Source organism: Mastigoproctus giganteus, chromosome 7, assembly GCF_048544385.1.
Source record: "Mastigoproctus giganteus isolate SK-2022 chromosome 7, ASM4854438v1, whole genome shotgun sequence".
Classification (NCBI taxonomy): domain Eukaryota; kingdom Metazoa; phylum Arthropoda; class Arachnida; order Uropygi; family Thelyphonidae; genus Mastigoproctus; species Mastigoproctus giganteus.
The window spans coordinates 61908364-62485079 of record NC_143581.1 but is presented as its reverse complement, the minus strand read 5'-3'; the positions used below and the strand labels follow the sequence as shown (position 1 = coordinate 62485079).

Genomic DNA, 576716 nt, shown 5'->3' with positions numbered 1-576716 from the left:
CCCCCACCCTACATCTCTCCCCATTTCTACAGTTTGTATTCCCCCAATTCCGCAGTCTAAGAAACAGATCACCGTACCAAACTCCATTTCAGATCGAAGTTAGTTGACAAGTCCATGATATATCGGTGTGCATTACAGAGCAAAAAAAAAAAAAAAAAAAAAAACCAAGGGACAAGTTTCATGTCGGATCCAAAGAACATTCATTATGCTTGGTGGGTGACTAAAACAAATTAGATATGAGGATTCTCAAAGAGAATGTCGTTATCTCCATTCAAGTGTTACTGCGAACCCTTATCTCTCTCTACCATCGCGAATGAACATGGAAATGAACCGCAGAGATCTCTCGAGGGAGTGCAGTACACAGTCAAAACGTGTTATCAGTTCCTGCACGTTGTGCATTCTCTCAACTGATTGATTTTCTTCCTATATTAGGATGTCAGCCAATAATTCAGCTATACAGAGCAGGGTGGTCGGAAAAAAATCGACATAACGTTCGCTTGTGAAGATTTTTCGTACGAGCTCCTACCACTCTATCACACGCGTTTTTCTACACTTCTTATTCTTCCGTCTTTCAAATTATTTCACAAATCTAGTTATCGATTATCGAATAAGATAATAAATACAATAATAAATCAAAATCAAAGTAGTAATTCAAATGGGCGAATAGAGAATTAATTGATATTTCCAAAACGAAACCGCAGGAGGAAATGTGATGCAAAACACGGAAAAGTCTAATCATGTATGTAATCTGATCATGTCTAATCATTTCCATATACAGTCTGTGCCAAAATATAGTTTTCATGTTTGTGTTAAAATTCATTTGCAGCTGTCATCAAGAACTGTTAAAATATTTGCATTCTTTATACCTTTACAACGACACGATTAACTCACTTTTTCTGTTTTCTTCCCTGAAAATAGCTAAGTGAATATTTTACTAAGCAGTTTATCCTCTCTCATATCTAGCACACAACATTCCATCTTCTTCCCCTTTATTCCTGGCCTCATCACAACCTATTTTCTTGAGAAATTACTTAAACAAAAAAAAAAAAAAAAAAATCTGCATCTCATATTTTGCAATATAATTTTGAAAAAAATAAAAATAAAATAATAATAAATAAATAAATAAGGTACAGTCCTACCTGGCCTTCCCTCGTATCAAGTGTTTTTCTAGAGATGCTCATTTGCATGACAAAAGCAGGCGTCTATATCCGAAGTGTGCATAGGAAAGTGAACACCAACTTTTTGCTCATCCATTTTTAATGGTAGCATCATATTAAACATTAAATATTCACCGGTGAATTCCCAAACATGTTTACCATAACTAGTATAGTCATACTTCAATTTCACAAGAGTTTCTTCTTACTTGGCCAACAGAGGGCAGCACTATATTTGCTCACTTTCCATTAACAATTCAGCATTTTACAGTGGTTTCTCTATATTTTAATATTAGAATGTGATAGATATCGTTGTAAATGACTCTGAATTGACTGTGACAGATGACTTGAAACCTCTTTTTTAGTTGTAGTGAATGAAATTTGACAGTTTTATATATAAGGCGAACATATCATTTATGCAGAAAACCGGGTATAACTTGTGTATTTTTTCAAAAATAGGCACTTTATTGGCGAGAAGAGAATTTAATTATGATCTCCGAAAGTGCTGTTTTTTTTTTAAATTTCATTCTTCTTATTACAGTGACAGACTCTGCTTGACATATCACTGTAATATGATAATTATACAGTAAATCATCTGATCGTAGCGTAACCAAGCTGGAGTATGGAGTTCAGCCCCTCGTCCTCCAAATGTGCACTTTTTCAAATATGTTAGCAAGCTACAGTAAAAAATCTTTACGTAATTAATTTGATTTTTGAAAATATAAATTTGATAAGCTGGCATAAAATTGATTTTTAGTGACGGGCCAAATACGGTCCTGAAAATATATTTAGAATAAGAAAGGGGGACGCAATGATACTTCCCCCGTCAGCATAACCTAAGGACTACTCCCTCCCTTCCTTTATTTACTTCATGTCCTACTTCCTTCCTCCCTTTCTTCCTTCCTTACTTACTTGCTTGCTTCATGGTGTACTTTATATTCTTCTCTTGTCACGGACTTTAACTTTTCGTTCGCTTGAAAAGCCAAGTGAACGAAAAGTCAGGAATGACTCTTCCCAAAGAAATAATAAATGAACACTGTAATTATAATAAATAAAATAAAAAAAGTTTGAATTTCTCTGTTTAAGGTGCATTTCGATGTTTGCGTTACAATATTTTAAAATTATTACAGTTATTATTAAAATATGATTATTAAAGCCTGAATAACGTATTTGATGTGTAAAATATTTACATTCAAAGAACGCCGATATTAATTTAACGCCAATATTTATCAGTGGTGTCATTAAAGTTATATATTTAGTAGAGCATGTTGCCATTGTGATGAAAACATATACGTTGTATGACAAGTACAACGGAAGCGAAGAAAATTATTATTATTTTTTTTTTCTCTATCAAACTGTTGCGTGGTGCATTTTTATTATTATTATTCTTATATTATTTCTCCCTGATTGGGAGATTCCACTCAGTGACAGGTACTGCTACCAATTACACAGGGTGGTTGTAATGTCTGGTGTTAACTGTTGGTCGAGGAAATCTCTGACTAACTGTCCTACGGGTGTTCAGGATTGCAACTTTCTGGAGTTCCTTGTAGGTGTTCTCTGGGAGACCTATTGCTGATAGGCTGCTATGTAGAGTCTTTGGTACCATACCGGTGGTTGAAACGATGATGGGGATGGTTGATACTTCTTGCATATGCCACATCTCCTTGATTTCGTGTCTCAAGTTCGTGTACTTCCTTTTCCATCTTGTCTACAAAGGTTATGTCCGGTCTGTTGTGCGGGATAGTCTTATCCGTTATTATGGCGCGGTCCCAGTACAGCTTGTGGGTTCGGGTCTCTAGTACTTGTAGTATGGTTCGTACTTGTAGTATGGTACACTTTCTTTCGTCAACTGGTATTTCTGCACTAGCTTCTGATGTATTATCCTGGCTACCTGGCCGTGTCTATGAGTGTACTCAGTCTGGGTGATCACCTTGCACCCCGCGGTGATGTGTTGGATCGTTTCTGAGGCCAGGTGGCATCGTCGGCATGTGTCATCTGACATTCCGGGCTCCTTTGCGATGTATTTTCTATAGTTTCTGGTGTTGATTACCTGGTCTTGGATGGGCATGAATCCTTCAGTCTCGAGGAAGAGCGTCCCGCTTGTGAGCCATGCATTGGAAGCAATGTTATCCATGTAATCTTGATGGAGGTCATTGTAGTGTCTGCCGTGGAGTGTCTTCTTTGCCCATCTTTCTAACTTCGTTTCTTGTATCGTCTGGGCAGGAGGAGGTTCCTCGCTTAGGTTGAGTGGGGTATACCACTTATCTATCTTCCTTATGGCCTGGTAGAGTGGTGCTGTGTTCTCGAAGTAATCCTTCAGGTTAACTATCGCTGTTTTCTGTTGCCCTATCAGGTCTATCAGGCCCCTTCCTTCCTCTTTCCGAGGTATTGTTAGTCTCTCCACTGCTGACTTCGGATGGTGTTGGCGACTCTTGGTCATCATTGTCTTTGTCTTTCGCATGATATTTTCTAGCTCGGTGTTAGCCCAATCTGTGACCCCGAATGTGTATGTTAGTACTGGAGCTGCATAGGTGTTTATGGCTTTAACTATGTTCCCTCCCTTCAGTTTTGATTTCAGCAGGTTTCTGAGTCTCTGATGATATTTTTCGGTCAGGCACTTCTTGATTTCCTTGTGTTCTAACTGCTGAGCCTGCATCATCCCTAGGTATTTGTAGGTCTCTCCTTCTGTCATAGCTTCGATCTCTTTACTAGTCAGCAGCTGGTAGTTTCGGCCAACTAATTTTCCCTGGTGCAGTGTGTGGGTCTTGCATTTGTCTAGACCCAATTCTATCCTGATATCCTCCCTGAATTCTTCGGTGAACCGGAGTAGTTGCTGGAGTTGTTTCTCGCTGGCCACGTAGAGCTTGATGTCATCCATGTACATCAGGTGGGTGAGGGTGTACAGGTTCTTCCTTCTTTGAGGTTTTATCCATACTTGCTGCCGTTGAGCATGGTGGATAGCGGGTTGAGTGCTAAACAGAACCAGTGGGCTCAGAGCATCTCCCTGAAAGATTCCTCTTCTAATGGGGATTGGCGTGGTTGTGATGTTCTCGACCTTAATGGTGGTACTCCATTTCGCCATTGTTGCTCCTAGGAAGTTTGTCACTATCGGATTGACCTTGTAGATCTTCAGGGTCTCTATTAGCCAGCTATGAGGTACGGAGTCGAAGGCCTTGCAGTAATCGATGTAGGCCGTGTATAGGTTGCGGTGCTTCTTGAAGGCTTGCTCCATAACTGCGGCGTCTATGGTTAATTGCTCATTGCATCCTTTCTGCTCTTCAGCCATTATGTTCTGACTCCCTAAGTGGTCTGATATCTTCTTGGTTATGCAGCTGGTCAGGACCTTATACATCGTTGGGAGGCAGGTGATTAGTCTGTATTTCGCCGGGTTTCTTGTATCTTCATCTTTAGGCTTCAGATATGTAACTCCTTCAGTGAGAAACTTCGGGATTGTCTCCGGGTGCCGTATCATTCGAGTGAACTGCTCTGCTAGGTGCTTGTGTGTGTGCAGGTACCAGTTCTTGTACCAGTAGTTGTGGATGTTATCAGTTCCGGGGTTCGCCAGTTGTGGGTGTTCCTGATCGACTGTTTTACTTTTTCTTCTCGAATCTCCCACTCTCTCATCTCTTGTATGTCCTTCGTTTTCTTCCATTCTATTTCTATCCAGGGTGCTCTGTTCTTATGTCTTACTTCACTGCTCCAGATATTTCCCCAGAACACTTTGAACGTCTTCTTCTCAGGTGGTCCGTTTCCTGCTTTCTCATCTTCACCCAGTTTCCTGTAGAAGGCTCTTTGGTCCTCATCGAAGATTCGGTTGTTTATTTTCCTCTTGGAGCTCTCTTTGTATCCGTGTATTCTCTTGCTGAGTGCAAGGTGGTTCTGCTTCAGTGTGTCCAAGTATTCTCCTATTCTCTGATTTCTGGTCTCATGTTTGCTGTGGACGCTGTCTCTCCTGAGGATGCTACTCACCTTTCCAATCAATTTCTTACTTCTATTACCCTGTTGGTACTGGGTCAACTGACCTATCTTGACTCTTTAATTCTTCTCTCTTCTGCCGAAGTCTTCTTTCCCAAGCTGGCGGTTCCTTCTGTTTTCGGTTCTTCTACTGCTGCTCTCGCGTTTCTTTTCCATTAATCCTAGTGGCTGCTATGGCAGCGCAGTATACAGCTGTGTGGATAGCCTCCAACGTTGCACCATTATTGTCAAGGTAACGTGGCATTATTTGCCGATTGAGGTGGTCTGTTACTCTCTACAGGATTCTATTTGGCCTCTGCTTAGGTATCACGTGGGTTCTTGTCGGGTCCATTCCTTCGAATTCTGTTAGGGCCTTCTTCCACTCGTCTTTTATTCTGGATAGCATGGCTTCATCTCTTTCCACTTCAGCTACTCTGGGTTGTATTTCTTCTTGCTGTTCCTCCTCTGGTTCCATATTGACCATATTCTTTGTAGTTGATCGCTGACATCCTGCTTGATTTTTTCCAAGATGGCAGGAGCTATTAGGTTCTTCGTGACGATGGTCCTTCTTTGGTCTGCTAATCGCTGTTCGGTGACCTGAATATCCAGGTATCGTTCCAACCACTTGGTATGTAGTCGCAATCTGTACATTGTCATATCGGTCTCTAGCCTCGTTATTTCATAGTATGCTCGCGTGATGTACGTATTCATTTCAATGCTCCACTTCATGCGTTGGTGTTTTCTCCCTTCCTGGGTGGTCACTAGCGCATTTGCGCAGGAAACACTTCCAGTTGGTGGGGGTGGATGGTCTTGCCCTTCTCTTGTGGTAGCCTTACGAGGGACAGCGCCACTTGCTCCACTGTCTTGCTCGGGAGACTTGTCTCCAAAATTTTCGAACCGACCCCTCTGCCTAAGGCCTGAACGCGAGTGACTTCATCCTGCGACATCATCCATCGATGGAGGTGGACTTGTTTTAGCTTCGGCTTATGTCCACTGGTTTATTTTATTAATTTTTTTTTTATTTAGTTCTCGCGGGTGGCACCTGATGGCACCACTATCTGCCCCAGCCGTCACTCCTACCTTGGGGAAGGTATGTCCGAAGGAGTGACTTTCGTGATGTTTTTTTTTTTTATCATCATTTTAATATTATTATTATATCGGTCTCCCAGCGTAATAGAGCCGCGTTCGCTTCCACCAAGGCGGTGGAAGCGAACGCGGCTCCATCAACCCGTGTCCATCAGGCTGGTAGTCCAGTGTCTTAACCACTGAGCCATGTAGGTGGTAGATGACTTTCATCAACCGGTGAAATACCACCACTTTGCTTATTGGAGGCTTGAAGTGGTGAAACCCATGTTTAGTCTCTAGAGCAAAGTTTCGGGCACCCCCTCCCCCCATACTTCTCCTTCAACCCATGCACGGTACTAAGTACTATAGGTTTTGATACTTTTCGTGTTGGGGGTTTTCATAAAAAAAAAAAAAAAAAAAAAATCGCGCCCTTTGTTTATTATTATTAATAATAATAAAAAGGGCGCGATGGATTTACTATTTTGATTGTTAATATGGCCAGTAATAATGTAATAATGGTTTTAGTATATCCATTTTGACTTCTAAAAGTGGCACTGCATTAAAAAACTGTTTATACTCTTATTTATATGTACAATTAATTATAATGATTTGCTGGCTTATATTATTTGATTCACATCATTAAGATTTATTTAAAACATTATGTCACTGACACATCAGTCAACACCCTGTTATTTACTTCTTAAACATTGTTACGACATATTTCTTTTTTCTTTTTGACTTTTTTACTGGCGTTATTCCAAAAATTTTGTAACGAAAAACCGTCCTGCGAAAAGCGTTACGGAAGTGACGTCATCTTAAGCTTCCAGAAGCGAATTATTGTAACTTGTATTGTTGCAATCATACTTGTATGATGGCAACAATATTTGATCAAAGAAATTTTCTCACGTAATAAACAGGATAATGCGGACGTCCAGCATATCGTTGGAAAGCTAAGGAATTTAGAAACAGGAATGTTAAGGTTTTAAAATACAAAAAAACTTTCGGAAACTTGGAAATGTGTTAATTCGAAAATGCATCTGATTTCAAGTCACCTGGTGAATTAAAACGTTTTTAACGCTTGCCGATGACTCTCAAATGTAAAACACGTTAAATATGCTAGCGGCAGGACACATTATGTACCTGGTACAGAATTTTTTCTTTTTCTTTTGTTTAGCTGCATTAAAACATTGCTTTAATGCAGTGTCACTTCTAGAAAGAAAATATGGATGATATCTTTACTTGTCATACAACATATGACATATGTTGCCATTTTATGATACTGATAAATATTGGTGTTAAATTAATATTGCTCTTTTTGGACGCAACTATTTCACATATTAAATACGTTTGTGCATAATTTTATAACCTCTTCAGACTTTAATAACTGTACAAGACAAAAGTGTAAAATATGTAATGCAAAAATTGAAAAGTGCCATGAACATAGAAATTCAAAACTTTTTTTATTTTTACAATTAAAATTTTCATTTATTATTTATTCAGGAAAAGTAATTAACCTGATATCCTGAGTGTTTTTGTTTTCTGTGGAGTATATTTTCTAATACATAGCTACTTCATGATCTTAGTTTACCTTAACGCAAAACCAAACAGCCAACTAATGGCATATACACTGAGATCTTACTTATTGTAAATTGGCACTCCTCCAGCCTTCTTTTAGAGACAGCTATTTTGGATAGAAATAACAAATAACTTTGTTTGTTCGTTTTCGGGGGAAAAAATTCTAAAAGAAAAGATCCAGATTCGGTAAGCTTCGGACATAAATGAAACCTTGACCCAACGAGAGGCATGATCCATCACGGTAGCGTTAATATGCATGCTTGGAAACGACCCCAACCGGGTACCAGCCCTCTTAAGCGGCAACATCGGGATCGCTTCGTGTTGACGGAGGAGCGGAATTTTATTGTTAGTATCCAAGCGTCGCTTAAAACTCTTGACACGGCTTTCATCACTGCACTACGGGAACTTTGTTTGGGAACTTTTGGCGCATTGACTACTGTTAGTCATAGTGCCCCACTTGGGCGAGAAAATAGCGTCTAATTTTTAAGTAAACATTAATACATAACACGTATGCAATTGGTCTTAAGTGTGTCTTTGTGAGAAAGGCCTCTTTTTTAGTCGGACGTGACAAGTTGTCTTTTCTTTAAGGGAAAAATAACGAAATAAAATTTTCATTTCGTCAGAAATTCTATGCTCCGAGTCTTTTCACCTCATGCAGTCAGGGGTTGTGCAAATGACAGCCAGTGAATGAATGACTGAAGCATAGAGAGGACAGCAGTATAATCCCCGACTGCTGCCCGTTCCTTAAAAATTTAAGACTTGGATCAAATCCATGAAATAATATGCTTTATCACGAGAAGCAAAAGGGACCTGTTCTAAATAGTTTGTGTAAAACAACGAAGAACAGAAAAGAAAAAAGAGAGGGAGCACCACCAAAAAAATTGCTCCAAGAGAAAGTTATTGGCAGCAAAGATCTCCCAGACGTGCTACATTGCTCCGTTGAATAACTCCTGCGTAATTTGTTCTCATTACTGTAGCCATAACAATGCATCTTAATGGAACGGGAAACATGACATATCCATGGTTTTCAGTTCCTATGCACGCCCAAGATTTACCTGCTAACGCCAGAGAAGCCGACGGACAGAGCTCCCTAGGGTAGAATATTGCACGTGCTGTTTCGAGAGCGCCAAATGTTCCATGCTGTTTGGCTAACTTTCCAGTGTGGCAGACACGAAACAAGGATTTGTTTCCAAGTCAGCATCTTTCTGGTGCGCTTGTTGTGCAAGCAGTTTGTCGTAAAGAGAACAAAGGTGGGGAGGGATGGAGCTGAGTTACTGCTACCATTCATAAAGGAATTTCACGATACGGTTCCGGGATTACGTTGCACTGCATTTCAATAAAGAAAGGTCATAAAAAATTCGAAGAGAACTTCATTAATTCGGTCTGGCTTCTTAAATACTGCCTTAGTGCTGTATTTAAGAGACCATTGTTCTGTCATTACAGTCTTTAAAATTCATTATTTCAAAATTTTGTTTCAATTATTCGTTATTCAGCAGTGATGCCAAACAGTGCCTATTAGAATTGTTTAAGCCTAAAATGTAGGCTGAAGCAATTCTAATTATATGAAGTAAAAAAAAAAGCAATCGGCGTACAGGAAATTAATATCTGATGAATTCGATACCCAGTTTATAATAAAAAATTCGTGTGCACTGCTTCTACAGTATCCTTAATTCACACGAAATACTTGTATATTAGAAAATCGCGCCTTTTGCTTATTAGAAAAAATAAAAATTCTTGAAACAGTTCCTTTAGTTTCAAAAAACTTACAAGAAAGAAGACTATAGGCACACGATGCCTTTTGGAAAACATATACAGTAATTAACTAATGTAGCCTCTGTGTACTGCAAACCAGCAATTTGTACCAATCGAAGGGTTACACGGTGGTTATAATCACTTTTTTTCACAACGATGTGAAAAAAAGTAAGAGAGTTAGTTGATCTCCGGCAGGAGTTGGATGCATATTTTTTCCGGAAGTCGCACTGTAAAGCAAATCACAACGAGTTGTCTTAGTCTTACACGGCCTGTGTAAAACTGGGAAAAGACTAACACTAAGACTTTTGTGCTACACGTACGTTAGTATTATATATATCTCCTGTAGACCAAAACTTATTAGTGCAAATTATTCGGACCTTATAATAGGCGCCTTTGATAAAAGAATTCAGAATTGCTCATATATATATATATTTTTTTTTTTTCATCTTTTTTTTCTCTGCTTATCAGCGTTTTCTATTCAGAGGTTTGCTATGCTAACTTTATTATTCGCCATGTTAATAGTACAATTCTTTCCAAATCTTAACCAACACATACTTTGTAACATACTCGCAATAACAGACATATCAGGCGCCTCCGTAGCCAGGTGGGAAGGAGCTTCTTGATTAGACCGGGGTTCGAGCCCGTCACCACCAAATACAGAGAATGCGGAAAGGTCAGGGAATAACCACCGCATATCCCGGAGCAATATGGCCTTAGTTGCTAATGCTCCTAAAAACCAAATAACAAACAAACAAACAGACATATCAAAACAATCAAAATGGGCCTCTTCATGATATATGACCTTTCAAAGAGAACAATCATCGGATGCCATTATCAGCAATTTGGCATTCCTGCCTCGAAAGTCAACTGTAGCTGAAGAGATGGAAGCATGAGGGCGATCTAGGTGTGCACATCGAGGCAGGTAAAAATAAATAAAACTGACAAATAGGTATTATTAATCCCAGAAGAAAGTGGTGAAGGCAAACCGAGTAACGTCCTTTTAAAGCGCTGCGTTGGAAATCCGTATGTCCACAGGAATTTCTGTAAGTGGGTCTACGGTCCATAGGGAGTTGCTGGGTTTTCATAGCTGAGCTGCTGCTCACAAGCTCCACACCATAACAACTACCAGACGTCGTTAACAATGGAATTTAGGGAAAAGCTATCTGTTGCAGTCATCTACAGTAGGCACCGAGTTATGTTTTCTCTGATTTAGAAATATTGTACAGATGTACAGAATCGTGGAAAAAGAATACACTTTCATATTAATGAAAAATAGATTTTTGTATCTCCTAAAGCTGACGACTTTTCAACAGAATCAATTGAACATTTTTGAGATGTTTGGAAAAAAATTGAGAGGCAAAACAAGGAGTCTTAATAAGCAGCCATATGAAAAACACTGTGCAAGGTCCAGAAACTTGTTGAAAGTGTATTGCAGATAGATTCGGTATTTAATTTTCAAGGTTTTTTTTACGTGCTTAGAAATTCAGTATGAAATCGATTAATGAAATTCAAAGTTAAATTCCTTTCGTTTCTTTTATATTTAATAAACGGCAGCACCCAACTTTAGGCATCCTCAGTATCCATACTGCAGAAAGCGAAATTCTTGATCCCAGTGCCTTCCTTACCCGTATTTAAAGCTAGTTTGGGGGGGGGGGGGGAAGTCTCACCAACTTAAACCTTTTCAAACGAATGTTAAGTAACTAAGCTACTAAACTATCACGAAAGTTATTTTTTTATAAATAAAAAGTATTATTTACAAAACTGAAAAACGCTTCGTGAAATGAAAAACTCTTTACACCATCTTTGTGAAAAAAGGCAACATTCAGCTGTTTAAATTAGTTAGTTCTTAAATTAGTTAGCGGAGTATGTGAGGGGGGGGGGAGATCGATTCGCGGTAATGGCCTGATGATAGTTTTCAAAAATAGAATCTGAAACGTCGCTTAAAAGTTAAAAAGTTAAATGAAAGTTAAAAGTAAAATGTGCATAAAATTTTAAATGTTGGCTTTTAAATTTAATTTTAAATTTTCCAGCAGAAATGTTCAAATAAATTAGTTAATTTTTTATCGCAAGCATGATGTCAAATGCTTTTCATTTCAAAAAATTATTATTATTGTTATTAGTTAATCTAAACGTGATTTTTCCCCTTATTTTTATTTCATTTAACACTTGTAGGAAATCTTCATTGATGAAATAGGTTTGTAAAATTTAGATTATGCTTGATTATACAAAACATTTGCTCATGAAGCATTCAAACACTTACGCTATGTTGTGCCTTATAATTTCTAATGAGAGCACAAAAGAAGAAGAAAAAGAAGAAGGGGAAAAAAAAAAAAAAACCCTGGAAAGTCAGAAGTTACTCGGTTTTCGTATAATTTTTCATTGCGCGTTATAATTTTCCACCTGACAGCCTGAATTCATAACTTAGTTGAAACAGCACTCAGAAAGGAAAAGGTCTGTGGTGTTGACGACACCTCATCCGTAGGGTTGTATCTGCTTGAGATAATCACATCTGGCTGCCCTCTCCGTACGCATCAATCTATTTCTGGTTAAGAAACGTGACATTTTCGCCTCCTGCTTCTGTATCTCGCTCCTTAACTACGCACCCCGTTCTCATTACCCACGCTTGTGAGCTCTCGAAAACACTCGGTCAACCATGGTTATGTCTTCTGTGACAAACCAGACAGAAACATATTTCTGACACGAGAAGTTCCACCGCGCTGATGACATTGGCCGATGCACACATTGCAGCGACAGAGCGTAGCGAACTGTCGTTGGGAGGTAATCTTTCAAGCTATATGAGAGAAAGTCATCAGCTTCCTCACTAAATTCGTCACCGGCGCTGTTGAGGCGAACAGAGGACGATAAGCATACGTTATCAAAGGTTACGATTGCCAGAATAGGTTAGGAATTGTCCGAAGGTCATTAGGGGGCGTGAATAATTAGCATTATAGGATTAATTGGAGAATACCGCAGAAACTGTTTCGGCTAAGAGAATCAGAACTGAGCATTGGAGAGTCATATTTAGAGGAAATCAGTACGTTAGTGAAATGAAACTTTAGTCCTTTAGAATAAATATTTTGTGTGATAAAAAAATGACAAACAACCAGAAATAAAGTAATTAAATTATAGAACATGCAATTTTATGCACATTAAAAAAATAATACAATTTGCAGTAAGGGCGCAATAAAAATAAAGCAAATCTTATTTGGCTAAACGCCTGTTTATTTCGAAGAACTTGTCATTTATGAAAACTAATAATAAATAAATATACTTCGCCACGTTGAAACTAAACAATAAAATCCAATTTAAATTGGCAAATATTAAAAGTAATAAATTCGACATGTTTTAATACAAGAACAGCTTAATAGACACAGCAATTAAAAAGTCAAAGAAAACAATATCATTATACTGTTAGAAACATATTATAACCTACAGCACACCGATAACTGCCTTCTAATCTCTCTCTCAAGCAGATCATCAATATTGCTTCCTCTGCATCTAAAAAGCACAGGTAAATAATTACATAGCTCATTTCCTTATTAGATATCGATCAGTGCGTTTAGACAGGTGTCTTTTACGTAGAAAAGATTTGGCTTACTCCGTCATACTTCTACATTTTACGTTGAAAAGGCGCGCGGGGGTTGGCGAAGCCCCCTAGTAATTATTAATAATCTCTTTTAAACTCTTTTAAATGATTATTAACATTTCTAGGTAAAATTAAAAAATCCTAAATAAAAATAGAAATTTTTTTGAACATATATGAAAAGAAAAACAAATGCAGTTGTAATCATAATCAATGTTAAAATGATATAATATTAAAAATTGTATGTGCTTAATAGTAATGATAATCGTTTACTTAATACAGGTTTCCAATAAATGTGCTAAGGTTGTTCAAGAGAGATATGTAACATATTACAGTTGGCTTGTATCAAATTTCCAGCTTCATTTTATGTCTCCCCTAAGCTCGAAATAATTGTAAAACAATTATTAGCCAATCCTAACTCGATTTTTAAACAGGCCATGAGTAGAAAAATTGCTCCTTGACCACCTGTTAGTCGACCGCTTTCTGGTCTCTTGCCGAAGCTATTCGCCGGCACTTCTGTCTATCGATACTCTCACCTCTATTACAACTTGATAGCCCTATTGGATCCACAGCTAAAGATAAAGCTGATGATTTATTAGAATCCTACTTTTCTTCTAGCTCCTGTATTGACGATCTTCGCAAATCGCTTCCTGTCATACGAAGCACATCCCACTCAGTGCCTACTTTGTTCTTTGTTGATAGCTTAAATAAATTCAAAGAACTGGACAAACGTTTGGAGCGAATTTATGGGTGAAATGGAAAACTTTTTTTTATTTATTTTTTTTAATTTATTATTATTATTATTATTTTTTTTTTTTTGGCTGATGTTGTATAAGCTTGCTTTGCATTTTATGCCACTACTAATGCTAACGTTAATTCGTTGTAGGACAGTTCGGTGCACGACAATTCGATGCATGTCAGCTCGGAGTACAAGACAGTTTGATGAGTGACATTTCTCTGTATCTAACAGTTTGGTGTATAACAATTTGAATTGCCTTTCGCTGTATCAAAAAATTGGTAAAAAAACAGTTGGTTGTAATTGTCATATAACAAATTGACGTGATCTCCTTCCAGTTCTGGATAATGACTCAGTCGGCTGAAACAAACATAGAAAGGTGCACTTAAGCAAATTGGAAACTGTCTAGCGATATCTGATTCCAGGAATCCTCGTTACTACTGTAATGCCGTTATGAATCTATATGTGGTACAATAAACCCTCTACCTGACATCAATTTTCTATCAGAAATCCTCTGTGAAACCATGACTTTCCAGAACTATAAAATATGTACTAGAGTTTCCATGTTCTGCGGAGTGGCTATACTTGAACAACTTAAATGGTAGTCTGTGCACAGATCTACGAAAGATATAATTCAGCGACAATGAAGACTATATTTTTCACCTTTTTAATATATGCGGAACATTAAATCCGGTTACTTTTATAAAATAATAGGGAGTCTAAGTTAATTATAGAACTAATTGTATTTAATAACCATTAAAATTGAGAAATTAAACTTACTAATACTGTGTGTGTGTGCAGCGCAGTAAATTGTTCCTTTCGCTGTGTGATGAGCTGTAAACCTGCACGTACCGTTCCTAATTTATTTTATTATTTTTTTTTTTATTCCAAAGAAAATTTTGTATTCTGTGACCTTTCGCGAACAAAAAAAAAATAAAATAACACAAATAAAGCTTCGTATCGATAATAAATGCATACAACTGCATCAAGTATTTACAAAAGACAGCTGTGGCTGAGTGGTCAGGAAAGTAGAGAAATAGACACGTTTTGAGTGACTGTCCTTCAAATACGGTAATGGTCTTATATCTCTCTGTCTTGTAGAAGTAGTAGTAGTGGCATGTGATGCAAGAAAGCAAGTGTATGAGCTTATGCAGCATCATAAAAAAAATTCACCGAAAAAAAAAAAAATAACAAAACAATCCCCTCTAAATGTTTGTCCAGTTCGTCCTTAAATTTATTTAACATATCAACTTCCACAACGACAGATGGAAGTTTGTTCCAGCAATTAACCACCCACTGGCTAAAGGCAAATTTCCGCACATCTATTCTACATCTGTCCTTCCTCAATTTGAATTTATGCCCCCTTAGGTTCGTAATACGAACAAGTTGAAGAATCCCATCAGAATTCAGCGTGCTCAACCCATTCAAGGCCTTATACACCTCAATCAGATCACCTCGCATGTGCCTAGTCTCCAGCTGCTGCAATTTGCAGAACTTAAGCCTCTCCTGGTAAGAGGATTCCTTCATTCCCCTCACCAATCTTGTTGCCCTTCTCTGTACACGCTCAAGCAAATCTAGGTCCTTCATAAAATGAAGCCTCCGGACCTGCACGTAGTACTCAAGGCGTGGCCTGGCCATTCCCTTATACAGAGGGACAATCACCTCCTTTTCCCTGCTAGCAAAATTCCTGTATATCATTGACAACACCCCATGACCTGCCCTGGCAGCCTGTCTGCATTGCTTAGAAAACTTCATATCTGACTTCACAACTACTCCCAGGTCTTTTTCATTTTCTACCACCTTAAGTGTAGTACCACACAGTTGGTACATTTCTCTGGGGTTACTTCTACCCATATGCAATATTTTGAATTTTTCAATGTTAAACTTCAGTTGCTACTTCTCAGCCCATCTGCCCAAATTTTCCAGATCCTGTTGCAGTAACACTGTCATTATTGTCATTAACAACCCTGCCAACCTTTGTATAATCTGCAAACTTCGATACTAAACCTGATATACCTTCATCAATATCATTGATAATACAGAACAACAGTGGGCCCAACGCCGAACCCTGTGGGACTCCACTAATAACATTAGCCCACGAAGAGCAGCACCCATTGATTACCACCCTCTGTTTTCTCCCACTCAACCATCCTTTTATCCATTGTAGCAACTTACCCTTAATACCGTTTTGGTCCAGTTTGTACAGTAGTCTTCCATGCGCAACAGTGTCGAAAGCTTTCCTGAAATCCAAGTATATGATATCAAAATTATTTTTTACATCCAGTTCCTTTGTAACTACATCATAATAACCAATCAAATTTGTCAGACAAGACTTTCCCTTAACAAGCCCATGCTGTGTCTGAATTATTGCTGCAGTCTTGTCTAGATGATCCTGCAATGCATCTTTAACCAGTGACTCCATTATTTTACCCGGAACAGAAGTTAAACTAACTGGTCTGTAATTACTCGTGTCACCCTTCGATCCCCCTTTGTGAGTTGGGGATAAATTTTCACATCTCCAGTCCGTGGGAACCTCCCCTGAGTCCAAGGATGCTCTCATAATTATGGCTAAGGGTTTGCTTAATTCCTTTGCCGCCTCCTTTAATATAACTGGATAGATCCCTTCCACCCCAGGTGCCTTTCTTAAGTTTAACTTTAACTAACAATTTCTCCTCCACTTTTTTCTCAGTTATTACAAAATCATTAAGCACTCTGTTACAATTTGATAACCTTGTGGAATTTTCAAACCTTAATAACTCCTCATTTGTGAATGTAGATGCATAATACTCATTCAGTTTGTTTGCTATCTGAGCACGGTCATCAACAGTCGAACTATCGATATCAAGTGGACCAATCAGATTCATCCCCTTCCTTTTAGAGTTTATATAAGTAAAGAAATACTTGCTGTTTTTCTTAGCATCCTTTGCCAAAGATTTCTCGTAATCTGCCTTCGCCTGCCTAATCTCCTTTGTGACTTGATTACAGACTAGCTTATATATATCATAGGCTTCTGTGTCGCCTGATAATTTATATGCATTTTTCTTCTCTGCCACAGAGATCTGATTTTATGTGGGCCTCCAAATATGAACGCAAAATGTTTATATTTATAACTGCGTTTATTAAATTTATACGGACCATTTGTCTTTCGGAAACACACTTCTGATGTCTAAGTTCTAGTACTGTTCCTGCTCTCTGATAAAGCTTAACAAAAGTTGAATTATGCATTAGTTTGCTGTTGAAAGACTTTTAGGACCCATATACCAAAGCTCGTAAATTATCTGTTACTCCAGATAATTTCCGCATCACAAAAATTATATCATGAGCATACTTATTATCAATTCACTAGCCATCTGTAATATGCCTTTGCTTACATTAATTATTAACAAACAACGACAGAATGTCTGAAAAATGTCCGCCTCTTGTATTTAAAAGTTCCTACCTCTTCACATCCTACACAGACACACCAGATTCATTTCGATTGAAGTGACATGTTCTCTTAATCTATTTGTCTTAAACAGTTAATTGACAAGACTCCAGAAAAATAATCAACGTGTAAATTAGTTTACTAGTTTCCCAATACGAAGAGTTGACAAACCAAACATTAAGGAGATAACTAAAAAAAAATCTAAATTTAGAAAACGAGGAAATAATTCCGCCTTAAACTTACTTGAGATTTGACAGCTTCTGTAATTATTAATTACTGCATTTTGAGATTAAGCCCCAACGTCCCATTAGAGCGAAATCAAGGCGAACACGACGTTGATAAGCTGTTTTTCGTTTACGTTCAGTTTGTGATTCAAATACATGGATTTCAACTGAAAAAGTAGCTTAAAAAGTGCGAGCAAGCAACGGATTAAAACAATTTTTTTTATTTCTTTTAATTGGCAGATTCTCATTAAGAAATGCTATTGCTTTTTGTTGTAGTATAAGATATGGACATAACATTTATGGACTGTAAAACGTCAGTTTTCGTTCTGCTTTCCTCTCCAACACGGGATGTATCTCAGTAATACCAATGTAAGTACATGTACAGTAGTGGATATTTTATTGTCAAAGGACAATGCTTGCAGCTGGCACAATGGTTTCGATCCCCTTCCATCACACCGTGCAAAAGGTTCAATTAAAGTACCTCTTAGACGAGAGGAAGATTTATGGAATTTTTCATAATTTTCTCGTTCACAAACCGTCATCATGAACGAGGGCTACGTGGTTTTTTATCCTGAAAAATTCGGATTTTTAAATCAGCATAGCAATCAATCCAATAGGCGCAGTTTATAGATAGAAAACACTACCACTTCATCGGCTTAGTTTCTTTAGCACAGAATCATAGATAGCTAACCAAAGTATAATATCTGATAAAAGAAAAACTACGTGAATTGAAATACAGTTACTTTCTTGATGTTTACATAATTAGGGTGTTAAATATTGCTTTGACCATTCCATTAATCTATATTGTACTTTGAACATATTGAAATGAGAATTACAAGTTGACTATACAAGAGGTTTCTTACACGTTGTTCGCAGTCATCTTAAGCAATGGCTGGAAGTGTTAAAAGTTTCCTAGAGGTATTAAATTTCTTCTGAACGAAAAAGAAATCAAGCTATAGCTTTCAGTAGAAAACAGCTCTGATTCAAATTAATGAAAGTTAAAAAATAACTCACTTGAAAGAAAAGAAAATATTCCCTTTTCAACTATTTGAAACCTAGTTTTCGCGTATTTCCTTTTAAAATAACTACCATTATTATCCTCAGGGAGCACTATAACACCCAATGAAAAAAAGTTCCAAATCCTTCATCTCACTTAAGGCCAAGGTCCACATGTGCGGGGGTTTTTGGATTCTGGTATTGTTCACAAAGATCGTAATTTTGTTTTTCTTCTTTTTGTTGGTGAAGGTCATTTGGGCAGTTTTTTCTTCATTAAGTTTCAGGCCAATGTAGTACATATAGATATTCTTCTAGCTTCCTGATTGTCTTGTTTGCTTCCTCGGATAGATGAATTGCACTTTCTTGTGCTTTAGATTAACAAAAAATTTCAAATCGTCTGCATATGTAATGAATTGTTCACTGTTTTGAGCTATAAATGGTGCTAGTGCTATTGCGAAGAAGGTGGCTGATGATACGCCCCCTTGGGGTACTCCCCTGGAGATACAGTAAGTTGCCGTTTATTGCGATAATTTGTCTTTCTTGAAGGGTGTTGAGTAAGAACACTTAAAGTGCTTCCTGTAATGAGGAAATACTCATTGGGGATTACTGTCATAGCTGGGACAGAGACATTGTCGAAGGCTGCTGCTACATCCAGGAAAACGATGTCTAACTGTTGTTTATTATTTGATGCTCGCTGTATCCGTAGTAGAGACTCCATTAAATTTGTAATAGTCGACCTTCGAGGAAACACAGAATGCAAGTATTCTGGCCTGTCCCCAAAGCAGTGCTGAATGACGGTGTTTAGGATTGCTTTCTCAAATATTTTTTGCAGAGAGAATCCGATTGCGATGTGCCTGGAATCTTTACCAGTTTTAGGATTGTTTATTTTTGGAACTGGTTTTACATATCTCTTCCATACTTTCGGGATAACCCCCCTCACTTAGTATTCGTTGGAAGAGGTGGTGCAGCGGGTCGATTATGTAAGCACTCAGAGCCTTATTTTTACCATGAATAGAGGGAACTGGTCCTGCCCGATCGTTTCTTTACTGGGGAGCGAGTTAATAGCTTCCTTTAAGTTTTCCCTGGTGATATTAATTTCACCTAATATGTTTCTAGCTCTAGTTTAGTTAGTGTCAGTGGTATCCATCAGTTTTTTAATCATTTTCTGAATCTCGCGGATGTTTTCCTTACAATTTTTCTGCTTTTCATTCAGAGGCTTTCCAAGTGTGACTTCTGTCCACTCTCTAAAACGCTGGTTCGTCATTCCTTTTTTTGTTGTTTTTCTTGTTTACTATTCACTTTCCTTTTTTTAGTTTTTCCTTCATAACCTCAAAGTATGCTTGTCTTTTCAGTCGAATGAATTTTGCCCTTTCGCATTTGTACATAGTTCGATCAGTCGGGTGCCCAGTTCTTTTCCACTTTCGGTAGAAGTTTTTTTTTTTTTTTAAACATAAATTTAACTTGTGGAGTGAACCAAGAGTTCACTCTGTCGGAGATCTTTAATACTTTCGCTGCTCCTACACAGGCAATATGGAAGTGTAGCCGCGAAATCTAGTCTATGGCTTCAGTGGACATTTTATATAGGCTTTGAAAGTTATATTGCGCTAAGCATTGCAAGGTGACCTCGCATCTAATATATTTTGTGTAAAATATCAAATTCGATTCATTACCCTGATATGTGCCACAGTTCTGCTCAGTAGCCTGTCTTCGAAGAGCAACTTCCATTGAAAGCGCACAGTGGTCGGAGGAAAATTGAAGGGAATTGTCTATTAAGTTAATATCTTGTGCGTTATAATAAATTAAATCGAGGCATTGTAATCCTCTTGTCGCAGGTGTTGTTAATTGTTTCATTCCGAGTGCTTCTACTGTGGCGTCTAGTCCTGCTTTTGCATCTTTATTCCTCGGCAAAGGTATATTCAGATCTCCTAAGATGATTTTGTCGATATTTACGTCTAAATTTGAGACTAGCCAGGTAAAAATCTCATTTCTGGTCTCTCTCGTATGTTCCGGTGGCATGTAGATAAGACAAACCTGTATATTGCTGTTCTCACCAGAGAATGTGGCGATAACAGTTTCAAAGTTATCAGAATGAGAACTTTGTTTATTCACAATCTGGAAGTCGGTTTTATATAGCAGCATTACTCCTCCTGCTCTTTTGATCTCTCTCTCCCTCTTCCAATGCACTTATAGCCTAAACTGTCTACCAGAGCTTTCAGCTGCTTATTATTTTGGAGCCACGTCTTTGTCAGACAGAGAAATTAGTGTTCTGAATTTATTAGAAGGCTCTGCAAGGTGTGGAGTTTACTGGATATGCTGCGAACATTTTGTAAAAAAAGAAGCCTTTTGTATCTCCTTTCAAGACTGGCGAGGTCTTCGTTAATTGTTATTGCTTTGTTAGGGTGTTCACTGCACTAGTAGTGGGGATTGTCGATTGTTCTCTGAATCGTTTAACGAGGGTGCCACTGGGCCATATGTTTCTGTTCAGTAGTTGGGCTTCACAATTAATGGGGCAAGAGATAGTGAAGGAGGAGTAGGCAGGATGTCTAGTTCGTACTTGACGTACCTCAACATCGATACCAATTCCCTCAACACACATTTCTCTGATGACACCAAGAGTAATATTGGGGTTGATTCGCGACACAAATATTTTCCCTATCGTTTGAACTGAAGTGATGTTATACCTTTCGGCCAGACAAGGACGATATCCTGTGGGTAATCTCGGCGAGGGGACAGGAATTTGATGCGTAGGATCGCCATTTGGTCGTGTTGCATCATGTTGCTGATGGGTAGGTAGCGGATGGCTTTCTCTTTTCGTGGAATTTTGGTAAGCCGATTTTGACGGGAGAGTAACCATCTGTGCGTAGGTAGGTTGCTCGGTGCATATGGCTCTAAGTTGGGGCAGTGATTCATATCTATACAGGGTTGGCTTGTGGGTAACGCAGTACTAGCGACAGTTGTCTCTGCTCTGTTTTCTATTCTTCAGTTTGGATTTCTTCTATTCGGGAAGCCGTTTTTAGTACTTTCCACTATTTCAGGGCTTAACTGTTCTCTGCAGGGATCAGCTTCGTGAATACTGTTTTTATTGAGAAGGCCGCCGTAGCCTAGTGGTCAGGCGCGCGGATGCATAAGTACACGTGCCTTGACCCCTTGAGTGACCGGAGTTCAAGCCCGCGACTGCTGAATACGGTGCTGTTTCTTGTATTCTGTCTATGTTGTGAACTCCTCTGACCATTTGGTCGTCCCGGAGTATAAACAGAAAATGTATTTATTATTTATTTTATTTCGCCCGGGAGGGTAATTCTGAGACGAGTGTCATGCTCTTTCTTTGCTTCTTTAGGATAGGTAGCAGGGCCAGCTCGTAAGTGTTCAACTGTCTGGTTATCTCGTCTGTTAATATCTTGTAGCTGTGCTAGGACGGTGTCTAGTTTTTTATCCATTACTTTCTGACTGGCAATTAGTTTCATGTTTTGTTCTCTTAGTTCGTGATTTTCCTTTTGGGTGTCCTGGAAAGTTTTGAAAAATAGGGAGGAGTTCTAGTGAGTCTTCCTGCTTCCGTATGTCATGGGCTAATTGGTTGTGATTCGCTTCGTTTTTACCTTCTCTCTGAAAGTCATTACAGCTCGCTTCTGTAGTGTGGTCTAAAATGTTACTAAATCCTGGGGGTTGTCACTTGTTTTCTTATGTTCACATTCTTCCGGGCATGTGTCACAGCCTAAAATTTGAGCTAAGGAGTAATTTAGTTTGCCGTTCTGTTCCGTTACCGTGTGGTTGCTAGCGGGCTGTGGGAGGGGTTCTTCATTTTCTGGATCACTAGTGTCTGTGATACATGTTGGCGCTTCAGTTGTTTTATTCAGTTGTTCTGTTCTGTAATTTATGTTTGTGGACCTACAACTCGTGCAAAAAAACTTCTTGCGTCGTTTCTGATTTCAACGCACTATATCCACTTGAGAACAGCAGTTTCCAATTATGATGCTGCACCGTGAACACTTTATGGATTTATTTGCGGTCTTACAAACGCTGCACGTCTGTTCCATTGAATCCGATGGTTGTTTTTCATGCTAAAGGGTAAATTGTATGAGACTATAATAGCCAACTGGATTCTTTAATCCTCCAGGGAAGGGTTGGCTGTTGAAGGAGAGCTACTTTCTGACTTTAGCTCTAGGCTGTAGTGTTTAATTCTTTAGCGCAGCAGGGTGCGCGACCTTCAAGGATACTTGCAGGGGAACGAGAATGAAATAGCAAGTCATATGCATGCAGAAAATCATTAATAAAACTTTACCTAAGCATTATTTTCTTCTTCTGTTGGTATATTCAGATGGAGGGAGTCAGACGCTTTCTATCAGTATTAATGATATCTAGTAAATGACTAATATGTAAGTGAAAATAGACAAAAAGACGGAGCACAAATCATATACTGCTGTCATCTCCCCACCTCGATTTACGTCTTGTTGAAAGAGTCCAGCGCTACCTGGTTACACGATCACCATGTAGTGCAAAACTTGATCCGAAACAGTGCCGAGGTAGGATCTGGCTGTGAGGGTGTATTCAATGGGGATAAGGGAGATCCAGTAATGTCTATGAAAACATCCCCTAAACTATGATACAATCGCTGCCAGCCTGTTTTTGTCCAACCGTGCAGTCTGGTGCAGCTGTTTACATGCTCGCCGTCGAATACGCACCTTATTTCATCAGACCAGGAGACTTAGTTAACGGCAGACTATTGTAATATTGTCCGTCTGTTGTCCCGGACAGCACTTACCAACCGTTGTTCACCCGGACTGTCAACCAGTGTTTATCCTGTCACAGCACGTTGAGTGATTGTATGTTCTCCTTCGGACCATTCCCACTACACCTTCACAACGGCAGCCCTCGAACAGCTGACATTACCTGAGTTTGCTGTGATTCTGGCCTCTGCCTTCTTAGCGCCACAAATCATTACCCGTTCAAACTCAGTCAGGTCCTTCCCTTTCCCCATTGCACGGGCTTCCAACTGATAGGAACTACGCGTGCCGTCACTTTATATGCCGTGCCAGTCGGTTACGTCAGTCCTACGTGCTGTATGACGCGTCTACTCGTGGAGGTTACCGTGGTCATAATATTTTGGCACCTGAGTGTATACACAGAGCCGGCGCTAGGACAGTCAATTTTTGATTTGGTACAGTACACATATGAGTAAATATGCAATTAGGGTATAATGAAATACATAAAATCGCCACATTTCACTTAAGTTTTCATTTAATTTTGATGTATGTGTTATCGTTAATTTATTGCATGTGTATGACTAGTAATGAATAGTACTGTATTCACAAAATGATGCCAGGAAGCAAGCTTGTACAGCATCAACAACAAACAAAAAAAAAAAAAAAAACCCTATTTCATTTGTACTATGAACTGTATGACACCTCAATCTAAACTACGGGGAGATGGGGGAAACCCCTGGTGCCGTTTGACACTAAACACACTTTACACTTGACACTAACGGTTAGGTGCGGGTAGGAAAGTGATGAGGGCAGGAATGTGAGTCCTGAGTAGAAGATTATTCCTAGATATTTCAAAAACTAGAACAGTGTATTGTGTCCGAGCAACTTGCAACAGTGTATTGTGTTGCGTGAAGCTTGCTAGCTCGATTGCTATTGTTTTCTTGTGTTGTAACATTAATTCTTGATAGATTTATTTATTGAAGTAGTAGTTTTTGGCGTAGTTAACTAATCTTCAGTTAATAATATTATTGCTTTGAACCGACTATTATAGTTAATGGAAGGCAGAATTCATAGTAAGAAGCTTGGTAAAGAAGGCCGCCGTAGCCTAGTGGTCAGGCGCGCGGGTGCATAAGCACACGTGGCTTGAGTGACCGGGATTCAAACCCGTGGTTGCTGAATACGGTGCTGGTTCTTGTATCTGTCTATCTTGTGAACTCCTCTGACTGTTTGGTCGTCCTGGAGTATAAACAGAAAATTTATTTATTTTTTTTTTAAAGGAGGGGGAAGGAAGAGAAGATTGGAGCTTTCCCCTACTTCTGTCCAGAGTTCCCACGTTGTACAATACTGATTCTGTAAAGAAGGCTTCTGAGAAATCGTCTAAAGTTAAAAATATTAAAGCAAGTAGTGTTTTAAATAAATAAATTTTCTGCTTATACTCCGGGACGACCAAACGGTCAGAGGAGTTCACAAGATAGATAGAATACAAGAAACAGCACCGTATTCACGGGCTTGAACCCCGGCCACTCAAGGCACGAGGGAGCCGTAGCCTAGTGGTGAGGCGCGCGGGTGCATAAGTACACGTGCCTTGAGTGACCGGGATTCAAGCCCGTGACTGCTGAATACGGTGCTGTTTCTTGTATTCTGTCTATCTTGTGAACTCCTCTGACCGTTTGGTCGTCCCGGAGTATAAACAGATAATTTATTTATTTTTACTTATGCACCCGCGCGCCTGACCACTAGGCTACGGCGGCTGTAAGTAGTGGAGGTAGTGGTGCAATGAGTAAAATAAAAAATAAATAAAATATTTATTTATTTTTTATTTTAAATTTTCTGTTTTATACACCGGGACAACCAAACAGTCAGAGGAGTTAACAAGATAGACAGAATACAAGAAACAGCACCGTATTCAGCAGTCACGGGCTTGAACCCCGGTCACTCAAGGCACGTGTACTTATGCATCCGCGCGCCTGACCACTAGGCTACGGCGGCCTACTGTTAGTGTGAATACTAAACCTGGGACGTCTGGCAATGCTGATTCTCATATTCAGGTAGGTGGTGTGTCAAACGTAGTTAAAGTTGGCTGCATGGTTGAACAGGGGGTGCAGTTAGAAGAAGATGACGTCGTAAAACAGATTTGTCAAATGTTAAGATAACTGATTTTCCGGATATTCAGCCTGATAATATGGTTTCTGATGTAGATAGTTTTTATTCGGAATCGGGGAGAAGAAGTACATGCACAAATGTGTGTGAGAGTGCAATAATTGTTGCTAACATACAGGACCAAAGTCAGAGGTACCCTAACGCGTCTACTATTTTTGAGTTTGTAACAAAGTTGAAGAAAAAAGTCATTGACTACATGACTAGTGAAAATAATAAAGTGACTAAAGCTGCAACTAATTTCTTACTTGACGTATGGATTGACATGGAGACTATATCAACAGCATTAGTCATTGACAATGAACGTCTTAAAACAAGGGTAGAGGAGATGGAGGTGCGTGCCAGTTTATTAGATGACATTGTAAGAAGGCAGCCTTTTCTATCTAATGTTGCAGAACAAAGGGGACTTATGCGGACAAGGTTAGGGCTGGATTCAGCTAGCCTCAGTTAGGTGAACTGGTAATATTAAATATCAGTATGGTGGATAATAACAGGAAGCTGAGCGAAGTGGCAAGATTAAATAATAAGGTTATTTTCAGGGCTGAGGAGTCCACAGAACAGTATAAGTCAAGCCAGGAAGTTAAAGGGGTTATTGTTAACACATTCAAGGAAAAGTTTTAAGAAATAAAAATTAGAAATCTAAGAGCTATACGAAATAAAGGAATCTTAGTTGAGGCAGATACTGATAAAGATTTGGATAACTCAGTAAGGCAGAGGTATTTTTTCAAAAGGGTATTAATCTGGATAAAGTAAGGTTACAGAACCCTACCATCTTAGTGTATAATGTACCTAAGGAATTAACTCAGGAAGATATTATTAGGGATTTCTATAGGAAAAATCTTCAAGATTATGGATATGAGGAGCAAGAGGTCAGAGAGGGCATTGTTTTTATATTTAGTAACAGTTCCAAGGCAAGGTTTAATAATTGGGTGATTGGGGTAGTTCCTCACATGTTGGAAAATTTGATGTGTAAGGTGTAAGGCATATTGTTGTCATGCGGCACCAGGGATTCCCCGATCTCCGCATTGCTTTCTTTGTGGGTGTACCAGTTTCCTGTGAATGCCAGAGGTTTAAAAGTGTGTGGGTATTGTACCTGTGTAATGTCGTGTACCGTTGTTCATCTGGTCATTTAGCCGCTGTACCCCTGCTGGAGCCCAGCGTTGCCCCACCTTCGTCCCGTGGACGCAGACCAGGAAGCACCGGTAGACTAAGATTTACTCTGGCAGGTCCTGCCGCTTAATTTCCTGAGATTTCGGCGGCTAAGACCTAAAAAAAAAAACTTATGTACACATACACATATAAGAACATACACATACTTGTATATGCACATATACACAACAGTGATACATAATATATACACATCCATGCAATCGTAATTACCTTGGATGTTTGCATACAGCACATGTGCATGCATTCATATGGCAGGAGTAGGGCAGTGCGTAGGATAATTAGACCGAGACCGGGCGAAGATTATTTTTGGGCTAGATTAAATTTAGTGTGTATGGCGCTCGCGTCGTGTATAGATAGAGTGGTGGAGGGGAGGAAGAAGGTTGTGGGGAAAAGGCAGAAGTATGGGGGACACAGAAGAGAATCCCCCAGGTGGTCAGTGAGGCATGCCCATGCCTCACCAGAAGGAAAGGTGGAGTAGCAGGGGGGGCGAGGCGACTGGTCGTCTCGTCCTCCTGCCAGGAAGGGGTATTAAAGGAGAGCCAGGCTAGTGCTTAGCTCAGGCCGCCAGAACAGCTGCTATTCCTCCTTCATTCAGATTTTTTGTCTATCTTCATGGTTGCTTAGAGGTCATCTTTGGTGTTATGCACATTTTGGCTTCTAGCCATTATGTCGCTAGTGTGCATTCAAGTCCCATCTTCTTCTGTACACGGCTTCAGCAAACTTTGAGAAGGCAATATATTCCTGCCTCCCGTCCAGGAGGTGTTGTTCTCTATCTCTGGGCAAAAAGGTGATCGGGTGATGAGCTGGCAGCGGAGGTCATCATAAAGCTGGCATTCATGCATGAGGTGGTGCCAGCTCTCCACAGCAGCAAGTAGGGTCATCTGTAATGCCCAGGGCTGTAAGTTTAGCCTTAAAGGCACCATGTCCTGTTAGCAGGAAGGTCGCGTGGAGTCCCGGCGTGAACCATGCTGGAGCCATTGGATAGAATTTTCCAACGTTGGGGAAGAATCGTTTGGTGACTTCTCCCTTTGGGGAATTCTCCCATCTGGTTTGCCCGGTTTGCATGAGATGATTTGTAAGTCTCATTTTCTCAGTCAAACGGTTTGTGGTAGGATCTGCGTCGAAGCCGGCGAAGGTGCAGGTTCTTCCCATGGAGAGTTCATATAATACTCCACAATTAGCTACTTCGAGGTCTAAAGGTAGGGTTCCCGCCAGCACCTGCAGCGCGTGGGTGTTAACTGTGGTGCAGGCCCGGGTTATACCGAGCAGCATGGCTCTATGGATAGAGTCGAGGATTCTGTGATTTACAGCCATGGTGACTTTGGGATACCATGCTCCGGAAGCATATGTAGCTATCGGCAGGAAGGCGGCTTTGTAAAACAGCTTGAGGGTCTTCTTTTTCAATCCCCAGTCCCTTTTTGCTACTCTGGTAACAAGGGCTGTATAGCCCCGTATCTTCTTACGGATGTATTTCATGTGTGCCTGGAAGGAGAGAGTGGGGTCCAGTATTACTCCCAGGTATCCAAGTTCCTTGGACAGTCGTAGTATGATACCATCAATCTTAATATGTGGGGGTCTCCTGTAATCTAGGGCACCCTTGAGGAGAATGGAGTCCGTTTTGGTTGCAGAGATCCTAAGGAAGTGGATATTGGTCCATTCTTGTAGGATTTTAAGGGCATGATTTGCCTTTCTTTCCAGCTGGATTCTGCTGTTTGCCTCTATCATCAGGATGAGGTCGTCTGCAAAGGCTTGTGAAGACGCCTCTCCAATATCGGTATTTAGGAATTCATCCAAGACGATGTTCCATAACTTAGGTCCTAAAACGGAGCCTTGTGAACAGCCTCTGTTGATTTTTCTGGTGACTATTTTATATGGAGCATTCACAATGATGAGTCTACTGGAGAGGTAGCTTTGGATTACTCGATAGAGGTTGCCTGGCATCCCACTCCCCCGGAGCCGGGCCAGGACGCTCGGCCACCAAAGGGTGTCGAACGCCCAGCAAAGTCGATAGAGATAGCCAGTAAGTATTTGTTTTCTGTGGCAGCTGCATGTGCAAGGACGTTCTTCAGGGCATCTAGTCGACGTTCCCGGTCTAAAGCCGTACTGGTTTGGAGATATTCGGTTTGCCTGTAGGTAGTGAGCCTGTATTCTGGTTAACAGGAGTCGTTCCAAGAGTTTACTGCAGACTGTTAGTAGGGCTATTGGTCTGTAGGAAGTCGGTTGGTCTGGTGGTTTTGTTGGATTTTTAATTATGAGTTTAATATTTGCTTTTTTCCAGTCCTTCGGATAGGTCCCAGTTTGGAGACAGATTGAAGAGGTTCAGTAGCATATCCGGGGCTATCTCCACCACGTTCCTGATGATTTCCAGCTCCAAAGGGTCGGACCCGGACATTTCTTACTTTTAATAAGGTGCGCAGCCACTTCTAATTCCTCTATTTTGAAATCCGGTTCCCTGTCTTCTGTTCGGTAGTCGTCATTCTCTGTGCACGTCTTGATTTGTTGGTGTGTCTGTGAGTCTACATGAGGGTGGAAGGTTGCGTCCAAAATATTGTTAACAGATGCCTCCCAAGAATTGGTAGCATCTCCCTGTGGTGGTTGAAATTACCTCTCCCATGGGGAGTTTATTAGTGGTTACTTTGTAGACCACCCCCCAGGGGTCAGTGTTGCCAGTGGTTGCGACCAGATGTTCCCACGAGAGTTGTTTTCTTCTGCATATGAGCGAGGTGTACTGGTTTCTGGCCTCCTTGTAGATTTCCTGTAGTGCATCCACTTCAGGGGCAGGCCAGGAGCGTCTGGCTCTCTGGAATGCTTTTCGTTTGTCCTGGACTTCTCCTCGGAACCTCTGGAGCTCTGGACTCCACCATGGTACAGCGCCTGAGGCAGGTTTTCTTCGTTTTATGGCAGCATTCGCTGCTTTAGTAATAATCGCTGTGACTGTTTTTTGGAGTTGGTCAGGGTCTTGGTTTGTTTGAATTGCAGCTTGCTGTGTATCTTTTTCTGCGATTAGGGTATCTCTGAATTGGTTCCAGTTTGCAGTGTTCAATGCATATCTCTGCAGCATTTTTCTCTCAGGATATTGTCTCTGATGGTCTCTGTTGAGTTGGAAGGTCAGGACCCTGTGGTCGGACGTTGTCCAGGCATCCTGAACCGTCCAGTCTGTTATATTGCCAGCAATATTCCTAGTGGCTAGGGAGACATCGATGGTTGATTCCCATCGTAGGTTGCAGTAAGTCGGTAGTTGATTAGGTTGGTTTAGCACTGTTATGTGGTTGCGACCAGATTTTCCCACGAGAGTTGTTTTCTTCTGCATATGAGCGAGGTGTACTGGTTTCTGGCCTCCTTGTAGATTTCCTGTAGTGCATCCACTTCAGGGGCAGGCCAGGAGCGTCTGGCTCTCTGGAATGCTTTTCGTTTGTCCTGGACTTCTCCTCGGAACCTCTGGAGCTCTGGACTCCACCATGGTACAGCGCCTGAGGCAGGTTTTCTTCGTTTTATGGCAGCATTCGCTGCTTTAGTAATAATCGCTGTGACTGTTTTTTGGAGTTGGTCAGGGTCTTGGTTTGTTTGAATTGCAGCTTGCTGTGTATCTTTTTCTGCGATTAGGGTATCTCTGAATTGGTTCCAGTTTGCAGTGTTCAATGCATATCTCTGCAGCATTTTTCTCTCAGGATATTGTCTCTGATGGTCTCTGTTGAGTTGGAAGGTCAGGACCCTGTGGTCGGACGTTGTCCAGGCATCCTGAACCGTCCAGTCTGTTATATTGCCAGCAATATTCCTAGTGGCTAGGGAGACATCGATGGTTGATTCCCATCGTAGGTTGCAGTAAGTCGGTAGTTGATTAGGTTGGTTTAGCACTGTTATTGTTGATGTTGCTAGGAATTCCTCCAGGCGCTGCCCATTCCTTGTCCCCTGCCTGTCCGGAGTATGGCTGTACCAAGCTGGTGACCTGCAGTTCACGTCCGCTCCTATTATTAGTTTCTGGTCAGGGAGGATATTTGTTACATGTTCTAGGTACCTTGTAGCCATCGTTATGTCCTCTCCAGGGTGGCAATAAAGGGCTACGATAGAAGGCTCCCAGTGCTGAGATAAGATGTGCACAGACTGCCCAGGCCGTGCAGAGGTGAGTGATCCTGGTAACTGTTATATCTGGGTTTCTGACCACAATAGCGGCCCAGGGGATTTCATTTTCAGGCTGTATGATCTTGTATTGTAGGGGGTATCCCCTTACTTGATTGGCGGCTGCGTATGGTTCTTGGAGTATGATGATATCTATATTTTCGTCGTCGGCTTTCATCCTGACCTGGTCGGCCACTGCCCTGGTTCTATGAGCGTTTAGCTGGAAGAATTTGATTACTTTAGTGTTGAATTGTTTATGGTGTGGTGCCATAATCTGTTCTGGATTGGGTCAAGCTCTTGTATTTTTGGTATATGGGACACATGCTGTCTCTGAGGGAATGGGAGGCATCCATTTTCTGACTTTTGCAGTTAGCACAAACGGCGTCTGTGCTCTTATTTGGGCAGTCGGTGACGTTGTGGCCCTTGCCAGCGCAGTGGCCGCAGGTTCGCACAGCCTGGGAGCATGTGTGCGATGTGTGTCCGAACTTGCAGCAGTTGTAGCATTTTATGATAGCCACATGTTCGCGGAATCGGTGGCCACCCCAATATATATAAACTCTAGTCTGATTTATAAGTATTTGCCAAGCTACCGGGCTCAGTTCTACAGACCAGTTGACTGTGCTTGAGGACTTAGTCTTGATGGTGTGCTTGGGTATCACATGGTCATTTAGATTTTGATCTGGCAAATGTTTGGACAGATTTCTATAAAACAATTCTCTTGCGATCTCATCCGGTTTGATATCCTTATCAAGGTCGTATATAAGGATGGATGGCCCCTTCCTTCTTGGGGGTTCAGTTCTGAGCCCCAGGGTTGCGATCTTGGGGTTGGGTATTATTTCATTTATTTCCTCTGTGGTCTCTGTTTCGATGACCACGCCTGGATTCCTTGTCTTTCGTACCGATTTTATTTTCGTGGTCCTTAGGTCATCGGAGAGTTTATCAATTATTGCCTGCTTAATGCCTTCACTAGAATGTTTGTCCACTTTATTTAGGGGTCTCAACACTACAATGTTAGGTCACCGAGTGGTGGATTTCTCCTTGGCTTGTATTGGATGTGTTGTTGTGTGGTCACACTGAGCCGGTGTCCTCAGCGCATCTGCATAGGAGGGAGTGCGCTGTGGCATATTTTTTGCTCCTCCTTCCTTATAAGCCTGCAGTTTAGCTGTGGCTATTTCAGATTCTAAGTATGTTTGGAATAAAACGGACTCCATTTTATTCCATAAAGTAGCAATTTGGCCTCTGAGACCTGCTGAGATTCTGTTGCTCTGGTCCCTAAATAGCTCTTCTAGGGCTGTCTGGAGAGTGCGTGCTTGATCCAAGGGGGGATCCCTCTGGGAGTGCAGGGTCCAGGGGGGAAATCCTTCGGCTTGGTTTCAACTTGTTTTCCTGGTTGTAGTGAGCCAGGATCATCATGAGCGTCCTTTGGTTGACTCTGGCTTCTAGTTGCTCTGTCCGAATTAGAGACTATTTGATTTTTATTTTTTCTTTTAGCCAAAGGTGTCGGTTTAACTTCTTCAGTATGGAATTGGTGTTCAGGGTTAACTTGTTCACAGTCAGAGTCACAATCTTTTTCGTGTGGTTCTCCCACCATGTTTGTATCTATTTCGGATTTTCGAAGTTATCTGGATTAGTGGGGTCTAGACGCGTTATTTTGTTTGAGGGCTCAGAGCTGTTGGAGGATATAAACCACTAGGCCGTGGGTATATTTGTTGCCGTGTGATCTGCAGGCGAAGATTTGGGCTCTCTCCCACTGGGAATATTGGGGGGGGGGGGGGAAACAGCCTGGTATATAAGTGGCCCTAGGAAAACGGGGTTAATTTCTCTGGGGGTTTTTCTTGGCGCCGATAACATTGGTGACATCAGTTTTTACACTACATGTATATTTGCTAAGATCCATTCTGTTCGCGGTATGTCTATTGCAGAGGGGGGGAGACACAAAATACATGTTTCACTAGCACAGTAACGGTAATTCAGCACAGATGATGGAACGCTCTTGCAACTCGGGTTTGGCACAAGTTGGGGCACCTCCCCAGTCAAATGCAGGGTGTTTACGTGGCCGCCGCTTTATATTGGCGCTGTAAGACACAAAGTCTTACAAATTAAATTAAATGTCTATATAATTTATGATAGAATGCTAGATAGAGTGATATGGTAAAACCTTACAAGAAAACACTTAAAGTCACAAATATTGTTTAAGATAGTGGGTCTCGCGCTAATGGAATTAATTTAAGAGGAGGTTAAATTTAATGTACAAGCAAATATACCGTGAAGATAAACATTAGAAACAGATATACGATCAGCGCCCACTACCTGAAGCAGCAAGTGAAGATAACGAGACGGAACAGTGGGGGGTTAATTTATGGCATGGCAAAAGGGACGGAGTGCTCCAGAGATTACAATAGGGGTAATAGGTGTAAGCGTTTTTGTTTACTGCAAACAGAGCAGGTGTGGTCATTTTATAATAATGCGAGACGAATCAAGTAAATGGACGCAGATGTTTTCCGGATGGGTTCCGAGCTCCAGAAATTTCTGGTCATTTCTAGAAGGATCGAGAATTCCCTAGAAACGGAAGTTCTTTCTACACCGGAAGGAACTCGGCCTTCCTGTCATGTGTCATAGGCAAATGAGAATGGAGACGATGATTGTCAGATAGAAATGATTGGTCGAGGAAAGGAGGGGCGTTACAAAATTTTGGGAAATAAAAGGCAAGAGCGCGCGAGTTAGGAGGGATGTTTTAGAAATGTGATAAAGTTTTTTCGGAGATGATAAAGTTTTTCGAGATGTGATAAAGTTTTTTTGGAGGTGATGAAGTTTTTTTGGAGGTGATGAAGTTTTTTCAGAAGGCAATAAAGTTTTTTCCGGAGAGTGATGAAGTTTTTTTGGAGTGGTATATTTTAGAAGGAGTGATGAAGTTTCTTTGGAGGGCGAAAAGGGTGTTTTTGGAAAGATAGGCCCAGGAAACAGTCCCCGGAAGCGATCCACCAGTAGAACCAGTTATGGTGAGTTCACTAAATTCTGATAGTTTTAATAAAGTGTAGATGAGTTACAGAAAGGGGAACTTTCTCGAGATGAAACATAGAAGTCCGAAAGCGTTCTCTTTGTCTGCGGTCTCGCAAACAAAGGATATAGATGAAAATGCAAATAGCCTGCTAAATTCCCAGTTGAAGTTTAAAAATTTCTTACCATGAGAGTCCACTAGTTGACTTCTTTAGGTGAGAACACTTTTTATGGCAATAACTATAATTAAAACGCATATTTAAGCACATTTTTCATTAGCGTTGATTAGCACGTCCGACTAGTAAGGCAGCCCTCTGGCGGATCTACATTGGCCTAAAGATCTCTGGCGGCCACCTCTCTGCATGGGTGGTCAGGGAACGCTGGACCACGTCGGACCATAGGGTCATAACTTTCGAACTCTGCCGTACTATAGCCAGACAAAAACTTGTTCGACAAACCCAACACAGATATGCCATATAGAAAGCGGACTGGCCATTATTCCAGACGATGCTAAGCGAAACAGCCCAAACTCTTCAAACGGAGGAACTAAACCCTGACCAACATCAAGCGGCTGTAGTGAGCCTGATCACCACGGCTGCAAACCGCTGCATTAAAAGGAAAAATCCTACTCCCGGGGCTGTCCCCTGGTGGTGCGCGCATCTACAGCTGCTTAGACATGAAGCTAATAGAAGGAGAAAGCTATTCCAGCCAGCACGACGTTCCTGGCCTGCAGCAAAAGTAGACCAGCTCCGAGAGCAATATCGCAAAGCAAGAAACCAGTACACTGCCCTGATCCGTCGGCGGAAGCATCGCTCTTGGGAGCAACTATTCTCCACAATGGGTAACGACAACCCCTGCGGGAGGTCGTTTACAAAGTTACCAAAAATAAACTCCTGAGGAGAGAAGTTATTCCCGGAATCAGGAAGCCACAAGGGACTTACACCAATACGTGGCAGGAGACCATAAACAATATTTTGGACAGCATGTTCCGAGGACACCTCACCCCCATCTACTCCGGAACAAATATCATTATGCCAGGATAATGACACCTATTCTACCACTAACATGGAAGAGCCACTCACCAAAACTGAACTTGATATCGCCGCTAGGAAGCTACGAAACAAGAAATCACCGGGTGCCGACCACTTGGAGCCCGAGATTGTTAAGAAGGCTGTCGAAACCATTCTCGAGATGAACCGATTATCATCAGTTCGGTTGTCATCTATAATAGTTCGGTTGTCAGCATTAGTCACCCACTTTCTTAGTTTTGCGGATATGGTTTCGATAAAAAAAGTGTACAAATAATGCAATACTAAAAAGATGCTTGCCGGTATTAAGCTCCAAAGCAACTAATGCTAGGAAGAATTAGTATATCTCCATTCACAAAGGGGTTCAAAGGGTGACACAAATAATTATAGACTTGTTAGTACTATACCGTAATGTAATTTACTCCACACCATCAGGCATCTCTCATATTGTGGATTTATACTTCGCAACTGGGTTGTCATCTTTCCAACACCAGGGTACCTGCCCACCCACTGATGAAGAGCGAATAAGTTCTAAAACCGTCCCGTATGGGTGATGGTATCTGCTGAGAATAAGTAACAATAGTCTTCTCCTGTGGTGAAGCGTTACTTATTCGAGGTAGTACAATATCATGGCAACTCGTTATGAAGGTATTCACAATATGAGATATACTTAATGATGCCAATTTATGACCAGTTATGTAGTCCGCTACGTACAGAAATGATGCGAATGCACTAACTTGTACATTAGACCTGTTAGTTTACCTTCTGTTCTGGGGAAACTAATGGAGTCGCTGGTTAAAGTGGTAGCACAGTGGTATCGTCACCGTCCTCCCCACGCTGGGTGGAAAAGGCCCAGGTTCGAATCCCGTCGTTGACGCGAGGAACTTTAATGGGCTTTTTTCACTCCGTGGCTGAGTTAGTCCGTCTCAGACGTAGATAACTAGGTTTCTTCCCAGAAAACTGGGTTTTTTCGTTCAGAAGACAGACAAATCGTCCATACAACACACCCAATTAACAGACATAAGACACAGCACGGCAGGAGCATTATAGCATAGTAACTTATGCGCCATTAAACTCCCATAACAACAACAACAACGACAACAACAACACAGCACGGCAGATGAATTTAATTATTCGGGTGACCTAAATATAATAATAGTTTGGTTAAAGAGGTGATACAGGATCACCTAGATAAGACAGCAATAATAGCTCAGACTCAGCATGGGTTTGTTAAGGGGAAGTCTTGTCTGACTAATATGATCGGATACTACGATGTGGTCACAAAGGAACTGGATGAAAAAATATTTTTGATATCGTACACTTGGATTTCAGGAAAGCTTTTGAAACTATTGCACATGGAAGACTGCTGTGCAAATTAGGGTGGTATTGCATTAAGGGCACGTTACTGCAATGGATAAAAGGATGGTTGAGTGGGAGACGGCAGAGAGTGGTTATAAAGGCCACTGCTCTATGTGGACTAATGTTATTAGCGGAGTCCCCCAGGGTTCGGTGCTGTGCCCATTGTTGTTTTGTGTATTTATCAATGATATTGATGAAGGTAATGTATTGATTATGAAGGTAATGTAATGTATTGAAGGCTTAATGTACAGGTTTGCAGATGACACAAAGGTTGGCAGGATTGTTAATGACAGTATGCTATTGCAACAGGATCTAGAAAAGTTAGGCAGATGGGCTGAGAAGTGGCAACTGAAGTTTAACATTCACAAATACAAAATACTCCATATGGGTTGCAGTAATCCAAAAGAAACGTACCAACTGTGTGGTAATACACTCAGGGAGGTGGAGAATGAAAAAGACCTGAGGGTAATTGTGCAGTCAGATAGAAAGTGCTCTGAGCAGTGCAGATGGGCTGCCAGAGCAGGTAAATGGAGTTTTGTCAATAATAAATAGGAATTTTGCTAGCTGAGACAAGGCGGTGATTATCCCTTTGTATAAGGCAGTGGTCAGGCCACACTTTGAATACTGTATACAGGTCTGGAGGCCTCATTTTAGGAAGGATGTCGAGTTGCTAGAACGAGTACAGAGAAAGGCAACAAGATTGGTGAGAGGAACAAAAGGTTGTGCTTAAAAAGAAAGGCTTAAGTTCTGGAAGCTGCAGCATCTGGACACTAGGCACCTGCGAGTTGATCTGATCGATCGAGGTGTATAAGACCTTGAATGGTTTGAGCAGGCTCAATGCTGACAGGATACTCCGGCGTGCTTAGATTAAGAACCTGAGTGGGCATAGATTCAAATTGAGGAAAGACAGTTGTAGAATAGATGTGCGGAAGTTTGCCTTTAGCTAGTGGGTAGTTGATTGCTGAAATAGACTTCCATATGTTGTTGTGAAAGGTTAAATAAATTTAACGCTGAACTCAACAAACATTTGGAGTGACCGGATGGGTGAAATGAGAAGGGTTTTTGTTGTTTTTTTCTGTGATGCTGTATAAGCTTGTTTTCTTGCATCATATGCTTCATCTAATTCTAACGCTAATATTGTCAGAAATAGCTTGTATTCGTCGATCTGTTTGCTGGATGAAAAATCTGACCTTCTAGGAACTAAGACTGACTAACCTGGCAACGTGAAAAAGAGCTGATTAGTGTTTCTGCTATCGAAACAAAGTTTAAACAGAGTCCTTGTTAATACTCAGAAGATTGAATATCTGTGGTCCTCGTTCTGAGGACGAGTGTTGCCGGTGTGGACGTGCCTTTTTGGCGCTCTTGGAACAGAGAAGTTTTTTCTAATTTATTTTCTGCTTTATTAGTTTAAATTGACATATTAACTTATTTTCTAGAGTAGCTTTATATTCCTATTTACGGTACTTAAGTTTAAAGTAACTTAGATACAGATTTTGTAGGTATTACTTAGTATCGGAAAGGGTATCAAATCCACGTGTTTACCGTTCGTAATAGCCGCCATTGTTACGGGAAAATTAATCAGTAAAATCTATTAATCTTGTCGAACTTTCATTGGCAATTAAATTGTACTTTTAACTATACATATAACCACTTAGGTTACGTAACATAAATAATTAGTAAAAATAAATAATTAATACATAACTTGATAGGGAAGTTATATAAAGGGTTTCGTAGATAACACTCGTTACTGAAACATAACTATTTCGTAGATAACACTCGTAGATAACACTCGTAGATTTCGTAGATAACACTCGTAGATTTCGTAGATAACACTCGTTACTGAAACATAAATATTTCGTAGATAACACTCGTTACTGAAACATAAATATTTCGTAGATAACACTCGTTACTGAAACATAAATATAGCGTTATAACTGTGTTGGGATACAAGTTTAGGATTTAATTTTGTACTGAAATTGAAATTTTATTGAAAGTAAATCGAAATCATGACTCAAACCAGAGCAGCAAAGCAAAAGGTTCAAGCTAATGGGAATGCTGTGGCTCAGAGGAGAACTGAGGGGGGGCAGTTGCCCTCTGAATCACAGCCTTTTAAGATGCACTATTTGCTTGATGTTTGTGGAGCAGTCAGGTATGGGACATGATACTGCCATGGGGGATGTCTTTGTATGTGCGCGATGCAAGGAGTGTAAGGAAATCAGGCGACAATTCAGCATTGTTATGGGCCTATATGAGAGCTTGAAGGACAGGGTGGTTGCCCTCGAAGGACTACAAGTGAGGGGCCCATCAAGCTCTCAGCTGCCCACACCAATGCCAAAGCTTGCACTTGGTCATCGCGCAACACAGCGGCAACCCCCAAGGCAGAAGGCGCTGGTCCCAAAGGAACTAGTAGTTGTTGGTGACTCTATTGTCAGGAAAACGGGAAATATGCTTTGTAAAAAGGATAGGTGGAACAGGACCAGGGTATGTCTGCCAGGGGCAAAGGTTGATGACGTTGTAGAGCGGATATCATCTTTTAAGGGAAAAAAAGGTGATATAGTTGTACACGTTGGCACTAATGATATTAAGAGTAGGAGACCGGCGGAATTACTTAACAAGTACAGGTCACTGATGAAAAAAAAGCCGTGAATTAGGGTTGAATTTGAAAGGGTCTGCAATTCTGCCCAGACACGATAGGAGGGAGTATATGATGAGAGCCCTGTCGATCAATTCAGCCCTGGAAAGATTGTGCAGGGCTGAAGGGGTAGAATTTTTTTCAGCCTGGTCTGTACTCGTTAACAGGAGAGACTGCTTCTACAGGGATGGGATACACTTAAATAGAAAGGGTGCAAGAATGTTTGCTGATGCTATCGAGGCAGTGTTAGGTGGGTCGGAAAACTGCTAGATTGGGGGGATTCAAGGAATAATAGATTAACAGTAGCCACTGGCAGAGGAGAAAGTGATTCTTGCACTGCTTCTATTGGAATGAGCAGCAGCCTGGAAAATAAGATGCAGGATATTTCAGAGACTGCTGGGAATCATGGGGGTACAAGTAAACACATGGGTTGTGTTAGGGTGGCTAAGAGGAAGAGCAGGTGCATGTATACTTGCGTGTACACCAATGCTAGGAGTTCAGTAAATAAATTTGATGAATTTGAGGTATTGCTCAAAACATCAAAGGCAGATATTGTTGCGAAATCAGAGACGTGGTGTCACACAGATATAAAGGATGCAGAACTGCAATTTGGGGAGTACAACGTCTACAGAAAGGATAGACAGGATAGGAAGTGGGGAGGGGTTATGCTATTAGTTAAGAAACACATAAAAACCAAGGAAGTGAAGCCGTCGACATCGCTGGACAGTGCAGTGTTGAGTCAGTTTGGTGTGACATAAGCATTGGGAGATCAAAATTGAGAGTAGGAGTGTGCTATAGGCCTAATGACTCTGATGAGTGTAATAAGAAACTGTACAGGGAAATAGAGTGGGCCAGTAAATCAGAGAGTCTTATAATCGGGGATTTTAATTTCCCAGATATTGACTGGAATTTGTGGGTTGGTCACTCACACACTAGCAAGGCTTTTGTGGATTTATTGGATGATTGTTTTCTATATCAGCATGTTCGGGAGGCAACTAGAGGGAGTAATACTCTTGATTTGATTATCAGCAGTGATTCTTCATGCATTAAGAATCTGCAGATAAATGAACCACTAGGTGGCAGTGATCACAGTGTGCTGAAGTGGTATTTACTCAAAGAGGTAACTACCATTAGGGGTAAAGGGAAGGGTTATTGCTTCCGTAAAGGTGACTACGATGGACTGAGACAGTATTTAAATTCTATACAGTGGGACCAACTGATGATGTTACCAACAATAAATTCAAAATGGGAATCATTCAAAGAACTTATCTTGGAAGCTATTAGGCTTTACATACCAACTAAGAAATATTGTTCAAGGTTTAGCCCAAAATGGATGTCAGATGAACTAATGAGGCATATGGCAGGGAGGAAAAATGCATGGGATCCTTACAAATTAACACATGACACAGAAGCCTATGATAGATACAAGTTGATATGCAACCAAGTTACAAAGGAGGTTAGGCAGGCGAAGGCAGATTACGAGAAATCCTTGGCAAGGGATGCAAAGAAAAACAGCAAAGGGTTCTTTACTTATGTAAACTCTAGAAGGAAATGGATGAATCAGATTGGTCCACTTGATATTGATGGGTCAACTGTTGATGATCCTGCTCAGGTAGCTAACAAACTAAATGAATATTTTGCATCGACATTCACACATGAGGAGTTATTCAGCGAGGGGAATTCCAGAGGTGTATTCAACTCTAGCAGTAAGCTACAGAATCTTGAAATAAATGGGAGTAAAGTGGAGGAGAAACTGTTGAAGATAAACACAAGAAAGGCACCCGGGGTGGATGGGATCTATCCAGTTATATTAAAGGAGGCAGCAAAGGAAGTAAGCAAACCCTTAGCCATAATTATCAGAGCTTCCTTGGACTCAGGGGAGCTACACATAGACTGGAAATGTGCAAATGTGACCCCAATTCACAAAGGAGGATCAAAGGCTGACACAAGTAATTATAGACCTGTGAGCTTAACTTCTGTTCCAGGAAAATTAATGGAGGCACTGGTTAAAGAAGCACTGCAGGATCATCTAGACAAGACTTCAGTTATAGCTCGGACACAGCATGGTTTTGTTAAGGGGAAGTCTTGCCTGACCAATTTGATTGGATACTATGATGTAGTCACAAAAGAACTGGATGCAAGGAATAATTTGATATTATATACTTGGATCTTAGAAATTCTTTTGATACTGTTGCACATGGAAGACTGCTGCACAAATTGGAGCAGTGTGGCATTGGAGGCAAATTGCTGCTATGGATAAAGGGGTGGTTGAGGGGGAGAAGACAGAGAGTGGTTATCAATGGACACTGCTCATCGTGGACTAATGTTATTAGTGGAGTCCCTCAGGGTTCAGTATTGGGTCCTTTATTGTTTTCTGTATTTATAAATGATATTGATGATGGTATATCAAGCTTAATGTCCAAGTTTGCAGACGATACGAAGGTTGGCAGGGTTGTCAAGGACACTACTGACACTATGCTGCTGAAACAGGATCTGGAAAGGTTGAGCAGATGGGCTGAGAGGTGGCAAATGTAGTTTAACATTGACAAATGTAAAGTACTGCAAATGGGAAACAGCAACCCCAGAGCAACGTATCAAATCTGTGATACTACACTGACAGTGGTAGAGAATGAAAGGGACCTGGGGGCGGTTGTGCAGGCAGATATGAAGTTCTCTGAGCAGTGCAGACGGGCTGCAAGAGTAGCTCATGGTGTATTGTCAATGGTATATAGGAATTTTTCTAGCAGGGATAAGGAGGTGATCATTCCCTTGTATAAGGCAATGGTCAGGCCACACCTAGAGTACTGTATACAGGCCTGCAGGCCTCATTTCAAGAAGGATGTAGAGCTGCTGGAACGAGTACAGAGAAGGGCAACAAGATTAGTGAATGGAACAAAGGGGTGCTCTTACGAAGAAAGGCTTAAGTTTTGCGAATTACAGTGTCTGGAGACTAGGCACCAGCGAGGTGATCCGATAGAGGTGTACAAAGCCTTGAATGGTTTGAGCATGCTCAATGCTGATGGGATTCTTCCTCTTGCTCAGAATAATCACCTGAGAGGGCATAAATTCAAATTGAGGAAAGACAGATGTAGGATAGATATGCGGAAATTTGCCTTTAGCCAGCGGGTGGTTGGTTGGTGGAACAGACTTCCATCCCTTGTCGTGGAAGTTGATAGCCTAAATAAGTTTAAGGCTCAGCTGGACAGGTATTTCGAACGAACAGAGGGGTGAAGTGGAAGTGGTTATTTTTTATTTATTTATTTTACTTTATTTTATTTATTTATTTATTTTTTTTTTTTTTGGCTGATGCTGCATAAGCTTGCTTTCTTGCATCAAATGCCTCTACTAATGCTAATGCTAATATCTTTTTCCTCACAATGACTTAAATAGCGTGCCGATTTGGAAATATTTTCTTCGAACATACGCAGGTCGAATAGGACACTGAAGAAATTCTGCCAGCAAGTAGCAACTGATTATAAATTGTCCGGTTTATAATTTTTGATTTCATTATAAAACACAAAGTCTAAACAAAATTGTAGCTAGTGAAGGACATGAAGAATACTGTTCCTATAATTAGTGGTTTCTTATATAAAACATGATAATTGTATCTGAATTAGGATTTTTGTTTTATTATTAAATAAATAATCATTTTACCTTAACCAAAAATGATATACAGATTTTTTGCCCACTGTTTAATGAATAATATTCGCGTTACTATAGAGAGCACTTATAAAGCCAGGGCAGAAAAAATTCATCTTTCCAACTTTTATAGATGTTCTGAAAAAGTCCGGATTTTTCTTCTTCACAGTCTGTTTTTTTTTTCCCGATGATTTTGATCTGACTTTGATTTTCATCCCTTAAAAATCCGGTCATCCTAGTAAAACCATATAGTACCAGCTATTATCTTCTACCCTCTTCCTCAGTGCCTGTAGGATATGGTAGTTTCTCCACTGGTGTTTGACAACCATTTTTAGTATCACATTGTTATCATGAAAACTGTGTTCGAATATCTGTGTTTCTCAATTGTGTAATGGATAGCTTCGTGCTTTAATTCTAGGTGGCAGTTTTGTTCTGAAACTGTCATGGATCCATTCTTTGGTAAAAACGTGTTCCAAATTTATGCTCTTCATTGTCTTAATGAATGACATTTTAATGCTGTGGAACAATATTTACATGTAAAATAGAAACCGAGTTATTTTTAAGTTAGTTTACCTTGGAAGTGGTAAGTGGTCTAAGATAAATATTTACAAAGCCTGTTCATTTCTCAGCTCTGCGAAATGTAATTAGTCTGGTTTGTGTGTATTACCGAAATTTATCCTAACTATGAAATTAATTGATTTTTATTAAATAAAACCTTGTTTTATTGTGGCTTTCAGCAGTTTCTTTTGGCAGTTCAATTTTTTATAACGTGCAGTAGAATAATTAAAGCAAACCTGTTCTCAAAGATCGACAATTTAAAAGACAGTGAAATAAAATTATTGCAGTATACATACAACCATTGGCAATGGTTTTCATACGGGTAATTATTTAGGGATTCAACTGTAAAAACATCTGAGAATCAAAACACCAGCTTTCCGCTGTTGTAAAGGCGTAATGCAACAAACTGAGCATCCGGTCAAATTAGTGGAAAAGTTTATCATGGATACAATTCCACTCACATATCCATCCAGTGTCATAAAAAAGAAGAGGTGGGTCAGTGAACTGTTTTGCCTATTGATCGAAGTACACACACATATATATAAAGGCAATTTGTGTGTAAAACTAACACCTCATGTGAACATACATACTCCCAAGGACATCATACATATTACATTATTAGATATTCCAGTGTGTATTGCAGGTTGCCTGCCCCAAGCTGTTTTATACAGTCAAGAGTGAAGGGGTTTAATCAGCACTGTTTCACTGGGCAGCCTGAATGCTCATTGTCAACCAGTTTTGATGTGTCACCTTTACACCCATTTATACAACATTTTACAGTGAATCTTTTAGTATTAGCCAATAGTGCAAGGAAACCACAGGCTTTTGCTACACTGACCAAAAAAAAAAAAATAGATAAAAAAAATTATACACTTCCCTCCTCGTGTTATTATTATCATTAGTCATATGGTTCAAGGAAGCCTGAGGCTTTTGCTGCACCAGCCAAAAGAAAATTTCTCAGTTACCCTGAGAGAGAGAGAGAGAGAGAGTCAGAACAAGAGTCAGTAGAAGGGAATCACCAAGAAAAAGAAGAATGATATATCCAGCTCAAGACCCTGGGTGTGCCAAGCCCATACTCACCAGATGTGAACCTGGGGTTATGTACTATTCAGTTGACCTTTGAATTCCCTCACACTGACAGTCTGAACTACCTGTGAAGGCATCTTTTTCCAGTAATCAAAACTCGCTGACTAAAATAAAACTTCCTACAATCTAGTCTGAAGCTCCTCCCTTGTAACTTGAATATATGGCCCCTAGTTCTGGAGTTCTTCATAACACTGAAAATTTTATCTTCATTCATTTTACTAGCTGTGTAGTCTTTTTCTCATATGGTGACCCTTTTGCCAATCTCAACTTGTGAGTTCTCTGTCTTTGGACTCTTTCAAGAAACTCAATGCCTTTTTTCAGATGAGGTATCCATAATTGGTCACAGTATTCCAAATGCAGTCTTCTAATTGCCCTTATACAGTGGGATTATGACCACCGTATCTCTACAGGATATTGTTCAATAAATCATGGATGAGACACAATGGGCTTTCCTGGATGCCTGTTTACACTGCTCAGAAAAATTCATATTTCCCAGTATCATAACTCCCATATGCCTTTCTTCCTCTACACTTTTAATTCAACTGTATAAGTTATTTTTGGGTTGCTGTTCCACAAAATAACTTATTCTCAAGTGTAAGTCAATGTATTTTGTTGCACAGAAACATAGTTGCCACTTTTCTGACCATTCTCGAAGCCGGTTCTAAATATCCTGAAGGAATGCTGCTTGGCACTGATCATTAAAGACTCTCTCAACCTTGACGTCATCAAATTATAGCATAATGCCCTTTATCTTTTCATTGATGTCATTTATGAAAATCAGAAACAACAGTGGGCCAAGAAGTGATCCTTAGGGGACCCCACTTCTTATGTCACACCAATCTGAAGTGTATCCATTAATCACAACCGTCTGCCTTCTGCCGTGTAGCCACCTTGCAGTCCATCTTAGAATTTTTCCAGTAATCTCATCATGTTCAGCTTGTACAGTAATGTGTCATGAGGGACCGAGTCAAATGTTTTGCTGAAATCCAAATAAACTATGTTGAATTTGTTACTTACATCTAGCTCACGAGTAACTGTGTCAAAATATTTACCAGGTTAGTTAAACATGACTTTAACAAAATTATGATGCGTCCTTCAGAATGCCATTTCTGTTGAAATGTTCTTGGATTACACTCTTCATCATTGCCGCTGAGATTTTCACTCTTAGAACTGCCTTTATATTGGTGATGTATTGGCACTTCTGCAATCCAAAGGAATCTCTCTCTCTCTCTCTCTCTCTCTCTCTCTCTCTCTCTCTCTCTCTCTCTCTCTCTCTCTCTCTCTCTCTCTCTCTCTCTCTCTCTCTCTCTCTCTTGGCGCCTCCGTAGCCAGGTGGGAAGGAGCAGCAGTGCGTAGCACACGCTTCTTGATTAGACCGGGGTTTGAGCCTGTCACCACCAAATATGGAGGATGCAGAAAGGTCAGCGAATGACCACCGCATATCCCAGAACAATATGGCCTTAGTTGCTAATGCTCCTAAAAACCAAATAACAACAACATCTCTCTCTCTCTCTCTCTCTCCCCCCTCAAAACTACAGGGTATATGCCATCAACTCCAGGAGACTTACTTGTCTTTAAGGTCAAAGGTTTTTCTAATAAACAGTCATCAATAAATTCAAAATCACTAATTTCATATGGCTCAGCTTCATTTGCACAACCTCTCCTCAGCATAATGGGTCTTTCCTCATTAAAAACCGATACAAGGTACCTATTCAATTCACCACCAACATCAGCTAGGTTATCTAAGACATCTGTAAATTCATTAGAATTAGTAGAAGCATATGATGCAAGAAAGCAAGCTTATGCAGCATCAGCCAAAAAAAAAAAAAAAAAAAACCACTCCCATTTCACCCCTCTGTTCATTCGAAATACCTGTCCAGCTGAGCCTTAAATTTATTTAGGCTATCCACTTCCACAACAAGGGATGGAAGTCTGTTCCACCAATCAACTACCCGCTGGCTAAAGGCAAATTTCCGCACATCTATCTTACATCTGTCTTTCCTCAATTTGAATTTATGCCCTCTCAGGTGATTATTCTGAGCAAGAGGAAGAATCCCATCAGCATTGAGCATGCTCAAACCATTCAAGGCTTTATACACCTTTATCAGATCACCTTGCCAGTGCCTAGTCTCTAGACAGTGTAATTTGCAAAACTTAAGCCTTTCTTCGTAAGAACAACCCTTTGTTCCATTCACTAATCTTGTTGCCCTTCTCTGTACTCGTTCCAGCAGCTCTACATCCTTCTTGAAATGAGGCCTCTAGACCTGTATACAATACTCAAGGTGTGGCCTGACCATTGCCTTATATAAGGGAATAATCACCTCCTTATCCCTGCTAGAAAAATTCCTGTATGTCATTGACAAGACACCATAAGCTACTCTTGCAGCCCATCTGCACTGCTCAGAGAACCTCATATCTGCCTCCAGAATTACCCCCAGGTCCTTTTCATTCTCTACCACTGTCAGTGTAGTACCACAGAGTTCATACATTGCTCTGGGGTTACTGTTTCCCATATGTACTACTTTACATTTGTCAATGTTAAACTTCATTTGCCACTTCTCAGCCCATCTGCTCAACCTTTCCAGATCCTGTTGCAGCAGCATAGCATCAGTAGTGTCCTTAACAACCCTGCCAACCTTTGTATCATCTGGAAACTTGGACATTAAGCTTGATATACCATCATCAATATCATTTATATTGATGTAAAACAATAATAGAACCAACACTGTACCTCGAGGGACTCCACTAATAACATTAGTCCACGATGAGCTGTCTCCATTGATTACCACTCTCCCTCAACCATCTCTTCAGTCTTCTCTCCCTGAACCATCCCTCTATCCATAGCAGCAATTTGCCTCCAATGCCACACTGCTCCAATTTGTGCAGCAGTCTTCCATGTGCAACTGTATCAAAAGCCTTTCTAAGATCCAAATATATAATATCAAAGTTATTCCCTGCATACAGTTATTTTGTGACTGTATCATAGTATCCAATCAAATTGGTCAGGCAAGACTTTCCCTTAACAAAACCATGCTGTGTCCGAGCTATAACTGAAGGTTTGTCTAGATGATCCTGTAGTGCTTCTTTAACCAGTGCCTAAATTAATTTTCCTGGAGCAGAAGTTAAACTCACAGGTCTATAATTACTTTTGTCAGCCTTTGATCCTCCTTTGTGAATTGGGGTCACATTTGCACATCTCCAGTCTATGGGAGCTCTCCTGAGTCCAAGGATGCTCTCATAATTATGGCTAAGGGTTTGCTTACTTCCTTTGCTGCCTCCTTTAATATAACTGGATAGATCCCATCCACCCCGGGTGCCTTTTTTATGTTTATCCTCAACGATTTCTCCTCCACTTTCCTCTCAGTTATTCCAAAATCATCTACCTCACTGCCAGAGTGTACTTCACCTCTGGCATTCCCCTCCCTGAATAACTCCTCGTGTGAATGTAGATGCAAAATACTCGTTTAGTTTGTTAGCCACCTGAGCAGGATCCTCACCTGTTGAATCATCAATATCCAGTTGACCAATCTGATTCTCCCTTTCCTTCTAGAATTTACATAGATAAAGAACTCTTTTCTGTTTTTCTTTGCATCCTTTGCCAAGGATTTCTCATAATCTACCTTTGCCTGCCTAATCTCCTTTGTGACATTACAGACCAGCTTATATCTATCATAGGCTTCCATGTCATCCATTAATTTATATGTATCCCATGCATTTTTCTTCTCTGCCATATGTCTCATTAGTTCATCTGACATCCATTTAGGCCTAAACCTTGAACAATATGTCTTAGTTGGTATGTTAAGCCTAGTAGCTTCCAAGATAAGTTCTTTGAATGCTTCCCATTTTGAATTTGCTGTTGGTAACATCATCAGTTGGTCCCACTGTATAGAATTTAAATACTGTCTCAGACCATCGTAGTCGCCTTTACAAAAGCAAAAACCCTTCCCTTTACCCCTGATGGTAGTTACCTCTTTGAGTAAATCCCACTTCAGCACACTGTGATCACTGCCACCTAGTGGTTCCTTTATCTGCAGATTCTTAATGCATGAAGAGTCACTACTGATAATCAGATCAAGAGTATTACTCCTTCTAGTTGCCTCCCAAACATGCTGATGTAGAAAACAATCATCCAATAAATCCACAAAAGCTTTGCTAGTGTGTGAGTGACCAACCCACAAATTCCAGTCAATGTCTGGAAAATTAAAATCCCCCATTATAAGACTCTCTGATTTACTGGCCCACTATTTCCCTGTATAGTTTCTTATTATACTCATCAGAGTCATTAGGCCTATAGCACACTCCTACTCGCACACTAATATTACTCCCAATGTTTATGTCACACCAAACTGACTCGACACTGGACTGTCCAGTGATGTCGACTGGCTTCACTTCCTTGGATTTTGTGTTTCTTAACTAATACCATAACCCCTCCTCCCTTCCTATCCTGTCTATCCTTTCTGTACACATTGTACTCCCCAAATTCCAGTTCTGCATTCCTTATATCTGTGTGACACCATGTCTCTGATATCCTAACAGTATCTGCCTTTGATGTTTTGAGCAATACCTCAAATTCATCGAATTTATTTACCAAACTCCTAGCATTGGTGTACACGCAAGTATACATGCACCTGTTCCTATTCTTAGGTACCCTAACACAACCCATGTGTTTACTTGTACTGCAATGACTCCTAGCAGTCTCTGAAATATCCTGCATTTTGTTTTCCAGGCTGCTGCTCATTCCAGTAGAAGCAGTGCAAGGATCACTTTCACCTCTGTCAATGGGTACTGTTAATCTATTAGTTCTTGTATCTCCCCAAGCTTCCAGTTTTCCGACCCACCTAACATTGCCTCAATAGCATCAGCAAATATTCTTGCACCCTTTCTATTTAAGTGTATTCCATCCCTTTAGAAGCAGTCTCTCCTGTTAACAAGTACAGACCAGGCTGAAAAAAATTCTATCCCTTGAGCCTTGCACAATCTTTCCAGGGCCGAATTGATCGACAAGGCTCTCATCATATACTGCCTCCTATCTTGTCTGGGCAGAATTGTAGACACTTTCAAATTCAACCCTAATTCACGGCTTTTTTTCAACAGTGACCTGTACTTTCCTACATCCAGTGCACAAGGATCCAATCTGATTTGATTTGTTTTCTTTTTTTTGTATTCACATACATGAAAATCTCCTTGTCCCCATTCTTTGCTCTCTTAGCCATTGCTGTGGTTCTATTAAAGATCAACTTGTAGCTGTTGTCATCTTCAGTACTTTCATCATGCTGTAAATTTCCCATGCCACTTTTTCTGCTCTGTTAGATTGTCCAGCTCTGTTTTTATCTATCCCATTTCCATCTTGTGCTATATTTTCTTAATATAGCACAAGTGTGAACTAACACACTTATCAACCTTGTGCTATATTTTCTTAATGCTTTCGTGTCTTCCGTAGTTATCGCTTTGAGGGTGTTACAATAATTCAAATGTATTGCCCTCTCTCTGCAATCTGCACCATTAATAGATGCCATGTAGTGCCTTAACTGTCATAGTCCCTTTTATGAAATTAAAACCCATGCCTTTACCATCAACTGCTACATCTTTCTTCAACTTTCAACTGCATGAACACTACCTGCCAGTGGTTCCTGTACTTTAAGCCATCCGATTTGTGAGTAATGATGAGGTCAAGAATATTCTTATCTCTAGTATTTTCTCTAACATGCTGATACAAATAATAATCATCTAGTGTATTTAAAAATTTTGTTCCCCATGGTGAGTTTCCCTCCAACTTATTCTAATCAGTTAGGGACAGAGTGAAGTCACCCATAATAAGACATTGATATTTCCTGCTCATTTCATCTATGGTTAGAGACTTCTGTATTACTCTTCCCAATCTTCTTCTCTGTTGATTACTCCCACACTCATTATATGGGAGGGCTTTAGCCTTTCTGACCACAAAAATCTGATCACAGCATGTTTGTTCACTAATAGTGTAATAAGAAAGTGGAAGCAACATGATTTTCTAACAATACAATAGGTATAATGACTTTGGGGGTGCCTCCGTAGCCAGGTGGGCAGGAGCGGCAGTGTGTAGCACACTCTTCTTGATTAGACCAGGGTTCGAGCCTGTGACCACCAAATACAGAGGATGCGGAAAGGTCAGGGAATGACCACTGCCTATCCCCGGAGCAGTATGGCCTTAGTTGCTAATGCTCCTAAAAACCAAATAATAACAACATAACAATGACTTTGGGAAAGTGCTTTGATATGGGGTGTTAGTTCCACACACAATTTGCTTTTACTTTTTAATTTACTGTTGCTTGATGAAAATAGAAATTAAGTTTATGTGAAAATAAAATACTTTTTAATTTCAGTGTTTACTGAATTAAGCTATATTTGATTTGAAATAAGTTCCTATTGCAAGCATGAATTTAATTAGCAGTAATGATTAATTTTTGGTTCAAAAATCTAGGGGGAAAAAACCGGGTGCATTTTGTTTTATTTTTAGTAAAAATATGTTTTCCTTGGTTTCCTTTCTGTTATAATGTGAAATCTGCCAGTGTGCAGATAGCACTTCTGTAGGAATTTCACTCAGTATGATGCAGCACCAGATAAAAAAAAACATTTGGTATTAAACATTTTATTTTATTAGGCAGAAGAAATATATAAATAAGTAAATATAAATGGTAAATATGTCAGTACCAGCACTCTTTTTGTACACTGTTATGGGATGTCTATGAAATACAAAGCAGTAGGAAGTCAGTGCAGTACACAGATATTGTACTGAGATTGCTGGGAGATTAACAGTCAACCTTGGATTACTTTAAATGTGGGAAGTATGTGAGCATTCTAAGAGGAATGTTTTTGGAGACAGAGAAGAATACAAAGGTTGAATGTTAATCTGTCAGTTTGAAGGAATGAACATTTCAAAGCAAAAACATTCAATCTACAGTATGCATGCCGTTTTTTAAGTAACGAAAATGGTGGTCATGCTGATATAAAAGCTTGCTTAAAATAAAGAAAATATGCAAAATTGCAGAGACAAAATTACAAATTCTGTTTCTCCCCCACTAAAGGCTATATGAATGGACCCTCCCTATGTTCCTTAACATGGGAACATAGAGCAGGTAAAAAATCAAAAAATTCAGAGGATCCAAGAGCTGGATCCCCTGAATTTTTTGATACCTCTGTGGTTGCAGAACTACTAGTGTTGTAGTTTTATCACGGCATCATAGTCAGTTGTTGAATATGTATCTTCAGTGTTGGTCCACTGTAGTAAAAGAGAATTTCCCTAAGCAGGTCAAGATCATTTATTAACTATTCTACAACACATTTGTGCTACAATTGCAGCTCACCACTATTGCAGCTCACCACTTCTCATCAGCAAATTGTTGGTCTAAGAAACACACTGTTTATATAAGCAGTCAGTACCACAAATTATATGCATGAAAGATGTATGGAATAAGAGAGAGTGGGGAATGACTTGTCCTTGTCTATAGAATTCTCTTTGTTACACAGACATCTTGACTTATGTTAGTGGACAAATATATAAAATGTTGACTTAAAGGGTTGTTTAGTTTTCTTCCTTTAAATGAATAATAGAATGGTGAAGAGGCAAAGACGTCAAATATCTCACAGTCCTTACATATCAGACTGTGAATGTATTTTAATATTGAAATGAAGATTGTAAATAAGAAATATTACTTTTCGTATTTTTAATCCTACTTTTCTTAATTTAAATCTTACTTTTTTTCTAGCTCTGGTGTAGATGAACTTGGTAAATCTCCTCTTATACCATATATAACCACTCGGTGTTGCCTTTGTTTTTCTGACAAAAAGGGATTTGAAGAGTCCTGAAAATCTCCCATTCTCTTGATGTAATTTCTCTACTTATTTTAAAACTTGTGTTCCAGTTTAAGTTAGCTCTTATTTTGTACTGCCTCTCTCATATTCTACTAATGTTTTTCCTACGTGGAAATTTGCTGGTATTCAGCCAGTTCATAAAAAGGGTGAAAAATCATTGGCCTCCAGTTATCCTATTGTGTTTACATTAACCCTTTCCATAAGTAATGGACTAGTCTCTTTCAGTGGAAAAGCCCATGAAGAATTTCATCTGATTAACGATCATCATTTTGAATTCTGTCAGTGCTGATTCATTAGTAATATCAACTTATGTTACTGATCTTTTTTGTTTTTCATTTCCGTCAAAAACAGCTATTGCCTTACATATGGGGGGGGGGGATGTGTGTGTGTGCGTGCGTGCGTGCATGCAGTTAACCCTTGAACAATGCGGGGGTTAGGGGTACCGACCCCTGGCGCAGTTGAAAATCTGTGTATAACTTTTGACTCTCCAAAAACTTAACTACTAACCTAATGTTGACCGGAAGCCTTACCGATAACATAAACAGTTGATTAACACATATTTTGTATGTTATATGTATTATATACTGTATTCTTGCAATAAAATAAGCTAGAGAACAGAAAATGTTACTAAGAAAATCATAAGGAAGAGAAAATACATTTACAGTACTGTACTGTATTTATCGATACCGTAAGTTTACGTTGTCTGTTTACAAGATGAATCGTCTGTCTGTCAGTATCTACATCAATATTGTCTTATATGATACAAAACACGGTAGATTATAGGTATTACTAACACTAGACATCAAAAATGAAAAGTTAATGTGAAAAATAAATTCAATTTATTTACAGGTATAACGATCCATGCATTGATAACGAAGAAGCAGCAATATGATTGCTTTATGGTAGCCTAGCTATGACACAAAAATGTCTCATACATTCTTGCCGTACAGTTATTAGATTTTCACACAAAGACACTCACACACATACACAACAGATTGCCGTACAGTTTATTAACTGTACGGCATGATAATTATTTACTATTCATTAAGTGGATCATCATAAAAGTCTTCATCCTCATCGTCTTCACATTGAGGAGGAGGAAGGGGGGGGGTTGGTCTTGCTATCTCAGGAGTGGTAGAAGCGGAAGAGGTGGAAGGAGAGGCAGACACACTCGGTGTAACTTCACGGAAATACATCATAATTTCTGACCTTTTTGCTTTTTCATTTCTCTAAAAATGTTTCTATCCGGTACCAATCCTTCTTCCACCATTTGCTTTAGTTTCACTGCCTGTATCATAGAAGGGGTCCATGTTGTAAAAGAAGTCAAAAGCAGTCTTGAATAATCGGAATCCTTCTGCCATTGTCTAATGTAAATTTGTTTTCTGGCACTGCTTCTTCCTCATCATCTGGCATTGGTTTGGAAGCACTCATCTCCATTAAGTTGTCTTCTGTTAATTCCTCTGGTGTGGTGTCTATTAGCTCTTGAATTTCTCCAAGATCCATATCTTGAAACCCTTCACCCCCCCCACCTTATTTGCCATATCCACAATCTCTTTCATGATTTCCTTGATTGGCTCTGTCATAAATCCTGTGAAATCATACACAACATCTGGACACAGTTCTCTCCAGCAGGAATTTGTTTCGGGCTTGGTGACTTTCACGACTTTTTCTATAGCAACGATGGTATCTTCAATGGTGTAATCCTTCCAGACTTTCATGGTGTTCTCTCTATCAGGGTTTTCTTCCATAGCGTTGACAATTCTTTCCAGGGAGTACCATGTGTAATGAGCCTTAAGTCCTTATAACCCCCTGATCTAGAGGCTGAATTGGAGATGTTGTGTTTGGGGGCAAGTAGACCACTTCGACGCCTTCGGTGTTGAACTCATGGGATTCTGGGTGGCCAGGGGGATTGTCCAATATCAGAAGAACTTTAAAAGGCAGTCCCTTACTGGCAAGGTACTTCCTGACTTCTGGGACAAAGCATCAATGGAACCAATCCAAGAAGATTGAGGGTTCTCATTGTCCAGGCCTTCTTATTGTTCAACCAAAAGACTGCCAGCTGGTGTTTATCTTTACCCTTCAAGGCTCCGGGATTAGCAGCTTTATAGATAAGGGCGGTCTTGATCATAAACCTGACTGCATTTGCACAAAACAGTACAGCTAGCCTCAGTGGTGAGCTGTGAATATTTTAACAATGGGCTTGCAGTTTTGCCAACTTCTTGATGTGAAACGTTCTTGGGGGTTCCTGCCGCAGATGACGTCACAGAAGTGACTTCATCTGCTGTAGGTTTCCACCAGAGGTGCTTCCGGTGTTCACACTACTAGTCTGCGCAGAGCACTCACTAGTAGTGTGATTAGAGTGCGTGGTGCATTTTCCGTGACCAGTATGATATCTCAAGTCAGCCTGGTCATCATGCCCCTTTACGATAATACCTGGATACGATAGTCTCTCGAGTTATAGGTTTTTAGAATTTTTAAATAATATTACGTCACAATTATACTTCCTGAAGTAAGTATGATTGCAACAATACAAGTATTTGTCACATGACTGCAACAATACAAATATTTGTCAACAGTTTTTTTCATCTCGCATTTTCATAACATTCCATTGTTAGGTACCCTGAACAGCTGCGTATGTCATTTCAACTACAAGATCAGTATTTCAGTCGACGCTGTTTTCTAGACATTTAGATACATTGCAATCGCAAGTATACATTTCTTACTTTAGTTATCATAAATCTTGCCTTCCAGAAATTATGAAAATTTGCAAATGATCAATAAAATATTTACAATACAAAAGCTCTTTTATTTTGTAATCAAAATACCTAAAAGAAATGCGAAGGATTCACATAAAACCATCTACCACTTTTTTATTCATCTCCCTCTTTTTTTTTAACAACTAGGGGGAAATATAATGGATACATTTTTTTCATGATAAAATTTTAATATTGCAAATAAAAAATAACACGAAATATTTCCCATATCACAAATAACTAAAACAAAACATTCTACAATATAAAAACAAATATTACATAAAAAAACAAACTCTTCTAGAAAAGGTACACAAAAATCACAGATTACATGAAAAAAATTATTATACAAATATTCAAGAAAAATTTATTCTGAAAATTGCCATATGCAATTATCTCTAAAATCAAATTTTTATATCATGTTTTATCAGAAAACTTAAATTTCTTATTCAGTTTTCACCGTTTTGCCACGGAGACGAAAGTTCTTTCATATTTCATGATTCCAGATAGTATATGTTTAAAATTTCTTTCAATTCCTCATCATCAATAGTATCATTATTTTCCTTGTTTAATTTTGCTCTCAATTTTAGCTTCATAATTTCCTTCAGAATTTTTCAAATTAGCGATAGCATTGATAGTTAGAATAATTAATTTTCTGAATGGTAAGAGAGCTCCTGCAGGATGTCGATCATTAGTGCTAAATTGTTAAGAAATTCCAGATTGAAGAGTCGGTTTAATAATCCAGAATATTTAACTTTCTGATTCAAAATGTTTGCACAAAGCAGGATAATCCCTCCAATCCTCAATTGCCATCCGCAAGCTACAAGCTGCCCATCGTGGTCCAAACAAATCCCGGTAAAAATGTTCCATTTTCTTGTTATTATTATTATAAGATTAACTAGGTAAAACTCCAGATCAGTGATTGACAGGCGCCATTTCTGGTTGACTGGATAAATTTAAAGAGCACCATGGCTTACAAAATTATTTCTGATGAAAGTGGAGTTGCAATCAAAGAAGACTTAACTATTGGAAAGAAACAGTTTTGAAAAAAAATTATGGAGGACTACGAGCCCAAAGACATTCAATGTTTTTTATTATTATTATTAGCCACGTGGTACAAGGAAGCTTGAGACTTATGCTTCACCAGACAAAAAAAAAAAAAGAATTCTGAATCAGCCTGAGAAAGAGAGTGAGTGAGTGAGTGAGTGTCAGAAGTAGAGAGGAATCACCAAGAAAGAGAAGAATGATGATATCCAGCTCAGGACCCTGGGTATGCCATGAAACGTCTATTTTTTAAATGTTTAGGTGGTAAAAATAGTAAAGAGAGTATTTACTCTAATAGTAAGGAGAGAATTTCATAACCAGCCATATTGGTGCAAATATGGCTGGTAATGAAAAACTGAAGCTTTTAGTAATAGGCAAAAGTAAACAACCCCGATGTTTAAAAGGAGTAAAGTTATTGGAGCCAGACTACAACAAAAAATCTTGGATGACAAGTGAAATTTTTGAGCAGTGAATTTTAAATTTTGATAGAAAGGTGATGAAAGAAAACAGAAAGATCGTGTTGATTGTCGACAACTGCTACGCCCATGTTCACTCGGAAATTTTGAAACTTACAAGAGTGAAGCTTGTTTTCTTCCCTCCGAATACCCGGTCTAAACTGCAGCCAGTGGGCCAAGGGTTTGAAAATGCACTACCGAAGGCACATAGTGAAAAAAATTATACTGAGAATAGAAACCAACCAATCTATAGATTCTGTTATAGATTTGTGGATGTGCACATAAAGTGTGCAGTCAAGACGTGATGGAAACAACAATTAAGAATTGTTTCGCAAAATAGGTTTTGCTAAAACTCTTAATTAACAGCGATGAGAGGAATGAACTACTACAAGACATTGAACGATCTTGGGAAGATTTCCAAGCGAGGTGTGATCAGTGGAGAAATTGTTCTAGATGAATTTTTAGGAGTTGATAATGATGTCATAGTACCTGAATATCCGAGTGACTCCAACAGTTTGGAGAGTATTAAGAACTAGTGACAATATCGACAATGAGTTGGATGAAAATTAGGGCAATATTAAACCTGCCAAGTAATGTTGGCAGCATTTGAAACTTTGTGTAGAGGATTTATTCATTCTCACTTATTTCTGATTTATTTCCTACCTTTTACTATATTTCTGAATGTTGAATTACAGTATTTTTCATTGTTGAAGACGTAATATTTCTTTATAGCAAAGTGGGAAGAAAATGTAACAGAAAATATATTGGAGTGTTTAAAGAGGTGTGAACATTTTTATGAACGGTGTACAGTAGAATCCAGTGTATAACAAAAAATAACCAAATATTTTATGACATAATCCTTAAAAGTGTACTAATACATTGTGTGCATCATGTAAGTAGTCATTTCCTAATATGTATGTATTAATAAATTAATTGTTTCAAAATGTTAGAAAATTTATTCATTTCCACTTATTTCTGATTTCCCACCTTTTACACTATTTCTGAATGTTCAATTACAGTATTTTTCATTGTTGAAGACATCATATTTCTTTATAACTAAATTTCTGTTTAACAAATTTTTTCAAGGGAACAGTTGATTTCGTTGTATAGAGGTCCAACTGTGTATATATATATTCATCACCTGTCTTGTTGCTCATAAAAAACGCGCTGTATTTTCAACTTCACTATATAAGGCCTTGAATGGGTCGAGCAAGCTGAATGCTGATAGGATTCTTCCTATGATCTGCAGATTTACTCAACAAGTACAGGTCAATGTTGAAAAAAAGTCATGGGTTAGGGTTGAATGTGAAAGTGTCTGCAATTCTGCCCAGACACGATAGGAGGGAGTATATGATGAGAGATTTGTCGATCAATTTGGCCCTGGAGAGATTGTGCAAGGCTCAAGGGATAGAATTTTTTTCAGCTTAGTCTGTTCTTGTTGACAGGAGAGACTGCTTCTACAGGGATGGGGTACACTTAAATAGAAAGGGTGCAAGAATATTTGCTGATGCTATCGGGGCAATGTTAGGTGGGTCGGAAAACTGCTAGCTTGGAGGGGATACACAGACTAAAAGGTTAATAATGGCTGCAGACAGAGGTAAAAGCAATTCTTGCACTGCTTCTATTAGAACGAACAGCAGCCTGGAAAGCAAGGTAATGGCGATTTCCAGGACTGCTGGGAGTCATAGTGGAACAAGTAAATACATTGGCTGGGTTAGGGTAACTAAAAGTAGGAACAAGTGCATGTATACTTGCATATACACCAATGCTAGGAGTATAGTTAATAAATTTGATGAGCTTGAAGATATTGTTGGGATATCAGGTGTCACACAGATATAAGCAGAGCAGAATTGGAATTTGGGGAGTATAATGTATACAAGAAGGATAGATAGGATAGAAAGGGAGGAGGGGTTATGCTGTTAGTTAAGAAACACACAAAATCTAAGGAAGTTCATCCAATTGATGTTGGTGGACAATGCAGTGTTGAGTCTGTTTGGTGTGAAATAAGCACTGGGAAAGGAAAAATGAGAGTGGGTGTGTGTTATGTGCCTAATGAATCTGATCAGTATAATGAGCAGTTGTGCAGAGAAATAGTGAGCCAGTAAATCAGAATGCCTTATAATGGAGGATTTTAACTTTCCAGATATTGATTGGAAGTTGTGGGTTGGTCACTCGCACACTATCAAGAATTTTGTGGATTTATTGGATGGCTGTTTTCTACAGCAACATGTTTGAGAGGCAACCAGATGGAGTAATACTCTTGATCTGATTATCAGTAGTGATTATTCATGCATTAAGAATCTGCAGATAAAGGAACCACTGGTGATCACAATATACTGATGTGGGAATTACTTAAAGATGTAACTACCATCAAGGCTAAAGGGAAGGGCTTTTCATTTTGTAAAGGTGACTACAGTGGTCTCAGACAGTTTTTAAATTCTGTACAGTGGAATCAACTGATGATGTTACCAATGTTGAATTCTAAATGGGAAGCATTCAAAGAATTTATCTTGGAAGCTACTAGGCTCTACATACCAACTATGAAATACTGTTCAAGGTTTAGGCCTAAATGGATGTCAGATGAATTAATGAAGCTTGTGACAGAGAAGAAGAAGAATGTATGGGATGCATATAAAGTATCAGGTAACAGAAGCCTATGGCGGATATAAACTAGTCTGTAATCAAGTCACAAAGGAGGTTAGGCAGGCGAAGGCAGATTACGAGAAATCTTTGGAAAAGGATGCAAAGAAAAACAGCAAAGAGTTCTTTACTTATGTAAACTCTAGAAGGAAAGGAATGAATCAGATTGGACCACTTAACATAGATGGGTTGACTCTTGATGATCATGCTCAGGTAGCTGATAAAGTGAATGATCATGCTCAGGTAGCTGATAAAGTGAATGATCATGCTCGGGTAGCTGATAAGGTGAATGAGTATTTTGCATCTACATTCACACGAGGAGTCATTCAATGAGGGGTGTGCCAGAAGTTTATCAAACACTAACAGGACGCTACGTGATTTTGTAATAACTGAGAGCAAAGTGGAGGGAAAATTGTTTAAGTTAAACATAAGGAAGGTACCTCTGGTGGACGGGATCTATCCAGTTTTATAAAGGAGGCAGCAAAGGAAGTAAGCAAACCCTTAGCCATACTTATGAGAGCTTCCTTTGGTCCAGAGGAGGTCCCCATGGACTGGAGGTGTGCAAATGTATCACCAATTCACAAAGGGGGTTCAAAAGGTGACACAAGTAACTACAGCCCTGTTAGTTTAACTTGTGTTCCAGGGAAAATAATGGAATCACTGGTTAAAGAAGCATTGCAGGATCATCTAGACAAGACTGCAGTAATAGTTAAGACACAGCATGGGTTTGTTAAAGGGAGGTCTTTTCTGACCAATTTGTTTGGATACTACAATGTGGTCACAAAGGAACTGAATGCCAAAAATAATTTTGATATTATATACTTGGATTTCAGGAAAGCTTTTCATACTGTTGCATATGGAAGACTGCTGTACAAATTGGAGAGGTATGGCATTAAGGGTAAGCTGCTACAATGGATAAAGGGATAGTTGAGTGGGAGACGACAGAGAGTCGTAATTAATGAATACTGCTCTTCATGGACAAATGTTAGTGGAGTTCCCCAGGGTTCGGTGTTGGGGCCATTGTTGTTTTGTGTATTTATCAATGATATTGATGAAGGTATATCAGGTTTAATGTTCAAGTTTGCAGATGATACAAAGGTTGGCAGGGTTGTTAATGACAATAAAGACAGTATGCTACTCCAACTGGATCTAGATAAGTTGGGAAAATGGGCTGAGAAGTGGCAACTGAAGTTTAACGTTGACAAATGCAAAGTACTGCATATGGGTAGCGCTAACCGAAGAGAAACGTACCAACCCTGTGTTACTACACTCAGGGAAGTAGAAAGTAAAAAAGGCCCTGGGTGTAATTGTGCAGTCAAATATGAAGTTTGCTGAGTAGTGCAGACGGGCTGCCAGGGCAGGTCATGGAGTCTTGTGAATGATATATAGGAATTTTGCTAGCAGGGACAGGGAGGTGATTATTCCATTATACAAGGCAATGGTCAGGCCACACCTAGAGTACTGTGTACAGGTCTGGAAGCCTTATTTTAGGAAGGATTTGGAGTTGCTAGAATGAGTACAAAGAAGGGCAACAAGATTAGTAAGGGGAACAAAAGGGTGCTTTTACCAAGAAAGGCTTAAGTTCTGCAAATTGCAGCACCTGGAGAGTAGGCACCTGTGAGGTGATCTAATTGAGCTGTATAAGACCTTGAATGGGTTGAGCAAGCTGAATGCTGAGGCGGCACAGTTTCAAATTGAGGAAAGATAGTTGTAGAATAGATGTGCAGAAATTTGCCTTTAGCCAGTAGTTGATTGGTGGAACAGGCTTCCATCTTTTGTTGTGGAAGCTAATAGCCTAAATAAATTTAAGGCTGAGCTGGACAGGCATTTGGAACGAATGGAGGGGTGAAATGGGAGCGTTTTTTTTTTTTTTTTTTTTTTTTGTGCTGATGCAGTATAACCTTGCTTTTTTGCATCATTGCCTCTACTAATGCTAATAAATCTGCCTCAAAGTTGATTTGGTGATGGAGGAAGGAGTTTACATACAAGACACAGTAATAGTATTCACCATATGGTGCAAGGATGCCACAGGCTTTTGCTGCACTGGCAAAGAAAAAAAAACAAAAAAAAAAAATCAAGTAAATATAGAAAATACAAATTATATGCTTCCCTCCTCTCATAGTTAACTATCCAGTTGATCTTTGAATTTATTCAAACTGTCAGCCTCAACTAACTGTGAGGTCAACTTATTCCAACAATATAATCTAAATCTCAATCCCTATAATTTTGAGTTTATGGCCCCTAGTTCTGGAATTCTTTATAACAGTGAAAATTTCACCCTTATTCATTTTACTCATCCCTCTCAGAGGCTTATAAACCTCAATCAGGTCACCTCTGAGGTGCATGCTTGCTAAGCTCTGTTAGCCCACATAACCAGTCTTTCCTTGTATGGTTGTCCTTTTGCTGAACTCATCATTCGTGGTGCTTGTCTTTGGATCCTTTCAAGAAGCTCATTGTCTTTTTTCAGATGATGACACCATAGGCTTTCCTAGCTGCCTGTTTACACTGTTCAGAAACCATATCTGCCTGTATTGTAACTTCCAGATCCCTTTCCCCCTCTGCTGTTTTTATTTCAACCCCACTAAGTGTAATTTATCTGGGGGTTGGTATTCTCCAAGTGTAAGACTTTGCATTTAGCAGCATCAAAACAAAGCTGCCACTTCTATGACCATCTTTGAAGTCTGTTCAAGACATCCTGAAGGAACATTGCTTGGCACTTATCATTAATGACCCTACCAATCTTTACGTCATCTGCAAATTTTGACATCATGCCTTCTATCCCTTCGTCAATATCATTTATGAAAATGAGAAACAACAGTGGTCCAAGAACTGATCCTCGAGGGACTGTACTCCTGATGTTACACCAATCTGAAGAATATATATGAATCACAACCTTCTGCCCTGCAGCCACCCAGCAATCCATCTTAAAAAATTTCCAGTAATCCCAACCTGTTCTGGGAGATGATTCTAATAAAAAAGAACTATTTACTTTTCTAAATCGTATAGGAATATATCATAAAATTATTACGATAAAGCTAATATTTCATATTCACCATTAGAAATCACACCATATGGCCCTAGCAGCCTATGTGTCGTTAAACACAACAACAACCCAACCTGTTCACGCTTGTACAGTAACCTCTCTTGGGAGACTGAGTCAAATGCTTTGCTAAAATCTAAATAAGCTAAGTCGAAATGGTTGAATTGGCTTTCTGTTTTTGTCACATATTTAAATGAGGGGTCATTCCAGAAAGGATCAAAATTCAAGTTTAGACAAGACGAGGTTATCTTTATGTCATCTTTTGTGACAAAAGATGACATAAAGGTCATCTTCTGTGACAAAAGATGACATCGAAATCTTTCTGTGACCTAACTTTGCAGTAATGTTGATGATCGACATTGCTTTTTCATTGAAAGAGTATTCTATCCAAACTGCACTGCCTCCACGACTTGGAGTGATATTATTTGTAAAAGATGGCAAGGATAAAATAATCAGATTGGAAATCCCTGTGATCGGCTGAATTTTTCTCGTTTCGGTTCCCGCACATTTTCTTTGTTTCAGTTTTTCATAGGTGTATATAGTTTTATTATTTTTGTCCTTTGAAGGGCATACATCAAGGTAACCTGGAAACAGATCATTCCACCACAAACTACATACAGTACAGAGACATATATGATAAAAAGGTTATAAAATGTAATGTTTATAGGCTGCAACCAAGTCATTGTCTTGTTTGCAGTTTACAAACGAATTAGCCACAAGTACTCTTGCTGTGAAAAAAAAAAAAAATAAAGGGAACCCGAAAACCATAAAGTGAAACTTCCAACGATTGAAATAGTGGCTGCAGTAGACTCCTCTCTCTGCCCAGATATTTTAGCCCTTCCCCTGAACCCCTTGACGTGGGCACCTGTACATGGTGAGGGGACCTCACAGTGACGCTGCTGGACTTCCAGACTAGCATCACTGGGATCCAACGCCCCACAGCCCAGGTTCCAGGCTTACATCAATGGAATCCGGCGTGTTTGCCGTGCGCTGACCCGTGGAAATTCGGAAAGGTGGATCCTGGTGGTTGAGGGGCCCAGCTTCAATACACCACTTTGGCCCCTGCTTCGACAAGACGGGTGGTCCTGGAAGGCCTGGCTAGGATCAATCGGCTAGTAGGCTCGCCTGCGAGGGTCAACCGTGTCAATGCCACGCCCCTACCCTCATGGTCCGAGGGACAGGATTCAGGCTGGCGGCGGTGTGGGTATAGTGTCTGGGTAGCCCTGGGGTTCCACTCCCGAGCGCATTTATTGCATGCCAGGTAGTGGGCATCCCTTTGGGCTCTGTGGTGGGTGGGGAGCCCCGGCACTGAACAATTTAAAAACTATATGAATCCTGATAACCTTACTTCTTCAGGGGCCCCAACCCGGTCCCTATCTGAAAATTTAGACAGAGAAACAGATAGCATTATTGCTAAAAAGAGGCGGCGAACCGAATTACCATCAGGGCCTGTCCCAAGGTTCTTAATCATGCATTCTACCAATGAAACACCAATTGGTAAAATGTCGCCCTTTTTTATTCAAAAAGGGTTAGATGGGTTAGCAGATTCACCCAAATCAGTTAAGAGGGTTCGTTCTGGGGATCTCTTGATTGAATCTAAAAATGACAGGCAATCAGAACATCTCCTCCGAGTAACATCAATCGGAGGAATACCTATAACAGTGACACAACACAGAACACTCAATTCATCGCGAGGTGTCATTTCGGAGTGGGATCTTCTCGACATAACCGAGGAGGAAATCTGCTCCGAATTAAAACCACAGGGAGTTATTGCCGTCAAGAGAATTACTGCGCGAAGGAATGGAAAAATTGTTAAAACCAGGAGCGTTATCCTGAGTTTTAACTCTCCTAAACCTCCTGACGAGATTAAAGCAGGCTACATCAACTGTCCAGTACGTCCATACGTTCCGAACCCTTTACGGTGTTTTATATGCCAGAAGTATGGACATTCTCAAATGGCCTGCCGTGGAGTCCTTGCATGCGCTCGATGCGGTGCAAAGGACCACGAAACAACAGCATGTTCAGCCGCAAAACCCACCTGTATTAACTGTGAAGGCAAACACCCGGCCTACTCACGAGCATGCCAGAGGTGGAAAGAAGAAAAAGAAATTCAACGGCTGAAGGCAGAGCTAAACATATCATACCAGGAGGCAAGGAAATCGGTGAAACCTCCGAATATCAACAGACCTACCTACGCCCAGAAGGTAGCAGGGAGAGATGTTCCGTCGGAACTCAGACGGACATGACCATTCCTCCAAAGGAGTCTTTCACTCCCATCACGCGTTATCTCTTAAGTTCTCAAAAACCTGCACAGAAGGACCAATCAGCTGCCACTCCTATATTGGTACCTCCTAATGCTCCACAAGTAACAAAGGTAATTATGAAAGAAAAGAATAAGAAAGGGGAAGTCTCCCCTACTGCCCAAGTAAACATGGATGTCGAGCAGAAGGAGGTACCCGAAGATTCAGTCTTGGAACTCTTTGCGGAGGAAGAAATGGACACGGGACAGCGTCCATTCTTCCCCAAAAAAGATAAACCCAAGACTGATAAAAGTAAGCCCTCAGCACCTCGGAAGCTGCCTGATGGACCCACCAAGCCAAAATAATGGCTAAATTCCTACAGTGGAATTGTCGTGGATTCCGGCGAAATACTGATGACATCAAGGCCCTCCTGCAAAAGCACGAGCCAGTTTGCTTTTGCTTGCAGGAGACTTACCTAAAGGCAAATGATGATCCCACAATGCATAACACCACAATTTTTCCTAAGGATAGAATTGCGGATGGTCCTGCTCATGGAGGAGTGGCTATCCTTGTGGGAAACCAGACCCCAGTTCAGCCCTTGCTAATTACAACTAGCATAGAAGCTGTTGCAATTTGCCTTGCAGTGGGATTTTTATTAACGGTCTGCTCTATTTATTTGCCACCTGGGACTGACATCTCCCAGGAAGACCTTGATGATCTTGTAACGCAGTTGCTTCCCCCTTTCTTACTTTTTGGGGATTTTAATGGACATAACACCCTGTGGGGTAGTGCTAACATCAACGGAAGGGGACGAGTCATAGAGCGTATGCTCAATGGCAATGACCTTTCCCTTCTAAATACTGGAACAAACACCTTCCACATGCCTACCCGTACTTTTTCTGCCATTGATCTCTCTATCTGCTCCCCTTCACTCACTTGGGAAGTGGAGGAGAATCCATACGGAAGTGATCACTTCCCTGTGATAACCTTGTTGCACAGTGGGAGCCCATGTCTTCCTTTTAGGTTACCACGGTGGAAGATTGATCAGGCTGACTGGACTGCCTTCCAACATCAGGCAAATTTTGATCTTAGTACAGTCAGTCAAGAGACTATCAATGATGCAGTTAAGTACATCACAGAAAATATTGTCCAAGCAGCTGCGAATGCTGTTCCAAAAACATCTGCCCGGTTTCCACCATTTCCCAAACCTTGGTGGAATTCACAATGCACAGCAGCAAAAAAAGCTCAAAACAAAGCGTGGGGGGATATTCCACCGATATCCTACCATGACCAACCTTATAGCCTTTAAACGTGCACGAGCCAAAGCACGATATATCCGCCGTCAGAGTCAAAAGGAATCGTGGATCCGTTTTACATCATCTATTAACCAGTCTACCAACTCTAAGGTAGTCTGGGATAAAATCCAGAAAATGAAGGGAAAATATACATCCTACCCTTCTTCAATCCTAGATTATAATGGATGCGCTATTGCAGATCCAACTGCAATAGCCAATTCTCTTGGGGAAACATTCTCTAACATCTCTGCAACATCTTCGTATTCCCCAGAGTTCCTGGTCCTCAAATATAAAATCGAAAAACAGACACTTAACTGTAAATCTAAGAGCATTTATCCCTACAACGGGGATTTCACTATTCAGGAACTGAAAAGAGCCCTCGCTCTTTCCAAAGCAAGTGCCGTTGGACCAGATGGCATCCATTATGAAATGATTAAACATCTTTCACCAAAATCTATGGATTGTCTGCTCCTTCTGTATAACAGAATCTTTACTGAAGGGCAGTTTCCGGACTCCTGGCGAAAGGCAATCGTTCTTGCCTTTCCTAAGCCAGGAAAGGATCCAAAAGTCACCCCCAATTATCGTCCTATTGCTCTGACCAGCTGTCTGTGCAAAATCCTGGAGAGAATGGTTAATTCTCATTTAATATGGTATCTCGAATCAAATGACCTTCTCTCCAACATCCAGTGCGGCTTCCAAAGGAACCGGTCCACTTTGGACCATCTTATTAGATTGGAAGCATCCATCCGGGATGCTTTCCTAAAACGCGAACATTTGGTGTCGGTGTTCTTTGACATGGAAAAAGCGTATGACACAACTTGGAGATTTGGCATTTTAAAAGATTTACATAGCCTAGGCCTTAAGAGGGCATCTCCCCTTTTTTATTCAAAACTTTTTAGCCAATAGATCGTTCCAAGTTCGTGTGGGATCCTCACTCTCTCGCTCCTTTAGCCAAGAGGAGGGAGTACCACAAGGATCAGTATATTAATATACCAAGTATATTAAGTGTCACGCTTTTTGCCATCAAAATAAATTCTATCACAGAACAACTTCCTCCAACTGTAAACAGTGCCCTCTATGTTGATGACTTTAGCATTTTTTGTCAGTCGTGCAACATGAGGGTTATTGAAAGACAACTGCAGAAAGCCATTGATAGTCTGAATTCCTGGGCACTTGCTAATGGCTTCAGGTTCTCGCCGGAGAAGACCGTTTGCGTACACTTTTGTCGCAAGTGTAATCTTCATCCTGAACCTGAATTAAGGCTCAGACAAAATGCTATTCCAGTAGCAGCGAACACTAAATTCTTGGGACTCATATTCATCAACTCCGCACAAAGTGCACAAGAGGCCTTAACATGCTCTGTTCGCTTTCCTCTTTATCTTGGGGTGCAGACCGATGCACCCTTCTACGGCTTTACCTTCTACTTGTGCGATCCAAATTAGATTATGGGTCCCAAGTATATTCTTCAGCCAGAGACAGTGCCCTTCAATGGCTGGACCCTGTCCATCATCAGGCTCTACGTATCGCTACTGGAGCATTTCGAACATCTCCTGTCCAGAGTTTATACGTCGAAGCAAATGAACCACCGTTATCGCTTCGACGTAAGCAGTTGTCTTTAAAGTACGCTTTAAAACTGAAATCCCTGCCAGACCATCCAACATGGCCATTCGTTTTTGAGCCACGATGGGAAAACTTGTACAATACCCGTAAGACTGCCAATCGTCCTTTTGGTATTCGTCTCCAAGAGCTACTCAATGAACTTAATATCAAGGTAGACAAGGTTGCCCAAACACCAAAGCAACCCTTTCCATCCCGGCATGCTCATCTCCCGGCATGTGACTTATCCCTTAGAAATTGGGCAAAGTCGGACACTCCATCATCAGTCTACCTGCAGCTTTATTCAGCACACTGAGCTGAACATTCTGACTTCGAGCCAGTTTACACAGACGGTTCGAAGTCGGAGTCATATGTGGGATCTGCTGCTGTCTTTACAGACAGCACTACATCGGAGCAGATTCCCTCTGAATGCAGCATATTTACTGCAGAGCTGCATGCTATTGAGTTAGCTTTGGATCACATCAGTAAATGCCAATACCAGTGGTTCATTTTATATTCTGACTCTCTCAGCATGTTACAGGCTTTAATAACTGTAAGATATAATTCTCATCCAGTTCTGTCTAGCATTCAGCAGAAGATTCACTTTCTCCATGAACGTGAATATGATATCCTCTTCTGCTGGATTCCCAGCCACATTGGGATTATGGGAAACGATTTGGCTGACACTGCAGCCAAATCAGCAATTCTCAATAATAATCGCTGCCTGTCAGTCCCCTATACAGACTACAGGCAAATAATACACGAGAAAATACATTCCCAATGGCAGGATTCGTGGAATAGACAGACTGCGAATAAATTATATCAAATAAAGCCTGTAATTGAACCGTGGCAGTCTAGTCTGCGCAGGAATCGTAAGGAGGAAGTTGTTCTTGCCCGGACCCGCATAGGACATAGTCATTTGACACATTCTTTTTTGCTGAGGGCTGATGACCCTCCTATGTGTGAGTCTTGTGGCACAATTTTATCAATTAGACACATTTTAATTGACTGTCCAGATTTTAGCAATATCTGTTTTACCGCTTTTAACCATCTGACTGAGCCTTATACACTCAGTCAGATTTTATCTTACAATGACAATGTGTCTGCTGTTTTTAGCTATTTTAAATCAATAAAGGTTTTTTCTTGTATTTAAAATTTATTTGTTGGTGTAATTTCTTTATTGATTTATCATTTTTACATTTTATACCTTGACTTGGTGACCTTAATAATTAGGTCAGTAAAATTTAAAATTTTAAATATCATCTAGTTTTGGCGCATTATAGCCTTAGTTGCTAATGCGCCAATAAAAACCTAACAAACAAACAAACAAACCTTCCCCTGAAAGCCATGGGACACACTCTAATTACAAGTAGCATCCATCACTGAGGAACCAATTCAGGCAAACCTATTCATGGCCTACGATTCAGTCGTCTTGTTTGCAGTATACAAACAAAGAATTAGCCGCAAGTAGACCGCTTGTGTGAAACACTATCAAGAGATGGTTTGTGTGAAAATAAAGGGAATCTGAAAACCATAAAACAAAAAATGCCGGCACTTGAAATAGTGGCTTTTAGTTACAAATTGTGCAGCTAGAAATATTGCCTATTTAATTATTTTGAAAATTTCATTTTCTCCAGCTCTGGGGGAGGGATTTTATTCCACCTGGGGTGAAACACCCTCTGTTCCCCCCCCTGGATTCAACACTGTTTTTAATGGTATGTATGTGTTCATGGCATCTGTCATTTTTGCTTTAAACGTATTCCATTATTCAAATGTATTTGCCGTCCCTGTAATCTGCCCAATTCATAGCGAGTGGCATTAGTTGTCCTAACCAGGAGTTCAAATTCAGCCATTTTATTGACAACATGCCTGACATTACTATAGATACCATTAAGAATAAGCAATCTTCTATAGTTACTACCCTAACACACCCCTTGAAATTATTTAGGTTTGTATCTCAAGCTTTTACCCCCCCCCCCCATTTGAAATGTTGCTACCCTCAGAACATCTTATCAGCATCGGCTGTTGTGACAGCAAACAAGAATTCTTGAGGTGAATGCAAGCAATACTTTGACTCATATCATCAAATAAATGCAGATCTAAATTACCTCTCCTTCCAGCTAGCACCTCCACTGAACCCTTAGGGCAGTGGTTTTCAACCTTTTTTTTAATAACGGCACCCCTAAGTAATTTATTTTATTTTGCGGCACCCCTACTCAATATATATATATAATATTAAAAATATAAATGTTAAATGATATTTATTACAATAATATAATTATAAAAATTACATTTCGTAATACAAATTATATATATACAGTACAGCAGGCCCCCGTTATAACGCGGTTCGCTTTACGCTGATTCGCTATAACGCTGTTCTTATATTATAACCCGTATCTGACTATAACGCTGTCACAGATCACTATAACGCTCTTTTACAGATTACATTTTTGACATATTTAACGAAATCGTTTCATTTGATGGAGTCGATAGCTTGAAAATGAATAGCAAAACAGCATTAAAACGTTTCCCACGCCGACTTGAGCAATTTTCCCACGCTCAGTGAAATTTTCTCGCACGCTAATTTAAGTTACGTAGTTCCGAGATCAACATTTTAAAAAATGATCAAATATATTGCTTGTAATATTTGCGTTATATGCATTTATCCGAAGTCTAGTTAGTCATCACTCAGTACAGTATTAGACATCGTGCGTAACGGACAGTTTACTTGAACATTGTATCATAATTAATTCAACCAACGCAGTTATATTTTCGAAGAGCTAATAATGACCGACAGGAATGAAAATGCAACAACGTCTGGGCGCAGTACGAAGACTATAAATGTAAGAAAAAGACTGAATTTGAAAATTAAATTAGACGTTTTGAAGCGAATCGATTCCGGTCAACGACAAGCGGATGTGTGCCATAATTTAGGACTCCCAAATTTAACTGTAAGAACAATTATGAAAAAAAAAAAAGAATTAATTTTAGCAGCGGGAAAGATAGCTGTTCCACTGCAAGCAACTAGGACTAGACCGACTATTAGGATTGAAATGGAAAGACTAATTTTTTTGAAGGTAATATTCCAATGCAGAATTCAGTTAAGTTAAATATTAAAAAGAGAGAGAGAGAGAGATTAGCCAATACGATGATCTGAAGAAAACTCGCCTAAAAAAAAATGTGGAACCATTTAAAACTGGTAGAATAGATTTAAAATCCCGGGAGAAGCCGCTAGTGCAGATTAAGGAGCCGAAACTTTCAAAAAAGAACTTGTTAAAATTATTGAAGAGGGTATTATGTGTTATACATCTCAACAAGTTTTTAACATAGATGAAGCAGGACTTTTGTGGAAACGAATGCCTAAAAGAAGTTTCATATTGAAAGAACAAAAAACATGCCAAGTTTCAAAGCGGCGAAGGATCAGTTGACTTTATTGTTGGGTGGTAACGCTGCGGGCCATTTAAAATTAATACCCCTTTTAGTTTATTTGGAAGAGGGCCAAAGTTCAACTCAAAATCCACACATTTTTCATGATTAAATTCATCCATTAAATTAAATCAATTAAATTCATTATTTTAATTGGAATTCTGTTTACTTTTGAGACGCAAGTAGTTACCACATAATTATAGGTATGTAATGCAGAATATTTTATATGTGCAAATATTTGAATATTAAATATTTTGACCGACATTTGTGCATCTTTTCATTACCGTTTATTATTGATTAGGAAATATCCTATGGCACCGACCGCAGCTCACAAATACATATGTTACCTTATGGGAAAGCGGCGCTCGCTTAGCGCGGATTCACTTAGCGCTCTGTTTTTCCGGAACAAATGATCAGCGTTAAGCGGGGGTCACCTGTATATAATTTTATTCTTTATATAGAGGTACTAAGTAAACATCAATTATAGATGACCACAAAATCAAAAAGCTACTGTACACCTTTTTATAATGAAATAAACATATAAATTAAAAAAATAATAAGTTTAAGTAACTTAAACCGAAATTACGTGGCAACCCTGGAGTGTTGTTTCTGCGCCCTAAGGTGCCGCGGAACCTCGGTTGAAAACTACTGCCTTAGGGTATCTTCAAATGATACTGGCAAAAAAATCCTTGCAGTACAAGGATTTTTGTCAGTATCATTGAGAATATGCTAAATCCTTGCACCTTGTAGAGATGGTATTCATTTGAATACCATTTCTACAAAATATATTCCTCCTACAAATGTGGGCCATGCTAATAAAAATTTCTGCCCTGGAGCCTTGCAGATTCCCTCGTCTTGAGTAATCTGCAAGTCTTTCAGCATATAATCCCTCCTATCATGTCTAGGCAGGGTTTGCTTTCATAAAGGTGACTACAGTAGTCTCAGTCAGTTTTTAAATTCTATACAGTGGGATCTCACTCACTAAATTTTTAATATCATTAAATGTACACGTACCTGAAAATCTGACAATCTGTTGGTAACAATCTTTATTACAAAAAATGTTACCTGTTTCCCTGACAATAGAGTCTCCCAATAAACTAGATCACCTCCGACCAGAGTAGTCTGCACTTGGCTACCCTTTTTCTGGAACCCGAATCTGGGGGGGGGGAGGTTGCATTACTTGGCAGGTCACGAGATACTTGAGTTCCTGACAAGCTCCCAGTTACATTTGTTTTTAGGGCAAGCACTTATTTCTTCAGTGACTCAAATTCTTCTCATAATGCTCCAAGTTCTAATCTGAGATCGGTACACTCCTTACATTGGTTGCAAAGAAAAGAATCATCAGTTCAGCTAGGTCTGTCTATTCTATGTGGTATATATTCCAAGGCCAGCCTTAGAATACATGCCACAGGCTTTTTTAGATTACTTTGTAACTTAAAATTAATTTGTTAGTTTGCTATTTATTAGGTAAAAATTACTACAATCACTTCTTTTGTTTTAACCAACTACTTGCATAGCTTCTTAATTTCAGTTTAGGACTTTATCAGAGCCAAATTTTAAAACATTGTGGTACACAATAGGAGTAATAGTTTGGCAAAGTTATAATAATATATGGTGGGGCTTGGGTATTTCGAAATTGCTTAATTTAAATTATTGATTATTTAGAATTATTTTCTACACATTTTCTATAAATTCTATATATTCTATTTTCTGTATATTCTATAAAAAAAATGTATTTAATTTAAAATAATTTGTGCCCCCTCAGCGTTGAATTATCCAAGCTGTACTGTATGATGATATCATATTCACCCAAAAATAGGATGCAAATTTTATTTTCTTTACCATTCTATGACCTTCAGAAATTACATCACAACTTGGAACTTAAATGCAAAGATACCAAATCAAGCCCAGAGCAGTGGAGGCTGTTTCAACAACACCCCGATTTCTAGACAAAAATACACATCATTAGAGAGCATATTCCTGACCTTCTGACATCTCTTGGCATAAGCATATCGTACATATTGCTTCCTCTTCATTAAGATAACTAATCTTTCTCTTTCATTTTTGGCATTACTTTTCTTCTTAATAGCTGGTAACTCTGCACAAGTATTACACGTTACTGGAACATGTTCCCACATCTGAGGTTATGTTCTAGAATCTGTCTTAAATCACTTAATTAACCAAAAGAAAACACTCAGGTTATGATTCCTCTCTTTAAAACTCATGTCACACACAATTTCATTTCTGTAGCATACCTTTTCTAGAGATATTTCTGTGGGCACTGTTCTTCTAAACTAGCATTTGTAATTCTACCTATTTCTTCCAAACAAGTCTGAGCACATTTAACCAGTTAGTCAATATCCTCACTATGCTAACTATTCTGATTCTCCTTTATTTATCCATTTTACTTCTGTTCTAGAAACAATCATCCTTCATGTGTATTACATGAAAATTTCAATTTGCAGAAATTCAATCCTGTTGTTCAGCATCAAGTGGTATGTTCTGGTTTATAAACCTAAAGATGATACTATTGTACTGTTGGTTTTTGTTTGGGGTTACCTTTAAATGAAGCTTTAAATATGCCTCATACCCACTGTTGTACTGCTACAGTTTTGGGCACTGGGGTTCTATCAGGCTGAAACCAAAGATTTAGGCCTAAATGGATGTCAGATGAACTAGAAGAAAAATGCATGGGATACATATAAATTAACATGTGACACAGAAGCCTATGATAGATATAAGCTGGTCTATAACCAAGTTACAAAGGAGGTTAGGCAGCGATGGCAGATTAGGAGAAATCTTTGGCAAAGGATGTAAAGAAAAACAGCAAAGAGTTCTTTACTTATGTAAACTCTAGAAGGAAGGGGATGAATCAGATTGGTCCACTTAGTATCGATGGTTCAACTGTTGATGATCCTGCTCAGGTAGCTAACAAACTAAATGAATATTTTGCATCGACATTCACACGTGAGAAGTTATTCAGGGAGCGGAATGCCAGAGGTGTATTCAACTCTGGCAGTAAGCTAGATAATCTTGTAATAACTGAGAGTAAAGTGGAGGAGAAATTGTTGAAGATAAACACAAGAAAGGCACCTGGGATGGATCGAATCTTTCCAGTTATATTAAAGGAGGCGGCAAAGGAAGTAAGCAAACCCTTAGCCATAATTATGAGAGCTTCCATGGACTGGAGATGTGCAAATGTGACCCCAATCCACAAAGGAGGATCAAAGGGAGACACAGGAAATTACAGACCTGAAGTTCCCTGCGAAATTAATGGAGACACTGGTTAAAGAAGCATTGCAGGATCATCTAGACAAGACTTCAGTTATAGCTCGGACACAGCATGGGTTTGTTAAGGGGAAGTCTTGTCTGACTGATTTGATTGGATACTGTGATGTGGTCACAAAGGAACTGGATGCAAAGAATAACTTTGATATGATATATTTGGATCTTAGAAAAACTGTTGCACATGGAAGACTGCTACACAAATTGGAGCAGTGTGGCATTGGAGGCAAATTGCTGCTATGAATAAAGGGATGGTTGAGTGAGAGAAGACAGAGAGTGGTAATCAATGGACACTGCTCTTTGTGGACTAATGTTATTAGTGGAGTCCCTCAGGGTTCATTGTTGTTTTCTGTATTTATAAATAATATTGATGATGGTATATCAGGCTTAATGTCCAATTTTGCAGACGATACGAAGGTTGGCAGGGTTGTTAATGACACTAATGCTGCAGCAGGATCTAGAAAAGTTGAGCAGATGGGCTGAGAGGTGGCAAATGAAGTTTAACATTGTTGTTGTTATTTGATTTTTAGGAACATTAGCAACTAAGGGCATATTGCTCCAGGGATATGCGGTAGTCATTCCCTGACCTCTCCGCGTCCTCCGTATTTGGTGGTCACGGGCTCAAACCCCGGTCTAATCAAGAAGCGTGTGCTACGCACTGCTGCTCCTGGCTACGGAGGCGCCGTTTAACATTGACAAATGTAAAGTACTACATATGGGAAGCAGTAATCCCAGAGTAATGTATCAACTCTGTTGTACCACACTGACAGTGTGGTACAACAGAGTGGTAGAGACAGTGGTAGAGAATGAAAAGGGCCTTGGGGTAATTGTGCAAGCAGATATAAAGTTTTCTGAGCAGTGCATACAGTCTGCAAGAGAAGCTCATGGTGTCTTGTCAATGATATATAGGAATTTTTCTAGCAGAGATAAGGTGATTATCCCCTTGTATAAGGCAATGGTCAGGCTACACCTTGAGTACTGTATACAGGTCTGGAGCCCTCATTTTAAGAAAGATGTAGAGCTGTTGGAATGAGTACAGAGAAGGGCAACGAGATTAGTGAATGGAACAAAGGGTTGCTCTTACGAAGAAAGGCTTAAGTTTTGCAAATTACAGGGTCTGGAGACTAGGCACCTGCGAGGTGATCTGATTGAGGTGTATAAAGCCTTGAATGGTTTAAGCATGCTCAGTGTGGATGGGATTCTTCCTCTTGCTCAGAATAACCACCTGAGAGGGCATAAATTCAAATTGAGGAAAGACAGTTGTAGGATAGATATGCAGAAGTTTGCCTTTAGCCAGCGGGTGGTTGATTGGTGGAACAAACTTCCATCTGTCGTAGAAGTTGATAGCTTAAATAGATTCAAGGCAGAACTTGACAAACATTTGGAGCGAGTGGATGAGTGAAATAAGGATTTTTTTTTTTGGATAATGCTATATAAGCTTGCTTTCTTGTATCATGTGCCTTTGCTAATGGTAATGTTGTCAGACTTCAATGCTTATGGAACTTTTTAAGCAGTCACATATGTTAATGCAAAGTAATTTGTAATATTTCACTCTAGTCAGCATGCCGTAAAGAAAAACTCAGTTGACAACTTCATCACCCCCATATGCCACACCACACCTGATGGCTAGTATTTCTGTGTTAATATGGGTTTTGAAAAATATGAGACCAGTCAGGAATGTAGTGAAGGTGGCCTTGTCATTCCACAGAAAATTGCTAAACTCAAAGCATTATTATGATGCTTTCCATGGAGATGATGATTATGTATCATCACCTCCGTGCAAACTTTATTATAAAAATAAGATAGAGATGTAGTTTGTTCTTTTGTTTTTTTGAGAGCGATCATCCAAATTTGCATTTGGTTGATCCCACATGTGGAAGAATCTTCCCAGACACTGCTAGTTGGATGTAATAAGAAGAATGTAACATCATCTTTGGGAACACGTTCAAAATTCTTTATACATTTGTCACACATTTTAGGCATCACAATTCCAATTATCAAAATATGATTCACAATACCCATAATTGTGTTATGTAATATTTGCAGCCTCTGAGGATGTTTCCCTGAAAATAACGTTGCTGATTCTCCATATCATAATACCATCTCTCATAAATTTCTTTTGGAAAATGCCCTTTAACACTATTATACTAATGTGCATGCAAATAAACACCAAGAAGTTACTTGTAATGAATTTCACTGCACTCTTTTCATTCAGTTTGTGTGCACCAGACATGCTCGTGCTCATTTGGGATTTTGCTGTGTCAATTGAATGGTCAGTTCATGACCTTATTTGCATAACATTCTGTACTGCAAGGTATTTATTCCCATTGAATTATTAAGAATGTGGCAGTTCATGGGACATTCAAACCAACAACCCCCACATTTAAATCAAACATTGGATCTTTATTTTGTACTGTGGTTTACACTTGCTTTTAAAGGTATACTGCCTGTATCATTTGAATTATAACTTGGTGTGTATCTGCTGTTGTTATTAGTTTCATTATCTTTTATTCATGGAAATGGTGGTAGCAGCCATGCAATCTTGTTGAACATTATTGATAACTGATCTTTGATAACAAACTGCCAAAATTTCAAAGTTAAGCACTGAAATTCCATTCCTGTTTCATTTATCCTTTTTTTTTTTATTATTTCCTGATAACAAATTTATTATTTTGCTTCTTCCCCCCCCCCCATGAAATTTCTATTTCATGAAATTGCTGCTGCTTACCACCACAGTTATATATATATATATATATATATATATATAGTGGATATGACAAATAGTTAACAGTTATATATATATATATATAACCATATATATATATATATATATATGGTGTCTCAAAAATATTGGTACAAACGTTTAGGGGCGGTAGGTAACATCTAAAGGAATGTGAATCGCATAGGAACCCATAACCGGAAACGTCATGAGAAAGTAGTAGCAGAGGCACAAGAAGCAGAAATGACACAAGACAGTAATTAGTGGCAGACATTTATTTGACATAATATTAACAATGGAATATGAGATGGATGCTTTCATGATGTTACAACAGATGCTCGAAGGTTCCGCCATGAGACGCGATGCATGCATGACACAGAAGAGCACAAGAAGCAGAAATGACACAAGACAGTAATTAGTGGCAGACATTTATTTGACATAATATTAACAATGGAATATGAGATGGATGCTTTCATGATGTTACAACAGATGCTCGAAGGTTCCGCCATGAGACGCGATGCATGCATGACACTGACGCAGCATGGATTGGCGGACACAGTCGAACACACCTGGAGTTTCTTTGACAGTAGCAGCAGCGCAGACGAGTCTTGCCACAAGATCCATTTCTGTTTCTGCAGGCGATTCATACACTATAGATTTGAGGGGCCCCCCACAGAAAGAAATCAAGGCTCGATAAATCAGGTGAGCGTGGGGACCAGGAAATGGGTCCCCACCACGGCCAATTCATCGACGCCCAAAACACCTGTTCAAATGGTCACGAACACACCTTCCATAATGGGCAGGCACCCTGTCATGTTGAAACCAAATGTTGCATCTCACATTTGCTGGAACATCGTCAAGTAGCCATGGTAGAACTTGTTCAAGAAAGATCCGATATTTAGTGGAGTTCTTGCATGATGGTAACAGGTATGGGCCGACTAAGCAGTCACCGACCATACCTGCCCACACATTTATTGCGAAGCAGTGTTGTCCCAAATGGGGGCGCACACCGTGTGGGTTGTCGTGAGTCCACACATGAGCATTGTGCTGATTGAATAAGCCTTCCCAAGTGAAATAAGCCTCATCCGTGAACAAAACATAGGCTGGAAAATTCAAGTCTTGAACACTTTCTTGGAGAAACCACTGTGCAAAAGCCACACATGCAGGATGATCTTGGAGGAGCAGTAACTGAACCCTTTGGAGATGAAAGGGGTGTAAGGAATTGTCGTGCCAGACACGTTGTACACTGCAACGAGACACTCCTAAGGCAGTGGCAACGGCACGTGTGCTGGTAGTAGGATGATTCTGGATGACATTCAACACACTTTCTTGCATGGCAGGAGTTCGCGTCGAAAGTGGTCTGCCTGCACTACTCCTGTTACCTCTAAATGATCCATAATCATACAAATTTTTGATGCACAGGTGCAAACAAACGGTGGTCTGGTACATGTCTGTCTGGGAAGCGTTCTCCATAAATTTGTTGAGCAGCTCATCCATTGCCCTCTGCTAATCCATACACTAGGTGCATATCTGCCAGCTCACAGTTCGTATATCGATGCATGCTCTTCGTGCGGCAACTACTACTTGAATGAGTAAACCAGAAATTTTCCCTCTCATGAACTGATGAACAGTGCCGTGTACCGACTTACGGTGACGTTTCCGGTTATGGGTTCCTGTGCGATTCACATTCCTTTAGATATTACCTACCTCCCCTAAACATTTGTACCAATATTTTTGAGACACCCTGTATATATATATATTATTTCTCTGAATGTTTTTGTCATTCTTTGCAAGAGGAGATCTGATACATGATCTGCCCTTGTACAGTAGCTAGCTGTTACACACAGCTAAACATGTCTATTGAAAAGCAATCATCACATACAACCATCGTGTTTTTTTTTTTTTTTTTTGTTCAAATAAAAGTGTGTTCATTTCAGAAATACTGTTTTTAGACTAAACTGAGAATGGAAATAATTTTCTCACTGAAGAAAAAACATTGATTAGGCAAAATTACTAAATTTTATATCTTCAATGCCCACTGCTGCTCCTGCCCACCGTAGCCAGGTGGGCAGGAGCAGCAGCAGTGCATAGCACACTCTTCTTGATTAGACCGGGGTTCAAGCCCATGACCATCAAATACGGAGGATGCGGAAAGGTCAGGGAATGACCACCGCATATCCCCCGGAGCAAAATATGGCCTTAGTTGCTAATGCTCCTAAAAAAAACCAAATAATAACATAATAACAACATAGGCAAAATTAGAAATTGTAAAATCTAAATAGTAATACTTAGTCCTATTTTAACATCAAATTCAAAAATTTCAGCCAAATATGACAAAAGAAGTCTAGACAACAAATACCCTAAAACCAAAAATAAGTAAAACAAACTGTGGTGCATTTTAATTGTATACCACAGAAATGAACAGCTTCCAGATGGCTTCCAGCAAAGCACTTGATGCCTTTCTGATCATTGCCAGATTGGCCAAATTATAAGAAGTGAATGAAAATGACCTCACATGTTTTATGAATATACAGAATCTTGCAGCAGAAAACTAGCAATTATTTTGAAGCTGTATAAGCACGTGCAGTACATTATGTGTAAATCATATATTGTAATTTTCAAATTACTATAATTTTACCCGATCTTTTTCTGCTTACCTTTTGTACTGTGGATATAGATTGTATTTAAATTAAATTATCCAAAAAACATTCTCTCCAGCATGGTGTCAGTTGTTTTGGATTCAACTGATACAGTTGAATCCTAATGCTAGGATTCAACTGTATCAGTTCTTGTGGCTTTCCTGGACTCCTGCCTGACAGTATTCAGTGAGGATTGATGTTCACTACATAATACAGTTGATTCCGGTTATTTGGGACACATCGGGACTAGTGCATTTTGGCCCGATTAAGCGGCTGCCCCAATTATCCGAAGTTTCGCATAAATAAAATACAATGTCCCCCCTCCCCCTTTACAATTGGTTCACTGTACAATCAAATCATGTTACGATGGAGTCACCATTGTAAAGTACCGTTCACTATGCGATGTGTAATAAACGTTGGTCATTGTGATCACGTTTGTGAATTGAATTTGAATTCAATTAAAAAGCGATTCTAATTAGCAAAAATAGGAGGAATATTATCCACAGGCTATAAAAGTAAAGATATATTAAGTGCAAATTTACCCTTTATTACCTTACCAATTAAAAAATTAAATGATACGTGAAATTCGGAAGAATATACGTGATAATCGGAAGAATTAATACGTACTGTAATATGTACATACTAACTAAACTAGTTGACATTTCCGTTCACTGTCATTTGTGGGTGGGCATTAAAATTTAAAACAGTAAAAAGATAAGCAATCAATAACAAAGAACACGGCACACACAAATTGCAAGTAACACGATATGAGAACGGAGTAACAAATTACGAAGCTTTAAAAATAGGAATGAAGAGAAGATTATGAAAATTATTTTTTTTATATGATTGGAGATTCCATAGAAGTGTAAACACATTTTACCAAAATAACCCACAGAATTCCAGCTTTCGGTATTATCGCAAATTCAATAAGATCGAGTTTACTATCAGTTTATGACAGATTTCACTGAACACAAAAGAACGGAGTAACAAATTACGAAGCTTTAAAAATAGGAATGAAGAGAAGATTATGAAAATTATTTTTTTTATATGATTGGAGATTCCATAGAAGTGTAAACACATTTTACCAAAATAACCCACAGAATTCCAGCTTTCGGTATTATCGCAAATTCAATAAGATCGAGTTTACTATCAGTTTATGACAGATTTCACTGAACACAAAAGCCCAATAAACAGGTGACTGCTTGTTTTTATTGTTTTATGGTTGTGACCTCCAGAAATCCGACCGAACTACGTGGTATGGTCGGAGACAATCGTAGGGTAATCTTCAGTGCTGCAGTCTCCTGCCCCGATTAAACGGCATTTTGTCCCAATTAAGCGAAGTAAACCTTGGCTATTTTCTCGATTGGGTCTGTTTTTTAAGATTTTACCCAAATTAACAGCTGCCCCGATTAACCGGTGGCCCAAATAACCGGAATGCACTGTACCACCATCTTGAGCACCCTCCAGTCTCTTTCCATCAATTCTGGCTGTAGCACTACCATGACATTTCCATTTCCAACATCAGCCACCAGTGATCTACAGAATTGCAGTTTTGCTGCAGTGGAATGAACAGATTGATTGCTAATTGGAATTCCAGTGATAACTTCTGGTATGAATAAAATTGCATTTATACCTATTCCTGACTTGGTTATAGCAGGTAGAGTTCTTTTTCCGAAATCCAAAAAGTGGTTTCCAGATACTTTTGCCACTAAATTTGTATATGTGTATCTGCAATGGCTTCCAGCAATATAATCCCTCTGAATGGATGTATTATATGCTGGAAGCCATGCATATTAATTCAAATGAGTGGTTCTGCAAGTCTGGGGGGGGAGAGTTTTATCAGTATGACCCTAGTAGGTATCAGTCTATTTTGGGTACATGAAATGCATTTGAACAAGAGTGGGTTTTCCCCAGTGTGATTGAGGTGACCTTAATAGTTCAGGGAAACTGCTGTGTAGGAGGTTATTGTAATACATATCCATTTTTTTTATGTGGATCAAAGTTAACTTTCACACATTTCAAGAGTTCTTATGTGAGAATACAAAAGCCAGAGAGTCTTCTGACATTGGAAAGGTGTGTCCGAGGCCAGCAGTATTTAAAATGAACTGGAAGCTAATGCTAGGATAACAAGCTTAAGTAACTTCAACCCTATAGTGGTGTTGCCTGGTCTGACTGATCTCCTCAGAAAGATATGTATTATGCTTTAATCACCAGTTAGTGTGTCTACCTTCCTAGTTATACATACACACAGACTTGAGTAGTGTTGGTATTGGTACATTACTGTTTACTTGGAATTACGGGTTAAGGGGCTTGACAGACTTTATGCCTTCATTAGGCTGCAAGAATGTCATCAAGCTCCATTATTATTATTAGGGCCGCCGTAGCCTAGTGGTCGCTACAGCGTGCGGGTGCATAAGTACACGTGCCTTGAGTGACCGGGGTTCAAGCCCGTGACTGCTGAATACGGTGCTGTTTCTTGTATTCTGTCTATCTTATGAACTCCTCTGACCGTTTGGTTGTCCCGGAGTATAAACAGAAAATTTATTTATTTTATTATTGTTTTTCAGCTTTGTCTAAACAAGTACAGTTGCCATCAGGCATTGAAAACTTTTGCTACACTAAGTTTGATAATGTTCACTTTGTTTGAATTATTATATTAAATGGTTTCTTGTTTATTATTATTTATTTACAGTGGTGCCTCAATTTACAAGGTTTCAGACTAATGAGATTGGTTCCAATTAATTTTCTGAAATCCTCTGCCTCAGATTTACAAGATTTGTAATGAGGCTACCAACTGACAAAGTTTGAACAGATTATTGTGCCAGTGCCAAAGCACTTCAGTTCAATTTGTCCATAATGTGGTGTGTTGTTCTTTTGCAGATTCTCTTTATTTTTTAATAGTTTCACTAGATTTATACTATTTTTTTTTTTTTAAATCTTATAAATATGGGGCGTGTGAAGAAAAGTGATCAGTACAGTGATAAAAGAAAGTTAAAGAGGGGCTCACATCTGGTGAGTATGGGCTTGGCACACCCAGAATTTTTTTTTTTTTTTTTGGCTGGTGCAGCATAAGTCTCAGGCTTCCTTGCACCATATGGCTAATAATAATAATATCCAAAAAAGTATTAAATTTAAAAAGTAAATTAAAAATTATTCAAAGCATTGAATGGTGCACTTACAGCTGATATCACTAATTGTTTAGGTGTAGTGTAGACTGCAGTTCATACTATGTTATTAAATAGAGAAAAAACAAAATTGGCCTCAGTTCTGGAGAGACCAAAATAATTCATAAACATGGTTATATTGTAAATAAAATGGGGTCAGCATTATCTTCATGGATTTGAAGAAAGCAGCATGAGAGAGACTACTTAAGTAAAGAGTTAATTAGTGAGAAAGCCAGAGCCATTTACTCTGGACTTAAAAAGCAGCAACCAGTGATTAATGTGGAGTTTAATGCCAGCAGAGGTTGGTTTCTCGATATAAAAGTAGGACAAGTGTTAAACTGCAGATATGTAACGGTGAATCCTTTTCATCTGATAAACAAAAAAGCTGATGAGTTTGTGGCAGGTTTTAGTGATTTCGTGGAGGAAAACATGGACTCATCTCACCAGGTATTTAACTTTGATGAAACTGGATTGTTTTGGGGGAGAAAAATGAACATACATTGTGAAATGAACATAAAAGAACCTACATTATCTAAGATGAAAAAAAGAGATATGAATCCTCAAAAGACAGATTTACTTTGATGCTTGGTTAAAATGCTTCTGGGGATTTAAAAATGAAACCACTTTTAGTTTATCATTCTGAAAACCCCAGAGCATTAAAGAACTTCAGTAAGGCTCGTCTCCCTGTAATTTTTAAGATCAGTCAAAATGTATGGTTCACCAGTTATAATTTTGATGACCGGTTTAAAAATTATTTTACACCAGCTGTGGAAAGATATCTTAAGAGCAAAAGCTTAGCACAAAAAGCTATTCTGGACCTGCTCCTGCTCAATATCTCACTCTGCCTGGTTTTATCAAAATTAAGTTCCTTCCGGCAAATAATACCGTTCCAATCCAGCCCATGGATCAAAATGCCTGTGCCAACTTCAAACAAAAATACCACAAGCTAACTTTTAAGTAGTGCTTTCTGTTACTGATGGTGTTAACAAATCCACCCTCAAAGAATTCTGGAAATCTTATATGACATCAAAAATACCATAAATAACATTGCAAAAGCTTGGGAGAGATATGAGCACTAAATGTCTGGCATCAGGATGGAAAAATTTGTGGCCTGCGATTTCTGCAAATTTTGAGGGATTTTAGCCACAGGAAGAGAAGAGACAGGAACAAGAAATTCTGCATGAAAATCTTGGTCTGCGGGTAACAACTAAAGATGTGGATGAGCTGGTATGCTCTGTCTTCCGACCTGTCTGAGGAAGAAATAGAAACCATTGATGAAGTTGTGTGTCTGAATCAGAGAAGTCCCTCAGTCTGAGTCAAAACTAACTTTATTAGAAAGGTCATTACAGTAGCAGAGCAGTTAAAGACAATTCTTGGAGAAATAGATTTACTGTAGGACAGAGTTTTCAAGACAACCAATTTTGTAGATGCTGCAGTGGAACCTTACGGAGTTATTTTGCATATGGGGGCTAATGTAGCATTAAGAAAAGATCATTGAAGATGTACATAGTTTACCCAGATAGCACTCTGCTTTATGAAACAATGGCAACTTGTAGTCATTTGCGAGTAGTGAAGTACATAATCAACAAGTTGGATTCCTATTTCAAGAAGACTACTGCTTTAGTCATAGAGAAGAAACAGCCTCAGTCTTCAACATCAAAATGATGTGATTTATTTTGTTTTTTATTTATTATTTATTTTTTTGTGTTAGTAATGGCCACATGGTGCAAGGAAGCCTATGGCTTATGCTGCACCAGCCAAAAAAATAAAATAAAGTAAATAATAAAATAAAATAATAAGAATAAGAATAAAAACAAATTAATAATAAAAAGAAAATTTAAAAAAAAATAAGAAAATGTTAAAAAAATAATAATTAATAAGAGAAAAGGAAATGGACAGCCTATGCATTTCCCAGCTGACCTTTGAATTTCCCCAAACTGCCAGCCTCTACCACCCATGTATGTGGTAGAGGCTGACAGTTTGGGGAACCCAAGTTACCACCCATGTAGGTAACTTATTCCGGTAATTTATAACTCACTGGCTAAAATAAAATTTCCTGCAATCCAGTCTAAACAACTGTACCCGTAACTTGAAATTATGGCCCCTTGTTCTAGAATCATTTATAACGATGAAAATTTCATCTTTATTAATTTTTCTTATGCCTCTAAGGTGCTTAGTTTCCAAGCCCTGCAATCCACATATTCAAAGTCTTCCTCATGTGGATGCCCTTATGCCGATCTCACCAGATGAATTACCCGTCTTTGAACCCTTTCAAGAAGAACAATGTCTTTCTTTAGATGCGATCTCATACTTGAACACAGTATTCCAAGTGTGGTCTGTCTAACAATAGCCTTATATAATGGGATTATGATGTCCTTATCTCTACTTGCGATTGTTTGATAAATCATCGATAGGACACTATGGGCCCCTCCTTGCAACCAGTCTACAATGCTCAGAGAACTTCATGTCTGACTGTATCGTAACACCCAAGTTCCTTTCCTCCACTACTAGCTTTAGCTCAACTCAACCAAGTGTATAAGTTATTTTGGGGTTACTGTTCCCCAGGTGCAGTACCTTACACTTTGCTGGATTAAAGCATAGCTGCTATTTTTCTGACCATCCCTGAAGTCTATCATTCTGAAGAAGTTCTGCTTCGTGGTTTTAGCCAAATCATTAACTCCTCCTCTACCAATCTTTACATCATCTGCAAATTTAGACGTCACGCCCTCTATCCCTTCATCAATGTCATTTATGAAAATCAAAAACAACAGTAGTCCTAATATTAATCCTTGGGGAACCCTACTTCTTACATCAACCCAATCTGAGGAATAACCATTTATCACAACCCTCTGCCTCCTACCCTGAAGCCATCCAGCTATCCATCTAAGGATTTTCCCTGTGATTCCAACCTGTTCCAGCTTATAAAGTAACCACTCATGTGGGACTGAGTCAAATGCTTTGCTGAAATCCAAATAAACAACACTGAAATTATTCCCTAAGTCCAGCTCTAGAGTGACCCTGTCAAAACAGCTAACCAGATTAGTTAAACATGATATTTTCCCTTTACAAAACCATGCTGAGTACCTTCAGAATTCCATTTCTACCTAAGTGATCCTGAATTCCACCCTTGATCATAGTCTCTATGATTTTCCCTGCTACTGAAGTTAGACTAACCGGCCTGTAATTTCCCACTTCACTCTTAGAACCGCCCTAATGTATTGGAGATACATTGGCACTTTTCCAATCCAACGAAATCACTCCCGAGTCCAGTGATGCTCTCATAATTATCCTCAGTGGTTCAATACACTCACTTGCTGCCTCCCTTAAGATTATAGGGTATATGCCGTCAACCCCAGGAGCCTTACTGGCCTGTAGGCTTGAAAGTTTTTTCATTAAATAAATATGTGAAATTTCAAGATCATTAATGACAAATATTATTTTAAACAGAAATAAATTTCATTTCTTTTCACTGCAAAACCACACTTTTTTGAATTTCTGAGTTTCCATGACCCTCAGCGGATACTAAGGATTCACATTTAACTAAACTTAAGAGTTTCGAGATAAGAAGTATTACTGTAAGATAAGAGGTATTATTTATAAAAAACATAAATGACCTATAATCACAGTGCATGAATACATATTGGAGAAAAGTGAGTAGTAGTAAAGTAAATGTGGTAATACAGGAAGAAAGATATAAAATAAATGTAAGAATATACCTATTTTTAAAAAATAAAAAAATGTGACATGAGGCTTCATAGAAAAGAACTAGGGAACAATAATTATGGGGAAAGAAATTTAGACCAGATAATAAGGGATTTTATTTTTTTATCCAGAAACTTGTTAATTATGGGAGTAAGTTGAGGGTGATGGAGGTGGGAAAATTCGTAGGTCAGCTGGATGGGGTAAGGAGGAAAACACATAAGTAGTTTTTCTTGATTTATTTATTTAATTTTTTTTATTCTAGAATACAAAAAATAAAAACCACTAGAGAATCAAAATTTTATTGTAATATAAAATATAGTTACATAAATTGCTATTATTATTATTAGTAGTAGTAGTAGTAGTATATGATACAAGAAAGCAAGCTTATAAAACATCAGCTAACAAAAACACTCATCACCTGTCCAATCCCCTCCAATAATTTATCTAGTTCTTCCTTGAATTTATTCAAGCTACCCATTTCCACAACAACGGGTGGAAGTTTGCTCCAACAATCAACCATCTACTGGCTAAAGGCAAACTTCTGAACATCTATCATGCAGTCATCCTTCCTTAACTTGAATTTATGTGCCCTCATGTGTGTAGTCTGAGCAAGAGGAAGAATCCCATCGACATTGAGCTTGCTCAGATTACACACACTTCAGTCTTCAGACACTGCAATTTGCAGAACTGAAGCCTGCCTTGATAAGACCACCTTTTCGTTCCTTTCATAAATCTTGTTGCTGGTCTCTGCATCCATTCCAGAAGATCTACATCCTTCTTAAAATGGGGCCTCCAGACCTGTATACGGTACTCAAGATGGGGCCTAATCATTGCCTTATACAATGGAATAATCACCTCCTTATTCTCGCTAGCAAAGTTATATATCATTGACAAAATCCCATGAGCAGTCCTGTCATCCTGTCTGTGTTCAGAGACAGATCTTTTACATTTTTCAGTACCCTGGGTACAGTATCACACAGTTGGTACATTGATTTGGAGTTAGTGTGACTCATATGCAGTACCTTGCATTTGGGTAGCTGTATTCCCAAATTTACATACTGCCATTTCTCAGCCCATCTGCATAATTTTGTTAGATCTTGTTGCAGTAGAATACCCTGATTACTGTCAATAAAATGACCACCCTGCATATCATCTGAAAACTTAGACATTCAGCCTTGTATATACGTTTATCAATATCATTAATAAATATAGAAAATAACAATGGGCCCAGCTGAATCATGGTGGAGTCTATTAATAACAACTCTGTCTTCTCTCACTGAACCATCCCTTTACCAAAGCAGTAACTTAATTGCTACAATGCTCCAATTTGTACAGCAGTCTTTTATATGCAGTAGTAACAAAAGTTTTCCTGAAATCCAAGTATATGATATCAAAATTATTTTTTGCATTCAATTCCTTTGTTATTAGTAGTAATGGCAAATGATGCAAGAAAGCAAGCTTATATACCATCAGTCCTAAAAAAAAAACAAACCATAGACTTCATCAATCCAAACTTCATCAAACCCTCCAAGAATTTGTATAGTTCTTCCTTGAATTTATTGAAACTATCCACTTCTATAACAACAAGAGATTGGAAGTCATTCCAGTGATCAACCATCCTCTGGCTGAAAGCAAACCCCTGCATATCTATCCTGTAATCATCCTTCCTCAATTGAATGTCGTCTCAGTGAGAGGAATCATGCCATTAACATATGGCTTACTCAATCCATTCAGGGCTTTAAACACCTCAATCAGATCATCCTGCAAGTGCCTAGTATCAAGATGCTGCAGTTTTCAGAACTGAAGCCTTTCTAGATAAGAGCACCCTTTTATTGCCTTTACCAGCCTGGTTGCCCTTCTCTGCACCTGTCCCAGCAGATCTACATTCTTCCTAAAGTTTGGCCTTCAGACCTGTATACAGTACTAAAGATGTGGCCTAACCAATGCCTTATACAATGAGATAATCACCTCTTTATACCTCTTGGTAAAATTCCTGAATATCATTGACAAAACCCCATGAGCTGTCCTGGCACATGTCTGCACTGCTGAGAGAATTTCATATTTGACTCCAGGTCTTTTTCATTTTCCACTACACTGAGTATAGTACCACAGTTGATAAGTTACTCTGGGATTGCTACTACCCATATCCAGTACTTTGCATTTGTCAATGTTAAATTTCAGCTGCCATTTCTCAGTCATTGATCTAATTTTTCTAGATCCTGTTGGCACTTCCGTAGCCAGGTGGGCAGGAGCAGCAGTGCGTAGCACACACGTCTTGATTAGACCGGGGTTCGAGCCCGTGACCACCAAATACAGAGGATGCGGAGAAGTCAAGGAATGACCACCGCATATCCCCACAGTAATATGGCCTTAGTTGCCTAAAAACCAAATAACACACACTCTAGATCCTGTTGCAGAAGCATACCATCATTATTGTCATTAACTACTCTAATCATCTGAAAAATTAGTCATTAAGCTTGATATATCTTCACCAATATTGTTAATAAATATTGAAAACAACAGTTGGCCCAGCACTGAACCCTGGGGCATTCCACTAATAGCATTAGTCCATGAAGAGCAGTGTCCATTGATAGACCCCGTGCTTAACCATCCCTTTGTCCATGACAGTAACTTGCCCTAAATGCCACATTGCTCCAGTTTATACAGCAGTCTTTTATGGGCAACAGTATCAAAAGCCTTTCTGAAATCTAAGTATATGATATCAAAATTGTATTTTTGCATCCAGTTCACTGGTCACTGCATCATAGTAACCTATCAGATTGGTTAGACAGCACTGCCCTTAATAAGTCTCTGCTGTGACTGCAATATAATTGATTCCTGTCCAGACAGTCTTGCATTACTTTTTTTTTTTTTAACCAGTGACTCCATTATTTTCCCTGGAACAGACATTAAGCTAACAGGTCTGTAATTACTGATGTCACCTTTGGATCCCCCTTTATGAATTGGAAATACATGATACATTGTCATATATCCAGTCCTTGGGACTGGAAATTGTTTGGCACATTTCCAGGCCATTGAATCTAAGGATGCTCTCATATTTATGGCTAAGGATTTACTTACCTTCTTTGCTGTCTCCCTTATTATAATTGGATAGATCCCATCCATTCCGGATGCCTTTTTTATGTAAGTGTTGACAACTTATATTCTACTTTCCTCTGTTTTTGGCTCCCCATTAGAGTGCCGCCTCCGTAGCCAGGTGGGCAGGAGCAGCAATGCATAGCACACGCTTCTTGATTATACCGGAGTTTGAGCCCGTGACTACCAAATACGGAGGATGCGAAAAGGTCAGGGAATGACCACCGCATATCCCTGGAGCAATATGACCTTAGTTGCTAATGCTCCTAAAAACCAAATAACAAAACAACAACAAATCCCATTAGAGTTTTAAAGTTCTGACATCCACTTCCCTAAAGAATTCCTTGTGTGAATGTTGATGCATAATATCTATTCAGCTTGTCAGCAACCCAAGCAGGATCATCAAGAGTTGAAGAATCGATATCAAGTGGGCAATGTGATTCATCACTTTCCTTCTTCTTCTGTTAATATAAGTAAAGAAAGCTTTGCTGCTTTTCTTGGAATATTTGCTAGAGACTTCTCATATTTTGCCTTAGCTTTCCTAACCTCCTTTGTGACTTGATTACAGACTATTTTTGCTCTATCTACCAGAGGCTTCTGTATTACCTGATAATTTTGACTTCCAAAGTCAAAGCAGCGTTCAAGTTACTATTCCTAACTTTTCTAAATGTGTTGTTGCTCAGAATTCATAATGCAAGGAACAAATAATAAATCCTGGGTTAAAATTTATCTATTGTTAGCATAAAAAAAAAGAGAGATTTATAGCCATTAGTGAACGACTGAAAGAAGTTAGTAAAGACATGTACAATTCCTTGCGCAATATTATCAAATTTCCTTAATCCTGTCTTTAAAAGAGATGTTTCCTTTGTGGATTATTTCCATTAAAAATTGATTTCGATTACACGAGTGCTCCTCAATAATTAATCACATGATTAATTAACTATACAGCACACTTTATACTGCTTTTTGTAGGACTGCAAAATGAAGATATCTTCACTTTTTCCTATACATATTCTTTAAAAATGCCTGCTAGGAAAATATTAGTATTTAAGTTATAAATTGAAGTGATTTTCTCTCTGAACATTACTGTTGATTGCAAAATTGCATGAATTGAATAATCAACATTATTCTTTTTAGGTTGGCTGGTCATACAGAAAACACTATGGGAAGTGAGTCACTTACCCCTTCAAAAATATCTCACCTTCTTGAAGATGGTAAATTTAAAGAAGCAAGTGAATATGTCACTAGTGATGAGAATATAGAAGCTATTAGAGCATATGCTTGGGATCTTTTGCCCATTATATGTGCTAGTCTTACAGATAAAAATGTTATTAAAAATTCAGACAGTATATGGTTTTGTGAAAATATGTTGGAAAAATTAGCTTCTACAGCCTACCCTAAAGAACTTTTAGTGAGATTCTTAGAGCAGGCAGATCACTTTAAAGATGACATTTGTTTTAAAGCACTTTTAAAACCAATTCAAATTGTTTTACAAAGACTTCCTGGAAAAAGAAGTGAATCTTTAAAATGGACACTTAATACCCTTCACTGTCATATTGCGTTCCTCCCATTACCACAAGCACAAAATTTTGAAGGAATGGAAAGATTGTTGCTTGACTTAGATCCTAATATTCAGAGAATTGCATTTGTTCTTGAAGCATATATTCCATTCTTTGAGCCTTTTGTTGAGGAAGTTTCAATCCAGGTTATAAACAAAAAACAAGCTGTTTTTGTGAACAGAACTATGGACCAGGAGGTTATAGCTGTTAGTTGTCCTCCCTATATGGACAGGATTTTACATCAAAGAAAAGTGCTCTCTAAGTTTCTCCTAAAATTGCTCCTTCATCCTTTTCTGTATCTTGACCTTAGTCATGAAGAAGGAAGAGCTAAAAGTACATCCCATGTCCTTAGCGAGAAAATATTACAGCTCCTTTGTCAGTTAACAGGTAACTGTCTTTCATACTATGATAGAAAGCTCAAATCATTGCAAAATAAAGTTGTGTATGAGATGTTGCAAACAGACATAGATGATAATATCCAACTGGCTAGTGATACATCCGCTAATAAAAAAGGTGGGTTATGTGCCGAAAATGGAGTTTCTGAATTATCGGTGGCTAATCTGTCATATCTTGTATTTGGAGAAGGTCTGGTTTCCGATTCATTACCATTTGTGTACAGTCATAAGTATTTATTTTGGAGGAACTTGAATTTCATAATATCACTTTTAACAAGAAATGAAAATCTTGTTATTTATAAAGGATTAAAGCTTTGTAATAGTCTTCTTAATAAATTACAGGAGTTGGAGCTAGGGGCGGAATATTTAGATTGCAGTGAATTCATAACACTTGCAAGGTGTTTATCAAAAATAATGATACACTGTCAAATTAAAGAACATCGGCACTGTGCACTGACAGTATTGTTGGCATATATAAATAAATTTGATTTTAAAGGACGTTATAATATGCTATATTCTCTGATCAATATTGAGAAGCATCCTGGATTTCAAGGACTATTAATTGGGTGGTATAAAAATAATCTTCATAAAACCCTTGATAATGACGATCTTAGAATCCATTATACAGGACTTAATTTGTGGAAATTTCTTAAGCTGGCCATAGTTTTGCCGTCTAAAGCTGAAACTGATCTTTTAGATTATAGTGACTATATATTTTCAACTGTAAATTTATTGCGCTATCTAGTCTTGAGAGACACTGAGAAAAATATTACTGGTATTTGGAACTATATAGATTTAATTAAAACAGAATTTTTGAGCCCACTGAGAACAGGCCTGAATCTCTCCAGGGCACATTATGGACTTGATTTGCAACAAGTTGAAGAAGAGAAAAGATTATCAAAAGAAGTTGATGTTCTTAATGCAACTGTTACTGTTAAAGGTCACACTTTGCCTAACCTTCCTCCAGAACATCACATAAAAGTTTTAAAGAGTGCTTTGCTAACATTTGACTTGATGGAAAGTGTTATTGCAAGATTAGAGGAGAGCATTGAAGATATAAAATTTAGTAATTTGTGAGAAATAAATATTCATGATATTGCTTTTACTAATAGTACCTGGTTTTAAATAAGTTTATATATTTAATTTGTACCTATATATTTATTCATTTAAATAAAGTACAATTGTTAGTTAACTGTTATGTGCATATAACCTTCGATTGTATGTTTTGTTAGAAGCCATTTTGACAATTTATAAAGTTTGTTTTTAAATATTTTTGTCATTATTATGCTAATAACTCTGAAAAGGAAAAAGTTTTTTTAATGTTGCTATGAATCATTTAAATGCATTTTTTTTTTTATTTCTTTTTTCTTTTAGTCAGTTTTTCATGCAGTGGGATATTAACTATCTAAATGTGGATCATTTGAAACATTGATTATCCAAACCATTCAACAAATTGGCAGATGGAACTACCAACATGCACTGCACCTTTGGTTTTATGTCAATTTAAAAAACTTTTAACAGCAAAGTAAATTTAACTTTTAGCTAATGAGAAGGCCAGACTTGCTTTCATTTATCAGTATCAATTTAAACTAGTGATGTAATTGTTTTTTGAAATATTTACGCAGTGACATGCAAAGGCCTTCAAGTGTCTAGTGCAAACAAGAAAATGCTGCCCCCTTCCTTCTCATGAAAGGTCCCAGTAATATTGTTTTCATTTTGTTGGCAACCAGAACCACTTCTAGGTTCCCATTTTAACCCATTAATGACCAAATTTTTTATTCAAAAATTTCTCAAAAAATATCTGATTTTCATTGTGTTATGAATATTGATGTTGAAATTTAGTGTTTTTAAACATTTTCTATCTACAATGTAGCATTAAATTTTGGGGTTTTTTTTAGGACCATGATATACAAAACTCAATAATCAATAATTTTCCTATTTTTTACCAGCAGTTTATCAGTCTTTGCCATAATTCTAAATATATTGGAAGGTTAATAAATTTTTTTTTTTTCCCCAAGTAAAATAATTTATTTTGATTATTAAATTCTCATTTTGAGTGCCACCTAGCATAGCAATCTCCAATATTCTGGCAAATGTCACATTTTTTGCACTGTTTGCTTACTTTCTTCTTACAAAATACACATTTCGGCTATCTTCACTTTCAGTTCATTCAAGAATGTGACCTATTGATGAAAATTTTACTTCAAAGACTACTTTCAAGGAATATATTTTAGGATAACCAGCATTTTTGGATCAGACTAGGACTTAAGCTTTAAATAATTTCGAGTGATAAAACATTTGAAATCTAGCAAAGACAAAGATCTTCTGCAGCATCATGACAGTAAACAATCAAAAGTACCATTTCTTAGATCTGATTTGAATTCAATATTTTTGATTGACCCAATCAAGATGTTGATTCCACCCCATAAATTTTTTTGTACTCTGCAATGAGCTGTGGCTTAGGTATGCTTATTTCTTTTTGATGGGAATTAGACCTTCTCTTAGTACTTCCAAAAGGGTTGATTGATTGGCAGTTTGTGCCTACTATACTGTTGTCATCCTATTTGACAAATAATACTACTTCTCTCTCATCAAACTTGTAGTCAGAGGCCCCCATGCTATTCTTTCATACATTTTTCATCTTTCAATGGACATCTCACAGTTATATTTATCCACATAGTCCCTGTGACTCTGATTCCTATGGATTTTATGTGAACTAACAATCTGTAACTTTTGAAAAAGTTATCAATATATAAATTTCATGATCCTGTGGCATTTGTAAATGTTGTGTCATAAACAAAACAACCTTTTAACCAAAGTTGCTACAGCTTTCGATATCAATTTCACTTTTCTTTGATACAAATCCATTTTTGATAGCATTCCTACTAGTGCCACAGCACATCAACTGCTGCTTGAAGCCAAACTGAATTGGCTTTCGTCTTTAGCAAATATTCAAACTGCTTGAAACTTTCATTTAGATTATCTATCAGTGATTTAATCTTGAAAGATCTGTTCTCCAAGTTTGGCACATCTTCATTATTCACAAAGTGGAAGTTTCTTTTGATGTTTATAAATCTGTTTCTAGGCATGACTTTTCTGATGATTGAAGTATCAAAAACTTCATATGATGTAGCCGAGTGGTCAGGAGCGAGAGTGCATATCACGTGTTCCTTGAGTACACCGGGGTTCAAGCCTGTTACTACTAAATACGATAAATGTTTGTATTGACAATTTATTGTAAACTCTACTGACTTGGTTGTCGTGCCGGAGTATAAACAGAAAATCTACATTCCATTGAAGTTTCTCACTTGTCAGTTTATGGTATTCTGAAAATAAAAGAATTTCAAAGGCAGTTTAGTGATTGAAAAAATCATGAATGTTTTTTTGTGATGCATAAAGTACAGTTTGATCACAAATTAGTGTAAGTACTCCTCAGAGAAAAAAAAATTCAAAAATTTCTACTGGGCCTTTTCCCTTCAAAGCATATTTCATGATTTATTTTCTTTCATTTGCTCCATCTGTAGAATGTGAAAGCTTAGAATGGGTAGGTTGTTTTTTTTTCCAAGTTACATCTTGTGTTTTACATTTTTTGCTACTGGATTGCACTTGGAGGTTATTTTCCTCATCTTCCTGATACTAGTAGAGTTCAACTTTGCTGAGAATGAGGGATCTTGATTTTCATCATCTAATATATCATCGCCAGAATCTTCATCTGTTGGTGCATCGGCTTCTTTAGGTGGTATTTCTACTGTATGTATACGAACTCCACCATTAGAGACTGCATTTTCTTCTGCATAGCTAATAGCATCTTGCAAAGAATCCCCAAGTGGTGATTCTTTACAATGACTTCACCAAGTGGTTAAAATCCATTTTCTGGAAGGAGAAAAAAAAAAAAAAAAAATATACACACACACACACACACACACACACACTGTTCTCCACAGAAAATTTTGACAGCTGTGTGGGGAAGTGTAATACTTCGCAATATTATAGGCCCCGATTGTGCCAAGTGATAGATTCTCAGTGATTTATAGAGTGCCTCTTACCAAAGAAAAACTTTTATTTGTTTTCTAGTCTTTTTCTTTTTTCTTTACTTCCAGTGGTTCTGTGCTTAAAGTATTAAGTAAGAACACAGAAAGGAAAACAGCCTTTCTTTATTTAGTATATATATTTTATTAATAACAAACAACTGCCTTCTACAACCACTTGGTCACTGGTGGCACTGCTCCTACCTCCATGTGGCGGGGCCGGTAACCTGGGAGAAGAAACTCACTCTCCTAGGGAAAAAAGGAGCTATGATGGATAGCAACAGAAGAAATAATTACAGATCTCTCAATCCAGCTTCATCGACTAGGGATGATATAACTACATCCAATGCAAAGAGGCAGAAAAAAGGAACTGAAAATCCTGCTTCTCTTTTTCTAATTCTGCACTCCTTAACAGACAACCCACTGAGTAAGCTTTCCCCATTTTTAATTCAGAAATGTATTGAAAATGTGGCTTGCCCTACAAAAATGGTCTGAGGACTCCAATCTGGAGACCTAGTTAAGATGAGTGAACATAAACACTCAAAGACTGCTTAGAATAAATTACATTTATTCCATTCTACCAACTTACATTTGGTGGAATTCCCACAAAGGTTACCCCACATGTCACCTTAAACACCTCTAAAGGGGTAATAGCAGAGTAGGATCTCCTTAACATTTCAGAGGAAGAGATCGTTCAAGAACTAAACGATCAAAATGTCATACATGCAAGAAGGATAGTCATCAAGAAAGGTGGAGTACTTACTCCTACTCAGACAGTGATTCTCACATTCAGTACACCAACTCTGCCATTAACCATAAAAGCAGAATATTTGAGATGTAAAATTAGACCATACATTCCTAACCCAGTCCACTGTTTTAAGTGCCAGAAGTTTGGACACTCCCAAGCAGCCTGCAGAGTTGTTACCACCTGTGGTTCAAAAGAGCACATACACACAGAGTGCACTACTGAAACGTAGTGCTGTGCAAATTGCCAAGGAAATCATTCGGCATACTCAAAGGAGTGCACTCAATGGCAGAGGGAAAAGAAAATCCAAAAATAGAGTTGAAAACAAAGTGCCATACCATGAGGCAAAGAAACAGTTTTTATTGTCCACTAAATTGTCCTATTATGCTTCAGTTGTGCAAAAGCCACAGCGCTCTATATCAATACAGACTGATTGCTCAGTTCCTTCCAAGCATGTCAATATCTGGCTGGGCAAGATCAGTTCTTTCCTCACTGAAAGAAAACTATGCAACAGCAAAAAAGTCTTTCAGTAAATACACCACTGACAATACCGCCAGATAAAACCTTTATACAGCACCCAATAAAGCACATGAGCTCTGAAGGAGAGAGTCAAAAATCTCTAACCAATACCATGGACATCGATACAAAATCACATGAAGATGATACACTTTTCAAAATACATGCAGAGGAAGACATGGATATCAGTAAACCAATGTTCCCAAAAAAAAAACAAGAATAGAAAAGTGTAAACAAACTGCATCCCATAAGCAAACAGATATACCTGATAATACTCAGTAATGCATAGAATCATACAGTGGAATTGTTGCGGACTCTGAGCCAACTTAAATGATGTTTATGATCTTATTACAGAATATAAGCCTGCTATTCTTTGCCTACAGGAAACAAATCTGACCCCCCAAATATCTATAAGCACAAAACATTATATAATGCTTAGAAAAGATAGGAACAACTAATATAGCTCATGGAGGAGTAGCATTGCTATCGCTGCCCGAGTCAGGGTCGGGATAACAATACCAGTTGTTTCCTTATATCTTTCGCCCAATCATTCCTATACTTTTGCTGATTTGGATGATTTAGTCACTCAGCTACCACCACCTTTTTGTATCTTGGGTGACTGGAATGGACACCACCCCTTATGGGGTTCTTTACATCTTGATAAGAGAGGTCATTTGAAAGGCACAACTTAACATTATTAAACAATGGCAGTCACGCATATATGCATTTCTCCTCCAGGTCAACTTCTGCAACTGACTTTCAATATGCTCGGCAAACTTGTTTCCATTTATTGACTGGACAGTTACAGACAACCTATGTAACAGTGACCACTTTCCAATATTATGCACATTTTCAGCTAACTCTCCACCGCAAAGTGAAATAAAAACAATCTGGAAGTTTGACAAAGCTAACTGGATGAAATATCAAAAATTGGCACATCTAGGTTTTCAAACCATTGAGACTCTCACCATCGATTCTGCAGTAACTTACATCACTCAGAAAATAATGGCAGCTGCAGAAACTGCCATATCCAAATCATCTATCAAAGCCCGCTCCCACCCAAAAATATGGTGGAATGAAGCCTATAGGGATGCTAAAAAAGAGAAGAATAAATACTGGAATTTATTTTGTAAAAACCCAACCACAACTAATCTGATAAAGTTTAAAAGAGCAAGAGCTAAAGCTTGTCATATACTTTATAAGCAAAAAAGAGACATGCCCAATATGCCTTCACCATAAACAGAACCACAGACATCGAAACAGTTTGGAATAAAGTGAGAAAAATTAATGGAAAATATCCCCCCCCCCATAACTACTCCGATTCTACTTTTAAAAGGGAAAGAAATCTGTAATCCTATCGAAATTGCTAATTCATAGGTAAAACGTTTGAAACACTTTCAGTTGTAACTGCATATGATCCAACCTTCCAGTCACAAAGCACAGGCAGAAAAATATAATCTAAATTTCAAAACTACACGCCAGCTTCTGTATACCATATAATGTACCCCTTACTATGACAGAGTTAAGCAGTGCACTTTTACGATCAAAAAACAGTGCCACTGGCCCTGATGGAATCTATTATGCAATGTTATGTCATTTGAATGATGAGTCCAAGTCTGTTCTTCTGAAACTATATAATAGAATCTTTCTTGAGGATTACTACCCTCTTAGCTGTGTCGTTCCATTGTACTAGCTTTCCCAAAACCAGGAAAGGACCATTCTGATCCAACAAATTACAGACCTATTGCTTTAACCAGCTGTTTAGTAAAGACGTTAGAGAAAATGATTAATGCCAGGTTGACATGGTTCCTAGAGACGGAAAATATCCTGTCGAAATCAATATGGCTTTCGAAAAAGAAGATCAACACTTGACCTTGTGGTGAAAGCTGAAGGAAACATTCGAAAATGCATTTCTCAGGAATGAACACTAGTGATGATATGTCTTGACATCGAAAAAGCTTTCGACACAATCTCGTGATATGGGATTCTTCACGATCTCTTTGAATCCGGTCTTCGAGGTCATATTCTAAAGTTTATCCAGAACTTTTTGAACAATAGGTCCTTTCAAGTACGTATTCATTCTGCTCTCTCGCAAACATTTGTGCAAGAAGAAGGAATCCCTCAAGGTTCTGTGCTTAGTGCCATGCTCTTCTCCATCAGGATTAATTCAATTACCACATGCATTCCTGACACAGTGGAAACATACCTGTATGCAAACGATCTGGTAATCTCATGTCACTCTCAAAATATGCGTGTAATTGAAAGACAGCTTCAAGGCACAATTAACAAACTTGTTCAGTGGGCAAAAAATAATGGTTATCGACTCTCAAAGCAAAAAACAACAGCAATACACTTTTGCCTTAAACGAAATTTACATCCCAATCCAGATTTACAACTCGATTCTTATCCAATTACTTATCAACAAAGTATTAGATTTCTTGGAATAATTTTGGATAAAAAATTAAGTTTTTTAGTGCACATTAAGCATATCCGTACAACCTGTCTAAGAAAGCTGAATCTACTTAGGGCAATTTCTGCTGTCATGGAGTGCTGATCGGTACATGCTGCTACACCTATACAGTTCATTAATTAGATTGAGACTAGACTATGAGACTTGCTGAGCCATATACTCCTGTATATGGCTCAGCAAGACAGAGTGTATTAAAATGGCTTGATCCTGTACATCACAATGCTCTCCGAATTGCCCTAGGAGCTTTTCATACATCACCAGTTCAGTGTCTATACAGAAGCACATGAACCACCCCTCTTCCTTCGTCTGTATGCTCTATTAAATTATGCAGCTAAGATTGGAAGTTTCCCACATCATCCTATATGGCAATATCTTTTCACACCAAAATGGGATAATTTATATAAAAATAAACCTTTGCAAAATAAACCATGCAGCATTAGACTACAGAATTTACACAAATCTTGGAGTCTAAATATGGATAACATAACTCAAAATGAGAGCATGGTTACACCGCCATGGCAAATATTGATAAACATTTCCAACAATGGGGAAAGCATACCCTTCAAAATTGCAATATTAAGCAGATTCATGCGGCCCACTCCTTTCATTTCTCTTTCATTTCCCACTCAAATTTACACAGATGGCTCCAAGACAGACACTAAAGTTGGTGCAGCTACAGTACTGCCAAATTTAACAATATTTCGTCAGCTTCATTTGGAGTGCAGTAGTTATACTGCAGAACTGTATGCTATCCTGATGGCATTAAAGAATGTAAAGCAGTCTTCATACCCTGAAACCATAATCTACACAGACTCCTTAAGCACTGTATCTGCTCTTCAGCGTAAAACTTCCTTCAAGTCACCCCTATTTACAACAAATTGAAATAAATTTAGTGTAGCTTCATACAAACAAGCAAAAAATAATCTTCTGTTGGATTCCTGGACATTCTGGAATCACGGGCAACAAAAAAGCAGATTTTTCCGCCAAGAATGCAAGTCTGAACATCAGACATCCAGATACTTCACACCGATTACAAACACATCATACGAAGTGCTAGAAGAAAAAAAATGGCTGTTCATTTGGCAGGAGAACAAAACCAATAAATTGTTCCAAATTAAAAATGATCACAAGCTGTGGCCATCAAGCGTCAGAGGGAATAGTAAGGAAGAAGTTGTACTTTCTAGATTGTGGATTGGGCATACCCACCTAACTCACAGTTACTTACACAGAACGATCCTCCACCATGCAGTAACTGCCAAACTCAACTCACAGTAAAATGTCTTATTCTTGTGATTGCCCATTATATTTAAGAGAACGACAAACAGCTTTCTCTTCACATCTATGTCCTCTAATCAACTTACTTTACAGAAAATTCTCGGAGACTGACCAGATATAAATAAATGATCTCTTTATCTTCCTGAGAAAAATAAATAAATTCCATCTAATCTAAATCCACCTGTTTATCAAGCCTGTACCAAATAATATTATAATAGGTGCATTATGGCCTTAGTAGCCCTTGCACCAATAAATCAAACCAACAACAGTAATATTTTAAAATTTCTTATTTATAAATGTGACTTAAGTGATCCAGAGCAAAAATTAATTGCATAATTTGACATATGCTCCTGTTGCATTGATCTCGATTGCATAGTATGTTCGAATTAACATTAATCGAAATCAGTGAGCAGTACCATGCGGTACCGCGAGAATCGCTTAAATTTTAGCCGGGCTGTGCGCTCATTTGATAGTTCCTGGGGAGAACACTGTATATAAATACATAATCAACTATTGGAAATAATTAGTTTCAATGTTGAAAAGTTGCCCATAAACTAAAAATTTTCTGTAATTTTTGTCCATCAAAGAAAATGGAGATTTTGTTGTACATATGACCATAGTCCTAAAATATGGACCAAGGTTATAGTAACTATAACTACTAAATAGAGAATATTTAAATATTATGGAGTGTAACATATTAAAATATAATGAATAAATATTTTTTGTAAATATGACATTATTTAATTGAAGAACATCTGTAAACAATTGTCAGTATAACTTGAAAGAAAACAAAATGCAACTTACGCCTGTGGTTTTCTTCTTTCTTTACTAAACTCGTAGGCACCTCCGTAGCCAGGTGGGAAGGAGCAGCAGTGCATAGCACACGCTTCTAGATTAGACCGGGGTTCAAGCCCGTCACTACCAAATACGGAGGATGCGGAAAGGTCAGGGAATGACCACCGCATATTCCCGGAGCAATATGGCCTTAGTTGCTAATGCTCTTAAAACCCAAATAACGAACTAACAAACAAACTAAACTCGTGGTTCAGAATTGCCAACTTTTCCAGAAATTGAGGCTAAACATTTTCATTATACTTTCCTTTAATAAAGTAATTTATAAAAACCTAGAAAAGACACACTATGAAAAATATAGCAAAAAATTTGAATAGTCCTTAAAAAGATCACAGTCATTAATGGGTTAAAATAGTCCTGATTGTACAGTAAGTTATGTGTGCAGTTTCTGCTGGTATACTGCAGTTTATTTAGTGGAGTGGGAAAGTGTTAATGTTGAGGATTCTGTTTGTAAGAAACTTATGAATACAGTGAAAAATTTTGTTCTTGTGGGAATTCAAAATTACAGCAAAACACTCGGTACTATGAAGAAAAATAGCCCAATTTTTATCCTTGTTTTTAAAATATAATTTTGACTAAGGGAAGGTTTGGCTGCTCTTTGTACTTATGACAGAAAGAGTATGTTGTCATTGTTACAAAGTTGCCTGTAACAAAATCTAGCAAACGAAAAAAAAAATTTGCAGAAAGGTGTTACTGGCCACCAATTTGGTAACCATAACTGAATGTGGAGAAGGAAATCAACTTTGAACATGAGGGGATAGTCAGTAGTAATGATCCAAACTAGTTAATCCTCAGCTAATTCAGATAATTTATTTCTCACTGTATGTGATATTTAAGATTTTATTGATTGCATTATATGGTAAGACATAATACACTCATTGATTAGTCAATATATATAAATTAAATATATTTATACCCTTGCCTACCTCACTTATTACTGTTCACATTCTGTAATTTACTGCTATTGCCTTTACAATTAATTTGCTTTCTACCATACAACTTTCTATCACATCTATCACAATCACAAAGGAACAGCTTATGCTTATTGCAGTGCCTGATTAAGGTACAGGCTAGAAGGGCCTTTCCCGGGGTGCCAAAATCAAGAATAATGAGGCAAAAAAAAAATGTATCGTTAGTAAAGGGTGCCGAAAAATCTTTCTGCCTGGGGCATAGAAATACCTTGGTCCCACTCTGGCTTATTGCAACTCTCAGATCCTTTCTCCAAGAATTTGTCAAGTTCTTCCTTGAATTTATTCAACCCATCCATTTCCACAACAACAGATGGAAGCCTGTTGTTGTTGTTTCCATCTGTTGGAAACTCCCCCCCCCCACCTCATCTATCCTGCAACCATCCTTCCTCAACTTGAATTTATGTCCCCTCGTGTGTAGTCTCAGCAAATGGAAGAATGCCATTAACATTCAGCTTACTCAATCTATTCAAGGCTTTAACAGTCAGATCTCCCTGCAAGTACCTAATCTCAAGATGCTGCAATTTGCAGAACTGAAGCTCTTTCTAGGTAAGAGCACCCTTTTGCTTCCTTCAACAGTCTTGTTGTCTTTCTCTGCACCTGTTTCAGCAATCTACATCCTTCCTAAAGTGAGGAACCCAGACCTGTATACAATACTAAAGATTGGGCCTAACCATGGTCCTTATACAAGGGATAATCACCTCCTTATCCCTGCTAAAGTTTCTGTATATCATTGACAAAACCCCATGAGCTGCCTGGCAGCATGTCCGCACTGCTCATAGAATTTCATATCTGACTGCACTATTACCCCCAAGTCTTTCATTTTCGACTACCCTGAGTGTAATACCACACAGTTGATAAGTTAATCTAGGCTTACTGCTACCCATATGCAGGACCTTGCATCTGTCAATGTTAAACTTCAACTGTCATTTCTCAGGCCATCAACCAATTTTTCCTAGAGCAATAGCTCACCCTGATGACTGTTGTTAACCACTCTGCCAACCTTTGTATTATCTGTAAACTTAGACATTGAGAGTTTATTGTGATGCCGTCATAATTAATACTAATGGCTGAATGCACTTTCAGCTTCCCTCAAAATTAGAAATAGAGAAATAGAGTGGGCCAGTAAATCAGAATGTCTTATAATGGGGGATTTTAACTTTCCAGACGTTGACTGGAATTTGTGGGTTGAGCATTCACAGTAGCAAAGCTTTTATGGATTTACTGGATAACTGTTTTCTACAGCAGCATGTTAGAGAGGCAACAAGAGGAAGAGGTACTCTTGATCAAGTTATCAGCAGTAATTCTTCATGCATTAAGAATCTGCAGGTAAAAGACCTGCTGGATGACAGTGAACATGGTGTACTGATGTGAAATTTATTTAAATACATAAGTACTGTCAATGGTTAAGGGAAAGGTTTTTGCTTTTGTAAGGGTGACTACAGCAATCTCAGACAGAAATTCTAAAAGGGGAAAAATTCAGAGAAGTAATTGTAAAAGCTACTACAATTCATTTCATACAATTGAGGCTTTTCATACCAACTAAGAAATGCTATTCGAGGATAGGGCCTAAATGGAATTCAAATAAACTAGTGAGATTTGTGGCAGAAAAATGCATGGGACACATAAATTATCAGATGATATGGAAGCTTATGATCGAATAAACTACTCTGAAATGAAGTTACAAAGGTAGTTAGGCAGATTACGAGACTTCCCTGGTAAAGAATGCAAAAAAAAAAAAAGAAAAACAGCAGGAAAAATTTCTATGCCTATTAACAGTAGAACTAAGAGTTGAATCACATTAGGCCACTTAGCGTGAATAGTTTGACTGTTGATGTCCATGCTCAGATTGTTAACAAATTGAATAGGTATTTTGCATCTGCATTAACACATGAGGAATTATTTCACGAAGGGGGTACCAGAAGTTTTTTAAATTCTAATGCCAAGCTAAATGATTTTCTGATAACTGAAAGGAAAGTGGAAGAGAAATTGTTGAAACTACTATAAATAAGGCACTTGGGGGAGGGGGGAAATCTAGTCCAGTTATATTAAGGGAGGCAACAAAGGAGGTAAGTAAACCCTTAGCCATAAGGTTTGCTACCTCCTATTATTATGAGAGTACCCATAGATTCAGTGGGGAGCCTCCGTAGCCAGGTGGGCAGGAGCAGTGTGTAGCACACGCTTCTTGATTAGACCGGGGTTCGAGCCCGTCACCACCAAATACGGAGGATGTGGAAAGGTCAGGGAATGACCACTGCATATCCCCTGAGCAATATAGTCTTAGTTGCCAATGCTCCTAAAAACCAAATAACAACAACATAGATTAAGTGGAGGTCCCTATGGACCAGAGGTGGCGAATGGATCCCCAATTCGCAAAGAGGGAGGGAATCAAAAGGAGACATGAGTAATTCCAGAAATGTTAGCTTAGTGTCTGTTCCAGGGAAAATAATGAAGTCACTAGTTACAAAAGTAATGCAGGATTATCTACACACGAATGCAATTAGAGCATGGATTTGTTAGGGGGTGGGATCGGATACTATGACATAGTAACGAAGGAACTGAATGCAAAAAATAATTTTAATATCATATATTTGGATTTCAGGAAGGCTTTTGATACTACTGCAAAAATTGGAGCAATGTGGCATCAGGGGAAAGTTACTGTTATGGATAAAGGGATGGTTGAGTGGGAGAAGACAGAGTGATTATCAATGGGTAATGTTCTTCATGGACTAACATTATTAGTAGTTCCCCAGGTTTCAAGGCTGGGCTCATTGTTGTGTTCAGTATTTATTAATTATAGTGATGAAAATATATCAGACTTAGGCAAAGTTTGTATATAATACAAAGATTGGCAGGGTGGTTAATGACAGTAATCAAGGCAAGCTGAGTAATAGCAGTTGAAGTTTAACATTGACAAGTGCAAAGTACTGCATATGGGTAGCAAGAATCCCAAATTAACATACCAACTGTGTGCTACTCATGGTAGGGGAAAATGAAAAATACCTGGGGGTAATTGTGCAGTCAGATATGAAGTTCTCTGAACAGTGCGTACAGGCTGCCAGGACAGTTCATGGTATTGTCAGTGATATGCAGGAGCTTTGCTAGCGGGGATAAGGCTGTGATTATCCCTTTGTACAAGGCCATGGTTAGGCTGTATCTTGAATACTGTATACAGGTCTGGAGACCTTATTTTAGGAAGGGTGTAGATATGCCTGAACACATGCAGAGAAGGGCAACGAGGTTGGTGAAAGGAAGTAAAGGGTTCTCTACTAGAAAGCTTTGATTCTGCAAATTGCAGCGTCTGGATTGAGGTACCCGTGACAAAATCTAATTGAGGTGTTTAAGCCTTGAATGGACTGAGTGAGTTCAATGTTGATGGCATTTTTCCTCTTGCTGAGACTACACAAAAAGGGGGGTTGCGTAAATTCAAACTGAGGAAGAGGGTTGATTGCAGGATAGATGTGTGGAAGTTTGCCTTCTGTCAGTGGGTGTTTGGTTGTTGACACAAAGTTCCATTTATTGTTGTGGTAGTGCGTAGTTTAAATAAATTCAAGGAAGAACTAGACAAATTCTTGGAGTAATGAGGTGGTTAGTTTTTTTTTTTTTTTTTATTTTTTAGTTTTTTTTTTGCTGATGCTTTATAGTCTTGCTTTCTTGCACCTTTTGCCACTACTAATTACCTCTCATTAATCTCAAAAGTAAACAACCTTCTGTAAATTTAATATCACTACTTACATACTGCTTGGCTTCGTTCTCCAGTATGTCCTCTCTGCAAAGAGTCTTTCATCTGTAAAGACATATAAAATACCTGTTCAATTCATCAGATAAGTTAACTGTGCTTTACAAATTCCGTTCCATAACTATGATCTTTTTTTCTTTGTATTCATTTCATATTCATGAAAACTTTCTTGTCTTCATTCTTTACTCTCTTAGCCATAACCAGCCTAAACCTTTTTGTGGTTGATTGTGATCAACTCAAGCTGCTGTGAGCTTTGATAATTTTTATTGCCATGTAACTCTGATATGCCATCTTTTCTGCTCTGTTAAACTACCTAGCTCATTATTCATTCATCTTAGAATCCGTCATGTTATATTTTCTTAAAATTACAGATCTATTTGGAGTTTCCATTACCAATTCTTTAAGAGTATTTCATGATTTCCATGTATTCATCTCCCTGCACCATCTGCCCAATTAATAGAGATCAAGTCTTCTAAATTGTCATATTCCCCTTTCATGAAATTAAAACCTATGTCTTTAAATTTGAAAGTGTCTGCAATTCTGCCCAGACACGATAGGAGGGAGTATATGATGAGAGGCTGGTCAATCAATTTGGCTGTGGAGAGAATGTGCAAGGTTCATGGGGTAGAATTTTTTTTTCAGCGTGGTCTGTGCTTGTTAACAGGAGAGATTGCTTCTACAGGGATGGGGATACACTTAAATAGAAAAGGTGCAAGAATATTTGCTGATGCTATCGAGGCAATGTTAGGTGGGTCAGAAAACTGCTAGCTTGGGAGTATTCACAGACTAAAAGATTAACAGTATTAGTATTAGTAATGGCCGCATGGTGCAAGAAAGCCTATGGCTTATGCTGCACCAGCCAAAAAAAGAATAAAACAATGATGAAAAAAAAAAAATAAAAAATAAAAATAAATAATAATAATTAATAAAAGAAAAGGAAATTAAACCTATCATCCTATGCACTTCCCTGACCCAAAGGTACTATCCAGATGACCTTTGAATTTCCCCAAACTGTCAGCCTCTACCACCCATGTAGGCAACTTATTCCAGTAATTTATAATTCGCTGGCTAAAATAAAACTTCCTGCAGTCCAATCTAAACATTTCCCCCCGTAACTTGACTTTTTGTCCCCTAGCTCTAGCATAATTTATAACCTTGAAAATTTCGTCCTCATTCATTTTACTGCCTCTCAGAGCCTTAAACACCTCAATCAAATCTCCTCTAAGGTGTCTAGTTTCCAAACTCTGCAACCCACATATTCGAAGTCTTTTTTCATAAGGACGCCCTTTTGCCGATCTCACCAGGAGAGTTACCTGTCTTTGCACCCTTTCAAGAAGCTCGATGTCTTTCTTTAGTTGCGGTCTCCACTTGAACACAGTATTCCAAGTGGTCTAACAAAAGCCTTATATAATGGGATTATCACGTCCCTATCTCTACTTGCAAAAGTTCGATAGATCATCGATAGGACACCATGGGCCTTCCTTGCAACCTGAGAATTTCTTGTCTGACTGTATCGTAACACCCAAGTCCCTTTCCTCCAGTACTGGGTTAAGTTGAACTCCACCAAGTGAATAAGTTATTTTGGGATTACTGTTTCCCAGGTGTAATACCTTACACTTGTTGGATTAAAGCATAGTAATATACCTTACATTTTGTTGGATTAAAGCATAGCTGCCATTTTTCTGACCATTCCTGAAGTCTATCTAGGTCTCTCTGAAGAAGCTCAGCTTGACAGTGATCATTAACTATTCTACCAATTTTAACATCATATACAAATTTAGACATCACGCCCTCTATCCCTTCATTGATGTCGTTTATGAAAATTGAAAACAACAGTGGTTCTAATACTGATCCTTGGGGAACCCCACTTCTTACATCAACCCAATCTGAGGAATAGCCATTTATCACAACCTTCTGCCTCCTGCTATCCATCTAAGGATTTTCCCAGTGATTCCAACCTGTTCCAGCTTATAAAAGCTTTGCTGAAATCTAAATAAACAATGTTAAAATTATTCCCTAAATCCAGCTCATGAGTGACCCTTTCAAAATAGCGAACCAGATTTGTTAAACATGATTTTCCCTTTACAAAACCATGCTGAGTATCCTTGAGAATTTCAGTTCGATCCAAATGAACCTGGGTTTAGTTGAACTCCACCAAGTGAATAAGTTATTTTGGGATTACTGTTTCCCAGGTGTAATACCTTACACTTTGTTGGATTAAAGCATAGCTGCCATTTTTCTGACCATTCCTGAAGTCTATCTAGGTCTCTCTGAAGAAGCTCCATGATTTTCCCTACCACTGAAGTCAGACTGACAGGTCGATAATTTCCCACTTCACTCTTAGAGCCACCCTTATGTATGGGAGATACATTGTCACTTTTCCAATCCAAGGGAATCTCCCCAGTGTCTAGTGATGCTCGCATAATTAGCCTCAATGGTTCAATGCACTCACCTGCCGCCTCCCTTAAGATTATAGGGTATATTCCATCAACTCCAGGAGCCTTACTGGCCTGTAGGCTCGAAAGTTTTTTCATTAAATAATCTTAGGAAATTTGAATATCATTAATTACATATTTTTCAACTTCACTCCCACAATTTCCCATTGCCACAAAAGGTTTTTCATTTGTAAATATCGATGCAAAATAACTGTTGAGTTCATCTGCAATGGCAGCTGATGTATTTAATACTCTCCCCTTTCCCTTACGTAAAGGTCTGCTTTGGTTTGTCCTGCTTTTCTTGGCATTTATATGTGAAGAATTCCTTATCCCCCGCCCCCCTCTTTGCTCTGTTTGCTAGTGATTTCTCATAAACTGCCTTTGCCTGTCGAACCTTCTCTGTGGCTCTATTACAGATCGTCATGTAGCTGTTATAGGCTTCAGTACTTTTTATTGCTCTGTAACCTTTCCATGCCACCTTTTTCTTCTCAAGTAATGTGGCAACTTCACTATTCATCCAACTTGGAACCCTCCTCGTGGAGTATTTTTTTAATGGTAAATACGCATTCAAGGCATCTGTGATTAATGTTTTAAAAGCATACCACAGTTCAAATGTATTCATTCTCTGTGCAATATCTACCCAGTTAATAGAGGCCATGTAGTACCTTAAGGCATTGTAATTTCCTTTTCTGAAATTTAAATCCATTCCTTTGACTTTTACTGCTGCTACCTCTCTCATCATCATCCACCGTAGAACTCCGTGATCACTTCCTGCTACTGGTTCCTCTACAGTCAGCCCTGCTATGTCATCTGATTCATGGGTGATGATGAGATCTAGGAATCCTAATCCTTTTTGTGGTAGATTGTGATGATCAACTCAAGCTGCTGTGAGCTTTGATAATTTTTATTGCCATGTAACTCTGCTATGCCATCTTTTCTGCTCTGTTAAACTAGCTAGCTCATTATTCATTCATCTTGGCATCCGCCATGTTATATTTTCTTAAAATTACAGATCTATTTGCAGTTTCCGTGACCAATTCTTTAAGAGTATTTCATGATTTTCATGTATTCATCTCCCTGCACCATCTGCCCAATTAATAGAGATCAAGTCTTCTAAATTGTCATATTCCCCTTTCGTGAAATTAAAACCTATGTCTTTAAATTTGAAAGTGTCTGCAATCCTGCCCAGACATGATAGGAGGGAGTATATGATGAGAGGCTTGTCATCATATACTCCCTCCTGTGGTGAGAATGTGCAAGGTTCATGAGGTAGATTTTTTTTTTCAGCATGGTCTGTGCTTGTTAACAGGAGAGATTGCTTCTACAGGGATGGGATACACTTAAATAGAAAGGGTGCAAGAATATTTGCTGATGCTATCGAGGCAATTTTAGATGGGTCAGAAAACTGCTAGCTTGGGAGTATTCACAGACTAATAGATTAACAGTAGCGGCAGGCAGAGGTGGAAATGATTCTTGCATGCTTCTATTGGAATGAGCAGCAAGCCGGAAAGCAAATTGCTGGGGATTTCAGGAACTGCTGGGAATCATGAAACAAGTAAATGCATGGGCTGTGTTAAGAGTAACTAAAAGTAAGAACAAGTGCATGTATACTTGCATGTACTCCATTGCTAGGAGCATGGTAAATAAATTTAATGAATTTGAAGTGCTGGTCAAGATATCAAATTGATGGGATATCAGAGTGCAGTCAGATATGAAGTTTCCTGGATAGTGCAGAGAGGCTGCCAGAGTAGATCATCAGGTCTTGTCAATGATATACAGGAATTTTGCGATCAGGGATAAGGTGATTATCCCCTTGTATAAGGCAATGGTCAGGTCACACCTTGAATACTGCGTACAGGTCTGGAAGCCTCATTTTAGGAAGGATGTAGAGTTGCTAGAACAAGTACAGAGAAGGGCAGCAAGACTGATGAGGGAAACAAAGGAGTGCTCTTACAAAGAAAGGCTTCTTAAGTTCTGCAAATTGCAGCATCTGGAGACTAGGCACCTGCAAGGCGATCTGATTGAGGTGTATACGGCCTTGAATGGATTGAGGAGGTTCAGTGCTGATGGGATTCTTACTCTTGCTCAGATTACAAACCTGAGGAGGCATAAACTAAAATTAAATTGAGGAAAGACATTTGTTGAATAGATGTGCTGAAATTTTCCTTTAGCCTGCAGGTAGTTGATTGCTGGAACAAACTTCCATCTGTCGTTGTAGAAGTTTATAGCTTAAATAAATTCAGGGCAGAACTAGACAAACATTTGGAACGTATGGATGGGTGAAAGGGGAAGGGTTTTTTTTTTTTTTTTGCTGACGCTGTACAAGACTGCTTTCTTGCATCATATGCCAATGCTATTTTCTTAATAATACGTATCCATTTGCAGTTTCCGTGACTAATTCTTTAAAGATATTTCTTGACTGCCATGTATTCATCTCCCTGTATCCTCTGCCCAATTAATAGAGATCAAGTCTTCTAAATTGTCATATTCCCCTTTCATGAAATTAAAACCCATGTGTTTACCCAGCATTGAACTGGAACCCCTAAGCAACCTTTTAGTGGATCCCCTTCCTCCATAATCTGCAATGGTATAGGGAAAACTGTAATATACTAGAAAACACTTTATCAGTGATAGAGAGAAAGATGCAAAATAAATTACAAATTTGCCTTCCAGACATGACCAGGTTTTGACGCATTATAGCCTTAGTTGCTAATGAACCAATAAAACCCAACCAGCCTTCCAGACTATTGAGGCTGCAAAATTTTGTATTGATAAACTAATCTGTGACTTTTATGAGTGACTTAAAAATTTTGTTCTCACGATAGGTTTCTATCCCATTTGCTCCAAGCAGTAAAGGGCAGATTGAAATCACCCACAAGAAGGCATTCACATTTGTTTGCCTATTCCCTCTGTATATAGAGGTGCTCTTGACAGCCATTGTGTCTGTAGGCAAGACACAATCTATGGGTCTTTTTGAGAGGGGGGTATCCTTAGGCTTGTCTAAGGATCCCACCCTAACACATCCTTTTAAATTAGGTAAGATTGTTGTCCTGGCATAGCTTTCTGTTCATTTAAAACAATGCTATCTTTTGTACAGCTTCTGAATATAGGAATGCTCTGGGTTTAGAAGCATCATACAAGAACTCTATGTTGTTGTATGAGGCCTGTTAAGTATTGAGATGTTCAAGCATTACTTTTGTCCATAATATCAGATAAATGTGTATGTGTATAACCCCTCCCAACTACCAGTTTTCGTGAGCCCTTAAGGTCTCCCCAATGATACTGGCAAAGAACCTTGTACCACCTTTGTTCAAATGTATTTTGTCTTTACAGAATAGTTCCTGTTACCTAAAAGTGCATGCCATGCTGATAAAAACTTTTTCCTCCAACAGTATTGCAGAGTTTAAGCCCTTGATTAATCCACAAAGTTTTTAGTGTATAGTCCCTCCTATCATGCCAGGACAGAATTACAAACATACATCCTATCCTAACTCAGCATTTTTCACCCTGGTCTTATATTCATGCAACAAATCATCAATTTATAGTTATCATTAGTATCCATATGAATAAAAATTATCTCTTTACCTCCTTTCTCCCTTAAAAACTGACAACCTGTTAGTAACATCAATTTTAGTTCCCAGCAGATGTAGCCCCCCTTCTAGTCCACCCATCTTATTTCAAAAAATGTTTCACAATTCCTTGACAATAGTCACCCAATAAAACTATACTTTTGAACCAGAGCAGTTTGTCTACCCTTGATCATTCCCTACTGAGACATAGAGTGATTTTGTCACTTCTTTGGAGAGGTTTGGGTCCAGCTACAGTTAAAGACTGGAAGAATTCTTAAAGGGCTCATCAGTCAAGACTGTAGTCAGCCTATTTGAAGTGAGGGAGCAGGGTATGAACAACATGCAAATCAGCCATGATTACACAAACTTGTACAGATATAATGCAATGGCATGGTATGACCTGTGATGCTGGTGCATTGTAAAACCACATAACATCCTATATATGCTGTAAATACACACATTTACAAGTATAATAGTGGGCAATGAATTAGCACACTGACACCAAAACAGAATGTGCAACTTGCCACATCAGAAAATAAAGAAATTAAATAGTAATAATAACCACCACCACCCATATGCATCTTGCACTTTGACAAGCTATTGCTTAGGATTGGAATATCCACATCTTATCAGCATTTTAATCTTCATTCATTCAAATGCTGTCTGCTTTAAAATGATTTTACTGTTGGTAAGTTGCATTCCATATGGTTCCTGGTGCAAGCCAAACTTGATCATAAATGCCATTTTTCCTCTGAGCACCTAACACTGGGTTAAAAAGGAAAATCCTATTATTAAATTGTGATGGCAATTAGTGGCTGTTATTTTTACCAGTAGAGAATGACATAAAAAATATTATTGCTTTTATCATCAGATCCTGGGATGAATAATGTTCAATAAAGATTATGGAAATTTAAAGTTCCTAATTTAGGAACAGTGAGTTTTCAGAAGACAAGTTTAGCAGCTTGCCTACTAACACTAATATATATTCATTTATATGATATGATGATAGATTTATGGCAGTAGGTGCAGTGGCCTCCCAAAAAAGCACATGAAAACTTAAGTATGAGCAGCTGGGAATATTTCTCTAGTAATTCAACACAGCATTAGGAAATCTCATTAATCAAGCCAAATATCCCTCTCCCTTTCTAAGTAAATTCTTCATGAAAATTGCTTACTACAATGAGAGGAGAGGGTATAGATTTGTGAGTTATATTTGAATATAACATCTTAAATGCTTCTGTGAACTAATGTGTCCACGGTTATTGCATATATTTTCCTTTAGTTGTGATTTCATTAGGTAAACTTTTTTTCCCTTGAATATCTCCAGTTCATGAAAATAGCCTGCCACTAAAATTGTTTTTTTAGATAAATTATTATTTATCTGACTGTGTGACACATCAAGCCATCTTGTTGAAACTGAAGATTTTCATTGGCTTATTGCTGTCATTCTTGTGGGTGAAAGGTATCACCCATGTCACATATGCTTCCATGACATCAGCAAAATCACAATACCTTTAACTGATAACAGTCATGCCATTATTGTCCCTAAAGAGAGAGAGAGTCCAATAATTTAATTTGTGATTATTCTATACAGCATTGTATTGCTAAGGGTGCAGTGTCCATTTATGAATTACTAGAACTTTTAGTACTGTGTGTGGGTTGAAGGTTGGGAAGACCGAAGATACTTGTTGACATGTTTCTGTTACCTAATTATCACTCATTTGGGTTTCAGTCTTCATAGCAGAGTGGTCAGGAGTGGGAGTGCAGTGGTACACACTCTTTGAGTAGACTGGGGTTCAAGCCCTTGACTGCTAAATACGGCCAATCTGCCAACCCGCAGTGGACTAGCATAGCAGATTATGGTCCATTTCCCTCAACATAAATTGTTGAGGAGGCTTCCATCCTGTAGTGGATTGATAATGGCTGCAATTTACTTTTTACCTTATCTTAGACCTGGGGGAATATCTAAAGGCCTCTTCTAATCATGAGTAAGTTAGAGTTAGCCTATCTCAGGTAAAGGAATTTAGATTTTATAAGGTATTTCAATCCACACAACCTTCATAACTCACGAACACACTTGAACAGATGTAATGTGCCTAAGTATGAACTGGAATTCCATAAGAACTAATGCACTATGATCTTGAGTAGTCTGTGCCAAGTTCTCAAAAACAGCTGCAAGCCAGATCATGGAGTTTGTTAGTGAGTTCTTATAAATGAAATTGAGCTGCTTTGTTAATCAAATTGTATGCTGGTTGATTTTCTTCCTCAATGAGGTCACAGTATCTGAAACTGGTTTTGTATTGTTGTCATGCATTGCTTTTATATATATATATATTTTTTTTTTTATTTCAGTATTTTCATTCATTCTTTTATAATTCATAACTATAAATTTCATTATATACCAACTCATGGCCAGGTTGCATATTGCACATTCACTGTCTTCCTGGAAGTAGGTGTTTCTTGTAATTCTATCTTATGAACTCATCCTTTTGGTATGGATGCATGAAGAATGGAGGTAGTCATGTTTCATTGTGTGATATAATGACATTTTTGGATATTTGAGAACAGATGCTTGAATATTTTGCATTTCCAGATGATGAACTTTCGATCGTTTGCTGCATTTGGCATCCAGTCTGAAATGCCTTCGTTTCCCAATGATGAAGATTCGATTTGGACAGTGCTGGCTTTGAAAATCTTTTTTTGAAATCTTCTTGCACCTGTTTTACTGTCTTGTTCATGCATGTCCTCTCATGGTACCACCAATGCTATTGGCCTTTCTTCTGCTTTCAATGGACTGATATCTGTCATATTACCTGAAACAAGCAAAAAGAAACACTACAAAAAGCAAGCAAACAAACAAACAAACAAGCAAAAAGAACTATATTATCATCAGATCTTGAATAGGTAGGAAAGTAAGTGTCCTGGGATTTAAGGAATGCTCTGTAGATATAAAGACTGATGGACAAATTGGGATATGTGAACAGAAAGTTTAAAAGTGGCATCCGTTCATTGATTTGTATGAAGTTAAAACACTTTTATTACATATCAGAAACATGGAGCTTTCAATACTATTAATCCCATTCTGTTGGAAACAAGGAAACATAGGTGTCGTAAATATTAAATCTAATCAAATATAGGGAACATAACTGGCAGTTATTTAGTAATTTCTTGGTAAATCCACCCAAGATGGGTGGATTTACCAAGTACTACTGTTCTTTCAGAGTACTGCTCTTTTATCTACTTGAGAGACAGTCACAACAAAATAGCATTATATTATCACTGTTAGTAGAGTAGATGATGGGGGAAGGCAAAAATGCTAATATAAATTTATAAAGGTAGATCTGAACCCTTTGTTGATTGCACAGAAGGTTGAAACCATACATAAGAAAAAGCATTTTATTTCATTGAATTTTTAACCTACTTTTTTTTCTTTTTTTTTTTTTTGTTATGATGCAACAGCACCACATGTGGGTGCTGTTGTATCATATTAAGGGTTAAAAGTTTATTCTGTTTTTTAAATAACTTCTAATTTTACAAAATATAAAAGATAAAATATACTACAAGTTTTTTGCATGTCACTATCAAAATCGGTTTATAAATAGCTTTATAATGTTGCAAAAAAAAAAAATTTAACTTGAGTTACCAATTGTTCTTACTAATAATAGTTGACAATTTTGTATCCATAGCGAAATTTGACTTAAATTTCCCTATGATATATTATAATTATTTTCGATGCAAGTGCGGCCACTTCAGAGTGGTAGAGAGGGACAAAAGTATTATATATGTGTTATGTGAAATTTCCTGCAAATTGGTGAACGGTACAATGGTCGTATATTCTTTTTTGAGTACCGTAAAATGAGTTTACAGTAGTTTTCAGTGTGGAGGGTAAAATTAAATTGATATGCGAAACTGCGAGCAACCAAATAAAATGGTTGCTGCCTGCCGAGAGTTTTTCGTTTAGTTTGGGAAAAAGAAACAAATGTAACCATGTTAGGAACAGGTTATATTCGTTGGTTGTAAATAACAGATCATCGATTCTTTACTAATAATAATCACTGAGAATTTTTTTCATTAAAAAATAAAAGCTAACTGATTTAATCGGAACTTCACATTTCGCACTAAATATATAATTCTGTGTTGATGGTAAAATAATGATAATTCTTTCATTATTGTTTGTCTGTTGATCATTCAGCTGTTTTATTTATATTTTGCCAGTATTCTTTATGGCAAATAAATTACAAAATAAACTGCAGTAAATTCATTCTTGAATCTTGATAATATGGTTTTACACTGTTTTCCTAACGGTACTGGTTATCTATAACTTACCGGAGGTTAAAGTTCAGTGACACTTTTATACTGTTTTTATTGATGCTGTTAACACAGTTTAAATGCGAGTATCCTTCCTGTTCGTTGGCACCCGCTATTTCAAGGTTGTACTATATTTAATGAGGACTGAATAATATGAAAATCGGAGGGATAAGCGCATACATACCTAGTAAAATATCTGTTTATGCTAGGTACATGCAGGGATGGACTAGTACAGGTCTGGACCAGTCCTAACAGCAAATTTCAATCATTGACTAATAGTCGCAGATGGGGACAAAAACGAGGCTGCCGTAGCCGAGTAGTGCTTTGCTTGACCGTCGTTCGAGCTCTTGTGATTACTAAATATCGTACTATTTCTTATAATTCTATCTTATGAACTCATCTGATCGTATATTCGTCCTGCAGTAAAGTGTGTTAGTTGTCAGACGGCACCAGGAGTTTCCGCCATCTCTGCATAGTATACATTGTCATGTGAAACAACACTGTTGGGGCCAGAGATTTAAGTGTGTAGATGTGTTGTGTATCGTTGTTCATCTGGCCATTTAGCCGCTGGATCCCTATTGGAACCCAACGTTGTCCATACTTGACTGGTGGAGGCAGACCAGGTACTCCATTATTTTTATTTTATTTCACTCTGGCAGGCCCCGTCACCGAGTTTCCTGAGATTTCAGTGGCTAGGGCCTAAAAAAAAAAAAAAAAAAGGCGGGGCAGGCGCTAGAATATAATTAGGCCGGAAAATGTCTATGTGCAGTCTAAATTTGGATATTTTGACTTTTACAATGTGTGGGGCATACAGTAGAGCAGTGGTTTTCAACCTTTTTATAATAACGGCACCCCTAAGTAATTTATTTTATATGTTATAATTATTACAATAATATAATTATAAAAATTACATTTCGTAATACAAATTATATATATATATACAGTATGTAATTTTATTCTTTATATAGAGGTACTAAGAAAACATCAATTATAATTACCAAAAAATTAAAAAATAATAATTTTAAGTAACTTAAATACAAATTACGTGGCACCCCTGTTGAAAACCACTGCAGCAAGGGTTCTGCAGTATATTCAAATTATTATATGAAGGTCACCCGTAATTTCTTACGTAAGCCTGCATTTGTGTGTAAATTGCATATGTTCTCTGGTCGATTTGCCTGTTTTGCTGGACGAAAAAACCCGAGTTTCTGGGGGAGGGGGGGAACCTTGATATCTACACCTAAGACCGACTAACTCAGCCACGGAGTGGAAAAAGCCCATTAAAGTTCCTGCAGTATAAACAGAAATAAATTATTATTAATAGACCGTCGTAGCCGAGTGGTCAGTGCCAAGTACACAAGTATAGTGCTTTGGTTGGCCGCAGTTCAAGCCTGCGTGATTAGTAGAATACGGTGCTGTTTCGTGTATTATCTAACTTGTGAACTCTTCTGATCGTCCAGGAGTATAAAATATCAGTCTGTCCCTCGGTAATGTTTCGCTATTCTTATTTTATTTTGTGTGTGCGTGCGCGCGTAAAATATGGAAAATTATATACTGTACATGTATTTAAAAAAAAAAAAAAAACATTAAGCTGTGCGCCGGAAGCCAAGAATGCCACTTGCAGATATTGCAGGTCAAGGAACAGTACGAGTGTCCCAGTTGTATAATCAAAGAGAAACCCCTAAAAAATAAGATTAATAAAAATTATTGCTAATTTATTAGTAAAAGTGAATAAATTTGAATATATATATTTTTTAATATATAGTTCTCAGGGTCGCCCGTGTTCAAAGGAAAAATATGTCGCCCCGGAACATTGTAATCCTCCCCCCCCCCCCCACCAAAAAAAATAATTTTTTGTAATAATATTTTATCTATATTAGAATTTATAAATAATATTTACATTTTTCTTTTTATTTCCTTATCGCGTATCATGCTCACATATTTGAACATGAAAAGGTAACATAAAATTAAGACAGCTTTGTGGAATAAATTTTATCGAAATTTGATATGTATGTTTTAAATACTATCACTTAGTTTTAAAAAAAAATCGTGAAAACAGATAATAATAATTGTTATAAAAATATATAATAATAACCTTTATTTATAACTAAACATAATTACATGTATAAAGTTTAATCCATGTGTTATTACATATTTAACTTATAAAATAAAATGACTAGATATTAAATAAATTGAACTTTTCGGGCTTTCAGCTCCGAAAATTTTTTTATCAGTCGTGCATATCTAAACTTTCAGCTAAATCGTGTTCTATCGAGACTGGTGCTAAATTATCCAATCTGTTTTGGGACATTGTACTACGAAGATAATTTTTAATTTGGAAAATGATCTTTCACCGGTATAAGTATTCTTAGAGCAACCACTACGTTTGTAAAAGTGGTGCATAAATTATTTTCAAAAATATACTCTAATACAGTAATACCCCGAAGTTACGTGATAGGTGGGTCCGACGAAAATCGCTTAAGTCGAATTCGCGTAAGTCGGGGTAAAACTTTGCATATAAATACATATAAATTTTGTTTAATTGGGACCAAGGACTAACAAAAACACTAGTTTAGAAGAAAAATATTTAATAAAATTGCAGTTATTTATACATATTAATACAAAATATGTATTAAAAAAGTTATTTCGATGTCGATGGCTTCATAAAATCTAACCAATTCGTCTGACGACACAGCGCCTTCTTTTTTTCACGCAGAATTTCTTCGTAGCAAGTTAATTTTTTTATTCCTTGCTTTGTAGCTATGACGCGTTCTTCGTTGGAGTCTGTGTTCTAAAATTTTTAAGCCCTTTTCAATTGAGCTGAGACCTTCTGCCAAACTTGCAATTGTCATGTACTTTTCTGGTGGAAAAACGTCACTGAGTATCCAGTGTCGGATACTCAGTGACGTTTTGCTCGCGCATCTCTATGAGCTCATTCATTGTCAGCTCCTGACAATGTGAATCCAACAGCTCGTTGACATCATCACCATTGACTTCCAAATCTAATTGCCTGGCAAGATTAACAACTTCTATCATATGAGTGACATGATCAGTTTCTGGCGTTGTTTTCGTCTCGTTTTTGAAAAAAAAAAAAAAGGGACAAGGTTTCTTCCAGACACCATTCAATTTCATCCCAAGATTCTTCAATGATTCTTACGGCATCTAAAACATTGAATTGTTTCCAAAAGTCTTTAACAGATATCTCACTATTTTGTCTCATAGCTTCATTCAGACGTGCAAACAAACGCCTCGTGTAGTAAGCCTTGAATGTTTTGATGACTCCCTGGTCCATCGGTTGAAGCAAGCTGGTTGTGTTTGGAGGCAAAAACACAACTTTCACACGTGGGTCGAAATTAATTAGGGTGGCAGGAGGGTGACCGGGTGCATTGTCAATAAGAAGCATCACTTTAAATGGAATCTGTTTAGACTTGCAATAACGTTCGACTTCGGGTATGAAGTGGTGACCAAACCAGTCCTCAAAAACGGAAGCTGTCACCCAAGCTTTATGATTTGACTTCCAAATCACTGGTAAGCTAATTTTAGATAAACACCAAACGAAAAAAAATCAAGAACCGAGTTCGCGTAAGTCAGTGTATTACTGTACTTCTGTTACTCTAAAATCTGGTTTTAAAATATTTTTAAGTACTTTTAATTCGTCGGTCATGTCAATGGCATCGATGTCCTTTTCGTTCTAGAATTTCTTTTTTCGGTTACATGCTTTAAATTATGTATATCATATAAAAAAATTGAAATGATCACTTTGTGTTCTTAATAAATCAAACCTGTCTTTAAGAGAATTTTTTGTTGTGTCTGGTATTAAAAAATAAAAATTTTAAAATTTAATTGTGCATCGTTTATGTCTTCATCTGGATTTTCATAATCAAATCCAAATTGAATTATCTTTTTACGTACAAGAAAGCCATCAGGAAATTTAGTTTCGGTTTCCTATATTTCGGCTAATTGTTTTGATTCATTTAAAAACTCTAAAATTCACAATCAGATCGTTTACTTTGTAAGTAATTAGATAAATTATTTAATTGATCAAGCCAAGAATTTATATTCAATTTTGGATTTTACATTGTTTTACTGACTGCATTCACATTATTTAATATTTCGTTCCAAATTACTATTGAACATATAAATTTAAATGATTTAATTTCGAGGCAAAAATTTTGACTGGTGTCGTGATTTAACAACTTTATTATCTTCCATTATTTCTAAAAGGGCATCATAAATTTCGCCAATTTCTTGTCTTAATGGCCTTATTTCATTTATACAACTTTCCCATCTTGCATCGCTTACTGGTTTTAAAAGTAATTTCGAAACATTTTTTTGAAAACGTCCCAACGTTGTGTGGACGAGAAAAAAAATATAAACAATTCTTGAACTGAGTTAATTTTTATTTATTTTTGGAGCATTAGCAAACTAAGGTTATACATATTGCTCGGGGATATGCGGTGGTCATTCTCTGACATTTCCGCATCCTCCGTATTTGGTGGTGACGGGTTCGAACCCCGGTTTAATCAAAACCCCAGGGACTCACATCTGGTGAGTATGGGCTTGGCACACCCAGGGTCCTGAGCTAGATATCATCATTCTTCTCTTCCTTGATGATTCCCTTCTACTTCTCTCTCTCTCTCTCTCTCTCTTAGGGTAACTTAGAATTTTTTTTTTTTTTTTGGCTGGTGCAGCAAAAGCCTCAGGCTTCCTTGCACCATATGTCTAATGATAATGATAAGAAAAAAGCGTGTGTTACGCACTGCTGCTGCTGCTCCTTCCCACCTGGCAACGGAGGCGCATTTGAAACTGAGTTTAAAAAATCTATTGTTTCAAAATAAATTTTGGCAGCATCATTAACCACCAAGTTGAGACTGTGTGCAGCGCAGGGTACAAAAAAAGCACGGGGGTTGATATTTAAAATTTTTCTTTGCAAACCTTTATTTGCCTCATGTTAGCTCCGTTGTCATAACCTTGCCCGCGCATATCATTAATATCAACGCCTAATTCATTAAACTTAATAAATGCACTTAACCCTTCTCCTGTCGAATTTGTTATAGGGGAAAAACCTAAAAAGTGTTCTCTTATATCCGCTTTTTTTTTCTTTTTTTTTTTTTTTTGTTGTTAACTTCATTAAAATTACAAATCTAATTATAATATACCTCTGTAAACCATACTCGCTATAACGTAACTGACAAAAGTTTTTAGTTGTTGGTGTGACGACTAGGTAAAAGAAGTAAAGTGCAGCCATTATCAACCCACTGCAGGATGGAAGCCTCGTCAATAATTCACGCTTAGGGAAATGGACCATAATCTGCCACGCTGGTCCAGTGCGGGTTGGCAGATCGACCGTATTCAGGGGCTTGAACCCCGGTCTACTCAAAGAGCGTGTGCTACTGCACTCCCGCTCCTGACCACTCGGCTACGAGGCGACTAGGTACGAACCAGTAATTCCCCTTAATTTGATCTCAGCAAACGCATCCCTATCGTTAAACGAGGTTATACTGATGATGACCAGTTTTACAGCTGAAAGCTTGAAGTACTGTTGATTATTTATTAAGATTCTTAGCAAAGCTTATTATCTTAGTACTCACCTCCCTAGAAAGTCCATTATGCAATACTGCATAATGGGCTCTCAACAACTACTAATATAAATAAAATACATTTTCTGTTTATACTCCGGGACGACCACACGGTCAGAGGAGTTTGATATATGAATGAAGAATCAAAAAAGTTACAGGTTCACTATCTAATCATTTTTAAAAAGTTTATTATGACAAGAATTTTTTTATTTGTATTTTCTTACTCAAATTATGCTTAGATTCTACATTATTTCGGCTACCCGTGTTCGTCAAACAACGGGTAGCCGAAAAAATAGGGTCGGCGCTGCCCCTGGTTCTCCTTATTTTCTTATATCACAGTTTGAACTAATGTTTAATCGGTCTGCTTTAGAGAACGTTATTTTACATTTACGGCGAATAGGGGAAACCCTGAAGCCCGCCAAAAAAATAATAAAATACTTTGACTTGACTTGTTTTTTTTTTTGTTTTTTGTTTTTTTTTTACCCACCCAGTGACGGCCTACGCAGAACCGCCGAAATAAGAAAAATTTGAAACTTTAAATTGCAATCAAATGTGATTGATGTTAGTGAATTTTAATGGTTCTTTTAGTATAGTTTACACTTTCCATCAACATCCCTGATTTTGTTGGAATTTGAGAAGTGCTGTATATCCATTAAAAAAAAAAAAAAAATCTTATAAGTCGTTCAGCGTACCTTTCTTGTATTTGTTGAGAAAGCTATGTGTTTGTAAATGGGTAATGAACATCTCGGGTTTGAAAAATTATTTTAGAGGGACATATTTTGGTTTTGATTTCATATTTTACGTCTTTGTTTTAGTTTAAACTGTGGTAGTTGGATTATAATTTGCTGATGGATAATGTAATTCGGATTACAAGTTTTTGGTAGATGTGTTATCGATTGTTGTTAGTGGACTTTACATTCTGCTCAGATGGTTGAGTAAGTGGAATTCTTTTTTTTTTTTTTTTTTTATATGTCTTCTTGCCATTTTTTTAAGCGTTATTAGCACTGCCTGATGCGCCAAGTACGGTATAGCAGTCGCTAATGGGCCGCTCATATGACACGAAGTTTCCGAACGCATCGGCACTTCAGTATCAATGCGGCCGTCGCTATTGTGCACAATTCCAAAAAAAAAAAAATAATAATAAATAAAATAAAGTGGATCAGCGTGCAATGTTATCGATTTCATATGCAGGTTTATTGTCGACTTATTTGCCATCTGATTCACGTACGTTATGGGCTTGATTACGAAAATTCAATCAATTGCGGGAAAGTGTTGAAATCAATTCTGGCCCCGAATTCCCTCATCTTAAAAAAAAAAAAAAAAAAAAAAAATACATTAACATTAATTTATAAAAAAATTAATTAATTAAATTAATATTTAAAAAAATTATATATATATTTTTTTATATCCCTATACTGTCAAGGTAATGAATTCATTAAGAAGTGCTCAGTTTTAAATTATTTGTTGCTTCTTTCTGAAACATTTCCATGGCATCATGCAGGACTCCCATCTCCACATGGTGACTTTTAGGCATATTATTATTATTAGCCATATAGTGCACGGAAGCCTGAGGCCTATGCTGCACCAGCCAAAAAAAAAAAAAAAAAACCATTTCTGAATTACCTTACCGAGAGAGAGAGAGAGAAGGGAATCACCAAGAAAAAGAAGAATGATGATATCCAGCTCAGGACCCTGGGTGTGCCAAGCCCATACTCACCAGATGTGAGCATAGAGGATTAATTATACTTGTAGGGGGGTCTACTAGGATTCTATGCATTTCATGATATTTATACTTACTCATTGATATTTTACAATACATAGTAGATTATATTCTACTATGTATTGTATTCCTTTGCCACATGCTGTCTCTTTTTAGGGTGCTTCTAGCTCTTTATGTGACAGCCTTTATTTAGTTATTGCTATTTTTAGGATTTTGCTTTGATTTATGCATGTTCTACGATTTTATATCATTGCGAGTATTTGCACAATGCAGAATAATAAAATACTCTGTAGGTCACATAGGCTAAACTGTATCACTGATTGTACTGAGGCACTGGTCTGACAAGTAATGCATAATATCAGTCTGCTTTTGATCATAGAAAGATTTGAACCACTGACGATTATGTCTATCCTAACTACACTGAAAAATTACTTTTAATTCATATTCCATCATATTATTTCCAACTTCATAAACTTAACTCTTTCTGAACTTAAAATTCAAATTTGTGGAAACCTGCTGTGTCTAAAATGTCATATTATGCACTCAGATCACTATATTGATAACAGAGCTGTACCAGTTTTTTGCTATTTTAGTGGCATTGTATATATATCTCATGACATAAGAGTTGTGAAATCAGATACGTCGGTCAGACTGGTAATGAATCCCACTACAAAATTAAAACGTAAACAGAAGAAGACTTTTGCAATAAAATAAATATAATGAAATATTTTGTACCTTACAAGTTATCCCCATCAAAATAATAATTGCCTTGGGCTTGCATACACTGTGCCATATGTTTATTCTAATCACAGAAACCTTTCTGGAAGTCATCTTCTGTAAGTGCTTTTAACACTTCACTTTTTTTTTTTTTTTTTTTTTTTTTATATAATGTCTTCAGTGGACTGGAAATGAGTTCCCTCAAGTACATTTTTCAGTTTAGGGAAGAGAAAAAAGTCACAAGGGGCTGGGTCTGGTGAGTAGGGTGCATGCGGATTTGTTTTTTGGCCAGAAACTGTTGAACAGAGCAAGTTGTGTTCTGGAGCATTGTCTTGGTGAAGCATCCAACCATTCTTTCCGAATTCAGGTCTCTTCGAATTTTTTTTCATGCAGCTTTATCAGAACTTCATTGTAGCATGTTTGATTGACATTTTGATTTGGTGGGACGTATTCAGCCATAATAATTCCTTTAACGTCAAAGAAAACAAGAAGCATGCTTTTTGATTTTGATATTCTGCCTTTTTTTTTTTTTTTTTTTTTTAGTCTGGGTGATTGTTTTGTCTTCCATTGCATTGACTCTTTTAGTTTCTGACTGTACTGGAATTGTCAACTTTAATTGCAAGTAATTATGGTACTGAGAAAGTCTAGGTATTCAATTTTTTTCAAAACATCTTCACAAACATGGAGTTTTCTCATTCTTTGCCCTTGATTCAGAATTTTTTTGGCGCACACTTTTCTCATGCCTAAATTTTCATTTAAAATTGTCTGTTTCTTTGTCCGTATTGAATTTTCATGCAACCATTCTAATGCTTAAACAACAATCACTTGTCATCAACATCCTTATCTGGTCCACATTTTCATCAGTTTTCACAGATACCAGATGGCCTGGTTGTTCATCGTCTTCCACATTCCTTTTCCTTCTAGTAATCTTTTATGCCATTGATAGAAAGCGACTGCAAGGCTGAACGTTACTGTCAGCCTTGCAGAATATCAGCCGTATTGTAGATAAGTACTATGAGCATATCATTACAGGTGACTTGGGTATTATTCAGTATGCTGTATTGCATACATTGCTATCATATGGACTTAAATTTATGCCCAGTACCAAAATTAACCTGAAACTGTTTAAGATGCAGACTTACTACAATTTTGCCAAAAAATGGCTTGTAAATGTAATACCCAACTTGAAGCCTTCAGTATATGGGTGGTTTTGGCTTATGATAATATTTAAAACATTTCTACTGATTAAATAAGATTCAACAACCGGCTAAGCGATTTAACATGATCTCCAAATTAGCAATAAGTAAGTGATTTAAAGACTAATTTATAATTACCACCACAAATATTGTCTCTAATAACATTAGCCAACAAAAAAAAAAAAAATCATACTTCTGCAATGAAAGTGTGTGCATTCAGGAGGGAAAAACATTGCTGATTCTGAAAGTCACCATAAAAAGTCTGTCATGTCTAAATCAAAAGATGTACTGTTTAATGTTAAAATAATGGAATATATAGATAATATAATTCAAGTTTCTAATATAACAAAATATACATTTTCTATAACTCATTTAACTTGGAAAAAAAAAAATCATAAATCATAGCAAAATAGTTATATTCCAATAATATATAATCAGCATGCCTATAATTGTCCTTAAAAATGTTTGTTACTAAGGGATTTTCTCTTGTATTCCTGCTTACTCTCCCTCACAAGGAACCAGAAATAATCCCACATCATTACAGGATCCCACTGACCTTGGTACCGCTTTTCCATTGTGGAAATCTTGGTGAGACTGCTCCCTTGTTCATCGCTTCCATCTCCCAGATTTTCAGGGGAAAATTCAATGCAAATGAAGAAAATTAATTTTCAACATATGACAGCCCGTGTTTTTGTAGCACTCAAGTAAATTAGACAACAACATTTCATAGTTTTATCTTTCCCATTAACAAAAAACCACATACTACTGCCTCAAATGATCGCCAAGCTGCCTTTAAGTGGGTTTCAAACACATCATCTTTCAGGAGTTTCCTAATTTGGGGTCCTATGAAAATTCCTTAAGTTTGGCATATGTTAAATTAGGAAACATTTCTGAAGTATGAAAATTTATTACCTTCTTTATCTAGTCCATTCACAGAATTTTTCATCAATCCAAGTTTGGTGTGCAGTGATGGAAGAGAACCTTGTTTGATTGCACTAAAAGAATAAATTTGACATTACATTGTCCTAGTATGGACTCTTCCCAATGTTGCCCAATGATAAGTTCTTCTGTCGTACGGCTGTTCCATAAACAAAAAAAAAAATCAAATCAATAAGCTTAAGATGTTCCAACCATAATCCTGGTATTTTATAGCATGTAGAACCATAGACGTGCTTTCATGACTCTCCCCGATTTATCTCTCCTCGTAAGATCATAAGGCACAATATTGTTAACTGCAGGTGCATCTGCTGCAATATGTTGATGTTCCTCAAGGCCACAGTGTATTTCCATGGTGAAATAGCAAGTGTGGTAATAGAGGACCAGTTTTGATATGTTAGAATTGCTCAAACAGCAATACAAACATATCGCCATCTAGTACCACATGAACATGCTTTTGGTATGTAGGAGGGGCAGATGACTGATGCAAAAGGATGATGGGATAAACCCATTAAGGTGTACTAGTAGCTTTGGTTTGTGATCTTTATTAAATTGTACAAGGCTCCAGTGTATAGTTTGAAAGATTAAGAGGATGCTAATTGCTATTAAATCAGTATACGTAAATAACTGATCACATATTTTATGTACATATAGTAAGAGTTGCAATGGGGATGGAAGGAGACAGTATTCTGGATAAGATACCAGGGCTATGTGATCTGCAAATCAAATGGATATCCATTTGATTTTCAGATCACATAGCCCTGGTATCTTATCCAGAAGAGTGGTTACAGATTTTGTTGGGAAGTTTTAAGGAAAGCTATGCAGAATATGGTATAAGAATAAATGTGACTAAAGTTATGAAGGCAAGTAGTAAAAAGAGAAGAATTATTAAAGATGCATGATAAGAGGATAGAGTTAGGGAATAAGTATTAACATTACAACCTGACATTGAAATTGCTGCACCCTGAAGAAACAGGAATGCAGAGAAGTAAAATCAAGTTGATAGTCAAGGAACACGTGGTTGCAGATGCAAATGTGTGTGAACACATTTATGACAAAATTATGATTACAATCAGCAAATTAGTATGATGTAAATCTATCGTGGTTGTGAATACATTGAGTTAAGGCGCCTCTATGGGCAGGGGCAGCAGTGCGTAGCACACGCTTCTTGATTAGACTGGGGTTTGAGCCCATGATCACCAAAAATACAGAGGATGCGGAAAGGTCAGGGAATGACCGCCGCATATCCCCGGAGCAATATGGCCTTAGTTGCTAATGCTCCTTAAAAAAAACCAAATAAACAATAAACATTGAGTTAAGTGCCCTGACATTGAGTCATACAGATGTTGATTAGCTTCCGGTAGTATTTTCCACCAAGCCTCTTGTACCTGATCCCACAGAGCATATGTTGTGTGTGCTGGGTCCCGATGGCTCTGTCAATTTAAACTGTCATCAATCATAGTACCAGAGATAAATATTTTTATCTCTCTTACTAAAGAGACAAAGATGCTCTTTATGTTCAGCTCAGGTGGTTTTGAGTTTATCTTTGAAAATCATAACCTTAGTTTTAGAGGGGAGAAATTTATAATTTGTTAGACTACCAAAGTTACAATATCAAAAATAAGTAAATTTGTCATCACCGTAGGCGAAAGCATAGCACAGTACAATAGTAGAGTATATACAGGGTACCCAGAAAAAATATATACAAACTTTGATTGTTAATAACTTCTGTTTATTTTCATAAATTCAATTTTATAACGAAGGAAAAAAATGCATTAACAGAAGTGTTCAAATTGTCTTCCATTCTAATGCAGGCATTGCTGACATCGTCGTGAAACAAGTCATACATCACCTAAGATAGCAATATCATCTCTTGATACTGCTGCACATTCTGCTTCAGTAGCTTTCCACAATTCAACGACTGTTGCTTTTTGTGGACAAACTTTATCTTTGAGATATCCCCATAAACAAAAATCTACTGGCGTTAGATCTGAAGAATGGGGAGGGAACTCAACATTGCCTCTTTATCCAATCCATCTGTTTATAAAATTTTCATCCAGATAGGTCTTCATTGCGATGAAAATGGTGAGGACCCCCATCTTGTTGAAAAAAGTCGTCATCCTCAAATAGCTCACGAATGTAACTTTTCCATTTTGCACACTTTAAAATGTTATGCAACTGGATTTGGAGACTGCCATTTCGCGAGCAGCTTGTCAGACAGATTTCCTTGGTGTTTATCGAAAAAGTTCCAACACCTCTTGTGGGGCTTCGTGGATGTGCGAGGCTTCCTGATCGTTGCCGTTGTACATTTTTCACAGTGCCATCCTCTTCAAGCCTATCATGAATATGCGAAATTATGAGACGCTTTGGTAGTTCCTTGTGGTATTGACTCTTAAACTGTCTGTGAACTTTGTTGATATTTTCCGACTTCCAATACCACTTCAACACAAATTTACACTGTTCAAATGTAAGTCTGGTCTTCTCCATTATTACCACCAACTTTCAACTGAAAAAGAAAAAAAGTTACTGAGTTATGGGCTGATAAAGTGTATACATTTTTCCTGGACATCCTGTATTATCAAAGTATAGTTTCTTTTCACCTTATAAGCCAATTATCCAATATATGATTGTGGATCAGGAACCCTAAGACCTTGGGGACACCAAGGTCTTAGGGTTCTTCTGATCTAGTAACTTCTGAGACTACTGTTGATGTTTGACCTGCACAGACCTTTTGTTAAAATAGCTGCGAACAATTTGGTACAGTTGTTCTCTGCAAAGCCGATCGATAGTGCTCTCCCACCAAAGAGATGAAAGCGCCGTTGAAGCCGACAAAGAATGCTAACTCATGTACTTAGCGGTTGAATATTCAATATGACTTATGAAATATAGCAAAGCATTCTTGTAGGCCCTTCCAATTTGAAGCCAAACTGCCTTGGAGAGGTTAAATTTTTTGTTTCAAGCAGTTCCACGATTGTAAAAGAAATAAGTTTTTGAAATTTTTCCTGGATTGCCTGAGAGAGAAATTGAGTGATTATATATTTTGGGTCAACAGCGAATTTTCATGGATTTTGTTTCTCCTGGAAACCGGAGAAAAACTATGCTACCGTAGCCTGAGATTGACTAACTCAGCCATATTGCGGAAAAAGTCCCATAAAAATTCCTCACGTCGTCGATGGGACTCGAATGCAGATCTTTTCCACCTGGTGTAGGGAGGACGAAGATTCTTCAAACTGTGCTACCTATGAAGACCAAAATTCAGGAAAAATTCTCTCCAAGAAACATTCGTTATAGAGTGCGAATAATAATACGTTTGGCCAAATCTCAAAAAAAATTTGGTTTATTTTTTTAATTAATACATGGAAGATCTCAATTGGTCAAACCCAAAGGTTCTGTATCTTCTTCAGAACCAAGACAAATTTTGATTTTGTAGAATATTATGTTCAGGCAGGTCTAGTGAAGGGACACCTTGGGGAAGAAGCCGACCAAGGACCAACTACAAAGTGGCAAGACTATGGAATCTTGCCACTCTATAGTTTCGGTACCGTTGATGAGAGTATTATATTTCTGATGAGCGCTTTTTTTTTTTTTTTTTTTTTTTTTCGACTTACTTTGTAAAGAGACCCCCATGGTCGGAATATCCAAAAATTGTGGCTAGGTTGGCCTAAAAAATCGATTTCCATTTGCACTCCCATAGCTCTATTTATCTGTTTATTGGAGGTAAAGACCAATTTTTCTTCTCTGTAATTATTTCAATTCTTGGTGAACTTGTTTCTGTAAACTGGATAGTTCATTGCTTCACTATGGTATTAAAGCTTATCTTTTCTTTGAGGAAAGAACAGAAGCTTTATAAAGAGCATTCTCAATGTGAATTACTATACTCACTGGCCAAACAATTTGAAACATTTTGCAATTGCGTCTACAGATAATTCAACGTATGGCGTGCAAATTTAATTCACATGATATGATCACCAATTCCTTGGTATTAGATAAATACTGTATGCTTTCCTGGGCCTTGATCCTGTTATAATTTTTTTACTAATGAAAGGTAGATTTACTAAAGAAACTGCTAATTTTTTTTATGAAAAACTTGGTGACTTCGAATTTATTCTTAACAGTCTATTTATAGATATTGAAAAACAAAGTTAGAAACAAGGAATTGCAAATAACCATTGACATTCTTTCGGCTTCACATAGCACATCCTATGCAAATGCCTTAACAATTCAAGGGACGGTGTGGTGCCGCCTGTATACAAGTACCAAACTGTCCAACCATCACAAACAAAAAATCTGAATATTGCTACTTTTACAGATTCCACTCAATCAAAACGTAAGCCTAAACCCAACATAATTTTATGCAAGGCTACAAATTCTATTACCTCTTCCTCGAGTAAAGGTGCTTTTGTTTAACGTGACTAATACCTTGCAACAGTCTCTAAAAAAAAAAAAAGGGTTAAAACAAAATCTATAAAAATGATAACAAAGTTGTTGTTGCTGTAGAGACAGCCACCTCAGAAGATATATGTAAGATAACCTTCACTGACTAATACAGGTTTTAAGATGAAACCCCCTAAAATTTTAAAACCAACCATTTTAATCTATAATGTAGACAGATCTTGAGGATCTTTTTAATAAAAACTTTAGCGAATAAGGTTTTTCTTTTGATAACTGCACCCAAGAAGATACCTTTCATTTTAGTACTTCCCCAAAATCCCGACACACCCTGACGTGGATCTAGGCTTTTCTCCAAGAATACATAAACTTGCTATCTCCTTAGAACGCTTATATATTACTTGGTCTTCTCAAAGAAGTAGGCCTTTCACAGTGGTTATCTGGTGTTTTTCTGATCTTGGTTACGGACACACTACTGCCTCCTGTTCTCAGGATGTTCCATCTTGTGGTCACCCTGCCCGTACTGGGCACGTCTTCGAGGACTGTCCCAATAAAGATCAGCCCCCTTGTTGCTGCAACTGTAAGCACAAAAGAAGGATCACAAACATTCAGTCCGAGATGTTACCTATAGTGAATACATACTAACTTTGGAAAATTATTATTATTATTAGCCATATGATGCAAGGAAGCCTGAGGCCTATGCTGCACCAGGCAAAAAAAAAAAAAAAAAAAAATTCCCTATTACCCTGAGAAGAGAGAGAGAGAGAGTAGAAAGGAATCACCAAGAAAGAGAAGAATGATGATATCCAGCTCAGGACCCTGGGTGTGCCAAGCCCATACTCACCAGATGTGAGCCCCTGGGGGTAATGTAAGGAATCGTACCAATATGAATAATACATCCGTAAATTAAAATCAAAGTTATAGTTCTAACACTTCTGTTAAAATTCTTCAACTTAATAGTCAAAAATCAAAAACTGTTGCAGATGAACTTCTGCAAATCTCTTTAGAGAAATCTATAAATATTTTGTTAATTCAGTAGCCCTATTATTTGTGATTATTGGTTTCCTACAACAAAAAGTCATATGCCCCACAACAACATCCTCGTTCCGCTTTTGAACGATGTTTTGGAGATTACTATGACTGGCTGTCTAAGTTCACAATTTGTAACTTGCACATAGAGCTCTGGTCCCTTCTGAAGTATCTATTTCTTTTCAGTTTATTGTTCTCCTCAAGAGGAATTTGATGTAATTCTTTCTTTTCTTGACCATGCTTTCAGAATCTTGTGCCCTGCAAATTTTATTGTAACTGGTTATTTTAATGCCAAATCCTTGACTTGGTTCTGTTCTTCTTCCAACACTCGTGGTCATCTTGAAGATTTTATCCTGCAACACCGCCTTAATATTCTAACAAACCTGATCTATCTTTTACTTTTTCTTTTGTTGGTCAGTCCAATATTAATTTAACGCTCTATTCTTCTTCTATTTTAAACAAACCCTGTTCTTGGAGAGTTTGTGTTGATTGCACTTTTTCATCTGATTGTTGGGCAATTTTCTTTCAGATTCAACCTCTTTCTTCCTGGTACACTCTACCTCCTCTCGTTTTTCCTTCTGGAATGCTGATTGGCAAAAATTCTCTATTTTGATTTCTGAATTTTGTTGTTTTTCTAAAAATATACCACCAGCTGACTGTGCTACTCTTGTTTGCAATATTCTCCTCAAAGCTGCTACTCACTCTACTAATCGGAAATCTAAAAATCATGTTACCACTCCTTGGCGGAACAGAGAATTGACAATCTTGCATCGTAAAGTTTTTCGTGGCCCAAAAAAAATCAATGGCATAAAGGGTCTTGGCATGATACGTAAACCAACTGCTTAATCTAGCTTAGGAAAAGAACATCAACGGGTCAAACTTATTGTTAAATCCAAATTTGGCACCTCGAAGAAATTAGTTCATGTGGGTAATCACTCTCCCTGGAACATTTTACAAAATTACTAGAAACAGGCTACATGCACCTGTTATCTATAACACTGTTATTAGTAATAACACTAAATCTCTTTCTTGGACAGATACTGTAAATTCAATTCTGGATACTCTCTTTTTACCTGATAATCGCCTTTTAGATTTGTCGTCATAAAGGTATTCAATCACTTAATCTTTATTACTTTACTTCCTTGGTTGCTATTCCTTTTACCCTTGTTGAGTTATCTTCTGCCATCGCCAGTATTAAATCTAATTGGTGTCCTGGCTAACAGTTAGACTTAATTGGCATTAAGTCTAATTGTTATCTTATCGAAAGGGAGTTCTTGATTACCTTTGACTCTCTTTGGTGGGAGAGTGCCCTCAAGCGCCTTAGAACTCTGAACTACCCTTCTAACCTGTCTGAGCGTGTAGCACAGTGGTATCGTCCTCCCCACAACATTGTCGCCACATCGAATCCCCTCGGGGACGCGAGGAACTCTAATGTGCTTTTTTTCACTCCATGGCTAAGTTAGTCGGTTTCAGGCGTAGACAGCAAGGTTTTTCCTCCGACAAAACAGGCAAATCGACTAGAGAACACATGCAACACAAAACACATGGGCAGATGTAATCAATTATGGGTAACCCTAATAAATAATTTTATTTTATTTCTTTTTTTTCCCCTCTGCTAACCTATACAATCTTATTAGCAAATATTTTTCAGGTAGATCTGTTAAGCTCACATCAAATTTTCACAGTTTCTTTGAAAGTCTTACGTGGAGCCGGTAAGGGTCTATCCTTGGACCCTTGTTCTCAACCAATGGTTGCTAAAGGTTTTCCAAATTATTCATCAGTTGTATACTCAGATGATTTAGTTCTTCTTTTTCATGGAAATTCTCGCAATTCGTTAGAAGAAAACGCGAATGATGTTCTTCAACAACTTTGTAATTGATGATAAATAAATAAGATCTTTATTGTACAGTTCACCGGTACACGCAGGTACCACGACCATACAATACCCTTCACGGCAAATCTCTCCCTTTGATGACTACCACAAAATTACTTTGATTACTGCTCGATAATCGCTTTACCTTTCTTCCTCATCTGTCTGACAAACTGAGAAAATTTGTCTTTCAAATTGTCGCACTTCCCGTCAGAACTGGGGTCTGTACCATAAGCTTTTGCTACACTATACAATGCTGTTGTTTTACCAATTATTCTGCTACAGCCTGTTTTAGACCAGCCAAATTGCTAACAGTTCAGTCCAAGCTTGGTTCGATCCAGCGCACTTCCCTCCTGGCACTAGTTAGGGTATGTAGAACTGTCTCTACCTCTTCCCTACAAATTTTATCTGGTTCACTACATTTAGACTTATATTTAATTTGCCGTGGACTGTTTACTTCATTTGTAAAGGCCTCTCAGTAGAATTCAATGGAATTCAAATTGATGTGTCCTCCAGTCCTAAACAACAAAACAACGAATTGTAAAAATTCTTCATGACCGTTGGCAACTTCGCTGGTGTGATTCCCAAAAAGGTGTAGTTACAAAATTATTTATTCCAGAAATTACATTTATTAATATAAACACTCATAAATTGTTTTCTCCCAGTATGTTCTCTAGCTTTATTTTAACAGAACATGGTTCCTTAAATTTTAAACTTACATATTTCCATCTTTTCAACTCCGAATTTTTTCTTAGCTATTCTGTCAAGGATGCTACTCACATTCTTTTCTTTTGCCCTATTCACAATGAATTTCGTTCACAGTTACTCCCTGTCACTGGTCCTGTTACTCCTGGTCAGGAATCTGTGTTCATTTTCTCTCCTACTTTCTTTCAATCCTTTCAGAATTTATCATGCTCTGTCTTTAATAAAAGACCGCACTTATTGTCTGAAGTATAAACCTATTTTTTTTATCGATAAATACCTACATTTAACTTCAATATCTGTACTAGCTTCTCCCTTAATTTGTTAAATTCTCAATTTCAAGAATTCCTAATTCCTACCTACAAGCATGGCCTCTACATCATAGCGAAACACGGCGCAGTTGAATGACGTTCCAGCTGCCCCATTCATCAGACACAAATACTATACTACTGATTCAGTCATGGGGGAACATAGGTGATCTTTCCTCTTTTCAGACAGGTTGGAGTAAGTTCAGCAGGAGCCACAATTGAGAAAACAAGGGATATGACGGGCATGTCAAAATAACCATCCCAAAAACATATAATCAGTGGAAGACAAAAGTAGAATGAAGCTGTAAAAGGAACAAATGCGGCAGAAAGTCGGTAATCCTAGGTTGGTTGTTGTATAGTTCCTTTTTAGGCGCATCACCAATTTTTTTTCTTTTTTTTTAAGAAAACCCCAAACGAGAGGTGTTAGAACCTATAGTACTGTGCATAGGTTGGAAGTCAATACGTATCAAGGAAGGTTGTTCCAGAAACCGAAATTTAAAGAATAAATGAGGAAGAAGAAGAAAAGCCTGACCTATCAAGGAAAGTTGTTACAGAAAACTTTTAATGAATAAATGAGGAAGAAGAAGAAGAAAAGCTGGTTCTGTGAATTTGAAGTTGGACAGTAAAAGGATTTTCAGGAAATACCTATCAAGGAAAGTTGTTACAGAAAACGTTTAATGAATAAACGAGGAAGAAGAAGAAAGGCTGGTTCTGTGAATTTGAAGTTGGACAGTAAAAGGATGTTGACTCGTTGCGGCGCATATTCGACTGCTTTGAAAGAGAGGGGAGGAATTATAGAAGTCGGTTCAGAAGAACAGTGCCTATGGAAGTATCTGCAGCTAAGGCATGCAGCAGAAAGAGAACTTCTATGAGAAAGAGAGCAAGCGACTCTGTTAGATATGAGTCATTAATTAACTTAGCTACCCTCTTTTGAATGGAATCTAGAATATTGTTGCCAGAATGTGGAACAATATTTCGTGGTAGGACGGATTTGCGATTTGTATAGAATGAACAGTTGGTTGGAAGAAAAGTAACACCTAGAACGAAAGAGAAACACCAGATTTTTATGCAGAGGAAGAAATATTTGTAATGTGCTTATGCAAAGAGAGATTAGAAATCAGGATAATCCTCAATAGAGATATATGATCTTGCCTAGAAATCGGAGTGTCATCGAAGATAAGCATAGGAGCAGAAAAATCCTGCTTGTGAGATATAAGACAGGACTGAGTTTTAGATGAATTGAAATCAACTAAGTTATTTTTGCCGCCACTGGAGAATTTCCTGGAGATCAGTATTTAGGGAATTGGTAGTGGATATTCAAGATGTTGAAAAACGCATAAACATTAAGAAACACAAAATATAAGGAAGTGCATCCAGTTGACATTGGTGGACACTGCAATGTTTAATCAGTTTGGTTTGACATAAGCAGTGGGAAAGAGAAAATGAGAGTAGGAGTGTGCTATAGGCCTAATGACTCTGATGAGTGCAACGAACAATTGTGCCGAGAAAGAGTGGGCCAGTAAATCAGAATGTCTTGAAGTGTGGGTTTTAACTTTTCAGATATTGACTGGAACTTGTTGGTTGGTCACTCGCACGTTAGTAAGACTTTTGTGTATTTATTGGAGAATTGTTTTCTACAGCAACATATTCAAGGGGCAACCAGAGGAAGTAATACTCTTCATCTGATTATCAGCAGCGATTATTCATGCATTAAGAATTTGCAGATAAAGGAACCACACGGTGACAGTGATAACAGTGTGCTAATGTGGGATTTACTTAAAGATGTAACTACGATCAAAGGTAAAGGGAACGGTTTTTGCTTTCATAAAGGTGACCACATTGGTCTTAGACATTTTTTAAATTTTATACAGTGGGATCAACTGATGATGTTAAGAGCAGCGAATTCTAATTGGAAAGCCTTCAAGGAATTGGTCTTGGAAGCTACTAGGTTTTCATACCAACTAAGAAATACTGTTCAAGATATAGACTTAAATGGATGCCAGATGAATTAATGAGGTCCATGGCAGAGAAAGAAATTGCATGGGATGCATATAAATTATTAGGCGACCCAGAAGCCTATGGTAGATATAAGCTAGTTTGTAATCAAGTCACAAAGAAGCTTAGGCAAATGAAGGCTGATTACGAGAAATCCTTTGCAAAGGATGCAAAGAAAAAACAACAAAGACTTCTTTACTTATGTAATCTCTAGAAGGAAGGAGATGAATCAGATTGGTCCACTTAACATAGATGGTTTGACTATTGGTCATGCTTAGGTAGCTGATAAAGTGAATGAGCATTTTGCATCTACATTCACATATGATGAGTTATTCACGGAGGCGAATGCCAGAAGTTTATTAAACTCTAACATGGAGCTACATGATTATCAAATTATTATTATCATTATTATTTATTTATTTTTAACAAGGGACTTACGCGAGTCCAGCTGAATGTCCACCTTCACGACACTCTTGAAAAAAGTCTATTCGCTTATCTTACTTTGGGTGATGGAAATATCTTGATTCTTCTCTGAATGGATGCACAGCTGATTGGTTAGTTTACTTTTTTGAATTATACTAAAGGTGTCCCCGTTAAATGTTCCTATGGACGTAGCCGAGTGGTCAGCAGCGGGAGTGCAGTAGCACGCTCTTTGAGTAGACCGCGGTTCAAGTCCCTGACGACTAAATACGGTCGAGCTTCCAGCCGGCACTGGACCAGCGTGGCAGATTATGGTTCATTTCTCTCAACATGAATCGTTGAGGAGGCTTCCATCCTGTAGTGAATTGATAATGGTTGCAGTTTTATGGATGTTATCGGTTATAAGTTTCATGGCGTCCAGAAGTCTAAAGCAACGAAAAAAACTTTGAATTTTTTATTTAAAAATATATGCTGAGCCTTATTTTTTGTTGTTAAATATTAAAAAACATAAATAAGTCAGTATTCATAATTAAATAAGCAAATACTGGTATTTACATACAGGATCATTATAAAGTCCTTGTGCAGTTTTAAATTTTCATTACTTCCGTTCTGTACATGATAAAATCAATTTGTAAAAAATGTTAAGTGAAAGAATTTATTACAGTTTTACATACTTGAGATTCCTGAGATTGTTAATACTCAACATTCCACCGTCATTACGCTTACAAACTGGGACACAATGCTGAAGTTCTATAAATATGTTTTGCAGTTAATTTTCAGTAATATAGGTTGAATCATGTTAGTTATCCTAATCCGATGATCGTCTAAAGAGCGAGGTTTTGTTAAATAAACAATAGTCTTAATATGTCCCCAAGAAAAAAAATCCAATGGGCTCAAATCTGTTGAGCGCGGTAGCCAAGAGATCGGTCCATCTCTACCAATTTATCTGTTAGGAAAATTTTCGTTCAGAAACTGCCTAACATTGAGAGCAAAGTGACAAGGTGACCTTGCTGAAACATTGTCACCTATAAGTCCTAAACGTGTTAGTTCAGGAATAAAGTAATTCTGCAGCATTTCCAAATAAGTTTCACTATTAACAACCCGTCCTTCAAAAAAGTATTAAAATCGCCTAATTATGCGGTCTTTTCCTAATGCCCACCAGACATTGACCTTCGGCGGAATCCCTTTCATGTTTCTCAGCTTCTTGTGGCTTTTCAATACCCCATATACGGTAGTTATATCTGTTGACCTTTCCATTAATGTGAAATGTTCTTCATCAGAAAACATTAAAAGGTCCATAAATGAAGCATTAGTCAAGTTTTTTTATTAAATTGGTGACAGACAATCAATCGTGTAGTAATCCTCTGACAGCAACATTTGGTGGATTTGAATTTTGTAAGGTTTCATATGAAGTTTCACTCTGAGAATTTTAGGCACTGTTGAGTCAGGAATACTCAACTTCAAAAATGCCCGTTTTCTTTATTTCCGTGGACTTGCATAAAGGATTGTTCTATAGATGCCACGCCTTACTCACTTACACTTGGCCTTCCAGATCGTGGTTTATCATTGGCGCAGAGCTGGCCCATCCATTAAGCCAACTTGGCGGTCGCCTAGGGCGCAAAAGCCCTAGGGGTTCATTCCAACAAAATGTTGTTTTTTTAGTGGTTAAAATTAATTATTTAAATTAAATAAGTAATAATTATTTCTAAATATATCATAATAATATACAGCAAGCAGATAAATACATAGATGAATGTGTGGGAATAAAAAAAAAATATGATATAAGGTTCCCCTGTAAATGATTACATCCATCCATTTTTTTTTTTTTTTCTGTAAATTGTGGGTGTTCTCTGTTCGATTTGCCTGTGTTCTGGACGATAAAACCCCAGTTTCTTGGGGGAAAAAACGTTACCTAAGCCTGACAACTCAGCCACTGAGTGAAAAAAAGCCCACTAAAGTTCCTCGCGTCGTCGACGGGATTCGAACCCGGGCCTTTTCCACCCGGTGTGGGGAGGACGGTGACGATATCACTGTGCTGCTCGCACACACTCACCATTGCAAACAAACTATTATATTTAGGCCACCCGAATAATTAAATGCATCTGCCGTGCTGTGTGTCTTATGTCTGTTAATTGCGTGTGTTCTGTAGTCCATTTTTCTGTTTTTGTGGACGAAAAATCCCAGTTTCTTGGGGGAAAACCCTTGTTATCTACGCCTGAGACCGACTGAGTGAAAAAAGCCCATTAAAGTTCCTCGCGAAGATTCGGGATTTTCGCAGAGAATGGGTGGGAATAGGTAAGCTTGTTGGTAGACAGGGTGATGGATGGATTGTATAGAATACAACGGGGGCGCGAATTTTAAGTCTCGCCTAAGGCGCATGAAACCCTTGCGCTGGCTCTGCATTGACCCAACCTGTTTGTTTAAACTTTTTCATCCAGTTATTTATGGAACTATTATGTGATGCATATTTGTTGTAATTGGTTCTAAATCCTTTTGTTCTGCGATTACTGACTTTAACTCGGCCAACCACAGCGAACAAATTACTTTATCTTCTATTTTAATTATTTGGTTAAGCCTAATTCTGCAAAAAAAAAATAATAGTAATAAAATAAAATAATAATAATTATAATAAAATTTTTGCTAAACTACAATAAAATAAATGAATCGCTCTTAGTACATACTAAACTTCCTTAAATTACATTTCTAACGTTTTTTTACAGATTGATTTTATCGTATATATAACGGAAGTTATAAAAATTTAAATCTGCATAAGGACTTTATTATGACCCTGTATATACAATAATAACAGAACTTAAGTTAAGTTTCTTTTGCGAAAATGAAAATTTAAATGCTTCCCTGTAATGCTCTGTCGAAACAGCGCACCTAGTAGTGAGTTGCCTGAGAAACGCTCTGATGGAAAGCTTACTCAACGTTTTTCTATGTTGACAGGTGCTCTCTTTAGCCGCCATTGTTAATCCTTTCCTTTTAAATGAGAAGGGAGTTTAGTTCAGGAATACTTGCGATTTTTTTTTTGGCTGATAGTTGAAATTTAATTTTCTGTACCCAATTTATCGTTGGTAAGTTTGTAACTATTTTGTAATATATATGGAATGAATTTCTATAAAAATCATTCCAAAATAATCCCACAATGTGAAATATAGTATTGCCAAATCTCTCTCTCTATCACTATCTTTTTGCTTCTGTGAACTGTTCATTTTCTGACCATTCTAAAAAAATAAAAAAAGTACAGTCAGTTTTTTTAAATCTAATTATTGTCCACGTGTAGTAGGACACGTTGCACGGTCCAATCCTTCACTGATATTTCATCTCACCGCGTAGTATTCACCATCAGTCAAAGCCATCTAATTCCTGAGCATAACGTTAGTTTGGGGAGGAAAGAGGGTGATACTCTCGCGCAGCTCTTTCCTTGAGAGGCTTCAGAAAGAGCTGAAACTATGTCATGGTGGAGTGAATTCACCAGAGCTTTCATCGTTTTGGCAAGTTGAATAGACCACTCACTTGTGCAACCTTCAGTTTTACATTGATCTTTTGATTAGTTATCCCGTGTAAACATTAAAAATTTTGTTCATGCTTAATGTAAATCTAGCGACATGGGAATTTTTTTTTAAGGGTGCCATGTTTCAGCAATTGCAGAGAATGAATAAAATCTATTTATTATTATTCTCGTTTTACAATTTACAGAAAGGTTATAACAACTACAAACATATATGATTTACACACACAGCAACTGAACTGGTTGACAGGTAGAGTAAATGCCAGAAACAGCATGACCAAATGTACAAGATGTCAGAACCACAAACTGCGATGACCAAAAGAAAGCCTCTTAAGTTATTACTTATGTAATAACTTAAGAGGCAAGAAGGACACATAATAACAATTAATTTATTAACCATCGTAACCATCCATCACTTGTGCTTCCAATTTAACAGGAATATCCATGTGGCATCTGTGAGACACTCCTTTTTGTTATAATTATAAAAACTTAAATTTTTACTCCTTTAACTGAATCGAAAATGATTTTCTGAAATAATGGAAATAAACAAGAGAAACCGATAATAGTAAATGTTTTCATTGCATTTCCAAAAATTTAAAGTTCATTTTTCCCTTGAACTGAAATGCAGGCACTCGCATATTGCCTGACAGATGCCATAACTGTTAGCACTTTGTTTCTCAAAAAAATGTGATGTCCGAAGAAATGAAAGGATCAGTTACGAGTAGCTATGGTGTACCAAAGCTGCTGTTGCTGCTTTAGTCTCTGAGACTAAAGTGTTTTTTTTTTTTTTTTTTACCCTTTCTTTTACTAATTTTTTACAAGAGTTACAAAATACAGAACAACAATAAATATATAATAACAAAAAGAATATTTGCCTTAGAATTTATTCAGTGTCATAATTATAGTAGTTATTACAAATAATAACTACTATATGTTCCAAACAAGTGAATTTGTTGCTAATTTCACACTTGCATCTTATTTTTTATTTCATTCAGATATGACTACTATATACAAATTCAGTTCTTCATTTGGCTGCTTCATTCAAATTCAGTTTGTTCATTCAGGTTCAGCTACGAGGAGCGTTCAATAAAATTAATCTACCTACCTATGAAGGAAATGAGACAGGCAAAAATCTGTCTTTATTTTTCAGTGTAACTTTCCTGAACTTAAGTACATTTGTTCCATTTTGTTGGCAATAAGGAAATGCCAGACAAATAATCCTGTTTATCAGAGAATGCAGAAACAATACACTTCAGTTCATTATCATCAGCAAAGCAACATCCAGGAATAGTCACTGGGGGAAATAGTCACTGGGGGCCAGATCCGAACTGTAAGGTGGATGGGCAAGTTCTGTAAAGTTAGTCTCTCAAAGCAGCAGCAGCAGCAACAGCATGTGATCTGTGCATTGTTATGAACAAGCAGCACACCTCTGGAAAGTTTTCCCTAGTGTTTTTCCTTTATGACATCCCTTAGGTTGTATGGTAGGGATGCATATGACTCACAAGTGAATGTACAAAATTCCCTCAGCATCCCAAAAAATGGTGGCCATAATCTTGCCAGTTGAAGGTTGTATCTGAAATATTTTGGGTGAGAGAGAGAGAACCCTTGTGCTTCCATTGCATTGATTCTTGCTTAGTCTCAGGATCCCACTAATGAACCCATGTTTCATTACCCGTAACAGTTCTTTAGATGAGAGTTTCAGGATCCCTTCCATAAAGCCCTAAATTCTCCTCACAACATCGTACTCTCAATTGCTTCTGCACAGAGGTCAGAAATCTGGGGACCTACCTTGCACTGACCTTACTCATTCCCAAATATACATGGAGGATGGTTATAACTGTTTCCTCAGATACATCACATTCCCTAGAGATTTGAGACACCTTTAAACACCTGTTATTCAGCACAAGAGGTTCCAAAAAAATTGGCACATTTCTGGAGTGGTCGCTGTCACAGGCCTTCCTGGACGTGGATCATCTTTTATGCACTCTACTCCACTTGAATTGTTTTGACCAGAATTTTATCTGGTACTCTGAAGGTGCACTGTTGTCATACACAGCCACCATTGTTTCATGAATTGCCTTGGCCCATTACCTTCTTTGGTGAGAAACTTGATCACTGAATGATGCTCCAATTTCAGCAAATCCATAATTTGAAACAGGTGTCTTCCTTCTTTCTGTTACAGCTGCACAACCAAAAAACGTAGTGGGATCGAATTTAGTATGATTCAAGTTAAGGTATGTAGGAACATGATGAATCATTGAAACAACAATGGGAAGTACCTTAGATAGATAATTTATTGAAAACTCATACTTTGGTCTACTACTACTGAAGTCTACATTACATGTTGTACCTAATTTATTCAGAATGTGCTGGGTTGCAAGACATTCTCCAAGAACACATTTCCCCAACAGTAAACACAATATGAGTGTAATTAACTTTATTGTTATGACATTTAAAAATAGTGGGCAGTTGGTGTATCTAGACATTGATAAGTTTTTGGGAAAGAAATAGTTCAAAATGGAACACTAAAATTTTTTCTTAATTCTGTTTGTTTGTTATAAAAAAATTTCTGATTACTGTGTATGGAAAAATCAAAACTGTCTAGACACCTAGCCTTTGCTAGTGCTTCACTAATGCTATGTGAGAAGTTGGCTACAAAATAGAGATGATATCACTAGCACACTAGTGAATTTGGCTTTCTTTCCAGATTTAGAAAAAAAAAAAGAGAAATTTAGAAATTAAATCTGCTGCTTCTAGTGTCAGAAATTCTGAGACTAGAAGCAGCAGATTAAAGAAATACTAAATCATAACTTTTATGACTTAGTTGTTCTAATGATATTATTATTAGTACTGGCATATGATGCAAGAAAGCAAGCTTATACAGCATGAGCCAAAAAAAAAAAAAAAAAAAAACCACTATCCATCCCATCTCATCTATTAATATGTTTAATTCTTCCCAAAATTTATTCAAACCACCCACTTCCACAACACTGGTTAGTAGTTTGTTCCAACAATCAACTACTCTGCTAAAAGCTTCTTCAATTCATTTAAAGCCTTAAACACTTCAATCAGGTCTCCTTGCAAGTACCTAGTTTCTAAGCACTGCAGTTTGCAGAAATGAAGTCATTTGTGGAAAGAGTACACAGTACTCTTTCCACAAATGACTTCATTGGCATTTTACCCCTTGGCATTGTTGATTAATCTGATTGCTTTTCTCTGCACCCATTCCAAGAGATTTATATCTTTATCTTAAAATGCAACTTCCAGACCTCAATGCAATATTCAAGATGTGGTCATTGCCTTATACAGGGTGTCTCAAAAGTACATGGCATAACTTCAGGAATGAGTTCCTCATATGTAGACAATAAAAATATTTGATATCAACATAGTTCCGGAAATGCTTGGTTCTTGAGTTATTAACCGGAATGTCTTATCTCACAATGCCGCTCCTGCAAATTTCAGCCACCAAGCCCGCAATTACCTGAATTTAAAGTTTCCCGGTTGGTGGATAGGTAGAAGTGGATCAACTTCCTGGCCTCCACGCTAATCTGATTTAAACCCACTAGATTTCTTCTTGTGGGGCCATTTAAAGTCATTGGTGTATTCGACTCCGGTAGCTGATGTGGAAACTCCCCGCAATCGAATTGTGGCAGGTTGTGAGACAGTACGAAACATGCCAGGAATTTGGCATTGTCTTCACGAGTCCATGAGACGTCGATGTGAGGCCTGTATTTGGGCAGAAGGTGGACATTTTGAACAATTACTATAAGGTGATGTGAACAGTTATGTGTCATAGACAGACCTTCAAAACTCGGAAACCAAGCATTTACGGAACTGTGTTGATATAAAATATTTTTATTGTCTACATATGAGGAACTCATTCCTGAACTTATGCTGTGTATTTTTGAGACACCCTGTATAATAGGATAATCACTTCTTTGTCCTTCCTGGCAGAGTTTTTGCATATTATTGAGAGAACCTCATTGTGCTTTTCTGTCTGCCTGTGTGCACTAACCAGATTTCATATTGGACTTTTCAGTTTCTCCTATGTTTCTTTTGTTCCCCACCACCTTAGTGTAGTACCACCTAACTTTATGTTAATCTGGGATTGCTGCTGCCCATATGCAATGCTTTGCATTTACCATTGTTAAACCTCAATTGCTGCTTCTCAGCTCATCTGCCAAATATATATAGGTCTTTCTGCAGCTTCCTCAACCCATTTAAAGCCTTAAACTGCCATGATTCCTGTCATTAGCTACGGTGCCAACTTTTGTGTCATCTGCAAATTAAAGCATTAGATCAGTGGTTTTCAACCAGGGTGCTACAACAACAACATTCCAGGGGGTGCCACGTAATTTGGGTTTAAGTTACTTAAACTTATTATTATTTTTTAATTTATGTCTTTATTTCATTATAAAAAGGTGTACAGTATCTTTTTAATTTTGTGGTGATCTATAATTGATGTTTACTTAGTGCCTCTATATAAAGAATAAAATTATATACTGTATATATATATAATTTGTATTATGAAATGTAATTTTTATAATTATATTATTGTAATACCTATCATATAGCATATATATTTTTTAATATTATATATATATATATACACAGATATATACAGAGAGAATCAGATCTAACAGGCAGAAAATTGAGTAGGGGTGCCGCAAAATAAAATAAATTGCTTTGGGGTGCCGTTATTAAAAAAAGGTTGAAAACCACTGCATTAGATGATAAGTTTGATATGCTTTCATCAGTATTGTTAATAAATACTGTAAATGCTAAGGGGCCCAGCGTTGAAACCTGAGGAACTCCCTAATAACATAAGTCAAAGAAGCGCAGTGTCCATTAAATACTGTCTTCTACCACTGAACCATCCCCTTATCTATAGCAGTGGTCTCCAAAGTGGGGTGTGCGAGATGATCCGCAATAAATCAGTATTTATTAATTATGAAAACTTTAGTTTTACAAAACATAATTGAAAATAAAAATTATAAATAAATGTTTTTTTTTAATACTGTACTTCAGTATGCGGCTTTGTTTGATCGCGTGGCTCTATTTGATCATGCCATCGATCATGCATATTCAAGTACCTGCATTTTGTACATGAACTTCAATTTAATTTTGTTTTGTATTTTTTTTATTTGCGATCTTTTAAAATGATATGTGATTTTAGATATAATGTCTTCCATGTAAATGATTTATAAATTTAAAAAAATATATTAAACTTATATATATTTAATTTTTTATTCTGGGGTGTGTGCTAGTCCTTTTAAGTAAAATAAGGGTGTGCAACCAAAAAGGTTTGGAGATCACTGATCTATAGCAGTAACTTTTCCCCAATGTCATATTACTCCAATTTTTATAGCAGCATTTTGTGTCGATGGAGTTAAACTAAATATATTATGTCAAAATTATTATTTGCATCCAGTTCCTTTGTTATTTCCCCATAGTAGTTTGTCAGTACTTTTATCAGGTTGGTCACCCAGGTTCTCACCCTCTCGACACAACTATCCTGTGCTCCTGCGGTACTTCTTTAACCACTGGCTCCATTGTTTTCCCTGGAATAGCAGTTAGGCTTACAGATCTGTAATTTCCCACATTATCCTTAACCCCTCCTTCCCCTCTGTGAATAGAAGACACATTTACATCCCTCCAAACTGTAGGAACCTCTCCTGATTCCAAGGATGCTCTCATAATTATGGACAGGAGTTTGCTTACCTCTTTTGCTGCATCTTTTAATATAACTGGGTGAATCCCATCAGCTCCAGGTGCCTTATTTACTTTTAACTTCAGCAATTTCTCATCCACTTTCTTCTCAGTTATAACAAAATCATTTACCTTCCACTTATCACTTGGTGTACTTCTGGTGTTCTTCATCCCCCCTCTCCAAAAAAAACTTTTTCACAGAAAATAAACTTCTGAACGTGAATGACATCACCATTAGTTATGACAATCATATCTAATATTCATCCCTTTTCTTGTATTGTTAACATAAACAAATACTTTGCTGCTTTTCTTTGTATTCTTAGCAAAGGAGTTCTCATAATCTGCCTTAGCTTTCCTTCCCCGTAGTGACCTCACCATGTGTGGGGGGGTAGACTTTTTTTCAGACTTATTTGTACTTGCTTTTCTATTCCATGTCCCCTATTAATTTGTAATCATCCCATGCATTTTTCCTCTCTGCCACTAACTAGTGGCAGTGCAGAAAAATTTGTAGAAAAGCTTTATATTTGAAGCTGATCTAATGGTTGAGATATGAACCTATTGAGATATTTATAATCACAATTATTATAATACAAAATTATTTAATTATTATGCAGATCAGCTCCACCAAATGCACTGGCATAATCATTTTGTATATGTGGTTTTATATATTTCCTGATGGGATACTTCCACTTGCTCAGATTAAGAACCTGAGGGGTTATAGATTCAAATTGAGGAAAGACAGTTGTAGAATAGATGTGTGGAAGTTTGCCTCTAGCCAGCGGGTGGTTGATTGCTGGAACAGACTTCCATCTGTTGTTATGGAAGTTTGATAGCTTAAATAAATTTAAGACTGAACTGGACAAACATTTGGAGTGATCGGATGGGTGAAATGGGAAGGGTTTTTTTTTTTTTTTTTGTCTGATGCTGTATAAGCTTGCTTTCTTGCATTATATACCTCAACTAATGCTAATGCTAATATTTGCACCAAAGCAACTAAGGCTATGAGCATCAATGTATTTTGTAAAAAAAAAAAGTGTCTTTTCTGGCCATGAGACACATACAGCTTGTCTCATTACTGTGTTATGTTAATTTGCAAAGAAAAACAATGTTAGATATTTAAACTCCTTATGCCATCTACTTGAAATGTCCATATAATAGATTGGCCAGCCAGAGCTATAAGCTCAAACCAATAAACAAGTGAAATGTTACAATGCCAAGTTATTATGAAACTATAAAGTATTAACATAGGGACAAAGCAGGGAACATACAAGGTCCTGTAAAAACCTTTTCAATGACATTGATTGGAGTATTTTTCAGTGTAAAAATTTGTACAGTCAGTTTTCAGTATTTAATTAGGAATATAAATATATTTATTAATTTTAAAATTTTCTGTATAAGTCCATGTTTTATCAGTTTGAAATATTATACGTTATTATATTTGCTTTTAAAACTGTCATTATAATTCTCCCTCTAGAATATAATAAAGGAAATATTAAAAGGGATTTTCAGTATAGCAGCCTAAATTATCTGTTAGATATATTCATATAACTGCAGGATAAAATCACATTTGGCTTCCCCAGACCTACTTGAAATGTTGTTAAAATGCACAGTGAGAAGTGACTGCTATCCCAGAGCATGGATTAATAAAGTGTGTGTGTCACATAACAATTGGGGCTTGAGGCCCATTAAACCAAAAGGCCAAGACATGAATGTCATATCTCACTGGTGAACATATTAAAAGAAGCAATCGCCCTTTGGCAAATGGGCTGGAACAGTGATGTATTGGGAAGCATGCACACATCCTAGCTATTGAGGTCTACGTAATTGGGATTGGAAAATGGAAGCTCATGGAAGGGTGTGAAAAATTTCAACCTCGATGGGCTAGATGGTTGGATATGCTATGGACATTGGACATGATATGCACAAGAATGAGGTGACAGTCTCAAAGTGCCAACAAATAAATGACATTGTGTTGGTTTGGGAAGGATTCTGCAGTAACATACAAACAAGTTTAGCAATTTATATTCACATGAATGAATGCAGCCGTTTATCAACAGCTTTTCAAATTAATTAGTCTCACACTTTTCAATGAAATACTGAGAAGTGATCTATTTAAACAAGACTGCTCCAATCCATATTACAGCTTTCGCTTGGGTATGATTACTAGATAATACTATTTCTGTGATGGACCTGATATATTTTTTTGAGTTAAACCTCATGTAGCATATGTGAAGAATATTTAGCAAGACAAGTTTACAGGGATGGTTAACGTTTCAGTAATTCAGAAACTGAAAAGAGCCATTTCTCATTCATTCAGTACAGTTAAAGAGAATGTCAGAGACTCATATTCATGACAAATGGGGTATTTGAAGTTATTGTGAAGCAGTGTATTTTATTGTATATTAATCAGTGTTATGTTAATTTATCTGGTTTGCTTATTTTGTTTTGTGGCTTTATCATATTGAGACAAATTCATGCATGTTAATTTTTTGTTCATCTTTGTAATATATATTTTTCATGGTAAACAGTATTTATCACAACAGTAATTTGTTCCTTTTAAATTACTGCATGTTGGTATACACTTCACTTTTGTTCTATCACTGTCATTTCAAGCCACATCTCAATTCTTGAGTGCTTGTAAACTTTTAATGTGATAAATCTACTTGAACTCACTTTCAGCATTTGAACCAAGCAAATGGGTCAGTCTCTCCTTACCTGATTTAAAACCAGATATTGATTTTACTTCCCGGCTGATGATTCTTGAAGGCATCTTCCTTCTCATTGATATTGAAAACTTGCCTGGAACAACAGCCATTCATCTTTAAATGGTTTCTGCCAGTTCCTTGGGAAAATCTTTAACTTACCTGGTCATTAGCACTGGCTTTGCCTAGCACTCTGTTGTTATGCTAGTCATACCTGACTTTGAAATGTATAAACCATCCTTACATTGAAACTTTTGTCCTTGAATCCTTCTCCATGCTGATATTTCACTGTCTTAAAAAAAAAAAAAGTCAGTCTTAGTCTCTGTGTTGGTAAGGTTTGAAGGTACATTGCATTTTTTTGGCGTTGAATCCCGAAAACAAGTCTTTCCATCTCAGACAGTCCTCATGTTTTCTTATAATTGTTGATTGCAGCGGGCTGCACTTTTAATTTTAGCACTTTCTGGTTTTTTTATTTTTTTTAAGAATTCTTTGCACAATTATGCAAGCAAGTTCTTTCCAGTCTTAAGCAATCCACTCACTAAGTGTGCAAAATTTCAACACATCCACTTTAATGTAATGACCTTCCTGTTACACTTCTTTACGACAGCATCACTGAGCATTGACTTTTTCTTTTCATTTTTAAGGATGAGATATTAAGGATCTGTTTGTTTAAAAAAAAAATAAATGGATTCAAAATGCTCATGGAAGGAAGTTAAGGCATCAAATGTGAATAGAAGTAGAAACTAGGACCTGATTGTATGCAAAAATAAGTTGGACTGGGAGAGTTGGCACATGATAAAGCAAGCAACATAGTGAAGACTGCAAAAAATAAACAGATAAAAGACTTGAATAATGCTGAGGAGGCTGATGTGGTTGATTATATAAACCTTTAGCACGGAAACTTGTCAAGGGCCAGACTGACTAAATAGTATACAGTACTATGTATAGATTTGATAATAGAGAGCTATTAAGTGCTCAATAATTCCTATATTCTATATATTATGAAACAGCAGGGATTGCCTTTATTTAACAAATAAAGGTAATCCCATATCCTTTATTTATATAAACAAAAATTATAAATATTCAACACAACTACCACAAACTACTTATTGCGGAAACATTAGAGATGAAACTTCAATCAACATCCGTAGACCATTCCTATTGTCCGACGATTGGTCACATATACGCATGTGTGAAGAACAAACACTACAACATAAGGCAAAAGTTTCGGATTAATTGTGAGTTTCTCTATTCCTGTGAACATGACGCTCTAAAAAGTTCTAGCCCGACTTAAGGAATGTAGAGAATAATCCCCCCCTCCCCCATATCCATTAAACTTTTTTAGACCCCTAAATTGAACTCTAATGTCAAGCTACTGGACCGAAGAAAATAATCAGTCCATATTTATTAAGCGGTTTAGACCTTCAAAATTTAATTTTATGTCAATCCACGTAATGGCATACCTTGCTTGCCAGAGGTATGGTGTTTGAAGACAGAAGTCTTGAGCGCTCAAGGTTGAGACTGAGGGGTCTGAACACTACAGTTCTGACAGTGGGGAAGATGTCCCACATGTTTTGTAAAATTGATATCGCCTTCCCAAAGAATTATTAATCGCGTTGGACCAGGAGAGTTGGTTGGAAAAGAAGCTTCCTATATCTAAAATAAAGGTAATCCCTGTTGTTTCATAGTACTGTGTATGTATCAGTGCATTATGCAAGTTAGGTTCCTATAGGCACAAATATCTTGTTTAATAATGATTCACTTAACTACATTTCATTCATTATAAGGGCACCTTAAATATAATTCCAGAAATATTAAAAAACACACCACCAAATAGTATTACTTTATACCAGTGGTTTTCAACCTTTTTTTTAATAACGGCACCCCTAAGTAATTTATTTTATTTTGCGGCACCCCTACTCAATTTTCTGCCTGTTAGATCCGATTTTATATATATATATATATATATATACAGTATATAATAATTTTATTCTTTATATAGAGGTACTAAGAAAACATCAATTATAGATCACCACAAAATTAAAAAGATACTGTACACCTTTTTATAATGAAATGAACATATAAATTTAAAAAATAATAAATAAGTTTAAGTAACTTAAACCCAAATTATGTGGCACCCCTGGAATGTTGTTGCAGCATTTTAAGGTGCTGCACCCCAGTTGAAAACCACTGCTTTATACTGAGTAAAAATAAATTGGTGCTACTATAGCGTGCAGTATATCACATGCTATACGTTCTACCAGATGCTATAGTGTGAGAATACACTACAGAATGCAGACTACCGACACTATAGGATGCTAAAAATCTTCTTCAATTTGAATTGGGGCTAAGCTCTGTGCCAACCATCTTACATTGTGTCTTGTGAGAACCAGTGACTCCACACACTTCTCTGCACATGTTATACCAGTCAGATTGTAAGACTTTCCTCTTAGAGTAACTGCTGTATCCATTGGTATTTCCAGTATGAAAAAGAACAAAAGTTCTAAAATTTTGCGCAAACCCAGACTGCAGTGTAATTTGTTGTTCATGTCCATATAGTGGAAGAATGCATTGCCTTTCTAGCCAGAACATGAAGTTATGGCACCCTTTACACAAACAACAAAGTATATGCCTATATTCTGCACTTCTGTCATGTTTTCTTTTTCCTTGCATGATGCTACCACATCAATGACAAGGCCGTACATCTTGGGGTACGTCCAGAAGATGGTGTTCATGTAGAAAAGGAACCACAATGTCTTCTGTCTCTAAGACACCTCTGTAGAAATCTTTCAACAGCATTGTTGAGGGTAAAATTTTTTAGACTACTCTTCTGGAACTTCAGGAGGATGATACTAATGCACGAGGTAAGATGGTTAGCACAGAGCTTAACACCATTCAAATTGGTGAAGCAAGATTTGCTGGTTGGGAGAATGTTAATGGCGACCAAACTCCTCTCTCCGAAGATAGTAATGCAGTTATAGAAAACAGGAACTATGGGCCAAGAATTGATGGGCCTTGGATTTTTGGTCTCAAGCAAGGCTCTGATTGTCGGTATTTTTATGTGCAAAGGCATAAAAGGGCCACCTTGATCCCCATCATTAAACGGGATTGTGAACTTGGTTCAGTAATTCATTTCGATGAATGGTCTGCATATAGCAGTCTAAATCCCATGGGCTACTGTCATTTTACTAAGAACCATTGATAAAATTATGTGGATCCAGTGACAGGAGCAAACATGCAAGCGATTGAATGAACAGTCGTGGCTGGATTCCAAAACACGTATTCTAAAGAAAAAGAGCCGTTAACAGTAAGCTTTTTCAATCTCATCTTGATCACTTTTGCTGGAAGGTGCCAAGAAAAGGTGCATATGATTTATTTTAGCATTTTTAAATGATATCTGAAGTGTATATTGTTAAAAAATATAAGAAGCATGTCATTAATTTAAATGACTGTTTAACCTGTTTGTGTATCATTCATAAAGGATATTTAATATTTAGTCTTTATTAAAAATCATTTTGCACATAATTTTGTGTTTTTATCATATTTATAGCATCCTATAGTGTCCGGCAGACTGCATGCTATAGTGGCAGTAGACCACACGCTATAGTAGCACCAATAAATCTTTGTTGCAACATTTATTTTATTATTAATAGTAGTGGCAAATGATGCAAGGAAGAAGCAAGCTTATACAGTATCAGCCACACACACACACACACACACACACACACACACACACACACACACACACACACACACACACACACACACCACCTCATTTGTCCATCCTCTCTATCTAATTTTTTAGTTTGAGGCTTTAGCCCTAAATGCTTTATAGTCTAAACACAGCATACACCATCATGCATCTCTCATATTGTGGAGTTATACTTCATAACTGTTTTGCTATCATTGCATCACTTGGGTAACTACCCTCCCACCGAAGAAGGGCCAGATAGCCCTGAAACTGTGCCATCTGGGTGGTGGTATCCATCTGAGAATAAGTAACATTAGTCTTCTCTGCAGGTGAAGCGTTACTTATTCGAAGTAGTGCAATATCATGGCAACTTGTTGTGAAGGTATTCACATAATGAGATATGACTTAAAATGATGCCGCCTTGCAAGTATTCTGTTAATTCAGATTTGGCTATGTATTAATGATTCTATCGCACTTAACTTATACATAGTCTAGACTTTTTTATAGATTGAGGCTTTAGCCCTAAACACTTTATAGTCTAAACACATCATATACCATCAGGCATCTCTCATATTATACTTCATAACTGTTTTGCTATCATTGCATCACTTGGATAACTACCCTCCCACCGAAGAAGGGCCAAATAGCCCTGAAACAGTGCTGTCTGGGTGGTGAGAATAAGTAACATTAGTCTTCTCCTCAGGTGAAGCGTTACTTATTCAAAGTAGTGCAATATCATGGCAACTTGTGAAGGTATTCACAATATGAGATATAACTTAAAACGATGCCGCCTTGCAAATATTCTGTTAATTCAGATTTGGCTATGTATTAATGATGCTATCGCACTTAACTTATACATAATCTAATTTTTCCTTAAATTTATTCAAACTACCAACTTCCACAACACCAAATTGTCAAATTGAAACCTCATTTATTAAGCAGATTATAATATATATACTGAATTTACTGTTTTATTTTCTTGATTCGTTATTGTCTTCGTTGTTTAAATTGGTTCCTGTTTTGAACCAATTTAAAAAATAAAATAAAATAAATAAATGGATCCAAAATGTTTGTGAAGAGAAGCAGCATGGATGAAAGAACATCAAATGTGAATAGAGGGTGGAGAAAAGTATGGCCTGATTGTATTCAAAATTACCTTAGAGTGGGAGAGCCAGCACTTGATGTACAAAGCAACATAGTAAAGCCTACAAGAAAAAGAAAAAAAAAAGAAACTGTCTTGGATAATGTTGAGGAGGCTGATGTGGTTGATTTACTTTAATCACATGGTAAAGATTTGATTACTGAAGGACTTGAACTTTAAGACCAAAGAGTGCATGGCAAACTTGAAGAAATTTTTAAATGGTTTTACCCATTTAGGAATTGCATTGGTGGCTGTCTGTGTGGGAAAGATGAAGGAATGCAAAGAAGTAAAATTAACAGGAATATAAACAACATTCAAATGTTACTGGCTTATTGTACAAAGAGAAAATCAGAGTACATAGTTGTCAATTGACACATTTTAAACAGCCTTATTCACTTGTGGCAGAAGTTTCATTGCCTATCGCCAACTAAGATTAAAAAAAAAAGGTTAATTTTTTTTATTCTACAATTTCCTTTTTTCTGTGGTTATAGGCCTAAATAGGGATGGTTCCCTGTTAAATAAACCACTGATGCACCAATATTCATTCAAAGTTCTTTTATTATGCTGTTATATATAGTTAAGCAGTCATTTATGCAAAATAAGCATCTGCTTCTTTCTCTTACTGTATTATACCCTGACAATTGTTTGTATTTAAAATTTACTATTTTTTCAAGGAGGACATCTATCATTTTAGTATGGGAAATTGCCATTCACTTAACAGCCCATTTTTGAGGTACCTGATCTTGTCATTAAGCAAAGTCTACCTATACAATAGAAACAAAAAAATTTGCTATATGGTTTTTCAAAAACAGCTAACATCACTTGCTTTTTTTTATTTTTTTTTATTTAAATGTCCCCATTTTACACCATTATTTCATTTTTAAACTTCTACAGTACATAGAAAAAAAAGAATAAAATTACATTTCATATTTGGAGTTTTTTAACCTAAACTTGCTCAGTGAAAACAAGTCAAACTTCTCAACCATTCAAAATATTACAGCTACTTTCAAGAAATCAAAAATAGTGCAAGCTCACAGTGTCATAAATGGGAGTTTAGACTGCTATAAGTGATAACATTGGTGATGGTTTGCTAGTGGCATAAATGCAGATTGACATAAGCCGAGATTGCCTGTACTTAAAGAATACTGATATTTACATTTTGTCATTTTGATAGATACAGTATTTTAATTTTAAATAATTTATCATTATTGTTATTTTTTTAATTGTCATTGATTATTTTGGTACAGTTTATATACCCACATGCCTGCTGCAGAGAATTATATGGTAAAGAAAATTTTATAAAAAGTTTGTATATTCTACTTTGCAGTGGTTTCACTCAGCTTCCTCTATGATTGCTTCATAGAATAAACAAACTTTTTTATAAACTTCTTATTCTTCTATGTGCTTATCTTTCAACTTATATGATGATTTCATTTTTGATGATGACTTTCAGAATGATCAGTAGAAGTTTAAATAATAGTTTGAGAATACTGATTTTGCTCAGTCAACATAACTTTGCACTATTGGTAGGGTGGACATGACCTTGGTTCTTTTCCCAATGATGTCCAAATTATTGTAGTACATGCACAAGATTTCAGGATCTGTGTTTGGTTAGAATTCATTCATGTACACAGCACTAGAACGGAATTGATGGTATATGACTATATCCCAACTTTGAATCTGTGATGTTGGATGGATGTCCCTCCTGGTCTCTTTTCCCACTCCTCTTTCTGGTAATTCATGAATTTCTGCAGTACACCCCCCCACTCACTCACTCACTCACTCGCTCACTCACTCACTCACACACACATTGCCCTTATGCAAGTGTTGCAGTTTATTGATGTATGGCATTGCTTCTGAATAGTGTATGGCATTGCATCTGAATAATGCAACAACATATTATATGCCAAAAGTGCCAGAGTCTGAATTGTTTTAAATTTTAAGATTTTATTTTTTAGCACTTTCAGATAGTGTATCTTAAATTATATTAATGTATGTTTTCAGTCAATGTTATTTAGATTTGTATTAATTAATTTATTTTTATTTTTGTACCTTTTTAATGATAAATATGTTTTGAAGTTTGAAGTAATCGAGAATTATATAGTGTGGAACAAGAAATATGGAACAGCAGAAGTTTTTTCTTTTTCATGGTTCACAGTGCACTTGTTTTTGGATAATATTAAATTTTTGAAAATACTTCGTGCAGTTTCTCCATTATCACTTTTACAAATTTCAAGAAATTAATAATATACATTTTATGTATCAAAAAAAAAAAAAAAAAGCACTTGGCAGAAATAATTATTAGCATTTATTAAACAAAACAGTTTTCATGCATCTGAACCATAACAAAATCCGAATCTGATTAGTCGTAGAGCTATTATTTATCAAGCATGATAGCTCCTTCAAGAAACAAGACTCATGCTGTAACAGAATGCTGCTTGATAGTTCAGTGTCTTTGATAAGAATACGCTGTGTTGCATCTTTGTCAAAAGCTATATAGATCCTTTACAAGAGACAGACCACCATGATTGTTAAACAGAGAATTTGGCTTTGCTGCTGTGTTTGAACTGTAATTTAATGTTATTATTATTATTATTAGCCGTATGGTACAAGGAAGCCTGAGGCTTATGCTGCACCAGCCAAAAAAAAAAAAAAAAAAATTCCGTAGTTACCCCCTGAGAAAGAAAGGAGAGAGAGAGCGAGAGGGAGAGAGAAGTACAAAGGAATCACCAAGAAAGAGAAGAATGATGATACCCAGCTCAGGACCCTGGGTTTGCCAAACCCATACTCACCAGATGTGAGCCCCCGGGGTTGAACATCAAAAATATTAGGCAGCATAGTGACTCAGAGTGTCCTGGGTTATAACAGAATATATACTTCCAAGATACCATTGCTAAGACTTGTAGGTTACCTCACAAGCTTTAAGGTTTGCAAATCTATTGCAGCCTTGGTGTAACACAGCCTGACACACGTTAGTTTTACATGTACTGCAGGTTGAATCATGTTACTCAGAAAAGTACTTTTCTGAGTGAAAGTACTGTACAGTACATTGTTTTAAAAATCTACTGTACAAATGCAGATAAATTTTGTTATAATGTTATCTTTTTTTAAGTTCTTTATTTTTGTTTTCCCAGGCTTTTTTTTTTTTTTTTTTTTTTGTAAACTCAGACTGCTCTCAATATAGTCATATAAATGTATTTAGTAATTTTATATTATATGAGGTCTTTATAAATTAATGTATCTCTATTCAGAGATACATTAATTTATAAAGTTGTCCTATCTAATGGTCAGATTAAGGTGTGGTGTAGTGTATCTATAGTCCACAACATAGAGAAGAAAATAGCAGAAAAAAATTACATATCTCCAACCAAAGGCAGAAACGATACTGTCTCTGTTTTGCACATTGCAGTTTGTGTAGATTAGTCTAAAGAACATAGAAGACAACACAAGTAGTAAGCAACGTGCTTATATCTTTATAAGTTTGACTGCTCCTAATAAAGTTGTTTAATTTAAATAGTAGCAGTTTAGCAATGGTGCTTTGGGAATGGATAATAAAAAGAAATTTTTGGAAATGGAGTTTTGGCATAGTACATGTGGGTGAGGGCAGAAAGCTGTTAATAAAGCTTGTGGAGTAAATCACGTCTGCCAAGGAAGGCTTAGTACAACATTGGTGCCAGTTCTATTGTATGGTAGTTGGGCATGTCTGCTTTCACAAAAGAATGTATTATGAAAGGTGCTTTGATATTATCCATAATGCATTCTTCTTAAAATGGGTGATGTAGAGCAGTGTTTCCCAACCTGTGGTCCATATGACTTATGAAAGTGGTTTTTGTGACTTTTCAGTGAAGCAGAGCTTTTTTGTTGTAGGTGATAGTGATGGATGATACAGGTATGCCTATAACAACCTAACACAGCCTGTGGGCAACATGCAGCCCACTCCATATTGTGCAGCCCATGGTTATGTCACCAGTTTAAGTATCACAACTCCTCTCTGAGTTTAAAACTAGCCTGTCACAAAATACAGTTACATTGACTTTTGAAAATATCCATTTTTAATAATATTCAGTTTTTTTGTATTGCTTTCTCATGTTTTATGTATTTTCTTCAGAAGTTACCAATGTTATTATAACCATATAATAGGAACAATATTAATATTGTATAATAATTGGTCGATTTTCATATTTAATTTTTAAATGTATAAAAAATGTAAATATGAATGTAGATAAAATTCTCTTATATTATGGTCTTGTAACCTGCTTACCTCACCCAACCCATGCAGACCACCTTCAGCATTTTATCTGTATGTTAGGCAAAAAAGATTGGATGCCCTTGACCCAACATATATTTTAATATGTACTCATATTTTAAATATGAGTACATATCATTATATTTAAAAAATTATATTTGCATGTATAGTTTAATATTTTTTTGTGGTCTGTGGCATCTGCCTTAAATATAAAAGTGGTCCATATCTGGAAAAAAAAAAAAAAAAAGGTTGGTAAACACTGACATAGATAACAGACATTCACCGTCCCATTCCTAGCATGCATTCAGGTGGACAACCAGTGACAGTGGAACACCCTTTTGGGGAAGACAAGGCCTGCTTCACTCTGAACTGTAGCATGAATACCCATAACTGCTGCATTTGGGCCTCAAAAAACATTTGTGTGGTACATGCAGTTCTACTACACTCCCCAGTCAAGTGTGTTATTGCACTTACTTTTTTCAGCCTAGAGTAGGGGTTGGCAACTTTTTTTGAGTGAAGAGCCATTTTTGATCTAATTTAAAAAAAAAAAAGAGAATCCGAAGAGCCACACCTTAGTTCAAGCTGGGGGAGGGGGAGTTTTTTAAGATGGAATAGAGTGGGAAGGTGTTTTATTAAATATATATATTTTTCGAAATATTTATTAATACTGAAAAAAACATAACAAACAATCCAATTAGGTACGAATTAATGTGATTTTTGCTGCTGATTTTCTTGACCGAGTATGCTGTAATTTTCATCTTTAAAGATGCTGAGAGGCTCGCATTTATCAGACGGTTTCTTGATTTATTTTTATACATAGTAGTCCACGTTCGAAAATATTTGCCTGTGGAAATACGCTGAACAAAAAACTGAGATAAGTCCAAGCTCAAATATTTTCCAATTTATATACTTGTCCGCTACTCCACGCATCGAACACAATTTGGTCTTGCTTTTTCAACTCATCTATCACTGTCCATTTGTGAAGTAATCAAGGGCAGCCTTTTGCGTTTCCAAATCCTCAATTTGAATTTTAAGGCATTTTAGTCTTGCAACTCCGCATGTCCTTGATTTTAAGTCGTCTAACTCCATTTCAAATTGTGCTTCATGTGAGCTAAAAGTTATAAAGATCTGCACTTACATGTTCAAAGAGCTGCATACAATTTGTGACCCACGGGTTGCAGACCCCTGGCCTAGAGGGTCTTGTCGCTTTTTGCAGTCAGTCTTCCCAGAACATATTGGAAACCTTCATTCCTGCATTCCAACAGTGGAGATGCATGGAATCCATGGTGTTTATTCAGGATGAAGTACCACTGCACATTGCTCAATTTGTGACAGACTTGTTCCTAAAGCACTTCACTGATCAATGATAAAATGATCAATCAGTCCAAACCAACATCATGGCCATGCTGTTCACCTAACCTTACCCCCCTGTGATTTTTGTTGTAGGAATACCTAAAGAGCATTGTGTAATGGTAGAAAGCAATGTTGGGAGTGATGGCATGCAGTGACAAGTGATGTTGCCCTTCAGATTCATATCATTCCACTAGCTGCCATCACTCCTGACATTACTGCTGCTGGCCATTGAAAGCACCGGTATTTGTGTGAAATACACCATGTTTACCAGTGGCATACATACACATTGAATATGTTTTGTATTGATAGTCCATCACTAACACCTTTTTTCCTTCCTCTCAAGAAAACTGTGCCATTTCTGTCCCAGTATAGAAATGGCATTGTTCTACTTCATACAATTCAGTAAGGATACTTTAATTATAAAAACAATGTAGTTTAGTAACTTGTTAATTTTTCATTGCATATCCACTATATGTTGTTGTTTTTTTTTCTGATGCTTATATTGAATAGCTTATGTGAAAATATACCACTTTAAATCTTTGTTCATCCCCCTGGTCTTTTGTGCCAACTACTATGGTTGTATGCAGGCCTTATGCTAGAGTTCAGGGCCATCCAGGTGCAGGAATTAAAGTTTGTGCTTTCCCTGCTGGGACTGAGGAGGGCATCTTTGTTAAACTTCGGGTTCTGTTTCAGCCATGGGCCCCCAGTATATTGTGCCTTCCTTGTTATTTGCTTTGCGTTTATATTCCTCTTATTGCAAGACTGTTTGTAATACATGTGGTCTTGCAATGATGGAGAACAACCTATGTTCTGTTTCATGTGTTTTTTTCTGGTTGTAGAATCTTTGTAATAATATTGGGCAGTAAACTGATTTTATCGCTTTTGTCTTGTTATTCACCTTAGTGTGGGACTTGGTCTAACCAAATCGAGACATGTTACTTCTGCATGTTTTTACACTGCTGCAGAATCCCCATGCTATTGTTTCGATGTGATTAGCCTTTATGAAGGAATTGGTTATGGTCACAATCCAGAAATCGATATCTTTTCATAGTCAGCTCGAGTAAAAGTTTAATAGTTGTGTTTGCATTGCAGCGAGAATATATGCCATAATGTGTACAAATATACACCATTCATACACATTTTTCCTGTGTATGAAATTTGAAGTGCGTTAGAGAAGATTGCAAGTAACCAGTATAAATGGGATATCTCTGGATGCTTCAAGGTTTTGTTCCTTCTGCGATATATATGTACGTTAGTTTCACTAAGTTCCCTTGCTTCCTATGCCTTTAGGATAGCAGTTCAATAGATCAGCACTACAGGAGAAGAGAATGGTCTGCCAGAATTGAGCTGCAGCCTGGTGTAAACAGTGTAGTAAATAGTCCTTTGGTTCCAAGTTGTTTTTCTATCATTCAGTATCAAACTGGGACTGGTCAAACAATTTCTTTAAAGCATTGGATCCTCAAAGTGACATCTTCAGCACATACAATATAGTTTTGCAAAATGTGTGATGAAAAAAGTGAAATGGGGTATGTTTATTGTTCTAAAAGCTAAGCAGATGTTGGCTTTACAAAAACTGGAAGACAAAATGACTGATACTGAATGCAATTACCAGCACTTTGAGTGAGCTGTTTTCTTGGGAACATTAAGAATGATAATTTCAAAGAATTAGGTGACAAGTTGATTGAAAATTACAGATAAATAGGATGCAAAATGTCTCAAGTTCCATTGCTTGCACTCTCAACTGAATTTTTTCAGACTAAATGTGAGCAATATTAGGAGCATAGGGAAAGATTCCACTATGACATTCAACCAATGGAAAAGAGGTACGAGGAATCTGGATGAAGCTCTGATGGCTAATTATATCTGGCAAAATTTGATCCTGAACCATAAAAAATGACAAGTCAGGCTTATATTTTTAAGGAAATTTTTTTATTAATCTGAGGAAGGTTTCTACTTTTTAATTTGTGATTTTGTTTTTTTAGCTTACTTGTTATTATAGCTTTGTTGTTACATACATTAGCGTATTTGTTGTTTACTTGTAGCAAAGATTAATACTTTGTTCTGTACTGATTGAACAATACAACATTGTTAAGAAATCTGATATAGTATTATTGAATATTTTATTGTTCTTTTATTTTTGGACAAGTCATTGATGCTATTGAAAATGAAGGTCGTAATCAGCTTACCCAAATTCATAAACACTAGAAAAGCATATAAACAGGAAAAAATTTTTGAAAATTTATGTAATGTTATTAATTGACTATTATTAAACAGTTCATTGATAATGCCTTATTTGTAAAAATGGAATTTTTGCCGTGTACAAAGTAATATTTATAATTATTAGATGAAATTTTATTTATCACTCATATTAGTGTCTTTTCCATTGGTATTCCATCTGCTAAGCAACACTATTCATAACATATTTAGCTAGGCTAGCTTATCAAAAAGTATTGCATAGGCTTTACCTCTGTAAATAAAAAGAACATTCCAAGCTTATGTTGCAAAAATTGATCAATCTATTCACATCCATTGTTCTGGGTTGGGAAAATCAGTTATCACAATACAACCTTAAAAGGTTCATCTTTAATTGAAAGAGGTGTAATGTAGTATGGCAAGTATTGATATATTGCTACTAAAATTTTGTAATAAATTAAATTGATTGGCAATGATAACAACAGTCCCTACTTTTGTGTTATTTTTAAGGAAATCATGGCAGATGATTTTGATGTGGAAGCATTATTAGAAGCTCCATTTAAGAAAGAAGTGAGTAAATTTATTTAAATGACAAAAAAACATTTAAATTTGTTTTTGGAAAGTTATTATAAAGCACTGATTGAAATCTGTCATTTATCCATTTCCTAAAATTTTATTCTTATTTAATTCTGCAGGTTAGACTTGGTGTATTGGCGATCATGAAGTTTAATAAAAATGGACTGGTGCAATTCATTTATTTCGTTTATTATTGTTATTATGTTTTTTTCCAGAGCATGAACATAGTCATCACTACAAACTAATTGTCTATTAGAAATCCAAATAACCTGATAGGTAAGAATTAATGTATCAGAGTGAGGAAACAGAAGTGCTGAATGCAAACAGTACATTCACACACAGACAAATTACATGTACTTGGGATGCATTGAAGTTGATAAATTTTTAAGCAGTTTATGTTAAATATGTATGTATATGGTGATTGATATACGTACAAATTACAGTTGTGTTTATTATATACTATACTGCATCAAATTAGAACTGTGTTGTTATTTTGTTTCAACAGTAATTCTTATTTTGGAGAATATATTTAGCAAATTTATTCAATCATTTGTCATATTATTTACTGGTGCTAATAGCTTTTGAGATTTGTGCTATTTTAAGATCATGCTTCCCTTTGCTATTGGAATAGAGTCATGGTTGTCTCTCTCTCTCTCTCTCTCTGGCCTTTTTTGAATGGTTTTGGTTCAAACTTTGGTTGGTGTAAGTGAATTTTTGAAACAGTTGTCTTACCAAGCAAATAGCAGATATTAGAGTGGGTTACTATACCCATAAGACAAGTAATATTTTGTTTGTACCAGCCAAACTACTTTATATAGCAGAAATTTTGCACATGGTTCACTCTTATAAGTGAAAAGTTCATGGTTACTTCGAGGCCCCTTTTAGTCCTTGGATTTATATAACCATGTGATGACTCACATAGATTGAGTGTGCTTGTATATAATGTGTCTAAAGCTAAGTAAAATCTCAGGCCACTCCTCTTCAATATGAGTGTGAAAGCAAACTAGGATAACAGAACCCTGATAAACATCTTATCAGCAGGAAATATTGAATGCTCAACATTGATTGTAGCATGTGTTCTACAAACATGCAACCATACATTAGAATTCAAAACATGAGTGAGCACATTTTGAGTTTCTTAGTTGTGGAAGATATCTTTCAAGCCCTCTCTTTTCAAAGAGGAAGTTTATTAGGATTTACATTTTATGATAATGCTAGTAGCTAGCAGTTTGTTTACATGTGGTTGGATGCACACAGAATTCAGTCAGGAACAAATAAGCCCAGACACATATGATACCATTATTAATTACTGCTACTTGATGGCTGTAGTGAAGTGCTATTGCTGGAGAAATAATTTACAACCATGCACTGAAGAAATGTTTTGTGCACGATGGCAAACACATTATGATACCTGCAATTACATCACTTGGATACCATTGAAATAACTAACTGAAGTTCTACAGGCTGTGTGTAGCATTCTCAAAAAAAAAAAAGAAAAAAAAAGCTGTTTCAAGGTTTTGAGTATTAATTTACCTAATTAACCCCATATCTAGTCCTTATTTACAAAATGTGAGAGAGAGAGAGAGAGAGAGAGAGAGAGAGAGAGAGAGAGAGAGAGAGAGAGAGAGTGCGCCTCATGTTTATTTAATAACACTGACCAAAAATGTTTTTTTAGAAGATTCTAAAGCAAATTGTGCTGATTCCATAAAAAAACCAAAATTATGTCTCTGTCTTGTGTCTGTTGAACGATGTATTATTGTATGATGCTTGAACCAATTTCAAGTAGCATGCAATAATACATATGCTATCTTAAAAAGGAATGAATGGATAAGGGTTTTTCTTATAAACCATTTTGCTTTCCCTCTTAAGAAACCAGCAGCAATTTCCTATCATAGCAGTTTCAGAGAGACTTTGGTATTCCCTTTCCATTTGTGCGTATGCTCTGATAAAAGTATTTTCCCTTGATTATCACTTACATCCCCAAAATTTTGAGCGGAGGAGGAAACAGGTGGGATGAAGAAAATGAATTTTTGAACACATTTGGCAGTCCATAACTTTGACATTGCAGTAACACTGACACAAATGATTCATAATTATTTTATTTATTTATTTTTTCCCTTTTGCTAAGAAATCTATGCTCAACTGCTTTAAATGACTGCCAAGCTACTATTTCACTATCCTGTAGCTTTGTTTTGAATATATCATCTTTGAAGAGTTTATTTGAAGCCCAGTTAAAATTCCTTCTTTCATTTTGCATCTGTCAAAGTTGGAAACACTTCTAGTAGCAGAATCCACTTCCTTCTTTATCCAGAGCCTTAACTGAATTCTTCATTAATTTAAGCTATATACGCAAAGGTGAAGAGCTTTTTTTCTTAAAATTCTTCCCTCTTTTCCTACTGCTGCCAAATATAATGTTTTTCTGTTGCACGACTATCCTACAAACACAGAAAACAACAATATTTTGCAAAAACTCCCTATAGACTAGTGAGTAATGCAGTTACCTTACGATTATCGCAGACAGTTCCAAGCAAAGTCATAGTACTTTATTGCATTTAGGATCTTGGACATAATTTCTTATGTTTCTTTCAAGTTAACGGCACATGAAGTAGAGGAACTGATGGGAAGGTGTTTCCATTGTGTAGCAAAACTGCTTTTAAACTTAACTGTGGAGCATCAATAAATATATGCCATTTATTAGGACTTTGTTCAATTCATTCAGAAGACTGCTAATATCTTTACAAAATGCATACCATTTTCCATTATGAAATATTGTGGAAATACTTTGTGATTTTTGACATACTGTAATTTTAGTTCTTGCTTCAAGTAACATCTGTTATAATCTAGATTAAAGGATTTTTGTTTGCTCTTTAGATAAGTTTAAATTGTCTAAGTCATTCAGCTCTCCTTGCTTAATTAAGTGTGGCATGTTATAATTTTCTGTTTCCAAACTGCTGCTGAAGTGGATGATTCAGCAAACTCTAAACAAGAATCCTCACTATATTCATCACTGCTTCCTTTATCCTGTGACTGTGGTGGATCTGGTATTGGCAAGTCTTTCTCCTGTGGAACATGGCCTTATTGCAGATGATATGTTATGATATTTGATGATGTGCTTATTTTTTCTGGAAAGCTCTTCTGATTTTTTTTGTCATGTAGAAATAACAATCAGCAATATAGTTACACAGTTCTTCTACTCCAGTGATTCACAAATTTACAATAATCATGTACCCCTTTTGAGAGTTTAGTCTTACTAGTGTACCCCTTGTTTGGTGAAGATGATTTGTGGCTAGTTTTAATGATACTGTTTTATCTAGACTAGATTAAATACAGTACAATGTATGGTATTAATTTATTAATATCTAATAAAAGTTATATATATAACTTGTTGTATTGACGGTTGTATTGTTTTGTTTTGATACCAATCAGTGCAGAGATTATTACTTTGCACAAATATGAAGTGGGGAAGGGCAGAAGATGTTAACAGCTTTGTCTAATAGAACTGGATATTCCAAACTAACACCAAAATGATGTTAGTTTATTTTGCTCAAATTTTGTTTTTAGAAAGCCATCTGAAGCCATGTGGAACAGGATTTTATGGAATATAATTAAAAAATAAAGTAATAATAAAAATCAAACATTCTGACAGGACAGGACAGCATAGATATGTATGGTGGATTTGTACCATTCTCAAATTAAAGTATACATGTTAACTTGTGAAGAAAGCATTTTTAATACTTACTATTTTGGTACAAAACAGTGTTTAATCTTCAGATGAAGGTGGAGTTCCACTTTAATAAGATGGTTGTATTGTTTTGTTTTGATGCCAATCAGTGCAGAGAATATTACTTTGCATAAATATGAAGTGGGGAAGGGCAGAAGATGTTAACAGCTTTGTCTGATAGAGCTGGATATTCCAAACTAACACCAAAATGATGTTAGTTTATTTTGCCCAAATTTTGTTTTTAGAAAGCCATCTGGAGCCAGCTTCAAAAGCTGTTCTTATTCTAAATCTGAGAGATTATTTGGCAGTGGCTGAACACTGATAGTGAAAAGGTTCCCTATCCATTCAAAGTTGCTGCCTGATTCAGGAAAATAGAAGGCTCTTTCTGCACACTTTCCAAATGTTGCTTCATAGTTGCAACATGTCACCATCAATTTCAGTTTAACCGAATTTATTATTAAGTCATGAAGATATGGAAGGGAATCTAATTCACGAAAACTAAGACAATTATGCCACAGTTGCTACTTTGTAAATTGTGGCGCTCACTTAGTCTTGAACATGGAATATAGATATGAGTTTCCCTTGCAAGGATAGATTAAGATTGTTTAAATGAGTGAAGATATCTGCAGTGTGTGCTAATTTACATAGCCATTTCCAGTCATATATACAGGTTAACGGTTTCATCAAAAAAATTTGAAGTTCTTCTTGCAGCTCAAACAGGCAATTCAGGACTTAATTTTGGAGCACACAAAAGCTATTGCATTTCAGTGTGAAATAGGAATTGTGCTTAGCCACTGGCCATCTCATCACAAAGCTGGAAAAAAACCAACCATTTAGAAAGAAGACTTTCACAAAATTAATAATTTTAACACCTTCATCAAGCACCTTTTTTTTTAGGTCTGCATACATGTTCTGGGTGGCAAGTGCTTCCTTGTGTATATAACAATGTGTTAATTTTGCATCTGGTGCAGCAGCTTGAATACATGGCAACAGCTCCTTTCTTAGAACTGATCATTGCTGTTGCACCATCTGTGCTTATTCCAATACAGCAACTCCAAAGTCATCAATAACATCAGCAGTGATTCTTCATGCATTAAGAATCTGCAGATAAAGGAATGACTAGGTGGCAGTGATCACAGTGTCCTGATCTGGGATTCACTAAAATATGTAACTACCATCAGGGGTAAAGGGATGAATTTTTGCTTTTGTAAAGGTGACTACAGAGGTCTGAGACAATTTTTAAATTCTATACAGTGAGACCAACTGATAACGTTTCCAACAGGAAATTCTAAATGGGAAGCAGTTAAAGAATTAATCTTGGAAGCTACTAGGCTTTTCATACCAACTAAGAATGCCACAAGTCCCATTAGTTCAGATGAACTAATGGGACTTGTGGCAGAGAAAACTGCATGGGATGCATATAAATTATCAGGTAACACAAAAGCCTATGGTAGATATAAGCTGGTCTGTAATCAAGTCACCAAGGAGGTTAGGCTGGCAAAAGCGGATTACGAGAAACCTTTGGCAAAGGATGCAAAGAAAAACAGCGAAGACTTCTTTACTTACATAAACTCTATAAGGAAGGGAATGAATCAGATTGATCCACTTGATATCAATGGTTCAACTGTTGATGATCCTGCTCAGGTAGCTGACAAACTGAATGAGTATTTTGCATCTACATTCACACATGAGTCATTCAGGTCATGGAATGTCAGAAGTTTATCAAAGTCTGACAGGAAGCTAAATGAGCTAAATGATTTTGTAATAACTGAGCTGAGAGCAAAGTGGAGGAGATATTAAACATAAGAAAGGTGCCTGGTGTGAATGGGATATTTCCAGTTATATTCAAGGAGGCAGCAAATGAAGTAAGCAAACCCTTAGCCATAATTTAAGAGAGCTTCCGTGGATTCAGGGGAGGTCCCCATGGACTGGAGATATGCAAATGTGTCCCCAATTCACAAGGGGGAATCAAAGGGTGGCATGAGTAGACCTATTAGTTTAATTTCTGTTCTGGGAAGAAGAATAATGGAGGCACTGGTTAAAGAAGCACTGCGGGATTATCTAGACCAAGGGTTCCCAACCTTTTTTTGCTTGTGGACCCCCTGAGTCCTAACATTACGTATGTGGACCCCCATATACGCATATGTAATATTCCTAAATGAAATATTTATTTGTAAGTTAGTAAAAGCTAATAATTAAACAATTCCAATATAATATAAAAAATGTAAATTACAAATTTTGAAAATTTTAATTTGATAAAACTGAAACTTTTTTTACTTGTAATAAGAGAATTATTAAAAAAAAAATTTAAAAAAAAATACTATTTCAAACAACATATAAATTTATTCCTAAGGCTATTAAATAGGATCCCATTAAATAGGCCCTACTAATGAGATCCTTGTGGCTGATGTTTTGATATTAGCATTTTAATATCTGGTTCCAATTTTGTGAGAGTCAGACGAAGATCACCTCTTTTTACTATATCAAGTCGATTACGATTTTTTGTTAACAACTGTGTTACACGACTAAAGCCAGATTCCACAAGATAAGATGATGAGAAAACAATGACATACATTTTAGCTTTCTCCCATAAAAGCGGATATTTACATGCAATGTCACTATTCTTCCATACATCATGCTTTCCTTTTTTGAATAGACTTCGGACTGTCTCATCAGACTGCAATTCAACAAGTTCCTCTTATAAATCAGTTTCAACATCAGCAACATTTACCTCAAATGGAATCGGCCCCCAATCTGGGATGTTCAGTTCTAGTAGGTCCTTGAACCGAACTTGCATGTCTTCATAATTTTTTTTTAAATGATCAACATACACAACACAATTAGCATCTTTTAAATCACTGCTAACTGAAGCAAGGTTTGGAAACTGGTCAAACGCACCGGGTGAGATATTAAGACTGTACAATTTGAGTTTTCCTAGGAATGCGTTAATGGCTTATTTGCTATATAATAAATCGCAATTATGTCCTTGCTGCAGATTATTAAGAGAATTCAGTTTTTCAAACACATCTGAGAGGTAAAATATGTCTGTTTTCATGGCAACCAACTGTTTTCCAATCTCCTTTTCGTTTGGAAATGATACAATACTGTCCCAAAGGACGACAAAGCGACAAAGACAGTTGCCTTTAGACAACCATTGCACCTCTGTATGCAGTACGAGACAGTCAAATCCTTCTTCATTTTCATCACAAAATTTGCGAAAGAGATGATCTTGAAGAGCATTAGCCTTAATGAGGTTGACAGCTTTTATTACAAGAGTTAAGGCTTCATGAGGACGTCCACTCAATCTCTTTACCACCAGATGTTGGCAATGAATCACGCAATGTATGCAAAATACTTTTGGCAATGCATTTTTTAAATTAGTGATAAACCCTCTGTACCTACCGACCATGGAAGGAGTGCCATCAGTAGCATAAGCCATTAAATTTGAGTGGAATATTTTTTTCTCTAAAATAAGACTGGACTTCCTTAAATATTGTTTCACCTTTAGTATCTGGTTTGAGGAATCTTGCAAAAAGCATTTCCTCTCTGAGTTGATTATCATCCATACATCTTACATATGTCAATAAAAGTGCTTCATTGCCCATCAAGGTTGATTCATCAAGTTGCATTGCGAACTGTTTCACTCGTAATTGAGCAATAAGTTGATTTTCTACATCTTCAGACATTTCATCAATGGGTCTGGATATTGTTAATGCTCAAAGGAAGGTTATCGATAATTTCACGTGCATTTTTGTTTAACATTGTTGAAATTACAACTGATATCGAAGGCAAGATGACAGTTTCACCAGTGCTATGTGGCTTTCCAGATTTTGCTATTATTTTGCTGATTTCATATGATGCTAATAAACCGCTATCTTTATTGCTTGTTTTTTTACTAAAAATCTGATCCAATTTGTTTCTTCCTTGAAAATTGTCTTGTAGTTTTCGGAAATACTGTACTGATTTATTTTTCTTTTCTCTGTGCCTTGTCTCAAAATGGTGACGAAGCTTACTTGGCTTCATGCTATCATTAGACAGCACAGTCATACTTGGTTTTGTGATATTCTCTGGTGATTCAATAAAACCATACGACAGATATTCAGTCAAATATTGTCTTGTTTTCTTCTTTGCATGAGCCATGGGTTATCTGAAAACAATAATAATATTATTAACTTCAGATATTTAATGTTGGAAATGCTTGTAGGTACTAATGGAAATATAGTTCACTAGAACAATAGCATTCAATAACACAAACAATAGATTTCACCACGACGATGCCGATTACTCACTATAGAATGAAATGACTGCCTCTGACTGACTGACTCTTTCTAGATTAGTCGGTGCTTAAATAATGTTTTCTTCTTCGAGAATTTTCTAGGGAAAGAAATTTTTTTTTTTGCGTCAACTAAAGAAGGTTCCAGAAAATACAAGTATCTTCTAACTGTGAATTTCTGGACTTTTCTATGACATTAGTTTATTTTATTATTATTTTTTTTATTTATTTTTATTTAACAAATTATTTTATTTATAATATTTTATCATGAACCCCTTAGCTCATATTATGGACCCCTGAAGTACAATTTTTTTCTTGTGGACCCCCTCAAAGCTTCTATGGACCCCTGGGGGGGTCCATGTGATCTAGACAATACTGCAGTTATAGTTCAAACACAGTGTGGATTTGATAATTTTGATATGATATACATGGATTTTGTGGAAGCTTTTGATACTGTTGCGCATGGAAGACTACGGTACAAATTTGAGCAGTATGGCATTAAGCAGTATGGAAAATTGCTGCTGTGGATAAAGGGATGGTTGAGTGAGAGAAGACAAGAGAGTGGTAATCAATGGACACTGCTCTTCATGGACTAATGTTATTAGTGGAATCCCCCAGGGTTTGGTTGTTGGGCCCATTGTTGTTTTCTGTATTTATTAATAATATTGATGAAGGTATATCAGGCTTAATGTCCATGTTTGCAGACGATGCAAAGGTTGGCAGGGTTGTTAATGACAGGTATGAAAGTACACTACTGGAACAGTATCTAGAAAAGCTGAGCAGATGGATTGAGAAGTGGAAACTGAAGTTTAACATTGACAAATGTAAATTACTGCATATGGATAGCAGTTACCCCAGAGTAATGTACTAACTGTGTTGTACTACACTTAGGGTACTGGAGAATGATAAAGACCTGGGAGTTATTGTGCAGTCAGATATGAAGTTTTCTGAACAGTGCAAACAGGTCTCATGGTGTCTTGTCAATTATATATAGAAATTTTTCTAGTAGGGATAAGGAAGTAATTATCCCCTTGTATAAGGCTGTGGTCAAGCTACACCTTGAGTACTGTATACAGGTCTGGAGGCTTCATTTTAAGAAGGATGTAGAGCTGCTGGAACACGTACAGAGAACGGCAATTAGATTGGTGAATGGATCAAAAGGTTGCTCTTATGAAGAAAAGTTAAAGTTCTGCAAATTGCAGTGTCTAGAGACTAGGCACCTGCTAGGTGATCTGATTGAGATGTATAAGATCTTGAATGGTTTGAGCAAGCTCAATGCTGATGGGATTGTTCCTCTTGCCCAGATTACTCACCTGATGGGACATAAATTCAAATTGAGAAAAGGCAGTTGTACAATAGATGTGTGGAAATTTGCCTTTAACCAGCGGGTGGTTGATTGATTGCTGGAACAAATTTCCATTTGTCATTGTGGAAGTTGACAGCTTAAATAAGTTCAAGGCAGAACTACGCAAACATTTGGAGTGAATGGATGGGTGTAATGGGAAGGTGTTTTTTTTTTTTTTTTGGCTAATGCTGTATACGCTTGCTTTCTTGCATCATATGCCTCTACTAATGCTAATAACTTTTAAAATAGCTTCCCCAGTTGTATGGGTTGGCAGAACAAAATATCATCGTGGACTCCACTATTTAGCTTGTATCTGACAAACTATAAAAGATTAGCAAAATTCACAATATCACAGGATTCATCAGCTTGGAGGAATGTGATCTATAGGTTTGCTTGCTTTGTCTCCAGTCATCACTTGAGCCATTACTTTGGCTGCAGGTTTTACTAATGTCTTGTAAATCACTTCAGCTCTGGATTCTGGAAAATATCTATTAAGTATGCCACATTATATGAAGCTTCAAAAGCTTTTATATGTTTTCACCGGTACATTATTCTCTGAGAGTTTTGGAGCTTTGCATCTATTGTTGAAGAATTCTATAGACTTTCCGTGGTATTCTTTGTTTTACATTGAAATGCCATTTGAGGTTAGATGGTTTCATACTTTCATTTGTGAGTGTCTCAATAAATTGCACACAGTGGAACAGGCTTTGCCTTATCACTAGTCCTCAAAAATCCCAGTTTAAGATAACCATCATCATATTTGCAGACTTTTTTTTTTCTTTTTTTTTCAACTGATGCTTTTAATAAACTTACAGACGGTTCACACTCTTCACTTGTTTTGTCATCACAGATCTGTGATGCAGGTATATATCACTGCAATTTTCCTTCTTCATTATCATTCAAACATTCTGCTTTTAGGTAGCAACCCACATTAAAGGGTTTAACAAAAATAAAATTTTTTTAATTAATACACTGCATTTAAAGATTCACTAGTTACTGTTGCTGTAATTGTTGTGTACATGCTATAAAGTCAAGTATATTGTCCATACTGTGGAAATGTGTCTGCATGTATCTTGTAAATTAGGCTTGCCTGCAATTCTGCAGGTCAAGTAGAAGAATGTCTGCATAGCAGCAGAGGTAACTTCTGCAGGCCTTCAAGATGGTAAATATGATGTGGGGCATTCAAAAAAGATTTGTAATCTCCCAGATGTAGTTGTTGATAGAAAGTTGAAACAAACACAATGTATTAACTTTTTTAACATAATCACTGGGCAAAATGATATTTTTATGTATCTCAATACTCTTCCGCAGGGTAGTTTTGTAAAAGTCCTCTGACTATCCTTCAAACCGCAACTCAGCAGCAGAAATAACCTCATCATCAGCAGGAGCAAAGTGTTTTCCATGAAGAAAGGCCTTGAGGGCAAGAAAGAGGAGAAAATGTGAGGGTTCAAGGTCATGGGTGGGATAAGCAGGATGTGGCAAAATTTCAAACCCACATTCTTGAACACTTCGCTGCAGCATGCGAGGAATGCCTAGAAGTATTACAGTGGAGGAGGGGCACACCTGGCAGTTTTCCCTGTCTTTTATGGCAACACGTAGCTTTATGAGAAGGTTGGAATAATAATTCACCATCACAGTAGGGCCCTTTTCTAGGTAATCCGTAATATTATCCCATTATGATTTGAAAAAAAGTGCACCACCTTGCCAGCACTTGGTTATACCTCTTAACTTTTTTGGTGGAGGGGGGGCTGATTCTGCATGCTACCATTGTTTTGACATTTGTTTTGTTTTGGGATCATACTGATGGATCCAAGTTTCATCCATGTTGACTAGCCGTGAAAAAACTCTTGCTTCTGGCAAACCCAACAACATTTCATGTGCACATTTTGCACTTTCCTTCTTCTAAGGGGTCAGAAGTCTGAGAACCGTTCTAGCAGACACTTTAGTCATATGCAACTGTTTGTGGATGAGTTCACTGATCCTGCACTAATTTGAATCTCTACGGATAGTTGTTTGATGCGAATATGGCTGTCTTCCAGGATTAATACCTCAATTTTTACAACACTTCTGTTACATCAGTTGCTGAGTCTCTTGGGATTTTGTTTTCATACACTGAGGTTCTTCCACATTTGAATTGTTTGTACCATTGTGGAACAACACCGTAACCTGGGCAGTCTTCTCCATAAACAGCAACCCCTTTCTTTGTGGATTGTTTTGGATGTTTTCCCTTCCAGAAAGAAGACCCGAATCGCTGATCTGTATTCCACTTCATCCATTGTGACACTTAGCATTAGCATTAGTAGAGGCATTTGATGCAAGAAAGCAAGCTTATGCAGCATCAGCCAAAAAAAAAAAAAACCCACTTCCACTTCACCCCTCTGTTCGTTCAAAATACCTGTCCAGCTGAGCCTTAAACTTATTTAGGCTATCAACCTCCACCACAAGGGATGGCAGTCTGTTCCACCAACCAACCACCCGCTGGCTAAAGGTAAATTTCCGCACGTCTATCCTACATCTGTCTTTCCTCAATTTGAATTTATGCCCTCTCAGGTGATTTTTCTGAGCTAGAGGAAGAATCCCATCAGCATTGAGCATGCTTAAACCATTCAAGGCTTTATACACCTCTATCAGATCACCTCGCTGGTGCCTAGTCTCCAGACACTGTAATTTGCAAAACCTAAGCCTTTCTTCATAAGAGCACCCCTTTGTTCCATTCACTAATCTTGTTGCCCTTCTCTGTACTCATTCCAGCAGCTCTACATCCTTCTTGAAATGAGGCCTCCAGACCTGTATACAGTACTCTAGGTGTGGCCTGACCATTGCCTTATACAATGGAATAATCACCTCCTTATCCCTGCTGGAAAAATTCCTGTATATCATTGACAATACCCCATGAGCTACTCTTGCAGCCCGTCTGCACTGCTCAGAGAACTTCATATCTGCCCGCACAATCACCCCCAAGTCCCTTTCATTCTCTACCACTGTCAGTGTAGTACCACAGAGTTGATACGTTGCTCTGGGGTTGCTGTTTCCCATGTGTAGTACTTTACATTTGTCAATGTTAAACTTCATTTGCCACCTCTCAGCCCATCTGCTCAACCTTTCCAGATCCTGTTGCAGCAGCATAGTGTCAGTAGTGTCCTTGACAACCCTGCCAACCTTTGTATCATCTGCAAACTTGGACATTAAACTTGATATACCATCATCAATATCATTTATAAATACAGAAAACAACAATGGACCCAACACTGAGCCCTGAGGGACTCCACTAATAACATCAGTCCACGATGAGCAGTGTCCATTGATTACCACTCTCTGTCTTCTCCCCCTCAGCCATCCCTTTATCCATTGCAGCAATTTGCCTCCAATGTCACACTGCTCCAATTTGTGTAGCAGTCTTCCATGTGCAACAGTATCAAAAGCCTTTCTAAGATCCAAGTATATAATATCAAAGTTATTCCCTGCATCCAGCTCTTTTGTGACTGCATCATAGTATCCAATCAAGTTGGTCAGGCAAGACTTCCCCTTAACAAAACCATGCTGTGTCTGAGCTATAACTGAAGTCTTGTCTAAATGATCCTGCAGTGCTTCTTTAACCAGTGCCTCCATTAATTTTCCTGGAACAGAAGTTAAGCTCACAGGTCTATAATTACTTGTTTCAGCCTTTGATCCTCCTTTGTGAATTGGGGTCACATTTGCACATTTCCAGTCCATGGGTACCTCCCCTGAGTCCAAGGAAGCTCTCATAACTATGGCTAAGGGTTTGCTTACTTCCTTTGCTGCCTCCTTTAATATAACTGGATAGATCCCATCCACCCCAGGTGCCTTTCTTGTGTTTATCTTCAACAGTTTCTCCTCCACTTTACTCCCAGTTATTTCAAGATTCTGTAGCTTACTGCTAGAGTTGAATACACCTCTGGCATTCCCCTTGCTGAATAACTCCTCATGTGTGAATGTCGATGCAAAATATTCATTTAGTTTGTTAGCTACCTGAGCAGGATCATCAACAGTTGACCCATCAATATCAAGTGGACCAATCTGATTCATCCCCTTCCTTCTAGAGTTTACATAAGTAAAGAACTCTTTGCTGTTTTTCTTTGCATCCCTTGCCAAGGATTTCTCGTAATCTGCCTTCGCCTGCCTAACCTCCTTTGTAACTTGGTTGCATATCAACTTGTATATATCATAGGCTTCTGTGTCATGTGTTAATTTGTAAGTATCCCATGCATTTTTCTTCTCTGCCATATGCCTCATTAGTTCATCTGACATCCATTTTGGCCTAAACCTTGAACAATATTTCTTAGTTGGTATGTAAAGCCTAGTAGCTTCCAAGATAAGTTCTTTGAATGCTTCCCATTTTGAATTTGCTGTTGGTAACATCATCAGTTGGTCCCACTGTATAGAATTTAAATACTGTCTCAGTCCATCGTAGTCGCCTTTACGGAAGCAATAACCCTTCCCTTTACCCCTAATGGTAGTTACCTCTTTGAGTAAATCCCACTTCAGCACACTGTGATCACTGCCACCTAGTGGTTCATTTATCTGCAGATTCTTAATGCATGAAGAATCACTGCTGATAATCAAATCAAGAGTATTACTCCCTCTAGTTGCCTCCCGAACATGCTGATGTAGAAAACAATCATCCAATAAATCCACAAAAGCCCTGCTAGTGTGTGAGTAACCAGCCCCCAAATTCCAGTCAATATCTGGGAAATTAAAATCTCCCATTATAAGACTCTCTGATTTACTGGCCCACTCTATTTCCCTGTACAGTTCCTTATTATACTCATCAGAGTCATTAGGCCTATAGCACACTCCTACTCTCAATTTTGATCTCCCAATGCTTATGTCACACCAAACTGACTCAACACTGCACTGTCCAGCGATGTCGACTGGCTTCACTTCCTTGGTTTTTATGTGTTTCTTAACTAATAGCATAACCCCTCCCCCCTTCCTATCCTGTCTATCCTTTCTGTAGACGTTGTACTCCCCAAATTGGAGTTCTGCATCCCTTATATCTGTGTGACACCACGTCTCTGATATCCCAACAATATCTGCCTTTGATGTTTTGAGCAATACCTCAAATTCATCAATTTTATTTACTAAACTCCTAGCATTGGTGTACACGCAAGTATACCTGCACCTGTTTCTATTCTTAGCTACCCTAACACAACCCATGTGTTTACTTGTACCGCAATGGCTCCCAGCAGTCTCTGAAATACCATGCATCTTGTTTTTCAGGCTTCTGCTCATTCTAATAGAAGCAGTGCAAGAATCTCTTTCACCTCTGCCAGTGGCTACTGTCAATCTATTGGTCTTTGTCTCCCCCCAAGCTAGCAGTTTTCCGACCCACCTAACACTGCCTCGATAGCATCAGCAAATATTCTTGCACCCTTTCTATTTAAGTGTATCCCATCCCTGTAGAAGCAATCTCTCCTGTTAACAAGTACAGTCCAGGCTGAAAAAAATTCTACCCCTTGAGCCTTGCACAATCTTTCCAGGGCCGAATTTTTGTTTAAAAATATTTTTTTTAAATAACACTTCACTTCAGAGTTGTAAGAAATAAATAATTAATTGCCAGATCGAAACTAAATTTGTGTGGTTGCTTTAGAGATTCCAAGGTATCAAACAAACAAACAAAAATTCATCTTTTTATCACAATCACTTTTGGATGAATACGAATATTTTATGAACCCACCTCATAGCACGGAATGTTGCAGGTTCATAAGGCTACATATACTGAAATTATAAATTTCAGTATATGTAGCCTTATGAAACTGCATACTTGCATGATATATAACAGGGGTGGCCAAAGAGTTGATCGCAGATTTAATTTCGGTCCATCACGACAAATTTTAAATATACAGTCATTCCTCGATTTGTGCACCTTGTGCAATGAAATTTTTGTGATGGTAGATTGCGGCACATTTTGAAGGAAAAAAGTAGATCGCATCACATTAAGTTGGCCACTCCTGATATATAATGTCTTTATTGCAATCAGCGAAAATAAGTAAATTTTACCTGGATGCCTGGTGCAATGCCCATAACAGCAAAAATGCTAGGGGTTTAACATATAAACGGACAAACTCTAAAAACAAAAAAATAAGTTGTAAACACGTGAAAACAGGTTTTTTTTTTTTTCACAATTTCAGCAAACCAATCAAGGAAAAACAGTGACAGGCACTCGGTTGAAGACTAGAGCTGCTCCCTGATGATACGTCTTCTGTAGGCTTTGTCCTCGATGAATTTCTTGGAGTCGGCATCCATATCTTGGACGTTTTGAGCATCTCCGTTGGCAGGAATCTGTCGCCCTTCCTGAGTCTCAACACCACGGACTGTAAAGAGGGGAGAGCCCTTAAGGGATTTGGGGGGATTCTCCAATTATAAATCTGTCAAAAACTTGCCATATTGATTTCACCCGCTAAAATTTTAATGGGGATGAGTAAGCAGAAGGTGAAGATCCATTCTGAGACTTTTCTGTAGTTTAGAAGTTTGGTCATTTCTGAAGTATGTGTGAGGGGTGGAGGCTTGTGTTTGAAGCGCACCTACTAAAGAAGCCAGTACTCATCAGATGAGATGGTTTTTGGTTTTTTGCATGGTTATATACTGATGAGCCAAAACATTATGACCACCTACGTAATATGATTTTGTTCCTCCACATGCAGCCAAAACAGCTCATACCGGGCGAGGCATGGATGCTACAAGATTTCTAAATGTGTCTTGTGGTATCTGGTACCAACCTGTAACCAGCAGATCCTTTAACTCCTGTAAGGTCCGCTGTTGAGATGCCGCAGATCGGAGTTGCTGTTCCAACCCAAACCACAGATGCCCAATGGGATTGATGTCTGGGGAATTTGGAGGCCAGGGTAATACAGTCCTCGTATAGCACAGCAGTTGTGTTCCTAGAAACCCTCGTGCAATGCAAAATCGTGCAATATAAACAACAGGCCCTATGGGAAAAATAGGGTTAGGTGCCGACCACCCAAGATTGAACACACATTTGTAACCAAAACATTACCAAACACAAATAAATAATCGTAAAAAAATATGTATTTTGTTACAACTACAGTCTGTCCTCGTATAGCACGATAGTTGCGTTCCTAGAAAACCTCATGCAATGCGAAATCATGCAATATAAACAACAGGCCCTATGGGAAAAGTAGGGTTAGGTGCCGACCACCCAAGATTGAACACACATTTGGAACCAAAACATTACCAAACAATAAATAATCGGTAATTTTAATCGTTATAAAACGTAAGTATTTTATAACGATTAAAATACATAATAAAAATATTATAATAAAGTATTTTTAGTATTTTTTAATACTAAAAAATTATTTTTTACGAATAAAATACGTATTTTATTCGTAAAAAAATTATTATATTAAATAAAATAGTCGTAATAAAATACTTACGTATTTTATAATACGTAAGTATAAATTATAATACGTAAGTCGTAATAAAATATTGCTAATGCTTTTGCTTCTATCGTAAGCAAACTTGTTTTTTATTTGATTTTCTATCCAAATAGATGACAGCCGTTCCATCTCTTCCAATTCTTGTGTCTTAATCTAATGGATTTTAATTACACTGAGTTGTTCCTGCTATGAAAGTTGTTTTTATTTTCTCTGCATTCTTTGTAATTCTCAGCGTTGCCTGATTTAGGTCTATAGCACGTGCAATATCACATGGCCTTTTATTTCGCTCAAAGCGTTTCACAATTTCATATTTTTTCTCTATCGACAGAGGCGGACTGGCCATAAGCCTTACCCGGGAAATCCCGGTGGGCTGGAGGCCGGTGTGATTTTGGCCATAAACCGTAGTATGAGGCCACTATAAATTTTCCCGGTTAAGAATTTTTGATCCAGTCCGCCTCTGTTTATCGATATTGCTTTTTTTTTTCCTCTGAATCTGCAGTATCTTAGCCAGAACGCTTCCTTTTCACACCTTTTAAGTATTTTACTCATTTTTAGGGAATGAAGCACAATTATAAAACGAGGAGGCACGCTTGATACACATAAACAAAGCTGCGCGCGTGTAGCAACTGAATAAACAACACTGTAAAGGCCGAGATACACTATTAACACCTCACATTTTACTAAAGCACATTTCTGGGGGTTACTACCATAAAACAATAAAAACAATTTCCAGTTGCGTTTCTGCTAATGGAATCTGTTATAAACTGGTAGTAAACTCCATCTAATTGCATTTGCGATTATATCGATAGCTGGAATTGTGTTGGTTTTTACGTTATTATGGTGAAATGTGTTTCACCTTCACTGATATAAAACACATAAATACATTTTCAGAATCTTCTTCATTCCTATCGTGTTGCGTTCGGTTGGGGTGATTCCGCGTTCGACTGCCATTTCTTGTAAACACAAAGGCGAATCGTGTATAAGCGAATTCGGTTCGTGTTATATAAGATAACGTTCCCCTATTTATAAATCGTGTATGATCGAATTCGTGTAATGTAAACACGTGTTATACGAGGACCGACTGTATTACATAATGAAATATTGCTAATGCTTTTGCTTCTATCGTAGGCGCCTCCGTAGCCAGGTGGGCAGGAGCAGCAGTGCATAGCACACGCTTCTTGATTAGACCGGGGTTTGAGCCCGTCACACCAAATACGGAGGATGCAGAAAGGTCAGGAAATGACCACCGCATATCCCCGGAGCAATATGGCCTTAGTTGCTAATGCTCCTAAAAACCAAATAACAACAACAGCTTCTATCGTAAGCAGACTTGTTCTTTATTTGATTTTCTATCCAAACAGATGACAACCGTTCCATCTCTTCCAATTCTTTGTGTCTTGATCTAATGGATTTTTAGCATTAGTAAAGGCACATGATGCAAGGTAGCAAGCTTATATAACATCAGCCAAAAAAAAAAAAAAACACACTTTGAGTTGTTCCTGCTATGAAAGTTGTTTTCATTTTCTCTGCATTATTTCTGTTTCTCGGCGATGCCTCATTTAGGCCTATAGCACGTGCAATATCACGTGTTCGTTCATTTTGCTCAAAGCGTTTCACAATTTCATATTTTTTTTCAATCGACAGAGGCCAACTAGCCATAAGCCTTACCGGAGAAACCACGGTGGGCCGGAGGCCAGAAGTCTATGGAGGCCGGTGTGATTTTGGCCATAAACGCTAGTATGAGGCTGCTACAAATTTTCCCGGGTAAGAATTCTTGACTCAGTCCGCCTCTGTCTATCGATATTGCTTTTCTTTTTCTCTCTGAATCTGTAGTGTCTTCACCAGGATGCTTCCTCTTCACATTTTTTAAGAATTTTACTCATTTTTAGGGAATAAAGCACAATTACAAAATGAGGAGGCACGCTTGATACACATAAACAAAGCTGCGCAATTGTAACAACTGAATAAACAGCATCGTAAAGGCAGAGACACACTATTGATACCTCACTAGCTCACATTTTACTAAAACACATTTCTGGGGGTTACTACCATGAAACGATTTCCAGTTGCATTTCTGCTAGTGGAATCTGTTATAAACGGGTAGTAAACTCTATCTAATTGCATTTGCAATAATACGATAGCTGGAATTGTGTGGGTTTTTACGTTCTTATGGTGAAATATGTTTCCCCTTCACTGATATAAAAAACAAATACATTTTCAAAATCTTCTCTTCATTCCTATCGTGCTGTGCTCACTTGGGGTGATTCCACGTTTGACTGCCATTTCTTGTAAACACAAAGACGAATCATGCATAAGCGAATTCGGTTCGTGTTATATACGATATTGTTTCCCTATTTATAAATCGTGTATGATCGAATTCGTGTAGTGTAAACACATGTTATACGAGGACCGACTGTACCCAGAAGTCTTCCTTATGTTCTGCAAACCAGTCTCAAACAATCTGGGCGGTGTTGTACCTGGTCAGCAATGATGTTTAGGTGGAAATGAGTATATGTAATGGGTGGCATCTAGAACGTCTGTTCAACTCTGCCTCATTTCTCTGTGAAGAACAGTATCTCTACAAATGGGTCAGATATGTGTGTGACGTAGGTTTGTGTGCATTGTGTTTGTTCTGTTGTTGTGTCTGGCCGCTTGGCTACCCAGAAGCATCAGTCACCTGGACAAATGATTCTGGGTACTTGTCTACACCCCGGGAAGGTGGGCCAGTCCCAGTAAAACATGTACTGTCTCAAAAGAGACGCTGATCGACCTAGTGTTGCCAGAAAGTGGGCCAGGATCCTCTGGGGGCTGCCCATTCCAGAGGGAGGAAAGGGAGAGAAAAAAAAGAAACCACTCATGGTGCAGGTTATGAAGAAAAAAATAATAATAAAAAAATAAAAATAAATAAAAAATAACAAGTAATAAAAAAATAAGAATAATAAATGAATAAAAGGAAAAACAAAAATAAAAGAAAGATGATAATACAATAGATAGATAAAAAAAAAAAAAAAAAAAAAAATTAATTAATCCGGTACAGCTGTGCTTTTTTTTTTTGTTTTTTTTTTTCAAATGCACTAAATAATTTTTTTTAAAATTTTTATTTTATTATTTATTTATTGTTATTATTTTTATTATTTTCTGCTTAATTTTCCATTTACAAGGGTTGTTCAATAAAGAATTGCCCTGACCCAACTGCAGAGGTGCTAGCCTGTGGATTCTTGTCACAGGTTTAATCCTTCTCTACATAGCCACCATGCAGATTTACACATTTTTCCAATCGATGGATGAGGCTACGGATACTGTTTTTGTAGAAGTGGCAAGTTTAGTCTTTGAACCATGACTCTATTGCAGAATTGAGTGTCTCGTCGTCAGGGAAGTGCCCCACCCAAAGAAATGATTTGAGGGAAGGAAACAAGAAGTCCGATGGCGCAAGATCGGGTGAGTAGGTTGGATGGGACAGTATTTCATATCCACAAGTGGCTGCTTGTGCTGTTGCAATTTCAGAAGTGTGAACTGGGGCATTGTCTTCAAGCATTCTCACACCTTAGGACAGCATGCCATGCCTACATGTTTTGATTTTCTCCTGTAATTTTGTAAGTTTGCATAATAGATACCTGCATTTGTTCTACCTTTTGGCAGGTGATCAGTCATTATTATGCCTTTCTCATCCCAAAACACTGTCAGCAAGACCTTTCCTGCTGATGCTTGGACCCTTGCCTTCTTATGGGGGTAGGGAACCATGATGCCACCATTCCATGGACTGCTTTTTACTTTCAGGGTCGAAATGGTGTATCCAGCTTTCACCCTGAGTGATTAGAAGAGAGAAAAAGCCTTCCTCATTTTTTTGGCACAGCACTAACAACTCTTGTGATTTTTGTTGTTGATCAGCCTTCTGGAAACCAGTCAATAATCGAGGAATCCAATTTCCGTAAATGGAGTTGGTCATGAAGGACTGTTTCAACAAAGCCCACACTAATCTTCACCTCCTGGGACAATTCATGCATATCCGGCGATCTTCCACGATTAACGACTCCACTTTTCTGGTCATGGTGTCATCAATGGCTGAATGGGGACGACCTGGAATGGGCTCAGATTCTACAGATGTCCGACCACACCTAAACGGTCTATGTCAGTGCTTCAGAATGCCATAGGCTGGGGCTTCATCCTTATATACAGCAGTCATCTCCTCGTGGATTTCTTTAGAAGATTTCCCCCTTCAAAAACAGATACCAGATTACAGCTCTGGCTTCAACTTTGTCCATGCTATTTCGTCACACATTCAGTTCTGTAAGAGAAAAACAAATTAAGACACAGGGCTGAAATTTTATACCTTTAGTACAGAGATATGTATGATGCTACACACAAAATATCATGACTCTGCGATATGCGAAAGTATGTGAGGGTGATTCTTTATTGAACCACCCTCGTAGTTATGCCCTAATTGAAATGATGTTTAGGTAGGTGGTAGATGCCGGAGTGCCTGGCATTTGGATGACTAGACCCAGGGTATCCCAGCAGAACATTGCCCAAAGAATGATGCTGCCACCACCAGCTTGTTTTTGTCCCACGGTGCATCCAGGCGCCTTTACTTCCCTAGGTAAATGACTCAATGTACCCGGTCATCCACATGGTGCAACAGGAAATGTGATTCATCGGACCGGACGACCTTCTTCCAATCACTCAAGGTCCAGTTTCAATGCTAACGTGCTCATTGTAGGCACTGTCGCTGGTGAACTGTTTAGCATGGGCACTCGGAGCGGCCTGCAGCTATGCAGCCCCATTTTCAGCAAGATTCGATGTACTGTGTGTTATGACACATTACTCCCATCACTAGCATTCCAATACCGGCTAGTTATGCCACAGTCTCCCTTCTCTTATGCCACGTATCATCCAGGAGAGCCTTCGCTCACCTCGAGCATCGATGAGCCATGGTTGTCCAGTACCTCGCCGGTGGTTCGTGGGTTTTCCCTCCTCAGCCCACTTTCGGTGGGTACTAACCACGGCTGACTGTGAACACCAGCCGTGCCGTTTCAGATATGTTCTGACCCAGTTGTCTGGCCATTACAATTCGGTCTTTGTCAAACTCACTTGAGTCCGCTGTCTTTCCCATCTGAAGAATAAGAGTAACACTGATTAACAGAGCTCAGTATCAGGTGTTTTTTATACCATGTCCCGACCTGCACACGTGCCGTAGTTCACCTGCAGTTGCTTCGATTTGCATAAAGATTCACTGGTCGTAAAGTTTTGGCTTCGGTGTATCTTGTACATAGTATGCAATATAGTCAAAATCGTTGAAGTTCCTAAAACCAAACAACATATGTAAAATTGTTATACAACATGTAATGTTGAAAAGGTAAAAACAAAACAAAAAAATAAATAACTAAGAAGCTATTTAAAGTTGAATGAATTATGTTTTCTTTGATAATAATGTAGTTCGTAGTATGCCCATTCATGGAAGCTTTTTTGCTGAGAACATGGCTGTGTCAATAATCCATCATATTTTCAGCCACAGTTAAATCCTTTCATTAGTTTGGTGGCAACATTTAAAACTTTTTTCATTTCAAAGTCTATATGTAAAATGTATAAATGTAAATTTATACATTTTATTTTATTTATATGTTTTAATTTTCAAATTTTTTTGAATAAATACATCTTTTGTTGATAACAAACATTTCATGACTTGGTGTAGAAGTAGGTGTGTGTGTGTGTGTGTTGTCCAACCATCCTATTTGTGTTTCTGAGTGTATATGGCTATGTTCAAATCAGATGATACCAGTGGGATGCTTGAATGTTTTGATGTTATGTGTACAAAATTCAGTTTATATTTTTCCACTGATATCACAAGAATGAACTTTACAATGTTTAGCAAAACAGACAGAAATGATAAGATGATTCTCAGCTACAGTAGATCATTCATGCCTTAGAAATGGTAAAATTTCAGCATGGGACTTTAACAGATAAGTTGGTCAAACATTACACACATATATATAGTAGATAGTATGAAAAGTTTCATCATGCATGATTCCACATGAGCCCAAACAGAATGATTGGAACATTAGTCATGACATGAGTTTAGTATGAGGGCTGTTCAATAAAGAATAATCATAATTTTTAATGAACAACCATACTTGTTGCTGCTTCTAGCTGAGCTGCAGAATTTAAGACCAAACCAAGTTGCATCACATAGCAATTGCACAGTTGACTCGTGTGCACAGTGTGACTTTGGTGGTCAGTCAAGTTTATTCCTGTTCAGTTTCACCTACGTAACACTGGACATGATGCAAAGAACACTATTCTGCTCTCTCAAATTTTGTCTCAAGAAAACATCAGTTGAAGCATATGAAATGCTAAAAGAGGCTTATGGTGAATCTGTGCTTCCATATAGTACAGCTTGCAGATGGCTTAGAATGTCTCAAGACGGCTGTGATTCAGTCAAAAATCGGCCGTCCTAGTGCTGCAACCACTGCTCTCACCACAAAAACCATAAACACTGCTTCTGTAATCGTGAGAAAAGATCATTGTATAACGGTAGACAAATAGCAGAGATGTTGAGAATATCAGTAGGAAGCACACAAATGGTCGTGGGTGGTCTCCATGACTATTTGCATATGTTGTGTTTATGCATGCTGTGTTCCAAGATTACTGACACCTGAGCAACAGCAAGTGAGGTTCTACACAAGGTAATAACAATAAATGATATATGGTTTCATCATTTCAACCCATTAAGTAAGCAAAAAAGCTCTGTTTGGAAGTCTGTTATCGTCAGCACAGAAAAAAGCAAAATATTGTGGCTTCTGCAGGAAAGGTTATGGTCATCTCTTTTGTAGACATTCAAGGAATGGTTTACCTGCATGTTGTGCTATGTCATAAGCCTGTCATGGGACCTTACTACAGAACTGTACTGCATACTTTGCAGTATCATACTCATTGCAAACAATCATAACTGCGTGCAGGTGGGTGGATACTGCATCATGACACTGCAAGACCTCATGTTGCGCAAACTGTCATCGAGTACTTAGCCAGTATTAATTTAAAATGTGTTCCTCATCCACCCTACAGCCCTGTCCTTGTACCCTGCAATTTTTTTATTTCCAAAATTTAAGTAGCTACGAGGAAAACTTTCTCAGAAGAAATTAGCGTTAGTAGAGGCATTTGATGCAAGAAAGCAAGCTTATACAGCATCAGCCAAAAAAAAAAAAAAAAAAACCCCTTCCCATTTCACTCATCCATTCACTCCAAAAGTGTGTTCAGTTCTTCCTTGAATTTATTTAAGCTATCAACTTCCACAAACGGCAGATGAAAGTTTGTTCCAGCAATCAACAACCTGCTGGCTAAAGGCAAATTTCTGCACATCTGTTCTGCAACTGTCTTTCCTCAATTCTGGCACATAATCTGAGTGAGAGAAAGAATCCCATTAGCATTGAGCTTGCTCATATTATTCAAGGCCTTGTATACCTCAATCCAATCAGGTCACCATGCAGGTGCCTAGTCTCAACGCTTCAATTTGCAGAAATTGTCTTTCTTCGTAAGAGCAACCCTTTGTTCCCCTCACCAGTCTCGTTCTCCTTCTCTGTACTCATTCCAGCAGCTCTATATCCTTCCTAAAATGAGGTCTCTAGACTTGTACTCAAAGTGTGTCGACCACTGCCTTATACAAAGGGATAATCACACCCTTATCCCTGCTAGCAAAATTCCTGTATATTCATGAGCTGCTCTCGCTGCCTGTCTGAATTGCTCAGAAAACTTCATATATGACTGCACAATTACCCCCAGGTCTCTTTCAATCTCCACTACCCTGAGTGCAGTACCACACAGCTGGTACGTTACTCTGGGGTTGCTGCTACCCATATGCAGTACTTTGCATTGTCGATGTTTAACTTCATTTGCCACCTCTCACCCATCTGTTCAATAATAATAATAATAATTATTATTATTATTAGCTATATGGTGCAAGGAAACCTGAGACTTATGCTGCACCAGCCAAAAAAAATTTCAGAATTATCCTGAGAGAGTGAGTGAGAAGGGAATCACCAAGAAAGAGAAGAATGATGATATCCAGCTAAGGACCCTGGGTGTGCCAAGCTGGAGTTAATTCACTGGATGTGAGCCCTTGGAGTTAATATTATCAATAAATAAAGAAAACAATAATGGGCCCAACACCCTGGGGTACTCAACTAATAACATTAGTCCACGAAGAGCAGTGTCCATTGATTACCTCTCTCTCTCTTTTCTCCCACTCAACCATCCATTTATTCATAGCAGTAACTTGCCCTTAAAGCCGTACTGTTCCAATTTGTACAGCAGTCTTCCATGTGCAACAATATCAAAAGCTTTTCTGAAATCCAAGTATATGATATCAAAATTATTTTTTACTTCCAGTTCCTTTGTGAACACATTGCAGTATCCAGTCAAGTTGGTCAAACGCATCCTCTGTCTGAACTGTAACTGCATTCTTCTCTAGATGATACTACAATGCTTCTTTAACCAATGACTATTATTTTGCCCGGAACAGAAATTAAACTACCAGATCTGTAATTACTCGTGTCACCCTTAGATTCTCCTTTGTTTGTTTTGTTTGTTATTTGGATTTTAGGAGCATTAACAACTAAGGCCATATTGCTCCAAGGATATGCGGTGGTCATTCCCTGACCTTTCCACATCCTCCATATTTGGTGGTCACGGGCTTGAACCCCGGTCTAATCAAGAAGCGTGTGCTACGTACTGCCGCTCCTGCCCACCTGGCTACGGAGGTGCCCCAGATCCTCCTTTGTGAATTGGGGATACATTTGCATATCTCCAGTCTGTGGGGACCTCCCACGAATCAAAGGATGCTCTCATAATTATGGCTAGGGGGTTTGCTTACTTTCTTGGCTGCCTCCTTTAATATAACTGGATAGTTCCCATTCACTCTAGGCGCCTTTTTTATGTTTAACTTCAACAATTTCTCCTACACTTTATTCTCATTTATTACAAAATCATTTAGCTCCCTGTTAGAATTTGATAAACTTCTGGCCTCCACTTCTCCGCCGAATTCCTCATGTGTGAATGTAGATGCATAATACTTATTCAGTTTGTCTGTTACCTGAGCAGGATTCATCCTCTTCCTTCTAGATTTTACATAAGTAAAGAAGTCTGCTGTTTTTCTTTGCATCCTTTGCCAAGGATTTCTTGTAATCTGTCTTTGCTTCCCTAACCTCCTTTGTGATTACTGACTTGTTTATATCTATCATAGGCTTCTGTTTGCCCGATTGTTTATATGCATCCTATGCATTTTTCTTCTGTGCCATGAGCGCTTAGTTCATCTGACATTCATTTAGGCCTAAACCTTGAACAGTATCTCTCTGAATTGGTATGAAAAGCCTAGTAGCTTCCAAATTAATTCCTTGAATGCTTCCCATTAAAATTTGCTGTTGGTAACATCATCAGTTGGTCCCACTATATAGAATTTATAAACTGTCCGAGACCATTGTAGTCACCTTTATGAAAACAAAAACCCTTACCTTTACCCCTGATGGTAGTTACATCTTTTAAGTAAATCTCACTTCAGTACACTGTGATCGCCGTCACCTAGTGGTTTCTTTATCTGCAGATTCTTAATGCATGAATGATCACTGCTAATAATCAGATCAAGAGTATTCCATCCCCCTGCTTGCCCCTCAACATGCCGATGTAGAAAACAGTTGTCTAATAAATCCACAAAAGTTGTACTAGTGTGCGAGTGGCCCACCCACAAGTTCCAGTCAATATCTGGGAAGTTAAAATCCCCCATTATAAGACATTATGATTTATTGGCTCCCTTTATTTCTCTATATAGTTGTTCATTGTCATCATCAGAGTAATTAGGCCTGTAACACACTCCTACCCTAATTTTTGCTTTCCCAGTGTTTATGTCACACCAAACTGACTCAGCCCTGCACTGGCCACCAATGTCAACTGGATGCACTTTCTTAGATTTTCTGTGTTTCTTAACTAATACCATAACCTCTTTCTATCCTTTCTGTGCACATTTTACTCCCCAGATTTCAATTTTTCATTCTTTATATCTGTGTGATACCACGTCTCTGATATCTCAATGGTATACACCTTTGACGTCTTGACCAGTACTTCCTGAAATTTATTTACTATACTCCTAGCATCGGTGTACATTCAAGTATACATGCACCTGTTCTTACTCTTAGTTACCCTAACACACCCATGTATTTACTTGTTCCATGATGACTGCCAGCAGTTCTTGAAATCCTCAGAAACTTGCTTTTCAAGCTGCAGCCCATTCCAATAGAAACAATGCAATAATCACTTCCATCTCTGCCTGCGGCTACTGTTAATATATTAATCTGTGAATCCCCCCCCCCCCCCCCAAGCTAGCAGTATTCTGACCCACCTGTCTCAGTAGCATCCGTAAATTTTCTTGCACTCTTTCTATTTAACGGTATCCCATTCCCATAGAAGTAGTCTATCTGTTAACAAGCACAGACCACACTGGGAAAAATTCTACCCCATGAGCCTTGCACAGTCTCTCTAGGGCCGAATTTATTGACAAGGCTCTCTCATCTTATACTCCCTATTGTGTCTGGGCAGAATTGCAGACACTTTCAATTTTAACCCTAACTTGCAACTTTTTTCTAACATCGATATTTATAATCCATTTGACATTTTTCTTATTTTAAAGAATGATTTGGCTGTACAGATTTCAAGCGAAAACGTCTTTGGAATTCCATTTGCAATATAATGGTATAAAGCAGTTAAGACCAAGTTTTATGATGCATACTATAAAGTTATTTGAAATAGATCAACTGTACAAATAGTGCAACTTCCCCTAAGTCTCAGTTCTTATATCAATATAACGACTTATGGTTTGTTATTGTTTATAAGACAGACGAGAATGAGTTTAGCTATTCAATACAAAGATTAAAAGATATAACATTCTTTTTTTTTTATTAAAAAGGGAAGAGCAATACGTACGCAGTGGACCGTATTAAGTTGTAAAGACATCGGAGCCTCGATTCTCAAATGCATGTCAAAAAATGGTTTCTGTCATGTTTATGAATAATGGCAGAAATGTTGGATTAAGTGCATTTCATCAAATGGGGACTACTTTAAAAAGGACCATCGAAATATGGATGATTAATAAGTCATCAATTAAAAATTATGAATTAAAAAATCATGGTCATTCTTTATTGAACAGCCCTACCTCATATTTGCAGCTAATTGCTGTTCCAAACATTCTGGTTAGACTTTTCCAAACTGAATATCCAGGTTGATATCTTCATTACAGATCTTTTTATTTTATTTACTTCTTATGCTCCCCCCCCCACCAACACACACAATCGTTCTGTTTGGGAGTTTTCATTCTAATTGACATTACAGTTAAGGGGGCCACTAGCCGAAAATATTTTGCAGTTAACTCTGAATACTTTCTTTTGTTTTTCAGTTAACTTGGTTAATATTTCACAAATGAGATTAGGGGAGTCAAAACTCCTCTAAACTGGCTTCAGTTGGGTTTCAGATGTAATCCTGCTTCATATAAATTTTTATTATTTTTTTCTGTTTTATTGGGTCTTATTTTACAGATTTCATGCTCACCAAAAGCACAAGATGCAGAGAAGACTTCATTGTTCTTTGCAAGCTTTATGCACTTTCATAAATGCTTTTTAACTTTTCCTTCTAATTTAATAAGGGTAGTATACGATTCATACAATTTTTAAGCAATATTTTCTGTATGCACTTTAAATGAAGTTGGAGTAATTATTAGGCCCATACAAAAGGACATAATAATAATTTGGAACAAAAGCAGCTAGAATTGCCAGGAAACATCATGGTTATTGAGTGTAGGCAACAGAAAGCTCAGGAGTTGTTCATCATTTGTGACGTGCTAGTGCAGTAAGATGTATTTAGGTCAATCCTGAAAACATCATGATAAAAAGACACCAGATTTGGGTATTATGAATGAAAAACAGGATTGCCCCCACTCCACCCCCCCATCCAAAAGAAGGAACATCAGCTGAAATGCTACTAGAATGACATTTGATCTTTGTGACCTAAGAAAGGGAAGACAGGTCTTATGTGAAGTTAGCCCACCAAAAAGGACATCCAATGTGAAGTTAGGTGTCTGAAAAGAGCATAGTTCAGCACAAGAAGACTGACAACTACTGAGAAGGACTTTAACACAACTTAGAAAAGAATAACTCAACTCTTATCCACTTTAGTCTTTGTTTTACCACAGTCTATGAATTGTGTGCAGTTATTCTTTATACCTTATATCAGCATTTCCCAAACATTTTTAGTCGTTGAACACTTTTCAAACCACTATATATTCACGGAACACAAGTTTAGCGGGAGCCAAAGAACTGTTTCTTAATATTTTATTACATATGATGCACCGTGCATCAGGAGCATCTTTATTTCCAACACATGTAAAGCCAAAATTCAAATAACTGTCATCATACTTTCGTTTTGATCTTTAATTAGTTGGTTCCTGTTCACTTCTGATTTTTGTGGAACAGAAAGCTGCGATTGTTCATCCTCACTTTGAAGTGTGACAATATTGTGTTTGTTTTCATCAACCACAGTTGCAATACTAGAAGTACTTGCTTATTGTTTTAAAGTTCCTTTTTCAACCACAAATCCATGGTCATTTATTTTAATAATAATATTTCGGAATACTGATAATTATCAAAAAAATATTTATACAAGGAAGTGAGTTTAGTTATACTTACCATTTTTCCACACTATTACAGAACTAATCTCGCAATTTCGAAGACAGTCAGCACTGTGTAAACATGCAAGAATGTGTCACCGAAGGCGATTGTTTCAGAGGCGCCTCCGTAGCCAGGTGGGAAGGAGCAGCAGTGCGTACCACACGCTTCTTGATTAGACCGGGGTTCGAGCCCGTCACCACCAAATACGGAGGATGTGGAAAGGTCAGGGAATGATCACCGCATATCCCGGAGCAATATGGCCTTAGTTGCTAATGCTCCTAAAAACCAAAACCAACAACAACAACAACAGCGATTGTTTCAACTACCTGAATGATGCATGATATCGATTCGCTTCCCCTCTCCCTCAACTTGTGTACTTCAGACTAAATTGCATACGAATGGCATATTAGATCACTATATTCCTACTTTTCCGTAGATATCATTACCTCCAAGCATACTTCTCTTTGCAAAGTCTGCCAAATTAGTGTTCAGCGGTCTGTTTGATTATTAGTCAGTGCCGACAGTATATTAATAACCAAAAAAAAAAAAACTTTAAAAATTAGAATGATACAAAAGTGGTGTAGGCTAAAAATATGCAAATTTTTTTATTTTATTTTTTTATTTTATTTTTTTATTATTAATTATGATTTTTCACCGAACACTTGTTTGCATCTCACAGAACACAGTTCGGGAAATGTTGCCTTATATTATAAGACATTAAACATTATTAATAGTATTTTGAAATGTAAATTGTTTTATTTTAAATCCACTGAGGAAGCACAAAAAAAAGGGTTAGGATGTGTGGTATATCTAAATTTAAATTAAAATTTTGAAATTTAAATGTTAAAACCGGTGCAGTAAAGTGTTTCCAGTTCAAGTTCAGCTGTTTTATTTGTCCTTAATGATGTGTTATCCATGGAGTATGACATGCTTACATTTACCATGTAGGAGATATTCACTTCATTATAAAGAACCTGTACCGAGAAGGGGAGAACAGTTTTAATTAGGGCAAGTAGGTTTTTTTTTTTTAAATGATAGAATCGTTTGCATTTAAATTATTGTGTGGGGTACATCTCTTTGGTACAGTATATGCTAGGATCACGAAGTTAGTCAAAAATACTTGTATATAAAAATGTAATTATATTTGTTCAGTTAGGAGAACTTTGGAAAAATATAAAATAATAAAATGAAGTGTGTGTGTGTGTGTGTGAGAGAGAGAGAGAGAGAGAGAGAGAGAGAAAATGCAAGGTGGCAATAATTTGTCTGTACAAGATTGAGTTTACCATTAATGCCTGCTTTTGCAAATACAGACATTCTTGGACCGGTAGATTCAAATGTGGTTTCTTAATCAGGGATCTCTATTGCCTTTGTTTTCTGGAAAGAATCTAGGTTAGTCAGTTACAGTGTTTCTGAAGGATGCTGAAACACTTCGAGGTACTGCAATCTGGCTTGAAAAACATTTCATGGCTATTATCTACTCATCAATTGCAGGGTTGATTTAGAAATTTTTTTAAGCATATCTTATCTGAAACAGGTAGACCTATATGCTGTGATGAAAGATGCATTATTAATTTCCTTTTGCAAGATTTTGAAGAAATATGATGAAATATCTAGTCAGTACTAGAGCAGTTTAAATGTTCTTGTGGAAGATCTCAATATTTTAGAGGCCAATAAAATTTTCTGAAAGCCTGGTTTTTTTCATGTTTTTATTAGGGTCTTCAGAACAAGCCGGAGAGGCAGAAATAATAACCACAGATTTAGCTCTGGCCAAGGCTAAAGAAATGGAAAGTTATAAATTAAAGAATAGATTATCGGAAAGAGTTAAGAAGACAAAACTAGAACATAATTATAGATATAATTCTGACAGTCAGCTTGCTGAAACTTGAAACAGTTGTAGATCAAATGTTGTAGATCAATTGCAGATTAGGAACAAAAACAGAGGAATGATAAAATTTCTTCTCAGATAGAGATTTAAATAGTTTATAGCTGGGCAACATCAGATGATGAGTAAAGTAATCACACTGTCATCAGTCATAACAAAATTAGCCACTGAATGGTCGGCGCCTCCGTAGCCAGGTGGACAGGAACAGCAGTGCGTAGCACGTGCTTCTTGATTAGACTGGGGTTCGAGCCCATGCCCATCAAATACAGAGGATGCAGAAAGGTCAGGTAATGACCACCACATATCCCCGGAGCAATATGGCCTTAGTTGCTAATGCTCCTAAAAACCACATAACAACAGCTGAATGGTCCAATTCATTTGGTACCTCTAAGGCAGATCAGAAACTGAAGTAATGGCACATAAGGGCAAATCTGCAAGTGATTTATAATAGCTGGTAACAGCCTCTAGGAATTGTCTGCTATATCATCCAGACAGTCTTATCCTGAGCAGTTTTTTTTACGTATCATGGGTTATTTATTTATTATATTTTTTTAAATGTATCTTTGGTTATGCTCAACAGATTTTCACTAAATTTCGTAACACATCTGTTTAGAATGCTCCATAAACAGCCCCTAGGAATTTGCCCACTATATCATCCAGTCTTATCCTGAACATTTTTTTACGTATTTTGGGTTATTTATTTATTTTTTTAAATGTATCTTTGGTTATGCTCAACAGATTTTCATTAAATTTCATAACAGATCTGTTTAGAATGCTACATAAAAATAATTAAATAACAGTAATTACAAAAATTTTTCAATTTAAGAAAGAAAAAAAAAAAAAAAAAATTTAACACCTCTGAAATGTAATGCAATGTGTATTACCCAACTTGTTATTTTTCCTCTTTCATTTTAAGGTATGATACTGGTCAGCTGTTGGCAGATGTGAATGTAGTGTTCTTAGAATGAGGCCGAAAAGTAATTGTGATGTTGCAGTGGTGAATTGTCAATAACTTAAGGAGCATTTCCTTATTTTATTAAATTGAGATAATGTAGTTCACTACGTGTAAAGATGTAGTGACAGTGGATGAAGAATATACTCTTTAAAAGTATTTGATTGCACTATGTATAATAATTTGTTACAACTGATCATAACTGTATATTAAAAAAGTTATTTAAAAAATGAGGGGTGTGTGATATTTGGAGATTATATATATATATAGTGGTTGTTCTTAATGTCCTACTGCAAGAGGACTTTAAAAATTGCCTTACAACAAGAAAACTGTTGTTAGGTGGATAATGTTTTACTGACAACAGCTTTCCCTGGGAAAATTCTACTGGTTTCAGCTAGTTATTTCATATTTGTGTGATTTATTTATCCTTATAATATATTATGATTATATCAATAAGTATTGTTTGAAATTTTCATTTATTGCTTAGTATGTACATTCAGTTATTAGGGGAAAAGTCTCTGGAGATAAGGAAAAGACTGTGTGAAACAGTACATATTCATAATGAGACCCAGATAAGTTTTAATAGGAATTTATATTTGGTTCTATTACATTAAACTTTTGTTTATCTGGCCCAACGTGAAATTCAGAATGTCTGGATGACATAACTGTTAAAGAAATCAATAATTGAAACCTAAAAATTCAGTATTTTAAAATCTGAGTGAAAAGTTATAAAAATACAGAATGTTACCTTTTCAATTAAAAGGCTCAGAAATCAGCACTTTTTTAATGTTTTTATCATAAACCACTCATTCAAAGCAGTAACCAAGTCTGTTAAACAAGCTTTAGCAGACTTGAACAACATTAAATGGTTAACAGTATCTATTATAGTGGTGTAAATGTAAGTATTCATCCAGTACAGTTCTGACCTTCAATCCACAGTATCATTTGAGTTAGAATTGAAAAAGCATACTTGTATGAAAATCAGATAACAACATACTTTAATTGTTTAATTTGATCCGTATTTAACATGGCTGGTCAAGCAAGTGTAAGTAAATCTACAGATAGAAAAAATATTGTAAACCACAACGTGTTGCCCATCCACTTGTATAAAATTTTCTGCTGCATTGCTTCAAAGGGTCTATCTTAAGCAGGTATACTGGCATAAAATTGTACTTTTATTTTTAAAAATATATTTACAGTTCTGTTTATATTTTAGCATGACCACTTAGATCATGTCAAAGTACACTAACTAAAAACTATACCAACACAGAACTTGTCTGACTGCAAAGTTTGCTAATGTCACAGAGCAATATCAGCATGTTATAAGAGAATTTTAAGGCACTGCCCAGACAAAGAATGCCTATATATATCACCATATAGGTTAAGGAGTTTATTAGTCATATGACAAATTTTATCACTATCCATATTCAGCACCTATACCCTGGCATTAATCGCTCTGTTATGTCAGGCCTGCTGTTTCCACTATAATTTGAAATAATCACATTACGAAGTGCACAATTTTAATTTTTTGCATATATTAGAAGACTTGAGCTCTTATCTTTTTAAAAATGTTGAATGGGAAAAAAATATGTGCCCTATGTGCTGTGCATTCAAAAATTTTTAACTTGTCTTCCAGTGAGTTTAACAAAGCCAGATTATTCAAATTATATTTGGTTTGAAGTAGGTGCCAATTATATGAAAAACTGAAATAATAAAATACCAGAACAAAAACTTTTCTGTACTGCTATCAGGTCTTGGGAACAAATCACAAATGATTTGTTCTTGTACCGTGATGGACAAAATATAGTGTAAAAACATTTCTGTGAAAAATCAAATCTACAACTGACAAACAGAAACCTTTGAGAACTTGGGTTAGCTAATTCCAAAGTTGATCGAGACTAACATATTTATTTATAAATGTAAATAAATAAATGTTAGTCTCGATCAACTTTGGAATTATATGCGCGCGCGCGCACACACACACACAGTCTATTAAGCCCAGCTAATGAAAATTGATAAATGCTGAGTTAATAACATATTTACTGTAACGTATAATTATTTACTTTATAATTAATTTTTTGGAGAGCATAATAAATTATCATGTGAACAATTGTTGAGGTTAAGTGGCTAATTCACATCCCCCTTTCCCTTTACAGATATTCACTGCTATTCTTTTTACATAAATTTTCACTTGAGTTCTGTTTTCCAAACCAATTTTATCTTGAGTACATAATTTGTGAAAAATAATTAAGAAGATTACCAGTCTAGAAATAAATGATGTTGAAAGCCCATTTTTATAGTCAGGAACATTTTCTCATTTCTTTTATTTGTTAAGATAATGCCTTTGGTTAATTGCTTATGTCACAAAGTTTTAGTACACTTTCTTTCTCCCATCCTCCAAGCCATGCTATACTTTTTTTTTTGTACTAGACATGTGATTCCAGTACTAGCTTCTGTTATTCATGATGCTGATCTCTGGTAAGTATTGGTTGTTGCCGCTTTTCAAGGTTTTGTTTTGTTTTGTTTTTTTCCTTTTATTCTATTAATTTTGCAATTGATTCTTCACGCACCAGTTTTTTTGGTTTTAGGGCTAAATTCATGGAATACCAATACAGCACTTAGTTCATTTCCCAACTAACCAGTGGTGTCACCAAGATTTTAGTTTGGGGAAATGTGGGAGAGGATTGACAAGGGCATAGAAGGAAATGCAGATGCATATTTGGCCATGCACCTAGATGCCAGTATATGTACCATTTTTATTGGTAGAATATTTCTGACAAATTGTTCAAAAACATATTTAGATCTTTGCTGTTACATATTTATTAAAAACATTTTTTTTTTTTTTTTTTTTTTTTGCTCCGTTATGTATAAATTGAAATAGACTATAAATCACAAATGTATTTTTCAAAACTAATTTTAGAAAGAACTAAATGCTTTGTTTTATATTTCTATAATTTTAATATTTATAAGAGTTTATGAAAAATGAAGATAATTTGCTTTCACATAGAGTATGCATTTACATTGTAGATTCAAATTTAAGTGACTATATAGAATATCACTATTCATAGAACATGTTGAAGTAGTTTAATGGTACTTTATGGTGAAATCTATCCTGCCATTCTATTTTAGAATAATCTTAGGGGTGGGATAATTACCTTTTATCCACCTTCCCTGCTTTGGATTCATGGCACATGAAGAAATTGATTTACTAATGTGATTCAGAAAGTAACAGTAGGTTTATTTATACAGGTGACCCCCTCTTAACGCTGATAATTCGTTCTGGAAAAACAGAGTGCTAAGTGAATCTGTGCTAAACGAGCGCCACATTCCCATAAGGTAACATATGTATTTGTGAGTTGCGGTCGGTGCCATAGCATATTTCCTAATCAATAATAAACGGTAGTGAAAAGATCCACAAATGTCGGTCAAAATATTTAATATTCAAATATTTGTACATATAGAATATTCTGCATTACATACATATATAATTATGTGGTAACTACTTACATATCAAAATTAAACTTAAAATTCAAATTAAAATCATGAATTTAATTGATCTAAATTGATTTAATTTAATTGATGAATTTAATCATGAAAAATTGTTGATTTTGAGTTGAACTTTGGCCCTCTTCCAAATAAACTAAAAGGGGTATTAATTTTAAATCCCCCGCAGCATTACCACCCAACAATAAAGTCAATCGATCCTTCGCCGCTTTGAAACCTGCCATGTTTTTTTTTTCTTCTTTCAATATGAAACTTCTTTTAGGCATTTGTTTCCACAAAAGTCCTGCTTCATCTATGTTATAAACTTGTTGAGAAGTATAACACATAATACCCCTCTTCAATAATTTTAACAAGTTCTTTTTTTTGAAAGTTTCGGCTGCTTGATCTGCACTTGCGGCTTCTCCCTGGATTTTAAATCTGTTCAACCAGCCCTTACTAGTTTTAAATTGTTCCACTTTTTTCCTTTTTTTTTTTTTTTTTTAGGTGAGTTTTCTTCAGATCATCATATTGGCTAATCTCTTTCTCTCTCTTTTTTTTTTTTTTTTTATAATAATATTTAACTTAACTGAATTCTGCATTGGATATTATCTTTTATAAAATTAGTTAGTCTTTCCATTTCAATTCTAATAGCCAGCCTAGCCCTAGTTGCTTGCAGTGGAACAGCTATCTTTCCCGCTGCTAAAATTAATTCTTTATTTTTTTATAATTGTTTTTACAGTTAAAGTTGCAAATCCTAAATTATGGCACACATCCGCTTGTCACAATCGATTCACTTCAAAACGTCTAATTTAATTTTCAAATTCAGTCTTTTTCTTACATTTATAGTCTTAATACTGCGTCCAGACATTGTTGCTTTTTCATTCTTATCAGCCATTATTAACTCTTCGCAAATGTAACTGTGTTGGTTGCATTAATTATGATACAATATTCGAGTAAACTGTCCGTTACGCACGATGTCTAATACTGTACTGAGTGATGATTAGTCTTTGAATAAATGCATATAACGCAAATATTACAAGCAATATACTTGGTCATTTTTTAAAATGTTGATCTCGGAACTAGGTAACAAGTCACTGTGCTGCCTTAAATTAGCGTGCGAGAAAATTTCACTGAGCGTGGGAAAATTTCTCAAGTTGGTGTGGGAAACATTTTAATGCTGTTTTACTATTTATTTTCAAGCTATCTACTCCGTCACATGAAACGATTTCGTTAAATATGCCAAAAATGCAATCTGTAAAAGAGCGTTATAGTGATCTGTGACAGCGTTATAGTCAGATACGGGTTACCGCGTTATAGAGAAATGGTATAAAGCGAACCGCGTTATAACTTGGGTCTGCTGTATTTAAAATTTATGGCCATTAAGAACATTTATTTCATTTCAGCAACTGAATATTTGTAACGGTGCTTTGTGATCAGTTTTAAAATTGTCCATACGTATAATTTTAGAATGGCAGAATAACTTCAAAAACGTTTGTTCTCACTGATTTCCATTTTTGATTAACCAACAGAAATGAACATTTTGGAATAATTTTAAACATCTTTCAAAACGTTTTCATGCAGACAGTGATAAATTTCTGTTGTTTCCATGGGGATGACAGCTGAACTCAGAAATAAAAAGTCACTCAATGAATTGAGCTATCACTGTGGTCCAAGAAAGTGTGAACTTAGCACTCCTCCCAAAACAGTCAGTATCATGGTAAAACTATAAGATTTCAAACCACCATGTGTGGCACAAATGTTCTGTATGACTGTGAATCTAGATGGATGTGGCATTTAACACGACATACTAAACTACTTAGGTATTTCTTTATTAATCTTAAAATGGATTTCAGAATACTTGTATTGCAACTCTGTCTAATTAAAATTGAAATCAGAATAAGGGATTAAAAGAGGAATTTAAAATTTATGGCCATTAAAAATTAGGTCCATTCAGTACTTAACAGCATTCGAAGTATTTTTTCCTCCACATAAAATTCAATGAACAAAAAGTATCCAAACAATTTTTTTTTTCCATATTACTATATGCCAGAACATAGCTTTGTTGAGCTCTTGAAATTTCTGACAGAGAAAATTGTGAAAATAGATACATCACTGTTTTGTTTAGTGTCCCCTGTAAGCAAAACTCATTTTCACTGTGCTAGCAGGGTATAAACTGTTGTGTTTATACATCACCCACAGAAAAGGAAACTTTGCCTTCGCAAAAAAAAAAAAGTCACCCTGTTATTGCACTAAACTTTGCCATTTATTTAATTTTAAACAAATGGCATCGATAAACGGTTAATCTGTCATTTAAAAGAGACTGACTGATTGACTGACTGATGAGGGACCAGCAAGTACTAAAACAGCTATCATGGTGTCTTGTATTTTAAATAAATGGCAGATTAGCCATTATGTGAAGGTGGTGCAATACAAGACAACTCAGTGTAAAGCTGCTGATGTTCTTTAGATGCATCAGCAATGTAAGCCGTATGCACTGTTGTCTGTAAAGTGTGTCTGTACTGTGACTGCACAACAATCTGCATGTTGTGCAGTCCGAAACACTTGAAACAACCCATGAGATAAAAGACACCACCTATGGCTGAAATTGGATAACCACAGTCAATTCAGATCCCTTCCAATTTATTGAAGTGGTGAAGCCACTCTGCTCTGCTTTATGGTTGTTGTGAAGGTAGAATTTTTTGATTCTCAACCATTTAATGTGTTCAAGGAGAGTCAATTTATGACAACATTGGTCCTAAAAAACAAATGTCTTGTTGCCCAAGTACTGATATTATTTGACTGTCCAGTTCAGTTCAGGATTATAAAACCATTTCATTAAATAATCATTTTAAATCCTAACAGCTCTAAAAATACATGAAAGGGGAAAACAGGCCTGAACTTCATGTAATTTCAGTAAGACTAAATGACATAGCTATTTATAATTTTGAAACTGACTTTGTATGGTTTATTTAAATAATAAAATCTCTCTACCTTACAGTTTTATGTATTTTTATTTTCTTGCATAAAAGAATATATAGATGAAATGCAAAATAAATAACATACAGAAACAACTTCCCAAAAATATTTGCTTATATAATAAATTTTTCACTATCAAACATCATAACTAGTTGATAAGCAACACAGTAGCACTCTACTTCAAAGTTGAGAAGCGTGAGCGGTCAGAGTGTCATCATGTGCAGTGTCGCACTGTGCCCACCAGTTTTCATGTTAAAACGAATGCTGTCCTCCATGAAAATTTGAAAACTTATTTAGACTGCTTCGTTGATATGCACTGGTTATACTCTATAGCATGTAAAATGCCTTATGTAACACGGGGTAATTTGAATGCTTGTGTAGTATCACCCCAAAACAGCATTTCTTATCCTTAGAGTCAGCAAATTCCAACTAACTTCACAAAGTATATCGGTGTGAAAAATTATTTTATTGAAAAAGTTAAAGCAACCTAAAACAAAACCTGTGCTGTCTGCTTTATGTACAAATAACTTACTAGCTGTCAAGTTGCTAACATATATGTGTCATTGTTACTAACATATATGTGTCACTGTTACTAACATTACAAGAATTTCTTTGAGATGCTGACAACTTCAACATTCTTACATTGCTATCCACAAGGTTCACTAAGTCTCAGGATTTGGTCTCTTATGTGGTTGGGTGTGATCATCAAGTCTGGGGACTGACTTTGTATCTTGAAATTGCAGCAGAGTAAGTAGCAAGTTGCAGCTTGTTAAAACATGTTCAGTGACTTCTCTGTATCTTAGTAACACATGAGTTGAATAGGAATTTTATGCATTTTATCACATTTGACTGAGTCACATTTTATTGAGCAGGAAATTTGCATCATATTTTGTTAAGCAGCTTCAGAGACGGTATTATGTGTTCGAAGATTTTTTTCTTGCTCATTGAAGATGAAGTTCATCTTCAATGAGCAAGCAGCTCATTGAAGATGAACTTCATTTTGGCATATAACTTCTGAAATCAATCATTTAGTCCCTTGTGTTCATGATCTGATCAGGTGTGATCAGCATTTGACTGTCTGTGATTTTGCTAGTGAAATTGGTATTTCTTATGGGACACATCACATTTCAGCCAAATTTGTGCCTTGCATCCTCACTGAGTATCAGAGAGAGGGGAGAATTCTTGCATGTCAATATCTTTGTAAAATGCTGCTGCTAGCCCACACCACATTACTGGTGATGAATAGTGGGTATATGGCTGTGACCTGGAAAAAAAGGTCCAGTCCTCTCGGTGGAAGGCACACATTTGGCTGAAATGTACTCTACTTCAAAGACACCACAAGCCCCAAAAACAGCAAGAAAATTTTGATCAGTTGTGAAGATAATGCTTATCATTTTGACTCATGAGGCATTGTTCATTACGAATCTGCCCATGTGACCAAACAGTGAATCAGGAATACTGCAAAACAGTTCTACAATGATTATGCGATACTGTTTGGACAAAACCGCTGGAAAAGTGGGCATTGGGGAATTAGCAATTGCATTATGACAATTCCCCTTCACACTTCGCACTTTCCATTCAAGAATTTCTTGAAAGTACTTTGTCATTGCGGTCTCCCATCTGCCATACTCAGTGGATTCAGTTCCCTGTAATTCCCTCTCCCCCAAAGCTGGAACTATTAGCAGGTCCAAAAGTAGCCTATCGGGAATGTTTCTAGAAGTTGCAGAAGTGTTGGAATCAGGTCTAAAGTATCAAGGAGACTACTTCAAAGGAGACCATCTAAGTTTCATCATTTCTCAAATATTAGTTCAGTCCCCATAACTTCAGGTTGACGATGAAAAATACATCCTTTTTGACTTGATGTAACCCCTTCTCTGCATCATCATGACATAGTAACAAAGTTTCTTGGTCTCATTGCAATAATGTAGTTTTTTCTCAGTCTAATTTTTTTTTTTTTTTTTGTGGAAAAAAAAAAATTACATTACATTCTGAATTTTTTGAAAAAAATAGTGAATTCTTATTTTTGTTAAGTAATATGCCTCTGATAAACACAAGAGAATAGCTTGCTATGATTATTCAGTTATCCATAAAAAAAATGTAAACTTTATTCCACTGGTTTTTCATTTTCAATGTAACCTAAATGATATGGCCCACGGACTGTGCCCTCCTCAATTTAGAAAGAAATAAAGATTAATAAAAGAAATGAATGTTTATTAAGAACAAATGTCATTAAAGTTTATTTTTAAAGAATATTAATATATGGTATGGCAAGTCCTTCAAACTCTTTTTGCCAATGCAGCTAGAAATGCGATTCAAAAGGCTGCCTTCCTTGACAATTATAATTATAAAAAACCAGTGATAGATGAGTACAGAGATAATGCATTATGAACTTTAAAACACATTGATAGATAATGAACTGATGAGTTCATTATCTATCAATGAATTGATAGATAATGAAAATGTTGGGGCATACTACTGATGAATAGTATGCCACAACATTTTCAACAAACTTTACTGTTTTATACATACAGTACAAAAGTGCTAATGCAGTTCTTCCAACATTGCAGTCAGGGTGACTTGTGTGATCATATGATCCATTGAAGTGTTACCACTTGAAATATTTAGTATGTACAGCAATGAATGTTAAAATATTTAATGCATTCATATGATTTCATGTCAAATGACTTCTGTTGTGAATGTCTAAGACCAAAGCATTCTTCCTTACAGCAGTCAAAAGCCTATTCTGTTTGGAGCCTGTTGTATCCAAATAGAATTCATTGATACCAAGTCGTGAACTGATTTTTCAGAAGTGATAAGATAAATATTATTTAATTTTAACTTAAATATAATCATATCTGGGGGAAACAGGTGACTCAGTGGTGCTATTCAAAAACAAAATTTTAAATTTTGAATAGTACTATCGGGTCAACTTTACAAAAGTGAAGCAATTTTGCAAAATAAAAAAAAAATGGTTTCCAGTACTGCTCAGTATTATTAAAGGTAAATAAATAGATATTTTTTGTGGTATCAGTTCTATTAGTTCTTTCATAAAAATAAAACAAGAAAAAAAATTAATGTACAGTTGTCCTTGTATTGAGAACTGATAAGGGCACAAAGAAACTTGAAATATAAATTATTCCAAGTCATGCTTGGAATTTTAACAATTTTTCATGGCAGTGTTGAGTGGGAGAGGATATTAGTATTAATAGTAGCAATTAATACAAGAAAGCGTATGAATCTTATGATCCACAGATCCACATCTTTCCGAAAACAAGGCCTCCAGACTAATGCAGTACTATATGGTATGCAGTACTATAAGCAATGGTCATGCCAAGAAATGGCATGACCATTGCTTGTATGAAACAGGGTAATCACATCCTTATCCCTGCAAATAAAGAGGTGATTATCCTTGATTATTCTCTGTCACTAATAAAACATCATGAGCTCTCCTGTCAGCAATGCACAGAGAACTTTGTATCTGACTGCACAATTACCCCGAGATCTTTTCATTTTCTACTTCCCTGAGTGTGATATCACAAGATACGTTAATCTGGGATTACTGCTCCCTATGTGATGAAGTACCTTCCGTTTGTCGATATTAAACTTTAATTGCCTTAGCCCATCTACCTAATTTGTGTAGATCTTGTTGCAACAAGATTACAAGATTACTGTAATAGATTACTGCAACAAGATTACTGTAATTAACCACCCTGCCAACCTTTATCATCTGTAAACTTAGACATTAAACCTGATATACTTTCATCAGTATCATTAATAAATAAAGAAAACAAAAATGGGTCCAGCACTGTACCCAGGAGGATGGACTCAGGTAATAACATTAGTCCAAGAAGAACACTGCACCCTGATAATGACTCTCTGGCCTCTAACACTTGACCTCCCCCTTTATCCATAACAGTACCTTGTCCTTAATGCCACACAGCTCCTTGGTGCCTCCGTAGCCAGGTGGGAGGGAGCAGCAGTGCGTAGCACACGCTTCTTGATTAGATCGGGGTTCGAGCCCGTCACCACCAAATACGGAGGATGCGGAAAGGTCAGGGAATGACCACCGCATATTCTCGGAGCAATATGGCCTTGGTTGCTAATGCTCCTAAACATCAAATAACAACAACCACACTGCTCCAATTTTTTTTACGTCTTTTATGCATTGGTATCAAAAGCTTTTCTGAAATCAAAGTATATGATATCAAAATAATTTTTTGCATCCAGTTCCTCTGTTACTTTGCCATAGTATCCAATCAGACTGGTCAGACAAGCTCGTTCCTTGACAAATCCATGTTCTAGCTGCTGTATAGTATAAATGCACTCCTTTTTGAATGGCCCTGCAATGGAAGTGATGCTAACAGGTCTGTAATTACTTGTAATTCATAAAGGGATCATGCTTTGATTCCCCTTTATGAGAATTGGGGATGCGCTCATACATCTTCAGTTCACGGTGACCTCTCCTGAATTAAAAGATGTACTTATCATGGCTAAAGGTTTTCTTACCTCTTTTACTGTTTCTCTTTATATAATTGTATAGATCTCATCCACCCCAGTTGCCTTTTTTTTTTTTTTTTCCTTTTTTTTTTCACATTTAGCTTCAACAATTTCCCTTCCACTTCCCTCTCAGTTATTATAAAATCATTCAACTCCCTGTTAGAATTTGACACACTTCCAGCATAACCATCCCTAAAAAATTCCTGATGTGTGAATTAAAAATACCTATTTAGGTTGTCATAAACCTGAGCAAGGTCATCAACAGTCAAACCATCAATATCAAGTGGACCAATGCAATTCATTCCCTTCCTTCTAGTGTTTACATAAGTTCAGAAGTCTTTGCTGCTTTTCTTTGTATTCTTTGCTGAGAATTCTTGTAATCTACCTTAGCTTGCCTAACCTCTTATGTGGCTTTATTGCAGACTAGTTTATTATATCTATTACTGTAGGCATCTGTATCACCTAGTAATTTATATGCATCCAATGCATTTTTATTCTCTGCTACAAGTCTCATCAGTTCATCTGACATCCATTTAGGTGCAAGCCTTTGAACAGTATCTCCTAGTCAGTATAAAAAACCTAGTAGCCTCTATGATTGCATCGCTGTGTTACCTCCCATTTAGAATTTGCAGTTGGTGACTTCATTAGGCAGCCCAACTCCATAGATTTAAAAAGTGTTTGAGACCATTGTAGCCATCTTTACAAAAGAAAAAGCCCTTCCCTTAACAGTAAAAAAAAAAAAAAAACACTTGTTTATAGTCTGGCATGACCACCAGGTCAGTGGAGTTTACAATAAATCATCAATACAAATGTTAATCATATTTAGCAGTCAATGGGTTTGAACCCCGGCCTACTCAAAGAACTCTTTTTACTGCACTCGCGCTTCTGACCTTTGGCTACGTCACACCAATTACTCTTTAAAGTAAATTGCACATCAATACACCGTGATCACAGCCACCTAGTGGATCTTTTATCTGCAGATTCTTAATGCAGGAAGGGTCACTGCTGATAATCTGATCAAATGTATTGCTTTCTCTTGTTGTCTCTCTAACATGCTCATGTAGGAAACAATCATCCAATAAATCCACAAAAGTCTTGCTACTCTGTTGTGAGTGACCAATCCACATGGTCCAGTCAGTATTTGGATAGGAAGTCCTCCATAAGACATTCTGATTTACTGGCCCACTCTATATGTCTGTACAGTTGATTATACCCATCACAGTCATTAGTTCTATAGCAATCTCCTATTCTCATTTGTTTTTCCAGTGCTTATGTCACACTAAACTGACCCAACATTGCATTGGCCACCCATGTCCACTTGATGCACTGTCTTTGATTTTATGTTCTTCTTAACTAAGAGCATAATACCACCCTCCCTCCTACCCTGTTTGCCCTTTCTGTGCACATTTTACTATACATCCCATATTGAAATTCATATTCGGCCAGGATGGGGAGGAACTGTTTTGATCTTCTCTTTCTAGTGAAGGTTTGGAAATGCCCTTGACATCCAATTTAAACAGCATTGTATTGTTTTAATATATTTTTTAAATTACTGTGTTTTATTTTATATTTTTACGTTTCGTCAGTAGTTATATGATTTGTTTAAGTAAGCTTTGCCATTGCTGTAACCAAAACTTTGACACAACGTTCCAGATGGCGAAGTCTGTAACATCTTGAGGCAATCATAATTGCTTGATATGTGATAGGAAATCCAAACAGAAACAGAAAAAAATCCTACACAAGCTAATGTTTGAATTCAGTATTCAATGCATTCATTTAATATAAAATGCACGTTATTAGTGAAGTTTAATAGTTTTACACAGAAATAAGTATGCATTTTTGGTATGGTCGAAGCAGAATTATATGAAGTTGCAATGTGCTTGGAAGAAAGTAATAAACCTCCTCAGTTGGGGGGAAATGCAAATGTTCTGTTGAGTATTTGTCACTGAGATTCATATGAGCATTCACGTATCATTGAGATACTAGAAACCATAATGTATTTACAATATGAATTTTTTCAAACGATTATTTATGCTAAAAGTATACACTTTGTTCTCTCTTTTTTGAAAACTTATACTGATAATAATGAATCTGATAAAATTGGAGACCACTCTTATAAACTAATCACTGAATCCTTTTTAATGATTTAACTCATAAAATTCATTACACTTCTTCTAAGTTTAAAAATGAAAAGTTGCTGGCCATGTTTTTATATCTGGTTAAAAAGAATTCAGTGATCTGTTTGTAAGCTATATGCACATTAGCTAACTCAAAAAAAATTTTTTTTTTTAACTCATATGCTTCTTTTTGGGCATTTAAACTCGGAAAGAATGAAGGATTATTGCCATTTTTTTGATAAGTTGTTGAATAGTATATATCCAGGTTAGCATTCTCCACCATTATTTACTCTGAGTCAAAAATTCTTTGTTGTGCATTAATCAGACATATGCCACCAGCTATACACACTGCCAAGTTTACAGAAAATTTCAGATTCAAGAAACAAGATGCCAGCATATCAGAATTGGGTACCACTGTAGTAGTCTGAGAAGTTGGACGTCAACTGTGCTGGCAGCTTGCAAGGAGTGTCCCCCCCCCCCCCCCCAATGTATTGTTTTTTTATCTATCCCAGCAAAGCACTTTGTAGCAGGTTTTATTTATTATTATTTATTTTTTGAAGAATGAGTAATAACATATTTGGTTTTAGAAATTCATTTTTGGGCTGCATACCTGTAAACAAGGATTTTTTTTTAAATCAGTCATTAAAAATTCAGATCTGGATATTTGATAACTGGCATACCATTTTTGTATCAGTTATCTGTTAAACTTGCTGAATGGAATTTTGTGGTGTGGTATATCACTTTCAAGTGGTCCTAACTTCTGCTGACTCTCATATTATACAGGGTAGTCACAATACTTTGTTGCTTATATTTTTTAGTAGTCAAGGAACCATGGATTGAAGATTGCCAACAACTGTAGATGGATATTTATAACATTCAATTACTACCTTATTTTAAAAGAATAATGACTATATTTAAAATATATGGAATGTATAAGTATTCCACACACTGACCAACAGCTAACTGAGAGGATATATCTGTGTATTTTTATAGATTGTGTGAATTGAATAACAGTGCTGACACTAATATTCAGTTTGCATTAAAATAGTTCTATTAAAATTAACACACCCCAAATTATTGTTCAATCTGTAAACTGAATTGTCTAGCTATCAAAATACTTTGCTCCCATAAACTAATGGCCATGCTGTGGCTTCTTGGAAAGATAGTATGTGCTATGGTCTGTGGCGTTTTTATTTTATATTTATTTTCCATTTTTATTTGTTTTCATTTTATTCTATTTTAATTTTTTTTTTTTAATGTTATTTTATTTTATTGTACTATTATTTTATTTCATATCGGTTAGCACAATCTATAAAAATATACATTAGACTCCTGATTATCCTGATTATTGAACAAATTATTGTTCAATCTGTAAACTGAATTGTCTAGCTATCAAAATACTTTGCTCCCATAAACTAATGGCCATGCTGTGGCTTCTTGGAAAGATAGTATGTGCTATGGTCTGTGGCGTTTTTATTTTATATTTATTTTCCATTTTTATTTGTTTTCATTTTATTCTATTTTAATTTTTTTTTTTTTAATGTTATTTTATTTTATTGTACTATTATTTTATTTCATATCGGTTAGCACAATCTATAAAAATATACATTAGACTCCTGATTATCCTGGGTTTTGGATTAACCAGGAATAAAAAAAAAACGAAAGATTTAAATGTCTTAAAAAATCAATTACAGTACCTTCTTACAATAATTTTTTTTAAAATTTAAATGTCAAAAAAATACCCTTTAGGTAAATACCCACAAACTCTTAATCCATCACTGAGAGTCTACTGGTATAATCCTGTTCCTTAAGGATTCCTTAGGTTTGAGCACATACAAAGTAGGTATGTATTCATTGTTCGTCAGTTTGTGGGTGTTAAGTGAGCGGGACACTTTGAGTTGTGGTTGTTCACTAAGTACATATGTATTTTTGTTTTGCATTTATTTCAACAGTTTTAAAGTTACCCATTATGTTAAAAAGAATTGTTCTTTCGATACAACATAAACTTGAACTCATCAATAAACATGAAAAAGTTGCTGGAGGTGTCAGCTTTAATGAAAGAGCACAATGATGGTGAACAAACTGTGAGATTTAATAAAGTTAAATTAATAAGATTTTCTGGATTTTCAGATAGTGCTGGCAGTATGTCAAAATGAAAATTGATGAAACTTCTACATACAGTGAACTGGACAAATCAGTGGTTATATGGTTTAATCAACAAAGACACGAGATTCTGGTTTCTGGGATAATTTGTGCCACTTTAGGCCAAGAATTTTTTTTGAAGATTTAAAATTACCAGGGCAACTTAATGCATCTTCTGACTGGTTGACAAGACTTAAACAGAGACACGAAATTGGACAGTTTACTATTCAAGGTGAAGAACTGAATTCTGATGAATCTGACGGACTTTAGCACTAATTTCAAAAATTCGTTGAAGGGAGGGTCTTGTACCAGAACAAATTTTAAAAGCTGATGAAACTAGTTCGTTTTGGAAGTGGTTACGAAACAAAATATTAGCCTGTGAAACTGAATGGAGTGCTTCTTGTTGCAAAGTTCTTAAACAAATCTTGACTATTTTATGTGCGAAAATCCTATGGAACTAATTTTTTTGAAACCATGTAATTGGAATTGCAAAAAACCTTGTGCATTTTCGTTGATGTTTCAAATTTATTTGTTCATTACTACAACAATAAATCAGCTTGGATGGACTGGGACATTTTTTCAGACTGTGGTTTACAAAGAAATTCATTCCAACAGTGCATCAGCATTCGAAATTGCTTAATCTACCAGAAAAGCAGTTTAACTTTTGGACAATGCTCCTAGTCACCCAAGTGCGGAAATTTTAAGTCAGATTATGGGAACATTTTTGCAAAATATTTGCTACCAAATGTGACAGCATTAATACGAAGGGATGATTCAAAATTTTAAAGAAATATATAAAAAACTTGTTACAAAAATGAATCAAAGAAGATAAATTTGTTGCCATTTGGAGAAAAATGACACTAATGGATGCAATTTATGAAATTTCAGTATCATGGACATCAATCAAAAACACAACTTTTCCCTTGGTTATTTTAATGTTCACAACTCCAGCTGGCTTCCATTTTCTAGTTACACCGACCCAGCTGCTTGAGATGCTGAGGCTTTTGCAGTTACTAACGACCTTGCACAGATTGTTCATTTACCTACAAGAATACTGGACAATCACCATGCAGCCAACATGCTTGATCTTTTTCTCACAAACAACCGTTCTAAATACACAGTCGAAGTGCATGGTCCTTTAGGCATCTCAGATCATAACTTGGTGATTGTCTCTTCTCCAATGGAGCCTTTATCTCATGGCTATTCCCAACCTTGTATTGTTTGGCATTACAAGAATGCAAAATGGGATAGCCTGCGAGATTTCTTTTCCTAGGTTGGATTACTGTTTCAAAACTTCTGATGTCAATGTTTGCTCAGATCATGTCAGTGAAATTATTCTTGTAGAAATGGAATCCTTTATTCCACACTCCACTTTAAAATCTCGTCCTTGATCTAAACCTTGGTTTTCCAATAAATGTGCTAAGGCTGTTCAAGAGAAAAACGTTGCATATCATAATTGGCTTGTTTCCAATTCTTCAGTTTCATTTTCTGCCTACACTAAAGCTCAACAATTTTAAAGCAGTTATTAATCAGTCCAAACTAGATTTTGAACAGGCTAAGAGTAGAAAACTTGCTTCTTGCCTTAATGGTAGTGAAGCATTCTGGTCTCTTGCCAAAGCTATAGGCCGCAACTTTTGCCCATCTCTGCTCCCACCTATGTCCAGATGGTTTTATTGTTATTTCAGCCAAGGATTAAAGCTGACGTGCTAGCATCCCATTTTTCTTCCAACTCATGTATTAATGATCTTAGTAAAACACCTTCACCATTCCCAACACGCTCCATTCAATGCCTCCTGTGGCCTTCCATCAAAAGGATGTCAGAAGGGTTTTGATGAATCTTGATGCTAAGAAAGCTCCAGGTCCTGATGGTATTTCTCTATTTGTTCTCAAAACCTGCACTCCTGAACTTACTCCTATTCTTTGTTGCCTTTTTTTCCACTTTCTTATTCCAAAGGTGTTTTTCCCTTCTGTTTGGAAATTTGCTCATATCCAGCCAGTTTCCAAAAAGGGTGACAAATCCCTCTCATCCAATTATCGACCCATTGCAATTACTTGTACTCTTTCTAAAGTAATGGAGAAATCAATTAATCGCCAACTCTTAAACTACCTATAAACCTTTCGTTTAATTGACGATCGCCAGTATGGATTTCGTCAGTGTCGACTCACTGGTGATATTCTGGCTTATGTTACCCATTTATGGACAAATTCAATGGAAAAGTTCAATGAAACACAAGCAGTTGCTCCTGGCATCTCAAAGGCTTTTGATCATGTTTGGCATAAAGGTCTTCTAAACAAGCTTCCATCTTATGGTTTGCCAACTGTTTTTTTGTAATTGGTTATCCAGTTTTCTCTCTGATCACTCACTGAGGGTGATGGTAGATGGCTCTCTGTCTTCAAACTTCTCCACTAATGCTGATGTCCCCCAAGGTTCAGTTCTTTCCCCCACTCTTTTCCTCTTGTATATTAATGACCTTTTTCCATTGACTGGAAATCCTATACATAGTTTTGCCGATGATAGCACATTGCATTCCACTTTCCATTTTGAGAAATCTTGCTGTGCTCAATCAGCTTTAACTTCTCGAATATCCACTACCAATTCCTTAAATACCGATCTCCAGCTAATTCTCCAGTGGGGCAAAGACAACTTAGTTGATTTCAATCCTTCTAAAACTCAGTCTTGTCTTATATCTTACAAAAAGGATTATTCTGCTCCTGTGCTTATCTTTGGTGAAACTCTGATTTCTAGGCAAAATGATATATCTCTTTTGGGAATTACCCTGACTTCTAATCTCTCTTGGCACAAGCACATTATTGCTTCCTCTGCATCTAAAAAACTTTGTTTTCTCTTTCGCTCTTGGCGTTACTTTTCTTTCAAACACTGTTCACTCTGTACAAATCGTAAATCCGCCCTACCATGGAATATTGTTCTCACAACTGGGGCGGTGCCCCCAAAACCTCTCTCAGGCGTCTAGATTCCATTCAGAAGAGGACAGTTCAATTAATTAATGACTCATCTTTAACAGAGTCTCTCCACTCGCTGTCTCATAGATGTACTGTTTCTGCTGCATGCCTTTTATACAGATATTTCTATGAGCACTGTTCTTCTGAAGTGGCTTCTATAATTCACGCTCTCTCTTTCAAAACTGTCTGAACACGTGCCACTACCAGCCAACATCCATTTACTGTCCAACTTCAAACTCACAGAACCAACTTTTTGTCTTCCTCGTTTATTCATTCAACTGCCGTGTTCTGGAACAATCTTCCTTCATACATGTTTCCTGAAAATTACAGTCTACAGAAGTTGAAGTGTAATGTCAACAAATATCTTCTTTTGTCTTCTCAACCTCCAACCCAAGCATGGTACTAAGTACTATATATTATAATACTTCTCGTGTTTGGGGTTTTCATAAAAAAAAAAAAAAAAGACACTAGAAAATATTTTCAGAAAATTACACATACCTGCAAAAGACAAAGAAGTTCTTAGTGACGAGACCAATAATGACGTATTATATGATTTAATAGGGCTAACAGTTCTGAAATTTTAGGTGAAGCAGTTGTCGAGTGGTTTAATTCAGATAAAAGTTTAATCTGCCATGAGCCATGTTATATGGTGATGAAATAGTATGTAGGGTTTATGAATGAAGAAGAGCCAAACAGACATGACTCGGAGGATGTGGAAAGGAAAATCTGTTGCCAACAAATAAAAGCTCGCAAAGAGAAAATATGCCCCTATCATTACTGTTTTGTCTCATACAATGGCTCTGCTTGACTATGCAGAGTGAGAAGAAGACATTGTTCTTGCTTAAAAGATGATGCATAATTTACGTTTTGATGTTTGTAGGAAGGTCAAAGAAACAATTGTCTTTACTTTCCTTTTTCAATAAATAATAGAACATATGAATATATATATATATATTTTTTATTTTTTTTATTAAATGCGTATTGTTCATAATCCCGATTTTTTGCTTATTTTGCAGATTATCCAGGGAAATTAATTTCCTAACCTCCCCGGATAATTGGGAATCTGCTGTATATATATATATATTTAGTTCCCAAATATGTACCGGAATATTCTTGCTTGGATGTGGCTCTAACTAGGGGAAAAGAAGAGCACTCTTAACTGCAAAGCATTTTCAGAACTAAACTCCCCATCCTTCTGCATCTCTTCTTTAGGGACTTTGTCTTTCCAACACATATTGAGCAAGAAAGAACATAATTTCTCAAAAGCTTGTGTATTTAGTTTCCCTATTATAATCTACATAAGCTCTCTGACTTTACAAGACTGGCTAACTAACTAGTTGATTTGATTAAAGGCAAATGTAATCTGTTCCATCATTTGCATCATGCTAGAAAGAGAAAATAAGCCCCTAACATTAAGTTAGTTTGGTTAACCCTTTTAAGGCTTTAAACACTCAGTCAGATGAGCATGCAGATTTCTAGTTTACAAATTTGTCTTATAGAACTAGTCTCTGGAAGAACATTTCTTTACATCCACAGCTTTCTACATTTCCACCAAGTTGATATCTTTTCTGAAATGAAGCCTCCAGAGATGTGTACAGAATTCAAAATGCTGTGTGACCATTGATTTATACAGTGAGATAATTATATCTTTATCTCTACTATAAAAATTCCTGTATATCATTTACCTCATGGACTGGCCTAGCAGCCTTAAAGTATTGCAAAGAGAACTTCATGTTAGACTATTACAATCCCTGAATTATTTTTATCTTCAAATGTGTTAATTTGATTACTGCAACACATTTTCAGTACCTTAAATTACTATTATTACTATCAGAACTTTATGTTACTATCTATGGTTCTTGTTAACAACTCAGCTAATGTAAGGAACCCCCCCCACTCATAACATTGGCCCATTTGGAGCATTTTATGTATTTTATTCTACCAGCCAGCCATTCTTTTATATGCTGTAGTAACCAATCTCTGAAACGCTTTTTCAACTTGTGCACAAAACATTCATCTGGGAACATGTTAAAAGCTTCTCTAAAATCAATATAAATTATATCTTGTACCCAGTTCTTTTGTGGACTACTTCATAATATGAGATGTGATCATGAACTTAGCAGACTGAATTACTATTTAAGAAATGAAGCTTCCCAACTGTTTGGAGTGGATCTCCTTTGATTGTTGTTGCTGTATGCACTGATACCAATGCTTCTGCAACTTTTGGACCCATTCCTGATGGCTTGTTTTAGAATTGCTAATAGTTCCAGGATTGCACCTGAATAATTTCCACAGTCATTGCAAATCTATGAGCTTTCAGGTGGCAGTCTAAACTTGAGAAACAAAAAAAAACAAACAAAAAAAAAAAAAAACATGGAGTTAAATCTGGTGAATATGGTGGATGAGAGACCACAGTGATGGAGTTCTTTGCAAGAAATCCATTCAATCCTTGCACACTCATTTGGAGTTTGTAGTAGGCATTGTTATGATGTTAGCACCACTTCCCTGGCCTGTCTTTCTAGCCATTTTATCCAAACAGCATCACACAGCCACCATAGAACTGTCTTGTAGTATTCTTTGTTCGCTGTTTGATCATATGGAACAGATTTATAATTAAAAGTATCCTGTGAGTCAAAAAATATATTAAGTAAGACCTGCATTTTGGGGTGTGGAGAAACAGCCTTCCACTGAGAGGGCGGGACCATTGTTTCCAGGTCATAACCATATATCCATGATTAGTTACCTGTATGATGGAAGGAACAAGGTGCGAGTCAGCAGCAGTTTGACAAAGATCATGACATTAGAGAATTTGCTGCACTTTGCAGTTGTTAATGATGCAAGGTACAAACGTGGCTAAAATGTGTTTCATTCCCAAATCTTGTATTAAAATTGATTGACATGTCCCACATAAGAAATACCATGCAATCATAGAAATATCCGCTCGCACCCTATTGATTTACTCAGTAGTTCCAAAGAACTGAAGTAAATGAAAAGAGTTTGAGTAAGCTATTGATTTCAAAAACAAAAATTACATTAACCAAAGCTCTGGGAAGCAACAGGCACTGTTCTGACATTTTTAGAACAAGAGGATGCTAATTACACTGACTTAAAAAAAAAAAAAAAAAAAACAATTTGAAGAAAAGGCAACATTTAATGAAAGGCTATTTTTCTGTACAATAAGAACTTTTTGTTTGCTTATGGCGCTAACAGCACAGGAACTTTGTAAATTTACTGCAGTATCTCTACATTAAATAGTAATATATAGTGTGTTTCCTTGTTTTTGAAATGTTTTAGATTTTAAGTCAATTTTTACGTTTTCTGAACTTGCTTTTAAAGTTAAAAATATATTAACTGTAAATAGTTCTAAATGTTTTGTACACTATCAGTATTGTAATTCAAATAAAATTAAATAATTATTGTAACCATGTTTTTTGATTATTGGTGTCGTCTTCCTGTTATTGACAACCAGTGAGAATGGCTTCCCACAAAAAAGCACCACCTTTCCACCCATTCCCAGTCCACCATTTTCTGTGTGCTGGGGACCATTTATACAATTTTATCAATTCTGCACAGTAGATCAAAAGTCAGGAAGCCCATTTATTTGTGTATTGCAAGGGAATAAAGTAAAAATAATTTACATAGAATATAAATCAAAATAAGTTAAAGAAGATTATAACTATCAACTTAAAAATAGGTATAGCTCATGTTAGTTGTGTATGTTCAAAATATCCTTAATTTTGGGCTTCACAGAATTGTAGTGTTTTCATAACATTTTGACAGATAGTCATACTGATAATGATTCGCATACTGTGACAGTTGAATGCTGAAGGTCTGCAATAGCCCTGTAATAGTAGACTATTATTAACACCATCAAATAGGTGTGTTGGTGTAATTTACCGACTGAAAAAAATTATATTCAAAGGCAGTCTGTCTCCTATGGAATGTTTCATTCAAAAAACAACATCAGCCTAATGTGAGGGGTTGGGAGAGAAGCCTCCTGCATGAAAAATGTATCTTTTAGATTAACTTTCAATGTGATAGTTGGGGCTACATTATTTTTTTAACTTGTTGAGGTATCTATAACCTGTATCGATGTCAGAAAAAAAAAAGAAATATAACAATGTACCTGATTCTGTCCTATACAATTTAAATTTTTAAGAAAAGTTTAACAATTCCAGTTGATACAGCTATTTTTGATGCATTTAATTCTTTTGATATTATATGTAGATTCTCTGATGTATAAAACACAGTTAGGTTTATTCACCTCATTTAATATGAATGTCGCCTCATCAAACCATAGAATTTGATCAATCTTTACAGGCCATTCTTTAGACTTTTCTTTGAATGTGTCTGCAAGATTCAGGCTGCTGCGTGGATCATCTTTGTTAAAGGATTATACTAATGTAGTATGATAAATTGTGCATTTTAAAAGTTTTATTATTCTCTTGAGACTAGCCTTGGAAATTGCTATCTCCAAAGAGCACCTTCTGTGACTCTGGGACTTTTCTCTGAGCTTTCCTCTTTTCTGTTATCAGTAGGTGTTCAATAGCTATGTAGTCTGCCCAACATTGGAAGATTGTGTAGACACTTCACATAGCATTAAAGTTGTTCACAATCGTGGGAACAGGCTTTCTTATGGATCCAATTTTCCCAGTACAGTCAGTTCTGCTATAACGTGCATTTTGGCAACACGACTGATATATTAGGGACCAATGCGGGTAAAATGCGATTTTTGTGTTGGCTCGTGCACTATTTTGTGTGCAAGTAACATCAGGTGAATGCAAAACCCGGCACCAAGCCGAACATAGTGACTTGCGCAGCAATATATACAAATTTACAAAGCTTAAAAAATGTCAAATGTGTGAGAGCTATATTTCCCATTTACTGTAGTTGTATTGGTCAGAGACACACTGTTGTCATTCGCTGTATTGTAGGCCAACTCGTTTTCAGGAACTCATATTTTTCAGTTCAAACAGAAATTTCATGAAGCGTGATAGCGTGAGCAGAGGATTACATTTCTGGAGGTCACTACCAAAAAACAATAAAAACAATTTCCAGTTCCCGGTTTATTGGGTTTTTCTGTTAGTGTAATCTAATTATATACGGGTAGTAAACTTGATCTTATTGCATATTGATAATATTGATAGCTGGAATTGTGTGTTTTTACGTTATTATGGTGAAATATGTTCCCCCTTCCATGAAATTTTCAATCATATAAAAAACAAATAAATTTTCAGAATCTTCTCTTCATTCCTATTTTTTAAGCTTCCTACTTTTAATGTGCAAAATTGTAATCTGCGTATCTCACTTGTGCAATTTGTGCATGCTGCATTCCTCGTTACTGCTTACTTATATTTTTTATTGTTTTAAATTTTACAATTAAAAAAATGTCAGTGAACAGAAATATTAATTAGTATGTATATATTACACTGCTATATTTACTGTAATATTTATTTATTTATTAGAAATTTAAGATGTTTAACTGTTTTTTGAGTGCTCTGCCCCTATCCCAATTTTTACCATAAGTCCTGTTGATTTTAATGCGTGAAATGCCATAACGCGGAGATTTTTAGAAACACATGTACAGCGTTATAGCAGAACTGGATGTAGTAAATAACGGAATGAGTGTTGGTATTATCTAGTACATCCACACTTATGTTAATGCTCTACTGCTAATATGCTGTCTAACAGACTCCACTTTTTTTTTTTTTTTTTTGGAAATAAAGTCAGATTCTCCTCTACCTTTCCCCAACAACATTTCAGTAAATGATTATCAGTATTTTCTATTTTAATTTATGAGAAATTAATTTTTTTGTCATTATAACAATAACATCTGTATTTTTTATAATCAAGTCTCACGTGAGGAAGTCTGCGAGACTACAGGGAGAGCTGGCTAATCTTTCTGTAGAGCTTTGGTTTCACCAGCTTTGCAGAAACTAAATGTGGACTGTTGGCAAAAATACAGATATTCACATTATATCTGCCAGATGCCACATAAGTTTTGTTTTGCAGTTTGTTGCGGGTAGGGTGACCTTAAATTCTAAAAAATGCAATAAAAACATTATTATTATTATTTTATTTAGTTTTGATTGACATTTTATAAATAAGTTTAGCAAATCATAATTAGGAAAATTGTTTCACTTCATATACGTGTTCTGAAATATTCTTTGAATATTTTAAGTTTTACAGTTTTTTACAACAAAAACTGTAAAATTTATTATATTTTCTTTCAATCTCCATCATTAATTAGTTTTTAATTGGAAAAGTTTAGTTGTTAAAAAAAAACAGCACCACATCAAAATGATTTCTATTTCCATCTTTTTTTCAGCCACTTGTGGCCCCGATTTTTGGCTGTACAGATTTTATTTATTTGTTATTATTTTTTACAACAAGATTGTTGTTTCTAATGATGCTTTTTGATTTATTTATATAATATAATGTAATTAAGAATAAATTTTTCATTTTAAGTTATTTCCCACCTTTCCTCCAAACCGTGAATTTGCTGTTGTTATTTGCTAAAAGGTTAAATTTCTTTACACATATAATATAAAACACAGTTGTTATTTAGAGAAGTGCATATATTTAAATTAAACTTTTCAAAGGAGCTTTAAAGTTTTATTCATCAAAGTTGGCAATAAATCAACTCTTGTTCTTTGAAAAATTTAATTGAAATATATGCACTGCTCTCAATAAATTTTGCTCCACAACAACCATTTTTTAGAAACATGACTATAAAATAAACCTTTCAGCCACAGGTATGCATGCAAGATTTCCCCAACCACTTCAGTGTTTGGGGAAGGGGCTTGCCATCTGGTGAATATGGGCTTGGCACACCCAGGGTCCTGAGCTGGATATCATCATTCTTCTTTTTTGGTGATTCTCTTCTACTTTTCTCTCTTTTTCTCTCAGGGTGGTTCAGAAATTTTTTTTGGCTGGTGCAGCATAAGCCTCAGGCTTTCTTGCACCATATGACTAATAATAATAATAAAAAATCTTGCATGCATACCAGAACATGCCTCATCGTACACTACATTGATGCTTTCAAAACCCTGTTGTGTTATTTACATTAACTGGTGACCTTGTTCTACACAATGTCATATAACTGATTCATTGATGTTGCCCACAGGTAATAATCAAGTGGATTTGGGTACAGGGTGTGAGCGGACTGTGTAACACAGGTTCCACAGCCTAACTTTATCAGGGAATTGCTAAACTGCTGAATTCATCTGGTAAATAGTGTCTGGCTCTTCAACTAAAATGATGTGGAGTGCTGTCTTACAATTTAACCACCTTGTCACATAGGATATTAGACTAAGAGGAACTTCATCTAGTAATTGCTTAAATCATTCCTTAAAGAATTGGAATAGGAGTCTCTGGTAAACCTTCCAGGCACTGGCAGTAATTTTTATTTATTCCATATATTAATACTAAATTGTTTTGGCACCTTGACTGGGTGATGGAATGCAGATTCCGTTTTGAATAGTTAGATGTTGTTAAAACTGATCACACTCTTGTAGAGATGGCCTCTTTGGAAAACAACATGGAGGGTATGAAAAAAAGAGAATTGCAAACACTGTTTTTATTATTATTAGCTATATGGGGTTGTTAAAACTGATCACACTCTTGTAGAGATGGCCTCTTTGGAAAACAACATGGAGGGTATGAAAAAAGAGAATTGCAAACACTGTTTTTATTATTATTATTATTATTAGCTATATGGGGCAAGGAAGTCTGAGGCTTATGCTGCACCAACCAAAAAAAAAAAAAAAAATTCCCAAGTTACCTTGAGAGAGAGAAAGAGAGAGAGAGAAAAAAGAAGGGAATCATCAAGAAAGAGGAGAATGATGATATCCAGCTCCAGGACCCTGGGTGTGGCAAGTCCATACTCACCAGATGTGAGCCCCCAGGGAACCAAATGGAAAAAGCTTCTTGTGGATGGAAACGGGTATTTTTTATCAGATAATTTCTGAAACACAAAGTAACTTAGAAGCAAAGTGATTTTGGACATGTGTTTATATAAACTTTTTTTTTTTTTTTTCATTATTTTCAAATCCTGAATGCACAGCCCACATCTTATGAAATATCCTGTATATATGTAAAAATGGTTGGTGGAGGACATGTTTATAAAGAAGTGGCTCTTTATAAGAAGGCTGAATAGAGAGGGGGAGAGCTTAGGACGCTCTCTCTATGTTGCAGCACAGTAATTGAAAGAGGTCTGTTAATCAGTATATAATTAACATGTAGAAATACTTTGCTTTGCATTGCATAAATTGGATAACTAATTTACACGAACGATTACTTGGAAGATGAAATTTGTCAAAATAAACAGAAAATTGTGACTTCTAATTTGGAAGAAATAATAAAATAAAATAAATTTTTGTTTATACTCTGCATGGCTGAGATCAGAAAGGTTTACAATTTTATTGTAATTTTTTTTTTTGCAGCCAGTTTATCAGTTAACAATATGCTGTCAACATTTTGGGGCAGCATATGGGCTAAATATCTCAATGTGTGAATTTACATCTGCATATATATTATCCCAGGACTACAGCTAGCCCTATAACTTAAAATTAACATTGTCTCAAATCTGAGACAATGTTATTTTTCCTAATTAGATTAGGAAGTTTTTTGCCTTAACCCCTAAACTGCAGACTGACATTCAAGAGAAAATTAGATTTTTTTTTTTTTTTTTTTTTTAGTGCAGGCAATACAATTTAAAAACAATTCTAAATAAAATTAGTTCAGTGTAACTGCTCTTCAGTGACCATAATTTTGTACATTGGACTGCTAGCCATAGTTTTCCATTTCTGTTAATTCCATGGAATTTGTGAAAAGGCACTAAATTAAATTAGGTGTATTAAGTTGGGAGCAAATAAGTAACTACCGAATTGGACCCTGAGGTTTGTTGCAGATATCTTTAGATATAACAGCTGAGGATCTAAAATGATGCTGGAACTGAGCTGATGTTCAGATTTCACTTTTGAGTCAGGTGGGCTGAACTTCAGCAAAGTTATTCTGTGATAACATATCCTCTGCACATTCTTGTGTAACCAGAATATGTTTGCCATGATGTTTATCATCTTCATGGTGGTGGGATTGATCCTGGGTATATCCTCGAATACAAGGTTAAAAATGCTGCACCTAGTATATTGGAGGTGACAATTCATGTGTGAATCAGCATAAGCAAGGGTTAAGGTGTGGCATCCACATCACATGGAAGAACAGCTGACCATCTGTGTCAGTAAGCAGTACTAGATGATAGATTACTCTTATCATTGAGTGCAATACTTCCATTTTGCTTATTAGAGACTTGAAATGGTGAAAATCATGTTTAATCTCCAAAGCAACGCTTTTTCATTCCTCTCATCTCCTCTGTCATGTAGTATGGGTCTCATCTTTTGAGGTTATGACAGGCATCATAGTGAGATCCAATATGCTTTTTGAGGGTGCAACTTTAGAATAGTTTTTGTGGGGCTTGGCCAGCCACTAGTTGAACCTCCAATCCGAACCTTAGTAACTCTAGGAGGTATCCAGATCAGTATGCAGAGGTGTCCAACCTCTGGTCTTCATGTGGCAATTTTTTTATACTGTTCATCCCACAGCACATTGGCAACTCTAAGTATTATTTATATTTATTAGTAGTAGTAGTGGTGTGATGCAAGAAAGCAAACTTATAAAGCATCAGCCAAAAATCTCCCATATCATTTGTCCCCCCCCCCCAGTAATTTGTCTAGTTCTTTGAATTTATTCAAACTACCCACTTCACAACAACAACAGATGGAAGTTTGCCTTCGCCCAGACCTCATTACATGAGGTCTGGGCGAAGGCAAACCGCATCACATCTGTCCTGCAACCATCCTTCCTCAGTTTGAATTTATGCCCCCTCATGTGTGTAGTCTGAGCAAATGGAAAAATGCCATCAGCATTGAGCTTGTTCAATCCATTCAAAGCCTTAATCACATTGAAAGTGTCTAGTCTTCAGATGCTGCAATTTGCAAAACTGAAGTTTTTCTTGCTAAGACCATCCTTTTGTTCCCTTCACCAATCTTGTTGCCCTTATCTGCACCCATTTCAGCAGATCTACGTCCTTCCTAAAATGAAGCCTGCAGACCTGTATCACTGTATTCAAGTCGCCTAACCATTGCCTTGTGCAGTGAGAGAATCACTTCTTTATCCCTGCCGGCAGAGTTCCTGTATATCATTGACAAAACTCCATGAGCTGTTCTGGTGGTGTGTCACAAATTATAGTTTCACATTGACTTTTGAATATATCTGGTTTTATTAATAAATGAATTTTTGGCATCGCTTTCTTATGTTTTACATATCTTTCTAAATATTTATGAAATATATAGAAAGATATGTAATAAAATAAATGGTATCAGTGTGTTAGAGACATAGTCTAGTGGTCAAAAGCAAGAGTGCAGTAGCAATTTCTCTTTGAGTGAACCGGGGTTCAAGCCCATGACTGCTAAATACAATTAATGTTTGGATTGATAATTTATTGTAAACTCCTCTGACCTGGTGGTCATGCGGGAGTATAAACAAAAACATTTAGTGTAGAATATCTGGTTTCCCCTTCTGCCAGCTTGTAACCGATACAAGAAACTGGATATATTCTTGTTGTTTATTGCATGCCATACCAAAAAATTTCCCTGATTCATTACCTTTGTGAAATGATCTAAATCTCCCAAAAACTTCCTAATTCATTTTGCAAATATACATGGTCTCAGTACAATCTGGCAACTGCCATTTACATTTTTGTAAGAACAGAATCTCAATTATTGGGTTCAGTTACTGGCCTTAATACCACTCATCTCAGTTGCTTGAATTATCCACTCTTTGATTCCTTTCTCCCAGTGATGGAACTTTACATGCCCACCCTGATATACCTCGTCTCTGACAAGGAATATCAGGGTGGGCATATAAAGTTCCACCTAATCTGGATTCACCTCTGGCCCAAAGTTCTTTATCCTTTCTGTCAAGTTGACCCCTCTTTCCTATTTCATTCACCTGACTAGAAATGCTCAGACTTCCTTTTTTTGAAACTCTGCTTCTTCTAGTCTTATTTTCCTAACAATGAACTAATTTTTCTTAGTGATTTTAATGTTCAATCCAACTAGCTTCAATTTTCTAGTTTGCAGAGACCCAATTAGTAGTGATGCCAGCTGATCTAATGACCTTATTCAACTTGTTTATTTATCTTCTACAGAACTAGACAATCCTAACCCCACACCCAACACTATTGTTCTTTTCCTCACCAACAACTCTTCAAGGTACAGTGTTAGTGGTCCTGTAGGTACTTCAGATATCACAATCTGCTGACAGTTTCTTCTCCAGTGGAGCTTCTTTTCCATGACAATCATCAACATTAGTGGTTTTTTTTTTTTTTTTTTTTGGCATTGCAAGGATACAAAATGGTATGATATACGAGATTTCCGTTCCTCTTTTCCAGGTCCCTCCGTAGCCAGGTGGGCAGGAGCAGCAGTGCATAGCACACACTTCTTGATTAGACCAGGGTTCGAGCCCGTGACCACCAAATACGGAGGATGCGGAAAGGTCAGGGAATGACCACCACATATCCCTGGAGCAATATGGCCTTAGTTGCTGCTCCTAAAAAAACAAATAACAACAACAACAACAACAATCCTCTTTTCCTTTGTTGACTTGCTATTTTATTCTGATTGTAATATTTGATCAGATTATGTCAGTGAATTTAATCTTTTAGGAATGAAATCAATTTTATTCATTCCACCCTAAACTTCTGTAATTTTATTTAAACTTTGATTTTCTAATGTCTTAAAGGTTCAAATAAGAAACATAGTACATCACAACTGACTTCTATTCATATCTCCAACTTTCTTCTCTACTTACACTAAAGCTCTTGAGCTGTAAAAAAAAAAAAAAAAAGCTATTAATCAATTTGAACTTCGTTTTGAACTAACTAAGAGTAGAAGCTTCCTTCTTGTCTTAAACGGTAGGCAAGCCTTTTAGTCTGACTGCAACTCTTGGCCATAACTTCTGTCCATCCATACTTCCACCTCTGTTATAATTTGATGGTTCTGTTGCACCCTTTGCTAAAAATAAAGCTGACATAATAGAATCCTATTTTCTTCTAACTCTTGCTCTGATAATCTTGATAAATTGCCTTCTTTCTTGTCACACATTTAACTTTGATGTCTTTTGTGAGTTTCTGATAGAAAAACCCTGAACAGTATCTGCCAAGAAGTCTTCAAGTCTGATGATATTTCTCTACTTGTTCTCAAAACTTGTGGTCCAGAGCTTGCAGCTGCTTTGCATTACCTTTTTTTACATTATCTTTTTCCACTGGTATTTTTTCTTCTGTATGATAATTTGCTCATATCCTATCAGTACCTCAAAAGGTGATAAAGCTCTAATATTCAGTTATTATCCCATTTACCTCTCATTATACTTAAATCTATTCCTTCCAAAGTAATAGAAAAATTCATCAACTGCCGATGCTGACATTGTCCTAGTAGCAGTTTTGCAGTGATGAAACTACGATACTACCAGGTCTGTGATCTGACAGTTGGTTCAGTATATTGGTTGAACAACATAGGCCAAACCCAATTTGAATATTTTACATGGGGTGTTTAAAAATTTGTGGTTTTGTCTGTGCAATTCGGTTTATTTTCTTTATTTTAAGTAAATGCAACTTTGCCAACAGGTGATTTTTTTTTTTTTTTTTTTTTTTTTTTGTTAAATATCCATTCCTTTGAATATTGTTCCATATAAATGCATTTAAACAAGCATTTTAGTGAATGGGGAGAAAATAAAATATAAATAATACTGGCACCATTTTATACCGTTTTCATAATCTTTATTTAAGATTTCGAAAACGGTATAACATGGTGTTGGTAAATAGTGCACAAGCAAGCAGACATTCAGTTCTGTATTGATGCTTTATTGCATTGTCCTTGCACTTCAACAATGTTAAATGTAAAATGAAGAGTTTATAATGCAAAAATCATTTATCAACTAATTGGCTAATGCTTTCAGCTAATATTTAGCATTATTATGATAATGCTGATTGCCATGCTAAATTAGCAAAATTACGCAGTATCAGTTTTAACATACTTTGTTTACTCCAGAAAAATAACAGGATAAATGTATGGAAATTTGCCTTCAGGAACAAACTTCCATCTGATGTTGTAGAGGTGGATAGGTTGAATAAATTCAAGGAACAATTACACAAACTATTAGAGAGGATGGACAGGTGTATAAGCTTGCTTTCTTGAATCATTTTCCACTACTAATACTAAATATGAGGGGAATTACCATCTAGATCACAGAAGTTCCAAATGAAATTAGAAAAATTTTGATAGTTAAGCAAAGAATTTTTATTTCTTGGGCTTTGTATTGACTGTGAGATATAATTTTTGCCCTGAGATGCTATAAATGCCTTTAATTTGGTCATTCATCTAATTTTTGTCAAGGTAGGCAGACATGGGCACTGTGTCAGCATAAGTCATATATGTAAAGAGTGTCCATACAAAAATAATCCTACAGTTTGTGTATATTGCCAGCTGAGGAAGAGACTGTCAGATCATTCTGTAAGAGATAGCAGGTATGAAGAATATATGAGAAATAATGAATATAAACATTTGTATAATACAAGTGAGCTTGAATTTGTGTGTCCCCTCATGTGTGTATTCTGAACAAGAGGAAGGCTGCATCAGCATTGGGCTTACCTACAACAACAACAACATTCTCCATTATATATTCTTTAGTATATCCTTTTTGTGGAGATACCATATCCAAAACTATTCTAAAAACAGATTTTTGTAAATCCTTTTCCTTATCATAATTAACAGATAAGTTTTTCTGGAATCTCAATTTTTATACCAATATCTTTTACTTTGTGACACACTTGAATATGATGTATCTCTTACTCATTTTCTATCTTGGTTAAACACCACAATTTCTAGTTTTTCTTACACTTTTCATTTTAATTTTCTGTAAATACAGGCTAAACTTGTGTCACTACTTCCTCCTTTGCCTGTTCACTTAGGGCATATTTTCGGTCTTGATGCCTTAAAATAATCACAGTATTCTTTGATTTTTCTTGTCCCCCCCCCCTTTATCTAAATAAGAAAACCTTTCTCTAGATTTTTCTCTTATACTGAGGAAAACTTTTTCCTTCTGCATAATTGGCAATCTTAAAGCCTTGCCTTAACGATCTTTAAGTAAGGAAACTATTTTGAATACCTGCTAATATAAATATAGATTATTTGAAAAATGTAATCTTTTTATTATTTTTTTTTTATTATTATTATTGTTTCAGAGCAATTTGAGCATAAGAATAGTACCATGAGCTTTACAGTGAAGGAAAGGATTGAAATTGTAAAGTAGTGTAAAAAATATGAAAATTCTGCAGAAGTTGCATGTCAGTTCAAGAAGTTTTTTTGATCATAAACCATCCACAATAAAGACCATAAAGGAAATTGTGAATTAGTTTGAAGTGGGGACAGTGTGCAATCTACTACAACCATGTAGACCTTGTATCTCAAAGACATCTGCCAATTTGGAATTTGTACGAGGATATCAGAAGTCTGAATCCTGCAACATCCAAATCCCTATTCTCATTTTAAATATCCTCGCCCTCAGCTACAAACTAACCTATGGTTAGCCCCAGGAAGCCTTAACTGTAGTTTTATTCGAAACATTCTTAGTTTGACAGTACAATGCAGAACATAAATATAATGAATTATAAACCACTGTCCAGGTAAGTGAGGCTGATGGTGTTATAAGGACAGGATTACAAGAGTTCACTGAAGAAGTACAGGAAGTTCCAGAAATATCTGAGAATAATCTGTAAATTCTTTAAGAAATTAAAGGCAGCTTACACTCCACACAGGTTTAAATGCTCATTATTTCACCAGTTTCTAAGTTTGGAAAAACTCGAATTGAAGTTTGAAACTTAAAATATCTGATAAAAGCTGAAACAGAATCATAAAGAATAGAAAATAGAACTTAAATACAAGTTTTATCACCCTGTATTACTACAAAGTTTAAATGAGAAATGACCAAGATAGAAGATTGGAATTTGCTGAGTGGTTTTTGGCACAAGACCCAGATATCATTGATAATGTTTTGTGGACTGATGAAGCTGCATTTAAACTAAATGGAACCGTTAATCACCATAACTTTTATTACTCTCCACACCACCCTTTTATTCTTCAACAAGGATTTAAATGCTTCTGGCTTGCCAGTCTGATTTAGACAGGTGGTGTCCTCAGACCTTTTTTCCTTTAAGGGAAACCATGACAGGAGAAAGCTACCTGAGACTGCCAAAAGACAAATCATTCCATTAATGTAGTTCAAGATCAGTTTTCAGCATTGGTTTTTTATGCAGGTTGGAGCACCAGCTCACTATACAAAACTTGTGTTAAGTGTCACTTCCATAAAATTTCCCCTATGTAGAGCACACTCAATTGTTCAGAACATCAGTGTAGGTTGCAGCATGCATGGTTCCATGCATCACAACCAGCAGACCTAGTCAACACCACAGGAAACAGTTTAGACCATGACACCTTTGTACTTGGGACCACTTACTCACATAATTTTTTACCAGGTACCTTTCATACCCAAAATACCTCCATTACACTGGATGGGCATGTCTTATGACCCATTACTCCATGGGATCAACTTTCTGTGGATTTTATCCATAATCTCAATTCAGTGTGCATTTGTTTTTATCAAATGCTTGTGTACTGCTACTTTTCCTTGAAAATTCATTATTTTCTTTCTTGGGGGTCCAGTTTACCTTTCTTCATATTGTCATTTCTTCATGTTGCCAGTTGTCACTTGAGAGTGTTTAATTCTTGGACACTTGCATGCACAAACTTTTCTTCACAGGATATTGAACTGTCATTCTCCTCTGAAATTCTGTTAATTCTTTCAGTGTGCCCATTTATCAGTATAAACTTTTGAAATGCATTCTGGCCTAACAGTGTATACCTGTATAGGTCAAAATTGTATGACACTATGAAATATTTACATATTTCATCGTCATACAATTTTTTGCAGCCAGAGAGATGTTTCATGACTTTTGGTACAGTTGTGTGCTGTGTATATTCCTGTCCTTACTACATGTGAGTAATTATTACTCGGTTGTTAATTTTTTAGGAAAGAAAGAGGCAGAATTTCAATTAAATTCCAATAAAAATGGAAACCTCAAATGCATAACAGATTCCACCTGTATTTGATTGAGGATAAAGGTGATGGACATATGGCATCTTACCAATTTTTAGGTATGTTTACAAATATGCATAAAATGCCTATTGTCTTAACTACATCCATCCATTCAGTGGACAGATTTTCATGAAATTTTATACTTGTCTTCTTTATGAAGATTTGTTGAACATTTCAAATTTAATTAAAATTGGACAGGTTGTAATCTGGCAATTATTTTATTTTTATTATTATTTTTTTTTCATACATATTAGGCTAGTAGAAGCATTGGATATTATTTTTGTTGCTATGTGCTGTTTGTAGGAATGATTAGGCAGTAGCCGACCGGGCTAGCCGGGTAGGTAAAGTGCCTGGCAACCCAAAGGTCGCAGGTTCGATTCCCGCCTCGGGCTGGATATCACGATGGTGCCGAACAAACCGGTTGGTTGGATATCCCGGCCACGAAGGAAGCAAGGAAAAAACTGGTTCCTTCGTGTATTGATCACATCATACGAAATAAAATTAGGCAGTATGTGGACATGCAGAAAAGAAACATTCTTGGGTATGGGAAAGAGCTAGTTTTTTTGTTATCAGTTTATTAAATATATAAATTTTGAATTATTATGTTTCTTGTCTTAGTTTAAGGTTAGGCTTCAGAATACCTATTCCTAGCACTCAAGATGAGATTGGTCTCTCCATCTTTTTCCTATAGGTTTGTAATCTAGAGCTTGTTGTGGAAATCTGTTTATATTCATTCTCCGCACATGGTTAAGCAAATTTTTTGATAATCTCTTTCATATATGTACTGGTTACATCTATTTCACACACACACACACACACACACACACACACACACACACACACACACACACACACACACACACACGTATTACTTATATATATATATGTATTGCTTATATATATTTTGTGGTTGGCCTCAGTAGCCAATTGGCCAGTAGTATCAATGCAATAATACAAGTTCTTTAAGTAGACTGGGGTTCAAGCCCGACTGCTAAATATGGTCAATCTGCCAATTCTCACTGTATCACCTTGACAGATTATGGTCCATTGCCTCAACATGACTTGTTGACGAGGCCTCCATCCTGCAGTGGATTGACAATGGCTGCAGATTATTTTTATTTATTTATTGCATGTGTTTAATATCATTAATCTTTCTATTTCATATATACTATATTGGTTACATTTAGTTGTTTTCTTATGTCTGCATTTTTCTTTTTATCTAGTCTTGCTATACACAGGAGGTTGTAAGAATTTCATCTGTGCTGCTTCCATTCTGTGTCTGTTATCTTTGCTTCAAAACCCAGTTTTCACTTTATTTAAGGTCTGTTTTTGATGTAGTCAGCTGAGTTTCTTTATTCTTTCTCTTCTTTTTTTTTTCCCTGAAGGGTTTTCTGATTATCCTGTTCATTCTATTGTAGGCTTGCATTTTGGGTTCTAAATCACTCTTATAGTATGTTATAACATTTCCAAGATATGTAAGTTTTGAAACTTTCTCTATTATTTTCCATCAAGTTCTATCTTTACTCTTTGAATATTATTTCAAATCCCTATCACTTTTGTATATGCCTCAGATATTTTCATTCTATATTTCTCAGCTATTTTGTTTAAGTAGTTTGCTTCAGTTTGAAGTTCATCTTCTGATGTAGCAATTAAAACTTGGTCATCTACAATAAGTGCAGTATTTAATTTTAAATCCTTTGTTAATTGGATTCCATTCTTTACAGCTGATGTCATTCTTTTAGGATTTTTTTTTTATATGTAAATGTTAAACAGCACAATAACATTATATCTTTGTTGTGATAGGCTCTGAAAAGTGAACTGATATGTGAGCTTGATTACTACTTTTGTATCTTTGTATAAGATTTTTATTGCTTTTATTAGTTGTGGTGATATATTATTTTCTAGTAGGATTTTTCAAAATATATTATGACAATATTATAATATGCTTTTTCATGGTCAATAAACAGAAGGAAAGTGGGCAGATTAATTTTTTCCCCCATAATTTGTTGAATTGTAAAAGTGGCAGCTGTGCTGCCTCTTCCTTTTCTGAATCCACACTGTTGTTCTTCAAGTTGATTTTCTGTGAATGTAGTTTAGTTATTCTTTAAAGTGTTTGCATATAATTTGGAAGCTGCTATGTTTTCTGTAGTTTCACATTTATTATTTTTTTTCCTATGGATGTTTTACCATTCCAGTTTCTCATTCCTAAAGGAATGGGAAACCAGTAAAATATCCATGGAATCTCAGCAAATCCAGATTTTAGGATCTGCTGAGATTTCAGAATATTATTAAATAAGAGTAATAGGTTTTTTTTAAAAAAAAACAAAAAACAATGACTGCCATATTTAAATAGTTCAACATGTATATTATCTATACCTGGGCCATTTCTGTTTCTCAATTTTTTTAAAAAACTTCTAGATCTTGTAAGATTATTTCTTCTGTATTTCCCAGACTATTATTAGTCTCATTTTCTCCACAGTTTTTTTGAGTGCTATAGGGAATGTAGTTCCTTATATTTTATATAATCATTCATGTTCTACCTGTTTGTTTTTTCTGTCAGTTAACAATTTCAGATTGTCCGTCTAGATTCTAAGCCAGTTTCTAGTTTTCCCATGATTGAAATTGCAAGCATTTTTTGGTTGCATTTAATGACTTCAGAATTATTACTACTTGCTTATGATTTCAGTCATAGCAGAATGAAAACAGAAAATACAGTATAATCAATCAGAAAATATTGGTGGGGAAATGACGATTTGATTTTATTTCTAAATAAAAAAAAAATTAAAAAGTGTTTGTTAAATGGCATATTAGCAGCAAGAAAGGCTAAAATGGTCATGTATAATCACATCCATTATAGTAAGATGTTATCATCAAAGTAACTGAGCATATGGGGAAATGCTGTTCCTATGTTCTTTCAATATATGGATTTTCCAATTCCAGTTATTCTAGTTAGGCAAGTTCATTGTAACATCAAAATTTTGTATTTAAACATTTATAATAATTATTTTATTTTTCACAGATAATTTTTCCTGAGAAGATACTTTGATTCCAAAATTTCTAATTGTTCTAATAGAAGTTTCATCAAGAGGGGTGTTGTCTGGGGGTAATTAATGGTTCATCTCAAAGCTTTCTTTTTGTTCTTTAGATCTTAGGTGTGTTAGCATATATACATAAAGCACCTGTTGTTAGCTTCATCTATTAGATTAGTGAATGGAACAAAGGGGTGCTCTTACGAAGAAAGGCTAAAGTTTTGCAAATTACAGTGTCTGGAGACTAGGCACCAGTGAGGTGATCTGATAGAGGTGTATAAAGCCTTGAATGGTTTGAGCATGCTCAATGCTGATGGGGTTCTCCCCCTTGCTCAGAATAATCACCTTAGAGGGCATAAATTCAAATTGAGGAAAGACAGATGTAGGATAGACGTGCGGAAATATGCCTTTAGCCAGCGGGTGGTTGGTTGGTGGAACAGACTTCCATCCCTTGTTGTGGAAGTTGATAGCCTAAATAAGTTTAAGGCTCAGCGGGACAGGTATTTCGAACGAACAGAGGGGTGAAGTGGAAGTGGTTATTTTTTATTTATTTATTTATTTATTTTATTTATTTTTTTTTTGGCTGATGCTGCATAAGCTTGCTTTCTTGTATCAAATGCCTCTACTAATGCTAATCTCTGCCTAGTGGATGGATTTTCATGAAATTTTATATTTAGCTCTTTTTGAAATATTTGCCAAGCCACTCCAAATTTCATTGAAATTGTACCAATAGAAATCCAGCATTATTATTTCTTTGTCTGTCCATCTGTTTGTAATAGCTCAACTCTCAACAAATAGATTTTCATAGAATTTTATATTTGGCTCCCTTAGAATGATATGTTGAGCATTCTCAAATTTCATTAAAATTGGACTAATAAAAAATGCCAATTATTATTTTTTTTTTCCTGTTTATATCATATAGGCTATCCATAACTTGCTAATGTGCCTGAAATGTAACACAGATGATATACTTTAGTTAATTATTTTTTCTTTTTTTTTAACCAAGACCTTATAGAAGAGATGATGTCCCAATAGACAGTCCTGCTTTATATAATTTTAGAGAATTTGTTTGGTTCATATTCAGTTTTATTATTAAGCTTTACATTTGTATTTAATCAAGGATTCATAAGATGACTAGCAATGAATACCTTGGCAAGTTGGTGGAATATTCTGTTGTTTGTTTTATTATCATTTATAAATTTTAGCAATTTTTGATTGTGCTATCTGGCAAAAACAGATTAGTCTCAAGCATGTGGCATCCTTTAATTGGTGCCTTCCAGAGTATTCTTTCAAATTTAATAATTGCACTTTAGTCTGAATAACATGTATTTATGTTTCCTGCATTTGTCACTCTTTGCCTCTGTATTTTATATGGTGAGACATTCAATGCATACTTTCTTCACTCATTACATGAGTGGAGATTCCTTTGGCGAGTTTCACCCAACAAGTATATAATTGTGGAAGTTAATGCACAGTAACAGTTGCTGTGGTGCTATACTTGTAGAAAATTGAGTTGGAAACATGTTTTGAACAGGCAAATCAGTACATGCTTCCCTTTGATGCCCAACTTGTGGTACTGAAGTAGCCCTCAGCATTCTTCCATCACAAATGTGTTGTGCCAACTGTGAAGTTCAGTGTTGGTGTGAGCTGTTTTGTAATATGATTTCAGAATGTAATAAAAGGAAATTATGAACGGACATTAGAATTGGAAATTACTTATACTTTGAACATGACTAAATATGGCTAAAACAACCAATCCCCACTTCCCATCATGTCTGTGACCTCTGGTCTGAAGTGGAATGTGCATTAATTGGCTTTGAAAGCAGTGCAGAACAAATGGACTGGCTCTTTCAAAATTGCAATGTGATAATCTGATATAGGGATGCATTCTCACTACTCCTCAGAGAGGAACAGGATATCTGTTAAGATTTATGTTAAATTTGACTGAAAATTTTAGCATAGGGTTTATGCTGTTTTGTACTAATGAGCACACCCACATTGTATTAAATACATGATAGAGCCTGTTTTATGTATTTTTGCATTGGAGATTTACTACTTTTGCTACAGTCATTATTGTTTTACAATGGAGATGTATAGTGCACCATTTGATAGCATAGTAATTATAAAAAAAAGGGGAAAAAAACACTTTTTGTTGATTCCTCTATTTTTTGTCCTCATTTTCAAAAGCCCAAACCGTTATTAAAATATTTTTAATAGAACTTTCAGAGGAAGTTTGTATGTTTTTGATAACTATAGTTTCTTCTCCCTATGACAGGTGACTGCACATTGGGTTTTTAAAATACAGTTACACCCTCTTTCTTAGCTTGGAATGCTTCAGACAGTACCACATAAAGGTAGGAATTTCTAATAAATAGGGTCATCAACTTTTTCACCAAATTTTTATTGTACTAAACAGTGTATAAAAATTGTATCACTGTGAAAAGATCGACTCCTTTTTCTTTCAGATAGGCTTGCCTCTTTTTCTTTCCATTATCTGCATATGCTTAGTGTTATGCAAGTATTATCATTAATAGAGTTCACAGATTTTTCAAATTCTAAGTTAAAATGAAAGTGCACACATAATATCAAATTAAAATTAATTTCATATTCAGGAGTAATGAAAATTACAGGGGAAAAATTATATGAGATTAATAGTATTTTAGTAGATACTTTTGTATGGGGTGTGGCAGCACAGTGTGTGTCTGTCTCTCTCCAGTTGTTGTTGGCTGTGGTTTGATTCTCATGATCATTTTTTATTATTTATTTTTTACAAAATAGAATTATAGTCATCTTAGAACTTCAAATTTTATCCATTCTTTCTATATATTTTTAAATTTTATATTGGAAACAGTTTCAATTTTTGTTAACAGCAAATTTTATGTACTGTATAAAAGAATAAAATTAATATTATAATTAAAGCATGATTTGTTATTTGTATCGACAAAAATGCCATGCTGTGAAAGAAATAATATAAATTGCAGACAAGTACTATATGAAGTGAAACAGCATTTTAGCACATTTGTGTGAGATGTGGGTAACCTAATGGAATATGTGCATTTTATCCCACGTGCTCAAAATAATATTTATTATACAAAAAAGACCTTGACTGTCAGGAATCATATTGCTATAATAAAATCTTGATAGAACTTGACTAAACTACAAAATTAATATACATATTGAATATATATAAAATTCTAAAAATTGGTGGATATGAATATTAAAACGGATTGATAAAGAAGTGTTTCAATATGTTTTAGTGATTTTATTTTGTTCTGCATTTTATTATTCATATCCACTTATCAGTAGCTTATACATACTTATTTTATTTGTAAATAAATTGGTCTTTTATTTTATTTGTAAATAAATTGGTCTTTTATTTGGGTTTTGCAGTATATTTGGCTACAGAGAAACGAAATGGCCACTTAGGAAAGCCGTATATTATCTGGGTCTTATAGAAACAAATAATTTACTGTAACCAGAGTACAGAAAAAAAAAAATAAATAAAATAATATATATATATATATTTTTTTATACCAATTCGATACTCAGACAGTAACAGTACAGCTTTGCTTTTAAAATATTTTTATTCGTGAATGCTGTTCTAATCAATCTGATGTCATTCCATTTAAAGTGATATCCTCCAACCATATGTCCTTATGTACATGATCATGAGCGTATGCTTACTTATAATAGATTTCCTTACCTGACTGACAAGCCATTAGATAATGTTTAATTCTAAAAAAGATTTAAATATGAGGAATAGTAATGTTAATTTTTTCTATATTTGTTAGCAAAGTAAAATTGCATTTGGTGACAAGCAATTGTATCCATTTTTCTTAATGCAAAGGTAAATGTATAGGTAAATATATAAATTTTGTAACATGGTTTAACTGCTATAATGTATTTACTCATTTTCTCTGTTTCTTCTCACTCTGTACCTTCTTCACTCCCTTCATGTTCATTCATGCGCATAATCATTGTAATATTTTTCAACTGCGGCAGGATGAAGATGGTAGAAATAAAGAGGGCTACTCAGACAAGGAGAATCAACGGTAAGTTTGCATTTAATATAATTTAATTTCGTAAATCTGTTGAATATATTCATACAGTGCTCAGTATTGAGGATTTGGCAGGCATCATAAGCTATTCAATTTTTTTTTTTGTTATTATTCCAAAAAAGTTTGTTCTTATTTATAGACATAACAAGGAAATACATGTGAATTCTCTTTGCATAAACAAACGTGTTTCAGAAGGCAATATTAAAGAATTACAGTAGAATCCGGATGTTTGTTGTTTGGTTTTTAGGAGCATTAGCAACTAAGGCCATATTGCTCCGGGATATGCGGTGGTCATTCCCTGACCTTTCCGCATCCTCCATATTTGGTGGTGACTGGCTCGAACCCCGGTCTAATCAAGAAGCGTGTGCTACGCACTGCTGCTCCTTCCCACCTGGCTACGGAGGCGCCAGAATCCGGATAAGAAATTCATGCATAAGAAGGTTTCCCCCTGTTTGATTTCTTAATTTGATTTCTTAATTGCCAGTTTCAACTCTGTATTGTATTGTATTATTTTCACGTGTAAGAAGTTTCCCGGGTAAAAAGTTTTTCTGCATAAAAAGTACGTGCTAAAGAATAATGCTGTATTATTATAATGACATTTTCCCACTTAATACATTTTTTAAATATAGAAATTCTTTATTTTTATATTAAAAAATATAAAACAATATAAACATTTTGGTAATTGAAAAAAATTAGTGTATAGAATTGTTTTTTACATCTCATATTGTGAATGCCTTCACAGCAAGTGCCCTGATATCGCACTACCTCCAATAAGCAAAGCTTCACCACTGGAGAAGAGTAATGTTACTTATTCTGGCGGATACCACCACCCAGGGGTGGTGGTATCCGCCAGAATAAGTAACAACTTCGCCAACACTTCACCAGTGGATTCTCGATGGATATCCACCACCCAGGGGTGGTGGTATCCATTGAGAATCCACTGGTGAAGTGTTGTCTATTTGAGAATCCACTGCCGAAGGTAGTTCAATATCAGGCAACTTATTGTGAAGGCATTCACAATATGAGATATAACAAAAATGATGCCATTTCACCACCAGCCGGGTGGGTAAAGTGCCTGCCTGGCAACCCAAAGGTCATGGGTTCAAATCCCGCCTCGGGCTTGGATCAGAGTACTACAAAAACCTTGGGAGGTGTATTATGGCCAGAGAAGCTGATGTGCAACAACTAACTAAAACAAACAAACAAGCCATTTCACCTACTTCAGTGATTTACTACGAACTGAAATGATACTACACACTAACTTGTTCAATTAGTGAATTTTCCATAGTCAGAGGCGTTCAATGCTTTTTAAAACCTTTTTAGTATAAACATTTTGATATAATGGAAGTGACACATTGCAGTTGTTTTCATCAGTATCCATAATTGGATACGTCAACCATGTTAAGCATTAAGTTCTGATGGTTGCGAACAGTTCGGAATTACTTAGTGGATTGTTGCTCTGTCTTATAATAATTGTGATATGTTAAAAGGTATGTTGAAACTCCAAAGGAGCTCATTCTTCCAACTTGGTGATGAGTTTAATGAACAGAATGTTGAGCAATTAGAAATCCTCAGTTTAAAAATGTTTCCCATAGGCAGAGTAAAATATTTATAAATTCTGAAACAGTACCTAAAAATGATCTTTAACTTATGTATGTGTATCTTTTCATTTTTATTTGTGTAGTTAATATTTCATATCCTTAAGGCCATTTTCCCTTCTAAGAAGTTTCCCTCTTGGTATTCCCAGGGTGTACCCAGCCTTCATTTTTTTTTTTTTTTTAAATAGTGAGTGCATAGTGACTAATTTGACATCTCTAAGTGGCATATTACAGCTTGGACCCTAGCGACTTGTTTCTGTATTGCTCCATAGTCTTCTTTTACTCCCACCCCCACCAAATACGGAGGATGCGGAAAGGTCAGTGAATGATCACCGCATATCACTGGAGCAATATGGCCTTAGTTGCTAATGCTCCTAAAAGAAACCAGATAATAATAATACTCCCCCCCCCCACACACACACAAGCTCAAGGCCCTAGAGCACCTGCATAAGATTATATGGCATTACTCCTTTCACCCACTGGTCAGCCTTTCCATATTTCATGTACTGGCTGCACATTATATTTTAGATTCAAATGAAAGAACTTGATCTCTTTGTCAGCCTATGACTTTGATTACACATTTATATTATTTTATTTTATTTTTTATTATTCACACAATATAGGAAATATCCCAGTGTTTTGTATGTTACTTCTTCATGCATTGTAATTAATGTATAAAGAAATAAAAAACAAAACATTGTACGATAATGCACATTAAATTATGAAGATATATAAAAATAGAATACATATAGATTTATTTTGAAGATACAGAGTAGAAGCAGTGACACGTGCACACACACACACACACAGCTGCACAAGTAACAGTGATGGAACAGGTTGGGTTGGATGGATGCTAAATACAGTACATTGAGAGACTAAAGAATGTAAACAAAAGGATTAAACATTTTATTTTTATACTGGAATTAAGAAACATGAATTTAAACACTGTTCCATTTGTCAGTCTGCTACATCTGTCCCCCTTTTGAGTAAATTCTCTCATCTTCAGATAGGCCTCTGGGGTTGGGAATATTCATGTTCACAATAACTGTACACCAACTGTTATTAAATAAATTAGAGTTGTGTTGTATTAAGATAATAATGATAAAAATGAAATAAACAGAATGAATAATATAATTACACTGGATAAAACCGATAAAATAAGATACCTGTCTGTACAATAAAATTTTACAATACAATAAAATAGAATAAAACAATGTAGATAAAACACTGAATAAAAGCAATAAAACAACGAATAAAAGCAATAAAACACCGAATCTTTCAAAGGCGTCCACCTCCTTTTTCAACAGTGAAGCTTATCGTACAGTACATCCTTAAATATCAGCAGGCTCATTGTTCACAATACATGTTTCTACAGGAGCATGAGCAGTATTCTCCCCATGTGCACTAGAACTGGAAATGGCTTGGGAGTGTGCCAGGCAGGAGTGAGCATTATCGCACTGATATGCTCCCCATGCGATCTGAAACTTTGTTTCACCAACATAACATATAAATACCATCAATTATAGGAGGTCTGCTGTGGCAGAACATTTTTGAGAGGAGCACCATCAAATTTCTCCTGATGAAGCTGTTATCGTTGACTGGGCACACAGATTTTGGGACAGAAAGTGGCTCCGAGAGCTTGTGGATTTGCTCTTCTGTGAGCAACACTATTAATAGAGATAGGAGAATCCGCATTCATTCCCCCCCCCCTTCGAAGCTGTGGTCCTTGGAAGGGATGAACGGTTCCACCTGGTACACTCCCGAGCCATTTCCGGTTCCAGTGCACGTGGGATGAATACTGCGCCTGCTGATATTTAAGGATGTACTGTACAATAAGCTTCACTGTTGAAAAAGGAGGCAGACACCTCTGAAAGGTTCAGTATTTTATCGCTTTTATCTGGTGTTTTATCTACATTATTTTATTTTATTGTATTTTAAAATTTTTATATTTTTATTGTACAGACAGGTATCTTATTTTGTCAGTTATATCTAGTGTAATTATATCATTCATTCTATTTATTTATGGCGCCTCCGTAGCCAGGTGGGCAGGAGCGGCAGTGCGTAGCACACGCTTCTTGATTAGACCAGGGTTTGAGCCAGTGACCACCAAATACGGAGGATGCGGAAAGGTCAGGGAATGACCACCGCATATCCACAGAGCAATATAGCCTTAGTTGCTAATGCTCGTAAAAAACCAAATAACAACAACATTCTATTTATTTCATTTTTATTGTTATTATCTTAATACAACACAACTCTAATTTATTTAATAACAGTTGGTGTAGGATTGTACAGTTATTGTGAACATAAATTCTCTCACTTGGAACTGAAGTTGCTATTATGTGAAATCTAATGTGGTTTAATTTGAAACGTCTTGGGATAATTTATTTTTTTATTTTCCACTAGTTTAGTGGATTTTTGTGGCTTGACAAAGAGGGCTAACTTAAATACAGTTCTACTTTGGTAGTGCTAGATGTGTTAGGATTCTATACTTGAACAAGATATGCCACAGCAGAATAAGAGTGAGTTGGATTTGTTTGTATATTTTGAAGCTTTTGGTTGCATTAATTGGATCATATTATTTTTTGTTGTAAGAGCACTACCTTATGTGCTGTCAATTTTTCTGAAAACACAGTTATGCAACTGTGGTTCTTGTTGATGACTCGAGCACACATTATTGATAATTTAGTTATCAATAATGTGTGCTAATATATATAAAAAATATATATATATACATAGGGTGTATCAAAAATATTGGTACAAACATTTAGGGGAAATAGATAACATCTAAAGGAATGTGAATCGCATAGGAACCCATAACCGGAAACATCACTGTAAGCTGGTACACGGTGCTGTTCATCGGTTCGCGAGAGGGAAAATTTCTGGTTTACTCATTCAAGCAGTAGTCACCGCACAAAGAGTATGCATTGATATACGAACTGTGAGCTGGCAGACATGCACCTATTGTATGGATTAGCAGAGGGCAGTGGACGAGCCACTCAACGAATTTATGGAGAACGCTTCCCAGACAGACGTACCAGATCACCGTTTGTTTGCGCGCGTGCATCAAAATTTGTGCGATTATGGGTCATTTAGAGGTAACAGGAATAGTGCGGGCAGACCACGTTCGACACGAACTCCTGCCATGGAACAAAAATGTGTTGAATGCTGTCCAGAATAATCCTACTGCCAGCACACGTGCCATTGCCTCTGCCTTAGGAGTGTCTCGTTGCAGTGTACAGCGTGTCTAACACGACAATTCCTTACACTCCTTTCATCTCCAAAGGGTTCAGTTACTGCTCCCCCAAGATCATCCTGCACGTGTGACTTTTGCACAGTGGTTTCTCCAAGAAATTGTCAAGAATTGAATTTTCCAGCCTATGTTTTGGTCACAGATGAGGCTTATTTCACTCGGGAAGGCTTATTCAATCAGCACAATGCTCATGTGTGGACTCACGACAACCCACATGGTGTGCGCCCCCATGCGGACAACATAGCTTCGCAATAAATGTATGGGCAGGTATGGTCGGTGACTGCTTAGTCGGCCCATACCTGTTACCAGCCCGCATGAACTCCGCTAAATATTGGATATTTCTTGAACAAGTTCTACCAGGGCTACTTGACGATGTTCCAGCAAATGTGAGACGTGACATTTGATTTCAACATGATGGGGCGCCTGCCCATTATGGAAGTATGTTTGTGACCATTTGAACAGGCGTTTTGGGCGTCGATAGATTGGCCGTGGTGAACCCGCTGCTTGGCCCCCACGCTCACCTGATTTATCGAGCCTTGATTTCTTTCTGTGGGGCTCTCAAATCTATCATGTACGAATCGCCTGTGGAGATGGAAATGGATCTCGTGACGAGACTCATCTGCGCTGCTGCTGCTACTGTCAAAGAAACTCCAGGTGTGTTCGACTGTGTCTGCCAATCCATGCTGCGTCAGTGTCACGCATGCATTGCGTCTCATGGTGGAACCTTCGAGCATCTATTGTAACATCATGAAATGCATCCATCTTGTACTCCATTGTTAATATTATGTCAAATAAATGTTTGCCACTAATTACTGCCTTGTGTCATTTCTGCTTCTTGTGCCTCTGCTACTACTTTCCCGTGACGTTTCCAGTTATGGGTTCCTATGTGATTCACATTTCTTTTCACATCCCCTAAACGTTTGTACCAATATTTCTGAGACACCCTGTGTGTATATATATATATATATATATATATATATATATATGATGTATAGATAAATAATAGCTGCGAGAAAAGAAAAAGGGAAAGAAAGGAAAGATGAGAGTAGGTAGTATAGCTACTAAAAAAGCAGGAAAAAAATTTTTTAAATTTTTAAAAATTTTTTTAAGCGCTATATAGAAATAAATAAATACTTAAATAAAATTATAATGTCACATTGCACAATACTGGAATCTCCTCAAGTGTCAACCACCAGAATTGCATGGCAAGATGCCGTGTCCTCTGTTTCTAACATAAAGTACATGCCATGGGAAAGTAAAATAAATAAATAGAATTAAGAGAAAGAGAGGAGGGAAAAAATTTTAGACATCCAAAGTAAAAATATATGTGACAAAAAAAGGGTATAAGGAAGGAATTATAGAAAGCTAGCATATAATCTATGGGTGACACGACAGAGGAACGCAACCAAAATACAGTAGGCTTGATTTAACAGACTCTGATTAAACAAACTTTGGATTTAACAGACAAAAAAATTTCTCTCCTAAAGGAAAAATTTAGAACTTTTTTTTTTTTTTTTTATTCATGAATAGCGTGGACCTAAAATTCCAGGGAAGTGATGGATGGCTGTCGCATTTTCGAAAGTGCCACGGCATTGTTAATAAAAGAACCTGTGGTGAATCTTTAGGTGCAGATGAAGAACAAGTTGAGGCTTTCGAAAAATATCTAAATAATCTCATTAAAAATGAGGGACTCATTTTATCACAGCATTTATAATGCTGACGAGACTGGGCTTTTTTATCGTGCTATTCCTAAGAATACCCAGGCTTACAAGCATGAAAGCACCCCTGGTCATAAGCTAAATAAGGAGTGAATTTCAGTTTTATTTTGTACAAGTCTATGGTAGTTGGTAAGGCAAAAAAAAAAACCTTGTCCTTTGAAGTATTTAATGAACAGTTGCTGGTGATATATTCCCACTCAAAAAATGCCTGGTTTACAATGGATATTTTCTGCGACTGGTTCTTTAACCATTTTATTCCTGATGTGCAACGTTATCAGACAGATGTGCTGAAAATTCCTTCTCACGAAATAAAGGCTGTTTTGCTGCTAGATAATGCACCTGCTCACCCTAATGCTGAAAGGTTAGTTAGCAGAGATGAGAGAATTAAATGTGTAACACTACTTCCTAACACTACTTCACTGATACAGCCGATGGATCAGGGTATAATCGTTGCATGTAAGAGGTTGTATAAATTAAGTTTTTGGAAGAGGTGATTTTTATTTTGGAAGAAACAGAAGATGCAGAAGAAGATACAAGAGGCACTAGAACACTACAAAGTTTACATGCATACAACATCAGATCTGCTATCTTCAACTTAGGAGCTGCATGGAAAGATATGAAGATTACTACCTTGGCCAATGCTTGGAAGAAGTTTTTGTATGACATAGAACCTGAAATGGATTTTGAGGGAGTTGAGTTGTCTAATTTTTTGATACTCTTCTGAGGGTCGGCAACAGAAATGCAACTGAGAATGATGTGGAACATTGGCTCAAAAATTATGAAGGTGATCTGGGCTATCAAATTTTTTTTGAGGTAAAGATTGCAAAAAATGTCCTTCATGGAAAACAAGAGGATGATGATTGATGACAAAGACGAAGAATCAGTTGCACCTCATCCTAAATTGTCTGTTATGACAAAACATATGAATGACACCATACATTATATTGAATCATCATCAGACCTTGATGTGCTTCCTTGTCATGAACATTTTAGAGAATTTTGATCTACAGTAATAAGAAAGCAGCACCAAGGTGTAAGACAACAGAAGCTTGATGATTTCTTCAAGACCACTTCATTAACTGGACCTGTTTCACCAGAACTCTCTACCAGCAAGGAATTAACACCTCTCCCTCCATATGACAAATTTCTGACTCTGAAAATTGTGATTCTTTCAATTATTAATATTGAATATTATGTATCTTTTTTAATGTTTTTTTTTTTTTTTTTTTTTTTGTTTTTTATTCAATGGAGTTTAAGAATATTAAAGTATTTTTTCCCTCTAAAATGGATTTAAATTTAAAAAAAAACTAATGTTCAAATTGAAAATAACTTTGTGAGCTTTAAGAAAAAAAAAATAGAAAAAAAAGTGGTGGAAACACTCCATTAGTTACATTGTATAGTTTTTGACTTGTTTAATTAAAATGAAGTTTGGTTCCTATTGTAAATTTATTTTTATATTTTTAACAGATGTTTTAGTGGCGTGTATAAATTACTTAATAGTATGAACCAGAGATATAATTGATCAATACGTTCTATGTTGATATCAATATTTGTAAAAGAATAAGAGAAGTTTACCTCAATATGATACGTAGAACACTTCCATATGATACTCTCCAGAAATTAAAACGAAAACAATTTTAAAAAAAATAGAAAATATTACATTACAGTAAGAAATAATTAACAACAATTAAAAATCAATTTTAACACAATTAAAAATTAAGTAAAAAATTAATTTAACAAAAAAAATAAGGAAAATCGTTTTGCATTTTTTCCATTAAATTAATTTTTTACTTAATTTTTAATTGTGTTAAAATTGATTTTTAATTATTGTTAATTATTTCTTGCTGTAATGTAAGATTTTTGGTTTTTTTTTTTTTTTTTAAATTGTTTTTGTTTTAATTTCTGGGGAGTATCATATGGAAGTGTTCTTTGTATCATATTGAGGTAAACTTCTCTTATTCTTTTATAAATAAAATACTTAATGTATATTATAATAATATTTTATTCATACTTATACATTATAATAACATTTTAATACATCCTGTACATTGTAAGTTCGTTATTAATGTTTTTAAAATACATTCGATTTAACTGACTTTCGGCAATAGCAGACACCCCTTCCCCCAATTAGTCCATTAAATCAAGGGCCTACTGTATATTTATTTATTTATTTCTTATTTATTTATTTCTATATAGTGTTTAAAATGTTTTTGTTTTGAATGTGTTTTTTTTTTTTTTTTTTTTTGTCTTTTTTTTTTTAGTAGCTATACTACCTACTCTCATCTTTCCTTTTTCTTTTCTCAGCGGCTGTTATTTATCAATACATCATACAATTATGGTTGTTGGGTATTTTCTATCAGTGGTCCTTGTCCGTAAAATGGTTTCACCTTTTTTCTACCTATAGCTTTTTTCCCATATACAGCTGAGAAACTAAATTAAAACAAAGAATTATAAATGTTGGCTAGAGCCCAGAGTAGCAAGCAGCCAGTGGTGGGAAAAGCAGTAAGAAGGACATAGAAGTAAAAATAGTAAGTATCATATGGCAGATAGGCGCATTATGGCCAAAGTAGCCTATGCGCCATCAAACCTCCATATCAACAACAACAACAACAATATGGCAGATGTTTTTTTTTTTTTAATGAAAACCCCAAACACGAAAGGTACCAAAACCTATAGTACTTAGTATCGTGCATGGGTTGAAGGAGAAGTATGGAGGGAGGAGGATGCCGGAAACTTTGCTCTAGAGACTAAACATGGGTTTCACCACTTCAAACCTCCAATAAGCAAAGTGGTGGTATTTCACCGGTTGATGAAAGTCATCTACCAATTAGTGAGACAAAAGCAAATGAAAAATAAAGAAAAATTATGTATAATGCAGTAAATAGAATGTGTAAATAAGACAGTGAAATGGATTATTAAAACTAAAGAAAATATCCTACATTTATAGTTTTTTGTTTAAATTTAATTTTTCAGCTATATATGTGTATATTTTGGTTTTGTTGTTCTGTTGTGTTGACTTTCTATATATCATCCCTTATACCCTTATTTTCACGTATATTTTTACTTTGGATGTCTCTAAAAAAATTCTCTCCTTTCTTTCCCTTAATTTTATTTATTAATTTTACTTTTCCATGGCACATACTTTATGTTAGAAACAGAGGATACTATATTGTCATGTAATTCTGAGGAGATGCTAGGATTGTGTGATATGCAACAATACAGGGTATGTCAAAATTATGTTAATGCTTATATGGAAAAAGGCATTGTCAAAATTATGTTAACACTTATATGGAACAAACATTCGAATTTTATTTTATTTATTTTTAATGTTGATTTCAGTTAATGTTGATAAATGTTGATTACAATAAATGTTTTTTCCATATAAGTGTTACCATAATTTTGGCATATCCTGTATCACTATACAGGGTATGTCAAAATTATGTTTTTACATATCACCTGAGTTTGGTGCATTATAGCCTTAGGTGCTAATGCGCCAATAAAAAACCAAAACCAAATCAAAATTATGTTAACACTTATATGGGAAAAACATTGTCAAAATGTTTTTTTCAAAATAACAAAAAACATTATATATAAGTATTTATTTATTTCCATATAGTGTTTAAAATGCATTATTTTTTCACCTTTTTTTTAGTAGCTATACTACCTACACTCATCTTTCCTTTTTTTTCTTTCCCTTTTTCTTTTTCTTTTCTCAGCAGCTATTATTTATCTATACATTATACAATTATTGTTGTTGGTTGCTTTCTGTCTGTCCAGTCACCCTTCTGCATAAAATTTTTTCCCACTCTTTCTTCCCTTTCCTTTTCATATTATTTTTATAGTGTATATATGAGTCTTATGGTTATCCCAATTGTCATGAATTTTTGTGAGTGATTTTTTTTTTTTTTTGAATCACACATATCATTATATCTGTGGGAAAACACAACCGATTTATGAACTCCTTTTCAGGAATGCATGGTATTTTTAAGTGAAGAAGTTGCTAGTAATGTATTTTCTTTTGCCAGTGTAGTAGTAATGCCTAAACTGCACTGTATTCCTAGCATTTATTCTTAACTCAGCTTTTAACAAGCTTCCATATTATACAACTTGAATTCATTAAATTAATATATAAAAAGTTCCAAAAATTCTGGGACTTGAAGGTGGTTCTAATCATATATTCAGATCTCTCTTCTTTGCTTGTCCACAAAATAGAGAGAGAGAGAGAGAGAGAGAGAGAGAGAGAGAGAGAGAGAGAGAGAGAGCGAGAGAGAGAGAGAGAGATAGCGTTCTGAGTAAAATGGCATAGTTTTTCTCAGTGCAGCCTTCCTTGTCTCACTTTTTTTTTAAGCATTAGGCCATATGACACAGCATTTGTGTCAAGTCCACTTTACTGTTTGAGTAACATTCTGTAATTCTGTAGTTTTTTCGAATTCTGTAATTCTAATGAACACCGTCTGTGATGTAAAGGTGTAAATCTTTAGCATAAAGTGAATTTTTTGGGTTGGGAGATCTAAATATGATTATTAATTTCATTGTTTTTTTGGGTTGGTCATGGCATATTTGTCATTGTATTGATCGTTGTATGAGGTATAATTATATTTACAAATATAAGGTATAAGGTATATTTACAAACTATTAAAATAGTAGTCCTATGAGTTTTTTTAATTAAAAATTATGTGGTTAATGTGTTAACTGTAGACACATACTGAAGTTACTGATTGAAAGAACTGTTGATGAATAAAAACTGTAATCAATCAAATTGCTGTTTTTGTGTAGTTTCAGGCACATCAGCAACTACAAAGGGTACTAGGAAAGTTTTGCAATACAGCTTTGTTTATTTAATTTTTTTCAAAGTAATTTCCTCTACATTCAATACACCTCTCCATCCTCCGAAACCAATCTTTAAACCAGTTCTGCCAAGTTTCACTAGGGAGTAAAGCACACTCGTTGTCCCAAGCCCGTAGAAGGTCCTCATCACTGGAAAACCTCCTCCCTTTTAGCTTCATTTTCACATGCGGGAACAGTGCAAAGTCGCAAGGAGCAAGGTCTGAACTGTAGGGAGGGTGCTCGAGAAGTTTCAGTCCTGTCGTGGTCAAATATTCGGTGCAGGCTTTGGCGCGGTGAGCTGGAGCATTTTCGTGATGGAGGTACCAGGTGTCCATTCTTGACTTTGGCCGCAGGTTCTTCATAGATCCAATGACTTTAGGCAGGCATTGTTCAGTATACCACTTAGCTGTGACTGTCTTCTGCGTGTCCAAAACGACACGTTCCACAATTCCACTCGATTTGAAAAATACAGCTATCATTTTCTTCTTTACAGATCGGGATTTTCTGACAATTACGGGTGTGTCGTCATCATCAAAGACCCAAACTTTGTTTTGAGCCTTGGTCGGCAGATCGTAATAGTACAGCCAAGTCTCGTCACCTGTCACGATGTTGTTCACATACCGAGATTGTCCCTTATCAAACTTTTTTAACATCTCCCGGCACCAAGTCACACGTCATGTCATCTGCTCTTCAGTCAGTTGATGCGGCACCCAGAGAGAACAAAGTTTCTTCACGTGCAAATGATCTTGCAGAATCGAACGAATTGCTGGTGCATTTAGGCCCAAAGTATCCTCTATCTGTTGGTAGGTCACTCGCCTGTTTTCGTCAAGCATTTTCCTCACAGCAGTAACGTTTTCATTCGTAACTGACGTTCGTGGCCTTCCCGGCCTCTCAGAATCTTCCAGAGTGAAATTTCCCCTTTGGAATTCTCTATACCACCTGAATATCGTTGTACGATATGGACAATCATCATCTAATGCAAGAGTCATTTCTTCTAAGCACTGGTCTATGGTTAAACCACGCAAGAAATTATACCGCAAAACTGTCCTTATCTCATTTCATGACCACGATGCCATCGCAAGCACTTTACACTCTCACTACTAATGAATAACTGAGCCCATCGACTTGGCGCGGCGGCTACTATGCACGTATGAACATGTCTCAACATGCAGCAACAAGCAGCTTCCTGTGATTCATTGTTGCGTCATATTGCAAAACTTTCCTAGTACCCTTTGTATATTGAGACCATATTGCACCAAGCCACATTTCCCACATCACCTATTCATCCCCTCTAATAGTTTGTCTAGCCCTTCCTTGAATTTATTTAAACTACCCACTTCCTGAACAGATGGAAGCTTGTTCCAATAATCAACTACCTACTGGCTGAAGGCGAACCTTTGCACATCTATCCTGACCATCCTTCCTCAGTCTGAATTTATGCCCCCTCGTGTGTGTGTAATGTGAGCAAGAAAAGGGATAACATCAGCATTGGGCTTACTCAATCCATTCAAAACCTTCAACACCTCATTCAGATCTCCTAGCAGGTGCCTAGTCTCCAGACTTCAGACACTGCAATTTGCTGAACTGAACCTTTTCTTTATAAGCACACCCCTCACTATTCCCCTCAATTTTGTTCACTATTCCCCTCAATTTTGTTCCCCTCACTATTGCATTGCTCTTCTCTGCACTAATTCCAACCGATCCACATCTTTCCTAAAATGAGGCTTCAGATCCTATGCAGTGCCCAAGGTGTGGCCAAACTATTGCTTTTTGCAATGGGATAATGTCCTTATCACTTTTGGCAAAATTCCTGTATATTATTGCTCTCCTAGCAGCTCGTCTGTAGTGCCCTGAGAACTTCGTGTCTGATTGTGCAATTACTGCCAGATCTTTTTCTTTCTGCACTATCGAGTGACAACTGAAGTTAAACATTTATCAGCATTAAACTTCATATGCGACTTTTTAGCCTGTCTGCCTGATTTTTCTAGATCTTTTTCAATAGCATATCCTGATTACTGTCATTAACCACCCTTCTAACCTTTGTATCATCTGACTTAGACATTAAGCCTGATAAACTTTCATCCATATCATTAATAAATATAGAAAACAGTGCTGGCCTGGGGAACTCCACTAATAACAGTAGTCTGAGGAGAGTAGTAGTGCCTGCTCCAATTTGTATAGCAGTCTTTTATGTAGAAAAAAGTATGTATCAAAGGTTTTTCTGAAATCTAAATATATGAGGTCAAAATTATTTTTTGTATCCAGTTGCTTTGTTACTACCTCACAGTATCGACCAGATTGGTCAGACAAGATTGTCCCTTAACAAATCCACGCTGTAACTGCATTATAACTGCATTCTATGTAGATGGTCCTGCATTAGTGGTTGAGTGGCAGAAGACAGAGAGTGGTAATCAATGGACACTGCTCAACGTGGACTAATGTTATTAGTGGAGTTCCTCAGGGTTCAGTGTTGGGTCCATTGTTGTTTTCGGTGTTTATGAATGATATTGATGATGGGATATCAAGTTTAATGTCCAAGTTTGCAGATGATACAAAGGATGGCAGGGTTGTTAAGGACACCACTGACGCTATGCTGCTGCTGCAACAGGATCTGGAAAGGTTGAACAGATGGGCTGAGAGGTGGCAAATGAAGTTTAACATTGACAAATGTAAAGTACTACATATGGGAAACAGTAACCCCAGAGCAACGTATCAACTCTGCGGTACTACACTGACAGTGGTGGAGAATGAAAAGGACCTGGGGGTAATTGTGCAGGCAGATATGAAGTTCCCTGAGCAGTGCAGACGAGCTGCAAGAGTAGCTCATGGTGTCTTGTCAATGATATACAGGAATTTTTCTAGCAGGGATAAGGAGGTGATTATTCCCTTGTATAAGGCAATGGTTAGGCCACATCTTGAGTACTGTATACAGGTCTGTAGGCCTCATTTCAAGAAGGATGTAGAGCTGCTGGAACGGGGGGGGGGGGGGGGGGGTTGGTTGGTGGAACCGACTTCCATCACTTGTTGTTGAAGTTGATAGCCTAAACAAATTTAAGGCTCAACTGGACAGGTATTTCGAGCGAACGGAGGGGTGAAATGAGAGTGGTGTGTTTTTTTTTTTTTTTTTTTTTTGGCTGATGCTGAATAAGCTTGCTTTCTTGCATCATATGCCTCTACTAATGCTAATGCTAATAATTACTTCTTTCATCAGTGACTCTATTATTTTCCCAGGAACAAGAGTTAAGCCAATCAAAGTACCTCTTCAATTATCTGAAGAGGTGCTCTGATTTCCTTATACAGCACACTTCACAAGTGATTTGTTAGTTTGTAACTGCTTTCATTGTGAATTTTTTGCAATATAAAATGTATATTATTTAATGAAATATTTAATTTATTATAATATCTATTAGTGATGTTAATGTGAATTTTAGTATTCCTTCAGTATACCTCTAGGTTTTGCATTTTATCTATATCATTCATTCTGTCAGAATTGGAGAAATATGGCCATTGAAAAATTAAATAAGAAGCTTGTACTAATTACCATTGTATTTTATATCAGGCACTCTCTCACTTAAAATTTTTGGATGCACCTACTTTGGGGGGGGGATTAAAGCCCACGTTAAAACAACGAATAACTTTACAAAGCAAAGGACTTCCTTTAATCTTGCCTTCCATCAGAAATATGGGGTATATTCAAAAAGAACGATCATAATGTTTTAAAATTACACCTAAACCTCTTTTTATGCAATAAGTACGTTCCTAAAAATTACGTGTAAAAAGAATTACTGACTCCATAGCAAAAGTGAAGATTGGTTCCAAACCTGAAATATAAGCAAAATAATGAAAAAAACAAACATTAAATTCGTTAGGATCATAAGATTTTTATTTACATTTCATGGAGAACACACATACATAGAATTAATTTTAATAACTTTAAAAAAAAACATATTCATTTCAGTTGTTTGCTAAGGATTCTATAAAAAAATTGTTATTTGCTATCAGTTTCTGACAGTAAGCGCGAAAGCTTTCGTTTTCGTGAGACTGTAATATCACTAGAACTACTAGATATGGTATTATTGTCATCGACTTCTGCCTCAACTTGTGGAATTCTTCTTGTCATGTCTTGAACAAAAGTACCACTGGTTGTTTCAATAGTTTTAGGCATGAACTCAGTTATTAATCGCTGTGTTGATGCTTTAGATAAGTCGCGATATAATTCTCTGTATGAAGATATTAACAACTTAAGCTCACGTGAAAACTTCCCAGCACGTTCTTCATTTGGCCAGTAATTTAGGCAAAATAATTGCCTAAATTACTGGCCAGTTTAAAACCTTCTTTAATTATATCAACATGAAAAAAACTAAGCTAAGCTATACATACGATCTAGTTATATCAACAGTAAAAGTAAGATTATCTTGATCATTATCATTAACTTCTTCGCTTTCAGGAGTCTCAGAAACAATCTCCACTATTTCGTCTTCGCTAAGAGGTTTATCAATTAACAATTGTTCGATATCTGCCGACGTAAGATCATCGAATCCTTCTCCGCCAATTTCACATGCCAAACCTGTTATGTTGGGGAATCCTGCAGTATGACTAAAGGAAACAGGAGCATTCTCTTTAACACATGCGGGCCAAATAGCATTCCAGCATGCATTCATAGTTTCTGGTCTCAGTTCAGATAACGAAAATCAAACCTGATCAATACAATCCACAATTGAAAATATTTTCCACACATCCATAACTGACAGCGTTTCATCATCATTTAGCTTGTTCAAAACGAACTGAAATGTTCTTCTGACTTAATATGTTTTAAAAGTCTCAATTATACCCTGATCTAGATGTAGCAATGGTGTGGTATTGGTCAGCAGAAAACAAAATTGCACATTTGGGTGTTCTATGGCAGGATGACCGGGTGCATTATCAAGAACCAAAAGCACTTTAAATTCAAGACACTTGTCATTCAAATAGCATCTAACTTCTGGCACAAAATGTTTGTGGAACCACTCAGTGAAAATATCAATGGTTACCCAAGCTTTTTTGTTGGCCATCCAATGAACTGGCAATTTTTGAAAATCTACGCCTTTCATTGGCCGTGGTCTTAATGATCGATTTATGAGCAGTGGTTTTAACATCCAATCTTCTAAAGCATTCAAACAAAATAGGAGTGTTATGCGATTCTTTGCTGCTTTGAACCCACCAACAGTTTTTTCCATTTTTGATATGTAAGTTCTGTTTGGCATTTTTTTTCCAGAATAGGCCAGTTTCATCCATATTCCAAACTTGTTCACAAGTGTAACCTCTATCTTCAATTATTTTAGCAAGTTTTTCTGGAAATGCTTTAGCAGCTGTTTCATCAGCAGAAACCGTTTCACCTTTAATTTTTATATTATGAAGAGCATGTCTTTTAATAAACTTAGCCAGCCAACCATTGCTTGCATGAAATTCATATTTTTTCCTTGATCGAGATGAAGTATCTGGCTGCAGTTTTTTAATCTGTTCATAAAATCTCAATGCTGATTGCTTGATGGAATTTCCGTCAACTGGCATTCTTTTTTATATATTATCTTCTATTCACATCACTAAAGTTTTTTTTCGGCCTTTTCTAGAACAACATCTCTTGTGTATGATGATAATTTTGCACTCGATTTTGTACTAGAACATTCCGCTTTTCTAATAGCCTCTTCATTTTTCTTTATAGATAGTTGATTCACGGAACTCCAAAATGCTTACCCACAGCCGTTGCACCTTCCCCAGTTTGAAGACGATCTAAAATTTGAATTTTTATATCCAAGGAAATGGCTTTCCATATTTTTTTGGTTATCGGCAACATCATGTGAGGGCTGGATTAAAATCTTCGGTTAATAAAATGAAAGTTTGAAAATTACATACAATGTAGCTTACCATTTATTATTTCTTGGCAAAATTATAATTTTATAACACGATTTTTATTTTGATTTCACTTAAAAAATGCAAATGCAAAAAATGCGGTAACTGTGTTGTCTACTCAAACACCAAATTCAAACTACTCAGAACTGCTTTTTTATGTGCAGTCAGTTATGTAATATGGGGAATTCCGAATAAATGAAATTCCTAAGAATTTTCTAAGTTGATACGAGAAACCAAATTCAAACTACAAACAACTGCTGGGTTTTTTTTTTTTTTTTTTGTTTATGTGCAGTCAGTTATGTAATTCGGGGAATTTAGAATTTAGAATTTTCTTAATTGAAATGAGAATGAAATTCTACAAAATTCTCAGAATTTTCTTGAATTACGGATTTTTTCCTAACTTAGACTTTAGGTTGGTCGCGTAAAAGTGAATAAAAATCGCGTAAAAAAATTATTTTTGATATCCCAATTCGCGTAACTCCGAATTTGTGTAAAAAAAATTTGCATAAAAAGAGGTTTAGGTGTATTGTGTAAATGTATAAACAAATTTCAATGGTCATTTTTAAAATAGTAACCATTGATGAAATGCACCTCTCCCAGTATTGTTACCATTCTCCACAAACTTGTTAAAATGTATTCTTTGACATTCTTCAAAATAAACTCAGCTATTTTGATGTTCTTCTGAAACACCACAGTTACATTAAAAAAGGCAACTGTAAATTATGTAGAGTATGGTGAGTTTGCTGAAGAATTGTGTTTCCTGATATTGGTTGAGCTGTCCAACACAGTTTGGATGGAACACTGTTTAGAATGGCAACTGAGAGATGTCATCAGAATTATTTATATATATATATATATATATATATATATATATATATAAATAATAGGAACAATATATGAAAATATTTTATAAAGTAATATAATATAATCCCGATCGGATTAAAGCCATCTGTATTAGATTGAACCTTACATCCGTGTAATATTTTATTATAGATTTAGTAAAATAGGTAACATGCTATTTAATCGGATTTTAAATTAGCTATGTTGGTAAAGGCCAAAAATATATTATTATAGATTTAGTAAAATAGATAGATGCTATTTAATCGTTTTTGAGTTAGATGTGTTGGTAAAGGCCGAAAATATAAAACCTAAACCATATAAATGTAGACCAAATTATACATGTAGATTAAATCAACCAAGTAACTCTAAAATAGCCGATACCGGCCTCCGTGGCCAAACCTAGTGAAGAATAATAATTAGCAATACATGTAATTATAATAATACAATACCAATTGTTAATTACAGGTGACCCCCGCTTAACACTGATAATTCGTTCCATAAAAACAGAGCGCTAAGTGAATCTGTGCTAAGTGAGTGCCGTATTCCCATAAGATAACATATGTATTTGTGAGTTGCAGTCGGTGCCATAGAATGTTTCCTGATCAATAATAAACGGTAGTGAAAAGATGCACAAATGTCGGCCAAAATATTTAATATTCAAATATTTGTACATATAAAATATTCTGCATTACATACGTATATAATTATGTGGTAACTACTTACGTATCAAAATTAAACTTAAAATTCAAATTAAAATCATGAATTTAATTGATCTAAATTGATTTAATTTAATTGATGATTAATCATGAAAAATGTGTCGATTTTGGGTTGAACTTGGGCCCTCTTCCAAATAAAATAAAAGGAGTATTAATTTTAAATCCCCCGCAGCATTACCACCCAACAATAAAGTCAACCGATCCTTCGCTGCTTTGAAACCTGGTATGTTTGTTTTTTTCTTCTTTCAATATGAAACTTCTTTTAGGCATTGTTTCCACAAAAGTCCTGCTTCATCTATGTTATAAACATGTTGAGAAGTATAACACATAATACCCCTCTTCAATAATTTTAACAAGTTCTTTTTTGAAAGTGTTGGTTCCTTGATCTGCACTTGCGGCTTCTCCCTGGATTTTAAATCTATTCAACCAGCCCTTACTAGTTTTAAATTGTTCCACTTTTTTTTTTTTTTTTTTAGGTGAGTTTTCTTCAGATCATCATATTGGCTAATCTCTTTCTCTCTCTTTTTTTTTATTATTTTTTATTTTTTTATAATATTTAACTTAATTGAATTCTGCATTGGATATTATCTTTTATAAAATTAGTTAGTCTTTCCATTTCAATCCTAATAGCCGGCCTAGCCCTAGTTGCTTGCAGTGGAACAGCTATCTTTCCCACTGCTAAAATTAATTCTTTATTATTTTTTATAATTGTTCTTACAGTTAAAGTTGCAAGTCCTAAATTATGGCACACATCCGCTTGTCTTTGACCGGAATTGATTCGCTTCAAAACATCTGATTTAATTTTCAAATTTAGTCTTTTTCTTACATTTACAGTCTTTGTACTGCACCCAGATGTTGTTGCTTTTTCATTCTTATCAGCCATTATTAACTCTTCGAAAATGTAACTGCATTGGTTGCATTAATTACGATACAATGTAAACTGTCTGTTTCGTATGATGTCTAATACTATACTGAGTGATGACTAGACTTCGGATAAATGCATGTAGCGCAAATATTACAAGCAATATACTTGGTCATTTTTTTTAAAATGTTGATCTCGGAACTACATAACAAGTCACTATACCGCAATTAAATTAGCGTGCGAGAAAATTTCACTGAGCGTGGAAAAATTTCTCAAGTCGGCGTGGGAAACGATTTAATGCTGTTTTGCTATTCATTTTCAAGCTATCGACTCCATCAAATGAAACAATTTCATTAAATATGCCAAAAATGCAATCTGTAAAAGAGCGTTATAGTGATCTGTGACAATGTTATAGTCAGATAGGGGTTATAATATAAGAACAGCATTATAGTGAATCAGCGTAAAGCAAACCACGTTATAACGGGGGCCTGCTGTATAGGCAATAGGATTGAGGTACTATTACTATACTTAAATCTTACTTCCGTTTGCCTTAATTTAGCTTTAGCTTCTTTTGTACCAATCTATTTGAAAATTATAGATGGAAATCGGTTCTCTCTTCCAATTTATTCTTAATAATTGCTTCTTCTAGTTTTCTATATATATGTGTTGTAGCTATCGGTCAGGCTAAATGTCATCCTGCCTGTTAACAGCTAAATTATTAACAGCTAAGTTACCATCTAACTACTTAACAACTTAACCACTAAACTTTTAATATTACATATTTGATCTTGTTATACAGGCAGATGACAACAGAAACAGATAGCTCTGTTAATTATGGGTGGGATATATTGAAAGGGTTAGCCCTTGATAAAGTCCCTTTCAATGTATCCTATCACCTATAATTAACAATTGGTATTGTATTATTATAATTACATGTTTTGCTAATTATTATTCTTCACTAGGTTTGGCCACGGAGGCCGGTATTGGCTATTTTAGAGTTACTTGGTTGAATTAATCTACATGTATAATTTAATCTACATTTATATGGTTTAGGTTTTATATTTTCAGCCTTTATCAACACAGCTAACTCAAAAACGATTAAATAGCATGTACCTATTTTACTAAATCTATAATAATATATTTTTGGCCTTTACCAACATAGCTAATTTAAAATTCGATTAAATAGCATGTTACCTATTTTACTAAATCTATAATAAAAAAAAAATATATATATGTATATTTTTTTTTTTTTATGAGAACCCCAAACACGAGAGGTATTATAACCTATAGTACTTAGTACCGTGCTTGGGTTGGAGGTTGAGAAGACGAGAGAAGATATTTGTTGATATTGGACTTGAACTTCTGTAGATTGTAATTTTCAGGAAATACGTATGAAGGAAGGTTGTTCCAGAAAATGGCAGTTGAATGAATAAATGAGGAAGATGAAAAGTTGGTTCTGTGGGTTTGAAGTTGGACAGTAAATGGATGTTGGCTGGTGGCAGCACGTGTTCGGACTGTTTTGAAAGAGAGAGCGGGAATTATAGAAGCCAATTCAGAAGAACAGTGCCCATGGAAGTGTCTGTAGAAGAGGCATGCAGCAGAAACAGTGCGTCTATGAGAAAGCGAGTGGAGAGACTCTGTTAGAGATGAATCATTAATTAACCTAACTGCCCTCTTCTGAATGGAATCAAGAAGCCTGAGAGAGGTTTTGGGGGCACCACCCCAGATGTGGGAACAATATTCCATGGCAGGGCGGATTTGCGATTTATACAGAGTGAGCAGCTGTTTGGGAGAAAAGTAACGCCGAGAGCGAAAGAGAAAACCAAGTTTTTTAGATGCAGAGGAAGCAATATTTGTAACGTGCTTGTGCCAAGAGAGATTAGAAGTCAGGGTAATCCCCAAAAGAGATATATCATTTTGCCTAGAAATCGGAGTGTCACTAAAGATAAGCATAGGAGCAGAAGAATCCTTTTTGCGAGATATAAGACAAGATTGAGTTTTAGAAGGGTTGAAATCAACTAAGTTGTCTTTGCCCCACTGGAGAAATACCTGAAGATCGGCATTTAAGGAATTGGCAGCAGATTTTCGAGAACTTGAAGCTGATTGAGCTGGACAAGGTTTCTCAAAATGGAAAGTTGAATGCAATGTGCTATCATCGGCAAAACTATGGATAGGATTTCCAGTCAATGGAAGAAGGTCATTGATATACAAGAGGAAAAGAGTGGGGGAAAGAACTGAACCTTGGGGGACACCGGCATTAGTGGAGAAGTTAGAAGACAGAGAGCCATCTACCATCACCCTCAGTGAGCGATCACAGAGAAAACTGGATAACCAATTACTAAAAACAGTTGGCAAACCATAAGATGGAAGCTTGTTTAGAAGACCTTTATGCCAAACACGATCAAAAGCCTTTGAGATGTCAAGAGCAACTACTTGTGTTTCACCGAACCTTTCCATTGAATTAGTCCATAAATGGGTAACATAAGCCAGAATATCACCAGTGGATCGACACTGACGGAATCCATACTGGCGATCGTTGATCAGACGGAAGGTTTCAAGGTAGTTTAAGAGTTGGCGGTTAATTGATTTCTCCATTACTTTAGAAAGAGTAGAAGTAATTGCAATGGGACGATAATTGGATGGGAGGGATTTGTCACCCTTTTTAGGAACTGGCCGAATATGAGCAAATTTCCAAGCAGAAGGAAAAACACCTTTGGAATAAGAAAGTGAAAAAAGGCGGCAAAGAATAGGAGTAAGTTCAGGAGCACAGGTTTTGAGAACAACTGGAGAAATACCATCGGGACCTGGAGCTTTCTTAGCATCAAGATTCATCAAAATCCTTCTGATATCCTTTTGACGGAAGACCACAGGAGGCATTGAATGGAGCGTGTTAGGAATGGTGGGAGGTGTTTTACCAAGATCATTAATACATGAGCTCGAAGAAAAATGGGATGCTAGCAGGTCAGCTTTATCCTTGGCTGAAGTGACAACAGAACCATCTGGTTTGGACAGAGGTGGGAGCAGAGATGGGCAAAAGTTGCGGCCAATAGCTTTGGCAAGAGACCAGAATGCTCGGCTACCATTAGGGCAAAAAGCAAGTTTTCTACTCTTAGCCTGTTCAAACTCTAGTTTGGACTGATTAATAACTGCTTTACAATTGTTGCGAGCTTTGGTGTAGACAGAAAATGAAACTGAAGAATTAGAAACAAGCCAATTACGATATGCAACGTTCTTCTCTTGGACAGCCTTAGCACATTTATTGGAAAACCAAGGTTTAGATAAAGGACGAGATTTTAAAGTGGAGTGTGGGATAAAGGATTCCATTCCTGCAAGAATAATTTCACTGACACGATCTGAGCAAACGTTGACATCAGAAGTTTTGAAATAGTAATCAGACCAAGGAAAAGAAGAAAAGAAGTCTCGCAGGTCATCCCATTTTGCATTCTTGTAATGCCAAACAATACGAGGTTGGGAATAGCCATGAGATAAAGGTTCCATTGGAGAAGAGACAATCACCAAGTTGTGATCTGAAGTGCCTAAAGGACCTCTCACTTCAACCTTGTACTTAGAAGGGTTGTTTGTGAGAAAAAGATCAAGTGTATTGGCTGTATGATTAGGATTGTCCGGTATTCTTGTAGGTAAATGAACAATCTGTGCCAGGTCATTAGTAATTGCAAAAGCCTCAGCATCTCGACCTGCTGGGTCGGTGTGACTAGAAAACGGAAGCCAGCTGGAGTTGTGAAATGAAAATCACCAAGGAAAATTACCTCACTGTTAGGAAAGTTGGACTGGAGAAAGTCAAGTTGCAAAGAGAGGAAGTCAAAGAGCTCCAAGTGATTAGTGGAGTTGGGAGAACGGTAGAGACAACAGATGAATTTAACACAATGAAGTAGAGAGATTTTAAGCCAGAGAAGATCAAAGAGAGGAGATTCCAAATTGCCAAGTCTCTGACAGGGAATATCAGAACGGACATATGCACAAGTACCACCTTTGAGGCGAAAGGAATCATACAGCAAATAATTTGGACATCTGAGATGAGCAGTAGTTGGATCAACTGATAACTGAGATTCAGTCAGAAAAAGTACATGGGGTTTGGAAGACTGCAAGTGGAAATGGACATCGTTAAGATTAGAATTGAGACCACGTATATTTGTGAAATGAATTAGGAAGTCCTTGGGAGGTTTAGATCTTTTCACAGATAAGCTTGCTCTATTATTTTGACAATTCATGGTGTATTCAATAGTAAGAAAAAGTGGGTGGGACATGATGTATGAAGTAATGAAATTTTTGGATATGGCATACATGTGGTAAGAATATACCCAGATCCTTGACATAACGTGGCCTCGACAATGCTCCCTGCATACACACTACTCGGACTCCCTCCAGTCCTCTGGCAGAGTAGAGGTAGCAAGATTATACACTAGCTGATCCGGAAGCTTCCTAGAGAGTTACGAATAGGTTCAGTCCGGTGTACTAACTAGCCACCGGCCTGCGAACACCGTTTTAGAGCTGTACCCTCGAAATGTAAGGAATATTGGATCTCGCCACGACATTCATCATAACCTCAAAAATCATCAATCATACTGCATGATGGAAGAGATAGGGAAGGGTTGGCCGGAACTTAGCTCTAGAGACTAAACATGGGTTCCACCACTTCAAGCCTCCAATAAGCAAAGTGGTGGTATTTCACCGGTTGATGAGAGTCATCTACCACCTAGTACTGCCTGGTAACATAGAGGGGCGGCGTTCCTCCATGTGGTGTGGGCGCCACACCTCGATCCCTGCTTACGTTGGTTCACACCTGGGTGGTCACCCACCATGTACTTGTGCATGAAGGTTATACCCAGGATTACTAACAGTCCCACCATCGTGAAGGTGCAAGCAGAGGATTTGGCTGTCATAGACCGTCGGGACTTCGCCGAAATTGGGTCCACTTTGACTTGAGTGTCACCCGAATATCAGTTCCATCAGCGTTTTAGACTCCCAGGTAGCAAGAACAGCTTGTCTGGCATATCTGAGAGAATGTCTGTGACAACCTCAAGGACCTAGTATATATATATATATATATATACACACACACACACACACAGTAAAATCTCATATATATATATATATATATTTATATACTATCATTAAATTATATTAAATAAAATTAAATTATAATGAAATAAGTAAATAAATAGTTAAGCATTCATTAGAGGCAGCGACATGCAATTCCTCCTTATAATGAAATAAGTAAATAAATAGTTAAGCATTCATTAGAGGCAGCGACATGCAATTCCTCCTTATAATGAAATAAGGAAATAAATAGTTAAGCATTCATTAGAGGCAGCGACATGCAATTCCTCCATATGAAGCTGAAATACATCCAATATGTTAATTAAATAAAATAAAATAAAACATAAGCCAGTAGTATGGCAAAAACTGTAGAGCGAAAATTAACATAAAAATAACCCAAATAAACAATCGAACGAAAAGAAAGAATAGATATAAATAGTAGCCTGTAAAGCCTTGTATAATTTCGATCTTTTAATCCAATTAAAACTATACAAAATTTAGACTAATACCAATTATTTATTAATTTAGCGGTACCCCCCCCCCCAGAGGTACCAGTTCCGAAAGACGTGAAATATCACCAAGAGAGGGTTAAAGGAACTACCAGACGATAACAAAATCAAAATAAATTAAAATAAAATAGACTGACCATCATGCCCCCATATCGGCAGAGGACCACGAGGCCAATAATGGTTATGGAATCGCTGCATTTCAATCGCTATACAAATCGTCGCCATGGTGAAAAGATCGAAGTACCAATTCACCCTCCCTCCTCCGATCGATCCACCAATGCAGAGAATTTGCACGGCGGTGGTCCTTATGCAGCGAGAAATAAAATATAGAACAGACAGCACTCTAGAGCAGAGCCACACCACTGACATACTGTAAGCTGAATCAGCTTATATAGAAGAAAAAAGGAAAATAGATGGCGGCACAGGCGTTGCTAAATTAGCATATCGACCCATTACTGTTGAATTATATTAAATGTTGACAAAAGTTAAATTATAATAAAATAAATAATTAAGCATTCATTAGAGGTAGCATCTTGCAATTCCTCCATATGAAGCCGAAATATATACTATCATTAAATTATATTAAATAAAATTAAATTATAATGAAATAAGTAAATAAATAGTTAAGCATTCATTAGAGGCAGCGACATGCAATTCCTCCTTATAATGAAATAAGTAAATAAATAGTTAACACCTCTTTTGGTGATATTTCACGTCTTTCGGAACTGGTACCTCTGGGGGGTACCGCTAAATTAATAAATAATTGGCATCAGTAAATTTTGTATAGTTTTAATTGGATTAAAAGATCAAAATTATATAAGGGTTTACGGGTTACTATTTATATCTATTCTTTCTTTTCGTTCGATTGTTTATTTGGGTTATTTTTATGTTAATTTTCGCTCTACAGTTTTTGCCATACTACTGGCTTATGTTTTATTTTATTTTATTTAATTTAACATATTGGATATATATTTATATATATATTTATATATTTTTTTTTTATGTGAACCCCAAACACGAGAGGTATAAGAACCTATATTACTTAGTACCGTGCCCGGGTTGGAGATTGAGAAGACGAAAGAAGATATTTGTTGACATTGGACTTGAACTTCTGTAGATTGTAATTTTCAGGAAATATGTATGAAGGAAGGTTGTTCCAGAAAACGGCAGTTGAATGAATGAATGAGGAAGATGAAAAGTTGGTTCTGTGGGTTTGAAGTTGGACAGTAAATGGATGTTGGCTGGTGGCGGCACGTGTTCGGACTGTTCTGAAAGAGAGAGCGGGAATTGTAGAAGCTAATTCAGAAGAACAGTGCCCATGGAAGTTTCTTTAGAAGAGGCATGCGGCAGAAAGAGTGCTGCATGCCTCTTCTACAGAAAAACCTCCAATCCATCATCCAAAAATCAGGCACTGATTTCTGGATGATGGATTGGAGGTTTTAGCCATATGTATTTACTGCTCATATATATATATATATATATATAGAAAATTATTTTAATGTTATGTGCAAATCTTTAATTTAACTTATGCTAATAATGAAAATACCGTGTACCCTGGGAGCGATGTATGTTGAATAAAGGGGGGGAAGAACGGAAAAGAGTAACGTTATAAACAAAGTGCGAATTTTGAAAAATGTAAAATTTGAAAAGAACGAAAATAGAAATAGCAGATTATTGAAAAGAACGACCAAAGTAGAAATAGCATTGCAGTATCTTTCATAATTTCTGTGTCATCTTCAGAGGTCATCCACCTAAATTATGAAAAAGAACAGCAATACTCTTACTTCTGTTTCTGACATGTTCTGTATGTCAAAAAAAAAAAAAAAAAACACGTGTACGCGGACACGTTGTAAAAAATAATTTAGAATATAAATTTTGAAAAAATAAAATACAAGTTAAGCAAAAATATTATTCCAAAGTATAACATACAGAACATGGATGACCTTACAGAAGTAAGTAACCCGCCAAAAAGAGAAGACAAAGGAAGCGAGTGTCCGATTGACAAGAATGACAAGAATGTCAATAACTTACCGCTACGTGACCGGTCGACCACCGATTGGTCTAACATAGTGTATTACCTTGTAATTATCTTGTAATTAATTTTGATTATATCTTGATTTATTTATCTATTTATTTGTTAATTGTAACTTATATATATCTTACACTTTAACACAACTGACTTAAGTACATGGTGCACCTACTCTCGGACAGTCGTTCAGGGTCCTAACTATAGGAACGGGTTTGCAACCCCGAACTACCCTAGCCCAACTTTATATCCCTAATTTCATCATCTTTTTGCTTTACTAAATTCTACATTTTATACTCTGTGAGCGATTAGTGTAACGAAAGCAATATCAGAGTACTATTTTTCTCACTATACCAAATCATAATTTTTCGCCTTAACAAAGTTTAGCTACTCTACTGCTACTTTGTAAGCAATTATATTTCTTTGCTATCCCGAAAGTTTGAGTATCATGTACTTAACTTGAACCTAGCGTAGCTCCACCGCTTACGTAAATTACAAAATATACATACACCAAAATTCGTCTAACGCTAGGTGCCGCTAGCGTTTCTTCACATATATACACTGTTTAGCCTCCGGCTCTTTCTTTTTTGTCGACCGGTCACGTAGCGGTAAGTTATTGACATTCTTGTCATTCTTGTCAATCGGACACTCGCTTCCTTTGTCTTCTCTTTTTGGCGGGTTACTTACTTCTGTAAGGTCATCCATGTTCTGTATGTTATACTTTGGAATAATATTTTTGCTTAACTTGTATTTTATTTTTTCAAAATTTATATTCTAAATTATTTTTTACAACGTGTCCGCGTACACGTGTTTTTTTTTTTTTTTTTTTTTTTTTTTGACATACAGAACATGTCAGAAACAGAAGTAAGAGTATTGCTGTTCTTTTTCATAATTTAGGTGGATGACCTCTGAAGATGACACAGAAATTATGAAAGATACTGCAATGCTATTTCTACTTTGGTCGTTCTTTTCAATAATCTGCTATTTCTATTTTCGTTCTTTTCAAATTTTACATTTTTCAAAATTCGCACTTTGTTTATAACGTTACTCTTTTCCGTTCTTCCCCCCTTTATTCAACATACATCGCTCCCAGGGTACACGGTATTTTCATTATTAGCATAAGTTAAATTAAAGATTTGCACATAACATTAAAATAATTTTCTATATATACATTATGGTTGTAGGGTACCTTTGCTCTTGCAGTGTCCCTGATCCATAATTCATATTATTGATATTCCATTTTATCTCTATTCAAATTCAAATCCATTTTCTTTCTTTACTTAATTTTAATTTTTATTCATAATTATATATATATATATATATATATTACTCATATTATATGAGTAATATGGAAAGAAAGTTAATAAATTGTATCAAGCTGTAACTAATACTTATGGGCCAATGCAGTTGCTAGAGCAATTATGCATTATGACCATAATGTGTATAAAATATTTTGTATAATATTGATGATAATAATATAGAAGTTAATACCAAGCTGGATTTAAAGAAATGCAAGGGATATAAATATATATATAAAAAAAATATATATACATATATACATAAAACTTATCGTTGTCTACCCACAATCTAGATGAGTTCAACTGGAGCCAACCACCCAGACTGAAGGCAAAAAATGAAAATGAATTCTCTGTTTCTGTAATGATCAATATCTGCTAAGATATATAAAAATTCCGAGATTAAGTAATTTGAATCTAAACCAATTAAAGGTAGTTAATTTTTTTTTAGAATCAAAAGAAAGATATTATAAATGCAAGCATATATTGAACATCGTTGACCCGACAAAGAACGTAATTTAATAATTAAAATAAAAATACATGCAAAGTATAAGGTATATACCGTATCCAGGACATAATGTAACAACTAGTCGTTATGAAATAATAGTCCCTCTAGTGAGTATATATGTGGTGACCCCTATGTGATGGATATGGTAAAAATAAATAAATAATTAATTAAAGTTAAGTTAACGCAAAGAGAAACATGCAAATAGTAAGAAGAATAAAAACTAATAGAGTAGGAATAATAGAACCTGACCTCCATAAAGGCGAAAATATAGTACTACAAATAAGAAATAGTTTCTCCTACATCCTCGAATTACCCTAATAATTTCGGAGAAATAAGAACAAAGGGTGTAGGACAGCTTAAAGACAATACAAGATGTAAGTTGTAGCTCTGGTATGCCAGGGATTATTTTCCCGGGCATACCCGAGAAAATAATTTAATTTTAAGAAAAATATTCTTATTTTAATTATTAAATTACATTCTCTGTCAGGTCAACGATATTCAACATATGTTAACATTTATAATATCTTTCTTTTGATTCTAAAAAAAATTAACTACCTTTAATTGGTTTAGATTCAAATTACTTAATCTTGGAATTTTTATATATCTTAGCAGATATTGATCATTACAGAAACAGAGAACTCCTTATCGTTTTTTGCCTTCAGTGTGGGTGGTTTGCCCCAGTTGAAGCCATCTAGATTGTGGGTAGACAACGATAAGTTTTGTGTGTGTGTGTGTGTGTGTGTATTTTTTTTTTTTTTTTATATATATATATATTTATATCCCTTGCATTTCTTTAAATCCAGCACTTGGTATTGTCTGCTTGAATTAACTTCTATATTATTATCTTCAATATTATACAAAATATTTTACACACACACACACACAGTTTTGCTTTACTATTCTGATGGAGCAGTAATGCAACATTGCAACTCATATTTTTCACTTCAAGAAACTTTCCTGAAATCACATTCAAAATAAAAATAACCATTGTTGTAATGACAGTTGTATCAGTACAGTTAATACGTTTGATTGTATTAATAATTTAATACATGTGTAAATATGACAATGATAAAGTCTCTCATAATTCAAGAAGCAGTTTGCTTCCTGGCAGCAGTGAAACTTGTGCTATGATGTGTCTGGATTGGTCACTGTTAATTAATGCCCCCCCCCCCCCATGTTAAAGTGAGCAGTTTATATATTTTTTTAAACTTAAGACTTAAAAAGTGATGTATAGGAAACTTTCCAGTGGCTGTTGCTTCAGCATCTACCAGTATGCCCAAAGAAAGCAATCCACTAAGTTATCCAGAGAAAAGAACAAAACAAAATTAATGATGCAATTTCCAGTGGCACAACAATACCTGTAAGTTGATATTAGGAGTAACTAATGAGAGACATACATATATAATTGAGTTTGATTTACATCAGAAAACATTGTAGCATAGTGAGTGAACAACATTCATGAGAAACTTGTAGTAATTTCTAAACGATGATGATTATTATTTTTTTAATTTTCAAAAAGTGCCTGATTTTTGGATGATGGATTGGAGGTTTTAGCCCTATGTATTTACTGCTCATATATATATATATATATATATATAAAAAAAATCTTCTATGCAGGATTTCTTGTTTATAGCCATAAAAGCCAATGAAACAAGCTTAAATAACATCAAGGAGTGCATGAGGGTAATAAACTACACTTAATGCTCAGTAAACATACATCCAGTGATACATACATTCTTCTAATCACTGCAGTTTTTCCAGAGTATAAACAAAAATTTATTTATGAGAATAAATGCTAATGTGCCTTATAAATCTGAAAATGAAACTGAAAGAATGGTTTCGGTTTCACTTTTGGTATTGTTTTCATAGTTTTAGTTTAACAGTAACCTGGAAGTGTTTTTGCCTTGTGGTAGAAATAAGTAAAAAGAGAAAACAAAGTGGGACTACCTCTGGAACTGGTGGTGTGAAAAAAGAAAAGATATGCCATTACTTTTGAAGAGAAAAGGAAAATACTAAGAAATGCTGAAAGTGGTGAAAAGGCATGGTATCTGTTGGCTATGAGTTAGAGTCAGCTTGTTAAGCAGTAAGTACAAAGGTGAAGAATAAGGTTCAGATTATGAAACGTAAAAATATGGGTTTGAGCAGTCAGCAAATTACTTCCACTTGTGTGTATAGTAACATAATGGAAGAAATGGAAAAAACTTTTGAAAATATGAATTGATGAAAAAATTTTTTACAAAAAATCAAATTATTCTCAAATCTTTGGAACATATCTTGGCAAGTTATGAGTTGATGTGGGAAATTAATGTTCACTTAGCATATGCATATCAGCACAGAACCTGTGTAGTGTTAAGCAGTTGTATGTAAAGGTAAAATGAGAGTGGGATAGGTTCCAGACTAGAAGATTGTGAAGAGTATAATGAAAACATCTACATGCAGATGCAATGGGTGAGCAAGTGTGGATTTCTTATTATGGGTGATTTCAATTTGCCTCATTGATTGGAGCCAGTGGGAGGGAAACTCACCATGGGGAACAAGATTTTTAAATAAGCTATATGATTATTATTGTATCAGCATGTTAAGAAAATACTGAGGATAAAAATATTTTAAGATTCGATCATTATCCACAAACCTTATGACATCGGAGGGCTCACAGCACAGTAACCATTAGGAGGAAATGATCACACAGTTCTTAGATGGAGATGAAGAAAGAAATCACAGTTGTCAAAGGTAAAAGCATAGGTTTTAATTTCAGAATCGAGGACTATGAGAGTTAAAGGTGTTAGAGGGCCTCTATTAACTAAGTAGAGAGAGAGAGAGGGTGACAACTTAAGAATTATGGAATCTTTAAAGCAATAGTCATAGAAGCCATGAATGTACATAGTAGTGAAAATGATGCAAGGAAGCAAGCTTATACAGCATCAGCCAAAAAAAAAAAAAAAACACCATTTATCTGACCATCCCCACTAATAATTTGTCTAATCTTTAAATTTGTTTAAACAATCAGTTACACTCTGGCTGAAAGAAAATTTTTGCACTTCTGTCCTGCAAGCATCCTTTTTCAGTTTAAATTTATATCCCATTATATGTGTTATCTGATCTACTTTAAACCTTAGGCGCCTCCATTGCCAGGTGGGAAGGAGCAGCAGTGCGTAGCACACGCTTCTTGATTAGACCGGGGTTCGAGCCTGTCACCACCAAATACGGAGGATGCGAAAAGGTCAGGGAATGACCACCGCATATCCCGGAGCAATATGGCCTTAGTTGCTAATGCTCCTAAAAACCAAATAACAACAACCTTTAAACCTTGAACTCTTCAATCATATTCTTTCCAGATACCTAATTTCTAGATACTGTGATCTGTGGGACTTATGGTATTTATGGAACTTGCCTTTCTTGGTGAGAGTACCCTTTTTATGCCTCTGTGGCTGATCTTGTAGTTCTTCTCTGCACCACTTCAAACAAATCTACATCCTTCCTTTAATGAGGCTATCAGACTTATATACAGCACTCAAGCAACAACTTATACAACAGTATAATCACCTCCTTGAAGTTCTTTGTGCAGTGCAGACAGGCTATTAAGCTTAAGGCAGCTCATGGAGTTTTGTCAATGATATGTGTAAATTATGCCAGAAGGGAAAAGATCCAGTTTTATAAGGCAATAGTAAGGCTGCTACATCTTGATTGTATGTACAGATTAAAAAGGATGTAGAACAACAAGGTTAATAAAATGCAAAAAAGGGTGCTCTTACCAGGAGATTTGAATTTGGTAAATTTCAGCTTTTGGAAACTAGATATCTGTGAGGCGACCATATTGATATGTTTGAAGCAATTGTGTCAAACTGGTGAGACAGATGTGGCTGTTTATTGTTTTTATGTGGCCTGTTGTTTAACTTTCACAAGTAAGCTGGTTAAATATAATAATAAATGTCAGTATTTGAAGAAGATACACTAACATAACATTTAAATAAATTTCATAACTTATACAAACCTTAGTAATTGTTCATGATTATGAGATTTTGTATTTTTATGCAAGGGGAAATACATTAAAATATTTAATATATTCCTCTCGGTGATGTGTGGTGTGCACACTAATATGACCTGTGAATCCCTCCTCTTCCCCCTCCAGAAATAAACAAACTCGACACCACTGGTTTAAAACTTTGAGTGGGTTGAGTAAATTAAATACTAATGCCATCCTTTTACTCCCTTGGATGATGACACACATGTGGGGAATGTATATTTAGTTTGGAAAAGGGTGGTTTCAGGTTAGATGTGGAGAAATTTGCTTTCAGTCAGAAAATATTTGAGTGTTGGAATAAACTTCTGCCTGTGTTGTGAAATGGGTATTTTGAATGAATATAAAGGAGGTTTGGATAAATTATTAGAAATGATTGGCAAATAAAGTAGGATTGCTTTTTAATGGCTAATGCTATATAAGCTTGTTCTCACATCATTTTACCACTAATAATATAGCTATCTCATGCCTTTTTCTTTTTCTCAGGGAAAGCTTTCTGCTCTGCCATTGGACAGTTTTTTCCAAGTTACCATTGTTTTTCGATCTATATGATGTGCAAATCAGCTTGTGAACATACATTGTACAGACATATTTTACTGACTGTTATATGAACAGCACACAATGAGTAGAATAGTTTTTGCATCATTCCTTTCATCAAAGAAATTCTTCTCATCTGCTTCTAATAAGTTGACTGAAGAGCATATCTTTTTGCCTCAGGTACAATCAGTTATAAAAAACATTATTCTTGTGGCTCTGCTCATAGTAGTGAAGTGCTAAGATCAGCCGTTGTAGAAAGGTTATATAAATCCATGTTGCCACTCCTGCAATTATAACATCTCTTTCACTTTCTGGTTATCACATTCTAAACCTTCAATTAAAAAAAAAAAGAAAAAACTGTTATGGTGGCAGTTGTATTAATGATAATTAACAGTTTGTCAATAATTTTACTCTATGACGTGTTTCTTGCTCCTAATCATGTCAGCAACTATTGTAATTCATATTGTACATTAAAACTTGTAATGTGAGTGAGGTGATTTTTTTTAAACTTTTTTTTTTTTTTAAATGTAAGTAGGGATCGAGATGTTCATACCACATGAATGCCGCTCCTCTGTGTCACCAAGTGATATTAGGTGGTAGACTCATCAACTGGTGCAATACTACCATGTTGCTTATTGGAGGCTTGAAGTTGTGTTTGTTATTTGTTTTTAGGAGCATTAGCAACTAAGGCCATATTGCTCCAGGGATATGTGACGGTCATTCTCTGACCTTTCCGCATCCTCCGTATTTGGTGGGTACGGGCTTGAACCCTGGTCTAATCAAGAAGTGTGTGCTATGCACTGCTGCTCCTGCCCACCTGGCTACGGAGGTGCCCTTTAAGTTGTGAAATCTATATTTAGTCTCAGAGTAAAGCTCCAGCAACCTCTCATCTCTTCCATCATGCAGTATGATTGATGTCTTTTGAGGTTATGATAGGCATCATGGCAAGTTGTAGTCTTTGTTACATTCTTGAGGGTACAGCTCTAAAATGATGTTTGCAGGCCGCAGATAGTCCACCAGACCGAACCTGTTAGTAACTGTAGGAGGTTTCCAGATCAAGACATCAGGTTTTGGGGAAGATACAATGTCAAGAACTCACAAAAGATTTTTAGAAGGAAGAGAGAGAATGTGGAAAATGATGAATGACTAGGTCATCCAGTATCCATGAAAACTGATGAAAATGTGGACCAGATATGGATATTGTTTAGAAGTGATTGTTGGTTAAACATTAGAATAATGGCATCAGAACTCGGTATGGACAAAGAAACAGTCAGACAATTTTTAATTGCCGCCTCCATAGCCAGGTGGGCAGAAGCAGCAGTGTGTAGCCCATGCTTCTTGATTAGACCGAGGTTTGAGCCCGTGGATAGGTCAAGGGATGACCACCGCATATCCCCGGAGCAGTATGGCCTTAGTTGCTAATGCTCCTAAAAACCAAATAACAAACAACAAACAAATTTTAACTGAAAATTTAGCATGAACATGGTTGGATGCTCCATCTCTGTTTGCCAGTTCCTGGCCGACAAACAAATCTCTGTGTGTGAACATGCATCCTACTCGCCAGACCTAACCCCCTTGTGATTTTTTCTCTTCCCTAAACTGAAAATTGTACTTAGAACCCATTTTCAGTCTATTGAAGATATTCCAAAAAAATTACCACAGTATTAAAAGGGCTTACAGAAGATGACTTCCAAAATATTTGTTTCTCTGCTTGGAAGAAACTGCTGTTCTAAGTACTGGAACAGAGTGTACAAGCTCAAAGGCAATTATTTTGAAAGGGATAACTTGTAAGGTATAAAATATTTCATTATATTTATTTATTGAAATGGTCTCATTATTTAATAGCCATATCTCATATATATATATATATATATATATATATAAATGAACTTCCAGAAACTAAAAACAATACAGGTGGTGCAAAATATGACTTTGAGAGGCACAGAATCCAGTCTTATTGTACACATGCCAGCCATATTTAGATCATTTAAGACCTTCTTTCGTGGAAGGTAACGACTCTGCTAAAATAATGGTCTGACAACCAACCCCTTTTCATATTTGGTATGAAAAGAGCACTGAACATTAGCTATACTTTGTTGTTATTTGCTAATACCTGGTGCAGTGTTCTGGATTTCATCAGTAGTTGCTTACTAAAGATGTAATACATGTAATAAAAATTAACAGAATTTTTCAAGTATCTCAAAAGGATCAACCTGTATACCCATTTTTAAGCCAGTTTTGTATCATTCCACAGTAACAGGTGCTTTTTGGCCATATTAGCCCTTGCACCTATAAACCTCCACTCCAACAACAACAGTAATATGATGATTTCCCTTGACTATGAAATGAAAATTTTTGGATATATATTTGAATGACCACTGTTCTTTACAGAAGCACTCTGTTTCCAAATATTGTTTAGTTATTATTCATTCAAAGCTTTCTTTGTGCTGTGTAGCTGATTTGTAAAAATGGAGCATACACATCCCTTCTCTCTGCTGGTCACTGTTTTCTTCCTTGGGTGATAGGAGAATCATGCATTTCAGTAGTAATGTATTACAAATTGCATATGCAAAAGGAGGGGGGGTTGCCCCATGTACCATGAATTTTTGAAGTTGTCTAAGTCATTATGAAATTTGAGAATTTTCATCAGAATTAAAAGACCTAGTTCAGATTCAAGTTGCTAGTAGGTATTAAAGCAGAATTATCAGAAACTAAACATGTTTTTCACCATAGTTCTCAAAATTCCGTACATTGGGTGGTACTTTTGCAGCTAAATATATCAGGACATGACTGTAATATTTATGTAAATTACATCATATGGAAATATATTCTTTAAAGGGGCAATTTTTATATATATATTTACATTTCAGGAGTATTGCTGGGTGTTCAGCCAGTAGCAAAAGGAAAAGAAGTCGAAGCAGGGACAGGAAAAGTCGCAGTTTGAGTAGAGATCGAAGTAGGAGCAGAGGAGAAAGAAGTCAAAGTCATAGCAGGGATCACAGAAGACATAGTCACAGTAGGGGAAGAGAAAAGAGGAGGAGTAGGTTTGTATAGTATAATAATTTATTTCAGATTACCCAGCTACTGCTATACATTATTGTTTCAAGTTTCAGCTTAATTTTATTGTTTGTTTGAATTTTAAGTTTTTTGTTTTTCCTTTCATGAATATATATATATATATATATATAATGCATTTTTGATGTATGTACGAAGTGCTACCTGAATGTGGTGCTAGGTAATGCTGCATGCATCCTTTGTGAATCAGTGTGCCACATGGCATCGGGCTGGATAGAGTCATCAAATATTTATGCGCAGTTCTTTGATGGTGTGTTTTGCGTAGTTTGCAATTGTTGCGATGGCTGATGTGTGAGAGAGCAACTTGCTTGTATCAAGTTTTGTTTCCTTCTTAATGATACAGCAGCAGAAACCCATAAGACGGTTAAACCCTACTGGTTTAACCGTTTTAAAAACTGTCAAATGTTGATTGACGATGCCGATGCTGAGTTGAGTATCCATCATCAAGCACCACCCCAGAAAATGTTGCAAAAGTTTGGGCTGCAATCCGTGAAGACTGCAGGTGGACTATCCACAACATTTGTAGCATTGTAGGACTATCATATGGCACGTCAGCAGATTGTCAGATGAGTTGAACATGAGAAGGATTGAGGCCAAGTCCTTGCCTCGGTTACTGAGTGAAGACCAAAAGCAGCATCACGTGGAAGTTAGCAGAGATCTTCAAGAACGGGTCAGGAGTGATCAGAACTTCCATTCTACAGTCGGTGATGGGTGTATGGGTATGTCCCAGAAACCAAGCAACAACCATCCCAGTGGAAGAGTCCATCTTCACCCTGACTGAAGAAAGCTCTACAAGTGAGGAGCAATGTGAAGTCTGTGCTGATCTGTTTTTTGGACATTGACGGGATTATCCATAGGGAATTCATCCCTCCTGGCCAGACCGTCAATGCAAAGTTCTACTGCAATGTCCTGAGGCAGTTAAGAGAAGCCATCAGGAGGAAACGTCCAGAGAAGTGGCTCACAAATAACGGGGTCCTCCATCATGACAACGTGCCAGCCAACACATCTCTCGCTGTGGCACAGTTTTTGGCATCCAGCAACATGACAATCATTGCCCACCCCCCCCTTATTAGCCAGACTTAACCCCCTGCAACTTCTTCCTCTTCCCAAGAATGAAAATCAAGGTTGAAGGTTTGACAATGTAGAAGATATCCAAACCGAATTGCAGGCATGCTGAACACTATGATGAAGAAGGACTTTCAGGAAGCATTCAAATCATGGGAGAAGCACTGGGATCAGTGTTTACGCTGTCAAGGGGACTATTTCGAATAAGACCCATGGTGAGTCTAATTTATTTTATAAATACATTTCAGGAACTTTTGGGTAGCACCTTGTATGTGCATTTTGGAGTACAGTTGTGTTTCAGTATCATTTCAGATAATGTGTCCATTTATGCACAGATTTTCTGAAAATTGTTAAATAGATATTGCTTTATCTTGTCTGTATAAGAAAATAGCTTTGAAAAGTGGAATAAAAACTTTTTCCTCTCAACATCAGTTGTCTGATTTGGGCATACAAAAGCCCTGAATAAATTCTCAGGAATTATGATCAATGAATAGGTGAAACTGCTCAAAATAGGAACATATTGATATTTAAAACAATTTTATGCATAAAGTATCTATTTTTATAGAATGTAAAAATTCCATAAAAAATCTTGCTCTACACAGCACATTGTGATAGAAAATCACAATAACCCACCTACATTCATAAAATTCACAGAAATGTGCCCACACATGTTACAAGAACACACTGCGCAAGCCCATATACATCCAGAAACTCACTCATGAAAGAGTTAGGCATCAAATGGAAAAAAATTAGAATTTTTGAAAATTCATTTTCTAGTTTTGTTTACTGTTTTTCAAGAATATCTGTGAGATTTTTTTCAATGTTAATGCACATATGCAAAAAAGGAAAGAGGGAAAGGAACAGGGTTGTCCCTGGGTGGGGATTAAATTTGATGACATTGTAAAGCAGCTGTCATCTTTTAAGAGTGCAGAAAGTTACTGTTGTAGACATTGATACTAATGATATTAAGAGTAGAAAATCTGAGGATTTAATTAACAAGTACAGAGCAATGTTTAGAAAGAATTATAAGTTAGGATTGGAGTTGACAGTGTCTGCAATCCTGCCCAGACATGATAGAAGGAAGTACGTGATGAATGTCAGACTGATTGATGAGAGCCTCATTAATCAGTTTGACACTAAAGACACTGTGCAAGGCTCATAGGATATACTTTTTCTCAGTGTACTCTGTGCTTGATAATAGGAAAGAATGTTTTTACAGAGATGGGATACACTTAGAGCAAGATTATTTGCTGGCACTATTGAGGCAGTGTTAGATAGGTCAGAAAACTACTAACTGGGGGTAAACTGACTAATAGATTAACATCAATTGCATGAAGAGGTGCAAGTGATTCTTGCACTGCTTGTATTGGAACATGTAGCAGCCTGGAAAACACTGTATCAGGGATATCAAGGCCTGCTTCATGGAACAGGCAAATACATATGGTCAATGTTAGGATTACTAAGAATGAAAACAGGTTCCTGTGTACTTGCATGTATGCTAGTGGCACAGTAAATAAATTTGATGAATTTGAAGTACTGGTCAAGTCATCAAATGCAGATATTGTGAGGTTATCAGAAATGTGTTACCCAGATATATAGGATGCAGAATTTGAATATGAAAAGTACATAGTGTATGATGTTTGAGATCAAGCGGCAGCAGGGGTCTTCTCCAACTCTAACTGAGAACAAAGTGGAGGAGAAATTGTTAAAGTTAAACATAAGAAAGACACCTTAGGTTGATGGGATCTATCCAGTTATATTAAAGGAGGCGGCAAAGGAAGTAAACAAACCCTTAGCCACAATTATGAGAGCATCCTTGGACTCAGGGGAGGTCCCCACGGACTGCAGATGTGCAAATATGTCCCCAATTCACAAAGGGGGATCGAAGGGTGATACGAGTAATTACAGACCAGTTAGTTTAGGGCCAGGCTGCCATGCACGGAAACTGAACTTGCCCTGTTATAACGTAAGATCACTCATCGGTGAAGACAGAGGCTTAGATACTCCACATATTATGATTTTGAAGAAAATATATGAGAGTGCCGCCTCCTTTATTAGACTAGACAAAGACAGTAGGAAATTTAAAATTGAGAAAGGGGTTCGACAAGGAGACACAATATCTCCGAAGCTGTTTACTGCTGCCCTTGAGGAAGCGTTCAGAAGATTAGACTGGTCGCAGAAAGGAGTCAATGTGAACGGAGAGTACCTAAACCATTTACGATTTGCAGATGACATTGTGGTCATTAGGCACCATCCCAACGAATTAGACGAAAATCTTAATCAGTTATGCACAGCTAGTAAGGATTTTGGACTAAAGATGAATATGGCTAAAACAAAAGTAATGATGAACAAGTATGCCACAGAAAGGGAAATAATGATTGAAGGAGCAGTAATTGAAAAGGTGGAGTCATATACTTATCTGGGACAAGTCATTAGCTGTAATAATGATAAATGGCTGGAAGTCAAGAGAAGAATAAATTTTGGATGGATAGCATTCAGGAAATATAGTCACATACTGAAAAGCAATATCCCAGTTTGTCTGAAACGTAAAATAATGAATCAATGTATACTCCCCACCATGACTTATGGAAGTGAAACTTGGGCATCACCAAAAGAATGGAAGAGAAGCTGAGAACTACACAGCGAAGAATGGAACGAATCATATTGGGAATCAGACTGTTAGATAAGAAGAGAAAGAGAAACACATGGATTAGGCAACAAACTCAATTAAAGGACATTCTTATCAAAACTAAAGAACTAAAATGGTCTTGGGCAGGACACATAGCTCGAAGACATGATGACAAATGGACTAAAAAAATAACAGAATGGTACCCAAGAGGAGCTAGAAGAAATCCTGGAAGACAAAGGCGGAGATGGATAGATGAAATTCATGAGTTTGTTGGTAGTAAATAGATGGCCAGTGCTCAAAACAGAAGGAACTGGAAAGTTGCTGGAGAGGCCTTCATCCTGCAGTGGATTGAAAATGGCTGATGATGATGATGATAGTTTAACTTCTTTTCCGGGTAAAATAATGAAGTCACTGGTTAAAGATGCATTGCATTATCATCTAGACAAGACTGCAGCAATAATTCAGACACAGCATGGGTTTGTTAAGGGAAAGTCTTGTCTGACAAATTTGATTGGTTATTATGATGTGGTTATAAAGGAACTGGATGCAAAAAATAATTTTGATATCATATACTTGGATTTCAGGAAAGCTTTTGACACTGTTGTGCATGGAAGACTACTGTACAAATTGGAGCAGAATGGTAATAAGGCTAAGTTGCTACAATGGATAAAAGGATGGTTGAGTGGGAGAAGACAGAGGGTGGTAATCAATGGGTGCTGCTCTTCGTGGACTAATGTTATTAGTAGAGTCCCACAGAGTTTGGTGTTGGGTCCACTGTTGTTTTTTATATTTATCAATGATGTTGATGAAGGTATATCAGGCTTAGTATTGAAGTTTGCAGATGATACAAAGGTTGGCAGGGTTGTTAATGACAGTAATGGCAGTGGCAACTGAAGTTTAACATTGAAAAATGCAAAATACTGCATATGGGTAGAAGTAACCCCCAAGAAACGTACCAACTGTGTGGTACTACACTTAAGGTGGTAGAAAATGAAAAAGACTTGGGAGTAATTGTGCAGTCAGATATGAAGTTTTCTGAGCAATGCAGACAGGCTGCCAGGGCAGGTCATGGGGTGTTGTCAATGATATACAGGAATTTTGCTAACAGGAAAAAGGAGGTGATTGTCCCTCTGTATAAGGCAATGGTCAGGCCACACCTTGAGTACTGCGCACAGGTCTGGAGGCCTCATTTTAGGAAGGATGTAGATTTGCTTGAGCATGTATAGAGAAGGGCAACAGGATTGGTGAGGGGGAATGAAGGGATACTCTTACCAGCTTAAGTTCTGCAAATTTCAGTGGCTGGAGACTAGGCACCTGTGAAGTGATCTGATTGAGGTGTATAAGGCCTTGAATAGGTTGAGCACTCTGAATTCTGATGGGATTCTTCCGCTTTCTCGGATTACGAACCTAAATGGGCATAAATTCAAATTGAGGAAAGACAGAAATAAATGTGCTGAAATTTGCCTTTAGCCAGCGGGTGGTTAATTACTGGAACTTCCATCTATTGTGGAAGTTGATAGCTTAAATAAATTCAAGGAGGAACTGGACAAACTTTTAGAGGGAGTGGTTGTGTGAATTTTTTTTTTTTTTTTTTGGCTGATGCTACATTCTCTCATACGCTTGCTTTCTTGCATCACATGCCTCTATTACCATTCCGAGTCAGTAGGAGAAGATCATTAATATACAAGAGGAAAATGAGTGGGAGAATGAAATGAAACTTGTGGCACACTAGCATTAGTGAAAAAGTGTCTTCCATCACTGGCAGTGAGCATTCAGAGAGAAAACTGGGTATCCATTTGCAAAAAAATAGTTAGCAGACTATAAGTAGGTAGCTTGTTTAGAAGATCTTTATGCCAGACACAATCCACAGAAAGAGCAGTCCTTAGAAGGATCATCTGCTCGAAAGGAGCAATGCATCAACATAGACAGAATCCATATTGACAATCATTGATCAAATGGAAGGTTTTGTGTGATAGCTTAAGATTTGGCAGTTGATTAATTTTGCCGTCATTTTGGAAAGAGTAGAGGTAAGTGCAGTGGGGCAATATTTGGAAGAGAGGAATTGCCCCACTGCACTTACCTCAACTCTTAATTTATCTCTCTATTTTTTTATAAATGATCTAAATTCCTGTTCCTTTTTAGGAACTGCAATTTAGGTCAATTTTAAAAAAAAAATAATAATAAAATAGATTTAAAAAAAAGCCATTTTGTAATCTATAAAAGCTTTGTTCTTTCAGGGCAGATGCTTATATAGAAGAACAGCCTTTGAAGTAAATAAAAATAATCAGGTGTAATTAAAATTCATTATTTCTATCAAATATTGTTGATATAAAAAGTGGAGGAGCATATTACTGCATTTCCTGATTATATTTGTACATCAGCGACAACTTATGTTAGTAAACAGAAAGGAAAAACACTATGAAGCAGTTAGCAATTCATGTGTTTTTTTTTTTTTTTTTTTCCAATTTTATTTAGTAAATCATACTCCCAGCTTAGAGAAAAGTTACAGGACAGAAATATTTTAAATTTTTGAAGGAAAATAAAAATTATTCAAAAATTACTAATTTTCAAAATGTATGCATTATTATGTGTGGGGGGAGGGGGATTGATTCTGATAATAACAGTGATTACCAAAATAAATGAAATTATTTGTCTTCATAAAATGTCCTTAAGGTTGTCACAGACATTCTCTCAGATTTGCCAGACAAGCTGCACTTGCTACCTTGGGAGTCTAAAATGCTGATGAAACTGATATTCGGGTGACACTCAAGTCAAGGGGACCCAATTTCGATGAAGTCCGGACGGTCTGTGACAGCCAAATCTTCTGCTTACACCCTCACGATGGTGGGACTGTTAGTAATCCTGTGTATAACCTCCATGCACAAGTACATGGTGGGTGATGACCCAGGTGTGAACCAACGTAAGCAGGGGTTGAGGTGTTGGTGCCCACGCCACATGGAGGAATGCCGCCCCTCTATGTTACCAGGCAGTACTAGGTGGTAGATGACTCAAATCAACTGGTGAAATACCACCACTTTGCTTATTGGAGGCTTGAAGTGGTGGAACCCATGTTTAGTCTCTAGAGCTAAGTTCCGGTCAACCCTTCCCTATCTCTTCCATCATGCAGTATAATTGATGATTTTTGAGGTTATGATGAACGTTGTGGCGAGATCCAATATTCCTTACATTTCGAGGGGACAGCTCTAAAACGGTGTTCGCAGGCCGGCCGCTAGTTAGTACACCGGACCGAACCTATAGGTAACTCTCTAGGAGGCTTCCAGATCAGCTAATGTATAATCTTGCTACCTCTACTCTGCCAGATAGTGACTGGAGGGAGTCCAAGTAGTGTGTATGTGGGGAGCATTATCGAGGCCACGTTATGTCAAGGATCTGGGTATGTTCTTACCCTATGTATGCCATATCCAAAAATTTCATTACTTCATACAGCATGTCCCACCCACTTTTTCTTACTATTGAATACACTATGAATTGTCAAACTAATAGAGAAAACTCTGTGAAAAGATTTAAACCTCCCAAGCACTTCCTAATTCATTTCACAAATATACGTGGTCTCAATTCTAATCTCAACAATGTCCATTTCCACTTGCAGTCTGCCAAACCCCACGTACTTTTTCTGACAGAATCTCAGTTATCAGTTGATTCAACTACTGCTCATCTCAGATGCCCAAATTATTCTCTGTATGATTCCTTTCGCCTCAAAGGTGGTACTTGTGCATATGTCCGTTCTGATATTCCCTGTCAGAGACTTGGCAATTTGGAATCTCCTCTCTTTGATCTTCTCTCTTTGATCCTTAAAATCTCTCTACCTCATTGTGTTAAATTTATCTGTTGTCTCTACCGTTCTCCCAATTCCACTAATCACTTGGAGCTCTTTGACTTCCTCTCTTTGCAACTTGACTTTCTCCAGTCCAACTTTCCTAACAGTGAGGTAATTTTCCTTGGTGATTTTAATATTCACAACTCCAGCTGGCTTCCGTTTTCTAGTCACACCGACCCATCTGTTCGAGATGCTCAGGCTTTTGCAATTACTAATGACCTTGCGCAGATTGTTCATTTACCTACAAGAATGCCGGATAATCCTAATCATACAGCCAATACGCTTTATCTTTTTCTCACAAACAACCATTCTAAGTACACGGTTGAAGTGAGAGGTCCTTTAGGCACTTCAGATCACAACTTGGTGATTGTCTCTTCTCCAATGGAACCTTTATCTCATGGCTATTCCCAACCTCGTGTTGTTTGGCATTACAAGAATGCAAAATGGGATGACCTGCAAGACTTCTTTTCTTCTTTTCCTTGGTCAGATTACTGTTTCAAAACTTCTGATGTCAACGTTTGCTCAGATCGTGTCAGTGAAATTATTCTTGCAGGAATGGAATCCTTTATCCCACACTCCCCTTTAAAATCTCGTCCTTTATCTAAACCTTGGTTTTCCAATAAATGTGCTAAGGCTGTTCAAGAGAAGAATGTTGCATATCGTAATTGGCTTGTTTCTAATTCTCCAGTTTCATTTTCTGCCTACACCAAAGCTCACAACAATTGTAAAGCAGTTATTAATCAGTCCAAACTAGAGTTTGAACAGGCTAAGAGTAGAAAACTTGCTTCTTGGCCTAATGGTAGCCGAGCATTCTGGTCCTTTGCCAAAGCTATTGGCCGCAACTCTTGCCCATCTCTGCTCCCACCTCTGTCCAAACCAGATGGTTCTGTTGTCACTTCAGCCAAGGATGAATCTGACCTGCTAGCACCCCATTTTTCTTCCAACTCATGTATTAATGATCTTGGTAAAACACCTCCCATCATTCCCAACACACTCCATTCAATGCCTCCTGTGGTCTTCGTCAAAAGGATGTCAGAAGGATTTTGATGAATCTTGATGCTAAGAAAGCTCCAGGTCTCGATGGTATTTCTCCACTTGTTCTCAAAACCTGTGCTTCTGAACTTACTCCTATTCTTTGCCGCCTTTTTTCACTTATTCCAAAGGTGTTTTTCCTTCTGCTTGGAAATATGTTCATATCCAGCCAGTTCCTAAAAAGGGTGACAAATCCCTCCCATCTAATTATCGTCCCATTGCAATTACTTCTACTCTTTCTAAAGTAATGGAGAAATCAATTAACTGCCAACTCTTAAACTACCTAGAAACCTTCCGTCTGATCAACGATCGCCAGTGTGGATTCCGCAGTGTCGATCCACTGGTGATATTCTGGCTTATGTTACCCATTTATGGACTAATTCAATGGAAAGGTTCGCTTGACATCTCAAAGGCTTTCGATCATGTTTGGCATAAACGTCTTCTAAACAAGCTTGCATCTTATGGTTTGCCAACTGTTTTTAGTAATTGGTTATCCAGTTTTCTCTGTGATCGCTCACTGAGGGTGATGGTAGATGGCTCTCTGTCTTCTAACTTCTCCACTAATGCCAGTGTCCCCTAAGGTTAAGTTCTTTCCCCCACTCTTTTCGTCTTGTATATTAATGACCTTCTTCCATTGACTGGAAATCCTGTCCATAGTTTTGCCAATGATAGCACATTGCATTCCACTTTCCATTTTGAGAAACCTTGTCCTGCTCAAACAGCTTTAATTTCTCGAAAATCTGCTACCAATTCCTTAAATGCCGATCTTCAGGTAATTCTCCAGTGGAGCAAAGACAACTTAGTTGATTTCGACCCTTCTAAAACTCAGTCTTGTCTTTTATCTCACAAAAAGGATTCTTCTGCTCCTATCCTTATCTTTAGTGACATTCTAATTTCTAGGAAAGATATATCTCTTTTGGGATTACCCTGACTTCTAATCTCTCTTGGCACAAGCACATTACAAATATTGCTTCCTCTGCATCTAAAAAACTTGGTTTTCTCTTTCACTCTTGGCGTTACTTTTCTTCCAAACAGCTGCTCACTCTGTATAAATCGCAAATCCGCCCTGCCATGGAATATTTTTCCCACATCTGGGGTGGTGCCCCCAAAACCTCTCTTTTCCATTCCATTCTTCTCGATTCCATTCAGAAGAGAGCAGTTAGGCTAATTAATGATTCATCTTTAACGAAGTCTCTCCACTCACTGTCTCATAGACGTACTGTTTCTGCTGCATGCTTCTTCTGCAGATACTTCCATGGGCACTGTTCTTCTGAATTGGCTTCTATGATTCCTGCTCTCTCTTTCAAAACAGTCCGAACACGTGCCACCACCAGCCAACATCCATTTACTATCCCACTTCAAACTCACAGAACCAACTTTTTATCTTCCTTGTTTATTCATTCAACTGCTGTTTTCTGGAACAACTTTCCTTCATACCTATTTCCTGAAAATTACAGTCTACAGAAGAAGAAGTCCAAGTCCAATGTCAACAAATATCTTCTTTCGTCTTCTCAACCTCCAACCCAAGCACGGTACTAAGTACTATAGGTTCTAATACCTCTCGTGTTTGGGGTTTACATAAAAAAAATAATAATAAAAAATAAAATGTGTTTATTTTCTCCTATGAACTGCTTTTTATAACATGAAAAGGAATAAAACAGGTTTTTATTCTTGATCAACATATATCTCTTCCTGACTATGAGATCAATTAAAAAAATATTAGAATAAGAATAAGTCAAGAATAAGTTAGGCTAGAAAAATCCAGGGGTGGAAACTTCAAACCTTTCTTAGCCTTTGCACAACATCCACAACTTGTGGAAACTCTCTTCCCCAAAACATATCACTAAGAACCTTTCTTGCCGCATTTAGTCTTGTCTATAGAGACTAAACTAAATTAAATTTTAGTATGGTTTGTAACTTAAAAAAAAAAAAAAAAAACTGCCCAACCTTATCCATACATAAAAAATAAAAGCCAAAAAAGCACTCAAGCAATTGTGAACTGTTGCCCTGAAAACAAACAGCTGTGAATCTATCATAAAATGCATATTTCATTTATATCAACAGCTGCATGTGAAAAGAAAAGGAACAGCACAACCTTTCAAATAGTTCTGAGCCTTACTAGTCTGTTATTCCACAGATCTGAAAAGTTCACAAGTGAAATCTCTCAGTGCGTGCACAAACTCTCATTCCTAAAACTGGCAACTCTGAAACATCCTAGCCTTGCACAGATTACCACATTTAATGTAATTTGAGTTATTCATTATGTGTGTGTGTGTGTGTGTGTGCGCGTACACATGCACTTTGTTTCTCAAGTGAACCCAGGAAAATGTCTCTTTAGCTTTTGGTAAATATAGTGCATTCTTCTGTAAGTGAAGTTTCATATGTCATCTTATATTGTTTATATTATTGAAAGTTATAACTCTGAAGGCTTTGAAAATCAAGCTTCCCTATTCTCATGATCACTTTGGTATTTTAATTTTTTTCCTTACACACATGCCATCTTCTGTTATGTTTGTTTCTTTCATCCTCAATTAATTTTACGCCTGGTTTTGGCAGTTTTAAATTTGACACACGCGACTGGGGTGCACAGGAGAATTAGTAATTTTTAATGTTTTCTAGTTTACTTAGCTTTCTTCTCTTTATTTTAAAATTTTCTGTGAAATTATGAAACTCAGATATTCAGATTTATAGAAGTTTCTGAACATATTTCTTATGTTGTTTGGCAATGGGGTCCTCCACATTTTACAGAAACTGTTTCCTGCCACTTAGTAAATCATGATTCATCCACTACATTGGTTTCTATGGTGGAACCTCCTCTCAAGAAAAAAAATAAAAATACCCTTTTCCATTGGATATGAAGAAACTCTTTGAAGAATTCAATAACCTGGAAGGCTTCCAATTTACACCTAATTTCTGAAAGTAGGTTGGTCAGTCTACATCTGAAGATGAAAACAAATACAAAACAGTGAAATTTGTGAGGAATGGGACAACAAAATTAAAACCTTCTCAGTGAAATGAAACAAGTAGTGTATCCCTTGAAACTGCAGAATTTGCTGGTGATGATGAACTGCTCCTACCAGTTGATTATTCATGATATCATAATACTAAGTTTTTTTATATTATTAAATGTAATTGATGTATGAGGTGCAGGAAACTATGTCAAACATGTTTATGTGAATTTTTAGAGTTTAAAGCATTTAGCTACCCACTGAAGATATACATGTCCTGCCACTTCTGGATGCATTGCTGTAAGTCTTTTATCTGTAAGCCAGTTGGGTTCTTCTGTTGGATGGCTGGAATGTCATTAAACCTTCTTCCTCTCAGCTTCATTTTGAGGTTGGTGAAGAGAAAAAAATCATGTGGGACAAGGTTCGGTGAATATAATTTTTTTTTTTGGGGGGTGGGGGACAGAAGAAATCAATGAATAGAGAATGTAGTGTGTGTTAAAGAGCATGTGGTGGAGAAAGTATCCACTACATTCAAACAGCTAGTGAAGTATTTTCTCTTGACTTTTTCTCTCACTTGAATTAGAACCTTTTTATAATAGACCCAGTTTTCTATCTGGCTATTTTGAACAAAAATTTAAAAAAAAAAAAAAAGTTTTTGGATTTGAACAAATCTGTAATGCTTTGCTTGAATGGAATGGGATGAGTGATGTTGAATTTTATTTTGGGTACATCTGTTTCATCTGCAATGAAAACAGTGCAGTTGCTAAAAGTTAAAAGTCCATTTTTAACATTTTCAGTTCGTCATACAATAAAAAAAAAATGGTGAACCTTTTTGGTCATTAGTCAACAGTCCTGAAATAAATTTTGCTTATATTCAACATGTACCATAGTTGTTTTCCAAAATTACCTAGCATGATCCAAAGGAAATTCCCAGTTCATCAGAAATTTCTCAGTTGGTTAATTATCAGAATGAATTTTTTCAAATTCACACTTTAGCAACCATTTTTCATCACTGCTTAAAGTTGTAGATTGACCTGAATTTTGGTCATCTTCAACAGATCTCAGCCACTTTGGAAATGTGTCATCCATTGAAAAATGACAGCCTATACTTAAGCAAGAATCACCAAATGCATTTTTAATATTTGGAGGATTTCCACACTATTCTTGCAACAAAATTTGATACACATATGTTTTATTGCTTCTGTATCTATTACAATTATGACCTTAGCTATCTGAATTTCACCATGCACTGCTCATTATTGGTGTGGTAAAGTAGGAAGGATTTGAATCTGTCACGTATTGACCCCTCCTCTAATTATATATTATCATGGTCCTCTACCACTACCACTTTTTTTTGTAATAAATAAAGTCTGAAGAAGTTTTGATCAGACCTTGTATGGAGAATTTATTTACTAATGTACTATTTTTAGCATACTGCCTATTTTATTTGTATTTATAACAAAGCCATTTAGTGTTATTGCATATTGTGGCTGAATGTTTTAGCAATCAACTGTATGATTAAATGACGAAACTGACAGTTTAAACAGGAGCAGCTCCTCCATAGGCACTGAAGCACCCCCAGCTATTTAAATCTAGCTATACAGTGAATGTAGTTATATGAAATTTTGTACAGAACAATACAACGCAATGAATATTTTTATTAAGGACCTGCATATGGTATGCACATCCTCTATTTCCAATAATCATTTCGATAATAAATGAATCAAAAAAAGAAATCATTTCCAACTTTGAAGTTTAATAACCGTAGGCCTCACTGTGCGCCAGGCAGTGACACATTTTTCATTCCAGTGAATATCTGATTGTTGGTTGCCATTGGCAACTTGCCAATATACATTTTTTATAGATGAAACAAATCAGTCACTGTAAAGCGCACGGTGCAGGTTTCATCATTGACCATGATGGGTGTGTAGCCACATGTCGGTGTTCTTTTGTTATTTGCCCGAATTCCCATTAAGTAACTAAATAATATCAGTGTTAAGTCAATATTCAACATTCAACAGTGTAATTATGTGATTACAGCTTAATTGCAAATTGAGCTTGAACTTGGTAAGTTGAAGTTATATTATGAGGTGATGCGTAAGTAAAACATTATTTCTACGTCACATGATTTTATGAAATTTGATTCGATCACGGCCTCCATGCTTCCCCATGAAGTAAATCATGACAGTAAATAAACTTCAGCAACTTAGTTTTTCACAATTATCTTCCCAAGAAAAAAATGCGATTGAAAAAGAAGGCTGGCCCACACCAAAGATTCAAATTTCTCAGCGGGAAATAAGTAATAATAAGAAATATATTCGCAGTTTTAAAACTGAATGGTACCAAAGGAAAGGTTGGTTTTGTGGTTGTGAAATTAAAAATGCATTGTTTTGTTTTCCGTGTTTACTGTTTGGAGGTGACTTAACGTGGACAAAAAGTGGCTTTACAAACATAAACAGAATGAAAGAAAAAACTCTAAAACATGAGAGTTCAAAGAAACACATTGATAATGTGATTTCACTATCACTTTTAGGAAGCATAAATATTAAAGAACAGCTTAGTTGAGGCCTACAGACTTCCGATCTGTAGAAAAGTTACCAAGAATTGTGTGGTATTTTTTGTGGACAGTTTGAAATTCCTTTACGTGGACTTGATGAAAAAGACGATTCTAAAAATCCAGAGGTATTCAGAGGATTAAATAAATTTCACCTGTACATTAGATTCCAATTTGAAGAACCATTTAGAAAGTAATGCAGCATTTAAAGGCATTTCAAAAACTATTCAGAATGATATTCTTGACTGTTTGCTGCAAATATGCTGGCATGAAATAAAAAGAGAAATTAAAGAAGCTTCATTCGTAGCTGTCATGGCTGATGACACAACAGATGTTTCAGAACATATACAAATGGGAATTGTTCCAAGATATGAACTGAATGGAGACATTTTTGAGCGTTTTTGGGGTTTTTTTCACTCCGGAAAACCAAACGGCAGAATATCAAAGTGCATTCTAGATCGGTTAGACATAATCCTTGAAGGAAATACTCAAAAAAACTGGTTGCTCAGACATTTGATGGTGCAAGTGTGATGAAAGGCAAGAAAGGGGAAGTTCAGACTAAAATAAAAGAAGTGTACAAAAATGCACATTCTATTCACTGCTATGCACACCAACTGAATCTGATGATGAGAAATGCAGCAAGTAGTACCCGAGGTTCAAGAATATTCTTTTTGAACCTCATGTCAATACCAGCATTTTTCTCGAGATCACCACAGCATCTCTCTGTTCTCAGAAAGCATATGGACAGCTGTGTTGCCTGACCTTCTCCTACAAAATGGAACTTCAATAAACACACCGTGAACAGCATTTATGAAAATTTTGAATCTTTAAAAAAGTGCATGGAGGATCTACAAGTGACAGCAAATGCAGATAAGACGATTTCAGAAGCAACTGGAATTTTGCGCATCTTGAGTAATGAAAAATTCGAGTTCTGTTTAGAACTTTTCCATCAGATAATGCCTCACGTAGAAGTTATTTATAATCAAATGCAATCTCGAGAAGTTGAGGCAGTTAAAATACTCTGGCGTGGGAAATTTAAGGACCTGTAGCTTCTCATAGGAGTGGCCTGGATATGGGGAAAAGCATACCAAAGGAACCTTGTGAGGTATAGAAATGATGAAGGAAACAACAACGGAAACAAAACGGTACAGAAGGACTTTATTCAAAAGTGGCAGCATAGCACTGGATGCCATGATACAGATGCATCACTGCCAAAGATGGAACAAAGGAAAGAGGTGGTCCTCAGTAGGAGATATGGCCACCCTTAATGTTGATGCAGGCTTTGCACCGCCTGTCGATACTTGGAACAATGTTGTTGATAAGTTCTTGCGGTAACATTGTGCATTCTTCTGTCAGCGGCATCTTCAGCAGGTGAGCATTTTCTGGTGGGTGTGGACGTGCCACTAGGTGTCTCCCTAGAGCATCCCATATGTGTTTGATGGGATTTAGATCGGAAGAATGGGCACGCCAATCCATACAAACAATGTCCTCACTTTCCAAAAGCATATCACATCTGCAATGTGATGAGGTTTGGCGATGTTATTCATATTTTTTTTTTTTTTTTTTTTGTTAGTTGTTGGCACATCAGCTTCTGTGGCCATAATGCACCTCACAAAGTTTTTGTATTTTACTGTGATCCAAGCCCGAGGCGGGATTCGAATCCGCGACCTTTGGGTTGCCAGGTAGGCACTTTACCCATCTGGCTAGCCCGGTCGGCGTTATTATCCATAAACACGAACTCGGGGCCAATAGCACCTCGGAACAAACGCACATGAGGAAGGATTACCTCAGTACAGTAGCATGTACCGGTTACAGTACCACCTTGCAGTATCTGGAGTTGTGCACGTCCATCCAAGATAACACCTTCCCAGATGAGAACACTTCGACTGCCATATTGATCCCTTTCAGTGATGTTTGTGGGGTGATATTGTGTGCCAACCTCTCGCCAGATTAGCTGACATCCAGAATTGCTGCTGAGAATCTACGCTCATCAGTAAAGACTACCTTAAGTAAAGATTTTGTAGTTGTAATCTTTAGAAATAGTGTTGGTCCTTGAGTTTTCACACCATACATGAATATATAGGAAACTTTAAGAATGCCATTCTAAAAATTAGTAATTCAACGCACTGTGAAAATCCTTCAAAAACATTCATGACTGAAGCGAAGGAAGTATGCAACTATATAAGTGTGGACATAGGTGAGAGATATTATTTTAGAAAGCAATTAATTGCTGCTAAATTATTTAACAAGAAGAACTTTGTTGTTTTTCATATGAAAATGCCCATGGAAGAGGTACAGGAGACCACTGAGGCATATCCCATGATTGAAAGAGAAAAACGTCTTACCAAATTACAAGTTTTCTATAGCAGACATGATATACACAATTATTGCAAATTAACTGACTTGTTGGAAATTTATTTCAGAAAATAATCTAGCTGAAGTTCTTGGTGAACTTACAAAACTCATAAAAGTTCTTTTGACCATTCCGATGACTGCTTCAGAGCCCGAACGCTGCCATTCGACATTAAAAAGAATAAAAACATTTTTAAGGAGCACTATGAATCAGGAAAGGCTAAATGCTCAAGCAGTGCTTTCAATAGAGAAAAGCTTGGTCAACAGTGCACCAAACTTGAATGAAAAAGTTATTAATCTATTTTTAACAAATAAAAACTGAAGAATGGATTTTGTTTTTAAATAAAAGTTCAAGTCTGTTAATAGTAAATGTCTAGTTAATGTTTTGTAGTAATTTTAACTTGCTTATTATTATTACATGTCTTATAACCAAGGAAATTTAATGTAACTTTAAGACGCAGCACTCCCAAACATCAATCTCAAGCCGCCACTGAGTTTAAATATGTATCCTTTTATACTCTTTTGCAAGGACTGTCTGGAGTATAAACAACTCAGACCTCTCCATAAGCTCATCCAGTGCAGTGATTGTGTCTGTTTGAAATGATCAAGAAGTATTTCATCCATCTATTATATGGTTTGCAGTGCTGTATTCTAGTTTTGACAAAAAAAAAAAAGTTTTATTCAACTACTTATGAAATGCTCGTCAGGTAACTTTAGTTTTCATGTTATCCATATGAAAGCTGGATATAATTGGTTGGGCTATTATTCTCTGTTACCTTCCTTCAACCAATATGATTTATTCCATAATGGGATGGTGTTGATAGTGTGGCATCCATGCTAAGGGTCTGCTGTATTGTATCTCTTTTGAAAGCTGTGTCACTCCTTGGAAAGGTACAGAAAACAAAGAACTCACAGTTTAGCCTCAGAGCCATTATGTGACTTTAAAAATACTAGTTATCACACCAGATTCTATAATCACCATGGCAAATGGATTTATAATACTCTTTGCAAACTTGACTTTTGAGGAAGAATGGCAAAAATTTAAAAGAACTTTAGTAGAAACTTCAAAAGAGATGAGGAGTAGAAGGTTTGTCAAAACAGGAAATTCAGAATATGGTGGACCCAGAAAACTATGAGCAGTATTTAGAGAAAAGAAAATATACAAAGTTTTTTGACAAATAAAACTAATAAATACTTATTGGAATATAAAGAAAAGTGTAAGAGGTTAAAATATGTATGAAAGTGGCTATTTTTCTTTAAAACAGCAATATGTTGAATACCAAATGGATATTATTTTACATTTTCATTCTTTATCTATTTATTATAAATTGATTACCTTTGAAACTGAGAATAATTTCCAATCTATTCAGAATCAGTCCAAATCTTTCAATCTGCCTCCATAATAGATTGTAAAAGATGTAATATGTACTGTCTGAGTTAGAGGTATCCTTAGCCTTGGAATTATTATTTTTTTTAAATAATTTTTTTTTGATAACTTAACATTTTGACTTGCAGAACAAAGCTCAAAATATTAGACTGATTACAGTTTGGACATTCTGAAGTGTTTCTGTAGACACGTGTATTCTAAAGATGTTCTGCTGCCAGTGATCGATGGGTTGTCTTGCTCTGTTTAGACAGTATTTCTTGTGTTATCCTGTAAGAGAAACAACTGCTCTCCATCAGTTTAGGTGCTTTTTTATTTATTTGTTAATAGCCTTACCCAAATGCACTTTCGTGTTAGCATAATGTGAATCATCCCCCCCTTCACCATTTAAAGTGCTGCGAGTTTTTTCTTAGATTGAACAATAAAGAATTATTTTTTTTTATAGCTTCAGAAGAGCCTTTATACTTCCAGATGCTGGATTGCTACTTAGTTTCTGGATTATAATGATGATATATCATTTATTTGCCATATGTGATGATTGAGGATTAAAAAAAATTCAGGTGTAGTTCCACCTATATCATATTACGAATTGTCAACAAATTTAAAGTCATGTTTGTTTTTGCTTGTCTGTAAGGTCTTGGAACTCATCTGACATAACATGGGACATGTTTAATGCAAAGAAAATAGTTAATTTTTGCCACTAATTCTTTCAGCAATAGTCATTTGCTTACTTTTACACTTATTCTGCTCTTACTGCATTTGCATATGTTGCAGCAGTGCTTAATCATCTTCTTCAGTTCTGGTCCTCTATAAATTTACTTTTAAAATGTTTCCACCACTTAAATATTTCTAATATTTGAAAGTATTAATTCCATAGGCTTCTTGAATCATTTTCTGAGTCTCCTGACAAGTTTTCTCAAGTTTAATACAAAACTATGCCAAAGTTATTTGTTGAATAACGGCAGAAGCTTCTGTCTTGGCCACAATAGCAATTAGTACTTCACAAAATAATTAATTGCTCAACAATGAAACAAGACATGGTGAAAATTATATGCATACCAACTAAAGAATGATTAATCTGTCATACTGAACCGTTGGCAAATCAATCATAACTATAGCAACAGAAATATTGTAGCAGCCCATGTATTTTTCAATCTATCCATGTTTATTATGTGCTGTATTAAATGCTGGGGCATTAAACAGGTAAATCTATTTTAAATTGATTAAAATCAATTACAGACAGTTATCTTGTACAATCACAAGAAAGAAAGGTCTGGATTCAAGCTCAGATGCTACCATAAAAATTTTATTATCCATTGTGCATTATGGTACCAGAAAAACTCTAGCTCTCTTTAATTCAATATGTATACAATCAGAATGACTATATATTAACTTTTCTTTTTCCCTGGGTGTATTAAAAATTAACTGAAATATATTGATTTATGAAGTAGGAAATGTATAATATCATTACTGCATTTTTTGATTGCATAATGCAAACAATTTCTTTTCAGGTCCAGAAGCCGGGATCGTAGACGATACAGTCGAGAAAGAAAACGATCACGGTCACCAAGGCGAGATAGATGGTATGTAATTTCATTTAAAACAAAGTTTGAGAATCTCTTTTTAAATTTAATCATATACACACACACACAGTGTATTCAATAACAGCAAGCATGTCTTATATTGAGTTAATGATAAATTTATAAAATCTTTAGAAAACAAAACAGCTATGCTAGTAATTTATCCTTTTTGAGTACCAAAATTGTATGGGAGTTAGCATGATGGTGAAAGATTGTAAAATCCCATTAAAATAGGTTTTTAATTAAAAAGTACTTTCTTATATGTAGTTTGTAAAGGTTTATTTCCATTCTAACTTCTTCCCCACCTCCCCCAGATGCTATAACTTTTTTTGCTTCTTCCCAGGATTTTCTGCTGGCATTATACCAAACAGAATTCTAAGCAGAAAAAAGCATGCAAGTGTAATTTTGGAATTTCATGCACTTAACAGTTTTGTGCATTGGAAAATGGAAGTGGCTTTTAGGTTCATGTTTATATTTTGATTGTGACTTTTTTTTTTTTTTTTTCCCAGCAAATTTAAAGTTTCTGCTTCCACACAATTTTAAATTTTGCACTCTTAATTTTCCACTGAAAAATTAAGTGACTATTAGCATCACATTTATATTTTATGATAGTTACTTTTTTTTTTTTTCAGCAGAATTAATAAAAGTTTCTGCAAATTTCTGCTTACATATGTAATATGTAAACCCCTTCCACATGTAAATTCCTGAGAATAGATGGTCTAATTGTTCAGTTAATCATAAAAAAAAAAAAAAAAAAAAAAAGAAGCAAACTTTCTTATGCAGATTTTCAAGTTTTCACTTCCAATGCAATGAAGATATCATTCCCGGGTTGTATGTTATTGCCCCATTGATGATATCTTCTCTCAATTTAGAAATCAAAGATTAATAAAATAATTTTAAAGTTTTTTAAAAACTAATATAATTGAAGATTTATTTTAATTGAAAAAAATTATTCATTTTCAATTTCTAACTCATTGCCAACATTCTAGAAATATTAGTTAGTAAAGGCCTCCTTCCATGTCAATCACAATTATAAGCACAATTAATGAGCCAAAAAAGATGGCATGAAAAAGTTACAGAGCAATAAAAAGTACTGAAGCCTATAACAGCTACAAATGGATCTGTACTAGTGCCACAGAAAAGGTTAGGCTGGCAAAAGGAAGTTATGAGAAATTGCTGGCAAAGAGAGTAAAGAGTGGGGATAAAGAATTCTTCACATATATCAGTGGTTTTCAACCAGTGTGCTGCAGCGCACTAGGGTGCCACAACAACATTTCAGGGGTGCCATGTAATTTGGGTTTAAGTTACTTAAACTTATATATATATATATTTTTTGAAAATTATATATTTATTTCAGTAAAATAATAAGAGGAGTTTACCTCAATATAGTATGTAGAACACTTCCGTATGATACTCTCCAGAAATTAAAACGGAAAAAACAAAAAAATCGACAACTTACTGGTACATTAAAGTAAAATATAAATAATTAAATAATCAAATTAATGCAATTAAAAATCAAATTAATGCAATTAAAAATCAAATTAACGCAATTAAAAGAATCTAACGAAAATATTCAAAACGATTTTCCTTCCTAGATTCTTTTAATTGCGTTAATTTGATTTTTAATTGTTTTAAATTGATTTTGAATTGTGTTAAATTGATTATTTAATTATTTATATTTTACTTTAATGTACCGGTAAGTTGTCGGTTTTTTCCATTTTAATTTCTGGAGGGCATCATACGGAAGTGTTCTACGTACTATATTAAGGTAAACTCCTCTTATTATTTTACTAATATTATTATCAACGTAGAACATATTGAGTATTACAGCTCTGATTCATACTATCTAATATTTATTTCATTATACAAAGGATATATATACTATAAAGCGTTTAGGGCTGAAGCCTCAAGCTATGAAAAAGTCTAGACTGTGTGTAAGTATAGTGCGAAAGCATCAATAATACACAGCCAAATCTGAATTAACAGAACGTTAGCAAAACGGCATCGTTTTAAGTTATATCTTATATTTGGCAAGGGATGCAAAGAAAAACAGCAAAGAGTTCTTTACTTATGTAAACTCTAGAAGGAAGGAGATGAATCAGATTGGTCCACTTGATATCGATGGTTTAAGTGTTCATAATCCCTCAGGTAGCTAACAAACTAAATCAATATTTTGCATCTACATTCACACGTGAGGAGTTATTCAGGAAGGGGAATGCCATAGATGAAGTAAACACTGGCAGTGAGCTAGATGATCTTGTAATAATTGAGAGTACAGTGGAGGAGAAATTGTTGAAGATAAATAGAAGAAAGGCACCTGGGGTGGATGGGATCTATCCAATTATATTAAAGGAGGCAGCAAAGAAAGTAAGCAATCCTTTAGCCATAATTATGAGAGCTTCCTTGGACTCAGGGGAGGTACCCACAGACTGGAGATGTGCAAATGTAACCCCAATTCACAAAGGAGGATCAAAGGCTGACACAAGTAATTATAGACTTGTGAGTTTAACTTCTGTTCCAGGAAAATTAATGGAAGCACTGGTTAAAGAAGCAATGCAGGATCATCTTGACAAGAATTCAGTTATAGCTCAGACACAGCATGGTTTTGTTAAGGGAAGGTCTTGCCTGACCAATTTGATTGGATACTATGATGTAGTCACAAAAGAATTGGATGCAGGGAATAACTTTGATATTATATATTTGGATCTTAGAAAGGCTTTTGATACTGTTGCACATGGAAGACTGCTGCATAAATTGGAGCAGTGTGGCATTGGTGGCAAATTGTTGCTAGGGATAAAGGGATGGTTGAGTGGCAGAAGACAGGGAGTGGTAATTAATGGACACTGCTCATCGTGGACTAATGTTATTAGTGGAGTCCCTCAGGGTTCAGTGTTGGGTCCATTGTTGTTTTCTGTATTTATAAATATTGATGATGGTATATCAAGCTTAATGTCCAAGTTTGCAGACGATACAAAGGTTGGCAGGGTTGTTAAGGATGCTACTGATGCTATGCTGCTGCTGCAACAGGATCTGGAAAGGTTGAGCAGATGGGCTGAGAGGTGGCAAATGAAGTTTAATATTGAGAAATGTAAAGTACTACATATGGGAAACAGCAACCCCAGAGCAACGTATCAACTCTGTGGTACTACACTGACAGTGGTAGAGAATGAAAAGGACCTGGGGGGTAATTGGGTAGGCAGATATGAAGTCCTCTGAGCAGTGCAGACGGGCTGCAAGAGTAGCTCATGGTGTCTTATCAATGATATACAGGAATTTTTCTAGCAGGGATAGGGAGGTGATTATTCCCTTGTATTAGGCAATAGTCAGGCCGCACCTTGAGTACTGTATACAGGTCTGGAGGCCTCATTTCAAGAAGGATGTAGAGCTGCTGGTACGAGTACAGAGAAGGGCAACAAGGTTAGTGAATGGAACGAAGGGTTGCTCTTACAAAGAAAGGCTTAAGTTTTGCAAATTACAGTGTCTGGAGACTAGCCACCGGCGAGGTGATCTGATAGAGGTGTAGAAAGCCTTGAATGGTTTGAGCATGCTCAATGCTGATGGGATACTGCCTCTTGCTCAGAATAATCACCTGGGAGGGCATAAATTCAAATTGAGGAGAGACAGATGTAGGATAGATGTGCGGAAATTTGCCTTTAGCCAGCGGGTAGTTGATTGGTTGAACAGACTTCCATTCCTTGTTGTGGAAGTTGATAGCCTAAATAAATTTAAGGCTCAGCTGGACAGGTATTTCGAACGAACAGAGGAGTGAAGTGGAAGGGTTTTTTTTTTTTTTTTTTTTTTTGCTGATGCTGCATAAGCTTGCTTTCTTGCATCATATTCCTCTACTAATGCTAATCTCATATTGTGAATACCTTCACGAGTTGCCATGATATTGCACTACTTCGAATAAGTAACGCTTCACCTGAGGAGAAGACTAATGTTACTTATTCTCAGATGGATACCACCACCCAGATGGCACAGTTTCAGGGCTATTTGGCCCTTCTTCTGAGAATAAGTAACATTAGTCTTCTCCTCAGGTGAAGTGTTACTTATTCGAAGTAGTGCAATATCATGGCAACTTGTTGTGAAGGTATTCACAATATGAGATATAATTTAAAACAATGCCGTTTTGCTAACATTCTGTTAATTCAGATTTGGCTATGTATTATTGATGCTTTCGCACTATACTTATACATAGTCTAGACTTTTCCATAGCTTGAGGCTTCAGCCCAAAACGCCTTATAGTCTAAACACATCATACACCATCAGGCATCTCTCATATTGTGGAGTTATACTTCATAACTGTTTTGCCATCACTGCATCACTTGGGTACCTACCCACCGAAGAAGGACCAAATAGCCCTGAAACGGCACCAAGGGGAGCCTAATGATGTCCGGAGTTTCCAAGAATAGGCAACAACAGATGGCACAGTTTCAGGGCTATTTGGCCCTTCTTCTGAGAATAAGTAACATTACTCTTCTCCTCAGGTAAAGCGTTACTTATTCAAAGTAGTGCAATATCATGGCAACTCGTTGTGAAGGTATTCACAATATGAGATATAACTTACAATGATGCAATTTTGCTAACAGTCTTTTAATTCAGATTTGGCTATGTATTATTGATGATTTCGCACTATACTTATACAAAGGATATATTTATTTCATTATAAAAAGGTATACGGTATCCATTGTACCGTACCGTTATTAATTTTGTGGTGATCCGTAATTGATGTTTATTTAATACCTCTATATATAGAATAAAATTAAATAAAAATTATATAAAGAATATAATATAAGTATATATAATTTGTATTATGAATTGTAATTTTGTTTATAATTATATTATTGTAATAACTATCATATAACATATATATATATATACACACACACACACACACACACACAGAGAATCGGATTATTAAAAGGCTGAAAACCACTTGTTAGGTATTTCTTTTGGGCTAGGAGCACTGTGAACTGAGAAAGTTTGGTAACTTCTGACATATAAATGCAAAGAAGAGAAGGGAAAACCAGATCGGACCCTTATGAAATGGAGGTGGGATAGTATTAGATACCCCAGCTGAAGCTGCAGATGAACTCAACAGTTACTTTGCAACGATATTTACAGAAGAAAAACCCTTTGTGTCAATAAGAAATTATGGGAGTGAAGTTGAAAAAAACGTAATTTATGATATTGAAATTTCACATATTTATTTAATAAAAAAACGTTTGAGCCTACATGCCAGTTAGGCTCCTGGGGGTTGATGGTATATACCCTATAAACTTGAGGGAGACAGCAAATGAGTGTATTGAACCATTGAAGCTAATTATGAGAGCTTCACTGGACTCGGGAGTAATTCCGTTGGATTGGAAAAGTGCCAATATATCTCCAGTACATAAGGGCAGTTCTACGAATGAAGCGGAAAATTACCGGCCAGTTAGCGTAACTTCAGTAGTAGCGAAAATCATGGAGACAATGATCAAGGGTGGAATTCAGGATCATTCAGATCATTTTGCCTCGGTCCCACATGAGCGGTTACTTTATAAGCTAGAATACATTGGAATCACGGAAAATCCTTAGCTGGATGGCTTCAGGGAAGGAGGCAGAGGGTTGTGATAAATGGTTATTCCTCAGATTGGTTGATGTAAGAAGTGGGATTCCCCAAGGACCAGTATTAGGACCACTGTTGTTTTGAATTTTCATAAATGACATTGATGAAGTGATAGAGGGCATGATGTCAAAATTAGCAGATGATGTAAAAATTGGTATAGTAGTTAATGATCACCGCCAAGCAGAGCTTCTTCAGAGTTGACCTAGATAGACTTCAGGGATGGTCAGAAAAATAGCAGCTATGCTTTAATCCAGCAAAGTGTGAGGTATTACACCTGGGGGACAGTAACCCCAAAATAACTTATACACTTGGTTGAGTTGAGCTAAAGCCAGTAGTGGAGGAAAGGAATTTGGGTGTTACGATACAGTCAGACATGAAGTTCTCCAAGCATTGTAGACAGGTTGTAAGGAAGGCCCGTGGTGTCCTACCAATGATTTATTGAACAATTGCCAGTAGAGATAAAAGGCGCCTCCGTAGCTAGGTGGGAAGGAGCAGCAGTGCATAGCATACGCTTCTTGATTAAACCGGGGTTCGAGCCCGTCACCACCAAATACGGAGGATGCGGAAAGGTCAGGGAATGACTACCGCATATTCTGGAGCAATATGGCCTTAGTTGCTAATGCTCCTAAATAACAAACAAACAAACAAACCAGTAGAGATAAGGATGTCATTTCCCATTATATAAGGCTATTGTTAGACCACACTTGGAATACTGTGTTCAGGTATGGAGACTGCACCTAAAGAAAGACATTGTGCTTTTTTGAAAGGGTTGGGTAACTCTCCTAGTGAGATCAGCAAAAGAGCATCCATATGAAGAAACACTTCGAATATGTGTGTTGCAGAGCTTGGAAACTAGGCACCTTAAAGGTGACTTGATTGAAATGTTTAATGCTCTGAGAGGCATGAGTAAAATGAATGAGGATGAAATTTTCACGGTTATAAATGATTCTAGAACTATGGGCCATAATTTCAAGTTACTTGGGGAGATGTTCAGAGTGGATTGCAGGAAGTTTTATTTTAGCCAGTGAGTTATAAATTACTGGAATAAGTTACCTATGAGTGGTAAAGGCTGACAATTTGAGGAAATTCAAATGAATAATTACCTACAGGAGGAGGGAAATGCATAGTTTGTCTATTTCCTTTTCTCTTATTATTTATTATTATTTTTTAATTTTCTTATCTTTTTATACATTAAAAAAGTTTTCCTCTTAGTGATATTTATTCGAGCCAGTGGGAGAAAGGGGCATGGCAGTTGACATAGTAAAACTTTACTAAGCTGTGTTTTATACATACAGTAAATGTAAAACGTTAGTAAGTATATTAAATGGGGATTCTAGGACACTTTTACAAATACAAAAAAAACGAATGCTCTAAAAACACTCCCATTTTTTCTTAAAATTGTTCATTTTCATAAAATAATGTGTAAAAATCAAAAAAATTAAATTATTTACATTTTTAATGAAATAGTGTATTTTACGCTCAATTTTTAATTGAAAAACCCCTATTCTAATCATATACACTAATTTTATACATCCTTCTTTGTAGGATCAATCCTCTAATCTACAGTCAGTAACTTTACTGTCACACACACACACACACACAGCGCATTATAGCCAAAGTAGCTTATGCACCAAGAAACCCCCACAACAACAACACACACACACGCGCACACACACACAGCTGATAAAATAGACTTCTCTTACCACCAAGGAACTGTAAACACTCATATGAGGTGCATTCAAAACATTATCTCCCTAAGGTACTTCCCATAGTTATATTTCAATGATTCATGATTTATCATTTCCCTACACATCTCACTTAAATCATACCAATTTTGATCCCAATTTTTTTTTTAAGTTGTGCTGCTGTAACAGAAAGAAGGAAGACACCTGAATGAAATTATGGATTTGCTAAAATTGGAGCATCATTCAGTCATCAAATTTCTCAACAGAGAAGGAAATGGGCCAAAGGCCATTCATGAAAGGATGGTGGCTGTGTATGGCAACAGTGCGCCTTCAGGGTACCAGGTGAAATTCTGGTCAAAACAATTCATGTGGGGTATCTGGCAAGTTGTCCAACAGGAGTTATTCCTCATCTTCAGTTTAGAAAAAACTTTCATCGATCTACTTCAGAAATGAATAAACCAATTTATTTGAAGACATATATGAAACAAACAAAGCAGTTGTATGTGATCACTCTTCATCAGTATCCATGTATAGCTGTGTAGAATTTCTGCCATACAAGGACAATTTGTGTTGTATACTGTTTTTAAGCTAAAGTGGGAGGGGGGCTTTCCGACTGAGAAAAACTTAATTTAAAAAAATTGCGAAATCTTAAATTAGCATTATTGAGGCATATGATGCAAGCTTATATAGCATTAGCCAAAGGGGAAAAAAAAAAAAAAAAACCCTTTCCCATTTCACCCATCCGGTCACTCTAAATGTTTGTCTAGTTCAGCCTTAAATTTATTCTATCAACTTCCACAACAACAGATGGAAGTCTGTTCCAGAAATCAACTGCCCACTGGCTAAAGGCAAACTTCTGCACATCTATTATTCTACAACTATCTTTCCTCAATTTGAATCTGTGCCCCCTCAGGTTATTAATCTGAGCAAGTGGAAGTATCTCATCAGCATTGAGCCTGCTCAAACCATTCAAACCCTTGTACATCTCAATCAGATCACCTCGCAGGTGCCTAGTCTCCAGATGCTGTAACTTGCAGAACTTAAGCCTTTCTTCGTAAGCGCACCCCTTTGCTCCACTCACCAACCTTGTTGTCCTTCTCTGTACTTGTTCTAGCAACTCTATATCCTTCCAAAAATGAGGCCTCCAGACCTATATACAGTACTCAAGGTGTGGCCTGACCATTGCCTTATACAAAGGGATAATCACCTCCTTGTCTCTACTAGCAAAATTCTTGTATATCATTGACAAAACTCCATGACCTGCTCTGGCAGCTTGTCTGCACTGCTCAGAGAACTTCATCTCTGATTACACAATTACTCCAGGTCTTTTTTCATTCTCCACCTCCCTGGTTCAGTGCTGGGGCCCATTGTTGTTTTGTGTATTTATCCACACAGTTGGTACGTTTTTCTTGGGTTACTGCTACCCATATGGAGTACTTTGCATTTGTCAATGTTAAACTTCAGTTGCCACTTCTCAGCCCATCTGTCTAACTTTTCTCGATCCTGTTGCAGTAGCATACTGTCTTTACTCTCATTAACAACTCTGCAAACTTGGACATTAAGCCTAATATACTTTCATCGATATCATTGATAAATATACAAAACAACAATGGGCCCAGCACGAACCCTAGGGGGACTCCGCTAATAACATTAGTCCACGTAGAGCAGTGTCCATTTATTACCACTCTCTGCTGTTAACCACTCAACCATTCTTTTATCCATTGCAGTAACTTGCCCTTAACGTTTACTGCAAAGATTACCTTAAAGATTACTGAAAGATTAGTTATTTCATACAGCTAGTTTTTTATTTTGATGTTACAAATAAACATTCTTTTTTATTATGTAGGAGACGATCCAGATCTCGAAGTCCAATGTGAGTAATATGTATAAAGTAAAGTAAATGTGCATATTTTTTATAATTAGTATTCTACTTTTATCAACTAGCATTGCTTTTTATTTGTTGAATGATTAATGTTCTGCAAAGTGGACTATTAATATTTCACTGCAGTACACCTCTTTGTCCTCATGTTAAGCTAAGTTTTTAAAATATGGATTATATTTTCTGTGTGAATGTTTTTCTTTTCTACTAGCTATTACTTGCTGTTTCTGTGAAACTGTAGGGAAGTGAAAAACCCAGTATGGTTTGGGAACGCATCCAAGATAGTCCCAAGTTAACATATTTTAAAAAGCTATACAGCTATCTGCAAGTTGCAGATAGCTACGGACTTGTTCTTCTTCACAGAAAGAATAATTACTGGCCCAGTGTATTAAGACATATTGAAAAATTATGTGATCTGCAAATTGCCCAGGAACGATTATGATCCAAGCAACAAAATGCTATTCCAACAAGATGGTGCACTCTCCCCCCACTTTCATAAGAATGTAGACGCTGTTTTGATCTCCAATTTTCAGATCAATGGGTATGGTTCACAGGTCCAGTTCTGTGGCCAACTTACTCATCAGACTTTGCACCACTGGATTTGCATTTTGTAGGGTTGCATTAAAACCAGATGTATACTGAGTGGACAGAAATCATGGGATACCTACTTAGTAATAGATAGGCCCACCTTTCACTCAGATAAGGGCAGTCACACAGCGAGGCATTGAATCCACTAGTTCATGAAAGCATTCCATGGGTATTTCCATCCATCCATGCTTGCTGCACCGCTGTCCATAATTCTGTCGCATTCCTGGGTGGACAATCTAAAGCTCAAATGGACCTTTCCATAGCATCCCAGAGATACTCCACAGGGTTCATGTGTGGTGAACAGGGAGGCAATTCCATGGTGGTAAAATCTGCAGAATGCTCTTCGGGTTTTGTTCGAGCTAGAATTCTATAGCAAAAATTCGCATGGTCCTGCTGGAAGTCTATTGCCCTGTGGGTACACAATGATCATAAAGGGATGCAGATGGTCTGCAAGATGGACATGTAAACTGGACCGTTCAGAGATGCATCTAGATGTACCAGAGGTCCCAGTGTGTGACAGTTGAACATGCCCCGACCATCATCCACCTGCCTAAACAGTTGACATGTGCATAGCTTTGTGCAGTTTCTACCAGATATGCACCCTCCTACCCGCTCGAAATAACTGGAAATGGGACTCATTGTACCATTAGGCTTGTCTCCAATCATCCAAGAACCAGTGCCGATGCTCTTTCGCCCATTTGAGGCATAGGGTCTTGTGTCATGGTGTTAGCAATGGAACTCTGTTGGGTTGGCAGCTGCCATAACCTATTGCGACTAATGATCCTCTGATGGTCTTGGTGGAGACATTTCTGGCGCCTCTCTCGTTGAAGTCAGTGGTGATTTGTGCCACTGTCACTTTCTCATTGGCTGAAACAATGCGAGACAGACATCAACCCCCACGTTCATCCACCACCTTTCTTTGTCCACAATGAGCTATTATTCCGGAAATGGTGTATTCCCGATACACTCTTGATGCTGTCGATCAGGGATAGTGCAATTTCTGTACCACTCCACAACAGAGTGACCCATGTGTCGGGCACCCACTATCATCCCTCTTTCAAAGTCAGTTAACTCACAACTGTTATTCATACTGACATCGAATTACTGTCTACGTTAATGTAGTGGGCGCCTCCATAGCCAGGTGGGCAGGAGCAGCAGCGCATAGCACACGCTTCTTGATTAGACTGGGGTTTGAGCCCGTGACCACCAAATACGGAGGATGCGGAAAGATCAGGGAATGACCACCGCATATCCCCGGAGCAATATGGCCTTAGTTGCTAATGCTCCTAAAAACCAAATAACAACAAGTTAATGTAGTGTACCTGTATACCTGCCAAGTGGTGTGTTCATCCACTAGTGAGAGGAGTGACAGCATTGTGTTGCCCAGGAATCAGGTATCCCATGAATTCTGTCTTTTCAGTGTACAAGCCTGCCTTCCCCCCATTGCCAACTGGTGTGAATGACTTGAAGAGAAGGATTACTGCAGCGATTGACACAGTTACACTAGCCATGTTACAGCATGTATGGCAAGAGGCTGATTACTGACTGGGACATGTACTGTATTACTGCTAGAAGTCATATCAAAATGCTGTAATTGTTACTTCCATTGCAACTTTGGGTTTCTCTTATTTTCTCCTGTGCAAACATGAAAAGTTATAAGGCACCAAATTTTTGAAACTACTTTTGACTTACCCTGTGTTTATAAAACTGGAATTGCTATGTAACAACTTTCCTTATGTACTTTAACACCTTTAGCATTAGCATTAGTTGCGGCATATGATGCAAGAAAACAAGCTTATAAAGCATCAGCCTAAAAAAAAAATAAATAAATAAATAAAATTAAAAATTAAAAAAAACCTTCCCATTTCACCCATCCAGTCACTCCAAACATTTGTTTAGTTCAGCCTTAAATTTATTTAAGCTATCCACTTCCACAACAACAGATGGAATTCTGTTCCAGCAATCAACTACCCGCTGGCTAAAGGCAAACTTCTGCACCTCTATTCTACAACTGTCTTTCCTCAGTTTGAACCTATGCCCCCTCAGGTTCTTAATCTGAGCAAGCGGAAGTATCTCATCAGCATTGAGCCTGCTCAAACCATTCAAATGCTTGTACATCTCAGTCAGATCATCTTGCAGGTGCCTAGTCTCCTGATGCTGCAATTTACAGAATTTAAGCCTCTCCTGGTAAGAGAACCCCTTTGTTCCTCTCACCAATCTTGTTGCCCTTCTCTGTACTCATTCTAGTAACTCTACTTCTTAAAATGGGGCCTCCAGACATCTACTCTGTACTTAAGGTGTGGCCTGACCATTGCCTTATATAAAGGTATAATCACCTCCTTGTCTCTGCTAGCAAAATTCCTTTATATCATTAACAAAACTCCATGACCTGCTCTGGCAGTCTGTCTGCACTGCTCAGAGAACTTCATATCTGACTGCACAGTTACCCCCAAGTCTTTTTCATTCTCCACCTCCCTGAATGTAGTACCACACAGTTGTTACGTTACTCTGGGGTTATTGCTACCCATATGCTGTACTTTGCCTTTGTCAGTATTATACTTCAGTTGCCACTTCTCAGCACATCTACCTAACTTTTCTAGATCCTGTTGCAGTAGTGTACTACTTTTACTATCATTAACAATCCTGCCAACCTTTGTATCATTTGCTTACTTCCCTCGCTGCCTCCTTCAACATAACTGGATAGATTTCATCTGCCTCAAGTTCCTTTTTTATGTTTAACTTCAACGATTTCTCCTCCACTTTGTTCTTCATTATTACAAAATCATTTAGCTCCCTGTTAGTTTACAGAATTTCCCATGTCTGAATGGAGATGCAAAATACTCATTTAGTTTTTCAGCTTTCTGAGCAGGATCATCAACAGTCGAACTACCAACATCAAGTGGACCAATCTGATTCATCCCCCTTCCTTCTAGAGTTTACATAAGTAAAGAAGTCCTTGTTGTTTTTTTCTTTGCATCCTTTGCCAAGGATTTCCCGTAATCAGCCTTCACTTCCCTAACCTCCTTTATGACTTGATTACAGACTAGTTTATATCTCCCATAGACTTCTGTGTCACCTGCTAATTTATATGCATCCCACGCATTTTTCTTCTCTGCCAGGAGCCTTATTAGTTCATCTGACATTAATGACTAAATGTAATCCAGCACAGTGCTCTGAGAATTGTGCTGGGAGCTTTCAGGACTTCTCCTGTCCAAAGTCTTTGTATTGAAATGCATGATCCCAATTTACACTTGTGTAGAAAAACACTACTGCCCCACCATGCTGCTAAGATCCAGAGTCTACCATCACACCACAGTTGGGAGTATCTTTATAATACTCGGTGGGAATCCTTCTAAGAGAACAAGCCAAATGAAAATCGACTTGCCTCTCAAGATCAAAGAGCTTGTTCAGAGCTGGAATGTCAGTTTAAATGAAAATTTTTTAAGACACAACTGCACTTGTTCCACTGTCGACATGTATCTATCTCAAGATATACACTTTCTCCAGTTGGGTAAAAATATTATATCTCCCTGCAATGTCAATTTAAATGAAAATTTTTTAAGACACAACTGCACTTGTTCCACTGTCGACATGTATCTATCTCAAGATATACACTTTCTCCAGTTGGGTAAAACTCCCTGCAATATGAGACAGTTACATTCAGCTCATGCTCCTATGAACAACCATACCTGTAAAATTTATACAAGATGGCTCCAAAACTAACAGTATGGTAGGTTTTTTTTTTTTTTTTTTTTTTGATTTGGTAGTTGTTGGCGCATCGGCTTCTGTGGCCATATTGCACCTCCCAAGGTTTTTGCAGTACTTTGATCCAAGCCCGAGGCGGGAATCGAACCCGCGACCTTTGGGTTGCCGGGCAGGTACTTTACCCACTCGGCTAGCCCGGTCGGCGGTATGGTAGGTGCTGCGGCAGTTTTTCCCTTATGTACAATTTCAGCCACACTACTGCTAGCTTGCAACGTTCTTCACAGGTGAAATATATGCCATTAAGTTAGCGCTTAGTAAGATTATTGGCTTAGAGGAGGAACAGGTATCCTGTGTGTTATCATACACTCAGCCTAAAACACTGATGGATCCAATATCTTTCTATTTCAGAAGATTTAGGAGAAGTCCAGTTGGCCTCCCTCCCTAAAATCCACTCATGCACACCTTCTTGATGGTAAGTCCTGTTACATCACTTAGGTGGCAACAAACGTGTAGAGTGGTTCCTTTGAGATGCCTGGTCAGCGTGAAGAGGAAAAGATCAAACCCTCTAGCACATGACAGCAAAATGAAACAAATGGCCCTCAGTCCCCAACGGCTTCCACTCCCCCTCTTACAGCAACGAGAGGGTCAGAGTGGAAGCAGAGGATGCTAAGAATCTCTGGGTACAACCAGGCTGCCATGCAAGAAAACTGAACTTGGCCTGTTACAACATACAATCGCTCATCAGTGAACACAGCATAGTAGAGCTGGAAAAAGAATTAGAAAAATATGAATTGGAATATCATCGATTTGGCTGAAACAAGAAGAAGAAATGAATCACTTATGATAAGTTTATCAAGTGGAAATCTGCTGTACACTAATGAAAACAGTGAAAGGAGCGAAGGTGGAGTTGGCTTTCTGGTCCATAAAGATATAAAAAACATTTTGGAATTCAAAAGTACATCACCAAGGTTGTCAAGACTAATTCAGGATTTCTAATAGGTACAAGCTAAAGGTTATAATGATTTATGCACCAACATCGAGCCATGATGGTGATGAGGTTGAAGAAATGTACATCGAAATTGAGAGTCTTCTAGATGAGCAGAAAACCCACTACTGTATCATTATGGTGGACTTCAATGCTAAGGTTGGAAAGAGACAAAACAGCGTAGAAAGGGGAACTATAGGAAATTTTGGAATTTGTGAAAGAATTGAAAGAGGTGAAAGACTTGTGGAATTTGCAGAATCTCGAGGATTGTCAGTAATGAACACGTTTTTCAAGAAAAGGATGAACAGAAAGTGGACATGGAAGAGCCCAATTGGATTAACAACTAATGAAATCAACTTCATCCTCACTAACAGAAGATATATTGTGAATGATGTTACTGTCCTGAACAAGGTAAATGTTTGAAGTGATCACAGAATGGTAAGATGCACACTTGATATAGATGTAAGAAAAGAAAGGAAAAAACTGACTCGAGTAAATAATACGAAGGTCTTTGAAATAACAGGAGGGGAAAAGGCAGTATTTGCTGGAACTTAAGAACAAGTTTGAGCTTCTGCAGACTGCTCATTACCAAGATATTGACAAGGAATATTACAACTTTCTGAAAGTGATAAAGCCCAAGAAACCTATAGGTAAAAAGAAATCCAAAGAAGAAAAAAATTAGTCAAAAAACACTTGTCATGATGAACTGAAGATGACAAATAAACAGCAAGATAAACACTGACGATGAGAAAATTGAGTATACTGAGTTATGCAAAGCCATTAGAAAGAGATTCTGAGAGAATATATCACCTGATTTATCTCATTTCTTAGGAAATGAATCAGATATTGAAGAACTTTTATTGTATTTAAAACGATATGCTTCTTGCGAATAAACGATGGACAGACATAATTTGGCCTTAGTAGCCCTTGTATTGTTAAACTCGATACCAACAACAACAACATCTGACATCCATTTAGGCCTAAATCTTGAACAGTATTTCTTAGTTGGTATGAAAAGCCTAATGGCTTCCCATTTAGAATTGAATATTTTTAATTCATCAGTTGATCCCACTGTGTAAAATTTAAAAACTGCCTGAGACCACTGTAGTCATCTTTACAAAAACCCCTCCCTTTACCCTTGATGGTAGTTACATCTTTAAATAAATTTCACATCAGTAGACTGTGATCACTGTCACCTAGTGGTTCCTTTACCTGCAAATTCCTACTGCATGAGTCATCACTGCTGATAATCAGATCAAGAGTATTACCCCCTCTGGTTCCCCCTTGAACACGTTGCTGTAGAAAACAATCCTCCAATAAATCCACAAAAGCCTTGCTATCGTGTGAGTGACCAACTCACAAGTTCCAGTCAATATCTGGAAAGTTAAAATCCCCCATTACAAGACATTCTGATTTACTGCCCATTCTATTTCTCTGCACAACTGTTCATTGTACTCATCAGAGTCATTAGGCCTATAACACACTCCTTCTCTCATTTTCCCTTTCCCAGTGTTTATGTTATACCAGACTAACTCAATATCAACTCAAACTGACTCAATATTTTACTCAATTACACATATATAATAATTGATAGCATGGGTCAATATGGTTTACTTCCACTATTATTAGCTGTTTGCAGTCAATATTCGTGTATAGATATGAAAATAATTCTTAAAATTTCACATCATGTCCAGTTTCTACGTATACAAGTTTTTATATTTACCCTTACTCAATTTAGAGAAGTAGGTAGGACATCGATCTATTACCTACAAAAGAATGTTTGCATGGCAACCTCTTCTTCTTCCTCCTATCTCTCTCTCTCTCTCTCTCTCTCTCTCTCTCTCTCTCTCTCTCTCTCTCTCTCTCTCTCTCTCTCTCTCTAAAATGGAGAATCATTTTAACAATACAGTTTTAAGCAGAAGCAAAGTAACTGTTTGTATCACCCTGACATTTTCTGCTACGTGTATCACATGTAACAGAAATTACTAAATGTTCATATTCTTTGTACATTAGTTACAAGATTAGTGACCAGAACAAAACTTGGGCTCCAGATAAGTTCAGCAATATTACCTGCACCACAAATTTGAGAATGTAGCTAACTGGAAAAATTATAAGTATGCCTTTTGCTTTTCCTAGGTGGTGGCAAGAACTGCAAACCATATTGACAGTTGCCATTTCCGAATGACAAAAATATCAGTGGTGTCCCAAAAAAGCAAGTGTAGCATTAAATATGGTTTGTCCTATTTTCTCCTGTGTAAACATGAAAAGTTAAGGGACCAAATAAGGACTTTGCATTGCAAGAATCTTCAGTAAGGCCTTTTTCCACATAATGAAGACCTGTTATTACTAGATTCCCCAAAATCATTGGATAAAGGAGACAGTGATGAATATAGTGAGGATTCTTGTGTTGCAGAAATGTACTGTTTTAAAGTCATATCAAAATGCTATAACTGATACTTCCACTGCGATGTTTGGTTTGTCTTATTTTCTCCCATGTAAACATGAAAAGTTATAAGGCACCAAATAAGGACTTTGCATTACAAGAATCTTAATCTGACATGCTGTTCTTTATTAAGCAAAGAAAGTTGAATGACTTTGATACTTCCACTTCATGATTTAAACTTATCTAAAGAGCAAGCATCCTTGTTTCTAGATTACAAAAGTGGAAGCAAGAATTAAATTTACAGCATATTGAAAATCACAAAGTATTTTTAAAATAATTCATTATGGAAGATGGTACATCTTTTTTCAAGATATTAGTGGCCTTTTAAACGAACTGGACATTGAACACAGTCCTGATGAATGGTATATATTTTTGATGTCTCAAAATTAAGTTTAAAAGCAGTTTTGCTGCATAATGGAAATACATTCCAATCAGTTCCTCTACTACAGGCTTCATGTTCCATGTCAAGTAATTGGTTACTGATCTGCATGGTTCACAAAATACTGTTGTTTTTTATGTTTGTGAGACAGTCATGCAACAGACAAACCTTATATTATGTAGCAGTGGGAAAAGAAGGAGGAATTTTTTATCTGGGTGAAGTGATGTAAAATATGTTCCACTGATTGAAGTAAAGAAGATTTCTTCTTCCACTTTTGCTTATGTAATTTGTATTAATGAAGAATTTTATTAGGGCTCTGGATATAAAGAAGGAAGTGGGTTCTACTACTTAAGGGAAGTGCTTCCCAGTTTAACAGATGCAAAACTGAAAGAATGAATTTTCATTGGACCTTAAATAAAGAAACTCCTCAAAGATTGTATTTGAAATAAAGCTGTAGGATACTGAACTTGATCAGTTGTGCATGGATCTCTTGGAAGAAGGAAAGAATATAATAATGAATATCTGATGTCAACCTTACTGCAGTGTTATAAAGTTATGGGGCTACTGAATGTCCTTGAAATTCATTTTCTTCATTCCCATCTCTGATTTTTCCCTCAAAATTTGGGAAATATAAGTGATGAGCAAGGGGAACGCTTTCATCAGGGCATATCCATAATGGAAAAGCAGTACCAAAGTTACTAGATACTGTCATGATGGGAAATTACTGCTAGGTTCTTAAGCGGGGAAAAAAAATTAACTATAAGAAAAACTCGCTGAGTGGCATATTTATAAGGAAATAAAACATATGTAGAATATTATATGTTTGATTAAAGTATTTTGCAATTAATAAGATTTATTTTCAAGATAGCACATGTATTGTTGTAAGATATTTTGAATCAGTAGATCAATTTCCTTCAGAATCTGCAACTTTTGCTCCAGAGTTGTGTAAAAAAAATTTTTTTTTTGTTTAGTCAGTGTAATTAGACCAGTGGTTCACAATCTGGGTGCCACTCATGTTTTGTATGGGTACCTTGAACTTTCTGAAAATTTATTATTTTGATGGATTCAATAAATGTGCAAACTTATTTTAACAATCAATAGAAAGAATAGTGTAATTTCATTTCTGTTCTAAGGAAGTTACCTGGGTTTATTAATAACTTCATAGAATTCACTGCCTCCCTCTTCAGTTCAGATAATTGATTTTTCAGTTAACCAGTGTGTTACTGAAGGAAGTAAACCAATAATTCTCTTACTTTAGTGAAATTAAATGAATGGTTCATAAATTTAGGGGCTATGTCACCTTGTCCAGTGGGTGCCGTCAGCTGAAAACATTTGAAAACCACCACACTAATTGAACTGTGAATACGTAATGCAATATATTTAATCTGGTTACAGATATAGCTAATAATTAGACTAATCAAACTGCGAATGTAATGCAAATTAGCTGTTTTGTTAAATGTACTGGTTAAATGAGTTCCCCATGATAAGTAAGTTGGGTCATTACTATGAAACGAATAATTTAGAGTTGACAAGTCAGTCAATTTGACGCATTTTCAGGATTGAAATCTAGACGTATTATTTATTTATTTTCTTTCTTTTTACGTCATCTGTTTTCTGCACTACTTTTGCACTTCATTTCAAGGTTGGTGTATGGAGCTAGTTTTAGTAACAAAAAAAAAATAAGCTGGCTGCCTCTGATCAGAATAAACATTAGAGAACAAAATGAATAATTGTGTGGATGTCAATAATATATTACGGAAGAAGTTAGGGACCCAATTTGGGAACCATTCAACCTAATACCAGCCCTGGAGATATATATGATTAGAATATAGTGGAAGTATATATTGAATTCCAGATTCACTAGTATGTGAAACAACCTGCCTACTTATGTATTACTTGAAAATTACAAGGTACAGAAGTGAAAAGTATACAGTGAACAACTTTATTTTCATTTCTTACTTTTAACCTGTCCATGGTATATTTTCAATAGGATCATCATTAAAAAACAATGTGCATGGAAAAAAAACAAACAAAGATATCAAATATACTACAAACTCATACTTGACGGCATAAGTACACTGCTGCAGTTATCGACATTCCCCTATTTGCTATCCCAGGTGTTATTTGCAGTTATGGTTGGGATTTTCATAAAGAGAAGATCATTTCTTGACTTTATTGCAGGTCTTTTTTTTTTTTTTCTCTCCCCACTGGCTGCCAGTTTTTCCATATTAAAATATACAGTACAGAAATTTGTCCTAAATTTCATGCATGGTATGATTTTTAATAGCTACCATCATACCAGCAGTGTTTTCTTTATGTGTTGCAGAGTTGTTAGAAAGGAATAATGTATATATGAGGAAACTTCACACCGTCTGTTCATAATATATATGTAGCATTATAGAAGTGCTAAGTGTGTACAGTTGATTCACTTCAGATATATGTAGTCTCATCTAGCAATAGTCCAGATAATGTACATGGGTATGCACATTGCAATATCAAGAGTATGCCACCACAAAATATTCATGGCTCATTGTTAGCAGCTGTGCTGTTTCATTCAGCTACAGTAAAACAGTTACACTGAAGTTGTGAAGTCCTGTGACTGTGGGAGCTATATGCCAAGTATAAACAGAAATTTCTTTGTTTATATCTCGGCTACTATTTATTTATATTGCTTTTGTAGATAGTGATCCATAAAGTTGTTTTTCTAAAGTAGTGTATTCATGCACACAAATAATCTACACAGGTTCCAACTAAATCAGAATTTGGAAGGTCCTGAGATAGTTTTCAGCTGTGAAAACCTCACCACTGCAAGCCACACCTGTTTGACAAGTGTAGCAGCAGTAGCATGTGAGATTAACCCATTTAGTTAGCTGTTTAATTTGGATGGCTTCCTTCATTTACAAGCAAACTTTTTGAGAAGGTTTTTTGTTCAAACAAGAGAAATGAATGTAAAACATCAATTAGAAAGTATCTATTGTCTCATATTATTCAAAAAATTTTTACCCAGGGAAAATTTTTTGGATTTCTTAGAAGGTGCCATTCTGTTGGACAGCAATCCTCCATGATGCTATAATGGCATTGTTACTCATCACGCCATTTGGAAATGGTGTGAGGCTTGATTCCTGTCACACAGACTGGAAGAATTCTCTGTAAAGGCATTGTCAATCTGGACCATAGTCCAGACTGAAAATGATTGGCAGCTAATGGCACAAAGAATTAAATATTAAATTACGAGGAAAATTGTTCTGTAATAATTTGATGAAAGACATATTTAAGTGATGTGTGCAGAATATACAATTTTCTTCTCAGATCCACTTATACAAATTCAGATTAGAATATTAAAAGTACTCAAGGTTGATGCTCATATCCATGTTGTTTAGTTATCTGTACAAATGTGTTCAGGGTCCAGGTTTCATGCTGTGCAGGCTGAAAAAACAAATAATAAAATAAATGAATAACTCATGGAGAAAAAAACATACTCCCCTTCACCTGAGATTTGACTAATCATAACCTTGAAGAGAACTAAAAAAAATTTCAGTTGTCAATGGATATCAAACTTAGCTGCTCTCTCCAAAAAAGTGCCTTGTGGTGATATATCATGTTGACTAAGCTGCCATAGAGGATTGTACCATGTACAACAAAAAATTTTATACTGTTTGAGTTGATACTCTTGGCTCTGAATCAATTTACCACTGGAAAACTCCTTTCTCAAAAACAGGCTGTTGAAAGAAGTGCAGCTTATGGTTTTGTGAATTAACAAGCAAAGAACTGTAAATTGAAGTTCTTCATCTCAGTCTTTATATATATGTCCAAAATTCACTTGATTTGAGAAACTTATCTGGGCTCTTATTATGCTTTCTAGAATGGGTGAAGATCCTGGATTTCTCAGGGAGAGAAAAAATTCACTAATGAGATATCCATTCATCAGTGTAAACAGTCAGGAACTCTCCTCATAGCATAGAAAATAATTAAAAAATCTCCAAATGACTGTTTGATATGGCTCCTTTCCTTTACTTTACTCCAATGGGAAGTAATTGGCTCCCTGTTATTTTATAGAACAGCCAATTACAGATATTGTGTGTTATTAGGTATCCTTGAGCAGGTGTTAGTTCAGCAAAATGTGCCTATCCATTGAAGTGTATAAATTTTCAGAATTCTTAATAAATCCCTGGAAAGAGGATCCGTAGATAAGGTCCAATTGTATCTCTTCTTCAATCCTCAGTTGTAACTCTCTTTGATTCCCCTCACCTGCTTAGTGAGATGGAGGATGATATGTCAAAGGCATTCTCATAATAAAAGGCCCAAAACCCTGCAGAATTGATAAATCAAATGCAGATGAAATTGCTGACATCATCCTATCACTGCACACATGTACATACACCTTTTAAAAAGAACTTGGATGGATATAGAATTCTGTATTTATTTTGTGCTGAAATGATTTACTTGTTGAATTACATTTCTGTGACTTCTTTGATGCTTTTCAGATATATGATTATTGTTCAAATAGGATTAATGTCACACACTCACTCCACTTCAAGCTGTGTGTTATCTTTTTGAATGTTCAGTCAGACAGGCAGATTTACACATAGAACTAGAGCAACAAATTTTGAATTCACTGGATAAATTCCATGCTTTCCACTAGCTTGCCTAGATAAACTGAGAAACAGCAGCAGTACATGGGCTGGAGTATACATTTATCATAATTGTGTCCCTGTGACTCAATATTAGTTATCTAATAGTAAATCCTAGTATGTATGTATTAATTTTAAAAAAAAGTAATTATTATACATTTGAATGCAAAACCGTTGCTGCTCTTACTTTAGTGCCTGTAGGTACTAAATTCTTAAATTGGCCTCAGTCGTACACAATATTGCATTTGAAAGGAAAAGAAAAAGTTTTTGAAAATTCTTTATTGAAGACACTTTCTCTTCATTATTCTTTTGCAGAGTATCACCAGCCCCTACACCATCACTATCTTCTGCACCCTTACCAGCTGCAATTTCACCAAGTTTCACTAGGCAAGTTATTTCAGGAAAAAAAAAAAAAAAAAAAAAATTCTTTAGTTACATTATTTTGTTAATTAATGTTAGTTTTCATCTAAATTATAGATCATGTTTGTTTCCAGATGTTCAGACTTACTGTAAGAAAGTCCACGACTTAGAACTTCTATTTCAATAACTGCAGCATTCGTTTACCTTTAACTTGAAGATAAGGCAAAGGATGTGTCTAAACAACTTAGTTAGATATATGCTTCTTTATTGCAAATCAAAACCTCTCTACTAATAAATTATAAAATACTCTGTTTTTGCTTAACCCCTCTGTTAATTATGTCCCTAAATGGAATGCAGCTGTATTTCTATCTATTATACACCATTTTTTATTTAAAAAAATGTGTGTGCGCGCGCGCGTGTGTGCATGTGCGCGCGTGCACGTGTGCATGCGTGCCTGCGTGTTTTTTAAATTGAAAAATAGGCTTTTATTCATTGGGATTTCCATAATTTATTTCATTCCTCACTGCTTAAAATTATTTCTTGCATTGTATTTTTCATCTACTCCACAGACACCTATTCTAAAATTCAGTTTCAGATAAATAAATAAAATGACAGACACATTGGGCCAGATTATTATATGTATTCGTGTGTAAGCCAGTGATATCTTTTCATGAACTGTGTCCATTGATGATCTTTATGGATACCCCTTATGAAATCTTGCTCATAGCAGATTTAAGTACTGTTACAAAGTATAGTATCTAAAAGGCCAACTCATAAAGATTTATGAAAAATTAATAAAGTTCAGTGTGAGCACTGGAGTGGCTCAAGCAATGTCAGACTGATAATCAACCTCCTGCTACACTTTTTTTTTTCCCTCCCTTTTTGAGAGCAGTTTAGACAAGTTCTGGATATATTGGTTTTGTTTTGAGTGCAAATATTCACTAAACTATCAGAGCAGAATGTGATTTGTATATAAAATAGTCTTTTTTTTTTTTTTTTTTTTTTTACCGTCAATTTGGATGCTCTGCACTAGATGGCTCTGCTTTTATCAATTCAGTAATATTAATGCATATTTCTTTTTTGCATAAATGTACAGGTTATTAAATTTTCTTTTCTTTTATCATAGGGATATTGGTTTTTGTCATCTTATTGCCAAATGTAACAAAAAAAAAAAAAAAGAAAACTTGTTTTAGCTTTTCTTCTGAGAACAGATATCATAGCTACTTTTGTGTTATATTGATTTTTGTAAGGAAAACTTTTAAATTGAATAAATTTATCAATATATAAATTGATATGCTTACAAAAGTGATAAATCTACCGTTTTGCAGTGTAAAACAGACTTTTTCGAGTGTGTTAATGGAAGAAAGTGACTTTATTGTGGACAAGTTCTTTCTAACCTGTACAAAAATATGACTACGAATAACAAGGGAAATGTGAAAATATCAAAGAAGGTGATGACATTAGCAAATAAAATTGAGTTTTAGATAAAATTTCTAATGGTGAAAATGTTTCCTCAGTGGCAAAACATTATAAAATCAATGAGTCAACGGTACGATCAATCAAGAAATCGGAAGAAAAAATCCACTGTAGTGTCTGTGAAAAGCGCTAATTGCTTCAAAAATTTGCTCTGTATCTCATGATGTTAAATTTAAAAAAATGGAAAAAGCTTTAAATCTGTGGATAGAAGACCGAACTCAAAATAAAATTCAGTTAAGTTCACTCATCATTCGTGAAAAGGCAAACTCCTTTATCAACACTTTAGCGAAACTGGTAATAGCACTGGTGGGATAAGTTTTTTAGCTAGCAAAGGCGCTGGTTTGAAATTTTTAATAAATATTACATTTAATATTAAATTGTTTCTTATTTTCATTTCGATGCCATATGTTTGCATTTCACTATGTACTGTCTATGTACATAGTCATATTATGAAGGTACATATAATACATACGTAGACAAAATTTTAGACTAGTTTTTCTTATATATTTCATACTTTCATACTTTTCATACTATGGGAGCCATAACTCAGTATTCACGTTTTCAATATTTGCAGCATTTCTCAGGAACGTAACCCCTGCGAATAGCGGGGGTTTACTATACTTATTTTTATGTGCAATATGTGATATATTCTGAATTCTAGAGTTTAAGTAAGCCAAGTTCAATTATATGATAATTAAACTTTTTGTATTGAAATTTTAACAGATAATATACACTCAGTGATCACTGAATTATGACCACCCCCATTTGTAATGGACCATGCTACATAGCTCACAGTATAAAAAGCTGGACAGTTTTGAATGTTAGAGCAACAGTAATTTGCATCTAGAGCATGATTGTGGGAGCTTGTGCATCAGTTGCTTACACCCCACTCTGGTTAAGGTGTACAAAGAATGGTGTCGAATTAGTCAAACCACCTCCCGCTGATAGAACTGTAAAAGATTACCCAAGATTAACCAAGATGTTGGTTCTTTTTATGTTTACTGTATGTAGCATAAGAGGCCACTATGTAAGCTCTTTGCACTAAATGTCAGATTAGTAAACTAAAAGTAAACACTGTACCCTTCTCTCACCACAGATATCCATATGTGGTGAGTGAAGGGTACAGTGCATTGTACAGGCTCAATGGCAGGTCACACAACATTTGACATTGCAATACCCCTCCCCCTAGTCCACGGCACCACCAGATTGCTGCTGTGGTGGTTATCACCGCAGTGGCAGAAAACTCCACATTACAAATAAATACATTATACTTTATTAGAAGTGTTATTTATTTGTAATGTGCAGAAATAACTTTGCTATTTCTTTCATCTTGTAACCTTTGATTTGCCTGTTCTGTTTATTTATACAAGTCTTTTGATGGAACTGTTTTTGCTAGCAGATAGGCTGAGAGCTTTTCTAGTGTTATTTGGAAAATTTTAGCATTTTTTGTGAACATTCTGTTGGTTCTTTTTATGCTTACTGTATGTAGCATAAGAGGCCACTATGTAAGCTCTTTTGCACTAAATGTCATATTAGTAAACTAAAATAAGATGGGAAAGCTAGTTTTGGCCTAGCTTTCCCATAGACAAGAGGGAACAAAATTCTGTTACCCATGTAAATGTGAAAATGACAGACCAGATAATACGCTAATTTTAATGAGAACCACTTAGTGAATATTAAAAAGGGCATCATCAAATCATTAACATATAGAGCAGCAAGTTCTGTGAGCTGAAAAAGTTAGATGATAAACTTGAACACATTGGCACAATCTGCCTCAACTCTTACTAACAGTGAGTTTTCATAGGGTATGATCAACATCCACAGGGAAATAAAGCAGCAGCAGAATACAGACAAATTCAAAAAAAAAAAAAAGAAACAAAGAAAGAAAATGTAGTCACAGTACCATACACAAAAGAAAGAGAGAAACTATGAGAATTTATAATATATACAGACTTGATGTGGTATTTAAAGTAATACACAATATGGGTAATATTTCATTTAATTTCCCAACTAGAAGAATGTAAGTGAGTGCAGGAAAGTGCATTAGCAAGAAAGGAGAGTTTCCATACATTGTGAGCATGTAAAAAAAAAAAAAAAAAAAGAGAGAAAATACTAGGAAGTCAGGGATAGTTGAACACACTTATGAATGCACCTACATGTTCAATGTAAAAATTTTCAAAATAATCAGGGTGGGAGGGGGAGATGGGATATCAAAAGAAAAGTTAAAGAAAGTATGTGTTATAAAAATTTAAAGATAAGATAGTAAATAGAAATATGAGAGGGTGGGGGATATAGATACATTATGGATGCAGCTATTTGGCAACAGAATATAAAGTTAAAAGAGACAGGCTGATTGTTGAGAGGAATAGTGCATGTTACCAAGGAACTGACCAGATCATGAACATGATCTGGAACATGATACTGTTAACCAAGGTGATAACTGTGGTACAACACTATTATAGAGATAATTGCAATGTAAAAGTATTACAAAGATAGACACTATATATTAATCAGATCTCCCCAGTGCCTAGTCTCCAGATAGTGCAGTTGCACTCTTTTGTTCCAACCTGGTTGATCTTGGGCAAGGTTTGCACAGCTCCCTCTCCCCGTTCTATCCATCAAGTGGACACACACACAAGCAATAGAATACATGCAATTTACAGACAATGCACTGATAATTCAAAGCCTTAGTTGTTGCCATATAATTTGGCACAAATTGAGGTCTAGACTGACTTTATAATGATATAATATACACCAAATAGGTTAAAATGAATAGATAATTTCCTGAGTTCCTTATCCTGCAAATATTTATAGGATAAGAAATATAAAAAGGCAATTATTCATTTTTAAATACCAAATGGTTTTAGGCAGTACAGTAAGTACTAGATTGTTACAAACACTACTTTTGTGCAACTGGTATATTTTGGTTTTTATTTTTCTATGTTTCTTATGCAGAAGTTCCTGCAGAAACGTTTTGATTAGATTATTATTTGTTTTCTTTATTAGTATATTAAGATTAAGGAAATTATCTGTTTGTTTTACTATTTCACTAAATACAACTCTGTGCTTAGTACTATATTGTATTCTTTCCTAATTTTTCAGAGATTGATTTGTGTATTTTTGTAACTATCTTCTCTTAATTTGCTGTTTCTGACATTCTTACTATTTTCTGGGAAGATAGTTTTTGGTAATATAATGTACTAACCCCTGCATTCATGCTACATTTGTACACTGTTGTCAATCTTAAAAGTGTATTCATCTGCACACCATGTATAATCTGTGGTAAAATGACTTACCTGTTGTTGGAAAAGGAACCTGGGTTTTTGGGACCAGGAGACCCCCACCCTTTGCTGAGACTGACTAACTCGGTTACGAAATGAAATTAACCATAAAGACTTCTCCCATCTCAGTGAGGAAAACTTCAGCTTTGTTCGTCAAAACCAGGCCATTTCCACTTGGTTTATTTGCCTAGCACTTGCAGTCACATCTAGCAAACCATTTTTTAGTGAAGTTGGACTATATTTGCCTAACCCAGTATTTTCCCATGGTCAACTTTTTTGTCTTTAGAGCAATTTCAAGGAATGATATGAGTGATACCATTAATTGAAGATAGCATACAAGAGAGTAGGCTCAGATCTCCATTGTGAAACATCTACACTGAAAATTCTAAGAATTTCAGTGTAGATGTTTTGCTAAAATACCTAGAAAGAAGTTTTATAAAGTGATGAATTCTAGAAAACAGTTTCCAATAATCAAATTAAACTTCAATATTATATTCAAAAATGTTTCTTATAAATATATATTTAATTAATTAACATTTCTTTTCTGTTATTGGTCAGTAATAATCACCTATATTTGTATTTTGCTAATAAAATATTTTTATAATCATCTATATTCAGAGATATTTTAGAAAACGTGATGGTGATTTTAAGAGTTATAATTTATAAGTTTAATATTCTTTTAATACATGTGCAGATCCGTAAATATTAGGGATTGCAAATTTACTGGGTTCTTTCACTACCAGTAATTTGGTAATTGTATTTAAATTTACCGAATTGCCACGAATTTACCGGGAATTTACAAAATGCAAACATTTTACAATAAAACTAAATTATTGAAAGAGCGAATGAGTAATCATTTATTTTTGAAAGTTATTCATAGTAATGTGAAAAAAGCATTAAATGAGAATTTCCAAAATACAAATTTACAGTAAAACTAACTTACTGATACAGAGAATGAGCAAACATTTATTTTTTAAAGTTATACATAGAAATGTCTAAGCAGCATTATATGAAAATTATTGCAAAATATCACAATTAAATTTAATAAATACTTAGAATTAATTACTCATTTTTTATTATTAAGAAAATAGCCTCTCAAAAAGCATAGTGTATTAAAACTGCCATTGTCTAACCTTGATCTAATTTTAGTGCAAATAGTACCTGCATTAGAAAATGCTCATTCTGATTCAATGCTACTGGACAAATTGTCATTAATGCAACCAAAACTTTTTTCAGAACTTTACCTTCCAGTTTTTGCTCTGTGAAGTAATCCTTTCCTGTTTCCTTTTTCACTATGTTTTTTCTACTTATCATTTTCTTTATGTTAGTGTGATCAACATATAAGCTGGTTTTATGTTTAATAAATAAATTCAATTTCTCTTTCATTGTTAAAAGTATATTTGTAGTGTGTGGTTGAAACAGTTGCTGTGAATGAATTGGAAGTTGCTGGTGTTGTTCTGAGTGAGTAGCTAACAACATGATCTTCCCTTAATTCTTTATCATTGCCATGTGCTTGAGTAGTTCTACAATTTCATTCAACAGTATACTTTTACTTACGGTATTGAAAATTCCATACTTATCTCCCTGGTTTAATATTTCTGGGTTATGTAAAAAGCGTAAAATATCAGAGTAAATGGTACGTCTTTCTTTCACTCGCAAGATAATTTCTTGCTTCAGTGTATTACGTAAAATAGAAATTTTGCTTGGATAATTCATCTAACAGGAATTCTATTGTTATATCTGCAACATACAAAGTCATGTTTTCAGAACCCAATGATTCTACTGCTACCTTTATAGGCTGTAATATCAATATTGTGTTTGAGAGTAGCACAAGTTCATTTTCAGTAAAGGTCATATCTGAATTAATGTCAATGAGATTCTTTCTAACAGAATTTTTTACTTCTGAAAAATGCTCCAACATGGCCAACAAACTCCTCCAATGTGTTTTAGAGTATCATTTTTTAGGGGGTGACTTGTGAGACATTTTGACAACATTTCGTATTTTCATTATTAAAAAATTCAAATGTTCATCTTGTAAAACATTCATAACATATAATCACCATCAATAAAATGTTCTTATGTCACTTCTAAGCCATCGAACTCATTCACAAAGACTTCCGAATATACATCCTCATTATTGGGCTCAGAATCTATTTGTTCTTCCCTTTCTTGAGAATCACTTTTGTTGTAAAGTATTTTCACTACTGCCAACCGAATTCTGTGAGCCATACACAATTGGTTGTTCACATTAATAATTTTTGCAACTTTCTTCATTGATGCAGCCCCCATCAGTTATTACAGAAACAATATTGTTGAAATTAACATTGAATTCATTTAATTTTATTTCTGAACGATTCGACACAGTTTTCACCACACAGATATCCATTTATGCAAATCAAACCGAGATTCCAAAATTTATAACTTGCATGCAGAAAAACGTTCATATAGCAATGATTTTTTAGCGATGTCCATTCATCACATGTTACACTGAATGATTCTCCACGAAGTTTGCACTCTGATATTTCTTTTACTACCTCTTTGTGAATTTTTTGTGCATATTCTTTGACAACATTTTTAATTGAGTTTGGTGACTTTGGAATATTTATGTAACCACTTACAGACAAGAGTCTTTTCAAATCTTCGGATGTACAAAATTTTGAGAATGGAAATCCATCTAGTGCAGTCATACGAGATATAACAGCTGGAGGAGTCATCATGCGCTTTCTTGAAAAAAGTAGTAATTTTTTGATGAGATTCAATGGATGTAGTTGTGCTAGTGTTACCTTCAATTGTTTCTTCTGATTTTTTTTGTTTCAATAAATTGATGTTATGATGTCGCTGGAAGTGATTATGCAGTCCACTAGCACTCTCACCTACTGCTCTGATAGTTTTTGAGCACTGCATACAGACACCTGTGTCTCTTCCTTGTGTGCAATTGAAGTAATGCCATGGCAAATTTTTATTCATCACTAAAAATAAAAATGTTTTTTATTTTACTTATCAGTTAAGCAAATTATTTTTATGGATAATACAGAAACTTGTCCTAATGCAACTCTAGGTAGAGTTGCATTAGGAACCACTGGATTTGTGCTTGCGCCATTGTCGCCTCCGAGAATAACTTTGATAAGTTTATTATTACTTGTGTTGGGTAGTATGAATCTAGTCCCTCAGAAATAACAGAGTATAGGAAACATTTTTGGCATAGGAAGTCTTTCGATTACTCATTTGGATGTAATGCTGATTTTGTACCGAAATACTGATAAAAAGTAAAGAATTACCGGTAATTTTATTGAGGCATGTTTTCCACCATTTAACGGCTCACCGGTAAACCGGTTACCGGTAATGCAATCCCTAGTAAATATACTCAATTTTATTTCATTTCCAAGCTTAGGAATGCAAGAATCAGCTTTCTTCCTATTGGAACATTTGGAGTTATTTTGTGCATAAGCTTTTGAAATTACACAGAATAAAATAGAGTTATGCTACTCATGATGAACAGTGTTATTTATTAACCTGTGAATTAACATTTTCTTTGTGATTAATGTATTTTTACCTTACTCTTGAAAATCAATCTCTCATATAATGACAGTTCATTATTTTGCTGGAAACATTTGAAGTTCAAATCGCTGATCTCATTCCTTTAAAGATAATGCATACATAAAAGTAGGAAAGGCCTACAGGTTTCCTCTAGTTTTTGTTGAGAATAAATTAGACAGAATTGCTTGTACATTTTTTTTTTTTAAAGAATATTCTCCTGTTATATAAGGTTTTGACAAAATACAGCAGTCACAAGTGAATATGTTTACATTTGCATTCATAGCTGAATTTTTATTTAATTTTAGGAATTGTCCATGTATCCTTTTTTCCTCTTCCTGTTCATTCATTTTATTTTTAAAAGGTAGCCAGATATATATTTTTCACTAATTTTCATTCCACTAGTAACTTAATCTTAATACAGGGTTTTATGATTTCTGAAGTAGTTTTAAACTGGTTTTATGTGAGTATTACCCACGTGTTCTATGAACCGTTGCACCAAAAATTAGCACTTATCTTCATTTCACTATTTTTTACACTTCTTAAAATAAGAAGAAAATACAGTAAACCCCGCTATTCGCGGGGTGACGTTCCTGAGAAATGCCGCGAATACTGAGTTATGGCTCCCATAGTAATAAAAGGATTCCGTTCCAAAGTATGAAATATATAAGAAAAACTAGTCTAAAATTTTGTACATGTGTGTATTATATGTACCTTCATAATATGACTATGTAGATAATGAAATACATAAGGCATCGAAATGAAAATAAGAAACAATTTAATATTAAATGAAATAATTATTAGAAATTTCAAACAAATCTTTCAAAACCAGTGCCTTTGCTAGCTAAAAAACTTATCCTGCCAGTGCTATCACTAGTTTCACTAAAGTGTTGATAAAGGTGTTTTGCCTTTTCACGAATGATGAATGAAATTAACGGAATTTTGAGTTCGGTCTTCTATCCACAGATTTAAAGCTTTTTCCATTTTGTCTAATTTAACATCACGAGTTACAGAGCAAAATTTTGAAGCAATTTTCACATTTTCACAGACACTACGGCAGATTTTTTCTTCCGATTTCTTGATTGATCGTACTGTTGACTCATTGATTTTATAATGTTTTGCCACTGAGGAGACACTTTCACCATTAGAAATTTTGTCTAATAACTCAATTTTACCCGCTAATGTCATCACCTTTGATCTTTTCACAATTCCCTTGTTATTCGTAGCCAAATTTTTTTAGGGGTTAGAAAAGAACTTGTCCACAATAAAGTCACTTTCTTTTAACCGTTAACACATACAAAAAAGTCTGTTTACGCTAACACACTGCAAAACGGTAGATTTTTCACTATTGTAAGCATATCAATTTATAAATTGATAAATTTATTCAATTTATAAGCATATCAACTAGAAGCAAACAACGAAACCGTCCATGACAAGTACATAACACATACTGAACAAGGAATAGTGGGGAGCGTCCACTCTCGCGATTTTGTCATCCCTCTCCCCCACCCACCGAGCGCTGTTTTGACCGGGAAAGATGATTTTAGCCACATCCATGTTTTTTTATGGCGGAAAATGTTCACGGCACTTTAAAATTCACATTTTTTTAAAGTTTCATTTTATATTAAATCAGCGACTGTGAATACAGATACGGTGAATAGCGGGGGTTTACTGTATACTCCAATTATCTGTACTAAAAACATTCTTCAGATATAATTAATTTGAATTATTTTGTTTTTAGTTATTGAAGACAAAGATTTTATTGTATAGAAAGTGAATGAACAAAATAAAGTTTATATAGATTATGTGTTCAGCCAATATGGAAGTTGGAACTAGCAAATATGTTGCTCCTTATTTGTTTTCCCACCCTCGGCTGTTAAACGCTCCTCTTTTTTTTTTTTTTTTTTTTTTTTTAATAATAGGATTACTGAAAGCTCTGCTTCACACTATCAGCTGTTAAAAGTTTGTTTTGTTTGTAATAATAAGATTGCTGAAATACTCTGTTCCCACTGTCAGCTACAAGTGGCATTTGAAAAGTTCATGGCCTGAGCATGAAAGGGTAGTGGTACAATATTAAAATTTTCTGTACTTGATGTATAACACTTCAAATAGTAACTCACCAAGTTTCAGGCACTTTCAGTAATATATTTTTTTAATTACAGGTCCTGAAGTCAAAAAAGTGTGAATTTGATATCTGTAATTAATAACTTTTCATTGTCATTTTAATCATGTCTGAATTGTTCTCTTTTTTTATTTCTATAAATATCTTAAAATTCTTGTATCAGGTTCATTACACAGTGTAATAATGTGTTTTTGTTTAAGCTTTTCAAAATGGAATAATCTTCTAGTTATGTCAATGTAATTTGAGATGTAATGAGCATCTTATCATGCAGCAACCAGTTCACTTTTTGATGCAAAATTATCTTTTCAACATTGGGAACTATTTTGAAAAGTTGTGTATGGAAAGATTGACAAAATGAGTCACCAAGCAATCATCCAATATTTGGGAAAAGGGGACTAACGCCAAAGGCAATTCGTGAGGATATGGTTACAACACTGGGAAAGGAGGTTCCTTCCTATTCCATCGTTAAGAAGTGGGTAGAATTTAAATGAGGTAGACAGAGCCTGGAAGATAACCCATGCTGTGGAAGACTTATAAAAATCATCCATCACTCCAGAAGTTATTGACAGTGTGATGAGTGATCTGGTGATGAGTGACAGTTCGATTCATTGCCAGTGTCTTGGGCATCTCCTCTAAACATGTGTACCACATAATAATAGAGGTTCTCACTATGAAAAAGGTATCAGCACAATGGGTCCTAAAGTTGTTTACAGCAGATCAAAAATACACAAGAGTTGTAAAGTTAAGTGAACATTTGCATCATTTTGAAGCAAATCCAGCAAATTTCCTTACAAGGATTGTGACTATGAATGAGATGTGGGTCCATCACTTTCAGCCAGAAAAAAAAAAAAAAGACCAGTCCAAACAGTGGAAACACAGCCCTTCTCCCCTCCAAAGAAAACCAGGTCTATTCCTTTTGCTGGCAAGGTGATGGCATAGTTTTTTTTTTTTTTTTTTTTTGCTATTGGAGCATTGCTAGTGGATTACCTTCAAAAAGGCCAGATAATCACCAGGGCTGTACCATGCAGCCACGGAAATGACAGACTTGTGAACAGGCAAAAGTCTGTAATTGTCTGCACTGTCTTGTCCTGGTGGAACAAGACTTCTTTGATGGGTTTTCCTTGGTGTTTACTTTTGACGTTTTCATGCAAATGCCTCACAAGGTCTGTGTAATATGGGCCCCCCCCCCCATGGCTTGAGAGAAAACTTGCTTCACAGCTGGAATCAATGCATTACAATAAATAATATGTCCCTCGTATGGTAAAACTTCTGTACATTTCATTTAAATAGGATTGTTGAAGGCCTCAGATTTGACAATCAAAACATTGATCATTAAACCATAAGTTTATCACCCATCGTATGTCACAGTTCAGAAACTAGCATTTTTGTTGCTTCAGACAGAAAGAGAATCTTTTACCTTGACCTGTGATCATTAGCCTTAGCATTATAGAGGCATATGATGCAAGAAAGCAAGCTTATGCAGCATCAGCCAAAAAAAAAAACTGCTCCCATTTCACCTCTCCCTTCGTTCCAGATACCTGTCCAGCTCAGCTTTAAATTTATTTAGGCTATCAACTTCCACAACAAAGGATGGAAGTCTGTTCCAGCAATCAACTGCCCACTGGCTAAAGGCAAACTTCTGCACATCTATCCTACAACCGTCTTTCCTCAATTTGAATTTATGCCCTCTCAGGCGATTATTCTAAGCAAGAGGAAGAATCCCATCAGCATTGAGCATGCTCAAACCATTCAAAGATTTATACACTTCAATCAGATCACCTTGCAAGTGCCTAGTCTCCAGACACTGTAATTTGCAAAACTTAAGCCTTTCTTCATAAGAGCAACCCTTTGTTCCATTCACTAATCTTGTTGCCTTTCTCTGTACTCGTTCCAACAGCTCTACATCCTTCTTAAAATGAGGCCTTAAGACCTGCATACAGTACTCAAGGTGTGGTCTGACCATTACCTTATACAAGGGGATAATCACCTTCTTATCCCTGCTAGAAAAATTCCTGTATATCATTGACAAGATGCCACGAGCTACTCTTGCAGACCATTGCACTGTTCAGAAAACTTCATATCTGCCTGCACAATTACCCCCAGGTCCTTTTCATTCTCTACCACTGTTAGTGTGGTACCACAGAGTTGCTACATTACTCTGGTATTACTGCTTTCCATATGTAGTACTTTTTAATTTTTATTTAATTGATTAATTTACTATACTATACTTGACTATACAATATTATACTAAGCTAATGCATAAATACTTATACCGCTATATAGTTTTACATTATACCTTAGCTATCAAATTCGAGATATATGTTACCAAGTTACGCTATATCAATTATGGTATAGCGTAACTTGGTAACATCACAATGCTAACTTAGTTATATCCTTAACTAAATACAAACAGTCAAAGAGTGATTAAAACCTTCAAAATACTTGTTTATTACAATTAAAACCCTACAATTCTATGCTAGAATATTCCAGCCAAAACACCAATATGATAGCGGCAAGAGTAGCGCGTTGTAACTTACAAAATCACTAGCTAAATTTTAAAAAATACACTAACGAATGCTACTAAGCCTATTTAATCAATTTGTAAAACACAAATTAATATGTTAACTAATCAAAAAATAAAACAAATATATGCCCAAGAGGTGATTAAACCCTTCAAAATACTTAATTATTACAATTCAAACCTCACTATTCTTCTGATCTACTGGTTACGCTACAATATTCCTGCCAAAAACATCTCTATGGTAGGAGTAGCGAGTTTTAACTTACAAAATCACTAACTATATTTAAAAAATAAGCTTACCAAAACTCATGTTTGTTGCTATCCAGTTTTGTCTTATGAAAGGTGATTGTCTGGAATTGAGATGCAGAAGTTGGTGAAATTGAATCTGGTTGATACATAAATAGATATAGAAGGTAGTATCACATCAAAAAAGAACTGATTTTTTTTACAATTTTTTTTATTTATTCTGATTTGATTTTTGAAATAATTTCACTGTATTGGAAAACTAAGTCAAAATAAGAACAAATTAATGTTTAAAAGTATTTATGTACAAAGTTTTTTCATTTTTATAAATTTTCAAAATTTCATCAATGCATTCCATCAGAGCTTACTGTTAGTAGAAAACTCATTGTCAGGGCCTATACGTATTTAAGGAACTCTCCTTGGAAAGGGTTAAAGATTACCTTCATCTCTGAAAGCTTTCCAGTATGCCATAAGTAGATGGCCTTGGTTTGCACTGCATATCTGTATTCATCTCTTGCTGTAATTAGCAAAATATAATTTTGCTTAAAATAGACAAGTGTACAGAATTATCTTAAATAATAGGCTAAAATCTGTAGGGTTAAAACAGGTATAAATAAGCTTAATTACATTCTAAGAAGTTTTATAATATCAAAATTACTCACCCATTATTATTTTTATTTTTTGAATTTGTGCTTATATTAATTTTTAAAGTCTTTTCAAAATTTTCTCTAGATGAAAGACATATAATTGAAATATTCAAATAGTGTGGATTTAATTAGTAATGATTTGTGATCTTCTAGTGATCATGATTATGTATATCTTCACATAAAATTTTGAAAATGGATTAATTGGCCCACTGAATAAATAATGAGCTATTTTATCATATTTTTCTTTTGGGGGTTTCCCCCCCCCCATTGCTTTGAAAACACCAAAAATTCTTCTGCTATTTGACATAAGTAAGCATTGTTACTTGATAGTTGCATTAAACTACTATAGCAGACTCTCGATTTACTGGGATCGGATTAACTGGGACACTTCAAGACTCCAAATTTAAAAAAAAATCAGTCAGCAATCATAAAATTCAAGTAATAACTACAGTAAGTATAAACAGATGTTTTGCAAGTCATAAATAAGCGATAAGAAGTGGAATTATAAGTCATCATTGTGAGATTAGTGTGCCTATTATCTTGCAAACCCTGCTGTCTTCACATTTGCCACTCAAAAAAAAAAAAAAAATCCCAAATGTTTAGTTTGTTTTAGTGCATTGTGTTGATTGTTGTGTTCAATCGCACTGCAAAAGGACAAATTTTGTTTCGTTATTTATGTCAGGGAGGTCGGAATTTTTTTTTTTTGTTTAGAAATCGCTAAAATTGAGGCAAACACAAGAGTTGTGATTTCAATTAAACAAAAACTTTAAATTATTCAAGTTTGAAAACAGAGTATCCGTTAAATCTCTAAAGAACCATTATAATGTTGGTGACCAAACCATACACGTCATTTTAAAAAATAAAGGGAGGCTATTAGATTTAAAATCAACATCGTAAAAAATAAAGGGAAGCATCGTATTGGACATGCAAGTAGTACGTGGTAAGTTTTTAATTTTTTTATCTACGCCATACTTTTTACATAGGTTTCTGAGTATTTTTTGATACAGTAAGTCCCCGACTTATGTAGCTTTGGACATACATTACGTTATTTTTATTTATAAATAGATAAAAATATAGTTATAGTATTAATAGTTATAAATATAGTTATATTTATATGACTGAAGATTTCAACGAAGGGGACACACGTTTCACTATAATAACTTAAAAACCCACAGAATTCCAGCTATCGGTATTATCGCAGATGCAATAAGATCGAGTTTACTACCCATTTATAATGAATTGCACTAACAGAAAAGCCCAATACAACCGGAAAGTGCAAATTGTTTTTGTTTTATGGCAGTGACCTCCATAAATGTGCTTTAGTAAAAATGTGAGCTCGTGTGGGGTGATAATAGTGAGTTTTCGCCTTAACCCTGTGAAGTTATTTTCAGGAAATTTAATTTTGACCATTATCATGGTGCCAACTAAGAGAATAAGTGACAGTGGTACTAGTAAATCTACCAAGAAAAGGAAAGTGATCAAGTTGGATCAGAAAATTAAAATAAGGATGTATGAAAATGGCCAAGCATTAACAAGTATTGCGTGGAATTCAGATTTATCAGTGGCAACTGTGAACACAATAATAAGAGAGAAAGACAGAATATGAGAAGCGGTGAAGCAATCAGCTCCAATGAAGTTAACTATAATAACCAAGGCTACAAAATACATATCAGTTTTTACAGTATGATAACACTTTTTTTTTTTTTTTTTTCTTTTATGTGCCACTGGCTACTTCACCACTGTCCCCAGATAAAGTTTATAATTGAACTAATTAAAAATATATAACTATTTTTCTTCATTCTTCTGAGGATATTATGTGGTTTTTGTAATTTTGGCATATCAGGGATATAGTAGCAATATTTTATTAGTCATTCCCGAGTTACATATGTCGGCGACGTACTATATTTTTGGATTAACCGGGAAATCGATTATTCAGGATTTTTTTTTTTTTTGGTACCATCTATCCCCGAAAATCGAGAGTCTACTGTATTTAAAATTTGATATTTAATTTAAAATTTGATAGAGGTAATTTAATAATAGCTGAATATCATTCAACTGTGAACACTATTCTGGCTAACCTCTGATAATTGCGTGATTAGTATAAGATTCAGTAATATAAATGGCATTAATATTGTTAATCCTGTTTTTTCCATAAATGACTTGGACTGTATATTGATTTGACAACTTGAAGCATTGAAAATATTTGTGTTATCCTGTATTATACAGTTTGATGAACCTGAAGTATTTATATGACTTGTGTGTTATATGCCAACTGAAATTGCCTGGCTGCAGGACTTTACTTTGCACTGCGCTGGTAATATCTCTGAATGTTCTTGATATAATATAAATTTATAGGTAAGTAAAAAGTTCATTGGTGCATCATTTCTTCCTACAAGAGAATTAAAAAGACTACACACACTTTCTATATAAACAAAAAATGTTTGTGTGGATAGCGTGTGCATCACACTTTTCTCGATACATTCCCAAAAATATGTAAAATAATTTGTTTATTGGCACCTATTACTTAAGCTTTAAAACCTTTTACTCAGAAGATTTCTACTGTTTTTGATATCAAGCAAATTATTAAATATGTGGATAAAACTTACTATTGGCTGACAGCCTTGAAATGTCAGGCATCAAAGTTTGAGTAGCAATTTTCACTCATTTTGTCTGTATACCACTGTATATGCTGTTTTAGAAGTGTACTACAAGCTAAAGGATAATTTTTCCTCTGATATTTCTTGAATTTCTCTGTATACTCCTATTTTACAATAGCCCACTATTCCTCAGCAGTTGCCTTGGTAAGATATTAGAAAAAATGGTCACAATTGACTTGTGTGGCCCCAGAAAAGTCAATCAACATTAAACCTTCATTGTCAAGGCAGAATCCAACTTGTGGAATGTTTCATATGCATGGTATGCCTGAATATTAAACAATGCCTTTGATTCCACCAGGCAATGTGCATTCTTCAAAATTTGCATATACAGTAATACCTGGTACATAACAGAACTCTTCAAGTGCATTACCACAGAAGACAGTATACTGCAAATATCAGTTCTTAGTGCTGTGCTCTTTTGGTCAGGATAAACACTAACAGCGCACATCCCAACTACTATTAAGATGCGTTTGACACCGAGTGCTCTGTGCAGATGATCTTACAATATCTTTCTCATAGAATATGTGTTCAATTGAACAATAACTTCAGACTCTCAATAAACAAAATAGAGTGTGGTATCCCATGATAGTTATTGGCTCTCTTCATCAAACACCACATACTTTGATGTAGTTGACATTGACAACTACAATGTCTTCCAGAACCTCAGCTACTGCTGGGAAGCCCACCAGTATCATTTGTGAACAGTATTCAACTCTTAGACCTAATATTTGGTTCTGGACACCTTCCAGAAGTTGTTGTTGTTGTTGTTATTTGGTTTTTAGGAGCATTGGCAACTAAGGCCATATTGCTCCGGGAATATGCGGTGGTCATTCCCTGACCTTTCCGCATCCTCCGTATTTGGTGGTGACGGTCTCGAACCCAGGTCTAATTAAGAAGTATGTGCTATGCACTGCTGCTCCTTCCCACCTGGCTACGGAGGCGCCCCTTCCAGAAGTGTATGAGAAGCTAAGTATATTTAGTTACTGCTTCCATAACATAGGAAGCAGATTACACTCCAGAACATCCCCACTATATATATATCAAATTTTAATCAGATCTGCTTTGACTACAGAGCCCTGGTTTATGAATTTGCACAGAAGACCCTATTGGCATGGCTCAGTTCAGGCCAGCACAATCTTCCCCTGGAAGCTTTCAGAACATCCCCAATGCACTCTGTATAGATTCACTCCAGTGAGCTTCCACTACATCTTAGGAGAAAGCCTGCCGCTTCTTCAGTAGGCACCAAATTATATAGTCTGCTATATATATATATATGTATCTCTTTGACTTTCAGTGGGTAAAAATAAATAGAAACAAAACAAATGAAAATAAACCTACAGAAATTAGGTTATAAGAGTTAATGAATTAATGCAAAATTGGAATGTATACATCTTGAAAATATCTCTCAAGCCTCAGGCACAGTACATCTATAGATAGTGTATACTACATACTTCCTTATGATAACTGCTTTTGTCACTGGGGAGAACACTCCCTGGAAAGCAAGAATTTTTGATTACATGTAGCTCTTCAGATATGCACTGTTTTTAAGTTGGGGTCTAATACTAAAAAATACACACTTGCATTACTTTTCACTCCTATATCTCACTAATATTGTGTTTTGGTGCTTTAAACTCTTCTACAAAGAGTTACTTGTTTATTTTGAATTTTACTTATATTACTATAATGGCTATGTACATTTGTTTTGTACATACATTTTTGGAAATTTATGGTTGCAAATTGAGTTAAGTTCAGCTTCAAATTGAACTGTATTCAAAAATAAATTAAAATTGAGGCCTTCATAGCTGAGTGGTCAGGAGTGGGAGCGCAATAGCACATGCTGTTTGAGTAGACTGGGGTTCAAGCCCAATTGCTAAATACTGTTGATTTACCAACCAGCACTGGACCAGCATGGCAGATTATATCTATTCCCTCAACATGACTTGTTGAGGTGGCCTTCATCATGTGGTAGATTGACAATGGCTATAGATTTATTTATTTTTAAATTAAAAATATAATGAATACAAAAAGATGAAAATTAACCATGAGTTGGGCATCTGAAATTTTGAAATTTCTCTGGGAACACAAAAATTTGAAAATTCAGCAAAAAATAATTCAGAATTATTCATTTTTTTATGCCACATTTATTTTTCTTTTCTGAACAGAACTGTGAAAAATTGATGTTCTATATTAAAACATTTTTAATTAATTTTTTAAATTAAAATTCCCTTTAGATCTGTCGGCAAGCAAATACAAATTTAAAAACTGCTCGCTTCAGTGAATTCTAGCCTGTCAATAACAGCAGTGCTCAATGCATGAAACATGAAGCAAACAGATGAATAGTTTGATTCCAGATGATATATCAATGTTACAAAGCCAGAGTGCATTATCAATTAGAGGAAAGCATGCAGAAGCAAAGCAGACTTGCTAAGAATGACATATGACCTATGGCAATCAGCACATGCATATAATTAATAGTTTTAATCATGTATTTTTCCTATTTGTATGATAATTACAGACATTTCTAGAATTTTCAGCAGAAAATTTTAAAACATTTTCAAAAACAGCTATTAGGAGTTTCAGTTATGTGGGCAGATAAGGTGAAACACAAATTTCTTAAATATTGTTGGGGTTTAATTGACTTTGCTCAACTGACTCAGGGTTAATTTAGCCGGTTTACTCTATAAAACTATCACCTTTTCTATACTTTTTAATTACATTTACATTCAAGCAGAATGGTCGTTCTTTGTTTTTTATATGAGCCAACACCCTCTTCTTTTTCCAAACGTTTGCTAGACATTGCCATCTGCAGTGGAACATAAGTATTTAAGAAAAGTTCACCATGTGTGCACCCATACATGCACAAAGCTTACAGAGGAATACTGTGAGCTTTTTATGCATCAGAAAAGACACTGCTTTACGCTTGTACTACTTCCAACCCTTACAACTTAAATTTTTCTTTCCCTCTTGAGACCATGTGCAAAGCCAAGGTTTATCTAAGTTTGTGGACTGGCCGTGAAGATTAAGTTTTAACCTATACAGTTTAAATTGGCATTCTTCAATGGCATCCAAGAAAAAAATTTGAAGACAAAGTTTCAGAATACTGCTCATATATGCTTTACTGGAATAGGAACTTTGCAGGTTACTTATTTGCTATATTTCCATGAAATTTTCTTTTAATAAGTTCTCTTACAGGTCTGCAAAGTGATTTCAAAACAACTAATCTGCAGAGTAACAAAAGTGTACCTCCATTGTTTCACGAATTCACATATAAACTGCTTCTGTTTCAATTTTTATAAAAATTTTCTGAGGGGAACACTCTTCTTCATGCAGTGTATTTTTTTTTTCTTTTTTTATGCAAAGAGTGATGTCTTTCCTCTAAAGTTATTTTCTGTTTCTCTGCAGTTGTTTTTGCACTTTTAAGAGACTGCGTATCAAATTAAATTAAATCTCCAATATGAGAAAAATCTTTTCTTCTTTACTGATCTGTTCAGTATCTTTTATTCTGCTGCAATATGCTGTATTGGTGATCAGAAAAGGTTTTCTAAAAATAATTTGCATTAACTTTACATAATTGTTTTCTACTGTGGAAGTATGTTCTGCACTAAAAAAAAGTTATGCAGACATAGAAGGCAGAAAGTCTGTTATTCATCTATATATTTGTGAAATAACAAATGCTAAATATGTATAAAGCATTTTACAAAATTGGTGGTTCACCACTGATTGCCCTACCTGAATAATATGTATCCTTAATCCATGTAGGCTTTAATTGCTATCATATTGATAAGTTTTGTACAACTAAAACTGAATACTGTAAATGGATTGTATTTATGTATTTTAAAATTAATAGATTATTTTCATATGAATTATATTTAGCTCTTCATTAGAAGAAAATAAATTTAATCCTTCAGGCTTATTTTTTATTCTTAATATTTTTAAAAATAATTTGTGGATTTTGTGCATGCCTAGTTGAAATTAAAATAAAGTTTCAACCAAAACAGGTAAAACTATTTTAATTTCAACTTTCTCTTTTTTCCTGTTTTCTTCAATAAAGGAGGTGATCAAAAATTGTAGAAACCATGACTCCACCTTTCAACCAAATGTCTCAAAATGTTTCCAACTAAATGCATTCTTTAATATATTTGGAACAAATTTTAGAATGCATTGAACTTTTAAAGTTCTTGTGACAAATAATTTTTTTTTTTTTTAATGTGAAAACATCTTTGGTGGCATTTACTAAATTTTTTCGACTGAAGTAAAGTTGATTGGTAATGATAATATAAGACAGGAATGACGTCACTTCCTAGATGACGCCGATGATGCTAACTCAGTCACTAATGTTGATTTGGCAGAGTAAGTAGCAGGCATAGGCACAAAATGTTACATCGTTCATAACTTCTGTTCTAGCTGTTTGGGTTTAAATATTTAAATGATTTTAATTTTCTTTTGTCGTCTACTGTTGAATTGTGAAAAGTGTTGAAAATACAATCCCTAGTGTAAATTTCCTAAGGATGTTTTCACATAAAATAAAACATCTTTCGTGCATACAGGGTATACACACTAGGTTTTTTTTTTTTTTGTTTTTTTTTATCTTTAAGAAAACTAATGCAGATAATACTACTTAGCCAACGTAATGTATAATTAAAATAATTTAATAACATTATGATTGAAGCTTATAATTTCATAAAGCTCATTATATTAAGTAATTATCTATAATTTATCTATACATTATAATTCTCACCTGCAAAATATAATTGCTCTTTGACATGTTTTTCATGCATCAGAAGGCTCGGCAACTCAGCATTTTGCCCCCGTATATTCAGATCATGGTTTTGGCGCTGATTCCATGGTATGATGTCATATAGTAAATATAACCAGAGTTATATTTACTATATGATATTTAGCCATGGAAGTTGTCTTTTACTATAGTACTGTTGTGAATTAGATTAGAAGTAATTCAGAATAATGTAAGCTCATTTAATATATATAATATTCTCTAAAAAATACATAAAAAACTGTAGCTTAGCTTTTATATTAATTTTAGCTCAAGATCCCACAATACTGAGCTTACTCCTGAAGAAAGAGATCAGAGAACTGTATTCTGTATGCAGCTTTCACAGCACGTACGTGCCCATGATTTGGAAGAATTTTTTTCATCAGTTGGCAAAGTAAGTATTAAAATAAAATTTTAATACTTAATTTATCAGATTAAAAAAATATTTCCAATGTTTTTTAATCTGATAAATTAATATGGTAAATTGTAAACTGTGATATGACTTCCTTGGGTGGTTTCATCACTAATTTGAAGAGATCTGGATTCATTTTCAATTGTTGAATTTAGTAATTGCCTTAAGGCCTTTTCCTTTAGGTCACTAGTTAGTCAGCTTCAGTTGAAGGAGCTAGAGTTTTTTTATTTTTTTTATTTATTTTTTTTTTTCATCCTGAATAAAAGATGGAAGGAGAAGCTACTTAACATTCAAACAGGCCAGTGGACTGATGCTTCCATCATTAAAATAATGCCCTTATTTTTTAGTGTTTCTGTCTTTTAAACACTAAAACATCTTAAATTTTATGGTTGACATATACTGGGAATGAAAACCTAACTAAATTAAAGGCTTGTTAGAAAGACACGAATTATTGTCATATATTTACAATCTATTATATATATATCATAAAACGTGTATATTAAATGTAATGTAAAGTCAGAGTAACAGTTGATATAAAAATAAAAAATGAATAAACAAGATATGAAAAATGCACTAAAATGTGCAAAGCAGCAGTAAAGGATGCAAAAGTATATAAGCATGTAAGAATAGTTAAGTCTGATAGAGTTTGCATAGATGGAGGTGAAAATTACACAAAGTGCCAAGGACTAGAAGGGTAAGGATAGTAGAAAAAGAAGTAATGTAGATTTGAAAAAGTTGAAAGAATGTTAATATCCTAAAAATTATGATAAATTAAGGAATTGCAAAGCCAATTTGGAGGTGAAGGAACTGTATAGTAAAAATATTAATACCAAATAATTCAACAAAATAAAGTAAAAAATAAAATAAAAGGTGGTAGAGCTGTCATCAGATATGGATAGACAAATTTAGTTATAAATCAAATACAGGGATGGCAAAAATGCAAAATCTGAAGTCAGCATTTATAAATATTGAGGCGAGACAAAAAAAAAAAAAAAAAATAGAACTTTTTTTTACAGTATGAACAAGGTATTCCCAAAAAAAGAATGTAAAAGAATGTGCTTAATTTTTTTCTTTTTGCTTTTTGGCTTTATTTCACATTTCGTCTATTGTTATGGACAAGTATAGAAATGCAGTTCGTGATACATGGTCAGATGTAGTCCCCCTGATGAATTACCTAACCATGTATCAATATTTAATTCTACTGACATCAGATTTTGCATTTTTGCCATCTCTACATTACTTCTTTTTGTAGCCCACGCTTCTTGATTAGACCGGGGTTCGAGCCCGCCACCACCAAATATGGAGGATGCGGAAAGGTCAGAGAATGACCACCGCATATCCCGGAGCAATATGGCCTTAGTTGCTAATGCTCCTAAAAACCAAATAACAAACAAACAAACAAACTTCTTTTCTACTATCCTTACCTTTCTAGTCCTTGGCACTTTGTGTAATTTTCACCTCCATCTATGCAAACTTCATCAGACTTTATCTATTCTTACATGCTTATGTATATATATATATATGTCTGAATAATGATATTAAGAAAATAAAATAAAATAAAATAAATAAGAAAATAAATATAATGCTATCATTAGAGGCAGCAAAACTACAATTATTGGCCTCGTGGTCCTCCGTCGATATGGGGCATAATGATCAGTCTATTATTTTGTTTCTTTGTTTTATTTTAGTAGTCTCTTGGAACTGGTACCTTACTAGGGGTTACTGCTAAATTTATATAATTGGGCTTATATTTTAAATTTTAATATGGATTTACTATTAATTAGATTTAATTGAATTTCTAAATTATTTGGAAGCTTTCGGCTACAGTTTCTGTCTTGTTACTTTCCCCCTCCCTGCTGATTTAATTTTAAGTTAAATTTTTGCTCTACAGTTTTGCCATATGTTTTTATTTGATTTTAATTTTATATTTATTATCAATTATATATATTTATATATAAATACTATATAATATTGGTGTAAATACACCATAGAAAACTCTTAAACAAAAAAAATTCGTTTGTAGTTTGAAGGGGCATCATTTTATCTGTATCTCATATTGTGCTCCTCCTTCACAACACGTTGCCATGTATTTCACTACCTCGAATAAGTAACGCTTCACCAAAAGAGAAGACTGTTGTTACTTATTCTCGGTGGGCACCACCACCCAGACGGCACTGTTTCAAGGCTTGTTGGCCCTTCATTGGCTTGGCTTGTTGTTTATATATTATTTAATATATATATATATATTATTTATACTCTAATATATATATATATATTAAATGTAATTTTAAAATAAGAGTTTCAGTAGATGAAAAAAGGTTTCAGTTGATGAAAAATTAATAAGTCAGGTATGATAGATGCACCTAAAAGTGCAAAGTAGCATTAAAGGATGCAAAAGTATAGTCATGCTTCTAGCCATAATTTTCTTAGTTCATCATAATCTTTTAAGGGCACAAAGGGTGATATAGTTGTACACGTTGGCACTAATGATATTAAGAGTAGGAGACCGGCGGAATTACTTAGCAAGTACAGGTCACTGTTGAAAAAAAGCCGTGAATTAGGGTTGAACTTGAAAGTGTCTGCAATTCTGCCCAGACACGATAGGAGGGAGTATATGATGAGAGCCTTGTCGATCAATTCGGCCCTGGAGGGATTGTGCAAGGCTCAAGGGGTAGAATTTTTTTCAGCCTGGACTGTACTTGTTAACAGGAGAGATTGCTTCTACAGGGATGGGATACACTTAAATAGAAAGGGTGCAAGAATTTTTGCTGATGCTGTCGAGGCAGTGTTAGGTGGGTCGGAAAACTGCTAGTTGGGGGGGATACAAGGACTAATAGATTAACAGTAGCCACTGGCAGAGGTGGAAGTGATTCTTGCACTGCTTCTATTCAAATGAGCAGAAGTCTGAAAAACAAGATGCAGGATATTTCAGAGACTGCTGGTAGTCTGGCAGGATATTTCAGAGACTGCTGGCTACCCTAACACAACCCATGTGTTTATTTGTAACTTGCGTTACAAGTAAACACATGGGTTGTGTTAGGGTAGCTAAGAATAGAAACAGGTGCATGTATACCTGCGTGTACACCAATGTTAGGAGTTTGGTAAATAAATTTGATGAATTTGAGGTATTGCTCAAAACATCAAAGGCAGATATTGTTGGGATATCAGAGACGTGGTGTCACACAGATATAAGTAATGCGGAACTGGAATTTGGGGAATACAATGTATATAGAAAGGATAGACAGGACAGGAGGGGAGGAGGGGTTATGCTATTAATTAAGAAACACATAAAGTCAAAGGAAGTGAAGCCAGTTGACATCGATGGACAGGGCAGTGTCGAGTCAGTTTGGTGTGACATAAGCATAGGGAAATCAAAATTGAGAGTAGGAGTGTGCTATAGGCCTAATGACTCTGATGAGTATAATAATATATTGTACAGGGAAATAGAGTGGGCCAGTAAATCAGAGAGTCTTATAATGGGGGATTTTAATTTCCCAGATATTGACTGGAATTTGTGGGTTGGTCACTCGCACACTAGCAAGGCTTTTGTGGATTTATTGGATGATTGTTTTCTACATCAGCATGTTCGTGAGGCAACAAGAGGGAGCAATACTCTTGATCTGATTATCAGTAGTGATTCTTCATGCATTAAGAACCTGCAGATAAATGAACCACTAGGTGGCAGTGATCACAGTGTGTTGAAGTGGGATTTACTCAAGGAGGTAACTACCATCAGAGGTAAAGGGAAGGGTTTTTGTTTTCGTAAAGGCGACTATGATGGTCTGAGACATTATTTAAATTCTATACAGTGGGACCAACTGATGATGTTACCAACAGCAAACTCAAAATGGGAAGCATTCAAGGAACTAATCTTGGTGGCTACCAGGCTTTACATACCAACTAAGAAATATTGTTCAAGGTTTAGGCCTAAATGATTGTCAGATGGACTAATGAGACATGTGGCAGAGAAGAAAAATGCATGGGATACATACAAATTAATGGGTGACATGGAAGCCTATGATAGATATAAGTTGGTCTGTAACCAAGTCACAAAGGAGATTAGGCAGGCAAAGGCAGACTACGAAAAATCCTTAGCAAAGGATGCAAAGAAAAACAGAAAGGAGTTCTTTACATACTTGAACTCGAGAAGGAAAGGGATGAATCAGATTGGTCCACTGGATATTGATGGTTCAACAGTTGAGGTTACTGCTCAGGTGGCTAACAATCTAAACGAGTATTTTGCATCTACATTCACGCGTGAGGAGTTATTCAGGAAGGAGAATGATGTAGGTAAAGTAAACATTGGCAGTGAGCTGGATGATTTTTTAATAACTGAGAGGAAAGTGGAGGAGAGATTGTTGAGGATAAACATAAAAAAGGCACCTGGGGTGGATGGGATCTATCCAGTTATATTAAAGGAGGCAGCAAAGGAAGTATGCAAACCCCTAGCCATAATTATGAGAGCTTCTTTGGACTCAGGGGAGGTACCCATGGACTGGAGATGTGCAAATGTAACCCCAATTCACAAAGGAGGATCAAAGGCTGACACAAGTAATTATAGACCTGTTAGTTTAACTTCTGTTCCAGGCAAATTAATGGAGGCACTGGTTAAAGAAGCACTGCAGGATCATCTAGACAAGAATTCAGTTATAGCTCAGACGTAGCATGGTTTTGTTAAGGGCAGGTCTTGCCTGACCAATTTGATTGGATACTATGATGTAGTCACAAAAGAACTGGATGCAGGGAATAACTTTGATATTATATATTTGGATCTTAGAAAGGCTTTTGATACTGTTGCACATGGAAGACTGCTGCACAAATTGGAGCAGTGTGGCATTGGAGGCAAATTGCTGCTATGGATAAGGGGATGGTTGAGTGGCAGAAGACAGAGAGTGGTAATCAATGGACACTGCTCAACGTGGACTAATGTTATTAGTGGAGTTCCTCAAGGTTCAGTGTTGGGTCCATTGTTGTTTTCGGTGTTTATGAATGATATTGATGATGGGATATCAAGTTTAATGTCTAAGTTTGCAGATGATACAAAGGTTGGCAGGGTCGTTAAGGACACTACTGACGCTATGCTGCTGCAACAGGATCTGGAAAGGTTGAACAGATGGGCTGAGAGGTGGCAAATGAAGTTTAACATTGACAAATGTAAAGTACTACATATGGGTAACAGTAACCCCAGAGCAATGTATCAACTCTGCGGTACTACACTGACAGTGGTGGAGAATGAAAAGGACCTGGGGGTAATTGTGCAGGCAGATATGAAGTTCTCTGAGCAGTGCAGACGAGCTGCAAGAGTAGCTCATGGTGTCTTGTCAATGATATACAGGAATTTTTCTAGCAGGGATAAGGAGGTGATTATTCCCTTGTATAAGGCAATGGTTAGGCCACATCTTGAGTACTGTATACAGGTCTGGAGGCCTCATTTCAAGAAGGATGTAGAGCTGCTGGAACGGGTACAGAGAAGGGCAACAAGATTAGTAAATGGAACAAAGGGTTGCTCTTACGAAGAAAGGCTTAAGTTTTGCAAATTACAGAGTCTGGAGACTAGGCACCGGCGAGGTGATCTGATAGAGGTGTATAAGGCTTTGAATGGTTTGAGCATGCTCAATGCCAATGGGATTCTTCATCTTTCTCAGAATAATCACCTCAGAGGGCATAAATTCAAATTGAGGAAGGACGGATGTCGGATAGATGTGCGGAAATTTGCCTTTGGCCAGCGGGTGGTTGGTTGGTGGAACCGACTTCCATCACTTGTTGTTGAAGTTGATAGCCTAAACAAATTTAAAGCTCAACTGGACAGGTATTTCGAACGAACGGAGGGGTGAAATGGGAGAGGGTTTTTTTTTTTTTTTTGGCTGATGCTGAATAAGCTTGCTTTCTTGCATCATATGCCTCTACTAATGCTAATGCTAATAATGTTTAAGGATATTAACATAAAAGAATGTTAATATCCTAAACGTTTGATGAATTAAGAAAATTATGGGCTGAATTACAAAACCAATAGGAGGTGAGTGAACTCTAAAGTAAAATTATTAATAATAAGGTAAAATACAATACAAAAATAAAATAAAATGAAAAGTGGTAAAGCTGTCATCAGATATGGGTGGGCATATTTAGATATTAGTCAAATACAGGTAAGCCAAATATGCAGAAGCTGAAGTGAATATTGATACTTGGTTGCCGACCGGGCTAGCCGGGTGGGTAAAGTGCCTGCCTGGCAACCCAAAGGTCGCGGGTTCGAATCCCACCTCGGGCTTGGATCAAAGTACTGCAAAAACCTTGGGAGGTGCATTATGGCCACAGAAGCTGATGCGCCAACAACTACCAAAAAAAATAAATAAATAAATAAATACATGGTTAGGTATTTAATCAGGGACCACACCTGACCATGTATCAGGAACTGCATTTCTATACTTGTCCATAGTAGTAGAAGAAAGGTGAAAGGCCAAAAAGCAAAAAAATTAAATTAGCACATTCTTATACAGTATGGACAAGGTAGTCCCAACACAGTGTCAATTATTAAGATTAAAAATAAGGATCAAACTAAAAGAAAATATAGTTAAATGTTTTCAGAGAGGGAAAAGGTGTTTTTTAAAAAAATGTAGAGTTTTAATATTGTAATTTTGTGGAAATTAGAAGAATTAAATCATTTAGAACAAGCACATGGTATATGGTGAGGTATTAAATTGAGGATAGGAAGGGAAAAAGGAGTAGTTAAGTAAATAAAGATGAAAATAGCGATAGAAGGAGGATATAGGAATGTTCATATCACCCTCATATACACTAATATTTTACGAACAGGAAGAAAGGTAGAAATAGAAATTAGAAAGATAAAAGTTTATTAAATCACACTGAGCTAGCTGAGGTTGTGAAGCCCAACCTTATAATAAGGGCTCTGGCTTAGTAAGCATTAGTATAAAAGAGAGCAAATGCTTGTATTACAAGGAAAAAGCAGGCGAGAAAATATGTAAGTCGAAATATGCCAAGAAACGAAACTGAAAGTATAATAAGAAAGTGAACAATACCTGGACATTTTCAAGTAATGTGTAACAAAAGTAAGCTGGCGGGAAAATAATACGTAGCTGAAGAAAAAAGGCGGGGAAATACAATGCACATATTTAATAGAGTTGATGAATGAACAGTAATGATAGCTACGTGATGAAGCAATTTATAGCAGCATTATTAATAGAGAGCTATGAAGAAATGGAAAAAGATGGGAAAATAGTGATCTCTATTTTCAAAATAGTGATCGTATTTTCAGCAAATAAATGGAGGTACATAAGATTAGCATTGGAAAAAAGAAATGTGGTTGGAATAATAGGACTTTACCATAATAAAGTCATAAGATATACAAAAATAAAAAATAAACATATAACATTTCATATACAAATAAAAAGTATTGAATATAGCGGTGATAAAAGGAATGCAGATCAAAACTAATAGACAATAGACCAAGTGATATGGCTACAATATATTAAGCTGACAATTGAAGTTGTATAATCCCATATAAATCAAAAAATTACTAATTAGGGGAGTAATTGCTTACATATCTAAGCATAGAAAGAAGGAAATATGTGAAGAATCACATAATATTCTTAGATAGATAGAGAGAAGTTAGATTAATAATTATAATCTGTAATCCAAAATGGAGTGTACCAATATTGAAGTAATATCAGTAATCATTTCTGTAAAAATAAATAAATTCATAATTGATAGAATGGCTTAAATCCAAAGGTAGTTTCAGGTGTAAACCAAAGGTGAAAGGGTGTAGTAAGAATCCACTGTTGAAAGAATAGTAAATAAGTCCAAGGATACAAAACTAGTTTAAATCCAATGATGAAAGAACATGAAATAATTCCATGGATATAAATAACTGGGTGACTCTAGACCCAATAGTAGTGTAGTTAAGAATCCAATGATGAAAGAATGGGCAATAAGTCCAAGGATACAAAACTAGTTTAAATCCGAAGATGGAAGAACATGAAATAATTCCAAGGATACAAATAACTCAATGCTTCTAGACCCAATCGTGGTGTAGTTAGGAGACTGTAGAAAGTAATTTATACTAAAATTTGTTGCAATATCATCACTAATATCCAGAGGTGGATATTTAAAGGTAGAGTAGTAAGTTACCACATCTTGTGTATACATTAACGTAACTTTAATACTTGAAAAGACCCAAATGAATTTTTGCATTTATCTACATAAATTATAATCCATACCTGAAAAAAAAAATAGGAAATGTCAACAAAGACTCAACATGGGAAGTGAATTATAAGTAAATTCATGAAGAACTGTTAAAACATATCAAATGAATACATGAGAAAAGTGAACACTTAACAGTAGAAACTTAGTGAGTAAAGAAACAAAGTAATCATTCCTAAGAAAATAATTACATTGAAAATCATGTATAGTTATTACTTACGAAGTAGTGGAATTCCCACTATATTGTATTACAATTTTATAAATACGATTAGAGCTGACCAGTTAATAGTAAATTATAACTGAATTTATTTCTGATCAAATGGGAAACTATATTGAAACAGTATTTTTTAAAATACAGCTAGGTCGCGATTAGTGCGACTAATGAATCCCATGAAGTAGTCGCATTATTTGAATTCACACTATTTGAAGTTATAATTATGTGTAGAATACAGTAATTGGTTCCAGCTCGATGAAAATAGGTAATGAAAAATTTGAAACATAAGGTTTTATGTTTATTAACGAAATATTACAGTAAAGGATAAAAAGAATATACTTATAATTTAAATTTATTATTAACAAAGTCATATAATACTGTAATTATAGAAAGCAAAATAAAAACAAAAAAAATTCTAAATATCATTCCTAAAGGTAAGCTTACACTAACGAAAACATCTTTACTGTCTTTTGAAATATTTTAGCAGTGCAGACTAAACTGTTTTCTCCTTCTTTAAATCTTCGTACATATGCTGGTAGATGCCGAGTGCTTTATCCACATCTCGGCAAATTTGCATGCTTCAATTGAGGTTAGGATCAGCATCCATAATTTTTTGCTTCACAACTTCCACATCTCAAAACATATCTTCGAATTGCTTGAGAGTGAACTCCTTCACTTTCACATTATCTCGTTCTTTGGCATCGTTGTCGGCTTCATCAAATGCTCTTTGTTAATCTGAAAGTAGGAGATCATCATCAGTCAATTCTTCCGAGTGTGAATTGAGCAGTTCCCGAACATTGTCATTTTCTAGTTCATCAAATCCAAGTTTTCTTCCAATATTTGTTATTTCTTCTATAACAGTTTCTTCGAAACCACTACTATTTGCACAGTGAGGCAGAATGTGCTTCCACACATGTTGTTTGCAGTTATTTGTTGCCAAGCATGCTAAATATTTTCTATTGCATGTCTGATGTTATAATTTTTCCAGAACTCTGTTAAGAAAATTGCATTGTCTCCTGTAGTTTTAGCAACTTAGAGTTTTTCTTATGTAGTAGGCCTCAAATGTTGCGATGGTCCCTTGATCCATTTGCTGCAACAAAGATGTGTTTGGTGGCAAAAAAATGATTTTTACATTTTCACATAATGAACCGAGTGTAGTTGGATGACTTGGAGCATTATCCAAAATTAGTAGAACTTTAAATGTGATGTTGCTTTCCTTGCAATATTTTTCAACAGCTGGACAAAAATAGCTTGAAAACCAATCAGTGAACACGGCTTGGGTCACCCATGCTTTCTTATTTGATCGCCAAATACCTGGAAGTGATCTATAGTTGTAGCCTTTTGGAGACCGATAAACAAGCATTGGTTTCAATTTAAAATCACCTTGAGCATTGCTAATAAAAGTGTTAGGCGATCTTTAGATACTTTAAATCCTGGTTGAGTTTTTTCTTTCTTAGAAACGTAAGTTCTGGAAGGCATTCTTTTCCAGAATAAACCGGTTTCATCCACGTTAAATATTTGATCAGTGTATCCATCATCTTCGATTATTTTTTTTAAAACATCAGTATATTTAGATGCTGCATCCTCATCTGCTCTGGCCATCTCACCGGTAATTTTAATATTATGCAGCTGAACTCTATTTTTAAATCGATCAAACCAACCAGCACTTGCACTAAACTTTTCTTCTACTTCATTATTTTTTTCTTTCACTCTCTTAAACAAATTTAAAGCTTTTGTCTGAATGGCTGCTCTGCTAATGGTAATGTGTTTTTGATTGCAATCCTCAATCCATACAGTTAAAAGATGCTCCACATCTATCATAGTAATACTTCCATTCCTTGTAGATGTTTGCAAACCACAAAAGGCTGATTCAACTTTACATTTTTCTTTTATTTCCCCTGCATGTTTTATAATATTCCCTACCGTAGATTCAGGCGTTCCGACATCTCATCCTATTTTAGAGTTGCCACGACCGTGTTCATGTTGTTCAGTCACATCAATTTTTTGCTCTAATCTAATAACGAGCCTCTTCTTTTTTGTGCTCATAGTGTTTTTATCTGAAGGAATCTTCCTTTTGTCCATTTTGTTATGGGCACTTCTTAAACGATTAAAACAAATCACGAAAACTAACGTATAATACGACAGGCAGTAGCACATGCACATGCGAAGATAAACAAGTGTAGCAGTATCTAATGCGAGACTAATCGTCTAATATGAGGCTAGCTGCTCTAGCCTCGCATTAACTGAATTTTGGTTTGCATTAAACGTGACCTGGTATTGTTATACAGTTCGCACTAAATCGAATATCGCATTATTCAAACTCGCATTAATCGCGACCTAGCTGTAAGATAGGGATGTTATTGTAGCTTATTGTAAAGTAGTTGTAGAGCTTTGGTGAACAGTAAATGTATTTTGTTGGAAATATTAGAATGCCAGTTGGTAAGGTAAATGACATCAAAGTTAAATTTATTAAATTTATTATATATGTCAATATTATATAGTAGTAAAGCATTGCTAAGAGTAATATTGAGGTCAAGGAAGTTGGCAGTGTGATTAGTGGAGTTTTCTTTATTTAGTTTAAGTTCATCTACTCTACTAATTTTGTGTGCTGTATTTCCCCACCTTTTTCCTTCAACTACTTATTATTTTCTCACCAGGTTACTTTTGCTATGCATTACTTGAAAACTCCAGGTATCATTCACTTTCTTATTATACTTTCGGTTTTGTTTCTTGGCATATTTCGACTTGCATATTTTCTTGCCGCTTTTTCCTTGCAATACAAGCATTTGGTATTAGTTCTCTTTTATACTAACACTTACAAAGCCAGAGCCCTTACTATAAGGTTGGGCTTCACAACCCCAGCTAGCTCAGAATGATTTAATAACTTTTTCTTTGCTTTTTATCTTTCTATTTCTACCTTTCTTCCCATTTGTAAAACTATTAGCGTATACGAGGGTGGTACGAATGTTCTTACTATCTTCCTCCTATCACTATTTTCGTCTTTATTTACTTACTTGCTCATTTTTCCCTTGCTTATCCTCAATTTAATACCTCACCTTATACCATGTGCTTGTTCTAAATGATTTAATTCTTCTTCTTCTAATTTCCACAAAATTACAACATTAAAACTCTACATTTTTTAAAAAACACCTTTTCCCTCTATGAAAACATTTAACTATATTTTATTCTAGTTTGATCCTTATTTTTACCTTAATAATTGACACTGTGTTGGGACTACCTTGTCCTACTGTATAAGAATGTGCTAATTTCATTTTTTTGCTTTTTGGCCTTTCACCTTTCTTCTACTACTATGGACAAGTATAGAAACAGAGATCCTGATGCATGGTCAACTGTAGTCCCTGATGAAACATCTGACCATGTATCAATATTTATTTTAGCTGACATCAGATTCTGCATATTTGCCTTACCTGCATTTGACTTTTATCTAAATATGCCCACCCATATCTGATGACAGCTTTGCCACTTTTTTATTTTATTTTATTTTTGTATTGTATTTTACCTTATTATTAATAATTTTATTTTACAGTTCACTCACCTCCTATTGGCTTTGTAATTCAGCCCACAATTTTCTTAATTCATCATAACATTTAGGATATTAACATTCTTTCACCTTTTACAAATCTACTATATTTCTTTTTCTACTATCCTTATCCTTCTTGTCACTGGTACTTTGTGTAATTTTCACCTCCATCTACGAATACTTTATCTAATTATATATATATATATATATATATATATATATATAATCATCAAGAATAATGCAATAGAGAAGTTATATGCTATAGGGGGAAGAAAATGAAGAATTAGATTAGATAAGATTAGATAAGACTGAATTACAATAACATGAATTATGGATCAGGGTCACTGCTATCGCAAAAGTATCCTACAGCCATAATGTAATATTATTAGTATAAAATACAGTAAGTAGATGTTTATGCACAGAAATAAACTAATGAAAATACGGTGTACACTGGGAGCAATATACGTTGTGAACGAAGGGGGGGAAGAAAGGAACCGGAAAAAATAATTGTAACGATTGAAAAGTAAACCAAATGAATTTTTTAAAGAAATGACCAAGGTGGAGATAGCATTGCAGAGTCTTTCATAATTTTTGTGCCTTCATCAGAGGTCATCCACCAAAATCATGAAAAAGACAGCAATGCTCTTACTTCTGTTTCTGACATGCTCTGTATGTCAAAGTACACGTGCGAAAGTCCACGTGGTAATATCAGTACTTAAGTACTTAACCTAGTACTTAACCTAATACAGTAAACCCCCGCTATTCGCGGTGGTTACGTTCCTGAGAAATGCCGCGAATACCGAAAACGCGAATACTGAGTTATGGCTCCCACAGTAATAAAGGGGTTTCATTCCAAAGTATGAAATATATAAGAAAAACTAGTCAGAAATTTTGTCTATGTATGTATTATATGTACCTTCATAATATGACTATGTACATAGTGAAATGCAAGCATATGGTATCGAAATGAAAATAAGAAACAATTTAATATGAAATGTAATATTTATTAGAAATTTCAAACAAATCTTTCAAACCAGCGCCTTTGCTAACTAAAAAACTTATCCCACCAGTGCTATCACCAATTTCGCTAAAGTGTTGATACAGGGGTTTTTCCTTTTCACGAATGATGAGTGAACTTAACGGAATTTTATTTTGAGTTCGGTCTTTTATCCACAGATTTAAAGCTTTTTCCATTTTTTCTAATATAACATCACGAGTTACAGAGCAAATTTTTGAAGCAATTAGCGCGTTTTCATGGACACTGCGGCAGATTTTTTCTTCTGATTTTTTGATTGATCGTACCGTTGACTCATTGATTTTATAATGTTTTGCCACTGAGGAGACACTTTCACCATTAGAAAATTTATCCAACTCAATTTTATTCGCTAATGGCATCACCTTCTTTGATCTTTTCACATTTTCCTTGTTATTCGTAGCGATATTTTTGTACGGGTTAGATAGAACTTGTCCACAATAAAGTTACTTTCTTCAATTAACACACTCGAAAAAGTCTGTTTTACACTGCAAAATGGTAGATTTATCATTTTTGTAAGTAAATCAATTTATAAATTGATAAATTTATAAGCATATAAATTAAAAGCAAACGATGAAACCTTCCAAAAAACCTGACAAGCGCATAACACATACTAAACAAGGATTAGCGAGAAACATCCATGCTCGCGATTTTGTTACCCCTCTCCCCCCAACCACTGGGCACTGTTTTGGCCGGGAAAGATAATTTTAGCCATGCCCATGTATTTTTATGGCAGAAAATGTTCATGGCGCTTTAAAATTCAAATTTTTTTAGGTTTCATTTTATATTAAATCAGCGACCGCGAATACACGAAACCGCGAATACAGATACCGCGAATAGCGGGGGTTTACTGTACTTATGTACTTAACCTAATGTAGCTTCACCGCCCACGTCATTTCATTGTATTTCAAAAAAACACACACCAAAATTTGTCTAACGCTAGGCACCGCTAGCGTACCCATGCATAAATACACTGGTAACCCACTTACACAGTCTTTTCTGTCAGTCCGGCCTGTAGCGGTAAGTTCTTGTCGTTCGGATTTTCCTTGCCTTTGTCTTTGCTTTTTCTACTTTCATAGCATTCCACTTACTTCTGTAAGGTCATCCATGTTCTGTATGCAATATCTTATTAACACATTATGTAATTGCAAACTTGGTATAATTTTATTCAAAATTTAAAATTGATATTACCACATGGACTTTCGCACGGGTACTTTGATATACAGAGCATGTCAGAAACAGAAGTAAGAGCATTGCTGTCTTTTTCATGATTTTTGTGGATGACCTCTGATGAAGACACAAAAATTATGAAAGACTCTGCAATGCTATCTCCACCTTGGTTGTTTCTTCAAAAAATTCATTTGGTTTACTTTTCAATTGTTACAATTATTTTTTCCGGTTCCTTTCTTCCCCCATTCGTTCACAATGTATATCGCTCCCAGGGTACACCGTATTTTCATTAGTTTATTTCTATGCATAAACATCTACTTACTGTATTTTATACTAATAATATTTTATATATATATAAAAAAGCAAACATCAGAGGCAGCAAAAAAGCATATTCCTCTGCTTGATGCTTGAAATATAAAAAGAAATTAGAATGATGATAAAAAAAATACAATTAATGCCAGCAGCATGGCAAGACAGAAGAGCGAAAATAGTCAAAATTAAATATGTTACCCTTCTCTTCCCAGGGAGGGAAGAGAAGGGTAACAAAAGTAAAAATATTGCAGCAGAAATTCTCCAAGATAATTTAGAAAATCTAAATGCAAAGATTATAAAATAATATTCAATTAAATTTTGAATGCCAGTTAAATAGAAATTTAATGGCACCCCCTCTGACAGCACCAAGTACAAATTTATGTGAAATATCACCAACAGAGATGTAAACCAACTACAATAAAATAAAACAAAAATAAATCAGAAATAGACTGACTACTATGCCCCATCTCAACAGAGGACCACAAGCCCAATAATTGTCAGGGAATCGCTGCATTTCAATTGCTAGACAAATCGCCACAAAAGTGAGTCAACCAAAAGATCAGTCCACCACCCAATCCCCAGATTGAACCGCCAATGCAGAGGACTTGAATAGTGATGCAGTGAAATTTAAAAATAGGACAGATACAAGCACTCCAATGCAAAGCCACACCACTGACAAAAAGTAATCTTAACCAGATTATATAGACAAACAATGAACTATGGATGGCAGCACCTGCACAGCATTAGCAAATCCGCTGTTGAGGGTAGTGTTGATGGGCGTAGTGGTCAGTCTATTTTTAGTTTATTTTTGTTTTATTTTATTGTAATTGGTTTACATCTCTGTTGGTGATATTTCACATAAATTTGGACTTGGTGCCTGTCAGAGGGAACGCCGTTAAATTTCTATTTAATTGGCATTCAAAATTTAATTGATTATTATTTTGTTATCTTTGCATTTAGATTTTCTAAATTATCTTGGAGAATTTCTGCTGCAATATTTTTACTCTTGTTACCCTTCTCTTCCCTCCCTGTTTGTTGGTAAGAGAGAAAGAGAGTTTGTTGGAAAGAGAGAAAACAGTTTTCTCTCTTTCTTGTCATGCTGCTGGCATTATTTTTATTTTTTTTAAAATCATACTAATTTATTTGTGTGTATATATATATATCTGGGTATTCAATGTAACTCTTTAAAGGAAAAGTTTAAAGAGTTACACAGAAAAGAGGTATACAATAGATTAAATGGTATCAGTGAAAGCAAGATCAATAAATTACGTATGACAGATGCACCTAAAAGTGCAAAGCAGCATTAAAGGATGGAAGAGCATATGTAAGTTGTATTATTATTAAATTAAATTAAGTATGCATTAATGGATGTGAAAGTTACATAAGGAGCCAGTAACTATAAGGGTGAGTGAAGTAGAAAAAGAAGATTTGTGAAAGGTGAAAGAATGTTAATATCCTAGAGGTTATGATGAATTAAGTAAATTATGGGCTGAATTGCCAAGCCAATATAAAGTGGGGAAACTGTAAAGTAAAATTAGTACAATAAAATGCAAATAAAAATAAAATGAAAGTGGTATAGCTGTCATCAGATTAGCATTAGTAGAGGCAAATGATGCAAGAAAGCAAGCTTATGCAGCATTAGCCAAAAAAAACCCCTTTCACTTCACCCCTCCGTTCGTCCGAAATACCTGTCCAGTTGAGCCTTGAATTTATTTAGGCTATCATTATTTTATTTCAACTTCCACAACAGGGGACGGAAGTCTGTTCCACCAACCAACTACCCGCTGGCTAAAGGCAAATTTCCGCACATCTATCCTACATCTGTCTTTCCTCAATTTCAATTTATGCCCTCTCAGGTGATTATTCTGAGCAAGAGGTAGTATCGCATCAGCATTAAGCATGCTAAAACCATTCAAGGATTTCTACACCTCTATCAGATCACCTCACTGGTGCCTAGTTTCCAGACACTGTAATTTGCAAAACTTAAGCCTTTCTTCGTAAGAACAACCCTTCGTTCCGTTCACTAACCTTGTTGCCCTTCTCTGTACTCATTCCAGCAGCTCTACATCCTTCTTGAAATGAGGCCTCCAGACCTGTATACAGTACTCAAGGTGTGGCCTGACCATTGCTTTATACAAGGGAATAATCACCTCCCTATCCCTGCTAGAAAAATTCCTGTATATCATTGATAAGGCACCATGAGCTACTCTTGCAGCCCGTCTGCACTGCTCAGAGGACTTCATATCTGACTGCACAATTACCCCCAGGTCCTTTTCATTCTCTACCACTGTCAGTGTAGTACCACAGAGTTGATATGTTGCTCTGGGGTTGCTGTTTCCCATATGTAGTACTTTACATTTGTCAATGTTAAACTTCATTTGCCACCTCTCAGCCCATCTGCTCAACCTTTCCAGATCCTGTTGCAGCAGCATAGCATCAGTAGCATCCTTAACAACCCTGCCAACCTTTGTATTGTCTGCAAACTTGGACATTAAGCTTGATATACCATCATCAATATTATTTATAAATACAGAAAACAACAATGGACCCAACACTAAACCCTGAGGGACTCCACTAATAACATTAGTCCACGATGAGCAGTGTCCATTAATTACCACTCTGTCTTCTGTCACTCAACCATCCCTTTATCCATAGCAACAATTTGCCACCAATGCCACACTGCTCCAATTTGTGCAACAGTCTTCCATGTGCAACAATATCAAAAGCCTTTCTAAGATCCAAATATATAATATCAAAGTTATTCCCTGCATCCAATTCTTTTGTGACTACATCATAGTATCCAATCAAATTGGTCAGGCAAGACCTTCCCTTAACAAAACCATGCTGTGTCTGAGCTATAACTGAATTCTTGTCAAGGTGATCCTGCAGTGCTTCTTTAACCAGTGCTTCCATTAATTTTCCAGGAACAGAAGTTAAACTCACAGGTCTATAATTACTTGTGTCAGCCTTTGATCCTCCTTTGTGAATTGGGCTTACATTTGCACATCTCCAGTCTGTGGGTACCTCCCCTGAGTCCAAGAAAGCTCTCATAATTATGGCTAACGCATTGCTTACTTCCTTTGCTGCCTCCTTTAATACAACTGGATAGATACCATCCACCCCAGGTGCCTTTCTTGTATTTATCTACAACAATTTCTCCTCCACTTTACTCTCAATTATTACAAGATCAACTGCCAGTGTTTACTTCATCTATGGCATTCCTCTTCCTGAATAACTCCTCATGTGTGAATGTAGATGCAAAATATTGATTTAGTTTGTTAGCTACCTGAGCAGGATCATGAACAGTTGAAGTGGACCAATCTGATTCATCCCCTTCCTTCTAGAGTTTACATAAGTAAAGAACTCCTTGCTGTTTTTCTTTGCATACCCTGCCAAATATTTATCGTAATCTGCCTTCGCCTGCTTAACTTCCTTTGTAACTTGGTTACAGATCAACTTATATCTATCATAGGCTTCTGGGTGACATATTAATTTATATGTATCCCATGCATTTTTCTTCTCTGCCATATGTCTCATTAGTCCATCTGACATCCATTTAGCTCTGAACCTTGAACAATATTTCTTAGTTGGTATGTAAAGCCCAGTAGCTTACAAGATAAGTTCTTTGAATGCTTCCCATTTTGAGTTTGCTGTTGGTCCCACTGTATAGAATTTAAATACTGTCTCAGACCATCATAGTCACCTTTACGAAAGCAATAACCCTTTCCCTTTACCCTTGATGGTAGTTACCTCCCTGAGCAAATCCCACTTCAGCACACTGTGATCACTGCCACCTAGTGGTTCCTTTATCTGCAGATTCTTAATGCATGAAGAATCACTACTGATAATCAGATCAAGAGTATTGCTCCCTCTTGTTGCCTCACGAACATGCTGATTTAGAAAACAATCATCCAATAAATCCACAAAAGCCTTGCTAGTGTGTGAGTGACCAACCCACAAATTCCAGTCAATATCTGGGAAATTAAAATCCCCCATATAAGGGCATTGTCGAGGCCATGTTATGTCGAGCTGGGTATTTCTTTCCATGTGTATGCCATATCCAAAAATTTTATTACTTCATACAACACACCCCCACACCTTTTCTTACTGCTGAATATATCATGAATTGTCAAACTAATAGAACAAACTTATCTGCGAAAAGATCTGAACCCCCCAAATGCTTCCTTATTCATTTCACAAATATACGTGCAATCAGTTCCAATCTCAGTGATGTCCATTTCCACTTACAATCTTCCAAACCCCATATACTTTTTCTCACAGAATCCCAGTTATCGGTTGATTCAACCACTGCTTATCTCAGTTGTCCGAATTATTTGATGTATGATTCCTTTCGCTTCAAAGGTGGTACTTGTGCATATGTCCATTCTGATATTCCCTGTCAGAGAATTGATTATTTGGAATCTCCTCTTTTCGATTTTCTCTGGCTTAAAATCTCTACCTTATTCTGTCAAATTCGTCTGTTGCCTCTATCATTCTCCCAACTCCACTAATCACTTGGAACTCTGAATTCCTGTCTTTGAAACTTGACTTTCTGTAGTTCAACTTTCCTAACAGTGAGGTAATTTTAATGTTCACAACTCCAGCTGGTTTCCGTTTTCTAGTCACACGGACCCAGCTAGTCAGGATGCTGAGACTTTTGCAATTACAGTCTGTCCTCGTATAGCACGATAGTTGTGTTCCTAAAAACCCTCGTGCAATGCAAAATCGTGCCATATAAACAACAGGCCCTATGGAAAAAGTGGGGTTAGGTGCTGACCACCCAAGATTGAACACACATTTGGAACCAAAACATTACCAAACACAATAAATAATCGGGTAATTTTAATCGTTATAAAATACGTAAGTATTTTATAACGATTAAAATACGTAATAAAAAATATAATATGTTTTTATTATAATATAATAAATAATAAAAAATATTTATTATTTATTATATTATAATAAAGTATTTTTAGTATTTTTTACGAAGAAAATACGTATTTTATTGGTAAAAAATTTATTATATTAATAAAATAATCGTAATAAAATACTTACGTATTTTATAATACGTAAGTCGTAATAAAATGCTTACGTATTTTATTACGACTGTTACGTAATAAAATATTGCTACTGCTTTTGCTTCTATCGTAAGCAAACTTGTTTTTTGTTTGATTTTCTATCCAAACAGATGACAGCCGTTCCATCTCTTCCAATTCTTTGTGTCTTAATCTAATGGATTTTAATTACACTTTTAGTTGTTCCTGCTATCAAAGTTGTTTTTATTTTCTCCGCATTCTTTGTAATTCTCGGCGTTGCCTCATTTAGGTCTGTAGCACGTGCAATATCACATGGTCTTTCATTTCGCTCAAAGCGTTTCACAATTTCATATTTTTTCTCTATCGACAGAGGCGGACTGGCCATAAGCCTTACCCGGGAAATCCCGGTGGGCTGGAGGCCGGTGTGATTTTGGCCATAAACCGTAGTATGAGGCCACTATAAATTTTCCTGGGTAAGAATTTTTGATCCAGTCCGCCTCTGTTTATCGATGTTGCTTTTCTTTTTCTCTCTGAATCTGCAGTGTCTTCACCAGTACGCTTCCTTTTCACACCTTTTAAGTATTTTACTAATTTTTAGGGAATAAAGCGCAATTACAAAACAAGGAGGCACGCTTAATACACATAAACAAAGCTGCGCGCGTATAGCAACTGAATAAACAACACCGTAAAGGCCGAGATACACTATTAACACCCCACATTTTACTAAAGCACATTTCTGGGGGTTACTACCATAAAACAATAAAAACAATTTCCAGTTTCGTTTCTGCTAGTGGAATCTGTTATAAACTGGTAGTAAACTCCATCTAATTGCATTTGCGATTATACCGATAGCTGGAATTGTGTTGGTTTTTACGTTATTATGGTGAAATGTGTTTCCCCTTCACTGATATAAAACACATAAATACATTTTCAGAATCTTCTTCATTCCTATCGGGTTGCGTTCGGTTGGGGTGATTCCGCATTCGACTGCCATTTCTTGTAAACACAAAGGCGAATCGTGCATAAGCGAATTCGGTTCGTGTTATATAAGATAACGTTCCCCTATTTATAAATCGTGTATGATCGAATTCGTGTAATGTAAACACGTGTTATACGAGGACCGACTGTACTAATTACCTCACACAGATTGTTAATTTACCTACCAGTGTATACCATATATTCCTAAACATACAGCCAACATTCTTGATCTTTTTCTTCACAAACAACCATTCTAAGCACACAGTCAAGGTAAGTGGTCCTCTGGACACCTCAGACCACAGCGTGGTGAGAGTCTTCTCCAATGGAGCCTTTCTCCTGTAGCCATTCCCACCTCGTGTTGTTTGGCATTACAAGAATGCAAAATGGGATGATCTGTGAGATTTCTTTTCCTTGGTTGGATTACTGTTTCAAATCTTCTGATGTCAATGTTTGCTTTGATCATGTCAGTGATATTATTCTTGTAGGGATGGAATCCTTTATTCCAAACTCCATCTTAAAATCTTGTCCTTTATCTAAATCTTGGTTTTCCGATAAATGTGTCAAAGCTGTTCAATATAAGAATGTTGCATATCATAATTGGCTTGTTTCCAAATCTCCAGGTTTATTTTATGTCTACACCAAAGCTCACAACAATTTTAAAGCAGTTATTAATGAGTCCAAACTAGATTTCGAACAGGCTAAGAGTAGAAAAATTGCTTCTTGCCCAAATGGTAGCCAAGCATTCTGGACTCTTGCCAAAGCTGTTGACAACTTTTGCTCATCTCCGTTCTCACCTCTATCAAAAGCAGATGGTTCTATTGCCACTTCAGCTAAAGATAAAGCTGCTAGCTTCCTATTTTTCTTCCAACTCCTGTATTGATGACCTTGGTAAACCACTTTGAACCATTCCCAGTACACTCCATTCAATGTTTCCTGTGGTCTTCTGTCAAAAGGATGTCGAAGGGATTTTGATCAATCTTGATGCTTTGAAAGCTTCAGGTCCTGATGGTATTTCTCCACTTGTTCTCAAAACCTGTGCTTATGAACTTACTCCTGTTCTGTCTGACCTTTTATCACTTTCTTATTCCAAATGTGTTTATCTTCTGCTTGGAAATTTGCTCATATTCAGCCAGTTCCTAAAAAAGATGAGAACTCCCTCCCATCCAATTATCATCCCTTTGCCCTTCTACTACAAATGAGGGAGAAGTCCATTAACCATCTGGTTGATCACTTGTATAGATTCTGTCAGTATTAATCCACTGGTAATATTCTGGCTTATGTTACCCATCGGTGGAAAAATTCAGTGGAAAAGTTTGATGAAGCAGTTGCTCTTGACGTTTCAAAGGCTTTTGATCATATTTAGTCTAATGGTTTGCCTCCAGTTTTTTGTAACTTCTCCATTAATGCTGGTGTTTCCCAAGGTTCCTGTCTTTCTCACACTCTTTTCCTCTTGTATATTAATGACCTTCTTCCATTGATTGGAAATTCTATCCATAGTTTTTTGCTGATGATAGCACATTGCATTCCACCTTCCAGTTTGAGAAACCTTGCCCTACACAAACACCTGTAACTTCTTGAATATCCACTACTAATTCCTTAAGTGCTGATCTTCAAGCAGTGCCATCGCCATGTTAGGGTTAGTGGGTACATTGTACCCCTGATGCCGAAATCTTGTATTGTTGTACTTTTTACCATTAGGCAATTGGCACTTTTTTTTTTTTTTTTTTTGTGAATGTATCTGCCGACAAAAAATCCTGGGCATGCCTGTCTCCAGGTAATTTTCCAGTGGGGCAAAGATAACTTAGTTGATTTCAATCCTTCTAAAATTCAGTCATGTTTTATATTTCATGAAAAGGATTCTTCTGCTCCTATGCTTATCTTCAGTGACACTCTGATTTCTACACAAGATCATATATCTCTACTGGGGAACACCCTGACTCCTAATCTCTCTTGGCATAAGCACATTACAAATATTGCTTCCTCTGTATCTAACAACTGGGTTTTCTCTTTCATTCTCAGCTTTACTTTTCTTCCAAATAGCTGTTCGCTCTGTACAAATTGCAAATCAACCCTACCATGGAATATTGTTCTCACATCTGGGGCAGTGCCCACAAAACCTCTCTAGATTCTATTCAAAAAAGGGCAGTTAGGTTACTTAATGATTCATCTCTCTCTCTCTCTCTCTCTCTCTCTCCCCCCCCCCCATTGTGTCTCATAGATGTTCAGTTTTGCTGCATGACTTTTCTATATATACTTCCATGGGCACTGTTCTTCTGAATTGCCTTCTATAATTCCTCCTCTCTCTCTTCCAAAGAGTCCGAACATGTGCCGCCCCAGCCAACATCCATTTAGTGTCCAACTTCAAACTCACAGAACCAACTTTTCATCTTCCTCGTTTATTCATTCAGCATCTGTTTTCTGGAACAACTTTCTTTATACGCATTTCCTGAAAATTACAATGTGCAGACGTTAAATTCCGATGTGAATTTTTGTTTTTTTATGTGAAAACCCAAACACAAGAGGTATTAGAACCTTATAGTACTTAGTTACGGTGCTTGGGTTGTAGGTTGAGAAGACGAAAGAAGACATTTGTTGACATTAGACTTGAACTTCTGTAGACTGTAATTTTCAGGAAATACGTATGAAGGAAGGTTGTTCCAGAAAACGGCAGTTGCATGAATAAACGAGGAAGATGAAAAGTTGGTTCTGTGAGTTTGAAGTTGGACAGTAAATGGATGTTGGCTGGTGGCGGCACGTGTTCGGACTGTTTTGAAAGAGAGAGCAGGAATTATAGAAGCCAATTCAGAGGAACAGTGCTCGTGGAAGTATCTGTAAAAAAGGCGTGCAGCAGAAACAGTATACCTATGAGACAGCAAGTGAAGAGACTCTGTTAGAGAGGAGTCATTAATTAGCTTAACTGCCCTCTTCTGAATGGAATCTAGAAGCCTGGGAGAGGTTTTGGGGGTACCGCCCCAGATTTGGGAACAATATTCCATGGTAGGGCTGATTTGCAATTTGTACAGAGTGAACAGCCATTTGGAAGAAAAGTAATGCCAAGAGCGAAAGAGAAAACCAAGTTTTTTAGATGCAGAGCAAGCAATATTTGTAATGTGCTTGTGCCAAAAGGAATTAGTAGTTACATTAATCCCCAAAAGAGATATATCCTTTTGCCTAGAAATTGGAGTGTCCCCAAAGATAAGCATGAGATTGGTAACTCTCTAGGAGGCTTCAGCTAGTGTATAATCTTGCTACCTCTACTCAGCCAGGTAGTGACTGGAGGGAGTCCGAGTAGTGTGTATGCGGGGAGCATTGTCGAGGCCATGTTATGTAAAGGAACTGGGTATATTTTTACCATGTGTACGCCATATCCAAAAATTTCATTACTTCATACAGCATGGCCCACCCACTTTTTCTTACTATCGAATGCACAATGAATTGTCAAACTAATAGAGCAAGCTTATCTGCGAAAAGATCAAAACCTCCCAAACACTTCCCACTTCATTTCACAAATATACATGGTCTCAATTCTAATCTCAACAATGTCCATTTCCACTTGCAGTCTTCCAAACCCCATGTACTTTTCCTGACAGAATCTCAGTTATCGGTTGATTCAACTACTGCTCATCTCAGATGCCCAAATTATTCGCTGTATGATTCCTTTCGCCTCAAAGGTGGTACTTGTGCATATATCCATTCTGATATTCCCTGTCAGAGACTTGGCAATTTGGAATCTCCTCTCTTTGATCTTCTCTGGCTTAAAATCTCTCTACCTCATTGTGTCAAATTCATCTGTTTTCTCTACCGTTCTCCCAACTCCACTAATCACTTGGAGCTCTTTGACTTCCTTTCTTTGCAACTTGACTTTAGCATTAGCATTAGTAGAGGCATTTGATGCAAGAAAGCAAGCTTATGCAGCATCAGCCAAAAAAAAAAAAAAAAAACCCACTTCCACTTCACCCCTCTGTTCGTTCAAAATACCTGTCCAGCTGAGCCTTAAACTTATTTAGGCTATCAACCTCCACCACAAGGGATGGAAGTCTGTTCCACCAACCAACCACCCATTGGCTAAAGGCAAATTTCCGCACGTCTATCCTACATCTGTCTTTCCTCAATTTCAATTTCCTCTCAGGTGATTTTTCTGAGCTAGAGGAAGAATCCCATCAGCATTGAGCATGCTTAAACCATTCAAGGCTTTATACACCTCTATCAGATCACCTCGCTGGTGCCTAGTCTCCAGACACTGTAATTTGCAAAACTTAAGCCTTTCTTCGTAAGAGCACCCCTTTGTTCCATTCACTAATCTTGTTGCCCTTCTCTATACTCGTTCCAGCAGCTCTACATCCTTCTTGAAATGAGGCCTCCAGACCTGTATACAGTACTCTAGGTGTGGCCTGACCATTGCCTTATACAATGGAATAATCACCTCCTTATCCCTGCTGGAAAAATTCCTGTATATCATTGACAATACTCCATGAGCTACTCTTGCAGCCCGTTTGCACTGCTCAGAGAACTTCATATCTGCCTGCACAACCACCCCCAAGTCCCTTTCATTCTCTACCACTGTTAGTGTAGTACCACAGAGTTGATACGTTGCTCTGGGGTTGCTGTTTCCCATGTGTAGTACTTTACATTTGTCAATGTTAAACTTCATTTGCCACCTCTCAGCCCATCTGCTCAACCTTTCCAGATCCTGTTGCAGACTTTCTCCAGTCCAACTTTCCTAACGGTGAGGTAATTTTCCTTGGTGATTTTAATGTTGACAACTCCAGCTGGCTTCCTTTCTTCTAGTCACACTGACCCAGCTGGTCGTGATGCTGAGGCTTTTGCAATTACTAATGACCTTGCACAGATTGTTCATTTACCTACGGCGCCTCCGTAGCCAGGTGGGAAGGAGCAGCAGTGCATAGCACACGCTTCTTGATTAGACCGGGGTTCGAGCCCGTCACCACCAAATACGGAGAATGCGGAAAGGTCAGGGAATGACCACCGCATATCCCGGAGCAATATGGCCTTAGTTGCTAATGCTCCTAAAAAAAAAAAAAAAAAAAAAAAAAACCAAAAAAAAATCATTTACCTACAAGAATACCGGACAATCCTAATCCTACAGCCAATACGCTTGATCTTTTTCCCACAAACAACCCTTCTAAGTACGCGGTCGAAGTGAGAGGTCCTTTAGGCAGTTCAGATCACAACTTGGTGATTGCTCTTCTCCAATGGAACCTTTATCTCATGGCTGTTCCGAACCGCGTGTTGTTTGGCATTACAAGAATGCAAAATGGGATGACCTGCGAGACTTCTTCTTTTCCTTGGTCGGATTACTGTTTCAAAACTTCTGATGTCAACGTTTGCTCAGATCATGTCAGTGAAATTATTCACGTAGGAATGGAATCCTTTATCCCACACTCCACTTTAAAATCTCGTCCTTTATCTAAACCTTGGTTTTCCAATAAATGTGCTAAGGCTGTTCAAGAGAAGAATGTTGCATGTCATAATTGGCTTGTTTCTAATTCTCCAGCTTCATTTTCTGCCTACACCAAAGCTCGCAACAATTGTAAAGCAGTTATTAATCAATCAAAACAAGAGTTTGAACAGGCTAAGAGTAGAAAACTTGCTTCTTGCCCTAATGGTAGCCGAGCATTCTGGTCTCTTGCCAAAGCTATTGGCCGCAACTTTTGCCAATCTCTGCTCCCACCTCTGTCCAAACCACATGGTTCTGTTGTCCCTTCAGCAAAGGATAAAGCTGACCTGCTAGCATCCCAATTTTCTTTCAACTCATGTATTAATGATCTTGGTAAAACAATTCCCACCGTTCCCAACATGCTCCATTCAGTGCCCCCTGTGGTCTTCTGTCAAAAGGATGTCAGAAGGATTTTGACGAATCTTGATTCTAAGAAAGCTCCAGGTCCCGATGGTATTTCTCCACTTGTTCTCAAAACCTGTGCTCCTGAACTTACTCCTATTCTTTGCCACCTTTTTCACTTTCTTATTCCAAAGGTGTTTTTCCTTCTGCTTGGAAATTTGCTCATATCCAGCCAGTTCCTAAAAAGGGTGACAAATCCCTCCCATCCAGTTATCATCCCATTGCAATTACTTGTACTCCTTCTAAAGTAATGGAGAAATCAATTAACCGCCAACTCTTAAACTACCTAGAAACCTTCCCTCTGATCAACGATCGCCAGTATGGATTCCGTCAGTGTCGATCCACTGGTGATATTCTGGCTTAAAAGGTTCGGTGAAACACAAGTGGGCAACTCTTGACAACTCAAAGGCTTTCGAACGTGTTTGGCATAAAGGTCTTCTAAACAAGCTTCCATCTTATGGTTTGCCAACTGTTTTTAGTAATTGGTTATCCAGTTTTCTCTCTGATTGCTCACTGAGGGTGATGGTAGATGGCTCTCTGTCTTCTAACTTCTCCACTAATGCATGTGTCCCCGAAGGTTCAGTTCTTTCCCCCAATCTTTTCCTCTTGTATATTAATGACCTTCTTCCATTGACTGGAAATCCTATCCATAGTTTTTCCGATGATAGCACATTGCATTCCACTTTCCATTTTGAGAAACCTTGTACTGCTCAATCAGCTTCAATTTCTTGAAAATCTGCTACCAATTCCTTAAATGCCGATCTTCAGGTAATTCTCCAGTGGAGCAAAGACAACTTAGTTGATTTCAACCCTTCTAAAACTCAGTCTTGTCTTATATCTCGCAAAAAGGATTCTTCTGCTCCTATGCTTATCTTCAGTGACACTCCGATTTCTAGGCAAAATGATATATCTCTTTTGGGGATTACCCTGACTTCTAATCTCTCTTGGCACAAGCAGATTACAAATGTTGCTTCCTCTGTATCTAAAAAACTTGGTTTTCTCTTTCGCTCTTGGCATTACGTTTCTTCAAAACAGCTGCTCAATCTGTATAAATCGCAAATCTGCCCTGCCATGGAATATTGTTCCCACATCTGGGGTGGTGCCCCCAAAACCTCTCTTTTCCATTCCATTCTTCTCGATTCCATTCAGAAGAGAGCAGTTAGGCTAATTAATGATTCATCTTTAACGAAGTCTCTCCACTCACTGTCTCATAGACGTACTGTTTCTGCTGCATGCTTCTTCTGCAGATACTTCCATGGGCACTGTCCTTCTGAATTGGCTTCTATGATTCCTGCTCTCTCTTTCAAAACAGTCCGAACACATGCCGCCACCAGCCAACAACCATTTACTGTCCAACTCCAAACTCACAGAACCAACTTTTCATTTTCCTCGTTTATTCATTCAACTGCCGTTTTCTGGAACAACCTTCCTTCATACGTATTTCCTGAAAATTACAGTCTACAGAAGTTCAAGTCCATTGTCAACAAATATCTTCTTTTGTCTTCTCAACCTCCAACCCAAGCACGGTTCTAAGTACTATAGGTTTTAATACCTCTCGTGTTTGGGGTTTACATTAAAAAAAAAAAAAAATCAACCCCAGGGGCTCATATCTGATGAGTAGAGCCCATACTGATGAGTATGGGCTCTGAACCTCAAAAACACTAGAAGTGTTTGGGAGGTTTAGATCTTTTCGCAGATAAAATTACTCTATTAGTAAGCTTATGTAAGTACTGTAGGTTCTAATACCTCTCATTCGGTGGTTTTCATTAAAAAAATAAAAGATTATAGTTTAAAATAGAAATAGGAATGCACAAATAACTCATTTATGCAGTCCGTCTAAATTAGTGTGTATTGAATGGAAGGTGTTTAATACGTTACCTTCTATTTTAAAATCAGTGATTTCAATGAGCAGTGAATTTGCATAGACTTTTGTTTCGAAATTTGATAAAGTGCAATAGAAACCAACAAAATGTTAAAAATCGAAGAAAGTTGTTTTAACATTTTGTTGGTTTCTGTGTGAAAACTTTTCTTTGAAGGTTGAAGATTTTTCTTTCCTGTTTGAAGACTTTTCATTGATCTGCAAAGTATAAGGATGGCTTCTTGTCTGTAGAACATGGTCCTCACTGTAGCTGTTCTTCAATTTCAAACACTCACAATCGTGATCTAATTAGGAGTGATTAAGTTTAACTATATGCAAAATAGCTAGTGAAGTTGCTATTTTTTATGGGATCTGTCAATCAATTTGAACGTAAGATTTAGGAATGCAACATGTTTCTGCCAAGTTTGCGCCTCATATCCTCATTAATTGTCACAGAAATTGACGAGTTTTTGTATGTCAACATGCTGCTGGCTCATACTCTCTGCCACCATTCCAGCAGATCCACATATTCCCTAAACTATGGTATCCAGACCTGTATGCAATACTTGATATGTGGCTGACCATTGCCTTATACCAACGTTCCACAATCGTTTTCTCTTTGTGGCACACTTTAAGTTTTCCATGATACAACAAGGCACATCAAAATGTGGGCGCCTCCGTAGCCAGGTGGGAAGGAGCAGCAGTGCGTAGCACACGCTTCTTGATTAGACCGGGGTTCGAGCCCGTCACCACCAAATACGGAGGATGCGGAAAGGTCATTCAGGGAATAACCACCGCATATCCCGGAGCAATATGGCCTTAGTTGCTAATGCTCCTAAAAACCAAATAACAAACAAACAACATCAAAATGTTAATCCCACAAAAAGCATAGTTTATTTCAATGTTAATATAAATATTCTGTAAGTCATACAGAATCAATTCCAACAATCCAACAGAAATTGGCTTGTGCATATATTAACATTTTATGAACCCTAAATCACTACAAAAGCAAAGCAAAGCCAAAAAATCTATTAGTATTAAACCAAATAACTACGCATACCTTCAATGTGATACTTGTGCCTGCTTTGCTGAACACAGACTGCTGATGCGGGGCAGAATTTTTGACAATGCAAGCCTTATTTCTTCATCAATGGATCTGAGTCTCTCCGTGTTCGATGTTTTAATTTGTCAAGTCAAAAAGCCCAGTTTACACATATATGTAGTCAAAAATGGTAATAACACATTTATTGCCATCCCATTGACAACCAAAATGTGTCCAAACTGTACTTCACAATGTTTTAATCGGAATGTTCTGTCCTCCTTTAGATCTGTTAGTTCCTCTTGTACATTCATTGGAAGAGATTTATATCTGCAACAAATGGATCACGAACCTAGTCGAAATCTTCAATGTGTTCCCCAAAATGATCCTTGAACTTCTGCTGCAAGTTATCTAAATGTTCTTTAATGAAGTCCATCACCACTTTATTACCAGCAGCAAGCGACCATACAGTTGGAAACATCTCAGATGATCCATTTGCAATTTGTCGTATCCACAAATCCAGCTTATTCTGAAAGCCTTGAATCTTATCCATTCTCGTAAAAAGATTTTCGTTCCTGCCTTGCATTTTTCGGTTCAGCTCATTCAAGTGAACGAAAATATCGGAACGATATGCCAACTTAGTCACCCATTCATCATCTGCAAATAACTGTGCATATTCATGCCCCCTCAATGGTTAAAAATGTCTCATACAGAAGTACGGTGTTTGTCACTTTACCACGTGATAACCACCTTCTGTATGTAGCAGGAGTGTGGTGTGTTGAGATCCCATTTCTTGACACAAAACGGATAAAAGCTGTGAATTGAGGGGCTGCAATTTGATGAAGTTAACGACTTTTACTACTTCGTCCAGCACAAATTTCAGAGCAGATGGCAAAGACTTAGAAAATCATCAGCAGATCTGACTGCTATTGATTTTTTCCTTCATAATGTCTTCAGTGTCACTGGACATATCACTGACTTGGCAACTGAATTGTGTCAGCTGAGAGTGGAATTTTTGAAATTTCATTAGCAACTTCTGGGGCCTGGACTGTTTTCATCATCTCTTTACAAGCTGGCATTATTAAAGTTTCAGCTATTGTGTGTGGCTTTTTGGCCTTTACAATAAGTTTGGCTACTTTATAGCTAGCTTCCTCTGTACATTTTCCGAAACACGTACCGATGAAGTCACGAACATTGCCTCTTTTTTGTTTTGTTGCAACAACCGTCAAAAATAACTGATATCTTTGCATGCCAGAGAAGAATGCTTTGTTGAGAAATGTGGTTTCAGTTTAATAGGAACCATAGCAGCGTTGCTCCGCACATGAGACACTCTGGGATTGGGCATGTTTTTCACCACACCAGAAAAAACGAAAAGACAAATAATTATCACTATTCTGTCTACACACTAATTTTGTTTCTTTTTTTTCAGGCTTGTCACTTTCAGTACTTGCACTCAGGGATAAAATACCCATTACAAGAAACTTGTCCATTGATAAAAAAAGAAAATAGTAAAATTAACAATGTTATAGCTCGCGATTACAGTTTTCTGACTATTTCAGAGCACAGCTGTGAGGAAACTGAAAGTAATAGACGTGGGACCAGTACTCTTTGAACAGAAGGTGGGTGCATTAGCACAGGAACAAAGTAATAAAGTTGAAGTAGCATGGATAAACAGGGACAAAAATCAAAACAACCCAATAAAATAATAAAAGATGGGGGATGTTTTGCTAATCCTTACACTTTTAAGGAACAGCATGTACTATCTAACTTTAACAAGTGGCATCTTATTTCAGTCAGCACAGTGACAAAACAAGAAATATTGGAAGGGCAAACACACAAATAACCTTAGAAAGCAAGTGTTGTATACTCACATGAAAAATAATTTACTGTCCCACACGTACAACATTGTGTTTCAGTAAAAATGGCATATTGGGAAATATAACAATGAATAGCATTACAAACATATATAAAAACTATAATTGGGAGTAAATAATGTTAATTAATGTAAATACAGTTAATGTTAAATAATGTAAATACAGTTAATTTCTTACAATAGGTAAAAGTTCTCAGTTGTCAATTTCTCATCATAATACGTATAGTATTATTTATAAGTATACAGCTTCAGCAAAGTTCAGCACACCGATTGCAGAATACTCCCTTATACAACTGTATAATCACCTTATCTCTGCTGACAGAATTCCTGTATGTCATTGACAAAAACCCCATGAGCTGCTCTAGCAGCCTGTCTATACTGTTCATTAAACTTCATATCTGACTGCATAATCTCTTGGTCCTTTTCATTCTCTGCTGCCCATATGCATTATCTTCATTTGTCAATGTTAAACTTCTATTGCCACATCTCAGCCCATGTGCCTAATTTTTATAGATATTGTTGCAGTAGTATATTCTGATTACTATCATTAGCCAGCCTGCCAATATTTATATCATCAGCAAACTTAAGCCTGATATACCTTCATCAGTATTATTAATAAATATTGAAAGTCATCAGTATCTATTAAATATAGATGATTGTCATCAATATTTAGTATATATTGGAAACAACAATGGGCCCAACACTGAACCCTGGGGAACTCCACTAATAACATTAGTCCAAGAAGAACAGTGTCTATTGATAACCCCTCTGTCTTCTCCCACTTATTATCCATCCATTTATTTACAGCAAGCTTTTGTGGAACAGTGTCAAAAGCTTTACTGAAATCTAAATACAGCAGACTCTCGATTTACCGGGATCGGATTAACAGGGACACTTAAAGACTCCAAATTAAAAAAAAAAAAAAAAAAAAAATCATAAAATTCAAGTAATAACTAGAATAGGTATAAACAGATGTTTTGCGGCATTATAAGTCATCATTGGGAGATTAGCGTGCCTATTCTCTTGCAACCCCCGCTGTCTTCACACTAACTGCTCAAAAAAAAAAAGATACAAAATGTTTAGTTTGTTTTAGTGTGTCGCGTCGATTGTTGTGTTCCTTCGCACTGCAAAAGTGGGGTAATAATAGTGAGTTTTTGCCTTAAACTCTGTGAAGTTCTTTTCAGAAAATTTAATTTTGACTGTTATCATGGTGCTGACTAAGAGAATAAGTGACAGTGGTACTAGTAAATCTAGGCGCCTCCGTAGCCAGGTGGGAAGGAGCAGCAGTGCGTAGCACACACTTCTTGATTAAACCGGGGTTCGAGCCCGTCACCACCAAATACGGAGGATGCGGAAAAGGTCTGGGAATGACCCCCGCATATCCCGGAGCAATATGGCCTTAGTTGCTAATGCTCCTAAAAACCAAATCACACTAGTAAATCTATCAAGAAAAGGAAAGCGATCGAGTTGGATCAAAAAATTAAAATAATAAGAATGTATGAAAATGGCCAAGCATTAACAAGTATCGCACAGAATTCAGATTTGTCAGTGGCAACTGTGAACACAATAATAAGAGAGAAAAAGACAGAATATGAGAAGTGGTGAAACGATCGGCACCAATGAAGTCAACTATAATAACCAGGGCTACGAAATACATATCAATTTTTACGGTACAATAATATGCTTTTTCCTTCCTTTTACGTTTTCTTATGTGCCACTCTGGCTACTTCACTGCTGTACTCAGATAAAGTTTTTAATTGAACTAATTAAAATTATATAACTGTTTTTCTTCATTCCTCTGAGGATATTATGTAGTTTTTGTAATTTTGGCATATCAGGGATACAGTAGCAATATTTTATTAGTCATTTCCAAGTTACGTAAACTCGACTTATGTAAAAAGTCCTGGAACGTATCTCACATGTGTTGGAGATGCTATTTTTGGATTATCTGGGTTATCTTTTTTGGATTATCTTTTTTTTTAACCAAATATCCCGAAAAATTAAGAGTCTGCTGTATATTATATCAAAATCATTATTTGCCTCCAGTGCCCCTTTGTTACTGCATCATAGAAGCTAATCATATTGGCCAGACACGAACCCCCCCCTCCCCCAACAAATCCATGCTGTGGTTTCTGTGTAATTCCATTCCTGTTAGATGATGTCAAAATTATTGTCTGCATCTTGTTTCTTTGTTACTGCATCTTAGTATCCAATCATTATGGTCAGACAAGATTTCCACTTAAAAAAAAATTCATGCTCTAACTGCTGCATAATTGCATTCTTGTTTTTGTGATCCTGAATTATTTCTTTAACTAGTGACTTCATTATTTTCTATGGTACAAAAGTGAAGTTTACAAGTTTGGAATCACTCACTTCACTCTACGATCCCCCTCTCCCACACTTTTGGTGGGAGAAAAGTGAGGATATGTTGGGGATACATTTGCAAATTTGCAAATTGGGAAACTCCCCTGAATACAAGGATACTTTCATAATTATTGCTAAAGATTTTCTGACTCCTTTGCAGCCTCTTATTATAATCGAATAGATCCCATCTACCCCAGATTCCTTATTTACATTTAACTTCAATAATTTCTCTTCCACTTCTCAGTTATCACAAAATTATTTAGATCCCTGTGTAATATGATATACTTTTGGCATCCCCCATTTCTTAAAACTTCTCATATGTGAACATAGATGCAAAATGTCCATTCAGTTTGTCAGCAGCCTGAGCAGGATCAGCAGTTATACCATTCATATATAGAAAACCAATGCAATTTATCCCTTTCCTTTTGGTATTTACATAAGTAAAGAAGTCTTTTTTACTTTTCTTTGCATTCTTTTTCCAAAGACATCTCATAATCTGCCTTAGTTTGGCTAACCTCCTTTGTGACTTTATTGCAGACTAGTTTATATATATTTCATACATTTTTCTTCTCTTCTACAAGTCTCATTAGTTCATCCAGCATTCATATAGGTGTAAACTTTGAAGAGTCTCTCTCAGTCAGTATAAAAAACCCGGTAGCTTCTGCAATTGTATCCCTGTATGCTTTCCATTTAGAATTTGCCATTGGCATCTTCATCAGTTGGTTCCACTGAATAGAATTTAAAAATTATCTGTGACCAATGTAAATCCCACATCAATACAATGTGATCATGAGTCTTTTATCTGCATATTCTTGATGCATGAAGTGTTGCTGCTGATAATCACATCAAGAGGATTGCTTTTTCTTACTGTCTCTCTAATATACTTGTGTAGAAAATAGTCATCCAGTAAATCCAACATGGTGTTTCTGCAATGAGAGCAACTAACCCACGAGTTCCAGTCAATAACCAAAAAGATAAAATTGCTATTTGACTGTATAGTTGTTCATTATACACCTCTCAGTCATTAGACCTATAATACTTCTACCCTCATTTTTGTTTTCCCCGGTGCTTATGCCACACTAAGCTGACTCAACATTGCACTGGCCACTTCCATCGACTCGGTGCACTGCCTTAGATTCTGTGTGCTTCTTAACTGAGAGTATAACTTCTCCTTCCTGTCTTGTCCTGTCCTGTCCTGTCCGTCTTTCTTACACATTGTACTCCCCATATTCAATTCTACATCCACTATGTCTCCAATATCCCTGAAATATCTGTGTTTGATGTCTTAATCAGTACTTCAAATTCGCCAAATCTGTTCACTAACTTCTGGCATTAGTGTACACCCTTTTAATAACCCTGACACAGCCCATTTGCTTGTTCCATGAGCACTCCGAGCAGGCCTCGTAATCCTGACACCTTTCTTTCCAGCTTGCTTTATTATTTACTTGCTTAATTATTTACACCTCTGCTTGCACCTGCCATTATTCTTTAGTCCGTGTGCCCCCCAGGCTAGCAGCTTTTCAACCCACCTAACCTCAATAGCATCAGCAAATATTCTTGCAGCCCTTCGATTTAAGTGTATCCTATTGCTGTGAAAATGGTCTCTCCTGTTAACAAGCACTGATGACTCAGAAAAGTTCTACCCCATGAGCCTTAAAGTCCTTCTAGGGCTGAACAAGACTGATTATGTACTCCCTCCCAAATTTTAATCCTAACTCGTGACTTTTTTCAACATTGTCCTGTACTTGTTAAGTCAGTCTCCTAATCTTAATATCATTTGTACCAATGTACATCATCACCTTTTCTGTGCCTTTAAAAGATGACAACTGCTCTCTCTACAAGTTCCTTGAAATAGTCACCAACTAGGCACATCCTGTGGGTCACGCGTTCTGCCATATAGGATATCATTGTGCTGTGCAGCTGAATGCTTGATAGGTCCTTTTTTACTTTTTTATTCCTTTGAGAACATCAGCCTCTCATATAAGTCCATCAGAATGCTGAATTGGCACTTAATTTCTTCACACTCCTTGCAACAAAAGCATACATAAACATTCTCTTTGGCTATGTGCCATGTCCCATTTGAGATAGCTCTGCAAAAAAGAAAATAAAAAGCACACTGTGAATAACTTTGATTCACAAGAGAATTGCCATTGATGGCCATCTCCTGAGCAAAAGCATTTTCTTCACTACTTTGAAATTTTTTGCTTTGCTACCATGATTTTAGTGTGACTTTAATTTTAAAATACCACATACAACAAGAGATCGGAGTATAATAATGCTACCCTATTCTAGTGATGTGACAGCAATATGTACCATGTTATATTTCTATATAATATTTCTGTCATTTTAAATGCTTAACTAAATATAAAAATAAGCTAACCCCTGTTATTAGGACTTTCAAACTATTTATTTACTACAATTTAAAACACTGCGATTAACTACTACAGCGTGTGATATTACCATTATCTAGTTACAGGATTCATTGTTTGCACCACAAATAGCCTTATGTAATTGGAAAGTTATAAAAAATGACTCGTTATAAAAATGAATGCAATTATTTGCAACTGCTGAGCTGCTAATGGGCACTTCTCTACCAGTAAACCCACTGAGATCTTTATTAGCAGAGTTGATACAGATAAACTCGGTTATGAGTTGAACAGCTCTGGTAGGCCAACTTAGCTATGAACAAGCCATCCTTTTTATGCTCCTTTCATGATTTACCTTGATGAATGATTGCAACATACTGCAATCTTTGGCGTGCAGGGCTATTACCAATGCTTTATTTGTCATTTTAGGAAATAGAATTTATCACTGAAAACAAGATACATTCAGACTGAGCAGTAACATGTAAGTCTTGACACATAGCAGTAATCTTCTGGAAGAGTGGTACAAATAGGAACTGTTGCAGTCTCCAAACTTTACTCTTGCAACCAGCTGCCCAGTTCCTGCAGTCTCAGTAACACATTTCAGACAGGCTGTGGAATCCAGTTCATCCTGTTACATTCACCATGGTAAGTGAATTATCAATACAAACCTCTTGGATTGATAATTCCAATACTCTGTCCAAGCCACTTGTTTTCTGCAAAATACTTTAAAGAATGAACTAAAAATTCTACTTACTTTGTTGTTCAATTCTGAATTTGTTTTTATCATTTTACTTCAAATACAACTGAGGGAAGATGTGAATATAACAACATTTCCTGCCAACTTCTGTTATCAGACAAAAAGGGATTGTAGTTGGCTAACAAAGCATTTTCTCACTTATGAAGTGATCATTATACCCTGTGACAGATCTTAAAAAATAATACTTGGAATATACAGGTTCACAAAGAACATGTTTGTAGTTTATACCATCTGCATTGTCTGAAGAGGTGATTGTGAGCTTGACTGCTTGGCTGACTTCAATCCATATGTTACTCTTAGAGACTGACCTTCTCTAGCCTACTTTTACAAAGCTTCTGAATTCCTTGATCAAAAACCAGAGCTGATATGTAAATTATTTGCATTGATAATATCCCACCTGTAATACTTCTTTGTCAGCATCAATTTGCTCCCTGAAATAATTTCGACAGATTCTCGTAGGAAATACGTTCAAAAACTCATATGTGCTTAAAAAAGTTCTCATCACCCTCCGAAACCTAAAACCTGTAGTTGGTTTATTCATCTTTTCCATCTTTTTATCTATTTTTTTTTTTTTTTTTTTAAATTTTTATCTAGAACATTCAGGAGATTTCTAGAGAATTCGGGTACTTTCTAAAACATTCAAGAATGTTCTGCAACATTCTAGAATATTGTTGTGTGGAAGAAGGCTCATGATGTTTCTGGAAGTTTCTAGAACTTTTGACAGAGTTCTCTAGAAACATTGTGAGCCTTCTAGAAACTTCTCTATTAGTATATATATGAGTGGGTTCCACACCAAGCAAGCATTTTCATATTTCAAAAAGTGTATGTGTTTCAGAGAGTGAGTAGTGAACAAGTGTGTGTATTAGCGTAAATCGTGAATTGCAATTAAATGAGAAATAAAAATCTAAAACTTCTTAATCGTGTTCTTATGTGCATGTACCTCAACCATACATGAAATGTTTCACATTCTTGCCAAAATAAGCATATCTTTTTGTTACATTTGCAGAGAAGTGGTATTAAAATTGCAGTGGAAGTCACTGTCACAATTTGTGAGAAAAGCCTATGAACTCTATTTTGGATTGTGACAGTCGAGCAAAGGATTGCACTACAAGGTAAAAAAAAAATGGCCAGACCGTTCAGAATCTACACCAGGCCAGAAAATTTTAGCACATCCTCCTTTGGCGGATAAGTAAAAAAATCTGTTTACCTCCATTGCCCATTGAGCTAGGTTTGATTAAAATATTTGTGAAAGCAGTGAACAAAAAAGAGAAGGATTTTCCTGTTTGTGGCAAAAGTTTCCTCAAATCAGTGAGGCCAAAATAAAAGAGGAATTTTTATGGGTTCTCATGGATCATGGCATCAGCAGTGGAATCTTCTTGAAAAGGATGACTAAGTGTGTTTTTATAGGAAGAGGCAATCTAACATAATGGCCTATTACTCCATGGATGGTGCTGTGGTTTATTGTAATAATGTCCAAGAAATAATGAAAGAGATATCTGGAACATGTCTTCGAGCGGTGGAGGCTTTTCATTGATTCATCCAATGTCAGTTTGAAAGCAGTTTTACCCCATAATGAAAGTAAGTATCCATGTATACTAGGGGTGGCCAACTTAATTTGTGATGCGATCTACTTTTTTCCTTAAAATGTCCCCCGATCTACCATCTCAAAAATTTCATTGCACAAGGTTAAAAAAGTTAATGAACACACATTGAAAAATGTTGTTTATAAATTTTAAAATTCAATACAATTCAGAATTCTTATTTTAAATTCATACATATTTAAAATTTTAATTTATGCAAAGTTTGTGTTTTCATGTCATCTGCCAAGTATCAAAATCTGGGATATACTGTGATAAAGCCAACCGTAAAGAATCTTCTGTATACAAGTCTGTAAGAGCACAGCGATTCTTCGTCTTTGTTTGTTTCAAATACGAAAAGACCGATTCACATAGATATGTGGAACCAAAACAGAAATTTAAAAGTTCACTGCATTTTTTTACATTTGGGTACTTTTCTCGGCAAACATATTTCCAAAACTCTTTTTCTGATGATCTGGCTTTTAGGAAGATATCAATGTAATAATTTTATTTTCAAGTAATATTTTCTCCATGTGAAAAATTGCAGCGATTTTTTTTTTTTTTTTTTTTCTGCAATTTGTTTTGTATCTAAGTCAACATTAAATGGATAAGAAATATATTGAACAATGTCTTCAATTGTTTTAAAATCACTGAATCTGGTTTCAAAATTGTCCATAACATTCTCAATTTCAGAAACATATTTCTCACTATTAAATGCAAAAACAGGATATTTTTGCAAATGATCTTGCATATTTGCAAAATGGTCGAATTTTTTTTCTTTGAGATCCTTAGCCATTGCCAAAAATTGATATTTATATGCAGAAATACTACTAATCATGTCACCCACATTTTTATGTTTTCCTTATAATTCCAAAAGTCAGATCACTTAATTTACTGGTAAAATCTGCCAAAAAAGCCAGATCACACAATCACTCCGTATCTTGTAGTTGCTGATAATCATCTCCACTTTAATTTCATTCAGCAAATTTCGAAATCTTTGTAGAAACTTACTCCAACTCAGCCACCTCACATCTGTGTGTAATATCAGATCTGGTTCTTTTTCATCAAGTTGCATTTTGAAAAGCCTCCTTTGAAGAGATTGTCCTCTGATGGAATTCACGATTTTGAAAGCACTGTCCATAACCCTTTTAGTATTTAATCTTTTGCTGGCTAACACTTGTTGGTGGATGATACAGTGGTAACTCAAAAAATCTGGCAATTCATCATCCTTTTGGCACAATGCGATGAATCCGTTAAGATGCCCCGTCATTGCTTTAGCTCCATCTGTTGTTACTGATATGAGCTTACATAGTGGTAATTTAATTTTTTCAATAAAATGTTTGAATAAGTTAAAGATATCAAGACCTCTAGTTCTTTCTTCTAGTTCGTTCTCTCTAGTGGCAGAATCATCGAAAACCATACGAATAAAAATGAGCAACTGAGCTGTATCACTGACATCTGTAGATTCCTCTAGTTGTAAAGAAAAGGATACATGATTAGCAATATGAGCACGCAATTGTTTGCTCACATTTTTACTCATTTTTTTGATGCGTCGCATCACAGTGTTTCGAGATAATTTCAGATCTTGAAGAGCACTTTTAATTTCATTTTTGTTCTTAAAATTTTCAAAAAGAGAATCTGTTATTTCTAAAAATGCATTTTTGATGAATTGACCATCAGAAAATGATTTGTATTATTTTGCAAGAAGATGACTCACTTTAAATGATGCTACAGTTACTGCTTTAGATTGTAATTAGGTGTCACGAAGAAATTTTGTTGTGCGAATAATCTGGATTTAAGTTCTTCTAATTCAGCGGAAAATCCAATTGGTATTTACCGTGGAGTGCGTGAAGTGCCTTTCTAAATTTCCTTTTTTGGGTATAGCCATGGAAGCATTGCAAATCAAACAGCTACATTTTTCTTTCACCATTACAAAAAATTATTCTAATTCCCACTCTTGATGAAAATGATATGTTTTACTCTTTTTCGTAGTATTCATTTTAAATCAAAAGATATTAAATTAACATACAAGTACTGTTCAGTTATTAAATCAGCAAAAGCAATGCTTACCCGATTAAAACACTTTGCGTTGCGCAAACCGGAAAAATATTCTGTCTGAACAGCTAATGTTAGGAAAATTGATGAAGAGGATTCCCGAATGAGGAAGTTGTTTCCAAAATAACCGGACAAACACACCACCATTTATTACTGATTCTTATAAGGATATAACCAAACAGTTTTGAATGCCTTTGTGATATTTCTCTAATGCTATTTCTGGAGGTTATGATCATAAAACAATAAAAACAATTTGAACTTTCCAGTATATTGGGCTTTTCTGTTAGTGCAATCTAATTATAAACTGGTAGTAAACTCAATTTTATTGCATTTGCAATAATACCGACAGCTGAAATTCTGTGGTATTTTATGTTATTATGGTGAAATGTGTTTCTCCTTCAATGAAATCTTCAATCATGCAAAAAAAAATAAATAAATAAAATAAATTTTCAAAATCTGCCCTTCATTCCTATTTTTGAAGCTTTGTAAAAAAAAGAAATAAAAAAAATAAAAATAACGTGCTGGTATCGAAACCCGCTGCGCGGTATAAAATTTTGGTAGTATACCTGACCGCCAAATCGAGGGATGATTCTATATTTAAAATTCGTCGTGATCGACTCGTTGGCCACCCCTGATCTATACCATTGGCCTGTGCAGTTCACATGAAGGAAACGTTTGAGAACCTACAGGTTCTTCTGCAAAAAAATATGCTATCAAGAATAGAAATGGGGTTTGCTCACTGGGTTGCAAGGTGCATACACTGATTACTGCTGCTTTTTATGGGAGCAGGACAGCTGAGCAAAGAATTGTCAATATGGGATAAAAAGTGGCCAGACCGTTCAGAAACTACACCAGGCCAAAAAAATGTAGCACACTCTCCTTCGGTGTATAAGTCAAAAACCTGTTTACCTCCATTGCACATCAAGCTAGGTTTGATAAAAATATTTGTGAAAGTGATGGACAAAAAAGAAAAGGATTTTCCTGTTTGAGGCAAAAGTTTCCTCGAATCAGTGAGGCCATGATGAAAGAGGGAATTTTTGCAGATCCTGCTATTCCAAGATGAGGAATTCACTAAACAATTGGTGCCTCCGTACCAGGTGGGCAGGAGCAGCAGTTCGTAGCACACACTTCTTGATTAGACTGGGGTTCGAGCCCATGACCACCAAATACGGTGGATGCGGAAAAGTCAGGGAATGACCATCGCATATCCCTGGAGCAATATGGCCTTAGTTGCTTAATGCTCCTAAAAAAAAAAAAAATAAAATAACAACAACTAAAAAATTAAATGCTACAGAATTAAGAGCCTTAGAAGGCATTTGAAAACGCCTGCCAGAACTTTTAAGGCAATGAGAAATCACAAATTTACAGTGAAATTGTGGATGAGCTAATTTTGGCATACAGAGAGTTGGGATGCAACATGTTGTTAAAGCTTCATTTCTACATTCCCATTTAGACTTTTTCCCTGAAAACTTAGGAGCGGTCTATGATGAACACGGTAAAAGGTTTCAACAAGAAATTTCTCAAATTGAAAAAAGATACCAGGCAAATGGATTCCAAATATGTTGAAAGACTACTGTTCATGTAATCTCATATGGGAGACACCAGTAGACACCAGTTTGAGGTGTTTTGTTTTCAAATAAACATTTTTGTAAATAGAATAGGGTTAATAGACTCATTGTTCAATGTTTATTACTGTATGTAACATTTCCTTAAAATGTATAAAAAATTTTTTACTAGAAACTTAGTTTTTAAATTTAATCCCTCCTCGCTTAAAATTGGTGGGTGTTACAGCAATATGATTGCCATATTTGAATTCAGCAATGTGAAATCTACAAGAATCACCCTGAATTTTAACAGGGAGTGAAAATAATTTTTTTTTTTTTTTTTCTGCTCCCTGTTAAATTGGAAATCTTCCAGTGATATCTTCCAACTTTCTGTAATCCTTATTGCTGATGAAGTTCTTAAATCTGATCATGATCCAATGTTTGCAACTATTTTTTTGGATAATCAAAGCTCATCCAAAACACACAGCAGAGAAGACAATTCATTATTCATTATTCGGATATTGTTGGAATAGCAGAGACATGGTGTCACACAGATATAAGGAATGCAGAACTGCAATTTGGGGAGTACAATGTGTACAGAAAGGATAGACAGGATAGAAAGGGAGGAGGTATTATGCTGTTAATTAAGAAAAACATAAAATCAGAAGAAGTGCACCCAGTTGATATAGATGAACAGTGCACTGTTGAGTCAGTTTGGTGTGACATAAGCACTGCGAAAGCAAAAAAAAGAGCATGATATGTTATAGGCCTAATGACTTTAATGAGTACAACGAACAATTGTACAGAAAAATAGTGGGCTAGTAAATCAGAATGTCTTATAATGGGGAATTTTAATTTCCCAGATATTGACTGGAACATGTGGGTTGGTCAGTCGCACACTAGCAAGACTTTTGTAGATTTATTGGATGATTGTTTTCTGCAGCAGCATGTTCAAGAGGCAGCCACAGAGAGAGTAATACTCTTGGTCTGGTTATCAGCAGTGACCATTCGTGTATTAAGAATTTGCAGATAAAGGAACCACTAGGTGGCAGTGATCACAGTGTACTGATGTGGGATTTACTTAAAGATATAATTACCATCAGGGGTAAAAGAAAGGGTTTTTGCTTCCGTAAAGGTGAGTACAGTGGTCTCAGAAAGTTTTTAAATTCTGTACAGTGGGATAAACTGACGATGTTACCAACAGTAAATTCTAAGTGGAACGCATTCAAGGAATTAATTTTTTTTTTTTTTTTTGGCTTGTGCAGCATAAGCCTCAGGCTTCCTTGCACCATATGGCTAATAATAATAATAATAATAATAATTTGACATCCATTTAGGCCTAAATCTTGAACAATATTTCTTTGTTGGTATGAAAAGCCTAGTAGCCTCCAAGATTAATTCTTTGAATGCTTCCCATTTTGAATTTGCTATTGATAACATCATCAGTTGGTCCCACCGTATAGAATTTAATTACTGTCTCAGACCACCATAGTCACCTTTATTAAAACAAAAACCCTTCCCTTTACCACTTGTGGTAGTTATCTCTTTGAGTAAATCCCACTTCAGCACACTGTGATCACACCACCTAGTGGTTCCTTTATCTGCCAATTCTTAATGCATGAAGAATCACTACTGATAATCAGATCAAGTTTCCTTGATCACTTCTGAACTAGAATCACTTCTAGTTGCCTCCCAAACTGCTACTGTAGAAAACAATCATCCAATAAATCCACAAAAGCCTTGCTAGTGTGTGAGTGACCAACCCACAAATTCTAGTCAATCTCTGGGAAATTAAAATCATCCCCCACTATAAGACACTCTGATTTACTGGCCCACTCTATTTCTCTGCATAATTGCTCATTATACTCATCAGAGTCATTCAGCCTATAACTTACTCTTACTCTCATTTTCCCTTTCCCAGTGTTTACGTTACACCGAACAGACTCAACATTGCACTGTCCACCCATGTCAACTGGATGCACTTCCTTAGATTTTTTGTTTCTTAAATAACAGCATAATCCCTTCTCCCTTCCTACCCTTTCTGTACACATTGTACTCCCCAAATTCCAATTCTGCACTGTTTATGTGTGTGTGACACCACGTCTCTGATATCTCAACAATATCTGCTTTTGATGTCTTGACTAGCAATTCAAGCTCATCAAATTTATTAACTATACTTCTAGCATTGGCATACATGCAAGTATGCATGCACCTGTTTCTACTCTTAGTTACCCTAATACAACCCATGTATTTACTTGTTCCACTATGACTCCCAACAGTCTGGAAATCCCCATTGCCTTGCTTTCCAGGCTGCCGCTCAATTGCATTTCAATAGAAGCAGTGCAAGAATCACTTTCACCTCTGCTAGCAGCTACTGTTAATCTATTAGTCCTTGTATCCTCCCCAACTTTTCCGACCCACCTAACTCTGCCTCGATAGCATCGGCAAATATTCTTGCATCCTTTCTATTTAAGTGTATCCCATCCCTGTAGAAGCAGTCTTTCCTGTTAACAAGCAGTCCTTTCTATTTAAGTGTATCCCATCCCTGTAGAAACAGTCTGTTAACAAGCATCTCCTGACTGATAGCCAAGGGGGCACAATTAACATGTGAAAGTGAATTAATTTCATCTACCTTTACGACAATGATGATAATTACTTACTTCCAGAAGTACACAGCATCAAACATTTATAATTAGTAGCATAGTTGCTTATAAATGTCATCCACTCTTTATGCAGCAAAGCTTTAGAAAAAAGATTTCTTGTTTGGACTATATAAGTTATACTGGAAAGAAATAAACTTGTCTAAAATTGGTATTGTTCTTGTATATCATAGAAATAAAATACTGAACACAGTGAGTTTTATATAGGTACTTTACTTTGTTTTTGTTTTTTATAACTAGGTTCGTGATCTTCGCATTATAATGGATAATAAAACAAGGCGTTCTAAAGGTATTGCTTATGTTGAGTTTGCTGATGCCAGATCTGTGTCTCTGGTGAGTGGATGATTCCTGAACTAAACATATAAATATAAATTTTTATAATTTTTTAATTGTTATTTGGTTTTTAGGAACATTAGCAACTAAGGCCATATTGCTCCGGGGATATACGGTGGTTATTCCCTGACCTTTCCGCATCCTCCGTATTTGGTGGGCACGGGCTCGAACCCCGGTCTAATCAAGAAGCGTGTGCTATGCACTGCTTCCCCTGCCCACCTGGCTACTGAGGCCCCCTTTTTTTTTTTTAATTATTCCACTAATTATAAATAAACAGTTTGCCTTACAAAATGCGTTATTGTTATTATTACACTGTTCCACTAGCCGTGGGAAAGTGAAACATACCACTATTTCTTTAATAAGTTATTTACAGATAACTGAAGTATGAATGTTTATATTTTAATGCTTTATTTTTTTTATTATACACAATAAAAAAAATACTCATTGGCATTTTATTTCTTCAATTTTTGCATATAGAAAGAATGGTGAGCACTAGTCCAGCTCAAAACTGATATCTTTGTAATTTATTGAGGATTTTTGTCTGTTGAAAGTAGTTCCTTACGTAAATGATGCATGTATTGAATTGTTTTTATTCAGCAACAGGTAACTATCTTTTAATACTTCCTGTATTTTTTTTTTTTTTTTTTAACAGCTCAAAGCAGAAAATTAATGCTATCATTTATCTTTAGTTGTTAACCAAATGAGATGCAATTTATATAGGACAATTTTTTTATATATATATTGAGTACTTTGGATATGCAAGAAAGAAAGGTACACGTGAAAAAAAAAAAAAAAGAGAGAGAGAGAGAATAAAATTGTCTTCATTTTACTACAGTATCAGGACAAAAAAATCAAGGCAATTGAAAATAGTAGAATAAGTGGCTAACCAGGTTTTGTGAATAGCTGGAATGAAAGTTCATGATTGTGTCTGAACTGCAGTTAATTCTCATATTGTGAGCTCTGGCAACCTTGGAATATTAGACAAGCCAATGAACATAATAAAACTTTATGCAATGCACCACCAAAACTTTATGCATCTGTCTGCTCTGTTATTAGTAGAGACTTCCTAATCTGTATCTCTTCCTTTGACATATGTTTGCTCAAACTTTCATTATTCTAATCTCTCTGATTCATTTTCTCTCTCTTTATGATGATCCAACCTTGCAATAAAATTGAAGTTAAAATCAAATGCTTCTCTTCATGGAAATATTGGGGAGAATCCTTTTTGTATTGGTTTTAATTATTTAAAATTTCCCAATAATGTATAAATATAGTGCAAGCGCATCAGAAGTGATTAAATGATTTCCAATAATTAAATGATTTTTAATCATCAGAAATATCTAAGATGCATTTAGGGCTAAAGCCTCAAGCTGCGATCAAATTTAGACTATGTATATATTAAGTGCAATAGCATCATTAATACACAGCCATTTCTGAATAAACAGAATATTTATAAGGCGGCATCGTTTTAAGTTATATCTCATATTGTGAATACCTTCACAACGAGTTGCCATGATATTGCACTACTTCGAATAAGTAACAGTTCACCTAAGGAGAAGACTAATGTTACTTATTCTCAGATAGTTACCACCACTCAGATGGCACCATTTCAGGGCTATCTGTCCCTTCTTCGGTAGGTGAGTGGGTGGGTAGGTACCCAAGTGATGCAATGATGGCAAAACAGTTATGAAGTGTAATTCCACAATATGAGAGATTCCTGATGGTGTATGATGTATTTAGACTAAGATGCATTTAGGGCTAAAGCCTCAAGCTGTGAGCAAATTTAGACTATGTATATATTAAGTGCAATAGCATCATTAATACATAGCCATTTCTGAATAAACAGAATATTTATAAGGCGGCATTGTTTTAAATTATATCTCATATTGTGAATAAAATTCTGTTTATTCAGAAATGGCTGTGTACAAAACTATGTATATATTAAGTGCTATTGCACTTAATATATACATAGTCTAAATTTGCTCACAGCTTGAGGCTTTAGCCCCAAATGCATCTTAGTCTAAATACATCATACACCATCAGGCATCTCTCATATTTGTGGAGTTAAGCTTCATAACTGTTTTGCCATCATTGCATCACTTGGGTACCTACCCACCCACCGAAGAAGGGCCAAATAGCCTTGAAACGGTGCCGTCTGGGTGGCGGTACCTATCTGAGAATAAGTAACATTAGTCTTCTCCTTAGGTGAAGTGTTACTTATTCGAAGTAGTGCAATATCATGGCAACTCGTTGTGAAGGTATTCACAATATGAGATATAACTTAAAACGATGCCGCCTTATAAATATTCTGTTTATTCAGAAATGGCTGTGTATTAATGATGCTATTGCACTTAATATATACATAGTCATCAGAAATTATTAAATCTTTACAATAATTAAATGATTTTTCTTGAAGATTTTATTCATAACACTGAGTGTTTTATCATTCTTTATTTGTACCAACCCAGTTTTGATATCAGTAATGGCACATGTTCTCCGATGTTTGTCATACAGTGATGGGAGGTGAGGCCACCACTTGTAAGTTTGAAATATTGATGGAGAGATGATATACAGCTCACACTTGTGAGTCAAGTGTAGTGAATTTCAGAGAAGTTTGGTCATTCTGTGTCAGCAAATTCCTTGCTTACACCTTCATTTTGGCACGGACTGTTAGTAACACTAGATATAACCCTCCATGTGCAAGATACAGAAATGCTATAAATGACATTATGATAACTATCCAGATGTGAACCATGGGCAGGGGTTGAGGTGAGTTATCCCCCCACAAAGTAATGGACAAACCTGTGTAACATTAAGCTCTGTGACATTTACTGGATGGTGAATAAATAGCATTGCCAGGTATAATACCACCACTTTGCTTAACAGAAGCTTAGTGTCCAAAACCACATTTGGTCTTCAGAGCAAAATTCTGCTTTTCCCACCTGTGCACTAGGAGTCCTATCTTTAGGGTTCATAGTGGTGAGATGTAGTGTTTCTTATATTTTAATGACAGCTTTAAAATGGTTTTCAGAAGTTGGTCTCTGGATAGTCCAGATGACACCTATTAATGCCCTAGGAAACATCTGGATCAGCTGACAAATATTCTTGTCTTCTCTGTGCCTGTTGTGATGGAGAGAAGTTCAAATAGTACGCATGCAAGGGGGGGGGGGGCTTCTGAGACCATCTATGTCAAAGAGTTGTGTAAACCTTGCTATTTTATATGTCATATATAAATATATTATCACTTTATACATGTTTCCCTTCAACTTTTAGTTCATTTACGTTAATGCACAAATAATAAAACTAATGTAACAAGATTATCTGCAAAAAGAACTGAACCTCTCCAAAAAAATCAATTTCAATTTTCTACATGTCAAGTGAGGCCAGAATTGATCCATTCAAACATTTTTGCTTGTAGCTGTCTTTCTACCTATCCATTATGTCTGTTTCAGTTTCATTTTTATATACAGGGTTGTTAAAATTAAACTATCCCTATGTAGAGGGCTCTGTGGCGAGTTTCTAAGGCTTGTACTGAAAAGAAATTTGGACAACAGGTACAATAAGGAATGCACTCACCATTTATTGGAAAAAAAAAAATTAGTTACAAAATTTGTTACTCTGTGGCGCTGTGGCAATACAAATCATTTGAACAGCACTACAATTGTTTAATGTGTCCTCCATTTTGGTCAACAGCAGTTTCCATTCGAAGAACAGCATTTTCTACAGCAGAACGTAACATGTCAACTGGAATAGCCAGCACATGACATCCTTCAGATCTGCCAGAGTTTGACATCCTTCCCGATACACCTGGTTTAAAAACCCGACAACCAGAAGTCGCATGGGGTGAGGTCCAGTAATCAGGGTGGCCAAGATGTCTGGAAACAGCGGCTGATGACCCGTTCCTCTGTAAAGTGTTGCCTTAGCAAAATTTGGACACAAAGGTGGATGTGTGGTGGTGCACCATCTTGCATGAATATGGTATCCTGAAGGCGCTCACATTGTTGCAGCTCTGGTATTAGGAAATTTTCCAACATTTCATAATATCTCTGTCCAGTGATGGAACAGATGCAGGGTCCAGTCAGTGTTACCTGTTCAAAAAAATATGGCCCAATCATGAATCCACACCGCACTCACTTTTGGAGAATGCAACAGGAGCTCTTGGATAACTCGAGGGTTTTCTGTTGCCCAAATGCTACAGTTGTGCATATTCACTTGTCCATTTAAGCAGAAGTGGGCTTCATCACTCCAAAGGATGTTCCATGGCCAAGTGATATCCACTATCATTCGTGCCAGAAACTGAAGTGCGTATGTGAAACGAATATCTGCATCGCCATGCTTCAGCTGCTGCTGTAGCATGTGTGTCTTGTAAGGATAGTATTGCAACACCTGTCCACTTCATGAGAAACAGCTGGCACACTTGCACATTTATCAAGTCAATCTCCACATGGAGATTGACTTGATAAATCAATGACAGCCATAGCCACGAAAGGAGTCCACTCCTTTTTTTACCTCTACCTGGTTGAACACCAAGATGTCCTGTAGCTTCAAATTTCACAATCATTTTGCAGACAGCACAAACAGTCATAGGTCCACCTGCCTTATGTGCTTCTGATGCCGGAATTCTCTAATAGTCGCAACTGCATTGTTGCTGTTCTGATAGCTTCACTAATAGCACCTTTTCCTCCAATGTTGTTGGCATTGCTGCTGTAGTGCAAGCAAACATCTACTGTATGATTTTGAAGAGACTGCTTTGCTTTTATACAGTACAGTAGAGCTGAGTGGTGGCACTGTGGCAATAACTTACAATTATGCAAATAACTTAAGTTATGTGCATAATTGTAACTAAGATAGTTATGTGCGGTGACAAATTTTTAAACTATTTATTATTATTTTTTTCCCTATAAATGGCGAGTACATTCTTTATTGTACCTGTTGTCCAAATTTCTCTTCAATTCGAGCCTTAGAAATAAAAAATTTATTTTTTTTTTAAAGAAAGATTTTGTTTCTTGATTATAAAAAGCAACTAGTAATCTAGAACATAGTCTACCAAGTGGGGATAGTATTATAAAATATAAAGTATTATAAAGTGTGTGAGAAAAAACAAAATGTGATCTTATTGTCCCTTCTCCATTGTTTTGTAAAGAAGTGATGCTAGTCAAGATATTCATTAGAACGGATTACCATACTTTGAAATTGGGCAAAAAAAAAATAAGAAACTTAATGAGGCTAGGATCAAAAAACTTTCTGCTAATTATATGAAGACGTTGAGTTTTCTTCTGGCAGTAAAAATGCAGATTTCAATTTTCATCTCCACTGTCACTGAGATTGGAAACCCAGAAGAAGCGTAATGTGTCCCTATATGTTTGTAAGGAACGTTGTGAAATACATATATTATCTAAAATATATGTAGTACATTCAAAAAAGTTCCTGGGATCACACACTGGTATGCATTATTAAATGGTTTGCATCATGCCATAAGTTTTTGTGGGACATTTACATTTACCTTGGTGCTTTGTTTGTTTGTTTGTTATTTGGTTTTTAAGAGCATTAGCAACTAAGGCCATACTGCTCCGGGATATGCGGTGGTCATTCCCTGACCTTTCCGCATCCTCCGTATTTGGTGGTGACAGGCTCGATTGGAAGAAGGTCGTCTGGTCCAATGAATCACGTTTCCTGTTGCATCATGTGGACGGCCAGGTACATGTGTGTCATTTACCTGGGGAAGTGATGGCACCTGGATACACCGTGGGACGAAAACAAGCTGGTGGCAGCGGTGTCATGCTTTGGGTGATGTTCTGATGGGATACCCTGGGTCCAGTCATCCATGCTGGGCACTCTGATGTCTACCACCTACATAACATCATTGTTGACCAGGTACACCCTTTCATGGCAACAGCCTTCCCCTCTGGCAGTGCCTTCTTTCAGCAGGATGATGCACCATGCCACACCGCCCTGATTGTTCGAGACTGGTTTGCGGAACATGAGGAAGACTTCCAGGTATTGCCGTGGCCTCCAAATTCCCCAGACATCAATCCCATCGAGCATTTGTGGTTTATGTTGGAACAGCAACTCCAATCTGCAGCATCTCAGCCACGGACCTTACAGGAGTAAAAGGATCTGCTGGTTACGTGTTTGTACCAGATACCACAAGACACATTTAGAATCTTGTAGTGTCCATGCCTCGCCAGGTATGAGCTGTTTTAGCTGCATGTGGAGAACCAATATCATATTAGGTAGGTGGTCATAATGTTTTGGCTCATCGGTGTATGCCTGTGAGGTGCTTCTGCCATCTTCAATTGTTCTGTAATTAAGCAGCCTGAAGAAACAAAGAAAAATACTAAACAGAAGAAAACTAGAATGAAATTGAAAGCCAGTACTCACTCTAGGAAGCAAAATAGCGTAGAACCTTACACACAAAGTGATAAAGCTGCAGATGGATTAAGGCAAGAACTCTATATGTGTTCAAACTTAAAAGCAAATGCCAGCCCTCACTTCAAGGAGAACATGCGGAAATATGAAAGATGACATAAAGAAATGTTTGGGAAAACACAGTAACCTCTTCATCAAGGTGGGATCAGCTACTGTGGATCGCAAATTGTTGTAGTCATGCTTAATGCTTTTTTTTTTTTTTTTTTTTTTTTTCAATTAAGTCACATTCCTACTTGCATGGAAAAATAGTAAAAATGTGTGAAAAATATAACAACAAATATATTTAAATAAATATTAAATATATTTGTGAATAGTGCAGTGTCTGTATAATGTACTGAAGAGACAAGTTCAATATTCTAATTACTGTACAGTCAGTCCTCGTATAACACGTGTTTACACTACATGAATTCGATCCTACATGATTTATAAATAGGGGAACGATGTCGCATATAACACAAACGTAATTCACTTATGCACGATTCGCATTTTTGTTTACAAGAAATGGTAGTCAAACGCGGCGTAATCACCCCAACTGAACACAGCCCAGTAGGAATGAAGAGAAGATTCGGAAAATTTATTTGTTTTTATGAGTTTGTGGAAGGGGAAACACATTTCACATAATAATGTAAAACCCGCAGAAACTCCATAATTCCCCATAATTCCACTGCTTCAACCCTTTCTCAAGCCCTTTCCCTCAAGCTGTCTTCATTTATTTTTAAGGTAAGAATATAAATTTAAATGATTAAATTATTAATTTTACATTTTTAAATTGTTTGTTTTATTACAATTATTTATTGTGTTTGGTAATGTTTTGGTTACAAATGTGTGTCCAATTTTGGGTGGTCGGCACCTAACCGTATTTTTCCCATAGGGCCTGTTGTTTATATTGCACGAGGGTTTCTAGGAACACAACTATTGTGTTATATGAGGACTGACTGTATTTGGCAACATATATTAGTATATATATTGCCAAAAGAAAGTTAAACTTGCAGTATCATTTTCATCCACGTCAACATTTACCCTCATGCTATATTTTATAATATAATGGAAAACCACCCTACCAAAAGTATTTGGACAACCTTTTCCATTAGTGAATGGTGCATGCAAGATGTTTGCAAAGCAGGAATAGGTTTAAGACTGTGTAGGCAGTAGTACAAATAAAAGAAAACAAAATAATGAGTTATGGAAAGATATGGCATTTCAAAGAGAATTAATCATCAGATGTCATCTCAACAATTTGTCCTCACCTGCTGTAGCCGCATGAAATTGAACTATAGCTATTGTGTTGAAAAGATGGAAGAAGAACAAGAGCAGTGGAAGTGTGCACGCAGTCAGGTAGCATGCAAAACTGGTGGATAGGAATTCCCAATCATTGAAAAGAGTGGTGAGAGCAAGCTGAACCACATTCTTGGCAAATGTTACATTGGAGCTCCAGATGTCCACAGGAGTGTCTATAAAATGCTTTCATGATCTTTAGGGGGCTGGAGAGCTGACACCTAAAGTCCCACATCACAGTTCCAGATCTCATTTGCTGTGGTGTCTAGTCCATTTGTGGAACAGTGCAAAGAGATCCTAAAAATGCTGCACTGTGTGGGCTTCAGGTCAGATGGGTTAGATGGAGGTAGGGATAGACTTCAGGAGTAGATGTTTAGAATGACTAGAAAACGTCATCTGCTGCAGTGTATTATGCTCACAATGAACTTCAAAGGAGAAGGCATGGAATGAATCTTTCTTGTTCATACTCAGACTGATGTAGTGTCAAAAACCATGGTGTCTGTACTCTGGAAGCTCTGTAGAAGTAGACCCTCCATGTTTCAGTACAATAATGATCCATCCCATACAATTAGTAATAGATAAACCTGGTTTGAGATAAACAGTCTGAAGAAGACTTTGGGTCATCATGTTGGCCCAGGGGTCCACACTTGAATCTGAACAAACATCTTTGGGATGAACTAATACTGAATCAGAGTACAACCAGTACGCACCAATTCCTGTTGTCCTTTACAAGGAATTAGTTAAAACTGTTCCAAAGGCCATCCTATTAGTTTGTTTATTTAAACTTTTTTTTTTTTTTTTTTTTTTTTTCAAATATGATGTAAAAATACCTTTGGAAGTTAGTGTATATGTATTTGTGGCTTTCATGATGGCAGCTTTAAATTTATTCAGTAATTCACCTATTTGACTTTTCTCACTTGGTCTTCCCATTTGATGACTGCTGCCCAGTGGCATGGCTAGAATTTTTGGGCTCCTATGCAAAGTCTACCAAAAGGCTTCTCTCTCTCTCTCTCTCTCTCTCTCTCTCTCTCTCTCTCTCTCTCTCTCTCTCTCTCTCTGTCTCTCTCTCTCTCTCTCTCTCTCTCTCTCTCTCTCTCTCTCTAGTAACATGAAACTTATAAAAAATATTATTTAATGTACATTTTAAGTAATATTCAACAAAGCTAATCTTCTAAAAAATTAAAAAACTCATACATCACAATAAGCAATTATCTGTAATGTTATAATTAGATTAATTTATAAATTTGGTTCTTTTTAGTATGTGCATTTATGTTTCCACAATCACTAATTACTTCCTTAAAATGGCCATTTTGCCAGTTTTTTTTTTTGTTCAGTGGTATAGAAAGATGGTGGGTGGGCTTTTAGTTAAGAAGCACATAAAATATAAGGCAGTGCAACCAGTGCTTAATTTCCTAGGCTTAATGATGATTGTAATGGGTATAATGAACAGCTGCACAGACATATAGACTGGGCCAGCAAGTGAGGTTGTCTTAAATTAAGGGAGCTCAACTTTCCAGATATTGACAGGACCTTGTGGAGTCATTCACATAGCAGCAAGACCTTTCTGGTTATATTAGATGACTATTTTCTATGCAGAAAGACAGTCCTCAGGTTCCTTACAGTGATATAAGCCTATCATTCGCAAAGCATGCTACGACAATTCGTCACAGATCTGGAAAAGGAATATTAACAATAAACTTGACCAGGTAAAACAAAATCCAACGCTGTGGCTCTTTAGCTTCCGACGAAATTGTAGAGAGGAAGTGGTATTGGCAAGACTCAGAATTGGACACACTCATCTCTTCCTACTATTGGGAGATAACCCACCTCGTTGTTCCTGTCAGATGCAACTGACAGTCCGTCATTTTCTGGTTGATTGTCCCAAAAGTGTTAAGAGCAGATGGTTGAATGTAAATTCAACCATCTGCTCTTAACACTTTTCAGTCTCTCTCCACATTGAACATCTCTCATGATTTATCTCACTTCATAGAAATGAAGCAAATATAGAACTTTTGATGTACCTAAAATATATTGACCTGTATAGGAGCATATAATTTACCAACTATAGCTATATGTTGCCTGTAAATAAACAACAAACAGACACAATTTGTCTGGTATTGGACTTAACGACACAAGGGCTACTGTGTCGTTAAGTCCAATACCAGCAAAAAGACAGCACTCTTGATATGAGTATCTTGTTCTTAAATGACAAAGTGGTACTCTAGGTGTGATTATCAGAAGTGACTCTTCATGTATTAAGAATCTACAGATAAACACTAAGTGGCAGTGATAACAATGTATTCACATTGTGATCACAATGTACTCACACTAAAGATGTGATGGGTGTCAAGAGTAAAAGGAAGGGATTTTGCTCTCTTATAGGAGGCTACAATAGCCTCAGATAGTGCTAAAAAATCTTTTCAGTAGGACCAGCAGATGATATTACCACCATGAAGTTCTAAATGGAAAATGTTCATGGATGTAATCATAGAAGCTATTAGGTTTTTATACCAAACCAACTGTGAGATATTCAAGGCTTAGGCCTAAATGGTTGTCAGATGAACTGATGAGACTCAGGGAACAGAAGAAAAATGCATAAAATTATCAAATGATACAGAAGTCTGCAGTAGATATAAACTGTCTTCACTCAAGTCACAAAGCAAGTTATGCAAGCTAAGGCAGATTATGAGAAGTCTCTAGCAAAAATAGGCAGCAGAGACTTCTTTACTTATGAAAACATCAGAAAGAAGGGGATGAATTACATTAACCCCTTTAAGCATATTACTCTCCCATTTCAAGTTAATTATAAAGAAGTAAAGTTTTGAGCAATGGCACCATGTCTGGAAAAATAAAATTGGTAACAAGCTGCTCCATATAAAGAAAGATCTGAGGCCTTGGAAGTCGACTATACGTGAAAACAGACTTGAAGAAGTAGTATTAGCTCGACTATGAATAGACCATACACACCTGACACATCTTTATCTTCTTGCAGACACTGATCCACCATGGTGCACAAGGTGCAACACTCAGCTCACTGTCCAGCATGTACTTATTGATTGCCCCAAATACAATACTGATCGACAAGCTATGTTTACCTCGTTTTCCATGACGAACATCTCTTTCAGCATTTCTGACCTCCTAGCAGACTTGCCATGTGACTAAAAGTTTTGGTTTCTGCAAACAGATAAAACTGTATAACGCAGTATATATTTGAATAACATCTATACAGATATAACTATGTATTTAGCTATGCCCTTGCACCGTAAAGCCTACAAACAATAACATTGGCCCATTAAATATGAATGGTTTAACTATTAATGATCCTGTTCAGGCTGCTGACAAATTAAATAGGTATTTTGTATTCACATATGAATATTCACATATATGAATATTCATGTGTGAATGAGAATATTCACATATTCTCATTCACACATGAGGCATTTTTTAGGGATGGGATGCCAGGAGTATGTGTCAAGTTCTGACAGGGAGTTGGATGATTTTGTGATAATTGAGAGAAAAGTGGAAGAGAAATTGTTGAGGCTAAACATTAAAAAGGCACCTGGGGATAAATGGAATCTACCCAGTTATATTAAAGGTAGCAGCAATATAGGTAAGCAAAACCATTAGCTATGATTATGCCAGCATCCTTGGATCTAAGGGAGGTCCCTATGGACCGTAGATGTACAAATATATCCCCAATTCATAAAGGGGATCAAAGGGTGACACAAATAATTATAGACTTGTTAGCTCGACATTTGTTTCAGGGAAAATAATGGAGCCATTCTCAATAAAGGAATCTCACACAGAAATAAAGGAACGCAGTTATACTGCAGTCACAGTATGGTTTTGTTAAGGGTCATTCTTGTCTGGTAAATCTGATTGTATACTGGGACACAGTAACAAAGGAACTGGATGCAAAATTAATTTTAACATCATATACTTAGGTTTCAGAAAAGCTTTTAATACCATTGTACACAAAAGACTGCTATACAAATTGGTAGTGTTGACTTGAAAATGGCTGGTTGGTTGATTGGTTTTTGGTTTTTTATGACTCAAAAAATAACAAAGTTATATTGCGCCTTTAGGGAAAATTACTGCTATAGGTGAAAGGATGGTTAGGTGGCAGAAAACAGAGGGTGTGGTTATAAATGGGCACTTTTTTTTTTTTGGACTAATATTATTAGTGGAGTGCCTTACTGTTTACAGTGTTTATTAACAGGATTGATGAAGGCATGTCAAGTTTAGTATCTAGGTTTGCAGATGATATGAAGGTTGGCAGGATGATTAATGGCAGTAATCAGGGTATGCTACTGCATCATGATCTAGAAAAATTAGGCAGATGGGATGAGAAGTGGGAATTGAAGTTTAATATTAATAGGCTATTGAATATCACTATTGAATATCACTTTTGAATATCACTTTTGAATACACCATGAATAGTCAAACTAATAGAGTAAGCTTATCTGCAAAAAAGATCTAAACCTCCCAAACACTTCCTAGTTAATTTCACAAATATACGTGGTCTCAATTCTAATCTCAACGATGTCCATTTCCACTTGCAGTCTGCCAAACCCCATGTACTCTTTCTGACAGAATCTCAGTTATCGGTTGATTCAACTACTGCTCATCTCAGATGCCCAAATTATTCGCTGTATGATTCCTTTCGCCTCAAAGGTGGTACTTGTGCATATGTCCGTTTTGATATTCCCTGTCAGAGACTTGGTAATTTGGAATCTCCTCTTTTCGTTCTTCTCTGGCTTAAAATCTCTCTACCTCATTGTGTCAAATTCATCTGTTGTCCCTACCATTCTCCCAACTCCACTAATCACTTGGAGCTCTTTGACTTTCTCTCCTTGCAACTTGACTTTCTCCAGTCCAACTTTCTTAACAGTGAGGTGATTTTCCTTGGTGATTTTAATGTTCACAACTCCAGCTGGCTTCCGTTTTCTAGCCACTCGGCTGGTCGAGATGCTGAGGCTTTTGCAGTTACTAATGACCTTGCACAAATTGTTCATTTACCTACAAGAATACCAGACAGTCCTAACCATACAGCTAACATGCTTGAACTTTTTTTCTCTCAAACAACCCTTCTAAGTAATCGAAGTGAGTGGTTCTTTAAGCACCTCAGATCACAACGTGATGATTGTCTCATCTCCAATGGAGCCTTTATCTCATGGCTGTTATCAACCTTGTATTGTTTGGCATTACAAGAATGCAAAATGGGATGACCTACGAGATTTCTTTTCTTCATTTTCTTGGTCAGACTACTGTTTCAAAACTTCTGATGTCAACGTTTGCTCAGATCGTGTCAGTGAAATTATTCTTGCAGGAATGGAATCCTTTATTCCACACTCCACTTTAAAATCTCATCCTTTATCTAAACCTCAGTTTTCTAATAAATGTGCTAAGGCTGTTCAAAAGAAGAACATTGCATATTGTAATTGGCTTGTTTCCAATTCTTCAGTTTCATTTTCTGCCTACACCAAAGCTCGCAATAATTGTAAAGTAGTTATTAATCAGTACAAACTAGATTTTGAACAGGCTAAGAGTAGGGCGCCTCCATAGCCAGGTGGGAAGGAGCAGCAGTGCGTAGCACACGCTTCTTGATTAGACCGGGGTTAGAGCCCATCACCACCAAATATGAAGGATGCGGAAAGGTCAGGGAATAACCGCCGCATATTCCCGGAGCATTATGGCCTTAGTTACTAATGCTCCTAAAAACCAAATAAGCTAAGAGTAGAAACCCTAATGGTAGCTGAGCATTCTGGTCTCTTGCCAAAGCTATTGGCTGTAACTTTTGTTTATCTCTCTGCTCCCACCTTTGTCAAAACCAGATGTTCTGTTGTCACTTCAGCCAAGGATAAAGCTGACCTGTTAGCATCCCATTTTTCTTCCAACTCATGTATTAATGATCTTGGTAAAACACCTCCCACCATTCCCAACTCCATTCAATGTCTCCTGTGGTCTTCCATCAAAAGGATGTCAGAAGGATTTTGACAAATCTTGATGCTAAGAAAGCTCCAGGTTCTGATGGTATTTCTCGACTTGTTCTCAAAACCTGCTCTTCTGAACTTAATTCTGTTCTATGCCACCTTTTTTCACTTTCTTATTCCAAGGTGTTTTTCCTTCTGCTTGGAAATTTGCTCATATCCAGCCTGTTCCTAAAAAGGGTGACAAATCCCTCCCATCCAATTATCGTCCCATTGCAATTACTTCTACTCTTTCTAAAGTTTCTTGGCACATAATAGCTAGTGTTGCTAATGCGCCATTAAAATTTTAAACCAAACCAAACTTTCTAAAGTAATGGAGAAATCAATTAACCACCAACTCTTAAACTACCTAGAAACCTTCCATCTAATCAACGATCGCTAGTATGGATTCTGTCAGTGTCGATCCACTGTTGATATTCTGGCTTATGTTACCCATTTATTTGTAAAATAATAAGAGGAGTTTACCTCGATATAATACGAAGAACACTTCCGTATGATACTCTCCAGAAATTAAAACAAAAAAATCGAAACCTTACATTAGAGTAAAAAATAAATAATTAAAAACCAATTTAACACATTTCAAAATCAATTAACCCAATTAAAAATTAAAAAGAATCTAACTAAAATATTCAAAACGATTTTCCTTCCTGAAGCTGACAATGCTTTTCGACCATATGTCGTGATCACAGGAATGAAAATTACCGAATAGAGTTGAATCTTGAAGCTTAAATAGAGATTATTTGTCTTCGCGCATGCGTATAAAGGCCCACGCATCAGAGATCAAATATGGCCACCGAACATTAACAGAATTCTCATGTAATTTAATTTCTACGGTTTCTGCAATTAATAGTCGCGTATAATTACGTTGAACATTAAGTATTTTGGCCTTGTTAAATAAAAAGTATGTTTTTCGTTAATAGCATGAAAGGCTAATTCTAATGCTGCTGAACGAGAAGCACAAACTGTGGCTTCGTGTTGATTTACACGATATTCAGAGAAAATCACGTCGAACCTTGGTAAGACGAGTCGCAATCACCGCAAGAAATGTTGTATACTAGATCATTAATTTGTGTTGCGAACGTGGAAAGAACCAAGCGATTGTTCGGTATAGTGTGTAATTTCCGTATTGGCCTGGCCACAATTTTAAGTTCGATATCTTTAAAGAATCTATTAAGCTGTTTGTGCCACTGTTCAACATATGGGACAGAAATAAAGTATTTTTTGATATTACTATTGTTGGCTGGTGAAGTATTTTGTATCCTATCCTTCGCCTGTACCCTAATTCGGTTTATTGTGGCAAGGGGATAACCCCTGTTTAAGAACCTGCTGGTTAATATTTGTATTTCTGAGCCCAAAGCAGATTCCGTCATTGAATATGTATAGGCATTTAGAAATTGATCAAAGATAATTGATCTTTTGTAGGTGAATGGGTGATAGCTATTACAGTGTAGAAGCGTACCGGTGTTTGTAGGTTTTCGATAGATGCTAAAGTGGATTTTATTCGAGTCCCGAGTAAGTGTGAAATTTAGAAAGTTTAATGACTTTGTATCCGTATCCTCCCTTTCCAATGTAAATTTGAGTCTAGAATGAATATTATTAAACGAATGTAAAATGTCTTGGATGGTACTACTATCTTCTTCTTCTTTGGTCCTTAGCTGGCAGCTGGGGGAGGCGGTTGGCCACGCAACCAGTATGCTGCTGTAGGTGCCGCAGGGTTTCGGACTTGCTCTGTGATGTTCTTCCATACCTTACGATCCATGGCTTCAGTCCTGGCCTGGTTAAGGTCGAGACGTCGGCTCTTCAAGTCATCTTCCACTTGCTTGGCCCACGTTTTCCTAGGCGCGGTCCGTTGGATGCTCCATTGGGTGGGTCGTTGTCTCCAAAGGAGTGTGGATGGTATTCTGTTCGTGCCCATTCTACATACATGGCCAAACCATCTGAGCCTTCGCTTCTGGATTTGGTCGGCAATGGTTGGTTGCTGTTGGCATCTGGCGCGGATGGTATCATTAGTGATGCGGTCGCAAAGAGAGATGCCCAAGATCTGCCGCAGGCATCGCATTTGGAATACCTCAAGTTTGTTCAAATCTAACTTGAGACAAATCCATGTTTCCGATCCGTAAAGAAGAATGGGCAGGATCAAAGTCCGGAAGAGTCGGATTTTAGTCTTTGTGGAAATGTTGGTCCTCTTCCATAGACACCATTTGAGCGAGGCGAACGCAGTGGCCGCCTGTCCAATTCTGCTGTGGATTTCCATGGTGGATGCAACTTTCTTCTCCTGGACCAGCGACCCAAGGTATTTAAAGTCCTGCACTTGCTCGATCTGGACGCCTTCAAGATAGATGGTGGTTTGCGACCCATCTGTTGTCAGGGCCTTTGTCTTACCAGCATTGATCTTCAAACCGTATGGCCGGGCAATGCGGGCAATGTCATAGAGGATGTCCGTGGCTTCAGCGTCGTTACCGGCAAGGATAGCACTATCATCAGCAAACATCAGGTCAGTCACATAGTGATCCTTATCATATTGTATGCCCTGTCTGTTTCTGAATGCTTGCCTCATAATGGCGTCGACCACGATGTTGAAAAGCAATGGGGAGGCTACATCCCCTTGGCGGACTCCAGTTTGGATGGTAAATTCCTCAGATAAATCGTTCTGGATGCGCACCTGGCTGGTTAAACCGTTGTATGCAGTTTGGAGGAGTGTGATGACTTTTCGAGGTACATGTTCAACCTCTAGTAGTTTCCATAAGGCAGGCCGGTGGACACAGTCGAAAGCAGACTTAAAGTCAATGAAAACAATGACGGTTCGCTGTCCACACCGGATCCTCTCCTCCATCAGCTGACGAATGGCAAAGATTTGATCACAGCATCCTCGCCCGGGTCTAAATCCTGCCTGTTCTTCTCGACTGGTTTGCTCGCGATGTTTTTGCAGTCTTGACTGGATGATCTTCATAAAGACCTTTCCGATGATGGAAAGGAGGCTGATGCCACGGTAGTTCTTGCAGTCCCGGTTATCACCTTTCTTGTGGATCGGTACGATAATGGCTTTCCTCCATGTTAACGGAATTTGTTCAGTGCACCAGATGGTTTTGAGGAGTGAGTGTAGTCGGCGAAGCAGTACATCTCCCCCGGCTTTGATCGCTTCTGTGGTGACTTGGTCCACTCCTGGTGCCCTGCCATTCTTCAGGGATTGTATGGCTGCTTACTATCAGTAATAACTAGAACATCATCTAAATACCTCCCATGGTATGTGATACGGGGTCGAAAAGGTGTCAGATGTATATGCTCAATCGTTGAGAGATAGATCTCTGACATTAAGTGGCTCAAGCTCAAACCCATTGGTAATCCAAAAATTTGTTTGTGCACCTTGTCTCAAAAGGTTATATAGTTGGCCTCAACTAACAGTTTTAGTGAAATTTAGTGAAAAAATTTCCTTAATAGGTAGCTTCGTATAATTAATCGGTATCGGGTTTTTATTTAATATATCCCAAATAATATCTAATGTGTATTCAACGTTTACATTCGTATATAACGAGGTAACATCTAGTGAGAATAAATTGTCATTGTCGCCAAGTCTACAGTTTTTAAGATTATTGAATATTGTATCGTAGGTCTTAATCCCAAATTGTATTACCTGTCTAAAGGGTTTTATAATGCTATATACATGTGTGGCTAAGGATGAAAATGCCGAGTTCCTGTAGGAAACAGTAGGTCGAATAGGAAATCCAGTCTTGTGTAATTTTACCTGACCGAAAAGTGCAGGAATATTGTATGTTCTGGTCTTTAATTCCTTTAACTGGGCCATAGTAATGTAGTTGTTTTTCGATATGTGGTTAACGTTTTAATGTATTAATTGATCAAATTGGTAAACAGTGCTGGGTCTGTTTCAAGATAAGTGGAGGTATCTGAAATAACTGAATCTAACTTATTAATATAATCAGGTTTATCTAGTATTACCACTGTATCTCCTTTATCTGCCCTCTATATAATAATGTCCTTATTTCCCTGAAGTTCTGATAAAGCTGAACTGTCATGTGTATTCAATTTACGGAGTTGCATTTCTTTTATGTTATTCACTACTTGGTTAACTTGTTGAATAAATAAATCTTTTTGTGGAACATTACGAAGTCCAAATTCAATATCAATTATGCATTGTTTTTCAGGTAGTTTTCGAGGTGGTAAATTATAATTTAGTCCTTTGGATAAAAGTGAAATCTGGTCCTGCAATAGTGTACACGAGGAAAGATTTGTAACCTGTTGATATGTCGGTTAGTCGAATACTGGGTGAGGGGGTGTTCGTGACCTAGCTGACATATTCCGTGGTAGTATGTTGTGTGTCTATGGGGGGTTGTCACCCAGCTCGTATGTACTTGGTCGCAAGCCCGCGACAGTGTGTTAGAATTCGCATGAACGTGTCTTGGCCTATCCGATAATGTTTGCAATTTATTAACGTGTTTGTTTTTTTATTTCTGAGGCCTGTGTTTCCCGTCGCAAATCTATGGAGGTCTTCAATACAGACCCATCATTCGGATGTAAATAATTTTTTAATTTATCGCGAAGCTTCCTAACCTGGGAAAGGTATTTTTGTTTATTCGAATATCAAGATTTTAAGGCAAGCTTAACAATATTACGTAATGTGGCCCGTGTTGGTTGTTTTATGCCTGAAATTTTTTGATTTAAATTAACCCTGGCAAATTCGGGAACGATGTTGTTTTGAAGACAATATTTTAAAAAAGAAATATGGTGACTTTGGGCCCGAGTATCTTAGTGTTGATTTAATGTAATTTTGCACAAAGCCATTCAAAAAATCCCCCATAATTGTGTGTATCGATAGGTTACACCTGGAGAGACAGGAAGTGAATGAAATAGTCAATAAGTTTAAAAAATGAATTAGATAGTATGAATCAGAGCTGTAATACTCAGTACGTTCTACGTTGATATTAATATTTGTAAAATAATGAGGAGTTTACCTCAATATAGTATGTAGAATTATATATTATGAAGCTCTGATTCATACTATCTAATTCATTTTTTAAACTCTTATTGATTCTTTTTAATTGTGTTAAATTGATTTTTAATTGTGTTAAATTGATTCGAATTTTGTTAAATTGGTTTTTAATTATTTATTTTTTACTCTAATGTAAGGTTTCGATTTTTTCGTTTTAATTTCTAGAGAATATCATACGGAAGTATTCTATGTACCATATTGAGGTAAACTCCTCTTATTATTTTACAAATATTAATATCAATGTAGAACATATTACAGCTCTGATTCATACTATCTAGTTACCCATTTATGGATGAATTCAATGGAAATATTCGGTGAAACACAAGCAATTGCTCTTGACATCTCAAAGGCTTTCGATCGTGTTTGGCATAAAGGTCTTCTAAACAAGCTTCCGTCTTATCGTTTGCCAACTGTTTTTTGTAATCGGTTATCCAGTTTTCTCCCTGATTGCTCACTGACGGTGATGGTAGATGGCTCTGTCTTCTAACTTCTCCACTAATAATGGTATTCCCCAAGGTTCAGTTCTTTCCCCCACTCTTTTCCTCTTGTATATTAACGACCTTCTTCCATTGACTGGAAATCATATCCATAGTTTTGCCGATGATAGCACATTTCATTGCACTTTCCATTTTGAGAAACCTTGTCCTGCTCAATCAGCTTCAACTTCTTGAATATCCGCTACCAATTCCTTAAATACCGATCTCCATGTAATTCTCCAGTGGGGCAAAGACAACTTAGTTGATTTTAATCCTTCTAAAATTCAGTCTTGTCTTATATCTAACAGAAAGGATTCTTCTGCTCCTATGCTTATCTTTGGTGACATATTATGTGAAGGTGATCTATAGTTGAGAATCCTGTCCTAAAGCCAGCTTGCTCTTTTGGTTGATTCTCATCAAGTATTCTTTCTAATCTGTTAGTAATGACCCTTGTGAACAACTTTTAGATGTGGGATAACAAGCTAATTGGTCTATAATTTCTGATTTATCTCCTTTCTTATGCAGCAAAACTATGATTGCATTATTCCACTCCTTAGGCGTCACACCTTTTCTAATGCATTTTTTGAAGTGTCTTGCCAGTTTTTGTGTCATGTCTCTTCCTCCCAATTTTAACAACTCTACAATAACTTCATCTTCCCCCGGGGCTTTCTTGTTGTTCATTTTCTTCACTGCATGTTCTACCTCATCAGGAAGGATATCAGGTATGCTGTATATGTATACTAATTTGCATTCCATGTTCCCCATTGCTGGCATCATTCCCTCACTCCTTGTATAACTCTTTAATGGTAATGAGAGGTGCCAACTGCGGGTCAGATCATTACCTGCTGATTGCAGATATATTATTCAAATACCAGAATAAGAGGCAAGTGAGACCTAATACGGTCAGTAAAGACAATAGGGTAGTATAAGAAAATATTGCTTATAAACTGGAACTACTATCTCATGACAGTATTAAAGATCTTTATCATAAAAGACTCCAGAACCACCTATCTCACATTGGAGAAACAGAAGAGGTGAATATCTTATATAACAGCATCAAAACCACCATACGCAAATATCTTGGATATTGATTAACTAAAGAAGGATTGGGGAAAGAAGAAGTTTACACAAGAATTCATCAAAGTGGGGAGATCTTAGTGCCCTAAACTCTATATGGTGGGATAACATTATCTCCTGTAGAACTAAAAAACATATTGGACAGTCGTTAGTGGAATCGGTACTTTGCTATGGATGTGAAGTGTGGACACTGAAAGAGGGTGACAAAAAGAAGGTTAGAGCCCTGGAGATGGACTACCTGTGTCGGAGTGCTAGGGTTTCTAGGCTAGAGAGGATAACGAATGAGGAAATAAGAAGAGTATGCACACAGGCGAAGATATTATGGAATGGATAGAAAATACAAGGTTGAGATGGTTTGGACATTTGCTGCTCATGAATGAAGTGAGATGGCCTAAAATTATAATGAGTAGATACCACAAGGGAAGAGAAGGCGAGGACGCCCTAGAAAAACATGGAAGGAAGGTGCACTATCAGCCATAAGAAAGAGAAATTTGAAAGCTGAAGATGCCCACATCCATCGACTTTGGAAAATGGGAACAACAAGGCGGTGATCTGCCGTATTAAGTCAAAAAGATAGATAAAACAATGGTAATTTATATTTAAAAATATAAATTACAATTAATTAAAAACCTTAGCTGAGTTTGTGGAATTAAACCTAATGCCCCTCTTTTAATATTTTAAGAAGTACTTGAAACTGTTAAGGTACGAGTTAAAATCTTTATTTCTCACTTGTAAACAGTTTTCAGGATCTATAATTAAAATATTATCTAGCCTTAAATATTTTATCACTCAGAAATCCTTATATGCAAGGGGAAACATCTTTATAATTATATTTCTACATAATACTCACATATTACGAATTACCCAAAGAAGGATCTGTAACAATCAGCTGTGGCCAAACAAAGCTTTATTTATGTTGCTATCTTCATCAGGCCATTTTCAAAGATGGCATTATGGATATTTCAGAGAGCATTAGTAAAGGCATATGATGCAAGAAAGCAAACTTATACATAATCAACCAAAAAAAAAAAAAAAAACACTGCATATTTCACTTATCCATTCCACTCCAATAGCTTGTCCAGTTCTTCCTTAAAGCTATCACCTTCCACAACGACAGATGGAAGTTTGTTCCAGCAATCAACTAGCTGCTGGCTAAAGGCAGATTTTCACACACCTATTCTACAACTGTTCTTCCTCAATTTAAGTTTATGCTACCTGAGGTTCGTAATCTGAGCAAGAAGAAGAATCCCATCAGCATTGAGCATGCTCAAACCATTCAAAGCCTTATACACCTTAATCAGATCAACTCATCTGTCTCCAGATGTTACAATTTGCAGAACTTAAGCCTTTCTTGATTGGTTAAAGCACCCCTTTGTTCCCCTCACCAATCTTGTTGCCCTTCTCTGTACTCGTTCTAGCAACTCCACATCCTTTTTAAAGTGAGGCCTCCCAACCTGTATCCAATACTCAAGGGTGGCCTGACGATTGCCTTATACAAAGGGATATCATCATCATCATCAGCCATTTTAAATCCGCTGCAGGATGAAGGCCTCTCCAGCAACTTTCCAGTTCCTTTTGTTTTGAGCACAGGCCATCCATTTACTACCCACAGACTCATGAATTTCATCTATCCATCTCCGCCGTTGTCTTCTATGTTTTCTTCTAGCTCCTCTTGGTTACCATTCTGTTATTTTCTTAGTCCATCTGTCATCATGTCTTCGAGCTATGTGGCCTGCCCAAGACCATTTTTGTTCCTTTGCCGCCTCCTTTAATATAACTGGATAGATCCCATCCACCCCAGGTGCTTTTCTTATGTTTAACTTCAACAATTTCTCTTCCACTTTGCTCTCAGTTAGCACAAAATCATTAAGTACCCTGCTACAATTTGATAACCTTCTGCCATTTTCAAACCTTAATAATTCCTCACGTGTGAATGTAGATGCAAAATACTCATTCAGTTTGTTTGCTATCTGAGCAGGATCATCAACAGTAGAACCATCGATGTGAAGTGGACCAATCAGATTCATCCCCTTCCTTTTAGAGTTTATATAAGTAAAGAAATCCTTGCTGTTTTTCTTAGCATCTTTTGCCAAGGATTTCTCGTAATCTGCCTTCACCTGCCTAACCTCCTTTGTGACCTGATTACAGACTTGCTTATAACTGCCATAGGTTCTGAGTCGCTTGATAATTTATATGCATCCCGTGCATTTTTCTTCTCTATTACGAGTCTCATTAGTTCATTTGATAACCATTTAGGCCTAAACCTTGAACAGTATTTCTTAATAGGTATGAAACATTTAGTAACATCCATGATTAATTCCCTGAATCCTTCCCACTTAGAATTTACTGTTGGTAACATCGTCAGTTGATCCCACTGTACAGAATTTAACATATGTCTGAGACCACTGTACTCACCTTTATGGAAGCAAAAACCCTTTCCTTTACCCCTTATGGTAATTAAATCTTTAAGTAAATCCCACATCACTACACTGTGATCACTGCCACCTAGTGGTTCCTTTATCTGCAAATTCTTAATACACGAATGATCTCTGCTGATAACCAGACCAAGAGTATTACTCTCTGGTTGCCTCTCGAACATGCTGCTGCAGAAAACAATCATCCAATAAATCCACAAAAGTCTGACTAGTGTGTGAATGACCAACCCACAAGTTCCAGTCAATATCTGGGAAGTTAAAATCCCCCATTATAAGACATTCTGATTTACTGGCCCACTCTATTTCTCTGTATAATTGTTTATTGTACTCATTCGAGTCATTAGGCCTATAACACACTCCTACTCTTATTTTTGCTTTGCTTATGTCACACCAAACTGACTCAACAGTGCACTGTTCATCTATATCAACTAGGTGCACTTCTTTTGATTTTATGTTTTTCTTAATTAACAGCATAACACCTCCTCCCTTCCTATTCTGTCTATCCTTTCTGTATGCATTGTACTCCCCAAATTCCAGTTCTGCATTCCTTATATCTGGGTGACACCACATCTCTGCTGTCCCAACAATATCTGCCTTTGATGTCTTGACCAACACTTCAAATTCATCAAATTTATTTACTATACTTCTAGCATTGGTATACATGCAAGCATACATGCACCTATTCCTATTCATCCTAACACATCCCATATACCCACCTATTTCACAATGACTGCTGTCCATCGTCCATCCCTGAAACCCCCAACACCCCTTGCTCCAGGTCGCTACTTATTCTAATAGAAGTTGTGCAAGGATCACCTTCACCTCTGCCTGCTGCTACTGTTAAACTATTAGTCCTTGTATCCCCCCAAGCTAGCGGTGCTTGTCTGTGCAAATCTATGTAGTACTTGTCTACACAGTGCAAATCTGTGCCTTGTCTTTCCAGTGCCCGAAACATTGCCTTATGCTGTATGGAGTCAAATGCCTTTTCATAATCCACAAATGCCAGGCATAATAGTGTTTTATATTCATTTGCTTTCTCCATTAGCTGTGATATTACGTGTAGGTGATCGATAGTTGAGAATCCTGTCTAAAGGGATAATCACCTCCCTATCCCTGCTAGCAAAATTCTTGATATCATTAACAACACTCCATGGCCTGCTCTGGCAGCCTGTTTTCTCTGCTCATAAAACTTCATATCTGACTGCACAATTACCCCAGTTCTTTTTCATTCTCCATCTCCCTGAGTGCAGCACCACACAGGTGGTACGTTTCTCTTGGATTACTGCTACCATATGCAGTACTTTGCATTTGTCAATGTTAAACTTGGGTTGCCACTTATCTGCCCAACTTTTCTTGATCCTTTTGCAGTAACATACTGTCATTAATGTCATTAACAACCCCACCAACCTTTGTATCATCTACAAATGTAGATGTTAAGCCTGATATACCTTCATCAATATCATTGATAAATATACAATACAACAATGGGCCCAATATTGAACCCAGGGGGAACTCCACTAATAACATTAGTCCATTGATTATCACTCGCTGTCTTCTCCCACTCAACCATCCTTTTAACCATTGTAGCAACTTGTCCTTAATGCCATAGTGCTCTAATTTGTATAGTCTTCCATGTGCAACAGTATCAGAAGCTTTCCTGAAATCGAAGTATATGACATCAAAATTATTTTTTGCATCCAGTTGCTTTGTGACCACATCATAGTATCCAATCAAATTGGTCAGACAAGACTTCCCCTTAACAAATCCATGCTGTGTCTGGAATATTACTGCAGTTTTGTCTAAATGATCCTGCAATGCTTCTTCTTTAACTAGTGACTCCATTATTTTCCCTAGAACAGAAGTTCAACTAACAGGTCTGTAATTACTCGTGTCACCCTTTCATCCCCCATTGTGAATTGGGGATACAGTAGAACGTCAGTTATCCGGAATAATTAATGTCAGACCTCTTCCGGATAGCCAAATTTTCCGGATAATTTTTCTGTAAGATTAAATAAATTTAATTAAATAAATAATTAAATAATTAAATTAGCTAATTAATTAAATCTTACCTTATGATTAAATTAGATAAGATTAATTAAATAAAAAAATATATAAACCAATCTTGGAAAACAGAAACATCCATCCAGTCATTTTTATACAAAACAGAAAAATTAGAAAGATTTTTAAATGCTCTGTTTTTTCGACTTACCAATAACGAGCACGGACAATCTGTGCAACCCAGTGGCATTTGCACACACAGCAACTCGCTCTTTTCTCATCTTAAACTTGGTGCAGGCATTTCTCGGTAATGCTTATTATGCTTTCCATAATAAGCCCGTCTCATCAACATTATAAACGTTTTCTTTCTCATAATTTGCTTAACTGAAGCAAACTTACTTTTCAAAGGACACCGCTGCCGATTCGTCAGCAGAAAGTTTCTCACCTTGAATATCTATCTAGTTCACGTATACCGTGTCTCAGCATATCTATCTAGTTCACTTATACCGTGTCTCAGTATATCTATCTAGTTCACGTATACCGTGGTTCACCTGAACTTCACTCTGAAGAAAACAAGAAAATAAAGTGAGTGCACTCTCTCTAAAGTGGCATTTTCAGGTTTCGACAGTCTTTTTCCTGCTGGATCCTCCTTCAATGTCCATAATTGACACAAATTAAAATAATAAATCGCACAGTTTCGGGCCAATATTATCCTTACCGAATCTGTATGTGGTGCTCCTTGACATTATAGCTGCATATGGTGGTCAGACTATTTCACTTAAGTTGAAGGAGGAGAGGGTGGAGTCTACTTTAGAGCATATATTGTATACATCTTGTTTGCTTCTGTGTTATGTAGTTAAAGTATGCATGATGGTGATTTGTTCCTTTTTTTCAGGCACTTGGCTTAACTGGTCAGAAGCTAAGGGGTGTTCCAATTATTGTTCAGCCAACTCAAGCTGAGAAAAACAGAATTGCAGCAAGTGCTAATAACCTTCAGAAAGGTAATACAGGTCCAATGAGGTTATATGTAGGCTCATTGCATTTCAATATCACAGAGGATATGCTAAAAGGAATATTTGAACCATTTGGAAAGGTAAGCTAAGTAGAATAATAAGTAGTAAGTTATGATTACAGTATGTAATATATTTTACATTCAAATAGGTTTATCATCATCATCAGCCATTTTCAATCCACTGCAGGATGAAGGCCTCTCCAGCAACTTTCCAGTTCCTTCTGTTTTGAGCACTGGCCATCCATTTACTACCCACAGACTCATGAATTTCATCTATCCATCTCCGCCTTTGTCTTCCAGGTTTTCTTCTAGCTAATCTTGGATACCATTCTGTTATTTTCTTAGTCCATCTGTCATCATGTCTTTGAGCTATGTGTCCTGCCCAAGACCATTTTAGTTCTTTAGTTTTGATAAGAATGTCCTTTACTTGAGTTTGCTGCCTAATCCATGTGTTTCTCTTCTTATCTAACAGTCTGATCCCCAATATGATTCGTTCCATTCTTCGCTGTGTAGTTCTTAGCTTCTCTTCCATTCTTTTGGTGAGTGCCCAAGTTTCACTTCCATAAGTCATGGTGGGGAGTATACATTGGTTCATTATTTTACGTTTCAGACAAACTGGGATATTGCTCTTCAGTATGTGACAATATTTCCTGAATGCTATCCATCCAAAATTTGTTCTTCTCTTGACTTCCAGCCATTTATCATTATTACAGCTAATAACTTGTCCCAGATAAGTATATGACTCCACCTTTTCAATTACTGCTCCTTCAATCATTATTTCCCTTTCTGTGGCATACTTGTTCATCATTACTTTTGTTTTAGCCATATTCATCTTTAGTCCAAAATCCTTACTAGCTGTGCATAACTGATTAAGATTTTCCTCTAATTCTTTGGGATCGTGGCTTATGGCCACAATGTCATCTGCAAATCGTAAATGGTTTAGGTACTCTCCGTTCACATTGACTCCTTTCTGCGACCAGTCTAATCTTCTGAAAGCTTCCTCAAGGGCAGCAGTAAACAGCTTCGGAGATATTGTGTCTCCTTGTCGAACTCTTTTCTCAATTTTAAATTTGCTACTGTCTTTGTCTAGTCTAATAAAGGATGTAGTACTCTCATATATTTTCTTCAAAATCATAATATATGGAGTATCTATGCCTTGTCTTTCCAGTGCCCGAAACATTGCCTTATGCTGTATGGAGTCAAATGCCTTTTCATAATCCACAAGTGCTAGGCATAATGGTGTTTTATATTCGTTTGCTTTCTCCATTAGCTGTGATATTACGTGAAGGTAATCCATAGTTGAGAATCCTGTCCTAAAGCCAGCTTGCTCTTTCGGTTGATTCTCATCAAGTATTCTTTCTAATCTGTTAGTAATAACCCCTGTGAACAACTTGCAGATGTGGGATAACAAGCTAATTGGTCTATAATTTCCAATTTCTGATTTATCTCCTTTCTTATGCAGCAAAACTATGATTGCATTATTCCACTGCTTAGGCGTCACACCTTTTCTAATGCACTTTGTGAAGCGCCTTGCCAGTTTTTGTGTTATGTCTCTTCCTCCCAATTTTAACAACTCTACAGTACCTTCATCTTCCCCCGGGGGCTTTCTGATTCTTCATTTTCTTCAATGCATATTCTACCTCATCAGGAAGAATATAGGGTATGTCGTATGTGTTGCTACTTTGCAATCCATCTTCCCCACTGCTGGCATCACCATGCTCCTTGTATAATTATCTATAGTAGTCTTCTGCTATTTGAATTATGCCTTCTCTGCTGTTTATAAGTACACCATCACTATTTTTCAGTTTCAGTATCATTTGTGTTTCTGTATTACTGCTCATGGCTGCTGATTTAAATCCTTTGTTTTCCCTTAATGCTTGTTCTACTTTTCTTGTGTTAAATCTTCTTATGTCCTCTCTGAGTCTCTTTCTAATAGCTTTGCATAACTCAGTATACTCAATTTTCTCCCTGTCAGTGTTTTTCTTGCTTTTCATTTGTTGTCTTCGTTTCATCATGACAAGTGTTTCTTGACTAATTTTTTCTTCTTTGGATTTCTTTTTCCCTATAGGTTTCTTGGGTAATATTCCTCGTCGATATCTTGGTCCTGAGCAGTCTGCAGAAGCTCAAACTTGTTCTTAAGTTCCAGTACATACTGCTTTTTCTCCTCTTCTGTTATCTCAAAGACCTTTGTATTATTTACTTGTCAGTTTTTTCCTTTCCTTTCCTACATCTATATTAAGTGCACATCTTACCATTCCGTGATCACTTCCAACATTTACATTATTCAGGACGGTAACATCATTCACAATATATCTTCTGTTAGTGAGGATGAAGTCGATTTCATTAGTAGTTAATCCTTTGGACTCTTCCACGTCCACTTTCTGTTCATCCTTTTCTTGAAAAAAGTGTTCATTACTGACAGTCCTTGAGATTCTGCAAATTCCACAAGTCTTTCACCTCTTTCATTTCTTTCACCAATTCCAAAATTTCCTATAGTTCCCCTTTCTGCGCTGTTTTGTCTTTTTCCAACCTTAGCATTGAAGTCTCCCATAATAATAGTATAGTGGGTTTTCTGCTCATCTAGAAGACTCTCAATTTCGGTGTACATTTCTTCAACCTCTTCGTCATCATGGCTCGATGTTGGTGCATAAATCATTATAATCTTTAGCTTGTACCTCTTAGAAATCTTGAGTATTACTCTTGACACCCTTGGTGATGTACTTTTGAATTCTAAAATGTTGTTTTTAAAATCTTTATGGACCAGAAACCCAACTCCACCTCGACTCCTTTCACTGTTTCCATTGGTTTATACATAAGCTTAATTACAATAAAATTTACTGTACCACATAAAGGCAGGAATAAGGTTATGAGGTTTATTGTGTGCTGCAGGATATATAATCCACTAAAGGTACAGAACGAATAGCATAACAAATAACAATATAAAATAAGAACCAGATTATGTTGTGTTCTGTTGTGTTGTGTTATGCTATGCTATGTTACCATATCCTCCACCTTTATTTGAGGATTTCTTCATGTATGTCATGATTCTGTCTCTCTCCTGAAAAAACTTCCAGTGAGAACTTGTATGCTCAACTCTTATGAGGTTCAGTCAAAGTAACCTTTCCCCCCCCTCTCTCAGGTGCTTGATTTCCTAGAAGTCACTCCTGCCACCATTCACCACCTTGAAATGTTAATTATGTTATGTGCAAGCAGGAAAATTCTGCTGCATGTAAACCTGCTCTACAACCTTGAATATTTTTAAGTGGACCTAGTTTATTTAAGTACTTAGTTTATTACAAACAAATTGAAACACTGCTCATGTGGAGAACCAATCACAGAGAACAGATAATTGACAGTTGAAGACATCTGAACAGCTTTCCACATATTTATGAACATGTGGATGTGTTGGAGATGTGTGCATACCAGTATGCACACATCTCCAACTTTTTTTTTTCCCAACATCTAATATTTAGATGCTGGAAAAAAGCAGGCATTTTCCTTGATCTAGCAGCATCTCTTCAAATGTATACCAAAATAACTGCATATTATTTATAGAGACCTGCAAAACCAAATTTGCCTGTTGACCAAGCTCATCCCCATCTGGCAGCATACACTTTCATTTTGCTCCAGGACAATGCAATGCAACAAGGCCAATGCTGCCATGGAATTTCTATATGACAAGGGGATTAAAACACTTCACCCCCTCCACAGATTCACAACATAGCACCACTAAACTTCTGGCTGTTTAAACTGAGAGATGCCCTATTGATTTGACTATCAATAGACTGTATTGGGAATCTTTCATACAGGGTTTCCAAGAGAGTACAGCTCATCCTTTTATAATGTGTCATCTTAAAATGCACATTTTAAGTTACATACATCTTATTGGACATATTATTTGACACCTTATCTACCGTTAGGCACAGAAATTCAAAATTTATGTGCACGTTTACTACCGGAAATGTTGTAAACAGTTTTCCCAACAAGGGGTGCTAATAACTTAGCAACATGCCATGTTAAAAACTTTACTAGCATCATCAAAGTTTCTTGCGACGACCGACTAACTGGTTAAAATAAATTTATTAAAATAAAAATATAATATATACATAAGATAAAACAGAAATAAAATAAAAGCATTAAAATACTATAAGATAAAAGAGTTAAAATATATAATAGCTTTCGAAGCAAAGTGCCTCTTCATCAGCTAGTCTGTGACTGGTGTACTTCAGTATATATTAATGGTTACAATAGCACAAGTCAGCTGGGCATGATCATGTATCACGAGTCTGGTGTCGGTAAAGCAGAATTACGTACACGTGATGATCGCCAGCACTCATCGCACTGCAATACAATACATTCTATAATAGGGTGTAAATGTACTCCCCTCTTCCAATTCATAGTACTATTATTGGTGGCTCTGTTTAGTGCTTCAAGCCATGAACACTGGCGGTGTTACCGCCAGTGCTCGTGGCTTGAATCACGTGAATAGTTGATGATTTCAATATCCCTTTAGGGATCAAGATTGTGCTGCTCAACCCAATAATTTTCGGCGACTGTGGAGCGTTCAGAATTAGCCGTTTGCAGAGCCACCTCATGTTCAGAAACCCAATCTTTCAATCTTCTGCCAGACTCACCTACATAACACCCCCCCCTCACAATACGGTATACAGAACCACTCCGTAGGAAAGGAGGAACAGGTGTTTTCACCTTAGAAATAATGGATTGTAATTTCCTCCCCGGAAGTTGCACACGTTTTATATTATGGAGATGCAAAATCCTAACAAGACATTCCGATACTCGTGGATAATAGGGGATGTAGGCGGTAGAGATAAATTGATTGGCGCGAGGCAGGTTAGATTTCATAACAAATTCGTGAGCCTGAAGCTCACATCTATCTAGAACATGAGATGGATAGCCTCAATTGAAAGCTCCGCCCTAATTTTTGAAATCTCCAATTGCCTGTCACCAGTCGAACTAGAGTGTGTCCAAGCATGGGAGAATAATGTATGCGCAGTGCTACGTAAATGACCAGGGGCGGCGCCTCCGTAGCCAGGTGGGAAGGAGCAGCAGTGCGTAGCACACGCTTCTTGATTAGACCGGGGTTCGATCCCGTCACCACCAAATACAGAGGATGCGGAAAGGTCAGGGAATGACCACCGCATATCCCGGAGCAATATGGCCTTAGTTGCTAATGCTCCTAAAAACCAAATAACAAACAGACCAGGGGCGTGTGCAGAGCCATAATTGCTAAATTGGCCTGCACACATTGGCTTTCTAAAAACGGAAGTTACTAAACACGAATCCACACGTTGGATTAACACATCCAAAAAAGGAAGGGTATTATCGACATCTAGTTCAATCGTAAACTGAATGACAGGCGACAGGGAATTGAGATATTGCAGCAGCCCAGATTCTGATCCCCAGGGTACAATTGCAAAAATATTGTCAACATAACGACACCAGGGCGCATCCGTAGCCAGGTGGGAAGGAGCAACAGTGCGTAGCACACGCTTCTTGATTAGACCGGGGTTCGAGCCCGTCACCACCAAATATGGAGGATGCGGAAAGGTCAGGGAATGACCACCGCATATCCCGGAACAATATGGCCTTAGTTGCTAATGCTCCTAAAAAAAAAAAAAAACAGATAACCAGATAACGACACCAGAGAGTGATAGGAATTGTTAAGTTCGAGAAAATCTGACTCTCAAGTTCTTCCATGGTGATATTGGCCATGATAGAACTAACAGGGGAACCCATAGCTGTGCCCTGCATTTGGCGAAACAGAGAGTCATTGAACATGATCACCCCCCCCCATTAAACAGAGATTGAGAGCAGTACAAATATCATCTGTAGAGAGCAACGTTCTATCACCCAATGTGGCATCCCTGCTCAAAAGATGCCTCGTGCTGGCAATGGCCTGTTGTACAGGAACAGAAGTGAACGGAGAAACCACATCAAAGGAGACCATAACCTCACTCTCAGAAATAATAAAATCTTTAATAATATGCAGAAAATGCGTACTACTGGAAACGGTGTAAACAGTTTTCCCAACAAGGGGTGCTTATAATTTGGCAACATGTTTAGAAAGTTCATATGTAGGTGTATGACAACAAGACACAATGGGCCGTAAAGGAACATCAGGTTTATGGATCTTTGGAAGTCAATAAAAGCGGGAGTCGACAACCTGTCACATGAAGATTCCAGTGGACGTTCTTGGTAATCTTATTGGCTAAAAACCAAGAATGCACAAGTTTATTAACTTTGGATTCCAATTTCTCAAACTGTGCAAGACTCCCCTTTCACAGGGGTCTTGCATAGTTTCATAAACCTCCCGATCCTGTAATAGAGCAAGGGTTTGCGAATCTACTCCAACTTGTCCAAGTAACATGCGCCGCCCCTTATCTGCAGGCAAAACTACAATAGTGCCATCTTTGCACAAAGAAGGAAAGAGCTTCCCATTGACATCGTCTGAGGTTATCAGTAATAGTCCGGATGTGCTGCAAAATCGAAGCTGTTTTAAAGCGAATTATGTTAGCAATCTCTTCAGGTAGCTTGTCGAGAGTTGCCTCCACACCCATAGCCAAATGTGTAATGGGAGGTTTACAAGGAAGGACCGCAAACTTCATGCCGAGGGTCAAGAGATCATGTTGCTCCTTAGATAATTGTTTGCTACTCAAGTTCAAAACAAACTGCGAATTATCTCTCATATGTGTGTGTTCCTAGCAGTATATGCTTCTAGTAATATTTGGGGATGAGAGTAGCCTTGTGCAGGCAAAGTTTTTACTGCTGAGGAACATAGAGAAGTTTTTTCTGTTTTATTAACTTAAATTGGCTTGGATTGGCATATTAACTTATTTTCTAGAGTAGTTCTATATTGATAATTACGATACTTAGTTTAAATTTTAACGTAGATAGAGATTTTGTAAGTTATTACTTAGTATCGGTAAGGGTATCCAATCCATGTGTTTTACAAATTTTATAGAGCCGGCCAACCAGAAGACTTTAGCTATAGTTAGCCGCTTTATTGACCAGTTGTTATATTAAATTATTTTCTGTAAGTAGCTTATAGACCTAGGCAAGATCCTTGATTTATTCTGAATTGAGACAGCAAGATTTTGGAAATTAATTAATATTTAAGTGTCTGTAGATTTACCGTTCGTAACTTGCTGCCATTGTTATACGATACGTTATATCCCGAACCAGATAGCGTTAGCTTAGTATAGTATATAATATTATCAGTTAATCAATGAATTTATTAATTTTGTTGAACTTCATTGTCAATTAAATTGTACTTTTAATTAAATACATATAACGACTTAGATTTTACAACGAACATAACAAAATTAATTAATACATAACTTGATATACGGAACTTATATAAAGAAACTCGAACATAATACTTGACACTTAAAAAATATATATAGATATATAGTGTTACAACTGCATTGGGATACAAGTTTAGAATTAAAATTTTGTACTGAAATTGAAATTTTATTGAATGGATGGGATTGTATGGGATTTATTGAATGGATGGGTGGATGGGATCTATCCAGTTATATTAAAGGAGGCAGCAAAGGAAGTAAGCAAACCCTTAGCCATAATTATGAGAGCTTCTTTGGATTCAGGGGAGGTACCCATGGACTGGAGATGTGCAAATGTGACCCCAATTCACAAAAGAGGATCAAAGGACAACACACATAATTATAGACCTGTTAGTTTAACTTCTGTTCCAGGAAAATTAATGTTGGTGCTGGTTAAAGAAACACTGCAGGATCATCTAGACAAAACTTCAGTTATAGCTCGGACACAGCATGGTTTTGTTAAGGGAAAGTCTTGCCTGGACAATTTGATTGGATACTATGATGTGGTCACAAAGGAACTGGATGCAGGGAATAATTTTGATATCATATATTTGCATCTTAGAAAGGCTTTTGATACTGTTGCACATGGAAGACTGCTGCACAAAATGGAGCAGTGTGGCATTGGTGGCAAATTGCTGCTAGGGATAAAGGGATGGTTGAGTGGGAGAAGACAGAGAGTGGCAATCAATGGACACTGCTCATCGTGGGCTAATGTTATTAGTGGAGTCCTTCAGGGTTCAGTATTGGGTCCATTGTTGTTTTCTGCATTTATAAATGATATTGATGATGGTATATCCAGCTTAATGTCCACGTTTGCAGACGATACGAAGGTTGGCAGGGTTGTTAAGGACACTAATGACAATACGCGGCTGCAACGGGATCTAGAAAAGTTGAGCAGATGTGCTGAGAGGTGGTAAATGAAGTTTTAACATTGACAAATGTAAAGTACTACATATGGGAAGCAGCAACCCCAGAGTGACGTATCAACTCTGTGGTACTACACTGACAGTGATAGAGAATGAAAAGGACCTGGGGGTAATTGTGCAGGCAGATATGAAGTTTTCTGAGCAGTGCAGATGGTCTGCAAAAGTAGCTCATGGTATCTTGTCAATGATGTACAGGAATTTTTCTAGCAGGGATAAGGAGGTGATTATCCCATTATATAAGACAGTGGTCAGGCCACACCTTGAGTACTGTAAAATGGTCTCATTTTTAGAAGGATGAAGAGCTGTTGGAACGAGTACAGAGAAGGGCAACAAGATTAGTGAAAGGAACAAAGGGTTGTTCTTAGGAAGAAAGGCTTAAATTTTGCAAATTACAGTGTTTGGAGACTAGGCACCTGCAAGGTGATCTGATTGAGGTGTATAAAGCATTGAATTGCTTGAGCATGCTCAATTCCATCAGCATTGAGCATGCTCAATGCTGATGGAATTCTTCCCCTTGCTCAGAACAATCATTTGAGAGGGTATAAATTCAAATTGAGGAAAGACAGATGTAGGATAGATGAGGAAGTTTGCCTTTAGCCAACGGGTGGTTGGTTGGTGGAACAGACTTCCATCCTTTGTTGTGGAAGTTGATAGCCTAAATAAATTTAAGGCCCAGCTGGACAGATACTTGGAATGAACGGAGGGGTGAAATGGGAGCGTTTTTTTTTTTTTTTTTTTTGCTGATGCTGCATAAGCTTGCTTTCTTGCATCATAGTATTTTATTATTATTTGGTATATTTTTTTAAGGAGCATTAGCAACTAAGGCCATATTGCTCCGGGGGTATGTGGTGGTCATTCCCTGACTTTTCCACATCTTCCGTATTTGGTGGTCACTGGCTCGGACCCCGGTCTAATCAAGAAGCGTGTTCTACGCACTGCTGCTCCTGCCTACCTGGCTACTGAGGTGCCATCTTGCACCATATGCCTCTACTAATGCTAATGTAATAAAGAGTTAAATTTATTCTGCTGATGTATGCAATACATCAGCAGAATAAATTTCAGAAAGCCATTCACAGAGCCACGCATGACGTGGCTCTGTGAATGGCTAATTTTGAACGCTCTGCAGTCACTGTACATTATTGTGTTGAGCAGCACAATCTTGATCCCCAAAGGGATATTGAAATCGTCGCCTATTCGCGTGATGACCGCCAGTGCTCATGTCTTGAAGCACAACACATAGCCATCAACAATAGTACTATGAATCGGATGAGGGGAGTACATTTACACCCTATTATAGAATGTACTGTGTTGCAGTGCGATGAGTGCTGGCGATCATCACGTATACGTAATGCTGCTTTACCGACACAGTCTCGTGATACATGATCATGTCCAGCTGACTTGTGCTATTGTAACCATTAATATATACTGAAGTACTCCAGTCACAGGCTAGCTGATGAAGAGGCACTTCGCTTCGAACGCTACTATATATTTTAACACTTTTATTATATATATATATTTTAACGCTTTTATCTTATTGTATTTTAACGCTTTTATTTTATTTCTGTTTTATGTTATGTATATATTATATTTTTATTTTAATAAATTTATTTTAACCTGTTAGTCAGTCGTCACAAGAAACTGATGATATAATGCAACCCGATGCACAAGGCCTGTTTTCCAATTTCTTACTAGCATTGTTTCAGCTTATGGTTGTTTATTTTTGTGTTGCATATTTTGTATTTTATATTTAGTTTAAAATTTTATATACAGATCCTGTATATTGATATTCTCAACCCTTACTGTAAACAATGAACAAAAGAAAAAAAAAAAAAAAAGAGATAGAAAAAGAAAAACATTTTAATAAACACTTGGAAATGGCAAGCATTAAATATTGAATTAAAAATGGAGGTTTTGGAAAAATGGATTCTGACATGGATCCAGAATTCAAAGGAAGTTACACATTCAAAAGAACATTGAATAATCTGATTGGGGTTACAGATTTATCTTAGAAGATATAAAAAAACTGACTCAGTACAACAAGATTTCTTTCCCCCCACCCACTTCCAGTTTAAAAATTAGCCATCAAAAATGAAAACAGTATTGTTCCTGCATGCTTTATTTCAATAAAGTTTTATTTAATAATCTCTCAGTTTTGACATTATTTACTAATGTAATATGTATAAATAAAAATAAGCAAAAATGGAGTAAGTTATATAGCTATCGTGGAACATACCCATGACTGTTATATGAAAATGTGCATAGTACAGCTTGCCTTTCTACAGCGCCATGACTTTTTGGAATGTATTTCATGTGTTATAGCAGGGGAGGAAACAGATTGATTGGTGTAGGAAATTAACTTTCAGAAAGCAGTGTTGACCCTGGCATGTAAAATTTGCACACCATAAAAACCCAAGAAACTAGAAAGTGTTGGGGGGCAAGGGAAGACTTCAAATTATAAAAATACTCTAAAGAAGCCAGAAATAAAAATGAATTTTGTGTATCTGTATATACCATTCAAGCATACTAAAGGTATGTCCTGGGATGTATAACGGGTGATACCAAGGTATATGTTTAAAATAAATGTATAAAAATATAAATCAACAAAGCAAGGCAGATGAAAAGAACACTGAAATCTTCCTGCTAAGGAAGGTTTCAGTTTTGATTACTGTACAGTGGGGCCTCGACTTTCAATGACATCGACAGTCAATATTGTCAGGAACTGATTTACCTTTCATATGATCTTTTATTTTAAGGACCGATGATATTTGCAGTAACCAATGGCTTTCCGATATAGCTGGAACAATGCATTGGTGGAAGTTTTCAGACGCGTGGTGCATAGAACATCATTCTTACAATTTTTCTCAAACAGTTAGTGTCTTTGTTATTGTTCAACACAACATTCCCACATGTTACAGTACTTTGAACAGTTTCTTTATCTTCTGTTTGATGCACTTGCCCAGTGTGTAAGCAGTGTATTTTTGTTAATTATATGAAACCACCGGCCTCTTCTGGAAGGGAATACCCAGGAGTACATTCATCACTAAGGATGAAGCAAGTTTACCTGGACATAAGCCTATGGAAGATAGGCTCACTCTCCCATTGGGTGCCAATGCCTCCGGAGATTTTAAGCTGTAGCCTTTGCTGGTGTACCACTCTAACATCCCCAGAGTATTTAAACAACAAAGGCTTCCTGGAAGTGTTTTGGTGCAGCAATAAGAAGGCCTGGGTTACAAGATATGTCTTCAGTGAATGGGCACTTGAAGTTTTCTATCCTTCAATGAAGAGTTATTTTGAGAAAAATAAGCTTCCTGCTGGCTAATGTGCCAGGCCATGATCCTGACCCTGTTCAATCTCTTGAGGCACAATCTGACTTTGCGCAAGTAAAATTTTTGCCGCCCTACGTCACTCCTCTTCTTCAACCAATGAACCAGCAAGTGATGGCAAACTTCAAGAAAATGTTTGCAAGTTGCTTTGCAGTGACCGCCTTTCGGTCCATCATTTTCTGGTTGATTGTCCTTTACATTCGAACCGGTCAAACACTTTTCAGTCACTCTCCACGTTGAATATATCACCTGATTTATCTCATTTATTAGGAAATGAAGCAAATATTGAAGAACTTTTATTATATTTGATACATATTGGCTTGTACAGAAGCATATAATTTTACCTCTCTAACAATATGCTTTTTTGTGAATTAACGATGAACAGACACAATTTAGCCTTAGTAGCCTTTTGTCGTTAAACCGAATAACAACAACAGCAGTGACAGCAGTGTTGTTAAACCGAATAACAACAACAGCAGTTGAAATTGCTCTCACCCTCAAAGGTTTTTGAAAGCCTCACACAGTCCATTCTGGACTGTGTGAGGCTATTTGTAAGTTCTTGGAATGATGCTTCCACCATTAAATTCAGCCTGGAAAAATGTCTGGCCTTTAATCATCCATAACTTTGACTGATTTGAAGATAATGGTGTTTTGACAAATGATATTGTCACTCTTGTTAAATCATGGACATGAGCTAACAGCACAGGAGCTACAAGGGTTGAAGAAAATTATGAAGGGTGACACTGGGGAGGAAGAGGACACCCAAAAAGTGTAAGCTGAAGAGTTGAAGACTTATTTCTCGTTGGGAGCGTTTGGTAAAAAAAAAACACCCCAGCATTGAAAACACCGAACTCATGAAGTGCAAAATGAAAGATGAAGTCATTTCATACTTCAGGAAGCTACAAAAATGTCGTCAAAAACAGTCCACTTTGGACAGTTTCTTTGCCAATGGCAGCAAATGACAAAAGACTGAAAAGACACCTGATGTCTCTGATCTAATCCCACCACCACTGTCACTGTTGATCATTAGCCCTGCACTTCAAGTCTAAGGCATGTATTAATTATTGTTTGTTTTTTATGTTAAGATGTTTTATAACTATTTATTTAATTATTTTTTATAAAACCCATTTGTAATATAAAAATCAAGTATAACATATAAGAAATATCTATTTTATGTGATGTTGGGGTTGCCTGCCAAGAGTTTAGAATGAATTACAAGAAGTCAGTGTATTATTTGTTTCAACTTTACAATATTTTCAAAATACAATAGGTTTTGCAGAACAAATTACCATCGAATGTTGGTCCCCACTCTAATTCGTATGCCGTATAACCTCAGGAATTTGATGTTGATATGAAATGTGATGCATTTTGAAGCTGCTGCTGCTGCCATACTCTGACTAATAAAATAGGGTTTTGTATGCCTTTTAGTTACAGTTTATTGCGTAGTCTCTGTTTCTGGTGGGGAAGCTTTCCCTTCTGTAGTATTGAAGATGGTGGAAGGCTACTCCATGTAGCCTTCCACCATCTTCAATACTACAGAAGTGCAACTGTGGACACTGTTCTGCAGGCTCTCGAGATTGCAAACAGGAAAAATCTTTGGGGCTGCAGTAGGTGTTTCTTCACAAGGCTGTTGATGATTCTATCGCCCCAGGCACCTACAGCATAACAATCAATGGGGATGAAGATGCATCCATAATACAGTCTGGGGGTTGAGGGCTTGACACACCAGACTGCCCTAGTGGTCCTGGTTAGTTTTCCTGTAACCTGTTTAATCTTTTTTACCATATACTTGACGTGTGGGACGCTCAACTTGCTGTCCAGCAAAATGCCGAGATATTTATATGTGACCTCCACTTGGTGGCCTGATCATCGACTTTGATTGTTGGTGGTCTGTTTATGTTTAGAGTTCCTCTAAGTAGCACCTGCTTTGTTTTGGGAATAGAGATGTTAAGCTTGTGAACAGAGCATCAACCAGAAAGGTGATCCAAGACATATTTTGCAAGGTCCTCCTCCAGTTCCCTCCTTGAGCTGCCGAGAAGCAAAACAGCCAAGACTGTCTTTGTAGGCCACTTTGATGACATTTTACTGCTCCACCTTCAGCCACCCATCAAAGACCACATTCGAGCAGATAGAGAGAGAGAAAGAGAGAGCCTAGAACAGATCTCTGAGGGCAGCCGCTGTTGACTTGCCTGGTGACTGTGCAGATCCCCTAAGGTGACAGCGAGAGATGATTCCTTGAAGTAGCTAGTAATTAATCCATAAATCTGACCCCCCCCCCCCCGAACCTCTCCAATATGCTTTGCCACCAAAGGGAGTCAAAGGCCTCTTTGAAATCCATGAAGAGGCCAAGGACGTACAGTAGACTTTCAGAATAACAGCACCTTCGGGGATTCAAGATGCCGTTATTTTATTTTTCCATTATCTAGAAAGTTTTATTTTTATTGAATGCAAATTTTATTTTTATTGAATATATTGAATGCAAAAATAATGAGGCTAAATAAGAAATATTGAGATTAAGAATGCAATTTATTAACTGCACATAAAAAACATAAACGTGTTGATGATCCAATGTTATATTCTGCTATTAATACACTCTTACTTACTCCCATTCTATTTTCTATTATTATATCAAGATTGTCACTAAGCTTTAATGTTCTTCTTTTCTCCTCTGTATGAGGTTTTTAATCAAAAATAAATGTAAAACGTTATAAATCTGTGATATCAATACAGAATTCACTTTCAAAATGGTGAACTTGAACAAATACAGTAATCATGTGACTTGCTGTTTTCTTTTTTTCAGCATCGATCTCAATGTGCCATTAGCTCGAATATTCCATTATTTAAGGTCTCGTAACAGTTGTATGAGCAGGGGTTGAGGTGTGGTGCCCACACCACATGGAGGAATGCCGCACCACTGTGTTACCAGGCAATACTAGGTGCTAGATGACTCTTATAAACCGGTGCAATACCACCACTTTGCTTATTAGAGGCTTAAAATGATGGAACCCATGTTTAGTCTCCAGAGCTAAGTTCCAGTCAAGCCTCATCCTTCTCTTCCACCAAACAGTATGATTGATGTCTTTTGAGGTTATGGTGAACACCATGGCGAGATCCAATCTTCCTTACATTTAGACGAATACAGCTCTAAAACGGTGTTCACAGGCCAGCCATTAATTAGTACACAGGACCAAACCTATTGGTAACTCACTAGGAGGCTTCCAGATTGGCTAGTGTATAATCTTGCTGCCTCTACTCTGCCAGATAGTGACTGGAGGGAGTCAGAGTAGTGTGTATGCGGGAGGCATTGTCGAGGCCACATTATGTCAAGGAGCTGGGTATTTCTTTCCATGTGTATACCATATCCAAAAATTTTATTACTTCATGTTTCCCCACTTTTTCTTACTATTGAAAGCACCATAAATTGTCAAACTAATGGAGCAAACTTATCTGCAAAAAGATCTAAACCTCTCAAACACTTCCGACTTTGTTTCAAAAATATACGTGGTCTCAGTTCTAATCTGAATGATATCCATTTCCACTTACAATCTGCCAAACCACATGTACTTTTTCTGACAGAATCTCAATTATCAGTTGATTCAACCACTGCTCATCTCAGTTGCCCAAATTAATCGCCGTATGATTTCTTTCTCCTCAAAGATACTTTCGAATATGTCTGTTCCGATATTCCCTGTCAGAGACTTGGTAATTTGAAATCTCTTCTTTTCGATCTTCTCTGGCTTAAAATCTCTCTACCCATTCTGTCAAATTTCCAACAATAACTAGTTCCCACAGAAACTATTTATTGTCAGTGACTCTATTGTCAGGGAAACGGGAAATTTATTATGCAAAAAGGATAGGTGGAACAGGACCAGGGTATATCTCCCAGAGGCAAAAGTTGATGATGTTGTAGGGCAGATATCATCTTATAAGAGCACAAAAGAATATTGTTGTTCATGTTGGCACTAATGACCTTAAGAGTAAGAGATCTGCAGATTTATTTAACAAGTATAGGTCAATGCTGGAAAAAGTCATGAGTTAAGGTTAAATTTGAAAGTGTCTGCAATTCTGCCAAGACACAATAGGAGGGAGTATATGATGAGAGCCTTGTTAATCAGTTCAGCCCTGGAGAGAGAGATTGTGCAAGGCTCACAGAGTAGAATTTTTTTCAGTGTGGTCTGTGCTTACTAACAGCAGAGACTGCTTCTACAGGGAGGGATACACTTAAATAGAAAGGATGCAGGAATATTTGCTGATACTATCGAAGCAGTGTGAGGTAGGTTGTAAAACTGCTAGATTGGGGGATTCACAGACTAAAAGATTAATGGTAGCTGCAGGCAGAGGCAAAAGTGATTCTTGCACTGCTTCTATTGTAAAGAGCAAGTTGCTGGGGACTTCAAGAGCTGCTGGGAGTCATCATGGAACAAGTAAATACACAGGCTGTGTGTGTGTTGGGGTAACTAAGAGCAGTGCTTTTTTTGTGAGGATACACAATGGTACGGCGTACCGGCACCTTTATTAACAGTGATGTGTGACATTTGAATGCAATGCACTTCGAAATTTATAATATTCTGTAAATTTTTTTCACATGTTTACCTACTATTCAAATAAGCTTAAAATGATTTAACTAAATTTGCATTTTTTACTGTCTATTGCTAAGATATTTTCTATATAAAACTGTATAACCATTTTTATAATTCTAAATTACTCAGTCGGACCTCTGTTTAATTATTTTGAATTCCCCTTGGAAGTTACATTTAAAATAGTTTCCGTTGAGGGAAGAAAGTTTTCATATAGCTAATGGATTAGGAGAGAATTAACTTGGTATGGCCTGTTCGCATTTCTGGCCTTCAGGCAATTAGGCTGCTGCGCGAATTAAGAGAGCTAAAGTGAGTAGTATTGTATAACTTATCGGTACCTGGTAAAACCTATCCGACAACCTGTCCCACATACGGAGAAGTCGTGCTGGTCAAGAGTGAGCAGATCAAGGAGTATTCCCAATGGGCTCTGGCCCACCTTCTACTGCAGTGGTGTCCAGCCTTTTTCAGTACCGGGGCCATATTCAAAAAAATTCAAAGTTTCTTTAGTGTGTTACATTTTCGATATCTTATTGCACGTAAAAGTAAAATTGAAAATATTCAAAAATTTAATTAAGTACAATACACAATTACGTTTACTGAACAAAACATTTAATGAGAATTTGTTTAAAAATTAATAAAATTTAAAATGCTGTTTTAGTTCACTTTCCTCGCGGGTCGTAGGTTGGACACCTCTGTGAATCAACTGTAAGCGCTCTGTTCGAGAATTAGAAAAGTGATTTTCTTTTACCCCATAATAATCATCTGTTATTTCGCGGAAGTGTGTTATCCACATTTTCCCGAAAAATTTCCCTATCTCTGTTTACACTTTACCTGAATATCCGAATGATACCGATATTTGGGACAGTTTCAAAAAAAGAAAAGAAAAAAAATTTTAATTTAAGAACTAGTGACAATACCGATGAAGAGAGAAGGAAAACAAGGACAACAAAGGTATTAAACCTTCTAAACATGAATTGTTGGCATTTGGTGAAAATGAAGTTAGAAAATTGTCAGAGTTAAACAATTCATGGATACTTAATTGATAAGAAGGTTTCCGAAGAATTGAAGCATTTGATGAACGCTCTGAGTACGATACCAATTTCACCGAATGAATGTGAACGAGGATTTTCAGAAATAAATCTGATCACCAACCAGCGCTTCGTTGATGACAAACACAGTTTCTTCACTACTGTTTCTTACATGCACTTGTGGGCCGTCCGCTGACCTGCTGCGATCCAGCAAAATATGTCGATTCGTGGCTGCTTCGGAAATGTCATTCAGCGACCGATACAAAGAGCAGGAAAAGAAGTCAGCATAGGCTGTCGGATGAGAACTTAATAAAAATTTGGAATATTCTACAAAAACTTTATTACGAAATTATTTTTACTTATTTTACTCACATTTTACTTATTTTTTTATATACTTGAAAAATAAATTTATGCTTAATAAACCATGTTAATATACTTAATTTCTTGTTCTTATTCTAAAAAAAAAAAAAAAAAAAAAAATTGCTACTAAAATAACAATATCGGGGGGGGGGATATTAGAGTACTTTTCATATCCTTCTAATTTCCAATTTTTCCCGATAGCAAGGAATGAGTACCGTCACCTATTTTTTTACAAAAAAAGCACTGACTAAGAGTAAGAATAAGTGCATGTATATTTGCATGTGTGCTAATGTTAGAAGTATAGTAAGTAAAATTGGTGAATTTGAAGTGCTGATCAAGACATCAAAGGCAGATATCGTTGGGATATCAGAGACATGGTGTCACACAGATATAAGCAGTGCAGAATTGGAATTTGGGGAGTACAATGTGTACAGAAAGTGTATTAGTATTAGTATTAGTAACGGCCGTATAGTGCAAGAAAGCCTATGGCTTATGCTGCACCAGCCAAAAAAAAAAAAAAAAAAAATCCGAACAAAACAATGATAAAAACAAAAATTAAATAAATAAATAATAATAATTAATAAATAAATAAAAATAATAAAATGAAATTAAAAATTAAATAAAAAGGAAATTAATCCTATCATCCTATGTGCTTCCCTTACCCGAAAGTACTATCCAGATGACCTTTGAATTTCCCCAAACTGTCGGCCTCTACCACCCATGAAGGCAACTTATTCCAGTAATTTATAACTCGCTGGCTAAAATAAAACTTCCTGCAGTCCAATCTAAACATTTCCCCGCGTAACTTGAATTTATGTCCCCTAGTTCTAGCATCATTTATAATCTTGAAAATTTTGTCCTCATTCATTTTACTGATGCCTCTCAGAGCCTTAAACACCTCAATCAAATCTCCTCTAAGGTGTCTAGTTTCCAAACTCTGCAACCCACATATTCGAAGTCTTTCTTCATAAGGACGCCCTTTTGCCGATCTCACCAGGCGAGTTACCCTTCTTTGCACCCTTTCAAGAAGCTCGATGTCTTTCTTTAGGTGCGGTCTCCATACTTGAACACAGTATTCCAAGTGTGGTCTAACATAGGCCTTATATAATGGGATTATCACGTCCCTATCTCTACTTGCAAAAGTTCGATAGATCATCGATAGGACACCATGGGCCTTCCTTGCAACCTGTTTACAATGCTCAGAGAATTTCATGTCTGACCGTATCGTAACACCCAAGTCCCTTTCCTCCAGTACTGGGTTTAGTTGAGCTCCACCAAGTGAATAAGTTATTTTGGGATTACTGTTTCCCAGGTGTAATACCTTACACTTTGTTGGATTAAAGCACAGCTGCCATTTTTCTGACCATTCTTGAAGTCTATCTAGGTCTCTCTGAAGAAGCTCAGCTTGACAGTGATCATTAACTATTCTACCAATTTTAACATCATCTGCAAATTTAGACATCACGCCCTCTATCCCTTCATCAATGTCGTTTATGAAAATTAAAAACAACAGTGGTCCTAATACTGATCCTTGGGGAACCCCACTTCTTACATCAACCCAATCTGAGGAATAGCCATTTATCACAACCCTCTGCCTCCTGCCCTGAAGCCATCCTTCTATCCATCTAAGGATTTTCCCAGTGATTCCAACCTGTTCCAGCTTATAAAGCAACCGCTCATGTGGGACTGAGTCAAAAGCTTTGCTGAAATCTAAATAAACAATGTCGAAATTATTCCCTAAATCCAGCTCGTGAGTGACCCTTTCGAAATAGCGAACCAGATTTGTTAAACATGATTTTCCCTTTACAAAACCATGCTGAGTATCCTTGAGAATTTCAATTCGATCCAAATGATCCTGAATTCCACCCTTGATCAATGCCTCCATGATTTTCCCTACTACTGAAGTCAGACTGACAGGTCGATAATTTCCCACTTCACTTTTAGAGCCACCCTTATGTATGGGAGATACATTTGCACTTTTCCAATCCAAGGGAATCTCCCCAGAGTCTAGTGATGCTCGCATAACCAGCCTCAGTGGTTCAATGCACTCGCTTGCCGCCTCTCTCAAGATTATAGGGTATATTCCATCAACTCCAGGAGCCTTACTAGTCTGTAGGCTTGAAAGTTTTTTCATTAAATAATCTTGCGAAATTTCAATATCATTAATTACATATTTTTTAACTTCGCTCCCACAATTTCCCATTGCCACAAAAGGCTTTTCATTTGTAAATATCGATGCAAAATAACTGTTGAGTTCATCTGCAACGGCAGCTGGTGTATTTATTACTATCCCCTTTCCCTTACGTAAAGGTCCGATCTGGTTTGTCCTGCTCTTCTTCGCATTTATATATGTGAAGAATTCTTTATCCCCCCTCTTTGCTCTGTTTGCTAGTGATTTCTCATAAATTTCCTTTGCCTGTCGAACCTTTTCTGTGGCTCTATTACATATCACCTTGTAGCTGTTATAGGCTTCAGTACTTTTTATTGCTCTGTAACCTTTCCATGCCACCTTTTTCTGCTCAAGTAATGTGGCAACTTCACTATTCATCCAACTTGGAACCCTTCTCGTGGAGTATTTTTTTAATGGTATATACGCATTCAAGGCATCTGTGATTAATGTTTTAAAAGCGTACCACAGTTCAATTGTATTCATTCTCTGCGCGATATCTACCCAGTTAATAGAGGCCATGTAGTACCTTAAGGCATCGTAATTTCCGTTTCTGAAATTAAAACCCATTCCTTTGCCTTTTACTTCTGCTACCTCTCTCGTCATCATCCAGCGTAGAACTCCGTGATCACTTCCTGCTACTGGTTCCTCTACTGTCAGCCCTGTTATGTCATCTGATTCATGTGTGATGATGAGGTCTAGGATATTCTTTTCTCTAGTACTTTCCCTGACATGTTGATACAAATAACAGTCATCTAGTTGATTTAAAAATTTTGTTCCCCATGTCGAGTTTCCTTCCCATTTACTCCAATCAATTAGAGGCAAATTGAAATCACCCATAATAAGGCATTGACGCTTACTTGCCCATTCCATTTGCATGTAGAGGCTTTTGTCATAGTCTTCACAATCACCTGGTCTGTAGATTACGCCTACTCGCATTGTACCTTTGTTTCCAACTATCTCACACCATACAGACTCTATACTAGCATGTGAAATGTCTGAATCTGGGAAAGCTATCGTCGCACTCAGGCTGCTTCTGATAAGAAGCATTACCCCACCACCCCTTCTATCTACTCTATCCTTCCTAAATACATTATACAAGCCGTACTGAAACTCATCATCCCCAATTTCCGGGTGGCACCACGTCTCTGTAAGCCCTATTATGTCCGCGTTACTTGTTTTAACCAGCAGTTCGAATTCGCTCATTTTATTGACGACACTTCTAACGTTACTGTATAAACAATTAAGATTTACTGTTCTTGTATATTTAACAACCCTAACACAACCCTTGAAGTTTTTTAGGCTCTCTTCCCTGATATTAGCTACCTGCTCACGTGAAACGTCTTTGCCCCCAGAACATCTAGATAATACGTCCAGTTGGGGTAACAGATAAGAACTCTTAAGGTATGTGCAAGAGTTACATTGACCAATATTATCAGATAAACGCGTGTCAGTATTACCCACATCCCCCCTAACTAGCAGTTTCCCTGAGCCTTTAAGGTATCCTCAATAATACTGGCAAAAACTTTTGCACCACCTTTGTTTAAGTGTATCCCGTCTCTACAAAACAAATTCCTTCTACCTACAAGTGTGGGCCATGCTGATAGAAATTTACCCCCTAAAGCCTTGCAGATTCCTTCAAGTCTTGAGTTAATCCACAAGGCTCTTAACATATAATCCCTCCTATCGTGTCTGGGCAGAATTGCAGACACATAGACATTATGGCCTAGCTCGCGACATTTCCTCAGCATGGTCCTGTATTTTTCCAACAAATCGTCAGATCGTGTACGTTTAATATCGTTTGTCCCCACATGAATAATAATATTTTCTTTACCCCCTTTAAAATCTGACAGTCTGTTGGTGACATCATCAATAGTTGCTCCCGGCAGACATACCCTGTTCTGCTCCACCTATCTTTATTACAAAAAATATTCCCCGTTTCCCTGACAATGGAGTCTCCTAATAAAACAATGTCCTTTCTAACCAGGGTAGTTTGCACTTGGTTTTTCTGTTTTGAGGCTCGAATCGGGTGTGCATCACTTGGTAGATTGCTGGTGTGGAAGGAGTTATGCTGTTATTTAAAAACCACATAAAATCTAAGGAAGTGCCTCCAGTTGACACGGGTGGACAGTGCAATGTTGTGACATAAACACTGGGAAAGAGAAAATGAGACCAAGAGTATGTTATAGGCCGAATGACTCTGATGAGTACAACGAACAGTTATTCAGAGAAATAGAATGGGGAAATAAATCAGAATGTCTTGTAATGGGAGATTTTAACTTTCCAGATATTGACTGGAACTTGTGGTTGGGCACTCACACATTAGCAAGACATTTTTGAATTAATTGGTGGATTGTTTTCTGCACTAACATGTTCAAGGGGCAACCAGAGGGAAAAAATACTCTTGATTTGATTGTCAGCAGCGATTATTCATGCATTAAGAATTTCCAGATAAAGGAACCTCTGGGTGACAGTGATCACAGTGTACTGATGTGGGATTTACTTAAAGATGTAACTACCATCAAGGGTAAAGGGAAGGGTGTTTGTTTTCGTAAAGGTGACTACAGTGGTCTCGGACAGTTTTTAAATTCTATACAGTGGGATCAACTGATGATGTTACCAACGGTGAGTTCTAAATGGGAAGCCTTCGGGGACTTAATCTTGATGTGAGGGTTACTAGGCTTTTCATACCAACTAAGAAATACTGTTCAAGGCTTGCCTAAATCGATGTCAAGGCTAATCTAAATCGAGGCTCGTGGCGGAAAAGAAAAATGCATGGGGTGCGTATAAATTATTAGGTGACATAGAAGCCTATGGCAGATATAAGCTACTCTATAATCAAGTCACAAAGGCAGTTACGTAGGTGAAGGCAGATTACGAGAAATCTTTGGCAAAGGATGCAAAGAAAAACAGCAAAGAGTTCTTTATTTAATGGAAACTCTAAAAGGAAGGGGATGAATCAGATTGGTCCACTTAACAAAGATGGTTCAACTATTGATGATTCTGTTCAAGTAGCTGATAACTTGAATGAGTATTTTGCATCTACATTCACGTATGAGGAGTTATTCAAGGAGGGGAATGCCAGAAGTTTATCAAACTCTAACAGTGGGATAGATGATTTTGTAACTGAGAGCAAAGTTCAGGAGAAATTGTTGAAGTTAAACATAAGAAAGGCACCTGGGTGGATGGGATCTATCCATTATATTAAAGGAGGCAGCAAAGGAAGTAAGCAAACCCTTAGCCATAATTATGAGAGCATCCTTAGAGTCAGGGGAGGTCCTCATGGACTGAAGATGTGCAAATGTATCCCCAATTCACAGAGGGGAGTAAAACGGTGATACAAATAATTAGACATGTTAGCTTAACTTCTGTTCCGGGGGAAAAAATGGAGTCACTCGTTAAGGAGGTGATACAGGATCACCTAGATAAGACAGCAGTAGTAGTTCAGACACAGCATGGGTTTCTTAAGAGGAAGTCTTGTCTGACCAATTTGATTGGATACTACGATGTGGTCACAAAGGATCTGGATTCAAAAAATTATTTTGATATCATATACTTGGATTTCAGGAAAGCTTTTGATACTGTTGTACATGGAAGACTGCTGTACAAATTGGAGTGGTATGGCATTAAGAGCAAGTTACTACAATGGGTAAAGGGATGGTTGAGTGGGAGATGGCAGAGAGTGGTAATAAATGGACACTGCTCTACGTGGACTAATGTTAATAGCGGAGTCCCCTAGGGTTCAGGGAGATGAAGAATGAAAAAGAACTGGGGTAATTGTGCAGTCAGATATGAAGTTCTCTGAGCAGTGCAGACGAACTGCCAGAGCAGGTCATGGAGTTTTGTCAATGATATATAGGAAATTTTCTAGCAGAGACAAGGAGGTGATTATCCCTTTCTATAAGGCAGTGGTCAGACCATGCCTTAATGTATACAGGTCTGGAAGCCTCATTTTTAGAAAGGATGTAGAGTTGCTGGAACGAGAAGGGCAACAAGATTGGTGAGAGGAACAAAGGGGTGCACTTACGAAGAAAGGCTTAAGTGCTGCAAGTTGCAGCATCTAGAGACTAGGCACCTTCGAGGCGATCTGATTGAAGTGTTATAAGGCCTTGAATGGTTTGAGCAGGCTCAATGCTGACGGGATACTTCTGCTTGCTCAGATTAAGAACCTGAGGGGGCATAGATTCAAATTGAGGAAAGACAGTTGTGGAATAGATGTCCGGAAGTGTGCCTTTAGCCATCGGGTGGTTGATTGCTGGAACAGACTTCCATCTGTTATGGAAGTTGATAGCTTAAATAAATTTAAGGCTGCACTAAACAAACATTTAGAGTGACCTGATGGGTGAAATAGGAAGGTGTGTTTTTTTTTTTTTTTTTTTTATATTTGGTTGATTCTTGCTTTCTTGCATCGTATGCCTCAACTAATCTTAATGCTAAATTAATCTGTTGTCTCTACTGTTCTCACAACTTTACTAATAACATGGGACTCTTTGACTGCCTCTCTTTGCAACTTTGCAACCAGTCCAACTTTCCTAACAGTGAGGTTTTTTTTTTTTTTTATGTGAACCGCAAACACAAGAGGTATTAGAACCTATAGTACTTGGTACCATGCTTGGGTTTGAGGTTAAGAAGATGAAAGAAGATATTTGTTGACATTGGACTTGAACTTCTGTAGATTGTAATTTTCAAGAAATACGTATGAAGGAAGGTTGTTCCAGAAAACGGCAGTTGAATGAATAAATGAGGAAGATGAAAAGTTGGTTCTGTGGGTTTGAAGTTGTACAGTAAATGGATGTTGGCTGGTGGCGGCACGTGTTCGGACTGTTTTGAAAGAGAGAGCAGGAATTATAGAAGCCAATTCAGAAGAACAGTGCCCATGGAAGTATCTGTAGAAGAGGCATGCAGCAGAAACAGTGCATCTACGAGAAAGCGAGTGGAGAGACTCTGTTAGAGATGAATCATTAATTAACCTAACTGCCCTCTTCTGAATATAATCAAGAAGCCTGAGAGAGGTTTTGGGGGCACCACCCCAGATGTGGGAACAATATTCCATGGCAGGGCGGATTTGAGATTTATACAGAGTGAGCAGCTGTTTGGAAGAAAAGTAACACCGAAAGCGAAAGAGAAAACCAAGTTTTTTTAGATGCAGAGGAAGCAATATTTGTAATGTGCTTGTGCCAAGAGAGATTAGAAGTCCGGGTAATCCCCAAAAGAGATATATCATTTTGCCTAGAAATCGGAATGTTACTAAAGATAAGCATAGGAGTAGAAGAATCCTTTTTGCGAGATATAAGACAAGACTGAGTTTTAGAAGAGTTGAAATCAACTAAGTTGTCTTTGCCCCACTGGAGAATTACCTGAAGATCGGCATTTAAGGAATTGGTAGCAGATTTTCGAGAAGTTAAAGCTGATTGAGCAGGACAAGGTTTCTCAAAATGGAAAGTTGAATGCAATGTGCTATCATCAGCAAAACTATGGATAGGATTTCCAGTCAATGGAAGAAGGTCATTGATATACAAGTGGAAAAGAGTGGGGGAAAGAACTGAACCTTGGGGGACACCGGCATTAGTGGAGAAGTTAGAAGACAGAGAGCCATCTACCATCACCCTCAGTGAGCAATCAGAGAGAAAACTGGAAAAACCATTACTAAAAACATTTGGCAAACCATAAGATGGAAGCTTGTTTAGAAGACCTTTATGCCAAACACGATCAAAAGCCTTTGAGATGTCAAGAACAATTACTTGTGTTTCACCGAACCTTTCCATTGAATTAGTCCATAAATGGGTAACATAAGCCAGAATATCTCCAGTGGATCGACACTGACGGAATCCATACTGGTGATCGTTGATCAGACAGAAAGTTTCTAGGTAGTTTAAGAGTTGGCGGTTAATTGATTTCTCCATTACTTTAGAAAGAGTAGAAGTAATTGCAATGGGATGATAATTGGATGGGAGGGATTTGTCACCCTTTTTAGGAACAGGCTGGATATGAGCCAATTTCCAAGCAGAAGGAAAAACACCTTTGGAATAAGAAAGTGAAAAAAGGCGGCAAAGAATAGGAGTAAGTTCAGGAGCACAGGTTTTGAGAACAAGTGGAGAAATACCATCAGGACCTGGAGCTTTCTTAGCATCAAGATTGGTCAAAATCCTTCTGATATCCTTTTGACGGAAGACCACAGGAGGCATTGAATGGAGCATGTTGGGAATGGTGGGAGGTGTTTTACCAAGATCATTAATACATGAGCTGGAAGAAAAATGGGATGCTAGCAGGTCAGCTTTATCCTTGGCTGAAGTGGCAACAGAACCATCTGGTTTGGACAGAGGAGGGAGCAAAGATGGGCAAAAGTTGTGGCCAATAGCTTTGGCAAGAGACCAGAATGCTTGGCTACCATTAGGGCAAGAAGCCAGTTTTCTACTCTTAGCCTGTTCAAACTCTAGTTTGGACTGATTAATAACTGCTTTTCAACTGTTGCAAGCTTTGGTGTAGGCAGAAAATGAAACTGATGAATTAGAAACAAGCCAATAACGATATGCAACATTCTTCTCTTGGACAGCCTCAGCACATTTATTGGAACACCAAGGTTTAGATAAAGGACGAGATTTTAAAGTGGACTGTGGGATAAATGATTCCATTCCTGCAAGAATAATTTCACTGACACAGTCTGAGCAAACGTTGACATCAGAAGTTTTGAAACAGTAATCCGACCAAGGAAAAGAAGAAAAGAAGTCCCACAGGTCATCCCATTTTGCATTCTTGTAATGCCAAACAACACTTGGTTGGGAATAGCCATGAGATAAAGGTTCCATTAGAGAAGAGACAATCACCAAGTTGTGATCTGAAGTGCCTAAAGGACCTCTCACTTCGACCGTGTACTTAGAAGGGTTGTTTGTGAGAAAAAGATCAAACGCATTGGCTGTATGATTAGGATTGTCCGGTATTCTTGTAGGTAAATGAACAATCTGTGCTAGGTCATTAGTAATTGCAAAAGCCTCAGCATCTCGACCTGCTGGGTCGGTGTGACTAGAAAACGGAAGCCAGCTGGAGTTGTGAACATTAAAATCACCAAGAAAAATTACTTCACTGTTAGGAAAGTTGTACTGGAGAAAGTCAAGTTGCAAAGAGAGGAAGTCAAAGAGCTCCAAGTGATTAGTGGAGTTGGGAGAACGGTAGAGACAACAGAAGAATTTGACACAGTGAGCTAGAGAGATTTTAAGCCAGAGAAGATCAAAGAGAGGAGATTCCAAATTGCCAAGTCTCTGACAGGGAATATCAGAACGGACATATGCACAAGTACCACCTTTGAGGCGAAAGGAATCATACAGCGAATAATTTGGGCATCTGAGATGAGCAGTAGATGAATCAACCGATAACTGAGATTCTGTCAGAAAAAGTACATGGGGTTTGGCAGACTGCAAGTGGAAATGGACATTGTTGAGATTAGAATTGAGACCACATATATTTGTGATATGAATTAGGAAGTCCTTGGGAGGTTTAGATCTTTTCGCAGATAAGCTTGCTCTATTAGTTTGACAATTCATGGTGTATTCAATAGTAAGAAAAAGTGGGTGGGACATGCTGTATGAAGTAATGAAATTTTTGGATATGGCGTACATGTGGTAAGAATATACCCAGATCCTTGACATAACGTGGCCTCGACAATGCTCCCCGCATACACACACTACTCGGACTCCCTCCAGTCACTATCTGGCAGAGTAGAGGTAGCAAGGTAATACACTAGCTGATCTGGAAGCTTCCTAGAGAGTTACCAGTAGGTTCAGTCCGGTGTACTAACTAGCGGCCGGCCTGCGAACACCGTTTTAGAGCTGTACCCTCGAAATGTAAGGAATATTGGATCTCGCCACGACGTTCATCAAGTAAATTTCCTTGTTGATTTTAATGTTCACAATTCCAACTGGCTTCCATTTTCTAGTCACATCGACTCGGCTGGTGAAGATGCTGAGGCTTTTGCAGTTACTAATGACCTCGCACAGATTGTTCATTTACCTAACAGAATACCAGACAATCCTAACAATACAGCCAACATGCTTGAATTTTTTCTCACAAACAACCCTTCTAAGTAATCGAGGTGAGTGGTTCTTTAGGCACCTCAGATCACAACTTGGTGATTGTCTCTTCTCCAATGGAGCCTTTATCTCACGGCTATTCCCAACCTCATGTTGTTTGGCATTACAAGAAGTGAAAATGGGATGACTTGCGAGATTTTTTTTCTTCTTTTCCTTGGTCGAATTACTGTTTCAAAACTTCTAATGTCAGCATTTACTCAGATTGTGTCAGTGAAATTATTCTTGTAGGAATGTAATCCTAATTTCCACATTCCACCTTAAAATCTCGTTCTTTATCTAAACCTTGGTTTTCCAATAAATGTGCTAAGCCTGTTCAAGAAAAGAATGTTGTATATCATAATTGGCTTGTTTCCAATTCTTCAGTTTCATTTTCTGAATAAACTAGAACTTGCAACAGTTTTAAAGCAGTTATTAATCATTCCATACTAGATTTTGAACAGGCTAAGAGTAGAAAACTTGCTTCTTGTCCAAATCAGAGCTGAGCATTCCGGACTCTTTCCAAAGCTGTTGGCAACTTTTCCCATCTCTGATGCTACCACTGTCAAAACCAGATGGTTTTATTATCACTTCAGCCAAGGATAAAACTAACCTGCTAGCATCCCATTTTTATTTCCAACACATATATTAATGATCTTGTGAAAACACCTCCCAGCATTTCCCATTCAATGCCTCCTGTGGTTTTCCGTCGAAAGGTTGTCAGAAGGATTTTGACGAATCTTGACGCTAAGAAAGCTCCAGGTCCCGATGGTATTTCTCCACTTGTTCTCAGAAGCTGTGTTCCTGAACATACCCCTGTTCTTTGCCGGCTTTTTTCACTTTCTTCTTTTAAAGGTGTTTTTCCTTCTGCTTGGAAATTTGCTCATATCTAGCCAGTTCCTCAAAATAGTGACACATCCCTCCCATCCAATTATCATCCCATTGCAATTACTTCTACTCTTTCTAAAGTAATGGTGAACTCAATTAACTGCCAACTCTTTAACTATCTAGAAACCTCCCTCCGTTTAACAATTTTTTTTTTTTTTTTTTTTTATGAAATCCCCAAACACGAGAGGTATTAGAACCTATAGTACTTAGTACTGTGCTTGGGTTGGAGGTTGAGAAGACGAAAGAAGATATTTGTTGATATTGGACTTGAACTTCTGTAGATTGTAGTTTTCAGGAAATACGTATGAAGGAAGGTTGTTCCAGAAAACGGCAGTTGAATGAATAAATGAGGAAGATGAAAAGTTGGTTCTGTGGGTTTGAAGTTGGACAGTAAATGGATGTTGGCTGGTGGCAGCACGTGATCGGACTGTTTTGAAAGAGAGAGCGGGAATTATAGAAGCCAATTCAGAAGAACAGTGCCCATGGAAGTATCTGTAGAAGAGGCATGCAGCAGAAACAGTGCATCTACGAGAAAGCGAGTGGAGAGACTCTGTTAGAGATGAATCATTAATTAACCTAACTGCCCTCTTCTGAATATAATCAAGAAGCCTGAGAGAGGTTTTGGGGGCACCACCCCAGATGTGGGAACAATATTCCATGGCAGGGCGGATTTGAGATTTATACAGAGTGAGCAGCTGTTTGGAAGAAAAGTAACACCGAAAGCGAAAGAGAAAACCAAGTTTTTTTAGATGCAGAGGAAGCAATATTTGTAATGTGCTTGTGCCAAGAGAGATTAGAAGTCCGGGTAATCCCCAAAAGAGATGTATCATTTTGCCTAGAAATCGGAATGTTACTAAAGATAAGCATAGGAGTAGAAGAATCCTTTTTGCGAGATATAAGACAAGACTGAGTTTTAGAAGAGTTGAAATCAACTAAGTTGTCTTTGCCCCACTGGAGAATTACCTGAAGATCGGCATTTAAGGAATTGGCAGCAGATTTTCGAGAACTTAAAGCTGATTGAGCTGGACAAGGTTTCTCAAAATGGAAAGTTGAATGCAATGTGCTATCATCGGCAAAACTATGGATAGGATTTCCAGTCAATGGAAGAAGGTCATTGATATACAAGAGGAAAATAGTGGGGGAAAGAACTGAACCTTGGGGGACACCGGCATTAGTGGAGAAGTTAGAAGACAGAGAGCCATCTACCATCACCCTCAGTGAGCGATCCGAGAGAAAACTGGATAACCAATTACTAAAAACAGTTGGCAAACCATAAGATGGAAGCTTGTTTAGAAGACCTTTATGCCAAACACGATCAAAAGCCTTTGAGATGTCAAGAGCAACTACTTGTGTTTCACCAAACCTTTCCATTGAATTAGTCCATAAATGGGTAACATAAGCCAGAATATCACCAGTGGATCGACACTGACGGAATCCATACTGGCGATCGTTGATCAGATGGAAGGTTTCTGGGTAGTTTAAAAGTTGGCGGTTAATTGATTTCTCCATTACTTTAGAAAGAGTAGAAGTAATTGCAATGGGACGGTAATTGGATGGGAGGGATTTGTCACCCTTTTTAGGAACTGGCTGGATATGGGCAAATTTCCAAGCAGAAGGAAAAACACCTTTGGAATAAGAAAGTGAAAAAAGGCGGCAAAGAATAGGAGTAAGTTCAGGAGCACAGGTTTTGAGAACAAGTGGAGAAATACCATCAGGACCTGGAGCTTTCGTAGCATCAAGGTTCATCAAAATCCTTCTGATATCCTTTTGACGGAAGACCACAGGAGGCATTGAATGGAGCGTGTTAGGAATGGTGGGAGGTGTTTTACCAAGATCATTAATACATGAGCTGGAAGAAAAATGGGATGCTAGCAGGTCAGCTTTATCCTTGGCTGAAGTGACAACACAACCATCTGGTTTGGACAGAGGTGGGAGCAGAGATGGGCAAAAGTTGCAGCCAATAGCTTTGGCAAGAGACCAGAATGCTCGGCTACCATTAGGGCAAGAAGCAAGTTTTCTACTCTTAGCCTGTTCAAACTCTAGTTTGGACTGATTAATAACTGCTTTACAATTGTTGCGAGCTTTGGTGTAGGCAGAAAATGAAACTGAAGAATTAGAAACAAGCCAATTACGATATGCAACGTTCTTCTCTTGGACAGCCTTAGCACATTTATTGGAAAACCAAGGTTTAGATAAAGGACGAGATTTTAAAGTGGAGTGTGGGATAAAGGATTCCATTCCTGCAAGAATAATTTCACTGACACGATCTGAGCAAACGTTGACATCAGAAGTTTTGAAACAGTAATCAGACCAAGGAAAAGAAGAAAAGAAGGCTCGCAGGTCATCCCATTTTGCATTCTTGTAATGCCAAACAGTACGAGGTTGGGAATAGCCATGAGATAAAGGTTCCATTGGAGAAGAGACAATCACCAACTTGTGAACTGAAGTGCCTAAAGGACCTCTCACTTCAACCTTGTACTTAGAAGAGTTGTTTGTGAGAAAAAGATCAAGCGTATTGGCTGTATGATTAGGAATATCCGGTATTCTTGTAGGTAAATGAACAAACTGTGCTAGGTCATTAGTAATTGCAAAAGCCTCAGCATCTCGACCTGCTGGGTCGGTGTGACTAGAAAACGGAAGCCAGCTGGAGTTGTGAACGTTAAAATCATCAAGGAAAATTACCTCACTGTTAGGAAAGTTGGACTTGAGAAAGTCAAGTTGCAAAGAGAGGAAGTCAAAGAGCTCCAAATGATTAGTGGAGTTAGGAGAACGGTAGAGACAACAGATGAATTTTACACAATGAGGTAGAGAGATTTTAAGCCAGAGAAGATCAAAGAGAGGAGATTCCACATTGCCAAGTCTCTGACAGGGAATATCAGAACGGACATATGCACAAGTACCACCTTTGAGGCAAAAGGAATCATACAGCAAATAATTTGGACATCTGAGATGAGCAGTAGTTGAATCAACTGATAACTGAGATTCAGTCAGAAAAAGTACATGGGGTTTGGAAGACTGCAAGTGGAAATGGACATCGTTGGGATTGGAATTGAGACCACGTATATTTGTGAAATGAATTAGGAAGTCCTTGGGAGGTTTAGATCTTTTCGCAGATAAGCTTGCTCTATTAGTTTGACAATTCATGGTGTATTCAATAGTAAAAAAAAGTGGGTGGGACATGCTGTATGAAGTAATGAAATTTTTGGATATGGCGTACATGTGGTAAGAATATACCCAGATCCTTGACATAACGTGGCCTCGACAATGCTCCCCGCATACACACTACTCGGACTCCCTCCAGTCACTATCTGGCAGAGTAGAGGTAGCAAGATTATACACTAGCTGATCCGGAAGCCTCCTAGAGAGTTACCAATAGGTTTGGTCCGGACAGTAACGGTGTTCGCAGCGGCCGGCCTGCGAACACCGTTTTAGAGCTGTACCCTCGAAATATAAGGAATATTGGATCTCACCACGACATTCATCATAACCTCAAAAATCATCAATCATACTGCATGATGGAAGAGATATTGAAGGGTTGGCCGGAACTTAGCTCTAGAGACTAAACATGGGTTCCACCACTTCAAGCCTCCAATAAGCAAAGTGGTGGTATTTCACCGGTTCATGAGAGTCATCTACCACCTAGAATTGCCAGTATGGATTCCGTCAGTGTTGTTCCACTGGTAATATTCTGGCTTACGTTACCCATTTATGGACAAATTCAATGGAAAAGTTCAGTAAAGCTCAAGCAGTCACTCTTGACGTTTGAAAGGCTTTTGATCGTGTTTGGCATAAAGATCTTCTAAACAAGCTTCCATCTTATGGTTTTCCAACTGTTTTTTGTAATTGGTTATCCAGTTTCTCTCTAACCGCACAACGACGGTGATGGTAGATGGCTATGTCTTCTAACTTCTCCAGTAATGCTAGTTTCTCTCAAGGTTCAATTCTTCCCCCCCCCACTCTTTTACTCTTGTATATTAATGACCTTCTTCCATTGACTGCAAATCATATCCATAGTTTGCCAATGAATAGCATATTGCATTCCACTTTCCAGTTTGAGAAACCTTGCCCTGCTCAATCAGCTTCATCTTCTCAAATATCCACTACCAATTCCTTAAATGCCATTCTCCAGGTAATTCTCCAGTGGGGCAAAGACAACTTAGTTGATTTCAACCCTTCTAAAACTCAGTCTTGTCTTATATCTCACAAAAAGGATTCTTCTGCTCCTATGCTTATCTTTGTTGACCCTCCAATTTCTAGGCAAGATGGTATATCTCTTTTGGAGATTACCCTGACTTCTAATCTCTCATAGCGCATGCACATTACTAATTTTGCTTTCTCTGCATCTAAAAAACATGGTTTTCCCTTTTGCTCTTGGCGTAATTTTCTTCCAAACAGCTGTTCATTTTGTACAAATCACAAATCCACCTAACCATGGAATATTGTTCCCACATCTGGAACAGTGCTCCTAAACCTCTCTCATGCATCTAGTTTCCATTGAGAAGAGGACAGTTAGGCTAATTAATGACTCATCTCTAACAGAGTCTCTTCACTCTCTGTCTCATAGACGTACTGTTTCTGCTGCATGCCTTTTCTACAGATACTTCTATAGGTTCTGTTGTTCTGAATTGGCTTCTATAATCCCATTCTCTCTTCTAAAACAGTCCAAACACGTGCCATGACCAGCTAATATCCATTCACTGTCCATCTTCAAACTCACAGAGCCGACTTTTCATCTTCGTTGTTTATTCATTCAACTACCGTTTTCTCAACCTCCAACTCATGCATGGTACTAAGTACTATAGGTTCTAATACCTTTCGTGTTTGGGGTTTCATAAAAAAAAAAAGAAGTTTAATATGCAAATAATCACAGAAAATACTGTGCATGCATCCTACTGATATTCTCAACATCTCTACTAGTCGCCTTACTGTTATGCAATGATCTTCTCTCAAAATTACAGAAGAAGAGTTTATGGTTTCTCTGGTGACAGCAGTGGTCGGAGCTCCCAGACTGCTGACTTTTGTGATTGAATCATGTACATCTTTACACATTCTAAACCACCTGCAAGCTGTGCTCTGTGGTAGTGTAGATTCACCATAAGCCTCTTACCATTTCATACACTTCATCTGAAGTTTACTTGAGATGGAAACAAAATTTGATAGCAGCATACTGTTCCTCGTATGTCAGGGGTCGGCACCCTGCGGCTCTTTAACTTTTATCCCACATTTAGTACAATTTGAAATGGAGTTAGAGGACTTAAAAATCAAGGTCATGTGGAGTGTAAGACTAAAAATTCCTTAAAACTAAAATTGAGGATTTGGAGAGGCAAAAAGGCTGCCCTTGCAATTCTACACAAATGGATGGTGGTAGATGAGTTGAAATAGCAAGACCAAGTTTATTTGATGCATGGAGTAGCTTATCAGACACGTACACTGTTGTTCAAAGAAAGTGCATCACCTAGGAATTTCACATTTCTAACCCTTTTTTTGCAATGGTATGTTACATTAATGACTAGTATAACAAATAGGGGGCTTAAAGGGGAACAGGTATCCTGTGTTTTATCAGACACTCAGCCTAAAACACTGATGGATCCAATATCTCTCTATTACAGAAGATTTAGGAGAAAGAAGTCCGGTTGGCCTGCCTCCCTAAAATCCACTCATGCACACCTTCTTGATGGTAAGACCTGTTACGTCACTTAGGTGGCAACGAACATGTAGAGTAGTTCTCTTCAAGACACCTGGTCAGCGTGAAGAGGAAAAGACCAAACCCTCCAGCACATGAAAGCACAACGAAACAAATGGCCCTCAGTCCCCAGCAGCTTTCACTCTCCCTCTTACGGCAGCGAGAGGATCAGAGTGGAAGCAGAGTGCTAAGAATCTCTGGGTATGACCAGGCTGCCATGCACGGAAACTGAACTTGGCCTGTTATAACGTAAGAACACTCATTGGTGAAGACAGGATATTAGAGCTGGAAAAGGAATTGGAAAATGTGAATTGGAATATCATCAGTTTGGCTGAAACAAGAAGAAGAAATGAATCACTTATAAGTTTATCAAGTGCAAATCTGCTGTACACCAATGGAAACAGTGAAAGGAGTGAAGGTGGAGTTGGGTTTCTGGTCCATAAAGATTTTAAAAACGACATTTTGGAATTCAAAAGTACATCACCAAGAGTGTCAAGACTAATACTCAAGATTTCTAAGAGATACAAGCTAAAGATTATAATGATTTATGCACCAACATCGAGCCATGATAATGAAGAGGTTGAAGAAATGTATACCGAAATTGAGAGTCTTCTAGATGAACATAAAACCCACTACACTATTATTATGGGAGACTTCAATGCTAAGGTTGGAAAAAGACAAAACAGCACAGAAAGGGGAACAATAGGAAATTTTGGAATTGGTGAAAGAAATGAAAGAGGTGAAAGACTTGTGGAATTTGCAGAATCTCAAGGATTGTCAGTAATGAACACTTTTTTCAAGTAAAGGGTGAACAGAAAGTGGACATGGAAGAGTCCAAATGGATTAACTACTAATGAAATCGACTTCATCCTCACTAACAGAAGATATATTGTGAATGATGTTACTGTCCTGAATAAGGTAAATGTTGGAAGTGATCACAGAATGGTAAGATGTACACTTGATATAGATGTAGGAAAGGAAAGGAAAAAACTGACTCGAGTAAATAATACAAAGGTCTTTGAGATAACAGAAGAGGAGAAAAAGCAGTATGTACTGGAACTTAAGAACAAGTATGAGCTTCTGGAGACTGCTGAGGACCAAGATATCGACGAGGAATATTACAACTTTTTGAAAGTGATAAACTCCAAGAAACTGATAGGGAAAAAGAAATCCAAAGAAGAAAAAATTAGTCAAGAAACACTTGTCATGATGAACCGAAGACGACAAATGAAAAGCAAGAAAAACACTGACAGGGAGAAAATTGAGTATACTGAGTTATGCAAAGCCATTAGAAAGAGACTCAGAGAGGACATAAGAAGATTTAACACAAGAAAAGTAGAACAAGCATTAAGGGAAAACAAAGGAATTAAATCAGCAGCCATGAGCAGTAATACAGAAAGACAAATGATACTGAAACTGAAGAATAGCGATGGTGTACTTATAAACAGCAGAGAAAGCATAATTCAAATAGCAGAAGACTACTATAGAGAATTATACAAGGAACAGGGGAATGATGCCAGCAGTGGGGAAGATGGATTGCAAAGTAGCAACACATACGACATACCCTATATTCTTCCTGATGAGGTAGAACATGCATTGAAGAAAATGAAGAATCAGAAAGCCCCGGGGGAAGATGAAGTTACTGTAGAGTTGTTAAAATTGGGAGGAAGAGACACACAAAAACTGGCAAGGCTCTTCACAAAGTGCATTAGAAAAGGTGTGAAACCTAAGCAGTGGAATAATGCAATCATAGTTTTGCTGCATAAGAAAGGAGATAAATCAGAAATTGGAAATTATAGACCAATTAGCTTGCTATCCCACATCTACAAGTTGTTCACAAGGGTCATTACTAAGAGATTAGAAAGAATACTTGATGAGAATCAAACGAAAGAGCAAGCTGGCTTTAGGACAAGATTCTCAACTATGGATCACCTTCATGTAATATCACAGCTAATGGAGAAAGCAAATGAATATAAAACACCATTATGCCTGGCATTTGTGGATTATGAAAAGGCATTTGACTCCATACAGCATAAGGCAATGTTTCGGGCACTGGAAAGACAAGGCATTGATACCCCATATATTATGATTTTGAAGAAAATATATGAGAGTGCTACCTCCTTTATTAGACTAGACAAAGACAGTAGGAAATTTAAAATTGAGAAAGGAGTTCGACAAGGAGACACAATATCTCCGAAGCTGTTTACTGCTGCCCTTGAGGAAGCTTTCAGAAGATTAGACTGGTCGCAGAAAGGAGTCAATGTGAACGGAGAGTACCTAAACCATTTACGATTTGCAGATGACATTGTGGTCATTAGCCACCATCCCAACGAATTAGACGAAAATCTTAATCAGTTATGCACAGCTAGTAAGGATTTTGGACTAAAGATGAATATGGCTAAAACAAAAGTAATGATGAACAAGTATGCCACAGAAAGGGAAATAATGATTGAAGGAGCAGTAATTGAAAAGGTGGAGTCATATACTTATCTGGGACAAGTCATTAGCTGTAATAATGATAAATGGCTGGAAGTCAAGAGAAGAATAAATTTTGGATGGATAGCATTCAGGAAATATAGTCACATACTGAAAAGCAATATCCCAGTTTGTCTGAAACGTAAAATAATGAATCAATGTATACTCCCCACCATGACTTATGGAAGTGAAACTTGGGCATCACCAAAAGAATGGAAGAGAAGCTGAGAACTACACAGCGAAGAATGGAACGAATCATATTGGGAATCAGACTGTTAGATAAGAAGAGAAAGAGAAACACATGGATTAGGCAACAAACTCAAGTAAAGGACATTCTGATCAAAACTAAAGAACTAAAATGGTCTTGGGCAGGACACATAGCTCGAAGACATGATGACAGATGGACTAAGAAAATAACAGAATGGTATCCAAGATTAGCTAGAAGAAAACCTGGAAGACAAAGGCGGAGATGGATATATGAAATTCATGAGTTTGTGGGTAGTAAATGGATGGCCAGTGCTCAAAACAGAAGGAACTGGAAAGTTGCTGGAGAGGCCTTCATCCTGCAGTGGATTGAAAATGGCTGATGATGATGATGATAACAAATAGAAATATAAACAAAAGATATTTATTAATAGTTAAGGCAAAGCTAAGTAATATTTGACAGGTGCTCTCAAAATATTCCAAAATGAGCATTTGCATTCTTTATACAACAGTTTTGGTAAACATGATAATTATGGCTGCAGTGCTATCAGAAGTCCTTAATTTACTTCAGTTTATCATTTTAAATGGAAAACAAAATGAAAAGTTCACCAGGTGCAAACTAATATTTAGTTGAACCGCCTCTGGCCCTGATGACAGCAGCACAGCGTCGAGACATTGACAAGATCAATTTCTCGACGCTGTGCTGCTCTCATTATAATCAACTGGTAGTTCGTGGTTCCAAACACAAATTATGGCTTCCTGAAGTTCATGAAGGGTCTTTGGTTTCTTTCTGGCAACTGCAGATTCCACACAATGACAACAGTTCTCTATAGGATTCAGGTCCGGCCAGGCTGTTTCCTTGCCAACTAAGAGTTTTAATGGACCATTCTTCCAAACATTTTTTCACCTGTAACAAATGTAAACACATTACGGTCGAACCGCTAATGCAGAAATGAAGCTAAAGTAACTACAGAAGTGCCTACTTACACTTTTTTCCCAATGACAAGGAGCAGAGTCGTCCTGAAAGATGCAGTTACTTGGCATGTTGAAATGGTCTGTAATGGTTGGCAGCAATTTGCCTTTCAATATAGCCAGGTATCCATTGGCATTTACGGAACCTTTTATAAACTGCAGGTGACCTATTCTGTGATACGAAATGCACCCCCATATCATTTGGCCGGTAGGAATTTCACTGTAGACAGCATACAGTCTGGATGGCATTCTTCACCACGTATACGGCAAATCGCTTGACTCCCATCAGAGCCATGCAGGTTGAATTTCTTCTCATCCGAGAAAATAACTGACTTCTACTGCTCAGGTGTCCATTTGACATGCTCCTTACACCAAATTAATCGAACCTTTTTCATTTTTTGTGTGAAGAGTGGCTTCTTCTTAGGACAATGGGCTACAAGTCCATTTTTGAGGAGGCATCTTTCGACTGTTGCTGCACATGCTATCGCTCCTGTATGTTCTTCCCATTCTCTTTTCAGCTAGGAGAAAGAAGCTTTACGGTTTTTAAGGCATAAGCGCTTCAAAACGTGGTCCTGTTTTGGCATTGAGACTCATTTGCGTCTGGTTCCTTTTTTCCTATCAGCAGAACCAGTATTCTTGAGTTTGGAAATAAATCTACTTACTGTCAACTGATTACAAGACACACTATAAGCGATATGACCAGAAGAACATCCTTACTTGCTTAAAGCAACAATTGTAATCGTTCTTCGTGGTGTCAACTGCACGTAACTCGCCATCCTGACACAAGCAGGAAATGACTGCAACTCTTGCAAAGCATGCTTATATAGCTGAAAGTAACAGCTGATGCAATATTACGTCATCACCTATGCGTATTAATCTTATCTGATGCAATCTGCAAGAAATATTGCCATATACTTACGTTATTTTGGTGACAATTACAATTTTAAGAAGTGATGCACTTTCTTTGAACACCAGTGTATATAAATTTTAAAATATTTACATTTGGAATTCTCTCAGTTTTTGGTTCGACGAATTTCTGCGGGAAAATATTTTCGAACATAATCTATATTAAAAATAAATCAAGAAGCTGTCTGAACAATGCGAGTCTCTCAGCACGTTTAAAGATGAAAATTATGGCATACTCACCTGATATTGAGAGTCTCACTGAAAAGAAGTTCAACAGCAAAAGTCACATTAATTCGAACATTGTTTCAGTATTAATAAATAATATTTCCAAAAATATATTTTTTTTAATAAAACACCTTCCCACTCTATTCCATTTCTTAAAAAAAAAACCCCATTCCTCACTCTCCTCCCAGCTGAGCTGAGGTGTGGCTCTTCGGATTCTCTTTTCTTTTTTTAATTAGATCAAAAATGGCTCTTCACTCAAAAAAGGTTACCGATCTCTGTCGTATGTCATGTCCATTGTTACTTATGCGAAAGAACAGACATAAACTTGACCAACCACCATGCACACCAAGGTCACACCATGCACATGAGTTAACTGTGCAGTTGCTATGTGATGCAATGTAGTTTCCTCTTAAATTCCGCAGATGGGTTGGAAATAGCAGGCAGCATGGGTTTTCATTAAAAATTACGATCGTTCTTCATTGAACAGCCCTCATAAATTCAGAAAATGAAAATGGGCCCAGCTCCAAACCCTGAGGTTCATTGATAACCACGCTCTGTCTTCTGCCACTCGACTAACCCTTTATCCATAGCAGTATAGCAGTAACTTGCCCTTAATGCCACACTGCTCTGATTTGTACAGCAGTGTTTTATGTGCAACAGTATCAAAGGCATTCCTGAAATCCAAGTGCATGATATCAGAATTACTTTTTGCTCGAGTTCCTTTGTGACTTCATCATAGTATCCAGTCAGATTGTTCATACAAGATTTCCCCCTTCACAAACCCATGTTATATTTGAAATATAACTGAACTCCTGTCTAGGTTGTCCTTCTTTTTACTTCTTTGACTAGTGATTCCCCTATTTTGCCTGGAACAGAAGTTAAGCTAACAGATCTGTAATTGCTAGTTTGATCCATCTTTGTATATTGGGGATATATTCGCTCATCATCAGTCCACGGAGACTTCCCCTCAATCCAAAGATGCTCTCATAATTATGGCTAATAGTATGCTTACCTGTTTAGCTGCCTCCCTTAATATAACTGGATAATAATCCAGTTATATTTCTATAACTGGATTATTAATGTCTGACTGCAACAGTTTCTCTTCCACTTTCCTCTCAGTTATTATAAAATCATTTAGTTTCCCATTAGAGTGATAAACTCTGGCATAAACTTCTCTAAAGAATTCCTCGTGTGTGAAAGTAGATGCAAAAGACTTATTTAGTTTGTCACAAACCTGAGCAGGATCATCAACAGTTGAACCATCAATATCAGGTCGACCAATGTGATTTAACCCCTTCGTTTTAGTGTTTACATAAGTAAAAAAAGACTGCTGTTTTTCTTTGCATCCTTTGACAGAGATTTCTTATAATATGCCTTAGTTTGCCTAACCTCCTTTGTGACTTGATTACAGACTAGTTTATATCTAGCATAGGCTTCTGTGTTGCTTGATAATTTATATGCATTTTTTTCTCTGCCATGAGTTTCGTTAGTTCATCTTACATCTATTTAGGTCTAACCCTTGAACCTAGTTGTTATGAAAAGCTGGTATCTTCTATGATTATTTCCTTGAATGCATTCCATTTAGAATTTGGCAGTGGTAACATCATCAGTTGGCTCCACTACATGGAATTTAAAAACTGTGTGAGACGAATATAGTCACTTTTTCACGAAAGAGAAAATCCTTCCCTTTACCCTTGATCATAGTTATATCTTTAAGTAAATCATTCATCAATAAACTGTAATCACTGTTGCCTAGTAGTTCTTTTATCTGCACATTCTTAATGCATGTATAATCATGCTGATAATCTGATCAAGAGTATTACGCTCTCATGTTACCTTACTAACTTGATGCTGTAGAAAACAGTCATCCAATAAATCTGCTAAAGCCATACTAGTGTAGTAGTAATAATAGTGGCAAATAATGCAAGAAAGCAAGCTAATATAGCATTGGCAAAAAAATAAAAATACACAATTCACCAATCCATATTCTAAAAGGATTTGTCTAGTTCTTCAGTTTTTCCCTGAATTTATTAAAACCATCCTTCCTCAACTTGAATTTATGCCCCCTTATGATGTGTGTAGTCTTGGGAAGAGGTAGAATGCCATTAACATTCAAGAATCCATAAGCACCTCCATCAGATTACCACAGGTGCCTACTCTCCAGATGCTGCAATTTGTAGAACTTGAAGCTTTTCTTGGTGAGACCATCCTTTCATTCTCTTCACCAATTCTATTGCCCTTCTCTGCACCTGTTCCAGCAGATCTATATCTTTCCTAAAGTGAGTCCTCCAGACCTGTATACAGTACCCAAGATGTGGCCTAACCATTGGTACAAAGGGATATTTACCTCCTTATTCCTGATAGCAAAGTTTCTGTATATCATTGACAAGGCATCATGTCTGCACTACTCAGAAAATTTCATATCTGGCTGCACAATGGTCCTTTTCATTTTCCGCTATCTGAGTATAGTACCACACAGTTTATAAATTACTCTGTGATTATTGCTACCTGTATGCATTACCATGCATTTTTCAATATTAAACTTCAATTGCCCTCAGCCTGTCAACTCAATTTTCCTATGTTGCAGTAGACACCCTGATTACTATTGTTAACCACCCTGCCTGCCAGCAACAGCCACAAGCATGTTCAGCCCTGGTTCTGTCAAACAGGGCCCTGCACCTGGTTCTGTTGAATAAGGCCTTGCGCACAAATAGTCTAAATAATATCATCTGTGTCTTTTCCACATTTCTGTCAACGAGCCTACTGCCGTCTAAATGTCTAGTTACTCACGTTATCATCACTCCAAGAGCACTTGCACAAGTCGACTTGAAAATTACTCTGAACGTATACTCCATTGTCAATGTATATATTTTGTTTGATATCAAACATTTAAAATAGTTTCTGTAGAATGAAGAAAATTTCCATATAACGAACAGATTGTTATGTAAACACATTGTTCACACCTCTGGCCTTCAGGCAATTGAGGCAAATTAGTTTTGCTACTGCTAAGCATGAAATAAGAGTCAAAGGGTAATATTACCATTCTGCAACTCAGTGGTGTTGGTAAAACTTATTCAACTGGATGTCCCACATACCCAGAAGTTGCGCTGGTCATCTGAATGGTTAACTTTTATCAGTATTCAACACGGCAGGCAAATAATTCATTTGAAATAAATACAGTACATGAAATTGCTGACATATTTATATTTTACAATTACAAAATAGTTTGTTTATACCATATATTTAAATTTTTTCTCAAGGTAATTTTTATAATGAAACAACAAAAAAAAAAAAAAAAAAACAATGAAGCTAATTTGTTAGCATATGCTTATAGCATAAATTCTCTATATGAGTTCAATTTTTTAGCATTGCTTATAAATAGCACGAAACTTACCTTCTAATCCGTATGGTTAAAATATGAAGAAGAAATTAAAATGGAAAATTTTTTTTCAGTGGGAAAAATGTGCACTCTTTTTCTGATTTAGAATTTAGTTTATTTCCAGAATTTCAGAATAATTTTGTTTGTTGTTTCATTATATTATATGTGAAATATGTTGTAATTCTTTTCTTTTTCAATAAATTAATAATAATTATTTACACTTTATTTTATTTTTTTTTTTATCCAAATATTTTGGGGCGGAAAATTTTATATTGCTTACTGGCAGCACAGGGGTTGCAGCAGCCCTGTGGGTTGTAAAATATTAAAATCGTTATAAAGAATAACATGTCATTATTATTGTATCATAGCATTTACTAAAGTGATATTATAAATACTAAAATGTATAATATTTTAAAATACTCTTTTTATTCCTTACCACAACCGACTGTTCTTTTGATACACTGATAATTTTTATGCAAATAATTTACATGATATAAATATCTTTAAGAATAACAGAAACACAGACTTAATAATTTATATAATATGAAAATATTTTATTTTCATCAATATCTTTAATAAATATTGAACACAACAATTGGTTCAGAACTGAACCCTGGGGGACTCCACTAATAACATCAGGCCATGAAGAGCAGTGCCCATTAATAACCACTTTTTGTCTTCTCCCACTCATCTGTTCATCCATCAACCATCTGTTCATCCAGAGCAAACTTGTCCTTACTGCCACAATGCTCCAATTGGTATAGCAGTCTTTTAAGTGCAACAGTATCAAAAGCCTTCCTGAAATACAAGTACACGTTTTAAAAATTATTTTTTGCATCCAGTTTCTTTGTGGCCGCATCATACCCTATCAGATTGGTTAGACAAGACTGACCCTTAAAAAATCCATGCTGTAACTGTTGTATAATTGCATCCTGTCTAGATGGTCTTGCATTACTACTTTAACCAGTGAGTCTCTTTTTTTTCCCTGGAACAGATGTTAAGCTAACAGGTCTGTAATTACTCATGTCTCTTTTTGATCCTCCTTTATAAAATGGTGATACATTTACACATCCCCAATCCATAGGAACCTCCCCTGAATCCAAGCATACTATCATAATTATGGCTAAAGGTGTGCTTACCTCTTTCACTGCCTCCCTTAATATATTTGGACAGTTCCATCCATCCCAGGCACCTTTTTTATGTTCAGCTTCAACAATTTCTCTTTGACTTTCCTTTCAGTTATCACAAAGTTATTTATCTCTCCATTAGAGTTTGATAAACTTCTGGCATCCACTTCCCTAAAGAATTCCTCATGAGTAAATGTAGATGCAGAATACGTATTCAATTTGTCAGCAACCTGAGCAGGATCATCAACAATTAACCATTGACATTAAGGGACCCAATGTGATTCAACCCATTCCTTTGACTGTTAATATGGCATAGAAGTCTTTGCTGCTTTTCTTTGCATTCCTTGTGGGACACTTTTCATAATGTGCCTTAGTTTGCCTAATCTCCTTATTTAGCATTAGCACATGATGCAAGAAAGCAAGCTTATATAGCATCAGCCAAAAAAAAAAAAAAAACTTCTAATTTCACCCATCCACTCGCAAATGTTTGTCTAATTCTGCCTTGAATCTATTTAAGCTATCAACTTCTACAACGACAGATGGAAGTTTGTTCCAGCAATCAACCACTCGCTGGCTAAAGGCAAACTTTTACACATCTATCCTACAACTTTCTTTCCTCAATTTGAATTTATGCCCTTTCAGGTGATTATTCTGAACAAGAGAAAGAATCCCATCAGCCTTGAGCATGCTAAAACCATTCAAGGCTTTATACATCTCAATCAGATCACCTTGCACTAGTCTCCAGACACCGTAAATTTGCAAAACTTGAGCCTTTCTTCATAAGAGTAACCCTTTGTTCCATTCACTAATCTTGTTGACTTTCCCACTCACTCCAGCAGCTCTACATCCTTCCTAAAATGAGGCCTCCAGACCTGTATACAGTACTCAAGGTGTGGCCTGACTATTGCCGTATACAAGGGGATAATCACCTTATCCCTGCTAGAAAAAATCCTGTATATTATTGACAAGACACCATGAGATACTCTTGCAGACCATCTGCACTGCTCAGTAAACTTCATATCTGCTTGAACAATTACCCCCAGGTCCTTTTCATTCTCTACCACTGTCAGTGTAGTACCACACTGACTAATTTATATATACCATTATTTGAAGGGAAGTGATTACTTCCCCGAATGCTTCCCATTTTGAATTTGCTGTTGCTAGCATTATCAGTTGGTCCCACTGTATTCACCAATATGAAAGCAAAGCCTTTACCTCTGGTAATTATGTCTTTAATTTAATTCCACACCAGTGCACTGTGATCATTGCCATCCTGTGGGTCTTTTATTTGCAGATTCTTAATGTATGAAGAATCACTGTTGATATCCTGATCAAGAGTATTGCTTCCTCTTGTTGCCTTCCTAACATGCTGCTGTAGAAAACAGTTATCCAGTAAATCTACAAAAGTCTAGTTAGTGTGTGAGTGACTAACCTAAAATTTCCAGTCAACACCTGGAAAGTTAAAATCCCCTCTTATAAGACATTCTGATTTACCTGCCCACTCTCTTTTGCTGCATAGCTGTTTGGTATGCTCATCACAGTCAGGCCTATAGCACACTCCTAGTCTAAATTTTGCTTTCTCAGTGCTTATATCACACCAAACTGTGTCCACTGGTCAATCATGTAGACTGGATGCACTGGCTTAGATTTAATAAGCTTCTTAACTAAGAGCATCACTTCTCCACTCCTCCTCCTGTCTACATTATACTACCCGTGTCCTTCCTGTTTATTTTGTACTCCACATATTCAAATTCAGCATCACTTAATGTCTGAGTGACAACATGTCTCCACTATCCCCACAGTGTCTGCATTTGATGACTTCAGCAGCACTTCAAATTTATCAAATTTATTTAAAATGCTCCTAGCATTGTTGTACATGCGAGGAGCATCATCAAAATTTGAGACACTGAGAACAGCCAGTATATAGCTGGTGAATATTCTAATATCCATTGTGATTGTATGCCGTTGTGATTTAGTTAAAAAAGAGCTGCCACGTAGCAGAATTTGTTGGATGATTTTTACACTTGAGGTATGATGATGATGAAATGTGTTTCAGTAATTCACCAGATCTTACCTGAAACAAGTTATACTCAAATAATTAAATGACAAGAATGAAGATATATATTCAAACAGTGACATAAATATGAATGTATAAACAATAATAAATAAATAATAGTTATATTCATTTAGGTTGGCTGAATAGGTATGTGAGTGATATATTCACTCTCATCGTGCTCTTATAATTGGTCTCACCATGAAAACTATATGTGCTAGAGGAAAACCAAAAAAAGATTTGGAATCAGTGTCTAAAGATTTTTCCGGTCCACATTTTTTTTTTTTTTCCCTAACAAAAAATATTTGTTGAACTATGTAATTGGTGATGCTGATCAGAATTGAAAAAATTATCAGTCACACAATAAAATTCATACCATCTCTAAATAGCATCTCAAACTGTGTTCCATGAGAAAATTACTTAAACCAAAGAAGTGGGGACTTTAAAGTATTTCTGCTTTCTCATTCTCGCCCCCGCCAACTTCAGTAATATTTACTGTAGGTAGGTAGGTAGGTAGGTATTCCCTGTACCACTCAAGTAGGACTATTTACCTAATAAAAATACTCAAGTTTTATTCAAATGAAAACACAAAAGTTAAAATAAAAGTTGTAAATAAATAAACGTGTCCTTGTTATTCAGAAACAACAAGGAACCTGCATATTGATCTTAAATGTAGTCCCAGTGAAGGAAGAAAGGGATCTGGGGTTACTATGTGGGCAGATATGAAATTTTCTGAATAGTGTAAACAGGCAGCCAGGAAAGCCCATGGTGTCCTATCGATGATTTATCTAACATTATCCTGTAGAGATAGGGAAGCCATAATCCCACTGTATAAGGCCACATTTGGAATACTATGTTCAGTTATGGACACCTCATCTGAAAAAAGACATTGTGCTTCTTGAAAGGGTCCAAAGAAGGGCAATTCGAGTGGCAAATGGATGACTGTACAAGGAAAGTCTCCAGTTATGTGGGCTACAGAGCTTTGCAACCAGGCATCTTAGAGAGAGAGAGAGGCGCCTCCGTAGCCAGGTGGGAAGGAGCAGCAGTGCGTAGCACACGCTTCTTGATTAGACCGGGGTTCGAGCCCGTCACCACCAAATACGGAGGATGCGGAAAGGTCAGGGAATGACCACCGCATATCCCGGAGCAATATGGCCTTAGTTGCTAATGCTCCAAAAAACCAAAACAAACAAGCATCTTAGAGAGGACCTGATTGAGATTTATAGGCTCTAAGAGGAATTAGTAAAATGATTGAAGGTGGAATTTTCACTGTTATAAAGAATTCCAGAACTAGGTGCCATAAATTCGAATTATAGGGGCTGAGGTTTAGATTAGATTGAAGGAAGTTTTCTTTTAGCCAGCAAGTCATTAATTGCTAGAACAAGTTGCCTCACAGGTAGTTGAGGCTGACAATTTGAATAAATTCAAAGGTCAACTGGATAGTTATTTGTGTGAGGAGGGAAGCATATCATTTATATTTTCTTATCTACTTCGTGGCTTTTGTTTTCACCAGTGCAGCAAAGTCTGTGGCTTCCTTGCACTATATGGCAAATACTATTACTAATTATATTTCACACAATTCCTCTAATGTCAGGATTCCTTAAGAGAAGTTGTAGATGGTGTCAAAGCCATTTATGCATTTGACCTTTTTTTTTTTTTTTTATCTAACAAGAAGTGATATCCTCTTAGTGTCCTTTAGTTGCCAAAAAAGGTGATAATCACATGGAGCTAAGTCTGGTGAATATGGATGGTGGAGACAATATAACAAATTTCATCTAATGTAGCTGATTCACTGTAGAACTGGTGGTGGTGGTGTGACAGGTATTATCATCCTGCAAGCACACACCTGAGAATAGCAGTGACATTTCTTTTGGATCAGTATTGTCACTTGTCATTGGTTCTCCTCTCTCAAGAAAATGTTCCAGAATCACTCCTTTATGATCCCAGAATACAGTGAATAACACTTCCTTGGCTGCTGCTTGGGATATGGACTTTCTTCAGTCAAGGTGATTCTGTATAACGCCATTTTTTGAATTTGTATGCATGTATGATTCATCTCCGGTCACTGTGTTTTAAGATGACATCTCTTTTATGCTGTCCAAGAAGCACAGAACGCACAATTATCATTGGATTTTCCAGTGTTAAATGCCAAGGAATCTGTTGGACATACTCTTTATAAGTGCAGCTCCTCGCTAATGATAGTATTTGAGGAACCGACATTTTCTTGTACGAGTTATTCCGCACCTGTTATGACTTGTGGTGCTGTGACACAGTGTGCTTGCCCTAGTCAAGGAGAATCCTCAACTCTTTCAACACTTAAACGTTTTTAAACTTATTCACCCACTTATAGACTTGCCATCAACTCATGCAAGTTTCACCTTCACTTATATTAGGCCAGCATTCTGTGATAATTTTCAGCAGGTTTTATTCCTTCTGCATTCAAAAACTGGATTAAATATATCGCCCCTCTACTTTGGTGTATGATTGCAAAAGTCCTGTTATGTAAACAGTCAGATTTCTTGTAATTTAGCTGTTTCCAAATAATGCCAGTGTGGATGCTCTTTGTTATCAAAATTTCAATAGATAATCTGACATAAGATTGTTCATTGTCTTTTGCATAATATATGAAGTGGGGGGAGTCAAAAAAGAGATTTGTTTTATACCTTGATATCTCTATAGCAATGACACAAATTTAGGTTCAATCTGATAGTTCTTTTTTTTTTTTTTTTTTTCTTTGCAGTGCTGAATGAAATTAAGTTTTGCAATTGATAAAGTGTAATACAGATCAGTGATTCTTTTTCTCTTTCTGCAAGGGCAAAACATCCGAAGTAATCCATGAAGAAATGGTCACTGTTTATGGAGAACACTGCCTGGGTTACAGTGTTGTTGCACATTGGTATAAACAATTCAAATGTGGAAGAACCTCAGTACATTATGAAAAAATCCCAGGATGCACAGCAACTGCTGTAACAGAAGAGAATGTTGCAAAAATTGAGATATTAATTCTCGAAGTTGCAGTATTAGTGTCAAAGAAGTAGCTGCAGGGATCTAAACTAGTGTAGGGTCTGTGGAGAACATAATCCCTCAACAGTTGCATATGAATAAAGTGTCAGATGAAGGAAAAGGTACAGTGCCACATCCTGCTTATTTCCCCAACCTTACACACTCAGATTTCTTCCTCTTTCCTGCCCTGAAGTTCTTTCTTTGCTGATGATGAGGCAATTTCTGCTGCTCAGTTATAGTTTGAAAGAGAGTCAGGGGGCTTCTACAAAACTGGCTTGCAGAAGTTTTATTGAGGGGTAGCAAAAATGTGTAATTTTGTCTGGTGATTATGATGAAAAAGTGTAATACATAGTATTTGTTTCAACCTTCTATCGCAATTACTTGTGAGAGAATACAAATCTTTTTTGATACATGTCATACATTTTACGTTGATTTGCAGTTTTCGTATGAGTGATCTGTGTACACAAGTATTGACTTAAATCAGTAATGAATAATAAAATAGCAACATACATACTACAAAAGTAAAATTTTGTTTTACAGAGATTATTGTCATATAAGCATATTTTATTTATAAGAAATGCAGTAGCATATCAAATTGACTTTTAATAGTCTATACATTCAGAAATGTTTGTCATTCATTAATTTTTGTTTTTAATGTTATTTTTCATGAATTATATGAAAATGAGTTTTCTACAATATAAAACGCATTATTTCAGATTGAATTAAATTATTAATTCTGATATTTTGTGCATGAATATACTACATATAGGAATTAGCATTAGTAGAAGCATTTGATGCAAGAAAGCAAGCTTATGCAGCATCAGCCAAAAAAAAAAATAAACAAAAAAATAAATAAAAAATAACCACTTCCACTTCACCCCTCTGTTCTTTCGAAATACCTGTCCAGCTGAGCCTTAAACTTATTTATGCTATCAACTTCCACGACAAGGGATGGAAGTCTGTTCCACCAACCAACCACCCGTTGGCTAAAGACAAATTTCCGCACGTCTATCCTACATCTGTCTTTCCTCAATTTGAATTTATGCCCTCTCAGGTGATTATTCTGAGCAAGAGGAAGAATCCCATCAGCATTGAGCATGCTCAAACCATTCAAGGCTTTATACACCTCTATCAGATCAACTCGCCGGTGCCTAGTCTCCCGACACTGTAATTTGCAAAACTTAAGCCTTTCTTCGTAAGAGCACCCCTTTGTTCCATTCACTAATCTTGTTGCCCTTCTCTGTACTCGTTCCAGCAGCTCTACATCCTTCTTGAAATGAGGCCTCCAGGCCTGTATACAGTACTCTAGGTGTGGCCTGACCATTGCCTTATACAAGGGAATAACACCTCCTTATCCCTGCTAGAAAAATTCTGTTATATCATTGACAATACACCATAAGCTACTCTTGCAGCCCGTCTGCATTGCTCAGAGAACTTCATGTCTGCCTGCACAACCTCAGGTCCCTTTCATTCTCTACCACTGTCAGTGTAGTACAACAGAGTTGATATGTTGCTCTGGGGTTGCTGTTTCCCATATGTAGTACTTTAAATTTGTCAATGTTAAACTTCATTTGCAACTTCTCAGCCCATCTGCTCAATCTTTCCAGATCCTGTTGCAGCAGCATAGCGCCAGTAGTGTCCTTAACAACCCTGCCAACCTTTGTATCATCTGCAAACTTGGACATTAAGCTTGATATACCATCATCAATATCATTCATAAATATAGAAAACAATAATAGACCCAATACTGAACCCTGAGGAACTCCACTTATAACATTAGTCCACGATGAGCAGTGTCCATTGATTACCACACTCTGTCTTCTCCCCCTCAACCACACCTTTATCCATAGCAGTAATTTGCCTCCAATGCCACACTGCTCCAATTTGTGCAGCAGTCTTCCATGTGCAACAGTATCAAAAGCCTTTCTAAGATCCAAGTATATAATATCAAAGTTATTCCCTGAATCCAGTTCTTTTGTGACTGCATCATAGTATCCAATCAAATTGGTCAAGCAAGACTTCCCCTTAACAAAACCATGCTGTGTCTGAGCTATAACTGAAGTCTTGTCTAGATGATCCTGCAGTGCTTCTTTAACGAATGCCTCCATTAATTTTCCTGGAACAGAAGTTAAACTCACAGGTCTATAATTACTTGTGTCAGCCTTTGATCCTCCTTTGTGAATTGGGGTCACATTTGCACTTCTCCAGTCCATGAGTACCTCCCCTGAGTCCAATGAAGCTCTCGTAATTATGGCTAAGGGTTTGCTTACTTCCTTTGCTGCCTCCTTTAATATAACTGGATAGATCCCATCCACCCCAGGTGCCTTTCTTGTGTTTATCTTCAACAATTTCTCCTCCACTTTATTCTCAGTTATTACAAGATTATCTAGCTTACTGCCAGAGTTGAATACACCTCTGGCATTCCCCTCACTGAATAACTCCTCATGTGTGAATGTGGATGCAAAATATTCATTTAGTTTGTTAGCTACCTGAGCAGGATCATCAACAGTTGACCCATCGACATCAAGTGGACCAATCTGATTCATCCCCTTGATATACCATCTCTGCCATATGTCTCATTAGTTCATCTGACATCCATTTAGGCTTAAACCTTGAACCCTGAACGATATTTCTTAGTTGGTATGTAAAGCCTAGTACCTTCCTTCTAGAGTTTACATAAGTAAAGAACTCTTTGCTGTTTTTCTTTGCATCCCTTGCCAAAGATTTCTCGTAATCTGCCTTCGCCTGCCTAACCTCCTTTGTAACTTGGTTACAGATCAACTTGTATCTATCATAGGCTTCTGTGTCACGTGTTAATTTGTATGTATCCCATGCATTTTTCTTCTCTGCCATATGTCTCATTAGTTCATCTGACATCCATTTAGGCTTAAACCTTGAACCCTGAACAATATTTCTTAATTGGTATGTAAAGCCTAGTAGCTTCCAAGATAAGTTCTTTGAATGCTTCCCATTTTGAATTTGCTGTTGGTAACATCATCATTTGCTCCCAATGTATAGAATTTAAATACTGTCTCAGTCCATCATAGTTGCCTTTACGAAAGCAATAACCCTTCCTTTTACCCCTAATGGTAGTTACCTCTTTGAGTAAATCCCACTTCAGCACACTGTGATCACTGCCACCTAGTGGTTCATTTATCTGCAGATTCTTAATGCACGAAGAATCACTACTGATAATCAAATCAAGAGTATTACTCCCTCTAGTTGCCTCCCGAACATGCTGATGTAGAAAACAATCATCCAATAAATCCACAAAAGCCTTGCTATTGTGTGAGTGACCGCCCCCAAATTCCAGTCAATATCTTTGAAATTAAAATCCCCCATTATAAGACTCTGATTTACTGGCCCACTCTATTTCCCTGTACAGTTTCTTATTATACTCATCAGAGTCATTAGGCCTATAGCACATTCCTACTCTCAATTTTGATCTCCCAATGCTTATGTCACACCAAACTGACTCGACGCTGCACTGTCCAGCGATGTCGACTGGCTTCACTTCCTTGGATTTTATCTATTTCTTAACTAATAGCATAACCCCTCCTCCCTTCCTATCCTGTCTATCCTTTCTGTAGACATTGTACTCCCAAAATTCCAGTTCTGCATTCCTTATATCTATGTGACACCACATCTCTGAAATCCCAACAATATCTGCCTTTGATGTTTTGAGCAAAACCTCAAATTCATCAAATTTATTTACTAAACTCCTAGCATTGGTGTACACGCAAGTATACATGCACCTGTTCTTTTTCTTAGCTACCCTAACACAACCCATGTGTTTACTTGTACCCCAATGATTCCCAGCAGTCTCTGAAATATCCTGCATCTTATTTTCCAGGCTGCTGCTCATCCCAATAGAAGCAGTGCAAGAATCACTTTCACCTCTGCCAGTGGCTACTGTTAATCTATTAGTCCTTGTATCCCCCCAATCTAGCAGTTTTCCGACCCACCTAACACTGCCTCGATAGCATCAGCAAACATTCTTGCACCCTTTCTATTTAAGTGTATCCCATCCCTGTAGAAGCAGTCTCTCCTGTTAACAAGTACAGACCAGACTGAAAAAAAATTCTACCCCTTGAGCCTTGCACAATGTTTCCAGGGCTGAATTGATCAACAGGGCTCTCATCATATACTCCCTCCTATCGTGTCTGGGCAGAATTGCAGACACTTTCAAATTCAACCCTAATTCACGGCTTTTTTTCAACAGTGACCTGTACTTGTTAAGTAATTCCGCCAGTCTCCTACTCTTAATATCATTAGTTCCAACGTGTACAACTATATCACCTTTTGTGCCCTTAAAAGATGATATCTGCTCTACAACATCATCACTCTTTGCCCCTGGTAGACATACCCTGGTCCTGTTCCACCTATCCTTTTTGTTAATATAGTGTGGAAGTTGCAATAATAAAAGCCTTTTATTATAAGTAGGTTACAATAAGGCTTCTCTCATTGTGGTTGAAATCTGCTTTCTTATGATGTCTTTAATTTGAGCAGTACTTTTACTACTACTCCTAGTGGGGGGGGGGGAGGATAATACTACTGAAATAAGCTTTTGCATCATACTGTCATTATTACTCAACAAAAAATAAATATTTGAGCATGAAACTTTCAGAAATGTGAAAAACATTGACAATTTAATGCTGAATGCTTTTACAACATCTTTGCCAATATCTTGTTTTTTCAGCAGATTTTGATCAGTAACCTGATAAAAATAATCTAATGCAAGGTTATTGTCAGTTTTTGCATAATGCATGTTTTATATTGGTTTTGCAGTTTTTAATTACTAACCATTTGTAATGGCTTGACCATGGTAAAAAATTTTAAAGATTTTTTTTTTTTTTTTTTTGTGTATGCAGATATGATTTTTCCAAACAGAAATTAGTAAATTTTTTAGGCTGTTAAATCTGTCTTGTATCTATACCATTCAGTCATGCCATTTATTCTTTATATTATTTATTATTATGTTTTTTTTCAGATTGACAAAATTGAACTTATCAGAGACATAGAGACAGCAAAATCCAAAGGATATGGATTTATAACAGTAAGATTTTTTTCCCCCCCACATATTAATGTCACTAAATGAACTGTTTTTATTAATCAATATTTTGTAAGTTTTTCCAGGCAAGTCGTTGCTGCACATTTCGTGCTGGCATGTTTGATTTGATCAATTCTTGTGGTCTCCCAACTCCGAGTTGACTTTATTTGATGAGAACTGACAGGACCTATGAGTAGTATCGGGATGGGATAGCCCAGTAGGCCGCTAACTAATTTCAAGGAACATGTGACAGGGAGTTCTTCGTCCTCCCATGGCCACCCAACTCCTCCATTCTTAACCCAACTGAGAATGTTTGGGACTTACTGGAAAAGGACATTAGATGCTATGATTATCCACCTGAAAATGTGCTGCCATTACTGGACACATTATGCAACACCTTTTAGAGTCCTTTCCAAAATGCGTAATTTGCTGCATTAAAGGCAAAAGGTGGCCCCATGTGGTATTAGATAGGTGACTAATGCAAAGCTAATTCAGTGTATAGAGCATCAGTAAGGCCAATGTCACATCATCTATACTTAATTTTTGGTTTCATGACCTATGTAAGAGAGTACTGTATATGCCTAAACATTTAAAAAAAAAAAAAACAGCATAAATAATTAAATTAAAAAGTGGACAGTGGTTCCATAATGCAAACTTTACTGTAATATACCACTACACAATTTGAAAGATAATTTTAAAAAAGGTTAACTTAAGCATTGAATATGTGATAATGCCTGAATTTTCAAGGGGCAAAAAATAGAATTTGACTTATTTTCATCATGTATGTGAAGATCCCCCCCCCCAGACCATTATCCCAATTTTCTAGCTGTCGGTCTGCATTTTTCATCTGCAAGAATAGTCTTGTGGCCTCTGCTGATTTTTATTTTTTGTAAAATGAAAAATAAGTCCAGCGGAAGATAAGATATTAATGTTTTCTGTTATTGGAGTTCAAATAGCATTTAGTGAGACATGCAATCCGGACCAAGAAAACTTACCCCATGTGATGATATAACCAACAGTATATAGTAATTGACACCTTGACTTTACTTGTTTTGCTGCTTTACCTTAAAATATCTAACCAACTTCCACTTTCCGTACATCAGTATACATTGGGTGTCTCGGTTTCCTGTCGTGCGAAACAATACATACAATAAAACAATACAATTGTTATCAGCTGATAATTCTCCACAGTATGGCTTCGACCAATAACCACTTTGCAGTGCCCAGACATGATACATATTGTTGCTAGATAGCAATATGAAATTCTCTACTTATGTGTGTGGCCTCCTGCTGTCTTAGATAATCATTAGTCTAGTTCTTGTGTGATTTCTACTCATCTTGTAACTTACTTTATCTCTGCAACACTACTTGAGCTATGGGAATTGCCACACCTTGCAAGGTGCAAACGTTATATATATCCATCACCTTCCACAATGACAAATTGGACATAGAAGATATGATAGCATGGCCATCATTCACTAGACATGAACCCAACTCCTTCAGGAATGAAAATACACATACTTAGCAGGAAAGCCATCTGCTGTGTTTCAAATTTTTGCAAACAGCTGAAGGAGATACCTATAGGAATAATAAATAAATATGTAAAATAATGTCTTTTTATCATGTGTGTGAGGATCCCCTTAGATCTTTTTCATAATTTGCTAGCTGTCAATGTGAGTTTTATATTGGCAAGAATGGTCATATGGTCTCAACTGATTTTGATTTTTTTTGTGAAATGAAAAGTAAGTCCAACAGAAGATATAAATATTATCTATTACTGGGGTTCAAATAGTAATTGATTGAGATAATGTATTATCGTGTGTGGGAGGATGCCCTTGTACCATTTTCATAATTTGCCAGCTGACAGTCTGATTTTGACTCTTTGTGAAATAAAAAGTAAGTCCAACAGAAGATGTTAATATAATTTTTGGAGTTCAAGTGGTATTTAGTGATTTATTTGATTGGCGTGCATTCAAAACCAGTGAACACAAGAGCAACAGAAAAGTTTTCCCATTGGTGACCAACAAACAGTTGCCAAGATAGATGAGATTTGATGAATGACTGAACATTTAACCCATGTTGGGTAAATTATCATCAAAGTGTAGTAGGAATCTGCTGCATGTGATTCAGAAAACATGCTCGAAAAATTAACTACAAATTGGGAAATGGCAAAAACCAAAACTGCAAGGTTCTGTGTATAAATAAATAACCTAATGAACTATTTCTTCATTACACAGTTTTGCCTTAACAGAAGTTATCTTTACAGAGCTTCTTTTCAGCAGTGAAGCCAAAGTTTCTCCAAGTTTAGAAGACCAATATAACTATAATTTCAACAACAACCAGTATAATGAAATATGATGTGAGGCATTTTCATAAGGTTTGAGATACATTTAACATTTTTCAAATATCTCTAAAAGATATATGAACTAGAACTATGATGTCCAGTAGTTTGTGTGTATATAATTTTTGTACTGCTTTATTTACAATTAAAACTGTTATGAATCTTCACTAAAGTTTTTTTGGCGCCTCTATAGCCAGGTGGGCAGGAGCAGCAGTGCACGCTTCTTGATTAGACCGGGGTTCGAGCCCGTGTCCACCAAATACAGAGGATGCGGAAAGGTCAGGGAATGACCACCGCATATCCCCAGAGCAATATGGCCTTAGTTGCTAATGCTCCTAAAAACCAAATAACAACAACAACAATCACTAAAGTTTCTTTACAGTCACAGTAAAATCTCCAATATCTGTTTCATTTAACTACATTAAACACTCACTAATTTCCAAAAATGTTGCACCACAAACCAGAGTAAAACAACAATTATAACAATGTCTGCTAAGACATATTTCTCCTCTCCTTTCTGACTGTGATTCTAATGCTATTATACGTATACTATGTGTACCATTGCTTTTTGTTGCTCTGCAGGTTATGTTATCATAGTGAATTCTGTTTGGTAAATTGTTTTTGAAAGCCACCTGAAAGGCTTTCGAAGCACACGAATGTATATAGTTTTTTAATCTCAGTAAAATCCAAATAATACAAGGGTGTCAGTCAAAAAAAAAAAAAAAAAAAAAAAAAAATCCATCTTTAGCTGCATCAGTCAAAAAAAAAAAAAAAAAAACCTTTTTCTATACAACCTTTATCCCTCATCATACACTTCCAAAACAGTTGTCCCTTCTAATAATTTTGTCAGACTGCCAACCTCAGCCACCAAGGAGAATAGTTTATTCCAGCAGTCAACCACACACTAACTAAACATGAACGTCCTGAGGGCTAGTCTATTAGTTTTCCTCCAATAGTTTATATTTGTGCCCCTGGTTTTTGTTTCTCACTTCAGTGTGAAAATTTCACCTGTTTGTCTCTTCTCATCTCTTCCTCTTTGCCTTCCCCCCCATATACCCAGAATTACCACCCCTTTTCAAAATTGCTAACCCCAAAATGATTGAGGAAGAGTTAGTGAAAGCAAGCCTGAAAGTTTTTCATGTAAAATAGAAACTGTTAGAATACTTTCTAATTAAAAATTAATTTCTTAAATGTTTATTTATTAGGAAGGGGATCACTAATTTACAGATTTATAATTTCCAGTTTAGGACCTTAGTAATGCTGTAGTTTAAAACAAGGGTTAGCAAGTGGTCAATCGCAGTATAGAAATAAAAATATCCACTCTATTAATTGGAGCACTCAGAAGAAATGATCAGAAGTGCATGCAAATCAGAAGGCAGATTAGTTCTGCTGAGATATATAAATGATTAACATATGGGACCAGTTGAGCAAAATCTTCAGCTGTTATAAAAACAAGCGTAGAGATCATGGAGTTCAAACAAAACCACTGTTAGATAAAACCTGATCACTGCATGTTTGACATCATCATAAGTGGGCTATAAGAAGTACGAAAAGCTATGTTGCTGTACAGAATTGAGAAAAGCAAGAGTTGAATGTAATAATCTACTTTATTTTCTGTGCATAATGGAAACCTAATTTATTATTATTTTTTTTTTTATGAGAACCCCAAACACAAGAGGTATTAGAACCTATAGTACTTAGTACCGTGCTTGGGTTGGAGGTTGAGAAGACGAAAGAAAATATTTGTTGACATTGGACTTGAACTTCTGTAGATTGTAATTTTCAGGAAATACGTATGAAGGAAGGTTGTTCCAGAAAATGGCAGTTGAATGAATAAATGAGGAAGATAAAAAGTTGGTTCTATGGGTTTGAAGTTGCACAGTAAATGGACATTGGCTGGTGGCGGCACGTGTTCGGACTGTTTTGAAAGAGAGAGCGGGAATTATAGAAGCCAATTCAGAAGAACAGTGCCCATGGAATTATCTGTAGAAGAGGCATGCAGCAGAAACAGTACACCTATGAGAAAGCGAGTGGAGAGACTCTGTCAGAGATGAATCATCAATTAACCTAACTGCCCTCTTCTGAATGTAATCAAGAAGCCTGAGAGAGGTTTGGGGGGCACCACCCCAGACGTGGGAATAATATTCCATGGCTGGGCGGATTTGCAATTTATACAGAGTGAGCAGCTGTTTGGAAGAAAAGTAACGCCGAGAGCGAAAGAGAAAACCAAGTTTTTTAGATGCAGAGGAAGCAATATTTTAAATGTGCTTGTGCCAAGAGAGATTAGAAGTCGAGGTAATCCCCAAAAGAGATATATCATTTTGCCGAGAAATCGGAGTGTCACTAAAGATAAGCATAGGAGCAGAAGAATCATTTTTGCGAGATATAAGACAAGACTGTGTTTTAGAAGGGTTGAAATCAACTAAGTTGTCTTTGCCCCACTGGAGAATTACCTGAAGATCGGCATTTAAGGAATTAAGGAATTGGTAGCAGATTTTCTAGAAGTTTAAGCTGATTGAGCAGTACAAGGTTTCTCAAAATGGAAAGTGGAATGCAATGTGCTATCATCAGCAAAACTATGGATAGGATTTCCAGTCAATGGAAGAAGGTCATTAATATACAAGAAGAAAAGAGTGGGGGAAAGAACTGAACCTTGGGGGACACCGGCATTAGTGCAGAAGTTAGAAGACAGAGAGCCATCTACCATCACCCTCAGTGAGCAATCAGAGAGAAAACTGGATAACCAATTACTAAAAACAGTTGGCAAACCATAAGATGGAAGCTTGTTTAGAAGAATGCCAAACACGATCAAAAGCCTTTGAGATGTCAAGAACAACTACTTATGTTTCACCGAACCTTTCCATTGAATTAGTCCATAAATGGGTAACATAAGCCAGAATATCACCAGTGGATCGACACTGACGGAATCCATACTGGCGATCGTTGATCAGACTGAAGGTTTCTAGGTAGTTTAAGAGTTGGCAGTTAATTGATTTCTCCATTACTTTAGAAAGAGTAGAAGTAATTGCAATGGGACGATAATTGGATGGGAGGGATTTGTCACCCTTTTTAGGAACAGGCTGGATATGAGCAAATTTCCAAGCAGAAGGAAAAACACCTTTGGAATAAGAAAGTGAAAAAAGGTGGCAAAGAATAGGAGTAAGTTCAGGAGCACAGGTTTTGAGAACAAGTGGAGAAATACCATCGGGACCTTGAGTTTTCTTAGCATCAAGATTCATCAAAATCCATCTGATATCCTTTTGACGGAAGACCACAGGAGGCATTGAATGGAGCTTGTTGGGAATGGTGGGAGGTGTTTTACGAAGATCATTAATACATGAGCTGGGCGAAAAATGGGATGCTAGCAGGTCAGCTTTATCCTTGGCTGAAGTGACAACAGAACCATCTGGTTTGGACAGAGGTAGGAGAAGAGATGGGCAACAGTTGCAGCCAATAGCTGTGGCAAGAGACCAGAATGGATGAAGAGAATGAAGAGATGGGCAACAGTTGCAGCCAATAGCTGTGGCAAGAGACCAGAATGCTCGGGTACCATTAGGGCAAGAAGCAAGTTTTCTACTCTTAGCCTGTTCAAACTCTAGTTTGGACTGATTAATAACTGCTTTACAATTGTTGCGAGCTTTGGTGTAGGCAGAAAATGAAACTGAAGAATTAGAAACAAGCCAATTACGATATGCAACATACTTCTCTTGAACAGCCTTAACACATTTATTGGAAAACCAAGGTTTAGATAAAGGACGAGATTTTAAAGTGGAGTGTGGGATAAAGGATTCCATTCCTGCAAGAATAATTTCACTGACACGATCTGAACAAATGTTGACATCAGAAGTTTTGAAACAGTAATCCCACCAAGGAAAAGAAGTCTCACAGGTCATCCCATTTTGCATTCTTGTAATGCCAAACAACACGAGGTTGGGAAAAGCCATGAGATAAAGGTTCCATCGGAGAAGAGACAATCACTAAGTTGTGATCTGAAGCGCCTAAAGGACTTCTCACTTCGACCGTGTACTTAGAAGGGTTGTTTGTGAGAAAAAGATCAAACGCATTGGCTGTATGATTAGGATTGTCCGGTATTCTTGTAGGTAAATGAACAATCTGTGCTAGGTCATTAGTAATTGCAAAAGCCTCAGCACCTCGACCTGCTGGGTCGGTGTGACTAGAAAACGGAAGCCAGCTGGAGTTGTGAACATTAAAATCACCAAGGAAAATTACCTCACCATTAGGAAAGTTGGACTGGAGAAAGTCAAGTTGCAAAGAGAGGAAATCAAAGATCCCCAAGTGATTAGTGAAGTTGGGAGAACGGTAGAGAAAACAGATGGATTTGACACAATGAGGTAGAGAGATTTTAAGCCAGAGAAGATCAAAGAGAGGAGATTCCAAATTGCCAAGTCTCTGACAGAGAATATCAAACGGACATATGCACAAGTACCACCTTTGAGGCGAAAGGAATCATACAGCGAATAATTTGGGCATCTGAGATGAGAGTTAGTTGAATCAACCGATAACTGAGATTCTGTCAGAAAAAGTACATGGGGTTTGGCAGACTGCAAGTGGAAATGGACATCGTTGAGATTAGAATTGAGACCACGTATATTTTTGAAATGAATTAGGAAGTGCTTGGGAGGTTTAGATCTTTTCACAGATAAGCTTGCTCTATTAGTTTGACAATTCATGATGTATTCAATAGTAAGAAAAAGTGGGTGGGACATGCTGTATGAAGTAATGAAATTTTTGGATATGGCGTGCACGTGGTAAGTATATACCCAGATCCTTGACATAACGTGGCCTCGACAATGCTCCCTGGACTCCCTCCGGTCACTATCTGGCAGAGTAGAGGTAGCAAGATTATACACTAGCTGATCCGGAAGCCTCCTAGAGAGTTACCAATAGGTTCGGTCCAGTGTACTAACTAGCGGCCAACCTGCGAACACCGTTTTAGAGCTGTCCCCTCGAAATGTAAGGAATATTGGATCTTGCCACAACGTTCATCATAACCTCAAAAGTCATACTGCATGATGGAAGAGATAGGGAAGGGTTGACCGGAACTTAGCTCTAGAGACTAAACATGGGTTCCACCACTTCAAGCCTCCAATAAGCAAAGTGGTGGTATTTCATGGGTTGATGAGAGTCATCTACCACCTAGAACTGCCTGGTAACAGAGAGGGGTGGCATTCCTCCATGTGGTATGGGCGCCACACCACACCTCGACCCCTGCTTACGTTGGTTCTCACCTGGGTGGTCACCCAACATGTACTTGTGCATGGAGGTTATACCCAGGATTACTAACAGTCCCACCATCGTGAAGGTGCAAGCAGAGGATCTGGCTGTCACAGACTGTCCGGACTTCGCCGAAATTGGGTCCACTTGACTTGAATGTCACCCGAATATCAGTTCCATCTGCGTTTTAGACTCCCAGGTAGCAAGTATAGTTTGTCTGGCATATCTGAGAGAATGTCTGTGACAACCTCAAGGACAATTATGTTGCAAGGGACAATACAAAAAAAATAAATATAAAAAATTACAGTTTTGATACTTAAGTGTGATAATTTTTTTTAATCATAACATTCTGAAAAAATGACAACACATTTTACTTTAACTAATTAGTTACATTTTGGATGTTTTCCATATAATTTGTAATCCAACTGATGTATAGATTTATTCATTAAATCTAATAATTTGATTACTACAGTCAAAAAGAAATTATTTTTAAATAATTTTAAATTTTTGATGTTTGAAGTTTACGCTCATGTGTTGCTTTTAATACATAATTTTTATTTTTACAATAATTGTTGAGCAAAATATTGATAATGGTATTAATTAGCAAATTTAAAATAATTTCTCCAAAATAACCATTTTTGCAAACATCATTCCAAGAAAATCAATCGATAATCAATATAAGGTTTCAGATGAATTTCATCAATCATTAAACTAATTTTGCATTCTGGCGAATTTAAAAAGGCTAATTGCTGTTTAGCATACATCAGAAAATGATTCTCTTGCTGGTCATCTGAAATTTTTGCATTTACAGAAGAGCAGAGCCTGCGAATAGTACTTGGATGAGGGAGAAGTAGGAATGCAGAATGCTGCAGAAATTTGTAGCCATGTGGAGATATCAAAAACATCAAAGATTAAAATATTAATACTTCGGTGGAATGCCTGTATGCATTCTTTTCACATTCTAACAAATGTGACTGTTCTCTTATGAATTTAAACACTGATGCTCTCTCATTATTAATGTCTCCCATAATTGAGTTCAGTAAACTACAAGCAGCATTTAAAACAAAAGAAATATTAACATCGATGCTGTTGGCAACTACTGGTATCTGTTCTAAGATGTCGGTAATCTGATTGACACTATTCACCTTCGTAGGAAGTTCACAGTTTAACTTGCCTAAATTATTAATTTCAGCACTCTGAACAAATACTGGCAATCAAATCTTCACTGACCACTGAATAGGCAATGGAAGGTACTGGCTGAAATATTTAATATAAAAACATAATACAGTTATTTTTTGAAATAACTTTCCAGCATTCAGGTACTTCGTCTATTCAGGCACTCTGCTATTTGTGTGAACATGTGAAATTCTTGAGCTTTTACATAATCATATTTGTACTTTTAATACTATTTTCCACAGCTTTCTCAAAGTTTTTTTCCTCTAATCTTCACTTCTTCTTTTTGGGACTGTCTCTTATAAATGTCTGTGATGACAAATAGCTTGGACAGTTCAGAAATTGTGATGGAACAGTTCCGTGAATTAATTTTGGATGCTTAAAATCTACAGTGATTCTCTTAGTTTTCCCCATCAAATTTAGATGTCCATCTAACTATCTGGGATGGCTCGAAATGAATCTTGTATACCTGTAACAATATGAAATATATGAACAAAATCTTATGCTCTCTTCCAAATTTCACTTTACTTGTTATTAGCATCTCATAGATGACTGTTATTAGCTTTTACAACTAAGGATACCTCAGTCCGAATACACTGTCCTGTAGCTTATCAAATGGTGCATATAATTCCACTTTGTGTATATATCTACACTAAAAGTTTCAATAAATAAAATTAACATTACATATCATACAGATATTGAGATTTTTTGATTTCTTAAACAAACATGCACTTTTCTTCAGTGTATCCAATACATGATATGAATATTTTATATATAAATGAAACCACAAAAGCCATAATTCTGACAAAATTTACTTCTATATTCTGAAAAGAATATATCTGTTTAATTTCCTTATATATTATCATTTCATTACTATTAAAATATTCCTATTTAAGATAACTGTTATTAACGTACCACAAACTTATTTTAGCAAACTTACCTTTGAACGTTTGGATGGCACAAAGTGTCTCCTTGGTATAGCTTTCAAACATTTGTTAGTTAAAAAAGTATCCTTCAACAGAAAGCCAAAGATGTACTTTCAGACCACCTTTATAATTTCCACAGATCCAGGAACAAAACATTTTCCAGGCATTATTAAAAATTTCAAAGCACTTTTATGAGATGGAATAGCACAAGTAATGTACAAACAGAGCACTAATAACACTACTACTAATGAACTAAGGCAACAAAAGGCTTCTTAGCACAACTTAGAACAACAGATTAGCCCACTGATGACGTAGTGATCAGGCTTTTGTCTAACGGTAAAATCAGTTCAAAGCAGCACATATATGGCACACTTAATTAACATGTTTATGTCTCACCGACTTCAGAGTGCAAGGAGATTATAGAAAATGCTGAGACATCTTGTCCAACATCGATATCAGAGGTTATCAGCCTTCGAGAGGCTGGATGTTCACTTTGTCATGTACCAGGACATGTGGACTGTGAAAATACCACAGTGCACAGATGCTGGCAACAATGGCTGCAAGAAAGTACAACTACTCATTGAATGGGTAGTGGAACATAACAGAGAACTGCAGAATGGGAGGATCATCTTATCTGTTTACTTGTTTACACTGCACATATACAGCCATGCTGACTACCATCCAACAAGCTGTGACATCTGCTGTCTGTCACCCCGAAGACACCAGGAGCCAGCAAACAGCGCTCAACAGAACAAACACACCACTCACACACCCACACTTACCACACTGCCAGCATCGACACATGCCTCATATAGACACTACAGCGGCTAATGGGGGAATCCCAGAGACCACCATGAAACATAAACACATTTTGATTTTGTCACCCCATCAGCTGTCAAACCATTTCATGCTGACTGGCAGACAGGGCCAGCAATCATACTGGCCACTGCATTGATTACCCCTGACCGCTGCTCATCATCAACAGCATCTGGAATGGCGCCGCACACACAAGCGATCTTTCTTGACATAATCACTTGATGTCTAACAGACAATCCGAACAAGTTGAGACAGAAAAACCCTGGCGCCTCCGTAGCCAGGTGGGAAGGAGCAGCAGTGCGTAGCACACGCTTCTTGATTAGACCGGGGTTCGAGCCCGTCACCACCAAATACGGAGGATACGGAAAGGTCAGGGAATGACCACCGCATATCCCGGAGCAATATGGCCTTAGTTGCTAATGCTCCTAAAAACCAAATAACAAACAACAAACAAACAGAAAAACCCTGGATAAATTAATGCTTGAAAGCATACTGTACTAGTAAACAATCCTATGCTTTTATTTTAATATAAACTGTGTATATTGTCAGTGAAATTTATAGTGCAGTGTGTGGGCTTTTAAAAAAATTCTGCTTTTTCCAAAAATTCTCCTGTTTTCCTCCAGTTAGCTGATATCCAGCTTTTCAAAAGTTGGCAGTTGTGAAAAGGAGGGAGTAAACTGAATGATATGAACTGAATGCTGATTACATCCTTACTCTTTCACAGGTGACACGTTTTAAAAATGATACACACACATACACACATAAAATTTAAAAAGTATAAAGGAAACTTTGAATCAACATTTCTGAAGAGTTACAAAGTTTGCAACAGTATCTTTCTTGAAGAATTTTTCCAGCAATGGCCTCATAAAAGTAACCCATCCAATTTTGAAAGTTTATATGCAGGGTTGACATTGGTGATGGAATCATCCCTTGTCATCATCGTCGTCATCTTCTTGAAGATCATACATTAAATTGTTGTGCCTTCCATAGATTTTAACTGCATTAAACATTAACAATACCTAAATTTCCTTTGAATTTGATAAATCAATGGTCAGTAAATGTGCATCTGATCTCTATTACTGCAGGAACTGATATCATTGCACTTTTATCCTTGAAACGTTGAGCTTCTGCATACTTGGTGCAACTGTTGATATTTTTTACAAATACTAAATAACCCAGCCAGATTTGCTTATATGTAATTTAATTGTTCTCTAGCTCTACAAGGAGAACAGTTGTTAATTTGGCTAGTGAACAGATATCAGAAAAGTATTTCGATAGCTGATAAACCTTTGCAGAACCTGAGATATATATAACTAGCAATTTTACATTTATTTGACATGTATGGTGTTAGCTACAAAACTGTTAAAATACAATGAAACACTCGGCTTAGTTGCGGAAAAATATATTTTAGTTCTTATTTCGCCCGCTAGATGGCGCCACTTATTTTCGACATTAAAAGTAGTTAATTCTGATATACACAATTTATTACAAACCTATTGACAGAACATTTTTAAACAACATTATTTACACTGTTATGGTCTGTGGTAGTTTTGATGCTGTTGTATAACTTACAAGCTTGATAGTGCCACACTGGCAACCACTATACCTACCATGTTGAAACCCTGGCAGACAGGGCCAGCAAATATACCTACTTCATCTATACCAACTATATCTTCGACTATACTTACAATGTTGAAACCCTGGCCTTGCAGCTTGATGATAATTGCAAATGGGAGGTCCATTTGTCACCAGTGGTGTCCAGATGAATACCTTGTATTCATTTGGACATGATAGAGCTAACTTTGTATCCCATGAAAACCTTGCATGTAAGAATCCTGCAGTATGACCTTTTGCACAATCAGATGTGTCCCATTGCAGAGCTCAGAAGTGATGCTCACATTCCATACCAACATTACAACAGCTTCAGTTTCTGATTGTTTGGTGGCAACCAGGTGGTATCAGTGTTTTGAGGTACTTGTACAGAAAAAACATGGGCTCACTTTGTGTATCATTGGTTAAACAGTTAGTTTTTTAACTATATTTTTTAAATCAATGTTTTGAGCTCAGCAACCAACTATTGGAAACACCATAAGAAAAGCAGTTTGCTAACACTGCCAGTGAACAGATAAATTACATATATGCAAATTGCCTTCATAGCAGACTGAATTTTCTATTAATAATGAAAAACTATTTGTTTCACTAATGCATAACTTGTAAATGTGAATGAATTTAGTAAATTTCCTTGCTCTTTTCTTAAACAGATATTTGGACTTAAAAAAGAAATAAAATAAAAATAACATGTTTCACCAACAAATAAAACACTGATGGAAACTGCATGATTTTCCATCTCATGTTTAGCATAGACTAAACATCCATAATAGAAACATTCTTGTCTTCCCTTTCCTTCTTAACCTAATGCAAAGAATTAAACTTCCCTCTGTTACCAGATTCTGCCAAATGGTATTACAGATATATTGGGTGCAAAGGTTATTCAGCCATTGCAAGCAAGCCTCCTACAGACTTTGAGCGAGGGCTGAGGGTTGAATTCCATTTGGGACTGGAAGATTTCATGAAAAGCTCTTCAACTGGAGTTGTAGTTAGCTGATCTCGGATGTAGGGAGTACGGTTGTTCCTGTAAGTTATTTTGGTTTTTCAGCTTGCATAAAATGAAAATCAGCCAACAAAATCATACTTGTATGTACATAATACTATACACAGCGCAATATAGCCTAAAATGACAACAGTACCATCTACAGACTTTTTTATTGCCTACTGAAACATTTAATGAGAGTCCCAACCTGATATCATATAACACTTTTTGACATTTGGTATAGTTTGACTATCCCAACTTGTATGCTCGCTTTCAAAATATTACACTGCATCAGTAGACATTCTATTCTTTACATCCCCCCCCCCACCAACCCTCTTAGTGAATCCACAGTATCTTAACTAGAACAGCATGTGCTGGTATCCAAAAAAAAAAAAAAAAAACATCTCGTTGTTCCTATTCTTCAGCAAAAATAAATAAATAAAAAAATAGCCATAATAGTGCATACTGATAAGAGATCTTGTCTCTCAAGTGTTAGAGAATAATACTAAAATTAATCATTGTTTAGAAATAGTACAGTGCTGCTTTTCACACTCTGGGCTAAATTACTAAATCAATTTAATCAATTACTAATCAGTCCAAACTAGATTTTGAACAGGCTAAGGTAGAAAACTTTTCTTGTTGAATGGTAGTCAAGCATTCTGGTCTCTTGCCAATGGTATTGGCCAGAAATTTTGCCCGTCTGTTAAAACCAGACAGTTCCATTTCCACCTCAACTAAAGATTACACTGACCTGTTAGCAACCAACTTTTCTTCTAACTTGTGTATTCGTGTATTGATGATCTTGGAAAACCACCTGCTACCATTCCCAGTACACTCCATTTAATGCCTCCTGTGGTCTTTCATCAAAAGAATTAAGAAGAATTTTGAACGTTCTTGATGCCAAGAAAGTGTCAGGTCTTGGTGGTATTTCTCCACTTGTTCTCAAAAACCTGAGCTTACTCCTCTTCTTTGTCACGCTTTCTTATTCCACCAGTTCCTGCCCTTCTGCTTGGAAATTTGCTCACAATCCAGCCAATTCCTAAAAAGGTGACAAATCCTCCCATCCAGTTATCATCCCATTCACCTTCTATTTTTTCTAAAGTACTGGAGAAATCAATTAATTGGCAACTCTATCTAAAAACTTTCTATCTGATCAGTGATCACCAGTAGGAATTCTGTCAGCATAGATTCATGGTGATATACTGGCTTATGTTACCCATATGTGGACAAATTCAGTGTTTGGTGAAACTCAAACAGTTGCTCTTGACATGTCAAAGGCTTTTGATCATGTTTAGTATAAAGGTTTTCTAAATATGCTTCCTTATGGTTTGCCAAGTGTTTTTTTGTAATTGTATATCCAGTTTTCTTTCTGACTGCTTACTGCAGATGATGGTAGGCAGCTCTCTGTTTTCTAATTTCTCTGCTTATGCTGGTGTTTCCCAAGGTTCTTTCCTTTCTCCCATTCTTTTCCTCTTGAAAATTAATGACCTTCTTCCATTGACCAGAAACCCTATCCATAGTTTTGTTGGTAATAGCACATTGCATTCCACTTTCCAGTTTGAGAAACCTTGCCTTGCACTAGCCGCATCAACTTTTCAATTCCTTAAATGCTGATCTCCAGGTAATTCTCAAGTGGGGCATAGATAACTTAGTTGATTTTAATCCTTCTAAAACTCAGTCCTCTCTTATATCTTAAAAAAGGATTCTTCTGATCCTATATTTATCTTTGATGCCACTCAGATTTATAGAAAAGATCACGTCTATACTAGGAATTATCCTGACTTCTACTCTCTCTTGGCATAAGCACATCTTTAATAGTGCTTCCTTTGCATCTAAAAAATTGTGTTTTTTCTTTTCTCCTTGGCATTAGTTTTCTTCTAAACTGTCCTACCATGGAATATTATTCCCACATCTAGGGTAGTGCCCCCAAAATCTCTCTCAGTCTTCTAGGCTCCATTCAAAAGAGAGCAGTTTAGTTAATTAATGACCCATCTCTAACAAAGTCCCTCGACTCTCTGTCACACAGATGTTTTGTCAAACACGTTGAACATTACTGCAACAGCACCATTCTGTTAACTTTATTGCCACACTTCATGCAGGATGGTTATAATGTTCTGTAACAGTTTAAAACTTAAAACTATAAACCTGTTGATCAGGTTCAATATGGAGATTGAAATTTTGAATTTTCCTGTGAAAATAAGAAAATTGCTACTGTGCCATTTCATGAAATGAATGTATAATTATCAGTGATCCTGCATTAAGCTAATCGTAGTATATAAACTGAACAAGAATTACCAATTAAATTTAACTTGTAATCATGTAAATGTCTTACATGGTTACAAGTAATTACATTACTCTGTGGATTTTATACAGGCTGTGTGCGGTGGTAGTTTTCCATTGCCTTTCTACACTTGTGTTTATAGGTCTAATAATGTGTTAAAGACTGGTTTTCCTGTTTCCAGAGGACCCCACTCCCCATGGAATAACTCATGAGGAAATACCTTATGCCCCTGGTTTAATATTCTATTTGAATGCAGATCTTTCCATATGAATACCAAGTGGTTTGTTTTTGGCACAATTAGTATATTAATTCATATTGCCCAAGTAGCTTCCATGACCGTATTTAGAGAGGTCTGTGTTTGAGTTCCTTCAATGACTGGAAATTATTTTCTGAAGGTTAAAGATTAATTAAAAATGATTCTGCTGTGATTAAAGAATTTAATATAATGACAAGTTTTATATTAATGCCACTTGAGATGCTACATTATTCTTTACTTTAAATTGTTACTAAATTACTAAATAATTAAAACTATTCCACCATATGGAATAGTTTTAATTTCAGTAAATTATTTTAAAGATTTATTTTTGTTTTCACTTAATTTTTTTTAAGCATCATTCAATAGAATTATGTGGGCAGAATTTAAGATGGAACGTTGGGGGATAAAATTTTAATGTACAGCCTACATTAGCATTAGTAGAGGCATATGATGCAAGAAAGCAAGCTTATGCAGCATCAGCCAACCCCCCCCCATTTCATCCCTCCATTCATTCCAAATGCCTTTCCAGCTCAGCCTTAAATTTATTTAGGCTATTAGCTTCCACAACAAAAGATGGAAGCCTGTTCCACCAATCAACTACCCGCTGGTTAAAGTCAAATTTCTGCACATCAGTTCTACAACTGTCTTTCTTGAATTTGAAACTGTGCCCCCTCAGGTTCTTAGTGTGAGAAAGACAACGAATCCCATCAGCATTCAGCTTGCTCAACAAATTCAAGGCCTTATACACCTCAATCAGATCACCTCACAGGTACCTACTCTCCAGGTGCTGCAATTTGCAAAACTTAAGCTTTTCTTGGTAAGAGCACCTCTTTGTTCCCCTCACCAGTCTTGTTGCCCTTCTTTGTACTCGTTCTAGCAACTCTACATCCTTCCTAAAATGAGGCCTCCAGACCTGTACACAGTACTGTAGGTGTGGCCTGACCATTGCCTTGTATAACAGGATTATCACCTCCCTGCTAGCAAAATTCCTATATATCATTGACAAGACTCCATGACTTGCCTGGCAGCCTGTCTGCACTGCTCAGCAAAGTTCATATTTGGCTGCATAATTACCCCCAGGTCTTTTTCACTTTCCACTTCCCTGAGGTAATACCACCCAGTTGGTACGTTTCTCTTCGGTTATTGCTACCCATATGCAGTACTTTGCATTTATCAATGTTAAATTCCAGTTGCCACTTCTCAGCCCATTTTCCCAACTTATCTAGATCCAGTTGGAGTAGCATACTGTCATTACTGTCGTTAACAACCCTGCCAACCTTTTTTATCATCTGCAAACTTGGACATTAAACCTGATATACCTTCATCAATATCATTGATAAATATACAAAACAGCAATGGGCCCAACACAGAACCCTGGGGAACTCCACTAATAACATTTGTCCATGAAGAGCAGTGTCCATTGATTGCCACTCTCTGTTGTCTCCCACTCAACCATCCCTTTATCCATTGTAGCAGCTTACACTTAATGCCATATCTCTCCAATTTGTACAGCATTTTGTGAATCTTCTTCGTGAATTGGTAATACATTTGCACACCTCCAGTCCATGGGGACCTCCCCTGAGTCCAAGGAAGCTCTCATAATTATGGCTAAGGGTTTGCTTACTTCCTTTGCTGCCTCCTTTAATATAACTGAATAGATCCCATTCATCCCAGGTGCCTTCCTTATATTTAACTTCAACAATTTGTTCTCCACTTCGCTCTCAGTCATTACAAAATCACTTAGCTTCCTGTTAGCATTTGATAAACTTCTGGCACTCCCCTCATTGAATAACTCCTCATGTGTGAATGTATATGCAAATACTCATTCAGTTTATCAGCTATTTGAGCAGGATCATCAATTGTCAAACCATCTATGTTAAGTGGACCGATCAGATTCCTCCCCCTTCCTTCTAGAGTTTACATAATTAAAGACCCTTTGCTATTTTTCTTTGCATCCTTTGCCAAAGATTTCTCATAATCTGCCTAACCTCCTTTGTGACTTGATTGCGGACCAGTTTATACCTACCATAGGCTTCTGTATTGCCTGATACTTTATATGCATCCCATACGTTCTTCTTCTGTGCCACTAGCCTCATTAATTCATCTGACATCCATTTAGGCCTAAACCTTGAACAGTAATTCTTAGTTGGAATGAAAAGCCTGGTAGCCTCCAAAATTAAGTCCCTGAAGGCTTCCCATTTAGAATTCACTGTTGGTAACATAATTAATTGATTACACTGTACAGAAATTAAAGCCCTTCCTTTTAGCCTTGATGGCAGTTACATCTTTAAATAATTCCACATCAATACATTCAGATCACTGTCGCCCAGTGGTTCCTTTATCTGCAGATTCTTAATGCATGAAGAATCACTACTGATAATCAGATCAAGAGTATTACTCCTGCTGGTTGCCTCTGGAACACGTTGCTGTAGAAAACAGTCATCCAATAAATCTACAAAAGTCTTGCTAGTGTAAGAGTGACCAACCCACAAGTTCCAGTCTATATCCAGGAAATTAAAATCCCCCATTATAAGACATTCTGATTTAGTGGCCCACTCTGTTTCTCCACAATATCTCATTATACTCATCAGAATCATTAGGTCTATAACACACACCTACTCTCATTTTTCCTTTCCCAGTGCTTATTTCACACCAAACAGACTCAACACTGCATTGTCCACCAACATCAATTAGATGCTCTTCCTTAGATTTTGTGTTTCTTAACTAACAGCATAACCCCTCCTCCCTTCCTATCCTGTCCATCCTTCGTTATACTCCCCAAATTCCGACTCTGCACTGCCTATATCTGTGTGACACCACATCTCTGATATCCCAACAATATCTGCCGTTGATGTCTTCACTAGCACTTCAAGCTCATCAAATTTATTAACTATACTCCCAGCATTGGTGTACATGCACCTGTTCCTACTCCTAGCCACCCTAACACAGCCCATGTATTTACTTGTTCCACTATGACTCCCAGCAGTCCTGGAAATCTCCATTACCTTGCTTTCCAGTCTGCTGCCCGTTCTAATAGAAGCAGTGCAAGAATCTCATTTGCCTCTGCCTGCGGCCACTGTTAACCTTTTAGTCTGTGTATCCCCCCCCATGCTAGCAGTTTTCTGACCCACCTAACACTGCCTTGATAGCATCAGCAAATATTCTTGCACCCTTTCTATTTAAGTGTATCCCATCCCTGTAGAAGCAGTCTCTCCTGTTAACAAGTACAGTCCAAGCTGAAAAAAATTCTACCCTTTGAGCCTTGCACAATCTTTCCAGGTCCGAATTGATCGACAAGGCTCTCATTATATATACTCCCTCCTATCGTGTCTGGGCAGAATTGCAGACTCTTTCACATTCAACCCTAATTCACGTCTTTTTTTCAACAGTGACCTGTACTTTTTAAGTAATTCTGCCGGTCTCCTACTCTTAATATCATTAGTGCCAACATGTACAACAATATCACCTTTTGTGCCCTTAAAAGATGATATCCACTCTACAATGTCATCAACCTTTCCTCCTGGCAGACATACCCAGGTCCTGTTCTACCTATCCTTTTTACATACCATGTTCCGTGTTTCCCTGAAAATAGAGTCACCAACAACTACTAGTTCCTATGGGACCAGCATATTCTGCTTTGGTGATTGCCACAGTGTTATGTGATGATCAAGTGGGCAGCTGAGAGCTTGATGGGCCCCTCAATTTAGATCCTTCGAGTGCATCCACCCTGTCCTTCAAGCTCTCATATTGGCCCATAACAACGCTGAGTTGTCACCTGATTTCCTCACACTCCTTACATCGCGCACATAGAAAGACATTCCCCTTGGCAATATCATGTCCCGTACCTGATTGCCCCACAATATAGGGACATCAAGAAGAGAAGAAGAGAACAGTTTTGAATCCCTGTATTTTTAATATATTACACTGGCATCAGCAACATAAGCAGTCATTCTTAAGTGTTTGTAATATGAGTGGTATAAAAGGAAAGACACATGAAATTAATTGCTCAATTCATCTTTTTTCAAAAGAGATCCCATGATAAGACTTATATTTATGGAACCATCCATCAAAAGACTTAATCTTCAATATTCATCCAATGCTCGAGTGATTCAGCTTTAGTTTTTTAAAGATTTTTGCCTACAGGAAAGTTTTTGCACACATCATCATCAGCCATTTCAAGTGTACCTTTTCAAATTTGGACACTTCGTCTTTCATGCTCTAATCCCACCTGGTGCAGCAGATTTCTCCAAGCGCGTGCACACACACACACCATTATCTATAGCTTGTAAAATCTTAAGTTTGTTTGCAATTGGCTAACTTATCTGCTTCATAAGTGGCATGTCAAGTTGATACATACAGTTAATACATTCTGTATAATGAAATGAACTTCTAGCTGAAAATTAACTTGTTGTGATTTCTCGTGGTCAAGCTCCTCATTAGCTTTGCTAAATTACCATTCCTTCATATTGAATTGTAAATGTTTTAATAAAAATAGTGATAAGATAGAGTGGTGTAAATTTTTGGATTATTGTAAAGAATTTGTTCGTATTTCAAAGCTGTTATAACAAATGTAAAATTGCATTAGATTTATAGAAAATTAGCCAGAACCTATCACATGTTCATTATAACGTGCTGGGATGTTATAAAGAGGGTCACTGTAAAGTGCTTTGACTGTAATTAATGATGTAGTCTTCCAGTTTTTTGGAACAAACTAAGTTTTGGAAGTGCCCTGTAGCCAGGTGGGAAGGAGCTGCAGTGCGTAGCACACGTTTCTTGATTAGACTGGGGTTCGAGCCCGTCAACACCAAATACAGAGGATGCGGAAAGGTCAGGGAATGACCACCGCATATCCTGAAGCAATATGGCTTTAGTTGCTAATGCTCCTAAAAACCAAATAACAAACAAACTAAGTTTTGCATTAAATTGATGATATAATTATAAATACAAATTTCTGATTCAATTTGTATTTCAGTAGTACAGGTCTGTCCTCGTATAGCACGATAGTTGCGTTCCTAGAAATCCTCGTGCAATGCAAAATCGTGCAATATAAACAACAGGCCCTATGGGAAAAGTAGGGTTATGTGCCGACCACCCAAGATTGAACACACATTTGGAACCAAAACATTACCAAACACAATAAATAATGGGGTAATTTTAATCGTTATAAAATACTTACGTATTTTATAACGTTATAAAATACTTACGTATTTTATAACGATTAAAATACGTAATAAAAATAATATTATATTATAATAAAGTATTTTTAGTATTTTTTAATACTAAAAAAGTATTTTTTACGGATAAAATACGTATTTATTCGTAAAAAATTTATTATATTAAATAAAATAGTTGTAATAAAATACTTACGTATTTTATAATACGTAAGTATAAATTATAATACGTAAGTCGTAATAAAATATTGCTAATGCTTAAACAAAGCTTCTATCGTAAGCAAACTTGCTTTTTGTTTGACTTTCTATCCAAAGAGATGACAGCCGTTCCATCCCTTCCAATTCTTGTGTCTTAATCTAATGGATTTTAATTACACTTTGAGTTGTTCCCGCTATGAAAGTTGTTTTTATTTTATCTGCATTCTTTGTAATTCTCCGCGTTGCCTCATTTAGGCCTGTAGCACGTGCAATATCACATGGTCTTTCATTTCGCTCAAAGCGTTTAAGATTTTAATTACACTTTGGCCGACGGGGCTAGTCAGGTGGGTAAAGTGCCTGCCTGGCAAACCAAAGGTCGCGGGTTCAAATCCTGTCTTGGGCTTGGATCAGAGTAAAATGCAAAAAACCTTTGGGAGGTGCATTATGACCACAGAAGCCGATGCACTAACAAAAAAAAAAAAAAAAAAAAAATTACACTTTGAGTTGTTCCTGCTATGAAAGGTTTTATTTTCTCTGCATTCTTTCTAATTCTCGTTGTTGCCTCATTTAGGCCTGTAGCACGTGCAATATCACATGGTCTTTCATTTCTCTCAAAGCGTTTCACAGTTTCATATTTTTTCACTATCGACAGTGGTGGACTGGCCATAAGCCTTACGGGGGGAAACCACGGTGGGCCGGAGGCTGGTGTGATTTTGGCCATAAACCGTAGTATGAGGCCACTACAAATTTTCCCGGGTAAGAATTTTTGACCGAGTCCGCTTCTGTTTATCGATATTGCTTCTTTTTTTTTTCTCTCTGAATCTGCAGTTTCTTAGCCAGGACGCTTCCTTTTCACACCTTTTAAGTATTTTACTCATTTTTAGGGAATAAAGCACAATTACAAACGAGGTGGCACGCTTGATACACATAAACAAAGCTGCGCGCGTATAGCAACTGAATAAACAACACCGTAAAGGCCGAGATACATTATTAATACCTCACATTTTACTAAAGCACATTTCTGGGGGTTACTACCATAAAACAATAAAAACATTTTCCAGTTGCGTTTCTGCTAGTGGAATCGGTTATAAACTGGTAGTAAACTCCATCTAATTGCATTTGCGATTATATTGATAGCTGGAATTGTGTTGGTTTTTACGTTATTATGGTGAAATGTGTTTCCCCTTCACTGATATAAAACACATAAATACATTTTCAGAATCTTCTTCGTTCCTATCGTGTTGCGTTCAGTTGGGGTGATTCCGCATTCGACTGCCATTTCTCGTAAACACAAAGGCGAATCGTGTATAAGCGAATTCGGTTCGTGTTATATAAGATAACGTTCCCCTATTTATAAATCGTGTATGATTGAATTCGTGTAATGCAAACACGTGTTATACGAGGACCGACTGTATTAGAATTAGTGGTTGGGGCATTCATTCCTTGTCTCCAAACTAATTTATTTTTCCATTTTATTTTAATTTTTTTTTTAATTTATTTTATATTCGGGTGTTCTGTATATCAGTATTCAAAATTTATAGTTTTCACAATTATCTCAAACTATAAGTGTATAATGACAGCATTATGTGCATATTTTATGCAAAATATTATGTTCAGATATAAATGTTTTTTTCTTTCATGACCATACAGTTTTGGGTAAGCAACTTTATTCTGGAAAATACTGTAAATAAAGCTGATTGTGGAAATTACATAAGGAATTTCACTTCTTAATATGTTACCAAGAAAAATTTATGATGTATCTTTGAGAGGAAAATTATATTTTGTTGAATCTAACCTTTGAGAAGAATAGTCTAGGTTTTTGGGGAAAGCATGTTGTTAGGATCAAATATTTGCGCTAAATAAATTATAGAAAAACCTGGAAACATAAGAACCTGTATTTAGGATTTATTGATGTAAAAATGTAGATAAGCTCTTAAAAAAAAAAAAAAAATTAGAATAAACAATAAGCTTTTAATGAGAATGAAAAGTTTGTATTAAAATGGTAAATCGATGAGGCTGGGTCACTGCCAATTTTCCATTTTAATAGACCATTTGATAAAAGAACATAAGTTACAAAGTTTAGTGTAGGAGATGTAAAAATTGGATCAGTATTATATGAAGATGATATTCTGTTGATAAATAGGTTACTGCAAAATCTTCAAGAATCTCTAAATATATTAAATAAAGGTTGAGAATTTAGCATGAAAATTAGTTACACAAAAATCAAAGTTGCAAAGATTGAGAGGCAAGGAAAATTTAGAATGTAGACCAAATAACCAAATTACTAACCTGTTCCAATTTTTAGAACAAGTTAATAATTATAATTATAAAAAAATGGTGTGTTAATGAATATTGAAGATTAGGCATTGGAAATAAAACATTAAAATAAGTAAAGGCAAGAAGCTAGTTAACCGAATTCTTTTGTAGTAAAAGATAATATTAGCTGTTTATATTAGTTTTTAAGCTGATTTTAACCTTCAGAATTGAGCATTAGGCAAGAAATAAAGAAAATATTTTAAAAAATTAGAATCTTCAGAAATTAAACTTATAAAAAAAATAACCGAAATTAACCGATGAATGCAGTGGCAAGACCATATTACAAATGAGGAAATAAGAAAAAATCTTGGAATGGCAAATGTCTAATCATGCATAAGTAAAGCAAACTTAAATAAGGGCACATAAACAAGATGGTAAAAGTGTAATTAGTTGAACAGATGTTTAAAGCAAAAATGAATGTTAATAGGTAGAGAGGCATACCAGTGGAAGGTAGACTGTTGATGTCATATAAACATTAGAAGGTTTGGGAGAGAATTTACTTTGGCTAGGGCTAAAGATCTAACAAGAAGTGGGATAGTATGGTGGAAAGTATTAAATGGAAGGCCAGTAGCCCAAGAAACTGATTTGTATTATCATAGTTACCTCTACGTGTATTGGGTATAATGGATTTGGATGAGATTCCTTCCTCACAAGTCATATGGTACTATCTCTGTTGCCAACCGGGCTAGCCAGATGGGTAAAGTGCCTGCCTGGCAACCCAAAGGGTTGCGGGTTCGAATCCCGCCTCGGGCTTGGATCAGAGTAAAATGCAAAAACTTTGGGAGGTGCATTATGGCCACAGAAGCCAATGCGCCAACAACTAACTAAGGGGGGGAAACCACCCCTGTTCCTGAATTCCCTACATCAGACTGACACTCAGTTTCTGGTTGGTGAGTTTTTCCTTTTTTAAAAAAAGCCATTTTTTTTCAAACAGTTACTATATTTTTATCTGCCTTGGCAATGTTACATTTTGCAGAAGCTTTAACAGTTGTTATACCATTAAGCTTACCTCATTTCTCTTTTCCATTAGTAAAAGTAAGGGCCATGTATGTTGACTCTAAGATTTCTCTAAAGCTGTGGATAGAAACAGACCTGCTTTACTATGCATCTGCTTACCCACAAATGTAAAAGATATATATTAAAAGTAAATTTGCCTTGACTTACTTTGTAAGGGAAGGTTTACTGTAGTATCATGCTGTCTCTCTGTCTCTAGGCACAACAATACATGAAAGGATTGGTAAAGAAGTGAAAATATGTACAGAAAATCAGCCATCTTGTAAGGTAGGTTCATTTGCAAGTGTCTATGGCTTCAATTTAATTTACTTGAATTCAGATGTATTCAACATAGTGTTTGTTTCAGCATAGAGAGAGAGAGATTAATTCCATATGATTGTTTCAATAATAAGGTGGAAACCTAAGTATGAGTCTGCATGCAAAGTTCTTTCTTTTATGAGGAAACCTTTAAGTTAGGGTTGAATATTCCTCATTTCTACTACTCTCACCACCACCACCATTTTCCATTATGTGACAAAGTAGCACAGAACATTTGTTAGCATTATTCTGTGTGATTATGTATTCATTTCTTTACTTGGTAGAGTGTATGTGTGTGTGAATTCAGTTTACTACTTGACAGAAGCATGTTAAATGCACGAAATTTTACTTTTAAATGATTTGCAATTATATTATTGCATTCTGTACTCATATTTTAAATTACAAATGGAAATTTTCAGTTTATTTCAAGTAGAATTTTCATAAACTGACTGGTATATGTGAAAATTGCAAAGCAGCTTATACAGATATATTCTGTACATTTCTGTGTTGATATTCAAAAAAGAATTAAAATAAAAATTCTGTTTATACAGAGACAGCTATACAAAACAAGAGGAAAGTACAACTGTAATTATTATTATAGCACCCATGCACAACACTCTGAAATATTCCTGTATGCAGTTATATAAAGCCCTTTAGAATTTAATCATTTCTGTGTGGCAAATGCTGTATATTGTAATAAATGTTATTTTATTAATAAAGTATGGCTATTTATTAACTTTAAAACCAATGAATGAAAAATTACTATTAGACCTATAGAGGTATAAAAAGGAAACTGCACAGGAAAACGTTATTATTAATGGAATGATTATGTTTAAAAAACTAATGCTAAACAATTTTTTTTCATCATTTCATATTTTCAATAACTAAAAAATGCCTTTATGTGTTTTCCTTCAGTTTCTCTCCTCATGGTGTTTCTGATTTGTTTGTCTGTCATGTTTTAGGTTTGTATGGATTATTTCCTTCCACATATTTGGACATTAAAAAAATAATAAATAAATAAATCAAGGTATTTAACATAACCTATTAATTCATTTGTATCTTTATAGTTCCATGATTCTGAAGATGCAAAGAAAGCTCTAGAACAACTAAATGGATTTGAGTTAGCAGGACGACCTATGAAAGTTGGCCATGTAACAGAAAGAACAGATCTTGCTCAGGGTCCATCCTTTTTAGATAGTGATGAACTTGATTGTACTGGTATTGACCTTGGTGCTACTGGACGACTGCAGTTAATGGCAAAATTAGCTGAAGGTGTGTGTAATTGCTGTCTTTCTTTAAAACATTCAAAACTTTTCCCCCCATTTGGAATCTGTCCATATTTTTGCAGCTTTGGTAGATGTATTGTAGTCAGAAGTATATACCACCTGTGCATGTATTGATTTTGTCTTCACCTTTTATATATATAAAAAAAACTTTATTTTTGCTGTTAATAGGTAATAGTAACAAATTTAACAGAAAATGTTAATAATTTTATTAACCTGTTCTGTTTCAGAGATAAAATTTGGCACTGTTAGAAATGTCAACATATATGTGTAAAGCACCTATGGTCTTCATGTCTGTCTGACTGTGTATCATGGAATTATTATGTTGACAAAAAACTTGCCTCCTAATGGATGGATTTTCATTTTTCATAAACTTCTATATTTCGTTCTTCTATAAAAATCCATTAAGCCATCCCAAATTCATTAATATTGGACAAGTAGAAATACTGCAGTTATTATTTCTCTATCTGTCCAACTGACTCTCACTGGATAGAATTGTATAAAGTTTTATATTTAGCTCTTTTAGAGAGACTTGTTGAGCCTCTCCAAATTTCATTAAAATTACACCAATAGAAATCAGGCAATTAGCATATCTTTGTTCATCCATCTGCATGTTCATCAATTTTTTTAAATGTTATAGCTGGCTCTTTTAGAATGATTTGTAATTTTTTTTCACAAATTTCATTAAAATTTAACCAATAAAAATTTGGCAATTATTATTTCTTTTTTTATATATGTCACATAGGCATATAGTGTATATTATAGCTGTTGTGTGTGTGCGTGTGATTTTAATAAATCATGAAATATTATTTGCTATTGCACATGAAATGTGCACTATTTACATTAACTAATGACTGCATTAATAAATGATAGGCTGATAAAAATTTGACAAGTCAGAGATACATCATGCTGACACATAAATGCTGTTTAGCAAGCATATTGAGAAAAAAAAAGGTAAAAATTGGGGAAATTGTATTCAGTTAACACCAGTTAAATTTAGCAGTCATATTAGGTAGTAGCCACAAACCTTTTTGAAAAGGTAAACCATAGAAAGTGAGATGTTATAAGGTATGTTCGTGTCAGGCGGCACCTGGGATTTCTTGCATCTCCGCGTGTGTTTTGCTGTATCGAGGACAGTACACTGTCAAGCCAGAGACTTGAAAGTGTGTGGGCCGTGTCTGTGCAGTGTGATATGCTGTGCCCATTGTTTGTCCGGTTTATTGGCCGCCAGGCCCTTAGTGGGGCCCGATGTTGAGCATACCTTGCCACGTGGAGGCTAGCCGGGCATATCCAGTATCACAACAAATTGCTCTGGCAGGTCCTGCCACCTAGTTTCCTGGGATTTCAGTGGCTAGGACCTAAAAAAAAAAAAATATGCGTTTGACATTAATGCTTAATGGGATTGCTGTTAGTAAATCGCTGGTTAGGGTTGAACGCTAAAGAGATGTGTTAAAGGCCTAATAGGTCGGGTAAAATTTTGATGTTATTAAATTTAGACATGTGAGGCTATACGCTAGATAAAAGCTAATAGTGTTAGTTGTCTTAGAGATTTACACGAAACCGGTAGAATTTGGCGATGTTGTTAAAGGTGTACTCGGTCGATTTAGTGAGGGGAGGAGATTGAAGACTGGGGGGAAAAGATAGAAGAACAGGGAACGATAGAATAGGCATCCCCAAAGAGGTCAGTGGAGACGAGCCCCACCAGGCAAAGTATGGGGAGGTAGGCAGGGAGGAGAGGAGACAGGGATCCGTCTCCTTCCTCCCCTGCCTAGGGTTGGGGTTTTAAAGGGAACCAGGTTAGAGTACCCAGTTCAGATCGCCAATGGCATGTTGGCAGCAAAGCCACAGAATGTCTTCGTTGGTGTCATGTCCAAGCAGTGTCGAATCCGGTATGAAGGTCAAGCTGCCCATCCCGCTCCCGGGGGTGGGATATGTTAGCTGGCAGTGGGGAACCCACCAGGCGAGGGGGGGGTGGGAGAGACACATTTACTTCATTCATAATCTGCATTCTCACTCTACTTGCATTCTTTTCTTTTCTTTTTTTTTTTTATTTCTTTTTTTAATACTTTTTTCTTATTTTATAATTTTTTTTCTCCAAGATTTTTATATATATATATTTTTTTTTTCACTCAACTCATTCATCTTTTTCTCACACACCAGGAGGGGCTGCAATGATGTGTAGTGTAAATTTAAATACTAATTAAAACTAGGGTTAGTGTGTACTTACCTGTAGCATTTATGGTTTGTGTTCTTTTTCTCACACACTTACACTTTTATTCATTCTTCTAGCTCTCATCTCATTTATCCGACTCTTACTTTCTGCACTGCACTCTCTGGGCACCTCACCTTACTGTTATTCTTCATTTGTGGTGCAAGCCTAGCCGCAAGTTTTTTTTTTTTTTTTTGCAGGCCAGGGGAGAATGCAGTGATAGTGTTTATGTGGTTAGTAAATATTTGTTAGTGCAGTATATATAAAGTAATGTTAGTTATTTTTAACTTTGTATTCTTTCGGCCAATTACATTTGCTCTTCCACTCATTCCCATTCATTCTTTCTTTCCCTCATGCTAGGTCACTCTTTCTTTCACCAAAACTGCCATTTATCCCCTTTTACCATAACTAGTTCACTCAGTGCCCAGTCTATTCATTCTATTTTCATTCATTCATTCTTCTTTCATTTTACATTGCATCCCCTTGCAACTAGCTTACTGATATTTTTCAGTTAATCTGCTTCCCTGACTGCCTGTACATCTCCCTGCCATACATGGTTACTTATTTGGTGTGGGGGCCCCAGGACCCATGGCAGGGTAGTCCTGGGGAGTTTATGTCAGGTTTCTGTCTGGGCACAGAATACTGCTATCCTAACAGTTTTTAAGTCATCGTCTGGGCGTGGTGGGAAACTTGGGCAATTTTACTATTGATTATTATTTAATTGCTGGGAGACTGAATTGCCATTCTTTGGATTGCTCTGTGCATTTCGAATACTTTCTGGGTGAAAGATGTAAAAGCTTTATAATTTTGCTCTTCTATGATGAACAGATGTTCTTCTCCCCTGGGAAGGGGACCAATCTGTGCTATTAGCTCTGTTCTGGGGATGTCATATTATACATTCATATAGAATGTGTGCCCAGTCTTCACTTTCGCCACAGGTGCAATTCGGGTCATCAGTCAGGCCTAAGGAGGTTAGTTTCGCCTTTAGGGAGCCGTGACCTGTCAATATAAATGTTTTAAGAAGTCCAGGGGCATACCACTTAGGTGGCTTTAGGTTTCTGCCATTGACACCCATGGCAGAAACCATTTGGTAACCAGACCTCTTGTTTCCTTCCCCCACTTTGTTTGCCATAGCTCATGGAGCTTTGTGGCTATTCTTTTTCTTTCATCATTGAAGGTGTTGGTTGTATCAAGGACTATCCCCAGAAATTCTGTGGGTATGCCCTTTTTAAATCTACAATATAAGCCTCTTTTGGCTACTTCCAGGTAAAGTGGAGAGAGTTCCGGCCAGCAACTATAGTGCAGGTGTGCTTACTGTGCAACATGCTCTGGTAATAGTGAATAGTATTGTCCTTTGTATCGATTCTAATTTATTCCTATTTCTTACTATGGCTGAGCGGATGAACCATGCACTGGCTCCATAGGTGATAACAGGTAGGAACATTGCATGGTATATGATTGCCAGGGTCTTTCTTTTGAGTCCCCAGTCTGCTCGACTGATCCTGGCAATTATACCTGCATAATTTCTCACTTTCTTTGCCAAGTAGATCAAATGGGGGTAAAAAGTTAATTTTGAATCAAAGACCACTCCAAGATATTTTAGTTCTGTTACCATTTTTATAGTGGTTGTGTTAATTTTGATTTGTGGACATCTTCTTATGTCCAAATTGCCTTTCAGAAGTATTTGTTTGGTTTTTTCAGGCAATATTTTGAGCATGTACATTTGTGCCCACTCCTGCAGCTGCAAGAGGGTGGCATTTGATCTTTGCTCTACAACCACTCGTGAGTTACCTTTTACAAGGAAAATCATATCATCTGCAAAGGCCAGGCTTTCCATGGGGCTCGATCCAAGGCTAGAAATTCGTCCAGAACAATGTTCCAAAAGAAAGGGCCAAGGATTGAACCCTGCGGGTAGCCTTTAATCACAGGGCATGTCAATTCCTGGAACCTTGTGCGTACTGAGACACTATCTGTAAGGTAGCTGTGTATTACCTTATAGAGGTTTTGTGGGGCATTTGCCTGGCGAAGTCTCCTAACGACACTAGGCCACCAGAGTGAGTCAAATGCGCCAGCAAAGTCAATGGAGATTGCCAGCAGTGAGATGTATAGAGAGTGCTGCACTTTGAAATAGAAATATTAAAATAATTAGTAACTATTAAAATAAAATAATACAGGTAGAAATATTAAAATAATACAGGTAGTCCTTGACTTTACAAGTTAATTCGTTCCTAGCACATGCTTGTAAAGTGGGAATTAAATCCCATAGACAATGTTAAAAATAGGGGTTACGTTATCAACAATGAAATTAGTTAGCTAATTAGTTTATGTTTAAACAATGATTGATTTATTCAAAGAAATTAAAGTGTAGCCTGTAAAATCAAGCAAATTATAATAATAAAGAAATTATTTATGACTTACAAATTTTAAAGAATGTTTATTCTTCATTATCGACTAAATGCACACTCGTTGATCACTTATTATTGGCTCAGTACTCTTTGGTTTGTTGTGCAAGGAGTCGTCTTCTTCAGAAATGGTTCAAGAGGTGTTTGTTTCCGAGATAAAATTCTTTTTTCTTTATAAATTTCAATAGATGCATAAGCATTTTTTAACGGAACGCACAAATTGCAACTAACACAATTTGCGCAGAGTAACAAGTTTACAAAGCTTTATAAAAAAAGAGGAATGAGGAGAAGATCCTGAAAATTTATTTATGTTTTTTATACGATTGAAGATTTCAGTAAAGGCGAAATACATTTCACCATAATTTAAAAAACCACACAATTCCAGCTATCGGTATTTTTTTGCAAATACAATAACATAGAGTTTACTACCTGTTTATAATTGCTTGCACTAACAGAAAAACCCAATAAACTGGAAAGTGCAAATTGTTTTATGGTCATGATCTCCAGAAATGTGCTTTAGAAAAATGTTACAAAGGCATTCAAGATGAAAGTGTAGTGCATTTTAGTGATTTGAATTGAAAACTAATACAATTTGCACTATAAAAACAACCTTTTAGAGAGTTTTATAGCAAAAATTTCAACTTCTGAGGTCGTGGGACGAATTATCAAAAAACAGTGTTATTAGGTTCACATTACGATATTTTCACAATACAATTGTGTCTCTGGAACGGATTAATATCGTAAAGCTGGGCACACTTTTTTGTATAGCTACAAAAATGAATGTTTAACATTCATTTTTTGCAATTAATGTTCATATTTTTGATTTTGTTGATATTTGATAGTTTGAAAAAAAAAAAAAAAAAAAAAAAAAACGTAAACCTGGAAAAGAGCATGCCCATACATGCATATATATGTCTTGAAACTGTACCAGTGCTTCCATCTATTAACAAGATTACAAAATAACAGGAACTTTTGGAATTGTTTTGAAAATTTAGTAGCCTTGAAAATTGGAATATAAGTGCTTCCATCTCCTGACCTCATTTTACTAATCTTAACAACTTTGAGATAATGTGGGCTTACATGAGTTAAAAAGAAGAAATTCTTTGGATCCCTAAGTTGATAAAATGGAATAAAGTGATAGAGAATGAGATGTAGAGCAATGGCATTCAAACTGTTGGTGCATATGAGCCTGAAATATTAGGGCCATTTTAGACTCATTATTTGAGAAAGTGGACTCTTTTCATATGCACTATAAATGAGTTAATTCTGAAGATCCCTCCCCCCCATTTCTGGAATCTAAGATATAAGCGATTGTATATCCAGCAAACTGCATGCAGATAAATTTTTAAATTGCATATTTTGATACGAGGAAGAGCAAATTTTGAAGGCGAGTTAAAAACAGATTTATTTATTGATGCAATGCTTTTATTATTGAAAAAATAGAACAAAATGATATTTTACTTTCGGGATCTGCCAGTATAGCTAGGAATAGAAAGGGAGTCAAAAGCTGGGAATCGAGAGGAGCTTGGGTCCAAAAATTTAACTTGACACTGATGTAGAAGTTAGTGCTGGAGCAAAAGAAGTGATGAATGATGATTAGCAGATAGTGGTCAACTGAATAAAAGATGGAAACTTCAAAGAGAAATGGTGGATCCTGATTTTACATTAGCATTAGGATTAGTAGAGGCATTTGATGCAAGAAAGCAAGCTTATGCAGCATCAGCCAAAAAAAAAAAAAAAAAAAAAACCCACTTCCACTTCACCCCTCTGTTCGTTCAAAATACCTGTCCAGCTGAGCCTTAAACTTATTTAGGCTATCAACCTCCACCACAAGGGATGGGAGTCTGTTCCACCAACCAACCACCCGCTGGCTAAAGGCAAATTTCCGCACGTCTATCCTACATCTGTCTTTCCTCAATTTGAATTTATGCCCTCTCAGGTGATTTTTCTGAGCTAGAGGAAGAATCCCATCAGCATTGAGCATGCTTAAACCATTCAAGGCTTTATACACCTCTGTCAGATCACCTCGCTGGTGCCTAGTCTCCAGACACTGTAATTTGCAAAACTTAAGCCTTTCTTCGTAAGAGCACCCCTTTGTTCCATCCACTAATCTTGTTGCCCTTCTCTGTACTCATTCCACAGCTCTACATCCTTCTTGAAATCAGGCCTCCAGACCTGTATACAGTACTCTCGGTGTGGCCTGACCATTGCCTTATACAATGGAATAATCACCTCCTTATCCCTGCTGGAAAAATTCCTGTATATCATTGACAATACTCCATGAACTACTCTTGCAGCCCGTCTGCACTGCTCAGAGAACTTCATATCTGCCTGCACAACCACCCCCAAGTCCCTTTCATTCTCTACCACTGTCAGTGTAGTACCACAGAGTTGATATGTTGCTCTGGGGTTGCTGTTTCCCATGTGTAGTACTTTACATTTGTCAATGTTAAACTTCATTTGCCACCTCTCAGCCCATGTGCTCAACCTTTCCAGATCCTGTTGCAGCAGCATAGTGTCAGTAGTGTCCTTGACAACCCTGCCAACCTTTGTATCTTCTGCAAACTTGGACATTAAGCTTGATATACCATCATCAATATCATTTATAAATACAGAAAACAATAATGGACCCAACACTGAGCCCTGAGGGACTCCACTAATAACATTAGTCCACGATGAGCAGTGTCCATTGATTATCACTCTCTGTCTTCTCCCCCTCAACCACCCCTTTCTCCATAGCAGCAATTTGCCTCCAATGTCACGCTGCTCCAATTTGTGTAGCAGTCTTCCATGTGCAACAGTATCAAAAGCCTTTCTAAGATCCAAGTATATAATATCAAAGTTATTCCCTGCATCCAGTTCTTTTGTGACTGCATCATAGTATCCAATCAAGTTGGTCAGGCAAGACTTCCCCTTAACAAAACCATGCTGTGTCTGAGCTATAACTGAAGTCTTGTCTAAATGATCCTGCAGTGCTTCTTTAACCAGTGCCTCCATTAATTTTCCTGGAACAGAAGTTAAGCTCACAGGTCTATAATTACTTGTGTCAGCCTCTGATCCTCCTTTGTGAATTGGGGTCACATTTTCACATTTCCAGTCTATGGGTACCTCCCCTGAGTCCAAGGAAGCTCTCATAATTATGGCTAAGGGTTTGCTTACTTCCTTTGCTGCCTCCTTTAATATAACTGGATAGATCCCATCCACCCCAGGTGCCTTTCTTGTGTTTATCTTCAACAGTTTCTCCTCCACTTTACTCCCAGTTATTTCAAGATTCTGTAGCTTACTGCTAGAGTTGAATACACCTCTGGCATTCCCCTTGCTGAATAACTCCTCATGTGTGAATGTCGATGCAAAATATTCATTTAGTTTGTTAGCTACCTGAGCAGGATCATCAACAGTTGACCCATCGATATCAAGTGAACCAATCTGATTCATCCCCTTCCTTCTAGAGTTTACATAAGTAAAGAACTCTTTGCTGTTTTTCTTTGCATCCCTTGCCAAAGATTTCTCGTAATCTGCCTTCGCCTGCCTAACCTCCTTTGTAACTTGGTTGCATATCAACTTGTATCTATCATAGGCTTCTGTGTCATGTGTTAATTTGTAAGTATCCCATGCATTTTTCTTCTCTGCCATATGCCTCATTAGTTCATCTGACATCCATTTTGGCCTAAACCTTGAACAATATTTCTTAGTTGGTATGTAAAGCCTAGTAGCTTCCAAGATAAGTTCTTTGAATGCTTCCCATTTTGAATTTGCTGTTGGTAACATCATCAGTTGGTCCCACTGTATAGAATTTAAATACTGTCTCAGTCCATCGTAGTCGCCTTTACGGAAGCAATAACCCTTCCCTTTACCCCTAATGGTAGTTACCTCTTTGAGTAAATCTCACTTCAGCACACTGTGATCACTGCCACCTAGTGGTTCATTTATCTGCAGATTCTTAATGCATGAAGAATCACTGCTGATAATCAAATCAAGAGTATTCCTCCCTCTAGTTGCCTCCCGAACATGCTGATGTAGAAAACAATCATCCAATAAATCCACAAAAGCCCTGCTAGTGTGTGAGTAACCAGCCCCCAAATTCCAGTCAATATCTGGGAAATTAAAATCTCCCATTATAAGACTCTCTGATTTACTGGCCCACTCTATTTCCCTGTACAGTTCCTTATTATACTCATCAGAGTTATTAGGCCTATAGCACACTCCTACTCTCAATTTTGATCTCCCAATGCTTATGTCACACCAAACTGACTCAACACTGCACTGTCCAGCGATGTCGACTGGCTTCACTTCCTTGGTTTTTATGTGTTTCTTAACTAATAGCATAACCCATCCCCCCTTCCTATCCTGTCTATCCTTTCTGTAGACGTTGTACTCCCCAAATTGCAGTTCTGCATCCCTTATATCTGTGTGACACCATGTCTCTGATATCCCAACAATATCTGCCTTTGATGTTTTGAGCAATACCTCAAATTCATCAAATTTATTTACTAAACTCCTAGCATTGGTGTACACGCAAGTATACCTGCACCTGTTTCTATTCTTAGCTACCCTAACACAACCCATGTGTTTACTTGTACCGCAATGGCTCCCAGCAGTCTCTGAAATACCATGCATCTTGTTTTTCAGGCTTCTGCTCATTCTAATAGAAGCAGTGCAAGAATCTCTTTCACCTCTGCCAGTGGCTACTGTCAATCTATTGGTCTTTGTCTCCCCCCAAGCTAGCAGTTTTCCGACCCACCTAACACTGCCTCGATAGCATCAGCAAATATTCTTGCACCCTTTCTATTTAAGTGTATCCCATCCCTGTAGAAGCAATCTCTCCTGTTAACAAGTACAGTCCAGGCTGAAAAAAATTCTACCCCTTGAGCCTTGCACAATCTTTCCAGGGCCGAATTGATCGACAAGGCTCTCATCATATACTCCCTCCTATCGTGTCTGGGCAGAATTGCAGACACTTTCAAATTCAACCCTAATTCTCGGCTTTTGTTCAGCAGTGACCTGTACTTGTTAAGTAATTCTGCCAGTCTCCTACTCTTAATGGAAATGGTAATTTAATACTACTTATCAGGTCAATAGTAATAAAACAATATTTTGAAATATTTATGTACACAGTTTCATTTTTCAGAAAATTTACATATTTTACAAAAAAAAAATTTTCAGAGTCCACACAGTGTTGGAAACTCGCTACTGAAAGAGTTAAAGTAATCACTTATAGTTTGAGATACATGAATTTAATATTAAAAGGAGAAATCATTAATCAAAAATTTTCCTTTGACAAACATGAAAGTGAAATACACTTCATTTTTTCACTTCATTTTTTTTTATTATAATGAAAAAAAAATTACATGGGGCATTTGCTTTTTCGTTACATAAAATGAAAAAATAAGCAATAATTATTAGTTCATCTGTCTTGATGTACAACACACTTCTGTTCTGGGTGTTTTTTTGTTTTTTTTTCTCCCCACCTTTTTTCTTTTTTTGAAGAGGAATTTGTTGCACATCCTTTTTAAAAAAGGTTTGTGTTGCTCACTACCTTTTTTAAAGTACTGTGAAAGGGTTGTTTTAAATATTTTATAAAATGTAAAATTAAATATACAAATTTAAATTAATTTTCCTGCAATTTGCAGTGAATTCTTCCGGAAAATTTATAAATGTCACACACATGGGAAACTAATCATACAGTAGTCTTTTTTTTTTTTTTTTCACTATAAATTCCATGGTTTGGAGACCCTCCATGTAATGAAAAAGCAAAAATATATCAGGTAGGTAATGGCATTTGAACCTCTCGATATGCATATTGCACTAAGTCTTAATTGTTTATACAGTAATGTCAGAAGTGTCGTCAATAAAATGAGTGAATTCTGGTTAGAAGTAACGCTGACATAATAGGGCTTACAGAAACATGGTGCCTCCTGGAGATAGAGGATGATGAGTATCAGTACGGTATGTATAATGTATTTAGGAAGGATAGGGAAGATGGAACAGGTGGTGGGGTCATGCTTCTTATCAAAAGCAGCCTGAGCGTGATGAAAGCTTTCCCAGATTCAGACATTTCGCATACTACTATAGAATCTGTATAGTGGGAGATTGTTGGAAGCAAAGGTATAATGAGAATGGGAGTAATCGCCAGGCCAGAAGATTATGATGAGAGCCTCTACATGCAAATGGAATGGGCAAGTAAACGTGAATGTCTTATTATGGGTGATTTTAATTTGCCTCTAATTGATTGGAGCAAATGGAAAGGAAACTCCACATGGGGGGGACAAAATTTTTAAATCAACTAAATCAGTGGTTCCCACACTACTGAGATCTATGGACCCCCTTCAAAAATTTTAAAAAAAGTTTACGAACTCCTTCAAAAATGAAAAAAAGTTCGCAGTAGCAGGAAGTGATCATGGAGTTCTATGGTGGAAGATGAAGAGAGAGAGGTAGCAGTAGTATACAGGGTGTCTCAAAAATACACGGCATAACTTCAGGAATGAGTTCATATGTAGACAATAAAAATATTTTATATCAACATAGTTCCGGAATGCTTGGTTCCCGAGTTTTGAAGGTCTATCTATGATACTTAACTGTTCACATCACCTTATAGTAATTGTTAAAAATGTCCACCTTCTGCCTGAATACAGGCCTCGCATCGAAATCTCATGGACTCTCGAGGATGATGCCAAATTCCTGGCATGTTTCGTATTGTCTCACAACCTGCCACAATTTGATTGCGCAGAGTTTCCACATCAGCTACAGTAGTCGATTACACCAATGATTTTAAATGGCTCCACAAGAAGAAATCTAGTGAGTGTGGAGGCTAGACAGTTGGTCCACCTCTAGCTATCCACCAACCAGGAAACCTTCGATTCAGGTAATTGCGGGCTAGGTGGCTGAAATGTGCAGGAGTGCCATCATGCATGAAGTGTGCTTGTTGACGAATGATCAGTGACGTGTCGTCCAAGAAATCAGGCATGTTGTTTTCCAGAAAGTTTCTGTATGCCTGCCCTGTGAGTTTGTTTGGAAGTACATAGGAGGTCCAAATAACTTATCACCAAAAACACCTGCCCAGATGTTATTATTATTATTATTATTAGCTACATGGTGCAAGGAAGCCTGAGGCTTATGCTGCACCAGCCAAAAAAAAATAAAAAATCCCCGAGTTACCCTGAGAGATAGAGAGAGAGAGAGTCAAAAGTAGAAGGGAATCACCAAGAAAGAGAAGAATGATGATATCCAGCTCAGGACCCTAGGTGTGCCAAGCCCATACTCACCAGATGTGAGCCCCTGGGGTTAGGCTAAACCACTGTTGGTGATGTCATGGAAGAATTGCATGCGGGTTTTCCTCAGCCCGTACATACAGATTGTGAAAATTTTGAATTCCATCTCGTGTGAACTGTGCTTCATCTGTGAATATCACTAAGGCAGGAAAGTGAGGAGTTGTACCACACTGCTGCAAGAACCACTGGCAGAACATTACTCGCGCAGGGTAATCTGCTGGTGACAAGGCCCTGTACCCATTGCAGATGGTAAGGATACAGTTGGTGCATGTTGGTGCATTGCAACACTCTCCAAATAATCAAATGTTGAACAGCCAGTTGCATTGCTATTCTGCGTGTGCTGATTTCAGGAGTGGCACGCACAACATCCAAAATCTCCTCCTCTACTTCAGGAGTCGTGGATCTTGGTCATCCTCTGTCGGCATCACGAGGTGTAAAGGTCCCATGTTCACAAAGATGGTGATGGATATCTTAAAACGGTTTCCTGTCTGGACGTCTTCGTTCTGGGAACCTTTTGTGGTACAAACAACGAGCCTCCAGAACATTGCCGTCTGCCAAACCATGCATAAAGTGCATATTCGCTTGCTCCTGATTTTGAGTACATGGTCAGAATGGAAAACCACCAGATTCTGTCATTACCTTGTGATGAAGGAAATCACCTGTGGAAGATAAGACATTCCGGTCAATAACTCGGGAACCAAGCATTTCCGGAACTAGGTTGATATAAAATATTTTTATTTTCTACATATGAGGAAATCATTCCTGAAGTTATGCCGTGTATTTTTGAGACACCCAGTATATATATATATATATATATATATATATATTTATTTACAACACAGGGTGTCTCAAAAATATTGGTACAAACGTTTAGGGGAGGTAGGTAACATCTAAAGGAATGTGAATCGCATAGGAACCCATAACCGGAAACATCACAGGAAAGTAGTTTGTTTGTTTGTTATTTGATTTTTAGGAGCATTAGCAACTAAGGCCATATTGCTGCGGGATATGCAGTGGTCATTCCCTGACATTTCCGCATCCTCCGTATTTGGTGGTGATGGGCTCGAACCCTGGTCTAATCAAGAAGCGTGTGCTACACACACTGCTGCTCCTTCCCACCTGGCTACGGAGGCGCCTCTGGAATTACTACTATTTAGATAGTAGCAGATGCACAAGAAGCAGAAATGACACAAGACAGTAATTAGTCGCAAACATTTATTTGACATAATATTAACAATGGAGTACGAGATGGGTGCATTTCATAATGTTACAACAGATGCTTGAAGGTTCCACCATGAGACGCGATGTATGCATGACACCGACGCAGCATGGATCGGTGGAGACGGGTCTCGCCACGAGATCCATTTCCGTCTCCACAGGCAATTCATACATGATAGATTTGAGGGCCCCCCCACAGAAAGAAATCAAGGCTCAATAAATCAGTTGAGCATGGGGGGTCCAGGCAACAGGACCACCACGGCCAATTCATCAACGCCCCAAAACACCTGTTCAAATGGTCACAAATACACCTTCCATAATGGGAAGGCTCCCTGTCATGTTGAAACCAAATGTTGCATCTCACATTTGCTGGAAAGTCATCAAGTAACCCTGGTAGAACTTGTTCAAGAAAGATCCGATATTTAGCGGATTTCATGCGGGATGGTAACAGATATGGGCCGTTAAGCAGTCACCGACCATACCTGCCCAAACATTTATTGCGAAGCGATGTTGTGCCACATGGGGGCGCACACCGTGTGGGCCTTGTGCTAATCCATACACTAGGTGCATGTCTGCCAGCTCACAGTCCGTATATCGATGCATGCTCTTCGTGTGGCGCGCCTCCATAGCCAGGTGGGCAAGAGCAGCAGTGCGTAGCACACGCTCCTTGATCAGACCAGGGTTCGAGCCCGTAACCACCAAATACGGAAGATGCGGAAAGGTCAGGGAATGACCACTGCATATCTACAGAGCCTTAGTTGCTAACTCCTAAAAATCAAACAACAAACAATCTTTGTACGGCGACTACTGCTTGAATGAGTAAACCAGAAATTTTCCCTCTTGCAAACTGATGAACAGCACCGTGTACTGACTTACGATGACTTTTCTTGTTATGGGTTCCTATGCGATTCACATTCCTTTAGATGTTACCTACCTCCCCTAAACGTTTGTACCAATATTTTTGAGACACCCTGCTATTTGTATCAGCATGTCAGGGAAAGTACTAGGATAAAGAATACTCTAGACCTCATCATTACCCATGAACCAGATGACATAATAGGGCTGGCAGTACAAGAACCAGTAGCAGGAAGTGATCTTGGAGTTCTACGGTGGACAATGAAGAGAGAAGGTAGCAGTAGTTAAAGGCAAAGGAATGGGTTATAATTTCAGGAAAGGAAATTATGACGGCTTAAGATTCTATGTGGCCTCTGTTAATTGGGTAGATATCTCACAGAGAGCAAACACATTTGAATTGTGGTATACATTTAAAACATTAATCACAGAAACCTTGAATGCTTATATACCATTAAAAAAATACTCCATGAGGAGGATTCCAAGTTGGATGAATAATGAAGTTGCCAGATTACTTGAGCAGAAAAAGATGGCATGGAAAAGTTGCAGAGCAATAAAAAGTACTGAAGCCTATAACAGCTACAAATTGATCTGTAATAGTGCCACAAAAAAGGTCAGGCTGGCAAAGGCAAATTATGAGAAATCACTGGCAAAGAGAGCAAAGAAGGGGGATAAGGAATTCTTCTTATATATGAATGCAAAGAAGAGAAGGACAAACCAGATCTGACCCTTATGTAATAGACATGGGATAGTATTAGATACCTCAGCTTAAGTTGCAGAAGAACTCAACAGTTACTTTGCATTGATATTTACAGAAGAAAAATCCTTTATGTCAATGAGAAATTATGTGAGTTGAAGTTGAAAAAAATGTAATTAATGAAAACACTTTTTAGCCTACAGGCCAGTAAGGCTCCTGGGTTGATGGCATATACCTATAATCTTAAGGGAAGTGGCAAGTGAGTGCATTGAACCATTGATGCTAATTATGAGAGCATCACTGGACTCGGGAGTAATTCCATTGGATTGGAAAAGTGCTAATGTATTTCCACTACATAAGGGCGGTTCTAAGAGTGAAGTGGGAAATTATCGGCTGGTTAGTCTAACTTCAGTATTAGGGAAAATCATGGAGACAATGATCAAGGGTGGAATTCAGGATCATTTAGATAGAAATGGAATTCTGAAGGATACTCAGCATGGTGTTGTAAAGGGAAGATCACGTTTAACTAAACTGGTTAGCTATTTTGACAGAGTCACTCAAGAGCTGGACTTAGAGAATAATTTCAACATTGTTTATTTGTATTTCAGCAAAGCATTTGACTCAATCCCACATGAGCAGTTACTTTATAAGATGGAACAGGTTGGAATCTTGGGGAAAATTGTTAGCTGGATGGCTTAGAAGAGATAGAGGGCGTGATATCTAAATTTGCAAATGATGTAAAGATTGGTAGAGTAATTAATGATCACTGCCAAGCAGAGCTTTCGAGTGACCTAGATAAACTTCAGGAATGGTCAGAAAAATGGCAGCTTTAATCCAGCAAAGTGTAAGTTATTGCACCTGGGAAACAGTAACTCCAAAATAACTTATACACTTAGCAGAATTCAACTAAAAATGGTAGTGGAGGAAAGAGACTTGGGAATTATGATACAGTCAGACAAAGTTCTCTGAGCATTGTATACTGACTGCAAGGAATGCCCATGGTGTCCTATCGATGATTTAGTGAACAATTGCAAGTAGAAATAAGGATGTCATAATTCATTATATAAGGGTGTTGTTCTTCTTGAAAGGGACGAAAAATGGGTATGGCCTTGTGAGATCAGCAAAAGGGTGTCCATATGAAGAAATAATTTAAATATGTGGGTTGCAGAGCTTGGAAACTAGGCACCTTAGCATTAGCATTTTAGCATTATTTGAGGCATATGATGCAAGAAAGCAAGCTTATAGAACATCAGCCAAAAAAAAAAAAAAAAAAAAAAAAAAAAAATTCTGTTTCACTCATCTGTTCACTCCAAATATTTATCCAGTTCAGCCTTAAATTTATTTAAGCTATCAACTTCCACAACAACAGATGGAAATATGTTCCAGCAATCAACTACTCGCTGGCTAAAGGCAAACTTCCACACATCTATTCTATAACTGTCTTTCCTCAATTTGAATCTATGCTCCCTCAGGTTCATAATCTCAGCAAGTGGAAGAATCCCATCAGCATTAAGCCTCTTCAAACCATTCAAGGCCTTGTACACCTCAATCATATCACCTCGCAGGTGCCTAGTCTCCAGATGCTACAACTGACAGAACTTAAGCCTTTCCTGGTAAGAAAATTCCTTTGTCCCTCTCACAAATCTTGTTGCATTCTAGCAACTCTGTCCTTCCTAAAATGAAACCTCCAGACCTGTATGCAATACTCAAGGTGTGTAATACTCAATACTGTATGCAATACTCAAAACTCCATGAGCTGTTCTGACAGCCTGTCTGCACTGTTTAGAGAACTTCATATCTGGCTGCACAGTTACCCCAGGTCTTTTTCATTCTCCACTACCATGAGTGTAGTACCGCACAGTTGATACGTTACTCTAGGGTTACTTCTACCCATATGCAGTACTTAGCATTTGTCAATATTAAATTTCAGTTGCCACTTCTCGGCCCATCTACCTAACTTTTATAGATCCTGTTGCAGTAGCATACTGTCTTTACTATCATTAACAGCCCTGCCAACCTTTGTATCATCTGCAAACTTGAACATTAAACCTGATATACCTTCATCGATATCATTAATAAATACACAAAAAAAACAACAATGGGCCCAGAACCGATCCCTGGGGTACTCCACTAATAACATTAGAGCAGTGTCCCTTGATTACCACTCTCTGCCCTCTCCCACTCAACCAGCCCTGTATCCATTGCAGCAACTTGCCCTTAATGCCATACTGCCCCAATTTGTAAGCAGTCTTCCATGTGCAACAGTATCAAAAGCTTTCCTGAAATCCAAGTACAGTCGTTCCTCGTATAACACGTGTTTGCATTACACGAATTCGATCATACACGATTTATAAATAGGGGAACGTTATCTTATATAACACGAACCGAATTCGCTTATACACGATTCGCCTTTGTGTTTACAAGAAATGGCAGTCGAATGCGGAATCACCCCAACTGAACGCAACACGATAGGAACGAAGAAGATTCTGAAAATGTATTTATGTGTTTTATATCAGTGAAGGGGAAACACATTTCACCATAATAACGTAAAAACCAACACAATTCCAGCTATCGATATAATCGCAAATACAATTAGATGGAGTTTACTACCAGTTTATAATAGATTCCACTAGCAGAAACGCAACTGGAAATTGTTTTTATTGTTAGTAATTGTTTTTGTTGTTAGTAATTGTTTATTGTTAGTGTTTTTATTGCTACCCGATTATGGTAGTAACCCCCAGGACTGAGACAGTATTTAAATTCTATACAGTGGGACCAACTGATGATGTTACCAACAGCAAATTCAAAATGGGAAGCATTCAAAGAACTTATCTTGGAAGCTACTAGGCTTTACATACCAACTAAGAAATATTGTTCAAGGTTTAGGCCAAAATGGATGTCAGATGAACTAATGAGGCATATGGCAGAGAAGAAAAATGCATGGGATACATACAAATTAACACATGACACAGAAGCCTATGATAGATACAAGTTGATCTGTAACCAAGTTACAAAGGAGGTTAGGTAGGCGAAGGCAGATTATGAGAAATCTTTGGCAAGGGATGCAAAGAAAAACAGCAAAGAGGTTCTTTACTTATGTAAACTCTAGAAGGAAGGGGATGAATCAGATTGGTCCACTTGATATTGATGGGTCAAGTGTTGATGATCCTGCTCAGGTAGCTAACAACTAAATGAATATTTTGCATCGACATTCACACATGAGGAGTTATTCAGCGAGGGGAATGCCAGAGGTGTATTCAACTCTAGCAGTAAGCTACAGAATCTTGAAATAACTGGGAGTAAAGTGGAGGAGAAACTGTTGAAGATAAACACAAGAAAGGCACCCGGGGTGGATGGGATCTATCCAGTTATATTAAAGGAGGCAGCAAAGGAAGTAAGCAAACCCTTAGCCATAATTATGAGAGCTTCCTTGGACTCAGGGGAGGTACCCATAGACTGGAAATGTGCAAATGTGACCCCAATTCACAAAGGAGGATCAAAGGCTGACACAAGTAATTATAGACCTGTGAGCTTAACTTCTGTTCCAGGAAAATTAATGGAGGCACTGGTTAAAGAAGCACTGCAGGATCATTTAGACAAGACTTCAGTTATAGCTCAGACACAGCATGGTTTTGTTAAGGGGAAGTCTTGCCTGACCAACTTGATTGGATACTATGATGCAGTCACAAAAGAATTGGATGCAGGGAATAACTTTGATATTATATACTTGGATCTTAGAAAGGCTTTTGATACTGTTGCACATGGAAGACTGCTACACAAATTGGAGCAGTGTGACATTGGAGGCAAATTGCTGCTATTTATAAAGGGGTGGTTGAGGGGGAGAAGACAGAGAGTGGATCAATGGACACTGCTCATCGTGGACTGATGTTATTAGTGGAGTCCCTCAGGGCTCAGTGTTGGGTCCATTATTGTTTTCTGTATTTATAAATGATATTGATGATGGTATATCGGGCTTAATGTCCAAGTTTGCAGACGATACAAAGGTTGGCAGGGTTGTCAAGGACACTACTGACACTATGCTGCTGCAACAGGATCTGGAAAGGTTGAGCACATGGGCTGAGAGGTGGCAAATGAAGTTTAACATTGACAAATGTAAAGTACTACACATGGGAAACAGCAACCCCAGAGCAACGTATCAACTCTGTGGTACTACACTGACAGTGGTAGAGAATGAAAGGGACTTGGGGGTGGTTGTGCAGGCAGATATGAAGTTCTCTGAGCAGTGCAGACGGGCTGCAAGAGTAGCTCATGGAGTATTGTCAATGATATACAGGAATTTTTCCAGCAGGGATAAGGAGGTGATTATTCCATTGTATAAGGCGATGGTCAGGCCACACCTAGAGTACTGTATACAGGTCTGGAGGCCTCATTTCAAGAAGGATGTAGAGCTGCTGGAACGAGTACAGAGAAGGGCAACAAGATTAGTGAATGGAACAAAGGGGTGCTCTTACGAAGAAAGGCTTAAGTTTTGCAAATTACAGTGTCTGGAGACTAGGCACCAGCGAGGTGATCTGATAGAGGTGTATAAAGCCTTGAATGGTTTAAGCATGCTCAATGCTGATGGGATTTTTCCTCTAGCTCAGAAAAATCACCTGAGAGTGCATAAATTCAAATTGAGGAAAGACAGATGTAGGATAGACGTGCGGAAATTTGCCTTTAGCCAGCGGGTGGTTGGTTGGTGGAACAAACTTCCATCCCTTGTGGTGGAGGTTGACAGCCTAAATAAGTTTAAGGCTCAGCTGGACAGGTATTTTGAACGAACAGAGGGGTGAAGTGGAAGTGGGTTTTTTTTTTTTTGGCTGATGCTGCATAAGCTTGCTTTCTTGCATCAAATGCCTCTACTAATGCTAATGCTTATGTGCTTTAGTAAAATGTGAGGTGTTAATAGTGTATCTCGGCCTTTACGGTGTTGTTTATTCAGTTGCTACACGCGCGCAGCTTTGTTTCTGTGTACCAAGTGTGCCACCTCGTTTGTAATTGTGCTTTATTCCCTAAAAATTAGTAAAATACTTAAAAGGTGTGAAAACGAAGCGTCCTGGCTAAGACACTGCAGATTCAGAGAGAAAAAAAAGAAGCAATATCGATAAACAGAGGTGGACTGGGTCAAAAATTCTTACCCGGGAAAATTTGTAGTGGCCTCATACTACGGTTTATGGCCAAAATCACACCGGCCTCCGGCCCACCGTGGTTTCCCCGTAAGGCTTATGGCCAGTCCGCTTCTGTCGATAGAGAAAAAATATGAAATTGTGAAACGCTTTGAGCGAAATGAAAGACCATGTGATATTGCACATGCTACAGACCTAAATGAGGCAACGCGGAGAATTACAAAGAATGCGGAGAAAATAAAAACAACTTTCATTGCGGGAACAACTCAAAGTGTAATTAATTAAAATCCATTAGATTAAGACACAAAGAATTGGAAGAGATGGAACGCCTGTCATCTGTTTGGATTAAAAATCAAACAAAAAGCAAGTTTGCTTACGATAGAAGCAAAAGCATTAGCAATATTTTATTACGACTATTTTATTTAATATAATAAATTTTTTACGAATAAAATACGTATTTTATCCGTAAAAAATAGAATCTTTAATTGTAGCATGATATACATACAATTAGTCCCATCACGGCATGGTGGTGCCAGGGGTTTTTTAATACTTTTTTAGTATTAAAAAATACTAAAAATACTTTATTATAATATAATATTATTTTTATTACGATTAAAATTACCCGATTGTTTATTGTGTTTGGTAATGTTTTGGTTCCAAATGTGTGTTCAATCTTGGGTGGTCGGCACCTAACCCTACTTTTCCCATAGGGCCTGTTGTTTATATTGCACGATTTTGCATTGCACGAGCGTTTCTAGGAACCCAACTATCGTGCTATACGAGGACAGACTGTGTATGATATCAAAATTATTTTTTGCATCCAGTTCCTTTGTGACCACATCATAGTATTCAATCAAATTGGTCAGACAAGACTTCCCCTTAACAAACCCATGCTGTGTCCGAACTATTACTGCAGTCTTGTCTAGGTGATCCTGTATCACCTCCTTAACCAGTGACTCCATTATTTTCCCTGGAACAGAAGTTAAACTAACAGGTGTATAATTATTTTGTCACCCTTTGAACCCCATTTGTCAATTGAGGATACATTTGCACATCTCCAGTCCATGGGGACCTCCACTGAATCTAATGATGCTCTCATAATTATGGCCAAGAGTTTGCTTACTTCCCTCTCTGCCTCCTTCAATATAACTGGATAGATTCCATCTGACCCAGGTGCCTCTTTTATGTTTAACTTCAACAATTTCTCCTCCACTTTGCTCTTCATTATTACAAAATCATTTCGCTCCCTATTAGAGTTTAGTAAACTTCTGTCCTCCCCTTCCTTACAGAATTCCTCGTGTGAATGTAGATTCAAAATACTCATTCAGTTTGTCAGCTATCTGAGCAGGATCGTCAACAGTCAAACCACCAACATCAAGTGCACCAATCTGATTCCTTCCCTTCCTTCTAGAATTTACATAAGTAAAGAAGTCTTTGTTGTTTTTCTTTGCATCTTTTGCCAAGGATTTCTCATGATCAGCCTTCACTTTTCTAACCTCATTTGTGACTTGATTTCAGTATAACTTATATCTGCCATAGGCTTCTGTTTCACCTGTTAATTTATATGCATCCCACACTTTTTTGTTCTCTTCCATGAGCCTCATTAGTTCATCTGATATCCATTTAGGCCTAAATCTTGAACAGTATTTCTTATTTGGTATGAAAAGCCTAGTAGTCCTCAAGATTAAGTCCCCGAAGGCTTCCCATTTAGAATTCACCGTTGGTAACATCATCAGTTGAGACCACTCTAGTCACCTTTACAAAAACCCTTCCCTTTACCCTTGATGATAGTTACTTCTTTAAGTAAATTCCACATCAGTAGACTGATCACTGTCACCTAGTGGTTCCTTTATCTGCAAATTCCTAATGCATTCATCATCACTGCTGATAATCAGATCAAGCGTATTACCCCCTCTTGTTGTTCCTCGAACATGCTACTGTAGAAAACAGTCCTCCAGTAAATTCACAAAAGTCTTGCTAGCATGCAAGTGACCAACCCACAAGTTAAAATTTTTAAAAAATCCCCCATTACAAGACATTCTGATTTATTGGCTCACTCTTTTCTCTTTGCAATTTTTCATTGTACTCATCAGAGTCATTAAGCCTATAACACGGTCCTACTCATTTTCCCTTTTCCAGTGTTTATGTCACATGAAACTGACTCAACATTGCACTGTCCACCCATGTAAACTGGATGCACTTTATTAGATTTTGTTTCTATCTAACAGCATGACTGTTCCTCTCTTTCTGCACTGCTTATATCTGTGTGACACCATGTCTCTGATATTCCAACAATATCTGCCTTTGATGCCTTGATCAGCACTTCAAATTTATTTACTATACTTCTAAAATTGGTTTACATGCAAGTATACATGCACCTGTTCTTACTCTTAGTTACTCTAACACAGCCCATGTATTTATTTGTTCCAAGATGACCTTAGTTGCTAATGCTCCAAATAACAAACAGACATCTCTAGATGCCTGGTGCAAGGCAGCTGTTCTTGCCTTTGCAAACCCAGGAAAGGGTCTAAAATTCTACTAATTATCATTCTATCACTCTGACTGGCTATTTGTGCAAAATCTTGGAAAGAATGGTTAATGTGCCTTGTCTGGTATTTAGAATCAAACGACCTACTTTCCAGCATGCAATGCAGCTTCCAAAGGAACCAATCCATTCTGGACCATTTAATTAGACTGGAAACATCCATCCAGGATGCATTCCTAAAATGTGAACATCTGGTGTCTGTATTCTTTGAAATGGAGAAAGCATGCAACACAACTTGGAGATTTAGCATCTTAAAAGACTTGTTTAGCCTTGGTCTTAAAGGGACATCTCCCCATTTTTATTAAAAACTTTTTAGCCAGTTGGTCTTTCCAAGTTCGTGTGAGATCCTCACTGGCTTGTGCATTTTTCCAAGAGGAGTACCACTGCAAGGATCAGTATTAAAGGTTATGCTTTTTGCCATCAAAGTAAATTCTATCACAGAACAACTTCCTCCAACTGTAAACAACACCCTCTGTGTTAATGATTTTAGCATATTTTCTTAGGCATGCAACATGAGGGTTATTGAAAGACAACTGCACAGCAATTCATTGATTGCCTTAAATCCTGGGCACTTGCTAATCGATTCAGGTTCTTGCCACCGAAGGCCATTTGTGTATATTTTTGTCATAAGTGTAATCTTCATCCTGAACCTGAATTGAGGTTTGAACAAAGTGCTATTTCAGTAATGTTAGACAGAATTCTTGGGACTCATATTTGATAAAGAGTTGACCTTTCTATAGAACACATCCATCAAACTCCATAAAAAGTGCACAATAATCTTGAACATTTTCTGTGCTCTCTCCTCTATATGTTGTGGTATATCCATCCACCAGAAACAGTGTACTTCGATGGCTGAACTTCATCCATTATCAGACTATCCATATTGCTACATATGGGCTCTGGATAGAGCCCATATGTTAAGGCAAATGAACCACTGTTATCGCTTCGACGTAAGCAGTTGTGTTTAAAGTATGCTTTAAAACTGAAATCCCTGCCAGACCATCCTATGTGGCTATCTGTTTTTGAGCCACGATAGGAAATTTTGTACAACGCCCATCAGACTACCAATCATCCCTTAGTATTCATGTCCAAGAGCTACTTGTGGAGCTTAATATCATGGTAGACAAGGTTGCACAATCACCAAAGTAACCCCTTCCACCCTATCATGCTCGCTTTCCAGCATGTGACTTTTCTCTTGAGAACTGGGTAAACTCTGATACTGCATCATCTGTCTACCTGCAGCTCTATTCAGCATACCAACCTGAACCTTCTGATTTCTTGCTAGTTTACACTGATGGCTTGAAGTCAGAATCATATGTAGGATCTGCTGCTGCTTTCCAGACACTACATATCTGAGAAGCTTCTCTCTAATGCAGTATTTTCACTGAAGAGCTGCATGCTTTAGATTCATGCCATGAATCACATGAGTACTCGCCAATACCAACGGTTTGCTATCTATTCCAGTTCTTGGAGCGTCTTGCAGGCTTTATCATTGGTGAGATATAACCCTCACCCACTTCTGTCTCAAGTTCAACATATTAACACACCCTCTCTCTCTCTCTGAACATGAATATGATGTCCACTTCTGCTGGATTCTCAATCAACCACATTGGGATTATGAGAAATGATTTGGCTGATACTGCAGCCAAATCTGCAAGGCCCCATTAATAACCATTGCTTGTCAGTCTCCTATACAGGCTACATGCAAATAATACACAACAAGGTATATTCCCAATGGCAGTATTCATGGAATAGACAGACAACAAATAAATTACATCAGATAAAGCCCGTAATTGAAGCATGGCAGTCTAGTCTGTGCAGCAATTGTAGCAAGAAAGTTGTTCTTGCTCAACTCCGCATAGGACACAGTCATCTTACACACTCCTTCCTACTGAGGGCAGATGACCCTCCTGTGTGTGTGTCTTGTGACACCATTTTAATGATAAAACATACAGTCAGTTCTACTATAGCATGCATGTTAGCAACATGACTGATATATTAAGGATCAATGCGAGTATAACGCAATTTTCGAGGTGGCTCATGGACGATTTTATCTGCAATTAACACCAGATGAATGTGAAATCCCGACACCAAGCTGAACGTAGCGACCTGTGCAGCAATACATAAAACTCACACACAAACCTCATTTATCTCTTACCTCAGTTCACCTGTGTGTGTGTGTGTGTGTGTGTGTGTGTGTGTGTGTGTGTGTGTGTGTGTGTGTGTGTGTGTGTGTGTGTGTGCATTTGTTAACTTTTCTTTATAAAAAGTATTCATACAACATTCCAGACATGGGTAAGCATCCTGGCTCCAAGCAGTGAGTGCAAAGGAAAGCATTAAGTATAGAAGAGAAACTTGAAATAATAAAACGTTTTGAAATAAATGATAGATGTGATATCTCGAGAGCAACAGGCTTAAGTGAATCCACGTTGCACACCATCAGAGACAGAGCCACGAAAATAAAAGCTACATGTGTAGCTGGAACAATTTCAAGTGTCACAAAATCAATTAGAACAAGGCCTGAAGACTGCTAAGCATATGCATTGAAGACCAAACCAAAAAAAAAAAAATTGGGAGCAAACACCACTACTCTTTTCACAATGTTAAGCTGTCTGGCGAAGCCACAAAGGCATTTCCACCTGTGGTACAGAAAATAATTGAAGGCAGCGGCTAGCATTGGGTCAGAGTTTCAGTTTTAATGAAACAGGACTCTATTGGAAACATGCCTTCAAGGACCTACATCTCTAAGGCAGAAGCACATGCCTCAGGATTTAAGGCTGCAAAAGATCGCTTAAGTGTGATGTTCACTGATATTTTAGCTGAAGCTTATGGTGTTTTCAAGAATTATTACAATAAGAACTTAGATTTTATAATTCTTGATAATGCACCAATCCATCCTCAAACGGTTGCAGAACTCTCTCCGAATATAAAGTCATCTTTTTACCACCGAACACAACCTCTCTATTACAGCCCCTTGACGAGAGTGTGATATCAGCATTTAAGGCTTAGTATTTAAGGTGGCCTCCCTAGCCAAGTGGTCAGGAGCAGGAGTGCAGTAGCAAACACTCTTTGAGTAGACCGGGGTTCAAGCTCCTGACTGCTAAATACAGTGATCTGCCAAACCACACTGGGCCAATGTGGCAGATTATAGTCCATTTCCCTCAACATAAATTGTTGAGGAGGCTTCCATCCTGCAGTGGGTTGATAATGGCTGCAGATTTATTTATTTATTTTTATTTAAGGTGAACATTCAAGGTGTTGATTGCTGCTACTGAAGGTTACAAGGCACAAACTGTTATAGAATTTTGGAAGAGATTTAACATCAAAGTTGCCATTGGTATGATTGTAGATGTCTGGAATGATGTAATGGAATGAAAGACTGCTTTGCATCATGTGTGACAGAAACTTATCCCTTATACCTCATTTAATTCATGATTTTGAAGGCTTTGAACCTTCAGAGCAACCAACGAAATCAAAGCAAGTTGTGTTGCTCTTGCAAAAGAAGTTGGTTTCAAGGAAGTAGAAAATAAAAATGTTGAAGAGCTTCTAGAGTCTCACACTGAAGGCTTGCAACAACTTGTAGCCAGCCAAGTGGACAGTCAAGATGACGACAAAGTCCAGCAGGCTGCCCCACGAGAACTTAAAACAGCAGAGTTATCAGCTGCTTTAAGTGGGATTGAAAAGTGGATTGAAGATAATGATTATAATGCCGAAAGTAGTAGGATTCAGACTCTTTTGGAACCATACAGGCAGCTCCTGTATGAAAGGAGGCAGGAAAAGCAACAAAAGCTTGATAGCTATTTTAAGCCAGCACAAAGAAAGAAAAGCAGGACAATGAGTCACACCATTGGGTGTAACAACATTTCATACTGAGAATGATAACCCTCCTTCTACCTCTTCACTATAACTCCCCAGCTACAACTCTTCACCACACCCACTTTCAACAAGCAAACTTCATATCTTGTCAAGGTAAAATTTATAATATTCAGTCTGGTAATACACTAAAAAAAGTTAGAGTATTACCAGACTGAATATATATATATATTTTTTTGAGTGCTCTGCCCCATCCCTATTTTTCCCATAAACCCTATTGTTTTTAATGTGCAAAATACCATAAAGCAGTGACTTTTAGGAATACATGTACTGTGTATTGTGCATAACTGACTGTATTTTAATTGAATGTGATAACTTTACCAGTGAACGAAATATGTTGTTTCTGTTTTTGCCCATTTGATATGGCCATATACACTCAGTCAGATTTTATCAGACGATGACCATGTGCCAGATATTTTAAAATTTTTACAAATATGTATAATGTGTATTTATTTTTAGACTGTATTTTATACAATTTTGACACCATAACCTTCCTGAAAGGTTACAAAAAATGTTTTTTCTTCTTATTTATTATGCTTTGGTCAGTCGCGGCACAATTTAGCCTCTGTTACTCTTGCATCAGAAGTCAAATCACGTCTCCCTGGATCGCACAAGTATGTTCTAGTGAGGCAATGCACCCTGCCATGTTGCAGGTGTTGTTCGAGGCGCCTCCGTAGCCAGGTGAGAAGGAGCAGCAGCAATGCATAGCACATGCTTCTTGATTAGACCGGGGTTCGAGCCCGTCACCACCAAATACGGAGGATGCGGAAAGGTCAGGGAATGACCACCGCATTATTCCTGGAGCAATGTGGCCTTAGTTGCTAATGCTCCTAAAAAACCAAATAACAATAACAGGTGTTGTTTGCCGAAAAAATAACAATAACAGGTGTTGTTCGTTTGCCGAAAAAAAAGTGGTTTGCCAAACATGAAATTGACTTTCAGGTGCTACCTTGGCTGCTGAATTTTCAGGATATGAATCCCATATAACATTTCTGGGATTACATGGATCGACAGATACAATGTTTGGATCCTCCATCACAGATTATCACAATCTACAAGACGCAATCATGGCAGCATGGTACAATACCTTCTGCAATGTTCAGAGGCCTTATAGCGTCAACACCTTGCCATGTGGCAGCAATAGGAGGAGGATATACCTACTATTAGGTAGGTAGTAATAATGTTTTGTTTTGACTGGACTGTGTGTGTGTGTGTACACATAAAATATCTTCTATTTTTAATAGCTTTGTTGATGACTCGACTCCCATTAAATGGGTGGGATCAGGGTGGAGGGGCATATGCTAGGAATGATCATATTTGTTTGCTTTTACACAGAATACCGTTTGCTTTTACACAGAATACCATTTACTTTTTATTAATAAATTTTAATACATTAGTAATTAAGTTATTTTATACAGTGAATTTATTTAAACAGGAACTGGATTCCAGTTGCCTCAAGTAGCAGTAAATGCATTGCAGATGACTTCAACTAGTCTGTCAGGACAGCAAAATGTTCCTCCTATAGCTACCCAATGTTTCATGTTATCTAACATGTTTGATCCTACAGTGTAAGTTCTTCAGGGATATTTAATTTCAAATAATTCTTTTAATTTTCAGTTAGCATTTCACTGTAAAAATGCATCCAAATAATACATAATAAAGGTCAATTCTTTGATGTCTTTAGATAACAAACACTTCACTTTGTGGTTGTAATATGGGAACATAAATTGTAATAATATAAATTTGATAATTTCTTTAATCAGCTTATGCTTATAAAGCTGCACAGGATTTAGAATTTGATGATAGCTGGAATGAAACTTAGATATTTTTAGAAAACTATGAGTATATTAAAATTGGATGTATTGCAGCCCATTTTTCTGGGTTCTTGTGGTTTAAAGTTGAATAAAAACAAAAGTCTTATGGTCTGGTTCTTTCTTCCTAGCCAGAGACTACTCATATAGTCATGAACTGGAAAGAGTATGGAACAGAGGTTGAGGAACAGGTCTTATTAGTGGCTGACAACTAGCCTACATGACATAGGAGATCATGTGGGCACATTCGTTCCTAGCTGCAAGATGACTATAATTGTTGACACCCTTCTGGTCATTATTTTCATCCATTTAGTTTACTAAAATTATCTAAATTTTCATCCTTGCTACTGCCAGATTCTATATCCTGTGCAGCTTTTAAGTGTAACTCATTAGAGTGGTATCCATTTCACTTTATTAAAGTTTATTTCACATATTATGATCAAGCCAATCCTTTCTCTGAGGATTTATACCTCCATGTCCCAATGCCCTTCAACACATAAATCAGAAGTCATTGGTCTTTGTTATGTAACTATATCAAAATCAGATTAATATGATATCACTGATATAATTAATCACTCATTCCTTTAATTAATTAATTTGATTATAATTTAATTTAACATTTAATTAATTTTATTAATTAATGATTCCTTTATTTGGTTAACATGATAAAGGGTGAGCACTGATGATATCAGTGCTCACTCCTTCCATAAAGATAAGCATTTCTGTAGTAACTGTTTTTGTAACTCAAATTATATTTTGTTCTTATGATATAAAAAGATGCCAATCCACTTCTCCCATTCTCTCCTCAGAAGTTTCCCTCCTCTCCCAATAAAAATTAAACTGATAAGTCCAAGAGTGCTATATGTGAATCAGTACTGTAAATATGTTCCCATTCACCCATAAAACTAGGCACCTCCGTAGCATATTCCTGGAGCAATATGGCCTTAGTTGCTAATGCTCCTAAAAAACAAATAACAACAACAACAACCCATAAAACTTCACTGTGGCATAACTTTACAGTGACAAAATTAATATATCTGAATTATCCTTATAATCTATAAGTTCTATAAACTTGTTGAGTTAAAGAGTTCAGGGAACTCAACAGTTTTATAAACTCTCTCAAGTAAATTTCTTTGTGTAATAACTGATATTAACTAATATCGATACAGAAAGAGAGCAGCATGACTAAAATTATAAAAAAACAAATTATAAGTAATGTATGTGGTGCATCACATTTCAAAGAGTGTTTGATTTTTATTTCATAAATTAACAGCATTTTTTTTTTCTGTGACTAATATAAATGAAAAGTTAATAACTAGTTATCTTTGCTACCAATTAATTATGTATAAGTATATGTTTATTAAGTATATGTTTCCACATCATTGCACATTCCTCACAACATGATATTTACTCAATATTTTGTAATATTTTACTTATTTTGTCCTGGTTTTTAATATAAATGGAAATGCAACACATTTCATGAATCTTCTGTGATTTAATAAAATAAACAAATAGTAGCATGTACCTCAGTTCATATTATGCAATGAACATTTCTGTTATATACTTTTATTTCCTCCCAGATTTTAATAACAATTGAAAGATAATGTGTATTTTACATTTCTGCTCTGATTAATATAATATGCAAATAGCTGCTTCTCAGCCCATCTGTTTAATTTTTCTAGATCTTGTTGCAGTAGCATACCTTGACTCCTGTAATTAACTACCCTGCCACTCTTTGTATCATCTGCAAACTTAAACATTTTTAAACTTGATATGTCTTCATCAGTTTTATCAATAAATATTGAAAACAATAAGGTGCTCAGCACTGAACCCTAAGGGAATCCACTAATAACATTAGCCCGAGTAATGATTAATGACCACTCTGTCTTCTGCCACTCAACCATCTCTTTATCCATAGCAGTAACTTGCCCCTAATGCCACATTGCCCTAATTTGTTCTGCGGCCTTTCAAGTGGAACAGTATCAAAAGCTTTAGTGAAATCTAATTATATTATGTCAAAATTATATTTTTGTGTCTGGCTCCTTTGTGTGGATATTTAATGTTTGTAATCCTAAAATTTATTTTGGATAATTTCTTGGTAACTCTTTAAGGACTGGCTATCCCTTGTAATTTTTCAGCCAGTTCTTAGCTTGTAGCTTCTATATGTGTTTATATAATTTCTCTTCCTCTCACCTCCAGTTTCATTATATTACTTTATGACATTGTTTACTGAGGCAAATTTATCAGATATTGTACCATTGTTATCAGAATCATAGTTAATCAAAAAGGTGTCCAAAAGTAATATCAGACATGGCCATAAGTATATAAAAATCTTTTGCTTATACAGAAAAATAAAGTTATAAGCAAAGAGTGCCCATCTTAAACATGTCCCAAAGTTTAGTCTCCTTTGCTATTTTGGACAAAAAATCTCCTCGAGCATCTTATTTTCTATTATATGGAACCCTGCACACTGGAGTGGAGCTCTGAAGTGAAACTGGAGCCCCTCGTAAAAATGGATTGTGGTGTCCCATATCTGTGTGCACTCATTCAATTAAAACTTCAAGTGTCAAGGAACACAAATGGTGCCTCAGTCCTGATGAGTTGAGGCATTTGTATTGATTACCAAAAAAATTATACAGGTGTCCATAAAGTCCTTGTCCAACTGCAATTACTTAGGTTATATATGAAATAAAAACAATCTGTAAAAATGCATTTGAAAGACAATTTACTGTAATTTTTAGGGTATATATTCATAAGATTATTAAGACTCAACATAACCTTCATTACTGATACAAAGTGTAGTATGATTTTACAATTCCATAAACACCAGTGGTGTTTCAGTTACTGCATTAATTACATTTGTGATCCTGGTATAAAGATCATATTGAGGAGTAAATCATACTTGTAATGTGCCCTCATAGAAAAAGTTCACTGGGCACAAATCAAGTGAGCAAGCTGGCTAAGCAGTTTGCCCACTTCTGCTGATCTGTCTGTCTGTTTGGGAAGTCTTCATTTAAAATTTTGTTGAACATCCCAAGCAAAGTGGAAAGGTGCTCCCTCTTGCTAAAAAACTGTTTTAGCGTCAATTCTTATTGCCTTAGATCAGGAATAAAAAATCTGCACAAAGATAACTATCATTAACCACTATTTCTTCAAAAGTGAAAATACCAATTATGTGTGTTTTTTCCCAGGGCACACCAGACATTGACTTTAAGGGAATCCTTTTCACATTCCCAGACTTCTTGTAGTTTTTCTCTGGCCCTCCAGTCTCCAGTATAAAAGTTATGGTGATTAACCCTTGCCATTAATGTGAAATGTGGCTTCATCACTGAACATTAGATTGTCAAAAGATAAGATGCCGTTTTCATTAAATTCATGATAGAAAGCAACATTTGATGCATTTGAATATTGTTCAGTTTCACTCTAAGAATTTTACGCACTTTGCTCTAGAAACACCAAGTTACGGAGATGCCCATCTTAATGATTTTTGTGGGCTTTTCTGAAAAGTTCCTCAAGAGTTGCCACAGTCTCCTCATCTAATCCAAGCCTATCAGTTTGAAGCTTATCATTAATGGAATCATTTCTTTTTAAACTTCTTCATCTGGGTTGAAATTTAATTTCTGTATGCAGAACTTTCTTTGTGTAATGTGTCATAAATTATCTTCTAACTGCTGATATGGATGGGCTTTAGGGTGGGGATTCTCTGCTAGCCATAAAATGCAGTTCATGTTCTCTTCTATTGAAGGCATCTTTTGTAGGTAGATTATCTGAAAAAAATTAAAAAACAAAATTAGAGTGAATTAAGTAATTATTTTTGTGCATAAAAATTAGAATAAATTACTATTTACCACTAGTAATAAATATTTTATTTTATTACTGGTATTCAGCAGAAACCCAACGTCTCCAACACTCTGTGGGAAATTATACAGACTGCAATAGAACAAAGAACAAGTGGACCAAATTTCGACAAAGTGTTATAGTTCTCTGACAGCCAAATCCTCTGCTTGCACCTTCACAATGGTGACACTTTAGTAACCTTGGGTATAACCCCCTTGTGCAGGTCCTAAAATATGTCACCTAATATACTGGAAGTGACCACTCAGGTGTGAACCAACATAAGCAAGTGTCAAGATGTGGTGGCTGCACCACACCAGGCAGAGGAATACCACCACTTTAATTATTGGAAGCTTGAAGTGGCAAAACCTGTTTAGTCTCCAGAGCAAAGCTATGGCAACTCCATCTCTTCCATCATGCAGTATAATTGATGTCTTTTGAAGTTATGATGGCCATAATGGCAAGATCCAGTCTTCCTTACATTTCAAGGATATAGCTCTAAAGTGGTGTTTGCAAGTCAGCCACTAGATAGTCCACCGGACCAAACCTATTGGTAACTCTCTAGAAGATGTCGGAATCACCTAATGCAGTGGTGTCCAACCTTTTCCCATACGGGGGCCATATTCCAAGTTAGATTTGTTTCGTGTGCAACACAGTAATTCTAGAAAAAATTGGGTGTTACATGTAAAAGAAAGTTTCTATTTTGATGTTACCGTTTTTTATTTTCAAGTACTACATATATAAAAAAATGCAAGTTTCCAACATGTGCAACAAATCTATGTCAGTGATTTATTTTTTAGATTTTATTAAAATTATAAAAATATGACTTACTTTTGTTTTGTTTTGTTTTTTAAATACTTAACTTTTCTTAAAAAAAAAAAATACTTTACTTTTGCTTTTAAATGGTCACTTTAGAAAATTTACAACCTGAAAAGGAACAGTGCTTTTCAATATTAAGGTGAATAAATAAATATAATGATACACCTAAAATGAAAATATTCGAAAATTTTATTAAGTACAATACAGAATAACATTTACTGAACAAAATTTTAATGAGATGACTGAGGCTGGATATTTTTAGATAATTATTCAAGATTTGTTCGAAAATTTGTGACACCAATTTTCGATATGGAATGAAGATGCTCATCTGTTATTCTCTTTCTTTTTAAATATTTATTTGATTTCATGCATGAAAAAAGTAGCCATTTTCATGGCATTTTATTTTATTAGTGGAAAATCTTCAGATGGGAGAGACTTGTACAATTCAAGTAGTTTATTTTCGCAGTCAATATACTGTACTTATTTTTGAACCATGTTTTGGCTTGAAGATCAATAATTGCAAGCTGGGATTGTATTTTTTAGTCATAGAAATAAATGGCTTCTCAAACAAGCGTATGTCTTTTCATGGGATCTTATATTAGCAAATCGACTTTCAGACTCAAAAAGTAATTATCATAATGAGAAGCAATGATTCTTTATAAATGTGTTCCTCCTTTAGCTCAGTACAACATTCATAGTGAACTGAATTGTCTTGCACAATTTGGGATTAAAATAATAACAACTTATTCTGAAATGATTTGATGTCACCAAACAAATCAGACCAATTTTCCTTGTCATTGTAGTTTTAAATTAAGAGATTTAAATGACTAGAAATGTCTGTATGAATTGCAAGATCAAACAGCCACTCCATATTTTGATAGATGTTTTATTGGTTTTCTTTTTTCTGTCATAAAATATCAATTTCACAACATAGTTTAAAGAACCGATGTAATACTTTGCCATGACTAAGTCATCTCACTGCACAATATAAAATTACATCTTCGTATTTAGCTTCAGTTTCTGAAAGAAACTGATGAAACATTCGGTGATTAAGACCATGTGATCTTATAAAATTTACAGTTGAAATAACCACACTTATAACTTGTTGGAGATCCAATACTTTATCACAGAGAACTTCTTGATACACAATGCAGTGAATTCCAATTATAGTTTCAGCTCCGATATCTATCATTTTCTTGGTTATTCTACCCATCAGCCCAATGTTTTTACCAGTTATATTTTTTTTGCACCATCAGTTGTAACTCCTAACAAGTTTTTAATATTTAATCTTGACTTTTCGATAGATTGGCAAAAATTTTCAAAAAGATTTTCACCTGCAATTGTTCCATGCATACTCTGTAGATCAGCTAAATCTTCATCTGGTACAAAATTATCATTAATTCCAAGTATGAAGGTAAGCAGTTCGGCTGTGCTATTTACATCAGTACTGTCATCCAGTGCCACACTAAAATATTTCATTCACTTTATGTTTTCCAAAAGTTGTTCGAACAAATTCTTTCCAATATCTTCTCTGCATACTCTGTAGATCAGCTAAATCTTCAACTGGTACAAAATTATCATTAATTCCAAGTATTGAAGGTAAGAAGTTCAGCTGTGCTATTTACATAAACTTATATAAACTCTAAACGGAAGGGGATGAATCGGATTGGTCCACTTGACATCGATGGTTCGATTGTTGATGATCCTGCTCAGATAGCAAACAAACTGAATGAGAATTTTGCATCTACAGTCACACATGAGGAATTATTAAGGTTTGAGAATGGCAGAAGGTTATCAAATTGTAGCAGGATACTTAATGATTTTGTAATAACTGAAAGCAAAGTGGAGGGGAAATTGTTGAAGTTAAACATAAGAAAAGCACCTGGGGTGGATGGGATCTATCCAGTTATATTAAAGGAGGCAGCAAAGCAACTAAGCAAACCCTTAGCCATAATTATGAGAGCATCCTTGGACTCAGGGGAGGCTCCCACGGACTGGAGATGTACAAATGTATCCCCAATTCACAAAGGGGGATCGAAGGGTGACACGAGTAATTACAGACCAGTTAGTTTAACTTCTGTTCCGGGTAAAATAATGGAGTCACTGGTTAAAGATGCATTGCAGGATCATCTAGACAAGACTACAGCATGGGTTTGTTAAGGGAAAGTCTTGTCTGACAAATTTGATATTTTTGATAGGATATTATGATGTGGTTACAAAGGAACTGGATGCAAAAAATAATTTTGATATCATATATTTGGTTTTCAGGAAAGCTTTTGACACTGTTGCGCATGGAAGACTATTGTACAAATTGGAGCAGAATGGTATTAAGGGTAAGTTGCTACAATGGATAAAAGGATGGTTAAGTGGGTGAAGACAGAGGGTGGTAATCAATGGGTGCTGCTCTTCTTGGACTAATGTTATTAGTGGAGTCCCACAGGGTTTCTGTGTTAGGTCCACTGTTGTTTTGTATATTTATCAGTGATATTGATGAAGGTATATCAGGCTTAATGTCGAAGTTTGCAGATGATACAAAGGTTGGCAGGGTTGTTAATGACAGTAATGGCAGTGTGCTACTGCAACAGGATCTAGATAATTTGGGCAGATGGGTTAAGAAGTGGCAACTGAAGTTTAACCTTGACAAATGCAAAGTACTGCATATGGGTAGAAGTAACCCCAGAGAAATGTACCAACTGTGTGGTACTACACTTAAGGTGGTACAAAATGAAAAATACCTGGGAGTAATTGTGCAGTCAGATATGAAGTTTTCTGAGCAATGCAGACAGGCTGCCAGGGCAGGTCATGGGGTTTTGTCAATGATATATAGGAATTTTGCTAGCAGAGAAAAGGAGGTGATTAACCCTCTGTATAAGGCAATGGTCAGGCCACGCCTTGAGTACTGCATACAGGTCTGGAGGCCTCATTTTAGGAAGGATGTAGATTTACTTGAGCGTGTACAGAGAAGGGCAACAAGATTGGTGAGGGGAATGAAGGGATCCTCTTACCAAGAGAGGCTTAAGTTCTGCAAATTGCAGTGGCTGGAAACTAGGCACCCGCACGGTGATCTGATTGAGGTGTATAAGGCCTTGAATGGGTTGAGCACGCTGAATTCTGATGGGATCCTTCCACTTGTTCAGATTACGAACCTAAGGGGGTATAAATTCAAATTAAGAAAAGACAGATGTAGATTAGATGTGCAGAAATTTGCCTTTAGCCAGCGGGTGGTTAATTGCTGGAACAAACTTCCATCTGTCGTCGTGGAAGTTGATAGGTTGAATAAATTTAAGGAGGAACTGGACAGGCATTTGGAGGGAATGGTGTGATTTTTTTTTTTTTTTTTTTGGCTGATGCTGCATAAGCTCATACACTTGCTTTCTTGCATCAAATGCCACTACTACTACTACAACATCAGTACTGTCATCCAGTGCCACACTAAAGTATTTCATTTGTTTTATGTTTTCCAAAAGTTGTTCGAACAAATTGTTTCCAATATCTTCTCTGCTCTTCGCATAATTGTTTGTCGAGACAAACTAATGTCTTGGATCATTGTTTGTTTCTCTGTACACATTTTTCCGCAACTTTTAACAAACAATGCTTAACAAATTTATCATCACTGAATGGTTTACTTTCAAAAGCAATCAAATGTGCAACTTGATAACTGGCACTTACAGCATATAAATTTCTTGACTAATACGTTTTCAGTGTGTTTTGTTGTTTTAATTTGTTTTGTAACTCTGAATGCTTTTCTCTTCACAACACTCCTTTATGTTGATCATAAGATTTATGCTTGGAATCATAGTGTCGTTTTAAATTATATTCTTTAAAAACTCACACAGTAACTTTAAACACCAAACACACTGCTTTTTCATGGTAATCAATGAAGAAATAGTCTTCAGTCCACCTTTGATCAAAAACACAACACTCCAAATCGACTTTCCTCTTTCGGAACATTTTTAAGGATGATTTTTTTAATTCGATACAAATTAATAATGATTCTATACAATGAACAAGTTATATCGAAATAGTAGAATTTCACAATATGTAAAGGTTGATACATACATAACTATATTTAGCATACATATGACTGCACTGAACCACATTTACACGTTTGATACAGTCGAGCTTGACGTTTGCATGCCTGTACATGCAGTGGCACCACTCTCTGAAATGCTGTTTTACTTTCCATGTAGACCATATAAAAATTACTCGCGGGCCTGATCCGGCCTCCAGGCCGTAGGTACTACTACTGACCTAGTTTATAATCTCACTGCCAGATAGTAACTGGAGGTAATGGGGGGGCATCATCATGGCCACATTATGTCAAGGAGCTGTGTATATTCTTGCCATAAATTTCATTACTTCATAAGCATGCCCTCCCCACCTTTTCTTACATCATGAATTGCCAAACTAATAGAACAAACTTATCTGCAAAAAAAGATCTAAACTTTCCAAATGTTTCCTCATTCGTTTCACAAATACGATTACTTTCACTTCAAAGGTGGTACTTGTGCTTATGTCCATTCTGATATTCCCTGCCATAGTCTTAGTAATTTGGTATCTCCTCTTTTCTGGCTTATAATCTGTCTGCCCCATTCTGCCAAATTCATCTGTTACCTATTCATCTGCTGTTCCTTCAACTCCACTAATCACTTGGTGCTCTGTGACTTCCTTTCTTTGAAACTTGACCTTTTCTAGTCCAGCTTTCCTAACAGTGAGGTAAATTTTTCTTGGTGATTTCAATATCCACAAATCCAGCTGGCTTCCATTTTATAGTTACAAGGACCCAGTCAAGATGTTGAGCCTTTTGCAATTACTGATTACCTCGCACAGACTGTTCATTTACCTCCAGAATACTAGAAAATAATGACCACAAACAACACTCTTAATCTTTTTCTCACAAACAACCCTTTCAAGTACACAGTTGAGATAAGTCCTCTAGGCACCTCAAATCACAACTCAGTGATGGTCTCTTCTCAAATGAAGCCTTTTTCTCACAGTTTTTTTCTGCCTCATGTTGTTTGGCATTACAAGGATGCAAAATGGAATGATCTGTGACAATTCTGTTCTTTTCCTTGATTGGATTACTGTTTTAAATCTTCTGATGTCAATGTTTGCTCAGATTGTGTCAGTGAAATTATTCTTGTAGGGATGAAATCATTTATTCCACTCTCCACCTTAAAATCTTATCATTATCATGTTTCCCAATAAATGTGCTAAGGCTTTTCAAGGTAAGAATGTTGCATATTGCATTTTGCATCAAATGAAATCTCCAGCTTCATTTTCTATCTACACCAAAGTTTGCAACAATTGTAATGCAGTTATTAATCAGTCCAAACTAGATTTTGAACCTGCTAAGAGTAGTAAACTTGCTTCTTGTCTAAATGGTAGTCGAGCATTCTGGTCTCTTGCCGAAGCTATTGGCTGTAACTTTTGCTTACAGTTTTTACTGGAAATACTCCCTGTACTCCCACTTCTCTATTCTACTCCCTACTCCCACCTCTGTTAAAACCCGATGGTTCTATTGCCATCAAAGATAAAGCCAACCAGCAAGGATCCTACTTTTCTTCTAACTCTTGTATTAGTGATCTTGGTAAACCACCCCTTTTACCATTCCCAGTACACTCCCATTCAATGTCTCCTGTGGGTTTCCATCAAAAGGATGTCGGGAGAATTTTGAACAGTCTTGATGCCAAGAAAGCACCAGGTCTTGATAGTATTTCTTCACTTTTTCTTAAAACCTGTGTTTTTAGACTTCTATTGTGTGTTGCCTTTTAACACTTTCATATTCCACTAGTTTTTAACTTCTGCTTGGAAATTTGCTCATACCTAACCAGTTCCTGAAAAGGGTGGCAAATCTTTCCATCCAGTTATCACACAGTAACCACTTCTACACTTTCCATTGCACTTCTACACTTTCTGAAGTGAGGGAGAAATCCATTAACCACCAACTCCTAAACCATCTAGAAACCTTCCACCTGGTCAGTGATCACTGGTATATTTTCTGTCAGTGTCGATCCACTGGTGATATACTCACTTATGTTGCCCACCTCTGAACAAATTCAGTTGAAAAGTTTGGTGAAACTCAAGCAGTTGCTCTTGACATTTCAAAGGCTTTTGTTCATGTTTGACATAAAGATCTTCTAAATAAGTTTCCATCTTATGGTTTTCCAACCATTTTTTTGTAATTGAGTATCCAGTTTTCTGTCTGACTGCTCACTGTGTGGGATGTTAGATGGCTTTCTGTCTTCTAACTTCTCCACAAATGCTGGTGTTCCCCAACATTCAGTTCTTTCTCTCGCTCTTTTCCTCTTGTATATTAATGACCTTCTTGCATTGAATGGCAGATATGAAGTTTTCTGAGCAGTGCAGATGGGCTGCAAGAGTAGCTCATGGTGTATTGTCGATGATATATAGGAATTTTTCTAGCAGGGATAAGGAGGTGATTATTCCCTTGTATAAGGCAATGGTCAGGCCACACCTAGAGTACTGTATACAGGTCTGGAGGCCTCATTTCAAGAAGGATGTAGAGATGCTGGAACGAGTACAGAGAAGGCCAACAAGATTAGTGAATGGAACAAAGGAGTGCTCTTACGAAGAAAGGTTTAAGTTTTGTAAATTACAGTGTCTAGAGGTGTATAGATAGAGGTGATAGAGATGTATAAATTTGATAGAGGTGTATAAGGCCTTGAATGGTTTGAGCATGCTCAATGCTGATGGGATTCTTCCTCTTGCTCAGAATAATCACCTGAGAGGGCATAAATTCAAATTGAGGAAAGATGGATGTAGGATAGACTTGAGGAAATTTTCCTTTAGCCAGCGGGTGGTTGGTTGGTGGAACAGACTTCCATCCCTTGTCGTGGAAGTTGATAGTCTAAATAAGTTTAAGGCTCAGCTGGACAGGTATTTCGAATGAACAGGGAGGTGAAGTGGAAGTGGTTATTTTTTATTTATTTATTTATTTATTATTTTTTTGTCTGATGCTGCATAAGCTTGCTTTCTTGCATCAAATGCCTGTACTAATGCTAACCAGTTCCTGAAATTCTATTCATAGTTTTGCTGACAGTAGTGCATTGCATTCCATCTTCCAGTTTGAGAAACCTTGCCCTGCACAAACAGCTTCAATGTCTCGAATATCTACTACCAATTCCTTAAATGCTAACTCCAGGTAATTCTCCAGTGAGGCAGAGATAACTTGGTTAATTTTAATTCTTCTAAAACTGAGACCTGGCTTATATCTCACAAAAAGATTCTTCTGCTCCTATGCTCATCTTCGACAAAACTCAGATTTCTAGACAAGTTCACACATCTCTATCAGGAATTGCCGTGACTTCTTATCTCTCTTGGCATAATCATATTATAAATATTGCTTCCTTTGCATCAAAGAAATTGGATTTTATCTTTTGCTCTTAGTATTACTTTTCTTCTAAAGGGCTATTCACTCTATTTAAGTGAATAAGTGAATATTGTTACACAAATCTGGGAAGGTGCCCTCATAACATCTCTCACACATCTAGGCTCCATTCAAAAGAGAGCAGTTAGGTTAATTAATGAACTATATCTTACAAAGTCTCTCCACTCTCTGTCTCATAAACATTTTGTTTATGCTGCCTGCTTTCTATGAATGCTTCCATGGGTCCTGTTCTTCTGTCTATAATTCCCCATTTCTCTTCAAAACCAGTCTAAACATCATGCTACAACCAGTCAGTATCTTTTTATTGTCTGTATCTTCTTTCTTCTTCTCAGTCTCAAACCAATGCATGGTACTGTAGGTTCTAATACCTTTCTAATATCCTTTGGGGTTTTCATTAAAAAAAAAAAAGACATTTAGTAAAATGGGTTTCAGAATTGATAGCATCATATAAGAGGGACTTGAATTGTGTGTCCACAGCTCATTAGTCTTATTTGTCTAACCCCATCTGAATCCATATATATATGTTGGGTGGGCAGGAGCAGCAGTGCATAGCACACGCTTCTTGATTAGACCGGGGTTCGAGCCAGTGACCACCAAATATGGAGGATGCGGAAAGGTCAGGGAACGACCACTGCATATCCCGGAGCAGTATGGCCTTAGTTGATAATGCTTCTAAAAAAAAAAAAACCAAAAAAAATATATTGGCTGAAGGTTTTTCTTTATTCACTCAATCATATAGTTCAGCACAGGATTTAAAATTCTGTTGTATCTTTATTGTCTGTAGGTTCCAACTTTTTTAAACAAAATCAGTGTTATATAATTGTGCTAAATGCTCTGTATTACCCCCAGGGGCTCACATCTGGTGAGTATGGGCTTGGCACACCCAGGGTCCTGAGCTGGATATTATCATTCTTCTCTTTCTTGGTGATTCCTTTCTACCTCTCTCTCTCTCTCTCTCAGGGTAATAGGGAATTTTTTTTTTTTTTTTGGCCGGTGCAGCATAAGCCTCAGGCTTCCTTCCACCATATGGCTAATAATAATTAAGTTTTACCTTTTTGACTTGTGTTATTTGGTGAATTTGAGAATTCGTGTTCCTTGGCTTCCAGGGTAGGGAAGCTCACAATACCGGTATTCCAAAAAAAAAAAACATTTTTTGTGATAAATTTTGATGAAAATTAGGTGCAATAAAGTAAGGAAAGAACAAGTATTTACGTGAATTCACGTTTTAAAGCAAACTTTTATTACAATAATAAATATTCTAGCAAAAATATTAAACATACAGTTATTCTAAAAACATAAAAATAAGCAACCACACTACCTGTCCAGATAAAGTGATCTCTTAAGAAACTCAGTAGTGTTATCGTTTAAACTGGATCTAATTTTGTTACATATTTAATTAACAGTAGAAAACATTCTTTTGGATTCTGTGCTGATTGGTACTTTGTACTGAGATAATCGTAGATGAGTTGAAGTTAACCCCCCCCCCCCCACACTTATTCCCTTATCTTCAAAAAATCTTATTTCCTTTTTATCAAAAATAAAAAATATACATATTAATGAAAGAAAGGGGCTGACGTTTAAGCTTGGTGAGGAAACCAAATCTAAGTTGTGGGGGTGGGGTTATTTATTAATTTTTATTTCGCTGTACCTTAATATCGTAGTCAGTGGCCGGTCATTGTTATGATTTTCATACAGCAGTTACCCTCAGGCACTAAGCCCCACAAGCTATCTGACTGCGTTAAAATATGAGAATTTCCTGGAGCTGAGGGATATCCCCCTCCACACACACACACGAGTATATATATATATATATTATATATCATATAAATATTATATGTGAGCTGTCAGTTTCTCAAGAGCAATGACACAAATATAAAACAAGTCATTTATCATACAAATCTACTTACAATATATAACTGGTGTTCATCTATTCATGTTTCTCATTTAATCTGTTAATACATGATGTTGTTTCCATAAAATTTCTCTCAATTAACAATTTCAACTCTCTGTACAGCTTCAAACACTAAACTAATTCAATCTTAATCACTTCCTCATTTTGTTTCTCTTAATTACCAATATCAATTCTCTTAATTTAGCAATAGCAATTTTCTTTACAACTTCAACCAATAAACCAACTCAATACTAACATTTCCTTATTTCTCATATTTCTTCAACTTCAACCTTACTCTAAAATAATCTCCCACTTTATCTCAATTTCCAAAACAACACAGTTCAGAGGACTTACCTTCCTCTTTCACGGTGGGATTCCTTTGTGCGGGTTCCTTCCACGGAGTGCGGTGATGTCTCTCTCTCTCTTCTTAGTTGAACTCTGCATCTCTGCTGTATAGCTCTTCCAGTACTGTCTTATTTCGGGATTTCAAGAACAGTTCTCTGTTAATACTGAAGGAAATTGCCACAGCAGTAGACGAAGCCAGGGCACTATCTAACTGGCTTGTTATTCAACTTCCCGATTAACTTCTAGCATAGGAACATGCCCGGTGGAACCCTTCACTATATAGCTGGACACTCCCAGAACTGAACCCAGAAATACACCACTGGAAATCTGCAGCCCCTCCGAACAACCGCAAATCCCTCTTTTGGTGCAAACACCTTATTTATTTCCTTCTCATTTATTTATTTATTGAATTGATTGCAAGTTACAATTGCCCCTTGTACTACTTTTTTATACGGAAGCTTATGTGCAAACTCCAGAGGAGTTTGACGCATTTACCTATCTCACCCTATCAAATTTAAACCTGACCCAATCACAGTGTTATTCTTTAAACTCGCTCTTCTTCCTAAAAACTAATATTTTTCTCACACAACGAAATGCTTTCATCTTTTATCTCAAGATCACCTGTTCACATACCTTTGAACTGCTCCATACTGACACCCTTTCCCAAAATGCACTAAGTGTGGCATCCTCAAGTAGCGGTGTAATAGAGGGATTAAACTATTTTCAGAAGCTTTTAATTTTAACCCTTCTGCACCTGCCATACCACTGTTCACCATATTCCTTAATTCTGCTACCAGCCCTACTGCCACTAATGGAAATATTTCTATAATGATGTTTTCGTTTTTCCTTAAGTATTTTACTTCCACACACACTATACTTACTAAGAGAAATATATTTGTAAGATTTTATGTCTTAGAGTTTCATGACGTTTTCAGGTTTCCGTTGCATTTTTACTGTGTATGACAATCCCCATTTGCAAATTCAGCAGCATTAATGATTTATTGTTGTCGATTTTATAACCATTATGTGAATAAATCATGGATAATTATTTTTTTAAATTAGTACCGAAAAACCGGTATTTGTATATCAATACCGTGATTTGAATACCGGAAAAAAATGACCAGTATTCGGGATCCTGTAATCTCAGTATTGTAAGCTCTATTCCAGGGTCCAGAGGGAAATAGTTCCCATATTCCTTAGAAAGGAACACCCAAGAAAATTAACAATTTTCCTGGATAAATAACTTTACTGTGATGTCGCAAATAAAAGGATCTCCTAATATTATAGATATATAAATAAGATTATCAAATTCATCTGTAAAATCTGACACTTAAAAATCTAGAATTTTTATTGACAATCACATTCGTGCAAAAAAAAAGAGTGAAATTTCTTTCTTTACAAGATGTAGGACTTGCCCTTTCATCTGTTTTTGCATCCAGCACAATTTAAACTGCTTTGATCAAGTGGACATGTGTTGTATCGTACATAAGGTGGCTCCTGAATGCTGTTCACCTCACCACGGTACACTGCGATGATACAGAACACTGTAAAATAGCCAGAAATGAGTGCAATGCTTTGTGCGTGTGCGTGCACGCATTGTTTAGTCATTTTTGTCAATTTTCTTCAAGGAAGCAGCTATCACCAGGAAGGCTGCTCCTCCAGTACACATCCAAACCATGAGGAAGTGGGCAACAAATATTCACGTACTTTCCTTAATAGACCAAATCCTACACCCACAGGCAGTAGTACAACTCCTGTGGATACCAGTAGATTCCATATCAATAGGAGGAGCAGAGAAGGATTCAGCCACATAGAGATGCTAATGTCCCATCTCATTTGACATTGGAGTAAATCTGTATGCACTCAAACATATACAGAATCACATCTATATACGCAAGGATAGAAGAAATTGAAAAAGGAGAAATAAAAGTATAAAGAAGGGTTTGATAATGCATGATTTTAATTTTCACATGATTTTCACAACAGAATAAACCTACCTTTGTGATGAGTTTCCGTCATATTGCACTACTGTCAAACATATAGCTCACTCTTAGATTATTAACCATTTGTTTAAAAGATGAGACTGCAGTGATGAGACAACATGCAGACAAAAGAGTTCTAAAGTAATTGTTTGTGAGTTACACTGAACAACAAATTTTGGGTCATATCTTGTTACAGACATGAAAGTAAGTTTACTTTATAGATGTTGGAGTGCTAAACATAGAAATAGTGCTTAAAATGGCGAATTGGCTCTTGTTTTAAAAAAAAAAAAAAAAAAAAAAAAAAAAAGTAGTTTTTTATATTTATATAAGGTATTTTTTCGTTTTATGGCAGTAAGATGTAGCTACGAACATACTTGTATCAAACACGGGGACCTTTTCTCCTTTTGCTTGTATTCAGCTTCTAGAGCATCCCTTTTCACTATCCAACAATAATCGGCTAACATGGCGACACTCCATATGCTTTTGTATCATTGTTCCATTGTTGTGATGTCTTGATGGAATCACTCACCATGTTTGTTGCTGATGGCACTGCGGTTTGGTGAGAAGAAATCCAGGTGTGAGTGCAAGAAATGCATCTTCAATGACATGTTGCACCCTAGTTTTTCATAAGAAGTAATGAGATTTTCCACAAGCTGTCTGTAGTTGCCAGCTTTAACATTTCCTAGAAAACCAGTTGAAAGGTTTTCCATGCTGATTTCTCGCTATCACTAAGAGCACATTCGAACTGTTCATCTTTGAAAAGTTGCCTTATTTGTGGACCACTGAAAATGCCTTCCTTAATCTTCTCTGTACTAAGTCTTGGGAATTTCTCTTGCAAGCAAGGCCATGCAAAGGTACTTGCGGGCCTGGATGCAAAAGGGGTTAAGGGGTCTCATTTATTTATTTTGAGACTTTGATGGCTCCCTTGATTGGGGCCCTGGTACAGTGCATCTAATGCAGGACCGTTCACTTCCAAAGACTTCACAAAATTTTTCATGAGCCCCAGTTTGATGTTTAGTGGTGGAAACAAAACTTTATTTGGATCTACCAGAGGTTCAAATGCTACGTTCTTCATTCCAGATGTTAGTGATTTTCATTGAGACCAACTCCTCTTTTCATAGTGCATATCCTTGGCACGACTATCCCACTCGCAGAGAAAGCAACAATACTTAGTGTAACCCTTTTGTAGTCCTAATAAAATGCCAATTACCTTTAAATCACCACATATCTGCCACTCATACTTCTGATAGTGTACCCCTAAGAGGATTTTCTCCATGTTTGCATATGTTTCTTTTTTGTGGACGGCATATGCAAGATGTATTGAAGGCAGCATATTTCCATTATTTAATAACACAACCATAAGGCTAACCTTAGAAACATCTGTAAATAGTTGCCATTCTTCGGGAACATGCCTCATGTTCATTGCTGCCATTAGACCATCAACATCCTTACCAACAGTGAGTTTACCTTCTGTTTGATAGAGTTTATTATAGTCTTTATTTCAAGTACAAAATGTCACATTCACAAAATGATCTAGAAGAGTCTGCTGTTGTAGCCTTGAGGCAAAAAGCCCTGCCTTATTCTTCGGCAGTTTGAGATCCCTGATGAACTCATTAAGCTCACTTTCTGTGAACTTATGTGGTTCAGAAGGATAAAGGTTTGGACAAAATGGTGGATCCCTTGACATACACAGCTGCTGTACTTCTTTTTGTATATCAAGGTGATGTTTATTAGTGTCATCAAGTTCATCCCTTTTCTAATAATCCACCATTCAGAAGTAACAACCTGTGACTTGATTTGTTGGCTCCCTCCATATCATGGGCACTGTGAAAGGCATAAAACGTCCCTTTCGATTCACCCACACATTGAGTTTTGATGAACAGGTAGTGCAGCATATGTGTCGAGCCCAGTTCTTGGCCTGGTTGCCTACCTTACACCCAAGGCCTTTTTTTTATGGCTCTAGTTAAGGGATGCTTTCTTGAAGCTAATGTGACTTCTCCACATACGTAAGAGAAGCCATCCTGACTATTCACACAATTACTGGGCATATTAATCTTACACAACACACATACTGTGCAAAAAGTAGGAATCTCACAGGGAACAACCATTAACTGAAAACAAATCAACCCATACCTAGCCATATTCAAGATTACTGGAGAGTTGAAGGTGCATTTGAGGCAACAACAACTTATCACGCAATGCAGAGCATGGTGGTACTGAAACTGTGATGTTGCCATGCATTTTGTTGAGAGCCTCTTTTCACTTTCCACTTCCTGAGTGTAGTACCACAGATTTGGTACGGTTCTCTTCAGTTATTGCTACCCATTATGCAGTACTTTGCATTTGTCAATGTTAAACTACAATTGCCACTTCACAACCCATTTGCCCAACTTATCTAGATCCATTTGGAGTAGCATACTGTCTTTACTGTCATTAACAACCCTGCCAACCTTTGTATCATCTGCAAACTTGGACATTAAACCTGATATACCTTCATCAATATCATTGATAAATATACAAAACAACAAAAAACCAAACCCTTGGGAACACCCCACTAATAACATTTGTCCATGAAGAGCAGTGTCCATTGATTACCACTCTCTACCTTCTCCCACTCAACCATCCCTTTATCCATTGTAGCAACTTACACTTAATGCCATATCTCTCCAATTTGTACAGCATTCTTCCATGTGCAACAGTATCAAAAGCTTTCCTGAAATCCAAGTATATGATATCAAAATTATTTTTGGCATTCAGTTCCTTTGTGACCACATCATAGTATCCAATCAAATTGGTCAGACAAGACCTCCCTTTAACAAACCCATGCTGTATCTTAACTATTACTGCAGTCTTGTCCAGATGATCCTGCAAAGCTTCTTTAACCAGTGATTCCATTATTTTCCCGAACAGAGGTTAAACTAACAGGTCTGTAGTTACTTGTATCACCTTTTGAATCCCCTTCGTGAATTGGTGATACATTTGCACACCTCCAGTCCATGGGGTCCTCCCCCCGAGTCCAAGGAAGCTCTCATAATTATGGCCAAGGGCCTGCTTACTTCCTTTGCTGCCTCCTTTAATATAACTGGATAGATCCCATCCACCCCAGGTGCCTTTTTTATATTTAACTTCAACAATTTCTCCTCCACTTTGCTCTCAGTTATTACAAAATTACTTAGCTCCCTGTTAGCATTTGATAAACTTCTGGCACTCCCCTCATTGAATGACTCCTCATGTGTGAATGTAGATGTAAAATACTCATTTAGTTTATCAGCTACCTGAGCATGATCATCAATAGTCAACCCATCTAGGTCCAATCTGATTCATCCCTTTCCTTCTAGAGTTTACATAAGTAAAAAACTCTTTGCTGTTTTTCTTTGCATCCTTTGCCAAGAATTTCTCGTAATCTGCCTTCACCTGCGTAAACTCCTTTGTGATTTGATTACAGACTAGTTTATATCTGCCATAATCTTCTGTTTCACCTGATACTTTATATGCATCCCTGCCATGAGCCTCATTAGTTCATCTGACATCCATTTAGGCCTAGACCTTGAACAGTATTTCTTAGTTGGAATGAAAAACCTCCAAAATTATGTCCCTGAAGGCTTCTCATTTAGATTTCAATGTTGGTAACATCATCAGTTGATCCCACTGTACAGAATTTAAAAACTGTCTGAGACCTCTCTGAAATCTGGAAAAAATATAAAATCTAGATGGAGAGATATAGATACAGAATTTAATGTAATATGTTACAAAAAGTACATATGGTGTGCACCCTAGAATATGTATTTGTTGGACTTAAAAGTGCCAGTGGAATCAGAATCTTTATTGGTTAGGATAGAGTAACCTCAAATCTGTCAGCTCCTGAATCCAGGAAGGCTTTATTTTTAGTGGGTTGAGGCGGGGGAGGACATGCTCAACTGCTTTGACGCAGCATTATCTGTAGGTGGTATTTGTGTGGTGCAAAATGAGGAATGGCAGCAGCAGGCTGGGTTTTATTAACTTACTTAAATCCAAACTGGCAAACATTACTATGGAAAGAGAGAAAGGTGTCCCAGCTGAATGCATTAAAAAAAATAAAAAATAAAAAAATAGAGATTTTGACGTCTTTTCTTTGTTATTGTTCCTCATTCCAATATTTGTTAATTGAACCAGGTCTGAGGACAGTATTCTGAAAAGCTTACGTGACACTGATAGATGTCCGTTCAGCATTTCCCAGAAATATATTGTTCACTAATTACAGTCAGTCCTTTGTGTTTATAACAAATGGCGGTCAAATGTGGGAATCACCACAACTGAACGCAACACAATAGGAATGAAGAGAAGATTTTGAAATTTTGTTTTTTATATGATTGAATATTTCAGTGAAGGGGAGACACATTTTACCATAATAACATAAAAAGCCAACAGAATTCTAGCTATCAGTAATATCACAAATGCAATTAGATCAAGTTTACTACCTGTTTATAACAGATTCCACAAGAAGGAATGTCCAATAAACCGGAAACTGCAAATTATTTTTGTTTTATGGTAGTGACCTCCAGAAATGTGCTTTAGTAAAATGTGAGCTAGCATGAAGTGATAGTGTGTTTCTGCCTTTAGTGCTTTGTTTATTCATTTGTTACATGCACGCTGCTTTGTTTATGTGTATCAAGTGTGCCTCCTGGTTTTTTTTTTTTTTGTTGTTGTTTGTTTTGTTTATACTGTAATTGTGCTTTATCCCCTAAAAATGAGTAAAATACTTGTGAAAAGGAAGTGTCTTGGTGAAGATACTACATATTCAGAGAGAAAAAGAAAAGCAATATAGATAAAGGAAAAATACAAAATTGTGAAATGCTTTGAGCAAAATGAAAGAACATATAATATTGTGCATGCTACAGGCCTAAATGAGGCTGGGAAAAATTAGAAAGAATACAGGGAAAATAAAAGCAACTTTCATAGTAGGAACAACTCAAAATGTAACAAAATCCATTAGATCAAGACACAAAGAATTGGAAGAGAAGCAAAATCTGTTATCTGTTTGATAGAAGATCAAACAAAGAAGAGATAGGAACAAGTTTGCTTACAATAGAAGCAAAAGCATTAGCAATATTTTATTATGATTGTTTATTGTGTTTAATAATGTTTTGGTTATAAATGTGTGTTCAATCTTGGGTTGTTGGCACCTAACCCTATTTTTCCCACAAGGTCTGTTATTTATATTGCACGATTTTGCATTGCATATGGGTTTCTAGGAACTCAACTACTGTGTTGTGAGGACTGACTGTACTGTTGTATATTTTGCATGGTTTGAATTTTTTTAGTTTCTGTCATTTCATATTCTATGAGTTACCTGCTCTATCATATCTGCTGGTTGAGAAGATAAAGCATTTTCATGTACTGAAAATAATTAAAATCAGCTTTGACACTTTTTTTTTTTTTTTTTTACACAAGCCTTGTCAAATTTATACTGTTCCAGCTCTTTAGCCTTTTTTAAAGACTGCATCTAAAGTTGTTTGTTATTTGGTTTTTAGGAGCATTAGCAACTAAGGCCATATTGCTCCGGGATATGTGGCGGTCATTCCCCGACCTTCTAAAGTTGTAATGTCTGCTTTAGACAGATTGTCTCACATAATCAGATGTTCTTAAATTGAACATATAATTTCCTTAGCTGTCTCAGTAAACAGTTTGCAAGATAGCTTGCAGAATGAGAAATGATAGCATATCATATTTTTCCCTTTATACAAGTTAAAAAAGAAGGTAAAAACAATATACTCATGTAGATGACTATTATTTCATTATTTTATTTTAAAGTAAGTAATATTGATTTTAAAATATGAAAAATTGTCATGACAATAACACACATTTAAAATGAGACAGTTTTGGGCTAAGTCTTTTGTACAATTTTCTATAAGATTATGTTAATGATAAAATTTTCCTAGGTTATTTTATTATTATTGTATTTTTTTTTTTTTTTTTAGTTCTTTGTGTGCCATCTCCTAATGGAGGTCAGCGACCACCACACAAATGTCTCTTGTCTCTGGTAGGTCTGAACAGCTGTTCAGTGTCTAGTTCTTAATGTTTTCAAGCCACGTTGTACATCTTCTCCCAGGCTTTCTTCTTCCTTCCAGGAAATATGCCATTAGCATTGAGCTTATTCAATCCATTGATTGCTGCCATTATCCACCCTACCAACTTTTTTGGAAAATCAGCAAGCTTAAGACATTAAGATATACCATCATCAATATCATTAATAAATGTTGAAAACAACAATGTGCCCAGCACTGAAACCTGGAGCATTCCACTAGTAACACTAGTCAAAGAAGAGCAGTACACATTGATAACCACTCTCTGGCTTCTCCCATGCAACTATCCCTTTATCCATAGCAGTAACTTGCCTCTAATGCTATACTGCTCCAATTGGTGCTTTCTTTTATGTGGTGTACTATCAAAAACTTTACTGAAATCCAAGTATGTGGTTCCAAAATTATTTTTTGCATCCAGTTCCTTTATTACTGCATCACAGAATCCAATCAGATTGGTCAGACAAGATCATCCTGAACAAATCCATACTGTGGCTGCAGTATAACTGCATTCTAGGTGCTCCTACATACATTACTTCTTTAATCAGTGGCTCCATTAGCTTGATGCCTGTTTCAGTTTTCTATGGAACAGAAGTCAAGCTAACAGATCACCCTCTGATATTCCCCCTTTGTGAGCTGGGGATACATTTACACATTTTCATTTTGTAGGAAATTCACCTGAATCCAAGGGTGCTCTCATAATTATGGCTAAAGGTTTGCTTACTCCATTTTCTGCCTCCCTTAATACAACTAGGTAGATCCCATTCACCCCAGGCGCCTTTTATACATTTATCTTCAACAGTTCTCTTCCACTTTTCTCTCAATTATCACAAAATCATTTAGCCATCTGTTAGAATCAGATACACTTCTGATGTTCCCATCTCTAAAAGATTCCTCTGTGTGAATGTAGATGCAAAAGAAGTATGGCATCTACGTTCACACAGAGGAAGGAATGTAGATGCAAAAGAAGTATTCATTTTGTCAGCAACCCATGCAGGTTCATCAACAGTTAAACCATTCATATCGAGTGGACAAATGAGATTTATCCCCTTACTTCTCGTAACCTCTTTTGTGACTTGATTGTAGACTATTTTTTATCTGCTTGAAGGCTTCTGTTATCACCTGATAATTTATAATTCATCCCATGCATTTTTCTTCTCTGTGATGAGTCTCACCAGTTCATCTGACTACTATTTAGGTCCAAGCAACCTAGAACAGTATCTTTTAGTTGTTATAAAAATTATCATTACCATTAATAGAGGCATATGATGCAAGAAATCAAGCTTATGCAGCATCAGCCAAAAAAAACAAAAAAACTTCCACTTCACCCCTCCGTTCGTTTGAAATACCTGTCCAGCTGAGCCTTAAATTTGTTTAGGCTATAAACTTCCACAACAAGGGATGGATGTCTGTTCCACCAACCAATTACCCGCTGGCTAAAGGCAAATTTCCACACATCTGTCTTTCCTCAATTTGAATTTATGCCCTCTGAGGTGATGGGATTCTTCCTCTTGCCCAGAACAATCTGGGCAAGAGGAAGAATCCCATCAGCATTGAACATGCTCAAACCATTCAAGGCTTTATACACCTCTATCAGATCACCTCGCCGGTGCCTAGTCTCGAGACACTGTAATTTGCAAAACTTAAGCCTTTCTTTGTAAGACCAACCCTTTGTTCCATTCACTAATCTTGTTCCCCTTCTCTGTACTCATTCCAGTAGCTCTACATCCTTCTTGAAATGAGGCCTCCAGACCTGTATACAGTACTCAAGGTGTGGCCTGACCATTGCCTTATACAAGTGAATAATCACCTCCTTATCCCTGCTAGAAAAATTCATGTATATCATTGACAAGACACCATGAGGTACTCTTGCAGCCCGTCTGCACTACTCAGAAAACTTCATATCTGCCTGCACAATTACCCCCAGGTCCTTTTCATTCTCTACCACTGTCAGTGTAGTACCACAGAGTTGATACGTTGCTCTGGGGTTGCTGTTTCCCATAGGTAGTACTTCACATTTATCAATGTTAAACTTCATTTGCCACCTCTCAGCCCATCTGCTCAACCTTTCCAGATCCTGTCGCAGCAGCATAGCGTCAGTAGTGTCCTTAACAACCCTGCCAACCTTTGTATTGTCTGCAAACTTGGACATTAAGCTTGATATACCATCATCAATATCATTTATAAATATAGAAAACAATAATGGACCCAACACTGAACCCTGAAGGACTCCACTAATAACATTAGTCCACGATGAGCAGTGTCCATTGATTACCACTCTCTGTCTTCTTCTCCCCCTCAACCACCCCTTTATCCATAGCAGCAATTTTCTTCCAATGCCACACTGCTCCAATTTGTGCAGCAGTCTTCCATGTGCAATAGTATCAAAACCCTTTCTAAGATCCAAGTATATAATATCAAAGTTATTCCCTGCATCCAGCTGTTTTCTGACTGCATCATAGTATCCAATCAAATTGGTCAAGCAAGACTTTCCCTTAACAAAACCATGCTGTGTCCAAGCTATAACTGAAGTCTTGTCTAGATGATCTTGCAGTGCTTCTTTAACGAGTGCCTCCATTAATTTTCCTGGAACAGAAGTTAAACTCACAGGTCTATAATTACTTGTGTCAGCCTTTGATCCTCCTTTGTGAATTGGGGTCACATTTGCACATCTCCAGTATATGGGTACCTCCCCTGAGTCCAAGGAAGCTCTCATAATTATGGCTAAGGGTTTGCTAACTTCCTTTACTCCCTCCTTTAATATAACTGGATAGATCCCATCCACCCCAGGTGCCTTTCTTGTGTTTATCTTCAACAATTTCTCCTCCACTTTACTCTCAGTTATTACAAGATTATCTAGCTTACTGCCAAAGTTGAATACACCTCTGGCATTCCTCTCGCTGAATAACTCCTCATGTGTGAATGTTGATGCAAAATATTCATTTAGTTTGTTAGCTACCTGAGGAGGATCATCAACAGTTGAACCATCGATATCAAGTGGACCAATCTGATTCATCCCCTTCCTTCTAGAGTTTACATGAGTAAAGAACTCTTTGCTGTTGTTCTTTGCATCCTTTGCTAAAGATTTCTCATAATATGTCTTTGCATGCCTAACCTCCTTTGTGACTTGGTTACAGACCAGCTTATATCTATCAGAGCCTTCTGTGTCATTTATATGTCATGTTAATTTATATGTATCCCATGTATTTTTCTTCTCTTCCATGTGTCTCCTTAGCTCATCTGTCGTCCATTTAAGCCTAAACCTTGAACAGTATTTCTTAGAAAGAACTTATCTTGGAAGCCTAGTAGCTTCCAAGATAAGTACTTTGAATGCTTCCCATTTTGAATTTGCTGTTAGAAACATCATCAGTTGGTCCCACTGTATAGAATTTGAATACTGTCTCAGACCATGGTAGTCGCCTTTATGAAAACAAAAACCCTTCCCTTTACCACTGATGGTAGTTACCTCTTTCAGTAAATCCCACTTCAGCACACTGTGATCACTGCCACCTAGTGGTTCCTTTATCTGCAGATTCTTAATGCATGAAGAATCACTACTGATAATCAGATCAAGAGTATTACTCCCTCTAGTTGCCTCCCGAACATGCTGGTGTAGAAAACAATCATCCAATAAATCCACAAAAGCCTTGCTAGTGTGTGAGTGACCACCCACAAATTCCAGTCAATATCTGGGAAATTAAAATCCCCCATTATAAGACTCTCTGATTTACTGGCCCATTCTATTTCCCTGTACAGTATCTTATTATACTCATCAGAGTCATTAGGCCTATAGCACACTCCTACTCTCAATTTTGATTTACCCATGCTTATGTCACACCAAACTGACTCAACACTGCCCTGTCCATCGATGTCGACTGGCTTCACTTCCTTCGATTTTATGTGTTTTTTAACTAATAGCATAACCCCTCCTCCCTTCCTATCCTTTCTGTAGACGTTGTACTCCCCAAATTCCAGTTCTGCATTCCTTATATCTGTGTGACACCATGTCTCTGATATCCCAACAATATCTGCCTTTGATGTTTTGAGCAAAACCTCAGATTCATCAAATTTATTTACTAAACTCCTAGCATTGGTGTACACGCAAGTATACATGCACCTGTTTCTATTCTTAGCTACCCTAACACAACCCATGTGTTTACTTGTACTGCAATGACTTCCAGCAGTCTCTGAAATATCCTGCATATTGTTTTTCAGGCTTCTGCTCATTCCAATAGAAGCAGTGCAAGAATCTCTTTCACCTCTGCCAGTGGCTACTGTTAATCTATTTGTCTTTGTCTCCCCCCAAGCTAGCAGTTTTCCGACCCACCTAACACTGCCTCGATAGCATCAGCAAATATTCTTGCACCCTTTCTATTTAAGTGTATCCCATCCCTGTAGAAGCAATCTCTCCTGTTAACAAGTACAGTCCAGGCTGAAAAAAAATTCTACCCCTTGAGCCTTGCACAATCTTTCCAGGGCCGAATTGATCGACAAGGCTCTCATCATATACTCCCTCCTATCGTGCCTGGGCAGAATTGCAGACACTTTCAAATTCAACCCTATATCATGGCTTTTTTTCAACAGTGACCTGTACTTGTTAAGTAGTTCTGCCAGTCTCCTACTCTTAATATCATTAGTGCCAACATGTACAACTATATGACCTTTTGTGCCCTTAAAAGATGGTATCCGCTCTACGTCATCAACCTTTGCCTTTGGCAGACATACCCTGATCCTGTTCCACCTATCCTTTTTACAAAGCATGTTCCCCATTTCCCTGACAATAGAGTCACCAAAAACTACTAGTTCCTATTTGACCAGCGCATTCTGCCTTGGGGGTTGCCACTGTGTTGCGTGATGAACAAGTGCAAGCTCTGGCTGAGAGCTTGATGGGCCCCTCAATTTAGATCCTCTGAGGGCATCCACCCTGTCCTTCAAGCTCTCATATAGACCCATAACAACGCTGAGTTGTTGCCTGATTTCATTACACTCCTTGCATCGCGCGCGCACACACAAAGACATCCCCCATGGCAATATCATATTCCGTACCCGATTTCTCCACAAAATCATGCAAGCAGTGCATTTTAAAAGGCTGTGATTCAGAGGGCAACTGCCCCCTCAGTTCTCCTCTGAGCCACAGTATTCTCATTAGCTTGAGCCTTTTGCTTTGCTGCTCTGGTCTGAGTCATGATTTCTATTTAATTTCAATTTCAGTACACAATTATAACTCTAAACTTGTATCCCAACACAGTTATAACGCTATATATATTTTTCAGTATCAAGTATTGTCTACGAGTTCCCTTTATATAACTTCTGTATCAAGTTATGTATTAATTAATTATGTTATGTAATCTAAGTCGTTATATGTATTTAGTTAAAAGTACAATTTAATTGACAATGAAGTTTAACAAAATAGTTTAATAGATTTTACTGATTGACAATATTATATTATATACTATACTAATGCTATCTAGTTCGGATATACGTTGTATCGTATAACAAAGGCGGCAAGTTACAAACGGTAAATCTACGGACGCTTAAATATTAATTAACTTCCAAATCTCGCTGTCTCAATTCAGAATAAACTAACGATCCTGACTAGGTCTATAAGTTACTTATAGAAAATAATTTGATGTAACAATTGGTCAATAAAGCGACTAAATATGGCTAAAAAACGTCTTGTTCAGCGGAGCTGCAACTTGTAACACTTGGATTTGATACCCTTACCGATACTTTTATGCAATTACAAGGCCGAGTAAAGAATAAATAAATGAATGCTTCCCATTTAGAATTTGCTGTTGGTGATATCAATAGTTGTCGCACTGCATAGAATTTCAAAACTGTCTGAGATCACTATAGTCACCTTTATGAAAGCAAAAGCACTTCCCTTGACAGTGTTACATCTTTTAAGTAAATCCCACAGTGCATTGTGATAACTGCCACCTGGTGGTTCCTTTATCTGCAGATTCTTACTGCACGGAGTCACTACCGATAACAGATAAAGAATATTGCCTTCTCTCCTTGCTTTTCTAGCATACTTGTGTAGAAAACAGTCCTCCAATAAATCCACAAAACTCTATTGTATGAATGACCAACCCACAAAAGTTGAGTTAACCTGATTAACATTTTAAAAAGTCTGAGAAAAATTTTCTATTGTCCTCAAACAAGATATGCTCAACAAACAAGAGTATTATGTATATGGCTTCGGTCACATTCACAGTTTTCATATATGTTAATTTTCACCTTTCAAAATTTGTCTATTCTTGAAAATCTGTCATTTTTTACAGGGAAACAAACCCACGGTGGGAAGAAGAGATTCAAAATGATGTTGTAGATGAATGTAGAAATCATGGAGGTGCTCTTCATGTTTTTGTTGACAAAGCCTCATCTCAAGGAAATGTCTATGTTAAGTGTCCTAGTATAACAGCAGCAGTAGCTTCTGTGAATGCTCTCCATGGCCGTTGGTTTGCAGGTAACATTATTATTCACTCTAATTATTTAAATTGATTTAGTTGTGTATTTAAAAAATCATACCATACCATATCTCGTATTTAATCTACATATAATGCCTATAATATAGTGTGTAATATTGAACAGAACAACCAGGCTGTCCAATACATTATCTTTAAAATGATAGAGTAACACTGTGGTTTAATTTGATTGCCTATAACAAGGGGTTTATGCAGAAATTTAGTTTTAACATGTTACTTTCCAAACTAAATACAGTGAATGTTCCAAAATAGATGCCCATTATGCTGTACTGATAATTGCCAGTGAAGTGGCACATTTATATTTGATACTCTGCATGAGATTCAACATGACTCACTGACAAGAATTATCAGTTTTGTTATATTCAAATAAAGTAGTATCTACCCAACCCTTCCTATGTACATTAAATTTAAAAGTATTGTTTTTAGTGTTATTTATTATTATTTTTATTTTTTTTATGAAAACCCCAAACATGAGAGGTGTTAGAACCTATAGTACTTAGTACCGTGCTTGGGTTGGAGGTTGAGAAGATGAAAGAAGATATTTGTTGACATTAGACTTGAACTTCTGTAGACTAATTTTCAGGAAATACGTATGAAGGAAGGTTGTTCCAGAAAATGGCAGTTGAATGAATAAACGAGGAAGATGAAAAGTTGGTTCTGGTCAACCTGGGCCTTCAGCATCACAGGATCCTGCTTTTGCGCCAGAACCTGAGTTCCTGAGTGAGTCACACAAAATCACCCAAGGTGAACTAAGTGATCTAATTCGAGACCTAGATCTATTGAAAGATAAAGCAGAGCTTCTGGTATCAAGACTCCAACAGTGGAATCTTCTGCAACCAAATCAAGGTGTCTGTGTACAGGAGCAGGCAGAATTCTTTGACTCTATATTTTAAAAGTGAAAACAACCTCGTTGCCTGCTGTGATGACAGCTTTGAATGTGGAGCACAACCCACAGGACTAGAGGCTATTTGTAGACTCATCAAAGCTAAGTTTAAAAGCTGTTTTGCTCCACAATGGCAATGCTCTTCCTTCAATTCCTCTAGCCCATGCTGTCCACATGAAGGAGACATATGAGAATATGAAATTAATTCTGGAAGCAGTTAAGTACAAAGACCACCAATGGCAGACCTGTGGAGACCTGAAGGTGATTGCAATACTGCTGGGCATGCAGTTGGGATACACGAAGTACTAGAGGATTGTGCTGGACATTTTTTCCCCAAGGGTGCAGATTTTACCTTGTAGGCCAGACTTTTCTCTTGTAATGTGAGGACCTAGCTCGACTATCCCGCTCACACAGGAAACAGCAGTACTTCGTGTATCCCAACTACATGCCCAGCAGTATTGCAATCACTTTCAGGTCTCCACAGAACTGCCATTGGTGGCCTTTTTACTTCATTGCTTCCAGAATTTATTTCATATTCTAATATGTCTCCTTCGTGTGGACATTTTCATTTATTCATGAAAATGTCCACATGAAGGAGAACATATTAGAATATGAAATTAATTCTGGAAGCAATGAAGTACAAAGGCCACCAATGGTAGACCTGTGGAGACCTGAAAGTGATTGCAATACTGCTGGGCATGCAGTTGGGATACACAAAGTACCAGAGGATTGTGCTGGACATTTTTTCCCCAGGAGTGCATATTTTCCCTTATAGGCCAGACTTTTTTTTTGTAGTGTGTCTAGCTCGACTATCCCCCCCCCCGGCGCCTCCGTGGGCAGGAGCAGCAGTGCATAGCACATGCTTCTTGATTAGACCAGGGTTCGAGCCCGTGCCCACCAAATACGGAAAGGTCAGGAATGACCACCGCATATCCCCGCAGCAATGTGGCCTTAGTTGCTAATGCTCCTAAAAACCAAATAACAAACAAACTCGACTATCCCGCTCACACTGGAAATAGCAGTACTTCGTGTATCCCAACTGCATGCCCAGCAGTATTGCAATCACCTTCAGGTCTCCACAGATCTGCCATTGGTGGCCTTTGTACTTCACTGCTTCCAGAATTAATTTCATATTCTAATATGTCTCCTTCATGTGGACATTTTCATGAATAAATGAAAATGAAAATGTCCACGTGAAGGAGACATATTAGAATATGAAATTAATTCTGGAAGCAGTGAAGTACAAAGACCACCAATGGCAGATCTGTGGAGACCTGAAAGTGATTGCAATACTGTTGGGCATGCAGTTGGGATAGTTGTGCTAGGTCCTCACACTACAAGAGAAAAGTCTGGCCTATAAGGGAAAATCTGCACCCCCGGGGGGGGGGGGGGGGGGGGAGGGAATGTCCAGCACAATCCTCTGGTTGATCGAAGCAAAATTCTTCTGCTCCCTTTACACATAAAACTGGGACTTGTGTTACTTTTGTTAAAGGGATGAATTAGGATGGAGAAGCTTTCAAGTACCTGAGAGGACAATTTCCACTGTTGAGTGATGCTAAGTTGAGGAAGGAATCTTTCTTGGTCCACAAATTCATGAACTTTTAAAGGATGAAAACTTTGAGGGAGTCCTCCAGGGTAACGAGAACGCAGCTTGGAAGGCTTTTAAAAGTGTTGTGCATGACTTCCTGGGAAACCGAAGAGCTGGAAACTGCGTTGAGACTGTGTAGAAAATTATCAATTAGGCTGCAGCATGTCACTTAAAATCCACTTTCTTGACTCTCATCTGGACTTCTTCCCTGACAACTGTGGTGCAGTGAGTGACGAGCACGGTGAGCTAATCCACCAAAACATTTCAGAAATGGAAAGAAGATATCAGAGTAGGTGGAATGCTTCTATGCTTGCTGACTACTGTTGGATGGTAACAAGAGATGCCCCGGAATTGGAATACAAGTGACAAGCAAAAAGAAGGCGCTGTCATGAATAGGCCACATTTTGAGAAAGTACTTTCGGTTCCTGTGCAGTTTTCTTGTGTTCTTATTTTTTTATGTTTTAATTAAAAACAACTGTGATTTATGTTGTATCAAGGAAATGTAAATATGAGATTGTTTTAATATTACTTTTCACTCTGACTACTACTGAAATTTTCTATATTCTTAGACAATAGCAAAAGTACTGTATCTCAAAAACTAGAACTAATAAAAAAATTTCTGAAGTCATATTTGTTTTTCTCGACCCAAAATTAGTAAAGTTTGCCTATTTTAAGAAAGGAAACAAATTCAAAAAATTTTTTTGTTGAACAGTGTTATCTGTCTTCATAACATCCATCCTATAACAAGGGACTTATGCAAAAATTGGTTTTTAACTTGTCACTTTCCAAACTAATTGAAATGATTGTTCCAAAATGGATGTCGATTGTGCTGCATTGAATTTGCTCTGTGTATCAGCAGGTATGCCATGTGTGGAAGGAATGTGAACTTATTTTTAAGAAATTTCTGTAACCTTTTATTTAAAAAAAAAATAAAATAAATTTTCTGTTTATACTCTGGGACAACCACATAAAGTCAGTGGAGTGTACAATGTAGAGAGAATACAATAACATCACTATTTAGTAGTCATGCAGGCTTGACTTAGTCACCCAAGTGCGTGTACTTCAGTGAATCCAAAATTCATGAATTAATGCTGGAAGCCAGGCTTATTTAGCATCAACCTTAAAATATTAATAAATTAATTAAATTTTAAAAAATAAAAACCATTTACCAGATTTTACCCAAATATCTGCCCAACCCTTCCTGAACATAAATTTCAGGTAGGGTTGTGAAAAACAGTATCAAGTGGCAAGCTTTTTTTAACATTTAATAACCCTCTAGATAAAATAAAATTTCTTATATCCATTCTGCAACTGTCCTTTCTTAATATATTTTTTTATTTATGCATTTGCAAAAGATTGAAGTCCCCACACAGACTTCTGGTCTCAAGATTTTGCAACCCACAAAAACTAAAATGATCTCTCTCTCTCTCTCTCTCTCTCTCTCTCTCTCTCTCTCTCTCTCTCTCTCTCTCTCTCTCTCTCTCTCTCTCTCTCTCTCTCTCTCTCTCTCACACACACACACACACCAGAATGTTTTATGCCAATAAGTAATCATATTTCTCTTCACTGCACCTTTGCTTTGCCATCCGGTAAGACGGGGGGTTGTATTACAGTGCATGGGCTTACTTTTTGGAGAGTCAGAAAATATTTCTAAATTTGTTATGAAACAAAAAAAAAAAAAATAGCCAACCCTCTCCAAAACAAAATGCATACATCAACTCATAAAGTACATTATAGGGAATTTCTCTGTAGAGAAACATAAATTTTCTGAACATTTTGACCCACTGCATGTGTAACTTACACACTGAGTGAAGGGTACAAATGGAGAGTTGGGGGGGGGGAGAGGCCAGATTCTTTTGATACAAGCAGACATGAAGATTGCCGTGCAGTGTAATCATTGGTTATACTCTGCTTATACCAAATCAATAGTGAGACTACATTTGGAATATTATGTTCAAAGCTAGGTGGGTTCAAAGCTTCTCAGAAAAGACATGCTTCTTGAAAGGATAAATCATCTAGTTATTTGTTCATTGTTTTGCCATTATTAGATATCCCACATCTGGAATACTGCATACAGGGTTTGTAAACATCATTTTAGGAAGGGTGAGAGTTTGTTGGAGAGGATAGTGCAGAGAAGAGAAACAGGATTAGTTGGGGCATAAAGGGATATTCTTGCCAAGAAAAACTGGAGTTCTGTAAATTTCATCCTGTGAAAACTCTGCTTCTGCATGGTGACCTAACTGAAGTGCTTACGGCTTTAAAAAAGTCAATTAAACTAAATGCTAGTGACACCCTTTCTTTCTTTTTTTTTCCCACATGGGGAGACAAATTTAAATTAATGGCTAAAGAATAGATATGTGGAAATTTTTCCTTCAGCCAGAATAATTGATTGTTGGAGCTCCCGCATAGCATTAATTAGGTAGTTGGAATGGATATAAAAAAAGGATTGGACACATTATTAGAATAAATGAACAAACAAATTGTGCTAATTTTTGTTTGTTTGGCTGATACCATGAAAGCTTACTTCTTTGTGTCGTTTTGTTTTACTGAAAGTGTTAGCAAAGGAATATCCATGTGATGAGAGACTAAAATATGGATTACAGAGCTTGGAAACTGTGTGTCTATTTGAGGGGGAGGAGACATAAATACTACAAACTGTTATGAAAAATAGACTGGACCCCAGAAAGGGAACAGACTTCCATCCCTTGTTGTGGAAGTTGATAACCTAAATAAATTTAAGGCTCAGCTGGACAGATATTTCAAACGAATGGAGGGGTGAAGTGGAAGCTTTTTTTTTTTTTTTTTTGGCTGATGTTGCATAAGCTTGCTTTCTTGCATCATATGCCTCTACTAATGCTAATGCTAGGTTAGTTTGGTCAGCATATTGTCAACTACTGGAATAAACTGCCCCCTTGGGTTGTTGATATTGAGGTTGTCGGTCTGGAGAAATTTAAGGGTCAGCAGAATTGGATTCTTCTGGCACTGAGAAGAGCATGTGTGTTTTTGCTGATGCAGCAAAGTCCTAGCTTCCCTACATTTTTTCTCTTTTATTAATACTAAATCACTGACAGATTTCTGGAATGTTTAAGGGCAGTAAGCAGATCAAAGCAGAAAACAGTTATATTGAACATTTTTATTACAATATTGTTATATCCTAATAAGTCCTGTAGTGATGTATGCCTAGTTACCCACCAGTAACAAAACTTCTAAAGAACTGAAATGGACTTGGGCAGGACACATAGCTCTAAGGCATGATGACAGAATAGTACCCAAGAGGAGCTATAAGAAAACCCGGAAAACAACAACGGAGATGAACAGATGAAATTCACGAGTTCGTGCCTAGGAAAAATTTTGACCATATTTATGAGATATTCTTATATAATTCTAAGGAGTTAATACTTGTGCAAGTTAATTATGAGGAATTGGGGTACCCGTATAGAGATAAAATCTCTCTTCATTTCTTGCTTCCAGTTATGCTCAGAAGTTTCATGGTACTTTCTGTACTACTTTATTAATAACTATAAAGATAGTGGAACAAAGATGGTTAGAGATTGCATTAATTATCCAAAGGGGATTTTCAAGGGTGTATTTTTGAACACAGCAAAGCATGGTGGGCATCTGTTTGTTCCATTGATAGTGCAACTGCAGACACAGCAAACATAAGTTGGATTAGGGAAAGTAAGAAATGATACACCTCTGTTGAACTAAACAGCAAATTGCAATCAGTAGCATTTGATTGTTTGATGGCTCATTACCAGTAAGGTGTAGCATAACAGTTTAATTATGATAACTAAGACATTAGTAGGTGCATTTGCATCATTACTACAGGGTTGAATTTTTTAGACAAACGAAAGTTTGTTAAAATAATGATGCAATATACAAACTTCGGTTTGTGTAAAAAATTCAAATTTTTACTTTCAGGGTCGAAGTGGTGTATTCAACCTTCATCTTGAGTGATTAGATGAAAGAAAAATCTTCCTCATTTTTTTTTTTTTTTTTTTGGCACAGGGCTAACAACTCTTGTGATTTCTGTTGTCGATCAGCCTTCTGGAAACCAATCAATAATCAGGGAATCCATCTTGCACTCAATTTCCGTAAATGGAGTTGGTTATGAAGGACTGTTTCAACAGAGCCCACACTAATCTTCACCACCTCCTGGGACACACACACACAAATATCCAGCAATCTTCCATGATTAACAACTCCACTTTTCTGATCATGCTGTCATCAATAGCTGATGGGGATGACCTGGAATGGGCTCAGATTCTACCGATGTATGACCACACCTAAACTGTATTCCAGTGCTTCACAATGCCATAAGATGGGGCTTCATCCTTATATACAGCAGTCATCTCTTCGTGGATTTCTTTAGGAAATTTCCCCCTTCAAGAACAGATACCGAATTACAGCTCTGGCTTCAACTTTGTCCATGGTGCTACTTCGTCACACATTCAGCTCTGTAAGAGAAAAACAAATTAAAACACAGGACTGAAATTTTACACCTTTAGTAGAGATATGTATAATGCTACACACAAAAAAAAACATGACTCAGCAATATGTGGAAGTAGGTGAGGACAATTCTTTATTCAACCACCCTCATATATATAATTTGTTTTATTAATTGTAATTTTGTTTATAGCTATATTATTGTAATAACTACCATATGGCTTGGCAAATGTCCTGAGCTGGATATCATTATCTTCCCTTCCCTTCTCTCTTCTTCCTTTTCCTTTCTTTCTTCCCCTTCCCTTCCCTTCCCTTCCCTTCCCTCTCTCTCTCTCTCTCTCTCTCTCTCTCTCTCTCTCTCTCTCTCACGGTAATGCGAGAATTTTTTTTTTTTTTTTTTTTCTGGCTGATGCAGCATAAGCCTCAGGCTTCCTTGCACCATATGGCTAATAATAATAATATAACATATTTTTTTTTAATAATATATATATATATATATATACAGAGAGAGAGAGAGAGAGAGAATCAGATCTAACAGGTAGAAAATTAAGTAGGGGCAGCACAAAATAAAATAAATTACTTAAGGGTGCCGTTATTAAAAAAAGGTTGAAAACCACTGTGTTATAGAGTGAAAAATCAGAGTACATGATTGATGGCTGTGTTTGAGTTAGGGGACTGTCCAAACTTACTAGAGTTCTCTTCTCATTGTTTAGTCTTGAGACAATTAGTCATCATTCTTAAACCAGTGAAAATATGTGGTATATTTTGACATTTTAGATAATGTCACTATTCCTCTCCTGTGGTAGTAGTGCAAGGGCCCTTTTCTGTTTCAGCATAACTTTGTATCATGTCATACTGCACAGCCTTTAATGACTTGGTCTGAAGGCTTGAACATGCAAAAGATTGTTTGGTCTCTCCAGATCTGCTACAAATAAGGTAATTAAGGACAAAGCTGGGTCAGTGCATTATTATTATTATAAATGGTGAAATGTGAATGTTCAATTATTCTTTTGGTAATATAGTGCAAGTATTGTTCATTTGTTGTATCCATAGTTTGTCTTATATTTATGCAGGTACTGTTATATACATCATATTTTTGTCTTTACAGGAAGGATAATTACTGCTGCTTATGTCCCTGTAGTGAACTATCACACACTCTTTCCAGATGCAGCTAGTGCACATATATGTTTATAGGCTGGGATAGTGTTAAAAAATATCAAATGAACTTTTTTTATAAGAAGATTGGCAATCGTACACTCTCACTAACTTCAGTTTGGTGAATCCATATTTCAGAATGTGGTGGTTAATCTTGTATTTCCAAGATTTTAATACATAACTATTTTAGCACATAAAAGTTATTTCATTTGCTGCTGTTATGTGAAAAAATATTTGTTAACAAACAAACCTTTGAGGGAATATTTATATTTCACTTCTGTTATATCATTATTCTTTCGGTGCCTTGAACATTTAAATTTGTAAAAATTGTCACCCAAAACTTGTACTATATTCATTTTTTTTAAGAATATTTATGTTACAGAATATAAGTTAGATTCCTTCTGAACTTATTATTTTTCTATCATGATGTTTAAATTTGTGTAATGGCCACACCCACATACGCACAGTATTTCAAATATTTTCATCAAGAAAGCTTGAAGGGAAAACTCTTTGCAATTACCACACTCGTATGTTAGGTCTGAACATCAGTGGAGAAGCTAGTTACTACAACTGGATGGTTTTGGAAGATTGAGTGAAACACCCAGTCTTATCAACTTCAGTTGTGCAATGAAATATGATTATAAAAATGGATAGTTTGTTTTCAAGAATCATCCACTGAAATCGATGTTATGATGAAAATCTGATGGCTTTGAGTGTGTTATTTTTTTTTTTTTGGAAATAATAATTGTTATAATGTTCATTCACATTGACCAAAATATATCATATAAAGTTTCATATAAGAGGGAAGAAAACTATTGGAAGGAAGAAATTGTTACCAAAAGTGTGGAGAAAAGAGAAATAAATTTTTTTAGAATAATCTTTGTTATGTTAAGAAAAGTATTGTTCTTAGTGAATAACTGCAGTTGTACTTTTTCTCTCTCTCTCTCTCTCTCTCTCTCTCTCTCTCTCTCTCTCTCTCTCTCTCTCTCTCTCTCTCTCTCTCTCTCCCCTGTTGGAGGTGAAAAAGTGTGGCTCTTACACTAGCATTCATGGTATTTAAGTTTTGTTTTCCTCCTTTAAGCCCCTTCATTTCTTTTTAATATATTTTGCTAACACTGAACTGGACAGTGATTCCCAAAAAAATTGTAAATAATATTGTACTATTCATTTTTGTGATTGTATTATGTAAATAAAATATATTTAGTAACTTTGGAGGGGTTGTTTATTTTATTCTACATAAGTAGGACTGATCTTAGAAGAAGCTGACATACTTACTGACATAAGTGGTAAAGAGAATTATGCAGGATAAAAATATTGCAAACAAGGTACTTCTGCATGCATATATTTTATTTGCTGATTTTTAAATTTACAGCAGCATTAACATTAGATAAGTTGGGCATGTGGGCTGAGAAGTGGTAACTGAAGTTTAACCTTGACAAATGCAAAGTACTGCATATGGGTAGCAGAAACCCAAGAGAAATGTACCAGCTGTACATTTCTCTTGTACCAACTGTACATTACCAATAGCTGGTAATGTACCAACACAGACTAAAAGGTTAACAGTGGCCACAGGCAGAGGCAAAAGTGATTCTTGCACTGCTCCTATTAGAATGGGCAGCAAACTGGAAAGCAAGGTAATGGAGATTTTCATGACTGCTGGGAGTCATAGGGGAACAAGTAAATACATGGGCTGTGTTAGGGTGGTTAGGAACAGGTGCATGTATACTTGCGTGCACACCAATGCTAGGAGTATAGTTAATAAATTTGATGAGCTTGAAGCGCTAGTCAAGACATCAAAGGCAGATATCGTTGGGATATCAGAGATATGGTATCACACAGATATAGGCAGTGCAGAGTTAGAATTTGGAGAGTACAATGTGTATTGGAAGGATAGACCGGATAGGAAGGGAGGAGGGGGTTATGCTGTTAGTTAAGAAACACAAAATCTAAGGAAGTGCATCCAATTGATGCTGGTGGACAATGCAGTGTTGAGTCTGTTTGGTGTGAAATAATCACAAGGAAGGGAAAAATTAGAGTAGGTGTGTGTTATAGGCCTAATGAATCTGATGAGTATAATAAGCAATTGTGCAGAGAAATAGTGGGCCAGTAAATCAGAATGTCTTATAATGTGAGATTTTAACTTTCCAGATATTGACTGGAACTTCTGGGTAGGTCACTCGCACACTAGCAAGACTTTTGTGGATTTATTGGATGACTGTTTTCTACAGCAACATGTTTGAGAGGCAACCAGAGAGAGTAACACTCTTGATCTGATTATCAGTAGTGATTCTTCATGCATTAAGAATCTGCAGATAAAGGAACCACTGGGCGACTGTGATCACAATGTATTGATGTGGGAATTATTTAAAGATGTAACTACCGTGAAGGCTAAAGGGAAGGGCTTTTGCTTTCATAAAGGTGACTACAGAGGTCTCAAACAGATTTTAAATTTTGTACAGTGGGAGCAACTGATGATGTTACCAACAGTGAATTCTAAATGGGAAGCCTCCAGGGACTTAATTTTGTAGGCTACTAGGCTTTTCATTCCAACTAAGAAATACTCTTCAAGGTTTAGGCCTAAATGTATGTCAGATGAATTAATGAGACTAGTGACAACAAAGAAGAATGTATGGATGCATATAAAGTATTAGGTGACACAGAAGCCTATGGCAGATATAAGCTAGTCTGTAATCAAGTCACAAAGGAGGTTAGGTAGGTGAAGGCAGATTATTATTTCTTTGGCAAAGAATGCAAAGAAAAACAGCAAAGAGTATTTTACTTATGTAAACTCTAGAAAGAAAGGGATGAATCAGATTGGACCACTTAACATATTGATGATCATCCTCATTTAGTTGATACACTGAATGAGTATTTTGCATCTACATTCACACATGAGGAGTTATTCAATGAGGGGAGTGCCAGAAGTTTATCAAACGTTAACAGGGGGCTAAGTGATTTTGTATTAACTGAGAGCAAAGCGGAGGAGAAATTGTCGAAGTTAAACATAAGGAAGGCACCTGGGGTGGATGGGATCTATCCAGTTATATTAAAGGAGGCAGCAAAGGAAGTAAGCAGGCCCTTGGCCATAATTATGAGAGCTTCCTTGGACTAAGGGGAGGTCCTCATGGACTGGAGGTATGCAAATGTTTTACCAATTCACAAAGGAGGTTCACAAGGTGAAACAAGTAACTACAGACCTGTTAGTTTAACTTGTGTTCGTGAAAAATCAGGGAAGTGAGAGTGAAACTGGGGGTAATTGTGTCAGATATGAAGTTTGCTGAGCAGTACAGACGGGCTGCTCCCAATGCAGGCCATGGGGTATTGTCAATGATATATAGGAATTTTGCTAGTAGGGAAAAGAAGTATATTATCCCTTTCTATAAGGCAGTGGTCAGGACTTGAGTACTGCATACAGGTCTGGAGGCCTCATTTTAGGAAGGATGTAGAGTTGCTAGAACGAGTACAGAGAAGTGAAACAAGATTGGTGAGAGGAACAAAGTAGTGCTCTTATTAAGAGAGGTTTAAGTCCTGCAAGTTGGAGCATCTGGAGTTGAGTTGCAAGTTGCAGCATCTGGAGACTAGACACCTGTCAGGTAATCTGATTGAGGTGTATAATGCCTTGAATGGTTTGAGCAGGCTCAGTGGTGATGGGATACTTCCACTTGCCTGGATTTAGAACCTGAGGGGGCATAGATTCAAATTGAGAAAAGACAGTTGTAGAATAGATGTACAGAAATTTGCCTTTAGCCAGTGAGTAGTTGATTGCTGGAACAGACTTCCATCTCTTGTTGTGGAAGTTGATAGCATGAATAAATTTAAAGCTGATCTTGGATAGGCATTTGGAGTGAAGGATGGATGAAATGGGAGGGGGTTTTTTTTTTTTTTTTTTTTTGGCTGATGCTGCATAAGCTTGCTTTCTTCCATTGTATGCCTCAACTAATCCTAATGCTAACACTAGCTCTAACCTTAATCTGCCCCCTCTTTGTAAAATCTTCATGTTGTTAGATTAAGTTGATACAGTCAAAACCAGAAAGTGTTGATGTAGCCATACTAGCTATACATTTTCTTCATAATTTTATTTAAAAAAAAATACAACAGTACTCATCTTCAATAATTCCGTTAATAATACTACAATAACATCTCTCCTCTGTAATAGTGTAGTGGTTTCACACTTATCACTCATTTGGAGAGGTTTGGATTTGAATTCTATCAGAGAAGGGAGAAATTCTTAGTCCTCTTCAATTGGAACTCGAGTTAGCAGATCACAGGGTGGAGGAATCGGGTTTACCCTGTAAGTTATTCTCAATTTTTCAGCGTGCACAACGTGCAAGCCTGCCCATGAATATGCACACAGTGCATCATGATGCTAATGCACTAGATAAATAATAATCATCTGCCCAAATATCATTGGAAAATAAACCAACATAGGGGAGGAAACATAAAGCAGCAAGCATTCTTTATTGGAGAAATGTTGAAAGCATTTTTAAACTACAGTTGTAGGTCTGTCTCATGGTAAGATAATAAAATGTAGATAAGCATATTTAAAAATAATTCATCTGAGATGTGTAAATTCTTTATTTACATATATAAGTTCTTAGCTTTTTGTTTTAATTTGATAATTACACAGATATAATCTTTTGCTTTTCTTGGTTATAAAAAAATCATAAGGTTAGTAATTGTTTTTATGAAAACTGTATTATAATACATTTGTTTCAAATTTTCTCCTTTAAATTGCTTTCTAGATACTTATTGGGATGCAGCAAATCGTGCAGTTCTAAGTTTGAACACACCAGTTCTCTCAGGTTTCTCATTGTGCATAATTAAGTTTGTCTTCTTCTTGTTACTCCCATCGTCTTCATCCAAAAGCAAAGAAAAGCAATCATAACAAATTCTCGTTAAAAATGTGGCCATTTTTCTTTAGAGTGCAAATGACAATAGTGTACATTCGGGTGTAGAACTAATGTGCTCACATGTAAGTGTGAACACTAATACATAGTGCTGTTGTGGACTTGCCCTTTATACATCCATTCTGAAATAGTCGTGTAATTTAGTTTGCCAGAACTGATTATAGCATTTCATTTTTTCAGTAGATATTTTTTAATAGTGATCAGATGCAATAAATGAAGATGTTCACTATCACTCTGACATTCTAACTTTTGTTTCAAATAATGTTTTCAAGCACTTTGTTAATTTCTGGTGTTTTTCCTTACACAAGTCATCCACATTATCCCTATGCCACTGGGCTTCTGTTTGTCGATTATCTTCCCACTATTCACAGAGGCTGTGATTTCTTCCTCACTCAGTTAACGTGTAACTGGGGCTTCTGCATCCACCTAAATCCAAACAGCCAGGTCATTTCTCCATTTATACATAAAGTACAGAAGTTTTAGAAACCAAGTACACTTTTGTCTTCTCAGTGAACAAAAAAAAAAAAAAAAAAATGTAAAGGCATAAGAAAAAGTAATTAAATGCACATAAAACCACATCAACATATTTACATTTTTCTTTTGCATGTCAAGACAAAACAGTTCTTACAGTATGTTACCTGGAATATCTCTGTATTGCCAACATCTAACATATATATATAAGATGTAATGACAGACAACAGGTGCAATTATTTGTCACAGCCCACTAAGTATAAATATGCATGCGGATTTATAAAAAAATGCAGCAGCAGCAGATTCGCTACTACCATCAATACAAACAACTCTCAACTTGAAAAAAGTGAATATATGTTCTGGAAGTGAAAAATCAGCATTATATGAAGATGTTACAAGTACATTACAAGCAGCCTTTCTTGTTCTGAAAATGCTGCTAATTCAAGGTTATTATATTAGTAATCTTGTCATTTCCTGTATAATTTTTTTTCAGTAGTTTTCAGTTGCTGTTGAACTTACTTTCTCCCATGCTAATCCAATATTGTTGGCAAGGTTTTCAGAAATTCTAGAACTTGAATTTATGAGTTCAAAACACCAGTAAGTAGCTCACTACAGTAGTCGGCTTTGAAGGCTCAAATAATGCCCCGATCCATGGGCTGAATTAAGGCAGTTGTGTTACTTGGCAGAAACGCAATTCTGATCTTGCCCTCTTTCGATTTCAGGACATTAGCGGAAGGATGAGCTGGACAGTGATCCAACAGTAACAGAGCCTTATCTTCAAATTCTTTGGAAAGCCAGTGGCATCTCACCAATGGCACAAACTCCCTTTCAATCCATGAAGCAAAAATATCACTCATCATCATCCAAACAGTGGAGCTATTTTTATAAATCACATGTACAGGTTGTGTTGATTTGCTTTAAACACTGGGGACTTCAACAGGGCATTTTACCAACACATAGTGGCTTTAGCTTCTGATTTCCAGTCTTGTTTGCATACAGTAACACAGTATTCTCTCTCTCTCTGTTAGTTTACATGGTTATTTTGTTGGGCACTTTTTAAAATCCAGTGACTTGTCAGGGAAAGAGTACAGTGATGTTTCATCAGTTGTACAACTATTCATCTGTGAATTTAACATCTTGAATCACATTATGCAAAAATTCAGGAAACACTTCTGCTGCTGTAATGTCACCAAATGCAGATTCACCTACAAGTCTAACCTGGGATATCCCATTATGGACCTTCCATCTCCAAAGCCACCCTGCAGAAGCTTTAAATGTGTTATGATCTCTACCAAGTATCATGAAATTTAAGTGCCTCTGCTTTCAAAATTACCCCATTTATTGGTACTCCACTATGCTTTTGTATTGTATAAGCATTGGTCACTTGTATAACTGTTTTCAGCATAATTGTTTTCACAAAGTCTAGTTTTCTTTCTTTGGGCCTGCTTCATCTACAGAATCTACGAATGAACACAATTTTGCTTTATTTTTCATCCAACCATGGAATTCCACACTTACAAAATATACTACATTGTTTTTTCCACTCTTAACTCGTTTGATAATCTTTATAACTTTTCTTTTTTTTTTTTTTTACATTTTTTTCTCTTGGTGGCCATTAGTCCAACTAATTTACTAATTTTGCCCCGTATTTATTTCTGATCCCCTAAAATTTACCATGTTTTGAGAAAACTGAATCAGAACCAAACAGTCCAGCCTATCATAGTGTCAAAATTAAGTCACATGATTTCTCCTTAAATCACTTGTCAGTTCGTGTATATTTTTGTCTAGTTTAGACTATAGCAGTTTTTGCTACCCCAATGTAACTTCTAGTCAAAGAAAGGATGTTGTGTTGTTGTTTACAAAAATTTACTTTGTAACTACTGTAACACACTTGATGAATGGTAGCTGTATTCCCCTCCAGAGATAACTGTTTGTAATTGGTGTTCTACTGAAAGAGATGTGCTCCTTTATTGCATTTCAAGCTGAGAGGAGAAACTGGTTGTCTACAGTAATTAGTCTTTGATGAGTCCTGTTGTTTACAAAAATTATTCTGCAGTTGAATACTGAATATACCGAAGCAAATATATGACCAATTTTTAGCTAATTTCCCCTCTTGGAAATATGGTAGTAAGTAGATATACAGTATTCACTTTTTCCAGTTTCCAATATTGCTAGTTCTTTGAACACATTACTTTTTTTTCATAATTTGTATTGGGGAACTGATCATATCCGCAATATGAAGAAATACATTAAATCAAGGTTGCACTTGCAGTTCAACTTTCAGTCCCTTAGGATGATTTGTTCTATAGGTGAGGTGCACAGCAAGTGTATGCCATTTTTGAAATTAGGTGCACAGAAGCTAATCCAAAACATAAATAACAATAAATGTATAATATAAGCTTGCTTATATTATATAAGATGCTTTATAAGCTTGCTTCCTTGAATTATATGCCACTGATGATAATAATAATAAACAAATACTAAAAACTAAATGTACCGAAATTTGCATAATAGAGGTCCATTACACATCAAATGATTGAAATGCTGAAATTGCATGGTGAGAAAAAATTTATCTTACACGTGTGAAAAGTTTAACTGATCACAAATTTAGGCTGAAAAAAAATATTTAAGGAGGAAATATTTGATATGTATAAAATGAATTGTATCTGGAAAAACAGGCTGCACCCATCAATAAATCAAAATTTATGAAATGGATGCTTTTAAAAATATTAAATAATATAAAGTTTCACATATATTATTAAATATGTATAAAGCTTTTAAAATATTATGGACATGGATTTTAAAATTGATAAAAACTTGTTTAGTCAAGTTTCCTTAAAACAGTTAAAAGAGGAATGACTGGCTTAAAATATTTTGAGCCATGTTTTTTTTTTTTTTTTTTTTTTTTCAAATTTTGTATTTCAAGAACAGACCATGGAAACTGAAAAAATTAATATTTATTATTCCCCCCCAACCCATTTTGGCAAAGTAGAAATGTTGAATGAATATTTTCAGACTTTCATGAATTGTTATTTAAATTTATTTATTGTTTGTTTTGTTATTTGGTTTTTAGGAGCATTAGCAACTAAGGCCATATTGCTCCAGGAATATGCGGTGGTCATTCCCTTGACCTTTCCGCATCCTCCGTATTTGGTGGTGACGGGCTCGAACCCCGGTCTAATCAAGAAGCGTGTGCTACGCACTGCTGCTCCTTCCCACCTGGCTACGGAGGCGCCAAATTTATTTATGGTTCACCATACTGGTATTGGGTTCTCAAATTATAATTCATATAAAAGATTTTGTAATTTACAACCTATTATCAGTCACACTGAAAACTTATTTTCTTCACAAAGTTATTTTTTCTGGAATATATTTTTAACACAACTCATTAATTAAAGTATGTGTTTATAATTATTGGCTTAGCAAATTGCAAGGCCCAGAGTGAAAAGGATTAGCAAGTGCCCCCCCACCCAAGGGGAAAGAATTACATTTAAAAAATGTTAAGCAATTCAAAAATTTTACACACACACTAAAAATATCTTTCTGTGTTTTTCCTGGAACTGAATTCAGTGTATGTAATAAATATATTTGGTAGCCTGAGATTTGTGTGTGCACATGCAAATATACAGTTTTTATATTTAGAAATCAGTTTCACTAAATACATGTACATAAAATTTGATGAATTTTGAGCTGCATCTGAAAGTAAAAGTTATGTGATGCCAAAATTGCTTAATACATATCAATGTTTTCAATAAATCTTTTCAGATTGTGCCACTCTCCTGAATGCATAATTAGTTCTCATGGTCAGCTGTTTTTCCTTCCAGCAAGCCATTTTGTCATTTGATTCCTTATTTTCAATGTCATGAAGTGCCTACATATTTCCAGTTCCATTTAATACAATTTACTTCTGTTATAGTGAAGTAATTGACATGCGTGAAATGCCAGTTCTGTTTCTCATTTTTTAAATGTGTTGTCTTTATTTATTTTCAGAAGTGTACACTTAATTCTTGTTTCTTCTCCTGCAGGGGCTAATAGGGTTCAGTGTTGGGTCCATTTTTGTTTTCTATATTTATCAATAATATTGATAAAGGTATAACAGGCTTAATGTCCAAGATTGCAGACAATATGAAGGTTGGCAGGGTTGTTAATGACAGTAATGACAATACGCTACTACAACAGGATCTGGAAAAGATGGGCTGAGAGGTGACAGCTGAAGTTTAACATTGACAAATGCAAAGTAATTTTCCATATGGGCAGCAGTAACCCTAGAGTAACGTAACAACTTTGCAGTATTACACTCACAGTAGTAGAGAATTAAAAATATCTGGGGTAATTATGTAGCCAGATATGAAGTTCTTTGAACAGTGTAGACAGACTGCCAGAACAGCTCATGGGGTCTTGTCAATGATATACAGGAATTTTGCTAGCAGAGATAAGGTGGTGTTAGGTCAGGCCACACCTTGAGTACTGCATACAGGCCTCATTTTAGGAAGGATATGGAGTGCTGCTGGAACCAGTGCAGAGAAGGGCAGCCGACCGGGCTAGCCGAGTGGGTAAAGTACCTGCCCGGCAACCCAAAGGTCGCGGGTTCGATTCCCGCCTCGGGCTTGGATCAAAGTACTGCAAAAACCTTGGGAGGTGCCATATGGCCACAGAAGCCGATGCGCCAACAACTACCAAATCAAAAAAAAAAAAAAAATCAAGCAGAGAAGGGCAACGAGATTGGTGAGGGGAACAAAGAGTTCTGCAAGTTTCAGCATCTGGAGACTAGGCACCTGCGAGGTAATCTGCTTGAGGTGTATAAGGCCTTGAATGGTTTGAGCAAGCTCACTGCTCCTCTTGCTCAGATTAAACACCTGAGGCGACATGAATTCAAATTAAGAAAGGACAGTTGCAGAATAGATGTGTAGAAATTTGCCTTTAGCCAGTGGGTGGTTGATTGCTGGAACAAACTTCCATCTGTCATGGAAGGTGATAGTTTAAATAAATTCGAAGCAGAACTTGGACAAGCTTTTGAAGTGAATGGATGGGTGAAATGTAAAGTGGGTTTTTTTTTTTTTTTTTTGTTGATGCTGTATAAGCTTGCTTTCTTGCATCGTGTCTCTACTAATGCTAGTGCTAATAGTTCAACTACTTGCTGAAGTTGCAATCCTGTTACAAAGTGTTAGTCCATGTTTGCATTTATTCTATGTGATGTGATGATGTTTTCTGATAGCTAAAGTAGATTTTTGTAGATTTGAGTACTTTGATATTCATTGCATTTTATATTTGTTTTCAGCAAGCATTTGAAACCTAATCCAAAATCCTTTCTGCCCATATAAGTCACATTTGTCTCCTACCTATATTCTGCAGGTGACATCTATAACATTCTGATGAGAGCAAAGGGCACAGTGAACCAGTTTGTATTGAGAATGAAACATTTCATTATACCCAGGCTTGTTCTTTGGTGTGCCTCCAGCTTGCTTCATAGAAACAGTTCCTTTTTCAACATTGCTCATCCATAAGAAAGATGCATAAAATATTCCTTAAGTGCAGTGGCAAAGCTGTAAATTCTAAATTTTGTAAAGTATATACCAAATCAAAGCTGTCAGTGGGGCCCTCATATTGGCAGGAATAGTAGTTTCCACCAAAAATAAAATACTAGCAGTAATAGCCCTGAAGATTTTGAGCATTTAGAAAACCTCTGAGAGGAGATTTCTTGTTCAGTTTCATTTTACTGGGGTGAGGGAGGAAACTGGTGTTATTATTAGCCATATGGTGCAAGGAAGCCTGAGGCTTTTGCTGCACCAGCCAAAAAAAAAAAAAAAAAATTTTAAGTTTCTATGTGATGTGATGAGAGAGAGAAGTAGAAGAGAATCACCAAGGAAGAGAAGAAGGATGATATCCAGCTCAGGACCCTAGTGTGCCAAGCCCATACTCACCAGAGGTGAGCCCCTGGGGTATGTTCTGAAACATCTGTTGTGTCATCAGCCATGACAGCTACAAATGAAGCTAGCTTCTTTAATTTCTCTTTTTATTTCATCTCGGCATATTTGCAGCAAACAGTCAAGAATATCAAACCGAACAGTTTTTGAAATGCCTTTAAATGCTGCATTACTTTCTAAATGGTTCTTTAAATTGGAATCTAATGTACAGGCGAAATTTATTAATCCTCTGAATACTGGATTTTTAGAAGTCCATCTGGATTTTTCATCATGTCCACGTAAAGGAATTTCAAACTATCCACAAAATTTAATGCAGTCATTTTAGATAATACCTCACGATTCTTGGTAACTTTTCTGTTATGTTTGCAGATCAAAAGTCTGTAGGCTCTCACTAAGCTGTTTAATATTTACGCTTCATAAAAGCGATAGTGAAATCACATTATCAGTATGTTTCTTCAAACTCGCATGTTTTAGAGTATTTTTCTTTCATTCTGTTTATGTTTATAAAGCCACTTTTTGTCCACATTAAGTCACCTCTGAACAGTAAACACAGAAAACAAAACAATGCATTTTTAACTTCACAACTACAAAGCCAACTTTTCCTTTGGTACCATTCAGTTTTAAAACTGAAAATATATTTCTTATTATTATTTATTACGCGCTGAGAAATTTGAATCTTTGGTGTGGAGCGGCCTTCTTTTTTAATCGCATTTTTTTCTTGGAGAGAGAATTGTGAAAAACTAATTTCCTGAAGTTTGTTCACTGTCACGTGATTTACTTCATGGGGAAGCATGGAGGCCATGATAGAATCAAATTTCAGAAAATCAGAAATAATGTTTTACTTATACATCACTCATAATATAACTTCAACTTACTAAGTTCAAGCTCAATTAAGCTGTAATCACATAATTACACTGTTGATTGTTGAGACTTAACACTGATATTATTTAGTTACTTAATGGGAATTCAGGCAAATAAAAAGACACAGACATTGTGGCTACACACACACACCCAACCATCATGATCAACGATGAAATCTGCGTTGTGCACTTCACAGTGACTTTGATTCGTTTTGCCTATAAAAAAATGTATATTGGCAAGTTGCCAATGGCAACCAACTACCAGATATTCACTGGAATGCAAAATGTATCTGCCTGGTGCACTGTGAGGCCTACAGTTAATTAAACCTCAAAGTTGGAAACGATTTTGTGTTTTTATTCGTTTATTGAAATAATTACTGGAAATCGAGGATGCGCATACTATATGTAGGTCCTGTTAATAAAAATATTCATTGCGTTGCATTGTTCACAAAATTTCATATAACTCCATTCCTGGGTCTGAGTTTGATTCCTGTCAATAAATTGAGGAATTTCTAAAGGCCCCATCATTTGTGGTTGTAAGTTAGCCAATTCAGATGGAGGGAGTAGGGTTTCCCTATGAATTATTCCGGTTTTTTTCAGTCTTCATGCCATGTGTTTCACCACATGTTCATACTTGTACAGACAATACACAATAATGGTACAATATGGTCTGTTGCTGATTCACCTAAAACTAACAGCCAATTGATCAAATATAGTAAATATGATTAAGCAGAAAGAATTACAATAAAATATGATTGAGTAAATTCATTTTATTACAATATAGCTTAATTATTCCTCTGTATTAATTATTTCAGAATATATTAAACCATATTTTCTATTTTATAATAATTTCTGTTTCATTTTTAGAGCAGATTACATGGTGACGTCTCCTACTGTCTCCCAGGTTTATTTTTTTTCAATCCAGTTTTAGGCTTTGAAACTTGTTGTGGCAGCTGATATCATCATTGCAACTCTAAGGCCACATTTCTGCTGTGAACACCCCTAATGCCGTAGCATAATAGAAGAAATAGACTTGAAAAATGCATGCAAAAAAACAGTAAATCTTCAAGCTGAACACATGCTGTTAGTTAAGAAACAAAATCTAAGGAAGTGCATCCAGTTGAAATGGGTGGACAGTACAACGTTGAGTCAGTTTGGTGTGACATAAACACTGGGACAGGGAAAGTGAGAGTAGGACCTTGGCCTTAGCCATTTCAATACCTGAGGTAAGAATGAAAAATTGTGCACCCCTTTAAGCTGAGGCAAGAGCCTCGTTTGCCTCACCATCGGCATGACTCTGCCTTATAATCCAACGGAATGGAGTCGATTGTGATTTTCCTATTTTTAAAAAGCTGTTACAAAGCATTTGTTCAGAGCTCAGGAGCACATTCAATGGCTGTAACCTGTCTCATGACACCAGGACAATTACATAGGTCCCCTTGAAATCTATAAAGATAGCTGCCATGCATGTAGAACCTGATCTCTCTTTTGCATCGCAAATGCCCTAGACTGCAATTGTGGATCATCCTGATTTAAATCAATATTCGTAAGTAGAACTGAATCCCTTGTCTCATAGATAGTAATACCCTGCTAGCAGCAAGTGCGCAAGGATCTTGCCCAGAATGGGTAGAAAGGTAATCGATCAGCAGAAACCTGGTAGAAGAAGACGACTATTTTGGTATTAAATGAATGTTTGTGCGCTTCAGGGAAGGTACCTTTGCGAAGGCAGATATTAAAGAGGTCTTCGGGTGAGTTGGGAGCAAGTGACCTACTTACTCGTAGGTGAAGCATTTCAAGTAAGTTGAATTGCTTCAATTCAAAATTCAAGTTCATTAATTCCTACACCTTTAATCTGGTCAAATCCAGGAGCCTTGTCACTTGATGTTTTGGATGGTTTTAGAAGAGTGTTCCTCCATGCCCATGGGGGATGCATTGTTGGTGAGAATTATATGATATATTCTGTATGTTGATTTAATCAAATATCTTTCCCATGGTGTTTGACCAGGAGGTAATTTCCACAGTGCTCTGTTCTATTATGGAATTTATTATGTGCGGGGTACCAAGTTTCTGCCCAGTGATCTTGTGGACAGTTCCCCATAGTCTCTCGATGTAATCGACCACAGATAACAGAATGGTACACGATATTACCAATGCGTGTGGCGAATTGAACAGCGTTTCAATATACTGCAGTTCCGAGCGTTGAATAAAATTTGATGCCTTATACACTTTATTTTCTTTAGACTAGAAATCTGAAGACCTCCGTAGGATTTACAACCATACTGCTGGCAAAGTTTTCCAGGGTCAGAATAGACGACGGTGTTCCTCACTTCCCATTCCGAAAGATCCACATATGTTTAATTGGATTAAGATCAGGCGAATTTGAAGATCAATCAAGATGGAACACTTCACTGTGTTCCTCAAATGACATGGCCATTATCGTCTTGGAAGATCCCGTTTCTGTTCGAGATCGTGTGAAACCCCTGCAACATGGCAGGGGTTACACATGATCTCCTAAGAGCTGCCGATGGACCCTATGAGTGAAATGCTAGTCCATATGCACCACAGGTACCAATTCTTACCAGCACAACATGCCCCATATTAAGCAACCATTACCACCTGCCTGGATAGTGGGCACGATGGGTCCATAAACTCGAGTAGATATCGCCAAACCTGAAATTGTCTTTCAGTGTGTTGTTCCAGGTATCTAAACATCGAACAGCACACTCATTTCCAGTCCTCCAGTGTTCAACTAGCATGTTGTTGACACCACTGCATTCACAATGGTAAATGCAGTGGTGTCAACAACACGCTAGTTGAACACTGGAGGAGTGGTATCATATGTATGTATGTATGTATTTTACTGTCGAAGGGTGGCACCCGGACATACATCCATCTCCACCAATTTATCATATAATATCATATTCTCATAATGGCCTGTTAGTGTAAGTGTGTGTACACGTGTGTGTAATGTGTTATAAGTCAAACAGGCTACTCTGCCACCAGGTGATAGTCCATTGGGAAATTACCACCTGGTACCCATCCCTGGCATGAGGAGCTATGCCTGGATCTATTAACTCTGTGCGGGATTTAGGTGCATATTGCACCTAAATCCCGCACCCGCTCCTGGGGTGCCCACACCCAAGAGCCAGCAAAAAAAAAAAATGCACCAACTAGGAGAATACATCTTACTAGTGAGTGCAACAATCCCGCCTCATGGTCATTCCACAAGGCCAGCCAAAAAAAAAAAAAAAAAAAAATTTCTCTCCGTAGCCAGGTGGGAGGGAGCAGCAGTGCATAACACACGCTTCTTGATTAGACCGGGGTTCGATCCCGTCACCACCAAATACGGAGGAGGTGGAAAGGTCAGGGAATGACCACCGCATATTACCGGAGCAATATGGCCTTAGTTGCTAATGCTCCTAAACACCAAATAACAAACAAACAAACATCCCCGCCTCCAAGACAGAATGCCTATCCATCCAGAGGAGGGAAAAAAAAAAAACAGGTCTTTAGTCAGTATTAGTAACAACATGTATACTCCTCCTTTTATTAAATGTCAACCTGCAAAACCGTTGAAATTCTACAAAATTCCTTTCATTAGACAGCCAAATTAATTCAGAACCCCTAATAAAATTAGGTACCAAATTAAATAAGTCTAATCTAAATTAATCATACAAATTGCATTCATATAAGATATGATCCCATGTTTCCAACCTTCCACAAACACAGTAAGGATCTTCCACTAAACTAAACTGATGCAACTTACTTTTTAAGGAACCATGCCCCGTAATTAAATATGAGCATTCCATACTTGGATAAAACCAGCGATGCAATTTGTTATTAAAATTAAATTCAACGCTAGGTATAAATAAATAAGTTACTCTACCAGTACTACTGGAATCCCAACGGTCCTGCCATAATTTAATTAATTTCACCAAAATTTCTTTCTTCTGTTTGCTGACTGCAGAAGAAACTTCATTAGTAATCCCGAGAAATGTAATTTGTATTCCTTTTCTTATAAAATAACAAAAAGCTCTATACACGACTGTTAAATCCAAAGGCAATACCCCCGCAATCACCTGTAGAGCATTAGTCGAAACAGTCTTACAAACACGCAAAATAGTTAACAACATTATTCTTTGTATTGATAATAGTTTTGTTTAAATTTTACATTGACAGTACGAACATACCAAATTGATGTAGCATACGACACAATCAGAATAAAAATAGCTTTATAATATAGATACAAAATGCGTTTACCTAATCCCCAATCTTTTCTGGTAACCCTAACTATAGAAGCAGTGTAATTTTTTATTTTCCTACTTAAATAATTCAAATGTTGGGAAAATAATAACTTGTCATCCAAGATAACCCCTAAATATTTTACCTGGGAAACAAGAGGAATTAATTTACTAATAATCGAGGTGGTCTGTTGTAGTCTAATTTTCCTTTTAATAACATCATGACAGTTTTAGAAGATGAAATTTTTAGTTTATTTAATGTAGCCCAATCAGTCAAATCCTGAACAATAACCTCCATTCTACTTTCTAATACTGCTCTAGATCTTCCTGTCACGCACAAAACCAAATCATCAGCATAAGCCACCTTATAACAATTAGGGACTGTTCTACTTAACCACTGGTTTAAGACCAGATTCCATAAAATAGGACCCAACACAGATCCTTGTGGACAACCGCGATCAATAATTCTATTAAAAGTTAAATGTTGGGATCTTATAATAATCTGTCTATCCATTAAATAACTTTTAATAATTTGGTATAATAAATTGGGACAATTTAATTCTCTTAATGAAAAAAGCACACTTTGATACCATACAGTATCAAATGCTCCTTCAAAATCTATAAATAATGCTAACACATATTTCTCACCAGAATTTACACTAAAATTAATCAAATCGCGTAGGGCATCCTCTGTTGAACTATTTCTCTTAAAACCATATTGATATTTAAAATGAAGATTTTGTTCGTTGAACAATTTCTCTAGCCTTAACAACAACAGTCTTTCCAATATTTTACCCAAATTTGCTAACAAAGAAATGGGTCTATAACCCCTAGGATCAGTTAACAATTTGCCAGGTTTTTGTAATAATTTTAACAGAGCAATTTTCCAAAATCCTGGAAAAACTCCTTTCAATAAACACTTATTATACATATTAACCATTATTTCTGGACACAAGTCAACAAACGTTTTAACACAATTATTTTCAATCAAGTCTAAACCTGGTGTTTTATTATCCCCAACCTTAGAACATACAAATTTCACTTCATCAATATTAAACAATCCCATCTCAGATGATCCAGTGTATTGTTCATTCCCCTGTCTAATTTGTTGCTGCTGTACACTATCTTCCCCACAATTGTCATTCAAAAATAAAGTGCTAGTAATAGTAGCAATTGTAGAATACCAATCAGTAGACTCAGTATCATTTGAATACACAGTATTAATTAAATTATTAACATTTAACTTGTTTCTAGTTAACTTAAACAACAATCCCCATGGCTCACTATTTCCAGTAGTACAAACCAATTCTTTCCATGCATTAAATTTGTGTTCAGAGATTGCCTTATGGTATTCTCTCCTCTTAATTTTATACATTTCTTTATACCTTAATGCTTCATTATTACTTCTACTTCTAACCCTCTGAAAAAAGCTTCCTCATTCTAAACACTTCCCTCCTTAATACTGATAGCTCCAAAGACCACCAAGGTACTTTATAACCTCTCTGTTTTCTTCTCTTAGCAGCCAAATTTAAAGCATTAAAAATAGAGGACTGAACAAAAAATGCATATTCAGAAGCAGTTAATGAATTTAAATTTTACCTAGTATAAATTGAAAAACTATCCAACACAGCACCTTTAAATTTATCCCACTTAATATTTTTATAATTAAATCTCAAAGTATCATCTGTTGACATATCTGTATTGCTAATTTCAGATAAATTTATAATTATTACAATAGCTCTGTGATCACTGTTAGTCATATTTGTAACAACATCCCAAGAACTGACTCTTCTATTTAATTGATTATTTACTAAGGTGATATCAATATTGGAAACACCATGAATGTTATCAAAAGTATATGGTTTAAAAGGTTCATTCAAAACACTTAAATTATGACATAAAATGAATTCCTCTAATTGAACACCTCTATAATCAACCATATCACTATACCACAAATGTGATTTTGCATTAGCATCCATTGCTAAAATAAGGTTAGTAGAAGCTACAAAATTCATTACATTTTCTAAGTATTGCACTGAAATATCAATATTAAATGAAGGTGGACAGTATAGAGATACTAAATAAAATGATATCACATTAGTTGAAACATGAATACAAGTAGCATGTTCAGAGCAAAGACTAGATATAACAGTGATATTAAAACTCTTATTAAAAACTACAATAGCAGTTTTAGGTTTAACTACAGTAGTGTGTATAACATGAGCAGTTATTGGAAATCCAGTGACCTTACAAGAGTTTGCAAATGTACCTACATAAGTTTCTTGGAGACACAGAATATCATAACCTCCTTCAATCATACCAACTTTAATTTCATCCATCACATTTCTTGATTTTTGCCCATTCAATTGAACAATTCTTAAATAATTTACTCTATGATCATACGTACTAGCATTATTCATCATAATTAATTCGCATACTTGCAATTTCCAATGCCCTGATATATTCAGGGCAATTAACATCTCTTATAGAATGATCATGAATCTTCCCTTCCTTTTACAATTAACGGATTTTGGAGTACCATCCTTATCTTGACAATCACTATATTTATGCACCCCCCCCCCCCCCCGGGCACAATGCCCACAAGACACAGTCCTATGTGTACAGTTACCAGCTGAATGCCCGAATCCCAAACATTTAAAGCATTTGGATATTATTACAAACTTTCTGAATTTAAAAGAAGCAAACCCAATGTATAACCTATCACAAGCTAAGATACACCTGTATAATTTTGGATTCATACTTATAACCCAATTATTATACCTGGCTTTAGATCCAGTACAAAATCTAAATAATACACCCTCTTTAACTTCCAATTCAGTAAAACCAAAATCCTTAAAGTTCTTATAAAACAAGTCCTCAAAAAATTCCTCCTTTTCCACATCCTTTGGCACATCATATACTAAAATTGAAGGGTCTGAAAGTTTAATGTTGTCTAGTTTTAAACCTTTATTTACTAACTGTTCAGAATTGATAATTTTATTCAAATCCTCCCTTTTAACTGTTTCAATCAGCACTCCCTTATTTCTTATCATTTTTAAATTTCTAATTTTAATGTCCTTAAAGCCTTCTTTCAGGGATTGAGCCACAACATCCTTCACCTCTTGACTGGAAGTAAATTGAGTATTGTCTTCTGCTCGCAATATAAGAGTATTGCCCTGTTTTTGCTGAATGTTTTTAGGTTGATGCCAATGACTTCCATCTGACACACCTTCATGATCCTCTAAAACAACTTGAGCACCCAATTGCTCCTTCACAACACCTGATTTCAATTTATCTGCATAAGAAACTGCCTGTTGTTCTCCAATTGTTGACAGCTTGGACTGATCTCTAATAAGATCATCGAATAGATTGGCTCTTAATTGTAGCTCATCAATCCTAGTCTTCAAATGCTCATTATCAATGAGCAAGGCTGTAGTAATTATCTCCATGTCAACCCATTTATCTAGTATAAAATTTGATGCTGTCTTTATAACCTTGTTGGCTTCGCTCGTGGTGTAATCAACCACAATCTTCTTTAACTTTGTAATCAACTCATATACTGTATTTACATTCCCATATCTGCATCTTTGCTTGTATATATTGTTGACTATTATGTTGCTCTCTCTGACATTGGTACCTATGCCTCGTCTGCTAATATCCCCAGAAGAATTGTCAACGTCAACATTAAGAAATTCTGAATGAGCCTCTGAAGCATCTGATATCCTTGGCTCTGATGTTAACTGTAAATCCTGTATATCCTCTCTGATCTCTTCACTCTGTGTTCCCTGATCTATAACACTGTCATGGAACCTACATCTTTATCCTCATTCCTTGTACCACTAACTCCTGGATTAGAACTGAAAGTTGCACCTTGAACTGAAGTTGAACCAGCTTTAACGTTCTTAATTTTATGCTTTGGATCTGTTGGCTTTTTAGCCACCTCTCCGTGTAGCCTGGGAACTCGCGAGGAGAGGAGGGGGGGAAGGTGCCAGGCTCTTCTCTTCCTCCCCCACCTCTAGGATTTTTCTTCTTATCCATATTTTAAACCAGATAATTGATCAACTCAGAAACACCAGAAATACAGTAACTATCAGCAGGAAAACCCAATTACGTTTCCCGCTAAATTACGTGTCCGCCGACTATGATCATTGCCACATGGCAGCCAAATTGGCTCTGCCAATGCAGTAATCCACACACACTTAATCAAATAGCAATATTACAAAAGTTAATTATTATTTCACCTTGAAACTATTAAAAAAAAAAAAAAACAGCTAAAGAAACTCTTCAATAGTTAACGTTAACGAACACACAGCAATCACCTTCCAAACGTAGCCTCACCCCAACTTCGGATGAAGGGACAACAGGCCAAGACAAGTGAGAAGTGGTATCAAGAAACACTGTCCCCTCACTGCTGATCAGCCCTCTGAACATATGCAATTTAGAGACAATATACACAGAGCAACATGACCTTAGTCGCCAATGGACACTGCTCATCGTGGACTAATGTTATTAGTGGAGTCCCTCAAGGTTCAGTATTGGGTCCATTATTGTTTTCTGTATTTATAAATGCTATTGATGATGGTATATCAAGCTTAATGTCCAAGTTTGCAGACCATACGAGGGTTGTCAATAAATTCAACAGGATCTGGAAAGGTTGAGTAGATGGGCTGAGAGGTGGCAAATGAAGTTTAACATTGACAAATGTAAAGTACTACACTGACAGTGGTAGAGAATGAAAGGGACCTGGGAGTGGTTGTGCAGGCAGATATGAAGTTTTCTGAGCAGTGCAGATATGCTGCAAGAGTAGCTCATGGTGTATTGTCGGTGATATATAGGAATTTTTCTAGCAGGGATAAGGTGATTATTCCCTTGTATAAGGCAATGGTCAGGCCAAACCTAGAGTACTGTATACAGGTGTGGAGGCCTCATTTTAAGAAGGATGTAGAGATGCTGGAACGAGTACGGAGAAGGGCAACAGGTTAGTGAATGGAAAAAGGGTGCACTTCCGAAGAAAGGCTTAAGTTTTGTAAATTACAGTGTCTGGAGACTAGGCACCAGCGAGGTGATCTGATAGAGGTGTATGAAGCCTTGAATGGTTTGAGCATGCTCAATGCTGATGGGATTCTTCCTCTTGCTCAGAATAATCACCTGAGAGGACATAAATTCAAATTGAGGAAGGACAGATGTAGGATAGATGTGAGGAAATTTGCCTTTAGCCAGCGGGTGGTTGGTTGGTGGAACAGACTTCCATCCCTTGTCGTGGAAGTTGATAGCCTAAATAAGTTGAAGGCTCAGCTGGACAGGTATTTCGAACGAACAGAGGGGTGAAGTGGTTATTTTTTATTTGGCTGATGCTGCATAAGCTTGCTTTCTTGCATCAAATGCCTCTACTAATGCTAAAACGTAGAAACGTGATTCGACATGAATTTTTGACATGTTGAAGATACTAATTATAACATTTAGTAATACACACGTTGACTCTTAAGGAGTTACCATGTTTAGATGTCGCAGTTGACGTCCAGTTTCGGAAGGGGTTCCATGATATGATGATACTGACTGAAACATGGGTCTGTGATGGAAACACAGTGGTAGCGTCACCATCCTCCCCACACTGGATAGAATCCCGTCGATGACGCGAGTACCTTTAATGGGCTTTTTTCACTTCGTAGCTGAGTTATTCGGGCTCGGGCATAGATAGCAAGATTTTTTTCTCCCACAGAAACTGGAGTTTTTTTCGTCCAGCATAACAGGCAAATCAACCAGAGAACACGCAATTTAAAGACAAAATACATACAAAGGGTACATTTTTTATTTTTATTTTTATTTATTAACACACAACTGTATATACATTCTCAAGTTATCTTAATCAATTTACATACAATATTAATCAATTTATATACAATATTTATATACAGATTTATATACATGCTCTTATATATACTGTAGTCTTTCTGTACATTGATTGTGTGTGTCCTGATATGAAGGGTGGCTCCTAGACACAAGCCCATCTCCACCTTTTACTCCTGAGAAAGCTCAGAACGTCTGCAAGACAGGCCTGAAAAAAAGAGCATTATGTCAGGCCATTTCGCCACCAGGGATTAACTAACACCTGGATCCACCATTCTCTATGTGTGCTGTAATGCACAAATCCTGCAGCACACGTACAAGGAAAGTTTTGCAATATGACGCAACAATGAATCTCAGGAAGCTGCATGTTGAGACATGTTCATACGTGTATAGTACCCACCGCGCCAAGTCGATGGGCTCAGTTATTCATTAATAGTGAGAGTGTAAAGTGCTTGCAATGGCATCGTGGTCACGAAATGAGATAAGGACAGTTTTGCGGTATAATTTCGTGCATGGTTTAACCATAGACCAGTGCTTAGAAGAAATGACTCTTGCACTAGATGATGATTGTCCACATCGTACAACGATATTCAGGTGGTATGGAGGATTCTGAGAGGCCGGGAAGGCCACGAACGTCAGTTACGGAGGAAAACGTTACTGCTGTGAGGAAAATGCTTGACGAAAACAGGCGAGTGACCTACCAACAGATAGAGGATACTTTGGGCCTAAATGCACCAGCAATTCGTTCGATTCTGCAAGATCATTTGCACGTGAAGAAACTTTGTTCTCTCTGGGTGCCGCATCAACTGACTGAAGAGCAGATGACACGACGTGTGACTTGGTGCCGGGAGATGTTAAAAAAGTTTGATAAGGGACAATCTCGGTATGTGAACAACATCGTGACAGGTGACGAGACTTGGCTGTACTATTACGATCTGCCGACCAAGGCTCAAAACAAAGTTTGGGTCTTTGATGATGACGACACACCCGTAATTGTCAGAAAATCCCGATCTGTAAAGAAGAAAATGATAGCTGTATTTTTCAAATCGAGTGGAATTGTGGAACGTGTCGTTTTGGACACGCAGAAGACAGTCACAGCTAAGTGGTATACTGAACAATGCCTGCCTAAAGTCATTGGATCTATGAAGAACCTGCGGCCAAAGTCAAGAATGGACACTTGGTACCTCCATCACGAAAATGCTCCAGCTCACCGCGCCAAAGCCTGCACCGAATATTTGACCAGGACAGGACTGAAACTTCTCGAGCACCCTCCCTACAGTCCAGACCTTGCTCCCTGCGACTTTGCACTGTTCCCGCATGTGAAAATGAAGCTAAAAGGGAGGTGGTTTTCCAGTGATGAGGACCTTCTACGGGCTTGGGACAACGAGTGTGCTTTACTCCCTAGTGAAACTTGGCAGAACTGGTTTAAAGATTGGTTTCGGAGGATGGAGAGGTGTATTGAATGTAGAGGAAATTACTTTGAAAAAATTAAATAAACAAAGCTGTATTGCAAAACGTTCCTAGTACCCTTTGTATACCCATATGTATTTTGTATTATATTAGGGTCACCCGCAATTGATTACCTATGGGTATATGTAATCAATTGCGGGTGGCCCTAATATAATAATTTGATTTGACTCTGAAACATGAATACAGCGTACAGTGGGAAACCACCATACGCATCAGACACCCTACCACTATGCGCTAGGCACACTTTCGCCCTTGGTACCATTAATTGAGAGGACTAGGAAGTTTTATGGGCTTTTTTCACTCCATGGCTGAGTTAGTCATGAGTTAGTCAGTCTTAGGCATAGATGGCAAGGTTTGCCCACGAAAAACTGGTGGGGGGGGGTTTATCCAGCAAGAGAACGTACGCAATTTACAGATACAATACACATGGGTTTTTGAGAGCTACTTTCCATGTGATCCTAATATAATAGTTTAGTTAATGCCAGTAAAGTGTTATATGTTGCTTATGTAAGTGTTATGTTGAGTTCTGGTGTTGTGTCCTGGCATTTGTCCATCGGGCCACTAGTTGGACCCCATGTTATCGCACACACACACACCACTGGGAGGTAGCCACGGTTGTCTATTATTTTCTGGCGGGTCTTCTGAGCTTCCTGGACGAAGACACACAAAAAAAGGGCTAAAATATTGGGAAAGTACGGGATGTACCAGAGAAGGAGGTAAAGAGAGAATAAAGGGGATGTAGACGAGGGCATTCGTCTGGTGTGACAGTGGAGCTAAGCCCTATATGCTTTACCAGGCGAAATGAGAGGGAGGAGGAATAAATCACAGGAAGGAGGAAGAAAGACACAAATCATGGGAGCAGCGTGCTAATTACCATAGGCGAATACCTCTTGTGTGACCACATTATCCGACCTAAATCTGGATTAGTAGTATCCTACAATGTGATTCAGAGTCCATTTTTTGCTGTCCTTACAGGTGATTTGTAGCAAGAGTGACAAGTATCAGGTATATTGTTGTGGAATTTATCCAGTTGTTATATAACTTGGTCTATATTGTGCCGTATATATTATGTATGTAAATTTCGCGAGTTCCGTGGCCTGCCTATTTAGAAGCAATAAAAACTGGACGAAAAACCGGAGTGTTCACAAGAAAAACCATGCTTTTACCCGTTGTAGTAAAGCTAAATCCCTACAAATTACGCTCTGCCTAGTATAATTGTTTTGCTTTGAGGGCGCATTAACTCTGTTGTATGAATTTTAAGGCTGATTCCTCTCACTGCTGCAGCCCGGTCCACAATTTTTCAAAGGGCCCAGTTGAGATCGTAATATTACATTTTTAAATAATTAAACTAATTTTTAATAATGAGTTCACTGTTCATTATTTTAAGTTTGTAGATTTTGTAAATCTATAAACTGAAAATACTGCAAATGTTTTTATTTCATTTTTTTACGTTTTTCATTCTCTTAAGATGCAAACTTCTTTGTAGTTTACGGTCTCGGAGTTAGTAGTAACAAAGGCAAATAATCCAAGAAAGTAAGCTTATATAGCATCAAAAAAAAAAAAAACGTGTTCTTCCATCCGTAACATCCAAGAATTCATCTAGTTCTCCCTTGAATTTATTCAACCCACATATCAAGTCACAAAGGAGGTTAAGCAGGCGAGGGCAGATTACATGAAATCTTTGACAAAGGACGCAAAGAAAAACAGCAAAGAGTTCTTTACTTATGTAAACTCTAGAGGGAATCGGATGAACCAGATTGGCCCACTTAACATAGATGGTTCGACTATTAATGCCCATGCAGCTGATAAACTGAATTTTGCATCTACATTCACACATGAGGAGTTATTCAAGGAGGGGAATGCCAGAAGTTTATCAAACTCTAACAGGGAGCTAAGTGAGTGAGCAAAGTGGAAGAGAAATTGTTGAAGTTAAACTTAAAAAAGGCACCTGGGGGGGGGAGGTGGAATCTATCCAGTTATATTGAAGGAGGCAGCGAAGGGAAGTAAGCAAACCCTTAGCCATAATTATGAGAGGATCCTTTGAGTCATGGGGAGGTCCCCCATGAACTAAAGATGTGCAAATGTATCCCCAATTCACAAAGGGGGTTCAAAGGATGACATATAATTATAGACCTGTTAGTTTAACTTCTGTTCCGGGAAAATAATGGAGTCACTGGTTAAGGAGGTGATACAGGATCACCTAGACAAGACTAAGACTGCAGTAATAGTTCACACACAGCATAGGTTTGTAAAGGGGAAGTCTTGTCTGACCAATTTGATTGGATACTACGATGTGGTCACAAAGGAACTGGATGCAAAAAATAATTTTGATATCATATACTTGGATTTCAGGAAAGCTTTTGATACTGTTGCACATGGAAGACTGCGGTACAAATTGGAGCGGCATGGCAGTAATGGCAAGTTACTGCAATGGATAAAAGTATGACTGAGTGGGAGA

The 576716-nt window shown here is 36.8% G+C and overlaps 2 protein-coding genes across 4 annotated transcripts; both read left to right on the top strand.

Moving 5' to 3' along the window:
• Positions 1 to 90174: 90174 nt before the first annotated feature.
• LOC150082957 (glomulin) lies at positions 90175 to 91875 on the top strand (the record flags this gene model as incomplete). Its single annotated transcript, XM_090378336.1, has 1 exon — positions 90175 to 91875. A coding segment is annotated over one exon (1701 nt), but the record flags the coding sequence as incomplete, so codon positions are not given.
• Positions 91876 to 139510: 47635 nt separating this feature from the next.
• On the top strand, positions 139511 to 551454 carry LOC150082956 (RNA-binding protein 39-like). 3 transcript variants are annotated; one of them, XM_090376935.1, is made up of 15 exons: positions 139511 to 139641; positions 161624 to 161683; positions 235398 to 235447; positions 271978 to 272151; positions 291496 to 291567; positions 300704 to 300730; positions 313783 to 313854; positions 335350 to 335473; positions 380183 to 380275; positions 405856 to 406053; positions 459680 to 459745; positions 485421 to 485625; positions 513262 to 513394; positions 542263 to 542447; positions 550492 to 551452. In XM_090376935.1, the coding sequence occupies exons 2-15, from the start codon at positions 161630 to 161632 to the stop codon at positions 550575 to 550577; spliced, it is 1539 nt and encodes a 512-aa protein (XP_090233061.1). In that variant the 5' UTR covers positions 139511 to 139641; positions 161624 to 161629; the 3' UTR covers positions 550578 to 551452. The 3 variants fall into 3 exon arrangements, with proteins under 3 accessions (XP_090233061.1, XP_090233062.1, XP_090233063.1); XM_090376936.1 differs by lacking the exon at positions 459680 to 459745 and having other exon boundaries at positions 550492 to 551454; XM_090376937.1 differs by lacking the exon at positions 313783 to 313854.
• The last annotated feature ends 25262 nt before the right edge of the window (positions 551455 to 576716 follow it).

Excerpts from the sequence above, each read along its gene's own strand:
- LOC150082956 (XM_090376935.1), top strand. The coding sequence starts at position 161,630 with ATGGCAGATGATTTTGATGTGGAAGCATTATTAGAAGCTCCATTTAAG. Across the intron at positions 291,568-300,703 it reads TCACCAAGGCGAGATAGATG|GAGACGATCCAGATCTCGAA; the intron begins GTATGTAATTTC and ends TTTATTATGTAG. Across the intron at positions 513,395-542,262 it reads AACATGTTTGATCCTACAGT|GGAAACAAACCCACGGTGGG; the intron begins GTAAGTTCTTCA and ends CATTTTTTACAG.